The sequence below is a fragment of the Anopheles coustani genome, chromosome 3, assembly GCF_943734705.1.
Source record: "Anopheles coustani chromosome 3, idAnoCousDA_361_x.2, whole genome shotgun sequence".
In the NCBI taxonomy this organism is placed as follows: domain Eukaryota; kingdom Metazoa; phylum Arthropoda; class Insecta; order Diptera; family Culicidae; genus Anopheles; species Anopheles coustani.
The window spans coordinates 69,077,660-69,654,375 of NC_071288.1; the positions used below are offsets into that span (position 1 = coordinate 69,077,660).

Consider the following 576,716-nt stretch of genomic DNA (forward strand, 5'->3'; position numbering starts at 1 on the left):
GAGGCACTTGCGCTGCCAAAGTGTTGTGGCCAATGTCAGTGAAACGTAATTTTCCGTCCCGCTTGATTGACCCTTTCGGGAAGGAAAGCGAATGAATGAACGAAAGCGGCACAACACCGCATGGGAGTTGGTGGCGAAAATGGTTTGCCTTATGTTTGCCGTGTTTCTCCCTGGCCATAACACTAGAATCCAAATGGAGGTCACTTTGACCCCAACGCAGTTTTCGATTTTAATGTCTTGAAAATGGCTGAATATTTTTACACAAAAAAAGGGGTTTCTTAAAGTCCAAAACTATACCTCAAACTAAAATTTCGGATTTTTCTGTTCAACCAGTTCCGAGAACCAACCTGACTATCCAAAGAATGCTTTTACAGGGTTTCGATTCATATAATGGAATGTTTCAATAGGTAGAGGGAACATTTCAAAAGCATAGGGGATATTTTCAACGGGTAAAGATAATTTTACAATCATATAGGGGAATGTGTCAGACAGCTAGGGGAATCGTGCAACGTCACCGGGGAGCTTTGCAACCGGTTAGGGGAGCGAGCTGTCAATCTCACAGTTTGTTTACTTTGACTCGATGGAAGCGGCAACGTTCGCGCCAGAAACAGGAAATCAGTATAGTTTGATAGATCAGTTAATTTCATAATAGCATTGCATCAAATTGTTATTTATGTTAAACATGTCTTCTCTTTAGTTTTTTGTAACTGTAGGATAGCAGTGTTTCACAGAACCGTTCGTAACAAGTCGAAAAAAACAGATGCAAAATTGGAGAATGTTATTGTATTTCAGTTGAAAATAACTTATACGATGTTCGAATATTTTACTATCCATAGTTATAACGTTCCTTGACATAAAAATGATGAGTTTAGTGAAATTACCAACTCGCTCCCCTAGCCGGATGCAAAGCTCCCCGGTGACATTGCACGATTCCCCTAGCTGTCTGACACATTCCCCTATATGATTGCAAAATTATCTTTACCGGTTGAAAATATCCCCTATGCTTTTGAAATGTTCCCTCTACCTATTGAAACATTCCATTATATGAATCGAAACCCTGTAAGGGGTCATTTTGACCCCTAATTTTAACTTGACCCTCATTTTTTTTTAACGCTATAACTTCACTATTTACGAAGTTTTTTCAAATACGTAAACTGTTACTTTTTAATATATTTGTTCACTATCCTTTGACATTTCTTCATCATTCTGCTAGCTCGGTGTAATGCAAAAACGATCAAAATTGAGTTTCTCTAGCTTTTATTTATTGAAAATCTATAATGTAAATTTAGCAAGAAAGTGTGCACTAGAATTTAAGTATGTTGCGGAACATTTTAATTGCCCTCAAAGATCAAAAATAACGCCAATTAACATAGTGATGTATCCCGCAAAAAGAAAATGAAAAAATAAAAATAAGTTTAAAATAAAAAAGAAAAAGTATATCAAAAAATTAAAAAACGACAAAAGCTAGTCAACAAATATACTAAAAAGTAACAGTTTACGGAGTTGAAGAATCATCACCCCTAAAAAGCATTCGGGCAAGTTTCCAATGCAATGTAGTCTAGTGTAAAGTTGATCTTCTCTGCCCTGAACCGATCACGTTGAGGAGGGAGCCAAACATGACGATGGCACAACTTGTCACCGTCATTCACCGGGACGGGATCATCCCTCCCGATCAGCTGGTGACGATGACCCTTCCTCTTTCGGGAGAGGCAGAGCAGAAGTAGGAAATGATAGAAAAGTGAAAAAGCTTTTCCAAAATAACAAAAAACAATGGAACAAATCCCATATGGCTTGGGATGGTCCTTCGTTTTGCTGATGCCTGCAAGGTAAAGGGTTTAGTTTTCGGGTCAACTGGTTTGATTTCGTTGATTTCGGGTTCGTTCTCTGGTGGAGTCTTTTCTTTATTTCGTGGTTTATTTCTGGGCCACATCGACACCGGAAAGCGCGTATCAAAAGCCACGGGAAAAAGAGGGCCAACGTCAACGTTGGCCAGCAAACGTGGTGGCGGACAGGTGGGAGCAGGTTCACCGCGAGGTCGCCGCGAGAAGAAAGGAGAGCATCACTGCGAGCGGCTGTGAAGGTGCTGAGAAACATAACTGTGCTTTCCACCGGACTTCCAATGCTGACCGATGGGGGTGTGAGGACGGGCGGAAGATGTGACGGTGATGATACCCGACGGTGGTGGTGATGCTGATGCTGGGTCCATGCCTGATGCCGGCGATGAGATGATGGTAAAGCTTCCTCCTTTTGGGAATCCGCGACAAGCTGATGGACGTGCACTTGATTCGTTTGTTCGCAGTACGACAGCTTTGGCGGACCTCTGCTTCGCTTCTCGCTTCTCGACCAAGAGATTGACCCCAAACGTGTTATCTGATCGCATGATTCTCTTTAGTGGGCTCCCAAATGGGAAAGTTTGGCTAAAGATATTCAACAGTATAATTCCATTGGAATATATTTTGTTGTTATGTCTTCATCAAAGGCGGCTGGTAAATTTTTTCTTGTTTTCTTCGTTAACCTCAATTATGTTAAACTTTGCAAAAGCATTTCTTTTTATAAAACCTAGCGTATGTTTTGGATTGACGAAGGCAACATTTAAAAATGAATAGAAGTAGTAAAAAGAACGTTAAAGTATATGATGAATCAGAAAATTATAAAAACAATCATAGAGCAGCTTAGTTATATTGTCAAAATAGAACTCCCGTATCTTAACTTGATAAATGAACCACTTTTTTTAAATTGCTAAATTCTTGAAAATCAAGTACGGGATATACATACAATATAAGGTATGTTTAATTGCTCTACTTGTCTACTTCTGTTCACTTCTATAACATCCTCCAAAACGTAGTAAAACAAGGTTAAATAGTATTTAAAGCAATTATTTGCGGAAAGCAAATTCCAACCGATAAAATTAAATAATTCCCACATAAAATGCACACCATGCTAGCAAATATGTGCCACGTGTTCTGCTAGCTAACCACATCTTGTCGCGCCTAGCTCCAATTCCATCTCGTCGCTCTCTGTAGGTCGCCGGTAGAAAATGACACCAAAACTTTCTTCAATCGCAGTTCGCCGTACTTTGTGTGCCTTTGTGTGTGTTTGTGCGCGCCAGTGTTCTGTGGTAGCCATCGCGGGCGAAATATGCCACGTGAGATGAGAAGAGCAAAATCAAAGGTAAAACAACAACAAGAACAGCGCGCGAGGCAACAACAAACAAGATCTGGGGAAGGAAAAGAAAAACAAAACGCCAACCCGCGAGAGAAAGTATCTGAAGAGAACGGGTCGCGGCGCGCCACCTTCGGCGTGTTCCGGAATCGCTCGATGTGGCATTTGGGAGCGTCTCCGTCGGTTTGTTTTTTTTTCCTTCGGAACCTCCGACCGGAGTGGTGTAGGACCGACACCACTTTCCCGATGCCGATCTGTTGATAAATACATGTGAACACCAGAATGACGGTGTAGATATATAGGTCAGTTGATCAATCGAAAAGGAAGGGAAAAATCGCACCGCTCGAAAGCCTGCTGTTGGAGACCCGGCTCGGGAAGTCGTACGCGAAGGTAAAGGTCCCCAGGACCGGTATTGTGACCTGGGCAAGAGGGTAGGCAGGGATAAGGGTGTCAGAAAGAGACACATAAAACCCCGACCTGTGTATATGGACGGGTCGGCAGACGGAACGAAGCCACGGGGAACCTCCATAGTTGGGGATGGATAGTTTTTACTGCAGGATGTTGGAAGACGTTCGGCTCGTGATCGCGTGCTGTGGAGCCCCCGGGTTTATGCTGTAGGGGGGGCAGCAGGGTTTAGGATGAGGTAACATGGTGATTACGTGGAAAGAATTGCACTGCAGTCCCTGTCCCGGAGGAAGTTAACCGGAAAAGATCGGGACGACCGGTAGGGTGTCAATGGGGAGTTGAGGTGTAAAATAAATGCCCCTTACACTGACATGGTGCAAGGGCGTTATGCTCCAGCATCGGCACGATGTATCGATGCGGCGGCGAACCGAGACAATAAGAATCGATCGAACCGCATTCAGTCTATTGGATCGCTGAGCTACGATGGGGAACGAGGAGACCGGAGAAAATGGGTATGTTGGGGAAACATATCTAGCGAGGTGGCAAGAAAAAACAATATCACAGCACCAGCTGCTGGAGCGCTACGTGCTTTGTGGCCTACAAGAAGAGAACTACAATCGACGACGGGTTCGTCGCTTACTCCTACGGCGGTTGTAGTCTTTTGTTTCAGAGCGCCACTTTCAACCAAGCGACGTTCAATTGCAAAGGTTGAGGTCCATTTTTTCTCTCCATCTCTTACCGCCTCCCATCCCTCGATATCTCTGTTTACAGTGTAAAGCAGGGGTCGGCATTCATTTTTTAAAAAGGGTCAGATGATTAAAAAAGAATCCGAAACCGCGGGCGATGATTAGATGATTTTGAACTGGTACCCGTTTGAATGGAGTTTCAATTACATAAAAAAGAATGAAAGATAAAATGTTTGAAAGTAATCGTTACATACTTTTAAACATTTTCATACTTATTCTTGTTGATTCTTGATTTTTTTTCTACGTATAAATGTTGGTTTGTTGTCCTTTTATTCCTACTCAAATTATTCTAAAGTATGCTGGTTTTATTGCTGTACTCTCGGTAACTAAAAAAACTCAGCTTCGAGAAGTTTGCAGTATTGCGAGATTTATTTTATTTCGTAATAGGTATGGACTTATAAATTATAATTATACGAAGAAGTCGTCTGGTATGGACAAATTTTAATTTTAATTTTTGGGGAAAAACAAACTTGACATCGTGAACAAATCTGATAAAAAATAAAATGGATATTTTGTATGAAGTACTTACATTTTCTTACGGGCTGGACATTGCCGACCCCTGGCGTAAAGGATCGTGTGGGGGGAAAGCGCGTCTAGCCGGACGCCAAACGACGATAGACCGGCCTTCAGAGAGTGACACACTGTTCCAGGTTTATTTATAACTAATTGCTTTTTAAATTGCGACTCCCTTCTTGTCTGCCTCTGCCTCCATCTTGCAGTGTTTCCCGTTCGTCGTGGTCAGTGTCGGATGAACTAGTAGATTTCTAGGTCATCCAGGTGCCCGCACTGGCAGACGAAGCTGGAATCCACCGGGAGATCCCAGTGGTATAGTAGGGCAGTAGGTGCAATCCTGCAAAAATATGTCCCAACAGCGACGCTGATAGCTCGCGATAGTGGGTACTTACTCGAATTCTGGGATAAATTGTTTCGTGGCGCTAATCGGGAGGTCGCTTTTTAATGTTACCGACAGTCGCCGAATGTCACCAGTTCCAAACGAGTTCCTTGGAGGTACTTTCAAAGAGCGACTCACCTAGCAACTCTTGCGAAATCCCTCAATCACCAAATAGACATGCGGGAGACCTTGCGGATCGATAAAGTACGCCCGGGTTGCTGTGTGCATTTGGAAATGCGAACGAAAACTCCCCGAAGTTGCCGAAGTGTTTCGAACGGCTTGCCGACGCCATTTTGCGCTGGCAACGCAAACCCCTTACACTGCACCGAAATGCACCAAGCCTTATGGTACGGTTTCGTGAGGCACGACATTCACTTGCTTTGGGCTTTTAGTTTCCTTCGGTAGATAGTGCCTCGTTGATTCCGTTCGCCGAATGGGAGTCGAAAGCCCGTAGGACGTTGTTGCCATTCCCACATGGCGGCGCCAAATCGATGTGCGGGTTGTGGTTTTATTATTTCTCCGCTCGACGCCAGTGAACACTGGCAAGCGTTAAGCATCACTGCACTGGTTAGAGAAGGTGTTATGTTGATGTATTGTGTCTATCGGTAAATGTTGAATAAAATATAAGGTAACTAGTAATTACATCAATCATTTATCAATTGTATACTGCACAATTGATATACATTAGGACGAAATGAAGTCGAAATTACAATATCAACTTTCTGACGCCGTTGTCACTTTGAAAGGAAAAGTCTTATTTCCAGCCTCACATCACCCAAATCCGTGTTAATCGTTGCGATACATTTAACTGTGAGGCAATATTGATCTGCGCTCGTCGCTTCTCGCCTAATCCGGATGGCTCGTGGGAAGAAGCGGATAGCTAATCCATCGCGAAGTAAATGAAGATAATTGGCGCCCGTAAGTACCGCCCGATGTCGGGGTACGAATCCATCTCCCCGTTGCATTAGCGCGGCAATCACCTTCCAAAGGAAAGGTTGCCCCGTCCGACGTCTAATAGGGGCTGATTAAAACCCACTCGGTTACGGGGCGAAGAAAAAGTATCGGCTTCCCGTTGTTGTGACAGAAGGGGGGGGGGGGTGCACTACATTCGTCTGTTCGAATGGATGCTGCACGCCGAGCTGGTGAGTTATTTGATCGCGTTCGAGGAGCTGCTGGTGCAGCGAATCGCGAGACATGAGTTACCTTGCGGTTAAGAAAGAGAGCTCGCTCGTATTGATCAGTATAGAGAGCACTCTCTTGCTATGTTTTCTTCTACGTGTTCAATTTGGTTACATTTATGCTGAACCCTCAGATATTCGATGTTCCCTAGGCTTAGTATCTTCAAACAACTAGTAAAAGTGGATTGTGTTGGAAATCTGCAATATAAATCAACTACATTTTAGAAATCTACTGTTGTTTTTGGTTTCGTATTTTGTTCTAGCTTTTAAACTGGGTCACGTGGTTTGTTTGTTTTCTTGTTGTTATTTTAAGCTTCGATTGTTTAATCATTAACAAAATTCAGTTTTTTTCCCAGATACTACCTTGACAATTTATACTTTAGTTACACGTTTTAAATTCAATATATTGGTTACATACAATCTTTGAGCATTTCTGGAAAATTTTAATAATCCAAGATGATTTTAGGTATGTTTTAGCTAATTTGGACAAAACTACGGATCAATGTTTTTGACTCATGAAAAGAAGTAGAACACCTAATGTAAAATACCTGAAATAAGACAAAATACATATATGACAAGATATGACAAGTTCTATTTTTACTATAAACTTAGTCTACAAATTGAAAATGTGGTAAATTTTGTCAGTTTTTGTACAGAGTCATTAGTGTATGACTGTTTAACGGTTTGAAAAAACTCGGTTTAACGGTTTGAAAACTTGCAAATAAAACTCCACTTTTGGGTTGTTACTTGAATCGCTTAAGGGAAAGAAGTGATGCTGCTTTAACATCTTGACCGTTCAAGGGTTAAGCGATGATCATTCATCGCAGCTTTCGACTGTTGGCCCCATGACATTTGCAAAAAACCCAGCCGCACCGGGAAAGGTGTGCTGCGGTAGGTGGGGGGAAGAGACGCACCCCAAACGGCGTCATCTTCCGGAGGACGATCGCGAGATGGCTCTCACGGAACACGGACGGATTGTTCGAATCCTCCAAAGCACACGGTCACTCATGTCTTATTTCTCGCTCTTCTGAGAGGAGCATAGGGCGATGAGTTTCGTTCCGCTTGATGGTTGTTGCGGTCGCTGCTATGATGATCCCCCCGCTTCAGACGGGTTGGCGGATACTGGTGGCGGCTGCGCCGTGTTTTGACAGCGGTCCATGATCACAGGCCACCTCGAGCGGCGACCGTAGCTTTCAGGCCGATCAGTAGCTTCCATTAGCTCGTTCGGGAAACGTGTGTGCTCCGTGTGCGTGGTACGTACCAGACGTTGTCGTTGTCGCTCGTTCGCCGTTGTGCAGGTCTCTCCGGGTGTCCAAACCTCGGGAGTGCTGTAGGTTAGCGCCCGTGTGCCTACGTTCGGTGGTGTGCGGCTACTTTTGGCATCAGAATTTTTGTTTTCTCCATTTGGGGACATGGAGGTGTGGACTGTGTGGTGTATTAGAAAAGTGTGCCGAGGAATACAACGTCACAAATGTTGATAACTCATCTCTCAGTGACGTTTTTGTAGTTTTTATTTTACGAAAACTGTTACCGTGTGGCTTGTTTATTACTAAATGACACGTACGAGGTGCATCCGCATTCCCCAATTTGTGTGCAGTGGCTTGGAAAGCGTTACCTGCAAGCTATCTCAATAGTGTTATCAACTTGCCTAGTTTTCCTGAGGTTAAAACGCAACCCGATAATATAATCAACAAACTTCAGCGATTCATTCATCCATCTATACGGAAGACATTCCCCCACGGGCTGGCCTGTAACGATGGCTAACCCATGCCATTCTACCTTCCGTCCGAAAGGTGGACCTGTTTACGGAAGAGCTTCCACACACCGACACCGATAGGTACGCGATCACCATTCCATGCGTGCTCCTCTCGCACGGACACACGGAGGCTGGAATGAGACATCAAAAAGTCATCGGTATCTTTGCCGGCCTACTGTATGTTCTCCCGCAGGACTTGACGTGAAAGTTTACATCGGGGTCTCGGGGTTTTTTTGACCGAAACCCGATCCGTTTTCAGCCATTTGGCCATTCTCACTCAACGACCCAATGGCGAGTACGCGTTCTACTGCGGCCAACGAAAGAGAAGGGTGGAATAATAAAATTTATGAAGTTTAATTTAAGAACAAAAAAGTGAAAAACTACCTGCTTCACGGTTTCCCGGTGTTCATCATAGTTGGCCGAGCTTTAGCACATTTAACATTCCGTCGTGTAATTTTACGTTGTAGCGTTCATGAATATTTACGAGTGATTTAGTTTTGTTGGAGAACGTAAACAAAACGAAAATGTTGTTGATTTTTGTTTTTTTTTTCAAAATGTTAGTGCAGGATTTTATAGTTTTCAAAATATTGTTGTTTTATAAATTGAAGTAACATTTAATATATTTTTTTGTTTGCGTGGATTTAGGAAGTGTTCGAAAACAGTTATAACAAAATATTAAGCAAAGCTTGCGAATATCGTGCGTGTGCGGTGGCCCATTTCTGTGGTCCGGTGTGAGAGTGTTCCATTTTTTTCCGGTGCGACAAGAAAAACGTCGAAAATTAGCCGAAAAATTATCATCCACCGATTACATTGATCGCCCGGCGATCGGATGGATGAATCGCTGGATGGGTGGTGATGAAAAGAAGCAAAATAAATTACAAAAAAAAAAAGAGGTGAAATAGGAAGTCAACAGAAGTGTGCAAAGCACAGTGACAGTGAAGTTTGAAGCAGAAGCGGAAAAGATAATGATTGTCGGTGGCCACGGTGTGCGCTGAAGCTGGAAGTTTTATTGAGTGGCGAAACGCAAGGAATCCCGTATACTTTTGCAGACGGAAGCGGTGATTGTAAAACTCCAATCGGAATCCTGGAAGAAAGTCGAATTTTGGCATCATTTTCACTATCGACCGATCCGGCTGTAAAAAGGTAAGAGTGGCAGAATTGCTCCAACGATTGTTTTATTTCTTTTTTTAGTGATACCTTTCGATTTTGTTTTAATTTGTTTATTTCTTTATATTTATGCCTTTACAAATTGAACACGATCAGCGTATTTTTATTTATTTATTTTGGATGAATATTTTTTAAAATGTTTGTATCGTATATCGTATCAAGGTATTTTTCTTAAATTTCATCTCAATATGCAATTAGTTATTTGCTTTAAAAAGGAAGCTTTAAGACATTACCTTTAGTTGTGCTGACATTTGTAAAATTAACATTTCTAATTGCCCCTTCCTTCCCTTGTCATTTTTCCAACTCTTGTTTCACCTACATTAGTCTTAAGCAGCTGCTCATCTTAAAAAAAATGTTCCCATAGTTTTGCCACTGGCTTGTTTGTTTCTTGAAATTATTTGTGCAAACATCGTTAGTGGAGCTGCTTTCTTACCATTCCCAGCCAAGACACACACACTCCAGGCGCTCGTTAAAGGGATTAAATAAAAGTACTCGCACTTTGCTTCAACCTCGTAATTTTACTTTGATAGATTCCGAGAACTCGGCAACATGTGCCCGTGGTATTGATGCTTAAAAACGCGCTTTCCCAGCGTAACGACCGGGACACCGTCGACGATCGGCAACACAGTTAGGCCACCGGTTTAGCCAGAACGGTTATGAACACAGCGAGAAGCATTAAAAATAAATCCAACGCTGCCCACTAGGGAGGCGAAAGAGTTGAAAAATCTCACCATCAAGCGACATCTTTCACCTGGTCGTAAACAAACAGAACTAAGCCGGCGTTGACAGCCATTCGGTGCTTTCACCTTTCTTCGAGCCGGCAAGCCGGTGGTCGTCGTGCTTTGCATATGTTTACGGCAGCCCTGAGGCATTCCGGAGAAGCGTCAAGTCGTGGCAAGTGTTTGAGCCAGAAGCGGTCATTCTCCATGGACATCGTTCCGGGCTTGTAGGAGAAGAAACAATCGTTGATTTTGCTTCGCCAAAGAACTCTGGCGAACTTTCATCATAAAAATGTGTACTTCGCCGCGGTATTGCGGTTAATTGCAGTGGCGATCCATGGCGGTGGATTTATTTGTTCTTTTATGTCACAGGACCTTTACCTTCGTTCCACTGGACGGACGCTCGTTGAATGAGTCCTAATTATATCGCTGACCCTCCCATGTTTGAGCAGAACTGATAATTATTGACGTTATTTTCTTCTCTCCGCGCTTTTATCGAGATTGTTTTAAGCCACCTTTTTCAGTATGCGGTAATGGAATGGAAGTTTTCACGAACGCTGAAAATGTTGATTACCAACATCAGCCTTCGAATATTGAAAGTACATAATGTCGTTGAGTAATAACATGGACAGCTGGTTCGTGGACAGAATGAACCCAAATAAGAGGAAAACATTGCATGTTTACGAGAGTTAAAGCACAGAGGTAAAAGTCATATTCTTTAGTAGATAATTTAAGAAGGAACAAAAAAAGGTGTAGGTCAATACGAGACACAAAGTTAATTTAACTTTTAATTGAAATTTAAGTTTTTTTTGGTTTTTTTTTTAAATGACCCTCTAATGCTAAGTTCTTCGTACATTCTGATGTTTCTCTTAAACTCTCAGTTAGTTTCTTTGCTTGTTTTATTTACTTTTCTTCTTTTACTTCTTCTGTTTTGATCTTGTTTAATCTGTCCAAAGTGTTATTTTATTCTTTTATCTCATTATGAAATCTTTTATTTGAATCCACTTTGATGATTCTCTTCGGTGATTCACAGTTCGTAATATTTATTTCAATACCTTGTATTATTGCAAAATCTGCCTATTCTAGTAGCTCGCTACGAGCACGTTTCAAGTTTTACACACTTTACAGCTCGCACATCAGTCGGTAGAGAAGGGGATGCCGAATCGCTTAACCTTTTGCTGGCGTCACCATCCACGGTTGACTCATCAATCCTCCATCTTTTACGCGCCTCTCGTTGAAAGTGCTGGGATTAAGCGCTCACTGTACACAGCTGCTTCAGGTTGACACCGATGATGTGATCTCCCTGGCCGGCGTTGTGCCCATTTTGTGCACGGCTGCGGTAGGAATGTTAATGCTGAGCAGTCCCTGTCCAGGGGCGCGCGTTCGCGCATGCTTCCGTGTGCAGCGATGTCCGCGCTGCATTTGGTGCCGATGCAATTTCATTCGTTCCACGTGGCCGACGGAGTGACGGTGGGGTGATTTTGTACCACCCCAGGTTTGTTCGGAGTGGTGTGTTTTACGCACGACAACAGTGTAACCGCTTGGTGGTGAAGGACTAAGCGGGATGGGTAACGCGATCCAAAGGTCTCGCGTGTCTGTACCGTCGAAAAATTACGGTACTGGTACTCAGGCACGATTCGGTGGCATTACGAATCCCCGCACACCCGGTGCCACACGAGCAAGTCCCACGCAGGGAACGATGATCGAATTTCAATTGTGTTTCCGTCGTTCTGGATCACGGATCACGATTATCGTCGGGCTTAAGTCGAGGGACCAAGGTTGAGGGACCGCCGAGGGAGAAGGGGTTCGTCTTGGGGGCGCCGGTGGAGGCTTAAATCACACAAACCGAAACTGCAACCGAAAAAGTGCGCGAAACGGCGACGCGATTAGCAAACTATTTGTTTATCGTCGGTCGTGACTGGGGTGCTGATTCATGCGCTTGTTTTGTGATGCGCAATGGTGCGACGTCGGAACGCTCGAGCTTCTCAGCCTCACCGTGGCGAAGCTCGAGAGGGATTTCATTTATTTACTTTTCAACCGGTTCTGTGGAAAGTGCTGAAATACTGCCCAGAATAATTAGACCAGAAAAACAGTACGCCGCAATTTAATCTTCGGTGGATTGGCAGCCGAAATGTGCTGTCTTCAGAGTTCGTGATGTCGCCCGGGTGATGTCATACTGTTGGGTGAGAGAACCCCTTGCTTTGTTGTGGAATATTTGCGTATCCCCTGAAATTGCGAAAAGGTCTTTTTTGCGCTTTCGGGTCGGTGTCTGAGGCAGTATTTTTAATTGTTTGGTATCGATCAGCAGCAAAAAATTGGAAAATGGTACTGACATTGCTTACAAGATCCTTGATCATTTCGAGACGATTTTTGACGATGTGACGAAGGTACAATATGTTCACCATCTGTTAATCAAATCGCCTTTTGTGGGCAATACCTTAGTTTCAGCTTTGACACTTTGACATTTATAAGTCATATTTTATTGTATTGCTATGTTTCTTTGCAAAACTCATGTAAATAACTGGTAGTCTATTCATTTAGACTAATTGTTCTTAATTATTTTCTCATTGTAACGACTGCTGTGTATTTTATATTTTATACAGAACATAATGTTTTTTTTTAATTTTCGGACTTCATTTTTGTCTGTTTTCTAAATAATGTAATTGAACTGCTAAATTTCGTATTCATTTTATAAACGTACTGTCCTTATTTTAAACGATGAATCCAAAACTGAAGTCCAGATTAATAAATTTTATCGTGTAGACTGGATTGTATAGCACTCAGTCGAATTATTACTTTTCAATCTGATTGTTTTTGTTACAAATGCGGTATGGTATGGTAAACATGTATCACATTTTGCTTTCGTACTGGTCTGAGTTATGGAAATTTTCTACTCCATAAACAAGTATCCAATTTGGGTACGGCTATTGTTTGTGTCCTATATTACTTTCAACGTTGTCGGGATGAATTTTGTTAGGCCAGGGCCGCCTAACAGTCGTCACTTAACTTAGATAAGTTTAACAATTTGAAAATGACAATTTAACACTAGGATTAAATGCTTTGGATTCATTCTCGAATGTTTATTGTCGGTATTTTTAACCACTCTTTTAAACATTCTATAACTTCGTCATTTTAAATCGTCAAATTCAATTACGTAAATATCTTAAAAAGTTTTTAACTTCTGGATGTACCTCCATCATTTCGCTAGCTAGGTTTAAAGCAAAAAATAGTGATTTGAATTCAATTTGAATTCTTTCGAAAATGGCAAAGCTATAGCATCTTAAAAATGATCGCTATAAACATTCTAGGAGTGATCAATGTGGTTCTCGGTACTGGTCAAACTGAAAAAATTGAAATTTGGTTTATATGTAGCTTTCAATTTTAAGAAAAACCTCTTTTTATGACAAAATAATCAACCGTTTTAACATGAGAAATGCGTTGCGGTCCAAATGACCGCTATTTCGATTCTAGTGTTAACAACAAGATTTTAAGTTTGTCCTCTAGAAAATACACTTTGTCTTCAGTTTGTCGCTGCAGTGGCGTTAAAAAAACCGTTCTAGAAACCTGATCGCCATAAAGAAAATCGATCTTTCGAACGCAAATTAAAAAAAAGAGTAAAAGGGAAATCTAGGCAACTGTGCCAATTCTGTTCCATTCTCACCTACTTTGTTTCCATTTCTCTCGCGTTGTGCGAAGAAGAAAACTTAAAATAAAAAAAAAAAATATTGAACGATCATATCGATACAGTATTTGCGGGCCCTGGAACCTGTTTGTGAACTCCTTCGGCTGAAACGGACGAAAGCTCTTCTCACCCCCTTCCCCGCCCTTCACGCAACGTCCGGAAACGCAGTGTTGCGTGCAGTTTTTGCGGATGGATTAGGTTTCCGATCCGTCCGGATGGCGAGCTCTTCCCGAGCTGTCCATCAAACGGGTCCCCTCTCCGGCGCTAAGCGAAAGGCTTCTGTTGGGGATTTAAAGGCTAAAAAAAAGGGGGCTGGGGTGATGGTGGCTGGAGGTTGTTGCATAATATTCGCCTTATTTATCACAACTCCACACCCTAACCACTTTTCTATCACCGCGTAGTTCTGCTCGTGTTGGCACTTACTCTAACAACTGATTTACACAATAACTGCTCCATTCGGTAGGGGGGTTTTCTTCCTCCCTTCCACAACCCCCGGGGAGCAGCATCCGCAACATAATGTTGCCAGCATCGTCTGCAGCAAAAAACCGGGTGGGAAATGCTGCGGAACTAGGAAATGATTTCGTTTCTGCGCTCGGCATCGATGCCAAATCGGGTGAGTGGTGATGGTGGATGGGCCTGGTCCCTCCATAGGGCACGCTCTGCCATAACACAAGGAGAAAGCCACCAGCACCACTGCGCAGGGGAGGCTTAAATAAGGCTACTCGCTGCGTGGAACGTGGTCCCGGCAAGAGTGAGTATACGGCCTGGGAGGCTTGCAGGGCAGCTTATTATCGGACATAAATCGACTTCGGTTGAATGGGAACTAAGTTGGTTAGATGAAGGTGCTGTGTACGGAAGCTGAGCTCCGAGTTCATGTGGAGAGTGTTTGAGAAATTATCTTCCAAGTGGAGTTTCGAAGGTTTGCGCTTGCTAATTTATCAATGTAACGTTCTGAAACTCTAGCCTCTCGAAATCCTCTCGAAGGTGATCGCGTTTCGACCGAGGTTTGCGTGTTTATCGTGACCGCACTCGGATGAGACGGCTGTTGATATCCAGCCATATCCGACGATTCCACTGCAGCGCCGTACCGGTTGACCTCATTTTTCCCTCCCGTACCCCACGGAAACTCTTCGTTGTCCCGAGACGGGGGGCAGGAAGAAGAAAAACACGTCCAAGCAACACGCACACACACCTGATACCTCTTCGGGACCGAAGGTGGCCGTAGCACGTCGCCCAACGATGGACGGCCCCAAAAACGGCGGTCCAGCAAAAGAAACCTGTTCTGGCGTGCCGACGTTCTTCAGCTCGTGATCGCGAGTTTCCCTCCTCCTGGAGGTGTAGGCACCGGGGTCGAGGGGGTGCTCCTACATCCCTTTCTCGAGGGTGCTTGCTTCTTAACCCTCCCCTTAGTTCAGCTTATGTTGGCGCACTGGCGAAGGCATGCGGCGCAGCCAAAGCGTCAAACCCATATTTGGCACAGACTTTCTCGTGGTGCGGCTGCCATTAGCAGAGGGGTCGGTTTTGCTCGCTGCCAGGAATGCGATACGGGGCACACACACGGACAGGGCTTCGCCTTTTGGCCGGCTCTTTGCCTTGTTCGCTGCGCTGCAAATTTCATTAGCATGCGATCTTTCATTCATCGATCGGTCGCGCTGGTGAAGTCCGACGAGATGGGTTCGAACGCATTAACTACAGCAACCTTTTCCTGTGGGGAAAAAAATATTGGCCGTTCCCTGAATATGGAAAAATTAGTTTGCATGTTATTTTATTTTTTTACATAAACGTGCTTAGTAATTACGAATGATTGAATCGGAACTAATGGATTTCGAAGTTTGTTAACCGTTTGTATTCCGTTTGGTTTTGTTGGAAATTTCCCTTTATACTTTAAAGTTATTTGCTTCAGCTTCTTTTCTCTTTTATTTCTATTTAATATAATTCATACTCATATTATTTTATTGTTTTGAATTTTATGTTCATTTTAAGTTTTAACTTACAGTTGAATGAGACATTTTTTCATTTTTTACACTCCTAAATGTTGTTTTGTCCTTAACAAAAACCTTCAACAACAAAATATATAATATATGAACGTAAAAATGTATTTATTTTGTTTTGAATTTTATCTTCATAGTGAATTTTATGTTGAAGTTGAATGGGACATTTTTTCCATTCAATTGGCCTGTTTTGTCGATACTCATAAATGTTCTTTTGTGTTTAACTATAACCTTCTTTATATATTACCGTTAAAATTTATTTATTTTGTTTTGAATTTTATCTTCATAGTAAGTTTTATTTTGCAGTTTAATGAGACATGTTTTCCATTTCATTTACTCGTTTTGTCGATACTGATAAATGGTCTTTTGTGCTTAACCATAACCTCCTTTATATTTTAACGTTAAATTGTGTTTTGTTTTCAACTTTATGTTCATAGTATGTTTTATTTTACTGTTAAATGAGACATTTTTTTCCATTTAATTCGCTCGTTTTGTCGATACTTTTAAATGTTTTTGTGTCTTGACCATAACATCTTCTTTCTTCATTCTTTAATATATAACGTTAATATATAACGTTAAAAGGTAATTATTTTGTTTTGGAAAACATTGTTGCATCTTTTAGCAAACATAGTGGTTCTTAATTGTAGTGAAAAAAGGTTTTTCTTGACATTTAATCTTATCATGAAGGTTCACAATATTATACCGTGTGATTTCTGACGGTTCCGATATAAAACATCGTTCATCTGCGAAGCATTTTAGTTGCCCCCGTACCGTAAAGTACCGTCCTTCTGCCAACCGCTTATTACCGTTGACATGAAGATGCACAATTTGTCAAAATTACAGCCGCCATCACCATGCGCCCATGGTTTCAGCATCCACATCCCCCACAGTGCATACAGTTTTCTGCGCTGCTTGAACTGTGTTCTTCAGACGGTGTGGCTCTGGTGGCCCCCTCCGCAGCCTAGGCGCCGTTTGTTGTCTGTCTGCGGTGTTTTTATGTAACTCAGTAACACACACCACCGCATTTCTTGCATCGATCTTGCAAGAACACGGGAAGAGGAAAATAGCATCATCACGATCAGCGAGTGAAAAGAAAACACTAAATGTGTTGGTCGTTGAGATGAGCTTCGTGCTGGGGAACTTGGAGCAAAAACAGACACAATAATGTACCTCATTTTATGCAAATTTAAAAAGCAAAATTGTTCAAAACTGTTTTCCCAAAAATGTTTTTTCACACGAAACAAGCTAAGTTATCTTCTACTACTATGCTTTGTATATCGTGCAAATATGTATGTGTGGCTTGTATTTTTAGCAGTAAATTGGTAAAAAAATAATAATTACATGAATTGCTTATCAATGCCCATCGTTTTTAAATGTAATCAGGAATAATACGAACGAAAGAGAAATGTTAGAAGCAAACAAATTATTTAACATATCGAATTTCGGCTACTGTTTGTAACTAAACCACTGAACTAATGCTCAACTCAATATGCTCCGAAATGTAATTATTTGTAATCAATGTTATTTTTATTATTTTGAAGAAACACGTAAAACAATTTTTATTTCCTTTTGTACAACTCATACTATGTTTAGCTTTCTATTTGTTAATTTAGACTCCTGATCATTAGATTATGTCAATGGGTTAATGTTTACAAATTGCATCTTGCACAAATATTAATATGGCTATGACTGTGATGTCAATGACGAACACGATTCGCGTAGTTCTCTGTTTGTTTTAAATCACCCAATCGGCGGGCGTCTCATAAACAATTCGATGCCAGTGCACCAGAAGTCCCCCCTTGTGGCTTTATTGTTCCCTGTCGCTGTTTTCAGTGCACATAGTAATCATTTTGTTTGTTGTCACGATTTTTCCCTTTCGAGCGAAGTTGGTTCGGCGGCGAAATCTCTCAGTTGCAACAGAAACCAGAGGTTTCGAGCTATGATCGAGCGTACGAGGCATCTTTTTCGGGCTTAGCAAACAATCGATTCCAAATAAAGTGGCTTGTTCGGTGGTTTTGTTTTCGTTTCATGCTTTGGCGATGGTTCATCTTTGCCCGCAACTGTGATGCAATGTCGGTAATTGGATGTTTGTTGGTTCCTAATCGAATCTGTTTTCAATTTTAATTTTTCCGCTGCTCCCGGAATGATGTAATGGCAAGCGGTTTGTATATTATGCGGATGTTTGAATTCATTTTTATACACTTTTTTGTCGGGTTTTTTTTATAGTTTGTCTACTTTCACCTTATCCTTTCCAATGTTTTGCTCTATTATCATTTGTTGTTTGCTTAGCTATACCTTTCATTGTTTGTCAGCAGGTCCCACAGAATTATATTAAAATTAAAAACTATTAACTCATATAGAGGAAATAACCAAATGAAAAATAGCCATTTTCCATTGGTTGTTCAATTTTACAGCAACTCTTCCGGGATGAATTATGAAGACAGCAATGACTGAATTTCTCCGCAAGCAATTAAACGTTAACCGGTGTGTTAAACTGTGAACCCCCTAGCCTTTGCCTTCGATGCTGCGAGATGCTGTCCACCTGATCTCTGGGCATGCTCGTACGAACATCCGCCTACCTCGCGGTGGCTCACTTTCTTTCGTACGGGGACGTGACCGTTACTGGAATGGCGCTATCAAGGTCATCATAGGTTAGCATGTAGCGAATGCTAATGATATGGTGTAAAATCATTAAAACATAGCTTTTAATTAAAATGCTCTCCCCCAAAGGCTTCGTATCCCCCAAAGCGCTCGATGAGCCATTGCTCTCCCGCAGCCGTCTATGATGGCAAGGTGAAACATAATACGACGAAAAAAGCGTGCCTCCATCTGTTTTTGCCGTCTTGGGGCAAACAACGGATTAACAATAAAAAATATATAAACGGAAAAGAAGTCCGAATGCAAACATGAAGGATGAAAAGGGGAAATGCAAACTCGTCTTGCTACCACCACTAGTATGGCCTCATCATGATGCGGGTGAAACTGTTGGCGCTCGACGAAGGGCGAAATCTTAAATTTAGTTTCACTTTATTTCCCCGAGGGATTGCAAGCGGAGGGAGGGAAAGAAACAGTTTCTGGGCTTCGCGACGACGAGAAGAAATGGAAATTAGTTTATCTCGTGAAGCACCCGTGCCTTTTTTCGCCTTATCTCTGCCGGCCACCCGCCTGCTTAACCCTCCCTTTATCTTTATGTGAGATGTGAGCATGTGACGTTCACTTTTCACCGGATCCGGTTTCGATTGTCAGGCACACACACACACCGGTCGCGGGAAAACTGGGTAGGAAAATGAGGTGCACCATTTGGGCAGATCTATTGCACGCGGAATTTGCAGTGACGTGTGCGGTTGTGCATCAGTGTGTGCGCACTCACCGGAAACGTGCACGAAATGCACACGCTGGATGTTGTTGGTTGGGAAGCGGTGACACATTCCAACATCGCACACTGCGACGATGGTGGAGCGGGTAATGGAGAAATGTCTATGTCGTTAGCTGCAAAATATTAAACAGAAATGATGTTCACATGGGTATTTTTTATTATCTTGAAATATAAGCACAGATTGTGAAGCATTTACGTAAAATAATTTCGATATAAAGTAGGAGGGTTTCTTCATAACATTTCAGAGATGAGTGCCCCCGAAACAGACTCGTTATTGTCGTTCGCTACTCGGCTCATTTTTGCAAAAGCTTCTTTTGTTGGCACAAACAAGTTGATGTGGTTTGAAAATTTGAAATAGATTATTTAGTAGTCATACGTTATTTTTTAAGGTTGTTAGTAGCTTAATTAAAAACGATACTTTTGTAATTTGTAATGCATTTATACTAATTTTAAAAACCGATTTTTAAAACCGAAAAAACATTCCGTTGGCTCATTTTATATCGTTTTATTATCATTGAGTTTTGAAAGGCTTATCTTATTCATTTGTGAGTTATTTGGTATTCATCTAGTCTCTCGAATACCCTTTTTTGCATTAATTGGCGGGCAAATTACCAAGCCAGAGTAAGGCTTAAAGTGGCAGTTTTTTTTACCGTGTTGATCTTTTACAACTTATGCTAGTGTGATATTTTAGAATGGTGAGTCCGCGAAAATTTTCATCAAAGAGCCAACATTGGAAATTCTAATTATCTACTCATCATTTCAACATATCCGGATCCGGTTAAGTTACACTCTATTTTCGTTTCGACAAGTTTTCAATTTGTGTTCCGTTCCGTGTGAAATAAAATTATCAAAATGTTTCCTTATTTTTCTTCAAATGAATTTCAATCGAAGATTTTAGTTTCTCATTTCTTGTATACTTTTAAATCTCATTGTATGCACAATTTGGACTTAACTCTGGATATTTAAGAACCTTTGAAAAATATCCACACATTTTCCCTACGTACGCTGTTCCATACCAGACGACCGTCAACGCTAAGCGATGGGGCACGTTTTCATGCGCATAAGGCAGTCATTCTTTGTTGATTAGTACTTTCTTTCCGTTCCTTTTTTTCCCGTAGTTTGTTTCACGTACCTATTTTCCCCCGGCACTGCAATGTCGTTTGAAATGTGTTGCATAAACATAAAAAAAGCAAAACATGGACGCATTATGGTGTAGTGCATTTTGTCGGCGGCGGAGTGAAATTAAACCGAATGCAGCGCACATTTAATACGCTTCAACCCCCTGACAGTCGCCGTCCGCTGTCCGTCCGTTTGTCGGATGATGATTATGTTGTGCAGTCGGTTGCATTTTCCAGCCCGGTGTGCCCTGTCGGTCGCGATTTGCGGCGCATTGATCCATTGTTGATATCTAATTTAATGCAATCATGTATGCATCTCACGTGCCTGTCGCATAGCGCTTGCCGGATGATAGGCGATAAAGGGTTTCCCGGCTCGGCGGGGGTACAATTATCTGTTGGCTGTGACAACTCCGAGCTCTGAATCGCGCGGGTTAGGTTAGTTCCGCTCCGGTGTCTAGTTTAGTTTGAATTAATGGAGTCCTTTTTCCTCCGTCGCTGGCTTTGCGATCGCTGGAATAAGATATTATTAATGTGCGATCAATCACTTGCTGCTCGGCTCCGATTGGCTCATTCGATACGGTTTGCCCTGGTGGTAAAGGGAAAGTAAATATTAAACGCCAATTGCGAACGGTTTGGTGGCAATTGCATCTCGATCGGAAAACTTGTCACGATGGAAAATTTTATTAATTCCTCTCTCTGATAAATCTTTAAGTCTAGCGGGTTTTTTAGTTTTTCTTGCACTAATAAGAGCGTTTTTCTTGCATCAGCGAATTATTATTTATTTATATGGCAATAATTACTAATAATTATGTTATATTCGGTAAAAGAGTAAATGAGGCCCCGGCCGCCATGTTTTCGATCGTGGCTACACCTCTTGTGGACGTTTAAACTGAATGTATGCAATTGGTGATACATTAATTCGTTAAATTCAACCTACGAGTATTTGAACCGTATTGTGTACCGTTAATTTCGGCTACGCAATCAACCTAAGGGTGCGGTATGAGGGGGGCCCACGGGCCCCCCTTATTTCTCAAAACTATAACAAACTCTCTTTTTCGGTAGACCTAGCGCAGTCCGCTCGCTTCGCTCGCTGCGGGCGCGCCGCCGTTTCCAAACCATTTCTTCGGCTAAACTCATTATTTCATGCTGTCCATCATGTTTGGTATAGTTTAGTTACTAGTAACTTACAGTAACTTAACTTGTAAAAGTATATTAACCCGCATTCACCCTCCACTGCGTGATTAGTTTAAACCGTTATGTTCTTTTAAGCGAACCGTTAGCGATCAAATATTTGAAAAATATGCATGCGTCGCGCTTTGCATAGCTTCAGGCGCTTAATTTGAACCAGTAGGAAGAGGAGAATCTAGCCCGGGGCCTCATTTACTCTTTTACCTTATATTCTTACTTAAAATGATTGAAACTATTTATTTACTTTTTAACCACGGGTTTTAGGTATTTTTTTTTAATTTAAGATAAAGGTATCTCTTTCTAACAAGTAATTTCATGGTCGAAACAAACGTCCATTAATTTAAAAGCATTTGTAAAGAATCGAAGGTCTGAAACACTATCGATTTCCTCGCATAATAAAAGGATAGCGAAATAATCTTATTTTTTGCTGTATTAAGTGGTCCATTGAAATTTTCGTTCCTTTAGTTAACCGCGTTGTTTTTCGCTACCGTGACCCCAAGCCAGCCGGTAGCCCACCCATTTATGGTGCTGCACGCCAGCATCGCGCCAACGCACCAAATGGCTAGTGGAAAATTAAGGCTGCTAGCTAGCCACACTGCACTGAAGCATATGATGTGGTATTCAACTGCACCGCTTCGGTGTCATTTTGCCTTGAGACTTTTTGTTTTCGAGCGCGCATGACCGAAGGGACGGATCGTGCAAAATAGACCGCCATCTTTCGGTCACTCAGGTGTCCGACGAATTGTGGGTTCGTCGTCGTTGGTGGCGGAAAAAGTTCGTGTCACCTTGGCGAGGCGACAGAAAAATGATCTCGTTGAGGACAAACGGACGCTTGTTCGTCACATGTTGCAGTGGGAGGGAGGGTGGGCTTTTGGGCTGGAAATATTTAGTTCTGGTGCGCCCAGAGCAGTGATTTGGGCTTGGTTGTGTGTCAAGGCAAATTCGTGAAGTTGCACAGAATACGTGCGGGATCTTGCAGTCGCTCGTTCTTCGATCTAGAAAGTTGTTTGTTTCAGGATGGAAGCATTACTTTTGATTTAAAATCAGTAAGTATTTTATATATCGATTAATAAAAGTTCCAAAAAACTTTTTTTTGGCAGTAAATATGTTTATCAAATGTTTAGAATACAACTTCATTAGAAAAAATACAGCTAAGCAATAAATTATCTAGGAATTTTATGGTGGGGTTAATTTGGTATTAAAAACTGATGATCAAATGGATGGTGAAGTGGTTTTAATAGTAGATAATTGTTTTGGAAAAAACGATTTGAAACCCAGTTGTTAGAGACATATAGAAAAGAGGAACTAAGATAGAAAGGAAAAGGTATAAATAAGCGCGAAAAATAGACAACGGCTTTTTCTGTTACGAACAAATTCGGGTAAGAATAGACTAAAGTTTTGGTTGTTTCCCAAACCACAGTTGAAAATATCCTAAGGTTTTATAATTTTTACCGATCGTTTACAATACCCGGCGTTTGGTTCAATTTTTTTATATTTTAGAACATTTGTTACTACGCTTTCCTTGAATTTGAATACTGAAAAAAATCTGTGATAAATTTTTTTGTATATTTAATACAACAGTTTTGTAGATAAAATTTAAAATTTTTGTCAGTCAGGTGCTTAAATTTATTTCTACTGCAACATCTAAATGTTTCGCAGTGAATGTGAGGAAAAAAAGTGCGTAATTATAAAACAACAGTCTTCTAAGTTAGTTGTTCAAAACCTTGTTGGGTATTTAACTTATTTCCTCGCACAATATCAATCGATATAAATCTTTTTTGTCTAACGTATAACAATTTAATCGTCTGCCGCATATCACGTTGACTGCCAAGCGTTTTTAGTACACTTAGTTAGTACAATGTTACTCAATAAAAATCATTTATAACAGTTGTTAAACCAACGGTTTTCGAAGGCCAAGCAAAGAGTTAACTTCTCAAAGAACTTGTTATTTATCTTACTAAGATATTGAAGTTGCATTTTCATTAATTTATGGGTCGAAAACTTTTTAGAACTGAGTTTTGCTGTCACCCACTTTTGGGTGATGTGGCAGTAAACGTGATATTCAATAAAAGTTTTAGAAATTCCCAACGCAATGTACATAATTTTCTACATCTATTACTTAAGAACAAACAGTATTCTTTACTAGAAAAACACTGCAACATACTGCACTTGTTTCAGTTTTATTTGTCGCTAAGTGCATTCATAAAAATGTAACGGGCAATTTTCTTCTGCTCAAATAGGCAAGATGAAAAGCATTCTTCACGATTACTTAAAGCTTGGCTGTGAACTGCTTCCAAATCTGCCTTACTAAGCACAAGTGTGTCAATGGGATCGGCAATCAGACCGTGCCTGTGGCCAGACGACCGCCAGCGGGCAACTGCGAGGACCGGGGTAAGGGCTCTAGCGTGTCGACGTGTTTCGTGCCGGGAGTGTTGCGTGCGATCTTGCACCGATCGTTAGGAAAATCCCATCGATTAGCGGCTCCAGGCCGTGTTTTTTTTTGCCACAGGGAGCGTTCTCGGTATCGATTTAATCGGGTCGGTAGAATATCGTTAACGGTATCACACGGCTTCAGAATGGTGGCCCGGTGAAGGCACCGGCTCCGATCCGGAGCTTTAGGTTCGTTTACGGTTCCGCGATCCTCTCGAGTGCTGATGCTGCACTCTGCTGGCGAAGGGCTGCATGCAACAGGTGCTAGACGGACAACCCGGACTCCCTAATCATGCGTGCTTGCAACTCGTCCATCAGGTGGAGGTGCGGCCCCTTACCCTTTCCCGTTCCGAGTCACACATTACCGTCTAACGGTTCGGTCCGGGTATCCAATGGCTGACGCGATTATCTTATGATTTACGTGATCAAATATGTTCTAATGGCCGGCATTCGAGGTGCTCGAATCTCGAACGGTATTGGCTCGAGTGTCGTTGTGCTTTTTTCGTGTTAGCTTCTTTTTTTTTTGTTTCCCTGGTTAGGATTAATAACTTTCCGCACAAAATTTTCCTTCGATCAAGACGCTCTTCAGCGATCGACACGAAAGCGCACGTCTAGCTTGGGGAGGGGGATTGATCATTAAGTGGCCTGGGATGGCCACGAAGGAGGAGTATTTTGATAGCCGGCTCTCCGGGACGATGAAAGCGCACGCGGGAGGTTTCGCGGCGATAGTTGTTGATAGTCGAGAAAAATGATCATCTTGGGATGGTTTTAGAGGTTTCACATTCCTCGACGAATGTTTTTCGTCTTGCTTGGATGTTGCGCCTGTGAGAAAGTTTCTTCCGCTACTGGGGCCGCTTTGGTGTGCGTTTTTGTTTATGTTTTTTTTTTCGTTCGTTTTGCGCTATGCTTTTCTATGCTGCATCGGTCGATTTTGTCGATGGATGGATTAACAACCGATGTGCCTTGCTGACCGATGATGGTGTGGTTTCTGTGTGTGAGTTTGTGGATGGCGACGAACGGAATGGTGAACTGCAAAAGTGCAAAGTTTCCCCCCCCCTCCACATTGCCAGCATCCCGGCTTCGATGTTTTCTTTTCACCCCGTCGAAGCAGCAACGCACTCGTGGGAAGAATCGCGTTCGGTAAAGGGAAGAAAGCAATATTGTGTAAAACAAAGGGCAGGAAAAAAAAACAACTACAACATACCAATATTTCGAAGGAAGCATAAACGGAGCTTCACCTCCGGCCGTCGAGGCCCCGATGGGAGGAAAGTAACTTGTTGTGCCGTGCCTTTTTTGCCGTTTCCTAACAATAGTAACAACCAAAGCGGGAGGGAAAAAAACAACTATCTGGAGCAGCTTCCGCTGGGTTTGTTATCTCAATTGATTAGTGCGGGTTACATTTTAATTTCATAATTTAAATAGCTTCGGTACACGGTCCTTAACCGGATGCTGGTAGTAGGGCGGGCAAACGCAGAGGTATGGTGATAAATAAACCATCAATTTTCTTTTTTTCGTTTTGATAGTTTTTGTTTTAGCAGTCCTCGTTTAAAACTTTCACGATCCTTACTTACTATTTAGTTTAATCTTGAATGCTTGATCACCAGCAATTGTTCTAATTTTATTTATTTATTTATTTTGGTATTACCGGTGTTGCAGTAATTTTGTTTAATATGCTTAGCTAAGCTTCTACCGAATTTTTAAATTTCAGCGTTTTTTTCTGTTTGAAAACAAACTTTAATTTATAGCTAGAAAGCATAAGAATTTGTTAAAAGAAATAAGTTGCTCATAATTTCGGATTGTCCATGAAATTAAAAAAAAGTAGAACATCGCAATATGTTATATCTTTTATGTATATCTTTTATCAAACATTGTATTAACTGCGTCTTTGTAGCTTGCTTGATAAAATAATACGAATTTTTGCTAGGATTCTACGATCCGATTGAGTTTTCTATTTTATTTTTATAATGATACATGTATGAAAGATGTTTTATTTACTTTGTTTTCTCGACGATTTTCTTCTTATTTTAATTTTTAAATTTCTAAAATTGTAAGCTACTTATGATGTGTTTTGGTTTTCTGTATGCTCCATAATGTTTCATTAATTAATATCATTTTCATTTTAAAATTATGAAAATTTTAGGCTGCTTATGATATTTTCTGTTCATCTGTATGCTCAGTAATGTTTCATTAATGTTTAAACTTTTTACATAAATACAAACTATCCACTAAACATTGCATACAAAGTTGTAAATAAATTCACCATAATTTCTTTTTATCTCATGAAGCATTTGTTTTTGCGGGAACCCCGAATAAATACATACTAAGGGAACGTTACACTCCAGATGTGAGTAGATTATCGAATGCGCTAGTTAAGATGTTATCTGTTGGAAGCCATCGAACACTTTCGGTTTTAATGTATTTTTTTGTGCAGCTCATCCCAGGTCTATCCTTTAAGCTCGCTCGTTTGTGTTCCGCTGTTTCCCCTCCATCAAAGCCGGCTTCGCTTCAAAAGACGAGGTGAATCGCGTGCCGCATCCGGTTCAATCGGTTCGGTTGCACAGCTGCTGCTGCTGTCTCGGCGCCGGAGCTCTGCAGGAGATGGATGGAGCCCGCCAGTCATCCACCGCATTTTCATGATGGCAAATAGTGCAGTCTACTGTAACGCGTTTCTATGATGGGTCTTTTACCTATAGCAGACTCTGCGACGTTGATGTGTGAGTGTATGCCATTCGTTTGCCCTGGTGTCTTAAGACAAGCCTCCAATAAAATAAAAGAGCAGATCCCCCATTTACATATTTTCTCCCGCGTCACATGCCGAACGGTTGATGTGTGCCTTGCGCGTCTCTTGCGGGGGAAACAGCGGTGCGGGGGATGACTTGCAAAGGCGAACGGACGGCTCGGAGTGGCGTGAGGCCCATCCACGCTCAGCTTAGCGCCTTCAGGCCCACCGCACGCGAGCAAAAAGGGAAGCCATCTTCACCTGGCAAATGGCATTATGCCACGATATGTATGTTGGCGGCCTCATGCTGGCACTTATGCGAGGCTTTGGCTTCTGTATCGTTTGACAGTGGAAGCGGAAAGAAATGGCAGAACGGTGGCGTTCGCTTTGGTTAAATTAACACTCATTCGCTCGTTGTAAATTAATATTTACGCTCCCGATGTGCAATTATGCGTGTTTGTGCGACGCTTCCGCCCCTCCCGGGAGGGGGAAGTTATATTGGGAAAACATAAAACATATGAAAGTGGGGCAAGCCTATCGAACCAATTGCAATTGGTGATTGCAATGCAACATTGTTCGGTCGGTCGTAAACTACTTTTCTCAACTACTATTATTAAACCTTGTTTTCCGTTTTTGTATTTTAATATGCCTATTAACTTGTCCCCTTTTTTTTTGTCGTTCGTAAATCCTTTTTTCTACACATATTGCAAGCTGCTTTTTTATTGGTTGACATGAAATTTTTATTGTAACGCAATGTTTTTTTATCGACTGTTAGTATATACAAGGTAACAAAATTTGAAACCAATTGAATTATTCATAACTTTGTTTTTATTAATTTTGCAATCACTTCACTATTGTTTTTGCATAATATTATTTCAGATACTTTTGTTTGCAATAAAACATGTATTTCGGGAAGTTTCTTTTTACAGATGTGCTCTTGCATTACAAACATATTTTAAAAGTTAACTATTTTAAAGGTTTTACTGGTGCTTTGCGAAATGATGCATTTCTTTTTCAATTCATTTGTTTACTTTGGACTACACCATACTTTATATTTTAATCTTCAATATTGCGACGTCTTTCCGTGGCATTTTAAAACAAATCTTTATTAAAAAAAAAATATTGTTAAAATTAAATCTTTATTGAAACGCCATTGATGTAGTACATTAATTAATCACAACATAATTTATTTCTACATTTCACTATGCGTTTTTAATAATATTGCTTAAAATACAATCTGCATTGGTATATTTTTGTTTCTTATAAAAACGTGTTCCTTTTACATTACAGACTTATTTTTAAAGTAATTCATTTTTAAGGTTTGGCTGAAAGACTGCCACTTTGCAAAATGATAAATTTATTTTTTTAGACATTTATTTACTTTGAATTACACAACACTCAACATCGTGGCTTGTTATAGGTAAAAGCACTTTTCATAAATTGCAATCGCAGTGCTCTAAATTGTTTTGTTTTCTATGTGACTAACAGGTCCTATTCAAACCAAAAGGCAGCCTTTTGCCACTTGTCTTTCCCTCCAATATGACATTATCCAATTCACACATCGCCAAAGATTCCTAAGCCGGCCATAAAAGTTTTCGCTGCGTTCAATAAATCGTCTTGGCTCGATCATTGTGCACGGGTTGTTGGTAGGGGTTGACCTTTCGTGAGCATCCTTCAGCAATGGGACACCTTAGGTCGCACTTCGCAAATGCCACTAAGTCATCGTGGTGGAACCGAGGCTTTCGATCCCACTCCCGCTCGGGGTCTATCTCTTAAAACCGAGCCTTTTTTGGGCACCATTAATCTGGGATCGGTTTTGGCTGACGTGTGTGAGAGCTAAACCGTCTTCACGCTAGATAAATGGTTAGACGTCAAGCGATTCATAACTGCATCCGTCCACTTGCGAAGGAAGAAGCTCATTTTGTTCGTGTGGACACGGATATGGCTGTTCCGTGCAGGATGTTGTGCTCGTGAAATAAACATTTGCCACTGCCTTCCGGTGTCCTTCAATTGGAAAATTAAAAGAATTACTGAATTATTATTACCATTGTGGCATTATTTCGATCTGGCGGAAATTTCATCAACGCTAGAAAAAAAACCTATCGGGGTTTAACTGTGTAAGTGAAACCACCGTTTCAATGTCGGCCAGTTGGCCTTTTAATTGAATGTCTGTCTGGTCCGCAGAAGTATCCGCATTTTCCAGCATTGCCGACAATTTGTGAATCATAGCACATTGCAATAAAGCTGTTAATTGTGGTGGGAAACGGGTGGTGAAAAACACGGAAACCCACACACCCAAGGAGTGTAAGAGAATTCATGGTTTGTAGTTGAATTTTATTTTATCAATTTAGTTAACCAGTATGATTAAAAACAGATATGTATTCCTCATGTTACGAATAAAGGCTTGATGAATTTGATAACTAAGCGCACGAAATCTTATCGAAATATCGCACGAGGGAAAGTGTAAAATATCGCTACTGATTTCCAAATCAATCTCACCGATAAAACGTAATAAAACGACGCGTTAAAAAGGCACACCGCACCGTTTCCCACGCAATTTCATCGTCGTTACGTTGCGCAACCGTGTAATTCCCTTTTATTCGGGGTGGACGCAGGCGAAACTAAAAGCTACGCTTTTCACCGCCCAGGATGCACCGGACCGTGTCCAGCCGTGCAAGCGTCTCTCTTCCCTTGCTCTAAGGTTCCATCATTCAGCTAAGCCTGCACCCCCTCCCCAATCGAATTCAACAGTGTTTTACTTTTTCCCAATTATAAAAGAAGACAAAACAAAACAAAAGTGGATCTCTTGCTGCAACACTTGCACACACACACACACTCGAGGGGCAGAGTTTTCGATTAATCCAACCATCGTTGTTTGTCGTTGTTATGAAAATCCGTTCGTTTTTCCAAAGCCGTTTTCCATCGGCCGTCGCATCCTCACCCGTCCGTGCAACGCCGATTGCGCCGACGTTGATGGATCGAAGGTGGAGATCGAAGGAGAAAGGAGTGTATTTAGGGTTTTTTTTTGTTTTTTTTTCCTTTTGCCGTGAAGAAGAGAACTTGAGGTTCGGCAGCAAAGTTCATGCCGGAGGATTGCAACAGCGGATTTGGAGCTCGCCGCAATGATAACATTGACCCGCTGAACTTTTTCGGAAAATGAAACATCGAAATCCCGGCGTTAAAACGGCGGATGCTTTCGCAAAACGAGCGCACCGTGATGATCCATTCGATTGGACGCTGTTGCGAGAGACTGGTAGCGGATGGATTAAACGCGCTTTAAAAAGCAATATGAGCACTTATTTGGGAGGAAATGTTTAGTTGCAACCGCGATGACGAAACATAAAGATGCGCTCAATTGTGTGCACAATTTTAAAAGCATTTTAATTTTAAAAACAAATGCATTGTTTTAGAATAAGCTTTATTTACGTTTAATATATTTGCGAAAATTTTATCAAAATTTAAGTTTTATTCAGACATTAGTTGCACAAATAGTCAAAACCATACTTTTACCTGACTTTATTTTTCTTAAATTTTGTGCACTGAATCAAGCAACCAACATAATTTTCAATTTCTCTCAGAGTATTATTTGTTCTTTGTGATTACCAGTATTCTTTTAATAATGTTTGTAATGTCATGCCAAAAGCAGCTAATAATATCAACGCATAAAAATGGGAGCTCATTAGCACTAAAATAGTATGTTAAAACCAAGAAGCTTCAGCATTGCAAATAAACAACGTGTTTTTAAATATTCGTCAAACGTTATATTTACACGTTGACTGTCATGTCACCCAAAAGTTGGTGACACCAGCAACTAGTTCAAAAAAGGTTTTGACCCATAAATTAATGAAAATACATCATAAAAACTATAGTAATATTAAAAACAAGTTCATTGGGAAAAGCAAAGTCTTTGCTTGGCCTTCGAAAACAGTCGGTTTAACAAATATTATTGAAATAGATTGTACATTAGACAATAGTCAACGTGTTAAACAAATATTTCAAACAAATAAAGTTGATTCTGCTTTGAACATTTAGTTTTAAAGGCATGAATGCTTCATAACTTCCTTTATAGAAATCCATACTTAATGTTTTATCGTCCGTGATTTTAAAATTTTTAAATACGGTTGAAAGATGGGGAGGTCATTTAAATGAAACCTATAGTTTATTTTTATTACAATTTTTATTTTTCGAAAATATTCGCCAACAACATTAAACCATTTCCGACCGGATCGCGGATGAAAGTGAAACGCTTTGTTTTTTTTTTGGTTCACCGAAAACTTTCGCCCAAAGAGTCAAATTTGAAATCGAATATGTCACCCACCGGTGGGAGAAAAAGAAAAAAAAAACGAGTAAGCGAATCTGTCTATGCAAAATCTCCATCCCATAAGCCCTTTCTCTCCGTTGGCGCATGTTTTCTCCGACCAGTTCGAAGCGGCGAACATGCATTAATTTATTCGCATGCTAAAGAATGGCGACGGGTCGGTGGAGGTGAAGGTAGTGGTGGTTGGCATTGGCACGACACACGTAGGTCAAAAACCAGATAACTGCACGCGAACAAACGTTCGGGAACAGGTTCGAACGACTGTTTATTTTGGTTTTTCGACAATCCCGACCGCGATCTCCTGGCCCGAGTTTGAATATGCAAAAGGCAGCATGATGGCGGCGGTGACATATTTGATTCTATCAAATTTCACTACATTGAGTTGAGCGCTGAGTCACGAGGCACCGCAAGAGTGCAACAAACTAATTTTTCGTTTGTTTTAAGTACTTTGTTGCAGATCACGACACTTTATGTTATGTTTTGTTTCAATCCACAACGATCGATACAAGAAATTTATTCTGGGGGGGAAAGATAAATTTGTCTCTTTTTGTTGTTTTATATTTTTTCTCAAAACTTTGAACATTTTCCTACTTGGCTCCTTAATCAACTTCAAAGCTAATTTTAATACAGATGGCATTTTCTTAAATGCTTCGTAAACTGAATAAAATAGCGTCGAAAACCTATAGATGATCACTGCGACGATCATTTAAAAAATCCGCACGCAACTTGTTTACCCAATTGAAACATATTTTGGCACTTTCGGTGTTAGGTGAATATTTATTGTGTTCATTAAAAATTACGGAAACTCATGCGAGACACCGTATGTGACCACGGAAGTTTCGCTTGCCAAAATCGCCATACAAATGTACCGTGACGAGCATTTGTTTTGTTTTTTTTCCTCGGTGTAACAAAAACTCTTTCTTTATGTTGATGTCGGAGCTGAATTTAATTAAGTGTTTTTATTTTTCAATTTTTTTTGGACATACTAATATCAACTATTTGAATCAACCTGCATAATGCGTGGGCTTTTTTTCATGGTTTTAATAGAAACAATCGGCCGGAATAGGGTGATCTTTCACTGACAAAGTGTGCCGTAGATTAGGTGCAACTTCACGGTCCAAATCCGTCCGGTATTGAGCGTGTTTTTGGTATTTGTTTAGTTTTTTCTTCTTCTCGGTGGTAGATTGCGTTTCGTAACCGGCGACCCAACTCGTTGGATTTATTTCCCTCTAGTGCTCCTTTCAAAGTTACCTTGAGGTGTTTGGCGATGGCATTTTGCTGCTTTAAAGCACCTGGCAGAAAACGAACCACTTCAAGTCGGAAGTGCGCTTCGGAGAGTTTATCTTCAAAATCGCCAATATCGAAAATGCAACAGATTGTCTATTAGAGAACTTCGATAGGGTTACGGTAAGGGGTTTCGTCAAACCTGAAGAGGGCCAAAATCGCACTTTCAATAGCAGCCATTTTGCACGGGCGAATGATTAGACATCCCGCAATTTATGTTGCAACAATTATCCTCACCATGCGGACGCAATCGTTTGCGGGATAATGAGCGAAAGATGCTTGTTTTGTTTCATCAGTGAGCTTCTGTCGGTGCTTTCCGTCCCTTCGGAACCGTCGGATATGTAATCCTCCCCCCGCCCTATACCTGTCGGTTTTCAAGGCAGAAACGTACAATGAAAGAAGAAAAGAAGAAAAACACACAAATCCGTGTAAGGAACGTAGATTATGGTGCGATTGTTTACTGGAGAGGGAAAAAGCAGAAAAATCAAGTGAGGAATCGGAAAAGTTATTAAAGTAAAAGTGAAAATAATTCATTACACTGCGGTAGATCGCCAAATCGGAGTCAGCGATTCGCCAAGTTGTCATTAGAAAGGTAATTTGCGTTCCCCCCGACGGGGTGCGAATCGTAATCGGACCGTGATCGCTTTTGATATGTAACCGATTTGATCGCCAATTCGACAATCAGTGTCGTAAATGGGAAGGATTTAACATTCATCATGCAATGTTACAGCTGTCATTAAGATAACATCTTTTTTTTAATGTTGTTGAGTTATTCTCAAGGTGTGTTGATGATATTTTGTTTTGTTTTGCTTTTTAAAACAGCTTTACTACTATTGTAAAATACTGGATTTATATGATTACCAACATTCACATCGCTTTAAATGAAATTATAAAAAAGCTGTTTTTATTATTACGCTTCCTTATATTGGATGTTGTACTTAAATTGGTTACTATTGCTAAAACTAGTTTGGTTTTTTGCACTTTTTATTCATTTTTTGTTAGAATATTGTTGTCTGTTAGACTGCATATCTGTTTGACGAATAGTCATTTTTTATTCTAAACTTTTTTTTCTTACATTTTTTTATTTTCTCACTATTTAAAAAACACACGATCAAGTGTAATTATTGTTCAAGGTAGTTTGTTGAATTGTTTCTCCTTCACAAGCGATCAAACAAACGTACACAATCATCTTGCGTCCGTTCGCAAACCTAGCGGAGCAACTTTACCACGGTTGGCATTTACTTTCCATTCCACCTCCTCACCACCCTCCTCTTCTCCCCCCTTGTCTAAAAATTAACCTTTCGATAGAAGACGAACGCAGCCTGCAACGATATCTTGCAGTTAATTTATATCGCTCCGCAACTATGGACCGAAAATTGTTCGCGGCCCGCGCTCCGCCTATTAGAGGCAAAAAGGAAGAGGCTCTCGATTCGCTTGATCGACGCAGTTGGGGCGGCTTTATGAGCGGTAATAGATTGAATTGTGCGCTCGGCTCGTGCGCTGGCGACCGCCGGTTAAATTGCGCCAATGCGTATCGGCAGTACGCCGCGGCCCGGGAGGACTTGGAAGTCGGGGCATCCACCCGCACTCGGACGTGCGAGGAAAAACGAACCCCCGATAAAGCCCGCCTATCCGCGTCCGCGCTGGGAATGGGTGGAAGTCGATCATTATCATAAACTACACACCACCCACACCCACACCCTCCCCCCGGCATCCCGGGAGGATCGAACGCGAGCTGGACGAGTGAACGAATGCTTTTTTATTTCGGAATCTACGGGAGGTTTTCGTCTCGGGCCAGCCCGAATTTTCACTTTCATTGGTGTGTTTCTATGTAACTGGGTCTGTCGGAGAGTTTCTCTGGGATCGCTCGAAAATCGTGAAGGTCAAAGTACCGCGTTCGTTAAAGAGATGATCCAAAACACTGATGAGGCGAAAGTAATGCTTAGGCATGAGTAAAAGTTGCGTTGCAGCTTGTATAGTAGCTCAAACTTCAAACAAAACTCTCCTACCTTACTGTTTTGTAACATGTTTTTTCGCACAAAACTAAGTAAAACCAGCTTGCGAATCAAAATCAATGTTGAAAGATACCTTATGTACTTGTTATATGCGACTTCTTAATATATCTGCCCTAAAATATGAATTAAAACAATCAACAAAAAACATTGATTCTTTAGATCAAACAAACATTCTAAGAAAAAAATAAAATAAGGAAACGTCCCTCACAAAACTATCTATTCTTAGCGCGCAGAGGATCAAATTGACAGAAAACTATTTAAAATTAACTGTGTTGAGACATAAAAGAATGGAAAACTGTTTTTTTAAGGAAAAAAAGATTTTCTAATATCGTTCTTTAATCTTTAATAATACAAAATAAAAAATAAATTTTGTATAAATCAATTTCTTACACGATGTCAATAGCAGAAGTTCAAAAATTATTTTTACTTTTTAAATAAGTTTTTTAAGTTAAATTAATAATTTATATGATGGAATTCCATATATGATGGTTTTATATGATGCGTGTTCGTTTTTTATTTCTTTTTCACTTAATTTTATTCAATCCTGGATCTGAAATTCAACCTAAGCCAATCATCGGAATTAAGATATAGTTTGTGTAGCCTTTCTTTATACACCCATGATCCTGATTATTTCTTCATTTTATTGTTAAAGAATATTAAATTAAATTAACACGTTGACTGTAAAGCGCCAAGCCAACTTTTATGGGTCAACAACGTTTTAGATCAAATTTGTGCCATCACCCACTTCTGCATGACGTGGCAATCAGCGTGTTAAATAAGTAAACTTGGTTAATCTACTGTTATTATTCAATACCAAGTGTTTTCGACAACTATTCCATTGCATTACTTTAATTCCTTGGTTTTGCTCTTTTATATTCCACAGATCACACTTGGCCGCAACAAGTTCCATCATCTTCTCTGCTGAGCACGCCGGTTGGCAGCCTTGAGCCGGCCACAAACCATGTAACAGTGCTTTTGTTTCGGCATGCAATACTTCTTCCACTAGAGACGTGTGTTTGAGATAACGCACCCGCAACCGTGGGCTTGCACTTGCCAACGGATCTTCCACGACGGTTGAGGGCAAAACTGAAGCTTGGTGTTGGCCGTCGTCCTCCCTGCCCCGGCTGGCAACTGGACCGAGACGACAGGCCAGGGCGCGTGGAAGTACGCGACGTACGCGGGGCTGAAACCGAAAGTGAATGAAGACTGGATGGATAAAATGGATAAATATGTAACCGTCGTCTCGGTGGACGATCAGCTGCAGATGGCTTCCGTCGTTGGCGTTGCGTCGAGTGTGAACGTTCCGGCGACGGCGACGGCGGTAGTCGCGAATGGCATTCCTCAAGACCCGACGATGAACGGTGGAGTGACGAAGAAAAACAGCTCCAATCATGGAGAAGGTGCCGGTTCGCCAACGTCGCATTCCGATTCCGCAGCAGCAGCAGCAAAGTCACAGCAGGAGGAGCAGGAAGATTCACAGTTCGTGACGGTACTGTCGATCAACCATGGCGGGGACGGAGGAGCAAGGGGTGGACGAGGGGAGCGACCAAACGCGCCGGAAGTGGTGCTCGTCTACCGGCTACCGGGGGAGCGGCTCGGCTTCGGGCTGAAGTTCCAGGGTGGCACGAAAAGCAACGAGAAAATCCAGCGACTTTTCATACAGTCGTGCGCGGAAAACAGTCCGGCGTCGCGCGTACAGGCGAGCTGGGGACATCTGCGCGAGGGCGACGAAATACTCGAGATCGACGGTGTGAGCGTGACCCGAATGACCCGCATCGAGTGCGTCAAGTGTCTGAAGGACAGCAACGTTGCCATCAAGCTGTTGGTTCGCAACGGCGAAGGGAAGGTACAGAACTTCTACAGCGAAAGCCACACCGTCGGTAATGGCGGTGTGCCCGGTGAGAGTGGTAACGGTGCGGAAGGTGGCGGTGGTGGTAGCGGTGATCTACCGGAGCGTAAAGGTGCGCCACCTCCTCCGCCACCCGTTCCACCGAGAAAGCTTCACAAACGGAAGCAATCGACGGTGGAACAACCGAACGGTAACAGCGGTGAATCGGGAGACACCGGTGGAGGTCCACCGAGTAAGGTGGGCACCGGGCCAGCGCCGGTTGCTGCCCAACCACCACCACCGGAGCCATTTGTACCGCCGCCGGATCCGGAGACCTACAGCAACCTGTTCGCGGTCGATGACATCAGCGATCTGATCTCGGAGTCGGACGATACGGCGAGCACCATCTCGACGGTGGTGGACAAGTTCTCGATCTGCTCGTCGAGCCTGTCGTCGGAGGACTACACCATACCGTCGAACGGGCCGAACGGCATCGGACAGAGCATCGAGCTGGCGAAGGCCCTGAAGCCTTTCACGCTGCTCGAGCAAGAGTTCAATCTGGAGAGCAAGTTCGAGCCGACCAACCTGTTCACCTTCAAGCCACCGCCACCGTTGACGAATGTGGTCCAGCTGGAGGTGCCGGCTGCTGTGGAAAAGCCACCGACTGCTGCTGCTGCTGCTGCTGGGGAGTACGAAAATGTCACCATTATGAAGGTGGACGAAAATCGCAACTACGAGAACGTGGCCGTGCCGTACGGCGGGCCGTACGAGAACGTCACCATACAGACAGTGCAGCCGTACGAGAATATGGTGCTGCACCGGGCACCGTTCGGTGTGGGCTCGTCGGGTCGGCGTGTGTCGAGTGCGGAGGTTCTGAACGATTCTGGTGGTGTGTATGAAAATGTCGAACTGAAAGCTGCAGTGCCACCACGTCCACTGCCTCGACAGGCGGCTGCCCTAGTGGAGCCAAAAAAGCGGGCTCCGATACCGGTTCCGATACCGATCGTTGTACCACCGCCTCGTCTAAAGCCAACGAAGCAAGCGAACGGAGGTAGCCCACCGACAGCGGTGGCAGTTGTTGTCCCCCCAATCCAATCGACGACAAACCCTCCTCCGGTAGCGCCCCTTGGAGCTGAATACAACACCATCCAAAACTGGTTGCAGGAAGCGACGGAGGTGATTCACGAGTGTGCACTGGTGACAAGTTCCAGTGGCGAACCTGGCGCGGAGGCAGATAAAACAGTCCCGACATCAAGCAACAAAGATTCACCCCCTGGTGCCGCGGTGGTCGGAGCAGATCTTCCACGCTTGATCGACTTTCATCCGAAAGTGTCCCTCTCGATGGAAGGTCTCGAGGAGGTGGAAGCCGTCGCACCACCAGCGTCACCCACGTCGGGTGTCCGCTACGAGGGACCGCCGGCACAGCATCACCCCGACGACACCGACGAGGGTCAATACGAGCTACCGGAACCGGCAGCGATCGTACGCAAGTGCATCAAAATCATTTCCAGCGAGGACCACACGTACATCGAGAGCAGCTCGAGTGACGATGATGATGACGACAAAATGTACCGGCGGGATCGCTCGGAGGATGAGGATGACCGTAGCAGTGTGCTTTCGCGCGAAGCGACCACGCCGGAGCAGTTCCTTAGCGGGGACGGATACAGCGACGAGGATGGCGAAAAGCTTGGGCCGCCCGAGATTGTGTCCGGCGGGCCGTCGGAGGCGTACTTTAATTTCCCCTGGACGTCTAATCTGCTGCCGCCGATCGGGGAAGTGGAGGAAGAATTTTCCTCGCTAGAGCACCAACATAATGGGTAAGAAACTTTTATGTTATGTACACTTCGTCTGCTAGGTTATTTTTAGTACAATGTTTAGTACAACATTATTTTATTTTAAATCAAGGGCTTTCGAAATCCAAGCAAAGACCACTCATTCTAAAGGATTAATTATTGTATTTACTACCACATTTATGTTTAATTTAATTTGTTAAGTTTTTTTTCACGTATTAACATGGTTGAACTCATGTCACTTGGTTATCAAAAATGATAGCCATGGCAGTCAGCGTTCCATGTAACCAACCGTCTTTCGCTTTTCACTTGTATACAGTTGTAAATGTTTCTGCTTTCTGTTTACTTCACATATAAGTTAAATTTACCATTTACTCAAATGCTTTTAAAAAAACAATTCACAAATTACATTCCAAAACCGACTCATCCATCTTCAGACAAAGCTTTGAAAGCTTCGGCAAACATTGTGCTTTGTTGGCTTTGGAGCCTTTCGTCGAATAATGTAGATTCAAAATTGAGCTTTTCGGGCTTTTATAGTCTCGCATCGTGTAAACTGGCCTTAAGAAAGCTTGTTGAGCTTTGAAGTTGTATCCAAGTTGAGTGCAAGCTTGTGAATGCTTTTTTAAGTTCCTCCAAAACTGGAAACGATGGAAAAATCTTTGCTTCCACAAAGTTGTTGATCGGTAAAAACCGTTTCAGTACTGAAATGTGCAATATTAAAACAAATAATATGCATTTAGAGTAGGCGATAAAAACGTTTCCAGTTATTTTATTATAATCGAAATTTTTGTTTCATTTCCGGAGGTCAACATCGAGTCAAGTCAAGTTTACGATTTCTGACTCTTGAGTATTGTGTTTTCCAAAAGTGAGCTTCTGTTTTTTGGTAAAAATAAAATATTTTAACAACTTTTGATAATAGTTTCTCCGTACGTGTGGTGCATATTTCACTGAAAACATCCGAGAGAGTCGTTCGTCTGCATGAATGCCCATTTCTAATTACTAATCTATCGTCAATAAAGCACATAAATATGTCATATGCTGGGAATATGGTAAAATATCGTATCCTGATATAACATTTTTGTTTTCGTTTTTCTTATTATTCGTTGCAGCCCGATAGTTATTATCGATACGGCCGACGAGACCGTTATCAATGACACAAACAACAACCAGCAGCGTGAAAGGAAAAAACCGCTCGATGACGAATCGCCCAAACTGCCACATTCGGCCCTGCCGTCGAGCAAAATAGTCACCAAAATATCGAACCGTGGCGAAGCGCAGAGTGCAGTGATGGATTTGGAAGGCGCAAGTGAACAGAAGCCAGCCAGTTCCGGGATGGAGCGCGATAGCATGATGAGCTCGCCGGGAGCGATCCGTGATCGTGATGCTAGAAACGATCGAGATCAAACCGATTCGAATGGTTGCTTTACACCCGACAGTCTCGACGAAGCGTACGATGAGCCGGACGGTGAAGCACAGGAGCCGGAAGAACCCGGTATGCAATCACGCACGGCTGCGATGATGGTGGTGGAGGCGTGTGTAAACAGTCCGCGCGACGCTGATAACGACGATGAGAAGATCTCGGTGCAGACTCCAACATCCACCTGCGAGTCCGAGATCGTGCCGGACGATGCAAACAGTAGCGCCGAGAACGGCGAGCAGGAACAGGAACCAAACCCGCTTCCAGTGGCGTCCGAGCGAACGAGCGTAACGATGGAAGACGGCAACGGTAGTGCGAACGTAGAAGCGAGCGGTGGTAGTGCGTTAGTTGATAAGGCGGCACTTTCGAGTGCACCGAATCCGATCGAGATTAAGGCAGCAACGAAGGCCGTTAAGGTGGAGGAGGACGATAGCAATATCGATGCGATTTGCGGTGACGTAGACATCGTCGTAGGCGATACCGTTGAGAGTGACTTCGAGGAGCTGGTCAAAGCGCAGGTCGAACCACTCGACGTCGAGGACAGTTCGGAGCAGATACAACAGATTCATGAGCGAATCATTGTTGGCATTGAGCGCGCAGTTAGTGATGAGGGTGATGACCACGGGAACAGGGTGCTGTCGGCGGTGAGTGATGACGACGCAATGATGAAGACCGCCGTGGGTGGTGCGAGTGATACTAGCGACACCGATACCGATACCGACGGTGTAAAGGTTGTTGACGCGGACAAAGACGTACCGGAGACGGTAGTCGAACCGGCAGTGGCAAGTGGTGAATCGATAGAAGTGATGTCGGAGTCGGCGGCACCAGCAGACGATCACGAGAAAATTGTTCAACGCGAGATGGATAACGCAGAGGCTCCGATCGAAGAGGATCCAGTCGAACAAGGTGAGTACACTTGATCGAAACTAAAAACCACTCACCTCCAACTCATTTCAGCCTGTCCAAAAGGCGGACGGTATAGTGCGTCCGAGGGGGGGCGAAGGTGTTGTTGTGATATTATTCAACCCTTATCGCAACGCTTCCCGGAGGCGGAATTTGTTTGAAAGCTTTCTTTACACTCCAGGTGCGCGATAAGATAAGCGAGTTGGCAATTAATTTGAACGAAAGACCGTGCATCGACGTGACTTTTTTTGTTCGAATCGGTTGTGCATCGTATGTGACGCGCGTCTTCCTGTCTCATACTGCGATAACTTGCACCGGGTTCCATTGCCGAACTGAGTCGATATTGAAACAGTGGCCGATTGCCAAGGTCGTTCGGAAGGTCGTAGTCCAACCGCAAAATGCCATTGAGTGGGTGGTTGAGTTGAGTGCACCATCGAATTGATTCGAATCCAATCTTAAATACTTTCCTCCTTCCGCTCGATCATGATGTGCATGTATGGGGCTAATCAGTGAAACAATTTCCTTGCAAACAAGCGACGTACCGTTATCGCACCTTTGTGGGGGATTTTTTGATTCACTTAAATGATATCCTCCCTTGTGCCTCAGATTTACCCCCTAGTTTCCGTTTCGTGCAGCGGAAAACTTTGCTCTAGTCTGGTCACACAACTGTCACCCTGATAACCGGTACATGCTGGCTGGGTAATTTTGAGAAAAAAAGGGTGTTTATCTCTATTTGTTCCATGATGCAAAAAGAACCTTTTAGAAACACTCATGGCACGATACAGACCCATGTGATTCTATAACGATACGGAGAACCAGTGATCCCTAACGGTCTAATATCAACCGGTTCAAATGATATAGTATTTTTGTAAGATCAAATTCGAAAGTAAAACAATGTGATTTACTTTTACTTTATAACAATGTGATTTACTTTTTATTTTATCTACAATCATTAACGTGTATGGGAATCTCGTTCTTTTTTTTATGTTCAATTTTAACAGATCTTCTACGATGTTTTTGTTTTCAATATGCAGGTTACAGTTTTTAATTATTCATTGATAGTTTGTCTATGCTTGATATTATTCTATTATTTCATTGCAGTCAAAGTTGCCCAAATTTTTAGGTTACAAAAATTTGTTTGAGGAACTGTACAGAATATTAATTCTTATAACCTTCAATTTTTCCCACTTTGTTGAATGTTTCAGAAAAGCTTTAGCTTTTTATTTTTTTAAACTTTTCCGTACTGCGATTCTATTTCTGCAATTTCTAAAAGAAAAATTGGCCCAATATGCACACATAATCTATGCATTTTATGTTATGATTTCATGAATATTTCTTTAAGAATCCATTGTTGTTTTCCATTATTATTAAAAAAAAAGCTAGAAAATGACGTTGCGCAGGTGAATCCATTTCCATAATACCATTTCCTCATCCAATTAGCTTGGCTTATCAAAATTCAACCGAGCGCAATGTGTATGCGCTACTGAGCTGTCCAGTAAAAAGAAGGGTATAAAAATAATTATATTGCAAGGCAATATAAACGTTGAAAGTAAACTAAAAGTAGCAAACCGACTACCTTTTAATTGCTCAAACGCGAGGGAGAAGATAAACTCACCTGAATTTAGTAGGTAAGAACACGCAAAACAACAAACGCTGTCCATCAGTTGGCCGTCATTTCCTTTCTAGGTGCTTTTCGACCATCTCCTAGCTACTGGTGAAGGTGCTTCGGTGTATTGCCTTCGTTTAGCTGTACCGTGTCATTGAGATACTTTTCGGAAGACATCGTACCGAAAACCATCCATCCCGAAAGCTTGTGGGTTTTTATCTTTGACTCGTGCTTTGGGAGATGGGGCGTGTGTCGCTTGGTGGCCGGGATGCAGCCGAAGACCGTGCGAAGAAAGAAAACGCTGGGCGTAAATGTCAAATCGTGTGCCACATTCGCTCGCGTGCGCGGATCCGGATCCAATTTTAGCTCGATGCTCGAAGTGCCTTACTGGTGGATGGGATGCCGAAACGGGGCGCACGAGGCGAGCCTGGGTGATGGGCCGGGAAACAGCAATTAAAGTTTTTGACATTTGATAAATATGACCGCAGCTGCGGAGAGGTGAAAAATTGCGACTCGGAACTCTTTCCTGCCCGTTTTTCCAACCACTGGTTTTCCAGTCGCTTCGGTACCTAAACGCTTCTAGCTCGAGCTGCAATGTGTCTCTCTAAGCATGGGCTTTGGCCGTGAGGGAAAAAAATTGCACTCCTAGTTGCCATTTAGCAAAAGCTCAAGGACCTTATTTATCTCCTTTTTCCCACCTTTTCCATTCGGTGAGGTGCGGCTCTTTTCGCGTCTCACGAGAGTGTCGCGCCAGGGTTGGGCTGGTCCGTGTGGGCGCCATGTGTCGGATTTATGTGTCCGACCGGCTCGCAGACAGAGTGGGGGAGTGCAGGATGAGTCTCGCAGCATTAAGCTGCCATCCTCCCGCTTTCCTCTAGCAGGCGTCGCGGGTACGTCCGGGGACTGTATGCGGTGCAATTAGTTCACGTATGCCAGGATTGGTCTTGATTTGGCCACGGTTGCTTGCTGGCAAACGGTCGTTTATTCGTCGCTGCACCCCGGACACCGAGTTCGCTGCCACGTACCCTAAGCTTGGCTCTGGGTGACGTACAAATATAGAGGATTAATGCGGAAGCAAACGGAATTATACGGTTTCTTTCACCTTTCAGCCTGCCCGAGACCGGAGTCGGTCGCCTGCTGCCCGGCACGTTTATCACGACGGATATCGGACGAGTGCAGTACATCTCGGTCGGTCCGTTTCGACTTAGAATGGGTGTTTGTAGAGGGCACATGGGCGGGCAGGTTCGGTCTTTGGGACGTCACTTTTGCTTACCCCGGCTGCCTGCGTTAGGATGCATGCTAACAACCGAAGGGCGTTCGTTGTCGATTTAAGCCCATGTCATTTAATCCTCGATGGTCCCGACACACCAATGACGTTTGACGCCGCGTGGTGTTAAACAGTAAAAACCGTGCCACTACGGTCTAGCCTATCATGGAAGGATTCTAGAGCGTACTAGAAATTGAAACTGTTTAACCAATCGAACTAATGAAATGACACTGTCGATACATAATGTTCTTTCAAATGATGAGCTTGTGATCTGCTTAGAGCAAACTAATACGATTTGTTTTACAAAGTAATTTTCGTTCTATTTGTATATGCTTTTCGGGGTGGTATTTGCCATATTTTATTTCTTTTTTTGCCTTCGATCGTCTTGTGTTTTAGCTTTGTGATAAACCTTATGCGTGGACATCAAGTCAAGATCTATCGAATGATAGAGAAAGGAATGCGCTCAGGACTTTATTTATTCCATTAGTTTCTGTGATGATGGTGACATGCATTGTAAGCTATTACGAGGTAATGGTTAATAATTTAACCACAATATTTAAACTCTTCGTTAACCGCTATGCTGTTTTAGTACAGATTTTTAGTACAATCATTTTTGGTTAAATTTGTTTGTCGGTTTGTCATATAATGTTTAAAACCAACGGTATTCTAAGACTTAGTTTCTCAAAGAATTATTTTTAATATTACTTTAATTTTTATGTTGCATTTTTATTCATTTATGGGACAAAAACTATTTAGAACTAAATACAGCTGGCTATCAAAAATGATCAACGTGTCAACGTGCCACACGCTAAGCCAACAAGTTAAATCTATCATGGATAGATCAGGTTTATTCTTTTTTTTCAATATTAGTGTTTGGATAATAATTTTGAATAACTTCGGAGTTGTTTCTGAACTAAATTTTTTAGACTTTTTTGTAACTGTTTCTTCATATTTAAGTGTTTTCCATTTTATTTTAATTATATTTACTCTTAGTTCTGTTTCATTAAAGTAACCTAGTTTTGACCCTCTATTTCGAACGATAGCAAAGTTTCTCGTTAAGAAAGGAAACGTTCCTCGTTGCTTCGATCGATCTGCCAAACGCAAAGGTCAATGGCAGCGTGGAGCTGCTCTGGAGTGCTCCGAAACACACCGAGCGTAGTGACACTGGACAAGATTGGTGGATTAATTTGGTGGCTCCAACTAGCTGGCAACATGTCCTGCGGTAATGCCAATTCTTGTTGTCGTCGTTGCTGGCGTCATTCGCCAGCGGATTAGTTGTTGCTTGGTGGGGACACATTCGGTACGGGGAAGGCGTGGCGCATGGAGCCTTTTGCCTCGCGACAGCCTTTTGCAAAATGTGCATTACGGTTCGTGTTTTCTTCACGTTCGTTTCGGTGGTGTAATGTCGTCGTCTGTCAATCTTACTGGAGCTGTCGATAACGTCGGACAAATTTTAACCACCGGCGGGCTCCGTGTTTTCCGTTTGGCCGTGAAGGATGGAATGGAAGGAAAAACCTTGTATTCCAACCACCCAGACATCCATCCAACTGTCGTGCATGTTCCTACTCACCGATCCTCCCTTACCTCGTCCCTTTGGGGTTTGAGTTTATTTTGCCAAAACAACAGCTGACACTCAATAGATAGGCAAAGGGCAAGCTCGATCGCGTTCCGGTCGTAGAAAATCCTTCGCATTTCATTACCAGCGGTTGGGAGAAAGCATCATCAAACGATCCAAATTAACCGATCAATCGTCGGTACCGTTCCGGATCCTGATCGACAGGCCAAGGAAGTGAGGAAAGTTTTGCTCTCGATAGCTTGCGGTGTGTGTAGATTTTTCCGATTTTCTATGAGGAGAGGAAAATCCCGAGCAAATACCGCTGACAAAATCACCACGAGCGTGATCGAAAGCGAAACTGACATTTCCAACTCCGGCCCGGATCGAGGTATTCCATTCAGACATTCCTGCATTTGTTTTCACTTTCCTTCTCGGGAATTACAGTTTTGAATGCAAATGAACAATTGATTGAATTCTGTTCCGATTATGTTTTACTTTGACCTTTTTCAAAACTTTTATTAATTGTCAATGGATAGATTTTTACTTTCATTTGACGTATCAAGAAGTCAATTTTATTTGTGGCGAGATTGTTGGTGTTCCGTTTTCTACAAAGCAACTCTTCATATTTTATCATTAAATATAAAATACTACCAGATCAATAACGAAGTGAATGATTTTTGTTTTTTTTTGTTGATATCATCAGTTAAAGTATAAATTCTCGTACTTACTGCTTTCGGTATCTTTACCTTCGACTGACAAAAATTTTCATTATATTCACCTTGAATCGTTCCAGTGGTGGTGTGTATTCAGTGTGAAACTGCTCTCGCGGTAGCCCTTTCCCTCGTGGTTTGCAATTTAATCTCGGCATCTCGTTATGCAAAATAAATATAGCGAGATTTATATTTTTTCTATTTCGAAATGCCCCGACGCCTCCACAAGGAGCGCATCCGTTTGTTTCGTTGTGGTGGGCGTTGTGGTGAGAGCTTTTGTGAAAGAAAATAATACCGCCATTGGACTCTTTCTCTAGGCACTCTTTCGTGCCAGCGGTAAGAAAACATTGTGGAAGTATAGAGGTTTATTTTGTCGTTGAAGAATTGTTGTGTATTTTATACAACAACAATAAAACATCTTGCATAAGCTACGTTTTTCTATAAAAATAAAGATCACGTTTAAGAATGCCTTATGCAGAAAAAAAAGATTCCATGTTGTAGATGGAATGACAGTTCTTCAAAGAAAATAAATTTGATTATTAACCTGGTTGAGAAAGATGATAAATAATGAACATTATGAAAAATATATGATAAATCAATTAAGCTTTTCATTTTAAGGTGTATACTTTTATACAAATTCCTTCCAATAGCATCGATATTTTCATTCTATTTGTCATAAGTTGTAGTTTATTGTGAATCTTCTGTGTTTATTCTTTTTTTTTTAGTAAAACCGTTTAAAACATCAGTTATTTTCCGAATGGTTTGGTTGTATTGTGATGTTTTGAAAAATTAAATTACTTTTAATCCTGTTTGCCATCCGTTAGTTTCGGTTATTACTGGCACTTGGTCTGTAACCAATTTTCAATTACAAAAGTTTCGGTTCGGGTCGGTCAAACATTTCCCAACAATCCATCAGCCGATGCGACCTCTCGATTGAATTCCTTTCCCATTGTGGTCGGCATAACTTTTCGGCCAGGCGCGCGGCCCTGGTATGCCGGAAGTCATGCATTGCCATCGCCATTTCCTTCGCCAGTGTTTTATCCACGTTCAAGCGAGAGGTGTGTAAAGTTTTGCTTTCTGCTCGAGATGGCCACTACTAAGAGTATCTGTTTTTCTTTCTCCTTTATGAATCGATATTACAAACGGAAAGCAGGAGTTGATCTCTGTTGCCTTTTTTTTTGTTTCTCCCCCCGTCAAGTGACCTCTTCCCAGGAACTATACGGATTTTGAAATTGCGATTCGGCATTGGTGTGGACCACCGGATCGGCTACTTGTCCGCTTTGGTGCCGGGTCGGTGGCTGGGAAAACTAACAACCAACGGCTTCAGTCAAGATAGGTGTGTGTGTGTATGTGTGTGCCATGCAATGCTTCTGCAGCGAAATCGCAAAAGTTGCAGAACAGTTTGTGGCAGCAGGGGAATTTTCACCGTTTGGGGAGTTGCGAAATGCGCGCCACATTCACGTCCCCGATGGAGCATTCCGTTACGTTACTTTTATTTTATTTTCTTTTTTTTTTGTTGATTTGTTTGTGTTTGGCGCTACAGTAAGGATGGATCACGTCAGTCACGACTTCCTCCCGGAATGTCTGGGTAGTTGAGGGTAGGACTGGCGAAGGACTGCTTGGAAGTTGATAAATCAAACCTAGTGCAGAAAGTAAATTGATCAACGAAGCGTTCGAAGGATGATGGTTGCACACCGGAGCGAACCGCGAATAGAGGCAGAACTTCCTGCTAGAGAAACTTCCGCCTCAAGCGGGAGAGCTCTAGAATTCTTGTTTCGTTGGAGGATTCTTTTTATTATCTTTTGGATCCCACAGAAAGGGGTGGTTTTTGTGAGGTTTACCACAGTGTTTCAACTATTTCGGAGGAGGTAACAGTCAAAATTTTAGAATTTCGCTACTACTGCCAGCAGGTTGTAGTCTGCGAGGACGAAGTGTACCCGGCAGATAAGGAAAGAGGTTAGGAAAAAGGAATCAAACAGAAGACCATCCCGGGGAATCCGTGGCTTTGGAGGAGAGGGACAGACTCCAGTCGAGTCTTTGGAGATAGAAATGTAAACACACAATGATGGTGGTGATGGCATTCGACGAAGTTAGACGCCGTGGCGTACTCCCAAACGCCAAACAGTCCCACTGGCGCTGAAGCACACGTTCCCCATGTTTTTTGTGGACCAGTTTTTGCTTACCTGGTGGTGTTTGGTTTGTTTTTCCCTTTTTATTTTCGGGTGCAAAAGCATAAAGTTTCATCTCGCGTCCGTCACGTACGATCTGCTCTCGAACTGCTACTTTCGTGGTGAATTGAATTTGAAGTGCCTGATGCGCGAAAGCAGATGCGAGGTGGCTCGCGTTTGCGAAAGCACTCCCCGGGATCACGGAAGGCTAAAAGTTGGTTCGCAAAAACTTTGAATTCTTTCGGGAGAAGTTGTGCCGTTCCCCCCACTGTGGGACCATGCAGTGAGACATGATGGATCGTGCAGGAAATAGAAGAGCTCACGGTTCGGTTCCCGAGGGAGGCTTAAGGTTACGCCATCTCGCGTAAGCAGATAGCGTGGAATTTTAAAGAACAAATAGAAAAGGGTTTACTTTGATATGACGTAAGCGATATGGAGCCTTACTTGTGCTTTAAAAATGCTTATATTATATATGGAGCTTTTTGTGAGCGTAAGGAATTGAGACACGGATGACTTATTCAAGTGACAGAGCTATTCGTAGGATCAATCTACATTTACTTTAGATAAAAGGTAATAAAAGGAATAGTTACACTACTTAGAAATTTTTGGAATGCAACGTGTCTTTATTTTGTGTAAAAATTAGAACACTTTTGGTTGATATTTCAATTCCATCTGAGATATAGAATTATAAACTTTTGAATAGAGTTTCCTCTATTTATTGCTAGAAGCATAATTTATTCACCTGTAGGTTTGTCGTAGACCTTAACAATGAACATGAACTTGACGATTTTTACTATTTTTCATATGATTGAATTAATTGAAAACGATTTCTTAATTCATTAAAGTGTTGAAAAGCCCTTGTATAGTTTTAAATTGTTTTCTAGACCCATCACTCTTTGTATTACAGTAATTGCAATTTTTATTTCGTTTCGAAAGTATTGCATTCCGATTTCCACACATGCGATTACTTTAATTTGTTGTTCGTAAAATTTTCTCTACCATATCATACTTTTGTATATTTATTATTCTACTGTTGTAAATGAAATAAATTTCCTTCTTAAATTTTTAAGCACCTTACTATTGTCTAGCTAAAGAGGCTCGCAATTGCTAGGTTCCTGAATACTTTAAACCGAGCAGGTGTTCGAACCAAATGCACCGAACATGAAAAATGCATATCTTCGAAAACATTGTTGCACTGGAAAGGGTGGGGTAAACATGGAAAAACGTTGAAACATTTGCAACCCCTTGGCACACAACTTTGACAACGTTTCCTTGGCTCGTCCCTCAAGTTCACGTGTATGCTGTTCCAGTGGAAGGAAAACAACTCCCAAGCACACCCACACCTTCAACCTTCCCTTTGTTGCATTTGAAAAGTGACAAAACTGCCAGCAACACCCAACCAACCAACCCATTAATAACCGTATTTTCCGGAGCGAAAGGTGTTCCATGAAAGATGCAGCATATCCGATGGGCCCCATCCGCTCGCATCGCTGTACGCTGGCCGGGCCAGGGGACCAAAGCATGCAGATTCGGCCCTATTTTGCAGAGCGAACAAATTGCATCTTAAGCGATGCTCTTTCGGATAGGTTTTATGCATCCTCCCAGTTGTTGTTCGCCGGTTGGACAGGGGATAGGGCGGCACAACACATTCTTGCTGCAGAAGTTTCGGTGTTCGTGTGGCGCATGTTTTCCGTTCCGTCGTTGTATGAGGTGCATAGTTTGGTATAGGGAATTTCTGCCAGCCTTCCGAAGCAAGTACAATTTTCCCCCATTTGTCGTGTGGATATTCAGATTGTACGCCCTCTGTTTAAGCGAAGGCGAGGTTGATACGAAGCCGTAGATGAAAATACAGATGTTACACTTTTTAACGACTTTTCTACGATTTCTCACTCGTTTCGTGAAGTGTTTTGTGTTGGCCAGTTTCTGTCTACAGGTTTGGATTATCAGTTTAACACGAATGTTTAGAGTTTGACTTCTTTTGAGACGATGTTATTATTTCCTTTTGCATTAGTTGATCACAATTTACAATTCAATTGTTGGTATCCAATAATCCTTAGTTTTAAATGTCAAACTTTGTTATATCCACTTAAAACTGTTTCAGTTTCAGTCCAATGAAGCCATAAAATGTATCGTATGTTACAATAAAATGCACTTGTTAGATATTTACCAATTTTAATTTTCGTTCTCTGGAAGATTCTGATCCTGTAATATATTTTATCGCAGATGCATGTATGCTCTTTTCAACAAGATGAGTGATAAATATTGTTCTGTCTCGCCAATGGTCAAGAATTCCAATCATTTCAAATTCTGTTTCACTGTTCTTGTCTGCCAGGAATTTCACCGTAAATTGATTATATTTATTGAGTGTTTATGCTGTGGATTCTTATCTCATTGCGATTCCATTTTCCACAATGAATTAATAAAAAGTGTATTTTCTTGTACCAATTGTAGCAACATCCCATTTCCTGTGTTGCGTTTGGCCTTTTTTTGTTTTAGCAGATTTCGCAGGCAATACCTGGTTCGGTTTCAACTCACTTTGGAAAATTGACTGTAAATTGATTTGAATGATACTATTGAGACTGCAGCCGATAGCAGCAATTCTTTCCCATTTAGCCCGATCCCTGCCAGTTCCCATCGAACGGGGCAAGCGGGCAGACAACGGCAAGGCCCCAGATCTCGTTTGCCGTTTCCCGCACGGCTTCCCGGAGAGATGTTCCCTTAAAAATGACACGGCGAAATCCAGCACCGTTTGCTCGGGATTGCACGATCCGCATTCGACGCTTTTACAGGAACGTCCGGGAAAGATGCCGTTTGCGCCCACGTTGGAGTGGAGTGTTGTGTTTTATTGGCTGTGAAGTTTTCTCTCTCCTACCACGATGCAATTCCATTTCCCGACTGCTGCAGCTGCTTGTCGTTGCGCGTCGTTTGGAGCTTCCGTGCATATTGGTATGCAACTGCTCGGGTGCAATCCACTCGCCGGGTTGCGATGGTCCGCTTTAGATGAATGAATGAAATTGCCATCTAACGTTCGACTCATTTGCAGTGAAACAAATGTAAATGGATGTGCTTTGTATTGGTTGTTTGGCTTCGATACTATTAAGATCATACATGTCGTCGTTTTCCTTTTTTGCATGGGGTTTTGTTTTGTTTCGATACATGATAGTTTCACTAATCTAAGTTCTTTGCTGGTACGTTTGCATAGATGTGTTTTAACACGGTCGTGCTACAGCATATATATCTTTCGATGGAAATACTTTTTTTTTACATTTATTTAGTTTCATATACTTACTTCGATATATTTCTTAACATTATTCAACAACTTACGAATCTGTCAAAGCATATTTTTGTGTACAGAAGAAATTATTTCCATCAAGAAATTTAGACATATAATTTAAGAGAGGATAGATATCTTTGAATGGAATTAAATCATTTCATTGCATTGCTATACTTCCATATAATTTTTACCATATTTCAACGATTTTGTAAATCTGTAAAAGATTATTTTTCTGGACAAAAGATTTTATGTCTATCAAATAAAAATTTAGCAACAGGTATGTAAAAATTTTAAACCAGTGCTAGAATTTATAATCGAAAAGGAAACAAATGCTAAAGTGAAATTAGTTGACAGATTTTGTTTTACTTTTATACTTCAGTTGACTTTACTGTAAATTTTTTATAGTGAGGTATGCACATTTTTTAAACCTGTGATAGGATTTATAATCGAAGAGATCTCAAATGGTAAAGTGGCATTAGTTGACAGACTTCAGGTTACTTTATTGTGAAGTTTTGAGCTTTTTTGTATAAAGTTTTGAATATTTCTCATCATAAAAATGCAGAACTGTTTATTTTAGAAGTATTTACTATTTCTAATTCAATCGTAAACAAACCATCAAAGGTTTATATGATCTGTAAACTATGCGATACTTATATAACAAGCTATAAATTTATTTCAGTGAAACGTCGAATTAAGATTGTATTAAGAGGGATTCTTCGGCCTTTACTGTTTACTGTGCCTTATGGCAAAGACTTTGGTGTTGTCTTAAGGTGAAAATATATCGTTTTTAAAGGCGACATAAATAGTTTAAAGCGAAGGCAATGTCCAGCACATTGCCATCTGGCCGGTGGCCAGTGCTTTGGTCCACAAGAAGCACTCTCTCACGCTAGCTTGACCCGTAAATGCGCCTTTGCTTGCTGAAACAAAACGATGCTGCAGTTTTCCATTCGAACTGCTTTCCGTTTTTCTCCGCTCTTTGCCGGCCCGGGCCATGTTGTCACGTAAGAGCAACACCTCGGTGTTCCACCTTGGTGGCCGACGGAAGAAAAACTCCGCAACGAGATCGTGTCGGTTGGCGGCCACTTTGGTCCGGTGGGAGTTACACCGTCCTAACTAGCGTCCTCACGCCAAAAGGTGCTACCGTGCCATGGACCATCCGAAGGACACAGTTGCACACTTTTCACATCACATTTCGACCAATAAACAACCTGCAACTCGCCACCCGTTTCGATGTTTTCTTTTTCCCCAACCCCAACGCGAGGGTGCTTCCTCGCAAGTGTTTGTGTTACTGTTCCTCCCTGGGAACCGTGGCACCCAAGGTACACGGGTTCTGTTTTACAGCCACGGAAAGTCACCCTACTTGTTCTTCATTAAGGTTAATGAGCGATATAAAAATTCCCCAGTTAAAGTTATTCCCGGCCGTTCCTGGTGGGATGGTGGACGACTCCTGCTTTCCTTCTATTGGCGGGTGTTACGGCATTATTTCTAGCGCCGTTTTACTAGGCTCGTATGTGCCAAAGTACGCTTTTGCCGGAGGAAAAATTAACGTCTGTGTAGTTTGTGCAAAATTTACGGGAATTTTTGTGGTTTTCGACGGCCTCTTTTTATGGGCAGTAGAGGATTGTAGGTGACATACAAAATCATCCGTTTAGCTTCTAGGGGCAGGTAGTGTATTTAACTGTTCGGCTTCGAAAAGATTTCATATTTTCAAGATATGCAGTTTGGTTATTTAAAGTATGAAAAACAGATATGACATTTTGAACTTTTCATATTATATGTTTTTATTTAGTTTAGTTTGTGCATTTTACTGTTCGGCTTAGAGAAGCAGTGCTTTGTAAAAAGTGTTTGATAATATTCGTGTATTGTTGATTATTGGTTGTAGAAATATTATACCACGATTTGGAGTTTGGTTATTTGAAGTATTAAAAACAGAAGTCACATTTGGAACTATTATGTTTTTACCTAGTTTGGTTTCAATCTCTTTCGAGTTCGTTAAATGTATTAGAAGCAGAAGTGACATTTTGAACTTTTCATATTATTTGTTTTTAACCAATTTTGTTTTAATCTCTTTCGATTTCATTTCATTTGCTTGTTCACTATATCCTTATTATGCTGTGGTGAAGTTTTGCTTCTGTTCGCTCAACTCATACTAATTAACGAGATTTTCGTTATAATATTTGCTTCTATCCCAACGTTAGGAGCGATTTCATTAATTAAGTTGAAACCAATTAAAATTAATCGATAAGACCCACACACCAACATTTCGTCGATGATTAACCAACCATTCATTTAACGAAATAAAAGCGAATCAATTACGCATCGTTGTAATCTCGACGGTTTACAATTGATTGCCTTCTCACACGTTCGGCGTCGCAACTTAATCGCGTGCGGTTGCTGCAAGCCTCGCCAAATTGTAACATTGTTCGCAACGATACCCTATTATCTGCCATTTGGTTGGGGAATTAAAAATCAATTTACAATCTCGACCTACCTAAAGCTCCGGTGTGCGGAGGATGCGTTAAAGCGGCCATCGTTTGCGTCGTCCGTTCGGCAATAAAAATTAAAGTGCGCGCATAGACCATTTCAACACATAATCAACTCATTGCTCGAGGCCATCTCGATGGTGCCCGATAATGTGGTTCTACCTCTGGGCAACAGAAGGATCGGCAATGGCGGTAGAAGTTAGCCTTCGCCGCCCGGAGCGGAGGATTGAGTGTATATTTGTAGATGGGAACAGTTTCCCTTTAGCTCATTGCGATTTAATTGTACCATTTGTGCGATCCAGAAAAGAAGGCAAGTGAAGGGGTTTTGCTCGGGAAAATTGGCATCACAAGGTTTCTTCCACAGTTTCTACGGCCTTGAAGGAAGGACTAGATTCCTGTTTAAGGGTTGACGTTGTCCATAGCTGCACGTCCCGGTTGATTTCCACGTTCTTAATGATTCTTTCTACCGTACGCACCGTCATCAAGGAAAAGACTTGAAGGATGGAAAGTGTGTAAAAAATATAGATCGAATAAATGATCGACTCAGAAGAACTTTGAGATCACCAGCGCGGTACGATTTATCGGCGTTTTTCGTTCCTCTGCTGTCAGCCATTGAATAAACGCTTGAGCACATCAAGTCTTTAACGATCATCATGGCGGACAGCGCTAAGAATGATTTATAGTAGAAACAATTTAAAATAATATTATTGATAACTGAGTTTATCCTTACGTTTGCATTAAAAAAATTGACCGATTTTCATCGGCGATAAGAAAAAAATTAGCTAAGCTAATTGAACGAAGTCAATTTTATTCCGTTTGGACTAAAATTTTGGAATATGTCCTATCTTTAAGTTTTGTAAATGGTTTAATGTTTGGGCCACGGCGGATTCAATTTAAATGATAAAGTTATCAAACTTGTTTTAAATTTAAAAGAAATGCTACTCTTTATTTTGTTTTCAACATAAAGTTAGTAGTAAAAAGATAAGTAATAATAAAAGAAAAGTAGTAAAAATTTGTCTACTTTTGTTAATGCAAGCGTTATCTTTACCGCAGTAATTGTTTTAAATCTTCTTTAAAATATTAATTCAAACTAGATCTATTCTGATGATTTTGAAAGCTGAAAACTCACGATTGGAAACGCATGATTAGTGATTTTCAAACGAACCTGTGAACGAACGAACAACATCAACCGATGCATCCTCGTGGGTGTCGGGTGTCTCGCGGGTGCATGTGCATTAGCATCCATTGTGAATCGATAGAAACTCTTCACAACATCCTGCTCGCCGGTTTGATGTGAAGTTCCGCTGAAAGAGGTGTACAACTCGATGCATTGGCCCGTTGGCCGAGAAGTCGGAGGGTAATTGATTTGAAGCACATGCGATGTTGAATCCCGATGAGTGAATTGCATTAATCACGTAGAATAGGCAGCACTCGTGAGCATATGATGATTAGTTGGAAATCGATGGACGATGGAGAAAGGCTTGAACTTATTTTCTCTAATTTCAATGTGATTTATTACCTGCGGGAACAAATGGTCGAAGGGAGCATACGCAAGGTAGGAGCAACTAATTTTGTCAATTGTTTCTAGGCTTCAATTCCAGGATTCCTAATTTAATTAGTATTAAAACTGATACGTCTGTGAGTTCGTTTATTATTAGGCTCGCAGCTTGCCTAGATCACTTAATACCAAACTTAATCATAATTAAATCGAGGAGACATCCTCCGAATCAATCAAACAAAGCTTAATATGAGGGCTTTTCAATTAAAATCTATGTTCGTTATCTAGCACAAATATGATTTATGAAATGTATCGATTCCGAGAAAGAGTATCGACTAAGTTGCTGCTTTCTGACGCCATCTTGGGAATGGAACTACTTGCCAGGCGAGAGCCATGTGCTAATTTATTCGTAAGCCTCGACCCGCTTGATCTCGCCCTCGATTTCAAGGAATTGCTAATTTGCGAAGACCTTTGATATCATTAGGTCCCTCGCCTTCCTGCTAACCGTTGCGTAGCTGCGACATGCCCGCCGGCCTGTAATGAATCGATCCAATCGATCATGCTGACAGTTTTGGCACCCCCGTGTTGAGTGTCACCGCTGGCGATGACAAGGAGGAGCCGTTTTACGACACACACACACACGCACATGGTCGGGTTGGTCGGGTTAGACAGTGTGTCTTCTTGTCTGGTGGTGGCCCCGCGAGGCATGATCGGTAATTTCCAGTGCGTGCCACGCCAACGTGGCTCGCAGTGTCCGAGGCGCGATAAGTCGTTCCAGCGCAAGTAAGTGCCCGGATGTGTCAAGTGTCTGCCTACCTGCGGGTACACTTTGGTTTCGATCCATCATCGTACTGTTATCAGCAGTCCGGGATGTGTCATGTGTGGCTAATGTGGCATTTAAATGATATCATCGCACCAGCGCCCCGAAGTGAAGGAAGTGATTCGTTGTTCGTTTAGCCTTCCTGGGACGTAAGTGTTGCGCTAGAATGGGAAGATGCAGCGTAACGCTTCCGCTTTGATGGGGGGGTTGATAATTTGCGTCTATAATAGTATAATTACAGCTGAGCTAATACAGGGTAATTTTGTAAGAATAACAGCGCAGCTTTTGTGCAACTTTACAATATCCGTGCGTATCAGATCCCTCAGATTCAAACGTGGAATTTAATGAGTTGCGTAAAGCCTGTCATACCCAAATAAGACACAAAAAATGGTCAATATTCTTTTTTATTGGTACCATGACGAACAGGGTGCACTTTAAAGTATAGCTGACATCCGCTTTTGTTATATCTTTCAGTTTAATGTCGGATTTTAAGTTGCTCAAACATGTATTTACTAGTTTCAATTTGTTTTGAAAATTGTAAACTAAACACTTATTCGTTGGACACAACAGATTATTATTTATCGTTTAGATATATTTTAAGCTGTGTTTAGTTTTCGATAACTTCTATGATGTTTCTTTTTCCCTTCTTTCAGTGATGGTTTAATTACGCCTTACGCGGATTTGTCTGGTTTTCCTATCTTTTCTTTATTGTAATGTTTTTTATCCTGCGTTGGGATTCTAACTGATAGGAATTAGAACTCGTTAAAGGTTTTTAAATTTGTTTAAATTTAAGCTTGCTAAGATTGCAGCAAAACAAGTTTTACCTAGTAATAATGTTAGATGTCTATTGAGTGAAGCTCAATTTGACTCAAATAGGTTTTGCAATAATATTGCTGAATAAAACTTTTCTTTAAAGGCATCAGTTCCCAAATTGTTAAATCCAACTTATCCTGCGGTCGGAACATGCACGGAACATGGGTAAATCCGAAAACATAAAAGGATGTTTTATTTTTCAAGTTTTTGTTAAATTGTTTTATATAAAAATTTGATTTAAAAAACTTCAATGATCTACGAAAAAAGTGTAGAGATTTTTTTTAACAACAGCATAAAATTAGAAACATGTTCCTCTATATCCCTTAAAATTAGTAGTAAGTTCGTAAGTCTTTTTAAAATGGTCCCGTGGGCCAGATGAAATTGGTTGGCGTGTCGTACTTTGCTGACCGCCATACTTGTCTATAAAAATCAACTTGGTCAGTGACTACTCGCGAATGTCCGCTACAACACAGCAATAAATTCAAACCAAATTTCATAATCTCGATACCCAACGATCGAACCACATTTTGTGTCGAAACATTTCGGTTATTTATTCCCCCGACGATACGCTCCTCCTATTGACGTTTGTCATATCTGCACCGTGTGTTTGTTCTGGCTAGGCTTCGGGCGTTCAGGCGTCGGGGATTCCCTGTACTGGGGAAACACCAACCAAACGACGGGGTCGGGGCCCTGGTCGATGGAATGTTTATAACTGAATGTCACCCTAGGCACCAAACCAACGGTGCCTGATGCAAATCGGCGAACAGATAACGGCAGAGGTTTTTGGAAGTTGCCGTTTTTTTGTTGCTTTCTCTGACAACGGCCTTCGTTATAGCTGTGCCGTGCAAATGGCACCTCGGGTGATGTGTGCTTGCCACGAGCCAGACGGCCCTCACCTGTGAGGCGCGATCCGGTAGAGAGATGTGTTCAAATTAATCCGACCGGGACATGCGACAATGTTGCGTCGGGTGGCGATGGCGATGGAGTCGATAGAATTGTTTAGAACCGCGGAGCCCATTGGCAGGTTACGATTTATGCCGTGTTCAAGTGATCGGGGAGTTGGCGGAACGTGACCCGCTGCGGAATGAGTGCCTTGCAGCACTAGGCCCCTTTTTTGGGCTCCAACGCGATCCCTTTTGCGCGTTTGCTGCTCGCGAATCGTGTTGCGATTGACAATTTATGGGACACATGGCACTAGAACGAACCCGGCCCCTTTGTGCTCCATTAGCGACGGGTCGAACGGCTTGTTTGGGGCGGGGTTTACGGCACAGCGTGCTCCCTGGCTAACTAGACAGCTGGAGGTGAATGGCGAATTGTCAAACGGGTTGGCGCTCCGGTGTGTTTTGCTTCTTTTGTAGCTTGTAACAGACCCCCTTTGGAGGGGGTACGGGGGGAATTGTAGTGGTGCAATTGGTCCAACCCAAATGCGCCAAGTCAAACATCGCTGCCCTAAAGCACCAGAAGGTAGTACCGGCGCTCTGGCTGCCTACTTAACCTCTGTTATTATGTCGTAAACTTTGAATTATGAGCGTGAAAATCCAAATAAATTTATCGCTAATTGCAGCAGCAGCTAAAGGTGCTTGACTGTGCGTTCGCCCTCGGAATGGTGGTTATGTTTTTTCCGCTTGTTTATAATGAACGATTGTGGGATTCAACGGGACGGTGGGGCTGTATCCGAAAGAAGCTTTCTCTGATTTCTTTCTTTTGCACAAAAATACTTCCATTTCTAATCGTGTCCATTTTGTTTTTTCTTGTCTAATTTATTTTCAGGTAAGCACGCATTGGATACTTCTTCCCGTAATGCTGACTGACTTCCCGCTGCGTCTGGATCGATAAATTGGTCTTACTCGACCGGCCTATCTTGCAGTTTCCGTTTTCCAGCCTTCGATAAAAGTACGTGAAAGTAACCGTTCGGGTCTTTTTTAGCACTTTGTTGAACATTGCTTTTACGATCGCATAATTGGTCGGCGAATTATCAGCCTCGTCGTGTGGTTTGTCATAATGTGCGTGAGTTCAAAGCACAGTCGTACCGTAATTGTACTTGTTTTATTTTGTGGGCGATAATTTTATTGCATTGATTGCATAATAATTAAGTTTGAATTACAATGGATTCTGACAAATTATTACAATATTTCAAGTGTGGGCTTAAATTTTCGATTTTGATGCCTCGAAAACGGAATATTGTTACAAAAAAAGGCTTTTCTTGAAATCCATCGGTACATTTAAAACAAAAATTTCAAATATTTCTGTTCGACCAGTACCAAGAATCGAATTGATAACACTTGAGTCAATTTGACCGCTCTGTTTGAGCCGCTATAATTTTTCTTTTTTTTGAGATTTTTTCAATCTGTAAGTCGCTTTGTTAAGTATATTTGTTGACTGTCTTTTGGCGTTTTTTTGATTTTTGATGCAGCTCTGCATCATTCCGTTAGCTTGGTGTAAAGCCGGGTCGGGTAATAAGGTCGAATTAAACTTGAAGGTAAATTTGTGGTGTAATTTGTCAAATTAAAAATGAGGAATAATTTTTTTCTGGTGTTTTCATGTATGTGATTTCTGGCGCACACATTTTTTTGAATTTACATTTCAATTCAATTCAATTTTCAATTTGATCCTTTTTGCTTTACACTTTACAGGTAGTGGAATGATGAAGAATTGCATCAAAAAATTAAAAACGTTAAAAGTTAGTCAACAAATATTCTAAAAGTTGCCTAATATGGGTTATAAAAATCTGCAAAAATAGAGAAGCAGTACCGAATAAAAAAAGAGCATTCCAAATTACCGTTAAAAAGCATTCTGAAAAGATTCCAAAGCAATGTATTCTAGTGTTAAATATAATGCTGACTGTCTCTTGCCATCTCTCAATGATCCCTTTTTTATATATTTTGCCTGTAGGATTGATACAAATATGGTAAATTGTGGTTTTTATAGTTTCGTGATTCAATTTTGGTATGTCGTGATTAACCTATTTAACTTGTATTATAGAATGTATAGTATTTAACTAGCTCTCTTCTTCTTCTTACATCGCCATAAATCTTTTCTAAAAATGTTTTTGTGAAGACTATTAAGAATGCTATAGATTTTTCAGTTTTAACATACATTATTTCAATTAAATTAATTATTTTCTCTTAAGCTTCATATGGTTCGCTTTTACAAAAATCATGCCGATTTCTCACGACTTTGTGCAGCGATGCCACTGCAACGTGTGGTCGATATGCATCTAGCTGGTCCAGTGTTTTCGAAGCCCCGGGAACCGAAACCCGAACGAATCCCCGACAGTATAATAATGCGGTCAGCAGAGTATTGCGTGTCCAGCTGTAAAAGTGCATGCTGGGTAGCCCAATATGATTTTGACATAGATATGCGCGTTTTCGATCGGATCCGGTGTGATGCCTGCTCGCCCTCAAACCAGAGGCTTCTTCATAAGGCATTTCACTTTTTCGCCTCGGCTTTGGCGGCGAGCGACACGGAGAACCCGCTTGCTCGTGGGGGAGGGAAAGTCTCCCTGAAAATTTTCTCCAAATCGAAATCACCCGCGCCTCGTGGGATGCCCGGGGGAAAGCATCTTCTTGCCTCGTGGGGGCCTTCGCCCCGCTTTTCTCACGGCGGCAGCCCCGACGGTAGGAAAGTAATTTCATGCCAAATTAAGGTGGAAAAATTCAAAACCAAATTCGAATGACCATAAATGTACACATGCTCGTGCAAGCCGTGTACCGCTGAATGTTAAGCACTGGCAATGAATGCCTCTCGAATGGTTCGATTCGGATAGATATATCTGCTCCTTTTTTTCTCTTTCGCTTGCAATATGCATTGTTTATGAGGGCGAAGCTGATGCTGCTACTGCTGCAAGCACAACAGCGGACCAGAAGGAAGATCTACCGTCCGGTTCGGGATGGTTCAGAGTAACTTATTAACCTCACGACTTCCCACGTGAGTCGTCACGAATCTTCTGCTGGGGCGGTAAGGTTATCTTTTTGCTATTGAACAGCAGTAGAAGTGGAAGTCCCCACAGTGATGATCGTTTCACTTGTAGTGGTTTATATTAAAAAAATTGAAGCTATTTGTAAAATGTTTCTCAATCATTATGTCCTTTATACGTTCAATGATCTCAGTAATCCAGGTTTTGGGGATTTACAAATCGCTTTCTTTTTCGCATGTTCGTTATTACGATGCATTTTTAGTCCTCACTGTAGTTCCATGTGAGGTTGCTTCTCACGCGTCCGTTTCAGTCGTGCTTTGAAGTGTGTATACGCGGAACATACTTCCGCGCACAAGAATGGTGGCAAATGTTTACCTATGCACTCTACCTCGTGGTTGTTCCTGTTTTTGATTTGATTTCTCCAGGTGCGATAATAGTGGAAGATAAACGACGGTATAACTAACTGTGACGGGCACATGGAGGACGGGTACTATTTCTGCGCTTTCTCTTTAGGCTCTTCTAGAATCTGGGACAAGCCAAGAGGACCATTCAGCTAGATCTTCAGCTGAGGATTATAGAAAGGATTGAAGGGGCTGTCGTGGGTGATAATCTAGCTAGAAAAAGGCTTTAAAATCAGCTATTTGTTGTTGGTTCTGCATTCTACACTTTGCCGATAAGTAGCAACCAGCTGTTGGTAGAATGTTTTGCTACTGTTTCTTGATAATGAATAATCACTTGGTAACAATAAATAGAAAGTAGCTTAAACGTGACTGACGTGGTGGTTGATCAAGTATGGTGCCTTGATACTGCAATTCAATAAATATTATGTAGCATTTCATGTAAGACAATTTGAACTTACGTGCAAAATAACCATTATTAATGAAATATTTAATTTTTATTTCTGTATTTTAATGATACGTCGATGATAGTTCTGTGTTGCTATCCTTCTTTTATTTAGTAGAACAAAAACGGAAAACTTAGTAGCCTTAACTAAATTGACTCGCTTTGTCAAATTCTTTTTATAAAACTTGGTGAAATATCTGAATGTGAGAAGTGTTAGTTATTTTTTTTTAAATTATTTTTATTTCTCATTCTATTAGAACTGCTTCTCTTGTTCTTAACTTCTAATGAGTTATTTGGAACATAAAGGAACTTTTTCTAGTTCTAGTCTAGTAGTTTTCTTTTTTAATATTCCTACTATATTTGTTTGCGTGGTTAGTAGTGTTATCTACTTCTGAAAATTGGAAACAGTTTGTTTCTGTTACGGCTCAGAAAAATCAAAACAATAAGTTGAATCTATTTGTTACTAAAAAATGATCAAACATGTTTCATATATAGCTGAAATTATTAATCGTTCTGTTTTGATATTTTAAGTTTAAAATATAACATGTAAATAAAATAGTTTTGTTAAACATTTTCGCATTGATTGTTATCGTTGAGGCAGTGGTTGTTTTCGTCATTGTATGAATCATTTAGAGTCGCGTAATGCTGGGAAGAATAATAACAAAATTACAGTTGTTTAGTAATACGAGTTGAGAATCACAAAAAAAATTACTTACATCCTGCAAATCTGAAGGTATCATGGCATTGAACATTTCAGCTAAGTTAGCAAACGACGGTCGCAGTTTGGGATCCGCTTTCCAGCACATGCACATGATGTCATAAGTCTTTCCGTTGGCGTATCTTGGCTTTTCCATCCGGTAGCCTTCCAACAGCAGGGTGTAGAAACTATCATCCAGTGGAATTCCTGGATAAGGAGCGATACCCAGCGAGAACAACTCCCAGAGCAACACTCCGTAGGACCATACGTCCGTAGCGATATTGAATATCTGGAGGGACAAGCTCTCCAAAGCCAACCATTTATAGGGCAGGCGATCCTTACCGGTTTTCTTGTAGAAGCCTCCGTAATTGTATGCGCGTGCCAGACCGAAATCGCTGATTTTCACCACATTCTTCTCGCAGAGTAACACGTTCCGTGCGGCCAGATCACCGTGGCAGACGTTCTTGGATTTCAAGAATGCCATACCGTCCGCGATTTGTTTCGACCAGCAGATCAGATCTTTGGTATTGAATCGCGTTCTGAATAATCCCTCTTCAGAGGTCATCTCATCGGAAATCGTCGAATCTGTTCTCCATGCTTCGAGCGACTGAGACGAGCAATCTACGAACTTAAGTTTGTAATTGTGCATGAAATCGCGGATATTTCCGTAGGGACAGTACTCCAACACGATCATCAGCTCGTCTGTGAGGAGAGACTTTTATTAGATTCTCTTTTCAAAGGAATGGAAATATTTTTGTCAGATACTCGTTTTTGTCTCACACTTACGGTTTCGAACTTTCTCGTCAACAGCTCCTAAAAAGTTGACTATGTTCAAATGCTGGCCGATCAGGATGATGATCTTTAACTCTGCAAGCATTGCTTTTTTGACTGTGTCGTCGTTGTAACGCATCATTTTGATCGCTACGGTGGTTTCTCGCTCGTGGGATAATATGTTTTTCGCCTTTGCCATCAACACAACACCGTATTCTCCTTCTCCCAGTTGTCTTCCGAAAATCAAGTCTTCCTTTTTGATTCTTTTCTTCTGAGGTATGATCAGCTCAGAGTTCGATGAAACTTTCGTTTCATTCACTTTTGATGTCACTTTGCGAGCTTTTCGTCCACAGATGGCAATTGGTAGGATACAAATTACAAGAAATACTGTTACACCGAGGACTAAAATGATCATTTGACTCCGAATGAATTCATCATTCACAGAAGTTGTTCTATTAAGAGAACTTTCCCCAAACGTTACGTTGTTTTTGATAGTGAACTGCACCCTGACCAGGACGTTGCCTTCAGAATTCGACGCGTTGCATGTCACAGTACCGTTTGTTGGTGGAAAAACACTTCCATTCGCAATAAATACGATCGAGTCACAGGATGTTGTAATCTGAAACGAAAAAGAATGACAAAAACATGAGAGCACGACACTATTACGCTACTGGTTGTTATCAAAAGTGTTCTCAATTTGTATATTATTTTAGTGTGTGATGTATAAAGAGTATGGCACAATGAATAAATGGTTTTTTAAAAACTTTCATGATTCAGAACAAGAGCAGCTACAATAACAATAATTTTTGAAAATGAGTTGTTTCTTTCGTATGGAGAACATTGCTTGGCTAAGTGTTTTAAAGTCTGGAATTATTCAATTAGTCAAAGCTGGAGACGAAAAAAGCAATTGTTTACCGTACATTTAAGTGTTTTAGCTGTGAAGACATCTTCTGTTCACGAGGCGTAAATGTCATCTCAATGTTTGGTGGAGGATAAGCATGTCCACGGCAAACGAAGGCAACTGATTCCTCGGATCGTAATGTTTCATTTAGCATTTCTATTTTCGGTCGCCCTGAAACCCCAGAATATTATTAAAAAAGATACATAAGAAGCTATGACGTTGATATTCACTCACCATGTATAAGGATTTGAAGGCTGTAATAACTGGCTGTTCCACCGATCGAGGTTGTTATCTGAAACCAATCGCTTTCTTCCATCAATGAGTTTTCTACATTAAAATCTGTGCGGTACTTGAATTTTTTCTTTCCCATGCACGATCGTTGGTCGTTCGTCAAGCTTGTATTTTTGAAGTGTTCACATAAAGAAACATTTGGTTCCTTAACGATTTTCACATCAATATTAAAGTCGCCATGATACACTAATATTTGAAATGGCTGATTTCCTTTTAAAATCAATTGATTGGATCCATTTCCCGTGTATGGTGTAAGTTGGTTGGAATTTTCGATGAATTTTACAACACTTAAATACATTGTCTCGCATTGCCATTTGTTATGCATTATGCAGCACATGTACATCCCGGATTGCTTACTCTCTACCTTGGGAATAGTAAGTACTGTATCATGAACAGACAAATTCCACCTTGGATCAGTTTTTTTCCACACCTACAAAATAAAAATGTTATGCTAACTTGATACACTATGTTTTATATTTGAGGCTAATCATTCTGTTTCAATTTCGTTTCTCAAACCTCTATTTTAGAAGACTGATCAAATTCAAAATACCAATAAACCATTCCGTCGTTCGTAACATTTTCATAGTCACATTTGAGGGTGGTTTCACTGTTGACTGGGACAATTCGAGGTCCGTCTATCCTAATTTTGGATGTGTTGTGGCCAATTATCAGTCCTGTTTAAGCAACACAATATCATTAAAGTATGTAACAACCTTTAACTAACACTGCAGTATCGTACCAATGAACAGTTCAAACACGATAAACAAAGCCAATTTGCTTATTTCCATTTTCATCCTATTTTCCACTGGAGCGCACTTCCCACTGCTTAAGATCAATTAACTTGTCACAGCATATTATACCGATTACAATCCTTCTGCGATGAAGTTAAGTTGAGTACTGTTTAGCAAGTTCTTTTAGAAACTGTTGTCGCAAACTTTTCTGCTTGCGCATTGGTTTGCATATATTTTTTCAATTGATTATAATCTGAAATAGGTCGACTTGAACTATTTTTCACTTTTATGGCATGTTAGTTTCCTCTTATCTACACTGGTTGGTGCGCAATAAACAACGACGTATTGGTGTACAAATAGTTTTTGTGTTGAAGCAACAGACAAAAAAATTGTACGATGCAAATTTTTCGGCTTTCCTCAAACGTTGGTCTTACGAGTACGAAGTAGTAAGTATGAGTATGAGGTGCACATTTCGATAACAGGGAGTGAGTAATGCTGTGCGTTTGAATTCACGTGACATGGTTAACTTTGTAGTGGATCATTTTTGATTTATTTAAATTAAGTGTAATGAACACGATATTTAAAACATTAATTCCCGCATTAAACTTAACTCTTTATTTAATTAACTCTTTGTTCGGGAATAAGCTTCTGAATTACGTAGCGTTGCCTCGATCCATGTGTTTCAGGCGTGTGTTCTTTCTGTGTGTTTCAGATGTTTGTACCTTCTGCGCATGCAGCTGTACTGATTAAATCGTGCATCAAGTTCATATGATAACAACAACAAGACAAATAACAAGAGTTTCTACTTAGAACGTATCGTCCTCGAAAAAGAAGGGCCTCAAGCGTTGAGCGGCCAATGAGTTCGTTCCCTCAGGAAGGCTTTCGCGGGAGGAATGCACGTTGGAGCTGCAGAGCAGCAGCGATCCTTACCATGGAGGCACGCGCATGTCCTACTGAAGAAAACGCTTTCACGTACCTCGGAAGATTTGATGAGGGTAATTCTTGATCGATTTGAGCAGCAAACGTTCGACGAGGGAAAGCCTCGATCGCTATAGAGACCCTCTAACTAGAGAAATCCTTGCTTCTTCCTCCTTCAAAGAGCGGTCCTTCGCTAAAAGATATGAATTATTATTACCACACACATCAAGACCTTGACATTGAGATGTTAGTTGGCATTTGGCGGTGGCATTTGGCGGTGCTCCTCAACTTTCATGGCGCGGTGATTGGTGAGCGTTCAATTTTGACAACCGAACGTCACCGGGCGACTTAATTGATTCCTTGCCGCTCCGGTGCGGCTTATCGTCTGTCGCTAATTTGGTCGGCAAGGGCTTCTGAACTCCATTAAATCTCGCGTACATAAATTGCCCGCTCTTATAGATGGTGACAGATTTTTCCTCATCTATCGTGTGCAGGAGGAAACCGCCCAGGAAGTGGAAGTGGGGAACTCTCGGCAGGGATGACGATTGTCAACGGCATTTTTGCTTTTAATTAAGTTGTTTTAATTATTTCTGATGGGGAGAGCAATGCAAGGAGCCGGGTTGGATGCTGCAGCTGAAAGCATCGTTTGAGAGTGAATGATGCGCAGTGGCCTGCATTTATTCCACACGATTAACCGACGCACTTTGTGGTTGAGATAGATTGCAACTGACGGTTTTGATAGGTGATGGTCGTGAAGAAGAAGAAGAAGGAGAAACTGGTACTTTGTACTAATCCTGATAGGTGAGGGACAATTGTAATGTGTACGCTGTTTGGATAAATTAAGCTATAATTATTAAGATCAGTAAATGATTTTCGATGTTTACCTTTAAAACTAGGCATTTGAGTTATTTTAAATGTAACCTGTGTAATAAATTGTTTACTATTCGTCCGTCTTCCACTTGGTTCAATCATGCATGTTTGATTGATGGACCGAGTTAAGCGAATTTAACACTAGAATACATTGCCCAAATGCTTTTTAGGGGTCATTTTGACCCCTATTTTGAAACCGCTATAACTTCAATAATTTAAAAAAAATTTCAAATCTATCAACTGCTACGTTGTATTATATATATTGACTATCTTTCGGCGTTTTTAATTTTTTGATGTACCATTTCATCATTCCTCTAGCTCGGTGTATAGCATAAAACAGGGGTCTCCAAACTACGGCCCGCGAAACCTTCTCCTCCTTGGGTAAATGTGGCCTAACGCTACGGCTAAAAACAAAACGGTAAAAACCAAAATAGCAACTTCGATGTTGCTGACGTGGTGGTTTATCATGTTTGGCGTTTTGATAATGCAATGCAGTACTGTTGCTACTGCAACGTGACTGTGAAGATCGATGGAATTGAATAAGAATATCAGAAAGCGGAAAATCTTAAAAACTAGTACTTTATTAGTCATGTGTTTTTACTCTGATCGTGGCTCATCTCTGGCCCCCATTTATGTCCTTTTGCACTTGAATTCAACGGGCTTTGTGCTTAGCCCGTTACATTTACTTAAGTAAGTATTTACTTACTTAAGTAGTAGTATAGCAATTGCTATGTAACAGGGTTTATACAAACCATTCGTAACAAATACAATGTACAATAAAACTCAATAGAATTACAAAGTACAATAGAACAAAAAATGTTACGTAGCATTTCTTGTAAATTTTGTTAACAACTAAGACTTCCGTACAAAATTCTTAAGGATGTAAAAAAATATTATACAACATTTGATTTTTTTATTTACGTTATTTGATGACGCATAGTTCAATGTTGCTATGTTTATTTTATTAAGTAAGCCACACATGGAAAACTGAATAGCATAAAATAAATTTACTTGCTTTGTTCAAAATGTTTTGAAAACAATCGCCGAAAACTCCAGTTTTAATCACTTTTTTTAAGGGCATCATAATGAAAGCAGTTTAATAGCTAAATGAAAGGTGTGTGAAAATTGCTTATCAAAATATTGTTGTGATTCAAATTAGATTAGAACTGGTTTTCTTCCTCTTAACTTCTGCAACTAATGGGCACTAATAGTTTTCTTTGTAGTTTTTGCTACGATTTTTATGCTAGGTTAGTATTTCTACTCTTTAAAAATTGTTATGGCTCAAACAAGCCAAAGGAATGACATAAATTCAATTGTTACTACAAAATGATCAAATATGTTTCAAGTATTGCTGAAATTCTTCCTCGTTTTGTTTTGTTAAAAATTTTGATACCTTAAGTGTAAGCCAACGCACATACTCATAATCCAATTGGTCTCGGTATGTAAACTTAAGTAATTTTGGGTTTTAAAGTTTCTTTAAACATTTTCGCATTAATTTTCATCGTTGAGGCAGCGGTTGTTTTCGTAATTGTACGGATCATTCAGAGTCGCGTAGTGCTGGGAAAAATAATAACGAAATTACAGTTGCTTAGTAATGTAAGTTGAGAACAAAAAAACGTTACTTACATCCTGCAAATCTGGAGGTAGCATGGCATTGAACATGTTGGCCAAGTTATCAAACGACGGACGCAGTTTGGGATCCGCTTTCCAGCACATGCACATGATGTCATAAATCTTTCCGTTGGCGTATCTTGGTTTTTCCATGCGGTAGCCTTCCACCAGCATCGTGTAGAAACTATCATCCAGTGGAATTCCCGGATAAGGAGTGACACCCAGTGAGAACAGCTCCCAGAGCAATACTCCGTAGGACCACACGTCCGTAGCGACATTGAATATCTGGTGGGACATGCTCTCCACAGCCAACCATTTATAGGGCAGGCGATCCTTACCGGTTTTCTTGTAGAAGCCACCGTAATTGTATGCGCGTGCCAGACCGAAATCGCTGATTTTTACCACATTCTTCTCACAGAGTAACACGTTCCGTGCAGCCAGATCACCGTGGCAGACGTTCTTGGATTTCAAGAACGCCATACCGTCCGCGATTTGTTTCGACCAGCAGATCAGATCTTTGGTGTTGAATCGCGTTCTAAGTGATCCCTCTTCAGAGGTCATCTCATCGGAAATCGTCGAATCTGTTCTCCATGCTTCGAGCGACTGAGACGAGCAATCTACGAAGTTTGATTTGTTAATGCGTATGAAATCTAGGACATTTCCGTAGGGACAGTACTCCAACACGATCATCAAGTCGTCTGTGAGGAGAGATTTTTATTAGATTCGCTTTTCAAAGGAATTGAAATATTTTATTATATTATCTTTTTTGTCTCACACGTACGGTTTTGATTCTTATCATCAACAGCTCCTAAAAAGTTGACTATGTTCAAATGCTGGCCGATCAGGATGATAATCTTTAACTCTGCAAGCATTGCTTTTTTGATTCTGTCGTCGTCGTTGTAACGCATCATTTTGATCGCTACGGTGGTTTCTCGCTCGTATGGTAATAGGTTTTTCGCCTTTGCCATCAACACAACTCCGTATTCTCCTTCTCCCAGTTGTCTTCCAAAAATCAAATCTTCCCTTCTGATTCTTTTCTTCTGAGGTATGATCAGCTCAGAGTTCGATGAAACTTTCGATTCATTCACTTTTGATGTCACTTTGCGAGCTTTTCGTCTACAGATGGCAATTGGTAGGATACAAATTACAAGAAATACTGTTACACCGAGGACCAAAACGATCATTTGACCCCGAATGAATTCAACATTCACAGAAGTTGTTCTATTAAGAGAACTTTCTCCAAGCGTTACGTTAGTTTTGATAGTGATCCGAAACCTGGCCGAGACGTTGCCTTCAGAATTCGACACGTCGCACGTCACAGTCCCGTTAGTTTGAGTAGAAACACTTCCATTCGCAATAAATACAATCAAATCATAGGATGTTGTAATCTGAAATGAAAAATAATGACTAAAGTAGAACCACCAAGCGGAGTGGTTTGAATGAAATTATTACCCATATGATTGTTATCAAAAATTCTTTCATTTTTAGAAACATTCTTATAATTTGCAATGTGTTAGAGGGTATGTTACAATTAATAAATGGTTTTTACAAGTTATCCATTATTCAAAAGAAGAGCAGCTACAATGACACAAAATGTTGGAAAATGAGTTATTTCATTCGTATGGGGAACATTGCTTAGCTGAGTGTTTAACATTTTGTAATTATTCAATTAGTCAAAGCAGGAGACTTCGAAAGCTATTGTTTACCGTACATTTAAGTGCTTTTGCTGTGATGGCGTCTCCTGTTCGCATGAGTCTGTCTCATTTGTGCTGCAAGGTATAAATGTCATCTCAATGTTTGGTGGAGGATAACCATGTCCACGACAAACGAAGGCAACATATCCCTCGGTTCTTAATGTTTCATTCAGCGTTTCTATTTTTGGTCGCCCTGAAATTCCAGAATATTGTTAAAACAGATATATACATAAGAGTATATGACGTTGATATTCACTTACCATATATAAGGATTTGAAGGCTGTAATAACTGACTATACTACCGTAAGATACTGTTATCTGAAACCAATCGCTTTCTTCCATCACTGTGTTTTCTACATTAAAATATGTGTAGTGCTTGTATTCTGTTTTTCCCATACACGATCGTTGGTCGTTTGTCAAGCTTGTCGTTTTGAAGTGATCACATAGAGAAACATTTGGTTTCTTAACCATTTCCACATTCATGGAAAAATGGCCATGATACACTAATATTTGGAATGGTTGATTTCCTTTTAAAATCAATTGATTGCTTCCATTTCTTATGTCGGGTGAAAGTTGGTTAGATTTTTCGACGAATTTTACAACACTTAAATGCGTTGTACTGCATTCCTTTTCTTTATGCAGTGTACAACACGCATACATCCCTGATTTTGTACTCTCTATCTTGTGAATAGTGAGTACTGTGTTATTAACAGACACATTCCACCTTGGATCGGTTTGTTTCACCTACAAAAAAAAATGTTAAGTTAACTTGATGAACGGTTTTTTATATTTGAGGCTAATCAAACTGATTTAATTTCCGTGTACAAACCTGAGAATAGCCAGTACCAAAATCGAAATACCAATCAACCATTTGGTCGTCTGCGATATTGTCATAAACACATTCAAGGGTGGTTTCACTGTTGATTGGGACGATTCGAGGTCCGTCTATGCTGATTTCGGATGAATTTTGACCAACCGTCAGTCCTGTTTGAGCATCACAATATGTTGTTAGAAACGACCCCTTCAAAAATTCTGTAACCTACCAATTAGCAACTTGAACACGATGAACATAGGCAATTTTACATCCATATTAATTCTGTATTTCATTGGAGAACTTCTTACCACTTAGTATCAATTCACTTGTCACAGCATAGTATACCAAATACAATCCTTCAGCAATGAAGGTCAGTTGACTACTGTTACAACACTATTTCTGCTTTTCCATTTGTTGATACATACTATTTTTTCTTGATTTAAACTTTTTTTTTATATATATATATTTGGACGGCCAGGCTGTATTGTACTTGTTGTACCGAAAATATAACATTTTTCTTAACCTAATGCTTAAAACTAATTGTAGCTTTTAAAACTTTTTTAATTAGTTCAAATTTCAGATAGGTCGCCTTACTATTTTTTAATAGTTGATGCTGATTTGTTTCCCATTATCTCGGTTGGTGCGTAAAAAGTACTTTTTGAGCAATAATTGCTAGGGAAAAATGGAATGTTTCGTGAAGAAATTATTTTTAGATTTTTACGCATTACCAATGCCTTTTTTAAGCCCATGGACTGTTCATGAACTGCATGTTGCGATTTGTCCGAAATAATGAATACTTCCTCAAATTACTGAAAAAAAACGAGCGTTAAGAAGTAAATAAGCTACTTACGTATTATTTAGCAGAGTTTTTTCTTGGTTCAGCATAACAGCTATTATTAATCGTGAATCAATTCGAAATTTCTTCAGATATTGTTTACTTTTAACTTTCTTTAAAGAAAATCATGTTCTTACATGCTTATAAAAAAATGCTTTAAAAGAAGATGCTTACATGCATCAAAATTCTTACATGCCTATAAGGCATTGATTTAGATTCGTTTTTGCCGCGTTTATTTTAAAAACCCTTCCTCCTTCCTTTGCAGATATTTTCGTCTAAAACCCCAATCCTATTTGTTAACACAGTTATACTTCAAACTTCCCATTCAAATGCTCAGAGGTCGACCTCGTTTGTCCGTAGCGCAGGTTGTTGCCTGCAAACTTCTGCTTCAGCCGATCGGCTTTAACAGTTCTAACGTTCATCTGAAGATGTTTATCATTTAAAGCAAAATAGCGCAGAAATAGAGAAAAATCGAATCGAAAAAGACGAATAAGGAAAAGACGTTATTCAGAAAGACAGTAAGTATAAGTAACGATGAACAAATATACCAGCAATAGTTACATATACTCTCCATCTCGTTTGGCAACATTATATTGAAAAGCTCCCAAAATTCAGTAAATGTTGGTCAAAGCTCAGGGTTGACGCACCAGTAGGAAACGTTTCGGTCCAACGAAGCTGCCCGCACCTTCTATTAAATTTGCAACATTTCTTGAAGCTACAGCTATTATTTTGTTGTTTATTGTTGAAAATACTAAAACTACGCTAAATAATCACAGAATTTCGCGATCGAATGAACTATTGGTTCGTTTGTTTACGTTCTGGCAAGATTACGCATGCGATTGTATGATAGATAAGCCAAAATTCTTTTTGACAGATTGAGCAGCGGCGTTACACTATAACGCTAGCGATTACGCTTCGTTTCCCGTAACCTTAAGACCATGCTTCTGATTTGACACTGAATTTGTGGTCAAAAATGCTTTCTAGAGTCATCCATTTAAGGGTAACACGTTCGTTGCGACTTTTCTTCTAGTACATGACAAGGTTGACTTCTCGAGTTAACTTCACTACATTTTTTTTTGCAACACTTTACGTTTTTGTCATTCTAACTACGCCGTATTCTCCGTCTCCAAGTCTGTTATGAAAAAGAAGTTTATATTTGGAATAGAACTTGTCACCGGAATCGTTAAACCACTAGCATTTGCCTGGCTTTTTATGTCTATTTCCTCGGTCATTACAGTTTGCTGGATTAGCTTTTGACACCACCAATTAATTGTAATAAGCACAGCTGATATACTTCCAAAGATAATTAAGATTATTATGTGTGTCTCGGAGGATATGACCGGTAGACGGTTTATCGAATTTCGATCCTTATTGTGTTTATCATAGTTTAGATCTATCGTCATGGCGCTTTCTGAGTTCAAAACGTAGCACGTCACAATTCCGTTTGCTAGTGGGAAAACACTTCCAGTCGCTGTAAATTCGATCGAGTCATTGGATTTTGAAATCTGCAAATAAAAGAACGAAGTTAATAACCTAAACGAGTTGTGTATTCAATGTGTAAACAATTTCTTAACATAAACTGATGGTGTCTATAATTGTAAAAACATTGAAACTAGATGTCATCGTATAAAAAATGGCAGAGAATCGCTTTGTGTTGTGCGTAACAAATCGCATTCATTCGGAAACATTGCTTGGCAAGTCAATTTTTATCGAACTTTTTTTAATCATTCAGAACTCGGAGTGAATATAATATATTTAAAGGATAATGCGCTAAGTTAAGATGCGTACTAACAAATGAGATTCTAAGGTCTATCAGGTAAAGAAAATGATTATTTACCGTACATTTAAGTGTTTCAGCTGTGAAGTCATCTTCTGTTGACATGGAACCAGCTCATTTGTGTCGCAAGGCGTAAATGTCATCTCAATGTTTGGTGGAGGATAAGCATGTCCACGGCAAACGAAGGCGACAGATTCCTCGGTGCGCATAGTTTCACTGAGCATTTCTATTTTCGGTCGCCCTGAAACCCCAGAATATTGTTGAAACAGATATACAAGAGTCTAAGAGGTTGCTATTCACTCACCATGTACGAGGATTTGAAGGCTGTAATAACTGACAGCACCATAGTACGAGACTTTTATCTGAAACCAATCGCTTTCTTCCATCACTGTGTTTTCTACATTAAAATCTGTGCGGTACTTGAAGTTTTTCTTGCCCATGCACGATCGTTGGTCGTTCGTCAAGGTTGTAGTTTTGAAGTGTTCACAAAGAGAAACCTTTGGTTTCTTAACGATTTTCACATCCATATTAAATTCGCCATGATACACTGATATTTGAAATGGTTGATTTCCTTTTAAAATCAATTGATTGATTCCATTTCTTGTGTGGGGTGAAAGTTGGTTAGAGTTTTCGACGAATTTCACAACGCTTAAATGCATTGTCTCGCATTGCCATATTTTATGCATTGTGCAGCACATGTACATCCCTGATTGCTTACTTTCTACCTTGGGAATAGTAAGTACTGTATCATGAACAGACAAATTCCACCTTGGATCAGTTTGTTTCCACACCTACAAAATAAAAATGTTATGTTAACTTGATACACTATGTTTTAAATTTGAGGCTAATCAATCTGTTTTAATTTCGTTTCTCAAACCTCTATTCTAGAAGACTGATCAAATTGAAAATACCAATAAACCATTCCGTCGTTTGTAAGATTTTCATTAACACATTTGAGGGCGGTTTTACTGTTGACTGGGACGATTCGAGGTCCATCTATCCTGATTTTGGATGTATTGTGGCCAATAATCTGTCCTATGAAGGCAACACAATGTCTTTAAAATACGGAAAAACCTTATGTAACACTGTATTAACGTACCAATGAACAGCTCAAACGCGATGAGCAAAGCCAATTTCTTTTTTTTCATGCTTTTTTATTTCTGTTTTGTTTTCCACTGGAACACTTCCCACCACTCAAAATCAATTCACATGTCACAGCATATTATACCGAATACAATCGTTCTGCAATGAAGTTCGTTTGACTACTGTTCAGCATGTTCTTTTTGAAACCGTTGCTGTCGTCTAGTACTAGTTTTTCTCTGCTGATTCTGATTAGTTTCTTCTTATCTATACTGCATGTTACGCACGAAACAGGTTTTGCGTAGAAGTAACGAGAAAAACTGGTGCGATGCAATTTGTTGGGATCCGCATCATGCATCGTCCGTAAGAGGACGAAGTAGTAAGTATGAGTATGAGGTGCATATTTCGATAACAGGGTGTGAGTAATGCTGAGTGTTTGAATTCGCGTCACGGGGTTGACTGTGTAGTGAATCACTTACAATCTATCAAAATAAAGTATGAGAGCGATGTTTATGAAATAAATTACAGCTAACCAAATTCTTTATTTGGAAATAAGCTAATATCGGATTGATCAAAGCGTAACAGAATCGACTTTAGATCAACGCAACATCATGCTTCGGATTGTGGGGTCATTCCGGTCAAACGGTGTGACGGCGTGAACGCCTGGAATACTGGCCTCCTCGTGGCGCCACTGGACCCCCTGGAAACTGGGGTGACGAACAGAGATCTGGGTGGGAGGGATATCCGCCCTCTCGTGCACTATCAGAGTGAAACTCTCGAAGGTGTATTTCTATGTCTGCTCGGTGGCCCAACACTGTAGCATTCTTGATCATGACTGGACGGGGTATGGTAGTGTGCCGCAGACGGAACGGGCCTTGTAAGGTATCTTTAATCCTGCTTTTTGATATCTAGCCCTCTGGTCTGTTGAGCCTCTCCGAGTGAGGGAGGTTAGGATTGACCCTATGTCAGCGGACTGGACCGCGAAGACGTAGGGAGTGTTTCGGAAGGGACTCACTCTCCTTGAAGATTCACGCCGCAGAAGTCGCCAGAGCCTACGTGTGGGGGCCCCGACTGATGCGTTCGCCATCGAGCGATCCACCGGACACGAAGGAGCTACCTTGCGCTTTTCCTGGGGTTGCTGGTCTCGGCCAGCAGCAGAACGGTGGATCAATCGTGGCACATACAGGCACGTTCAGTGCAGGCACGAAAGTGCAAGGAGAGCACGCAAGTGCAGAAAGAGGGCGAGAAATCGCAGAACGAGTCAGCACGCCAAGTGCAGTAAAAGGGAAGAGTCCATGCCTCAAGAACAAGTGCAAGTCCCCATTTTCGGGTTTTTAGGAGGTATTGGTGTCAGATAAGCCAGCTGTCGGATCGATCTCCTGAGCCGCTTAAGTTGCACTGCACCGAGTCCGTCGCTTTAGGCTTGGGAAACATGACCCTGGTAGGCAGGGGGTACCTGTTAGTCCTTTAGCGACACGCGCTTTCACCCTTCAGGAGTTAGTTGCGTGCCACAGCGTCCGTAAACTGAGATTTTAACCTAGGGACAGAAGCCCTTCCATCCATGCTTCTACCGTGTAGGTGCATAGCGGGATGGAATCCAAAGGGCAAGAGGAGGGAGTATGCTTGTTTCGTAGTCCGGGACATCGGGACATCGAGCAAGCTGAACCCTTGTCCAAAAAACATCATGCTTCGGACGTAGCTTGGAGTTGCAACCGGAACTACTTGGAGATAAGAGTGCACGGAACGTGCAGTGGCTTCAGTCCGATATCGAATAACAAAAGTTTCTACTTGAAGCGCGTCATCAAAAAATGCCCCCAAGTATTGAGCGGCCAATGAGTTCGTTCCCTCAGGAAAGATATCGCGTGGGGTTAGCACGTTGGAGATGCAGAGCAGCAGCGATCCTTACCATGGAGGCACGCGCATGTCCTACTGAAGAAAATGCTTTCACGTACCTCCGAAGATTTGATGAGGGTAATTCTTGATCGATTTGCGCAGCAAACGTTCGACGAGGGAAAGCCTCGATCGCTATAGAGACCCTCTAACGAGAGAAATCCTTGCTTCTTCCTCCTTCAAAGAGCGGTCCTTCGCTAAAAGATATGAATTATTATTACCACACACATCAAGACCTTGACATTGAGATGTTAGTTGGCATTTGGCGGTGGCATTTGGCGGTGCTCCTCAACTTCCATGGCGCGGTGATTGGCGTGCGTTCAATTTTGACAACCAAATGTCAACGGGTGGCTTAATTGATTCCTTGCCGCTTCGGTGCGCCTTAGCGTCTGCCGCCAATATGGTCGGCAAGGGCTTCCATTGCAACTGAACTCCGTTAAATCTCGTGTACATAAATTGCCCGCTCTTACACATGGTGACAGATTTTTTCACTTCTATCGTGTGCAGGAGGAAACCGCCCAGGAAGTGGTAGTGGGGAACTCTCTGCAGGGAATAGCGATTGTCAACGGCATTTTTGCTTTTAATTAAGTTGTTTTAATTATTCCTGATGGGGAGAGCAATGCAAGGAGCCGGGTTCTAGTAGCTGTAGCTGAAAACATCGTTTGAGAGTGAATGATGCACAGTGGCCGGCATTCATTCCGCACGATTATCCGACGCACTTTTAGGTTGAGGCAGATTGCAAGTGACGATTTTGAAAGACAAGGGTCGTGTAAAAGAAGGAAAAACTGGTACTTTGATAGTATACCTAATCGTGATATGTGGGAGATAATTGTAATATGTATGCAGTTTAGATAGTTTAGGCTATAATTATTATGATCAGTAAATGATCTTCCCATGTTTATCGTCCAAACTAGAAAAAGGTATTTGTATATTTTTAAATGTAACCTGTGCCATCAATTCATTTACCTCAACGTTTAATGTGCCTCTGCCTTCTACTTGGTTCTACATTCATGCAGTTATTTCCTGCATTGAATGATAGACCGAGTTTAGCAAATTTAAGCCAGTGAAATAGTTTTTAAAAACCTGTTTTCATTTATCAAGTAACCGTTTTTGTGCAATTGTAAATGCATTTTTATTCTAAAGTTATGTAAATTTTAACATTGTTTTTTATGTTATGTATAAAAATTATCGAATGGCTTCCACACGCTTTCGAAACGATCATCATATTATTAAAAATATCCTTTGACTGCGGTCTGTACTGTTTTTTTAAGCGTGCAAGAACGTACAGAATTTCTTATAGAAACAATTGAATATGATGTGTTGATACTGCAATTCAATAAATTGTCCAATAAAACTAGATTCGGCATGCTGCACTGAGTCCTGTAGAACAAATAAATGTTACGTAACGATTAAGGTATTTGTGTTATCAATTTCAACTTTCGTACAAAATATTATAGGATATAAACAAAATTTATTAACAAATTTTTATAGTAACGTATTTTGATGATACATTGACGTTTGTTCTGTGTTGCTTTGTTTGTTTTATTTAGTAGACCACATTCGGTAAACCAAATAGCTTTGAGTAAATCTACCTGCTTTGTTCAAAATCGTTTTAAACCAATTGCCAAAAATGAAAGCAGTTAAATAGCTAAATGTAAGAAGTGTAAAAATTGATTGCCAAAATAGAATTGTGATTAAAATCAGATTAGCACAGGTTTTCTTTATCATAGCTTCTGATATTTTATATGGAACATAATGGAACTAGTTTTGTTTTTGTAGTTATTTCCACGATTTTTTATGCTCGGTTAGTATTTCTACTCTTTAAAATTAAAAATAGTTTTTTATTGTTATGGCTCAAACAAGCCAAAGGAAAGATATTAAATTAATTGTTACTATCGTAATCTTACTGAACTTCTTCATCGTTCTGTTATGTTAAAAACGTTGATACCTTAAGTGTAAGCCAACGCACATACGCATAATCCAATTGGTCTCGGTATGTAAACTTAAGTAATTTTGGGTTTTAAAGTTTCGTTAAATATTTTCGCATTGATTTCTATCGTTGAGGGAACGGTTATTTTCGTCAATGTACGGATCATTCAGAGTTGCATAGTGCTGGGAAGAATAATAACGAAATTGCAGTTGCTTATTAATATGAGTTGAGAAGAAAGGAACGTTACTTACATCCTGCAAATCTGGAGGTAGCATGGCATTGAACATTTTGGCCAAGTTATCAAACGACGGTCGCAGTTTGGGATCCGCCTTCCAGCACATGCACATGATATCATAAATTTTTCCGTTGGAGTATCTTGGCTTTTCCATCCGGTAGCCTTCTACCAGCATGGTGTAGAAACTATCATCCAGTGGAATTCCCGGATAAGGAGTGACACCCAGTGAGAACAGCTCCCAGAGCAATACTCCGTAGGACCACACGTCCGTAGCGACATTGAATATCTGGTGGGACATGCTCTCCAAAGCCAACCATTTATAGGGCAGGCGATCCTTACCGGCTTTCTTATAGTAGCCACCGTAATTGTATGCCCGTGCCAGACCGAAATCGCTGATTTTCACCACATTCTTCTCGCAGAGTAACACGTTCCGTGCGGCCAGATCACCGTGGCAGACGTTCTTGGATTTCAAAAATGCCATACCGTCCGCGATTTGTTTCGACCAGCAGATCAGATCTTTGGTATTGAATCGCGTTCTGAATAATCCCTCTTCAGAGGTCATCTCATCGGAAATCGTCGAATCTGTTCTCCATGCTTCGAGCGACTGAGACGAGCAATCTACGAAGTTTGATTTGTTAATGCGTATAAAATCTAGGATATTTCCGTAGGGACAGTACTCCAACACGATCATCAGCTCGTCTGTGAGGAGAGATTTTTATTAGATTCTCTTTTCCAAGGAATGGAAATATTTTTGTTAGATTCTCTTTTTTGTCTCACACTTACGGTTTCGAACTTTCTCGTCAACAGCTCCTAAAAAGTTGACTATGTTCAAATGCTGGCCAATCAGGATGATGATCTTTAACTCTGCGAGCATTGCTTTTTTGATTCTCTCGTCGTCGTTGTAACGCATCATTTTGATCGCTACGGTGGTTTCTTGCTCGTGGGGTAATATGTTTTCCGCCTTTGCCATCAACACAACTCCGTATTCTCCTTCTCCCAGTTGTCTTCCGAAAACCAAGTCTTCCCTTTTGATTCTTTTCTTCTGAGGTATGATCAGCTCAGAGTTCGATGAAACATTCGTTTGATTCATTTTTGATATTACTTTGAGAGCTTTTTGTCTGCAGATGGCAATTGGCGGGATACAAATTACAAAAAATACTGTTACACCGAGGACTAAATAGATCATTTGACTCGGAATGAATCCAACATTAACAGATTTAGAGATAGAGAACAGAAACCTGGCCGAGTCGTTGCCTTCAGAATTCGACGCGTTGCATGTCACAATACCGTTTGTCGGAGGAGAAACGCTTAAAATAGCAGTAAAGACGATCGAGTCATAGGATGTTGTAATCTGAAACGAAAAATAATGAAAAAAAAATTATAACCTCACCGCGGAGCGGTTTAAACGAAACTATTACTGTTTTTGTTCTTCAAAAATGTTCTCAATTTGTACATTCTTTTATTGTGCAATGTTCAAAGAGCATATCAAACTGAAATTATTGTTTTAACATGTTTTTTCATGATTTAGTAAAGAGCAGCTATAATAACAAAAAAGTTGAAAAATGAACTCGAAGCGTAGTACAGCCTGGAATTTATAAATTAACCCCGTCTACCGTACATTTAAGTGTTTTAACTGTGAAGACATCTGCTGTTCGCATGAACCTAAATCTTTTGTGTCGCAAGGCGTAAATGTCATCTCAATGTTTGGTGGAGGATAAGCATGTCCACGGCAAACGAAGGCAACTGATTCCTCGGTTTGTATTGTGTCATTCAGCATTTCTATTTTCGGTCGCCCTGAAATTCCACAATATTGTTGACACAGATATATAAGAGAATATGACGTTGATATACACTCACCATGTACGAGGATTTGAAGGCTGTAATAACTGACAGCACCATTGTACGAGACTGTTATCTGAAACCAATCGCTTTCTTCCATCACTGTGTTTTCTACATTAAAATCTGTGTGGTACTTGATTTTTTTCTTTCCCATGCACGATCGTTGGTCGTTCGTAAGGTTTGTATTTTTGAAGTGTTCACAAAGGGAAACATTTGGTTTCTTAACGATTTCAACTGCCATATTAAACTCGCCATGATACACTGATATTTGAAATGGTTGATTTCCTTTTAAAATCAATTGATTGGTTCCATTTCGTGTGTAGGGTGTAAGTTGGTTAGAATTTTCGACGAATTTCACAACACTTAAATGCGTTTTTGTCCAACGTCGTGTTTGACGCGTCATGCAACACCAGTATATCCCTGATTGCATATCATCTACATTGTGAATAGTAAGTACTGTGTTATTAGCAGTCACGTTCCACAATGAATCATCTTGTTCCACCTATAAAATAAAAAAATTATGTTAACTTTATAAACTATGTTTTATATTTAAGGCTTATCAATCTGTTTCAAATTCATTTCGCAAACCTCAACCAAATCATAAGACTGATTAGCTTGTAAAAACCAATGAATTTTCCAGTCATCTGTGATCTTTTCCTGGACGCATTTGAGGGTGGTTTCACTGTTGATTGGGACAATCTGAGGTACGTCGATCCTTATTGCTGTTGTGTTGTGGCTAAAAATCAATCCTATTAAGGCAACACAATATCTTTAAAATACGCAACATCCTTTAAACAACACTGCAGCATCCTACCAATCAGCAACTGTATTGAGTTGAACAGAGGCATTTTCCTTCCTTTTATGTTTATTCTGTTATTTATGGTAGGATTTCCCACCTCTTAATATTTATTCACTTGTCACAGCATATTATACCGAATACAATCCTTCAGTAATGAAGGTCAGTTGACTACTGTTTCTGCTGTTACTCTTCCAGTTGTTCTTGCATACTTTTTCTGTTTATGCATGAATAAGCTTATACTTTTTAATTAGTTCAAATCTCAAATAAGTAGCTTTACTATTTTTTAATAGGTGATTCTGATTTGTTTCCTATTATCTCAGTTGGTGCGTAAAAAGTACTTGTTGAGCAATAACTGGTAGGAAATAAAAAATTGGAAATTACTTGAAGAAATTATTTTTAGATTTTTGAGCATTATCAACACCATTTTGGTTGGTTTTGGTTTATTGACTTCGGAAACTGATCACATCGCACAGAGGTTCAGAGTCTCGCCTTTTGGTTTGACATTTCATGAAACCAATTTTCAAAATCTTTCTTCTATATGAAAAAGGAATATTTTAATAAGAAATGTCCAGTATATTACTAATTTTAAAGCACAATTGCGAGAGATATCCCCCCTGAAAGTTGCGCAATGCGTGAATAATCAAGTTTTCTGTCAAATATTTGCATTATCTTGCATATTTAATTCAGATTATTTATAAAATGTGTTCTCACATTTGTTATATATCGTTGAAAAGGAAATTTTGTTGGCTTGGTTAAAAAATTAAAAAAATTAAAATTTTATCAACATATATTTTTATATATATCCATTTTTTTTACATAAATGAAAAACTCACACAACATATTTTATTTATTATGTTTCATAAGCCAGCACCAGTTAGTAGCAAGTAGCAACGTTGGATCCAGATTGGAAAAATCTAATTCACTTTCTTGGTTAATTATTGTCTTGAAAACAACGAAAAACTGTATGTAAAATTTGGACGACCGGACCGCCGCTCTAGCTGAACCACTGAGCATCGCTAGCATACGCCTGTCTTTTCATTTTTATCTGCTCGGGCATTACAGTTTGCTGGATTCGCTTTCTCCGCCACCAATATATTGCAATGAGCACAACTGCCACACTTCCAGAGATTATTAAGATGTTTATGTGCGTTTGGGAGGATATGTTTGGTACAGGGTTTATCGAAATTCGATCCATATCTTGTTTATCATAGTTCAGATCTATCGTAGTGGCATAAAATCGTCCTATCTCTGCAACAGCTATGCATGTCACAATGTTATCATGTGGATAAATCGTGAAATTCGCCTCCCAAGTGTCATTGTTTCTGATTCCATTACCAGAGTACGAATTGTCACCGTTTAGTAGGAGAAAGTTGTTGTAAAAATAGGATGAGGTTGCTCGACAACTCAAGTGTACTTTGTCACCAATATGAATCTTTCCTTCTGGAGACACAATGTTTAATGTCATTTCATCGTTCAAATTCTCCACGAACCGAAATGCCCTAGCTGACTCGGCGCCCTCTGAGTTCGACGCGTTGCACGTCACAAATCCGCTTGTTGGTGGGAAAACGCTTCCAGTCGCTATAAATTCGATCGAGTCATTGGATTTTGACATCTGCAACGAAAAATAATGAAAAAAGTAGAACCTCAAAGCCGAGCGGTATGCATGAAACTATTACTCTTTTGGTTGTTATCAAAAGTGTTCTCCGTTAGTACATTCTTTTGATGTACAATGTGTAAATAGCATATTGAAATGAACTATTTGTTTTAATACATTTTTTCATGTTTTAGAACAAGAGTAGATATTATAAAAAAAAATTGGAAAATGAGTTATTTCATTCGTTCGGGGAACATAGCTTAGCTCAGTGTTTTACAGTCAGTTTTTTGCGAACTGGAAGCATTCATTTAATCATAGGTGAGAGAGAGAGAGAGAACTTTTGTTTACCGTACATTTAAATGTTTTAACTGTGAAGGCGTCTCCTGATCACATGAGTCTGACTCATTTGTGTAGCAAGGCGTAAATGTCATCTCAATGTTTGGTGGAGGATAAGCATGTCCACGACAAACGAAGGCAACCGATTCCTCGGTTCGTATTGTTTCACTCAACATTTCTATTTTCGGTCGCCCTGAAATTTCAAATAATATTGTTGAAACAGATATCTAAGAGTCTATGAGGTTGCTATTCACTCACCATGTATGAGGATTTGAAAGCTGTAATAACTAGCTTTTCCACCGTACGAGACTTTTATCTGAAAATAATCGCTTTCTTCTATCACTGTGTTTTCTACATTAAAATCTGTGCGGTACTTGAAGTTTTTCTTGCCCATGCACGATCGTCGGTCGTTCGTAAGGTTTGTAGTTTTGAAGTGTTCACAAAGAAAAACATTTGGTTTCTTAACTATTTCCACAGCCATATTAAATTCGCTATGATACACTGATATTTGGAATGGTTGATTTCCTTTTAAAATCAATTGATTGGTTCCATTTCGTGTGTGGGGTATAAGTTGGTTAGAATTTTCGACGCATTTGACAACACTTGGATGCATTATTCTGCATTGCTTGGTTTTATGCAGTATGCAACACGCATACATCCCTGATTTTGTACTTTCTACCTTGTGAATAGTAAGTACTGTGTTATGAACAGACACATTCCACCTTGGATCATTTTGTTTCACCTATAAAAGAAAAATTGTATGTTTACTTGATGAACTTTGTTTTACATTTGAGGTGAATCAATCTGTTTCTATTTGATTTCACAAACCTCAACAAACGTGGAAATATAAGTAGATTGAAAAAACCAATAAACCATCATGTCGTCAGTGATATTTCCTATAACACATTCGAGAGTGGTTTCACTGTTGATAGGGACGATTTGAAGTCCGTGTATCCTGATTTCGGGCTTTGTTTTACCAAACGTTAGTCCTGTTTGAGCTAAACAATACACTTTATTATAGGAATAGCCCGTTCGAAAACTTTCCAGCAACCTACCAATGAACAGTTCAAACACGATGAACAGAGCCGCTTTGCCTATTTCCATGTTTATTCTGTTTTCCACTGGAGACCCTTCCCACCACTAAAGCTCAATTCATTTGACACAACATATCATACCAAGAACAATCTTTCAGTAATGAAGTTCGTTTGGCTACTGTTTAGCAAGTTCTTTTTGAAACTGTTGCTGTCGTCTATCACTATTTTTTGGAGTTTATTCTGCTTATATTCGTCTGTTTGATACGAACGGAACAACCACTTGGTGTGCAAAAAATTGGTTGTGTAGAACTAGTTCGAAGCAAATTCTTCGGTTTTACCCAAACATCAGCCTTACGAGGACGAAATTGAGTAAGAAGTGCAAGTTTCGATAATAGGAAGTGAGCAATGCTGAGTTTTTGAATTTGCGTTTCAATTTATCAAAATAAATTATGCACATGGTATGTATCAAATAAAAACCCGTGAATCTAATTCTTTATTCGGGAATAAGCTTCTGAATTACGAAGCGAAGCCTCGATCCGTGTATTTCAGACGTTTGTTCTTTATGTACGTTCTGCGCAAGCAGTTGCACTGATTTTATTGTGCATCAAGCTCATATGATAAATGTGCCAGAGTTGATGGGAAATATAATCTGAGGATCGGTCCTTTACTCTAGAGAACCTCTGAGGAGAGAATTCTTTGCTTCTTCCTCCTTCAAAGAGCGATCCTTCGCTATAAGATATGAATTATTATTACCACACATCATCTTTCTGATCCCAAGACCTTGACATAGAGATGTAAGGCGGCATTTGGCGGTGTGTTCCCCAACTTTCATGGCGCGGTGATTGGTGAATGTTCAATTTTGACAATCGAATGTCACCGGGCGACTTAATTGATTCCTTGCCGCTTCGGTGCGCCTTAGCGTCTGCCGCCAATAAGGTCGGCAAGGGCTTCCATTGCAACTGAACTCCGTTAAATCTCGTGTACATAAATTGCCCGCTCTTACAGATGGTTTTTATCATTAGTTAATCATCTTTCCATGTTTATCGTCTTAAACGGATTTGTAACCTGTGCAATCAATTCATTCAAATCAAAGTTTGATTTTCTTTCGCTTTCCGCTTGATCAAACTTACGGTTAAATCCTGCATGTCCGATTGATGGGCTAACTTTAGCAAATTTAAGCATGTGATATATTAAAAAAACTGTTTACATTTATTAAGTAATATATTTTCTGCAAATGCAAATTTATTTTAATTCTAAAGCTATATAACTTTGTCGTTGTCTTTTTTATGTCATGTATTAAAATTACCGTATGTGTGATTATGTTTGTAGTGTTTAGTGATGTAAAGATTTAAACAATTTTGTACGATTTAATTTTTATATATTTCTCTTTTATTCCGCTACAAGATGCTACCCGTAGTGTTTAACTATGCTTAAAATGTATCTAGAGATCATTTGTTGCCATTTGGACTTCCACACACTGACGCAACGCACAACAGGCCCTTGAAAAGTAGCTTTAATCAATTTTCCTCCTATTGCGGGTCAATGATTGTTCAAGGATTGCTATAGTTGAATACAGTTTATAATAGACCTTAACCTTTATTTCTGAGTATAGGCCTAGGTATGGCACGGATCGTTATTTTAATAAAAATATAATGTGACTGTACTGTTTTTCTTGCGTGCAAGAAGATAAATACTTACTTTTAGAAACGATTGAAGAGGCGCTCGTGGGTGAATTTTATCTAGAAAAAAGCTTTAAAATCAGCTATTCGTTGTTGGTTCTGCATTCTACACTTTGCCGATAAGTAGCAAAAAAGCTGTTGGTAGAATGTGTTGCTACTGTGTTGTTTGATTATGAATAATCGCTCGGTAAAAATAAATAGAAAGCAGTTTCAACGTGGCTGACGTAGTGGTTTATCAAGTATGTTCTCGTACAATGTCCAATGTGTATGATAGGATTTTGCGTGATTAGTAAATATACTTTTTTAAATTTAAAATAGTTGATTTATGTTATGGCTCAGAAAAACTAAAGGAATGAACTAAAAATAATTGTTACTATTGAACGATCTAAGATGTTCCGAATCTTACTGAACTTATTTCTCTTTCTGTGTTGATATTTTACGTTTAAAATATAAAATAGAAATAAAATAATTTCGTTAAATGTTTTCATTGTCATTGATTGTCATCGTTGAGGCAGCGGTTGTTTTCGTCATTGTACGGATCATTCAGAGACATATAGTGCTGGGAAAAATAATAACGAAATTACAGTTGCTTAGTAATATGAGTTGAGAATCAGAAAAAAGGTCACTTACATCCTGCAAATCTGAAGGTATCATGGCATTGAACATGTTGGCCAAGTTAGCAAACGACGGTCGCAGTTTGGGATCCGCCTTCCAGCACATGCACATGATGTCATAAATCTTTCCGTTGGCATATCTTGGCTTTTCCATCCGGTAGCCTTCCAACAGCAGGGTGTAGAAACTATCATCCAGTGGAATTCCCGGATAAGGAGTGACACCCAGCGAGAACACCTCCCAGAGCAACACTCCGTAGGACCATACGTCCGTAGCGACATTGAATATCTGGTGGGACATGCTCTCCAAGGCCAACCATTTATAGGGCAGGCGATCCTTACCGGCTTTCTTATAGTAGCCACCGTAATTGTATGCCCGTGCCAGACCGAAATCGCTGATTTTCACAACATTCTTCTCGCAGAGTAACACGTTCCGTGCAGCCAGATCACCGTGGCAGACGTTCTTGGATTTCAAGAATGCCATACCGTCCGCGATTTGTTTCGACCAGCAGATCAGATCTTTGGTATTGAATCGCGTTCTGAATAATCCCTCTTCAGAGGTCATCACATCGGAAATCGTCGAATCTGTTCTCCATGCTTCGAGCGACTGAGACGAGCAATATATGAAGTTTGATTTGTTAATGCGTATGAAATCTAGGATATTTCCGTAGGGACAGTACTCCAACACGATCATCAAGTCGTCTGTGAGGAGAGATTTTTATTAGATTCTCTTTTCAAAGGAATTGAAATATGTTTATTATATTGTCTTTTTTGTCTCACACTTACGGTTTTGATTTTTATCATCAACAGCTCCTAAAAAGTTGACTATGTTCAAATGCTGGCCGATCAGGATGATGATCTTTAACTCTGCGAGCATTGCTTTTTTGATTCTCTCGTCGTCGTTGCAACGCATCATTTTGATCGCTACGGTGGTTTCTTGTTCATGAGGTAATATGTTTTTTGCCTTTGCCATCAACACAACTCCGTATTCTCCTTCTCCCAGTTGTCTTCCGAAAATCAAGTCTTCCCTTTTGATTCTTTTCTTCTGAGGTATGATCAGCTCAGAGTTCGACGAAACTTTCGTTTCATTCACTTTTGATGTCACTTTGGGAGCTTTTCGTCTACAGATGGCAATTGGCAAGATACAAATTACAAGAAATACTGTTACACCGAAGACTAAAATGATCATTTGACTCCGAATGGATACATCATCGACAGAATTTGTTCTATTGTGAGTACTGTGTTCAAGGGTTATATTAGTTACGTTGTTTTCGATAGTGAACAATTTTTTTTCCAAGACTGTTAAGTTGTTTTTGATATTGATCATAAACCTGCCCGAGTCGTTGCCTTCAGAATTGAACGCGTTGCATGTCACAGTACCGGTTGTTGGAGGAGAAACAGTTAAAGTGGCAGCGAATACAATCGAGTCTGCTACAATCTGCAACGAAAAAAAATGACATAAAAAGTAGAGCGGTATGCACGAGACTATTACGCTATTGGTTGTTATCAAATGTGTAAAGAGTATATTATAATGATTAATTGGTTTTTACAATGTTTTTATGATTCAGAAATTGGGCAGCTAAAAGTCTAGTTAAAGCGGGAGACTTAGAAAACTATTGTTCACCTTACATTCGAGTCTGTTAGTTGGGAAGGCGTCTCCTTTTCGTATGAGTCTGACTCATTTGTGTAGCAAGGCGTAAATTTCATCTCAATGTTTGGTGGAGGATAAGCATGTCCACGGCAAACGAATTCCACAGATTTCTTGGTTCGCATTTTTTCATTCAGCATTTCTATTTTCGGTCGCCCTGAAACCCCAGAATATTGTTGAAAAAGATACATATAAGAGTCAACGATGTTAATATTCACTCACCATGTATGAGGATTTGAAAGCTGTAATAACTGACAATACCACCGTACGAGGTTGTTATCTGAAACCAATCGCTTTCTTCCATCATAGTGTTTTCTACATTAAAATCTGTGCGATACGTGTATTCTTTTTTTCCCATGCACGATCGTTTGTCGTACGTTAAGCTTGTATTTTTGAAGTGTTCACAAAGAGAAACATTTGGTATCTTAACGATTTCCACAGCCATATTAAATTCGCCATGATACACTGATATTAGAAATGGCTGATTTCCTTTTAAAATCAATTGATTGCTTCCATTTCTTGTGTAGGGTGTAAGTTGGTTAGAATTTTCGACGAATTTTACAACACTTAAATGCGTTATGCTGCATTGCTTGATTTTATGCAGTGTGCAACACGCAAACATCCCTGATTTTGTACTCTCTATCTTGTGAATAGTAAGTACTTTGTTATGAATAGACACATTCCACCATAGATCATTTTGTTTCACCTGCAAAATAAAAATTTTATGTTACTTGATGAACTATGTATTTGAGGCTTATCAAGCTGTTTCAATTTCATTTCACAAACCTCAACAAACTTTAAACGATAATTAAGTTGATAATACCATTTAACGATCGTGTTGTCTGTGATCTTTTCATTAACACATTTGAGGGTGGTTTCACTGTTGATTGGGACGATTCGAAGTCTGTCTATCCACGTAGACGAACCATATCTATCAGTTGAAATTTGACCAATCGTCAGTCCTGTTTGAGCTACACAATATACTTAATTAGAGGAACAGTTTTGTCAAAAATTCTGCAGCAGCCTACCAATCAGCAGTTCAAACACGATGAACAGAGCCAATTTGCTTATTTCCATTTTTCTTGTATTTTCCACTCTATTACCAGTCAAAATCAATTCACTTGTCACAACGTATTATACCGAATACAATCCTTCTGCAATGAAGTTCGTTTGACTACTGTTTAGCAAGTTCTTGTTGAAACTGTTGCTGTCGTCTAGCACTATTTTTTCACATTTAAGTCGTATTAGTTTCCTCTTATCTACACTGGTTTTACGCACTATACATCGACGTATTGGTGTGCAAAAAGTGTTTGTGTAGAAGTAACAGAAGAAAAAGTTGTGTGAAGCAAATTTGTTGGTTTTTCTCAAACATCGACTTTACGACGATAAAGTAGCAAGAAGAGTATGAAGTGCATATTTCGATGACAGGGAGTGAGTAATGCTGTGCGTTTGAATTCGCGTGACGGAGTTGACTTTGTAGTGAATCACTTTCAATCTATCAGAATAAAGTATGTGAACAATATTTACAAAATAAAAACCCGCTAACCTAATTCGTTATTTGGGAATCAGCTGCTGAATTACGAAGCGTTGGCTGCATCCATGTGTTGCGAGCGTTTGTTCTTTGTGTACGTTTTGCACAAACCGTTGTACTGATTAAATCGTGCATCAAGCTCATATGATAAATATGCCATCATAGTTGCTGGGAAACGCAAGCCTACTCGTCTTTTGTCGGATTGATCAAAGCGTAACAGAATCCACTTCAGATCGACGCAACATCATGCTTCGGACTTAACATCATGCTTCGGAGTTGCAACCGGAACTACTTGTAGATAAGAGTGCACGGAACGTGCAGTGGCTTCAGTCCGATATCGATTAACAAAAATTTCTACACGACACGCTTCATCAAAAAATGCCCTCAAGTATTGAGCGGCCAATGAGTTCGTTCCCTAAGGAAGGATACCGCGGGAGGTATGCGCGTACGAGCTGCAGGCCAGCAGCGATCCTTGGCATAGAAGCACGTGCACTTCTTACAGAAGAAAACGATGTCACGTACCTCGGAAGATTTGATGAGGGTACTTTTTAATAGGTTTGCGCAGCAAACGTCTGACTCCTCGATCGCAACTTAGTACGCGCATCATGACCTGGATCTGAAGATTGGTCGCCCGCTATAGAGATCCTCTAACGAGAGAATTTTAATACACATCATCTTTCCGATCCCAAGACCTTGACATTGAAATGTAAGGCGGTATTTGGCGGTGTGTTCCCCAACTTTCATTCCGTGGTGATTGGTGAGCGTTTCAATTTTAATTGATTCCTTGCCGCTTCGGTGTGGCTTAGCGTCTGTCGCTAATATGGTCGGCAAGGGCTTCCATTGCAACTGAACTCCGTTAAATCTCGCGTACATAAATTGCCCGCTCTTACAGATGGTGACAGATTTTTCCACATCTATCGTGTGCAAGAGGAAACCGCTCAAGAAGTGGAAGTGGGGAACTCTCTGCAGGGAATGGCGATTGTCAACGGCACTTTTGCTTTTAATTAAGTTGTTTTAATTATTCCTGATGGGGAAAGCAATGCAAGGAGCAGGGTTGGATGCTCTAGCTGAAAGCATCGTTAAAGAGTGAATGATGCGCAATGGCCGGCATTTATTCCGCACGATTAATTGACGCATTTTGTGGATGCAGCACATTGCATCTGACGATTGTGAAAGACGAGGGTCGTGAAGAAGAAGGAGAAGCTGGCACATCGAAAGTGTTTCTAATCCTGATCGGTGTCTTAAAAATTGTAGAATGTAGCTTGTTAGATAAATTAAGCTATAAATCAAATGATCAGTATATTATCTAAACTATTTCCATTTTCCAAATGGACTTCCATTTTTACAAAATGGAGTTGAATATTTCTAAATGTAACCTGAGCACTAGATTTGTTTTACTTCTTTCGTTGAATGTTCTTTCTCTCCATTTGGTTTTACTTTCATGCAGTTAAATTCTGCATGTCCGATTGATGGACCGATATTAGCAAATTTTACCTGGAGATTTATATTTTAAAATTCTTTTTCCATGTATTCAGTGTAAGTTTTTATGTAATTGCAAATGCACTTTTAGTCGCAAGTCATGTAACTTCCAACATCGTCTTTTTTATGTCATGTGTTAAGAAAATAAAGTTAAACAAAAGTTGTGATACAACGAAGAATAAGATATGTAAATTATTTGGAAAGCACTTTATCAGTCCCTAAATAATTGGTATTCATCTCCTATAAATATAATACCTTACACAGTTCATATGAAGTAGCACGTGAAGTCTCTCATTCAAAAATAGTGATCATGCGGTACTTAAGTGATCGTCTTCAAACAAGATATTCTACTATCGAACCAATGATGATCGAATACAAAAGGAAATCAGCTGAGGGAGGGCGGATCGCGAAGATCTCCGAAAGTTACGCTCACTTTTTTATACGTTACGCGTTATTCAACCATCGTCCGGCGACGCCATGGGGCACGTGGTAGAACTCGAAACCATTGCAGGCCTCAGTGATTGGAGCCGCCAATTCGAAGTGGAGCCGTTTTGTGGCAGACGACGCCGAGTTGCGCTGAGGCCCCGAGGGCAGAACGGAGAATTGTGAAATATGGCGGGTCGGGTCGTAACAATAAATCGTTCATTAGAAATGCACCGGACGTTTTTATTTTTGGCGCCAGAGAAGGGTCTTTGTATGGCGCCATCAGGCGTGCTGTGTCCAGATGAAGCGTTGAAGCTCGTGTGCACACATTTTGAAAACGAGACTAAGTTCGGATTAGCTTCATTCGATATTATCGGCCATCGATGACCTTGACACAGTGACTTATTGAATGTGGATTAATGTACATATTTTGAAGGAAATTGCACGTTTTCAGACAGTAGCAAATCGGACCGAAGGAGTAAAGTTCAATGCATAGATGATACACAATTACACGTTCGATTTAATTTTATTGTAGATGGCATTCTAAAAGTTTTAAAATTATTGTCAATGCACTTCAAGTACATTAAATTGCATTCAGCTATCAATATTTTTTAACAACTTTAAATTATTAATGCATTAATAAATTAATTTTATTATTAGTTTATCTATTTACAAAAGCAGCTTACTCTGTTCTTTTGTGTATTTGAAAACAATAATGAACATTTTTAATTACTACTCTATACATAAATCTTTATTTAAAGTTTTACCGTTTGCATAATATACATCAAAATCTGCAGGAATTCCAATTGCCTTATTTCTGACAAGTTCATTAACCCGGTAGATATTTACAAAAAAGCATAAAAAATGCAAAAATCTCCTCACGTATAAAAGAACGTTGTCGGGAGTTGTTCGGAATTACCACCGAAATGGCGTTCTGAGCTAGAAAATCATCTCCCAGCTTGCCTCGGCATATTGAATATCACATTGGGCGTGCAAAAATAATCCATCATTAATCATAATATTTCATCATCGCATGATCTGCTCAGGGGTTAGAGGAACGGAAAGGGCGAGTCGGGAATGGCCAATTTTGCTACATTTATTCGCTTCTCTTTTCTTATGCAAAACATGAAAATCGTTGACCACTTTTTCACTTTTTCGGCTTTCTTCACGGTGGTTTTCGGAACGGTTAAATATGAAAATTTAATAAATTCCTCATAAAAAATGATGACTGTGTCAGATGTGTTTCTTTGGTTCCGCTGCCGGTGTTTGTTGTTAGTTGTTGGCAATATTAGAATCAAAAACAAACCGAACCTAGTACTTACAACAAAAAACTATATATCGGTGCACAATGCAAGATGAGGGAAAGCCCAGACGTAAGTTGTTAGTTCATTTGTATATTTGTGATAAATTAATGTAAATGAGAAACTGCTTTTCAGCTTTAATTTTTTTCAACTGTTAGTATTACAAGCATAGTGAGTCGTATCATATTATTCCTGTTCTGATTTTGCTATTTTAGTACATAGTTCTCGCAAATTTAATATAACCTTTTTAGTTCTGAAGTGCTGTGCATAATTTAAAGATTATTTCTTATTATTCAATACTTTCATCTTTTTAGTTCAGACAAATACAAACTAACGTAATGAATCGGTCTTTTCAATTATATCGTTTTTGCTTCAAAGGTCAACCTTTGACTCGCAACAAAACATGAAAAAGGGCTGGTTTCAAAGAACCCATGCAAACTTTTGTCATTTATGAGTCAACCCGTAGAAGTGCCTCAAAAAAAACGAAACTACCGGCGTCAGCTTGTGAACTTTTGTCCTGTTTGAAGAAGAGTGAAATTAATTTTTCTTTCCACTGAAAGGAAAGCAAAGGGCAGGAAAAACACCCTTGGTAAACTTTTCTCTCGCCCGGAAAACAATGTGCTGCGTGATACAAGTGCACTTTGAACTTTGGCTTGAAGCTGTATGGCAACAAATAAGGACTTTATTTTATATTTCTTTGCGCTGGACGCTGGGTGGCTAGAAGTTACGCTGGCTGGCATTAAACAACAAAACCCATAGAAAGGGTACCAGCAGATAAAATCGGTTTCGTGTACCATCGGGACAGACCAATTTCCTGTTTCTCAAAATGCTTCGGTTTTTCGGCGACTCCCTAGCCGGTAGTGGGTATGGGTGTCCATTTTCGGTACATATCCTTTTTTGAGCGCATCCGAAAGCGTGACAGATATGGGAAAAGTCGTGCCGGCGTGGTTTAGGGAGCCCGAGCGCATTTTCCCTCAATGGTTGCCCAATTTTAGGCAATGGCTAGCTTGGAAAGGAGAGTTATGATTTCGATTACGGAGGGAACATAGGGAACAAAGCAGACCCGATGAGTCAAACGTGAAATTGTTGCGAACAAGCGCAAAGAAGTTGCATCCAACAATGTAGTTCAATAAGGTTGCTTTAACACGTTGACTGCCAAAAATCAGTTCTAAAAAGTGTTTGACCCATAAGTAAATGAAAATGCAACATAAAAAATATAGTAATATTTTATATCAATTCTTTGGGAAGCTTAGTGTTAACACGTTGACTGCCAAGCGTTTTGACCACACTTTTTTAGAACTATCTTTTTAATAAAATGAGTTTATAACATTTACTATATCGATGGTTTTTTAGGGCTAAGCAAATACTTAGCTTTCTAAAGAATTGATATTAAATATTACTATAATTTTTATGTTGCATTTTCATTTATTTATGAGGCAAAAACTTTTTAGAACTAATGATAGCTGGCTATCAAAAATGATAGCCATAACAGTCAGCGTGTTAAGAATGTAAGGCTTTCAGTAGTAAGTGGGAAATAAAAATAGAAATGAAAATAATACGCTATATGTTTTTTCAGCATCCATGTTCTCTGTAGGGAAATTGATTCTGGATGAAATGTATTTCCTCATGTGTGCTTTTAACGGCACTTTTCTGAATGAGACGTTGATGAATGATGATGCAGAACATAATGTCTCGCGTTCGATTGACAGAACGGCTGTTTTTAAGGTAAAAAAGAACCATTTAACATATCCTATCCAGTAACGGTACATGCAGCTCAGATTTCCCTTTAGTGACGTTTGCTTGACGGAAAAAAGTCCCAACCATTGAATGGCAGCTAGTTAACCCCCATTAACTTTTGCCATACGGTACGACATTGCTTGTGAGAAAAGAGCGTTGGAAGCGAGTTTATTTGTATGATTTGCGCGCAAAAGCCGGGGACAATCGTAAAAAAACGAGTGTTTGAAAAAGGAGCTACACCCACGCTGGAGTTGCTGTAACCTTCGCCGCTAAATTAGCTATCCCATGGAAAAGGGAATGGTCCTCCTACACGCTGCGGTGGACCTCTGGTGGTGTTGAAGTATCTCGGAAGAAGTACAACAAACAAAAATCCTGCATCCTCATTGCGGTCTGCATGAGTGGACGATGTTGTTTCTTTGCTCAGTGGGCGCCCACTTCGCTTCTGATCGTTTCCGACCTGAACCCTGCGTCTGCGGGTGGCGTTTATTACAATTAGCAAAAGCTCAAGTTAACGCCTCCGAACAGCTTCACTCCGTCTTGGGTCTCTTATGGTTATAGCGCTGGGGAAAACTTGTAGGACCAAGAGAGGGTGCGCGATAACATGTCTATCTCCATAAATTTCCGTTTCCCGAGGCGTTTCAGATCGTCACAAAGATCTCACAGTTACATCCAGTTTGCAGTTATAGTTTGTAGTTGCGCAAACAATTCCCTCCTAAGTAGGCTGTACTGTATCCATCCGAGTAGGTGACTAGGAAACGAACTGTCTCATCATCGCTGGCGGTACTGCGGCGCCTTCTGATGAGCTCGTGGAACACATCCTCGTGTCGTGTGGAACCCTCGCCGTATATGTTCTCGACGAGACAACGGACATTCATCAAAACGGGCTGCGGTGTGGCACAACGTCTCAAACCCTTTCGGGTGAAGCGACGCGTTGGAAACCTACGACCTCGAGAAGCTTTCAGGTTAGAGCTCGTTGGGCCGGGACATGGACACGCAATCCTCGTCATCCTTGTGGCTAATGATGACGGTGTGCCCACGACTTTTGTTCCCTTTTCGGTAGTACCGCCTGGAGGAGCGAGAAACCAACTCCGGTGTCTGTAAGCTGCATCGCGTTTGGGAGTTTAAATCCCATCGCATGGATTGCTTCCTGCAAACCATTCGTGCTTCACGAAGGATGTGCAGTGGAGGTGTGAACGAAAGAAGGGAACCCATTAAATGAAGTCATCTCCAAGCGACCGTGCGTCAGACGTCAAGAAGCATGAATAAATTCGTTTGTTATGTAACACGATCGATCTTGTAGGTGGAGGTGTGCTGCTTGAAGCAGGAGCTTGGAGCAAATGGTGGGCAGTGTCTACAACCGACACGTGTTCGGAGCCTCGAACTCCGTGGAGGGAACTTTTCCAACGCCAGATTTCGGAAGGTGTCCCGAGGCACATTTGAGGGACGATAAAGCGTAGCACTTTTGCTCCGGGATTAGCCACCGCGCCGCCCGATTGATGATCATTAATTTTATTGAGCAATGCAGCGGTGGACGAGAAATGTGCTTCACCGTGTGCACAAAATCGAAAAATTAAGTTAAAGTGAAAAGTATGCTAACAATCTATTACCATTTATCATTTTTGTATGTGGCTAATGGTGTGACGGGACCGCTGAGCACTCGGCGGGTCGTTGCTCGGGAACAGTTCCTGAAGCGATGAACTCCCTATTTTGTGGCTATTGTGCTGTACTGGAGCTGCCTACAACATGCAGCTGCCAAAGGCGAAAGCCACCACAAATCAAGTGCCTTGAAGATATTGAACAGTTGCCTTAAGGTAAAAACTTTTCCTAATAAAATCTATGCGTTTCACATTTATCTATAAGTTCGAGTTAGCTTGTTACTGATTTTATATACTAGTTTTTGTAGAATGCCCTCGCACTTGTGTACAAAACAAATAAAAATGTTTAACTTTCTCATTGAGATAAAACCAGAACTATTTTATTTTTATCCACTCTGTTTTATGCAGTTTCAGTCCGTGATCGACAGTACTCTTGTGCTATTTCCTTATATGAACCTTTAGCTTTCTTTGCATTGTAATGTTCATATTTACTATTCGCAAAGAAAATGTTTACATGAAAAATAGATTAGGCAAAGTAAACAGAAAAAAACGCCCAAACGTGACGGTGTTTGTGTTAAACTCCTCATTAACGGCTGACCTATTTTTAATCAAACTTTGCACACATGTTTCTTAGGCATAAGAATAGGGTTTTAACTATTTATTTTAACGTCTAGATGCTACACACTTTTTTTTTTTAATTACGATTTTCTATCGTCATATGTTGGTTTGTTTGTTTACATTTAGCAATGGCATATGAAGTGTTATCTCGCTAGTATAAACGGTCACAGAAGCATGCCTTTTCACAGAGCGTGGTGTGTTGATTTCTAACAATTCCTATTTTTTTATAACAAGAAAAATAATCTTTGTTCTTTGTCGGTAAAAATGAATGAACGCAAACGTCGAAGCAAAAACATGCAAACGGCGAAGAGTTGAATGTTAAAATACAAAACTTAGGCAAGATTTGATATCATATGTTTTTATCGATTCCAACTCTCACGAAGCTGTTAATTATCCGATAGAGATTTTTAATTCTTTGGTTTTTACATAGCATGGAAGTCATAGAATGAATGAACGAGCTAACCAGTTAAATTAAAAAATTGATTTAATTGTCCACTTTTTCATTTAATGTAAGTCTCCAAGTAGATTACACTATTTTTTTGATAATATTTTGAATGATCTTGTTTGTGTCATACCAATCAAATGCAATTTATTTTCAGAAAAGCTTTGTATTAAAACAAACTCATTAAGAATATTACTGCAAAATAGCCTAAACCGATATACAAAATGTTTAAGCAATTTATGTAAAAATAATTTACGCCACAAGAACACATACTACACCCTTTTCTCTTTATTTAGATTGTTGTTAGTTTGAGATTCGCTCGTTACACGAAAACGAAATCAAACATTCTTTTGCCTCAAAACAACACCGTGGTCACAAATGTTATCCGCGTCTATACTCAATGCCCCGTTTTGGTGTTTGGACTTTGCCATTGAAAACTGAAACGATGACGTACGGGTAAACGAAGTCGCTGAGCTTCGTCGTCTAGGACCCGAGGGGCTCGCCGAGTTACCGCCATATCCACAAGGGCTGGCTGGGTGGAATCTGTTGCGCTCCCATCGCGATCCTATTACATCATCGGCGCAATCGGAGCCCGCCTCAAGGGTATCATCGTCTTTCGGCGACGCAAAGAGCACACTCACCGCTGGCTGGCGATGACCGTTGACCGTTGAATGCCGTCGGTCCATCGGGAAGCCATCGAGCCGAGAGGTACATGCGATGGGGTATCGCATTCTTTCCATCACCGTCCCGTTTTCACGCCCGCGGACCTCTTGAAGTTGCAGTTCTGTAGCGTGTTTGTGCGTGGCCAACGTTTGTGGCAGGGACGGAGACAGACCATGGAGTATGCTCCCACAACATACCAAAGCCGATAGGAAGGCTCAGCCCGAACGCCGGACGATGATGCACCGGGCGGCTTCATCATCTTACATCTTCATCTCGACTGAACCCGCGAGCGCGCGAGTACATTGACACGCGAGGTTCAATTGAGAGAACCCAACTTCCCTGGAAAGGGGGTTTTATTTTTGTCTACTTTTAGAAGGAAATCGATAGGATGGTTCTATATCACTATGAACTGTACATGAAGCACGAGTTTTTCGTCAAATGGGAATGTGCAGGCCACCGGCAAGCATAGACTTTTGTACACCGCCAGTCCATTTCTAATCGTTTATCAGATCGGAAGCGCACATTCAGAACCAGCATTCGATTGTCGATTGGCACAATGGTGCCTGGGATATCATGGACGAGTACCGGCCTACAACGAACGAGAGCAGGAGCGCTTGGTTCTCGATAGAAGTCCCTCTTTGAATATTGGTCAATTGGGTCACTTCACACCGAATGCACACGTCGAACACCGGTTCGGCGTTGTTCTGCCGTTGGACGATGCTAACTTGGGCGTGAAATACCGTGAAGTGACGAACTGATGCAATCGAATTCGGTTCGTGACAAGCACTAATCGAATTTATACCACGCGCCGTCAAAAAGGAACGCTCAGACCTCTAAATCCGTCCATGCGTATCGGGAGTACTCCGAGCGGTTTGTTGTTATCAAAAACCCATCAGTACTTGACCGGATGCACCACTGGGGAAGTTGCGATTCGGAGGGATCATGTTTTGAGGCTTAGCATTTGAATCGAACACAACTCAGCCTCCATTTCGAAAACGGTTTTGTACGAACGGGAGACGCAGTTTATGCGGTGTCGAAGTTCTCACGCGGATATCTATGGGCGCTTTGTGCATCAGATAAAAAGTGTACTTCGTTTCATTCTATTGAAATCGGTTTGGAACGATTTGCTGCATGTGACGCTCCATGAAACACTATCAGTATAACTGAAAACTGGAAAGCTATTTTCGAGTTCTCGTTTAGAATGATTGGTTAGAGTTTGGTTTGCCTAAGCTATAAACACTTGAGGTCATCGCGAGTCAGAGAAGCTAAATGATATATTTTCAAATGAACCACTGTGTACAAGTTATGTTCCTCTTGATAATAATATTGTCTGCGAGCCATTTATTTATCCTTTTAGCCAATAATTTTTCTCCGTGCTCTTTGCTTTCTTCTCTATAATATATTTTGTTTGATTGAATCAATGTTGACAAGTTAGTTTTTTTTTCAAGATTATCTAGGCTTATGAACACAGTTTTAATAGCCTGAATCTCCACATTGGTAGGGATTACAATATTCTAATTTGTATAGGTAATATGTTTTTAAAAGTTACTTGATTTTGACTTGATACAAAATATAATAAGTAGGAATCAATTGTAGTTGTAAAGTAGTGCAACATGCAATTGCATTCAATAACATGCTGCCCAAACTTATTACACCTTTTAAAAAAGTTTACAAATGATCAAAAGGAATAAAATACAAACTCAAACTGAACAGTTTATAATTGATAAAATGGAATAAAACAACTCAAAAGGAATAAAATAAGCACGAAAAATAAATTTACAAATGATCAAAAGAAATAAAACAACTCAAAAGGAATAAAATAATCATGAAAAACAAAATTTTGTTTAAAGTTCAATGTGCATGAAACGACACACATTAATTTGAAGTTAACTTGTAATTCATCATTCTATTTTGATGCAAAGTCCAAAGTGAATGAAGTGATACTTATAAATTGTAGTTGACTTGTAATTTACCATTCGATTTTAATGCAAGTGTTTCAACTATTATATCTCTAGGTTTTCATTTTATTACTATTTATATCATCGAAATATCGATAAAATATTCAAGTGTTTGATAATATTTTGATCATAAATTTAAGACACTGTTTATGTTTTCCTTTCGTATCCAATTACCGACACTCCTTTTCCTGAAACTTGTTCTTGTACAAATGTACCTCGTTGCGGAAGATAACAAAAACGGTTCTGTACAATCAACCACACTTACACCGACCATGTGGGTACTTGTTCGGTGTTATAAACGGCGCGTGGTGTTCGGTTCGGTCCCATCGATATCTCGGCAACGAAAATGACTGACAGAGGGAGGGCGAGCGAGCTATCTGTCCGTCGTTCTAGCATCTCGATAGCAGCGGCATCGGCGATGAATGCCGATGACTATGGTAATGCAACAAACAACTTCATTTAAGAGCGATCCCGTGCCCCGGGTCCCCCGGCCATCACACCCTTTCCCCGCCGGGGTGTGCATTGCGGGAAAAAACGCTTTGAAGAGCAATCGTGGTTTATTTTTACCTTCCGCTTTATTTTTTTTCCTTCCCTCAACTGGACAATTTACCTGTTTATGGCAACGGGGTTTGTTGCGCCGCCAAGTTGACGTCCCCTGGAAATGGGTGGATGTTTTGCCGCCATTTGGATGCCACTGGTGGAAGATTTTTTAATTTTTGATTTATCGCCATAAATTTTCATTCGCAAGAAATCAACGACGAAGACGACGTTTGCACCGTTGGTGCAGCACAATAAATTATTGAAATGAGAAGAGAATTGCAGCCGAAAGGATGCGCGTTTCCATCGACGGGTCGGAGGACGATCGATGGCGTCGCCAGTGCACCGACGATAACGTCTCTCATAATCTCGACTGCGGATGATGGAAAAACCCGTGTGCCCCGTGTCGACTAGGAACCTGGAAAGCACCATTACGAAGCTTCCCCACCCGGGCAGCAGGATTAACCACAATCTTCATTGTTGCGGCACAAGAATGAACAATCTTGGTTGCGCAGATTATGAAATCAAAAGGCTCGAAAGGGGAGGGGGGTGAAAAAGAAATCTCCGTGCATCTTCGTGCTGCTATAAACTGTAAGATCCCAACCGAGATGATGGGCGTTATGAGGAGGGTGTTTTTTTTTGTTCCACCCTCTCCACCGATACTGCCGTGTAAGAAAAGAAGAATGCGATCCATTTCTAAAGCCTCTCCACCGCTGCGTAGTTTCGCCGGTGGCAAAGCTTGCGGCAAAGAAAGCGCACGGCTTCCCGGCCAGAAGTCATTGTCGAGCGTACCAGAAGGGGCACCCTTTGAGGTTTCCCCAGCTCCCCAGGGAAGGGTGGGGGGATGGGGATGATGCAGTACACAGTCGCTACTATGTTGCAGGCGAACTAGTGACACTCTGTGTGTAACGACCCGTCTTGCCGCTCGCTCCGATGCCAAATTGCAATCGATTCCATTTGAACACCTTCAGGAGGGCAACGCGGTGAATGCAAAGATGCTGGTGGTGGTAGGTAGTGGTAGTAATAAATTTTGAATTCCACTTTAATGAGTTCCTTGACTTACGCGTTCCTTCCATTACTCAACCCGTTCTCCGTTTGCGGAGCTGCGACCGCTTTCGGGAGTCGCTGTTGAATCTTCTCAATCTCAATTCGGCCCTCTAACGGTCGGTTGGGTCGCATCATAAATGATCGCAAGTTCACCCCGTGGTGTGAGGGGCAAGCACCAACTTCCCCTTCCTCAATCCCTTACGGCCAAAAGTCGATTGAAATCCTATTCATGACTTTGGTAATTAATTATTTACAATCACACTGGCTAGCGGTTTCGCTTCACCGGTTCACAGACTTAAGGAGACTGGCATAAGGAGAACGGGTGTACCGTTAGGATCGAGATGAGTAAGCATGAACAGAGCATGGGCACGAGTGCCCCCAGTAGTTCCTCTCGTCCTACGGCAAGCTCTCGGGACTTGGTGTCATTGTTTGGAGGCTCGTTTGGGCGCGTTTGAGATGGAAGTTCACACCTTTAGGGCACACCGATACCAAGAAATGGGGGGTTGTTTTTGAAAAAAGTCATGTGTTGTATTATTCCTCTTTGGTGTTCGGAGTATGAATCAAACTGCTTTACATTACTGATATGGAAAATTTCATTACGATTGTTTGTATATTCGTTTATTTTCAAATAAAATTATACGTTAATTTCACAAGTAAGACCACTTTGAAAGGAGATTTATGTTCAAAGAATAAGTAGTAAAAATCATAAGTAATATACCATTATTTTCTGTGTACAACGACCACCATAAAATATTATTCAATGTAAATGACAATTTTGTTGTTCTTATTTTCACCAGTTTTAACAATTTTATTCCTGTTCTAACCTCCACTCTATGAACCTAGATCTGCTTGGAGGTGATTTGAAATGTTTCTCTGTCGCATGATTTCCATTCACTTTTGTGTATTCAATCACTTTTAACTTTGGACTGGATTTATACGAAATCGTTGGAGGCATGTTGTCTCGAAATATAAAAAATTAAATCTACCGCCATATTAAATTTAAGCCATAAAGAACTGAAAAGTTACTCGGGTACAGCACGGACTACGATCGGATAAAATCCGTTCGACGGTCGGTGAAAAATTAACTCTGTGCGTTTATACCTTACATGTTCAAAGGTTCCTTTGAAGCCTCCAGCTTCGTTTATACCGAAAGCGTTGAAGTGTTTCCATGTAATGGATGATTGTTTCTTTTCAAACGAAGTCGTTGGTAATCATTTCAATAATTATACAATAAGATAATTAATTCATCAAAACTACAAATAGCATCCTCAGAAAAGCGATTAATACTCTTTTATAAGAACCCTCAAATGTGCGAATTCGTTGAGAATCCGCGGCTTAAAACCTCGCGGATTTCTTCCCATACAAACGGGAACGAATGGATTTTCCCAAAGAGTTCATTTCGTTCACATTCAAAATGGCAGATAAAATGAACATATTTAAGGGGAGATGAGTGAAATTTTTCCCGCGCTTTTTCACTTGAGTGACCTTTGACAACTCGATTCGAACGTATATTTTTCGATCGTAGTCCGTGCTCGACGCGACTATCTTTAATCTCTGGTAATTTTTTATTTGAAAGGGAGTCGCTATACACGGAAAAATACGGTACTCACGAAAGTTCAGAAGTTGTTAAACATTAAATTTTTTTTTTTATACAATTCAGTATGCTTAACCGTGTTTCACAATAAATGATACCGCTCAATTTTTATTTAAATGAGATACAATATTGTAAACTAATATTGGAATACACGAATCTTTGAATTAAAGATTCATTTATTCTAAAGATTAATGAACTTTTGAAAAACAAAAAAAGTTACTGAAATGGTAAGGGAATACTCCATTTTTTTAGTCGCTCGATTTATTAAAGATTCAAGAATATTTTTAAAGATTCTTCAAATCGTTCGCGAAGTTGCGAGTCGAATCCTCAAAAAAATAATCTGAATGAATCTTCGATGAAAGATTTTTGTCAATGAATATCGTCAAAACATTCATAAGGCATAATATGTAATTTTCAACTGTATATTTTCTTTTTTGTACATTTTTTGTTTTGTAAAAAGATCCCGTTTTTTACTCCATCTAAGCTAGACCTAATGGTGATTTAAAAGCTTCTTTCCTCGTAAATGTTCAATGGCCACATCGCATCCGCTGCAACGGACCAGAATATACTGAAACATTGAAGCTTTCGCCTCGTTGCTGGTGAACGAGAACATAAATCAACATCAATTCTAAATCAAACAAAATAGATGAGCATGATACTTGACTTTGATCGGATCAGAGTCAAAAGTGTGAATGATACTGTGAGCCCCCAACTGATGAATCGCATTACGGGTAATTCCTCCCAGGTTAAGCACCCATCGGGGGCCCCCAGCGCGCCCTATTCTGGCTGGTGGAGGTAGGGTCGTAAGGTCCAGACGCCGTGGAATGTGGAAGAAATCTACAAGCGTCAAACATCAATTAAATAATACTTAATCACTCAATAAACCTGTGACCGACCAGCGAGCACCTCCCGAGCACACTTGAAATCCACTGCCGCCGGGAACCTTTCGGGATCCATCGACAGGAATGGATGATCTCTGGCGCATGAGGGTTTTTTTCTTCCCCTACCCGTTTCTGGAAGTGATCGAAGCGATCAGTAACCAACAGATCGATGGGTTCGGATCAACAACGTACTCGCCCCGAAGAGCTGAAGAGCGCGCTTTTCGATGCTCATCGACATTCGAATCACACTTTGATATGATCTTCTGCTCAAAAGAACGTCCGATCCCGTGGCATACAGTGACCGAGAGGCCAACGGAGGTTTCCGTTCCTCACACACAACAGAACCTATTATTCTTCACCCTCGTTGCACTCCAAATCGGCCGTTCTTGCGTGGACAAACACAGTGATTGCCGAGTTCTGGAATCGATCCTCTTATCCAGCGCGCGCTGGGAGAGAGATGGAAGAGCCCTCTAGAAAATGTACGATGAAATATAGACATGAGCCGCCCGGAATTGTATCGATTTATTTCGAGTTGGTTGTTGCTTGAACCTATTGGGCAGCGCAATGCGGCAAATAGATTGCCCTTTGGCTTCCTTTGGGCCGAACTCGAACTGTTTCCCCATTTGGCAGGTGAGTTTGGAGGACCAAACGGCCAGAACGGCACGGTCAGGTGAAGTCAGATCGGGAAATGTTCTCGGTAATAAATGAAGACCACGCAAACGCAACTGGGGGTTGTTGAATCTTTTATTGATTTATCTTGCTATCCAGATTTTTACTTGCCTTCTCTTTCTTCTCGATGTACTTTGGGGAAAATTAAAGATTCATCAAGGATGCAGTCTAACGGTTTTTGATTAAGTGTTGAGCAGATAAACAAAGCGTTCCTGTGAAGAATAGATTTTTAAATATCTTTTTATGACGAGAAGGATTTGAGATAATTTTATATGTTTCAATTTTGTCTGGTAGAACTCGACCGCGACTTTTAACACGCTTTTTATCCTTTTCCAAACCCCTTTCATTTATCAACGAATAGAATCGCTTTATTCCATCATAGCACGCTTTGTTGAAGGGGTAATTAAAACCTTCATAAGCAATTACTATCTTCTCGGGTCTGGGCTTAAGTTATGGCTTTTGTTTGGGAAAACTTCTCGGTTATCCAAGTTTCTCGACAAATTTTTCTTCCCCTTTTGTATTCATCCGAGCTGTGAAAACACACTGTGAGCAAGACTGCTTCAAGCGGTGGCAGTTTGGCGTTTTTTCTCCTCACCGATTGGATGTTTTTATTTTCTTGAAAATAAAGGGCTCCGTTCCTGGGTCGTGTCCTCCCTTTCGCCACAATCCTCTCACGGCTACCATGACAAAAAAAAAAACGACACAGCACGACGATGCTCGAAGGGTTCTGCTAAATAGATTCTAAAATTGAATTAATTACGAACCACGAAGATAAACCGAAACCACTTTCCGGGGGGAAAGAAAATCGACTTCCGGCAGTGTGGCAGCAATAAGGATTTTACCGGGTTTTGGCTTTCCTCCCATCGGTGTTGGTCGTCGTGGCTTGGGTCCCGCCATCATTTACGTCCCGTGATGGCGGCGGGCGCCAAGCTCCATCATTCACGGGAGTATTTAAGTAAAGAAATTACTGCGCTTCTGTTAAGTTTCTTCCTGCATCGCTGGCTCGTAGCTAAGTTGTGGAAGGATTTGGAGTAGAAAACAAACAGCAAGATAAAATTATCGAAGAAAATTATAATGGCATTGTGTTGGGGAAGAAATGGAATGAGAAAAATGTCGCTCAGACAAGTTCTCCTCGTGATCTACTTTTCGTGTACTGTGCTTCGTTTAGTGGTAATTAGATTATAAACATGAGACAAAGCCCAAGAGTTAAACCAAGAGCTTGACACTCTTTATTTCTCACACACTCTTTATTTTTAATCTATTCAGTCAATCATAATAGGTTTCCTATTTGAAATAATATAGTTATTTGTATCAAATAACAATAGTATGTATAAAACTTGTTATTCATAACACCAGATAGTCTTCCAAATGTATTTTTATTGTTTTGGTATTGTTTCCTTATTTTGCTGATTTGATGTTAATGTTGCTTAGTAAGTTAGATGTTTTATTTCAACTGAAAAAATCTAGATCAAAAATGTAAATTACATTTTTTAAATAGTCTTTATAGGTTCTTGAATACAAGATAAATGTTATTAATACAGTTATTTGTTTTAATTGATGTTTTCATTCATCATAAAATCATGTTCGCCTTAATAAGTTTTGTCACTTCGGTATGGAACCAACGCCAGGCTTTACGCTTCTAAATGGTAACCTAATAAAAGATTACGGTATAATTCACCCACCAAATGCACAAACGGGCTTGCATCCAAACGCGTCGCCATCCTGCCGGAGTCGTGATAGACTCGATCCTAATTATCTTGTAATTCTAGCTTTGAATTATTGTTGATTTATTTTTCCCTTTCGCTGACTCACGTGGACGCCGATGCAAACATTGTGCTTTATTTGTTTAATATTTTTATATCCTAGTTGGAGATATTGTCTTCCCTAGCCGGTAGGCAATGAACCGTTCGAGTTTCTCCGGTGCCATTTTCGATCGTGATGCCGCGCGCACTCTCGGTCCGGGTTTCACTTTCAACTTCACGACTTCCACGATCAGTGGCGCCGTTTGGCACGAAAATTCGTCCGCCGTATCCGAGAATGCGATCGACTGCGATTTGATGATGACCCGAAGATCCTTCGCAGCGGAAATAGCCGCCAATACGAAGCCTTAACGCTAGCGGCCATCTCGGTTGCATTTTTCTGCACTAATGAATCCAACGCGTGGGGCAAGTTTGTCGTGCCGGAATCGTGGCGAGCCGCCGTTGTTCCTAGTTCAACGTTTGTGATTTATGGGTACTGGAGTATGATTTGAAATTGTGCTTACGCTCATAAAGCTGCTTTCGAGATGATGGATGTTAGATAGAAAGGGGTGCTTCTTTAACTACAAAATGTGTAATAAGAGTATACAAAATGTGTTTCTAGTGTTTGTTTGGCTCGACCATAATCAACACTAGAATACATTGCTTTGGAATCTTTCTATTTTTAAAATGCTATAGCTTCTCTTTTTTGAAGATTTTTCAAATCCGTAAACTATAACTTTTCAGTTTATTTGTTGACCATCTTTTGACGTTTTTAATTTTTTTAATGTAGCACATTTCGCTAACTCGGTGTAAAGCAAAAAAGATCGATGTGAATCGAATTTTAATCCTTTTCAACTTTTATATTTTCAAAATGTACCATGTGAATTGAGAAAAAAGTGTGCGCTATAATGCTTATATATTAGGTCACCTTTAAAAACTAATTTCATATTTTTAAGATAGCAAACGCCACAAATTGACCTTGAAGATATGGATTTTAAAATAGGAATTGGCGTTATTTTCGATCTTTGATGCAAATTTATGGCGTCACTTGTGATTGCAAAAATGTGATTTTATTTTTGAGCTTTTCGTCAACATGCTAGCACTCTTTTTTTCGGCATTTACATTACCGATTTTGAATAAGTAAAAGCTAAAAAAAACTCAATTTCGACCGTTTTTGCTTTACACCGAGCTAGCGGAAGAAATACATCAAAAACTAAAAACGTCAAAAGATAGTCAACAAATATACAAAAAAGTAACAGTTTACCGATTTGAGCGCGCGAATTTATAGCGTTTTAAGAATAGTGGTCAAAATGACCCCTTAAAAGCATTCTAGGGAAAGCCAAGTTGGGTTTCGGAGCTCGTCGAACAGAAAATTCTGAAATTTTTGTTTTAAATGTAGCTTTGGATTTAAATATAAGCCTCATTTTTTTTGAAAAATTTTCAGCCGTTTTCGAGGTATCAAAATCAAAAATTTCGTTGGGGTCAAAATGACCCCAATTTAGGTTCTAGTGTTAATCATCTACAATTTTAGGAATTGTATCTGAAGTACGTGGACTGATTAAATATGCACCTCAAATAAAACGAATATGCATCTGCATCTCAAATAACCCGATTGCACACTAATTCGACAAGAATTCCCTCCATTTCCGGGAATGCAAAAATAGCCGTAAGAAATGATTCACTTTTGGTTTGCGAAACTGCAAGACGCGCCCGTCAACGGTATACCGCATCTGACTCATCGTTTCAACCGGACGCGATTTGCGTTGATGGAAGACTTCTCAAACGAGGCGACCGTCCGTTTTAATACCCAAATTGTCTCCCGTCACAGTTACATATAAACTTGGTCGACGGAACGATTGCGTACGGTTTATTTTTGACAAATAACTTCAACCCCATCTCGCGCGTGATTGATTCGGGGGAATTTTATGACGGGGCAGGCAGCAGGGAGGGGCGTGGCAGCGCTGTCTCAGCGCTCCAGTAACGTTCGGTCATCGAACGAGTGATTAATTAATTATTCACAATTCTGGTGCAGAACGATGTAAACATAGCTGAGGTAACAGTATTATGAGCAGGCACTCGCCGGAGGCCGGTGCTGTAATGTTGGGAAGAAATAATAATAGTGGTAGTAAAAAACAAGCATAAAGCACATCGATGAACGTCGTCAAAATCGTAATGAACTAATCCTCGAGCTCGGCAATGAAGAAAAAAAAACAACATGAAAAATCAATTGCGTTTACGGTAACAAATTGCTGTGCGTAAAAATTCCCCCGACAAAGGCACGGAATGGCGTCCGACCAGCTTCGGGGCGGGGGGAAAAAGTATGCGGGAAGTCTATATTTGCGTTTGCGAGTTGGCAAACCCTTCTCCTGCGCGCACCGATCATCGCTTCCCCCCCACCGTACCTTTTGTTTGTTTACGATTCCCATTTTTCGTAACGAAATTCGATTTGATCCAGCTGTGAGTTCGCGGGTCTGCCGGGAACAAGGGGGGATCGGGATTCGGATCGGTCCCGGGAGCGGAACGGAGCCTGGGATTCGGAGTTGGGCCGCCCCCGGGGACGGGAAAATCGATTAGAAGCCTTCCCAATTAAGTCACCTGAATAAATCAACTCCCCAAGACGAATAGAAATTGAAATAGAAGATAAATGTTGAAGCACAAAATCATCATGCAAACACAGGCGCACACACTTACGCGCACGCATTTGTGGCGGCATGATTCTTTTTCCCTGCTTCTAGGTGTCGGTTCGGTTCCCTTTCGGAATCTCTCGAAACCATCCAACTATGGATGGGTTAACCGGGATTGTTGCAGCCCCACTGGAACCTATCGGGCCAATCGATCGGTGCAAAGTCTGCGTAGAAAAAGTGAAGCTACGAACGAAAAGGGTGAAACATTTCGCTAACAGAGATCGATCATGGGGGGAGGGGACGCGATGGGGGCCAAAGGGGAGGGAATAGAGTTCCGCGCATAAGTCACACTCCAATCGGGATCGTTCTAGCACGCTCGCACCGTGCAGAACAAATCCGTTACCAGCTCGTGTTTGCCTTTCGCATACCTCTTTCACCACGATCGCACAGTGGGACAGATGGTGCTCCGAACGGATATTTTTTGTATGGTTGAACTTGTTGAGAAACAAATATTTTTAAAATGTCAAAATAAATAGTCCATTAACACCTTTGTCGGTAAATAAATTGTTAAATACGAGTTGGCATCTTACAATGAGAGGAAAATCGAAATCTATTGAATATTCGATGCACAAAACAATTTTTACAAATAATTAGCTAATGTTCTTTGACGACACTTACAAATTCGGACACCCAACAAATGAAGCTCTCTAATTGTATCCACCATTTGAATTGTGAATGTAAAAGAAACACTTAAAAACAGTGATCCTAATCCTGCTTAAACTAAATGTCAGGTTAAGATATTTTTTAGTCAATCAAATATGTTAACTAAAAACTCGACTGATACTGAACCGGCGATACAGTAACTTTCCACACATTAAGTTTAAGCACTGGAGAAGTCGTTGAATATTGGTTCTATCACTATTTTTTGATAAAAATTTTAAATTTTCTACAATTGAAATTCAATTTTACTTTACACAAAACATTTTACACTTTTTGACAAAAAACCAACTCATGATGTATTCCAACAGCACAAAATCTTTGCTTATCTTGCACAAATCAAAGATCGTCTAGAATTTTCTTCCGTTTTTTAGGTGAAACAACGATCATACGTAGGAATTATGGGGTTTGCATAAAAATTAACCCATCTTTAGCCTCATGCATGGTTCTAATAAAAATAGCCCAGAACCCGCGTACAAACAACAACAGCGACATATGTCCAGGTGTATTCATCAAAAGTTCTACAACAGAGTTTATACATTACTGGGAAATCAATGGAGTTTAACCATTTCAAATATGCCGTTGTTGTGACTATAAATTTAAAAACATAACTTTCAAGTAAAGAGTGAAAACCGCAACTCTTTGCTCAACCCCTTCTTTACCGAGCATCGTCCTGGCGTCAAATTTTGTATAATTTCAAAATTTCCAAATTTGCCAAAAACAAATTTATGTCGTGGTTTGTTTAAATAAAAATGCATAGTATTCACTTTAAGATGATATGAAAATGAATTGAAATAGTCCATCTTCGTGTTTGCATCGAACCACAGTGGGTTGATTTAGATGGAACGATCTGTACTCAGAACATTCGACGGTACGCGATGACCCCGGCAGTGGAATGTTTTCGGAGCAATTACCGATGCTCATGCCCTACGCCACCCCCACCCCCCACAGGCACCCTGGAACCGTGCGCAATAACTAACAGTTCTTTTCCGTACACCGGCCTAAGGTACCGATATCCATTCCGCACGCGGAGCGAGAAAGCGCCCCGGTTCTAGGGCCTTTGGGCAGGATGCTCAGGTGCACGCCTTGTACTGCTCTTCAGGTGTGGATGTTAGCAAGGGGTGGTTTGCAGAACGGCTTTATGATCCTACGATCGTGAGAAGGAGAGAGTGTGACAAAAAAAGGAAAGCAATAAAACTAAAACCGTTTTTTTGTTGATCGCGGGCCGATCGTGCACAATCTATCGCGCGTAGAATTAAATCACCGATCGTTGCTAAGTTTAGTCAAGTTAAACAAGTTAAGTGGTATTTAAATTAAACTAATCTTAAAAAATAGTTTTCACATTTTTTTTAAACGCGATTCTTCTTTTTATATTTCTTTCAAATACCACTATCCAATATAATGACAAATAATTATGTTCAGAAACTATCATACAAAAATCCAAAAGGTGTCTAAAATTTTGAACTTTAGAATACTTGCTATTGCGTAATAGCGATTTTTTTGACGAAACATATTAACACCTTGATGGAATCGGGTTGCGTAAGAGATTTAATATCATTCACGAATTGAACTAATTTATCTTGATATTTTTGGAATTAATTTTTCAATTCATCACAAACCAAAAAGTGAACGTCCGTCTCTTCATGTGCTTTCACTTGTTGGCCCACACAAAGCGCTTTCGGAAAGAAAACGTGCAAAAGATGTTCACTTGCGCCCAGTTACCCTTTGCTCTAATGATGATTACTTGATGTTCGACATCTGATAAGGCCATTTCGGACTGCTAATTCACGCAGCACGCTATACAACATTCCACCCGTTACGTAAAGAGGCGTTCGAAATTTGCCATCATTTTGTCCGGTCCTTCTGCTTGATATTCAATTTTTGGCACTGCAGGAGACCGTTTTTGGAGGAGGGAGAGCGAAATAAATAAACGAAACTGTGTGATGTGCCATTTTGGGGCGTTTGAGGCGTTCATTTGCGCCTCACTGATGACCTTCTTCAGCCCATCGGAGGCTTCCGTCCCTTTCGGGACCGATGGTTTCGTCGCGCCCGATTTGTTTGTGCACCGCTCGAGACCTCTCAAGTGCTGGCCTGAGTGCAGTTTGATTGAAGTGGACGTTTGGCGTTGTCTTTTTTTTGTCTCTCCACAGAAGAGTGCTTGTGGACCACACACACAGCCCTTTTTGATACACATGCTCTTACCCCGGGCAAGGCGCAAAGGAAGCAAACAAACTCGCACGCAACATCAAACGGTTCGGAAAATGAAGAGCCCAATTCAATCTCGTACGGTGTCCAATAGTAAAAAGGCCAGGCCTTCGAGTAAACAGCAAATTAATTAATTAAGTAATTAATGGCCAATACCGGTTTGCTCTCGTCCCGGCACCGAAAGCATCGTCAAACCGTACTTCTGGATGATTCTTTGAACCGATCAAAAGGTTACCCCTACTGGCAAAAACTATGTTTGAGTTAAAAATAAACTCCTTGATTGAGTAATGCATGCACAAACCATCGGACCAACGTGGGGGAGGTTCCAAAATAGTTTTTCGCTTCATGGAAGAACACCTTAATTATTGGTCAACCTGAAATCCAGTTGGGCATTGGTCTTTTTTTGTTTGAATAGAGAAACTAATGGGAAATTAATAATGTGTTTAAATCCAATGTTTCTCTGGGACATTGGAGTATTAAAAATTTAAAATTTTTTGACGTTTTGAAAGTTAAGATGAAAGAACAAGTGATTATTTTATACTTTTCATCTTTGATATTTCTAATATGCTCCACAATGTCACAATTTAAATACTCATGTCAAATTTTTGTATTACTTTTCATGTCTATCTTCTTCTTTCTTCTATGTCTATGAAATTCTTGTGTCACGGTGTTAGTGTTTAAACTCCTCCTGAATGCCTAAAATTTTTTAATAAAACTTTGCACTTATGTTTCTTAGATATGAGAATAGGTTTTTAACTATATCTCACGTCAGAAAACCACATGCTTTTTTAATTAATTACTTTTTATTAATTTTCATAGAGCGTGGTGTGTTGATTTCGAACAGATCGTTTCGTTTCAATAACAAAAAACATAATCTTTGTTATTTGTCCGTACTGATAATAAATCATTTTTTGGTTTGGTATCTATGACATATGAGTGAATGCAAACGTCGAAGCAAAAATATGCAAGCATCGAAGAGTTAAATGTTAAAATAGAAAACTTAGGCTGAACTTGATATCATATATTTTTATCGATACAGTTTGCAATTCTCACGAAGCTGTAAGTTCGTCAGTGTTTTTGAACTCTTTTATTTTTGCAGAGAATGAATAAACAATCAAAATATAAAAAAAAACAGTTGTATTTCGTTCAAAACATATTTAACCTAGCCAGCTAGTGTTATATAGATTCTTTTCGTAGACTTTTTAAAATTAATTACCAAATCCCATATTTTGGATATATTCTAATGTGTTTCTTTTATCAATGTTTTCTTTCCAGGTACGTCGCAAAAATTTCCTCACACCACGAATGCAGATAAATTGCTTCTGAAAAGGCGCTTTGGTAATTGAGTGTTCCACGCCTAAGTGGGCCAAAGTAGCCACTCTTATTTGAGTTCGACCCTGATGCGCCAAAAACCACAAACGAACGAACGAACGAACGCGAGTAGCATTCAGTGTAAGTAATTTCCACCATCAAAATGAAGATGCCGTAATCTAAGTAGACCACTGACCGGCAAGGTCAGGCGAACGCATTTGGCGAACGCGGTTTTGCCCTCTTAGGGCAAGTGGTCGGTCAATTGAGCCCCACACCTCGTCAACCCGCATGAGAGTAAGTTCGGATTTACCCGGCCGGTTAGCTCGGGTAGAAAAGGGTGGGCGCTTCCAGCGTTTTGGTGAGAGCAATTTTTGGGGGGCGCTTTTGCCAAATGGTTACAAAGGGTCACCGCCATCCTATCGTGCAAGCAAGCATAACTGTCTTTTGCAAGCGAGAGCTAAACGTTGCCCGCTTGAAACGGCCATTTTTGTTGATGCGCCCTTTCACAATATGGAACCTCACACGTGCGCGCCAACCATTAGTGAACAATAAAATAGCAAAGTGGAATCGTGTGAAGCGATTTGAGTTTGAGCAACCTTCTGTTGTAATGCGTGTTAAATAAATATAATAATAAATTGTTCTTGACATCATAAGCCAAAGGAAGTAAAAGGGCAACTGAGTAAACGAATTTAAATTAGTATATAATTAAAATAAAATGGTCCAAAACATGCTTTAGTTTCAACTTTAATGAAGTGAAATTCAACTAGTATAATTCAACGTGTAAATAAACTGTAATAATGTACTGTACAAGAAGCGAACCGGATGAAAGTAGATGGCATCCGTGGAGGCGAAGTAGAAAATGTAGTATTCCATCAAACGATTTTCCAATGGCATCGTTTCCAGCGGCCATCCCGTTTGAAATATGTTCTATCAACAATACGGTAAACTCGCGCCCCCACCTTCCAACCCTCGCCCTCCGTTCCACACTTCGACCGTTAGAGAAATGACTTCGCTTGTTTGGAATTTAGAACCGCAAGCGAATGCACGATCAATGATTAACTGACCATTACTTACAATATGATCCCTATGATCTAGGATCAAAACCTTTTATTGTCTCCACGTTTTAAGCCTATTACAACCGTTCCATTGCGACTGTTGTGTGTTTGTGTGTGTGTGTGTTTTGTGTTTGCTTTTTTTTTTCCTTCTTCTATCGTTTCGTCCGAAAACCAGTTCCGTAGTTCCACCACGACGGTCCCGGTTGCCTTGCGGCGCGCATCGTTTCGTTCGCTCTGGTGACAGAATCTTCCGGGACGCTGGAAAACAGGGGGAAACGGTTGCAACCAAGGAGTGGGAGCTGGAGGTGGTGCCGCGGAAGAAAATAAAAATAGGAACAAGACAATCGGAAGGCAAGAGAGATCGTATAAAAATAAATACGCGCCGTGCAAAATGCGCCGTGCGCGTGCTTTTCCGCAAGAGCTTCCTGCGCGAGCGTAAATCCGGAAAGCTAACGGTTTCCGACTTCGGGCTCGATCATGCAATATCAACCCTCGCCCTCTCTCCCGTTTTCCCCGGTGCCAAGAAGGCAACGCCAAAGCCTTTTGCGCGTTTTATGCAATCGCGTCCCCCCCCCAGCCTTTCCTTTCTTCGGTCGGCGGAGGTCGCCACCGAAAAACTGCACGAGAGCGAACGAACCCCGACCGGACCAAACGAGACGACGAGAGATCGGGAAGATCGTTCTGGTTCAGATATGGTGAAGGAAAACCGGTAACGAGACTTTCTTAAGTTCTTGGCCCTTCTTTTTTTTTTTTTGGTTTGTGCACGGGAAGATTTTCTCCCGCAGGCCAAAGGGTTTCTTCCTCCATCCACTCGCCGAGTTTTTCCGACACCTTCTGCGACGCCATCGAAGCGTCGCCGTCTCGGTATGCGCGTTTTTTTTTTTGTTGTGTCCCTCGGAGCTCTCGGAAGTAAATTGTGCTGCGAATGCATCGTAGGTGCGTTGTTGCACCGAAGCGGGTCAGAAAATATGCAGTAATAATAACGTATAACTGTAATATCCTGACTTTTCCTTTCCTATAAGATAAACATAAGTATAACACGTTGGCTGCCAAGCATTTTTGGCACACTTTTTTAGTACAATAATTTTTAATAAAGTTTATTTATCACGTTCACTGCCACGTCACCCAAAAATGGGTGACGGTAGCAATTAGTTCTAAAAAGTGTTTGACCCTGAAAATAAATGTAAATGCAACATAAAAACTATAGTTATATTAAAAACAAGTCCTTTGAGAAGCTAAGTTTTTGCTGGGTCTTCAAAAACCGTCGGTTTTAATAAATATTATAAACAAATTTTATTTAAAAAAAATGTACTAAAAAAATTTGCGCAAAACGCTTGGCAGTGAACGTTTTATAACATTCATCTAGCCGAGGGTTTTTGAAGGCTAAACAAAAACTTAGCTTCCCAAAGAATTGATTTTAAATATTACTGTAATTTTTAAGTTACATTTTCGTTTATTTATGGGACAAACAGTTTTTAGAAGTAATCATCAGCAGTCAACGTGTTAAAGCTTAATGAAATTCAGCATTTAAATTTTTAATACTTCATTTAATACTTTTACTTTAAGAAACCTTTTATTTGGATTCTATATGAACACTGATTTGTTAAATTAAATATACAAACGTTTTACGGAAATATGAGTGGAAATCGACAAACATTAAGCTTACGTATTTCCTTTGATCATGAGAAGGATAAAAATTTTAAATTATTTGACTTTCTTATAGTTCGTTTTATTACATTTTTTTTCTGAAGATACATTTGAAGCAACGAACGTCTATTTCAAATTTTCAATCAACTGTGACAATTCGACCACTGTGCGCATCTGAATGCGTTCCTCTAGTCCTTCCGATGACCGATTGTTCGCCTCTCAGTGCATTGGTTGGCGAGTAATAAATACGCCGGAGAGCCGAGATGGGCCGCGACGATCGAATACAAACTAGTGAGGAAGGAAGAGGAAAAGCAGTAAAAAAAAACATCGAGGAAAATCGTGGAGCCTAGTGCAGCAACGGCTCTCTTCTGTATACGGCCCGATTACGAAATGCAGCCACCCGCCAGGGCTCTCCGGCCAGATCGGCAGGAGGAGGAGGAGGAGGACGAGCAGATGCGTTTTATTTATGATGTTTCTGTACGCATCGAATTGCAATTGCAGGATTGTGCAACATGTCGGCGTCTGTCGGAAGATTCGCACGGTGCGGAGGGGGGTTTGCGGGCGGGCGGGCGGGTGGGTTCGTCCACCGCAAGGTCAGCACATAAGTTACCACGAAAGCGTTATTTCGACGTTAATGGATCGCTAGAAGGCAGGCGGGCGTCTCCGGAGCCTTATGCGCGAGAGCCCGAAGAAAACGGGCTCCGTTCTGTGGTCGATGAAAGATTGCGACTTAATAATTTTAGCCCGCGGACGAAGGAAAAAGCGCTGCAGTTTTTAATGGCGAGGCACCAAATATTTATAGCCTCCGCGCAACTGATCTATTAATAACGGAATCGAAGGCACGAACTCTTGGGCGCGGTTTACGGTGGACCGTACTTCATGAGTCAGGTACTTCTAGTTTCCAGTTTCTCAGCTGAAACCTATTTAATTTTTTCCTTCATCCTTCAAACTTTTTAGTTTGTTGGTGGAAAATATCCCATCAGCTTGGGAGACATATAAAGTTTTATTTATGCTCTTCAACCGTACCAGAAATCAGTCGATCCTCACTCACGAACTGCATATGGAAATTAAGGAAAGTTAAGCCGTTCGGGCACATTTATTTCTTTAAACCCTTTGCATGCGGATAGCGATCGTAAAAGCGTCGCAAAAGGGTCCGGCCGAGAGCGCCATAAAACCATCGAAAGCGCTAGAGAACGGCCATTCGCCGGAAGATGAGCGCTCGGGGAGGTTTCGGTTTGTTCCACCGCCCTGCGTTTCCTCCCGCCGTCGATTGATTCACCAGCGGAAAGCAGCTGCACGCGGCAGAATGCTGCAAAGAATTGGCGAGAAGCTCCAGAGCATCCAGCCGCGATGCAGAGATCGCGGCGCGCGCGAGAGAGAAAGAGAGTAAACAACGCAAGGAAACATCATCCCGCCGAACGGCGGACGGGAAGAAAAAGGGAGGGAAAAATAAGATCCACGTAGGAACAAAGCAAGAAAGCGAAGGAAACACAACCACATGGGAGATGGGAAGGGAAAAACGGAAGATCGCTCGCCATTAAAGCAGCAGCAAGCAACAATCGTCGGAAGGGGGGCAATGGGGGGACTTGCCAGGGAAAACGCAAAAAAACGGCGCGGACACACGGGAGAAAAGGATGCAACCAAAGGAGGCCCCAAAGGGAAAGGAAACCATGCGGCCATCGCTTGATCCCGGGGGGGTGCAAAGGGGGCCCCGGGTGGGAGCGGAATCGATGGAGGAGAAAAACGGGCAAACTTTTATTATTGACTCGGTTTTAATGTAGCTCACTTCTGCTGAGGTCATTCAGTGTTCATCAGAATGCTGCGCGGTGCTGTTGAGCTTTAGAGCCGTTTACGCCTCTTGCGTCGTTTTGGTTGGCGAGTTCCTTTCTTGCATGAATTATTTACTTGGAAAGTTCAGTTTTCCAATTATTATGGTGCCTAAGAATATTTTGCTACACGTTTTAAAATAATATAAAAATATATAAAAATGTATAATGGTGATACAAGTGGATCAATTTAGTGCCGCAACTGTTTAGTTCGTTAGCAAAAGCTTTGGTAAACAAAAGCTGGGAAAAATATTTTTAAAAAACCTTGATTCTGAAAATAATCTCACAAAGTGTTCTCGGTGATTACAATAACAAACATTAAATAAAAGTTAACAGTTATTACTTGTTCTGAGGTGCAATAATAAGTGCATGGTGTCGCGAGGGTGTTGGTTATGAAAGTCCGACTAAAATATCAAGTGATCGTTCAGGTTCGTCTCCTGCTTCTATTGTGCGGTTGGGAAAAAGAGTGGTGAATAGTGGGTGATTTATACACTGCACACAAAGTGAAGTTTAGAAGTAACTCCACCGCAAACGATCGCAGCGCCCCCCGTCCTGGATACGGTGTGATTGGAGCTTATTTTGCGTCCTTCCATCGCCATCAGCCATGCTGTTCCCGCGCGGTCGACACGACCTGTCCCAATAAAATTCCTTAGACGCTTTTACGAGCGGTAAAAGCGGGGGAGTGCGTTAGCGAAAGATCTAAAAAGGTACGTCAAGGATCACCAGAGTTCAACTTGAAAATGTAGTGAACAACAAAATTTTTCCCATATAGTTTCCATTGCATTTATGTTGAATTTATCGAAGCTAAATGAGAAAGTTTAGAACAAAACAATGATTTACCGCAATTGAAAAATATATTTTCAAACATTTTTTTAAAACCATGAAACAAACAAATCAAGAGAGTAAAGAATAATACAACCGGCTTTTGCATAAATCGCAATACATTGAGCCTACATTGCTCGTGGAGTAATCCTTTATGGCGTGTGAACATTAAAAAAAACCAAGCATGAAACATAGAGCCACAAGCAGCTTCTGTGAACTTTTAAAACCAGTCTGTATGAATAAACAATTGTCGTTCGTGCTTTTACAGACCGCTGGAGATACTGTCTGCCTTGTACAAAACCGGCGTAAGCAAATGTTTCCCGCCTGGAGGAGTTTCGAAAAATAAATTAAAAAATAACATACAACCCCACATTTCCTATTACGGCACTGACAGACGCTTCTTGGTTTGGGCTGTTGTGTTGTACAGATCTTTTTTTCTGTTCGTTTATTTAGTATGGTCTTGTTTCGTTTTCCATTCTTTTACGAACAAATACGGGCTCAGTTACGTATTCCACGTAGGAATGGTGCGGGCGTTGATAATTTATGAAAACATGCGCCTTCGCACTTCAATTTGAAATGTCTTTTTGTTTTTTGCGTATCAAGAGCGAACTTTTGCAGTTGTTATTTTATTCTCCGTCTTTACGAATTTCTACACCAGGGATGTTATTTGGTAGCAGTATACTTTTAATTTTCTTTCTTATTTCGAAAATGTTCGGAACCTTTTTCTTTTTGTTTTGCTTTTACGTCGGGTGTTTGACCTTTCACGGGATTATAGAATGGTTCATTGAGCTGACAAGTACATTGCATTTTCAATGTATGGTTTGGTTTAAAATGAGCCTTGCCCTTTGCTGGTGGGTTTTCTTAAATTAATAAATTATTTATGCTGTCTTAATAGCACCTTCACACGTTGGCTGTTTTTGACACACTTTTTCGTAAATTTTGTTTAATCAAAATTTGTTTATAATATGTATTAAACCGACGGTTTTTCGAAGGTCAAACAAAAACTTAGCTTCCCTAAGAATGACTTGTTTTTATTCCTATAGGTTTTATGTTGTATTTTCATTTATTTATAGAGCTGCAACATTTTAGAACTAATGCCAGCAGGTTATCAAAAATCATAGCCAATGCAGTCAACGTGTTAATTCTTCAGTTTGAATACCGGTAGAAATTTTACAGCAAAGTTTGGTTCGTACTTAAACTTTTAGTGAATTATTAAACCTGCTATTGAAAGGAATTGATGTGATTCTGACTCTCAATTCCATCACTTCAAGTTGATAGATATGAAAATATTTTCAAGCATTTTCGGCGTCTCCTTAACTGTGTTTGTAATTAACTGGCATTGTGCGAGGGACAAATGGGAACAGAAACGAACGAACCGTCCACATTTCTTTTGATGGCATTTTTCAACGCATTTCTTCGTGGCACGGCCTGCCGTATTTTTACGCCTGACGATTATTTGTTGTTCACTACTGACCCAGTTCTGTCCATCGGTTTCGATACCGTTTGGCCAGCCGAGCGTCAATCGAACCGGGAGGGACCTTCCCGGATGGCCTTCACAGATCCTGCACCCATCTGGTCATCGGGAGAAAATGCGTACCGAAAGCGCTTTATGATAATGACGCGCGTGTAAAATGCACCATAACCGGGTCCCCGAAGCCAAAGCATACAGCCATGCGGACATGTTCTTGTGTGCAAACGCCAAAGACGTGTACCGTTATTCTAATCATCTTCATGATCGTCCGGGTCGGTGAAATTGAAATCAATTGATCATCGGGGTGGATCAAGAAGGAAGAAAAAAAAAACAAACCACATCACAACACAAACATCACGCTGGAGCAACGTTTGCGCGAAGTCATGCAAACGAAGTACCATGAACTTGGGATGCTGCCCCTCGAAAATGCACGGAATGGGGCGCAATTTGAAGGCAAATCTGCCAACGGTAGTCGCGTTCTGGTGTTTAGCGATGAGCGAACGCGAAGACAGTCGAGTTCACGTGTTCTTTAAACGCCTTAACGGGGGGGTAGGAGGGGGGAATGAAGGAGGGAAAAAACGAAATAGAACTTTCCAACCGACCGCCGAAGGAGACCGAGCGCGGAGTGAAAAGTTGAAAACTGTAGCAAATTTACACAAATGATGGAATCATTAGAAGGTAATTGCTCAAAATTGTTTCGAGCCCAGTTTCGCTGCCCAGTTCCATGCGGTACACCCCACCTCGCCACCCTTTTCACCGGTCACCGGCTACCGAAAGAAGCGCTCGAAAAAAAAGCGGGGGGCGTGGAGGGGGCTGTCAGTAAAACCAGACCAAACCTCGGACGCCAAACAGCGTTGGAAAAGGGCTGCCGCGAGATACGTGGACCCCAGCAACAGTACAACGGGGTCCATACTTAGTGGAGGGAAAATAATTTTCACCGCTTGCTTGTCGAAGAGGAAAAAAAAGGATAAAGTGAAGAAACACACACACACACACACACTGTCGGCAACCGGCGCGAACCGGCACAACCGATTCTACGGTTCATTTAGGAAAATATGTTTATGACGAAAGGCGAATATTGATAATTTGAATCGAATTTTTGCCCCGGACGCAGTGAACGATGCTTCGAACTACCGTTAGGAGCAGTGTTTCATGGCAACGTTCTGCTCTTGGCCACGGTAATCATCAGTTGGAGCCTGTGTGTGTCCGAAGGGGGAAACCATTTGGGAAGCCTGGTGGCAAAAGTCAACCCTTCGGGCAATGGTGAACAATTGGCTAAACTCGATCACCGACCGAAGCTGTTTCGGCAGTGAAAGCTCACTTTTATGATTTACTTTCCAACACGCCAAATGCGCACCGAATCCGCGACATCTCGACGATTGCGGGACCGAGCCGGTTTTAGGTGCTTTATTTTTATATACCAACCTACAGATAGTGTGGTCGGCTTTGCGCTCCTCAAAACCACAAAGCCATCGGAGGCAAAATGGTAATTGCTGCCCGCGGAATGAACATTGACGAAAATTTAGCTCAATTAGGACACCCAGCTGCGATCCTCGTATGGCTTTGGAGGTGAAAGAAACCTGCCAGTGAGCGTAATGCATTATGATACACAATAACTTGGTGTAACTGGTGTACTATTTCCAACTTTCTCGCCAGGGATTGGCCAGCTGGACGTCACACTCCTATGCTTTGATTATCGTCAGCAACTGACATTAAAACATGAGAGAGCAAGCGAGTAATAGAGCATCAAATTAGGCGGGACATTATTTGGCACTTGTGTTCAGGTCGAGTGAGATGAACTGAATCATCTGATTGCCACCGGAGTAGAAAGGTGCGAAATTCATTTAGCATCGATAATTTCAATATGTGAATATTGTTTGGACCCAGCGAAAGTGAATTTTTAAATTATTTAAATTTTAAGCAGTTGAAAAATTTACTTCTTTATCACAGACTATTTTCTTGAAAACTTTCAGAAGTATTTAATTAAAGTTTGTCTTGCAATTATTATTTTATCTTGTAACGTGAGTTAGTTTGAGGAAGTCAGAGACACTTGTTTGACGTGATATGATTGGTTTAAATCCTAACGAATAGTTTGTGTTACTACTTTTTTATTTGAAACCTTCAAGGGATTCGAATCCCAAAAGAGTGAATGAGTGAGTAGAAGAGTTACTAGTCTTAATAGAGATTAAAATAAAAAAAAAGTAGAGTAGAAAAAGTGAGTAAAAGAATTACTAGTCGCCACAAAGAGTCTCAAACTGGGATTCAAATTTAAAATACGGATGCGAATCTCAAAAAGGGATTCGAATCCCAAAAGTAGACTTTATACACGAACGTGAATGAATACACATACTGTTTGGGATTCGACTGTTTGTGGTGTCTAGTAACTCGTTTACTCATTCTTGGTATTCAAATCTCTAGTTGGGATTCAGATCTCAAATAGGGATTCGAATATCTACGACGACTAGCAACTCTTTCACTCATTCATTCATTCATTCTTTAGGGGTTCGAATCCCTGTCAAAGATTTAAATCTCTGTGACGACTAATCACTCATTTTACACGTTTTTCATTAAATCACAAAAGAGTGCCTCAAAAATTCGAATCCTTGTGACGAATGTTCACTCTGATTCAAATCCTTAAAAAGAGTTATTATTGTCTTCACTAATTTGCACTGAGTTTTTCATCCGATTTTATCTTTTGTTTTTTAACAAGCTGCAACAACCGTTATCTAATTGAAATACATACATTAGAAGTTTTATTTGTCATTTAAAATGGTACATATTCTCTTCCTACTCGGTCTGGGCGAGTCGAGCTCGTTTCTTAAACTTGCAAAATTATAGTTTTTTGACGGAAATTGCAAACCATCACCTCCGAATTCGTTCACCCCAACTTCTCATATTGGCCCCCTCGAGCAGTCAGTTGGTTTTGCGGACCGGGTAATCAAATGGCGATGGCGAACTGAATCAGAAATTGGTCCCTGGAACCTTCATTTCTTTCACCTCGCTAGATTGGCCTGCCTCTAGTCTAGTGGTCGAAACAATGTTGCCACCGGTTTAAAGAATTACAGACAATTCCAGGTGATTTGTGCCGATAATGATGGCGCGTACCTTGCGGTTTAACAATTACTCAGCCACCTCCTCCCCTTCCCTATACCCTCAAGGCGGCTCTAGGTGTGGAGCATATCTTGACGACGCCACAAAAGAACTGTGCGGATGTGACTCTAGAACTCCTCACTTTGGCGATGCGCGACCAGAGAAATCGGTTGTGTTGGTGGTAGTTTTGGTTTCTTTCCCTCTATATCGCGCTATTTGTCGGCGAGACCAGTACGAGCTTGCGATCTGGTTGCTCTACATTCTGCAGGGAGGTTTTTTTCCCTCGTTGCGGCTTAGTGGAGTTGGTTAACGGAGCCGGCAAACCGGGCAGATTGATCGATCGCCGTTGCTCTTGGCAAATTCCTAAACATAGGTTGCGTCTGGCACCGGATGCTACTTACTAACATTGGAGGGACCCGGTGGCGACGAAGAAGAGAAGAGAGATTCTGGCGGAAGGCAATAGATATGTCAAGAGCAATGGAGGAAAAAGGTCAATAAAAATAGGGCTGGAGTTGAGTAACCGGTTACATAACGACACCGTTGAACCAGGAAGGAATTATTTGATAGCAAAACGGTTGTGTAGAATGTTGCTAGAATAAATAAGAAAAGACGTCGATCAGCTCAATGTATGTTTGAAATTAAATAAATTTAATGCATACTGTGGCTTCTTTTGTTCCGTTTGATTCAATGTTAACGATCTTATCGCAAGGAAACAAAAAGGGCCCATAGGTCAATGCTCCCACTTTTCACAACGCGACCAAGACTCACTGAGAAACGTTGCAGCAAGCTGGAATTTGTCTGTAGAGTGTTACGTACGCAAAACTACTTCGCCGGCCGAGAAAGATTGCTTCGGATTCTAACCCACCTCCTTGACCTCTTGAAATGGTCCCATGCTGTGCGAATTACATGGAAGACTTTTTGTTCTCGCTTCATCTAATCGTCGGCCAAGCGTATTCTGTTCGACGAGTTTTCGGTTCGTCGCCTTTGCCACTGTTGATGTCTTTTATTTACTGCCGTCGTTCTGATAAATGAATTTGCCATTCCTCATGGCTTCTTCTTAAATAGATCATGATAACAATAAAAGTTGTTATTTTTGTTTCTTTTTTTTCTGCTGAATCTGTAGTGATAATAAGATAGCAGAAATAATTTTACCATCGAAACAACCATTTTTAATATTCCCTTCGGAACTCAATTTGTTCCACATTCGTCAGTTCAAAATCAAATCCCGCTTCGTTAAACATGCTGCTTGGTAGCACTTCTTATTCAAGCCAACCTTAGAAACATTGTTCCCTTTGAACCCTTCTGCTCTGTTATTCAACCGATCGGTATTGTTTTCATATCTTTCATCATAAACCGGATCATCGCGGATACACAATCGCTATGTTATGGCAAAAAGCATAGAATGAAAAAAGTGAAAAATGATTGTAAAAGAGATAGCGAGAGGCGAAGCGAATGATTGTTCATGCGGTTGGTTCAGCTAGAAATAGTTGGCATCAAGCAGCGTCGTTGACCTTTGTTGATCATTTTGCGCTTATTTGTTGGTCGTTATATATTCTAGTCTTTTTAATAAAAAGTGCAGTAAACAATATTATTTAGTATCATTTTTTATTAGGAAAAGAGTGTAGATTTTCCTCACATTATTTCTGTTTTAAATTGTACTTTGGTTTGCGTTTCATCGAGTTTCGTATAAAGATAGCAAAAAGTACAGTAAAACAGCCGAATGCATCTCAAAATAATACTCGGATTCGGTTAAGAAAGGCAAGGCAGAATGTTTTATCTTCCTGTGGAACATAACGACCTTGCAAGATCATTACTTTTATGTTGCCACATCTTCGTTCGCCTCTCATGAAGCTTGTTGCCTTCGTAAACATAAGCTTGCGCTTCTTGCTTTTGTTAATCGGTTCTTCCTTTTTCAAGCAGAGATGGTTTAATCATTTGTTTAATGCTTTTAATTTTCTTGTGTATCATGTATACGTTTGGAAAATATGTTATATAAAAACGCATTTTTAAAAAAATTGATAGAAAATTTAGTTCGATTTTATCTCAATTCTGATGGTTTAACGGAGATAAAGAACATATAACATTTTTGAATTGGTTTTAATGCTTGATTCGAATAATCTAAAATCATCGTTTTCCAAACATTCTGTTGTTAGTTTACTTCTTATTATATCCCAAAATCCACGACAGTTTATAAACATGTTTCGTTCCATCATTCGAACCATCAGCTGCATCGATCGTTGAAAGCGGATAAATGCGGACGTTTTAATGTCAGTAGTTTTATGGCGTGCCGTCAATTCGGGCAGAATTACAGGCCGCGCCGCTCATCAGCAGGTGAATTGGAGACGGCTTTTAGGATCAATTCGATTTCAAAGCTCCTATCCCGCCGTGGACATGTCGGGCTCTAGTGCAAGCGTGTTTGGGTTTGGTTTTTTTTGTTTTTCTTCTCATGTCGGCTATGAACACAGCACAAATTTTTGACTGACTAAGCGGACGCACTGAAGTCACCAGCGGCTCAACAGCTGGCGTGTGGTGTATATTTGCGGATGGCTGAATAGGAAAACAAAAACCCGAAAGATGAAAGAACAAAGCTGGCAGATGATGTCCAACATGATTCTTGTTTTTAGTTTTTTTTTTATTTAGAATAGAAGACCGTCTTAAATTCGCCACGTTTTCATGCTGAATGTATTCTTTTTTTTTCACTGCACAAATGCCTTTATATAGATTGTCGGATCAGGATTGGTTGCACGTCACGTTGTTTTTGCCAACGATCAATTTTGTTGTCCATTAAAAGGGACTACTATCGATGACCGGGCTGTATTTTTATCGCTCGTGAAATCGAATTTCCTACTCCCGAAAAAACCTTCCGGCCCGTGAAGGATCAATGCTGCTGACGGTTATGGCTAGTTCATTCATTCTAAAAAAAATGCTATATTAATTTCATTCGGTTTGAACGCTCTGGATAGTCAGTGAAAACTGAAGAAGGATTGGGATAAATATACGCTGACCTTGGATCAGTTCAATACACTCGGGATGTTCCCAGGAAGATGAGTATCAGTACATTATTTTTTAACACATAATTATAAATCCTAAACATAATGGAAACACTTTCCCAACGCAGTTAATAACTACTATTTTTATTTATCATTTTAACCCATTGTTACTAGAAAACGTTTACTTATTTTTACAATCGGTTTTTAAAATAATTTTCTTACATTTGTGGCAACGATACTTTGTATTTGCATAGATAATTGACGTGGTATGTTTTAAAACTCGAAACATTGTAGCCACAAGTGGATTAAACCTGTGACGGATCGGTTTAAAATATAAATGCCAATTTCCAATCGGTTGTTGTCCGTCGGGCGGCATCTCGGACGTGTGGCGTGTTGCTTGAGCGGCTTATTTCAAATGATTTTACGGTTGTCAAAATTTCCAACCGCAAGCAATCCCCCCCCCCCCCCCTCCCCTATCCCCGATCAACCGTTAGTTGCAGTTTCCTGGTCCATCGCAACATTGTAAAAGATGTTTAATATAAAACTGGTCCGACGTCTGGATGTCACGTGCCAAATAAGAAGAACCGTTCAGAAATGAAGCATTTCACTCAACCGGTTTAAAGCGAAGATATAGAATGAAAATGACGTGTTGAATAGTTTTGGCAGAATGATACAACTAAAAGAGATTTTGGATTTGCATTACGAATGTCATTCCAACCATAAATCAATTTATTTTTTTTCGAAAGGTAAATCGCACATAGTTGGAATTTCTAATTTTATTTTTTCCAGAGTAAATAATTGAATGTTGAACCATTGATTGTGACTATAAGTTTTCCTGCGTCCTAGTCCTCTGTTTACGTACATTGAATAACACCTAGTTGCATGCCATCTAATCATGCCCGTGTTCAACCTGAACATCAATCATCATCTCCATCACCATCAGCGTGCGTTTGATTGATCGATGACGGTGGTGTGAAGATTTCCTTTTCATAGAGGCGTGATCAAAATGCCATCGTCTTCCCTCCTCCGGCACTTGGCTGCGGTAATAGTGCTGCAAAATGTCCTTCCGGCGGCCGATGAAAGGTTTATGTCTTCTTTGTTTTTTTGTTTTCATCCGGTGTAGTTGGCAAATGCAGCGAGAAAAGTGGTGTGCGATGCTGAGCGGAAAATTATATCACCTATAATTGAAATCCAGCAATTGATCACTGTTGTCGTCGTTTGTTGAGCATGATTGCTTGGAAGAAACATGATTTATTTGATGTTACAAAGGTTGAATTCGTGGCTTTGCATGATCTAGATTTAAAATAAATCATAAATTGAATTTTTAATGGTGAAGAACGAACTTTTTCCCGACATTGAACATACTCCTTCGTGTTTGGTGCGTTTTTCATGAAAGAATTCGAGCCAAAGTCGATGACCTTCCACAAATAGGATTTGGATCGAAGTGAAGTTGAAAAACAGGAAAGAACGGCGAGGCAGCAGCAGGTTCAGCCACTAATGAAAATGTTAAACTTATTTTAGCTGTGAAAAATCAGCAACCGATCTGGCTGCCACTGAGGTGATGTGAGCTAAGAGTGGGAAGAATGGCCCGCGGGATGAGTTGAAGCCTCCGCCAACTATGGCCACTTATGGCTTTCATGATTGGCTCATGATCCGGGGCTCCGGGAGAGAAGATCCACGTTTGTTGGTAGCCGATTCCCATGCTACCGGTGAAACGGATCGATCCGATACGGCCTCCGAACAGCTGTTGTGGATCAGCTATAAAAGCAAGCCTTTGGCCGTTGTTTGGCCATCGCGGGAGTGAATCGGTTTTATTTGCTCTTTCAGTTGTGTGCTACGATCATCGCAACGGGGAGACCATGAAGGATGGGATCCAATTCTGCGAGATTTCTTACCACGACCCGTGTAGTATGGTTGTGGAATCGAAATCGTTTTGGAATCCTGACTGTTCAATCGAAAAAGTAAAGCAAATCATTTCAAGAGGTTTGGTGAATTTATTTTTCCTTAAAAATTCCCAAAGTTTGAATTCAAAGGTGGTTAATTTGATGTCGCTAACTATCACTATCTCAAAACCTTGTTTCTGGTAGAGATGTTTCTTTCTTTTTCATCACGATAAATGTTTCTAAAAACCAATTGTTTAATTTGTTATCCACAGTAAAATCATAAGTAGAATCATTGAATATTTTTGAGAAACATTCTTTATTTTTAACAAATCTCTTCTGGTTTATAGCAGTATATTTAAATGGCTTCCTGGGACCATAAATAAGGATAAACTACGCATTAAATGTAAAACCTTTTTCAATCATTTCATCGTCATTTATTCCATAAACAATAAATAGTTTCCTTACCAGAAACTTCTTGTAAGAAATTATTCCCGACGCAAAAGGTTTCGCTTTTCCACACAATAGTAATATTTTTAAAAAAATTCTAAAATGAAATCATAAGTAGAACCATTAAACAACCATTTAGAAACACGCTTAGGATGATAAAAAGGGAGCAATTAAAAGAACTCGATATTTAAATTTGTTTTGTAAATTAAAATCATAAGTGAAACCATGAAATAATTTTGATCTGTAAACTGATAAATGTGTTCTAATTTATTGCAGACAAAATATGAATGGGTTCTTACGACGACAAATCATGCATCCAATTTATATCCTTTTTCAATCATTCAATCGTCATTTATAGCGTTGACAATAAATAGTTTCTCTTCCAGAAGCTTCTTGAAGGAAATTATTTCCGCCGTAAAAGGTTTCACTTTTCTGCACAATTCAGTGTCGCCAAAATCACTTGAGTCGCTTGATTGCTCTTGCTCTACATATTTCTCTTTTATTTTTTTTTAAAGTTTTGTTTCTGTTTTGTCACCTGTCAACTGTGTCCCCTTCGTTGACAGTTGCAATGCATTTGCAGATGGCAGCGCCGCGCTGCAAATCGTTCGGGAGCCGCCTAAGTGCTCCAAAGTCGTCGGCAGCTAAGTCGGTGCCTTAATATTCGGTCGGATTGAGATGGGTTTTGTGTTTTTTTTTTGTCCTTGCTTCGTTGTTTTTAAAAACGGTTCAAAACCCCTCCCCCCATGCCGAAGAAGACACACTGCGTAGCGTGGGCCAATTTGTGTGGTCTTTCAAAAAGTGGACCAAAGAAAGGGGAGTTCAATTGGGTGGATGGGCTGGATGGTGACATGGATGTGTTTGGCGCTTTGGCATCGGGCCAGCGGGAGCCACTCTTTGGCAAATTGCTGTCACAGACGTCGACGTCGGACCCTGAATTCCCTCGTCTCTCTCTTTCCCATTAGCCCGCATCGATAAGTAAAAGAAAACATGGTTGAAAAAAAACTGTGTTAGTCTCCAAAACCAAAAAAAAAACACGGAGAAAAACGGAACACATTCCACGGTGTCACTTTTGAGCGCATCAGCCCTACCGTAACCCATTGTGACAGTCACAGCAGCAAAGGGGCAGCAGCAACATATCCGTCTGTCCGTCTGTCGGACTATCTGCAACGCATGCCTGTCAGACGAGGCCCACAGAGTCACGGAGTCACGGAGTCTACCTAAGGGTCCAGGCCCAAGCTGTCCATGCAGCTTCCCGGGTCCAGGTGTTTATTTTTAATTTCTCCCCGACCTCGACCGAAACGGTAGTACCGTACGCGCAACGGTTCTAGCGAGCGAGGGGCAAGGGGTAATGGGGAGAGGGGGGGAGAAGGACAATCCGAGTGGTGCCGGAGCAATTAACGTCTCCCCGGGTTCACTGCTTTACATACAGCACATCAACTTCAATTAGACGGCTGACCGATGGAAACGGCATGGACTCGGGAAAGCCGTACGTGCGTGCATATGTGTATGTGTGTGTGTATGCACAGGGGGTGAATGTCAGTAAAACCGGAGAAACGCAGAGGCGAACGCCAGACCGACCCGACATCCGCATTTTGCGCACGGAAAATAGGTTGAGTGATATTTGTAGCAGGGAGACGGAAATTAACAAGCGAGAGGAGCAAAACAACAAAAACAAAAAAAAAGGGAATCTGTAAAACACAACAACCAAACGAAAACCTTTCTTTCGGACTCCGGTGCCCTAACGAGCAGAGGATAAATGGAGGTGTTACACCGAGTGCCTAATGAATGTTGTCCTCAGCAACGTTGGGTGATGTTTTTTTGCACCTATTCGCTGGAATAAACCATTTGTTTATATGTTTTCTTTTTCTCATTAAAACTGATATTTGTAGAAATGTTTACTAACTTTGCATTGAATTATTTGGGATTTAATAGAAGAAAAAAGTACATCTGCGTTTGTTAAAGGAAAAAAAGATAAAAACATTTGCAAGAGAAAACAACACGAAGAAAAGCAATTTGCTTTTATTGTTTTTATTAAAACTGATTTTATGAGATCCTATAGGCGAAAAAAATATATCTGCTTTTATTAGAGAAAAAAATTGTAAGAGAGAATAAAACTAACCTGCAAGTGTATTAACTTTCATGAATTATTAGGGATCTTATACGAGTACAAATTCATCTGGGTTTATTAGAGAAAAAAACTGTTGAATAAAAATTTGTAATAGAGATTAAAATTAAGAAATGAAATTCCCCATTAAGCTTGTTACGTATCGAACGCCTATCTACGCCTTGTCAAGTTGTTTACTTGACACTTAACAACATTTATCATATTTCTTTGCCTGTCAAATGAAAATTTTAAAAATCATTGTTTGCAGTTGCTTTAACCAATCTACAAAAAAAAAGTTGGAATTTTGCGCAAGTATCTTCTATAATGTAATGAACAAAAGAGTTGTTGGTTTTCATGTGTTCTACAATGTCATTATGCTTTTGTTTATGTTGAAGAAAAACCCCACATTAACCATATTTTAACATCAATTATGTATTCATCAATAATTTATTTTAAAATTGTTTACTCAGTAAACGCAGTAAATTGTTTGCTTATTGGTTATGCGCTTATAGATATATTCCTTTATCAATCGATTAATTGAGAAATACCGACCAAAGGCAACGCAAAGGGATCAAATTCCCGAAAACAAATAGGAATGTTACGCCGATAGCAGAAAATGCAGAATCCTTCATCATAGTATTAATTAAAGGCATCGATCAATTAGTCATTGCAAATCTAATCAACCATCTTTTGGAATACTACATCAAGGTAATTCTAATTTTGTTGCAAATGGGGTTTTGAATTATTTATTTTGAAAATTAGGAGTTTTTGATAAAACAAAGCATCGTTTGAACTCAAAAAGTGCTTTGCAGTTCCACAAAGCCCCGTTTTGTTTTAGCAAAGGTCATCACTTTACAGACTCACCACGGCATCCATTGACATCTGCATCCCCCTCTCCCCTCGAGAGTGCATCGACCTGCACCAACCCATAGCGTGTTGTGCATTCGAGAACCCGGCGATGACGATGACGGCACGGACGTGCCAACTTTCACACAGTCCCAGCCAAGCAGAAGGAACTGGATCATCGGCTTTCGAAAACTCCGTGTCGGGGCAGGGGAGTGGGTGTGGGAAGAACGTCCCCAGCGTCTGGGATAGGAATTTTCCCATCCCCCGCCATTGACAGGTCGCGAGTGAGCGGGCGCGCGCACGCGGTGTGTGTTTCCCGTCGGATTGCATTTTCCCGAGAACGATCCCGGCCGTAGTCGCGCGCGGAATGTGTGCGTCCGGTTCAATATCCCTCCAATACGGGAGGAAAAAGGAAGACAGTAAGAAAAAAAAACGTGTGCCATGGCTCTTCGGTCGCTCTCCAAACCGGAAAAGGGTAACACACACTGCCCTGGTGAGGAGAGGGAATCAACATTGCTTCGTACCATTCGTCGCCGATCGCCACAGATGACCTAGAAGAGTGCAAAGTGGGCGGGTTGGGTGAGATGACGGATGATCGGAGGGGAGGGTACACGCGAGTCGAAGGCTTGTTCCCGCTGAAGGGATGTGTCGCTGGTTGCATGCCCGCCTGTCGCTTGCAGTGATATTTATTTAGCACGAAATAAAAATAAACCACATTGATGGCCGGGGCAGGAAAAATGACTCGTCCGATGTAATGGGTGGGGGAATAGGGGGGAGGAATTAAGGAAATCACGAACTTCCTCCACAACCCCCCGGGAGGAAAACATCCGCCCCCCAACCCACCCCCGGACAGCCCCAGGTGATGATGTGAACGGAGTCCAGGAGGGAAAAACGAGAGAGAGAAATCGACGAATTTATTTGCATTTTGCTCTGATTACTGTGTTGCCACGTGATGGAACCCTAATGGAACAGAGGTGGGAGTAACATTGGGAAGGAATAGGAAACCTTTCGCCGTGCCGATGGTTTACCATATTTCACGCTATTTATGATAAACCATCAGGCATAACCGGTAGAAAGCTGGGCCTCGGTCTGAAAACATGCCCAGGTTGACTCAAGAATTTCATTCCCTCCGCAAAGAATTGGTATCGACTCTCCTGTCGAGGGTATTTGTGGGAGGCTGGTGCGGGGTTATACCTTTCTACAGGACGTGGCCACCCACAACAGCATCCACCCTGGCGCATACAATATTGTATCTCGCGTTCGTTGTTTTGCTTTTCCGGCAAATGTGTGTTCCTTCCTTTTTCTGCACATGTGTGTCTCAAACGTGTGGACATTTCCCTGAGACTAGCAAAGGGGCAAGGGAACCCGGGAAGGGTTACTTTTCTTGTCCGCAGCCGAACGGGAAATGAAAAATCGTGAGCACTTCTGAAAAGGCCATCACCAGACGTCATCTGAAAATGGGTCGTTGCTTGTTAGCGAGGTTATGATCGGGGTGGGAGGCTCCATTCGCCACGCGAAGAACGCTCGAAAAACTCGAGCAGGGTAGCGCCAGAGCGTCGTCGGTACGTGGCCCCCACCGACACCGGAGCCATTGTCGGGGTATATTGTTTAACTCCTGCGCTCGCCCGGGGAACCATTAATTTCAAATATGAACCCCGTGAACCGTTCGATGATAAGGTCGCGCGGAAATGCGGCACATCGGCACCCGTTGGCGTGGTCCTCCATTCGGTTCGCAAAAGGGTACACGCCCGTGCACTCAAGGTAAGGAGACTCTACCTTGCATGCAGCCTCCCCCCGACATCATTACTGAAAGCATCGCGCTGGAAGTAAAGTGAGAATATTGTTCTCCGTTGTGACGCTAAGGTGCCCGTAGATGGTTGGAAGCATCAGGTAAGAGATCTAGTTAAACCCGTTTGTTTGCGTTCGCAAAGTGGTTTATGATAAACGATGCCTTTCGCCCAACCGTACGATTGCAATTTGTTCTCGACTATTGTGGTAATTTCTATCCGATTTGCAGAATCCGGTATTGGAAAAGTTCTTCTACAGCAAGCAACATTATGTCTGTGTCGCGAATGTACAGAAAAAAATCCTTAACAAAATTAAAACATTCAAAAACTTGCACATGATAGTTCGGAAAACTCTTAAGATTCTCTTACTACTTACTCGGTTTTAGCCAAATTTTCTCTTTGCGACATCAAGAATGAAACTTGTTTCAAATGGAAACGGAGAAGAAAAATTCGGATTTATTTAGCAAACACAGGAAACTAATTTTTCTCAACGAATGTGAAAAATAGGGAATGTGTGTTTGAATTGCTAAATTTTTTAAAGCAAATCTTATGCAAAAGTTCAGAAAAAAACCCTTTGCGAAATTAAAAAATTCAAAAACTTGCACATGATATTTTGGAATAATTTTATCGTTTCTCTTACTAATCTTTAAAATATTAAATGATTTTATTATTGAAAGACAGTTCTTTCGATCATGAGTTCTGAAAAACTTATTAATAATACCTCCAAAAGAGGAAGATCAATAGCAAACTTTCAATGTGAACATAAAAAAGAAGAGGAAAAACGTAGCTTCAAAAGCTCTTCAAATATAGTTCCAGTATTGGAGGGTCGATGTTTTATTCATAAATTGATGGATATTGGAAAGATACACGCAATCCTTTGACAAGGTGTGTGGTAAAGAAATCAATTGAATGAAGCCATGGTTTTCCAAGTGTTTTGACGATTACCACACATTGATTGAAAAACATGCTGCTTTTCTTATGCTCGTTCGATAGCGAGCACCGTTTTGCAAATTTGTTCTGTGGGAAGAAAAGCACCATTGTGATTTTTTGTTTTTTCTTTGCTGCTTAGAAAAAGCATCAACTTCTTCCAGAGGCCCTTCCATTGGCCACCGGTTCCATCGCGGGTGAAGGTAAACATAACTCATCTGGGAACATTCACTCCCATCTGCATCTCGGGGTATGATCGAGCATCTCTAAAATGCTTGTGCAGCAAAACGCGCGCACACACACACACATTCTCCGATCGGGCTGGTTTCTTTCAAAGTCGAAAGCAACCGCAGCAGCGTTCGACAAACAATAAAAACAACAGCTAACGGTAGCTGTGAACAATGGTGTAACATCTTCCTTTACATAACGCCCCCGGGGGGGCGAGGGCGTCCCTTTTGATCGAAACTTTTAAATTACCATCTCCGTTGTTCGCCCATAAAGTGTTATAATAATAACGCGTACAATGTAGCGTCGTAACTCATCTGCGCGGGTTTTTGGGGATGCGGGGTTGTCTGCAAAGCGGACGGGGAGGGACAGAGAATCAACGCAATCGATGCCGGAAAGGGAAGATCGTTCAATTCGCCGGCAGGAGCATTCCCGAACCCAACCACATCCCGGTAACGAGCCCGATGGGTTTCAATCACGTGACCGCACGCACTGAAACGTCCGACGGACGGATTTGTTTACGACCTCGGCTCGGCTTGGATCCGGTGGTTTTTGGTGGAGTCAGCTACTGAAAGTACGTATACGTGGGCTCCGTTACGTGGAATGCGCCAAACCCAAGCTTCACTGGCAATGCAATTCGCTGGCTTCGTTCGGCGCTGCATCGGTAATAAGCGGTCGCATTTCCATCGGATGTAACCCAGCCACGTTGCTGGGAAGCTGGCTGTTGGTGATGGTTGAAATCAATGGCTGACTTTCTGGGAAGTTGAAATACGTTCTGCAAAACCTGATTGATTCGCAAATGTTTGGCTTTCGGTATTCCCGAGAATATTTGTTCATTTGATGTAAATTTAAATGTCAAACACATGAAGAGGATCGATTATTTAGCTATTGGAATAATACTAAATACGCTCGAAATACTATGAAAATACGCTCAGTAGAATTTTGATATTGGATTCGATGTTATAACACCGCGTAGTTCTCAAGAAATCGTACCCATTCAAATTTTATCGATACTCGATTATTTACGATAAGGACTGATGGTAACGAAAGCCAAAACAAGAGTTGTTTGAGCATTGTTTCCTTGGAAAATCGTACAAGAACTTTTCTTTTTGGATGTGCATTTTTTGCGCCCCTCTTCTCTTGAAGGTGTCGGCATAAGTTTTCTGGAAGCAGCCAGATGATGAAAAAGAACCCGGAACCTCGAGCCAGAAACCTTGAACGATGATTTCATATTTTAAAACTGGTATTAACACGTTGCGTACCAAACGTTTTTAGCACTCGTTTTTAGTACAATCTTTTTTAATAAAATTTGTTTATAACATTCGTGAAACCTACGGGTTTCGATGGCCAAGCAAGGACTTAGTTTCCGAAAGAGTTTGTTTTTAATATTATTATAGTGTTTATGCTGCACTTTCATTTATTATTTTATTTTTTTATTTCTAGTTTTACGATACATGCCGTATTTTAATTTTCATTGATTTATGGGTCAATATCTTATGAGAACTAATTGCTACTCTCTCTCATTTTAATCCAATTAATAAGAATGGGTTAATTCGTTAGAATTGTTTATTCATGTAAATTTTTCTGTTCGATGAATTGTCTACTTTTTCAACTGTTGAACTGTTAAATATTGTACTTATTACTGTTTGCTCAGTGTACTTTAATTTAGTCCCTTTTATCCTATTGAAAATAAATACTCTGCTTAAATTATTTTACCTCAGCATAATATTACCGTTGTCCTCTCTTTTATTAAAATGATTCAGTTTCTAGATGTGTTGCATATTGTGAGTCCTGGTTTGTTTTGTAATGGTGTCGAAAATTGTATTGCTTGAATTGTTGATGCAAAATAAACATGTTATTGTAAGGCTGTATTCTAGACAAGGTTTACCAAGCTGTAAAATTTTATAACAATCAATAGTAAAACTGTGATCTAAAAAGTTCAAAAATAAGGAGATGAGAAAGTTGCCTGCTATTGGGTACGACATTCTATATTGTCAACGTACGTTTTTAGAAGAAAAACATGCGTGACATTATGGTCGATGTTTTATTGCTCGTACACAGTTATGTAATTTGAGGAACCACGCACTAGCCTTTGATCACTGGAACCGAAGTAACGTTAACAAATACCGTGCTCTGGTTATTTTCTGACTTGTTAGAACTCACAAACTAATTTGCTAAATGACTCCGTGGCTTAACGGGGCCGCAGCAACATGTTGTGCCGTGCGTGTAGCAACATTGTGTTTCGTTCGATTTGTGCAAAATCAATCAACGGTTCGGCGGAGCCATCGGGTGGCGGGATGCGTAGGCTCGCCAGCCGAATACCGTGCGACGCCGGCAGGGAACGTAGCCTAACTTGCATAATTGGCCTATCGGCGGGCAAAGTTTCGCAATAACTTTCCGCTCCGTCCGAGTCGGGTTCAATCGGTCGCTTGGCGAATGTCATCCGCTCCATTTCTGCTGCCGACGGTTCCGAGAAGAAAGAAGATTCCAATTCGGCTTCGATGTCCTGGTCTAAGGGATTGCACGGCGAGGATGGGCGTGAGCCGTCGCTGGTGGAGTATGTTAAATTATCCTCGACATCGGCAGGCAATTCGGCAATATCTTCCAGTGATGCATTGGAGCTGGCGGGTGAGATTTCTGATTCTTCGGACTCGGGCTCGCCGATACTGAGCGCCTCCAAGGCAGCTTCGATCGGTGGGGCCGCTTCTTCCTTCAACTCCAACTCCACTTGTTGCTAGTCGACGGTTGCCAAAAACGATTGACGATCCGGCCCGTCGCATGACTTTGCGCTTGTTAGCTCCTGCATTAATTTATCAATTTCATGTTCAGTTGGCCGTCGACAGGAAACGCTCCACTCCGTCGCCGGCTCGCAGTTGCTGCCAACCTCTGGCCCGGCCTTCGGGCAAGAAAACTTTCGTCCATCACTCTCGCCATCGCCGTTGCGTGGAACGATAAAGTTATCTGCGGCACGCCGGACGTTTTTGATTATTTGACGAAGTTTTTCCTCCGAAAAATGCTAGAATGATGAAGATGCAGAGCGGCCGACGAAGATTATTTAATCTCCGACCCTTCCCGGAGCTTTCCATTGACTCACATCGTTGGACGTGAAATTGTGCGAGTTGGACGGTCGCCGTTTTGATGACTGCATGATTCACTTGGATCGATTTGAAACTTGTATTCTGCACAGCCTACTATCCTCTAGGTATTGAAAAAAATGTATATCAACTACTTAGATGATATTTTTCTTACCACCAAGGTTACTCCCAAGGTTTGTTCATATGGACCAACTGGTAAACATAGCGCCATCTTGGAATTTATGATAACTAAAACAAGCATTTGTTATGAACGTTTGAAATCAATTCTTTATAAAAAAACAGTTAAACCAGGATGTAAAACACATTTATACTGATCAACTGCTACGAATCATATCCCGAATCCCGACAATTCTAACCTCAAAATTGGTTCATTTTAGTAATCAGTACAATCAAGGTAATGAGACATGAAAAGCTGTGACGATCCAACCTGTAGCTACAGTAATCTTGGTTGCCACGTTCTCATGGAGGCATGACTTAAGGTAGATATCTAAGTTGGAAATAATCTTCGTAGCAGATGAAAACTATTAAAGACCAATAATTCCGTTTAATAAACCGAATTCCTTAGAGTTTACGAGGAAGTAACTTACAGATTCATGTCAAATCCATTTCAAATTCACCCATAACTCGAAACAACCCACCAAAAGCTGTGTCCCTGTGAAAGTTTATGGCTCTGCGACAGCACATAAAACCATTATGATACATCATTCAATATTCACAACGACAGTCAGTTCCATTTTCTCTCTAATTCTACCATGAGCAACGTCATATTAAAGTCCACAATTAATATATCGCCATTCCGAAGTTGTTCGTCTTAATGCCCTGAACCGTCTGGTGGACCGAATGATGGACTTCAAAAAAGAGTTCATTTTATCCATTCGAATGGTGGTAGTGTCATGAGGTTGACCGCATAGTAAATTTATTCATGAGAATCCTCGTAGCTCTAAAAGCCGTGGATGGAAGGATGGCTGGTGCTCCTTGTAAACCACAAAATGTTCCACATTGTTGACAGGATTTCCGCTGTTTTGCTTCTTGCGCCTGCAAGAAACCAAACCCTTCCCGGTTGTCCAACATCGCTCGGGCACATCAATTATCTTCACGGTTCATCTCGAATCCCCGGAACAGTCCTAGGGAGAGGTCTTCTGTGGCATATAGGGATTCTGGTGAGAGCGGCCAAGAAAAAGCGATCAAACCGAAACCGGCTAACCGGCACGAACGGACATTTACACGACGGACGTTACGTTCGGATGCGCTGTAAATCAAACAACATCTTGACAACACTTTAATGACCAATTTCGGGCCGACCTCTCGGTCGGTTGGACGGACTGCAAGCAGCCTGCAGGACCTTCATCATCCGAACCGAGACCGAGTTGCGGCCGATTTGCGCTCCACTGGGCTCCAACTTCTTAATTTCCTTCTCCAAAAACCCGGCAGGGCAGTACCGAGGAAACCATTTGCATTAAATTTTATGGTGCCAACGGTTCTTTATGGTCCGCTTGCTTGCGCCGTTCGCCCACTTGGACCTTCGGGCGGTTCCGTTGTGGTTCATCTTAAAATAATAAAACGAGTAGCATCTTCTGAATCTTTTCTTCATTCGATGAGTTCTCCGTATCTACTTCGTCAAAGCCGCCACCATTTTTCCCATGGGGATGACAATCGGTGCCAGCCCGCTATGAGTAGGGCAGAGATAAGATTGATAGCGCCAGTGGCAACCGTTAAAGAATCATCGCTTTGCGACATTTCGCTGACAAATTCGCCAAATTCGGGGCGCAACGAACGCGTCCGCAATTTCCGTCGAGGGGGAGCGACGGGACGGAGGACCGTTGTCGTAAACATCCGCACTTCTCTATCCTCTGACCCTTAAGGAGGGTTCCGTCGCACGGGATGTCTTCCGACGCGAAATGGCTTTCGTCGTGGCCCGGAGGGACCGTCCCGTGCTTGTCGAGCGGGAGAGGCCACTTGGTGACTCGAGAAAAATCAGTCGCTCATCACTTCTAATTTATGCTCGGTCTCCCGTGGCCCGGCGGAAGTCAAACAAGCATTTCCTTTCCGGAATGTTTCTGCTTGCTTTGTTGCAATTTTGAGTGACTTTCATTCTCTAAATTTCTCGAAACCAAACAAAAATGGAGAAATATTTAAAGCAAGTTGACGAAATGAATACTTAAAGTCGGCCTTATAAGGTCAATTATTTTTGATTATGTTTTCGTTGTGTTTTTGTGGATATTATAAAGATATCGTGTGGTGTAGCCCATTTATCTTAAAACTAATATTAGATTACATTGGATTCGATTTTTTTTCGAATTCCAACTGAGGTCGGGTTTTTTTTAGAAGCGTACGGGAAGAAAAATACTCCAGTTTAACCTAGCTTTTAATGTTTTTTATTTTGTTTGTTCATATCAACTTTACCACCATCGCTTTTTGATTTCATGAATGGAGTTTATATCGCTTTACTGCTGTTTTGCTAAAACTTTCCATTCATCGATAAGATTTAGACCAGGTCAAACTGGAGACGGCAGTAACAGAAAAGGAAAGCAATATCTGATAAATCTTATCGAAGAATGAAACGTTTTAGAAAAACAGCAGTAAGGCGTAATACACTTTACTCATGAAATTACAAACGATGATAGTAAAGTTGATATAAACAAACATAATGATAAATAACCAAAACTAAAGTGACGGGCGAGTAAAAAATTTAAGTAAATTTAAAAAAAACTGTTTTTTCGAATTTTTTATCGTTTTTTTAGCATCAAAAGCAAATAGTACCAACATTATTCAAAGCACTCTGAAAAATCAAATTGTAGTAAAACTAAATCCAAACCATATAGGATGTAAAAAAAACAAACAATTTGTTTGTGCGAGGATTTATGAAAAGATCACAGAAAAATTGGCCCATTCTGAAAAGGTTATCAAAGGAATGGATTGTTTTTAGCCCTTTCGTGTTTCGTTTGTTTTTGTCATAAGCAAAAAAATAATATTTTTCTGCAGAATCATCTTATTGAAAAGTGACATCGCAGAACAAGAAAAAAATTATTTTTTAATGTTAAAAGGTAGCTACATAACAACCTTGAGTGAAAAAAAAGATTTTTAACATGAAAATACCGTATGTCACTTTTGCGCTTTAAAGTTTAAACTTTTGTCCTATTATTTGAACATTACAAAAAAAAAAAATAACTAAAAATACACTAGGTTCGTCCGGATTTGCATCAATTTTGCTGCTCAAACATTTAAACAAGTTTGTGAGGATTTAGTTTGGCAAATTAATTAATTACTCGTCGGTGTGTTTATTTCACCTTGAGATTATTTTCATCGATTAGACTAGAGTTTACTGAATGTATCTTACAGGAAATAGTGTGTTCTTTTATACCAACAGATGAAAATCGAATATCCTCACCTTTACTCTCGTTGTCTGTTTAAAATATTCCGATTACGTGGCCTCTTAATGCTGAAACCCTGAATATTTTCCCCGTTCGTCTTGCCACAATTGGCAAATTTGCATTAAAACTATCCCCCTTTAATTGGGATCGGTTTCCCTTCGATATCGCACTCGTCGAAGCGCACGACACCGGGAATAAACCAGAGCCGACGGTGGAAAATGGCGTGCCATCCGTTCACACTTTTACACGCGGGCCTCGGTATAATGCATAATTAATGCTGGTGCGAATGTGTCCAACACGGGTAGCACTCCCCCCGCCCCTCGCCTTGAACGAAGACGTGCAGTTCGGTAGGGTGGCTTCATTAGCGACGGTTTATCTAGTCCCGAGGGCTCATCCCTTCCCTAACGTGGGGAGCAAGAGGTTGGAGGGAGGGTACATTGTTTTGCAATTATTCCAATCGGAGTGTCCCCCCCTCCCCGGTGGACCGGACGTGTGTTGAAATCACGCTCTCGTGTGTGTGATGCTCATGCAAAAAAGGGCAATGGTTTTTCGGGCAAAGCTTTTCTTTCCGGTAAGCATTGCAATGGACAGTCCGTTTTCTAAATGCCAGGTACAACATAAGGAAAAAGGACATCCACTGGTAGTAGAAACTAAGCCAACACGCGCTGGATGGATAGTTAGTAGAGGCGAAACGGACCAAAAACAAAAAAGCGAGCGTCAAGAAGGAGCATCAAAGGGAGAGGATATTGCATTTCGCCAGAAGGAAAAACTGGCACGCTGTGGGGAACCTTCCATCTACGGTCCGGTGCATATCTTGCGACCGTAGTGACCGTTGAAGACGGCAAAGAGCTTCGTGGTAAAGAACTTTCCAGAATGAGAAATGGAGGGAGCGAGGGAGAAGAGACTAGTTCTTGTATTCACCAGCCAGTCTCCGAACTCCTGACTCCACGGTTTTTAACAATCCAGCAAAACCATGGGCACGACACGGTGTAACTTTGTCCATGAGTTGTTTTTGTTTTCCGCTGTTCCACTGTTCTGCTGGGTTTTTGTTTCGTCTAGCTTTGCAAAACCCGCGAGTAGCCCCCACTCCCGGATCCTCCCGCCAAAGTCTTGAATGTCTGCCCCGCGCGTCCGCCATGATTGTCGCCGTCTTATGCCATCGTTAAATTGGCAATTCCTCTTATCGCATCCCTTTCCACCCACTCCCAGGGAAGCTGGCCAGCAAAGTTCGCCGAAGGTTTGCAACTTCTGCTTGGTGCTAGAGCAACGGACGACGACGACGACGCGTCCCGTCGAGCGTAGATAAGAATTCACAGATTACTTATGCTTTTCCGTGTCGTAGAACCCGATGACCATGTCCGATGGTCTCGCGGGAAGCAGCTCTTCGTGCCGTGGGATGGGAGGGCAACACGCCTCTGGTGTCTTGCATTTTCGTCGCCACCGCGCTCCAAGCAGCGCTTTAATAGATGCTACAGCGATGCTTTAAGCTAGGGACAGACTCGCTAAAAGTTGACTCGCCCCGGCGTTGTGTGCCGTGCCACAGGTTTCGCGAGATATATCTGGTAGAACCCTGGAGCCTTTCTCGCTGCACTTCGGTCCGGGGTTTGACTGTCCATCTGGTATTTTTCGCTACATTTTCCCTTCGGATGCTCCTAGGCTAGGGTGTCTTTCCTTCCTCCTCCTGACTCCAACTCAGACCTGGCGACACCCGTGTGTTCTTAGCGACATCTGGTGTGTCTATGTGTGTGTGTGTATGTTTGTGCCCTGGAGCCATGTTCGGCGTGTCCAGTCCGTTAAATTGTTGCATGGGATGGCGGTGCATTGTACACGGCGTATATCTTTCATCCCGTTCCCGAGCCTCGACGAGCTTCTGTTAGCGCCTGGACCGATTCCAGCTTCGCCCATTACGCCCCGAGGGAACAACACGGCCGAGTTCTGATGCTCGTTACTCACGCCAACACCATCGCGATGGCACGCCGTGCCACGGTCACCTCGCATTGATTAACAATCCCTTGGACACACACACGCGCCTCAGGTACAAACAGGTACAAAAAAGAGTGCTACAGAGCGCGAGGCAAACAGGCAAGCTGCACGATTCGGGATGACTTTCAAAATACGATTTGTGACAACGAACGGTGAACGGAGGAAGCTGCTGGTCGTGTGCTCGTGTGGAACGAGTGTTGCTTACCGGCACCATATTTGGACGCGCTGTTCGACCGGAACCCTTCGACACCTGCGATGAGTGAAAATACAGGATGATCGCAAAACGTTCCGGCTTTTTGGTGGACAGCCATAGGAGCTCCTGAAAGTGTATTCCAAATGTGAATGTTGAAATAGATGGCTCGGTAGCATTAAGCAGAGTCCTTCCTTTATCCTGTACGTAACGTGTTCAACAAGAGTTTACGATTTAATTATCCTTGTTCCAATTGTAAAAACTTTAGGACTTTGTTATATCAAAAAATGAGAGAACTTTAAAAGTATAATTTTGTTCGAATTAAAGTGTTATAAAGTGGATTGTTTCACTACATTTACCATTGAGAGGTTTTGTATATTTGTTTATTGTGATATTCAACATCAATAGTTTTCTCCATTTTAACTTGTCATTTTTTCAGTGAAAAAAGAAGATATTTTTTTTTTTGTGATTCGAAACATCAATATTTGTGCCTTTTTAACTTCTCATTTTTTTCACTGAAAACGATTTTTCGTAAACTTTCAAAATTGTTGGCCATCGATCATGTTGCCCACTTGGTTGTTGTTTCTTTTTTTTTGTTTTGCTGTCAGCAAACTCATGTTTATGTTCTAGACTCTTTTACCAGTCCACTGGCAAGTCCATGTAGGGATCCGGGAAATTGCGACGGATGTTGCTCGGTGTTTCCGTTACCGAGTTTTCGTTCGACATGTTCAATTTGTTCAAGCCCACGAGAGATGTTTAACAAAAAAACACCCCATGCCTTTATCTCCTCCCCCTTGCAGATACTCTGTCTCTCTTGGAGTCCCTAATTTCCGTACGTTGTCAGGTTCCATTTCCGTCCGTATGATGTGCGACAAAAGGAGTTGGCGGGAGAAACCGCCATATCCGTCCCCACACGCTTTTCCGTTCATTCGCTCGGGAGTTGGCTCCATCCATCTTAATGCTGGATATATTTTGTGTATCTTTTGCTTGTAACTTTTTTTTGGTAGATTTTGAAAGTCAAACATTGTGAAAAAAGTTTTTTCTTCTATTCTACTTGAAACTTTATCCTGCTTTCGCATTTCATCTCGACTTTTTTCTGCTCGATATCATTTTGAAGTTTGGATGGCTAGAGGTTTGTTTTTTGTTTTAAATTTGTTTGATCTTTTTATTTATTTATTATGAGAACCTTGTTTTACGACTCTTTTATAAATTATCAATTATTGCATCATTTGATTTTCAGATCATATTAAAATGCAATGAATTTCTGATGTGGGCGAGGAGATTCAAAGTGGAAAAAAGACATAAAATTTATCGTACTCCTTAAGCATGTATGTTTTTGTAGGTCGTACGAGATGAATAATTCAATAAATAAACCAAGGCAGATAAAAAAAAAGTCCAACAATCCCAGCCAACGCATTTTTGTTTGTCCTTGACGTCTGCAGGATTTGTCGCCATGGTGTTGCATTGCTGGAATGTTTATCGTGGGGTACGCAATTGAAATGCTTCGCTGCTCACGTTCTCCCAACCGTTACTTTCCCTCCCATGATAATTGTAATAAGTTCTGATGTAAATTTACGAACTACATGCACGCCAGTGCACTCCTCCACTCCTCCCTTTCATAATCGCGCGGAGAGAAGTGTCCGCACATGAGGCGAGTGAGTGGAGAAATTTATTGTCCGAGGTTATGAAATTGTTCCACATGACGCAAATTGTTTTCGAAGGGGTGTTTTTGCGAGTTTTCACTTCCTTACGAGTTCGACGCGACGAACAATCTGTCGTCGCGACTATGTAGGCCCGCAGAATTTATGCTCCAAACTGGGACATATAATTTGTTAACAGGCCAGGAATTTTTGCCGTGTTTTTTTTTCGTTTGCGTGTATTAAACCTACGCCCCCGGATGGGCAAAACTTTCGTTTTCGGTAAACGTATCAAAAGTAAGGCACGGATAGCATGACGTCGGTGACGTCGACAAATGTCCTCAACGAAAATAAAAACAAGCCACACACCAGGAACACACACACCCTGAACATCGAAAAACGCTACACCCGAAAATAAGTGCTAAACTGGATGACATGATTTTGCTCTCTTGTTCCGAACGGCGCAACCAGCAAGCCCTTTGGATTTTGACAGCTTGGAATGCGGTCCCCAAGCCTACCCGGTCGGAGCTGCAGGAAAAGGGCAGCCGCGAAACGAAGCGAAGCGAAATAACCGGACCTATTTACGCCTCACCCACAGTTCGCCGGATTTATCGGACGAGACATGCAAAGCCGTGCCCGGGCTGCACCGTAAAATGTCGATGAAAAATACGAGAGCTTTAGCGCGACGAGCTTCCTCGAGCAGCGGGGCCGGGTTTGGCCGCAGATGAAAAACCTTGAGGCATCCGATTTCACACCGCCGCTGCACGGTCTCGTTCGCCGTCGTGCGCCGTTGTGCGCTTGCAGTGGTTGTGTTTCGGTTTTTGTTGCTTTAATTAATTCTTTGATTGATCCTGCTGCAAGGAAAGGCGTCTTCCAGGATCGGGCGTTGGGCGTCGGGCAGGGAATGGTATTAAGCGAGCTGGTATTTCACTCCAAATTGTAATTTAACGGTGCGACACGCGATCGCTTATCCGGGCGGTCCTAGCGGGGTCCCACCGTTGTATACCGGTTCATTATTTAATATATAAATTTACGGCGCTCATAATCTTGACTCTTACTCGCGACGGTGATAAAACAGAAAACCGGTAAATGCAATATAAGATGTCGTAAACTTGCGCGCTCGCGTTCCAGCAATGGGGGCTTATTTTTTCCGGTATTTTTTTATTTCATCCATCCAAGTATTTCCTTTTTTGAAGTCGATATGTACATTTATATATAAATTCAAAAAAAGTGATCCAAGCGGTCATTGTGGAATTCGTTACGATCCGTAACCGATAAAAAAATAATAAGACAAAACAATGAATAAATATTGGTATTAAATTTTCCAAATAATCAAATTATAGCTAAGTTGTGAAATAAAGGATGTTGGAAGTAATAACAAGACAAGACAAGTAAGTAAGACCTTCGAAAATTTGAAAATGAAAGAAAGGAAGGAGATTTTACGGTATAGTAAATGAAAATCGGTGATCATCTTAGCTTAAGTATTTAAGAATTCTTTCGCTTTTATTTCGTCGATTTTTCAACATTTAATTAGGATGTATATCGCTTGGTTTTTTGTTTCATTTTGTAAAATTCTAGCGAAGTCACTGTTAATTCTTAGTTGAGCAAAAATATTTCTTAATTTAAATGTCAAAATGTTCTTTTATTTTATTACCTGAACAGTCAAACTAGATTAGTTGCATATCAAATTCTATACCCATACTTTAAAGTCATTTAAGGTCTCTGGCGATTAGCGATTGGTTCGATCTGCGTAGTGCTTCGGACTCTGAACAGTGATCAACTCGACCTGAAATCGACCGCAGAAAAAAAGTATTCCATCGCATAATTGATTGTCGTCGCACATTGACAGATGGACAATGGTCACCGGTAAGGCACGGTCCGTAATGCAAACTACGTTGAGTCACACACTAATTGAGTCATCGGTCCGCGCAACTCCACTGACCAGAACGGCTCGAAGGGGGTGATATTTTTGCCGAACCGTTGATAGAATATATGGGCCATGTCATGGAATCGATGAAGTCTCCCCCGGAGTGCTGTACGAGGCGAGTTTAGTCACAAGAAATTCTAGCGGTTCGATTGATTCATACTCCAACGACAATCGAAAACCGCATGGAGAATCGGTTCCAAATATTAATCATTCTAAAAGGCTTTTGTGTGCCGATTGATTTGTCTATGCCCTGCCGAGTGGACACCACCTTCAATGGCTACACTCAAAGATAAATCAAGAGTGTTGAAATGTTTATATGCATTTCTCAATTCTTTTTGCTGCATAGGATTTAATGCAATATATTGACACAATGCACACGACTTGATAGCATCGGATTGCTTCTAATCACTTTTTCAATTAAGGTCTACTGAAAGTCTCAAATGACTCATTGATTTGTTTATCCACATTCTAGTACCACTTTCAGGTTTCAATCAACATACCAGTTATTTGGTGCTGTTGATTTATTCTCCATTAGAACCTAAGTTCTTTGTCAAAAATTATGTGTTTTTTAAAGTGTTTGATACATTCACCAGAATTGACATAGATGTTAGCAAAATCAGAGTGAAGGAGATCTGTATGAAATCTAACTATTCACAAATCTAATCTATAGGTCCTATCAACACCCCACGCACGACCTTGGAAGTCCATTTGTCGTTTTCTTGGAACACACGTTCGATTTCCTCAAATTGCCTCTTTGACGAGTTAAGACGTTCCGGTATCAATGTAGACAAACTTCTACTAAGTTCAGAGTTTCACGTATGGCCGTAGGAAGTCTTAAGCCACCAGCTCTCTTCTCCATCCTATCGATGGATATTGAATCCGCTCAAATTTCCAGCGAAACTTCATACTTCCTCAACCTAAACGTTGCCAGCTGCTGGTGCGCATTAGCTCGGCCGGCCCAGCAGATTGATGGATTACGGCGCTCCGATGTCGATTTGCATTATAAATGCAAATTCGAAGCCTTTCCATAATTCTCCGGCACCGGTGCCATAATTCTCCCGCGGGGCGCCACCGGCGGGCTCCGGAACAGTAAGCTCCCACAGCTCTCAGTAGCTTCCCGGCCGGGACCCGGGCGGATATACGCCGCCCTACTACCAATTTTGAATGAACTCAGGCCTATCCCCGTGGATCGGAGCGAGACGCAGCGACTGACTTATGCTCCGTCGCATTCGCGCTGCAGGGCCGACAATTTTCGACCCGCCCGCGAGCGTAACTTATCCCAGCCAGCCAAATGAATAGAAAAATTCATGATTTACCCTCAAATTCATCAAAATCGCTCGATCTTTGGATGTATTGGGTATCTGTACACGGGCTCACACCGGTGAATTCGTTGCGGTGAACATTTTCTGGCAGACGCGGGAGCGCACAACCCGCACACACCTTTAAACAGAATAATCGATAAGACTGCTCGCGCGTTCACTGCAGTGAACCACGCACACACCCATAAAAAGAAGTATCTGTAAGACCGGACGTTCACTGCGTAAATCCAATCGTTCATGCGCCGACCGACGTTCATGAATCCACACCGGCCCACGCATGCGCCGACTCGCACTTTGGGCACCATGACGGACAGAATGCAAGGTGCCGCGAATAATAATTGATATGAAATGTTCCGCATTTGAATCAAAGTTAAACATTTTGTAGTGACACATTTGTGCCCAACTAAAAAGGCATATTTGTATGTGTCTTTCTGCATAAAAAGCTAACATTTTTTGTCAAAAGCGAATAAGAAATTGAGTTTTATAATTTTGTCCAGACAAGTGTTCATGGTGCGGAGTGGCTAAATCCGGTTCATGCTTTGCAAGAGTCCCCGCTGTAGCTGGCTGGCATTTGTTGCACTGAAATTCGATATTTGATAATTGCTAGCATATTTTGTATGACTCGCTGTATGTTTTTAACGACATCAAGTAGAAATGTTATGCAATGCGTTATGAACAAAATTAAGTTGATTGACATGGCGAACATGTTTGTCTTGCCGTTATAACGTTAAGTCAAGCTAGCCCTAGTATACTCGGGCCCCGTCAAAAATATGTTACAATAAATTAAGAATTTCATAACCGACCATAATTTTTTTAACCATTTAAAACTGATGGGGCACTAGCGCATCCATCAAGCACCAACTCTTGTCCAACAACTCCGGTGATAGTAAAGACTTTTAAACGTTTTGGGCGTGGGCACTCGTGTAGATAAAAAGTCAATTACAATCCATGCAATCCAGGCGCGGGCTTTGGCCACGCGTGTATCGTGTATCATACTTTCAGTATTCACCGATGGCCGCCGGTTAGTGTTCGACTCCAGCCACGAACATCTGAAGACCCAAACGAAAAGGAACTACCAGGAGCGCAGACACAGCGAGGAGCATGCAGATAGCTAGCACGAAGACCATGCGGCGGCGTTAGTGCGAGAGAAGAGTTAGGGCCACCAAGGGGGAAGCGGGGTTCATGTTTTGCTGGAATGAATTCCCGATGAATTTTCATGAACACCGGATGTGTATAGCAAAGGCTAGTGCAACTGCTATAGCAATTCTTATAGATACTTCGTTTTATGGGTGTATGCGGGTGAATTGCGTTCATTTTGGCTGGCTGGGATATGAAGAGTGAGCAAAACTTGTATGAAGCCTGAGCACGCGTGGATACAAACAAGTGCGAAGCCCTCAAAGAGCGCAATTCGCTCCATACAATTACACGCTCTCCACCGTACGGCAGTGCAGAGAGTTTACGCGAAGACCCCGCGAGAGCCTTAAATGGCCTGCTCTTGGTTGAGGCCTACGCTAGCGATCGCTAACGATGCATGCAAACGCATGTAGCTAGATATATATTGTACATTTAGCGCGCCATTCTCAAGCAAGAGCGCCGGTCTAGTGGTTAGCGTACACAGACCGGAGTTGGAGAGGTTGGGTTCGAATCCCGCTGTGTGCTCGAGGCATGAGAGTATTGTAGAAGGCAGAAGAGAGAAGGGGGCCCATCAGGGCTCTCCTCTTTTTCGTTTTTGCCGGCTTTGCTCCGAATGAATTATCCCGGTTTAACTGGACGATCGTTGAGAGAACCGTTGACAAAACCGGGACCCATTTTGTATGGAGAAATGTTCATTTTGTGTTGGATGGGCGACTGCGAAGTGAACAATATATTCAAACATGCTAATGAACCGTACGAAACATACGGTCGTGTTTCGAGCTCCCCCGGAGTCGACAAACCAGCGACGTTCGCACAAACCCGGCCGGACCGATTCCACCAGTTTTAACAATCGGGATTAGTTGGTTCGCGTTATCGATTGACCCCTCGCCGGCTGGCCGGCCCTAGCTTCCCTGCAAATGGTCGCGCTCTCTGCCATTTCTCGAGGCCGTCATGGCGTCCCATTAGCCAATTTATCTTCGCAGCAAACTTTCAACCATCTTTGGCTCCTAGCAGATTTTATGCATAATTAGCCAGATCGATTACTTCTACCCGCGGTTCCAAGCCAGGCGGGCCGAGCGAGAGGAGCGAGGAAGCGAAGAAGGTTTTAATAAATAACTTTCAATACTCCAACTTGCAATGAGTCAAGATTTCGAGCAACTGCTTTGGTGGGGTGCACGAAAGTAGTTTCGGCGGAAAAATAGTGGAATGAAGCGGAAAGTCAATTCTCCTAATGAATGCACAACCGGAACGCGCAGTTGGTTCTGATGGAAATGATGAAGCGTTTGGTGCAGTGTAGAAATTCCGAACCGAAGTGCAAAACTTTTTCAGACGACTCCTTGCGAAAGTCCCGAGCGTGAAGAAGTGAGAGTGATCGAGAGGAAAGCGCAAAAACGGGAAGCTGCCTTTTCTTCGCTCGTTTCTTTTAATTTCTTATTTCATTTTTCGTTGCTTATCCGAAATGTTTTGAGTCGAACTAAAGTGCCGTAATTTTTTGTCCCGTCTTTTTCCACTCGACAGTTTTATAATTCACCGTTCTGTCGGTTCCCCCCCATTTTCGTTCGACTGAAATGCAATCCACTTTCACCAAGTTCTTTTTTGTTTTGAAAAATAAAACTTACCTTTTTTTCATTACATCCTCAATTTGAATCCAATTTCAATCTGTTCTTTTTTCATAAAGTTCTTTATTTGGTGGCGAGAAAGAGAAAGTAATTCGGACTCCGATGAAGAATTCAAGCACAATCTTTTGTGAAGTATATCAATAATGAGTTAAGACATATAAGACTCAAGACAACTGATACTTAACATTCATTTCGAACATCTGTGGTTCGTGTATGTTTTATTTTAATCACTTTTACGCACATAATCCTTTCATAATTCCGCTAGAATAAAGTCCCACAGTCACCGGATAGGAATAGTCCTTTGTCATGTGTCAAAAAGCTCCCGAAAGGCGAAAACAGACCAACCAAACCGACGAAGAAAATGGCGCCAAATTTTCGCCGTTCTGCGTAGACGAGCCCGTATTATCTTTAATTATATCCTGACGTAAATCTTCCTAATGTTTCGTTGTTATTCAAGCGTGGTGCGGCTTTCCCTTTCGTTTCACGCGCTCATGTGTGTGTGTGTTTGTGCCTCGAGTATTACTTGAAGCTTGAAGGGTTCATAAATTTTCTCCGATGCGTCCTTCGCCAGACGATTAATCTACTTCTTGCCTTTCGCACTCTCCCGGGCGCTTGATTCTGACGAGTTGAATCTGAATGGCAAATGTAATCTTCCTGCACATAATTGAAAATAATCAAATAGGTCAACAGTTACAGAGTGGCGCGCGCGTACGCCCGGGATGAAACCATCGAGGGTGAGGGATTTTATTGCTCTCCCAAGGCGTTAAAGTGTCTTTTCTCGAGTGTTGCCTCCGAAACGCTGGGACCGAGTAGACGAATTTAAATGGCGTTAAGGTGAAGGATTCCTGGAGAGATGTGCAAATTGTTCTGCGAATTTCGTCTCAAGGCGTTTGGGCCGGGGGGAGGAGCAAGGTCCTCGCAATTTCGGGTCCTGTGGAGCGCTTTTCCAGTCTTTAAATGCGTGCTTGATCTTTTTCGTTTTCCCATCGAACGAAGCGTTCTCAACAGGCGTTCCTCCTTTCTACCTGCGACATGTGGGTAAAATGTAATCCTTACTCGTTGTGAAAAAGGATACGGTTACATACGGCCACGGGGGTAGCAGATCCTTCAACTCCAACTGTGCAGCAATTCCTGGGACCGAAGCTTTGAGGTTCAGTTTTTCTCTATTTTTTTCAACCCACCGTAACATTTTTGCATCCCCTCGGCGAGACATTGTGGCTCACATTTTGGGTTCCCCTCTTTGACATGTCCTTTTGCTCGCCGGTATGAAGTACGGGTGTTCCCGTACGTCCACCGCCGGTTGGCAAGCATTTGCATACAGGTTTTCGTTTCTTGCGTGGCCCCCCGCGGGTGCATGGCATCGCACCCGCCGACCACCCTATCAACGAACGGGTCGGTTTACCGGGTGGCTTTCGCATTTTCGCGTCGAGGACAACTCCATCAACATACCAAGCCACCGGCGGTGATGAAATTCGACACCAATTATGCAGAGACTAGCACGGCGACCGTCTGCTGCGAGCAGCGATCTGGATCGGCTGCGTGTGAGATTCGCCCAGAACATATCGGGCAACTGTCAAGTGCATTTGGAGGGGTGATATTACTGCGTTTCGATCCTTTTTTTATGTGGAAAATAAGTAACAGAATCTACCGGGGTTGAGAAGGCATCAGACACATCGGTTTATTTTATTATTCTGTATCATTTTTCTCTGCAATTTTTGGGTATTTATGAATTTTTTTTAAAATCAGCTCGTACCTTGTTTTAGTTTTAAATCTTAACTCTTACTTTTTTCAAATCTTTACTCTTTGTATTATTTGTTTTATTTAACTACAACTGAATACATTACATACAACACTTTACATTTATATTACAGGGTTCACCAATTGTTTTGTGATTTTTATGATTTCTTTTACCGCTAAGGTATTTCTTAATGTTGGGTTTCTTGCACTTTTCCTTGGAACCAAGCGAATCTTTGCTCTAAGAGTAACGACCTTGACTTTGACTATCATTTGCACTTGGTTTAAACTTGCTCATATTAAACTCAAAAATATTTACCTCAAAATGGCAGGTCAGGATGGATAAACGTGAGATACTGAACGAGTTAATATCTCAAGACTTTTTAGGAAAGAGTGAACTTCACATTTAAAGCCATTGGATAGATGACCTATAATCAATCACGGGTAACTCCCGTTAGCTCCTAAATCGATCATATTAATTTACACTTCGATTGACCTCCAATTTACCTTCTTTTTTCCACCCTTTTCTTCCCTTTCCAGGTGCGTATCATGGCCCGATGTCCAATGGTAATGTCCTACGCAGCAAAAGGAGGAATGAAAGCACGGTCATTTGATGACAAGCGCGCGGCGTCCGATCCGAACTCAGCTATCAAGCCATCGTTACAATCTGCACTGCCATATTTAGCTGATTTGAGTGTGATCTTAAATTATACCTTCCTGTCCATGCCGGTCGGTCGTGGTTGGGTGAGTCAATGATCATAATTTACCCGGGCGGTGGCGTGAACTGGACGCGATCGCCGACTGTGGTCCGGCGCCGAACGTCCCGGATCGGATCGCTCGATGTCAATCTTTTAGCCCGATCGAATGCTATCGGAATGGTTGGATGAATGGAGAGTTTGTGTGCAAAAAAAAACATCCCTTCTCCGAAGGAGCAGATATCGTTTGTCCTAGCCCGAGTGCAGTGCACCAGATCGTTTCCAGTCCGCCAGTCATCTTGTTCGGAAGAGCTTGATCGCGAAAAATGGGAAAGAAGAACGTCGATTATGCGACGAGTGTGAGATGCGCTCGGTGATTGAATTGTACGATCATTATCGTCATAATTATAATTATTCTGATGATCATGAGGTTCGTCTCAGGAGAGCGACACCATCGCACCTACGGAGCAGGATGATTCAATCGGATGTCGACAGAATCGATGCCCTTCTCCTTAACTTCCCATTCCGTGTAGTTCATTGTCAGGAAACTATTCGACCATGAGAACTCTTTGGATGGAAAACTGTTGATTGATATTTTTGATGAATTATCAAAACCGTATTGCAATTAAAATTTGGGTAAATTCTTGAGTGTATTTAAAATGTATGTAAATCAGCTCATCCAAGAAAATGTTAAATTTGCTATGCACATAATCAATTCCTTGAAGTAAGAAACGACCTCTTTGCTCTTAAACGTTTATTAAAATAATGGAGCATAATGTTCATTGCTTCGGAATGATTTACCGGAACATTCACCCCTCCCCCAAAGGGCGCATCAATCAAATCTACCACCATCATTACCCACCCCCAAAAAAGCACACCGGATGATGATTTGTAGACATTTGTACACACATTTTGTTCCTACAGGGCGTCGGCATTAACTTCAACACCCGTGATGATCATAATAATCATCATCTGCGCTCGCCGGGAATTGGTAGGGACGAGTCGTCAACAGGTACAGTTATTACCTGATTACAATAATTTCCATCGTTCATAGCTTTAATGAACCGCATCCATTTTGAGTTTTTTTTTTGTTTGTTTGTGGCATTCTGGGCCGTTTTCCCCAAACCAGAGGGGGGATGTCCATGTAGAACTACCAACCGTTGTTCTGGACTGAACTAATTTGCCTGTACCTTGCTCTTCGCCCAAGTTTCTCTGGAAGACATTCGCCGCCCCCAATTTGCGTTTTCTCCCAAATGGAAGAAGCACAGTCGGATGCAAATTTTTATTCTACCCTCGTTGCGCTCGATAGAGCACCAGCAAGAGCGTTAAAACATCCACCAGCAGACGGTCGAGATGTTATTTTTCCTCCCATTTTCCCCTCTCGTGGGATGATTTGGTGGTCGCGTGGACAAGCACAAAGGAACACACACAAAAAAAAAAGTAAAACAGGACAGCGCACGTTTCATAGCGGTTGGCAACGGATTGGTTCATCGAAATTGAGAGAAATTTGACCGTTTCCCCGAACTGTTGAGTTGAGGGCGGCTCAACTAGGAAAAAAAGACATCAAACGAGCGGCACTCAACAAAAAAAAAAAAAAACAGCATGCCGTGCTTCCCGTTTCGCCAGGGCCGGAACAGGCAGAATAAATTACAGTACACAATGAATTTGTAAATTTAATGAGCAGAGCTCAAGTGCTGCCGCCCTATCGAATGCCACTGTCCGGGGCTGGTCCGGAGTCGCGGAGTAGGACTGGCCGGTGCCTCTGAGGCCTCCCCGCCTGCCTGGTGGGTGTGGATTTATGATGGACTTTTGCATTAATTTGAATACATGTAGCTTTGAAGCGCGCTGTTTCTGTGCTTTCTTTTTCAGTTTGTGCTCTGCTCTTGGCAACTTTTGAAACTGACGCCTAGTAATGCCAGATGGCTTTGGGCGAAACAAAATTACGTCAAGACACCGTTTCCAATTGGTTGATAAAGATTAAAATATTTACCAGCACACAACTGCCAAAGGCGTTTCGCAGTGTCTGCTGCCGTCGTTAGGGTGAAATCCGCCGTTATACAGCTGAATGAATATGTTCCAAACTTTCATTTTTTAGCATATCAGTTGAATAGACATTCAGAACTTACAAATATTTGATCTGATTTTGATTGATCTTTTGCTGCAAAAATCTCAACTCTAGGGTGAGTTCTCCCATAGTGGCGCAAGTACCAATAGTTCTTGTAGTAGAATAAAATCGTAGTCCTACGACGAAATAAATACAATATCGATATTTGTTCTAGTATGAAATGTTCTTTGATCCTTCAAGGAGTTTTTGAAAGATAAACCTTCCCACTCCATAATAAATTAAGGCTAGGAATATTTAGGTTTTCCAAACAGACTGTACTAATACGATGGATTATCCTACCTTTTGTTATTTTTTTTTAAATAATTGTAGGTATGCCATGATTTCCTTAAGGCTATAAATCACTGCAAAATATATTGGTCTTTGAATCCATCACAATGGACTCTGTTTAGGAAATTTAGGAAAACTCATTGGTCTATGAGTGGTTTTGCTGTTCCGTTTGAAATATGCTTCAAAAAGAAATTAAAGTCAAACCATATCCGGTCTTTTCCAAGTTTTCTATAGTACCACCTCTAAAGGTACATATTTTTGGTACATTTCGGCTATTTTTTATGGTTTAAGGTGAAAATAGATGTTTTTCAGAAGAAAAGTCGTGTTTCGATCTTAATTGGTAGAAATCTGTTAAATATTGTCTTCTTATTGACTCTCATAAATTACATATTGTTAATTACAAGACTAAATGCGCCACTATTGGTACCATTACCCTCCATAAAATTGATGTTTACTTGTTATATTAACAGTTAATCAAAAATAATAGTTTTATGAATTGACGATATATTGAAACTTTACCTCGGTTGTTTCATGAGGTAACAGAACAAGTTGATAACAACAAAATCAACAAGCGTTGACAACTTTCCAGTGCATTGAAATATTTTTTCTAAACTAACCGTAAATAAGACTAAAATATGTCCTCTTTTTATAGCTGTAAAAAGCAGCTGCGGGATCAAGAAAAATGATAGTTATTTTAATCACTAGCGGCCACTAACTGCTTTAATGAAGGCATTCCGTTCAAGAATTCGGAACAACTGCCTGGCAGGTCCAGGATATCCTCCGGTCGATGACAGTAATGGTGTGGAAAAAGATTTAATTCAATCACCAATGATGGCTTAATTCAAACCTTACCCGACCGAAAGGGGAGCGTCCACCTATTCGGGCAGAACGCTTGCAGGGGGGTGGGGGTAGAAAAGTAATAATGAGTGTGAACTATTTACCTTTCCGAATGCCGCAAGTATCCCCAGCACGATTGAGGCGACGAACTGCCAGCGGGAAGAACGATTCTACTGGTGCAAACCTCTTCCATCCCCATGCCAACCCGCGGGGAGCGGAGTTCAACATACGCTCGCCAGCAATAAGCTCCGTGGGAGCCCCGTGGCGGCGGTGGTGGAGCAAAAAGTTGTAAAATAAACATTGATAATAGCTACCATTTTGCCGCCATCAAGATGTTACTGCGGGGCACAAAGCGCCCGGCACGTTACATCGGTCGCCGGAGAAAAAGGAGTCGCATCCAGCTTCTGCTTTGCTCGGTGGCGCTGGTGATGACGCCCTCGGTGTGTGACCTCGTTCACTTCCTTTCGCTCGTCGCTCGGAAACCAGGTAAAACTTTTGTCACCGCCATCGAGACGGGATACAGCGTGGCGAACCTCGATGGGAAAAATAATGGCACGACCCTTACCTTTCGTTCGGGAGGAAATCATCCTGCCGGTGGAAAATAAATTCCAGTCCCGTGAACAACGCCACGGTCGCGCCTTTATGATAGCATTTATGGGCGCAAATCTGATGCTCAATTAATTTGTCCATCCGGTTGTGACGTGAAATTACTGGCGGTGTATAATTTATTATGTGTTGTTGTTTCCACTTGCCGTTGGTGCGAGGAGAAAATCACATAAAAAGAGCACAGTTTTGGAGAATTTTCCATTAAACTGTTTTAATTATGCTGTGGACTAAAACTTACATTAATATCTGGACGACTTATGAGGAATATAGTTAACACCAAAATCGCTTCCTCAGTATTTGTAAAACTCCTTCTTTATATTCCACCGTTATTAAATTGGATTAAACAAGACTCATTTCTTTAAATAGTTCACACAGTTCTAAACATTGTCAACACGTTCCACAGCGAATCTCTAACCACTCAGCACACTCGTTTTTCGGTACATTATCGATGTACTTATCTTGGTCGAAGCAATTTTCCGTAATATCCCCCCCGGGCAAAGGCTTGCAGCAGTTGTCAATATTTGCGCCAATTTTCATTCATTTCGTCCGCCCGGCCAGTCGGCGGGTGAGTGGCTCCCTTCACCACTCGCGACAATCTCTACAAGGAACAATGTCCGCTCGCCGCACTGTTCCGAGGACGTTCCGGACAGCACTTCCTTTCGTTCTTGTGCCGCGGTTTGCAAAAGATAGCAATCTGGCTGGCCGTCGCATCATCGCCGTCATCAACATCAGCCGTTCGTTGGAACCCCTCGGGGGTTTCGAAAATCGCTGACATCCGCCCGCCGAGAACAATGTCGAAAAAAGGTTCTGCAAACACCCTTTATGTCCCGGGCCAAGAAATTACCCCAGAAGTTCAGTGGTGGTGGTGGTAATAAGCTTCCACATTCCGAAGGCCGCGCCTGGTGATGGTCTTGGCTTCGCCAAAGATTCCAGATTTGATGCCGGCGATGACCATGATGATAGTGGGAACGGCGCAACTGCTGCCCTGCCTAAGATGCCGTCCGAGACATTGTCATACGAATTGGTTTCTGCCGAGTTTTCCCGTGTGATATGGTGGTGATTCAGTCGGTGGCTTATGGGTGGGTGAGGCTTCATTACAGGATAATGAGTGTTTTATGATTATCGAGGAGCTTTTGTGTCGTCTAGCCTCGGAGTTAGTTCGGTCGTCGAACGATTGGATCGCTCCATCGTAAGGCGGTGGTCAACGACGTCAAATAAACACATCACCCAGCTCTGGCGACTGGTGTTACGCCTTAGCCCATATAAATACATCTCCGACGTACGATACGGGGAGAAGCACGACCATACAGTATCATAGTCTCATCATAGGGATAACCACCCAACGTGTGGGATGCGATATCCTGCGGTTCCCTTCCAAAGTCCTCCTTCTCGGAACCGAGTTACTCGTGTCGTCCTTCTGCATCGATTATCATCGTTCCGGGCGGGTCGGTTTCGGGGGTAATGTTATGCGTGTTTGGAAACATCGTGTGCCGTAACAGGATACCCATTAAGGCAACGGCCACTTCCACACACGCTCCAGCTCAACAGTTGTGTGTGCGGTCAAGGATGCAGCGAATTCCCGCTTGATGAGACGGCGTCCAGCGTCCTTTATTTGGTAATTCGACTCCAATCATATGCTCCATTTGCGGGAGTGATGTGATTTGGTGCATTCATTCACCGGAGAAGATTATCTAATTAGCTCCAGCAGCTGGATCAAGTGATTTATATAGGTTCCCTGGCGTCTAAGCTTCGAATCGATTGGTAATACTAGAGGTAGATTTACGTGACTGTTTGCCAAATGATCGATTCCTGTACGGATGATTAAATTTGTTTACATATGTCAATTGGCTCTTCTTCACTCGCTTCAAAGGTGTAGCTTTTCAACGGTATCGGACTGAAGTTGACTGTTTGAATGTCAATTATTGATAGTCTATTGACGTTCTGGTTGAATGAATCTTGGTATTAAATTCATTACGGCTTGCTTCAAGCTTCTTTCGAAGTATCTGGAACGTGCTAAGCTGGTCCATATATTCGCGAACGAAGTAAATTTAATTCAAGGAAACCTTCATACATATTGTATATATACTCATGCCGACGGGTTATATGAGAAATGCTTGCTACTTCAAACGTCGTCAGTGTCTAGAACACTTTGATTAAACCTTTTCCCTGAAGGAGGTTTCTTGAAAAGATTGGATGGATTTGTTGGATATTTCCGTAGCTTGAAGCAGCTGGTTGGATTCGCATTACGTGGAGTAAGTTTACATCCACTTGCAAACAAGCGACTGATTGTTGAGAACCTCACTATGAAGAACAATATGCACGCTGACGTGCATCCGACAGTCGATTGGTTTTATGAAGTAAACAACAAAGTTGCATCCACATGCGTTTCCCGCTAGGTACTTCAAGTGCGGAAGAGAACGCCGGTACGAGGTACAAATAAAGATACCTTCCGATCAGGAGAGCACGGGAGATCGGTCCTTGTAATCTCATCGTCGTGGCGCCTTTGGTCCTTTTTCTTAATTCGATACAGACGCAGCGACGAAGCGCATTCTACGGAAAGGAAAACTACTTCAGAACCAGCGTACGATGCCGAAGGTCTCATAAGACACCCCCTTTGTGCCGCCACTTGAGACATTACTGCCCGAATGGGGGGTACGATATTTACCAAGGAAATGAAGATATTGACGGGCAGGGACGGTAAAATGAGCAAGTAAGTGCCGGCGTTTCCGCTGCCAAGGGTGAAGCTCTCGGTGTGTTCGGACAGGATGCCACTTCTCGGTTGCGCTTCGAAAATGCTTCAAATGTGACGATAGCACTTACCCTGCTACCTTCATCCGGTGCCGTCTCGTCTACGTCCAGGTTCAGGTTTACTTAACCTTCATCCATTAGGGTGGATGTTTTATTTAAACGATTTCATTCACTATCAAAACCATGGTCCTTTGCTTAATAGTGGTCTTTTCAATAATTGATTTATTGTTGAAAACTTTAGAAACTGAATAGTTTTAATTGCATAATCCATTTTCATTCTTAAAAACATTAAGAAAATAAACACCAAGCTGTAATACTGAAAAGCAAATGAATAACATTTACTTTTAAAGTATTATGTACTAATTTAATGCCGTGGCGATCTCCGGTGAATACGGGATTGAGAAAGGAGTATTGGTTTTTACTCTTTACATGAGAGATATATTTTAATTTAATAGTTACCATAACGGCATTTTTAAAATGGTTGATATTTTATCGATTTTTCCATGTTGTATAAACCCTGTTGTATAACTTTGGTGGATACACCTTGACACATGGGTAAATGCTTGTTTTGTATGATTTAGTAAAACTGAGTTTCAATTCTAAAATTCAAATTATTTTATTCAAAAAAAAAACGTTCAAACAAATCGTCAACAACATCTGCAGTGTTTAAACTTAATGTGTGGAAAATTTCAGAATCGACGATCCAGTATTGATCAAATGTTTACACCTTGACACAGTGTACACAAAACTCCATACCAAAAAGAGCTCAAATATAAAACCGAAGTGAATGATTCTCAACGTCTAATTTATTCCGTCTGTCTACAAATGCCACCGACTTCGAGTGAGTTAACATCCTATTATTACACCGAATAAAAGCGCAATCCATTCAATCAATTATTCAATCCTATTGACGTTAATTCCTGCATTGGCTTAGAAACGTACTTTCCTTTCCGTTTCCTACCCACCGCACGCCGAGTTTAATTACATCTTGTACAGCACCAATAGAAAGTACTGGCGTACGCAACTGAGTCGACCAGAAAAAAGTTAAAATATTCATCCCTCGCTTGCACCAAAGTGGGTCGATCACAAACAGCACTCGGGGGAGTGTATAGGAATCCCAGAAAAATAAACTAAAATCGAAGAAATGTTTCACCCTGTCACTTGCAACATCTTAGTCTGGAGTAGTTCCAAGTTGAAAAGTAACCATGTCCAAAAGCGCACGGTCGTGTTTGGCGCGAATTTTCGGGTCTGGCGGTGAAGATCGACAGCAAATCGGGGTTACGCAATGAGCGGGGGAAGTGGGTTTTTCGCCAAATACCCCCGGCACATCGAATGGGTTAGGTATTTCTTTTTTCCTAGTTGCGCGCTACGAGCGTTAAAATACGTACTAGCTAAAAGCCTGGCCGACATTACACAACGTTGCCGAACGTACCGAAAGGGGTAAATGTTGCGGGTTGCGTAAGAAATGTGGAAGTGTTTTTTTTTTTTGTGTGGACAAGATTCTGAAAGCAGGCAAGTCCAACGCTTCATCCACGAGATGGAAGGGTGGGGTGTTCTGGAAACGAAAACAAAAGCGAAACCTCCGAAGCATCGTTGTACGAAGCGGCGTATAATCTTCCCGCGGCGGAAATGAGTAATCGGCAGCAAGCTCTAAGCTAAAGCTCAAAGCGGGAGGAAGGAAAATCCTTTTTAGCATAAATATTTAAAATAGATCTTCATGCCCCAGACGTTGACCCCTTGTCGAATCGCGTCTGGACTCCCGAAAGAACGCCCGGCTGTACATTAAGGCGAGATCCATCATGGCGCGGTGAATGAGAAAAGGAAGAAAATCCACTTAAAGCTCATCCGTTCGGTCGAACTCTCGGTATCGGGGCTTTCGCGATGGCGCTGTCGAACTTGTCGATCACCGCTGGATCGGCGCTGTGTGTGGCAACACGCAAAGGAAATCATTCTGAACCGCCAAGGGGGGAACACGATGGCGGGGGGGATTAAGCGATCATCATAAAAGCGCTGCCGAAACAAATTTGCGCGGCGAACGGGCAAAGGGAACGCTTGGTCGTAAAATTTAGACACAAATAAATTCGTTTATCTGAGATCTATTAGTTTTGCGATACCGATAGGCTTTGGAATGGACCTGTCGAAGTCGGAAGGTGTTTTTCCTGTTGTTATCTACAGTAGTCTAGAGCAGGGGACGGCACACATTTTTTAAAAAGGGCCGAAAAAAACCGAAAGCGTGGGCCAAATACTTATTTTGGTTGAATTTTGATCTTTTTCAACTTATTACTTATTTTTGTTGAATTTTGATCTTTTTCAACTTATTAAATTTGGTTTGTTGTACTGTTAATTAATTTCGTTTTATTGAATTGTATTTGAAGTGTATCCCCTACTTACATTATTTTTAAATACCTTGTTTTTACTGGTGCACTCTAAGTGATCAAAATAAATTAGCTTGAAGAAGTTTTCAATATTTCGTGCATTAGTTTATTTCATAAGTAAATTTTAGTCCGTGAATGTTGCTATTTTGGATGGAAACTAAACGAGTGATTGCCATCGGATTTTGGACTCGTGAGTCTCGAGACTAGGAAATTATAGAACGATGCAAGTATGTTAGAAAAAGTCTAAAAAACAAGGAAGTCGCCTGATATTGAACATTTCGTTCAACAATTTTAATCTTCATTTTTGGGAGATAAAATAAACCTGAAATCGTGAACAAATCCGATAAAAAATAAGATGGGTTTTTATTATAAAGCACTAAAATTTTCTTGAGGGCCTGGTAAAATCAGTTAGTGGGCCGGACTTTGCCGACCCCTGGTTTTGAAACACGTTTTGACGTTCGTGAAGTAGACATACCACCCAGAGCGTAAAACAAAATCTAGTGATGCAAAACGTTTTCATACTATGAACATAACATTGAAAATTATTATTTAGGTGTAATTTACCAAAATTTATTTAATTTAACGCATCCATGGATTATGTTGAAATACTTTCATATTTAATTGCCGTCATTTGGCTTTTTTCTCTTCTAATAAAACCTGTTTCTTGAGCCTCGAAAGAAACAAAGGTCACACAAGGTTAGCGGAAACGTTCGCGTTTTTAATCCACACGATTGAATTCCTTTAGAATTAATCCTCTTCGATTTTAACCACAATAGTTCTCACAGGGAATCCCTTTTGGACTCATCCCACAAACAAAAAAAACACATACACACAGACGTTTAAACACAACCCACAACTTACAGCCGAAAGCCGGCAATCTCGTGACCTTCACACCGCGCGCACCGGACGTACGAGCAATCAGTCGATCGATTACTGCACATTTTCCCATTCCCATTTCCCGCCGGACCGTATCGGTAACTGCCGATTTCCTCCCGCGCCAGAAGGAAGCCCGACGGCCTCTCGTCTGTGCGATAAGAGTGGAATAAAGAGTTGGAAAGAGGGAAGGTGAGCGCTGAAATAAATTCGAACCGCCGACGCCACACTGACACTTTCATTGAGCGATCCCGTGGGGAGATCGTAGGTTTTATTTTTATTGCTTTCGAGCCGTCATTACGAGTCGATTTCCGAGTTTTCCGCGACGTGCGCCTCGTTCGAAACGCTTTTCTTTTGTTTCATACCGCACCGGTGTTTTCGTCCGAGATTCTGGGTGCAGGATGTAAGTGAAGAAGTGGTGTCTGGATTGTGTGAAGATGGGCACGTCCACGTCATGCCTTCCGTCGGTGGAAGCAGGTTCTCAGCAACAAACGAGAAAATCCTTAATCATTCCCCTTCTACGTACGTACAGCGGAAACGTCGGAAAACGCCGGCCAGAGTCGCTTTCAATCAATGAGCGCATCGCTACAGGAAACGAACTGTCTACCGGAGGTCAAAGAAATACCATACCAGCTCGGAGCGAGGGCCTCAAAAGGGGGGAAAAGGGAAGTAGCAAGCCAGGAAGCTGAATGAACTGAAGTGTAAGATTCTTGGTTTTTACTCCAGCGCGCTTCGAGTGCCTCAAGATCAGGCGATGTCTTCTCCCTCAATGACGGTGAACTTATTTTCCCTCCTAATGCATCCGCCAAAGTGCAACCGGGAGTGAATTGGTTCACGGTCCAGCAATTAGTGGCATTGACGTTTGGCCGAACGTCGACGTTTTACGGGATGAAGGGATTGAAACGCTTTCGCTCGATAGGTTTTGCGAAGGTCGTCGTCGGGACGGTTGGAAATCCGCCGGAAAGTTGCTCCACCGATGGACAGGTTCGCTTCCACTTTGTCGAGTTAAAAGGGATTTCATTCACTCGGAAAGAGATTTTGTCCTTCCTCATTTCCTCCCGTCCTTTTCGCCCCGCTTTGTAGTTTGAGGCGAGTTTGGGTCCATTTGCGGAAAAGTTACACAAGTAAATTAAAGATGAGAGCAAGAGAGAGAGAGAGCAAAAACGAAAACCCCGATGCATCCCACTTTGTGCAATTATCGTTATTGCATTCCATTCCTATTCACCACATTCCATTCACCTTTTCGTGCAGCTCCATCGGGAGGAGCAAGGTGGAATGTTTGAAAATTGGAGAGATAAAACGAATCTACCATCTCCCAAAACCGAAAGGATACCTTTCCCCCCATCAGCTTATCCCTGACGGAGTTGAGGTCAAATTACCGAATGGTCTGGCAGCTGTTGCGCCGTCTTGGAACAGTTGCAGCGAAGCAGCTGGTTGCAGATCCTTCTAAACTCAACACACAGACGCTCGTTTGCCTTTCGACAAGATGTTGAGAATTGTTGTTGTTCGACAGTGAGACTGTGGTGAAACACATCAGAGGGACGTGATGGTGCACTCCTTCTCTCTGATTGCAGGATGTGTTTGGATCAAAGGAGGAACATTCCTTTGTAACACCGAGACGAGTAATTTACCAGCCCACAAATACCCGATACTGTGCGGTTATTTTGAGTTTATTACAGCTTTCTCCATAGTCCAGAGCAGTTTGATTTAAATCCGAGAATTCTCTTTCGTGTTATGTCTATTCATGTTGTCTGCAGAAGAGAAAATCTCAGCATGTGTTTAAAGGCATAATATAATTAAGACAACAACATTAAAATGCAACAAGGTATCAGACCCTGTTACAATCAACCAACATACAGTAAGACAATACACGAAATAACAAAACATGGTCATAAAAAACCTTATGCAGTGTCGGAACGTGTTTCTAAACGATTTTTTGTATTAAATTGAAATAGTAAACCAAATATAAGTTCATCTTGGAACGGAAAAAATGGTCAAATGTGTTGAAAAGCTTTAAAATTTTGATAAATCTTTAAGTTACTAATTATTAGTAATCAACCTTCCCACAAATACCTCATGCATTGCGGCTACTTTCAGTTTATTGAAGCTTTTTCCCTTAATCATTCTCATAGAGCAGTTTGATTTTAATCGGAGAATTTTGTTTTGTGCTATTAATGTTGTCTGCAGAAAATGAAAACTCAGCATGTTTGAGAAAGGAAAAATATTATTAGAAAAAACAAAATTTAAATGAAACTAGGTTATAAACCTTATTTAAATCAACCAAAATACAGTTAGACAATACATAAGACAACATAACATGGTCATAACCAACTTTATGCAGCGTCAGTGGAGCGTGCTTCTAAACGATGTTTAGTATTCAATTGAAGCATTAAACAAAATTTAAGGTTATCCTGTAACAGAAAAATTCGTAAAATATTTCGAAGGTATCGAAAAACTGCAAAATTTAGATAAAGCCTTATGTTCTCAATTGTTAATTGGTAAAAGTGCTGGATATTTGTCATATTTAAATCAATCATCTGTGTAATTTAAACTATTTAGCGTTGGTGAAACAGTCATTCAAAATGTTTGCATTGGTTCTTTAATCGAGACATTCTAAATAGATTATTCAAAATATTCATTCTTATTTTCAAAAAGTTTCTGCATTTAAAAATGTAGCTGAATTTTTGTATTATCGTTGTTTTTTATGTTCAAAAACGTTGTTAACTATCAGTTCAGCAAAAAAAAAAAATTGAAACACAAGTAATACATTCTGTTCGCATAACGAGTTCTCACCGACGTTACGACCAACGAACATCACTACGCCTGACTTATCGTTCGCCATCAGACGACGGGTTCCCTGTTTGTAGACACTTCAGAAATAATTATGCAAGCAAACCGCAACCGCTAATAAATCACAGATCGCATTGTATGATTTTCCAATGCGTCTGCAAAGCCCGCAGAGTGATTCAATCCAGATGACTGAGAGAGGTGCTTCTACCCGATCGACGAGTACCAGACGAGTTGCCATGATGTGCGTAACGTAGTGCATTTGCTCGGGAAAGTGCATAACAACGGGGTACGAGGGGGGGCGGGTAGTACGTGGCTGATGCGACAAAGCGGGCCCATAAACATAACGATGCACCGGTGTGCATCAATGCGCGTCGTTTGTTTGAGTGTGTCGCCCCCCAGCTTCCCGGCAGCATTGTTGTGCGTTCCCGGCACAAGAACATGGATGCCAACATGACGACGCCTCCAGCAGCGTTTGTTGACGTTGCTCGTCTTGTGGATGAGAAGATTACGTCGGTTTCGAAACAACGGAGGGATGCTGCAGGCCGGAGAGTCACCTGCCTAGATTGTCTAATTAGTTGCATCCATGCGTCCGGGGGCATCTCGCATCAAACGATAATCATAATTGCGTTACACCTCGCACACAGCTTTTTGCAGAAGTTCCAGGAACGTCGTAACCATTCTGGTTTCTAGAGTACATCCATCAACATGTAGTGATTTTCCGCATTTAACGATTGTGTTTTCCTTACCTGGTTATGACACATTTCTAGGATTCTTCTTTAGAAACCAGGTACGCTGCACTGAAGTGTGGGATTGAAACTCACATTTTAAACGGTCAATAGTTGAGTTGCAAAATATACAGGGATTTTCAGATGATATCGTAACAGTAGCAGTATTTATTCCAACTGCAGCACACGATATTCCAACAGCTAATGTTTATCTTAGAGTTGTCAGTAGAAATTATAACTGTAGAAGTTGATACTATAAAGTGGGTATGGCAAGTGTACGATGTACTTAACTAGCAAGTATAAACGTATAATGCACGGATGATTTCATTAGAAAACGAAAGGAATTTTTAAACAAGATGTTTTTCAAACAAGAGAGATTTTCAATACAAACAAGCAATAGATTAATGTTCATGTTAATCGCATGTCATTATTTTTACTTTTTTTTGTGAGCTGTTTAGTTAAAATGAATTCGAAGAGCTTCATTCGATATGAACCCGCCTGGTATGTAAATCAACCTTGGGCTGTCATTCATTATCAGGATTATAATAGCAACTGCTACGATTCTCATTTCAACTGACAAGTGATAATAAACATGATCGCGTTATAAAATCAACTGGTACTGTTGGAATATCATGTGTTGCAGTTAGAATAAATACTGCTGCTGTTATGATGCCATCTGAAAATCCCTGTAATTCCCTGCATCGCTCAAAACCAAACATTGAAGTTGGCTGATTATGATTTCTGTTCATCAAAGGGCAGTCCAGTTTGCTCCATGATATCTTAATTAACAAAATTTAGATGGATCTGGCATTTGAGATGAAAGACACACACACACACGCGTGCAAGCAAATATGAGAAGGAAACACTGACCAGGTTTTGATCGCTCGCGCTTGTCTGCCCTAAATTGGGTGGATGATTTTCTTGAGTGTTTATTGTTTTCACTCAAGTGGAAATGATATCCAGATGGTTGCATTTTGTTCATGCTCCTTGGTGAACGTATTTTCCCACTCCAAACGGCCGGAACGGGTGGCTAGATGTTCCCAGTGCCATCGACAAACCCATTCCGTTGCGCTCAGTTAACGCTCATTTTGGGGGAATCGAGTTTCGGTAGTTCATCAACGAAATGGCTAATAAAATTGCACTTCAGATTTAATTTCATTCAACTGGTTGGTTGTTCATTGCAAGCGTGAACGTGTCTATGGCAAGAATTTCGTTTAGACTATTTTTTTCCATTTCAATATTACTTTGTATGTTGAGTAGAGCAAACCGGAAAATAGTGTATGTATGTGTTGAAAAACGCAACTCCTCGGTTTTTGGGAGGGAAAGAGGGAGGTTAATTTTTCCACCCGTATGGTATGGTTTTTATGCAACATGCTCGGTCTCTCCAATAATGCTCCGCCGGTTGGCGAGCATCGGTTGAATAATTAGAAAATGAACCGACCCCAAACCCTCCTCCCCTTCCTCTCTCCACCCATGAAAAGCGAAGAACTTGGGTTGATGGATGCGCTTTGGAAATGGACTGGATGGAGGGGGGGTCCGAAATGTGACGCTCAAGCAACATCGATAGGTGGTTTCGGTGGAGCATTATTTGTATGGGGGCACGCATTCAAACACATCTAACCGCGGAGCCTGGTAATTATCGTCCGACTGAGGCGAAACAAAAAGGCGAAAAAAAAATCAAAGTGGAAAATAAGAAGTGGTCTCGTCTTTGAACCACCCCATGGAAGGGGGAGGCTCACGGGATGGGAAGACAAAAATATGTACAACCACACACACACACACGGCAGCCGAGGAGCGCAGCACAAATAATAATGCGAGCCTGTTTGCGCCCGCGCAAACCGATGCCGCGAAGTCAATGGCATCGAGGCGGCAACATCATATTTCGTCCGGTAACAACAACGCCGCGTGTTGCTTGCTTCATCCGCGAGCCGTCTGATGTTGAGTGACGTGTTGAGGAAGTTTCTTTTTTTTTCTTCTCCGAGCATAAAAAACCCAACACACATGCACATACACACATCGGGTGTTTGTTGTCATCGGAGATGCATTTGGTGGCGATGGATATTGCGCATGCGCATCCCGCCGAGCATGACAGCGTGTCGTAGATGCGTCGGCGCTGCAAGCATAAGTCGACGACATTTGCACTAGACGAAAGAGAAGAAAAAAAGCGGCCCAGTTGAATGAAGAGCATTCATTCTGGCGATGATTCTGGCATTCATCGTGAGACAGAGAGTGCTACCGCGACTCAAACAGGGACTGAGAAGCTGCGGAGTATTAATTCCATGATTTATTTTAGTTTTATTTTTTCGTTCAAAATTCTTCGAGGCTTTTCTTACCGCCATCGAACGTTCTGGGTTTGCTTTCCCATCACCAGAGAGGGATGGGAGGGAGGGGGAAGGGAGAAAAATGCGTTGCCGAGCGATGAAAAGCAGGCATTCCGTTCGATTCGCACACGCACCCTCGCTCGGCTCCCCCTCCCTCGGTTCGATCGCGCGGGCGTCGCCAAGAAGGCGGCCAAGCAACACCCATCCCCCACCCCAGCATCTCCCCCTCATCTTTGCGATTTTTAGAAGCGACTGTTTGGCGTGTTCTGGTTTTTCCTGCCGCCCCAGCCGACAGTTTGACGAGAGATTTCCTTTCCGTTCTGATTCACCGACACGACGTGCCGAGATGTTTCGCGTGCCCGGGTCACCCTTTTATGGCAGCCGCCGTGTCAAGAGACACCGGGGCAGATTGATAAGTTCATGGGACAGTCAGTTTTTGTTCGTGCAAAAATTGTATATCAAATTGAAAATGGTGAGTTTTTAATTGCAACAAAACGATAATAACGACAGTATTACTCACTTTCTATGACACTCTTCATGGTATAAGCTCATGTTCGTACTACTTGTGGCCTTAGTTTTGAATTTATTTTCTTCTTTTTGAATTATGCTATTTTGAAAAAAATGCACTTCATATTTTGTTTGGCTCTGTTAAATTTTTTAATTTAATCTGTTAATTTTTTTTTGTCTCTGTTAAATATTTATTTTAATTGCTTTTAAATTTTGTTTTGTTTCTTTGGACATGAATGTTATTTGAACAGTATTGCTTCCGCATTTTCTCATTTAATAAGAATTTAAATTTAATTTGAATTTCATTCCAACTACAAATTATTATATGTGCATTTCTATTTTTTTTTTTATGAAATGAATATTGCAATAATAGTTTATCTTATAAATATAGGTAACAAACGTGAGAATTTTAAAATGAATATACAAACATTGAAATGTCTTAACAGATTTTTGTATATTCATCTAATTTTAAAAATTGTTTGAAATGTATTATAATAATATGTACAAAACCGAAGATATGGTTTGATTGAATCGATTACAGCTCTTATAAAAATTTGACTTATCGTTTTATTTGTTCTTTTGCAAATTATTGATATGAAGTAACAAAGCCTAACGATCATGTGGAAAATGGAAAATCTTGTTTCTAACAATTCTTCCATGCGTTTTCCATTACATCTTTCATCGAGTTGCGTGTGCCAAAGATTTGTAGTGAAACTGATTGAAACAAGCTCACCGGACTTCTGCTTCACTTCCTCACCGGCTGAACTGATAGATTCCCGCGGATTCACGAACCATGCTCGTCAATGTACGCGCCCTGGGTTTCAGTCCGTTTTTTTTCGTGTGTGGCATCTTTTATCTCCCATCGTGTGTGCAGCGGAAGAATCCAACTCCCGTCTCCGATGCGGATGGCGAATGCGCGTTTGATGTTTTGCCGCGATGAGAACTTTCCTAACTCACCAACTCACCATCTTCTTTCGCCAGTTTCCATGGCGACCTCTCGGAATGCAGTGATTTTTGCATTCCCTACACACTTAGCAGGGCCCACGATGGCGTACACGCAATCCGCATCGGGATTCACCACGGATGGAACGCAAAACCTCCCCGCTCCACCATTTTCCCGCCTTTCGACACGCACCGGTATTTGTTCTAGTGGTCACCGGAGGGATGGAAGAATTTAATCTGCGCTCGCCCACCGGACGCGGGGGGGACCGGGCCGGGTGGAGGAATGCTGTGGCCGTACAATGTAACAACAAGCCGTCGCTGGAAAATAAGCCGCCCGTTGTTTGCAGAGTAAATACCACCGTAACTACCTCGAACCACCAGTGCCAACTCTAGGATGAATTCAGCGTTGGTCTTGTGGTCCGATGGGTGCCCATCATCTGAAATAATAATAATAAGCTCCGATCGATCCGAAGCGAGCCAACGTGTCCGACCACATTTAATCACGGCGGACGGCGTTACACTGAAATCTATAGGGTTCCTGTTTTTTTCATTAACTTGTATGAAATTATTTGCAGGATTGTTAGTTTTCAACCATTGCTTCCTGGAATGGAAGCGTTCCGGATGTGGCGAGCGAAAATAAACATCGGTTCTTTTCTGGGTTGTGTATGCCCACTGCCTTACTGAATATTTGAACGTATGTCTAGAATCAGATGTGCGAAAATAATGCAGGCGCAAAGAGAAGGCAAATGAATGCAAGTGAATAATAAACTTCAGTTTCAATATTTGATAACTTATACCAGGCAAGAATTGAAGTCCTGTTATAGAATTAATTAGTGATGTGCTTAATGAATCTTTTGGCGCGATTCATTCATATGAATCTTTCACCTAAGATTCATTCAGATGGTTTCATGAATCTTTCATTCAGATGGATTCATGAATCTTTAGTGATTCGAATCTTCTTACGTTAATGAAACTTTCAAAACTTTAATGAATCTTCATGAATCTGTTAGGGATCTCTCATGAATCTCTATGATTCTTTTATTGGCTTGGATCATCTGACCAAAAAAAAAACAGGAGGTTCCTCTTGATGTATCTTTGGGATTCATGAATCTCTAAAACACAACAAATCGTTCAAATTCATGAATCTGAATCTGAATTACACAACTCTAGAATTAATATAATTTAAAATATATTTTATGAATTTTATATTCAAGAACTTTCAAACCAGTCAAAGACTTTTCTCAAACCAAAAATGGTTGTGTAAGTTATTTTCCAAGCTCCTCGAAATTAAATCGTAAAAGAAACACCTTCTCATATTGCTTATTCCCATCCAACCCACAACCATTCAGGATTTATGCAGAGACGCAACATCTTCAGCGCGTCTTCTGGCTAGGGGCCCACTTCGACAAAACATTGTCCATGTTTACATCATCGCGCGCAATAAAACTCCCATGCATCCCAACGGTACTCGTTGGAGGAATATGCATAACGCTCAGCCCTCCAGTTCTTTTACTCCCGTCACCCAGACCCAAGATGTTTGTTGTCCCCCCTCCCTTTTTCCAGCTAATTTTCCTCTCAACACAATGTGTGTTTGGCTCGTTGCTCGTTGGGTGAAAACAATCCATAAATCTCCGGTGTCATTAGGTCAGGTGCTGCTAATGTTTTGATTGTTGCGCGTGAGGCGTGAAACCAGGCTCGTTCGTTTGTTCGTTCCCGTTCGCGAGCCAGAACTTCACCCAAGCGTTGGGGAAAATGCAAACATCTTCCAGAACTGTTCTCTAGAAGCTTTCCGCCACAGTTCGGTGAGTGGGCTTTTCCTGTGGACCTTCCTTTGGCCGCATCATTGCGAAGGCAAGAGTCAGTGGAATACAAATCATTTTTCGTGTCATCGAGTCATGGGAACGGACATTGTACGGCCGCGGCATGGTCAAAGAGGTGAACTTGAACGGCCGACGTCAAAACCGTGACGCGGTGCTCCATTTAATGCACCAACTTTCCGCAAATAACTCCATCCATTCGGGTTTTAGTTCTTTTTCCTCACTACGGATGCATTTTAATTATAATAAAGCCATACCATGGGTTTTAGGGAACTTCTCCTCAACTGACCCAGGAGAATAAACCGACGGTCGGTGGTAGAAGTTTACTGGAAGGCTATTCCCTTCGGTCCGATGACGCCGTTGGGTCGTCGTGCCGGACCCTGACGAGTGCAAAAGTAGTGAGAGGCACTCAAATTTATGTCCATTTCGCGATGATTTAACGACCAGGAACAATTTAAATTGACCAAACCACCAGCGAGCACCATTTGTGTTGGTGTGCTTTTCTTGTTCGTTTCATTTTTCTTTTAATTAACATTGTCAGAAACATTAACACGATAACCTCGTCTCCCAAAAAACACTCGACAGCAGCTGGTTTTCAAATTTAAGGGAACCCGTACCAACACCAAAACCCAATGGAACAGCCCTTCCGATGTCATGGGAAACATGGGCATGTCGTTTGTGGCATTTTCCTTCATATCGTTGGTGAATGTTTTTTTCTCTGTGGATTTTGTTGAAATAATTCTTTCGAATGGAATGTGCATCGCTTTGATTCATGATGGTCATGGGTTTGGACAGCGAAGTTCTACCAGGTGCCTCTTTAAAACGATGGTGGAAAAAGTGCAATTTTCATGTTTTCATTTTATCAGCTATCGCAATCGGATTGTGCAAGATTGCACATAATTGTGCTGGGGACCATTTTTATGTACTGTTTTCGGGGGTGACACAATCATTAATAAAACATTGTTTTTCTTTCTCTCTTTTTTTCTCCTTCCTCCACAGGTAAGCACTTCGTACCCATGGACCAACGGTTTGGGGACTCGATTCACAAATATTTGGGTGCATTTCTGCGGCGACTGCCACGGCGTAACATCGAGTGAGCTGGGCTTAAAGGTGATCTGTTTCGTTTTCCCTCATTATTAAATGCCGGCCATTTTCCGGCTGGAATCATTATCGCGGCGAATCAAACGATGGTTAATAATTCACATGAATTCGGTGATTTTCGTAATTTGATAGGTATTATTGCAGGCAAGTATTTTTTTTCTGCAAATTTACTGGCAATATTTCATGCGAGAGGCAATGGGCGCATAATAAAAAGATACGGTTACATACGGAAATGCACAATTGTTAACCTTTTAACTTGTTTTTGTATCTGTATGAAACTGCACACATAAACTGCACGATCAATATCTGTTAAACCAGGGGTCGGCAAAGTTCGGTTTATTTTATCCGGCCCCTAAGAAAATTTTATAGCTTCATACAAAATACCTAGCTCAATTTTTAATAAGTGTTTCTGTTATGTATTGAAAATAATCAAAATGTTACGAAAATATGTACGGAAATGTTTAAAAACGATTCACGATAGAATTTCAAAAATACTATCTTTTATCATTCTTTATGTAAATTTACTATTTAGAATGTTAACACTCCATTCAAGAGTGTACTACTTTGTAAACATTAAATGATCATTTAAGGTTTTGGTTTCATTTGGCCCTTTTTTGGAAATGTAGACCGACCTCTGTGTCAAACGGTTAAGGTACTTTATTTATTTATTTAAAAATATAATTTAAACAAGTCGAATTCAAAATCTTCAATTTTCTCAATTGTATGCAACCAACCTACGAGTTGGATTTCCAAACAGGCTTTCTTTTTAGTATATCTAACAAATTAAAAGTTATAGTGTCACAAAGCTTCAAAAGTTATGTTTTACAAAGTCGTCAATTAACTCAACAAAGCGTAATATTTAGTGTTTCTCTATAACACTTTCGTTAGAGGCAATTTTTCAATTTTTTTTGGTTTCTGTTATTTTTTTAAATTTGGTAAAAAGTTAGAAAATCATTCTTGGTTGATGCGAAATTAACATTTAGTTACTATTCAATGAGATCTTCAAGTTAGCATTACAACTTGACTGACGGTTTGGAACATGGAAGCGCGTTTGTTTCATAAAAATAGCTTGTGATCTTCCTCCTTTGCATTTTTGCTTGGTTTTGCAATGAAATTCAATTTTTTTCAATTGTATCAAATTAAGATGTTGAAAACTCCAAGTTAATTTGAGAAACCAGTACTTTGGATTAACCTATGTTGTCTAGTTCTCTTTAGCATAGAAAGGCAATTCTATGGCTCCACCACTTCTGTTTCAAGAGCAACAAACAAGTTTATCCGCAAAGAGAGCAAGTTTAAGAAAAGTCAAAATAAAGAACGTATACTAAGGCATCCTTCTTTAAGGAGGACAAGAGCAACAAAGAGATCGCGCCGAAAAGCAAGAGATTGCAAGAGAGAGAGATAAAAAAACTGCAACAAGCGTTTATTCACCCGCAAAGAACGAACATCTTGAGCGCGATCGATGCTGTGCGATCGTGAAGAATGCATCGCGAGAGCATAGAGCATAAGATCAATCTCTTGGTTCGGGAGAAAAAACATAAAAAGGTCAACCCGAAAGGGAACGGAGCGGTTTTCGCCAGCAGAATGTCGAAAAGAAAAAATGGAATTGGAAGCCCTACAAAGGTGCCCGGCCAAAAGGCAACAAAAAAGGGGCACATAAGGGAACACAAACACTCTCATTGGCACATACACATACGAGCGAAGCATAAGTCCGGCAAGCGGGGGTTTTTTGAGCTAAACGCGAGCATAAACAAACGTCTTCGAGAACGGGTGAGAACGAGTTAGAAAATGAGAAAGCTTTTTCTCCGGGCCGCTTGTGCTATTTCCAGGCCAAGAAACCCGCGAAACGTGGAAAGAAAGTGTGTGCGTGTGTGGGGAGGGGGATGATGGCGAACAATGCGCCAAGAGAGATCGCGCTCCGCGAGCCGGAAAAAGGGAACATGATCACGAACAAAGCAAAAGTGTGTCTTTCGCTTGCGTTCAAACGCGTGGATCGAACAGCTAGAGAGAGTGAGAAAGAGAGAAAGAGAGAAAGAGCGAAGATCTCGCGAAATATGTCGACTAAGTCGGATCAGCTCCCAATATTTACGCGCAGCATGATTCACGAGAGCACGTTCCTGGAACCGCGAGACATTCGGTTTCTTCGCGCGCGGGCGCGCGGGAGGTGGGATCGAACGCGAATCGCGAAGGAGAAGAGAGAAGGAGAGTCAAACGGCGAGAGCCGGCCAGCCTGTTTGGAGGCCCCTGGCATCTGGCTGCTCCCCAGTCGCGTTCGCCAGTCGTTCGGAAGGTCTTTAGCGCTACGCAACGCCGCCACGAGCGCAAACGGTGTTTTGGTTTCGCCTGGAAAAACACACAGTGTGTGTACGCGCGTGTGTGTCGAGCGGTAACACCAGTTGGTCAGTTTTCTAATCCGTTTTCGTCAGTTTTTGTTTTCCCCCATTTCCATTTGGGTTTTACTCGTAAACTTCCCGCTGCGTTTGGTGTAAACGTAAGGAGTTGAGTTATAAGTTCGCCCTACATTCTCCCCCCAAAGTGCACTTCTCGAATGCAACTGCGTTCGTGTGATCGTGTCTGTGCGTGTGTGTGTGTGTGTGTGTGTGCCCTTTGTGTTGTGTTGCCTGCAGCTGTCGCAACGGCCTCTCACTGCACGCGCGTGCACCAACTTTCGCACCTGAAGAAGGAAAAAAGAACCTCCAAAACCAGAACCAAAAACAAAACCTAAAAAAAACCAACCCAAAACGCCGTTCACTCCTCGAAACATCGGGCAGCATAAAAGGCCCTTCCAATTGTTGAACGGCGAGCCGGCACATTTGGGGAAGGGACAGCGCAACGTGAGATTTTGGCGCACGCGCGGAAAAACCTCATGAAGGAAGCGATCGCTGGTGCAGTTGCAACTTTTGCTGCATTCAGGCCTAATTGAAGCATAAGAGTAGGGGGTAGGGGAAGCAAGGCGAGGGAGTGGGGAAGACTTAAACCTTAAAAAACAACCAGAAGAAACCGAAACCGACTTACAATATTTTTGGGGGCCAGGAGTGTTTTTATCCTCTCTTCCACGTTGTTGTTTTTACGTCAGTGAAACAGAGTGTCTATGTGTGTGTGTGTATGTGTTTTTGACTCCCCAATCAATGCCCGAGAGTATGCACTTTTCCTGACCAGGGGGCCGTCCTCGGGTTGAAAGCGAATCCCCCAACCGAAAGAAGGCGCCTTCGATGAAACGTAAATCAACCTAACGGAAAGCGGGGGAAAAAACATTCAAAACAAAAAAAGACCCCCGGGGGGTGGTGTTGAGGAAGGCGCCAAAGAAGCCACCAGCCACGTTCCTTCCAACCGGCGCTGGGGTGGGAAAGTAAATGGTAATTAATAATTACCTACCGTACGCGCGTTCAGTCAGTGCAAGTGCAGTTGCACTTTTCGCGGTTCCGTAAGTGAGAAAACCGATCCGAACACGGCGCACCATAAATCCACCGGGATTTACGCCTTCATGTGAGTGTGTGTGTGTGCGCGCATGAACGTAAATTAATGCTCTCCCCCGCCGAAAGGCTATCATTAGGGCGCCCGTCCGTTTGGAACCGACCAACTGCCGGCAGTTTGTTGATTGTCGCAACCGTGGTTGGGGGTGAGGAGTGGGGGTAGGGGGAGTCGTTGGTGAATGAAACATTTTCCCCCAATTTCGCCTTTTTTTTAACCATCGGTGCTCGGTGAAAAAAGGGAAATTTTTTGTACCGACAAACTGACCACTTTTTTCCCTAGTTTTGTTATTCGGTTGAGTTTCTTCTCTTGCGGTCACTTATTTTATTTATTCATATTTTATTCTCAGATAAAGGTGTTAAAAATTATAAAACTTCCTACTGTCGTGATTTCCCTAGTGCAGTTTATCCCAGTGTGGTGTGTGTTTGAGTGGTGTTGTTTTTCTTTTGTGTGCCGTGTGCCCGGAAAAGCAAAAAAGAAGAATAAGAACGCGAGGGTGTGTATGTGTGTTTGCTTGTGCCTCGAGTGAAACGGAACTGGGCGCACGCGTGCAAGTAAAAGTGCATCCATTCAGCTGTCCGCGCGGGCACTCCACCCGGCCCCGGTCCCGTTCCTGCGAGATGATGATGATGATGATGGCGATGTGGATGATGGCCGTGATTATCTCGTAAAAGTGGGTTCTTTTCCATTTTATTAGCGTTAAGTGTAGCGAGGGGGCGCCATTTGGGGACCGAGTGCGTGCGTGCGCGTGTTTCACGCTTGCAGCGGTGGGACGCACTTTTCGGAGCCGAAAAGAAAGTGAATGCAAATTTTGCCCTCCCAAGGTATTTCGTTTTCTTTCTCTCTGTTCGCCCAGCATCCCGGCTTTCGCTGCAGTGTTTCGTTTCTTTTTCTGGGTTCGTCTTCTCCGTCCGGTCTAGCTTTCGGTTTGTTTTTCTCTTTTTAGTCTTTCTGGGTCGCATTTTGGAGCGACTTCGAATGATCATCAGCTAAGCAGATAAAAATATTGATTCAAGCGATGATTCTATCCGTGAATTTTTATATTAACCCTTAATTAATGTTGAATAGAGAGGTGAAATGGGTTAAATTCTATCCTATCCTACTTAGAGTAGGTGTTGATCCAATCCTACTAAAGAATGGTATCGGTTTTAAAAATAACGTTGATAAAAGTTTGATTATTCAACAATTTTAATGTTGGATGTTTGGAAAATATCTGCTTTGAAGAAGCATTCTTGATTTTTTTATGATATGTTTATTTTTTATCAGTTTTTCACGTGTGTTTGCAGCAGTAGTGGTTTGATCTTTTTTCTCTCTTCTATAACTATCTATTACTCTATTATTAGCATCCTATTAGAAGTAGGTACTGCTAGTTAGTAATTTTCCTATGTAGTTTTGTAAAACATTCGCTCATGAAATATTTTCTGTTAGATTTATTCTCTTGGTAAGACATATTTAATCGATTTCGTGAAGCAAAACTTATGTTTTATTCTTCTTTTCTATGGATGTTTTGAGCATAGTTTCAATGATTTCAAACATTTTATTCAATTTTTTCTAATGTTCTATGGGTTTTTACTCCCAAAATTCTCAATCTCAACTTTTTTACATTAAAAGCGGCAAATGAAGTAATTTAAATTGCTTTTCAACAATATCACAAACCTTCAAATATCGCTTGATTACAGTGTTTGTTTGATTATGCTGGCGACATGATCGCTTTTTTTAAACCACAACTTTTATTGGGAATTGGACAATTATCGGCAGCATTGATGACTGAAAATCTTCGAAAAATCGATTATTTACAAAATAACTCAAAAATAATTTCTCATGTTATTCCCTCCGCAAAATTGCTTGAAACCATTAAAGTTGAGCTAACTTTAACGTGCATTTTTACCACAAGCTGAATCTCTCCAATGGAACTGCGTGGGATTTGACACTTTAATAATGCATTTTCCGCGAACCGCGTCTGGTCGACCTTTGGCACTTTGCGTTTATTATGCTGTTGAACCTTACCGATTCAACGTTTGCGCCCAAAAATGTTACAGCCCGTGCCAAACGAACGCGCCTTCCCATTGTTGGCAATTGTGTGCACCGTTTTTTTTTTGATTTTCTTAGTTTTTCCATTCACTCGCCGATCTCATTCATTCACCTTTAGTTCGGCTTCCTTTGTTGAAAACGGAAGACAAAATGCACAAAATGAACGCACAAAAAATGGTATGAGTTTCCTTATGAGACGACGACCTTGGACACCGAGGGGAAGATAAGCAGCTCCGCATACTCCCACCCCACCCCGCCATGGTGTCCCGGAAAGGGTGCAGCTACATTTTTCATGAATCAACCGACCATTCCGACCATTTCGGTGTGTTTGTAAGTAGCGTGGTTGAGGTGTTGACGATCGTTTGCTAATTCAACTAGGCACAAATACGCATATGAGAAGCAAAGGAGACAACTCAAGAATAAAAAACAGCAGCCACTTAACCAATGGCGCCACCAAAGCCGCCTAATCCATTCATTCCAAATGCACATGCAAATGCAAATTTTCCTTCTCGATCGTTCGCTTAGCGGCGAGAGGGAGAAGAAAAACCCCTTCGTTTGTAACTTGATTACACAAAAAAAAGTCCGAAATCAAAGCCGATATACCGCCCGTCAGCTTAAACGGAAGGGGAAATATCATGCAAAAAACTCGCAAGAGTTTTTTTTCCTTCTTTCGTTGTTAAGTTTGTTACCAAAGCGTTGAAATTGCTGGTGGTTGTGTTTGTTTTTTCAAGGAAGAATGCGGCATTCGGAGTGGAACGAGGACTGCATGCTGAGTCGACAGCGAGCGGCCAAGTTATGGTGCTTTTGTCTCCGCGACATCTTATGCGCGCCCTCGAACGGTTTAGGGATCGATTTTGGTGTTCGAATGTTGGCTTGTGTGTTATTTTGCTTCCACCCAGTTTTGGCCCCGCGGCTTCAACTCTCAAATGGTCGCTGACCGAAAATCGATCGATGTAGTCGAAATCGTGTGGACAACAGCTGACCGAAGCAAAAACACAAACGGTCCCAGTGTCTCGGAACGGAAGCATGCGGTTAAATGCTGTCCACACACACACGGGGAAGGGCGTTGAATGTAAGCCAAATGGCCCCCGAAGGGAAACCTGCTCGTGGCGAAAAGAAGCCTCACACTAAAGACGACGTTGGCCATGTGTGTGGTTTTTTTCCCTTCTTTCACGAGCTTTGGACCTTTTTCCCTCCGTCCTGCTGCAAGTTTACCAGCCAGCTTCGCAAACCGGGCCCGGACAGTTGCATGTAAATTAGATTGACCACTCATTTCGGGACGCCCCACGCAAACCCTCAGAACGGACAGCGATAGGCGGTGTCCACCTAGCCTTTCCACTTTTTGTTTTCCTCCAAAGGTTTGACATAAATCGGACTGGTTACTCGTTTTAGCAGTCACTCCCTTCCGTGGGTGTAGCTGCACCGGGAAATGTGAGCTAAACGATGGCTTTATGTAGAGGGACACTGGGTTTTTTATTTTGGTTATTTAATTTTATTGACATCTGTATGGTTGAGTTTTGCTCATTATTGACATGCACGTGCTTGTTTGATGCCGGTTTCGGCTTTTGCATATTTAATTAGATTTGTTTCACTTTCGTCCAAAATTGTTCGCCATTTGATGCTGGTGGGAGATGGCTTTGCTGTCGTCTTTGATGTTGCTAACATCAAGGATTTCTGTTGCCCACCATAGAGCATATGGAATAGTACACCTGAGTTTTTTTTAAAGTAATATACGGTAGTAGGATGCATACATAATTAAATTCAACATAGAGTTAAATCCAACTTAGAAGAGACATGAACGTTGGAATTTTTGATTATACATGTATACCACCAAAGTACACATCAAGCATATTATTTGCTTCAAAGGAAAATAGACAAGTTGAAATCGTTAAAAACGAAATCCAAATAGAAAATATTGCTAAAAGCCGCTTTTAAATAAGTCAAAACGAAAATTGACGGGTTTGACAAAACTAGAAGCGATACGAGCGAACGGCAAATTAAATCAATTTCAGTTTAGGAATCACACAAAAAGGCTTAAATTTATTACTACATATTTGCTTTAAAACGTTGACAGCCAAGCGTTTTTAGCACACTGGTTTAGTGCAATTTTTTTTAATAAAATTTGTTCATAACATTTATCAAACTGACTTTTTCGGATTGTTATGTTGTATTTTCATTTATTTATGGTCCAAAAACTTTTTTGAACTAATGACAACTTCAAAAATGATAGCCATGGCAGTCAACGAGTTAACATTTTCAAAATGTACATATTCTGGGAAAAGAAAATTTGCAAATGTAACTGTTTTATTTGTACTTTGTAATTTTTTACAATACTCCAGATGAAAAACCACAAGATCTCTAGAGAATGTGGTTTATTTTGTTCTTATGATGTATTTTATTCTGTTTCAATGGATTTTAAGTATTTTTATTAAAAATATAAAAAGGATTCGTTATATGCATTAGCTTTTTGAAAATAGTGTTCCCGCATTATACTTCCGAACAACCAAAGCAATTTAAATTGCATTTAACCGTTTTGAATAAATAATGGTGTTCGAAACTGTACAAATATTGATTTTTGAACTTTGCATTCTGGGTAGGGAAATAAATTAACTCACCTGCAAAAATGTGTACAAATCAATCAATCTTTGTACCGAAACGGAACGCTATCGGGCACTGGATCAGACCAAACCGGAAGCGGAAGTCATGCTGAATAAAACATAACCTCCGGTGTGAACATGAAAATGAAGTTGCCGAACAAAACCGACAGCAAACACCCAACACCGATCATCGACGTCGGCCTACGGAGATGTACGCAGCAAATCCATCGTTCCCATTTTTCGGTGTATCCCCGGACAGACCGGGGGGGTAATACGGCAATATTTCAACACCTTGATGACCGAATTCCGGTATCCTCGCCCGGGCTCAATATATAGTTGGCTCGGTCTGCGTTGGTGGAGGCCGTACGTGTACCGGTTGTGGCTAGAAGTCTGACCATTTACATGCATGCTGGTGGGTGTAATATTGGGTGGAGTGTGTTTGTCCTTCCTGGTACTCCTTCATCGCCATGGAACGTGCTTGACAGCATGTCCTCTGAAGCCGGCACAAAGTAGCGTTCCCTTCGCTGCGACGAACGTTTTCGGGCTGCGAGTTACTAAACGAGTTTTCGCCTGTGCCCGGACTCGAGTAACGGACTGTCCTTGGCGCACAAAGGGCCACGATAAAATGGCCGGCCATCAATGGCTTTCGAGTGGAATAACAGCGAAGAAAATGGGTGCACTCGAGCGGAGTCGTCGAGTTGCTTTCGGCAACCGTCCGCGCGGTGGTGGCCCATTTTTGGACAGTATTTTCCATCCTATAGCACTCACTGCACCTAGTTCTAAAATTAGAGTGCAATTGAAGTTCCAGCATAGAATAGCCATACTTTCCTCTGGCATACAACGAACGGCTTCTCGGAAGCGCTTCGTCGTCGTACCTTGGCTTTTCATTGCGCGCACCTGAATAACGTCACGGAAAACTACCGGCAGCACTTCAGCCCTTGACCAGCGTCATTGTATTTCCCATTTTCAACGATTTTTGCATTTTCCCTTAATTTAATTGGATTTTCCCCCAACCCTGCCCGAGCGAACCGCGATGGTAAAAGGAAATGGGAAACTTGGTTTTTATGTGTCGCAGGCGAATCCTTCGCTTTCGCTTTTCCGAAGGCGGACGACAAGTCCACTAGAAACGGGAAGCATCCTGGAGTGGCAAGGAAAACGTGGACTAATAAATATTTTATTGAAATTGAGCACATGAGTCCGGTGCTTTGAAACACGATAGGTCTCGTGCTTGCAGTAAAGAATTTTAGAAGGTTTAGAACTATTTTATTTCTTAAAAGGTCAATGTTCAATAAAACAATCTTCATCATGAGGAATGGAAATAGAACATTAAATAAATTATATATTTTAGCTTTTTTATGTATGGAGTTTTGTGTACACTAAAAACTCGACCAATACTAAACCGTCATTTCTAGAACTTTCCAAACATTAAGTTTAAGAAGTACAGTTGTTGTTGAAGTTTTTTGATCACTTTTTTTCTCAAATCATCCAAATTATACAATTGAAATTCAGTTTTACAAACACAAACAAATCAAGCATGTACACATATGTCAAGGTGTATATACCAAAGTTGAACAACAGGGTTTATACAACATGGGAAAATCCATGAAATATTAACCATTTTGAATATGTCGTTATTGTATTGTACTATTAAATTAATACATAACTCTCAGGTGAAGAGTTAAAATCATAGCTATTTTCTCGATCTCTTGCTCAACGTGGATCTTCGGGGCATCAAGCTAGTAAAATATATTGCTAAAATTCTGGCTATTAATAATGTTTTCTAGAATTACTCAAACCAATTATAATTTGAAGAAATTAGTTTCGAAGGGATTTACAATTCTTTCAAACTCATATACCTTTAATGGTCAATAATCGTTGGTTAAATTTAATCAGGATTATGCTGCTGATCTCGCACTAAAGGCGCACTATTTGAATAATTAAATGTGTAACAAGCCACCCAGGTCCACCCGAGAATCTAATTAGTAATGGTATATTTTAAGTGGCATAATCAACCGCCAAACTTGCAACCCAATCCTAAACGCAACGGCTGACGTTCACTTCCGCAAGCATCATTTTGCAATTACACAGCTCATTTGCTCTGCTCGGTTCGTGGATTTCCCGGAGTTCAAGGTGAACCGAATCCTGCAATATTAACCGATCGGTAAACGGTTCCCTTATAGATTCGGGCCGGCTGAGCCCTTCGACAAACAGTACCTGCGGTCCTTGCCAACCTCCGGGAAGCTCGATAGATTAAACACACACCGATCGACATCGTTTGAGCGACGCGTATCTACCCTCCGGACTGTGATTAGCGCTTCGAAAAGCCCGTTCGTGGAGGAATTTTCCCGCATTTCCCACATTAATCATACGGCATTATTCACGTAACTGGACGTTGTTTTGTTGCTCGAAACAGACAACCAAACAGGCAAGCGAGTGCATCGTTCGTAATGCGTATGTTACGATTTGATTTGTGGGTAACTATCGCGGGTTTGTGGGGGGGTTTGTTTACAAAATTTCCCACCAGATGTAGCGGAAGGTTGGGTTATTCCTCGCTGTTTAATGTTGTTTTATCGAGAATGCCGTGGGTGAAGTTTGATTTCGAAAGCCCTTCATCAAAGAAATAATGGAGCAGATGCGTTTACAATGTTGTAATGCGTGTGTAAAGCTACAGGAAAATCTAAATGACGCCGATGAATCAAACATATTCAGTTGAAATTTTCAAACACCTCACCCTTGAAACAAACACGTTCACTAAAAGTGCTCAGGGTTTGCTGACGTTTTTCCCGACGTTATAAACCGGTTTAGCCGATCTAGTTTTTCGTAGCGTCGAACGTTGTTCGACGAGCGCAAAAACAAACCCCCGGGAATGGTTGTTCGCCCCCCGCACCCAAACCCAAACGACGTCAAAAACGGCGGCAATGGAGTTGAACTTGGCACTGAAATAAAACGGACCTTCATGAGCAGAAACTTGCGCTCGGATGGCGGCTTGCGGAAAAGCGGAAAGAAAGTAGGAACAAGGGCACCAAAAGGCACCAATGTCTAAGCCCACTTCCCGGTCGTAGAGGGAGGGAGGGGGTATTAGGCTAAGGCATCAGCGACGCCAACAAAAAAAAAAGACCATTGCCGAAACTGAAACACACTCACTCCGGTGTGAAAGGGGAGCAAAGTTTCGCGAAACTATCTTTCTCCGGGGGAAAATAAAATACAGTAAAAACCACCTATATCCACACACACACACACACACACACACACACACACCCGCGGAGAGGTCCCAGTGGTCGTAAATGTAATAGTACAGCCGCTCTCAACGCCACCATCGCGTTCCGGCGTATGTCTTCAGCGATCTCTGAGCTCCCGCGGTCCAATCCCCGAATGGGGTCCTACTTTCTTCGCAGCTGTGCGGCTTTTCTTTCATTCCGTAGCCGGAGCATTTGTCCGGAGCCCAAGTCCCGCCGATACGCCGATGATTATCTCCGGGGTTCTCCCCCTGGCACAAGGGTGGACGATATCGCGGGGAGAAGGGGGACAGGACGCGCAGTCCAAGGGCTCCAATGACCCACGCACCTTCGTTCGTTCGAAGGAGTGCGTGCAAAAAAAAAACAAGGGTAAATAAATAGTTGCGTCTGTACACCGAGCTTGCTGGTGTGGTCCACGTGGGGGAAAAGTTTCGGACCGCGAAGGCCGTGAAAAAGTGAAGTAAAGTTAAAAAAATATATATAAATGAGGCCAGTCGCACACACCGGAGGGAAGAAAGGAAGCGTGATGTGTGAAATTTAAGGTCACATTGGATCGTGACGAATTCCGGACGGTACAATTCCGTGGCTCCTCCTCGACCATCCGGCTTCGATGGGTTGAAACACAGGACGAAATTATTCGTATCTTGTTAGTGCCAATGTATTTCACATTTTTACTTTTGATTCACAATTTTCCATATCTGTTTGATTAAGTGCCTTTGCTCTTGGCTATATTGAAGAGATTTTGAAATTTTTTCAATTTATATAACACTGCTGGGAGTTGAGTTTCAACATATTTTTTTACTATACAGTGTTTTATTTTCCGTGAAAAGTATTGAATATCGTAAGCTTCGGTGGACAGAAATTCATGAAATTATTTGATTCTTATCGGTGCGAATGTCTTTTGCTAAATTTATTCGAAGCGCAAAAGATTGCTGTCAGATTTTAACGTTTCATGTAGAAAATGGTTTTCGTAGAGCCGATTGCAAATAAAATCGCATCAAGTGATGATTTCCATCTTTAACTATAATGCAAGGAAGAAGAATATGTGCTCAGAAACATATTTATCGTACTCAAAACCAAGTGTGGATATTTTCTGTATTTAACACTCGCCGACCGGAAAATACATTTGCGCACATTTAGACTGACAGTATTTAACCGTTTGCGAAAGATTGTTTTGCGCTTCACATAAATCTAAACATTAACTTGCATAACCAAATGAATGACAATTAAAAAATCTGTATGATGCCAATGATAATTTGTCAAAGTTTTGTAACATTTCGTGTAGTTAGTAAGGTTCAATATCCAAATTTTGGAATTTGGCTACGTTTTGCAGTAAAAGAAACTATAAATTTTATTGCCTCAAAGGTAAGGCATGTGCAACATGAAAAACTTGTATAAGTAATATCAAAATCTCACATGCTATTCGTGGAAAGTTTACCTTAAATCTGATCCGCTAAAAGGTTCTTCCTTACCTTAAAACGCTCGTTAGACGCGTTCCATTTAACACCCGCCTTTTTGTGGGCACGGTAATCAGATGCAAACCAGGTATTCACGGGCTGAGGCGAATGAATTCTACAATTAGAACTAATTTCGGTCCAGGTGCCGTTAAGAAAGCGTTGAGCCGGGGAAAAAGATTAGGACGGTACAACAAGACAAAAAAAAAGAAACCTACCGCCGAATTCCGTTAGTACAAGGTGCACTGGAACCGGCACTTTTGCTGAACAATGGGGATCCTCCGCTTACTATGTAATCCAATTAGTTTTGGGAAAGGTTCTGAGATGCGGTTGAGGTTCAGCTGGTTGAGAGAGGAAGAGAGGGAGTGAGGGTGGTAGGTCGGCTTTTGGGTCTCTTGTTTGCCTAAGAAATTTGCATGCTAGCGCGAAACCGTGGAACCGTTAGGAGGAGTCGGTAATTTGGTTTGGGAAATTAGGCGGAACCCCGTTTAGTTGGGATGGTTGCTTTCGTTGACTCTATTTGAAGAAAAAAAAAACTCCCAACGCGCTAATTATTTTAGAGGCATCCAATAAACTGTGCCATAAATATAATTTTTATAGATTGGAGCGATCATTCACACATCGAGTAATAAATTGACGCACACAACGTTCATCCCACGTCCCGTTGTGTACTCTTTTCCTCCAACTCCAAAACAAGTGCAGCAGAGTCAAAGTGGACAGAAAGAAAATCCACGGCATTCCAACGGCTGGGAAGCAACTGGTGGACGCAAACAAAGGAACGAGGATGTGTTTGCGGAACCAGCATACCCAAGGGCGTCTGGTGCTGGACCGTCGCCCATCAGTTCTGCCATCGATCTCTTCAGTGGACTGAGAATGCCAATCCATTAGGTTTTATGTACTTCCAGGCGCATCTCTCAGCGCGAAAAGGAAGTTGGAGCTGGACCGGGGCCTGTGGACGTGGGCAAGGCCAGTCCATGTTTAGGAAGACCCTCAGCGCTGGACGGTCGTCATCCGGTAGCTGAAGATGACTACCACTGCCTGGTTTGCTCTTGGTGGTAGTGATTTTTCCTGTAATAATAACAAACGTCGCATTCCCGACCGAGGAGCATCCGTGGCTCGACATGCAGGCGCTAGTGCGCACCCAGTCGGACATTCCTCCGGACCCGTTGCGCCCCGAAAGCCTGTTTTGAGCGGATCGGCACGAAGCAGCGGGACTTGAGCCAAGGATTGGAGCGGCGGCATCGACGACGGCAGGGTGAAACGCAAACCAAATGGGGCATTCTTTCCTGCAAAAGCTTAAAGAGGTGGTGTGGTCTCGTGGTCTTGGTGAGCCCCATTCGAGTTTCTGCAGCCATGGCTTTCCTTCGCTTCCGCACACTGACCCGTGTTCGCGATGGATGGACCCCGGGCTCAGCCTCACGGTTTCGGTTCGGGAAGATTACCGTCGAACCAGCAGAATGCTGCGCGCGATGACAGACAACCGGTTTGGCCCCTCGCACACCGGGCCTTCTCCACGAGTGTCCGTCCCGTTCGCTGAAGACGACGACGACGACGGGTTTCGTTTGTGCGAATCCGTGCGCGAAACGGCAAGAGACCGAACGCTCATTTCTAGGAGTTTGCTGGACGAACAAACAGCGACGCTGTGCATGTTGGCATCGCCCGGAGCTCCAATCTGGTCCGTCGCCAGAACGGGACATTCGATTCTAGAAGGTTGGAACCTTTTCGTTTTTGAACCAACTTTAGGCAAGAATGTCCACATCTTCTGGAGACCACGTAACGCTTTCGGAGGACAACTCAGCAACTCGTCTCTGTGGGGTTTTGGGGGGATGCGGAAAAGTTGATTGTTGCCGATGACCAGGTATGGTCATCAGACGCCCAAGTACTCCGTTCGAGGCTGTTCGTCCCGGGCACAAGTACTTCCCGTCGTCGTCCGGCAACCTCGAGCTTACATACTTCTCCACAAGTATTCGGAGGACCGAGTGTGTATATGAAACAAATAATAGTGGGTATGCCTAGTTGCTGATGAAAAGGAGAGTGAACTCCTACACGACACATACATACACACACACATACACACGTGAAATGGAACGGATTGAATGCAGACGATCAAAGCCGGAATATCTGGTTCTCCCGGAGCCGAAGGTGATGATGAAGTTGGTATTTTGTTTGCCATTGTTCCAATACACACAGGTCCCTTTGGGGTGGGCATGTGGACGTTTCATAAGGTTGGTCGCGAAGCGCTATAATGCGGTCACATGGCAGCAAAGTGAGATGTTATAATTGAACTTCACTCTTGGAATTCTGCCGAAGTCCGATGGACCAACAGTAAACTATCAAACTGTTCGATAACACTTGGTAATCGAAAATCAGACGCGAAGGTGATTGCTTGACTTTCATTGACGTTGTGTTTGCTCAAGTAAATCAATTGACTTTAGCTAGCCGGAGGTTAGTTTGCAGATCCAAAGCGGAACCTCTTGTTTTACAATTTTGCTTTTGATTTTCAATTTTTTGCTTGGTTTTAGTTCAATTTTGTTGGAGTGAAAAGTCTTTTTTTATGATCAGATTTTTATGAAATAAAATTTAAAAATATTGTAGTAATGAAGTTTGAATTTGAATGATGATGATGAGTCCCACCGCTTACCCCTACATAGGTTTGAGAGGGACGAAAGTATCTTGCGATATTGAATATAAATCATCAAACGAGAGGGGGCATTGGGGCATTACTCTCCAGAACAATCGCATCCATCTCTGCTCCATTCATACAACGGTCGCCATCAATTGCACAAAGAGGTACATCTTAGATTTCCCAACTAGCAAAAGGGGACCACTTTCCGGAGTAGGGCAGGTATTTTCGCACAGTTTTGGTTAACACCGCCAGCTATCAATGGTTGATAGTGTGGTGAAACCCACCAGTACTACTTAAGGGACCTGATCTTGTTCCTTGCGTACAACGGTCCCGAGCAATCACCTCGAAAGGCAAATCGCCGAGTCCCCCAAGGTTAACGAGGCACCACCTTCCGGAGTGTAAAAGGGTATTTCTGCTCTGTTTGTAGTTCACACCGCCAATTACCATTGGTTGATAATGTGGTGCCACTATCAAGAACAGAAAGGGACCCAACTACAGCGAGATGTGTAGATACTACTAGTTCTTTTCGTACAGCCATGTCCACCAATTGTCCTCATTCACGCGCGCGTGTCTCAAAACTATGTAGACTCATTCATTCTATTAAGTTAAATTAAATAATAAAAATAAAAAGTCCCTGTTCATTTTTTTACTCATCATCACCATAGTCAAAGACCGTGTTGACAAATGCAATACTACGGGGCTCAAAAACTACAACATTTACTAAATACATTACAAGCACAGCGTCAGACCACCTGCTTCACGTATACGGCGCATAGGCGTTTGAACTCCCTAAGATTTCGCGCTTGTTTAATCTCTCTCGGCATCCTGTTGTACCATTGTACTCCTTTAAAAAACAACGAATTTCGGGCGTTTCCAGACAGATAGCTGGGAAGTCTCGGCTCACCGGCACTACGAGTGTTATACCGATGCACGTCAGACCCAACCACTATCCTTTCCCCCAAATACGTTGGTACCAGGCCTTTCAAAATTTTGTACACAAAGACTGCAGTTTGGAACACTATCCGCTGCTTGACCGACATCCATTGTAAGACGTCGAGCATAACAACCGAAGGAGTATACCAGCCGCAACACAAAATCATTCGCATGACTCTGTTTTGCAACCTCTGCAGTCTCTGTAACTGTGTTTGATTGCCGAGAAATAAAATTGATGCACAGAAATCAAAGTGCGGTGCTATTAACGATTTGTAGAGCTGAACTTTTCCGAAAAAATTCAGATTGTTGCCCAATCTACTAATCACACCACACTTTTTTGCCACTTTTGAGGTGACATTGTCAATATGAGGCCCAAAAGACAGTTTTTCGTCTAATATAACTCCCAGATATTTTATCTGGGAGACTCTGTCGATTGGTTCCTGATTGATGACAATAGCTGATTGGTCAGTAATTTGTCTCGAAGACAATACCATGAATTTGGTCTTCTTGATGTTTAAGGCCAATTTCTTGTATTTTAACCAACCATCTAAGGCATCTAAATCGACATTCAAAAGCTCCTTGGTCTGTTTTAAATCTTTCCGCGAGACAAACAAGACTGTATCGTCCGCAAAAAGATTGATTTCACATGACTGTAAAACCTTTTTCATGTCGTTTATATACATAATAAACAACACTGGACCAAGAACACTTCCTTGTGGAACCCCAAGGGTGTTTTCGACAGGGTTTGAACAACAGTTCATGAAAATTGTTCGTTGCGTTCTTCCACTGAGATAAGATGCGAACCATTCGAACTCAACTCCATCGATACCGAACCTTTTGATTGTTTCCAATAACAAAGGTCGCGATATCGTTTCAAACGCCCGTTTCAAATCCAAGAACACTGCAACAATCGGTTGTTTTCGCTCCATTAACTCCTTCCACTTAGCTAATAAAAGGTTCAGCGCAGATTCACAAGAATGTCCTTCTCTATAGCCCGACTGTTCCTCCACCAGCAAGTTATTCCTGTCAAGATACTGGACAAGTTGTTGTTTGACAACAAGTTCCAACACCTTTTCAAGTATATGAAGCATGTTAATCGGACGAAACTCCTCCGCATTGGTGGCTCCTGACACTTTAGGAATTTGCACTACTAGAGACTCCCTCCACGAGTCAGGGAAAATTCCCTCCTCCAATGATTGGTTGATCAGTGAAAGAAGGACCCCCCCAACTACATGGAAACAGTCACGCAGTACCTGAGCATTCACTTTGCTAATTCCAGCCTTGTTCTCTAAGCTAAAACAAATCGATTTGAGCTTTTCAATCGATATTGGTTCGAACTTGAATTGTTGTCTTGGGTTACTATTTGGTCTCAATGCCAAAGGTTCAGCCACGGAAGGAATACTTTGATGAATAGAGTTGACACTATCAACAAAAAAAGTGTTAAATCTTTCAGCAATTGTGTTTTCCTCAAAAATGGCGCATCCTTCAAATGTTACACTTAAACCAGGCTTATCCTCTGGCTTCAGCATAGACTTGAGGATTTTCCACAGTTCCCTGCTATTACCTTGGTGGTCCCTAATCTGGTTGCTAAAAAACTGTTGCCTTGTTTCTTTCAGACGCTGTGTATATTCATTCCTCAAAGCGGTGTATTCCCACCACTGTTGAGAAATGTTTGTCCTTAAGAACTTGGCATAGGCACAGTCCCTTCTGCTCTTAAGCCTTGCTAGATCTGTGTTATACCACTTGTTTGAATCCCTACAGGCAATAGTTCGGTCCACTGTGAAGGCTTTCATGGCATTTTCCAGAGTATCCCACAATATTTTAGCCGTTTCGTTAAAACCAGAAATTGTACTCTGCAAACCCTCTCTAACGAAATTGCAAAGAGATGGTTTGGAGTATCCGGTCAAATAAGAAATACGTTTTTGGACTATGTTGGAATGCTCATTACGAAGGCTCAACCCTAGAGTCTCGTGGTCAGTTATCTTGAGAGCCGACACCGTAGCAACTGACAAAGACTCGAAATTGCAATATACATGATCAATCAGGGTTCTACTCAGCCTCGTGATGCGAGTCGGCTGGTTAACCAGTTGTTTCAAGTTGACTGCTTCCATTGCTCTTTTTAAGGGAACCGACTTTTCAGTGTTCAACCAATCGATATTAAAGTCACCAACCACAATATTACGTTTATTGAAATCGATGAATCTGTCCAGCCACCCCTCCAAAACACCCACGAACCCAGAGTCACTAGAACTAGGTGAATGATAAACAACTCCATAGTTCGCCGCTGTCACACCGCGAGCAACCGCAATACCCAAAAACCAGTTGCCCTCTTTCATTTCATTTAATAAAACTTTGAAAACAACCGAATCTCTGGCATATATTGCAACTCCTCCAGTATGTCGCGAGTTAGACAAACAAGATTCGACACGGTATCCTGGTATGTGAAACTGATCAAAAGCTTCAACTTCCGTGATATGTGTCTCGGCAACTAGAACCATCAATGGTTTAACTTTTTCTACTGTCGTACGCAACATTGCATAGTTGGTTGGCAGCCCAGCAATATTAATATACAATATTTCATACTGCCGAACAATATCCCAACCGTCTTGCTATTGCGTAGACTTCTTTTTTTTGTTCAACTCCTTCTGGAACATTGGACACACACTACTATTTGCAGCATGGTTCGTGTCGAAGTTGTTGGTGCTCACATTATTAGCCCGTTCGCAGTTGACACACTTAAAAACAACAGACTTACAAGTTGCTGTTTTATGTTTGTCACCGCATTTTGAACAGGCCAACTCATTTTTACAGTCATTGGTTATATGTCCAAACTTTGCACACTTGAAGCAACGCAACATCCTGACCGCTCGATGTATACGGCACGAATCGAATCCAACCTTAACCAGGTTCCGTCCCTCAAGACACCGAGCTGAGTCCTCATCAATGTCCATAATAGCATTAAACTTTTCAAATTTAAGCAAATTGTTTTCGTATTTCTTTATTACCTTGACATGAGACCACGGAATTCCCTCATTTTGAGTTTTGAGGTAGTCAACCAATTCCGTTTCAGAATAGTCTTCGGTCATACCAACTAATTTCATCCTTGCGAGAGGCAGTGAAATCGTGTATGCCTCACCAAGAGCTAAGCCTAATCTATCTTTCACGGCATTCAAGTTCTCACCAAGAGGAACTTGTACCGAAATTTGGCCCTCTCCACCGTTGCGAAAGTCCGAAAGCTGATGGCGCCTCGGATCAAGCTTAGTTCGTATGTCGGTCCTTGTCACAGCGCAAGATTGATTAGCTTTCGGAATGATCACTAATCTTCTCTGCGGATGTTGGTCCGACTGACTACTAGCGGGTGCTGGTGCTGGTAATGCTTTAGCAAAATTACCTGCGTCAAATTTTTTTACTATGGTCGAAACAGAGCTGTTACTACCATTTGTCAATGTTTTTTTGACCAAATTAGACCAAGTCACTAAATTAGTGGTTTCATTTACTAAAGGTTTTTCTAACAAAGTCGAGACTGAGACCTCATTCTTAACAAACTTTGGTTGCACGACCACGCTCGGATTGTCAACAATTGTCACCTGCAAATCTGGCTCACTGGGCCGACGCTTGTCAACACTGTTACCGTGCGATGATGCGTGTAACCTGTTGTCTCGCTCTATCTCTTCTCTAAAGGATTGCAAATCCTTTGCTAATCTCTGCTCAATTTTTTGCTCGAACGATTTTAGCATTTCGTTCAAACGCTCGATGGTACAAACACCACCACCCGAGGTCTCGTCCACATTCTTTCCCGGCGGTTTTTTTGCAACGCAAGCGTCACATCGAAAACACAAATTTTGATTGTCTTTCAACAATCTAAATTCACTTTTTTTCAAGGAGGTGCAGCGACGATGGAACATACCGTCACACACTCCCCTACAAAAAACAGGGTCCTCATTCTCAGCTACGGTCTTGGAACATTTCGCACAGTTTTGCTGTTCCATGACCGTATCAAAATTTCCGGGCCAAAGCCTCAAACCCAAGGGACGCCCGCGCACATACACACAAAACAGACACCGACACCGTACTTACCTTTGTAACACAAAAGACCGGTGACGCCGTCGACTGCCCGCCAAAACACGGTTTCACTAAAACCCTTTATCCGGCGCGGCCGTCGACATTCACAAAACATTAAACTCTTTCACAGACACTTAATTACTTTGGACACAATTATCGATGATCAGATCGGACAATATCCTTTCTTTTCATGCGATAATTACACAATTTTCTGGAGCCCACACAAAACTACTCTGCACCTGTCAACACGACTCTGACAGATGAAGTGGTTATTTAAATAGTGATGTTAAACTAATTTAATGTAAATTAACATTGCAAACTGCAAAAGATGCATAACTTCATTAGACATTAGACATCGAAAAAGCGGAAAACGCTACAACAGGTCTAAAAGTATTTTAACTACGAGTGCTCTCAAAACACCGAACACCCAATTAAATCACAAAAACACATGTAATAAGTTTTTCGAGAACGTTATCAAGCATTCTTCAAAATTGTTTAAACAAAATTTAAAAAATCTCTACATTCATACGTATTTGATAGACAATAAAAACTTGCCAACTACTCATCTGTAGTGCATTAAAATAGGAACTTGTTCAGATAATCAAATAAAACAGCGTAGTATTTTTTTAATTATACAAATTAACTCAATTGCAAGTATGCGCTCGGATGCTCGTGGTTGAGTTTTTTGTGTTTTATGACCCGGCATTATTTCTGTCTGGTGCGGATTAAAATGAACTCTTGAAGCTTTTTTTTTGCGTGTCGTCACACCGTTTTGCTTTTTCGTGTCTACCTCTCTAGTGGTTGTGCAGAAAGCAGAAGAAATCAGTGACGCTGAATGCAAATCAGGTGAACCCGGTTGCTGCGCCACTGGAGTAACACTTTTCATTGTGAAAAATGCTACCCCATCAAACACCGTAATGGAGTCCAACGGTTCTGCACGGGTTTTCCGGCGCTCCCTCACCTCCATTCGCACTTTTTAAACTCGGTCTCATACACCTCAAACAACCTACCTTGGGGCCGTAACCATTCTTCATCCGCAGATGAACACTCGCATCGGTTTTGCGACGATGAAAATTATGAATTTGCATACCGAACATAAAACTGAACATAATAAAACCACTCATACCGAAAAGCGGAACCGTTTGCCTGCGGTATAGGGAACTACTGGCGGGGTGATGGCCGGGTCCACCCCTCCCCACCCTTGGCTTGACATTCATCCCGGTTCCAGGTGACCGAGCCCGATTTCAACTCCGATGTTTGTGTGTGCTTCAGCCGCGTGCGCTCGTTCCGAACCACGGTTGAAGGGTTTACCGCTGTTTGCGAATCCGCAAGCTTCGCTCACGTCGTTTTTACCTGTTAATGGACGTTGGCCTTGAGGGACGTCTTTTTCCTCCCGGTTGCCGGCACCATTGCATTCGGCCTCCCGAACGCGAACGTTGGTAAATCTGCACTCTAGGCCGGTTCGTAGCGAACCGCAATCTGAAGTTCTTCCTGTTACACCCACCGGATAAATTCTGCATAGGTAAATGGAAAGAAAAAAAACGGAGAACCGGAATTGCAGGAACTGTTGGTTGATTTTATGAGAACGGAATAAAGTGCATTCCATGTTTAACAATAAACAAGGAAAACTGGTGAAACAGGGTAAAAGTATTTCTGAAGATAAAACTTGGGATGACTGATCTAGCCTACAATGTTGCGTGCGAATTCTCACGTACACCGTATCCACCGCGCGCTGCGTTTCAAGATTACATTACAGATTTTTTAAGGTATGAAAAATATAAGGTAAAGTAGGGCAATATTTCCCCCTAAACAATTTTTCTTAAATGAATTCCTAAACATCTTTTTTATGTACAAAAAATAATAAAAACCGCTTCAAACTTATCAATTTCTTTTAAAATAAGGTTTTCGAAGAACCTTTTGGGTTTGACTTTGTTGACAATAGTGGGGCAGGATGGCCCAAACGGTGTGGCAGGATGCACCACAACGGTGGGACAGGATGCACCACAACGTAAACATGAGGCAGGACGACCCAAAACAAATAGCAGAAGAAAAGAATAGCCAAGGTTGCTTGTTGAAAGGTTAATCATTGCAGTGGCACAAGTAAACAGTCCTGCAAGTATATTGAACCCGTCTAACCAAAATTGGTTTGAATTTTGTGGTGTAGCATTCGAAGGATAGTTTGAGGTACTTTATGTTCGTTGCTGATTTTCAAACAATTATTGAATATTTTCACGGATCTGTTTGTGGCTTTTTATGCCAACCGCCTTGGCATAACCTTTATAATTACATCAACCTTAAAGTTCGCACTTCTGATAGAGCCAAACAGACTTTTTCCCTATGTGGAACAAAATACTACATTATTTAGAGTCAATTTGTTTTTTTTCTCTTTATCTTTATGAGATGTTGATGTCGCGTCGTAAAATTCACATTGGATGATTACTCAACATATTACATTACTTAATTTATTTTTAAATCGCTTAGTTCAGCTTAAACCATTCCGGTGCATCTTACCCCTCCGGGGCATCTTGCCCTACTCTCCCCTACTATGCTTACCTAAACCACATGCAGAGGAATACATTTTCCCGATGTTGTTTGTTCCCGGTTGTGCCGGGTTAGAATATTTTCTCCCGGCCATCAGAACATCCGGGGGTTTTTTCCATCCAAGATCTCGATCGTATCCTGCGAACCGATGCAGCCGAATAATAATGTTGGCCGTTTGGAATGCGGCGTGTTTATCTTTGCATCTATGGCGAGACGGTTGTGAAACGGCGAGAACGAACTCTGGACTAAATTAATTAATCCTACTCCTTCTCCTCCCCGGTGTGTGTTTGTGTGTGTATGTGTATTGGGTGCACATCCCGTCGCGCACGGTGCACTATTTCTCGCCTTCCGGTGAATCTTCGGAATGCACCCTAAGTGGGTTCGATGTTTTTTTTTTCTCAATTCACCCCCAGCGCGCGCGGTCAAAGCACTCCATTTATCTGAGGGGGAGTCAATTTGATCCATCGAGTATATACATACTATCGGGTGGGGAAACGGCGGCGTTGTGTGTAGGAAAATATAAAAAAAAACACTACCAGGTTACTATGCTCACTGGAAAATGAAAAGCGTAGCCAATGGGTTTGATGGGTGGAAAATGTTCACTCGGCGGAAGATGGAGTTTGGTTGCCATGTGTTTACTACCAATGGAACATGTTGTAAACTCGGGTGTGGAAAAAAAAGAAGTTGTGTACACATCACCTACTCACACACATACAGAAAACTCCATCGGTTTGCCAATTTTAGCGTTGATGTTGCATCGAAAAGCTCTAAACCCGCTCTGGTGTGTTTTTTGCCTCTAATTCATCCCAAACAATTGCCTTCTGCTTCGCTGGACAGTTTCCCTCCCCATTCGCTTCAGTTTTCCGTCCCACGTATATGTGTTTGTGTGTGTGTACGTATTTTTTGTGTGTGCTGTTAACTCCTTTGTTTTGCCCCAAACTTTGAAGCGCGCGCGTTGGGAAACTGGCACTTGTCAAACGCGGGGCTGCAGTGTGAGATCGCATCTCGGTGATGATGGAGAGTTGTTGCTTCTTTTTCCCGGCACCCTTCGCTTGCGTTTCGGTTTATTTGGCGCTAGTATTTTATGCTGGTCATTCATTTTCACGTAATCTGGAGCATGTTGAAAGGCAAGCCTTCGCGGGCTGACCTTGAATGGAATTTCACCAAACCAAACCGCGACCACCGAAATCGGTCGGAAACTTTCGTTCCATTTCGTGGTCCAAAACGTGCTTTCCCCCCGTTAGGGCTAGCTTTTGTTTGTCGGTCCCGGTATTTATGATTGTGTGTATGTGTATTTGAGATTTTTTTTGTGTGTGTCTATTTCAAAGCCCACTCGGTGGAATGCCTTTCCCTTTGGGGGTATCGTTTTTTGTTTTATTTTTATTTTATTTTTTGATGACCAGGACACCCTGGTATTGGGTTCAAAGCGACGTTAAAAAGCTGTTTGGGAGTGTTTTAATTTGACTGCAATAAATTTACACCCTATTGATAAAAGGGCCGTCGCGTTTGTGGCCGCCGGGCTCCAAGGGAAGCATTTCCACGTGCCACAAATTGCAACAAAAAACACAAAAGGAAAGAGAAAAATAAACAATAGAGCGCCACTTGCACGTTAAATATCAGTCAGTAACAGGAGGATTAGAGGGAAAAATATTTTTTACAAAAAAGAAAAACCTAACCGGAAAATGCTTTGTGATGAAAGAAAACAAAACACCAGAAATAAGGTAACGTTGGCAAACGGTTTGGTCAAGAATTTATGTTACGCTTTGCGTTGTGTCTCGCCCGTTTTTTCTTTCTTTTATTATTCAACTTCCGCCTTACGGGGAGTGAGGATTAAACTTCGTCCTTCGAAATCGTCCCCCCTTTCGCCCGATTTAGTGGTCATCCGTTTTGTCCGGTTTCCCATTCAGCACCTTTCGTGCGAGGAAGTAATAAATTGCATCCCCTTTCGGTGCTGTGTGCATTGAAGTTGATCTTTGTGTGAGGGCTTTGGCCTTCCACTGTTTTTTTTTTGCTTCTTCTTGCTTCCGCTCGCGTGTCCGAGTTTCCGTTTTCCGGAAAGTTTTATCGGTGGCGGGTTTGTGTATTGTTTATCTGTTTCGCTAGTTCTTTTTTCTTATCTTTTACTTTTTGTTTTGCTGTATCCTTTCTTGTCGTATCCTCAGCTCGCTGCCGAGGGTTTGGGGATACAAGGATAAATTGGCTTGAGATAGCTTCCGTAATGGAGTTAGGTTTCGTATTGTTTTACCGCCGGCGAGGGTAAAACAAAGTTAAAGTTTTCTTGGCCCGGTCCTGAGGGAGCTTTGTTTGCTCAAACCGTTGCAGGGCGAGCATCCCTTGCTTGGGGATATCGTAAAACGGTCGTGTTGGAGCGTCATGTTTTATAGTCCAAGCTCTCGTTTCAAAGTCCAACAAACATTCATTTTGAGGGATATTTTTGCTGCATCCTATTTTTGATAAAACCTTAAAAAGGATGGTTTTTCTTGTCACGGTAGAACACTCTTTAAAATACAATTCAGCTTTCCCAAGCTCCGCCTTGGTTTCGTTTTACAACCAAAGCCCTTTATCACATTTACAAGTGATATCGTGTTGTTTATCCTCCCGTCAGACGGTCGCGATTGTAAATGGGCTATCCAGTACACTAATCACGACGTGGATCAAATTAAAAGGAAGCAAATCTCGTCTTCCAAACGGCTCGACGTAAACTGCATTCCCAAACGGGGTTGGAAAAAATCGCGATGGAAGCAAAAGGCGAGAGCGCGCCCGTTTGTGTGCTGCATCTGCACATTGTCGCCCGGCGGTAGGTTCCAATCTAAAATTAAATCTACGAGAAATGTTGTAATTGAAAGCGGAGAAGCCCGAGCCGCGGGGAGTTCCTCCCGTCGGAAGAGCTGAAGAACCGATTCTGAAGCAACATGGATGGGCGGTTGGTTTTGCCACCGTTTTGTTTTTGTCCCGCTCGGTGCTGTCCCGGTTCTATCCCGCTGTGGTGAAACGGTATCATCCGCATCGGTTGTCGCGCTCCGCGGGTGTTGGCAGTGGTCCGTGGTTCCGCTGCCACCCTGTAGGAATGAGGAGGGTACCTGACGACATATTAGTGCGTTAGAAAATTATTGTCACTAAAGATAGCCACGGTTGGAACGGTGTGTTTTTCTTCTGCTTCTGTCCTTTTTCATTCCCTTTTTCGTTTGCAAGAATGTGAGTGGAGGGGTGGTGGTGTCACCCGGTGACAGCATGTGCCACAAACGAGCGCGCAAGATCCCGCTAGACTGATGATGATGATTATGCTCGAGCTGCAGCAGATAGGCAGACGGCATTTTCCCGGGCTGGAGAAAAAAAGGGAGCAACAAAAACGAAGCTAATACTCTAGCCGTTCTAGAGAAGGTCGCCTCCGATCCACCCAGGGTGGATCGCGACACTGGGTGACCATGACTAATCGCACCGTCGTGCACCTTCCCGTGCCAACTGTCCTGACGCGTAATTGCGCGAAGGTGAAATTAAAATTCTTCTGCAATAATTGACAATTTTCCTTCCTTCGAGCCACAACAGACGCGCAGCATCCGGTCTCTTGGGAGTGGAACCCAACCCTCCCTCCCGCTGTTATGGTGACCAATTCGCTGGATTTACGAAGAACTACGGTGCATCCGGTTCCCGTGCAGGTGACGGTGATGGTCACATCAAAGTCACCTGCTGGGAGGTACTGGCTTAGGTGCAATATTTTAGCGAACCACCTCATGGATATTCACTATGGGAAAAAATCGGTAGCATAATTGCAACGCGAGAGAATTATGTTACGGTCAGCCAGAGGCGAATTAAGCGTTCTAGGAGCCCTAAGCAGCTACAACTTAAAGGACTCGAGAACATGCAATACATTTACCGTTAAGTTTTTATTTCAAAATTTATAAAATTTCAGTTCAGATTAAACCAAGCATTTTTAATTAGAGATCCAGTTTAAATTAAACTACAATTGTTTTTTAATGTTATTCCATTGAAAAGTTGTTATTGCCAAGAGCCTGATTTGCTAAGCTTTATTTCATGAGGAAGTATCAACAACATTCCAAGAGAATTATTTTCCATGAATATCATTTTTTATGAACCGAATTTACAAGCAATTTATATTTTTACTTTTTTATTGAATATTGTTTTAGTTCATTTAAAATTGAAAATCAGAAATGTTTGTAAATGAAAAAGAAAAATAGTGTGAAGAAAAATAATTTTGTTTGGAAATTAATATTTCCATTTTTTTAAAATATATTTTTCATTTCGAATATTCCCAAACTATTCTGAGAATTTTACTCGTACTTAAGATAATCTTTACACTGATCTCTTAATTTAAATTAAAGCATCAGTCACATATTTTCATCCAAAAACCATTGTACCTTTTGTGCCTCAAAGCACAATTAAGATAGGTTGAATCATTATCGCATTTTCATGTTCTTCTTTTACGTTAATTCAAAAGTAAATTCACAGACTCATCACCCATTTTATAAAACAAGCAACTTTGTTTTAAAAAACTATTTTTTAAAAATAAGTCCCTTGAAAGCTGGGAGCTTGGAGCAGCTGCTTAGTTTGATGATCTACTTGTGATCTATGTCATGTTTACTCTATGATTTATGTCAATTAAACTATTAAATTGCTTTGAAAAATGAAGGGCAGTAAACATCTACTATTATCATCAGTTTATCATTTTTTTTTTAAGGTTCTTAAAGTTTCTTGGAATAACATTTCACGATTACACTTTCGGTTTGGATACGGTTTTCTGTCAGTTTCAAACATGTTACCGCATTTAGATGTTTTACTGATTTTGTTGATGTGCGATATTGAATAATTGATCCTAATTTTGTTGCGTTAGGTCTTCGCCTTTCGGCGTTGCCAATTGAAATTCTATCCACCTACCATTTCCTCCCGACAAACCCTTTGCAGGCTTACTAGGGAAACACTCACCCCGTTCGGCCAATACTACAAATCCCATTTGGGGCAAAATTCGTCGATGCGCATTTAAAGCAATAAATCTTCCCTAGACATACACACACACACTTGAGGGTTGGCTGGTAGAATGTGAACCCGATGGTAGATACGAAACCATTCGTGGTACGTGCCGATTGTGACCACACTCGCTTAAACGATAATATAAGCCATCAATCTAGCTTTAACGGAACTACTACACCCTTTAGATCCCCTCATCTTCTGCACGCAGCGAGCTGTTGCTGTCAGTCCTTAAATGCCGCCCCATCTCCTTCTTGGTGGTTTTGTTTTTCAAGACCGGAGTAGTCCCGCACTTGGGTACTGGGTTGTGACGCACTTGTGTGGGCCGATAAGATACCAAGGCCGTCGAAGTTCCAGCGGCGAGCTTTTGCGTGGAAAAATATTGATCGTCAGAATTACTGTGTGGAGTAAGTTTCATTTCATCCTCCGATGGCATTCCATTTCGATGGTTCCTGGAACACTTCCCAAGAAGTCTTGGCTTGAATGCAGTTTTTCCACTCTTTTCCCACCTTCTATCGTTTCTTCGAGAAAATCTTTCGAGGTATGCAATTGTTGAATCGAGAATTTCCAGTAAAACTTATCTTTAAATGCATGAACCACGCCGAAGATGAAGTGAGTGAAATGCTTGAAATTGGTTGTATCATACTTTTCTGCGCATCAACTTGCGAATCATGACTAACTGCAGCGAGCCGTGTGTCTGTGTGTGTGTGTGTGTGTGTGTGTGTGTGAAGTGAAGTAAATAATAATAAAAGTTGAATGAATGGATGGCAAAATGAGCTATGATGAGAAAAAATGAAAAAGATGCTGACTAAAGAAAGGAACGAAGGAAAACATTCTCGGAACGATTTTTCCACTCCGAAAGGTGAAGGTAAAACTTTCCCGGCAGCAGCAGTTGCACTAAGATTTTCGAGTAATGGCAGCTGCATAAAAATAAAAATACATCCCTTCACATAAAGTTACCCTTGCATCGAACTTCTACCAGCTTCTCGTAATGCGTGAGTGTGTGTGTGTGTGTGTGTGTGTAGGTTTGTGTGCTGCACATTGCACAAGTGCACAATAGGTTCGATAGAACCATTTCCAGCACCGTTCGGTATTGTGTTTTATGGTAATGGTGAAATTATTCGCTTCTTAAACATGGCCCCCGAGCTGGAGTACTGAAAACGAATGTACTCTGTACAGCGTCACGCAGTTGTGGAAAACAAAAAAACCGGGAACCGAAGGCACGAGGAATCCACCGGATTGGGGAAAACTGGGATGCACCGAGGAAAATAAAACACACAGAAATATGCATAAACATTTCTCAGGGATCTTTCTTCGTCGTTGGTTCGAGATTTTGTTCCTTTGTTGGAAAAATTCTTTAGGAAAAGCGTGCACCCGGCAATGGATGGGGGTGGGTGGTAAATGTTGGCAATGTGCTAGTTGTAGTACCCGGAAAAATAATAAAGGAAGCAAACAAATATGTGTACAACTAACAAACGGAAATGTCTGTTTTCTATTTCATCCTTATTGGTTTCGAAAAGGATGTTAAATGAAAATGAAAACGGCAAACAGTTTGCTAATCCCGGCTCGATTTATTTTTCTGAAGCAGACATCTTGTTTGCATGTTCAAGATTTAGTAAATTTTCAATCAAGAAATAGAGTAAAATCTTATAGTAAAGCGTCTATGTTTTTACAGTTAATTTGAAATTTTTCCTTGCTTCACGGAAGACACACGATGTATTATTAAACTTCATCAAATTTTGTATTATAATGAACAGATTCTCGATACGCAAAGTTGGAGTTTGCGCTATTATTTAATTTATATTATTATTTAAATGCATTTATAGCTATTCCAAAAAAGGATAGTTCAATTTGAGAAACATTTTGAAAATTGTTTGTAGACATATTTATGTTCTAAAATATATTTTAATAGGTATTGAATTCTAATGTCAGAATTTTAGTAGTGCTTTTGGTGCTTATTTGTTCCTTCCATGTCATATTTTCATTTCTTCTTCATTTTACTCCTTGGGTTTAATCTCAGAACCATCATCGGGTAAATGATGGCGATTTTTCGTTTTTTTCTTCTCTCTCCTGTGTGGATGCTTAATGTGCGTGAATTTGAACCACGGGAAGCGTTTAGCGAGCGTGGGAACACACGACGCAGGATCGCTACCCCTGAAGGTTTGGTGGGCTGCGTTTCGAAGAAAATCAAAAAGGAACCGGTGAACATCATCACCATTCTTCATTAAATCTCAATAAATCATAAAGGCATTTACTGTTGCTGGTGTTTCGCACTAAAATCCCTTCCTCCGTCGTCCAGCTTCTCGCCAAACGGAGGCCATCTTCGACGTCCGAGAGAAGAGTGATTTTGCGTCCGCTTCTTCATCCGCTCTCGAGCCAATGAACTTGAATGACGATGCACTGGGGATGTGCATCTTCGTGAACTTGGTTGCAGGCTTGCACATAAGCCCCTGCTGCCTTATGCTTTTCCCATCTCGCCTCGTCCTGCTCGCCTTTGCGAGATGGAAAGTTCACTGAAAGTTCGTCAGCAGGCGTCAGGAAAATGGCGAACAAGAAAAAAAAAGTTCTGCAAGTTCATACGAACGAAGGTAGTTTGTGGCATCTCACCTTAGCCTCTTATCGTTCGGCAATAAAACTCTTTCGTTAGTCGAACCCCGGGTGCCAGAATGCGCACGGAGTGCAAGAACCCCGGAGCTGAAGGAGATTTTTAGTGCATTTTCCTCTTCCCTTTTCCTTCGCTTCTCGCTTTTCGTAATCGCTCACCGACCATTTTTGTACCATCATGCTCATCACCATCATAATTTCGCTGACGATAATCGATCTTCCGGTCAAAAGAATCGTTGAAAAACACGACCGATGGAGATGAAGTTTTCGTCGATGGGAAGAAGAATCTCATTCGACGTTCTTGAGCATTGTTGTCGAATTTTCCACCATCATACACAAAAAGCTGTCGCGTGTCGAAGCCTTCGAAAGCGTAGTGTTAACTTCATCCATCAATTGGGAAGGGGGGGAAACAATGTTAATAACGAAAAGTGAGAAAAATGAATAATTTATGCTCGTCCGCTATGCTCGTGTTTTTCGTTTAATCCAATTGAAGTTTATTCGTTCGTTCAAGTTGGTGTAAAAATTTGATTGATTATGATGAATAATCAGTCGACTGCTATCTCATCCGTTGGCTTTGACTCGGACCGGAAACGGTTCATATTTTGCAATGATTTGTATCTTTGGTTGATGTTGTTTTTGTTTTCGCTCCAGTATGTTTGATCAATTTAGTCATCGAACACATTTGTTATGCATGAATCTGTTTCAGTTCATTTTTTTTTTTGCTTCAATTTTGTTCATCATTTTGTCCATTATTGAATGCAAAAGTAGAATCGAACTTGATAGAATTCATTTATCACGTGAATAACGACGCCGAATTCGATCTGATATTGAGTCTTTTTCAATTGGCGAATGAAAGTGACTTTGTTGCGTTTTTACATTCATATTGTGCCCGTTTCGGCAAAACATCGGAAAACTACGTTGTTCAATTGATGATGCGGTAGAAAGAAAATAAAGAAAAAACACACGCACATTTTTCGGAAGTCAATTCCCTTGGCTTTCGGAACAACTTTTACTTCCCACACACCGATTGAAGATATATCGTAAATGGAAAAAAAAGAAGAAACGGTGGTGGCCTCATCAACATTTTTCACTGGCCATTTTCTTTTCAACGCACCGCGCCGGCCCTCCTGGTCTTCGTCTTTTCCATTCGGCGTTATCTCGGATCGCACCTTTTTTTTAACATTGATGAAGACCGTGAGTGTACCATTTCCGGAACTCTTTCCATCGTCTGTTTCTGTTTCGTCATCGATATTGAGGAAATTGAAAAACGCTAGCCTGGCGCAAGACGTAAAAGAGAGAAACAAAATTCCCCAACATTAAAAAGTGAAGCGCAATGTGACTTATGAGTGTGCAAAAAAAGAGAGTAATTTGGGAAAACATTTCCAGTGTCTTACGCAAATTATGTGCACTCATTTGAATCAGCTTTCGCAAACGTCAAATGGGTATGCAAATTTTCTTGTGCACTATTTAAGCCGCTTCCGAATCGGCGAAAGATATCGCAAGCAACGCATATCATCATTACTCACCCCCTGATGGAAGGATGATAGAGCGGGCTTGAGGTTAACTTCTTTTAAAATATTATTTAAACTCACCCCTCTTGGGGCTTGTTTTTGTGCTTAAGGATCTTTAATTTCTGCGCCCTTTCACGTCACCTTTTAAAAGCGGATCTGTGCGAATTAATCTCTTCGTAGTTTTGTTATTTTCTGCGCACCATTTCGAAGGGGTTTACTTCCCTCTCTCTTCCTCTTATTTTCCGGCCTAAGCTATCCCTTCGCTGATCTGCGCGAAACACGCTTCTTTGACCTTCTTTTCAAGCCTGCTGCCGTTCCAGGGTAGCGTCGAGATGAAGATCTTAAAGCGGCGGCGTCGGCGCAAGAGTGGTCCATTTCCGCGTTCGGTTTCTATTTTGACAGGCGCGCGCTGCGTTTTAGCGCGGCGTGAAACGGTATTTTGCCGCGATAGAATTCGCGCGTTCTCCCACCCCCAATAACCCCTACAGGGGCGGGCGCGCAAATGGGCATCCCGCAGCATTAAAGGTCAACTTCGTGCAATCGTAACCGATCCACCATCCGGCGGGGGCTGGAGGGAGGGGGGAGTTTGGTGACCAGCCGCGTTGTATGCCTTATTTTGCCGTGGCCTAACGGTGGTGTGGTCAATGCGATTCTTCAGGCCACTGGCGAGAGGGTGGCACGGTTCCGGTCGTCGCTTTCTTCTTGTCATTGCCGTTTGCATTTGCTACTCCAGAAAACCTCAGCCTCGACCTCAACCGTCTCAACGCACTGCGGAGATGCAGATAGGGCTTTAATCGTTCCCTTTTCGTTCGAGCTCCATGAACCACGGGCGCAGTGACTGCATCCCATCCCCACGGGATGTGAGGAAATTCGAAACGCTGCTACAGGGGGTTGAAACGGCAAAGAACTCCCAGTCTCCAAGAGTTGGCAACTGAAACCCCGCACCCTATTAGCTTGGGCTTCGAAGTTGGAGTCGGGATGAAAATGACAGATGAAATCAATAGTCATCCCGCAGTGGGATCCCCACCATCTCGGTCGGCTTCCGTATGGCCGCTAGAGCCCCACAACGATGTATATATCGAGGAAGAGAAGGAGAGAGAAGGAGCATAAATTTATGGTAATACACTCACCAGGCCCAAATCAGGGCGCGAGTCTCTTCGGGGAACACTGCACCATTGCAGCGACCTGGTGGGAAGCAACCGCAGCAGACACAGCACTAGCACACCATTCTAACGGGTCGTCTTGGATGCAAACCACAACTCCTGTACACCGATAGATCGATGGGGACAGGCGAAGAATAACAGCGGAGAAAAGCGGCACAACCGTAAGTCCGCGCACCGTAGAACTACCTTCAAACGGTGTTGTTTAACTCCGGAAAAAAGTGCAGTTCTTGGGACTGACCTTCTCCGAGCTCCGGAGAGCATTTCCACACGTGTATCTGATTGATGCGAGAACATCCAACCCGCACCAGATTAAAGCTGGTAGCTGGTTTTTAACCTTTTCAGCCCCGGTGGTTCCTGAAAACGTAACGGAGTTCGGTGTCCCGACCGAGGGATAGCGATGGTTTTGGTAAGATTTATTTCAAAACCCCTCTCACTCCTCCCTACCTCACCAACCTCTAGTAAGGTGAAAGAACCGTTTCTATGTGGGGACACAATGGTTGTTCGTTCGCAAGGGATCTGGCTGCAAAATCTCACTTGAAGACGTGAACGCATTAATTTATGCACCAACCATCCTGAATTAATTGTACACGCCGGCTTTGAGAGGGACTCCTATCGCCCGAAGTCTGTGCATCCCGGAAGTTACAGTATTCTGGGGCAGGAAAAATGTAGCCGATTTGGATAACCGAAGAGAGCACGCACGTCGATCGATCGATGTCGTTTGCTACCAACATGCTACCTCTAAAAGGAAGGAGTACTTGAGAAGAGACTCACGGAACACGCTGGAAATAAAACATGGGTGCAGAATAAGTAATCCTGTTACAATATAGGAGACGTTTAACATGTGGCTTGCAAAGGGATTCTTTTTACGTGGCTGAGCGTGAAATAGGTGTAGGAAAACTTGTAAGTTATTGTCGGTAGGGGATGGTAGACAGTGCACTCTTCTATTCGCGTCTTGTCATTAGGCTATTTGTCACACGTTGGGCGAGGTCAAGTGAAGCCCGCTAAAAGAGCGGGTGAACGAAAGGTGAAAAGGTCGTGGTTTCATTGAAAATCGTGTTAAAGAGTCACGTTTGAAACTGGGTCTGCATAAATTCTCTGTAGGGTATTTACCATCAAAAGGACTCCATATACTTTTCAGTCTCTATAAATTCCCCAGTAAAAGGATAATGGTTTTCGTGTCGGTTCCGTGATTGCGGGCCACACTGAACCAGTTTTAATCGTTCCATCCCGGTTCTCGGAACGCGGAGTGTTACGTAGTCGCGCCTTGACGCGACTCTCGTCCAGCAGAAGGTCAAACGGACCGTTGCGAAGCAGATTGAAAGGTGGAAGGTTTATTAAACACGGGCGAGTTGTCGAGTGAACAATGTACAAGCCTTACGTAACCACACACATTTCTGCGCAGCTGGTGCAACTGTCGTAACTTCAGGGAAAAATTGACGTGAAACAGTTGAGGCCGTACCGACCACACAAGGACTCCACCAATGTTGGTGATGATGATGATGATGAGTCAATGACTCGGTTCGCACGAAAATGCTAATTATTTCCTACCAACCTCGCCCGAGCGAACCGTACCGGCCCCTGGACCGGGGCAACAACGCGCTGTTGACTAATCGGATTTAGTTCTCGTGCTGCAGAAGACAATCCATTGCAGCCCTACATCGGCTGGGGGTGGGTGGTGTCGTTCTCGGAAGAAACAAACTAAATTTTTCAACTCGTCGTCGGACCGAAATGGCGCACGTCCGGCCCCCATGGTCGCTTCTCCGGAAACCTCCCCCTCCGTGGCCGGCGAACTAGATGGGCAAGGTTTTCTACCTTTATATCTTCCGGAGCGCACCCGGGGAACCACATTTTTCCACCCCGCCCACCCCCACGCCCGAAGGTTTGTCAGCAATTTTCCATGCACATTTTAATTAATGGTAGGTCATTTGGCTCAATTTTCCACCGTATGTCTTGTTTCTTTTTCCGTCTCCTCCTTCCATCGCGCTTGACACCTGTCCTCGCGTCCACCTGTTGTACGTGTTGCTGTACACTTCACGGTCACTTCAGAGGTTTTGGGAGCGTGGTCCGTGGGCACATTAACTTCGACCCGTCACAGCCTGACACCCGACACCACGAGGGCGCGTGCCACAATGCTGGCACCTCCGCCCCGGAGAACCCCTCGGTGGTGACACCAGCCGACCACGGTTTGGTGCTACCGTGCGCAAGATCACCGTAAAATTTACTGTTATCTAAGGGTTACGGTCAATTACGTATTCGCGCCGTAGCCGCGGCTGGTTGCGCCAGCCTGGGGTCGGGCGAAGACAATCATGGCCGCCGATACAATCATCATTTTCATGCCGAATTAAGCTCGAGCTAATCAACTCAGCCCCACGAGCCATGGAGGGGGGAGAGGACACGCGCGGTGGAAGAGCCAAATTATATCTGGTCGAATTTAAAGTTGTTCTCGAAAGCGAACAAAAAAAAATTTATTGGGGGATACATTATGCTGGAAAACGTTTACTTCAAATGGTGTGTTTGATGCAGGTGTATGTTTCCTACAAAATGGTGTCCGAGTTGTGCTTGTCAAAGTAGAAACATCAAAGTTACCTTTGACTCGGTTGGATGTTGCATTCTGCGTTTAAGGTTCTAGCACCAATCTCGATATCAGTTTCTTTCTGTTCTTTACACAATGCAGAATGGAATGGGCACTTCATCCTTGCCATTTTCCCAGAATTCGAAACCGAAATAGAATACAGAATCAGTCGCAGAACCAAGCTGCCCGACTCTCTGTCGTCGGCCTGACCATGAAGCTGGAAGACCTAAGGCGTCCCGTGTGTCGTAAAATTCTTACGACCAACTCCACACTTGCCATCGGACTATTTCGTTGATTGGCGATGGATCGGAGGGTCGAAACGGAACGAAACACTGCAGTGACGAAGTCCCACTTCGGCAACATCGGTCCCCCCGGCGTAAGTTAATCAAAACTACTTGTTACACATTTTAGGCACGGTTCGTCAAATCCTCTCCCGCGTGGCACATTTCCTGTCGCTTGTTGTATTGTTATTTTTCTGTACCAAGAAGCTGTGTCTCTTGTCAGCATCAACCGAGAAGCGAATCGTTTTGTCTTCCACTGAGGAAGACCAGCACAGTGTCATCACGGGCGCGAATGATGACCAAAGACGAAACTTCCGAAACTTCCTAGAATCACACTCCGAGAGCTTAAGGCCGGAGAACTCGAGCTCCAGGACGGTATCGTGAAGGTACGATCTTGGAAACGCACAACCCTACCGGTCCGGTAACAAGAATCCAGGTCTCCTATGGTTGATGGATTGTTGTGACTTTTGCATTGCCATTGCTGGTTCGCGCCATTCCAAGATCGAAGTCACCTCAAGCGGCGGATAGCTTTTCACATGATTTAAGATGAAACCAAAAGTGTTGACATAGAAGAATTCAAAAGTAACTGAAACCTCGTTAAGTCCCCGGTCACGGATCGTTTGTTTTGCGCGGGGCCCCCGAAAGTGACGGCATGCGAGAAAAAGAAAAACACACCAACGACCCGTTACAATTGAGGTGGTTTGACATTTCGGACACTCTACTACGAGGCGGCGTGTGTAGAGATAGCGGCCCGAAGGCCACCGCCAGCCATGTAAACGTGGGCAAGATTTTCAGTTCTCAGTTACTCCTATAGGTTACTCCCTCCCAGCGCACAAGGTTCCGACGACGGCCTGAAGAGCACGCCTTGCGATAGAAAAGTATATCGATGTTACGAAGTTATCGGATCCAAATAGGTTAACCTTTCGGTGCGCACAGAAGTGATAGAAAAAGAACACTCTTCGGAACGTGCCTCCTAGAGCACATCGCCCCTGGGGCTCGGCTGGCCATTCTCGTTTTCCGATCGATTCGCTTCAAAGTGGTGCTATAGTGGCAGGTTTTAGCGTTTAGTAGAGATACCTCGCCGTAGTCGTCGTCGTCGTCGTCGTCGCCGTCGTCGTAGTTGCCTTCCACGGCTACCTCGCTTGGTCTGCACGGAGCCAAGGGTGATTGGCACACACAGAATCACATACAAGCGCCCCGAGTATGGAGCCGAGAGTGATAGCCCTCAAGCCGAAGCACGCTTGCGTAGGAGCAGCAGGTAAATTCGAACGAAGATGAATTGGCTTGCTGTGGAGCAACCTTCCCGCTGCACACTTTATGACCTCACTGCAAACGCATTTCTGCACATCTGCTTTCGTGGGGGGGAGGATGGAGGTGTTTTTATTTCGTCTCTCCTTCCGCACCACCAACACCACCACCACCATCACCACCCATCACCCCACATCAACTATGCACGGGAAATGCTAAACCACTTTACACGTCGAACAAAACGGACGGAAGTTCGTCCAAAATGGTGCTTGCGGTGTGAGAACCGGCGGAACTTATCAGACACCACTCACTGCATATGCGCTCCATCACTAAGGGATCTATCTCATTTGCTCGCAACTAAAACAAAAACCAAACCAAAAACACACGCAAATACACACACTCCAACTCTCGGTGCATGTGGATCTAACAAATGGATGAGTTTGTACTAAATCACATAATTCTCTAATCTACCTAAAGCCCTGTCCTACATTCTCGTTCAACAAGGACCAAACTAAACAACAAGCAAAAACAACTGGTTCTGGTCCGTTCGGAAGGGTTCTAACCCATTGGTAAAATAAAAGGACAAACACCTAGGTACCCCTGGGTGGTTATTTCGGGGTTTCAGGATATTATCAGGTTGTTTTCTCTCCGCATGAAGTTACACCAAATGGTTGGCCATTCGTCTAATTAATCGCTCACCATCGGCGGGTGTCTTCTCCCTTCCTTCGACAACCAACCTTCGGCATTAAATCAAGAGAATGATACTCGTCGTAATTTCCACAAACATAAAACATACCGCATTACCTGAAACTTTTCGTTGTTATAAATCAAAAACACGCGGACGGCGTACACAATTGAAAAGCAAAGGACGGACAGGAGTCGTGAAAAAAAATGTGGATGCAAACATTTCGCGGTAGCAACACACAGAAATAAAAAGGAAACCAAAACTTCCCCGTACAATTGTAATCATATTTCACTCAACGCACCCAACGTTCTCGGGGTCGGGCTGAATGGCGGGAACTTTAACAACCAAAACGAACTAAGCGAACATTAATGATTTTGACACCCGCGGGGAATGTGTATTTCACTTACAATATAAAAACCGTAAACTGAAAAAAGAAATATTTGTTTGCCTAACGTTCTGCTTCCTTTCGTTCTATTTTCTTGCAGGTGAGTTACCGTTCCGACAGCATCAGTGACATGCAGCTGAGGGTCGCCCGTTCGGTGAACGTCCATCCGGTTGGGTAACGAATACAAAATGGCCATTTAAAATAAAATCTACGAACAGATCTCCCCTGAAAGTGAAATGCTGGGAAGAATTTGGCACACCAGACCACAGAAGTAATGCGTGTTAGAAGACGACTTAATAGGTCATGTGGTAAGCTCAACAGACGCCTTTGGTTGGGACTTTTTGCAATCCAAGCAAGGATCTTCATGCCGTCCGGTTATGCAATTTATTCGCTTGCAGAGCCGACTCTCAACGGTTTAATTTACTTTGACAGCTGTGTTCAATGGCGACGCTTGAGGTGAAGTCCCCCAGTCGCCCCCTGGAGAACTAAATTTGGTCATGTTTGAAAAGAGACACCGGCAGAGCGACCCTTGAATTTGGGTGGAGGTTGTTTGTGTTGCCACCAATATCCCGTTCGCTGGAAAGAAGCTGCCCATAGCTAGCTTCTCCTATGGTCGAGTGTGTGTGTATGTGCTGTTGTTGATCCAGCCTTAAGCCTCCGACTTCTGCCGACCGCAGCTCGGGTGCGTAAAGATTTCGGTCGCCTTCCAATGTCGCTCGGCGTCTAACGAATCGACAGCAGAAGCTGACCATTTTTGGCATGCCTTTAATCGGCTGTCATTCGCACAAAACTCTTTTGCTGTTTTGATCCCCCCCTTCCCCTCGCTCTCTCTCCGACTCCCTACCTTAGGTACAATCGATTCAGGAGTTGCTTTGTAACTGTCCACTTTTGTGCACCCGAAGCCGACTGATGACCTTCCATGAAGTCGGTCGCCATTTGGTGATGGAAAGATTGTCTTAATGGTGGTTGTATATTTATTTCTTCATCTTTATTCAAGAATGAAGTGAATCGGGTACCATTCCGCGCTCCTCCGTATTGCGTATCGGTTCTTCGGCTCATTTCAGGAGCGCTTCCAATTTTAATACTCCAGTAAGGCACGCTGAAGTCCGGCGCCAGTGTTCGAGTTCCTCTTTAACAGAATCCCGATTCGTGGAAATATGCACACTCCTCGAACCCGTTCGCAATTTACCATTTGGGACGCAATCGCCTCTGGTCGATCTCTCTGGTCGTCGTACCGTTACCGGTGGGAAATGTCATCATCATTGAGAAGAAATTCAAAAAAGAAACCTCATTAAACGTGCAACTGATACATACATTAGTCTCGACGGGCGGCTTCTCCGAAAAAGAGCTGCATACGGCGATGCATATAAATCGAGGCTGGAAGGAATGTAATAAGAAAAACAAAAATGTCTGAGACCAGAGTTTGCAAACTCTCGCAACGGATGGCCACTCAGGCTGCAGCTTGCGTGAAGGTGATTGTAATTAATGCTGTCAAAATTTTATCGCGTACAACAACTTTTAGAGCACGGCATCCGATCCGATGCCGCCTTCCGTTCCACGACCCAACAAGCGGTCAACTCTTCTCTCGTTGAGATTCTCGGTCGTAAAGGGAAGATGCATTTTCGCGCTGCCCATAGTAATTCCCCGTGGTTGTGGTTACTGTACGGAAAATTCGCAACCAATTGGCGGTGGTCTCAACCTCAAGCACCGGTGCAAACCCATTTTTCGCAAAATACTTTCCGCGAATTGGTAGCCCACAACCTCCAGGACGCAGTTAGGTTGTGTGAAGTGTGGTCCGTTTTGGAGAGGGTCTCCGGTTGCCCGGTTTGTATCTGGCCGCGTACGGTAAAGCTGGAAGTGCATCCATTTTGTGGAAGATTGTTTTTCCGTATTCGGGTCTTTTTGTTTTTGGCGTTAACTCTCCCTTCCGATCCGCGCCAGAAGTGTTTCTCTCACGCCGCCACGGCGTAATGGTGTCGCGCGCGATTTTCGTTCACTTTAGGTGTTTGGTTTTGGCGTTTCCTTTTCCTTTTGCCACCCATTACCCCATGCGTTACCTTTGCCTGAAGTGTGCGAGCGAGTGTGTGGGGGGTTAAATTAAACAGAAAAAATCAAAACACACATACATTGCGGTGCGCCGGGCCAGTTGCCAATGGCTGCAGACGTACGAGCGAGATAAAAGGGACAACCAGCTTTTGAGAGGACACGTCGGTCGGAAACTACACCATCGCCTTACCAAAAGTGAAAGGTTCGCAGCTCTTAGGCTGCGAAATAAGGTGAATATTTATGGTCGGTAAAATTTTAATGCAACTCTTCGTACTTCGCACGCCAAAAGGCCACCGCGCGAGGAGCTGCTGGTCCCGGAACGCACATTTCGTGGGGAGCTCCGGAGTCATTTTCCTCGGTACGCCGATCTTTACACCGACGAGATCGGTAAATCGGAGCTGGTGGAGAGGGGGTTTCGATCGATTTCGACAAATTTTTTTTTCGGGCCAAAGTTTGTAAGAAACAGGATTTTTCTGCCATGGCGACAACCACGGGTTCATTATGTATTTGGGTCAACCGTGCTTTGGGTGACGGAAAATGGATTGTTTCGATCCCGAACCAGGCGTACGAGTTACTTAACGCACAGCTGTACCGTCGTAAATTGTACATTACAACTCTGATTGAACCATCAGGGCAGATGCGGATGTTTCCCACGGGATTAACCGTTATTTCCGCCGTGTAAAATAAAAGAAAAATACAGAAATTGGAACACGTTTTGATTGCAGTTCAGGCTATAATCTTGGATTTTATTTCAGGTCGTACAATATCAATCAATTAATTTAACCATAAAATATGGTTTGTCAAATATATTTTCTTTCTTTTTCTATATGTCTTTCTTCTTTCTATGTAACACAAGTTTTATTTTTAATTTGAGAAACACCTCATGTAGAACATTATTTATTATAGTGTCCTAGAACATCCAACCCTCTTCTTCAAGCTGATACCTAACGTTCAATGACCCCGGTTCGGCAAACGAGTGATGACCTACCTAGCCGAAATGGCGAGGGGTTTGGAATGAAAAAGTCTATAATCAAATCAACCAGCAAAACAGTAAAGTAAAAACATAAACGATTTAAATACCGCTCGGGGCGCTCGCTTCGGTTCTCACTCCTTCCGCTCGCTCGCTCGTTGCCCGCAATTTGGCGGAGTCCTAATGTTTGCCACCATTTTATTGGTGCCAGACTTTTATCTCGCCGAAATGAGTGTTGAATGTTTCGGGTCAGCCATGATGATATCCCTTAATTGATAATTAATTACAAATTTCCGTTATCGGACCACTGGCCGACGGGCTGGGGTGGCAGGATCAAGGTCAACGGCGGGCTGCAGGTAATATCAACATCATTATGCCGAATGCGATGTTGTAAAATGGAGTAACGGTTGGATGCGCAATGGTACGAAAACACAGTTATTAGTTCGCACCCTCCTCGAGGTGGAGGTTTAGAAAAAAGAACCAGAATAATCGCTTCCTTTATGACGACGGGATAGACGGGAGGTGGTGGGAATATGGCTGGCATATGCTAACAATGTTCCTGGCAGCTGGCAGATGACGTGATGGGATGTGCCTATCGCTCTTATCAACGATAAAACATGAACAAAACACTCGCCAATTTTAGCTGCCTCTAAACGCACGCGCCCTAACGCTCCGCTACCCCGGAACTTCCTTTCCCGGATCAACACTCCTAGGAGTTTGTTTGCGGACCAGGGTCGCTGTCCATCGCCGGGTGCGTGAGATAAGCACTATCCGTTAATAGGATTAATTATGCAAATCGGAATCGATATCACATTTTGCCATCCATCCGTGAAAGCCGGCCGGCATGAGAAATCAGCCCAGGTTAGAAGGTTTTCCAGGTACGCCATTGATTTTTTGTTTCCAATCCACGAATGTTTGTGTCATTTCTCGTCGAACGGTCAGATAGGTCGTGGACCTTGCTGGAGGCGAAGATTCTTTTTTTCTCAAACCCGCCGGACAGAGAGAGTGCCAACGTTATGTTGTGGCCTAGTCCCAGCTACATAGGACCGCTTGATATGCTGCTGTTTTACCGAAATTCAGCCTTTTTGCATACCCCATAATGACATCCCCAGAGTGGGAAATCGGCACCGGATGAATGAACCTTGCTACCGTTTTGCCGAACAGCGTCTATGTGTGTGGACTATGTCTGTCTTTCTCACTTTTTCTACACTATCCCTTTCTTTTTTGCATATCAAAAACCGCTTCGTGAACCCGATCGTTTTAGTTTTATGTTTTGGTAGATAGAATCTCGAGATTTAAAGGACAAAAAAAACACTACCCGAACAACCCGTCTATCCATCATGTAGATCCACACCGTCCGAAAGGACCGACCGGCAGTGGCGTTTTCCCACCGGAGAAAATCCGGAGAAAAAGACAAATGATTTTGGGCTACCGATAATTAAGCAAAGATTTCAAGATTTTGCACCGCAAAAACCCCGGCACGGGAAATCACCTCATTAATCGCTCCACCAGGTTCCCGAGGCTAAACCCTGGGTGTACTGGAGCGGCAGCTGGGGTTTCTTTTTTTGTGCTAGAAAATATGTATTCGCACCAGCAGCAGCAGCTGACTAAGTTCCTACTGAAATGGTTCGTCGAAGTCCTACGGCCAAGGGACCCGTCGGTATTATTTCGGGTAGCTTTTTGCTAGAAAATTAGGAGAAAGAATGAGGCAGAATGTGGTTGGTTGTCTCGTCACGTGGACACTTTCCGATGGGAGCCGGGGGACGAGCGAAAGGAAGCTACGGACTAGAAGGGCCGCAACAACAAATTAGTTCCAACTTTTTATGGCCATCGACTATTTTATTTATTTCTTTTCCGACCATTCCCTCCGACTCTGGCGCTAGTGGTTGAAGAAATGAAAGAGTTTCTATGCTTTCCTAGAATCTCATCCCGAGTTGTGTACTGTATAGGGCTTCGTGTAGCTAATGCCGTCGTCCCCCAAAAGAACTTATCGCATCTAACCTCAACTTTATGAAAACACACACGCAAACACGCGTGATAGCCGCACCGATAGAGGGAACAGATGAAGACGAAGGTGGAATCCACACCCGGTGGTGCTGGTGATATATGACGAAATAAAGAACCCCATCCGAACTTTAGTTTTTTTTCACGAATGTGGAAAAAGTGGTCTTAATTAATTTATTGGTGTTCAACCGTGTTCGCGCAGCGTACTAATAGCTCCGGACAATGGGCTTATTTATGTTGGGATAGACATTTTCAGGGGGGAATGGAGGAACCTATCCCCAAACCACACGATTTTGGGCAGAGATGTTCGGAGGCAGCTTAACTAGTTTTTGTTTATAGCCACACGAACACAAAATAGAGTCGTCGTTTCGCTGTAAGGCAAGCGGGTCCGTTTTCTATTTCGCCTGCGTTAGTTTATCACAAATGATTTGTACAGATTATAGGCTTTAGAATGCCGGGGCACTGGTGGAGGTTCTTGTGTGACCTATGCTTTTGCAATAGTTAGATGAAACCTCCGGCTGAAGACGCTCCGACTCCCCTATGTGATTTGGTACTTTTTGGAAGTTATAGTTCCTTGTTCTTTTCCTTAAAGGCATTAAAGTGAGATCGTAGGGATTTTGGTGTGTAAAAGTTTGCAGCTAGAATTTAGCAGAGCAGGTAAAAACGTCGGTGGAAAAAGACGAGACGGCAAGGATTTAAGATGTTTGATAAATGTAGCAAATGATTGGTTCATTAGTTCCGAGGGGAAAAGAAACGGTCCCGGCAGGATACAAGTTCATTAACCGTCGAAAACCAATAGACCTGTTTCCTTCTTGTTCTTGGAAAGATAATGTCTTAACTGGGGTCATTAGCATGGGGTCGAATCGTTTTGGTACGAAATGTTAGGATCGGCGAATTTGTTAAAGCCATAAGATGTTTTTGCAAGGTGCTAAGAACTTTGTTTGAAATGGAATTTATATTCACAAGAATTTCCCAAATCATTTTGCAATTTTGCTGTTGTATTTACCATTTCGTTCAACCAATGATTATTCTTAACTAGTCCAACTGGTCATACGAATTCCTAAGAAGAACTCCCAGCGGAACTATCTGGAAAGAAACCTGCGGAAAAGTACACCTTCTTTGGCTTCTCATTATACCGACGACCGGACTAATTATGGAACCCTTGGTTGTGCGCAAAAGAGAGCTGGCAGCCCAAAAGCGGAAAGCTTAAGCAGCAGATTGGCGTAACCTAGCACGGTGTCTGCCGTGTCTATACTTCTCGCTACCATTAGCTTACCCCCGGCAGTCCAGCAACAAACTCCGGAATGCTGCTGCCCGCCTAATCCCGCATCCCAAGCGGCCCGTTCCGGCAAGCGACCGCGGGACGACCTAGAAAATCGATGCAAAGTTACACACTCATTTAATTTAATTTAACACACATCTTCGTTATCTTCGTCCGATTTCTTAATCCATTTGTTTTCGCTCCCGGATCGGCTAGAGACCCTTTCACCACGTCCAGTAGCGGCCTGGGCTGAAGGCGGAGGACGAAGAAGAGGTAGTCCTCCAGTTGCTACCCGTGTTCCGTGGTGTGTGCTACTGCGAATTCCTCGCCAACAGCCATTGTACGAGAGAACGTTATCTAGCACCCCGAATCGGATTCAGATCGTCCATCCCCGTGCCGATCCATCGTGACCTCAGATCTCGGCGGCTCTAGAGCTCCCGGGCGCGCACAGCGGTGGTGGTGGTTTGAATGAAGGTGAAGAAAATTTATCACATTAAAATATAGGTCAGCGTGCACGCCAACGAGCTGCCCGACCCCGCGCACACTGTTGCAATGGGAGGGAACACTAGAAGCTCTAGATCGTCTAAGAGAACTAGCGTGCCGTTGACTTGCCGACTCACACTCTTCTTTCTTCTCTCGCACCAACCCATTAGCGTGTACCGACGAATTCACTCTTCCGACCTCCAAACCTCCCCCCGGCCGACCTTTCACCGTCCGCTTGGCTGCTTAACGATCGTTTCAATCAGTCGATAATCAATTTTAATCAATTTGATAGTCACCCACTTTGGGCCGAAAGAGCAACTACTTCTGTTGCAGCATAATGGAAACCGGTCGGGTACTCCGGGCCTTGCCTGCTACCAGATTTTCCAGTACGCTGCACGTACAGTGAGTTTGCTTTGTCCCACCTTTATTACGGCTCCCCGGTCGTGTCGTCTAGGTATATTCCCGGACCGTATTTGAGGCCGTGCCCAATTTTGCATCCAACGGGTTGCGGTGTCTGCGGAATTGAAGAGCAATATCAAAACGTGTACTCGGAACATGGGCGTCCAAAAAGGGGATAGACAGCTTTGGGGAAAAAAGGAGGAATAGAGTTAGATGTACTGAGCAAAGGACGGTTAGGAATCTCCCGAGATACCGAGGACTCATGTTCAAGCCGTGTCGTTCCATTTTTTTCTATTCTGAAGCGCTTGAAGATCGGAAACAATTTAAATTACCTTTTCCTGCTCTGGTGGACAAGGGTGGTGGACTAAAGTGGCCTCCAGTTCAAGCTGGCGGTCGGCACGCGGGAACAAGGGCCGAGACTAATTTTGCTCCCCACTATCGCCAATACACTGTGCCGTGCTTGACTTTCATTTCGCTATCTCGGTTTTATCTCGTGTCACAATCGCGGCTACGTGTGGAACCCCGATGTTAGGCATGGCGAAAGAACCTGGCAACAGAAAAGGCACCCCCTTGCTACCCTCGGCAAAGCATAACCTTCAGGAGATATTCTGCCTATCTCATAGTAGTGGTCGCTATGTCCACTATGGTGTGCTTGGTGCCATTCCCGAAACCATCGTCACGGCACACGACAATGTTGCGATCGGAGCGTGCAATTTTTATGCCACCTCATGCTGGGATTCTTTCGGGCGAGAGTAGGTGGTACGGGGAGGCCGACAATAAGATGCGGCCATTTGGGACGCCGGAAAAGCGGCGTGACAAGCTCCATTCACTAATCTTGGTCACTCTCTCCATCGAAAACACCCTCTAGTCGGGGTCTCTAGGACGGTGAGTGAGTGGTGGTTTGCGGGCGGGGGCTTGTGCTTTGCTAGCGTCGTTGCTGATGGTGGCTGGCACCATTTTCGGCCTCATTTCTTCGTCCACTTCCGGTGCCGAAAAAGCGCACTCGCCATTTGCTGCACGGAGGTTCCCACTCCCGGGGAGTCGGGGGTGATGAGTTTTTGCCCCGGAGTCCGCTGATGCGTTTGGCACCGGTCCGACCTAGCGTTAGGAGGGAGAACCAGTGCCAATAATAACCAGCCGGCTCGTTTCCCAGGCTGCTGCCTCCCCCTCGGCAACTCGAGATGTTGGACAACTGTTTCCAGCAAGCAATTATCAGATGAAGCTTAGTTTTAATGTCTTTTAAAGTACCGCAAACACCCTGGTACCCGAGGCGTCCTATCTCTTGGCCTCTGTCTAGTGTTTCAGGGCTGGTCGATGAAACTCCCACCTACACAATATTCACGTACTTTTGTATGTGTGTGTGTGTGTGTGTGCGTGTTACGAACACGTTTCGAGGGCACATGTCTAGTGTATCTTCCAAGTCCATGTCCTTTGGCGTAGGATAACGGAATGGAACCCAAATGGAACTCGACTCTCGGTAGGCACCTACGTAGTTGTTGAAACCTTCTGTGTCCGGGGTTCCCTCTTGGGAAAGTTAGCAGGAAGAAGTTTTTAACTGCAAGCCGGCTTGACCGAAACTGTTGGAGGCTGGAGAGAAGGCCAGGAAAATGGAGAGCAGGGGAAAAATACATTAAAGCAACTAGGCTAGGATATAAGGCGGTAACACCACTCAGGAGCCCGATGGTTTTTCGTCTTAAATGGGTAAAGTTTGGTCATCCCATCCCATCGGAAGATACACAGCACTGCTTCCTACGCCGTAACGACGCCGTGCTCCTGTGCACAGACGTTTAACACCGTCGTAAACCTGAACCCCAGAAGTCGGAGTCTTCAAAGGAGCGCAAGGAGGATTTTGCACTCATCCCGAGCGTACTGATAGAATTAAAGTGCTTCCAAACACTGCGATCCAATTTTCGCTTTAGAATGGCAAACAACGATCCGATTTCCAGACTCTGGAGGACGCGCTGGTTCGTCCTGTTCTGATTGTTTTGTAACGATCGTTATCGCTCTAGCGGCGCCAAGTTTTTGGATTTATTTCATTTACACACAACGTCCGGGGGTAGGGGTGGGGACTGCCGGCCGGAAGCGAGGGCAATAGGAAAGACAAACATAAAATGTATCAGCGGGCATACCGGGCGATTAAAAGTTTGATTTGGCGGTTTTTCGGCGGTTGATTTATGGTTCGGTGCGCGTGCAGTGAGCGATGATGGTTCCGTCGGTTGGTGGGAGATTGCGTCGGTTTTATTTGCGTTATTTCTGCTTACTGTTATCGCACGTTTTTTTCAAAGCGAACGGACAGGATGAAGTTTGCGTAAAGGGGAAGTGGCCGCGGCGCAACAATTAGTACCGATGTTGCTCGGTCAATCATGCAGGCGTGCAGTCCACGGCCGCATAATTCGGTTGTCCAGAGAAATGTGGCGTAGATAATTCATTGAAGATTTATGAGCCTTTTATTTGTAACGTCCGGCATTAGCTAGTTTGATGGTTTACAATAATTGCACGGTTCGAAATGATTTTGGTTACATACAACAGTTCCATGCTGCTTATTATCTGAATTGTCGCTTTTTTACAAATTTTGGTTTTTGTTTAATAAATTTTTTAGTATAATATTTACAATTTATTTTTATATACTTTGCTTCTAATATACCTCACACTTTAAGCTTTTTTGAACAGTTAAATTTTAAACCGTTCAGAACTAATTTTGTTTTTCTTTCCTTAAACAATATTGAAGGTTAGCTATAGGATCACCATTTCTCGGTGAAGGATGAGCTGTTCCGTTTGAATTTTTATTTATTTCAATTCTCCTTCTAGGGTATCAACATTCAGCAAGCCTAGGGCTTATAAAATGGCTTCGGCCCTGGTTCACCAACCCATTCGTTTTCCATGTGGGTGTAAGTACCCATTGCGGAATCCAATCCAAACAAACTGACCAGTTTTTTTATGTTCATTTGGTTGTTTGATTAATTATCATTCCATTTGTTTTGTTTTTATGTGTTTCTACTTCTCTTTCCTTTTTATGTTGAAGAGCTAGTGTCAAAAAACGAGAAGGGTATAAGGTACACAAAGTTTTGTTAAATCCATTGGGGTTTGAGGAACTTTGCAAATGAAGTCATTTTTTATAAAAAACTTCGGCTAAAGGTCATAGGCATGTTTCATTTAAATTTGTTCTAATGGGTGCTTGCGCTGTTCTAGAGCGCAATTTTTAAAGTGTGCGGGCATACACTCCTATCAAAACTAATGAAATTGAAGAAGCATCAGGCGATTTTCCCCCGAGGGCCACTAGAATTTAATTATGATGTCTGATTTCAAACTATTACCCTTCCCTCCACTTCATGCCTCTTGCCTTTTATCCCATCGCCATCGACTTGCCTTTCCTCTTCATCTCCCAAAAGCGGCATCGATTAAAACTACCTTTCATGGCTGCAGCAATGTCTGGCATTCGAAGCGTTCGGTGGTTTTACGTTAAGTGAAAGCCCAAAACTGGTCAGGTGAAGCTTCGATAGCGCTCGATAGGGTTGCCTACTAATTGGAACCCGGGCATAGTTCGAATTAGTTTCAATCACCTTCTATCAGGGCTTGACTTCCGATGGCGGTAGTAAAAGCGGGATGGAAAATTCCGCGCAAAATTTCACCGAACCAAGGTGTCACAATGCCTGAAGAATGTTTTGCATCAATAAGCTAAGGTTATTGTTTGACTAGGAACGATTTTTTCCATATTCTTTTTTTTTTTAATTAAATTAAATTTTTTTTTAATTAATTTTGCGCCATTTTTAATTTTTAAAACAATATAAAATAACGTTATTATTTTCGAAATAACCATTTAGGATTTATTAAAAACGGTGAACTTTGAGGAATTAGAAGATTATCCACGACATTCATAAATCTCGCACACCTCAAAACCCTTTCATAATACACATATCGAATCTAAACAAAATTTACAAACTTCAGCCGGATGGAATGGAGGAAATTTGCAATTTCCCTCCGACTATGCGTATCTACTAATGGCTTCAACTTGGCCAACATGTTTGCTGTGCCAGGTGAAAGGATGGATGATAAAAATATTTGGAAAATTTAGCGTCCAATTAGGGGACCCCGTTCCATGCGCGCCGACTAATCATCGCTGCTACTAATAAACTCGGCCTCGTACGACCAACGTATGCCGCCGACGGCCGTTGGGACCGAAATCACACGGGTTTCCGGGTTTCACACGCTTCCGGGGGCCAAGTTCAAGGGCATCCGCAAAATGCTCCCAACTCCGGAAAGAAAACTTCCGATTGGCGCACCAATCCAGCCGATCGATGCCTCCGGGCTTACAAAACCGATTGCTTCGAGCGGGGAGAGACCTAATCAAACCGATTCCCAGATTCGAGGGGGGTTGGATTGCGGGGAAGTACCACGAGGGGATGCCTCGTCGAAAAGGGGAACAGGCTGTATAATTATCATTCCATCTCGTACACGCCGCATATTTGTGCCAAAACAATCACGATTTTGGTCCTATTTCGAGAGCCGAGCAGAGCTTGATTATCGGAGGCGTGCGTTCCCTCTCGAGCAGGCACTCGTGCGGGAGATAAGCGACCGTGTGGCGCGATGGCTCACGTCCCGGCGGGGTTCCGATGCGGGGCTGACTTGGCAAGATGCGCGTCCCGATAGGTTCCGAGCGAGCATCGCGAATGACCTCCATTTGGCCGTTTGGCAATAAAATCGAATCGAATCAGCACCGATAGAAACCGGCAGAAAGTGGCTTTGCTTTCTTCGTCATGCGATGTTAAGATTGGTAAATTTTTTCATCGGTTACCCTTGAAAATGTCTCGCCAAATTCGACCCCGCACAGTGAGGGATGAACAGATCCGGTACCTCTTTCGGCGCCTGTTATCTCGGTGGTCGTGGCCTGATGATAACCGACAGTGCATGAACTTGGGTCGTATTCTCTTCTAACTGCCTGCATTTTGCAAATTACTGTTTGCCAAACTGCTTTCGTCAACATTGTTAAGAGTATCGCGCACTTGTGTTTGAAAAGAGGTTCGATTTGATTGTTTTTGTCTTGTACATCCTCTTAAATGTGCTTTTATTACTTTCTTATAAATTAATATTTCTTTTTCCCAAGGTTTATTTAATTTTAAGTCAATCATTTCGTTTTCCAAAAGTGTACATGAGCATCTTAATTTCTAAATAACCTTAAAATATTTTAAATTCAAATTCCACGTAAATAAAATTAAAAATAAGTTGTACGGAAAGTATAGTATTTCATAAAGATTTACAGTTTTCAAGCTATATGTTTTACATCAATTCAGTGTTATTTGGAAAGCTGGTCCACACTAATCGGATTCATTTCAAACCGTTCGTTTAACTTGTTGTTATTTGTGTAACACAACAATTATCAAAAAATTATGACAGTCTTCTTTTGACTTGATAATTTTATTATCTCCTGTTACATCTTTCGTAGGTGGTTAAGTGCTAACAATCTGTACGAACCTCAATTTGTCCACCAAGTAACACTTTACGTCGAGCAACTCATAATCTTTATGCATTAGTTGAGATTATCACGAAAATCTTTATTCATTAGTGCACCCTCCTATCTTGATGATTAACAAACTCATTTTATTCCCACTGCGAAAATGCCGCCGAGGCAGCTCGGCAGCTTCATTTGTCTCGACACCCCCTACAGTTTCAAAGAGGGTAGACAGACGGTTACAGTGTCACACCGTGGCCTCCATTCTTGTCACGTTTTTCCCAACGTCCCAACGAATTCCCATGGGTTTGTTGCCGGCAGTGGAATGGAGAGAGTGCGTGTGTTGCCTTCGGGGAAGGGCCAAACGTAAATCAGCATGAAAGCAAATCTATTGCCATGCGCAACCCATTTTTGCACGAGTGACTGCGGTCGGATTGCTTGATTCTGGGTGAAATGGGGCTAAAACATGCTCTGCGTTGTCTTGAAGTAACCTTTCTACTCAGTCTCAGTAAGTCCCACCTGAAGGAGATGGGGAACACGCGTCAATGGGAATCCCCCTTCGGTCTATTCGATTCCCGACAAGAAGAAGCTTTTGTGACAGTGCCTTGGATGCTCTCATTAGTAAAATCTTTCTGGCGCCAGGGACTCATCAAGATATATCAACACGTCTCTGGGACGGAAATTACTCGCTAAAAATAAAAACGTATCAACTCTCAATCAACGAATGATATGAAATCTCTTAGCACAAGTTTAAACCTGGTTCAGGTGTTGTTGCGCAAATACTTTTCATTATTTTGACTTTTTTTTGATTCGTCAATTTGATTGAATTTTGTAGTTGAAGGAGTTTTTACTGAAAATTTCTTTAAAAACCATATGCCTGTCATTTTTTGACTTCTTCAAAAGCAATTGGCAAACTCGTAAATAATGCCAATTTCAGTTTGAAACAGTTTTCCAGTTTTGTTATTAATGTTGTACACCTTTTGCTGCAAGCGTCAAGCCAATGTGGTCACCAACTTTCCTGCTACGGAGGAGAAAGTACGAAATCACGTCTTCAGCGAACGGCTGGACCAAAAGCAAGTCAACGAACTCGCTCCCGGTCCCTGATTCTTGTCCGTTCCTATGGTCGGGGTTGTTTTCTTCACATCCTCGTCCTCGCCATTGCCTCCTTCACTTCTCCGAAAACATCCCGCGTGCTGTGTGGAGTTCTTGATACTTGCAGAAATCTTGCAGGCAGGAGGCACCATCGGAATCCCACCGCCGCCCATCAGGGGGGGGAGACCCTGGCGTGGACGTGCTCTCGCGACGTTCTTTCGCTCGTTCATTCCTTTGCGCTTCACAGATCGCATTCTCCTTTTCCCGCAAACCTGCGGTGGATGCTGAAGAAATCGCACACGCAAGCTGCAGTTAGTTCACGTTTTGCTGTCTTTTTTTCTTCAGAGATTAAAAATAACAGAACTATCGTATCTCTGATAAAAACATGAAGAAATACTTACAGTGAATAAAAACAAATATCAACACAGCGATCGCTATAGAGAGAAGAGTAGTAGATTGATTGGAGCGAAAAGTTATCTGAGGGAAGGTGATGGAGTACTGTTAAGAACTGGTTCACATCATATCAGTTTGATGAACCAGGAGTAAATTTCTTTATTCTCAAAGACTATAGAATATAGACTATAGACTAACACAATAAAAAGAAAACTGTGACTTCAAAACATTCCACCGATTCCTGCTCTAACGGCTTGGTTTTGAGGTTAGTGAGTTGGACTGTGTGTACATTGCACCAGAAACCGTACAAAACATCCAACGAAAAAAAGTAACAACCTTTCCTCGCTGTTGAATTCTCAATGGAGGTCCCTCAAGATGGAGAAGGTTTGGTACAAAAGTACAAAAAACAACGGGGAACCATTCCGGCGAGTACCCAGAGGGTGCCAGAACAGAACCGGATTACGTAAGCCTCACAAATATAGCTCTCGATGTTCCACCTAGAGAACCCAAAAAAGGAATGGAAGTGAGAGAAAGAAAGCGCAAGATCGATTCGATTGCATGCACCCGGGGATACGGCCAGCTTCTAGGAGAGTCGTCGAACTTTGGTCGCGAATGTCTAGCGTTCCACGACAACGGTGTACTTCTAGGACCGGCCAAGGACCGGCTCCGGTGTCTATTGGAAGTGCGAAACGGTCTCATCGGATCCGGGCTTGAGGAGCTGGCAAGAAATTAGATACATTGCCACAAAAGGCTATCGGAGCGTCGTCATCTCGGTTGCTGAAGAATCCAAACCCTAGGCCTCGCGCCATGGTTGGCGAATCGGCGTTGAACTCCAGGAATGAGCGTTAAGAGCGTTAGCAGTGGGTTGACACGGTGCAAGCAGTGCAGTGCCACATCATTACATTGCCAGCCATGTATGGACCCCCGGCAGTATTACAATCCCCTCCGGTCAGGACGAGGGACGACTGGGCACCGGGGACGCCAAAGTCCAAGACTCTGGAGTTAGTCGGTACGGTTCAAGCGTCTGAGGCACGGGTAGTACTGAGGCGCAACTGTCGCGACATTTATCTTTTTCGTACCACCACGTCGCCACTGCCACCCGCTCGCCAACCTTCACCAGCTCCTGATACCGGCAGGATGCTGGGCGGATGATGCTGGCTTAACGTTGGAAAGCCATGTCGACCCCGGTGGAGATGTGTACTGGTCAATCTTTTTTACCGTTTCGGATTTGGAAAGGTTTTTATTTTTCATGTTTGTATGTCCCTTCCATTATTTTTGTTTTTTTTTTCGTGTCTGGGTATTGTAGCCCACGTCTTACTTCGTACCCCAAAACACCTCTCCCTTCCCGGCGTTCCATATCACCCCAAACCAGCGTTCGGAACCGGATCCGGCCGAAGCCGGGGCGGCCGGAAGAACCAGTTTGAATATCTAGCTGTTGTAAATCATGTTCTCGCGTTGCCAAAAAACATACACACACACACACAAAAGCAGGACCAAGTGGCCGGGTGGATGGTACATATGCACAAAAAAAAGCTGTCCGCCTGCTGCTGGTACACGGCCTCTCGGTATTTGGGAGTTGGTGGAGGGGTAGAAATTTTGCAAAAGGGGTCATTGGTTTTTCGAGTTTTGCGCCGCTCCGAAAGGAAGCGGTGTTTCCATTAGACACAATCCTTCCCCGGAGCCCCACGGCGAGGAGGGACACGTTTGGTCAGTTCCAGGCGGTGACGGCCTACGATCATACGAGGTACGCTGCAGCAGCGTTGTTCGTGGAGCACAGTTTAGGTCCAATATGGACGGAAAACCAGATTTACCACCGAAGCGCCAGAATATATTAATCATTATGCAGATATTCTACGAGGTGGTGATGAAATAAATCTCGCTTTGTTTTTTTTTTTTTTCAATCCACACCCAAATCGCAGTCCCCAAACAAATATGAAGTCCCACACGGCGGGGATTGAAAATCTGATGCCAAGATTTACGAGCTTAAACCGTCTCCTAAGGCCCGGGAACGGTGCGTCGTGACCAACGGATAATTCAAATTAAGCCAAACACATAATGTACAATTTGTAGAACCAAGTGTCTTATGAATGTAAATCTTGACGTAATGTTTTCCCGACTAAGCCTGACTGTCTCTACTGGAGTTCCCCAAATGCTTTAGTGTGCAATTAATTTGAAACATTTAAAGAACAACAAACCGGCTCAGTTTCCACGGTCTCCATTGTGCCGTTATGAGCGTTACGTAAGTGGTTTTTACCGGACACTAAAGATGACGTATGCTTTTTTTAGGGGTGGCTTAGACAAAACGACGGTGTGTGTGTTACGTTAGTCCGGCTCGGTTAACTAACCCGGTGACCCACGAGTCCCGGACACGCGCGGGTCACGTTTTTCAGTTCACCACCGCTCCGTCACTTCCGTCGTTCCCGAACCGTTACGAAGGTATTGCGGATCATTACCGGAAGACGATGTTGCCGATGATCATGATGATGATCATGATGACCGGTGGCATCGAAATATGGCCGAAAATGTGTTCGTGGAGGTCCATGGCGGAGGAGGGAGTGTGCCTAATGGAAGCGAAAACCCCTAGTCTATGGGAACATCAACAACGACTAAATGCCGCCATGATGGTTGTTGGGAGATGAGCATTTTGAAGAATAACGAACGCCCCGGACCCGGTGTTGAGTGTTGTTTTTTTGTTTTAGTTTCTGTTCCACCGAGGGAATATTAACGACACGGTGGGATGAAGATTGACTCACGATTTACGCGGGGGAAAATAACAGAAAAACTCATCGGTAACGGCATTCTGTAGGAGGAGGACGCTTAGGGGAGGACAACCTGCGATTAATGCGCGAATGGCGGCCGCTTTGCCGAAAAGATGGTCGGTTCTTCTACGGGTTCGTGTCCGGAAGTTGATTGGAACGGTTATTGATTTAGCTAACCGGTGTGAGACAGCAGGCAGAGGTCGACCCGGAGACATATGGACGTACCAACACTAGCGACGGGTTCCTCATTTGACGACCGATCCTGGAGTTGGCGCAGCCGGCAGCCCTTTCATTAGATCGATAATTGATCAAAGTAAAATGGACCGATCCGATCCGAAAGCGGAAAAGGGTGGTACCGGTGGGAGAGAACCGTGTATAGAGAGGGACAGGGACCCCTTCCCAAACGGGATGACCTGAAGGTTCCTCCAGCCCGGTTGCGAATCGCGCTTCATAACGGGAACGGATGTGGTTCTGCTGTAATTCACCCCAGTTTGCGAACCCACCGACCCCACTCGCACTCTCTTAGATAACTGTCAATAAATGATTAGTGTGTTTTTTCTTCCCCTCTTCCGACTCCTTCGAACTCCCTCGTCGACGACGTTCAGGCCCAAGTTCCGCTTCGAGATCACCAGCGGAGTTCAACTCGGATCGATCGATTGTAGATTAATTTACTACCGAAAACTGACATCCGACATTCAGTATCTTCTGACGCCGAACCGCACCCACGTTCCGGGTGTTCCGCTCGGGGTGGAACTAGCAGTCAAGGGTGTTCTCCACCAGCCTTCCTCCTCTACTAACTCGTTGCCGTTCCCTCTCAGTGGCGTGTTTTTCATTGCCATATCTATCGCTAACGACTCTGCGGAGAACTCATATAATAATGGTTCTACTCCGACTACTGACGACCAATAAAGGTTGTCCTCTTGTTCTGGCGGAGAGTCGAGATGTATAGACTCCGTTGCCCCACGCCGTGTTTTGATGAAAACGCGTGATTCGTGGTCACCATTGTTTTTTTTTTCCTACATCATTCGAACTTTTTCTGCCTCAGCGCGCCCGGAATGTCGTTCGCGTGCCCTTATTTGTCACCGAAGTGTGGTGAAGTGCGGAGGGAGGGGGTACACATTCCACCCCACCTTGGGTGGCCGATGCAACAACGATTTGAGTCATGCATGAGCTATTCCGCACGCGGTGTTATTAATTTTCGCACGGTGCGCCGCCAAATGGTGGCGCCGCCGTTAACCTTTGGCTCGCGCACATCGAACGTGGCCTGCGCTTCCTGTTGTGATAGTTTCCCTTCCTCACACTGTTCCACACGCCTCTACACAACGAGTAGATTGTTTTGTTGTTTTGATGCGTCGCTTTTTTATTAGAAAGCAATAGAAGACCAACATTTTATTGGTTTGGAACCGCTGTTTGGAAAACGGTTTCATAGATGATTCTTTATCGTCAGCGAAGTTTGTTACGTTCACCTTGTGTGGACGCATCTGTGTTAATTGACCAATGTATGCATAGTTGGGATTGTTCGTGGGATACTTTCACGACGGAACTGTGGTGCAAAAGGGACGATTCTGTATTGCATGCTTTTCGTTTAAACAATGCGTTCAAACAAATAAATAAAATCTATTACTTTTCACTGGACTAGGCAATGAACTTGTTGTTTATCGCAGTTGCTTCTTATATGAATGTAAATTAACTACCTTACTTTATTTAATTCTATCTTGTTTCTTCAAATCGTTATCTTATGTGTTTATCAAATGTGTTAGCACTGGAATTCATTGCTTTGGAATCTTGCTCTTTTTTCAAACTTTAGACGTTGACTTCTCTATATTTGAAGATTTTTTCAATATAGTTGTTTACTTCTTTCTTATGGCGTTTTTAATTTGTTTGATGCACTTCGTCATTCCGCTAGCTCAGTGTGAAGCAAAAACTTTCGAGTTGAATGGAGTTTTGATCCTTTTCAACTTTTTGTTTTCCAAAATTTGAAATGTAAATGAAAAAAAAACGTTGTGCACTAGAAAGCTGATATACAAAGCCAATCTATAAAAAACAATTTCATAGTTTTAAGATGACAATTTTTAAGATGATTTCAAGAAAAACCTTGTGGTTTTTTAGTACTCAACCGTTTTTGAGTTATTAAAATCGAAAATTGCGTTGCGGTCAAAATGACTAATGTTGCCACTACACTTTGTCTCGTATGCAGAAAGTATAAAACAACCTTAGCTTGTATATTTTGTTTTAAGTAAGAGACACAAAATAGATAACGATAAAATTGGTTGCTGTATAAATTAAAACAAATTGCAAAGATGGAGACACAAATTAATCCGCTATGTCAAAAATAGATATCGTACAGACAAAAATTGATGCGCTAGTTTAAGCAGGAATGCGTTGGAGACAAAAAATGGTGCCGCCAACTGTTATAAACTAAAAAACTAAAAAATAAATAAATAGGGTAAGTGCACCCATAGTGGCGCTAGTACCAAAGGTGGTTGTAGTGGAATAAAATCCTAGCTCTACGCCGATATATATACAATGGAGTTATTTGTTCTTCTATGAAATGTTCTTTGATCTTCTGCGGAGTGTTAAAACGATGAACCATCTCATTCCGTTATATATAAGCTCCAAAATTCATATTTTCTAAACAGGTTGTCCCAACATGCTGCATTCCTTAAGAATCTATAACGGATATCATGATTTCCTTAAGGCCATAAATCACTGCAAAATCATTAAAACTATATGATTTCGCTACTGACATACCCCAATATAATTGGTTTATACGAATTTATTGCATTTTAGCATAATTTTATTATATTTTCATAGCTTTTACTATAGTGCCACTATAGGCACAAAAACCAGAGTTGTTCCTATAGTAGCCATAGATTTTTTCACAAGTATATTTTAGTTTTATTCCGGTTTTGGCCAATATAATCAGGTAAATTTAGTGATTGTATTCTGTTTCTACAAAATAAACAAAGCGGAACTGGAGTGAAGGCTCAGCAGAAGAAGCAGAGGAAAGAAAAAATAAAGCGGGCGAAGGATACGCTATAAAGCATATACTATAGTTTTAGCTGTAATATTCAGAGCATTTTTTATGAATTGAAATTGGACATATTTCGGTAAAACAATACAGTTTTTTCAATGACAACGCATTGGTCAAGGAGTATTTTACCGTTTTGTTTGAAATATGCTTCAAAAATAAGTCATAGTCTAAATATATTCAAGTTTTTCGTACTACCACCACTATAGGAACACAATACCACAACTATAGGAACCATACCACCATAATAGGAGCAACCGACTAGGAAGAAAAATACGCTTTTTTTCGTGTATTTTGTATGGTTTACGGTGAAAATAGATGTTTGTCAGAAGAAAAGTCATGTTTCGATCATAATTGATTCAAATATGTAGAATATTGTGTTCTTAACACTCCTAAATTACACCTATTTGGTATTTACAGTACTAAGTGCACCACTATTGGTACAGTTACCCTAGGATAGTATTTGTTGAAAGCTAATGTTTCATCGACGTTTCTGTCGTAGTCCAAAACTGAACATTAACTTTTTATGTTTGATGTTTATTTTTGTATGCCTCAAGTAATTAATATACTTTGTATTTGACCAAATTTGCTACACTTTTTATTTTCCCTGTAACCAACAACCACCGAAAATGTCCGATGCTAAATTTTGAAAGCTCTAATCGTTATACAAAATGAACTTGTTCAATGGGAAAGCAAGTTGATTCACTTGTTCCACGAGATGGAATTTATTATTGAACCGGGCTGAATTATGAAAGCATTTCTCCACTTCGACAGTCCCTCCACCTGTCGGACGGCGGATAATCGTGTAATCGGTCACTAATCAAATTCCGGTCCTCTCTATCTCTTTTTCGCTTTCCGAATTCCAGCAGCAGGCAGCATTATTGCATCGCTCGGCAGCACCGAAAGCGTCGAAACTAGCGCCGGCAAGCCCCTGGCCGGCTCCCACACCGAAACCGAAGCCACCCCGAGCGCCCCGGGCAGCGTCACGAGCATGGACTCGATGAATAATGTAGTGACGACGACAACCACAGTGACCGCCATCGCCAGCACCGTCCACCAGCTCATTCCCGCCCCGTCAGCAGCAGCATCAGCAGCATCAGCAGCAGCACCGTCAGCAACAGCAGCGGCCGCGATTGGTGGCAAAGTAGCGCCACCGGCATTCTCACGACTACCACCGGACGGGCATGAGTTCCCGCCAAACTTCACCGAGCCTTCCGCCACCGCCATCGCCACGCCGACGTCCGCCGCCGCCAACGGTCCACCGCCAACGGTGGCCGCGATGGCGATTATGAACGGAGGCGGCCCCGTCTCGGCACCGGCACTTGCCAAATCGAACGACAAACATTCCAGGTAAGTGCCGCGTCGTCACCAAGAGTTATTTGATTTACTCCAACACCTGATAACATTCCTCACTACTCGATGTGGAGTGGGTTGTCAATGTCGGGTGACTCCTCGAATGATCCATTTTAAAATGAAGACTGTCCCTTGATGTCCAAACACGATTTGAAAATAATGTTACGAACTTGTTTTTTGAACTTATCTTATGTTTTATTATTCTGTCCGTTAAAACCTTCCATCTATTACATTGCGAGGTAAATATATAGCCAATTCCATCTATTTGTAGGACCAGGAGCAAACTTCCGCTCTTACACTTCCCAATAGCTTCCGCACAGACAGTTTGCCGAAGATTTTGGATACTTTTCTTCAGTGTTTATAAAATTCGTTAATGGAATCTGCTGCTTTGACAGATATCTATGGGTCTGGACTTGAGGACAGGTTGGCAGATACAACTCTTTAAGCTAATATTGGACTCTGTTGACTTTTCACCACGCTCTCATAGCCTTCGCATAATGTACTGAGGTCAAATGTGGCCAAAATGATACCGAATCATCATGTTTTCTTAGTATCGATCTCAAATTGCTTGGAAAAACCATTGCTTTTACATGAGAGTCTTCAATCTATTTCGCGCCTTCGTTTGATTGACAGTACTCTTGGAGTGTCCCAGTTATTTGGCCACATCTCATACGGAAGCACACAATTTGTTGGCCTAGAGCAGGAATCGGTAAAGTTCGACCCGTAAGAAAATTTAAGAGCTACGTACGAAAAATCCATATCAATTTTTATTGAATTTGTTTGTTTATTTATCGAAATTAATTTGTTTGTTTATTTATCCAATTTTTTTGATATCACGCGCTTGTTTTTTCCTAAAGCTGAAGCTTGGAATTGTTGGACGAAGTGTTCAATACTTTTATATCGTTGTAATACTTTTTAGATCGTATTTGCATGATTGCTCATTCTAAAATTTCCTAGTCTCGTGAATCTCGTGAGAGTTTATTTGTTTTTAAATAACTGAGAATACGTCATTAAAACCTAGATATTGTGAAAAAAAAAACCATTTGAATTAGTCAACCGTATTACAAATAAAAAAATATGTATTGAAAAATTCAATTGAAATAAGTATCAACATGCTTAAAAAATATAACGAAAAAATTTCCAATATTTTATCTTGTACCATTATTTTATGTAACTTTACTATGTGGAACGTTGATACTCCATTCAAATGAGTTAACTTTTTTGTTTTGAAAACATTCTTTCATCATTTAAGTAGTTCGGTCCGCATTTTCGGGTTGTTTTTCATCATCTGGCCCTTTTTTTAGTATGCCGACCCCCAGGTCAAGAGTTTGCCATGTTTAAGTTTTGCCTTTGTCTTGAAAGGTAAACTCCTCGTTGCTTTTCCATTTTTGCCACGCGAAATCTCAGCGAGTCTTCGGGAATAGTGCACCATTTGTAATTTGCGCTTTTCCGGAGAGATGCTTCGCTTTTTTGTGAGAAGTTGAGAGACCGGTCATTGAGTCTGAGTGACTTATAGTACCGGATAAAAGCAATAATAAATACTTATAATCATGCACTAAGATGTCATTCGATCAAAACTAAAGGCACGTCGAATGAGGCTTAGACTTTCTGGGACTGCATATAAAATTCATTTCGCTTCATTGGTCCAATACCTTCGCAGATGTTTAGAGATAAATAAAAGTGCCACACAGAACCTAATTCTTTTCTGTTTTCTCTTGCAGTTTCAATGACGACTTGCCCGAATTGCCAAAAAGTCATCCACCGCCGGTTCCCCGCAAGGTGCTCCGATCGGATCTGAACCCAAAAAGCACCCCCGCCACTACGAACAACAGTGGGCCGGAGTTGGACACGACGTTCCGCAAACCGCCACCCTTCCCGACGCGCAGTTCCTCGATCGCCGAATCGATGCTAAGCCGCAAGGAGCTTCCCAGCTCGTACCAATCGCTGCAGAGCGTGTTCGAGCAGCGACGACGCTCGGTGGACGTGCCCGACCATCACCACCATCAGCAGCATCACCACCTCCACCAGCAGCAGTCAACCGGCAAGCCACCGGCGGCCCCGACCGCCTCCGGTCGCATCACGCTGGTCGGTTCGAACTGGCGGAAGGATGAGAAGTCGGAGAAGAGCGTTCGCGACAAGATCGCGATGTTCTCCAGCGCGGCGGCCGACGGGGAAGGGCCAGCCGTGCCGGCACCGGCTCCCGGGCTAATTGGTGGGGTGCGCAAGTACAGCAAAGATTTCACCAAAAGCTCCGAGAACCTGCTGGGAGGCGTTACGTCGAAGAAGCCGACGGTCGAGGCGATCGAGACGTACGCCACGCTGCGCAAGAAGGCGCACAGTGTCGAGCATCTGGACGAGGTGGACAAGAGTGCACCGAGCCACGGAGGGGGCGAGTCCACAACCCACGGAGGGTCGGCGTACAAGGCGAAGTTTAGTCTGGAGACGTCCAAACCGGTCGTGCTGGGAAAGGCGTACAGCGTGGAGAACCTCAACCCGGTGCAGCGCGGGGAGGTGGTGGGCAAGACGAACGGCGGTGGGTTGGTGGACCACACGAAGATACTATCCCGCACCACCAGCTTCTCGGGGTACTCGAATGGAAACAGTCTGGCTACGATCGCGAGTCCTTCGAGTGCGAGTGGAGTCACCAACAACAACATCAACAACGGCAACGATGAACGCTGGAAGTCGTCCATCTCGAACCTGCTGGAGCAGCGCAAGAAGTCAATGTCGAAGCTGCGCGGTCTCGTCATCCCGGAGAAGGTTCCGGAGGCGGAGGTACTAGCCGACTCCCGCATCATCGGGCTTCCGATCATCAAAAGCAAGGACTCGGAGATTATCCTCTCCTCGGGTGGCATTGTGAAGGGAACCGCCGGACCCTCGGACGGTGGTGCACTGGGCGCCCTCTCGTACAGCCGGAAGACGAGCACCCTTCCAACGCCGGCCAAATCGAGTGTCCACTCGCTGGCGAGTCCTTCGCTCAAATCCCCGTCGATCACGCAGGAGGTGACGTACAAAACGGTGTCGAGAATGCAAACGAGCGTCGCTGCTCCATCCTCCGATGGGAAGGCGTCGGAGTCGGAATCGGAGCTGACCTTCCGCAAACCGCTACCTCCGTTGCCGCCAGCGAAGCCACCTCGCACGTCTCTTGTGTACCCGCCCAAGAGTGGATCGTCCGATTGCCTTCGCAGCACCGAGGATGAAAGCGATGACAGCGATTCCGTGTTGAGTTCGCGCGTGTCCTCCCCGCCCGTGTCGCCGGTTGCCCCGGCTCCGGTGGAGAAGTACGCCCTCACCAGGACGCTCAGTTCGGAGACGAACACATCCATCACCAGCTCGAACTCGACACTTACCTCCAGCTCGGGGTCACAGGCCAGCTGCAGTTCGGTCGGAAGCACACCGACTGTCGACATCAGCCGGAAGCTGTCGAAGTCGTCCTCCTCCGAGGCGTCGATGAACCGCAAGAACGTGCTGGCGTCGGCCAAGTGTCGCAGCGGTCGGGGAGATCTGAAGATTGAGGACGTTGGCTATGGAGTTGGTGGTGGTGCGGGTAAGGGTGGACGCTATGAGGACGGTGACAGTACCGATGGCTACGAGGAGGAGGAACGTCGCAAGTCAAAGTCGAAGCCACGCAACTCGCTGACGAACGCCGCCTCGCAAGGACACGAAGAGAAGAAGGAACCGACCCACTACAAAGTGGTGGACACGGTCGACAGCATCGTCGACAAGGTGATCAAGGTGGCGTCGTACGTGGAAGTGGTGTCCGACCGGGAGGAAGGCTCGATCGCCGAAGACACCACCCCGAGCCCGATGCTCGTCACGGTTGCCACCGCCGCCGCCCCGAAGCCTCAAGTGGTGGCCGAAAAGCCGATCGTACCGCAGAAGGAGCACGTTCCGAAGGTACGCTCGACGGCCGGGCAACCGGTCAAAGGTCGCGAGGATGCCGCACCAATGTCCGATCTTGCCAAATGGGTCCGCCATGAAGCCGCACGGTCCATCTCGCATAAGGAAAGCACCGGAAGCGAGGTGATGACGGCCGCACGCATGGAGAAGAAAACACCAACCCCTCCCAGCATGACCCGGACGATTTCGGAACCGGCCCCCCCGCGGACCCCGGCCCCCGTTCCGGTGAAGCGGGAGCTCCGCTCGTCGGTCGAATCGAAGAAGCTCAATCTGGCGGAAATTCGCAAGTCATTCGAATCGAAGTCCGCCAACAGCACGGTCATCCCGACGCCGGTCAAGCAAATGTCGCGTGAGTCCCCACTCGCCGCGCCCCCGACGTCGACACCCATCGCTCCACCACCGACAGCAGCCACTCATGCGCACGCCACACCAAAAAGCCACGCCGTCACCACCACCACCAACAGCCACGATCGGTTCTCGTCCTGGGACTCGCTGGCGTCCTCCTCGTCCGGGGTTTCGTCGCTGCAGACCAACAGTCTCGGGCTGGGCCAGGCTAGCGGGGGCAACCCCAACTGCAGCGGTTCCTCCCAGACCCTCCAGAGCACCCCGTCCGATTACGGCAGCTTCTCGTCGCTCGGCAGCAGCCACAGCCTGATCACGCCGCAGGACCTGCAGCTAATTATCGAGGAAGCGGATCCACCGCTGGCCACGCCGGAAGCGTTCGTCGTTGTGCTGCAGCGCGAAACACCCGAGAGTAGCATCGGCATCACGCTGGCCGGTGGTTCCGACTACGAAGCGAAGGAGATTACGGTGAGTTGCGCGGAAAAGTAGGACTGAGCAAACAAAAGTAATCGCACGAATAGAAAGTATTCACGAACTGTTAAGGCATGTGTTATTAAAAATAGTTTTACTGAAGATGCGTTTAGGTAGAGAACTAGGCCATTTTTTATGCAAAATGTAGAAAAACTAGCTTGACACCACGACAATGCTCGATGAAGAAGAGGTTGAGGAAAGAGTTATGGTTTTCACTCTTCACTTGAGAGTTATGTTTTAATTTAATAGTTACAATAACGGCATATTTAAAATGGTAAATTTTTCTTCGATTTCCCCCGTGTTGGATGAACCCTGTTATATAACTTTGGTGGACACACCTTGACAAATGCGTACATGCTTACTTTGTTTGTTTTAGTAAAATTTAGCTTCAATGGTAAAATTTAGATGATTTTAGCAAAAAATTGTGATCAAACAAATTGTTACAACATCCACAGTGCATAAACTTAATATGTAGAAAGTGCCTGAATCAACGTTCAGTTTTGGTCCAGTTCTTAGGGTACACAAAACTCCACATTTAAAAATAGCTAAATTATACAACAGTTAAATTCAATTTAAAATATGTTACCGTTAAAATAAATATAATTTTAATCGATCTACATAACTAGTCAATGCGCAAATATGTCTTTGATAAATCGATTTATAATTTGTGTTTTTCTTTTTCAAACGATGGAGATAGACTTATGATTTGATCAGTTCAGGTGCTAGTTGTTAAATCTAATTCTGTTGAGGTTGAATCGTTTAAATTAAAAATCCCCATATTTTCATAATTGTTTTAACTGCATGTAATTTTTTTTAACTATTCAGGAAGTATAAACGATTAAAATAAGTTAAAATTTCAATTGGCATGAAAAACATAGTACATGTTATTACGTTTTGAAGAATAGGCGCATAAGAACAGGCGTATAAGAAGCCTTTTGCCTGCAATTAAATGCTACTTGTTTCGTAATTCTATGTCGTCCAACTTCATAACCATTATTTCTTTGCTTGCAGATCCACAAAATCCTCACCAACTCACCCGCGGACAGGGACGGCCGGCTGCGGAAGGGCGACCGTATCCTCTCGATCAACGGTCTCAGCATGCGCGGTTTAACCCATCGCGAATCCCTCAGTGTACTTAAGGTAAGCATTTTCGATGTCCTCCATCTCGACGACTGCATGTACTAACGTTCCTTCTTTCCTCACCACCGTTATAGACACCGCGACCGGAGGTCGTTATGGTCATCACCCGCTCGAAGTCGCTCGTGCTCGACACGCTGACGAAGCTGAAGCGACCGTCGATGGGTTCACTCAGTTCGCTGGCGGAAAAGAGTGAACTGGCGGGCGAGTACGAGCGCAAGCTGAAGGTCCAGCATAAGGCGTCCCGTTCACTCGACCTCGATCACCTGGACGTGGCGTCCAATGAGGGTAAGACATAGGAAAAAAAGGGTTATGTTTTGCCGCAAGTACTAAATGTATCCTTTACCTTTACTTCGATTCCTTCCAGCTGAAAGCGTATTCGATGGGACGGCCTCCGAGGATGGTCTGCTTTCGGCGGACGACGTGTCGAAATGTTCCTCCTCCAATCCCAATGACAATGGTAGGCATTCTTTAATAATCGAACTCCAGGGAAAACCGTTCTAATGCTAAACTCTACCTTCCTTCCTTCCTTAGCACCTTCCTATCCGGTCGAAGTCCCCGAAGGATGCCGGATGGTGGAAATCAACAAGGACGGTGCCGGTCTCGGCTTCTCGATCGAGGGCGGCTTCGACTCCCCGACCGGCAACAAGCCGTTAATTATTAAGAAAATCTTCATGGGTAGGTGATCCTTTGAAAAAACCCAACAGAGTTGTTAACACTACGATCGCTTGTTCTAACATTTTTGTTCTATTATTTCTCCCAAAAGGTGGTGCCGCGGAAAAGTCCGGCCTGTTGCGCGCCGGCGAAGAGATTGTTGCCATTAACGATGCCTCCATTGCGAAGATGACGCGGATACAGGTGTGGAACATGATGAAGAAGCTACCGAACGGCAACGTGCGAATTACGCTGAAGTAAAGCCCGTTTCAAACGAGAGCCGTGCATACACACATACATGCATACATAAACGCACGCATACAAAACAAACGAAACATATATGCATATATATACATACATACATACATACATTAACCTAATTTTATTTGTACACTAAGCTGAGTTTATCGCCTTGTTATGTTATTTTTTAAAAATCCGTTCAATCAACGCCTGCTTATCGATTGCAACTATTCTGTTGGAGATGGAGCAAAGCAAAAAGAGAGTGTATTCGTTTGGTAGCTTCGTTAGGGTTAGCGAAAAGTCACCCCAATACCCGTAGCTTTGGTTTCAAACGCCAAACGGTTTGGCCTCTCGACGAGTTAGGAATTTTTGGAGCAGCTAATTTTCTTTCCCAACAGGCCGAAAACCGCTGTGGTTGATGCATTTAATATGGTCCCTTTGTTCGATGGCCAAGGCCGTTTCGATTGAGCCGTGCCCGGGGTCGATCGCGATTGGAGGAAGGAAAGTAAAACAAAACAACAAAACAAAACAAAAAAAGGAATTAAAAATCTCCAAGTGCAAAATTGCATCAAACTATTCATTTGTGATGATGGTAGATAGGAAAGCGACGGAATGCAATGTTCCTTTAAATGTGCAGTTATGGAAGGTGAGCGGCCCTTGAATGGTTGACATAAAACATTTTAAAAGGAAAAAAAAATGGCGAGGAAACTGATATATAAAAAAGTATTGTGGGACGTTCAGGAGGCGAAATACCGATTCGCGCGTCACGTTTGTGAGGGAAACAAAATGACTGTAATATAATTAGAAGTTTTTGAAGCACCTTGAGGGATGAAATAACGCAGCTAAGAGCACGATCTTTTTCCTCAGATCCGTAAGAGACCATTCTCCCCTCTCTCTCTCTCTCTCTCCGCTCCGGACGCATCCTTTCGAAGGAGCACAACCGGTTATGTTATTTTTTTTTTCTATTTAAATTTTTTATTTTGTACATTTACAATCGAGAGGAACAAAAACAGTGGAAGAAACGCGAACGAGCAATTATTTGAAAACAAAAACAAATAAGCACGATGATAAGTGTAACAAAGCCCTCTTGCCTGAAAGGAGTCATTCGATTCGTGTTCCTGTTTAAAGTGATTTGTATTACACACACACATATTGAAAGGCGAGAAACGAATTGAACTAATCAATTAGGAGAAATGTTTAGTAGCATGGTTAGCGAAAGAGCAAAGTAGGGATAATAAAACAAAACTCTTCCCGCGACACGCAATCACGTGAATGATTGATTGTGGCAAAGCAGCTTAATGAATTAGTTTTAGGTTTGTTTTAATCTTTGCCTTTTTAACATATCAAGCGTTTATTCTTACAAGCAGAACAAAACAGCAGCAACGATCAGTGGAGAGGAAGGATTGAAAGTAAAAAAAAAAAAAGAGATGGGAAAAACGGTGGAAAACAAGAGATTGATAAAGTGTTTGTGTCACTATTATTATTTTTATGATTATTTTATTATTATCCTTATCATTATTCTATTTGTAGATATGTACCCACTTCAATAAAGGAAAAAAGAGTTACGAACGTAAACGATTGTTATGTATTTTTACTGTTGCATATTGTTAGTTGTGAAGAAAAACCATCCGAAAAAAACTGATCCGAAAGGTTTACTTTTTTATATCTCTTTGGCATCTGCCAACAATTTGTACCGGAAACGAGTGATTATTAGTGATACTTCCTGTTGATGCGTTGCTGTCCGTGCTGTAGAACAGGGAGGATAAACAAACAGTTTATTTTATTTAATTAATTTTTTTACGGTCTATTTTTTCCTGAATGTCAGTATCACAAACGTGCACAAACGTGTCAATCATTGTTTGGAAAGTTATTGAACGCAAATTGCATCGAAACTGTTTTTGCTCTCTAGACTTTACCGACAACAGAAGCAACGACATAACCTATTTTGTGCATGAGTTATCCGAGCATAATTAAATCTGACATCACAAATACATTTCTCATCGTTAAACAATAAACTGTGTTATGTTGCTATTGTCGACCCCCGATATTTACACACATTTCCGTCCGAAACCACGTTTGAACCACGCGTCAAATTCGTTTTTCACTCCACGCTCCACGAAGATCGCCTGCACAAAATTTTGCCTTTTTGTACTAGGAGCCAAGAACTACCAGGAGGTATCCTCCTGGTATCACACCAAGCGCGCGTGTCTATAGCGGCCTCGCTCGCACTCGATCGCTTGGCGGCGATCGTGCTTTGGCCACGCCCACTCTTCCCGGTCCGGTGGGGAAAGATCTTGGGTATCCTCTGCCGATCATGCGACCCTGGTACTGAGCTGGTGATTTCAAGAATCGCCTCGGCCTTTTTCGCATGCGGACATTTTACTTTTTGTCGGACTTCAAGCGGAGTCGTCGAAGCGAGACCAATTTACCAGTGATGCTTCATGTTTTTTCAATATTTGTACAATATAGAGCATTTTATCAAATCTCAACTACTTAAATTTTTTGACATGGAACTTCGTTTCATCTACAATATTACGTTAAAGTTATAAACAAAATTAAGATGTTTTCTATGATTCACGAATATGTTTTCTATGATTTTGTACATAAATTGTCACTTTACGCACTTAATTTCTCATTTTTAATCATTTTTAAGTTCACACATTGCTTATTCAATGCTTTTAAGAGCTTTATATCAAATCAAAATCACTTATATTTTTAGACATAGAACTCCGTTTGATGCACAATATTACGTTAAAATTATGCACAAAATTAAGTTGTCTATATATTTTTTAACTTTTTCTTGTACCCAATTTATTTTATTGTCTAGTCGTCGAGGCGAGTCTAATTTTTCAGTGATGCTTCACGAAGATGTTTTCTGGAATGTTGTGTATAAATTATCATTTTGCACACTTAGTTTCTGTATTATGTTTTACTTCACACATTGTTTTTTCAATATTTGTGCGATATAGATCGTTTCATCAAATCTCAACTACTTAAATTTTTTGACATGGAACTCCGTTTCGTCTACAATATTACGTTAAAGTTACAAACAAAATAAAGATGTTTTCTATGATTTTGTAAATAAATTGTCACTTTACTCACTCAATTTCTGTATCATTTTTAAGTTCACATATTGATTATTTAATGCCTTTTAAGAGCTTTTTATCAAATCACTATCACAAAATTAAAATGTCTACATACCATTTTACTTTTTCTTGCATTTCAAATCTCAATTTATCTTATTGTCTAATCGTCGGACAAGCCTAATTTTTCAGTGATGCTTCACGAGATGTTTTCTGTAATTTTGTGTGTAATTTATCACTTGGCACACTTAATTTCTGTACTATTTTTAACTGCATACATTATTTATTCAAATTTTGTAAAAATTGGATCTGTTCAATATTGCATGTTACATATTGCTTGCACGCCGGAAAAGCAAATCACAATTTTTTTATTTAAAACTCCGTTTCAGGCACAATCTTTCGGTAAAGTTAAGCACAATATCAATTTGTCTATTTTCGCTACTAAAAGATTTGCTAGTTATATTTCAAATTCAGTTTGATCAACATAATTTTCGCTTGTATTTCAAAGTTTCTGCCTTCTATAATACACCATGGCTTACATAAATCTTTTAACTGTTTATATTAAAACTGTACTCATGCTCACAGGTTTAATGAAGTTTTGTAAACCTATAATGCAGATCGAGCTATTTTATGCTTAGTTTACACAGATTTTATGCATCGGTTTTGCTGTCACTTTTTTTCGTTTCGTGTATACGTTAACATTCGTGAGCCGATGCAGATGTAAGTACATTCAGTGTGGATTTGAGTGTTTAACTGTAAAAAAACAGTGGAGAGGTAGTGTGTTTATCGAAATATTATTAATAAACATTGTATATCATCACAAACAACTATTTTCCTTCCGCCGACAGTCTACACGAGTGGCGCAAATTTTTGCTACTCTATTTTTCACTCGCGGACCGAAAAACACGTTTGCGCACATTTTGACAGTTGACTGACGATTATGTTTTCCGGTTTGATAAGGTTGCTTTGCCCTTCATGTAAACTAAGCATAAGCATGACAGGTGCACAGGTGTATGAGTATTGTCCCTCTTTTTCCGATGCTCTAAAATCCTATCCTTACTCATCCTTGTAGGATTTGATTTTCAAAGGCCTTTTTCACATTTATAATTAATGGCAGTAAACTTTACACTTGCAATACTTTGAACTACACAACTGAACGGCGTGAAAGAACAGAATGGCTTTTGACGAAGAACATTAAGAGTATAAAGTTGAAATGGCAGTTTGGTGGCATCGTAACGAGGATCGCTATAATGGCTCTTGCGAATGTTATTAATTCAATATGATATGGGAAATGGTTATCGTTTAAAATAAATAAAAAAAAGGTGTCTAGGCGCGTTGTTGGCCGTACGTGCCAGTTTTATTTCACCATTAGCTCAAAGTAATAAGCATCGTTCCTAGACCAGTCCCAGACAGCGGTCATTAGCAAAATTAATTTCAACTGTGGGAATAGGCTCGCAGAAAGCGCAGAACACGATTAGTGTCCAACAAACTGTCGAACTGAACATGAATTTGCGAATGGCGTTGCTACCCAGGTGAACGTCGAGTTTGTCCTCTTCGAATGGTTAGTAACTGGATGATCTGCTTCCATTACAGCTGCCTCTTCGTATGGCTGCGGACAGCTCTGGTCGATGCGGTGTACTTCAAGTGCAATCTGCTCCTGTGCACTCTGAGTGGACTGAACCCGCAGCACGATCGATCCTTCATGATGTCCTACATGCCGGACAACATAAGCGGCATCTTCTTCGACAGCCTACAGGCGAACGATGTGGAGTCGTCCTTCCTCAACCAGGTGGCGCTGCTGGCAAGCGAAGTGACCATCGTGAACTCACCTGCCGTGCGTAAGATCACCATATCCCGACACTTGAACCTGACGTCGATCGTGACCGGCAAAACATCGCTGTCCAGCCTAAGCGTGGATGGACCGAACGATGGTTTGACGCAGCTGACCATTATGCAGAGTCTTCTGGCGAGGGTTCCGGCGGACTTGCGTCACCTGCACGCTATCCGCATGGTGGACATCCGTAACTCACCTATCGAGAGCCTTGACTTAGGCACCTTCTGTACCACTGCTGCGCTGCACACCCTAAGGTTGATCCGGAATAAGATCCGGTTCGTGGTCAACAGTGCCAAAACAGCGTGCAACCTATCGCTGGAGGAGCTGGACCTGAAAGAGAACGACCTGTCCGTCATCAATCTGGAGCTTTTGAGCGTGTGCCATCGGTTAGCCAGCCTGGATGTGTCGCAGAATGCCATCGAGCTGGTCACCGGGAGCTTCGCCAATCGAGCCCTCACCAAGCTGAATATGATCGCGAACCGGATCAAGCGGTTGGACTGCTGCCAGTGGACCCTTCCCGCCTTGGAAGAGCTGAAGATCGGCGAAAACATGCTGACGGAGGTGCCTCGCTGCATTCGTCAGCTGAAGAGCCTCTACAGCCTCGGTTTGTCCGGGAACTATTTGATCCACTTCGATATCCGCTCGCTTGCGGGGTTGAACAGCTTGTGGAACTTGGACTTGTCGAGGAACCGGTTGATGTCGGTACGGTTGAATGAACCGGAGGGATTTCTGGCCAATCTTGGATGGCTCCAAATTTCCGGCAATCAGCTAACCACCTTGAATCTGTCCTGCATGCCTTGGTTGCCTTCGTTGCAGGTGTTCGCAGGTAACAATAGCATCTGCATACTGGATTTAAGACACACGACATTGGACGCATCACGTGTTACGCTGGATCCCATCGCATGTGAGGAAAACCATGCCGATCATATTAGCTGAAATATTCCTTTAAGAGACCTCCAAGGAATTTTTACTAACCAATACGAATGAATGTTTATTTCCGCTTCTGTTTTCAAATTTTTCGGAGTGTACCAGCTTTAATGTGAATTTGAAAACACGCAGCGCTTCAGGAGATTTAATTATATCAAATGAATCGAATGGATTGATCCGACTCTGATTTGGCCCAACACGTGAAGTGTTAAATGAACACAACAAATCGTTTAAATCATCAATACCAACCAAAACTTGTTTAGTCTAGTACGAATACATTTGTTTTTCGAAATTTTATTTAATACAACGAACGTGTCCGTTTGTAAATCATTGCCGAACACTGGACCTCACCGTAAGATATTCCATCACACCAATCATGCAAAGCAAATTGCATACTATTAGGCACAGAACAACCTTACGTTAGGAGTGTTATACAATAATGCGTCTGTTATACATTGGTACAACTGATAAAAACACATCACGAAAAGGATGCTATCTTTGCAAATGTATAATATGAACTGGAAAAATCGAGTACAACAAGAAAAGAACCAAAAAGAAAATCCTCGAAGGAACAAGGCTTATAGAATCCACATTACACGAACGAAAAAAGAACCGAGAAGGTTCAAGAAGAACGCGTCGATAACAACAAAATCAAGAGTTTGGTCATAGAATATCAATCCATAATATATTTTTTTCAATCAGAATTCTTTGCTCTCCAAAGCATAATGATATCAAAGCAATCTAGAAAGCTGTCTATAAAAGAAGCACACCTCTGAACATATCAGTTAGTCTTTGAGCAACCAGTCCATCTGAAGGATATATATAATAAACCAGTTTAACTATTTACAAGACATAAGTAAAATAACATTCTTTACTATGCTTACGGAAAAATGTTTCAGCTTAATCCAGAATGAAATCTTTGCGTTGTGATGTAATATCATATGACTTTTTGCACAATTTTAGCAAAATTCGTTTACAATGGAATTATACTTCCAAATAAATTTCGTTGCTGAATATTAACAAAATATTAACAATATTTTGAGCACACTTTTCGATTAAGTTAGGAAGCATTACTTTGCAAAGTGTTTTTTACGAAACATGTTCCGTTGTTTCAGATCAGCAACTGCCCAATCCTTACAGCTGAAATCATACAGATTTCGCTGATTACGGGAGCACAATAAAATACTTCCATTCCATCTGATATCTCTCCCGGGCGCATATCGTGCAGTTGACATTACGGTAAATCGCCTTTGTCGGATCCGAAAAACGGACCTCCCCACCAAGCAATGGGTTATGAGAATGGGTTCACCATAAGAGGGTTCGGGACTCGATGGGAAAATTAGAAAACCATCCGGAGCGATAAAGGCAGATGAAAAATATGCTCGCTGACCCGCACCGAATTTACTCGCCCGCCCGGCTATGGTACGACAGCGTTTCCCTTTTGTTATTGCATTTTATTGGGTTTTGGAAATCCGACCGGTCCGGATTCCTTCGGCCAGCAGAACCAACATCTCCGGCAGCCGTAAAGCGAGTGTTTTTATTTTCAATCGTTCGAAGCTCGCTGCGCAATTTCTGCATTGTAATAACATTCTCGATGAAATGGTCCGAGCGGGAAAGCGAATTGAAGCAAAATTGTTCCTAAAAAAAGCTAGTGATCTTCGTGTTTAGCTTTTCAGTGAAACAGTTGGACTCTCTATTAATAGCTGTGATTAAGACAGATTGTTATAAAATTCGCATATCGCTATTGAAAAGTGCCAGATGAAAATATGAAAATGTTCCACTCATTTTTATATCTGATTTTGACCGCTAACAGTAATTTTTTACAAAATTGAGGAAAACACAAAACAATGCTGTTGGACAATAGCTGAGATGGCTTTAAGCATCTACTTTAAATTTACAGTCAATCGCAATATTGAGTATCCCAAGTAACATTTTAAGTTTTATCATGGTTCTAACGATGTTGTTCATGCTCATCATTAACACGTGTTAACACGTTGACTGCCAAGCGTTTTTAGCACACTTTTTTAGAACAATCTTTTTTAATATAATTTGGTTATAACATTTATTAAACCAACGATTTTTGAAGGCTAAGCAAAAACTTAGCTTCCCAAGGAAGTTATATAAAATATTACTATAGTTTTTATGTTGCATTTTCATTTATTTATGGGTCAACACTTTTTAGAACTGATGTTTGCTGTCACCCACTTTTGGCTGACATGGCAGTCAACGTGTTAAGTCTCATTTTAAGAGTAAAATATCTTAAAGGCTGTGATAAAACCTTCATAAACCCGTTTTAAGTGTAAGAGGGCCCACTCTACAAAACGTTGTCAAAACCATCCCTTAAAACCTTTTCTAGACCAAAAATCACTGATTGGTTTTAAGAGAAGTGTTACAAATGGTTTGTAAAAACCTTGTAACGGAGCAGCTCAATGTAACGGGCTGAGTACCAACTGATTACTTTTGCCCGTGGAACTCACGGGTAAAAGGATATAAAGGGGGGCCACAGATGTGGCACACTCAGTGTGAAAAAAGAGCCCAATAAAGGACTAATTTTTTAGTTTTTCCCACAAAGAAACTCTCAAAGAATTCCTTTATTTCACACTCTCGTTGCAGTTGCAACATTCTAAAAAATTAGTACATTAAAAACAAAAAGTTAACTCAGTAACAAGTGCTTCGCGATCGGTTTCGAAAAAAGGACGCGTTCGCGGTATGAAGTGAGAAGAAAATGACCGAACGATATTTGGCGGGATTCATCGGCAGCGTACGCGATGGCGTCGGCGCAAGATGCGCTATGCCGGAATACCCGGATCGGGTCACGTCACTTCAAGGCGGATGGTTTTCTGGGCAGCCGGCAAGATGTGATTTCTACACGCCGAGGAGCCCCGGATGGTCGTATCCTACGCAAACGGAGCCACTACGCTACGAGCATGCACTGGGCCAGCCGTGCCAAAGGTCGAGTCAAGATGCCCGCTGGGAGCCGCCTGGATGGCACCACCGAAGCGCATCCTCGAGCTCGATTGAATCGAGCCGACCACCAAACCCTACTTACTATAGGGAGCACGAGCTGGAGCAAAGCTATCAGCTTAGATTAAGGCAAGTTGAGCTTGCCGAAATAGAGCTCGAAAAAAGAAAACTCGAGCTAGAGATGAAGAAACGCATCGCAATGGAGCAAGCGATGCGCACACGGTGGGAATGCGAACTGGACGCACTGGCGCAAGCGGAGCGCCATTTTGCACACACCACGAAACACAGCACTTCAAGTGCAAATGCACTACACACTCACACACTTCGCGACACCACACGGCAAATGGCACTGAATACGGTACACGGAACACTAAAACACCTTTGGAAGCAGTTCGTCCAAGTTATGCTCCATTCACGGAGGAGCAAATACGCGCACGTAAGGTGATGGATTGGAGATTGCCGGTATTTTCGGGGTCGCCGAAACAGTGGCCGAGGTTTATCGAAGCCTACGAAAGGTCAACGAAACTGTGTGGCTTCTGCGACATCGAAAACCTCCAGCGCCTGAGAGAAGCTATCCAAGGAAAGGCGAGCAAAATGGTTTCGATGTCGTTAATTTTTCCCGCGACGGTTCATCTTGCGATTGAACACTTGAAATTGCGGTACGGCAGGACAGAGTTTAGTGAAGAAGGTTACCAGAGCGGAACGAGTGCGATGCAGAATAATGTCCTGAAAGAAGAATGCGAAATTAATCATTATTCGCTACCACTGATGCCCTCCGTGACGGGACAAAACCCGAACGATACCGCGCTTGTGTTTACCGAACTGGCGCAGCATGCACCATCTGTATCGCCCAAGGAGTCTCGTGTAACGGCGGCAACACTAGCAGCCACGGCAGGTACAGTTACTTCAGCAACGCCTTTGTTCGTGGCAGCGGGTACGGAAAGGTCGGAATCCACCGAAGATACTCCGGACCCATCGATCGTGTCCCAATCGGTGCATGTTACCGAGCATCCGGCACAACGGGAGCACTTCACTGCGATCGTTATCGCACCTGGCATTTCGGATAGCACCATTGGAGATGAGCCGGACGAGGACACTAACGGTGGCGAGTTTCAGTCATCATTGGCAGCTTTGTCGATTGATCCGGCAGCCCCAACAAATAACGAGGTTGACAAACTCGCATTTGATAATTCCGTTGCCGCTGTGCTCACGCGCCAACAGCCACCTTTGGAGACCGTCCAGGAGGAAGGACCGCCTGCGCAGCTTGACCCGTCGTCAGCGCTGCAATTTCACGCCGCTGATAGTGTTCCTGGTTCAACGGAGCTGCAACGGCATCCCACGATCTCGGTTGTCGAAGAAGCGGCTGCGATGAGTAGCAGCGTCGAAATGAATCCCATCGGAGCCAGCGGTCGGAGTAGTGTTGCTATCAATCCCGGTAGTTTTATTCGAATTTCGGCTGCTTTCCCAGCGGTGCTCGGTGTGATCAGCAGGCGAATCGCGATCTCACTGGATGGAGAATTACGTCGGCCAAAACCACCAAACGATGTGCCGCCAATCCGTGCTCTCAAACCACCTGACGAGCGCATTAATCGGGTCGCTGTGGCTGGAGCCTAAAAGGAAAATAATTAGCGACAATTTTGACTGGCACGAATTTACCCGGATTGTGGATGCTGTCCTGTTTGTAAACCGCGTTGCTTTGACAGATGGCTGGCCCGTAACATTAAGCTGCGATTGTCTAAGTAGCACACAACACAGGGGTGTGTGTGTGTACTGCCGAGGAGAATGTTACAAATGGTTTGTAAAAACCTTGTAACGGAGCAGCTCAATGTAACGGGCTGAGTACCAACTGATTACTTTTGCCCGTGGAACTCACGGGTAAAAGGATATAAAGGGGGGCCACAGATGTGGCACACTCAGTGTGAAAAAAGAGCCCAATAAAGGACTAATTTTTTAGTTTTTCCCACAAAGAAACTCTCAAAGAATTCCTTTATTTCACACTCTCGTTGCAGTTGCAACAAGAAGGTTTTAAGAAGGACTTAACAGCGTATTTACAGACTCTTCAAGTCTACTAAGATTTTAGACTTAATGAGCGGTTTTATAGCTATCCTCAAAAGGTTTTAAGGATGTCAAAATTATTAAAACTATTTTGCCTGCTGAGAAACCTCTATAAAACCAATTGGACTTGGTACACCCATGTTAAAACATTGATAAAACTTGTAAAAGTATATAAGGTCTTGGAAATGTTACTTCCCAAGTAACAAGTCCTTCTTAAAACCTTCTCTTAAAACCAATGAGTGATTTTAGGTCTAGAAAAGGTTTTAAGGGATGGTTTTGACAACGTTCTGTAGAGTGGGCCCTGTTACACTTAAAACGGGTTTATGAAGGTTTTATCACAGCCTTTAAGATATTTTACTCTTGAGATGAGACTTAATGATGAGCATGAACAACATCGTTAGAACAATGATAAAACTTAAAATGTTACTTGGGTTGGGTATACAACAGAACGAGCACTGGATTTTCTTCATTAACTCGCTCAAACATTGACTTAATTTATTTTTTTGGCGTAGTTTGATAACAAATTTATCAAACAAAACAAATACACACTATCAAATTAAAAACAAAAACTAATTTAGTTAGTATTTTGTATTACTATCTTTGGGACCCAATATTGCCTGCCACCGTTTTGCATCGTTTCCACTAATTTTTGGCCAGCAACGACTGTATACAATAACCATGTAACATTGGCGTTGGTCGATCGTTGTTTTTCGACTTGTGTGTTGATCAGCACCCTAAATGTACCAATGGATTGAGGTCCATATATCTGGGGAAGAGTTTTGAGTGCTTGAAGCACGATACCAGTACTGCACGACGATATGTTATTGGTTATGTTTCATTGGATTGTTCAAATAACCCATTTTATCCTCGATGGTTTTGCTAAACTACATAGTTTAAGTTCTTCTAGCTGCCATTGATCTTTATAGCACAACACTGCTTCCAGCGGGTTCGACTTTTAGGGACAAATGGTGAATCTCTGGCATTGAATCAGGTTGCTAACACACCATCTGCCTATTTTATGACTCGAATAGATTGATTTAAGACTGAACGCCAAGAAAGCGTTTTCTTCTGTAGGACATGCGTGTGCCTCGACGCCAAATATCGCTGCTGACCTGCTCCTTTGTGCATACTCCAAGCGATGGATCCGAGGCAACGCTTCGAAATTCAGAAGCTTATTCCAAATAACGAATTAGGTTAGCGGGATTTTATTTTATAAATATTGTGTACATACTTTACTTTGATAGTTTAAAAGTGATTCACTACAAAGTCAACTCCGCCACGCGAATTCAAACGCACAGCATTACTCACTTCCTATTATTGAAACATGCACGTCATACTCTACTTACTACTTCGTCCACGTAAGGCCTATGTTAGGGGTGAACTGAAAAATTTGAATTACACAACTTTTTCTTCATTACTAACAATCAACACTACACAAAAACTTTCTGCACACCAACAAGTCGTCGTTTAGAGCGTACTACCCAGTATAGATAAGAGGAAACAAATAAGAATCAACTGGGAAAAAATAGTGTTAGTCGACCTATTTGAGAATGGAACAAATTGAAAAAATAGCCACATTTATGCGCTGGCAGAAAAGTTTGCGACAACAACAGTTTTAACAAGAACTTGCTGAACAGTTATCAACTGAACTTCATTACAGAAGGGTTGTATAATATGCTGTGACAAGTGAATTGATATTGAGTAGTGCGAAGTTCTCCAATGGAATAGAAAATATAAATGGAAGTTAGGAAATTGCCTCTGTTCATCGTGTTAAAGTTGCTGATTGGTAGGTTGCAGAATTTTTGAAAGGACTCGTTTCTAACAACATATTGTGTTGCTCAAACAGGAATGACGGTTGGTCAAAATTCATCCGAAATCAGCATAGACGGACCTCGAATTGTACCAATCAACAGTGAAACTACTCTCAAATGCGTTTATAACAATATCGCAGACGACCAAATGGTTGATTGGTATTTTAATTTTGGTACTGGCTTTACTCAGGTTTGTACACGAAAATTAAATTAGTTTGATTAGCCTAAAATATAAAATACAGTTCATCAAGTAAACATAAAATTTTTATTTTGTAGGTGAAACAACATGATCCAAGCTGGAATGTGCCTGTTCATAACACAGTACTCACTATTCACAAGGTAGTGAGTACAAAATCAGGGATGTATGCGTGTTGCATACGGCATAATATATGGCAATGCAGAACAACGCATTTAAGTGTTGTAAAATTCGTCGAAAATTCTAACCAACTTACACCCTACACAAGAAATGGAAGCAATCAATTGATTTTAAAAGGAAATCAACCATTCCAAATATTAGTGTATCATGGCGACTTTAATACAGCTGTGGAAATCGTCAAGATAACAAATGTTTCTCTTTGTGAACACTTCAAAACTACAAGCTTGACGATCGACCAACGATCGTGCATGGGGAAAAAAGAATACACGTATCGCACAGATTTTAATGTAGCAAACACAGTGATGGAGGAAAGCGGTTGGTTTCAGATAAAAGTCTCGTACAATGGTTCTGTCAGTTATTGCAGCCTTCAAATCCTTATACACGGTGAGTGAATAGCAACGTCACATACTTTTAAATATCTGTTTTAACAATATTCTGAGGTTTCAGGGCGACCGAAAATAGAAATTATGAATGAAACTCTACGAACCAAGAAATCTGTGGAATTCGTTTGCCGTGGACAAGCGTATCCTCCACCAAACATTGAGATGACATTTACGCCTTCCTACAAAAATGAGTCAGACTCGTGTGAACAGGAGACGTCTTCACAGCTAAAACACTTAAACGTACGGTAAACAATAGTTTTCTAAGTCTCCCGCTTTGACTAATCGAATATTCCCAGACTGTAAAACACTGAGCCAATCAATGAGGGAACATTAACGAACTAAACGACTCATTTTCAAATTATTTTGTTATTGTAGCTGCTCTTATTAAGAATCATGACCAAATTGTAAACACCATTTATTCATTTCCACATACTCTGAACACATTGCTCATGTACAAATTGATACTTTTTTTGCCATTATTTTTCATTGCAGATTACAAAATCTTATGATTCGATCGAATTTGCTGCAATTTTAAGTGTTTCTCCTCCATCAAACGGTACTGTGACATGCAACGCTTCGAACTCAGAAGGCTCCGATTCCGTTAGGGTTTTGCTGTTCTTTAATGCTAATTTAAACGATGAAATGACAATGAAAATTGTGTCTCCGGAAGGGAAGATTCATATTGGTGAGAAAGTACACTTGAGTTGTCGAGCAACCTCGTCCTATTTCTACAACAACTTTCTCCTACTAAACGGTGACAATTCGTACTCTGGTAATGGAATCAGACACAATGACACTTGGGAGGCGAATTTCACGATTTATCCACATGATAACGTTGTGACATGCATAGCTGTTGCAAAGATAGGGCGATTTCATGCTATTAAGTTAGATCTAAACTATGATAAACACGATTAGGATCGAAATTCGATAAACCCTGGACTGAATATATCCTTCGAGACACACATCACCTTAATAATTTTTGGAAGTATGTCAGTTGTGCTCATTGCAATTTATTGGTGGTGGCGAAAGCGAATCCAATAAACTGTATTTACCGATAAAATTAAAATGAAAAGACAGGCGTATGCTAGCGATGTATCCGGTAGTCAACTGACCTTCATTACTGAAGGTCTTCATTATATTCGGTAGGGTAAGTGCACCCATAGTGGTGCTAGTGTCAATAGTGGTTGTAGTGGAATAAAATTCTAGCTCTACGACGAAATAAATACAATGGAGTTATTTGTTCTTCTATAAATTGTTCTTTTATCTTCTGCGGAGTGTTCAAAAGATGAACCATCCCATTCCGTAATATAGAAGCTAGTCAGGTTGTACCAACATGCTGGATTCCTGGAAGAATCTATAACGAATATAATGATTTCCTTAAGGCTATTAATCACTACAAAATCATTAAAACTATATTATTTCGCTACCTACTTATACCAATATAATCGATTTACACGATATTAGAGCGTTTATGCATAATTTTATTATATTTTCATAGTTTTCACCATAGTGCCATTATAGGCACAAATACCAGAGTTGTTCCTATACTAGCCATAGATTTTTTTTCCACAAGTAACACAAAGAAGAAAGGAACGAATACAAGTTTTTTTTCCGTTTTTTGGCAATATAATAATGTAAATTAGGTTTTTTCTCTGTTTCTACAAAACTGACACACGTAAATACACTTTAGAATGGAACCTTGCTCTAAAAAAGCCACAAAATACGATGAAGTGGCTACCTCACGCATAAAAATTACAAAAGAAAATACCTCCAAGAATTGACGGCATCGAACCGGCTCACAGGAAATTACCGGACAACCGAGGAGAAAGAGAATGAAGTAGCGAGGAAGGAAAACAAAACAGAGGAGAGAAGGCTCGCAAAAATTAGAACTGAGAAACTTAAAAACGAGATGGCAAAAATCCGTAAGCCAAGAAGACAGGCAGCAAGACTTCGACGTCAAAATCATCATATTGTTAGCAACATGACTAAATTGGCTACCGTTACCGTAAAAACACGAAAGTTTAAAAATTCGAAGCAAAAGTAAATATATGAAACGAAAACATTGTTCACTTGAATACTCGTTCGTTAGTCCGATGATCATTGAGATTTGACTTTTCTGGTCATCATCTGAAGATATTCATCATTCAATGCAAGGTAATGCTAAAATGTAAAAAGTAAGCTTGGTTAATAAATGCAACATGTGATAAACAAATCAGCACCGGTATACTTACGTTCTGCAACGCGGGTGGTAACATTAAGTTGAAAAACTGTCCCAAAGCGTGAAATGTTGGCCGACGCTCTGGGTTGACGCACCAACATGACAGCATAGTGTAATAAATATCCTCATTGGCGTACTTCGGTCTTTCCAACCGATATCCGTCCCTTAGTTTCTGGAAAAACTCGTCGCTCACGGCCAGAGTGGCATACGGTGGCATTCCGAGAGTGAACAACTCCCACAACAACACGCCGTAAGACCAAACATCCGTTTTGATGCTGAACTTATGCTCAAAGATACTCTCCAGAGCCATCCACTTGAAGGGCACATGATCGTTGCGAGTTTTCTTATAGTACGTAACGCGGTTGAACTCGCGAGCCAGACCAAAGTCGGCGATCTTCACCACGCCTTTCTCGCAGAGCAGGACATTGCGAGCGGCCAGATCTCCATGGAATATGTTCTTGGATGACAAGTACTCCATCCCAAACGCGATCTGCATGGCCCAGCAGACGAGATCCGTGGTTCGCAAGATCATTCGAGATTCGTCGTCTGGGTTGTGCTCGCCTAGTTCAGGATTCATAATAGAAGTGATCCAAGCCATGGGCAGGTCATCGATACAATTGATGAATGTAGATCTTTTAGACTGCATGAAGCTAAGCACGTTCCCATATCGGCAATACTCCAAGATAATCATCAGTTCATCTGCAATGAAGAGAAGTGGGTTTGAACGCTCATTTTGTAACAACATTTACTTATTTTGGTTTCTACTTACTATTACGAATATTCTCAGTAACCGCTCCTAAGAAATTGACGATGTTCAAATGCTGCCCGACCAGAATCATCATCTTGATCTCCGAGATCATTCCCTGTAGGAGTGAGGCACATCCACAGTTTTTCGTTTGCTTCACAGCAACGGTTGTGAATGGTTCGTGGACCATAATGTCCTTTGCTTGGGCCATTATAACAATGCCATATTCACCCTCGCCAATCTTCCGACCGAATAACAGCTTATCCTTCGGAAATGAGTATATCGGTGGAATGGTTGATACTAAATCGCAAATCTGGGACGATTCTGCCCCTTTATCATTGGCTTGTTCATCTTTTTCGACTTCCTCTACTGCTTTGGCATGTTGTTTACTTCTACTCCACCAAAACCAAACCAACCCAACAATAGCAACAACGGCAAGGCATCCTCCAAAGATAGCATATGCAAACTGTACGGACTTTGTCTCCACTATGTTTATAGGATTGAAGAGGAATTCTTCGCCCAGATCTAAAGTCACGTTTTGAAACCCTCCTTTTTTGTGGTATGCCCTGCATGTCACATGCCTCGCAGAGAGCATTTCAATTATAAAGTCCACTTCCCAAGCGTACTTGTATATGTGTCCAGTTCGATTCAGTATGTATCGGTCATGGATGAGCATGAATCGGTTGGTGAAATTGTAAGCATTTGCTCGGCATCTAAAAACAGCTGTATCCGCTTTATGAACCACTCCTTTGGGTGATACGATCTCAAGCTCAAGTTGTTCGTAGGAATGGACAGGATACAGTTTTGCAGATGTAAACGAAGTACCTTGTGAATTTTTTACAAAGCACAACACAACACCGAATGCTGGTGGTGTTATTTTACCATAAGCCTTATGCTCGAATGTGTCATTCGTGTGTTCAACCTGCAAGAAACCGATTAAAATAAAATGATAAATATATCTATCTATATATATAAAAGTCAACGTTGTCTGTATATATATATGTATGCACTCGCATCACGCAAAATCTACCAGGCCGATTTGTACCAAACTTGGCAGAAAGGTAGCTAATTTTCCATGGTTGAATGATCTGAACTTCGTTTGTTGATATTCCCATACCTCCCTACCCCTCCCGAACACCTACCCTCTAAAATTAATGAAAAACAATTATAGATCAACAATTATTGAACGAATTGTCACAAAAATTGGTACAAATACTGCTGACATATGGACATATCATGGGTTAAAATATCATCCATCTAGGGGAAGGGAAAAGGGGGGCTCTCATATTACCCCCTACCACAAAAATAGTAAAAATGCAATATGGGTATCAATTTCGAGTTATTTATGGTCTCTAAATCGAATAGCTTCACTCTTAATGTTCAATCTTACCTCAGACTCCCTTTGCGTTTCTCATTTTCAGTAAAAAAAATAGCAATGCTCTAAACGAAAAAAAAGTGCATACTTATCATATCATGTTACGCAAAATCTACTAAGTCTATCTGTACCAAACTTTACTGGAATGTTGTTCATTTTTTATTCTTTCGAATGCCCTCCTTCCCTGCCCCCCTTTCGAACACCTATCGCTTAAAATGATGAAAAATAATAATAATTCGTCATTTATGGAATGGGTTCCTACAAAAATTGGACATACTATTTTAACATGTAGCCATCATGTGATAATATTTCATCCATTTGACGGAAGGGGTAAGGGGGGCAACCATCCTGCCTTTTAGCTCAACAATGGTTACAATGCAATATGGGTCATTTTCGAACAATTTGGGGTCACTTAATCGAATGGTCACAGTTTGAGTGCTCAATCTCATCTCTCCTTCGTAATAAATATTCTCAATCATACAAAATCGGTCAAATCAAATCAACCAAACATAATTATAAGAAAGCCAATTTTTCAAGTGCGAAATCTCCAACATTCTTATGCCTCCTTCCTGCCTATAATTTTCAATCACCCAAACTTTTTTTAACACGGGCCGCTTTGGGTGGAATAACCGTAGCGTTAGGCCACATTTACTCAAGGAGGCGAGGGTCGTAGTTTGGAGACCTCTGACGTAAACGATAGAAAATATCTAAAAAAATATGATGCCACCTTACAACAAATGCGACGGATTAAAAAAAAAGACGCTATCTAACACCGTAAATATCGGGGTGATGATAGAAGTGCTCTTAAATAATCGTCGATTATCTGTTGTTTTGGTCCAACTGTGGTTTAGGCACAGTTTGTCTCATACTTGCTTTAATGGATTAATTTTAAATGCTTGCACTAAGCTGGAAGCACATTTAAGTAATGAATGCAAAATGTATATTTACATGGTTTCGTCGACTAAAGGTAATACTAAAATTTTCAGCACCAACACAATGCCAACACTCTTCAGTTTGAAATTTATTTCTACCCAGATGAAATCGGGTTAATCAGCTAGTTTTATTATAAAAAAAACTTATAGACAACATTTTCATTTCAAATGCGTACCTTGACATCCATTAAAGAGATATCCGCAGTGCTACATTTCGCAAAATTTAAAGTTTGTTCAGCACACGACATGAATCCCATGGCGATTTCTGGCTCTAGCTCGCTTCGTACCCGACAGACGAACTGAACGGATTCATCAGTCCAAAGCGCAGTGACGTCATCCATTTCCACTGTTGGTGTAGCTGAGAAATTGAGTTTGGAGATGTTAGAGGATTAGACGTATAAAACATACCAAAATTAACATGAGCTCTCCAAATATCTTTATATTGTACTAATCTGTTTGTTGTATTGAAGCGTTTCTTGCACTAAATGTAGTCATCATAGTACACAAATCATGCCATCAATCATTCATGTACTTGTTCTATACAGGATAACTGCATTTGGAGTTGTTCGAAATGTGAACTAACTGAATCATTTGCTTCGTATCAACAGCAGTAGTTTATGAATCGTAAGTATATGCTGTGATATTGGAATTGGAACTTTCAGGATAAGTTATGTAGCATTGGGCATGAATAATATTTCCTGCGTCCCAACAAATCTTATTAAGCTTAAAATAGTCGATTGGCATAGTTCTGCAAGGATTCCTCTGTTTTTATTGTTTCTTCAGGCAACAATAGTAAATTTCAACGTTTGCCAATTAAACTTTAGTTATATGCAGCGTTGTTTTCCATATAAAAGTGGAAAATTCAAATCGATCGTCATCCTTGTGTAAAATGGGAAACATTATATTTACTTTGAAAATATCCACAATTTAACAATTTTCAAAAACGATTGATTTGATTCAGGCACAATGCATTTGAGGTTCAACGTCTTGTATTCTGGAACGAATTGTATAGAATCTATTCTCCGTGGTTTGTAAGTTATGTTTAACGATTGTGATAAACCTGGGTTAGTCATGAACAGCGTGTAGAAATAGTTGATGGAACTCAAATAATATATTTTTGACTCACCAACTACTGGCCATACGAAATAAATCAGAAATAGAAACACTTTCCACATTTTATAGCGCTAACTTTGAGTGATTTGGAGAGCAAAACTTTTTCCATAACGAAAAAGCATTTGCTTTGAATCGTTGGCACTTGTGTTCACTTTTCCTATTGAAAAGCAGAATTTAAGCAACCTTCATGTGAAAAGGTATGATTTAATACTGACTTATTTATTTGCTCAGTACATCGTTTGAACCGGTCCTTATTATTCTCATGCAATAGTATTTGTAAGGTCAACTGCTCGCTCTGATAAGTGAACTGAAATCGAGGTTGCCGTTTGCTTAAATATTTTTCTCATTTTCAAAATATTGGTCAACGCATAAAATCCATATTCGTGAGAATGAAACGAAAAAGCAACGCGAATGTTGACTTATTCACTGGCGGAGTAGAATGAGTAATTGGTTTGTTTGTATTCAACTCCTTGAAATTTATAAGCACGTGCATTAGACTAACAAAGTGATATCAATGCATTTGGAACAGTATTAGTATCAATTTACAACTTTGAGCTGCTTTGACGTTTCAAATACAGATCATAGAGTAAGCAAACTAAGCAGCTTTCAAGATATCAGATCTTTTATAACAATTTTTTAAAAATTTTAATTTTGTTGTTTGTTTTATCAAATACGAGAGATGTTTATGAATATACTTTTGAATAATGAAGGTTATGAAATTGTTAGATTGATTCAACCTATCTGAATTGTGTTTTGATGTAGAAAAGGTGCCGTGGTTTTTTGGTAAAAATATTAGATTGATGCACTATCGTGAACCCTTGGCCTCGGTACACGGGTGTTCATTTATTATGGGAATCTACGCCGTTGAAGTCCGAACTGCGGCCATTAATGCGGTAATAGTTGCCTTTTTTTCGCCAAACGTAACTTTAGAAGTGGGATTCAGTGCACCACTCAAAATTGGTACATAGTTTCTAAGGAACAACTCGGATAAGGTGTATAATTTTGCTTGATATTATGCTTGCTCGATATGGGATTTAGCCCTTTACACCTCCATTCAACATTTTAATATATAATCCATAAGCAATAAGAGCCGGTGTTTAAAATGCGCTCCTTATAAAAAACCATTAGTCATTATAAGCTAATCTATTCAAAAATTCTGTTTTGAAATTTTAGATTCGTGGCATTTGTACGTCAAGTATATGCGTTTAGTTTGAATTGCGTAAGGAAATCACTTTCTTCTTTAATTTCTTCCTATCGCGCTTGAATCGTAGCCTTTTTCCGAATGGGGGAATATTTTTTTTATACAAATAGTAATGTTAGGTTAGATAAGATAATGTTAGGTTAGGAAAGATTAGGTGATAACGATGTTCAAAATTCCAAATACTGGTTTATACACTTTATTCCTATACTATGGTAGCTATGGTAGCGAATATCGAGTATAGCACTCTCCGATATTTTTATTGGCTGATCACCGATCTACAATATACCGTCTTTAAGCCACAGAAACTCTCTTCGGAGAGAGTATACAATGCATTGGTATAATGGTATGAACATTTACTGTGGTACCACAATGTTTTTCTGTGTCGTGTGTGGTGCCACACTTTACTGTGCTGTGTGTGTTGGGTAGCACAGTAACACACGACCCAACACTTGTTAGAGGGCCTTTACCTCTAACGATCAATCCTTAGATTCAGGGCATGATGCCGTGCGATTTATTAAGTTGCGATCGAGGCGTCCCCTCGTCGGACCTTTGCTGCGCAAACCATGTAAGAATTATCCTCATCAAATCTTCTGAGGTACGTGAAAGCATTTTCTTGCTAAGGATCGCTGTTGATCTGCAGCTCCTACGTGCATAACCCATGCGATAGCCTCCCTGAGGGAACGAACTCATTGGCTACTCAATACTTGAGCCCATCTTTTTCGATGACGCGCTTCAAGTAGAAACGCTTCTTAACCGATATCGGACCACTGAACGTTCCGTACAATCCTGCCTACGAGCAATTCCGGTTACAACTCCGAGCTAAGTCCGAAGCATGATCTTGCGTTGATCCGAAGTCGATTCTGTTAAGCTTTGATCAATTCGATGTCAGACGGGTGGGCTAACATTTCCCAGTAACTATGATGGCATACTTATAATATGAGCTTGATGCACGATTCAATCAGTTCAACTGCTTGTTCAGAACGTAAATAAAGAATAAACACACGCAACACATGGATAGAAGCAACGCTTAAAAATTCAGTAGCTTATTTCCAAATAAGGAATTAGGTTAACGGGTTTTTATTTTATAAATATTGCGTACATACATTACTTTGATAGATAGTGATTCACTTCAAAGTCAACTCCGTCAGGCGAATTCAAACGCAAAGCATTACTCACTTCCTGTGTTTGAAATATGCACCCCATACTCTTCTTACTACTTTCTCGTCGTAAAGTCGATGTTTGTAGAAAACCAAAAAATTTGCATCGCAAAACTTTTTCTTCGGTGACTTCTACACAAGCAATTTTTGCACACCAACACATCGTTATTTTGTGTGCACCAAGCAGTGTAGATAAGAGGAAACTAATTGACTTCAATGTGAAAAAATAGTGCTAGACGACAGCAACAGTTTCAACAAGAACTTGCTCAACAGTAGTCAAACGAACTTCATTGCAGAACGATTGTATTTGGTATAATATGCTGTGACAAGTGAATTGATTTTAAGTGGTGGAAAGTGCTCCAGTGTAAAAGAGAAGAAAAATGGAAATAAGTAAAGCGGCTCTGTTCATCGTGTTTGCAATGTTCATTGGTAAGTTGCTGCAGTATTTTTGACAGGACTATTCCTTTATTAAAGTGTATTGTGTTGTTCAAACAGGACCGACGTTTGGTCAAATTCCAACTGCACATATTTCGGTTAAGTGGATAGGCAGACCTCGAATTGTCCCAATCAACAGTGAAACCACCCTCAAATGTGTTACTGAAAAGATCACAGATGACTGGACGGTTTATTGGTTTTTTCAATATAGAAATCTTCATGGGTTTGTTGAGGTTTGTCCGATGAAATTGGAACAGATTGATTACCCTGAAAAAAAGCATAGTTCATCGAGTTAACATAACATTTTAAATTTTCAGGTGAAACAAAATGATCCAAGGTGGAATGTGTCTGTTCATAACACAGTGCTTACTATTCACAAGGTAGACAGTACAAAATCAGGGATGTATGCGTGTTGCATACTGCATAAAACCAAGCAATGCAGCATAACGTATTTAAGTGTTGTAAGATTCATCGAAAATTCCAACCAACTTACACCCTACATAAGAAATGGAACCAATCAATTGATTTTAAAAGGAAATCAACCATTTCAAATATCAGTGTATCATGGCGACTTTAATACAGCTGTGGAAATCGTCAAGATACCAAATGTTTCTCTTTGTAAACACTTCAAAACTACAAGCTTGACGAACGACCAACGATCGTGCATGGGGAAAAAAGAATACACGTATCGCACAGATTTTAATGTAGCAAACACAGTGATGGAGGAAAGCGGTTGGTTTCAGATAAAAGTCTCGTTTGGTGGTATTTTCAGTTATTGCAACCTTCAAATCCTTATACACGGTGAGTGAACGTCACATACTTTTAAATATCTGTTTTAACAATATTCTGAGGTTTCAGGGCGACCGAAAATAGAAATTATGAATGAAACTCTACGAACCAAGAAATCTGTGGAATTCGTTTGCCGTGGACAAGCGTATCCGCCACCAAACATTGAGATGATATTTACGCCTTGCTACAAAAATGAGTCAGACTCGTGTGAACAGGAGACGTCTTCACAGCTAAAACACTTAAATGTACGGTAAAAAATAGTTTTCTAAGTCTCCCGCTTTGACTAATCGAATATTCCCAGACTGTAAAACACTGAGCCAATCAATGAGGGAACATTAACGAACTAAACGACTCATTTTCAAATTATTTTGTTATTGTAGCTGCTCTTATTAAGAATCATGACCAAATTGTAAACACCATTTATTCATTTCCACATACTCTGAACACATTGCTCATGTACAAATTGATACTTTTTTTGTCATTATTTTTCATTGCAGATTACAAAATCTTATGATTCGATCGAATTTGCTGCAATTTTAAGTGTTTCTCCTCCATCAAACGGTACTGTGACATGCAACGCTTCGAACTCAGAAGGCTCCGATTCCGTTAGGGTTTTGCTGTTCTTTAATGCTAATTTAAACGATGAAATGACAATGAAAATTGTGTCTCCGGAAGGGAAGATTCATATTGGTGAGAAAGTACACTTGAGTTGTCGAGCAACCTCGTCCTATTTCTACAACAACTTTCTCCTACTAAACGGTGACAATTCGTACTCTGGTAATGGAATCAGACACAATGACACTTGGGAGGCGAATTTCACGATTTATCCACATGATAACGTTGTGACATGCATAGCTGTTGCAAAGATAGGGCGATTTCATGCTATTAAGTTAGATCTAAACTATGATAAACACGATTAGGATCGAAATTCGATAAACCCTGGACTGAATATATCCTTCGAGACGCACATCATCTTAATAATTTTTGGAAGTATGTCAGTTGTGCTCATTGCAATTTATTGGTGGTGGCGAAAGCGAATCCAATAAACTGTATTTACCGATAAAATTAAAATGAAAAGGCAGGCGTATTTTAGCGATGTATCCGGTAGTCAACTGACCTTCATTACTGAAGGTCTTCATTATATTCGGTAGGGTAAGTGCACCCATAGTGGTGCTAGTGTCAATAGTGGTTGTAGTGGAATAAAATTCTAGCTCTACGACGAAATAAATACAATGGAGTTATTTGTTCTTCTATAAATTGTTCTTTTATCTTCTGCGGAGTGTTCAAAAGATGAACCATCCCATTCCGTAATATAGAAGCTAGTCAGGTTGTACCAACATGCTGGATTCCTGGAAGAATCTATAACGAATATAATGATTTCCTTAAGGCTATTAATCACTACAAAATCATTAAAACTATATTATTTCGCTACCTACTTATACCAATATAATCGATTTACACGATATTAGAGCGTTTATGCATAATTTTATTATATTTTCATAGTTTTCACCATAGTGCCATTATAGGCACAAATACCAGAGTTGTTCCTATACTAGCCATAGATTTTTTTTCCACAAGTAACACAAAGAAGAAAGGAACGAATACAAGTTTTTTTTCCGTTTTTTGGCAATATAATAATGTAAATTAGGTTTTTTCTCTGTTTCTACAAAACTGACACACGTAAATACACTTTAGAATGGAACCTTGCTCTAAAAAAGCCACAAAATACGATGAAGTGGCTACCTCACGCATACAAATTACAAAAGAAAATACCTCCAAGAATTGACGGCATCGAACCGGCTCACAGGAAATTACCGGACAACCGAGGAGAAAGAGAATGAAGTAGCGAGGAAGGAAAACAAAACAGAGGAGAGAAGGCTCGCAAAAATTAGAACTGAGAAACTTAAAAACGAGATGGCAAAAATCCGTAAGCCAAGAAGACAGGCAGCAAGACTTCGACGTCAAAATCATCATATTGTTAGCAACATGACTAAATTGGCTACCGTTACCGTAAAAACACGAAAGTTTAAAAATTCGAAGCAAAAGTAAATATATGAAACGAAAACATTGTTCACTTGAATACTCGTTCGTTAGTCCGATGATCATTGAGATTTGACTTTTCTGGTCATCATCTGAAGATATTGATCATTCAAGCCGAGGTAATGCTAAAATATAAAAAGGAAGCTTGGTAAATAAATGCAACATGTGATAAACAAATCAGCACCGGTATACTTACGTTCTGCAACGCGGGTGGTAACATTAAGTTGAAAAACTGTCCCAATGTGTGAAATGTTGGACGACACTCGGGGTTGACGCACCAACATGACAGCATAGTATAATAAATATCCTCATTGGCATACATCGGTTTTTCCAACCGATATCCGTCCCGTAGTTTCTGGAAGAACTCGTCGTTCACGGTCAGAATGGGATACGGTGGCATTCCGAGAGTGAACAACTCCCACAACAACACGCCGTAAGACCAAACATCCGTTTTGATGCTAAACTTATGCTCAAAGATGCTCTCCAGAGCCATCCACTTGAAGGGCACACGATCGTTGCGAGTTTTCTTATAGTACGTAACACGGTTGAACTCTCGAGCCAGACCAAAGTCGGCGATCTTCACCACACCTTTCTCGCAGAGCAGGACATTGCGAGCGGCCAGATCTCCATGGAATATGTTCTTGGACGACAAGTACTCCATCCCAAACGCGATCTGCATGGCCCAGCAGACGAGATCCGTGGTTCGCAAGATCATTCGAGATTCGTCGTCTGGGTTGTGCTCGCCTAGTTCAGGATTCATAATAGAAGTGATCCAAGCCATGGGCAGGTCATCGATACAATTGATGAATGTAGATCTTTTAGACTGCATGAAGCTAAGCACGTTCCCATATCGGCAATACTCCAAGATAATCATCAGTTCATCTGCAATGAAGAGAAGTGGGTTTGAACGCTCATTTTGTAACAACATTTACTTATTTTGGTTTCTACTTACTATTACGAATATTCTCAGTAACCGCTCCTAAGAAATTGACGATGTTCAAATGCTGCCCGACCAGAATCATCATCTTGATCTCCGAGATCATTCCCTGTAGGAGTGAGGCACATCCACAGTTTTTCGTTTGCTTCACAGCAACGGTTGTGAATGGTTCGTGGACCATAATGTCCTTTGCTTGGGCCATTATAACAATGCCATATTCACCCTCGCCAATCTTCCGACCGAATAACAGCTTATCCTTCGGAAATGAGTATATCGGTGGAATGGTTGATACTAAATCGCAAATCTGGGACGATTCTGCCCCTTTATCATTGGCTTGTTCATCTTTTTCGACTTCCTCTACTGCTTTGGCATGTTGTTTACTTCTACTCCACCAAAACCAAACCAACCCAACAATAGCAACAACGGCAAGGCATCCTCCAAAGATAGCATATGCAAACTGTACGGACTTTGTGTCCACTATGTTTATAGGATTGAAGAGGAATTCTTCGCCCAGATCTAAAGTCACGTTTTGAAACCCTCCTTTTTTGTGGTATGCCCTGCATGTCACATGCCTCGCAGAGAGCATTTCAATTATAAAGTCCACTTCCCAAGCGTACTTGTATATGTGTCCAGTTCCATTCAACACGTATTCGTCTTGGATGAGCATGAATCGGCTAGTGAAACTGTAAGCATTTGCTCGGCATCTAAACACGGCTGTATCCGCTTTATGAACTACTCCTTTGGGCGATACGATCTCAAGCTCAAGTTGTTCGTAGGAATGGACTGGATATAGTTTTGCAGATGTGAACGAAGTACCTTGTGAATTTTTTACAAAGCACAACACAACACCGAATGCTGGTGGTGTTATTTTACCATAAGCCTTATGCTCGAAAGTGTCATTCGTGTGTTCAACCTGCAAGAAACCGATTAAAATAAAATGATAAATATATTTTATTATAAAAAAACTTATAGACAACATTTTCATTTCAAATGCGTACCTTGACATCCACTAAAGAGATATCCGCAGTGCTACAATTCGCAAAATTTAAAGTTTGTTCAGCACACGCCATGAACCCCATGACGATTTGTGGCTCTAGCTCGCTTCGTACCCGACAGACGAACTGAACGGATTCATCAGTCCAAAGCGTAGTGACGTCATTCATTTCCACTGTTGGTGTAGCTGAGAAATGGAGTTCGAAGATGTTAGAGGATTAGACGTATAAAGCATACCAAAATTAACATGAGCTCGCCAAATATCTTTGTATTGTACTAATCTGTTTGTTGTATTGAAGCGTTTCTTGCACTAAATGTAGTCATCATAGTACACAAATCATGCCATCAATCATTCATGTACTTGTTCTATACAGGATAACTGCATTTGGAGTTGTTCGAAATGTGAACTAACTGAATCATTTGCTTCGTATCAACAGCAGTAGTTTATGAATCGTAAGTATATGCTGTGATATTGGAATTGGAACTTTCAGGATAAGTTATGTAGCATTGGGCATGAATAATATTTCCTGCGCCCCAACAAATCTTATTAAGCTTAAAATAGTCGATTGGCATAGTTCTGCAGGGATTCCTCTGTTTTTATTGTTTCTTCAGGCAACAATAGTAAATTTCAACGTTTGCCAATGAAACTCAAGTTATATGCAGCGTTGTTTTCCATATAAAAGTGGAAAATTCAAATCGATCGTCATCCTTGTGTAAAATGGGAAACATTATATTTATTTTGAAAATATCCACAATTTAACAATTTTCAAAAACGATTGATTTGATTCAGGCACAATGCATTTGAGGTTCAACGTCTTGTATTCTGGAACGAATTGTATAGAATCTATTCTCCGTGGTTTGTAAGTTATGTTTAACGATTGTGATAAACCTGGGTTAGTCATGAACAGCGTTTAGAAATAGTTGAAGGAACTCAAATAATATATTTTTGACTCACCAACTACTGGCCATACGAAATAAATCAGAAATAGAAACACTTTCCACATTTTATAGCGCTAACTTTGAGTGATTTGGAGAGCAAAACTTTTTCCATAACGAAAAAGCATTTGCTTTGAATCGTTGGCACTTGTGTTCACTTTTCCTACTGAAAAACCGAATTTAAGTAACCTTCCCGTGAAAAGGTATGATTTAATACTGACTTATTTATTTGCTCAGTACATCGTTTGAACCGGTCCTTATTATTCTCATGCAATGGTATTTGTAAGGACAACTGCTCGCTCTGATAAGTGAACTGAAATCGAGGTTGCCGTTTGCTTAAATATTTTTCTCATTTTCAAAATATTGGTCAACGCATAAAATCCATATTCGTGAGAATGAAACGAAAAAGCAACGCGAATGTTGACTTATTCACTGGCGGAGTAGAATGAGTAATTGGTTTGTTTGTATTCAACTCCTTGAAATTTATAAGCACGTGCACTAGACTAACAAAGTGATATCAATGCATTTGGAACAGTATTAGTATCAATTTACAACTTTGAGCTGCTTTGACGTTTCAAATACAGATCATAGGGTAAGCAAACTAAGCAGCTTTCAAGATATCAGATCTTTTATAACAATTTTTTTTAAATTTTAATTTTGTTGTTTGTTTTATCAAATACGAGAGATGTTTATGAATATACTTTTGAATAATGAAGGTTATGAAATTGTTAGATTGATCCAACCTATCTGAATTGTGTTTTGATGTAGAAAAGGTGCCGTGGTTTTTTGGTAAAAATATTAGATTGATGCACTATCGTGAATTATAGCCTTGGCCTCGGTACACGGGTGTTCATTTATTATGGGAATCTACGCCGTTGAAGTCCGAACTGCGGCCATTAATGCGGTAATAGTTGCCTTTTTTTCGCCAAACGTAACTTTAGAAGTGGGATTCAGTGCACCACTCAAAATTGGTACATAGTTTCTAAGGAACAACTGGGATGAGGTGCATAATTTTGCTTGATATTATGTTTGCTCGATATGGGATTTAGCCCTTTACACTTTCACATTCAACACTTTAATATATAATCCACAAGCAATTAGAGCCGGTGTTTAAAATGTGTTCCTTATAAGAAATCATTAGTCGTTAAAAGCTAATCTATTCAAAAATGCTGTTTTTGGAACTTTAGGTTCGTGGCATTTGTACGTCAAGTATACGCGTTTAGTTTGAATTGCGTAAGGAAATCACTTTCTTCTTTAATTTCTTCCTATCGCGCTTGAATCGTAGCCTTTTTCCGAATGGTGGAAGTTTTTTTTGTACAACTAATAATATAAAGATTATGTGATAACGATGTTCAAAATTCCAAATACTGGTTTATACACTTTATTCCTATACTATGGTAGCGAATATCAAGTCTAGCACTCTCCGGTATTATTATTGGCTGATCACCGATCTACAATATACCGTCTTTAAGCCACAGAAACTCCCTTCGGAGAGAGGCCTTGTACCACTGGTACACTGGGATGTTGGTAGCTATGGAATTGGTATCAAGGAACCAAAGGTTCATACAATGCATTGGTATAATGGTATGAAAATTTACTGTGGTACCACAATGTTTTTCTGTGTCGTGTGTTTTGCCACATTTTACTGTGCTGTGTGTGTTGGGTAGCACAGGAGCACACGACCCAACACTTGTTAGAGGGCCTTTACCGCTAACGATCAATCCTCAGATCCCTCTCGTCGGACATTTGCTGCGCAAACCATGTAAGAAATATCCTCGTCAAATCTTCTGAGGTACGTGAAAGCGCGTTCTTGCTAAAGATCGCTGCTGATCTGCAGCTTCTATGTGCATACCTCACGCGATATCCTTCCTGAGGGAACGAACTCATATATTCCCAAATAATGAATTTGGTTAGCGGAATTTGATTTTATCAAAACCGTGTACATAATTTATTTTGATAAATTGAAAACGATTCACTACAAATTCAATCAGCTCTGGTAAAACCGATGTTTGGGAAAAACCGAAAAATTTGCTTCGCACCACTTTTTCTTCTGTTACTTTTACATAAACACTTTTTGCACACCAACACGTCGTTGTATAGTGCGTACCAACCAGTGTAGATGATAGGAAACTAACATACTATAAATGTGAAAAAAGTGCAAGTCGGATTTCAGATTTAGAACAATTGAAAAAGATATGCATAGAAATGCACAAGCAAAAAAGTTTGGTATAAGAACAGTTTCAACAAGAACTTGCTAAACAGTAATCAACTGAACTTCATTGCAGAACGATTATATTTGGTATAATATGCTGTGACAAGTGAAATATGCTGAAACAAGTGGTGGAAAGTGCTCCAGTGTAAAACAGAAGAAAAATGGAGATAAGCAAATTGGCTCTGTTCATCGTGTTTCAACTGCTGTTTGGTAGGTTGCTGCAGTATTTTTGACAGGAGTATTCCTTTATTAAAGTGTATTGTGTTGCTCAAACAGGATTGACGGTTGGTCAAATTACAACTGATAGATATGGTTCATCTACGTGGATTGGCAGACATCGAATCGTCCCAATAAACAGTGAAACCACCCTCAAATGTGTTAATGAAAAGATCACAGACAACTGGATCGTTAAATGGTATTTTCAATCTACTTATATTTCTTCGTTTGTTGAGGTTTGTGAAATGAAAACGAAACCGATTGATCAGCCTCAAATATAAAACATAGTTCATCAAAATATTATTAAATTTCGATTTTGTAGGTAAAACAAACTGATCCAAGGTGGAATGTGTCTGTTAATAACACAGTACTCACTATTCACAAGATAGAGAGTACAAAATCAGGGATGTATGCGTGTTGTACACTGCATACAGCCAAGGAATGCAGCATAACGCATTTAAGTGTTGTAAAATTCGTCGAAAATTCTAACCTACTTACACCCTACACAAGAAATGGAAGCATGAAATTGATTTTAAAGGGAAATCAACCATTCCAAATATCAGTGTATCATGGCAATTATTCCATGACTGTGGAAATCGTAAAGAAACCAAATGTTTCTCTTTGTGAACACTTCAAAAATACAAATTTGGCGAACGACAAACGATCGTGCATGGGAAAAAAAGAATACACCTATCGCACAGATTTTAATGTAGCAAACACAGTAATGGAAGAAAGCGGTTGGTTTCAGATAATAGTCACGTTTGGTGGTATTGTCAGTTATTACAGCCTTCAAATCCTCGTACATGGTGAGTGAATATCAACCTCTTAGACTCTTGTATATCTGTTTTAACAATATTCTGGGGTTTCAGGGCGCCCGAAAATAGAAATGCTGAATGAAACAATGCGCACCGAGGAATCTGTTGCCTTCGTTTGCCGTGGACATGCTTATCCTCCACCAAACATTGAGATGACATTTACGCCTTGCTACTCAAATGAGCTGGGTTCATGTCAACAGAAGATGTCTTCACAGCTAGAGCTCTTAAATGTACGGTAAACAATAGTTCTCTAAGTCTCCCGCTTTGACTAATTGAATAATTCTACTAAAACACTGAGCTAAGCAATGTTTCGCATATGAACGGAATAACTCATTTTCCATCATTTTTGTTATTGTAGCTGCTCTTGTTATGAATCATGAAAAAGTCAATATAATTAGTTCATTTTAACATGCTCTACACACAAGAATGTACATATTGAGAACACTTTTGATAAGATCAAAAAAAGTAATAGTTTCGTACATACCGCTCCGCTACTTTTTTAATTACTTTTCGTTTCAGATTACAAAATCTAATGATTCGATCGAATTTACAGCGACTGGAAGCGTTTTCCCACCAACAAGCGGTATTGTGACGTGCAACACTTCGAACTCAGAAATCGCCGAGCCAGCTACGGCATTTCTGTTTTATAATAATTTAAATGATGAAATGACATTGAAAATTGTGTCTCCGGAAGGAAGGATTCATATTGGTGACAAAGTACACTTGAGTTGTCGAGCAACTTCAACCTATTTCTACAACAACTTTCTCCTACTAAACGGTGATAATTCGTACTCTGGTAATGGAATCAGACACAATGACACTTGGGAGGCGAATTTCACGATTTATCCACATGATAACGTTGTGACATGCATAGCTGTTGCAAAGATAGGGCGATTTCATGCTATTAAGTTAGATCTAAACTATGATAAACACGATTAGGATCGAAATTCCATAAACCCTGGACCGAACATATTCTCCGAGACGTACGTAAAGGGTGTCCTCGAAAGTATCAGCACGATTTAAAAAGAAATTGAATTTTTCTTTCGTAAACTGTGTTTGGGTTCTGTTCTGGGCTATTTTCTTTTTTTTTAATTAAATCGTATGCTTATGACCGCACTTTTGATCTGTCGCCTCCGATATGGCTCAGTACAGACTTGTCGTGAACGGTTTTCGACACTTTTGAACGGTTTTACAGTTTTTTTGAAAGCTTTCGATGTTTTCCGCATCTTTAAAATGTTTTCTCAAGTGTGCCTTCGTTAGCGCCCAAAATATCTCAATTGGTCTGGTCTTGGCCGACTCATCGTCGAGCTGATGCATGAGGATTGACCACACAGCTGCTTGTCGTACAGCTTCCAGGCCCGATATTTAACGCATGCGGCCTGATTTGCACTCTGTTTCGATTTCTTTTGGTTTTTGTACGATTTTAAATTCAATCTTCCTTTAGCACATTGGACGTTACTTTTTGAGGTACCCATTTGTTGAGCCACATCGCGAATGGAACTTTCCTATTTTTGTTTGGATGCTTTTGCTCTTTCCCGGTTCAACTGTTGGTCGATAGGTCCGGGTTTTTGACCACTTTTCGGCGTATCCTCGAAGCTGGACTCCTCCCGAAACATTTGGATGGCGGTACGTACGGCTCTGATACTCACACCTATGGTCTAATGTAATACTCATTCATATGTATTCATTAACCGTGCTCACACCTACCGATTTCGCTAATTGCCTTAGCGAAATGTTAGGAGTGGAGCACCATTTGTGCAGAACGCTTTTGCGCTTTTTGACGGAAATGCCTCACATTTTAACAGAAACGGTTGAAAAAAAATAGTTTCGATGCACTATCTAGTAGGTTTGAATGTAAACAATCAAACACATCAAGAATCAACTGTTTGGCGTCATCCGTTTTCCAGAAACGTAATTTAGAAATCGTGCTTATACTTTCGAGGACATCCTTTAACCATCTTAACACTTTGACGGCCGCACAATTCACGGTGTCGCAACGCTTTGCGACCGGCGCGTTTGCACTAGTTCCTCCGTATCTGGCCGCCCTGTTTGATCATTGTTTTTCAATCTTTATTAAAATTTACGAACGAACAGCAACGTGCCGTGTGAAATTGGTTTTCTTTTCATTTGATATTTGTTTACATCCATTAGTCTGTGGTGCGTGTCTGGTGATAGCGTTGACAGCACACCAAAATGATGTGATCGGATGCACACTGAAACGAAGCCATTACATCTATAGATGTACCCGGCCGTCAGAGTGTTGATAGTCTCTGGAAGTATGGCAGTTGTGCTCGTTGCAATTTATTAGTGAATGAAAGATAAAGCGAATGTAGTAAACTGAATGCCCGAGAAGACGAAAATGAAAAGACAGGCGTATGTTAGCGATGTATCCGGTTTCCGAAGTCAAAAAAAATTCCATGGACTTCAACCAAAATGGTGTTGATAATGCACAAACATCTAAAAATATTTTATTCAAGTAATTTTCAACATTTTTTATTTCTTGGCAGTTATTGCTCAACAAGCTCTTTTTACGCACCAATCGATATAATGTAAAAGAAATCCGAATCAACTTTACATTAGTACGGCGGCCTATTTGAGATTTGATCTAATGAAAGAAGTAGGAGCTTATCAACGGCCAAACAGAAATAGTATGTAACAACTACAGAAACAGTAAAAGCAAATAGAATTAAACAATAGTCAACTGACCTTCATTGCCAAAGGATTGTATTCGGTAGGGTAAGTGCACCCATAGTGGTGCTAATACCAATAGTGGTTGTAGTGGAATAAAATTCCAGCTCTACGACGAAATAAATACAATGGAGATGTTTGTGCTTCTATGAAATGTTCTTTGATCTTCTGTGGAGTGTTCAAATACCGTTACCGTAGATGTAAAAACCCGAAAAAATAAAAATGCGAAACAAAAGTATAAGTAAAAAAGTTTGTTCAATGATTATTGAGATTTGACTTTTCTGGTCATCATCTGAAGATATTGATCATTCAATCCAAGGTAATGCTAAAATATAGAAAGAAAGCTTGGTAAACAAATGCAACATGTCATAAGCAAATCAGCATAGGTTAACTTACGTTCTGCAACACGGGTGGTAACATTAAGTTGAAAAACTGTCCCAATGTGTGAAATGTTGGCCGACACTCTGGGTTGACGCACCAACAAGACAGCATAGTGTAATAAATATCCTCATTGGCGTACATCGGTTTTTCCAATCGATATCCGTCCTTTAGTTTCCGAAAGAACTCGTCGTTCACGGCCAGAGTGGGATACGGTGGCATTCCGAGAGTGAACAACTCCCACAACAACACGCCGTAGGACCAAACATCCGTTTTGATGCTGAATTTATGCTCAAAGATGCTTTCCAGAGCCATCCACTTGAAGGGAACACGATCGTTGCGAGTTTTCTTATAGTACGTAACGCGGTTGAACTCCCGGGCCAGACCAAAGTCGGCGATCTTCACCACACCTTTCTCGCAGAGCAGGACATTGCGAGCGGCCAGATCTCCATGGAATATGTTCTTGGACGACAAGTACTCCATCCCAAACGCGATCTGCGTGGCCCAGCAGACGAGATCGGTGGTTCGTAAGATCATCCGGGATTCGTCGTCTGCGTCGTGCTCGCCTAGTTCAGGATTCATAATAGAAGTGATCCAAGTCATGGGCAGATCATCGATACAATTCACGAATGTAGATCTTTTAGACTGCATGAAGCTAAGCACGTTCCCATATCGGCAATACTCCAAGATGATCATCAGTTCATCTGAAATGAAGAGAAACGGGTTTGAACGCTCATTTTGCAATAAGGTGCTACTGATTTTGGTTTCTACTAACTACTTTCAATGTTTTCAGTAACCACTCCTAAGAAATTGACGATGTTCAAATGCTGGCCGACCAGAATCATCATCTTGATCTCGGAGATCATTCCCTGTAGGAGTGAAGCACTTCTACAGCTTTTCGTTTGTTTCACGGCAACGGTTGTGAATGGTTCGTGGACCATAATATCCTTCGCTTGGGCCATTCTAACAATGCCATATTCACCTTCGCCAATCTTCCGACCGAATAACAGCTTATTCTTCGGAAATGAGTATTCCGGTGGAATGGTCGACACTAAATCGCAAATCTGGGACGATTCTGCCTCTTCATCATTGGCTTGTTCATCTTTTGCGACTTCCTCTACTGCCTTGGCATGTTGTTTACTTCTGCTCCGCCAAAACCAAACTAACCCAACAATAGCAACAACGGCAAGGCAACCTCCAAAGATAGCATATGCAAAGTGTACGGACTTTGTGTCCACTATGTTTATAGGATTGAAGAGGAATTCTTCTCCCAGATTTAAAGTCACGCTTCGAAATCCTTCATTTTTGTGGTATGCCCCGCATGTCACATTCTTCGCAGAGAGCATTTCAATTATAAAGTCCACTTCCCAAGCGTACTTGTATATGTGTCCAGTTCCATTCAACACGTATTCGTCTTGGATGAGCATGAATCGGCTGGTGAAATTGTAAGCATTTGCTCGGCATCTAAAAACGGCTGTATCCCCTTTATGAACTGTTCCTTTGGGCGATACGATCTCAAGCTCAAGTTGTTTGTGGGAATGGACCGGATACAGTTTTGCAGACATAGCCGAAGTACCTTGTGAATTTTTTACAAAGCACAACACAACACCGAATTCTGGTGGTGCTATTTTACCATAAGCCTTATAACCGAATGTGTTCAACCTGAAAGGAATCGTTTTAAACAAAATAGGAAATAAAAAATTTGTCATTCAAAGAATGGTAAATATTATTTTCTTTTCAAATGCGTACCTTGACATCCACTGAAGAGATATCCGCAGTGCTACAATACGCAAAATTTAAAGTTCGTTCAGCACACGACATGAACCCCATGACGATTTGTGGCTCTAGCTCGCTTCGTACCCGACAGACGAACTGAACGGATTCATCCGTCCAAAGCGCAGTGATGTCATCCATTTTCACTGTTGGTGTAGCTGAGAAATTGAGTTTGAAGATGTTAGAGGATAAGACGTGTGAAGCATACCAAAATTAGCATGAACTCTCCATATATCAGTATATGGAAGTTGTATGTTGATTGATATCTTCCTCCGTCTATTTTATATTGTACCTGTTTGTTGTATTGAAACGTTTCTTGCACTAAAATTAGTCACCATAGTACACAAATCATGCCATCAATCATTCATGTACTTGTTCTATGCAGGGTAACTGCATTTGAAGTTGTTTGAAATGTGAACAAACTGAAACATTTGCTTCGTATCCAAAGCAGTAGTTTATGAATCGTAAGTATATGTTGTGATATTGGAACTCAATCTTTCAGAAAAAGTTATGTAGCATTGGGCATGAATAATGTTTCCTGCGCACCAACAAATCTTATTAAGCTTAAAATAATTAAAATCGAATAGCTCTACAGGGATTCCTCTGTTTTTACCGTTTCTTCACGGAACAATAGTAAATTTCAACGTTTGCCAATGAAACTCTAGTTATATGCAGCGTTATTTTCCATATAAAAGTGGAATATTCAAATCGATCGTCATCCTTGTTTAAAATGGGAAACATTATATTTATCTTGAAAATATCCACAATTTCACAATTTTCAAAAACGATTGATTTGATTCAGGCACAATGCATTTGAGGTTCAACATCTTGTATTCTGGAACGAATTGTGGAGAATCTATTCTCCATGACTTGTTAGTTATGTTTAACGATTGTGATAAACCTGGGTTAGTCATGAACAGCGTTTAGAAATAGTTGATGGAACTCAAATAATATATTTTTGACTCACCAACTACAGGCCATACGATATAAATCAGAAATAGAAACACTTTCCACATTTTCTAGCGCAAACGAGTGATTTGGTGAGCAAAACTTTTTCCAGAACGAAAAAGCATTTGCTTTGAATCGTTGGCACTTGTGTTCACTTTTCCTATTGACAAGCAGAATTTAAGCAACCTTCCCGTGAAAAGGTATGATTTAATACTGACTTATTTATTTGCTCAATATATCGTTTGAACCGGTCCTAATTATTCGCATGCAATGGTATTTGTAAGGTCAACTGCTCGCTCTGATTAGTGAACTGAAATCGAGGTTGCCGTTTGCCTAAATAATTTTTACCATTTTTAAAATATTGGTCAACGCATAAAAACCATACTCGTGATAATGAAACGAAAAAGAAACGCGAATGTTGAATGATTCACTTGCGGAGTGGAATGAGTAATTGGTTTGTTTGTATTCAACTCCTTGAAATTGATAAGCACGTGCACTAGACTAGCAAAGTGATATCAATGCATTTGGAACAGTATTAGTATCAATGTACAACTTTGAGCTGCTTTGACGTTTCAAATACAGATCATAGGTTAAGCAAACTAAGCAGCTTTCAAGGTATCAGATCTTTTGTAACATTTTTTTTTAAATTTTAATTTTGTTGTTTGTTTAATGAAATACGAGAGATGTTTATGAATATACTTTTGAATAATGAAGAATATGAAATTGTTAGATTGATTCAACCTATCTGAATTGTGTTTTGATGTAGAAAAGGTGCCGTGGTTTTTTGGTAAAAATATTAGATTGATGCACTATCGTGAACCCTTGGCCTCGGTACACGGGTGTTCATTTATTATGGGAATCTACGCCGTTGAAGTCCGAACTGCGGCCATTAATGCGGTAATAGTTGCCTTTTTTTCGGCAAACGTAACTTTAGAAGTGGGATTCAGTGCACCACTCAAAATTGGTACATAGTTTCTAAGGAACAACTCGGATAAGGTGTATAATTTTGCTTGATATTATGCTTGCTCGATATGGGATTTAGCCCTTTACACCTCCATTCAACATTTTAATATATAATCCATAAGCAATAAGAGCCGGTGTTTAAAATGCGCTCCTTATAAAAAACCATTAGTCATTAAAAGCTAATATATTCAAAAATTCTGTTTTGAAATTTTAGATTCGTGGCATTTGTACGTCAAGTATATGCGTTTAGTTTGAATTGCGTAAGGAAATTACTTTCTTCTTTAATTTGTTCCTATCGCGCTTGAATCGTAGCCTTTTTCCGAATGGGGGAATATTTTTTTTATACAAATAGTAATGTTAGGTTAGATAAGATAATGTTAGGTTAGGAAAGATTAGGTGATAACGATGTTCAAAATTCCAAATACTGGTTTATACACTTTATTCCTATACTATGGTAGCTATGGTAGCGAATATCGAGTCTTGCACCCTCCGGTGTTATGAATGGCTGATCACCGATCTATAATATACCGTCTTTAGGCCACAGAAACTCTCTTCGGAGAGAGGCCTTGTACCACTGGTACCCTGGGATGTTGGTAGCTATGGAATTGTTACCGAGGAACCACAGGTTCATACAATGCATTGGTATAATGGTATGAACATTTACTGTGGTACCACAATGTTTTTCTGTGTCGTGTGTGGTGCCACACTCTAACCATCAATCCTTAGATCCAGGGCATGATGACGTGCGATTTATTAAGTTGCGATCGAGGCGTCCCCTCGTCGGACCTTTGCTGCGCAAACCATGTAAGAAATATCCTCATCAAATCTTCTGAGGTACGTGAAAGCATTTTCTTGCTAAGGATCGCTGTTGATCTGCAGCTCCTACGTGCATAACCCATGCGATAGCCTCCCTGAGGGAAGGAACTCATTGGCTACTCAATACTTGAGCCCATCTTTTTCGATGACGCGCTTCAAGTAGAAACGCTTCTTAACCGATATCGGACCACTGAACGTTCCGTGCAATCCTGTCTACGAGCAATTCCGGTTACAACTCCGAGCTAAGTCCGAAGCATGATCTTGCGTTGATCCGAAGTCGATTCTGTTAAGCTTTGATCAATTCGATGTCAGACGGGTAGGTTAACATTTCCGAGTAACTATGATGGCATACTTATAATATGAGCTTGATGCACGATTCAATCAGTTCAACTGCTTGTTCAGAACGTAAATAAAGAATAAACACTCGCAACACATGGATGGAAGCAACGCTTAACAATTCAGTAGCTTATTTCCAAATTAGGAATTAGGTTAACCGGTTTTTATTTTATAAATATTGCGTACATACATTGCTATGATAGATTGAAAGTGATTCACTTCAAAGTCAACTCCGTCACGCGAATTCAAACGCACAGCATTACTCACTTCCTGTTTTTGAAATATGCACCTCATACTCTTCTTACTACTTTCTCGTCGTATAGTCGATGTTTGTGGAAAACCAAAAAATTTGCATCGCAAAACTTTTTCTTCGGTGACTTCTACACAAGCAATTTTTGCACACCAACACATTGTTGTTTTGTGTGCACCAAGCAGTGTAGATTAGAGGAAACTAACATGACTTAAATGTGAAAAAATAGTGCTAGACGACAGCAACAGTTTCAACAAGAACTTGCTAAACAGTAGTCAAACGAACTTCATTGCAGAAGGATTGAATTCGGTGTAATACGCTGTGAAAAGTGCAATTGATTTTAAGTGGTGGGAAGTAATCTAGTGGAAAATAGAAGAAAAATGGAAATAAGCAAAGTGGCTTTGTTCATCGTGTTTGAACTGCTGATTGGTAGGTTGCTGCAGTATTTTTGACAGGACTATTCCTTTATTAAAGAGTATTGTGTTGCTCAAACAGGATCGACGTTTGCTCAAATTCCAACTGGATATGGTTCATTTACTTGGATAGATGGACCTCGAATCGTCCCAATAAACAGTGAAACCACTCTCAAATGTGTTAATGAAAAGATCACAGACAACTGGATCGTTAAATGGTATTTTCAACCTACTTATCAGTCTAAGTTTGTTGAGGTTTGTGAAATGAAATAGAGACAGATTGATTATCCTCAAATGTAAAACATAGTTCATCAAGTAAACATATTTTTTTTATTTTGTAGGTGAACCGAACTGATCCAAGGTGGAATGTGTCTGTTCATAACACAGTACTTACTATTCACAAGGTAGAGAGTACAAAATCAGGGATGTATGCGTGTTGCACACTGCATAAAACCAAGCAATGTGGGACAATGCATTTAAGTGTTGTAAGATTCATCGAAAATTCCAACCAACTTACACCCTACATAAGAAATGGAAGCAATCAATTGATTTTAAAGGGAAATCAACCATTCCAAATATCAGTGTATCATGGCGAATTTAATGCAGCTGTGGAAATCGTAAAGAAACCAAATGTTTCTCTTTGTAAACACTTCAAAAATACAAATTTGGCGAACGACAAACAATCGTGCATGGGAAAAAAAGAAAACAAGCACTACACATATTTTAATGTAGAAAACACAGTAATGGAAGAAAGCGATTGGTTTCAGATAAAAGTCTCGTACAATGGTTCTGTCAGTTACTACAGCCTTCAAATCCTCATACGTGGTGAGTGTATATCAACCTCATAGGCTCGTATATATCTGTTTTAACAATATTCTGGGGTTTCAGGGCGACCGAACATAGAAATGCTGAGTGAAACACAACGATCCGAGAAATCTGTTGCCTTCGTTTGCCGTGGACATGCTTATCCTCCACCAAAGATTGAGATGACATTTACACCTTTCTACACAAAGGAGCTGGGTTCTCGTCAACAGAAGATTTCGTCACAGCTAAAACACTTAAATGTACGGTTTACAATAGTTTTCTTCACCTCCCGCTATGACTAATTGAGTAATTCTAAACTGTCAAACACTGAGCTAAGCAATGCTTCCCAAACGCACTAAACGACTCATTTTCAAACTTTTTTGTCATTGTAGCTGCTTTTTTTATGAATCATGAACAAATTGTAATCACCGTTTATTCATTTCCACATACTCTTAACACATTGCATAAATTATATATATTTTAGTTAGTAAGAATATTTTTGATAACAACCAAACGGGTAATAGTTTCGTCCATACCGCTCCGCTTTGTGGTTCTACTCTTTTTCATTATTTTTCATTGCAGATTAAAAAATCCAATGACTCGATCGTATTTACTGCGAATGGAAATATTTCTCCACCAACAAACGGGACTGTGACGTGCATCGCGTCCAATTCTGAAGGCAACGTCTCGGCCAGGTTTCGGATCACTATCAAAAATAACAAGACACTCAGAAAAAGTTTTCATAATGGAACAAATTCTGTTAATTTTGGATTCATTTGGAGTCAAATGATCATTTTAGTAGTTCTTCTTCTAATTTGTTTCATACCTATTACCATCTGTATACGAAAAGCTCCCCAATCAAAAGTGAATGAAACGAATGTTTCACCAAACTCTGAGCTGATCATACCTTAGAAGAAGTAATAAGAAGGAGAGACTTGATTTTCGGAAGACAACTGGGAGAACGAGAATACGGAAAGGCGAAAAACATATGACCTCATAAGCGATCAAAATGATGCGTTACAACGATGACGACAACAAACGTATCTAAAACAACGCCTTATTAGCAAGTAAGAAGAGATCACGATTTTTTTTAAACCACGTTTTAAAGTATAGAATATTTAACGAAATTTCGCATTGATTCACGCTTAAAGTTAGCTACTACCTCATAGCAAATAGCACATTTGAATTCATTTGAAAGGATACGATTGTATAAGTTTACAATGTTTTGCGAGGGATTGTTTATACTTTTCCTATTTTCCACTCCAAAAATCATTTGCTTCTGGCTCACTGAAGTTGACGTTTCCAAAACAGAATCGATCTTTCTAAGCAAGGATAACAACGGCACGGAAAGTGTCAACAAATTGTTTATGATTTCATAAACAGCTGCCAAGAATTCATCTTTTGCATCAAAGTTTCCACGCAACAAGCGTGCAAAACGAAAATAAATTCAGTTTACAATTTCTTCTCACAATTGCACGGTTCGTTCCAGTTCCGTTTGGAAATGGAAAATTTTCTTCTAACAAATGACTGTCAGGTGTCTTTTATAAATCAAAGAAACAAGGATAGAAACAGTCTTACCTTGCTGCTCGACAAGTCGATCGTAACTTCAGCAACGTCAAAGCTAAACTTTTCACAGTTCACTCCCTCGATTCACTCGTTTCGCGGCGTTTGAAATGGAACGGAACGAGATGAAAAGGAGTGGATGGTGATGATTTTTGAACTTTAGAACCATCTTGGCCTTTTGGAAAAATGGTCGAAGCCAAAGAAAGAATGGAGAGCTGTCAAACACCATGCAGCTAATCACACGCCAGATTTGCGATTGCTGAAAGGATGAGTAAAGCACACGAAAACATCTCGATAAATCATTGAAGTATGAAATTATGAAGAAATTGGTAAAGTTGCGTCTTTCGTGAGTTGTTTGACATTTCATATCGAAAGCTGTAGTAGCAATTTTCTTTATAGCACATTAGGAACAGAATTAATCAGTTAACAACATTTTACATTTTACATAATAAATAACATTTTTTCTAATAATTAAAAATTAACAACACGGAAAAGAAAATGAAAAATACAATGCTGCAGTTGTAAACACTAAAATAAAATTAATAAAATAAAAATTATTCTCGGCAAAACAGCTTCAAATGCAACACGCTGCGTACGTTGTGTAATTTGTTCCACTCGGCCGTTAGGTCCGCTTTTGTGTTTGAATATATGGAATGTTTTTCCAGGGGCGGGCCTTTCTTCCATCAACGATGGCATATCGCGAGCGCAACAGCATCAGTAGCAGCGTAGGCATAATTGTTATCGCAATTACATCAACATCTTTTCGCGGCTCATTTCCCCGCTCCGCGTCACTCGCTTCGGTTGGATGGAGGCCAACCTGCAACAGCTGAGCCCGTGCTGCTCGCTTTATTCCCAGCGTAATGGTCCTTTTCGTTACATTAAACGATGAATTTCAAATGAAAAACATAAACGACGACAACGAAACGGTAGTGAGTGAATGAAACCAATGGAACGACATGGAAGCGGAATAAAAATGGAATCCAAGGAATTTTGTTTGTGTCAACTTGCGAGCAGTTTTGTTTAGATTTGAATTGGTGTTTTGATTTCAATTACGAACGCCCAACAGTCCCTACCGACTTTCGTGAGGATTCGAACAGTTGTATAACCATTTTGCGAGGCTTGGACGATGGGTTTTCTTTTATTATTGTTAGCTTTTTCTTTGGCAAGATTGAATTTTATTACGAAGGCAGGTGAAGTTCTTAAATTCATCGCATTTTATCCAATCTCTTTGCATAGTCGACTATATTTCGGGGCCATAGAAGCCCAGCAAATGTCAAAAGGGGCCTACTTTGTTTGGTGTATTTAAACCATTTAACTGAATATCGATGGAAGCTTAACACTAGGATGCCAATTTGGTTCGATTGTTGGTTGTAATGTTGGTTCATAATGGGCTTTTTCCAACATTTTTCCTTACAACAAAGCACAAAGAATCAAAACAGTGTTACAAAAAGCACAAAGAATCAAAAGAGTGGTTCGAAAGTTTGCTCGAGGGCTCGAATTTGTCGCTTTTTACAGTAAAATCGTTTATGAAAAGCAAAAGCAAAAGTTCAAACAAAATGGTGTCGTACGATCTAATAATTTAAATCCCACGAATTCGTCTGCAAAACAAAATGCGAACTAAAAAAGTTCGGAGAATGCAACTACAACTGAGAGGTTAACCATATTTGTCTCCCCAGAACATATCTCCATCGGATGTTCATGTCTGTTTTCGGCTCATCGATTGTTTGGAATTCGTGTACACTTTCATTTTGCAAACTCCTTCGTTCGGGGAGTTGAGAGAAACCCGTCGAATTTCCCATTTTGCCAGCCATTTTGGTTGCGTGGTAATGGCGGAAATGTCACCGTTTGCCCCGAAGCCGGATCGTGCCGGCATGTTGCTCGACTCGATTGATCGAATGTTGCTATTCTTGCCCTTAGTTGATTCAAATGAAGTGTGTAACAATCGTCGGTCGAGGAGCGGCCCTAGAACGCCGCCAGCGATGCGCGAGCTGAGCCGAGAGTAAACAGCCGGGCGCGTCCAAAAGTGTGTCCAAATAGCCCGGGATCTGCATAATTTTCCGATTTCCATGCGGACAGCTGCGGGTGGAATTGGAACGGCCAAGCGCGGAAGGAAAATCCACAAACACGCCACACAGGCCGGTGAAATCCGCTTTTCCCGGGCTTTTGCGAGCGCTTTCCGATGTGTGCCAGGTTACCAGGTTGGCGGAAGTTGTCGAGTGTTGGTGTGAATCAAAGCGCAAACAATCAGAGCTTCGGCCCTCGGTCGGAAGCTGCGCAACAGCCACAACTATACCGACACGGCTAGGGACAGGATAGATTGTTTTGTCAATAAAATTATACTGTTATGGTTATCAGTGCGGACCACAACACCGGGCCGAGTGATTTAGGCCGAGGTGTGCCGCTGATGGACGAAAAATGGGAAACCAAATCATAACCGATGAATATTCATCCGGCTCAGACACGCTCGGAGGAAAGAATATTGGAAATGGAGGCACCTTTCGAAGGGATGCACGGAAACGCTCTTATGATGATTTTGTTTAGTCGCTTCACATCGGGACATGAAGAGAAAGATTAACAAAAATTGCAATGAACATTCCAATTTATTTCTAACCAACTATTATACGAAATACTCCTATACTTACAGTGTAAGATAATAAAGAAAAGTCATGAACCGAACATTCAGAACAAACCCTTCCGTTTGGATTTCGAAATCAAAATTATTTCAAATAAATTCAACACTGGCATGCATTTCCTAAAAAGGGCCAAATGATTAAGAAGAAACCGAAAGTGTGGCACGAATACGTTAAACGATGATTTAATGGTTTCAAAGTAGCACCCTTTTGAATGAAGGTTGACTGTCTAAATAGTAAATTTACATAAAAAAATTATCGTTACACTATTTTTAACATTTTCATACCATACTTATTTTCGTTGAATTTTGATTTTTTAAGTATAACAATTTGGATTTGTTGTACTGTTTAGTATTGTTTTTAGTTGCATTGCAAGTGATTCTTCTACTCAAATTATTTTAAAGTATCTTGGTTTTGCTGGCGTTCTCTCAGTAACTAAAATAAAGTCTTCAGTATTGTGAGCTTTAGTTGATTTTGATTTTAAAGAGGTTTTTATTTTTATTCCTTGAATGTAGCTATTTTAGATGGAAAGTAAACGAGTTATTGCCACCGGATTTTGGATGAGGCACACGATACTAGGAAATTTTATAACAATCAATAATGCAAATACGGTAGAAAAAGTCGAACACAAAGCATACAAGGAAGTCACCTGGTATTGAAAAACAAATCTTCATTTTTTGGCAACAAGACATTTGTGATATCGTGAACAAATCCGAACACAATTGAGATGTTCTAGAGCAAGCTTCAGATCAATGAAATTATCATAAATAATCATAGTAAAGGCAGGTTGGGAAAACATTCGGGTTTTGAAAAAGTCGCATCGGTATTACCTGCAAATTTTAATCAATTTATAAGTTGTTGAAATCAATAGTAAAGCCATGTAAATGATGTAAATCATTCGTTTCCAATTGCTGGACTCTAGCTATGGTACAAAAATAAGGATGGTTGTGAAGAATATTGTTTCTCGGGGTTTTGCAAAAAATAAGTATGACAGGATGTTCAATTAAACCCATCTTGAATCAAATTATATCTAACAAAAGTACTTCAATTCAATTAATCCAAAAGGACCAACGTGCACTTTTGCATTATTTTTGCGCCAAAATGTATGCAACTGGCAGAACACAACACACTTGTTAATTCAAACGAAAAGTTCTTTTCCTAAGTTAATTAGCAACATGAGCTTTTTCCGAATGTGTTTGAGGTAAAGCGAGCCAATATCCTAAAAAATAGCAATTTAAACTAATTGGTTTACATTCCTTCATCGATCGTACAACACTCACAAATAATTCCACAAAACAATTTGGCGTTTTCAAAATGTTCGTTTACACAAATCTACCTGTTCGTTTGCATAAATTATGCTGTTCTTATTTACGTTTTAAAGTAACAAAAACAATCCCATCAGCATTATAACCGCTGATGCGCGCCGCCAAACGCTTCGTCGATTCATAAACTCGTGTTTGTTTGTTGATTCGTCCACTTATGACGAAACCCTCGGGGTGCGCTTTCATTAGTGTCGCACTTTCCCAGCAGCGCTATGGAAGATGTACTCTCGGCACGGATGGGAGTCTAAAAAGTGGACAGAAAAAGAAAAAAAAACAAATGCAAACTCTATTTAAATGAAGCATGCAAGCATTCATTCATTCGGCAAAGCTCGTGGAAAACGTGTTCTTTTTGCGACACAAATGGCGGTCGGGACGATGGAATGGGGTAAAGGGGTAAGGGAGGGGACTCCATGGAGGTATTACTTCGTTATCATTTTATTCAAACACATGATGGCGATGATGATCTCACCGGCCACGGGGAATGGCCAGGGGAACGAAGGACGCTCGAAGGCTGGCGAGGATTTATGTTACGCCCCAATCCACCCAGATTAACCGAGCATTATGGTTCACCCTGTTGGGTGTGTGTGTGTGTGTATGGGAGCCATCGCACATGGTGGCCATGTGGTCGACTTGGGGAAACGGAAACGGGAGGCAGGGAGGGCGAATGATGTGGCAGCAATCTGGTGTGGCTTTGGTGGAATAATCGTTTGTGAATATAAATAGTACCTTCGTTCTGTCTTTTCTCTTCGGTTTTAGCCATTTCTCTACCGGGTTTTCCCTATTTCCATCGGTGGCCACCGTTCGGTTCGCGTTTGGGTTGGGATTCCAATCAATTTAGAGAGCTGACCGCCGAAGGAGAGGGGTTTCGGAGGAGGACGGATGGATTAAAATGATAGTAAAGGGACATGCTAATCCATGCCGTCCGATGGAAAAGAGCACGCAAGCCACGAAAGGATGGAGTTCGTTTTTCCCCATGCCGTTTGCCGCTTTTGAACGTTTCGGTGAAATATTTCAATTGATGGGAATAAAATTTTATGTCGGCACTATTTGGGCGCTTGGAAAATGCGGCACTAAAGAGAGACTGGTCTCGGGAGGGAAACTTCGAAAATGCATAGAATGCGACCATACGAACTACATTTCATTGAAATATGTTAGTGGCCAAGGGAGAGTGGAAATGATGGGCAAAATGATGAACGCTTGTGAGTTCTTTTTTTCTCATGCCAATAGAATTCGTCCGAATCGATATCAATGAAAAGCAGCTTTCCATTCACATTCTGCATTCGGTGCATTCGGTGGGAGTACATATGAGTGTTGTTGAATTATTTGATTTTCCACACTTCCCATCACCATTTAAACCGTTTTTGGTGTTCTATTCCACGTTCCTGATCTATTCTTGTATGTTTGGAAACGATCAACCATGACGTGTTGCTAATATCGCTTGTTTCTATGTTCAGGCTAGACGAAAATAAACATAAACGAAAATATCAAACATTTCAAATAATCGAATTACATCGAAGGTATTTGACAAAGCTTATTAGCACAATATGATCCAATTCTAGAGGAAAATTGATTGAGACCAATAAAATACGGATTTATCGAGTGAGTGAGAAAGCGATACAATTGGACAAGATGTTGCTGGACAATTGCAATTAACTCCGCTAAGTGCTAAGGCGCCTCTGAACACGTTTAGTTGAAATGAAAACCGCCAACAAGAACCGATTGCAAATAAACCATCTATCCCCCAAGTGGGAGGGGACTGGTTTGGAGGATTGAATGGTTTTCCATTAGGCTAAAATTATCCTATTTTATTGTTTTAATTATGGCCAAGTTTGTATTGCATCGGTTCAGGCTTTCAGGAAAAGTAACGAAAAATGATTGGATGTTGGTCGTTTGAATCGAATGCTTGTTGGGTTAAAATATATCTTTTTGCTTATTTCGGTAGCAAAAACTCATTGAAAACTAAACGTTGTTGGCAACTAATTGACAGGAATATTGTGTTCTCTGATGTTACACATTAGATGAAGTATATTGCAAAAATACATGTTACATAATTAACATGCTTTATAGCAGTTCAGTTTTCGTTAAAATTTCCTATCCACTTTTTGAAACATGCGAATGTGACTCGAAACTCGCGGTATTGTTTGCGTTTTAAAATAAACTGAGATGGGTTACTAATAACATTACCATACATAGCTTCGACCTTAATAAGCCTAACCTTAATCCAAGTATTTTTCATGGTTTAACACACATTTGCATTAAGAAAATAAAAAAATTAATTAAGAAAAAAGTTAACTAAGCTAATTGAATGAAGTAAATTTAATTGTAAAGTTACATCTTTTTGGTACTTTCAAAAAATATTCCGAATTTGAATTTAACTACAACTTTCCTCAATGTTATTCCATTGAAAAGTTTTCATTTCCAAACCATCCATTTCATGTGATGGTTTCACATTCACAATAACTTTGCCAGAAAATAATTGGCATTAATCTCACATTATCTTCTTCTTCTTGGCGTAACGACCTCTTGGTCATATGCCTGCCCGTTAAGGGCTTACGAGACTTGTTACCCTATTGTACGTGGGGATAGTCAGTCCTCTCGTACAGGGGAGGGTCTAGTCTCGGTTGGGATTCGAACCCACGCCGTCGAGGTGGTGAGCCCCGGCGCTCATGGGCCGATTTTCTAACCGGCGCTACCGCTCGGCTGTCGCGGACCCCCAAATCACATTATCATATTATTCATTTACTTTCATGCAAAAGTAAATAGTGAACTTATCACGAACTTCCGCTTCTGCATTTGAAACACCTAAGAAAAGCATCCCAAAGATGTACATTGATACTTATCTGATTAAGTTGTTGAAATCCTGTTTCAAATGCAGCGATATCAGTTTGTTAGTGTAATGTCCCCAATTAAATCGTATTTATAAATTTTAAGAAGTTGAATACCAAACCAAATCAATAGCTCATCCCATACCGCTAGTGAATCATTCGACATTCTCGTTGCAGATGTTTTCGTTCCATTATCACGAATAACGTTTTAATGCGTTGTCCAATAATTTGAAAATCAGAAAAAATATTTAAGCAAACGGCAACCTCGACTTATCAGAGCGAGCAGTTGACCTTACAAATACCATTGCATGAGAATTATTATGATCGGTCTAAACGATAGACTGGACATATAAACAAGTCAGTATTAATTCATACCATTTCACGGGAAGGTTGCTTACATTCGACTTCTATTCAATAGGAAAAGTGAACACAAGTACCAACGATTCAAAGCAAATGCTTTTGCCTTTTGCAAAAAAGTTCACCAAATCACTCAAAGTTAGCGCTAGAAAATGTGGAAAGTGTTTCTACTTCTGACATATATCGTATGGCCAGTCGTTGGTGAGTCAAAAATATATTTGAGGGTATTTTAATTGGGAGGACCAAAAATGGGATTGTATATCATACACCGTTTTCGAGCCCATCTAAATCTCTGCGACTGTCCTCTAAACAACCGCCAACCGTAAGTAAACATTTGACGTTCAACTGAATTCGTGAGGCCGAACTAAATAGATGCCAAACGTTACTAAACATTTGCCACTTCCAACCTAAACGAGTGTTTATACTACCGGGTATGTTTACATTATTATGGTATTACGGTGATATCCGATGAAAAGCAAAATATACGAGAATAACAAAAGCCGGATACCGATAATGTGTGAAGTGCTTATTTAAAGCTTTTGCACCAAGTTTTTGTGTAAAGTGAGTTACTATATAGTTAGAAACCAAATCATAGTTTTTTCATCACCTATATCCGAAGAAGTTTCTTCACGACCGAAAATTCAAAGACTTAGAGCTCATTGTACAATTACTGTCGTGTTACATTAATTTCATCGATAACTTTGTGATACATAATGTAATAACAGAGTTTTCTAGTGTACATACTAAATCCTATGCAAGAAAACTTCTCGTAACGACATGGGCAAAACCGGCAATCAACTCTGCATGCATAAACTTAGCAAGTTAAAGATGACAAACGTTTAGTAACGTTTGGCATCTATTTAGTTCGGCCTCACGAATTCAGTTGAACGTCAAATGTTTACTTACGGTTGGCGGTTGTTTAGAGGACAGTCGCAGAGATTTAGATGGGCTCGAAAACGGTGTAAAACCCCAAACAACCACCAAAATACAATACAAAACATGATGAAACATTGTGCTGTGTACTCACTTTTTTGGTTCGTGTATAAGGTGCGACGGCACAATTTTGACCATATCTCGGGAATCCAAACTCGTATTGCGGCCAAATTACATCAAAATGAGGGGGATAGTGCCAAACATTCTAACATTTTTATTTTTTGAAAATATTGGTTTCTCACAAAGTAAATGGCCTTTGTTGCTGTTTTAGCCTACTGTGTACTGACTTTATGGGTGCAGTGAATATCCGTCCCTAACATCTCCAAACTCAATTTCTCAGCTACACCAACATTGGAAATTAATGACGTCACTGCGCTTTGGACTGATGAATCCGTTCAGTTCGTCTGTCGGGTACGAAGCGACCTAGAGCCACAAATCGTCATGGGGTTCATGCCATGTGATGAACGTACTTTGGATTTTTTGAATTGTAGCACTTCGGATATCTCTTTAGTGGATGTCAAGGTACGCATTTAAAAAGAAAATATTATTTGCCGTTCTTTGAACCACACATTTTTATTTACCTTTTTGTTTAAATCGATTCCTTGCAGGTTGAACACATGAATGACACATTCGAGCATAAGGCTTATGGTAAAATAGTACCACCAGAATTCGGTGTTGTGTTGTGCTTTGTAAAAAATTCACAAGGTACTTCGTTTACATCTGCAAAACTGTATCCTGTCCATTCCTACGAACAACTTGAGCTTGAGATCGTATCACCCAAAGGAGTGGTTCATAAAGCGGATACAGCTGTTTTTAGATGCCGAGCAAATGCTTACAATTTCACCAACCGATTCATGTTCATCCAAGACCGATACATACTGAGTGGAACTGGACACATAAACAACTATGGTTGGGAAGTGAACTTCACAATTGAAATAGTATCTCGGCATGTGACATGCGGGGCATACCACAAAAAAGGAGGGTTTCAAAACGTGACTTTAGATCTGGGCGAAGAATTCCTCTTCAATCCTATGAACATAGTGGACTCAAGGTCCGTTCAGTTTGCATATGCTTTTTTTGGAGGATGCCTTGCCGTTATTGCTATTGTTGGGTTGGTTTGGTTTTGGTCCATTAGAAATAGACAACATGCCAATGCAGTAGAGGAAGTCGAAATAGATGCCCAAGACGATGCAGAAGATGATGATGAAGAAACAGAATCGTCCCAGCCTTGCAATTTAGTGTCGACCATTCCACCAGAATACTCATTTCCGAAGGATAAGCTGTTCTTCGGTCGGAAGATTGGCGAAGGTGAATATGGCATTGTTAGAATGGCTCAAGCGAAGGACATCATGGTCCACGAACCATTCACAACCGTTGCCCTGAAGCAAACGAAAAACTGTGGACATGCCTCACTCCTACAGGGAATGATCTCGGAGATCAAGATGATGATTCTGGTCGGTCAGCATTTGAATATCGTCAATTTCTTAGGAGCAGTTACTGAGAATATTCGTAATAGTAAGTAGAAACCAAAATCAGTAGCATCTTGATGAAAATTTAGTGTTCAAAGCCGTTTCTCTTCCTTGCAGATGAACTGATGATCATCTTCGAGTACTGCCGATATGGCAGCGTGATTAGCTTCATGCAGTCTAAAAGATCGACATTCGTGAATTGTATCGATGATCTGCCTATGACTTGGATCACTTCTATTGTGAATCCTGAACCAGGCGAGCACGACCCAGACGACGAATCCCAGATGATCTTGCGAACCACCGATCTCGTCTGCTGGGCCACACAGATCGCGTTTGGGATGGAGTACTTGTCATCCAAGAACATATTCCATGGAGATCTGGCCGCTCGCAATGTCCTGCTCTGCGAGAAAGGCGTGGTGAAGATCGCCGACTTTGGTCTGGCTCGCGAGTTCAACCGCGTTACGTACTATAAGAAAACTCGCAACGATCATGTGCCCTTCAAGTGGATGGCTCTGGAGAGTATCTTTGAGCATAAGTTCAGCATCAAAACGGATGTTTGGTCTTACGGCGTGTTGTTGTGGGAGTTGTTCACTCTCGGAATGCCACCGTATCCCACTCTGGCCGTGAACGACGAGTTCTTCCAGAAACTAAAGGACGGATATCGGTTGGAAAAACCGAAGTATGCCAATGAGAATATTTATGACACTATGCTGTCATGTTGGTGCGTCAACCCAGAGTGTCGTCCAACATTTCGCACATTGGGGCAGTTTTTCAACTTAATGTTACCAACCGCGTTGCAGAATGTAAGTAAACCGGTGCTGATTTGCTTATCGCATGTTGCATTTATTTACCAATCTGTCTTTTTATATTTTAGCATTATCTTGCATTGAATGATCAGTATCTTCAGATGATGACCAGAAAAGTCAAATCTCAATGATCATCGGAGAAATGAATGAGTTATCAAATGAGCAATGTTTTCGCTTCATACTTCTACTTTTGCCTCACACTTTTAGACTTTTAGTCCTTAAAGCAAATGTGTTTCTATTTTAGCTTTTTCTAAATTTCTTCTGAACTTATGAAGGGGGTGCCCATGGCGCAGCGATAGCGCGAGGAAACACCACGCCACATGTTGTGAAAACAACGGTCCGATAGGTGCCAGTTCAAATTGAACCGGTTAGAACCGTCAGCAGAAGGCAGTAGTAGTGGTGAAAGTCCGCGTCCGCTAGCTGGTCCAGGACCGTAGGGTCTATTATCCAGAAGAAAGAGACGACCAGCTGACGGATGCGGCTGATAAAATCATAAAAGCGGCTCCAGCCGGGACAATGGCTCTTTTTCGGTCAAATTAAGAGAAAAGAACACATGTAAATGTTTTAACGTTCGGGACTCGAGAAGAAAATAAAAGAGGACCACTGTTTAAAAAACGTGTTTTCGAAAGGTACGCAGAAAGAAAATTTGACCGAAAAAACTGTTGCAGGACGCAACACCACAGGTGTGGGATCGAATCTCGTGTCTGGTACCCTCCGGTGTTACGAACGGCTGACCACCGATCTAGTTCACCCAAAGCTGTGTCACCCACTTCAACGAGACACCTTTTTCTACTGCCATTACGACGGTCATTGGTTTTTTATTTGTTTGACACCAAAGCTTTACACCTTGATTCGGATGCTCTATAAACCTTCACCAGTTGTTTATCTTGGTTTAGTCACCTTGTTCAGCAACGAACAAGACGAACGAATCGTAGCAGAAGCTGAACGTATTGGCACACAAGCCAACGATCGGGCTTACAAGACAAAGTTCGCGTAGCGTACGACAGAGCTGGCCGGTAGCAGCTGTAATTAGCTCAAATCTCAAATATTCCGCTGGGTAAAAGAGTAAATGAGGCCCCGGCCGCCATGTTTTCGATCGTGGCTACACCTCTTGTGGAAGTTTAAACTGAATGTATGCAATTGGTGATACATTAATTCGTTAAATTCAACCTACGAGTATTTGAACCGTAGTGTGTACCGTTAATTTCGGCTACGCAATCAACCTAGGGGTGCGGTATGAGGGGGGCCCACGGGCCCCCCTTATTTCTCAAAACTATAACAAACTCTCTTTTTCGGTAGACCTAGCGCAGTCCGCTCGCTTCGCTCGCTGCGGGCGCGCCGCCGTTTCCAAATCATTTCTTCGGCTAAACTCATTGTTTCATGCTGTCCATCATGTGTGGTATAGTTTAGTTACTAGTAACTTACAGTAACTTAACATGTAAAAGTTTATTAACCCGCATTCACCCTCCACTGCGTGATTAGTTTAAACCGTTATGTTCTTTTAAGCGAACCGTTAGCGATCAAATATTTGAAAAGTGTGCATGCGTCGCGCTTTGCATAGCTTCAGGCGCTTAATGTGAACCAGCAGGAAGAGGAGAATCTAGCCCGGGGCCTCATTTACTCTTTTACCTTCCGCTGTACTAATGTTGTCACAGTTGATTCTGATTTCTTCTCCATTTTCTCGGTTGGTGCGTAAAATGTACATGTACTTGTTGAGCAATAATTGCTAATAAAAAATAGAAAATTACTTTAACAAATTATTTTTAGATTTTTGTGCATTATCAACACCATGAACTTTTTATTTACTTCGGATACCGGATACATCGCTAGCATACGCCTGTCTTTTCATTTTTATCTGCTCGGGCATTACAGTTTGCTGGATTCGCTTTCGCCTCCACCAATAAATTGCAATGAGCACAACTACCATAATTCCAGAGATTATTAAGATGATTACGTGCGTCTCGGAGGATATGACCGGTCCAGTATTTATTGAATTTCGATCCTCATCGTGTTTTTCATAGTTTAGCTCTATCTTCATAGCATGAAATCGCCCTATCTTTGCAACAGCTATGCATGTCACAATGTTATCGTGTGGATAAATCGTGAAATTCGCCTCCCAAGTGTTATTGTTTCTGATTCCGTTTCCAGAGTACGAATTATCACCGTTTAGTAGGAGAAAGTTGTTGTAGAAATAGGTTGAAGTTGCTCGACAACTCAAGTGTACTTCGTCACCAATATGAATCTTTCCTTCCGGAGACACAGTTTTAAATGCCATTTCATCGTTTAAATTCACCAAGAACAGAAATGCCCTAGCGTACTCGGCGCCTTCTGAGTTCGACGCGATGCACGTCACAATACCGTTTGCTAGTGGAAAAACACTTCCAGTGGCTGTAAATTCGATCGAATGATCGAATTTTGTAATCTGCAACGAAAAAAAAAGTAGAACCACAGAGCGAAGCGGTATAGACTAACACCCGTTTGGTTGTTATCAAAAATGTTCTCAATTTGTACATTCTTTTAGTGTGCAATGTGTTAAATGAATAAATGGTTTTTAGATTTTTTTTTTAATGATTGAGAACAAGAGCAGCTACAATAATAAAAAAAAGAAAATGCGTTATTTCGTTCGTATGAGGCACATTACTTGATTCAGTGTTTTACAGTCTGGAGTTATTCAATTAATTATAGCTGGGGTCAAAGAAGACTATTGTTTACCGTACATTCAAGTGCTTTAGCTGTGAAGACATCTTCTGTTGACATGAACCCAGCTCATTTGAGTAGCAAGGCGTAAATGTCATCTCAATCTTTGGTGGAGGATAAGCATGTCCACGGCAAACGAATTCCACAGATTCCTCGGTTCGCATTGTTTCATTCAGCATTTCTATTTTCGGTCGCCCTGAAACCTCAGAATATTGTTAAAACAGATATATAAAAGTATATGACGTTGCTATTCACTCACCACGTATGAGGATTTGAAAGCTGTAGTAACTCACAATATCACCGTACGAGACTTTTATCTGAAACCAATCGCTTTCTTCCATCACTGTGTTTTCTACATTAAAATCTGTGCGATACGTGTATCCTTTTTTTCCCATGCACGATCGTTGGTCGTACGTCAAGCTTGTATTTTTGAAGTGGTCACAAAGAGAAATATTTGGAATTTTAACGATTTCCACAGTCGCATTAAATTCGCCATGGTACACTAATATTTGGAATGGTTGATTTCCTTTTAAAATCAATTGATTGGTTCCATTTCTTGTTTGGGGTGTAAGTTGGTTAAAATTTTCGACGAATTTTACAATACTCAAATGCATTATCCTGCATTGTTTGGTTTTATGCAGTGTGCAACATGCATACATCCCTGAATTTGTACCTTCTACCTTGTGAATAGTAAGTAGTGTTTGATGAATAGACACATTCCACCTTGGATCATTTTGTTTCACCTACAAAATAAAAATGTTATGAACTGATGAACTTTGTTTTACATTTGAGGCTAATCAATCGGTTTCAATTTCATTTCACAAACCTCAACAAACGTGGAAATAAAAGTAGATTGAAAAAACCAATAAACCGTCCAGTCGTCAGTGTTATGTTCTATAGCACATTCCAGAGTGGTTTCACTGTTGGTTGGGACAATTCGAAGTCCGTGTATCCTGATTTCGGACTTTGTTTTACCAAACGTTAGTCCTGTTTGAGCTACGCAATACACTTAATTAAAGGAATAGCTCTTTCGAAAATTTTGCAGCAACCTACCAAAGAACAGTTCAAACACGATGAACAGAGCCGCTTTGCTTATTTCCATGTTTTTTTCTGTTTTCCACTGAAGACCCTTCCCACCACTAAAGCTCGATTCATTTGACACGACATACCATACCAAGAACAATCTTTCAGTAATGAAGTTCAGTTGACGACTGTTAAGCAAGTTCTTGTTGAAACTGTTGCTGTCGTCTAGCATTTTTTTCACATTGAGGATGTATTAGTTTCCTCTAATCTACACTGGGTGGTACGCACTGTACATCGACGTATTGGTGTTCAAAAGGTTTTTGCGTAAAACCAACAGAAGAAAAAGTTATGCGAAGCAAATTTTTCGGTTTTCCTCAAACATCGGTTTTACGAGGACAACGTGGTAAGAAGAGTATGAGGTGCATGTTTCAATAACAGGGAGTGAGTAATGTTATGCTATAGAATTCGCGTGGCGGAATTGACTTTGTAGTGAATCACTTTCAATCTATCAGAATAAAGTATGTACACAATATTTATAGAATAAACCCGCTAATCTAATTCGTTATTTGGGAATAAGCTTCTAAATTACGAAGCGTTGCCTCGATCCATGAGTTGCGAGCGTTTGTTCTTTATGTACGTTCAGCGCAAGCAGTTGTGAGGATTAAATCGTCTATCGGACTCATATGATAAATATGCCAGTGTTGCTGTGAAATATAAACCTCCCTTCTGGTTTCGGATTGATCAAAGCGTAGCAGAATCGACTTCAGATCAACGCAACACCATGCCTCGGACACAGACCGTAGTTGCAACCAGAACTGCTTGTAGACAGGATTGCACAGAACGTGCAGAGGCCTCAGTCCGATATCGAATAACAAGAGTTTCTACTTGAAGCGCGTCATCGAAAAAGAAGGCCCTAAGGTATTGAGAGGCCAATGAGTTCGTTCCCTCAGGAAGGCTATCGCGTGGGGTTAGCACGTAAGAGCTGCAGATCAGCAGCGATCCTTAGCAAGAAAATGCTTTCACGTACCTCAGAAGATTTGATGAGGATATTTCTTACCCAGTTTGCGCAGCAAATGTCCGACGAGGGGACGCCTCGATCGCAACTTAACACTTTGACGGCCGCGCACGGTGTCCCAACGCTTTGCGACCGGCGCGTTTACACTAGTTCCTCCGTATCTGGCCGCCCTGTTTGATCATTCTTTTTTAATATTTATTAGAATTTACGAACGAACAGCAACGCGCCCTGTGAAATTGGTTTACTTTCCATTTAATATTTGTTTACATCCAGTAGTCTGTGGTGCTTGTCTGGTGACAGCGTTGACAGCACACCAAAATGATGTGATCGGATGCAAACTGAAACGAAGCCATTACATCTATAGATGTACCCGACCGTCAGAGTGTTAATAAAGCGCACGGCATCATGACCTGGATCTGAGGATTGATCGTTAGAGGTAGAGACCATCACACGGGAGCTGCACAATGTGGAACCCAGCCAACATTTTCGCAGTAATTCAGCTAAATCTGCGGCAGAGCCGGGTGGCCCAGGACCTGCTCACTCAGCTTGCTCGTGGGAAAGAGTCGGACGTTGCTACATTGTCCGACTTCTATCGCTTGCTCCAGAATAACGGAAACTAGGTGGCAGACCCTGTGACTAGGACGGCGATAGTAGCACGGGGAAATCACCCGGTACAGAAAGTGCACAGCTTGGTAGAAGGTATGGTGGAGGCTAACGTGAACGGCATCACGTTTGTTAGCTGCTACGCCTCTCCCGCGTGGGATTTGGCAAGGTTCCGGACTCTTATGGAGGCGATTGTGTCGGCGGTCCGCGGACGTCCATGAATTGTTCTTGCAGGCGACTTCAACTGGGGACGTCGAAATACTTGCCGTCGAGGAGAGGAGCTACTTGCGACGGCTGAACTGCTCGGTGTAAGATTGCTTAACCGCGGCAATAGACCAACCTTTATCGGCAACGAAGTAGCTGCACCGTTGATACCGGATGTGACGTTCGCAAGCTCCAATGTCGCGGCTCCGAACAGCGATCATCGCGCCATCATGTTTAAGGTGGGTTCTTCTCGAGCGACGAGATCGTCAAGAGTAGACCGTCGGCGGCCACAGCAGAGTGGAAGATGGGATGCGACGTCATTCATCCCTGAAATCTTTATCCACTCCTTACGAGCTCACCGATTCGCCGAGTTGGCGAACGACCCAGCAACGATGATAGGGCTGATGACGCGAGCGTGCGATGAAACAATGCCGCGAATCAGCGAATTTCGTGACCGCACAAACGCATACTGGTGGACAACGGTTCTGAAGCGCACTAGGAACCAAGCGTTACTCGAGACGAGAGTCGAGTTGCTGCGCGCAGCCAGGAAGGCACTACGCTTGGCTATCAACATCAGCAAGAATGAACTAGCAGCTTCCGTCGAAGACAATCCTTGGGGGGACGCGTACCGCATACCGGGCGCACGTGTACCTCAAGAGAAAAATCCCGAGATTCTCGGGAGAATAGTCAATGAACTCTTCCCAACGCATCCACCAAAGGTTTGGCCGGAGCCATCCGATAGCTGGAGCTGGCCAATATTGCATCCGGTATGCATCCCAAAAAGGCCCCAGGCCCTAACGGTATCATGAATGTTGCTGCCACTGCGGCGATAAGTGCGTTCCCGGAAGTGTTCCGTCGCAATTTCCAGGACTGGAGGATGGAGGATTTAACTCGGCTAGTTGGAGCGTGATCGGAGAGGCTCTTCACAACAAGCAGACACCCGACTTCTTGATGCGGATCCTCCGAAGTTACTTTGAAAACAGAGAGCTACATTACGCCACTGATACGGGGACTAGATCGCGCGCAGTCACAGCTGGGGTGCCGCAGGGCTCGATATTAGGTCCGACGCTGTGGAACGCAATGTACGACGGTGTGCTGAACGTGGAGCTGCCAGCGGGATCATCCATCGTGGGATTTGCCGACGACCTGGTGCTGACCGTCGCTGGTCGCACACCAGAGGAGGCAGCCAATGAAGCTAGTCGTGGTATCACCTCGGTGCAGCGGTTGATGCAGGATCACTCGTTATCGCTGGTAGTCGACAAGACCGAGACACCCGCGCATTCCTGTTCGTCTCAGGGACGTCGTGATCAGTTCGCAGCACAGTATTCGATACCTGGCAGTCAAGATCGAGGACTATCTCCTGTGGACACCGCACATTAAACACGTCACGGAGACAGCCACCAACAGGGCTCTTCAGTATCTACTGAAAAACCACGGTGACCGCTCTAGCACTCGTAGGCGAACATTGGCGAACGTTGCTTCCTCCATATATGCGGTATGCGGCGCCAGCTTGGTACTCAGCGCTGAATATCCAAAGCAACCGCAGACTATTAAAACGCGAGGACTGCACGTCAACTAAGATGGTCGTCAGTTGCTTCCGGAGTGTGAGATACGAGGTTGTTTTTATCCTTCCGAATCATCTCCCATCCCAGCCCTACCTTATTTGTGCACAAGCGGGATGGGGACAAAGGGTCAGAGAGGTCGAATACGAGGACGATCATATAAAAAAAAAAAACTGTTCCAAATGCACTGACATCACTTTGTTAGTTTAATGTTCGTGTTCATAAATTTCAAGGAGTTGAATACCAAAAAACAATTAATCACTCATTCCACTCCGCCAGTGAATCATTCAACATTCGCGTTGCATTTTTGTTTTATTATCACGAATATGGTTTTTATGCGTTGATCAATATTTAAAAAATGGTAAAAATTAGTTAGGCAAACGGCAACCTCGATTTCAGTTCACTTATCAAAACGAGCAGTTGACCATACAAGTACTATACTAGTACATAAAAGAGAATAATTAGGTTCAAACGGTATACTGTGCAAATGAATAAGTCAGTATTAAATCATACCTTTTCACGGGAAGGTTGCTTAAATTCGACTTCAACTCAATAGGAAAAGCGAACACAAGTACCAAAGAAACTAGGCAAATGCTTTTGCGTTTTTAAAAAGGTTTGCCTGTCAAATTACTCAAAGTTTTCGCTAGAAAATGTGGAAAGTGTTTCTATTTCTGATACTTATCGTATGGCCAGTCGCTGGTGAGTCAACAATAAATTGTTTGAGTACAATCATCTGTTTCTAACTGTAGTGCATCACTAGCCCCGGATTATCGCAATCGTTAAACATAACCAACAAACCACGGAGAATAGTTATAACACAATTCGTTCCATATTACGGTGCTTTGAACCTCAAACGAATGTGCCAAATTCAAATTAAACTCTGTTTTGTATTTTGTGTAAACGTGAAATTAGAGACATTTTCAAGGTAAAAATAATGTTTCCCATTTCAATTAGCGATGACGATCGATTTGAATATTTAACTATCAAACAGGAATTGTGCGTTCCCATTGAAAGCAACAATTTTACTACACTCCATACCTACACTGTCGTTAGCGATCGTTGGAATTGACTATTGTTGCTGATAGAAACGGAAAAACAGAGGAATCTCGGTAGACAGAAGCGGATTAATCTATTCTGGGGCCCTAGATGAAGGGCTAGTTGAGGCCCTGCAGACATTTCTATACCCTAAATGTTTTTATATCAACGACCAAAGTTGGACTTATTTGTTTTGTAAGAGCTAGTGATAAATCATACTCTTTTTCATACTTTTCTCATTCGACCTGAATTGACCTTCGATCAATTTGGATTGCGATGAGGAAAATAGTCTGGATGTAACAATAAACCCTTTTTTTCCCTGTGAATTCTTCAAACTTCAAACTTATTCTACCAAGACTTGAAAGGTGAAAATTAACAATGATAAAGAAATATCGAAGCATGTTGAAGATCTAGCTAGAAATGTTTATATCGCTCACTGTCTACATCAAAAGTGAAAACAAAAGCGACAAATAATATCAGAAGTTTCTTTGGCTTTCCATCTTCTCCTTGGGAATATTTTCACAAAGGAAACAAACATGAATCATGCCCAACGCTACATGCTACATTACTTTATCTGAAAGTTACAATTTCAATATCGCAGTTTATACTTTCGATTCATACACTACTGCTGTTGGTATCTACAGCAAAACAAATGATTCATTTGGTCACATTACGACCAACACCAAAAGTAGTAATCGTGTATAGAACAAGAGCGTGACTTACAGATCAATAAATTTATTGCAATAAACGTTTCCATATAACAAACAGGTTGGTTCCATGTACAGTTGGCGATGGAAGTTAACAATGCAACACACGAGGTCCGTACAATGAAAAATGGTGAGTACATATTACTTCTGGTTGGTTTTATCCGCCTCTAATATCTCCAAACTCCAAATTCTCAGATAAACCAACAGTGGAAATGGATGACGTCACTGTTCTCTGGACTGATGAAAACGTTCAGTTCGTCTGTCGTGTACGCAGCGCGCTAGCTACAGAAATTGTCGTGGGGTTCATGCCATGTGATGAAGGAACTTTGAAGTTTTCGAAATTGGACTTATTGTCCGAGAAGGTTACCCACGAAACCGCGAAACTTGGCTTTGTCAAGGTACGCATTTGAAATGAAAATGTTATCTATCACTTTATCAAGGAAAAATTTTATTTGTCTGCTTGTTTCAATTGATTTCTTACAGGTTAAACAAATGAATGGCGCATTCGAGTATAAGGTTTATGGTAAAATAGCATCTCCGGAATTTGGTGTTGTGAAATGCATTGCACAAAATTCACAAGGAAAATCATCTAGGGTTGCAAAACTGTTTCTGGTCCATTCATACGAACAATTTGAGCATGAGACCGTATCGCCCGTATATGATCTGATAGGTAATTTACAATGCCTTTTCCACTATTTGCATATTTTTGTATATGTAACTTTAAAAATTCATCATTTTCGCTAAAGCAACCTTAACAAGTTAAAAATAATTCCCTGCTATCTGAATACTATTCATCATGGCCTTCAAATCCGCATCTGAGAGAGTATGATAATTTTCTATTGGAGAATACTCTTTTTTATACTTTTTTCATTCCCATTTCATTTTTGAATACTTTTTTAAACAAATTCAATTGTATTCCATTGTTAGGAGAGAATATTTTATGAAAAGTACAAATAACTAGTACTGATCTTTTAATTTTCCATTGTTACACAATACATTTGAAATCGCTTGCCAATTATGAAATCCTTTGATCAATTTGGATTGCGATGCGGAAAATAATCTGCATGTGACAATACACACTTTTTCCCGTGAATCGCAGGCACTTCAAACTTATTCTATTCAATACTACAAGCTACATTACTTTATCTGAAAGTTCCAATTTCAATATCGCAGTACATACTTTCAATTCATACGAAATGTGAACAAAATGAATCATTTGTTTCGCCGTAGATATCAACAGCAGTAGTCTGTTTTCAAGCTCCATTTTATGATATTTGGAGAGTTCATGTTTATTATTGTAGGCTTTATCTGTCTCTAATATCTACAAATTCAATTTCTCAGCATTACCAACAGTGGAAATGGATGACGTAACTGGTCTTTGGACTGATAAATCCCCTCAGTTTGTCTGTCGGGTGCGCAGCGAGCTAGAGCCAACGATCGTCATGGGGTTCATAGCATGCGATTATGTTGAACAAACTTTGAATTTTGAGAATTGTACCGGTAAGCTTATTCCCTTTGTGGATCTCAAGGTACGCATCTGAAATAAAATAGTTTTCTATTTTTTTAAATGAAAAATATATTTATCTTTTTGTTTTAATCGATTTCTTGCAGGTAGAACACACGAATGACACTTTCGAGTATATAGCTTATGGTAAAATAGCACCACCATAATCCGGTGTTGCGCTCTGCAAAGCAAACAATTCCGAAGGTTTTTCGGCTATATCTGCAAAACTGTATCCGGTCCATTCCTACGAACAACTTGAACTTGAGATCGTATCACCCAAAGGAATAGCTCGAAAAGTGGATACAGCAGTTTTTAGATGCCGAGCAAATGCTTACAATTTCACCAACCGATTCATGCTCATCCAAGACGAATACATGTTGAATGGAACTGGACACATGAACCAGTACGCTTGGGAAGTGAACTTCACTACTGAAATTCTATCTCGGCATGTGACATGCAGGGCATTCCTCATAAAAGGAGGAGTTCAGAACGTGACTTTAGATATTGGCGAAGAATTCAATCCTCTGAACAGAGCGGACGCAGGGTTCGTACAGTCATCATCATATGCTGTCTTTGGAGGATGCCTCGCCGTTGTTGCTATCAATGGGTTAGTTTGGTTTTGGTGGAGTAGAAGTAAACAACATGCCCATGCAGTAGAGGAAGTCGAAATGGATGCACAAGACGATGCAGCAGATGAAGACGCAGACTCTTCCCAATATTGCGATTTAGTGTCGACCATTCCACCGATATACTCATTTCCGAAGGATAAGCTGTTATTCGGTCAGAAGATTGGCGAAGGTGAATATGGCATTGTTAGAATGGCCCAAGCGAAGGACATTATGGTCCACGAACCATTCACAACCGTTGCCGTGAAGCAAACGAAAAACTGTGGACGAGCCTCACTTCTACAGGGAATGGTCTCCGAGATCAAGATGATGATTCTGGTCGGTCAGCATTTGAACATCGTCAATTTCTTAGGAGTGGTTACTGACAATATTTGTAATAGTAAGAAGAAACCAAAATCAGTTGCACATTAGTGCAAAATGAGCGTTCAAACCGATTTCTCTTCATTACAGATGAACTGATGATTATCTTCGAGTATTGTCGATATGGCAGCGTCCTTAGCTTCATCCAGTCTAAAAGATCAACATTCGTGAATTGTATCGATGATCTGCCCATGGCTTGGATAACTTCTATTATGAATCCTGAACCATGCGAGCACGACCCAGACTACGAATCTTGCGATGATCTTGCGAACCACGGATCTCGTCTGCTGGGCCACGCAGATCGCGTTTGGGATGGAGTACTTGTCGTCCAAGAACATATTCCATGGAGATCTGGCCGCTCGCAATGTCCTGCTTTGTGAGAAAGGTGTGGTGAAGATCGCCGACTTTGGTCTTGCCCGAGAGTTCAACTGCGTTACGCACTATAAGAAAACTCGCAACGACCGTGTGCCCTTCAAGTGGATGGCTCTGGAGAGCATCTTTGAGCATAAGTTCAGCATCAAAACCGATGTTTGGTCTTACGGCGTGTTGTTGTGGGAGTTGTTCACTCTCGGAATGCCACCGTATCCCACTCTGGCCGTGAACGACGAGTTCTTCCAGAAACTAAAGGACGGATATCGATTGGAAAGGCCGAAGTACGCCAATGAGGATATTTATTACACTATGCTGTCATGTTGGTGCGTCAATCCAGAGTGTCGTCCAACATTTCGCACATTGGGACAGTTTTTCAACTTAATGTTACCACCCGCTTTGCAGAACGTAAGTAAACCGATGCTGATTTTCTTCTTACATGATGCATTTATGTACCAAGCTTTCTTTTTATATTTTAGCATTACCTTGGCTTAAATGATCAATATCTTCAGATGATGACCAGAAAATTCAAATCTTAAAGATCATCAGAAACGAACGAGTGATCCAATGAACAATGTTTTCGCTTCATACTTTTACTTTTGCTTCCCAATTACAGACTTTCAGATTCAGATTCTGAACTTATAAATGTAATCTTATAATCAATTCAACTTAACGCGTTTTTCTAAGTTCTAAACTTACTGTTTATGTTTATTGACGACTCTAGGCCATCCTGTGGCTAAAACGTATTTGAGAAATAGATTTTTGCAAATAAGTCTTAACACTCACACTGCACTAACATTTGTAGTGTATCAGTTCAAGTTGATTAGGTGTTGGCCGTTTCAATCGAATGCTTGTTGGATTAAAATATGTCTTTTGGCTAATTTCGGTTTCTAAAACTTTTCTTTCTCACTATTAAAACCACAGAATAGTCGCAATTAATTTCGTTTAAAAACAATTACATTTAAAACGAAAACACATTAGATGCAGTGAAATGCAACAATACATTTAATCTATTAGCTGACAATGGGAAAATTATTGACAGCAGTCCAGTTTTCGTTGAAATTGGTTTCCTTTCCCCTTTTTGAAACATCCAAAAGTGACTCGAAACTCTCGATATTGTTTGTATTTTAAAATAACCTAATATGGGTTACTGCCCAAGTAACATTTCCAAGACCTAATAAACTTTAACAAGTTTTATCAATGTTTTAACATGGGTGTACCAAGTCCAATTGGTTTTATAGAGGTTTCTCAGCAGGCAAAATAGTTTTAATAATTTTGACATCCTTAAAACCTTTTGAGGATAGCTATAAAACCGCTCATTAAGTCTAAAATCTTAGTAGACTTGAAGAGTCTGTAAATACGCTGTTAAGTCCTTCTTAAAACCTTCTCTTAAAACCAATCAGTGATTTTTGGTCTAGAAAAGGTTTTAAGGGATGGTTTTGACGTTTTGTAGAGTGGGCCCTCTTACACTTAAAACGGGTTTATGAAGGTTTTATCACAGCCTTTAAGATATTTTACTCTTAAAATGAGACTTAACACGTTGACTGCCATGTCAGCCAAAAGTGGGTGACAGCAAACATCAGTTCTAAAAAGTGTTGACCCATAAATAAATGAAAATGCAACATAAAAACTATAGTAATATTTTATATAACTTCCTTGGGAAGCTAAGTTTTTGCTTAGCCTTCAAAAATCGTTGGTTTAATAAATGTTATAACCAAATTATATTAAAAAAGATTGTTCTAAAAAAGTGTGCTAAAAACGCTTGGCAGTCAACGTGTTAAACCGTTTTTGGTGTTCTATTCCACGGTCCTGGTCTATTCTTTTATGGTTGGGAGCGATCAACCATGACGTGTTACTAATATTGGTTGTTTTTATTGGGTCTGCAACTAAGTTCTCGCTGTTTTGTTAACAAAATGTTGGCTTATTTAAAAAATAAATGGTCAAAAATTTCCCATTCAAAGTAATGGATCTCGCTTCCCACATCTTTTGCCCATCTTTTGGACAGAGCTTGAATGCCGTCCCAAAAGAATTGTTACTCTTTAGACACTATCCGCGCATCGAGTCATTTTTGTGTTTGGTACAACAGGTCTGGTACCTTCAAAGGTCGGAGTATCAAGCAGCTGCTTAGTTTGCTTACCCTATGATCCGCTACTGCGTTTGAATCGTCAAAGAAAAGCAACCCAAAGTTGTACATTGATACTAATACTGTTCCAAATGCATTGATATCACTTTGTTAGTCTAATGTCCGTGTTTATAAATCTGGGTTATCACGAATAATGTTTTTTGGCGTTGATCAATATTTTGAAAATGATAAAAATTATTTAGGCAAACGGCAACCTCGATTTCAGTTCACTTACAGGCTTTGCCAGCCAACTTTGCCTCGAAAGCGGGTGATCTCTAACGCACCATATTTTGAAATAGATCATCAGCTGTTGTCTCTAAAGCAACTGGTATTGAAATGAGCTCATCAACTTCGATCGATCGCAAAATTGTTCAAAAATACTTCAGAATAGCTCTAAAGCATACAAAAATAATAATGTTTATTGTTCTTGGAGTTCTACAACGTATCATAACCACAGTTACTTTGTTTATTCCATAGTTTTCGGCTTGAGACAAACTCAGAACCGTTAGAGACAAAGTCAGATGAGTTAGAGACAAAATGAGATGAGTCAGAGACTATTTCAATTATCGGAGGGTTAGAGCTGAACATAGGTGGCAAACCCTGTATCAGAGCGAGCAGTTGACCTAACAAACACCATTACATGAGAATAATTAGGACCGGTTCAAACGGTAAATTGAGCCAATACATAAGCCAGTATTAAATCATACCTTTTCACGGGAAGGTTGCTTAAATTCTGTTTCTCAGTAGGAAAAGTAAACATAAGTGCCTACGAAACAGAGCAAAAGCTTTTGCGTATTGGAAGAAGTTTTGCTCATCAAATCACTCAAAGTTGGCGCTAGAAAATGTGGAAAGTGTTTCTATTTCTGATACACATCGTATGGCCAGCCGTTGGTGAGTCAAAAATATATTGCTATTTCTAAACGTTACGCATCACTAACCCAGGTTTATCACAATTGTTAAACATATCTAACAAACTACGAAGAATAGATTGTCCACAATTCGTTCCAGAATACAGTTGAACCTCAAATGCATTGTGCCTGAATCAAGTCAATCGATTTTGAAAATTGTTAAATTGTGGATATTTTCAAGGTAAAATTGTGTTTCCCATTTTGAACAAGGATGACGATCGATTCGAATATTTTTCTATTAAATGGAAAACAACGCTAACACAACGCTGCATATAACTAAAGTTTCATTGGCAAAAAATTGGCATAGTTGAAATTTACTATTGTTGCCTTAAGAAACGGTAAAAACAGAGGAGTCCCTTCAGAGCTTTGCGACTAGACTATTTTAAGCTTAATAAGTTTTGTTGTTCAGGTTGTTCACATTTCAAACAACTCCAAATGCTGTTATCCTGCATAGGGAAAGTACAATAATGATTGATGTCATGATTTGTGTACTATGGTGACTACATTTAGTGCAAGAAAAGTTCCAATACAACAAATAGGTACAATATAAAATAGACGCAGGAAGATATCAATCAACATACAAATTCCATATAGTGATATTTGGAGAGCTCATGTTAATTTTGGTATGTTTTATACGTCTAACCCTCTAACATCTCCAAACTCAATTTCTCAGCTACACCAACAGTGGAAATGGATGACGTCACTGCGCTTTGGACTGATAAATCCGTTCAGTTCGTCTGTCGGGTGCGCAGCGAGCTAGAGTTCAAAATCAGCATGGGGTTCATGCCGTGTGCTGAACGAACTTTAAATTTTGATAATTGTAGCACTGCGGATCTCTCTTTAGTGGATGTCAAGGTATTATGAAGAAAGGATGTCAAGGACATTTAAAAAGAAAATATTATTTACCGTTCTTTGAATGACACATGTTCATTTACCTTTTTGTTTAAATCGATTCCTTTCAGGTTGAACAAATGAATGACGCATTCGGTTATAAGGCTTATGGTAAAAGAGTACCACCAGCATTCGGTGTTGTGTTGTGCTATGTAGAAAATTCACGAGGTACTTCGTTTACATCTGCAAAACTGTATCCGGTCCATTCCTATGAACAACTTGAGCTTGAGATCGTATCACCCAAAGGAGTGGTTCGTAAAGCGGATACAGCTGTTTTTAGATGCCGAGCAAATGCTTACAATTTCACCAACCGATTCATGCTCATCCAAGACGAATACATGTTGAATGGAACTGGACACATGAACCAGTACGCTTGGGAAGTGAACTTCACTACTGAAATTCTATCTGGGCATGTGACATGCAGGGCATTCCTCATAAAAGGAGGAGTTCAGAACGTGACTTTAGATATTGGCGAAGAATTCAATCCTCTGAACAGAGCGGACGCAAGGTTCGTAAAGCTATCATATGCCTTCTTTGGAGGTTTCCTTGCCGTTGTTGCTATTGTTGGGTTGGTTTGGTTTTGGTCCATTAGAAATAGACAACATGCCAATGCAGTAGAGGAAGTCGAAAAAGATGCCCAAGACGATTCAGAAGATGATGATGAAGATGAAGAATCGCCCCAGCCTTGCGATTTAGTGTCGAACATTCCACCGGAATATTCATTTCCGAAGGATAAGCTGTTACTCGATCGGAAGATTGGCGAGGGTGAATTTGGCATTGTTAGAATGGCCCAAGCGAAGGACATTATGGTCCATGAACCATTCACAACCGTTGCCGTGAAGCAAACGAAAAACTGTGGACGTGCTTCGATCATCCAAGGAATGATCTCGGAGGTCAAGATGATGATTCTGGTCGGCCAGCATTTGAACATCGTCAATTTCTTAGGCGCAGTTACTGAGAATATTCAAAGCAGTAAGTAGAAACCAAAATCAGAGGCATCTTATGGCAAAATAAGCATTTGAACCGTTTTCTTTTCCTTGCAGACGAACTGATGATCATCTTCGAGTATTGTCGATATGGAAGCGTCCTTAGCTTCATGCGGTCTAAAAGAACGACATTCGTGAATTGTATCGATGATCTGCCCATGCCTTGGATCACTTCTACTACGAATCCTGAATCAGGCGAGAGCGATCCAGACGACGATTCCCAGATAATCTTGCGAACCACGGATCTCGTCTGTTGGGCCACGCAAATCGCATTTGGGATGGAGTACTTGTCGTCCAAGAACATATTCCATGGAGATCTGGCCGCTCGCAATGTCCTGCTTTGTGAGAAAGGTGTGGTGAAGATCGCCGACTTTGGTCTTGCCCGAGAGTTCAACTGCGTTACGCACTATAAGAAAACTCGCAACGATCGTGTTCCCTTCAAGTGGATGGCTCTGGAGAGCATCTTTGAGCATAAGTTTAGCATCGAAACCGATGTTTGGTCTTACGGCGTGTTGTTGTGGGAGTTGTTCACTCTCGGAATGCCACCGTATCCCATTCTGGCCGTGAACGACGAGTTCTTCCAGAAACTACGGGACGGATATCGGTTGGAAAAACCGATGTATGCCAATGAGGATATTTATTATACTATGCTGTCATGTTGGTGCGTCAACCCAGAGTGTCGTCCAACATTTCACACATTGGGACAGTTTTTCAACTTAATGTTACCACCCGAGTTGCAGAACGTAAGTATACCGGTGCTGATTTGTTTATCACACGTTGTCTGTATGCAACAAGTTTCCTTTTCGAATTTTAGCATTACCTTGGATTGAATGATCAATATCTTCAGATGATGACTAGAAATGGCAAATCTTAAAGATCATCAGAAACGAGCGAGTTATCCAATGAACAATGTTTTAGCTTCATACTTTTGCTTCCCAATTTTAGACTTTCAGATTCAGTATCTGTACTTATAAATGTAATCTCATAATCAATTCAACTTAACCCGTTTTTCTAAGTTCTAAACTTATTGTTTATGTTTATGTTTATTGATAGAGTCTGGCCATCCTGTGGCTAAAACGTATATGAGAAATAGATTTTTACAAATAAGTCTTAATACTCACACTACAGTAACATTTACCAGCATCATTTACGGAGCGATTAAAATACTTTTCTTTCTCACTATTACCACCACAGAATATTCGCTATTTATTTCATGTAAAAATAATCACATTTAGAACGAAAACACATTTGACGACTCATACATTTAATCTATAAGTTGACAATGGGAAAATTATTGACAGCAGTCCAGTTTTCGTTAAAATTGGTTTCCTTTCCCCTTTTTGAAACACGCGAAAATGACTCGAAACTCGCGGTATTGTTTGCATTTTAAAATAAACTGATTTGGGTTACTAAATTCATTATCATATGTAACTTCGACATAACCTGGTAAGCTTAATTCAAGCATTTGAAATTTTTTATGGTTTAACACACGTCCTAAGAATAATGAGATTGAAAATAAAGGTTTTAATAAACGGAAATGATGATATAAATAGGTAACTTAGTTTTCTTTCATTAATACATGTTGACATACATTTTGGATGTTTTATCGTTCATACTGTGTGAACCATAAATATAATTTTGTTTTTAAATGAACGCTTTATTCTCCTTTCGATAAGGTCTGTTTCCCATATCCCATATCAATTTGGAATCCAATCCGTGTGCTTTACTCATCCTTTTCAGCAATCGCAAATCTGGCGTATGATTAGCTGCATGGTGTTTGACAGCTCTCCATTCTTTCTTTGGCCGCGACCATTTTTCCAAGTGGGCAAGACGATTCGATTGGTTCTAAAGTTAACAAATCATCACCATCCACTCCCTTCCACCTCGTTCCGTTCCATTTCAAACGCAGCGCAACGAGTGAATCGAGGGAGTGGACGTTAAAAGTTTAGCTTTGATGTTGCTGATCGATTTGTCGGGCAGCAAGGTTAGACTGTTTCTATCCTTGTTTGGTTTACAAAAGACACCTGACAGTCATTTGGTATTGGAAAATCTTACATTTCTAAACGGAAATGGAACGAATTGTGGAATTGTGAGAAGAAATTGTAAACTGAATTTATTTTCGTTTTGCACGCTTGTTGACACTTTCCGTGCCGTCGTTATCGTTGCTTAGAAAGTTCTATTCTGTTTTGGAAACGTCCAGTTCTGTGTTCCGGAAGCGAGTGGCTTTTGGAATGGAAAATAGGTAGAGCAAGAACTATTTCTCGCTTCAAACATTGCAAGCGTATACAATCGTATCCTTTCAAATGATTTGAAGAGTGCCGTTTGCTATGAGATAGCAGTCAGCTTAAATTGTGAATACATCCGAAATTTCGCTAAATATTCTTTACTTTAAAACGTTAAACTGTGTTGAGAAAATCAAGTTCTCTCCTTACTAGCTTACTTAATGAATTATCTAATTTTAAATGTTTAAATGTTGGCCGATCAGGATGATGATCTTTAACTCTGCGAGCATTGCTTTTCTGATTGTGTCGTCGTCATCGTAACGCATCATTTTGATCGCTACAGTAGTTTCTCGCTCGTAGGGTAATTTGTTTTTCGCCTTTGCCATCAACACAATATCGTATTCGCCTTCTCCAAGTTGTCTTCCGAAAATAAAATCTTCCCTTCTGATTCTTTTTTTCTGAGCTATTCAGCTCAGCTCAGAGTTTCATGAATCATTTGTTTCACTTGATTTTAACATTAATTTGATACTGTTTCGTAGATGAATTGCAATAAATATGGTACAAATTAGAAAAAATAATATTACACCTATAACTAAAATGATCATTTGACTCCGAATGAATCCAACATTAATAGATTTTTTTTCTTTATGAGAACTTTTCCCAAGCGTTACGTTGTTTTTGATAGTGATCAAAATCCTGTCCGAAACATTGCCTTCAGAATTCGACACGTTGCACGTCACTGTCCCGTTTGTTGGTGGAGAAATATTTCCATTCGCAGTAAATACGATCGAATCATAGGATTTTGTAATCTGCAACGAAAAATAATGACAAAAGTAGAACCGCCAAGCGGAGTGGTTTGGACGAAACTATGACCCATATGGTTGTTATCAAAAATGTGCTCAATTTGTACATTACACATTACACTGTTAATGTGCAATGTGTCAAGAGTATGTTGAAATGAATAAATGGTTTTTATGATTTTTTCATGATTCAGATTTGTCATGATTTATGACAAGAGCAATTATAAGAAAAAACATTTTGAAAATGAGTTGCGAATATTTCGTTCGTATGGGGAGCATTGCTTTGCTCAGTTTGGAATTATTCAATTAGTCGAAGCAGGAGACTTCGAAAGCTATTGTTTACCGTACATTTAAGTGTTTTAGCTGTGATGGCGTCTCCTGTTCGCATGAGTCTGTCTCATTTGTGTAGCAAGGCGTAAATGTCATCTCAATGCTTGGTGGAGGATAAGCATGTCCACGACAAACGAAGGCAACCGATTCCTCGGTTCGTAGTGTTTCATTCAGCATTTCTATTTTCGGTCGCCCTGAAATTCCAGAATGTTGTTAAAACAGATATATACATAAGAGTAAATGACATTGCTATTCACTCACCATGTATGAGGATTTGAAGACTGTAGTTACTGACAATACTACCGTACGAGACTGTTATCTGAAACCAATCGCTTTCTTCCATCACTGTGTTTTCTACATTAAAATCTGTGTTGTGCTTGTATTCTTTTATTCCCATGCACGATCGTTGGTCGTTCGTCAAGCTTGTATTTTTGAAGTGATCACATAGAGAAACATTTGGTTTCTTAACCATTTCCACATCCATATTAAATTCGCCATGATACACTGATATTTGGAATGGTTGATTTCCTTTTAAAATCAATTGATTGCTTCCATTTCTTATGTAGGGTGTAAGTAGGTTGGAATTTTCGATGAATCTTACAACACTTAAATACATTGTCTCGCATTGCCATGTGTTATGCATTATGCAACACCAGTACATGCCGGATTGCTTACTCTCTACCTTGGGAATAGTAAGTACTGTATCATGAACAGACAAATTCCACCTTGGATCAGTTTGTTTCCACACCTACAAAATAAAAATGTTATGTTAACTTGATACACTATGTTGTATATTTGAGGCTAATCATTCTGTTTCAATTTCGTTTCTCAAACCTCTATTCTAGAAGACTGATCAAATTCAAAATACCAATAAACCATGCCGTCGTTCGTAACATTTTCATAATCACATTTGAGGGTGGTTTCACTGTTGATTGGGACAATTCGAGGTCCGTCTATGCTGATTTCGGATGAATTTTGACCAACCGTCAGTCCTGTTTGAGCAACACAATACACTTTTATAAACGAATAGTCCTGTCATAAATTCTCCTGTAACCTACCAATGAACATTGCAAACACGATGAACAGAGCCACTTTGCTTATTTCCATGTTTATTCTATTTTTCACTGGAGCACTTCCCACCACTCAATATCAATTCACATGTCACAGCATATTTTACCGAATGCTTTCCTTCAGTAATGGAGTTCGTTTGACTACTGTTCAGCAAATTCTTTTTGAAACCGTTGCTGTCGTCTAGCACTAGTTTTTCTCTGCTGATTCTGATTAGTTTCTTCTTATCTATACGGCATGTTACGCACGAAACAGGTTTTGCGTAGAAGTAACAGAAGAAAAAGTTGTGCGAAGCATATTTTTCGGTTTACCCCAAACATCGGCCTTACAAGAACGAAGTAGTAAGTAAAGTGTGAGGTGCATATTTCGATAACGGGGAGTGAGTAATGCGAAGTGTTTCAATTCGCGTGACGGAGTTTTTTTTTTAATTTTAGAGACTTTCACCTATTCGGTCATTCGTGACGGAGTTAACTTAGCAGTGAATCACTTTCAATCTATCAAAATGAAGTAAAATATACACGATACTTATAAAATAAAATCCCGCTAGCCTAATTCGTTAGTTGGACTCGATCCATGGCGTTTGTTTTTAAGTACGTTCTGCGCAAACAGTTGTACTGATTAAATCGTCTATCGAACTAATATGATAAATATGCCAGTGTTGATGGGAAATATAAACCTACCCGTCTAATATCGGATTGATCAAAGCGTAGGCGAATCGACTTCAGATCAACGCAACATCATGCTTCGGACTTAGCTTGGAGTTCAGCGGCCTCAGTCCTATATCGAATAACACGAGTTTCTACTTAGGGCGCATCGTCATCGGAAAAGAAGGGCCTGAAGTGGTGAGCGGCCAATGAGTTCGTTCCCTCAGGAAGGATATCGCGTGGGGTTTGCACGTTGGAGCTGCAGCTTCAGTACGCGCATGTCCTACTGAAGAAAACGCTTTCACGTACCTCGGAAGATTTGATGAGGGTAATTCTTAATCGGTTTGCGCAGCAAACGTCCGTCGAGGGTACGCCACGATCGCAACTTAGTAAAGCGCTCGGCATCATGACCTGGATCTGATGATTGATGAGACCCTCTAACAAGTGTTGGGTAAAACACCAAAATTTAGTGTGCTGTGCGCACAGTGCGCACTTCGCGCACAGTATTAGCTTAATCCAAGTATTTGAGATTTTTCATGGTTTAACACACGTCCTAAGAATAATGAGATTGAAGATAAACGTTTTAATAAACGGAAATAAAATATAATGTCTGTTATAACAACCAGAAGCACTCGTACAAGTAGAATAGTACTCTGGAACAATGATATAAATAGGTAACTTCGTTTTCTTTCATTAATACATACATTTGGATGTTGACATTCATTTTGGATGTTTTATCGTTCATATTGTGTGAATCCTAAATATAATTTTGTTTTCGCTTCATTCTCCTTTCGATAAGGTCTGTTTCCCATATGCTTCCTAGTGATTAAAAAATTCAAATTCATTGATTCAAAACATTGATGTTCGGGTTTCGTTAAATACGGCTCTAATTCAACCGTTTGTTATTTATTTGACTAACTTTACATTACCAAATTGTTGAAGTTTCAATAACTATTCTTTAATTTATGCAAAGAAATCATATATGGGACTGTTATGCAAGTACTTTCAATATAGGACGCAGTTGATTGGGTTTTTTTTCACATTTGCACTAAAATAGGAGAAATTTTTTTGAAAATATATTGAAAATGAACATAAAATGAACAAAAGTGATGAAAAGTCAAATGGGACTGATATGCGAGTAAGTATGGGCAGTATATTTCTTGCTGAAAGGCGTGTTTCGGATCAACAGAAATGGTAGAAAAATAAACCTAATTAGTTAATACACTCGTTGTTTCTTTCTTATTTTGTTTTTCCACTAAACCAACCCCAACCGAAAAATACACACAAACTAGAGAAACATGTTTTAAAGATTCTTCTAATAGTTTATTTGATGCTCCACTGTATCCGATGTACATTTTATCGTAACCTTTTAATTAACCCCTCGCTGCCCTTATTTACTCTAGCGCAGCCCCGCCTTTCCTCCACTGCTCCGAGAGGACTACAGCTCCTTTACTTAGCTTACATATTTTTTTTTATTATTATTCCTTACCCCCCCCCCCCTCCCACTGGGATGCCGAGAAGGGATCGGTTTATCTTGCTTATGTTTTTATCTAGTTAATTTTTAACTTTCGCCATTACATTACTTGGTTTTGTACATATATAGAAACACATACCGGACACCGAGAAGCATTTCCGCCACCGGGACTGCGGCATTTTCCTTCCCTCTCCCCCCTCAGCTTTTCCGCCCTCCTTTATGCCTTCTAAAGTACACTAATTTTGACGCTCACGGGTTTTAACCTTCCCGCGAGACACGCGCTTTCGATAGCTGATGCGGCTAAATTATTCTGTTGAAATGCTTTTCATTTCGCTTACTTTTAACTTGTTCCTCCTTGGTGGAACCTTGCAGGGAAAATGTATACGAAACAAGCCCCCGCATCGTTGCTTTATTATATTCATCTTGCTCACAGTTGTTTTTCCTCCTAACGAAATCTAAATTAATGACTACACGAAAGGCAAATGTGGGACACACGGTTCCTTCGGGATTCGGGAATCCTCTTTCGGAGCACGCAGTACTCCGCCGTTTGTCATTTTCCGGCCCGACACACATTTGCATTTTATGACACATTGTTTAACAGTTAACTGAGCTTTTCCTGCTTCCCTTGTCCTACGTAATCGGGCGCGGTGTAAATTATTCTTGCTCGAGCCAACGAGTAATTTTCCCCTAATCTCTTGGATTCCAACAGCATTTCCGGCTATTCAACCGGGGTTCAACCCGGGGGTCTAGCTTTCTACCTTCGCCCGTTGGGATAATGCGCTCATCCTGCGCAGAAATTAATCGCACGAAAAAATCTTTTCCCGTTGAGTTGATCTCATTTACGTTCTGAATTTTGCAAATGTTGTTAATGTGTTTTTTTTTAGGGAAAGGTAAGAAAGAAGGAGTCTTGCTAAGGCTGCGTATTTACACATGTTTTTTAACATTCTCATTCCATCCAATAATAGTTCAAACTACGATCATATGCTTTTCGAGGGCAGTAGAAATTAGTTAAATGAATGAAAAAAAAACAACTTTTTCGGCCCATTGGCACTAAGTGCTATTTCAGCTCGTTTATGATAGTTTGTAGTATTAATAACATTTTAATTATTACAAACCAACACGCTTTCATGGGATGCTATTGTTAGAAACCAGCTTTTTTACAAAATGTTTCGGCAAGTAGTTCTAGGAAACCGGTCACAAGAGCGATGGCGAGCAATAAGATGAGATTCGAAAGCAGGTGGTGGAAGAAGAACGCTTCCCGAAAAACGACCAACGAAAACATTCTGTTTCACAATTCCGGTGCACTCAATTCTGTAAAAGTACACGTGGATCTCTTTTGAATGAATTATACATCATCATTTACCACATATTTATATAAACAAAATAGAAAGAGAATTTCCCAGATGAAGTGAACAGCGAAGAAAAACGAAGAAATTCTCCGATGAGGAAATTCCAGGACACCCCGAAGACTATAAGCAATTGACCAACTTCCGATGCTGTAAATAATTTTCCTTTTTGTGACAGGAGGAGACAGCAAAAAACCTTTCCAGCATTCTTGAAAAATGGGAAAACAAACAACAGAGCGAAATTCTACAATTCTAAGAAGCTTCAAGAGTAGAGTCGTTATTCAAGGAAGGGAATAAATGGTATCCTTCCCAAAAATGGACAACTTTCTTTAAATGTTTTCATCTTTTTTTATGATTTCAGAAGCTCAAAATACGTGGATTAAAACGTAAAACAATTTTGACAAAATCTATAAATTTCAACTCATGACTACTTTATGCCAACTTGAACAAACCTATTATGATAAAATTAATTTTCTTTGAGCACGAAAACGCAAACGCAAAAGGTTTGAAGTGAACTTTGGCTGTGAAAAGCTGAAAGAAAAAACAAACTACCCCCAAAAAGAAGCTCCAAAAAAGTCAAATAGCGCCACGATGGTGAAAGGCATGAGTTTGTTTGTGAGAGGTGGTGAACTGCAGTTGGAAATCCCGTTTTTCCCGGAGGCTCATCGTCCACGCGGGCAGGATGCCAAGATCCACCAACTTCGCGTCCTGTTGGGGTTTTTGTTTCCGATCAGAACCTTTGCCGCCACAATTAGGTTAATAAAAAGTAACGACCGGTGACATTTATCTCGCTCGTCGGCCGACGCTACCAACCGGGCAAAGAGAATTGCACCGAAAGAATAAAAAAGATAATAAAAAAAAGTAAAGTGAACGAGAAATATATAAAACACGGAATGGCAGCAAAGGGGAAGTTGGAAGCAAACAAGAAACTGGTTCACCTGTTCGATCCTGCTGAAGGAAGAGAAGAACTGGAATCCCGAGTTGTTCGAAAAAAATCGTAGTGGATTGCCACTCCGACACTCTATCCATCACACGCACTACTACCAAGTTCTTCGATGCTCGATGGTGGTTGCGTCGCGGGCTAAAATTTATTTATTGATCCCGCGAGAGAAATCGCCCATTATCACCCCGAACGGAGGAGTTGCCTTGCGCGAGACGCGAAGAAGTTTTATTTCTGTCGATTATCCTTGTTTTTCAGAGCCGGTCGAAGTCGAAAAACCACTTCAGATCCGGCCGCGTTTTTCTTTCCAACACCAACCGAAGGCTGTCGGTGACACAAAAGAAAAAAAGGATAGGGACTCTCATCAAAAATGTGATTTTCTTTTGGTGTGAATTGCTTGCGTTTTTCCTCCATTCGATCGTTTATTTTATCATTGGGAATTTCCGAGAGGTTATCTCCGGTTGTGTCGATGTTTTTCCTACCAAACGTTGCTGTTGATGACACAGTTTATGGAAATTGGGCTCTTCCCCAGCGCAGGCAACGACAACCACTTGTCCATGAATCACAAATTAAAGCCCATACTCCCCCCTAGCACAGTAGAATGTCCTTCGAGTTTTCCGGGACAAATTCAATATTGGCGTATGCAAATATTAATTCAAACGTCCTTTTTGGAAGGAGATCCCGGAACCGTGCATTTCGAGAGTGATGTGATGTGCTTGAGTGTTTGTTTACCTATGCCTTCCCCAGTCCCAAATCCCCTCCTTCTCCTCCTCTGTGTCTGGTACTTTGTTTGTTTGTCAACGACGACAAATGTTCCAATCGAGCTTGTGAGGAAAATTTTGGGAAATGGCGACCGTCCTCTTCAGCGTTGATTGAGTTCGCGAACGCTCCTTGGTTCAGGAGAAGATGGCAGTTCTGTCACAGCGAAAGTTGGTTTCCTTGGTTTTTTTTATGTTCGAAGCCAGTCAAGTTGGAACGGAAACTAACCCCGAAGGTGCTCGGGAGGTTTGAAAGCAAACGTCTTCGATTTGGGAATGCGAATTGAGCCGGTCGACGAAAACATCCGAAAGCATCGATCGAGAACCAATGTTCAACCGAACTGAAGCCAAACACATGAGAACGAAAACACGCCGCAAACGAACGCCTTTCATTTTTGCTTTTTTATGGGATCTTTCAGTTGTTGATACTAGTTTAAAAAATAATATTTTTACCTATTTTTCCCCGAACCTTTTTAAAAATGTCAACAAATTTAACTTAAATTTTGATTTGATGGGTTTGTTTTTCCTTTAAAGTATATTTTTATTTAAATAAACAAATTTTGTTTCTCGCTTAAGCTTCTGAGGAAGTTGTTTCCCTTCGAACAGCACGTGGAAAAATTGGTAAAACAAAAACAACTAGTATTAAAATTGATATTTTATCAAGTTTTTCCAGAACCGAACAGAGTCCTTCTTAAAAATATGAAGCAACGCATTTAAATTTTGATTTGATGTGTCTGTTTTTCCTTCAAGACATATTTTTCTTTGCATAAACAAATTTTGCTTTTCTCTTGAACTTCTGAGGAAGTTGTTTCCCTTCGAACAGCACGAGGAAAACCGGGTGAAAAAAACTTTAAAACTATCCTCTCAAGATCGACAACACGAAGGGTGAATGTTGGAAGGTAATAGGTAGAAAAAGTTCATTAAACATTGATCAACATTATCGGTTCAAGAAGGCATGGCAAACAACCTTTTCTATAATTGAATGTTTTAAAAAGGTGTCTGTTGTTTTCGAACATCTTCTTTCATTCAATACACTTCCATGAAGCTTTTCCACCTTATTTTTGACGAAATGATTTCAATCGTGACAAACGACTATTGTACCGGAAGCCTTATCCTTCGCACCTTCGCATTTGTCACGTCACGGGAAATGTGATCCTGGGTGGTGAATGTTTCACACACACACTCCGAACCATACTTCCCCCAGGGTGGAAGGAGAACCACTTCTAGTGATGGATGAACTCACCCAAAGGAAGCTTTTTCCTCCAAACATCCCGGAACTGTTCCACGGAACCGCTTCCCGCTTGGTGAATAAAATACTACTTTCAATTGATGATGGAACCGTCGGAAGATTTATCCCCGAACGGATTGTCCCATTCGTTTCGCATTTTGACGCTCGGCCGCTCTTAGAAGGGAGATTTATTTCCGCCGACAGATGAGTTCGTCTTCCGCAATCACCTTTGAAATGGGGCTGACAAATTGCTTTTATCAAGGAAAGGCAAGTTAGTTGTTCGATTTCCCTTTTTTTAGGGATATTTTCCCTATTATTCTAATGTCGATACGATTCCGAACGGATCAGAATGTCGAAAAGGGAGTTCTGCCGCATTGTTCCATTAACTCCAATGCAAATAAATATAATTCTTCCAAACACCTGCATGTCGCAACACTAATAAAGCAATATTTTATTATCGTTAGTTCTGTGCTCCGCAACAACGAAAATGCATTTCCAACCCCGTATTGTATCGGGTAAATATAAAAGTAAAAACAAATCTTCCTTTTCAACCGGGGAAAAAAACGAGGACAGATGAGAATAAAAAAACGTATTAAAACTGCACCAACCCGAGGTCAACAAAAATCGTCGAGTCGTGCAGAACAACAGCAAACCGTGCGTTCGGAGGATCAAGCGGCATCCCAGCACCGAAATGAAGCCACTATAATCGTAAAATTAAATTAAAAACATAAACACAATTTTATTTGACGTAAAGCGATACGATGCGGGTCGCGGAGAAGGAAAAAGAATGAACAATCCAGAGAAAAAAAGGCAACAACGCGTTTTTAAGGAAAACAAGGCGACCGTGTCAACTGCTTCCTTCCATCCTTCCATTGGTTTCCCTGGCGGGTGGTGGTGGTGGTGGGTGGCATGTCGCCAGCAAACCGAGATTAGTCTCTTGTTGTGTTTTTGCCCTCCTTCCCCCGTACTCCCTCCTCCTTCCGTCCCCGGGTAGTCCAGGGTGGTAAAATGTACTTTGCATTTTAATTTTCATGGCTCGTTTCGTTTTACCATTTCATGTGCCATTGCCGAGGAGGACGGGAGGGAAATTAAATAACCAACCTAACGACCTCCTAGTACCGGCCCGGTGCTTGCGCTTTTCTTCACAAAACCGGGCATCAATTTATCACGTCACTTGAAGGTGCTTATCGCGGTGGAGAGCATCGGATACTTGGCTTTTGTTCGCCTCGAAAGGATTACTTAAAAACAATCCCCCCTCTCCACACACACACACACACACAAGGACACGGTCGGCGTCATTGTCCGACATACATGTGCCACGTCACGCCACGTAGGTCCTGGTTAATTGAAAAATTATTGCTTATTTGTATGGCTTTTGATGGTGGGTGACAGGAGGCGTGAAAGGTGGGTGACATTTTTGAGAGCATCCTCCCCCAAAGGAAAGTCACCCGGGTGTGCCCTGTTGCGCTGCCTGAACCTCTCGAGGAGCTTATCGTCCACCGAAGTAAGTAAGGGATGAGGCCGGGTTGATGTGCTGATGATTAATTAAGTTTCTAACCACGCGCGTTACGAACCCATCGGCATCCTTTCGTATTCCAAAGGTAGCATACAGAATCAGAGAACCCACCGCAAGCCAGAGCAAGGGTGAAGCGTACCGAAAATGGGCTGTTTGAAGCTGGCATACGAGCCACTGAGGAGGAGCTGTTGCTGCTGTCCGGCGGACACTGGGCTCGCTCCCTATAATCTGCGCCACACGGTAATTAATGGGCTTTCTCACTGTGCGAGAAGTGGTCCATCCCTGCCCTCTTCAGGATCTGGTGGGGAATGGATGCTGGCCACCCCAGAGCGACCCAGCGGATGTGACACTATCGGAATCTCAAATCACTGCACACGCCACGAGAGATAATGAGCGCCCCGACAACGACAATGGCACGTACACGGCCCGAGGGTAGGGGAGGGGAGATGGGACCAGCACGTGCCCCGAGGGATGGAGACGAAACGCGAGATTCCATCCCTTACGGAAAGTACAGCTCTAGGAGGAAGCTAGGGTTACGTGGTCTACGCTAAATGAGAAATACGGCCCCAGCGGAAGCTTGAGAACCTGCAGCGATTGTCCTGAAGTACCGGGCGAAAAGGGGGGAGGAAAGGAAGGGGGGAATGGGTACCGATAATGGCTTACACTTTCATTAATATTCATGTATGACGACGATTGGATTTCGGTGCCGGAATGCCGCAGTGGATAAGCCAACACGGCCCTTCAGCCGATGATTGGAGGAATATTTGAGCGCTTCCCTCTCTAAAGGCGAAACCAGGATTCCATTCCAAACACAGCGAGAGGATGGTCCAGCCGTGTGTGAGACATTCCGTTGTCCTTCATTGGGATTGCTGCTAATTAGTGGATCAACTCCACCTCGTTCTCACTCCCTCACGTTGGCTCGCTATCGGGAAAACTACTGCCGGAACCTACTCCATCTTGGTATCTTCAAGTGTACCGGGTGAAATTATGCCGGTTCTAATCGTGAAAGCGACCACATTTGGTCACCGGAACGTTTGGAACCGAACGGAACCAACTAACGTTCGTATCGTGTAACATCGCAATTGAAATGTGCTGCGGTCCGCTTTCCGGAGTAAAGCCATACGAAGATCCCTTTCCGAAGAGAGAACCGAACACGATTCTACATCACAAAAGACTCCTCCTTTTAAGCAAAAGATTTTACCGACAACATGAAAACATTCCGGTACTGTTTGGAACGGAGAGATGGATCCACCGCCATTGTCAAAAGCTACTCGAGGGAATTATTCTCACCCGATAGATCCCGATAAGTTAATTTGAAAGCGTTGGCTTACTCCTTCTTAGAAAACTATGCGATCCTATGTACAGGAAGTTCGTGCCAGTACGGAAACAGATCTCCAGATGGGCACAGGTTTAACGCTTTGCTTTCGAATGGCCACGCTGCGATATTACTTGCTACCGAGGTGTAGTAATAGCGGAAGGTAGTTATGGTACAGTGTTAGTTCTATGCCTCTATCCTTAAACTAAAGGTTCGTAATCATCCCCACGGGGGTGGGATGTACTGCTATATACAGTAACCGGAGTACAAGAAAGTTCCCTTCTCAATGATAACATTCTTCACGCTTGTTTTTCTAACATGAAAACCAAATCAATGTCGACAGTACATTTTTTTAAGAGAAGCTTGAAAAACATTTTTTGAATGGTAATATAATTTCCAATAAAGCTGGTACTAACTGATTCAAGCAGTGACGATTAAAGTTAACCTAGATAACAATATCCTTCATGTCAAATATTAATTTACCACGAAGACTGAGACAAATCAGATTCGAGTAAACTCATCCTAAAGAATGTTACTTTTTCTGTATTTTGTTACTGTCTTAACACCAATTAAATTTTAAATTGTACAATTCACTTTGTCGCAAAGCTTTACACCAGGTAATCGGCACGTTTGCACCAGTTCCTCCGTATCGGGCCGCCCTGTTTGATCATTCTTTTCCAATCTTTATTCGAATTGGTTTACTTTCCATTTGATATTTTGAAATCAACTTCCAACCAAACCAACCCCCCCGTGAGTGGTGAGTGGTTTGGTGGGAACCAAAGGACAAGTACTAACGCCAACGGTTGAAGGCTTTCCGTGTAGAAAACAAGCGTAAAAGCATGATACCGTTGCACAGCGAACTTTCGTCTATGCGGGTCAGTGTAGGTATTCTAGTTTTGCTTTACATTTGGATTATTGGCTGCCGAGTTTGACACTTCTCGAGCGATAAATTCCATCCCTTCGCACTTTCTCTCCCTCGCTCATCGAAACGTACTATAACTACTAGTAATGTAAACTGATTCTATGTATATATCCTTACCCTAAACGCAGCTGCATATATAGCCTACTCTCAAAATGCATCACATAATGTATGTATAAACTTTCTCCTCTTCCTCCCGCGGGTGTCAATTAATTAAACATGTGAATTTCTTTTCCGTCCCCTATCTTTGCAGCGTAAAACCAGCTTAAGTTAGTTGAATGCATAATTCATCAACGATTATTGGTAGCGCAGGGTGCCACACGCCACCAAAACGGGTTCTGCAAGAGGAAAGCCAAAAGTGCTAGCGAATAATAGAACGCGGCGCGCGGTTTTGGGGTTTTGGAGGCTCAGAGAACGTAGAGCTTTCTACTAATGGAGCCTTCCTCTAAGGGAGAACCTGTACATACACACACACAGCTGTCTAATAATTGCGGTTTGCGGTTTGGACGCGCCTTAATGCTGGGCGCACCCTCGAAACGGATAATTCTAAGTACGCTTTTCGCTGCACTGCACTGCACTATCAGAGCTACTAGAGCCTCGCTTACTCTACACATGCTACTACATATACACAGATATTTGGTCATTCGTAAAATTAATTCAAACGAAATGCATTATCTATGCTGCTTGCTGATGCTGATGACGATGGTGGTGATGTTGGTGATGGTGATGGTGTTAGAGGAAGTTGTTCCGGTCACCACAATCCTCGTGGTGATTCGCAGTGGTCGCGGCTTCGACTCCGGTCGTCGGGCGATGTATAAGATGTAATGTGTTGTGAGGATGATGAGTGTTGGTGTTTGAAAACCATGTTGATGATGACGTGTGGTGCATGTTGATACAGACAGGGAAGGACCATCCGAAAAAACCCCTGGTGTCTGACGTCTAAAATCTAATGACTCGCGCGGTAATGCGCACCGCCGGATGGTGAGCGATGATGCGCACCCGCGTCACCCTCTACTAGACGTACGCCCCGCGGCTCCGCGTGTCCTTGCCCTGGAGGCGCTCGGCGAACTGCCGCCAGCTGACGACGGTCTTGCCGGACCAGAGCCACACGCTCGAGGTGACGCCGACCAGCATCGAGCAGACGTACTTCACCATGTAGATGTGGAAGATCGGCTTGTCGTCTTCGGCGCCGGCGGGGTGCCGCGCCGCCGGGCACGGTATCGAGAAGATCTTGCACATCTGCCGGTTCCACTGGATCATCCAGTCGTCGAAGTTGTAGTACTCGTAGAACAGGCAGGCGAGGTAGCCGAGCGACGGCAGGATGAAGAGGCCGCTAAAGAACCCGATTCGCAGCATCAGCCGCTCGAGCTTGTCCGTGCGCGTGCCGTCGTGCTTCATGACCGTGCGGATGCGGAACAGCGACACGAAGCCGGCCAGCAGGAAGATCCCGCCGATCGACAGGTAGATGACGAGCGGGATCAGCAGGAACATCGCGAGCGAGTGTGTGTCCAGCTGGCCGACGAAGCACACACCTGACAGGACGTCACCTGGAAGCAAGGCAAGAGGAAAACAACGAGATAAGTTAATGCAGTTTGCAAATAAGGGAAAGAAGAGCTAGCTAAGATCTGTCAGAAGGACAGGAAGATGTACATAAAATTCACCCCCTGCATGGAGTCTCTGATAAAGTCCAAGTTCCACCCCACACACACACTCGGCGTGATGTTGCTCGCCCACTTTCTTTGGATGACCAAACCCTGGAGAAGATGGGGAGCAAGAAAAGAGAGCCCGAAGGAAGCATAAGAACTGTAATTAAATTAGGGAACGGCACAGTTCCGTTATGTTTCTGCCGACGTGCCACAACAAAAACGGTTGGCTGGCTTGGTTCTTATAGCCCGCATTCGGGAAAAGATCTCCCCAAGGTGGGGTCCCCACCTCCCCGATGAACATTGAAGTATCAATGCATATGTCGGTGCGAGGCGAGAGCACATATGAGCATTAATCACAGGAACGGGTGTTGCCTCCCAGGGGTTCCCCACCTTGAGTGGGGGGGTCGGTCGTCGGATGGGGGATAGATGGAACCCAACTGAAACAAGTTTTCCGTTTACGTTCCGATTGTGTTGGGCTTCTTGGGGATTAATTTTACCCCTCCACACCTTTCCCACCCAGAACGGAACCATTGGCGGTGCGGAGTTGTAAACTGAAACGATTACGAATACCGCACACACATACAATTCCCCCTCCATCCCCTTTTCCCCACCCAACATCTTGACCAAGTTCGCGAGATTTAAACTTAAACAAATATATAATAGAATTCATCAACATTCCTCAATGATCGACAGGTTGGAATCGGGTCAGTCTTACAATAATGGATAATTTTACTGTATTCCATAGAAATTCATGCTTAGAACCAGAACGAAATAATGTAAGAATAGTGAGGTATATAATAACAGATTAGGGATAATAAAAGAAAGCTGTTTTAGAGCAAATCTTCAGGTATTTCCAACAAATCAACAAGGTTTTGGAGAATATCAAGTTTAGGACTGAAAGAATGCGTTGACAAAGCTAAACTGTTTCATCTATCTGATATGTAGCATGCAACATGTCCTGTTAGATATTTCCATACATATAGAAAACACTCGAAACGCATTCCAAATGAAAATCATTATTAGTTCTAAAACGATGAACGTTTTTAACACGTTGACTGCCAAGGGTTTTTAGCACACTGTTTTACTACAATCTTTTTTAACAAAATTCGTTTATACATTTGTTAAACCGACCGGCCTTTTTCAAATGCCAAGCCCAGAGTTAGCTTCCCAAAGAATTAGTTTTTAATATCACTATAATTTGTATGTTCTATTTTCCTTCACTTATCTGAGAAAAACTTTTTGGGATCTAATGACAGCTGGCTACCAAAAATGATAGCCATGGCAGTCAAGCGTTTTTAGCACACTTTATTAGTATATTCTTTTTTAATAAAATGTGTTTATAACATTTATCAAACCAACGGTTTTCGAAGGCCAAGCAAAGACTTTGCTTCCCAATGAATATTACTATGGTTTGTATGTTCCATTTTCATTAATTTACATATGTGTTAAAATCATTTTAAGAACTAATTGCTGCTGTCACCCACTTTTGGGTGACATGGCAGTCAACGTATTAAGCAGTTCTTAAAGGGGATGTATAAAACCGTTTTTTCAATTTCATTTATTGAATAAGAATTGTTAAACAAAATTGTTAAAATCGACCACCGAATAGTCCGCAGAAACTTATTGTTTATAGAGAAAATAGTTAAAGGTAATATTGAATTTGTTGAAAAGTATACAAAGTTGATGTAAATTTATCATAATCTACGGTATTGCATAGGGGCCCCGTTCATTTTACCCCTTAAGGCCCCCATAAGTGTAACACTTCCCCCCCTTTCGCATGTGCGCCTACAACTCTTCTCCGGTATCGATTTTCGCGTGGCGCACATTCCGAACACCCGGGGAGATAACATGCTGGTCGATTATGCCTGGTGGTGGTGGTAACTCGAACCGTTTTGCGCGATTTGGAGCTTTATCGTTCCGCTTTCATCGCACGGTAACAATTAATAGTTGACCGTTCATTCGCGGATGGCGTTCGGATTTTTCTCGTTCCGTTTGTTTTTCTGCTCCGCTTGGAACACTCATCATCATCCTCGTGGGGTTTCTTCGTTTCTCAGCATCCGTGCGGTGCGCAGCGTGACGGAAAACCCCATCCTTTCTTTTTTATTTTATTTGGGATTCTCTGTTTCACGAACAAACAAAAAAACAGAAAACCCTCGAATATCCCACTCTCGGGTGGCGCGAATTTTCCGCGATTTCATTCCACATGCTCGGCACGCTCCAACGCGCGGACACCATGCGTATGTGTGTGTGTGCGAGTTGTGGTTTTACATGCGGAATGTTCTCGTTACGCTTACGCGACAGGCGCATAGTGATTATCGCGTGCGGAAAATCAGTGGAAGGGAGAGGGGGGTGTGTGTGTTGGAGACGGGATTTGCATAAATTATCATATATATTGTTCAAACAGTCGTGGAAACATGATCATCACCGGTCCCGGAGATCTCGCACAACTCGTTCCGGGGGGAGCATAATTTGCACCGCATGTTTTTCTTTCGGTCGTCGGTGCTTTTTTTCTTCTTTATGTTCTCCTCCCTAGTTACCATAGTTCTGTTCTTCATACACACAGACACACACATATAAAAACTGGGATTTGAGTTTCCGAAGGGCACTTTTCTCTCGCAAGAGGAGCCAAATCCGCCAGGACAAGGGACTAAAGAGAGAGGGGGGTGCAAGGACGCCTCGGTGGGTCGGAAAACTTTATCGACAGCAGGAGGAGGAAAAACAATCCGTCGAACGCCCGGGGTCCGGATTATGCCCCGGGGAAATAACGCTCGGAGGAAACGTTGTCAGTTTAACCGCAATTTCATCAACGACTAGTTTTGTCTCTCCCCATTTTTTTCCTTTCTATTCCATTTTGGTTTGTTTGTTTTTTCGAGTTCTCCACCAATTCCGTCCACCGACCGTTCTTTCTTTGAAGCATCCAATTTGTTATCTTAAGGGACGACGCGGTCCGAGCGATGGGTCTTTGCCCTGTCGAAGGGATGATGGGACGGTTTGATATGTTTATACAGCGAGAGATTGGCACATGGATGGGAAAGAACACACACACAAACACCCACACACATGCTCACGACGTACGTAACATATTCCATAGCGGAGCGGAGAATTATGATGGTTCGGTAAAAGCTTTCAACTTCAGCTTCATCTCGAGAGATTTGCACGTAAGGATCTGATTTTGATTGATTGGGTTACGGGAACTATGCTGATGGAGCGCAGCGTGGCACACACAGAGCAGCATTACTGAAATTTATTTTTCCCCCCAACTTTATCCGAGGCAAGAACGTAAACAACGGTGAGCAGTTGTTGATGGTCGTACCATAACTGATTTGCGTTGATTTTGATGGATACTTTTTCGAACCTCGGAAAGGAAGATAACGGAATGGTTCATGGATGAGCGGAAAGTTAATTTTGGAAGCATTACGCTAGTTTTGTTGAAATAAAACATAGAATAAAAGAAGGTAAATATAGATGAGAGTTGGATATAGAAAAGGAAGTTAAAAAAATGTTAAGTGTGTATAAAAAGAAAGGTTAGGGAAGTTGAGAGAGAGTTCGATTCAGATTATGATTGGAGAAAGTGAGATAATCGAATAGAAAGTTACTTAGGTAACTGTATAAAAAACCTAACAAAGAAACCATGAGATTTATATAGTAAAACTATAAAGAATATGATAAACATATGATATCAAAGGAAAGCATCCCGTCACATCAAATAATCTCCTCAGAATTTCAGGAATAAAATATAATTTACAGACAAACGGTTACGATAAGAGAAAATAAATTTACAGCTTATCTAAATGTCGATAAATGCAAGACCTTAAATTGAACAATTTGTAGTTCATACTCCAACAAGGTTGGAATATATTTCGCCCAATTTTAATTTTTAGAGCTTAATTCGACAATTAAAAAATGCTTGTTAAACACAAACATGTTCAACAAAAAATAAATAAGATGAATAGAATTTGGAAACAATTTGTAGAGTCTGAAATTTTCAATTTAATTTAACAGTAAGTGGGTTGGTTCGTTACAAAGATGCAAGAAAAATAGAGTAAATTACAGAATTAAAAATAATAGTGTAAAATTGTATGTATAATACTTTCATCCAAAAATGATAGAGAAACACAAAAAAGTGTATAAGAAGCATTTTGATTGTTTAAAAAATTATTTCGTTAGAAAAATTTGTTTGCCATCAAATGAAATGAAACACTTGAACATTTGTTTTATCAACTATATTAAAAACAAAACGCCAGTGAAGAAAACATGTTAATACATCAACCAAACGGATTGGTAAACAACTGAACGCCGTACAAACCGTTCAAGCTGGTTCGGACAAATTTGAATGAAATTTTGATGCAGACCGATGTGTTTTCCATTCTCATCCATCAAACACGAATCGGACGAGGAACAAAACGGGCAACTATACAATATATTTGCCCCAACACCCGGCAGCAGCACCATGGAGTAATTCGTGGGCTGCAGCAGCTGAGCGTTCAATCTGGTAGCGGAGGCGGGAAAACGGGAAAAGTTGTGCCATTTTTCGCAACCTCATCATCAACCCCTTGCCCGGCACAGCGCCTCTTCTCGTGTGGGAGCATTAAAAAAGGTGTTTATGAAGTTCGCTGCTTTCCCCCGGTTGCCTCCCCAACTCCACCCCGTTGGAGGGTTATGATTGAAGTGCTCTGAACGAGTATTTTCGCTTAAGCCATGATCTCTTGCGGAAGAATATCCCGGGGATTGTAAGACGCTTTGGCTCAAGGAAAAGAAATGTTCGGTTCTGGATTCCGGGGGCCATTTTTATCGCTCGGGCCCACTCGAGCACGGACGGCTCTCCGAACCGAAAGCTACCGCTGCCGTGAAATCAATCAAGCGATCTCGGGAAGCTGTCAGAACATTTGCACTCGTTACTGACGTTAATTGCGTTTAATCTCGACATTACATCTCGCGGACGCTCTGGATTCGTTGAGGTCGCGAAGAACAAAATCCTCCGCACTAACGGATTTTGTTCAGCTCCGCCAGCGGACCACCGGAGGTGGCAGAGAAGGTGGGAGTAGCGGCCCCCGGGGGAAAAGTATGGCCAGTAGCGATCCTCTATCCCCGGGAAGCCTTTCATTATGCCCACTTTATATCATTTGCACTCACTTTGGTTCGCCTCGGGGCATTTCGAGAGCCATAGGGGAGGGAGTGCGGGGGCTAAAAATCGATAGGAAAATCACCTCCGGACCCCGCGGGGCCATCTTTCAACCTTGTTGTTCAACGGGCGGACCCTTGGCGTGGGCAAAGTGGGGAAGAAAAAACCGTAGGACGCCATTCTATCAAGAATCTTGCACCAACGGGGCGCTAACACGGAACTCCAGCCGATTCCGGTGCAGCTTTCTCCACAAGCGCCAGGAAAGGCGGAGGTGCACGTTGGCGGCGGCGAAACCGGTATCACGACATTTGCCCGCCGCGGAAGAGGTGGAAAATTACAGCATGCGCTCGGACACCGGGACGGACGACCCCCGCTGGGACGAACACTGGGAAAAGTACGGAATGACAGGCGGCGTTAGCACGCGATGCTGCCAAACGGAATCCTAATGTGTAATTAATTCTTCAATTGCCTGCCAGCTTCCATTCGCACGAACCGGGAAACCCCTTTTTCGATAAACTAGTTAATCAGCGAGCTGGCTTCTGTTCTGCGGACAGTTTTTCCACCTCGATCGATACCGAGGGCGTTTAAAAAAAAGAAGTGTTTCCAATCAGATGATCTCTAACCCGGGGGCGATAATAATAATTTCTAGAACCTTCTTATTTTCTTCGATAAAATTCCTCCCGATCGTCTCGCTTTAGAAAAGGGAATCCATCTTTCGTTTAAGGCAGGGGTCGGCAAAGGCCGGCCCGCTAACTGATTTTATTTGGCTCGTAAAAAACTTATAGTGATTCATACAAAAAAACCCATCTCAATTCTTATCGAATTTGTTCACGATGTCAGGTTTGTTTTGACCCAAAATGAAGAATGAAATTGTTAAATGAGTTGTGGCATTTTCTTATCAATTTTGTTAGACTTTTTCCATCATATTTGATCGTTCTAAAATGTCTTAGCGTCGAGAGGTTCATCCAAAACCCTACGGCAAAAACTCATTTACTTTGCATCCAAAATAGCAACGTTCAAGAAATACATTTTTCATACCTATTACGAACTAAAATGCGGCTCACAAAATTGCAAACTTATCGAAACTGAGTTATATTAGCACTTCAGAGAGTACGCCAGAAAAATTAACATATTTAAAAATAATTTGGGTACAGGATTAATTTCAAGTACAATTTAAAAAAGCAATGAGCAGTACAATAAACCCAAAATTTATATTTTGATCAACATTCAACGAAAATGAAAGTATGAAAATTATTAAGCAAAATCAACGATAAAATTTAAAATTTACAAAAAAATCAATTTTAAAGTAACTTTACTATTTAGAAGGTTGATTCTAAAGGTTGAGGACTTTGAAAACATCAAATCTTTCGTTTAATCTTGAATCATCTGGCCCTTTTTGGAAATCGCGTGCCGACCCCTGGTCGAAGGTCACATTGGGAGGATGTTCCCGATAAGAAATCAACGATGAATTTTTATTTTATCTAACTATGCACTATTTATGAGCTGAAGCAATATTCCCAAAGCCGTGTCATGATTGCTACAAAGATACATTAAATCACGGACAACCCACTTAGATTCCGGTCAGTTCCATCCGTCTAAGATACGCCCCAACGACGATGCGGAGAGGAAATTGCATGCCGAAAGGAAAACCAGCGCCGCGGCGCAAGCTATAAAGTGATACATTTCTTGGAAATTTCCTTTACAGACCGTTAATATCGGATTTCCTTTTCAATGGCCCCGGGGCCACATCTAATGAAAATGAAGAAAATTTATGTCCAAGCCCCGCCGGGTGCCGGGCATCTCCTTGGTGCATTTTCGAATCCTTGGGAAGGAAAATACCGTCCCGCTTATGCCGGGAGTGTTCCTTTCCCCGAGCACAAACTATTTCTTGAGAAAAAGTGTGGTCGCCTTGCGATGAATCGAATGAAGGAAAAAAGGACACTGTGTGTGACCATTTTTCACCGAAAACCCCTCCCGGACGGTGGAAACTCGGTACGATCGGATCCGGCTAGTGTTCGCTCGGCGTTGACAGCGCCGGGCGCGGTAATAGAAATGAAAAATTGATAATTTATGGCGCTATTTAAAATGAATCTTTTACTACTTCACTGGGCCGGCCCTCTGTATCGTGTCGGGGTTTTGATTGCAGCTGGACGTGTCTCTGCTTCTTTACCGGATGAGTGTGAGTCGAACGGGTTTAAACTTCGTTTAAAGGAAGCTCCCAGAAGATGGTGGCAAGTTTAATTCCACGCCGGGGTACTTTCAGAAGTATCTAATCGAAATGGCAGCAGATTAAACTTCCGATGCTCCTTCGCTATCGTTGGTAATTTTAAGACTCGCGTTTGATACATCCGCCACAACAAACAAGAAATGTAATTTGCACCATCGACCGCCTTTCCTTCCCGGATCAACCGATTGCTGGGAGTCGATGCAAGTACTTAACGACCCTAATTTTACATCCATTCGCCTCTCGGTGATGGTGTTGCATTCAGGGCGAAATTACCGGCTGGAAAAAAACCGGCTCAACTTAGACACTCCTCAGTGAAGATCGTCTTCACGTCGACCGGGGCTTTTGACATGCCACATCTCAGAGAGTGCTGCCTTCATCCCAACACCGATAACGCCGATAAATGGTTCAATAAAATAAATTATTAAAATCACATAAAAGATAAGTGGAAACGCAGCTGGAGCCGCGTTCGAAGGCGTTTCTCGCGAAAGGAAGGATCATCATCGTGCTGCTTCCCTCTTGGCATCCGGTTGGGTAGAGTCGACGTCAACTTGCTACGGAGAGTGAACAGAAGCTTCCACCAAGGTTGACGATGGAAGCAAGCGTCGGTGTAAAGCCGTTGGTATTCCATCAAATTACATCAGCTCCATTGGCGTTCATACTCGTGACAGGGAGGAGGGCGCGAGCATACGGCGAAATGCATGCCCAGGATGATTTACACACGACGACGAGGACGACGACGACGTTGGCTTGATTTTATGTATGGATAAAACATTCATCCAACGCTTTTTCCATCGCTAAATAATTGATTGATGCTACACAATCAAAAGCGCTTGGTGCTAAAAGCAGTTTTAAGGGGGTCACCCGCTTATCCGGGCGGGGGAAAACGTTTCCGCTTTTCCGCGGTCCGCTGGAACGGCCAGGTTCCTAATGGGTTTTTGCGCACGCTCCATCAAAACATTACACGGCGAGAGTTCACCGAATCCTCTGTTTACGGCGAAGGACTTAATGTAACATTAAATAATTTCAACGTCGACAAATGAAGCCGTTACGTATCGCTCGCCAAAGGCGCCGATGTTCAATTTGTTTAAAAGCACCACCAGACCACGCAGCTCTAGGGAGCCCTCGGGCTACGAGTGGAGCAATTCTAGAGAGCGCCCTGGAAAAGGAGAATTGCATTGCAGTCCGTGTAATGGAGGATCACCCATTCTGAGGTCGCCTGCAGATTGCACACACCGTAAATTGCACCTGATGGACTTGGTGCTTTCCCGGGGAAAAGGATGGACATTCTATTGCGGTCACTTTGTGCACAAACGGCACAATGGGGAAAGGACCCGAACACTCACACACCATATAAGAGGCATACGGCGAACGGTACATTCGGTTCTCGAAGGCATTAAATTTTATGAAATAAAATAAACGATCATGATTACCGGATAATCATAGGTGTATGCCCGGGCACTAAGCTGCGCCTGATGGATCGTTTATGGGCGAGAGAAGATGCAGCACCTACCCATAAACCCTAGGACTGGGGAGCTGAGTGTCACCTTTCGGCAAAAGACAGAGGAGAACAACAAACAGCCTCAAGGGGTCGTCGGTAATGGGAGCTGCACTTGTGCGGAACTTAATGTCTTTATTTTTAAATGAGTGCGCTTTCGGTTTACGACTTTACGGCACGTGTGTGGGTCGTCCTGAACGAGGGGACAGAGAACACACTTCGTGCCAAAGTGCCACTCTGGAGTTCTTCGAGCTGCAAGTACTCTCGAGAGGCTAATGGATGCCGAATTTTGGTGGGACCTAATTAAATCGAGGACGTAAAGGGAAGACATCGACACCATCCACTACGGGAGGATCCTCTTAGGAGTGGAGATTTCCGAGCACGAACCAGGCACGGGTCCATCCCGTAATGAGATGGTGTGCGGTTTGGGTTCGGGATTTTGACAAAACCAAACCGTGCGAACGAAATGCTTGAACGAGTTTCTGATTTTCGGGAAATTAATTATTCACAATCGGACGGGGAGATAAATTATTCCCATTGGTTTCGTTCTGGCTTAGAATTCAATGCCTTATTTGTGGCTTTCGAACACCGAACGGCGACGTTGTTATGAAGTGTGCTGCGATGCTTTATGGAACTAGACTTTCGGGTTTTCGGGGCACGTTAGAATTTTTCTATTTGGACAAAACAAGCAGCTCACGGCGACAGTGTTTATTACGAGCCGGAGAACCACCGCCGACGGTGGTGGTCCCGGAGTGGAAAATTCTGGCCAAGATTTACGGACGTGTGATTGATTGATAAATAGCTGACGTTAGCATCCGCCTGGAGCTAATGGAACGAGGAAACGGGGAACCGTCGACCAGGGAGAGAGATCCAATTTCATCGAGCGCTAAAACCGAACTCCGAAAACGAACTCGAAACCGCGCGGAACGAATTAGAAACTCTCCTCCAAATGGTGGCCACCGTCTGCGGTCGTAAAATTCGCCAGACCATGGGGTTAAGCAAATAGGTGGACGAGCTCCTATTAGCGCTAAATATGTTTGGCTACTAACTAGGCCCATTGTGGGACAGCATGCGAAACTGGAAAATTGCTAAAAACGATTAAACTTTACGACCAAATAACACCAATAAAATGGGGGAATGGAATATTCATGGGCCTATACTGGGACAGAGCGGAAATGGAGGTTGGATAAATTCAATATTTTTTCTAACCAGAAGATATTACAGAGACTGCGAGTAGCCAAGTCGAGCTAAAGTGCATAAAAGTCACAATAAGGATGTAAAATAGCATAAAACTCTGTTCCCACACTGAATCCATAGGCTTTTAAAAACCACAAACCATTGGCATTAGTAACTTTTTCTAAGTTCCAGTTGTAGACAATTAATCTGTCTTTCACAATGGCAAACATATAGCCGCACCGTAGAAGAAGTAATCTAGCTTGAAAGGGACAGAGTTTATCTGGGTGTTTAAAAATGGTTCCCAAGAATTCCCTCCCCAGACAACAGAAAGTCTGACATGACAGGCGACAATATGTTTCATTTCTTCTGATCCCTACGCTACGAATTCTCCGGGAGCTCTCCCGAGCCGCTAGGGGACACATTCCGATGGAATCATGTGATGCCGCGAGTGACTGACTGACTTGAGCTCCATCAAATCCATTCACCGCCCCATTCGGGAGACCAGATCAACCGGTCCGAGGGCTTAAGGCGGACATTAAAATCGACTCCAGAATACAGGGTTTGTTTCTCGGGAGGCTTCCATTTTATCGCTGTCGCGGTTGCCACAGCACGAAGAATGATCTGCTTTCCAGCATGATCAGTGATCGTAAATTTATCGTACACAACCATCTCGCTAGGCCTCCGATCTTTTTTCTCCGAGGCTTTGGAAATACCTAGCCGGCTCTCTCAGAACAGCCACAATAGACCCGTTATGCATTGGAAGCCGCTGTTGTGCCCGCGTAAAGACTAGCTGATCCGGTGTTGATCCCTGAATTCGGAGGCGCAGACTCCCGGCTGCGCGGTGGTAAACAGTCAGGCCTCCGTCCGCTGTTCAACTTTTGATCTTTCCAGCTTGATTCGCATCATCACGCTACTGACGGAATTGGGATACGGAATGTCACCGGGGCATAATGTACGATCGAACGCGCTTCACTTCCCCTCCCGTCGGACGTCCCCACCTCTAAGTAGGTGTCGTTAAAATAGACTTTCGGGGTGAAGGCGTGGAACCCGGCAAAACCCACGACGGACGGCATCGAAAAGATCAACAATCTATTAAGTTCTAGGTTCCGCTACTCCCAAAACCTTATTTGCGATTTGCGACAGATTTGGAAGAAATCTTGCACATCGAACATCGTTAAGGCTTTGGGAGGGGTGTGTTCTGCGGGGGCTAACTTTAGAAGTCGTGATTTCTCGTGGCCGAAACCGAAACCGCCGCGGTTTTCTCGTAGAGATTTAGCATATTTAATAAATGTTCATAAATTAGGAAACTTCGCCGGAGGACGGGAGGAGGTTACGCTTGGTTGATGTTTACCAATTTGTGCTTTGCTTTCGCGGGGGCTTTCTCGGGACCGAAATTCGGCCGTCATTCGGTTGGCTTCGTTTTAGAGGCTCCTTGACACAGCGCAACCCCGGGACCGGGTCCAAATTAAAGACAAATTAATGGTACACGGTTTGGGCGGGCAAAATTTACGACGGGTCATAAAACCTGAGGGATCACGTTCGAGTTCTTCTTCGGCTCGCCGAAATGGAGTGCGGCTAGGTTCTGCCTAGGGTAGGCTGGTCGCTCACAACAATTCGCGAAATGGGAAAGTTGCGGCGATCGTAAAGCGTAACCCTACGCCCGACAGCGCGATATTGACGATTTGCTGCCGCCAGTTATGATGACGAAACCATATCACACACCGTAAGCTCACCGTATATTATCGTGCGATAAGCGAGCTTTTATTCTCGAAGGTCACACACACCGTCGGTGGGAAAGAAACCATCACCGGCAAGAATTACGGAAGCCCATTAACCCGGATAAGACACCCGAGATCTTCGCCCACGATAGCGCATTACGAAAGGACATTCGAATGCGAATGAAACAAGGCGCACAAAAACGCGAACCGAACATTACATGGAGCTGTAGCGTTATGGCGTTTTTCTTCACCCCCAGCTTCCAGTTTCCTTCCATTTCCTCGCGCAGAGATTGTGTTCCGTTTCCGCCGCTATCAGAACCGTAATGGTTTATGTCTGCTGTTTTGGATTTGCGTTGCCATTAAGGATGATTTAGTAATGCCGATAAAAGCACATTAAAAGCTACTGATCTTTCGGTGTGTTTTAATTTCGGGCGGCGCGTGAGCACAATTTATGGTAGACATGTTCAACGGTTTATTAAATTTGTGTTATCGTAGGCTTCCGGCTTCGCTGAAGGTTCCCTGTTTTTGTAGCTTTGACTCAAATGGTTTCTGCAGAATATGATGTATCTTTGCTAGATAATGAGCCGGCCGGAATGTTTTGTGTTTTGTTTGACTGTAATTAATTGGAAAGCTGCCTAATTTGTGTCAATTGACAATGGAGGATTCAAATTTATCGTTTGAGTTGGTAGTTTCAGATTTAATTTTTAGATTTTTTTAGAAACTGGCTGGCTCTCGTTTAACATTTTTGGGACGATATACAACTGTTGAAAACATTTGTCTTTTAACTATACACTTTGATTGTTCTTTCTATAAGTGCTATTCTCTGTAAAAATCGAGGAGTTTAAAAACTAGGTAGATCGTGGGAGTTGCAATCTGGATTAATGAAAATATATGATATAAAATCTAGCCTAAGTTTTGTATTTTAACATTTAACTCTTCACCGTTTCCATGTTTTTGCTTCGACGTTTGGATTCTTTGATATGTCTTAGATACCACACCTAAACAGACATTTTTATTATTACTAACAAATTTATTTAATTTAAAGATTATTTTTCTTGTTATGGAAAATAAGTGATTTGTTTCAAATTAATTCACCATGCTCTGTGAAAAAGCATGCTGCTGTAACCGTTTATACTTGCGAGTTAAGATTACACTTTATATGTCATTGCAGAATGCAAACAAAGAAACCAATACATGACCAGAGAAAATCGTAATTCATCAAAAAAGTTTGCAGTTTCCAGACATGAGCTATAGTTGAAAACCTATTCTCATGCCTAGGAAACATTTGTGCAAAGTTTTATTAAAACTGGTTCAGTCGTTTAGGAGGAGTTTAAACACTAACAATGTGTGACACAAGAATTTTATAGATATAGAGAAGCGAAGGTATCCAGTATCCAGTGTTTTCTGAAACTGCTTACCGTTAAAAATAGTTAAAAATTAAACGATTAATGAGAATAGCTTTGGATGACTTTTGCCTTCAACCATTCAGCGTGACGTTATATGAGCTTAACGTGCATCAGGTGACGATATAATGTTTCATCAAACCAATCTCTTGATGTAGAGTACTCAATAAAGAATTATAATTAATTTCTTTCACGCGTTACCTATCGTTTGTGCATGGTTTGATAGCCATCGGTTCCATAACATGTTTATGATTGCCCATGAAAAGTCCCACAACAAATTGCGATATAAAAATATCATACTCTTTTTCCAAAAAGGGATAGTTTTTTATTCCCAGAATGATCTCTTCCTCCGATGGCGTAGAGTAGTTACCTCAACGAATGTGTGTGGAGTCGAGTTCTACATCTGTTCGGGGTATGGCTATCGCTACCGAAAAGTTCCGTGTTTTATGACCACACACGTGTTTTCCGGACTGTCGTTCCACTTGACGACCGCCTGTGTATGACTGTGTTGGCGATAACACTCACGAACGAGCGATAGTTTGACATTTCATTTTAATACCTTCCCATTCGAGGCTCGTCATTTTTAACGATCTTGATTCCTGCTGATCTCCGAAGGTGAGTTCGATTATGGCTTCGGTGGCCGCAATGCAGTTTATCACCCGACCAGCCAGGCCCGGGCGACCTTTTGCGGCGCGTCCATCATCATTCGTTGGGGGACCTCCTTTCCACCTCGGGGAGATTGAGGTGAATGGTTATTTATCTTTGGTCGCAAAGCGTAAGCCAGCATTAGTGGCCTTTTTCTAACGGGGTTCTTCTCTCGCCGCGCGGGTCATCCACAGGGAGGACGATCCGGGAGGAGAGTGCTATGGCCAACCCACAGTATGAGCGAAGTTAAACCACACTTAGTGAGGAAAACACGAAGGACAACGCACCGGAGGAGTGCCTCAATTCTTCACCAGTCGTTCGTACACCAGGGAGCTCGAGCGCAGACGAAACCGCATAAATCATGTACCGGTTACATCTAATCTTGGTGTTTGTGTGTGTGCCTCCGATGGTCACAAGTCATCGATCCTCCTTGGACTCCGCGCACTCAGAACCCCGCCCCTCGCTTTGGACCTTCCAGAGACGTGGACAGATTCTCGAATCGTTTATTAACGCCGCGTACGAGTCGGCGGGAACTTTGGCTCGGATAATCGCTCCGAGGGCAAAGGGCTCCGTCGAAGACGCTTTATGCCTTCGTTTTGGTATGTCCTCCATGTTTATTTACCTTTTTTTTACCACCACCTCCCGAAAGGAATCTTCCCAGACGCTTCGCAAGCAAAAATGCGATACATTGTGATAAAGAAAGTCTCGGCAGCCTACGCGGAATCTGAGGCGTCGTTGGAGGAAGGAGAGTTGGCTTCTCTTCGTCGTGACAAGCCCCTCTTTGGCCGGGGACAAAGTTTTAGCACGAGCGAATGAAAGATAAGCGAATATAAACGTTGAACCGGTGCGCCTCCGAGAGCTTCGGGGAAAAGTTGCTTCAGCCAACGGATTAAATCGCGCTTCTTGTTTCCTTTGGAGGCGGGAAAAGATGATCCACGATGCAGCGTTTCCTGTGACACACACACACTCACACGACGTGGAGTGGAAGGAATTCATTCTTGATATGCCGTCACTTTCGTGAAGATTCCTTCGGTACACCATCACCATCGGAGTGCCATCACATCAAGACAACCTTTTACCCAACTCTACCACCTTGGCAGAATCCCAACCCAGGGTTGTTTTTTGGGGTCGGAAACGAACGAACGGGAAGGGAACGAAAATATCTATCATTTGGAGGAGAGATTTATTTCATAATTTCGATGAAAGATCGCGCCGGTGTAGGAAGCTTTCCCAACCCGGGACGCTCATCAGAGCCACGCATAACGGAAAACACTTCCTGGCGGAGAGTCGATCGATTGATGCGAGGAGGGGGAGGAGGGGGAGGAGGGGGCGCTTGTGGGCGTTCCTTCACCTTATTGATGGCCGGGATCGTGGGATCGATTATAATTAAATTAACTTCCCCATTTCCATACCATTCGCTATCCCCGAGGGGTTTGGAATTGCTTTCAATTCCATTTTAGCCACAGAAAGCAGTTAAGAAAAGCACTGTTATGTGTAACCCCCTCCCCCTTTGGGGAGTGACGTTAGAATCATCTGAAGGAAAAATAATCTTTTCGAAATGGGTGGAAATTACTTCGGGCCTAAGAACCGGTCCGAAAGTAACCCACGTTCACATCTGTTCGGGGGCAAGTTAGTTGAGGTTGTATCTTTTTATCCCTCCAAAGTCCCCCCCTACCCACGCCTAGATATTATCTACTCAGCTAGGTGACGGCATGACGGGTTTGAATTCCTATTTTTGCAGCATAATTGCTGATACGTCCGCACGTCGGAAGCGTTAACTTGCCACACTTTGACGGCGAACCATCGCCGCGCCGAGGGCTCTGTTCTGCCAACGGGATGGACGGTTTGTGTAACTTTGGAAGTGTGATGTTGGTTTGCAGGCGCACGCCACCTCAAAGAGTCACCTGATGAAGATATCAACGCGGGGTCCATCTCGAGTTTATTGCGGGAAAGCAATGTTTACCAAACAGGTTAGGGGAGAAAATTATAGTTTACGCAAGCTCTTCAAAAGCACTAGCACCAAATAGGATAAACAAAACAAATAGAATTAGAAGAGTGAGTACGATTGCAAAAAAAAGGCAAATTCCTCGCAGTAACCAGCAATGGTGAGTCAACTTATATTACAAAAATTATTGAATGAGGATTTTGTCTTAAAAATGTGCGTTAAATTGTTACAACACATATCTTAACTTGGAAGGGGAGAGTAGTTACTACTGTCAACAACCAAATGACACATAAAAGTGAAGAAAACAATAAAACTTTAAGCCCAGAACAGAACAGTTGAATTTCAGTACTTGAGACGCTAAACAAACAACTTTCTGACTAACGTTTTGTACAAGGCAAGAAATACAAAAAGAATGATTACATCTAGTTTTTTAAATACTTCAAGTAGATGCGAGCAGGTGTGTATTTATGATAAGGATGGCAAAAAACTAGAGTTGTGTAATTCCGAATGATTCTGAATGATAATTTGCCTCGTGTTAGAGATTCATTAATCAGTGAGAGAATCACGAAAGATTCATAAATTTCAAAAGAAAACTGAAGAAAACTAAAGACCAAAAACGTGAAAAGATCTATGAAATTCATGAAGATTCACTAAGGTTTCGTAAGATTCATCAACGTTTGAAGATTTAAATCCCAAAAGATGCAAGAGTCAATCTGAAGGAATCTTATGTGAAAGATTCATATGAATGAATCTCGCCTAAAGATTTACTACGTACAACACTACAAAAACGTTCCAGGAAATTTTCGATAGGCAACCCTAGAAAGAATCTAAAGCTGTAAGGTTTTAATAACATAACCGAGTATTTGTTTATGGAGAAATCCCGTTATTATCTTCATTAAAATAATTACTTGTTTGTTTATCAAACACGAGGATGAATTTGCAAATGAGTCACACCTAGCAGTAAGATAAAGCAATTCTAGAAATGTTAAAGCCTTCGTTAATAGGAAAAGTGTTCTTAACAAATTAACACAATTAAGAACCCGGTAGCAATTTAATGAAAAGTATGACCACTTTTCAACAAATTGTCAGATAAAACGGTTCCCATATACGGCTAGCGGTAGTAGTGACAGAATTGCATAATAGTTCCACTCAAATCTCATCCGCGTGGGACTGTAAAAAATGCTCCCCTTCCCGCTCATGTTGTGCCGGTCAAATGTTTCCCATTTCTCCACCTAGCATCATTGAATTTCATGCCGGGGGGAAAACGTTTAGATCGGAACGGCACCTGGGCATTCAACGGCACTTTTCTTTGCGACGAAAAAACGCCACCTCAAACACATTCAAGATGTGGCGTCAGCAACCGACGCGGAGCGGGAAAATCTCGAAACCCCTCCGACGCTAATTATGGCAAATTGACTGATAGGGTCGCGCTGCGCTACCGTCGGCGGCATAATGGGATAATGATGATGACATTCAGCCGAAGTGTGTGCTAACGATGGAAATGACACTAATTTCGTCTATTCTGTTGCGTGTCGCGAACGATGCCGCGAAGATGTCGGGGGGGTTTTCTTCCTTTCTTTTCCCTTTTCCCGCTGGGCGGGGGGAGTGTGTGAATTCTTTACCAACAAACATCCCGGTTGGTAGCGACGTTTGGGGGTGGGCTTAACATTTTTATTGAAAGCTGTCGGCGCATCGAGATTGGAATGTAAAACCGATGAAATACGCGAAGTGGTTGAATGGTGGTGTAGGTTGCTTTTCAATTCCTCGCTTCCCTCGACGGTTTCGCACTCTGTTAACAAGGTGAAGATGTCGTCACACGATATACAGGGGAACAGTTATCCATCATTCCCTGAACCCGGAACGTTCTCTAACTCTCCTCCCGAGCGCTGGGACCATTCTACGCTTACCCATGCTGAAATGCGTTATATCTAGCAGCTGCTGCCTCTGGTTGCATCGTCATACGGTTGAATGAGGGAGGAAAAACGACTCTAGACAACGACAAAAAAAAAATCAGACTGACGGCCCATCGTCTGCGAGGTCCTAACTGTCGGTGCTGAAGTACCACTCTCGTGGTGTCAGTGCAGTTCTGGCCAAGGCACACCAGATTGGAGTAGAGAGATCAGCTACTTCGCTGCAGGGCAAATACCGGGGAACTTGTGGAATGTAATACAGTGACAGAGAGTGTATGTGTTGGGACAAACAAAGGCGGAGGAGCTGGTAAAATGTTTAAATAAACAACCAACAACAAGGCCGGGAGATGGTGTAGCCTTCACTGGCACATCCCGACGTGCTGGGATATTTTCCGCGAACGCAAGCTCCGAGAGCTTGGAAAAGAATAAATTATTCATAAGCATGCAAAATATGCTGCGTGCAGTAGCTCCGGGGGAAAGATATACTAGAGCAGGTAGCAGAACACACTCAACCCGACACTCCCGGTAGAGGCCAAGCCATGGTCTATCCCGCTCCGAAGTGCACTTCCTACGTTTGGCGAAGAACTCAAGCGATAAGAGTATGCAGACCAACAGCAACTACGTGGGGACAACATTTCATTGGACAAAGTTGCTGTCAGAACCATCCAGGCCTTCAGTAAAGCAAAAAGGCTTCCATTTTTCCGCAAAACATTATCATCGGAAAAGAGATTGCGGAATTTGGGAGTTCAAAAAGGTTGCCGAAAATAAAACCTGGTGACATAATTCCACACCCCTGATGAACGTTGAAGTTGGCAGGTGAATGCTGAGAAGTTAAGACGACACCTTGGTATAGGAGATCCCTCCGGACGGAATGGGTTCACGTCAAGAGCCATTCCAGGGAACACCTGGAAAGAGTTTTCGCGACGGGGACTAACATTTTCAACTTGCAGCAAACGTCACCAAAAAGTGTCTTGGGAAGTACCAATCTCTTTTTTGATCCCTTTCTTGTTTTCTGTCACTTTGCTACCTGATAAGAACAATTTAAACCAACCAATAGAAAACCCCAATAATGGTAGCGAATTCATTTTACGTCTTTAATCCACTGCGTTGGTTTCTTGGAGGTCTAGGAAAACCAAAAAGCGACTGAAGTTGAAATTTATTACACCAAGCGCTGGCCTCGGCACAATCTCACAGGTGACAATGAAGTTTATTTGGGGTGAAACATGCGGGCACGGTCCGGGTGGTTGGGGCGACGAAAGTATGAAAGTCAAACAGTCTCAGCCCGGGCTGGAAAGAAGCGACTGCGAAAAGAATCTCTCACGGATTGAGATTTTGCCGGATTTCATTAAATTCGCCAAGGCGAGGAAAAAACAATCAGATTGCAAGCAAAGAGGAACGGACGAGACAGGTGAAGTTGGGATTTTGTGAGGGGCAGGATTTATGCTTCAGCACCTTTGTCTCCGACAGCTCCGCCAAAGCTTTTAATAGGAACTCAGCAGGAATCTTCATCCGCCGAGGGCAGACAATTACCACCCATTGGGGCGCACACTCTGAAGGGTCGGGAAAAAAAGGATGTGGTTTTTGAAAGCTGACACCATTCGAAGCGTTTCTTTTTTGGTTGGTGGGTTTTCGAATATATTTTCGCTATGCTACCCATGAGGTGTCGTGGCGAATGGCAACATATCGATAGAATAAAACCAATCGGTGCCGTAAACCGAACAAATCAGCAAACTTCATAGCAACAAAAAAAAAAGCACTATCGAATGATCGTAGTTTTTTGTGGTTATGTGATAAGAAGTTCAGTGCTTAACAATATCATATTTTTGCATTGAGAGAACACTTATAATTAATTTTTTTTTTCGAGTATGAATTTATAACGTCAATTAAAATGGGTAAAATTTCGTGGTGAAATTTGAAATACCGTCTAGTTTAATTGAGTGTATTCAATGTTCATTAACACGGAATTGGAACAGGAGAGAACTGCATCTACGCACTCAAAGAGTAGAAGTCTTGCTAGCCCTTCATGGGGCAGACGTGATTAACAAGGACATTACGCCGAGAAGAAGTAACATGGAAATCATAATTTCTCAACAATATTGTGACTTAATATTTAAAGTGATCTAAAAGGATCTTTTGAGTTTCAAAAGGAAACTCCGCGAATTTATTCTTTGACAAATCAAGCAAAATTGAACAAATTGTAATGTTTAATGTTCCAGATGTTTTTAACACATGAATCAAAAGGTACAAAAAAATAAGAAGGAAAAGTGAGAGTTATTCCAACGATTTTCTTCGGTCCGTTTGAAATGTGGAAGCATTTGGAATTCAATTGATTATAATAAACCAAACTAAATTTTTTATTGTTCCTCACCAGACGAGAATGCAGAAACGGAGTAGAATAGTAATAGGAAAAAAATATCATAAGGAATGTTTGACAGATGCAAGTCAACATATGGAAAACATTTAAAAATACCAACAGGAAATACCACCAGGAAATACCAAAAGGAAATAAAAACCGGACAGTATGTCTCTTGTTTTCTAATAAATTAAATGAATTCCATTCGTTCCACGATTGATGAGAAACGTCAGTTAATTAATTCAGAGTGTAAAAAAAAATATTGCAAAGGGAATGGCATGATCATATGGAAAATATGAAGCTTTGCGATTTACCAGGTGTAGGAAGGAAGCCAAAAAAGGGAGCACCGTTCACGGCCAATCTAAACTAGCGTAATCGTCTCCATATTTCATCACCCGCTGGTACTACACATCGCCCAGCCGTAATAAATCGCATGCTCAACACAGATTTATGAGCAACAGTTGTATCTAAAGGATCACCATCAATTTAAAGATGGCCCTCCATACTTACGGCGACTTGTGATGTTTTTTTTAAGAGGTTAAAGTAAAGAAAAAAAAAACGAGACACAGGAAAGGTACTGCGAGAGACCGACCGGTATATTTTCCCGCAACAAAGACGAGCGCCACCGGTACGAATTTTCAACGTGGTGTAGTCTTTTTTTTTAGGAGAGACTTTTATTTAATTTTTTGCTCCTGGAAACTCGATATTTTCCACACCGACGACACCTTACAGGGTGTGTGTGTGTGTGTGTGCGTGCGTGTCTGTTGACATAATTTGGTCCCCGTGGACCGTGTGGAGGAGTGGTTACAAACGTGAGTGGATACCGAAAAAGGGCCCTCGAAGCCGGGACGACGCCTTTTTTATGACTTCATTCGACCATCTGCCAAAACCAATAGTCTACACCGTTGGAGATCTTTTCGGTACGAGGTGGCGAAGTATATTGAAGAACGTGTAATAACACCAGATTGTGGACGTCGAACCACGGTCGGTCGGTGTACTTGCATCGACCCTACCCCCCTCATTGCCCCCCCCCCCTCCTTCGCCATCTTTTCACCTCTTCACAAGAGCACGAAAATCCGATGATTTATCTTAACGCTCATTTTTCGTGAACTGCATATTACGGTCGAAGGAAATGTCGTCATGTTTTCGCCATCCGGTTGTTCTTTTTTTCCCCCCACTCCACTCCTTCTCGATGCTCCGTTATCTGCAGATCCAGGTGACACTGTCAGTGGCAGCGGATTTCATGAAGTCGTTCGAGCAAACAGGCGAGGCGAGGCGACTCAGGAGTTTGGGTCGCGTCACGAACGGCGACGTGGCGCTGCAAAAGTCGTGCTGCATGAATTCCGGTGCCAAGACACCCGAAAAAGAGAAAGAGGAGGTAGGGAAATAAAATATATAGACCCCCGGTTGGTACTCGATGGATATTTGAGTGCACTTTTAGCGGAATAAAGATCGTCTGCTGCATTCAAGCTCCGCAACAGTGAAGAGTATATGGCAACATATGTTATTTTCCCAGCAGCCTCGGCGTACACGAATGGAAGCCAACGGTCTGGTTGAAAGATACTTCTACTTCTTCATAAACCTTTGCTATGGTTTGGGAAACCGTCTAAAAGAGTGCACACTCAAGTCCGTAACCACTATGCACAAATAAATATATTGTTGTGAAACGTAAGCATCTCGTATTCTCCGATACGAATGGGAAAAAACGGAACGTCGGAATGATAAAAATCATCTAACCCTATCACAACTCTACGGGCTTGAGCAATCCGATGGAGATGGGAAAAATAGTAAAATAAATCACAAAGGATCACCGTATCATACCTCGATTGCCCTTTTTGAGATATTAGTGGATAAATCTAGAGCTTCAGGGTTCTTCACTGGAAATTGCACAACTCTCCTCTCTCTCACTTCAATACCCGTGTATCGCTTTCGTACCAACAATTGCGGATGCTAACCGCAATGTTTGAAATATAAACTGACTGTTTGTGGTTATCCCCCGCTGCACACACTCCCCCAAACCAATGTGTGATTGTTGGCTCAAACAGGGGGGACGACCTCATCCTAAGAATAAGAAGTTTAATCTAATCGATGCAATATCTTGCCCTGTTGCGGTTTCCGTGCCTTATTCGAACCCAAGGAAAACCGGGGGGCGAGTCCACGGACGACCCCACATACTGGGGGGAAAGTTTAAATTGAGATCGTGATATCTATATATTGCGGCCGTTTACGTGAACCGGCAGATTACGGTTTTGTGCAGTCGTGCGCATTTTGCAGTACACGTATCATATCGATGAGGTCTCGCTTCGGTCCTTTGCTTTGGCTCTCGAGCAATGTCGAACCCAGAAGTTCAGAAATGAGGCACTTCCGTACGAAAAAAAGGGGAGTACAACCAAAGGGCAGCCCAGGATAGGGCGTGTAGAGAACCGGAAAACTTAATTTCCATCCGTGCAAGGGGGGCGCTCGTAAACATCGCCAACAAATGACCCTAAGCTGTCCGGGTCTCTGATATCTCTGCTCCGGTGTGTGTCGTGTGTCAATATTTTCGATTTCCGCTCGAGTTATCTTCCGTGGGGCGTCTCTCCCTCACCGAGTGTCCGACTGCACCCTAAACTACGATAAGTTATTGGATGGGAGTTCTGATACATTTTTAAAGTTGGGGAATTTTTGGGTGAGAATTTATGGTAAATTTATTCCACCAGGGGGGGTGGTGGGGGAAACTGGGAACCTAATCAGTTCACCGGAGTGTCCAAACATGGACGGTGGACCAGAAACGAACGACTTTACATCGACACCCCCTGCTGCCGTCGACCCGGACCGGATTTGGCAGGAGGCCATTGGACGACTTTCGACGACTATTCAATTAGTAATAATTTAAGATGCGTTAATCCGAACGGCGTTCGACGGTGTCCACCTTGGCTTAATGGTAAACGGGTTCGGTACGTCCCCGCCCCCCCGACGGGGTGTCATCAACGAGTTTCCGAACCGGGGAAAATCTATCCCGCTGTTTTATGTGTATCTGATTGTGTTCACTTTTCCTCCTTTCTACACATTCTGTTCTAGTAAAGGGATTAGTTATTCGATAATCCCTGGAACTTTTTTTGTTGTTCTTACAACAACTTTTATACTTCTGACAGATGGTAGAAAATAGTCAATACAAAATCATCTTTCAAAAAGTTACACAATCGTTACAAAAAGAATTAATAATTACCAAAGCAGAACTTGTTGGAAAATTCAAAAAGATGCGCAGTAGTACATTTGAGATACAAAAAAAACATAAATCCCTCCCGAAAAACAGGGACTAAACAATGCATAGCTTCGTGCCTAATTGCTAAACGAAAGCAAAAAGCCAAACTCGGGAAGAGGACGGATTCGAAATCGAAAAGGCCACTAAAAGCGATCCCCGTGCAGTTAAAAGGTTCGGTAAATTATGCAAATTGTGAGCAGGTAAAGGATTTTGTTTTCGGGTTGCTTTTCTTGTTTTACAGAAAAAAAAACGGTCAAGTCATCCGCCAAAGAATTCACTCTTCGTGCAGCGTTGTGTTGAAGCTTAAAAATACAAACAGGTGTAGAGCGAGCGGACAACATGAATAATTAGCTTCCCATAATGAGTTCGCACACACACAGGAGAGTCAGGCGCTTCTGCTGACGGGCATGACAAAGCGGGGGGAAAAAAGATTGCTATGGTTCGCAAAGCAAAAGGATACAGGTTGTGCACGTACTTGCACAACAACCTTCTGTATGTCAGATTGCTTCCGGAAGGGTTCGGACCCAAACTGGTTGGTCAAAGTGACTCCAGCTCGTGGGGCTTCTTCACCGAAAGGCGCGTGTCTTTTGAACGGTGATAACGAACTAGATAAAACACTTTGCACCGGAGCGGGTAAAAGGCACACGTGTGCGCTGTTGTGTGATGGCATTCATGATCAAAAAGCCAATCAGGTTCGTTACGTATCACTTATGGGATTCTGATAAGCGCACCACACCGTAAGGACGAAAATAGAGGGCTGGTCTTTTGGGAAACTGGAGAGATTGAGGCGTAAGTAAGAGGTCCTTTCTTATCGACTGGTGGGATCGGATACGAACTCTGGATGCACGCCACTTGGAAGAAAGCTACCCATCAGATACACAATATGGCAGAGGGCTCGAGTTGGCCTTTTTTTGTCTTTGCCTTTTTAGTGTATAAATCCCGGGTACTCGGGGGTTCCATCGTAATGGAGCGGATTTTATCCACCTCACTGAGCCCTGGCATCGGTGGTCGCTACTCCGTTGATAGAGCAACGGCTACGAAAGGGATCTCCGAAATATCCTTTGACTAGTTCCCTTCCGACCGACCGTCGATCTATTTTCCACGTTTCCAATCTCGTACCGAGAGCTTCAGCACGCCCGGGGTCTGCTTATCTTTTCCGATACGAAAAGCAAACGGAGAGCGCGCGATATCAAAGCAAAATCAGGAAAAAAGGTCACGAAAACAAAGGCTTTGGGAAAATTATGTACTAGTGTCTTCCGCACACCCGGTCGCTGTTTCCGGGCTAGGGGGTTGATAACACCCGGGTACCTTTTGATACTGTTTATTATAAATATACGAGCCATATGCCCGGTACAGATTGCCAGGACCCGGAATCTCTCGTCCTCATAAAAGTGTCACATAATATTTATAGACTGACGTTCGATTTCCCTCCCAGTCCGAGATAGGTTGAGTTCATTTTGTCTGCTCTTTGAAATTATCTGATATCATCTAATGTAGTTTCAGTAGAATCCTTTAGCCTGTTGTGTGTTTGAAATGAACAGCAGTCGATTCTAATACCAATCATTCGCCATCAACTCCCAATGTTCTCCTACAAAGGAAGAGAAAGTAATGTTTGTTTAGAGTACCCCGAAAAGAGTTGTTACTTCAAAACAGCTTTTCATCGTTAAGCGACGAAGAGGAAGGTTGTAAGGTTCCGAAGGAGATTGAGAGAACGTAGAAACTATTCTTATAGCTGAAAGAAAATTGAAACGAACGTATGTTGACTAACTGCATCACCCTCCGGAGTTTCTGTTTCGAGGAACTAACGACAACAACAAAAAAGTAGAAAAGGACGGAAAGGTAATCCAATATCCTGCCAATGAAATGATCCCGGCGCGAACGAGCCCCAAGCGACTGGATGCAGACAGGTTATGTTCAACCGAAACCGAAGGGGGGAAACCCTTGCATCGTCGTTGTGTCGTCTTTCGATTCTCGTGCATATGAAAGTCGATACGTGCGCACCATCGACAACGACTACGACACAGAAAATGGATTGCACGCTTCCGACGAGTTTTCTTAGCTACCTTTTCCCCATCACCACCAACCCATCCCCGTCTCCCAGCGCCATCGCGATCCTCCATTACCACGCGCGGCTGCTGCTGATGAATGGTGGAGCCTTTATTAAGTTTCTCCGCACTTTATTTCATTATGATAAGCAAGAAATACGATCCCCTTTGCCGGGTTGGTCCTTGGGAGTCGTGTTTGGAGGGCCGAACCCCAACCCTCTCACTGGGCGTTTGACGTGTGAGGAATGTAAAAGTAAAAACTGGTAGCCCGGGTCGGCACTTGTGGGTCATCGGGCGTGTTGGGTTCTGTTCCGTCGGTAGAATGGGTTGCTGCAACACATTTGCCGGCAAGAGACGCATGTATTTTCTCGCAACTGTCATCCCCGGATACGTGAAGGCCAACAGGGCAGTGTATCTAATTTAATGTCACAATGGTACACGCTCTACATCATGACATGATAAATTAGTTTGACATTTGAATATTGATAGTAAAAAGCCACAACATATATCCTTATCAACTTCACAAGGGTTAGATGTCTTGCTAATTACAGTCGCTTTCAATTCCATGAAATGAGTTCTTAAACATCAAACGTTTGTTGTTTTCCTCTTTTTCAATTTCATGCGCAAATTCGTTATTTCATCGAATGTAAAGTAATTTAATTTGTAATTTTTAGACGAAATTCATACATACGAATCTTTCACCTAAGATTCACTCAAATTAATTTAAGAATCTTTTGGGATTTTAATCTTAAAACATTGAGGAATTTTGATGAAACTTTCATCAAAAATGTTTGTTTCATTAGCGTGAATCTAGCAACAAAAACTAAAACCTGTGTCTCTATTCCCGTTTTTTGGACTTTAACTTTCTGTTCTTTTACTTTTATTCTTTGGGATTCATGATTCTCAAAAAAGAAGGAAAGAGTTATTCAGGTTCATGAATCTGAATTGCAATTACCTGATTTTTTTTTATTTCTTCTGATTTCAATGACTCTATATTGATTTAAGGAACATGTTTACTTCATCACATGATGCTACCAGTAAAGTTCGAAATAAAATAAATAAGTACCATTGAAAAGCACCTCTGCCATTCCCATGTTGCTCTAAACTGTTACTTTGTTACATACACTTCGAACAAACTCTGCACATCTTCTAACACGTATCATCATCAAGCGTGTAATTTCACAAAACAAATCGATAACGGTTTCGATTCGACACTCGCCAATCATTTGCGTTGATTACATAATGAATCATTTACGTGCGAAATTAAATTATAATGAAGAGACAACATTTGCCATTTCTCACGTGCACTTCCGGGTCCGAGCTTTGTGTGCCCGTGGACGTGCTCTGTGCACGTATGTGTATGGAAATTGTAATTTCCCAAGCGCACGCCGGGAGCGCCGGGTACAACACCGGATCGAGGATACGTGGGAAGCGAAATGTGTGGATTCCTTCGCCAGATCCGGAATTCGATTTGCATAACGCACACGTGTGTGTGTGTGGGCGTACGTGTGGGTCGTCGGGATATTGTGTGATGCAATGGTTGAGAGCGTGCAAGAGTGTTGCACGGTTACGATTTTTCACCACTCACCCCACCGCTCGCTCGAAATACTCCCCCTTCCCGGTCTTCCACCAGGGTGAATTCGATCGCTGGGTGGTTTTATTTTATCAATCTTCGCCATCAAACCATTAACCGGCAACGCGTACGGCACGGGATTAAAATCTCGCCCCGGCGCTATCGTAACTGGATCGAAAGCTCAACACGGCGGTCCTCGGCGAAAGGTCCAGTTTGCGGTGCGATTTGTAACAGCTTATCAGATTATCAATTTTCCGGGATTTGACCGACGCCGACCGCGTGGTGCGGGGCGGGGGTTGGTAGCGTAGCGGCGAGGTATTTATCTGGATTACCGAATGTGGTCGACGTTCGATGAGTGCGAGCGTTGTGTCGTTCGATGCCCATACGAATGTTGGTATGTTAAATCCGATCCTTGGACACAGTTCGGACCCGGATGGATTATTTTAATTCGTCTCGATCCTTCGCCAATCCTCGGTTCGGGCGGTGACAACGGGGTGGCGGGGTATAGTTTCCGCTGATTTTCGCTTTTCCGTCAACGATGTCCACTCAGCACAACAAAGCGGTCCACAATTGAATTGGCGAGCTTACCTGCAAATGAAAGAGGAGGAAATGTGGTTAAATTGGAATCAAGATTTGCATAATTTAAATATTTTCCACAATACGTCAATCGAATCACGTACAGCTTATTATTACTGAAGTGTTCGGCTTGGTATAATGAGCCACTTTTGTGGGTTTATTTATTTTTTATCGGTAGAAACAGTACAATTTATACCAATTTAATCATTCAACACTTCAACGCGATTACCAAAAGGACACTACAAGTTACATTTAATGTTGGAAAATGGTCGGCACAGTGAAACAAAAGAAATTATTTTCCCTTTGTGTCCATTTAAAAGCAATTTCCTTAGTTGTAAACTCTTTCCAGGAGCGCGCGTTCCAGCTCACACAAAAAGCAGGAAAAGTTGTTTCCCGTCCCAGATGGAAAGTTTTTCCACCGGCATCGAAATAGTTAGCAGAAAGACAGGGGGTGCCACAAAGTTTGCCCGAGTTTGTTGCCGTTTCGCAAACAAACCCCCATCGGACCCGAAAACTGCAACAGTGTGCCCATTCCACCTTCGTGTGGGTGACCAGGAAACAAACGGTGCATCATTATTTTTATGTGAGATTTTGTTTGCTTCATTCGGTTGTTTTTCTTTTTCCTTCCAAACCGGTGTTTCAACCAACCTTCCGGTCGGAGCAACTTTTTCATATTTGTTTTCCAACCGATGTTGCAATAGAAAAACAAGCGAAAAGTTGCCGGCTTGATGGGCCGATTTACAAATTTGCAAGTACTTCATGTTGGCCAACGGACAAAAAACAAAAACGAACACGAACATCGAGACAAGAGTAAAAAATGTGTAAAGTTTTGTAAAGTTGCGCTAGTCCGGCTGCTTGATCATATTGTAAGCTGAGGAAAAACACGGACATCTATTTTTCGCCTCCATCCTTTCGGCCGGATGCGAACAACATGCGGCCTACATTAAAAACAAGCACAAACGTCAACGATAACAACGCAGACGTGTTTTTTTCTGTTGAACACACTGGACGGCTGAGCAATGATGCGAAGTAAAACATTGTTCGATAAAGCAGAGGTAGGATTGAATGGAAAACATCGAGCGAGACAGGAAAAAAAGTAAAACATACTTAGTTTTATTGGGAGAATAAGTTTCTGATGTTTCCTTGCGGGAAATGTAAATGATGAATATTTGTTTTTTTGTTTCTGTGACTTTTTCTTTAGGTTTAAAATATTTACAAACAAGCGACAGCATGTTTCTAGTTTAGCTTTCTTGTAAAATTCGTAAGAGGAAATTTGATAAAACAGAAAGTAAAACGAGACGAATACATCATTCTTGCAATAAATAGCTAAACTACAAGAATAGAAACCGAGAATAGTATAATTGTGGTGTTATCAAATTCAATAGAATAAATTGCAATTTCTACGACTTTAAGAAAGCTTAAAAAAGATCTACGACATAAGGGTTAATGCCAGGATCAGAAATAATACGGAAGAACTTCATACGTAACAGATGTTGTGCGATATTTACCAAGATGTTGAAGGCCAGAAGTGTAACTCAAGCTGACAAAAAGCCAATTTTGAACTTCCGCCACACACTGGGAAACTTTTCTATTTGCTGGCGCAGGAACGATAGCAAATGTTTCAAGCGTTTGTTTTGTTCAAGAGTTGCGCCGGGTAAGATGTAATTTGCATATCAATGTGTAAAGGATATACGGAAGCTCAAGTGGAGAATATTTCTATTTATATTTGCCTTTGTTGTTTTCATCCAACACCATATTTGTACAGTAGATTTTGAAACAAAATTGAAAGGTTATGTTTTATTTCAGTTCTTTGGATGTACGTCGTAGATTTTTACAGAAAAGACGATACAAATCTCTTCATGTTTATTTTATGCATTAGATTCAAACATTTTAATATATGAATGTTTCTTTGATCACGAATTGAAAATGCACTCCCGTTTGCAAACCATTCCATCTGTCTGTTGTGAGATTTTTGAAATGGTGAAAGGGAGGCTTCTCGCGAAGCTACCGTGGAGTCCTCTTGACTCCTAGAATATGTTCCGGCCACGGCAGTACAATTGCAGGCTGGCAAAAGCTGGTAGAGATAAAGCGATTACGGGGAATTCAATTTACTTTTTCCAACCGAACTGTGACCCCACCGTTAATCATGGAGCGTTCTCTGAGTCCGTTTCACAAGCGGCATTCTCGGCGGCATCGCTTACGGGAATAAAAAGGGATTGTATATGCCCAGAAGTACGAGAAACAGCGCGTGTGTATGTGTGTGTAAAGTAGCAAAAACGGTAGAGAGAGGGAAACGAATCCTTTTGAAGGTCGCCAACGTCCCCGGGACCGGTACCGGCTTCTACAACACCGTGTAATTGAATTTCTCCATGGAGTTCCGTACGATTGTGACTAAGTCCTACCCCATGTGTCTTCAAGATTCCACGGGGGTCCCCGTCTGCGAATGCGCCGGGAGACGGTCCGCTTAAGCTCAATAAATATGCAGAGCTGAAGGTTTAGGCCAACCCGCAGCAGTGGCGTTGTGCAAAAAGAATGGGGCCTCACAATGGGACGATGGAAGTTTGAGATGATCCGATAGGCTCTTACACGACTCAAAAAAAGTAAAGGCGAGTAAAGCTACCACCGAAAGCAACCTGGTATTAACTCTTTAGTGTAAAATTAAGCTGAATTTATTAGATTTTTTGGACTATTGACAATTGAAAATTTTGTAACATGAACATTGTCAACTTACATCAACACTATAATTCTCCATAAACAAAATCATTTCAAAAAGTATGGGTAAGTAGGAACCAACTGAAGGGTTAGCTAAATGTGCAGTTGTAGCTTTTCAAAAAATGACTAAATACCCCGTATATCACGATGCGACGGCCAGTAAGCGGTTGATCGTGTTCGTTCAATTTGCCTTCCGCGGCGCCTCGCAGCGGTCATTATTCGTCGGCATGAAGATCTGCGCACAGATTACACCGCAGATGGGGTAAATCACGACCATTGTCGTTGGCAAATTGTGTTTGAGGTATCTGGTCTGCAGCAGCAGCAGCCTGTAATGGGTGCCCTTCAAACCCAGTCCCAGCCATGGTACGTAGCTTTTTGCGAGTGTCACACACACCTACTGAAATAAAAGGTTAATTGATACAACGGTGAGCGCCGAAGCTAGAGCGCCCTTAAAATGATGGTCAGCACGGCGGAATAAACGATCGAACGGCGGCTTTTACGGATTGATAGGTCGTGAAACTTGTCATTTCCGTTCCGATGGAAATCTGTGTCACCGCCTGATGGATTCGACCGGACGGACCGAAAATGGACGATGAGTTTGGCTACTGGTAGTAGGAGCGGTGGCGGCGGCGGATCGTACGCCTCAGCCGCCAACATCCATTAGCACCGGAAGGCGGTTTAACACCAGCACCGAAAACACCGTCGAGTAGATGAAAGCAACGAATTTCACCGACGATGAAAGGCCCGTCGATCATGATGTTTACAGCTAGATAATACATCTAAATTAATTCGCCCCAGCATCGAGGTGTTCTCCCCCTTCAGCTTGAGTGGCGTCGACGAGGCTTGGAAGTCAGGCAGAATGCAGATTGACCAGTGGAGAATTGATGCTACAGAACACGGTTTTGACTCCCCCTCACTTGCTTGATCCTTTACAGAATGATAGGATATACTACTCCATGTACAGATATTCGCATTTGGATTTAATTAAACTCTGATGCAAAATTTCTAGATTGTAAATTTAATAGACTCATTCTAATGCCGTTTCGAAATATACAAATTGGGCAAATAAGGAGCTCCAGAGATATCTTAAGAATTAAATTGTGAACCTCAAAAATCCCAACAACTCCAAATTTCATACAAGTATTTGGTTTAAATAGGTTAATCAAACATAACTTGAAGTGCGACTAAATCATTCATACCACAAAAATCGCTATATGAGTGTGGTAAGATCACTCCAACAAGCGCATAATAGAAGAGTCCCCATAGAAATACGATTGAAAGGTATCATACATTGAGTTCATCTTTTCTTTAGGAGTTGTGCATAATTAATCATATTCAACATACCAGATTCATCACTAAGAAAACACAACCACGGAAATGGAGCTAGAATAACTCGTTCAACTAGAAGAGGCGTTTGAGGCAACACACTGCATCAAGTTTGATACAATGCAGGCACGAGAAGTTTCAACAAACGAGCGTTAACAAACGTCACTTTCAAGTAGCTTCTTCTGCTTTAGAAAAAAAAAAACACTACAGATTTATATAAACTCCGAAGACGAAACGTTGCTTCCCGGATCAAGACTCGTTAGTGCCGGTATTGTTAGCGTTTTCGAATATTCATGCGCCGAATATGCACACCGACTCGCTGCTGGGGTGTGCCTACTTAACTGGACCGAATATCTCGACAAAAGCATAAGCATTCTCCGGGCGACGCGGGGAAACAAAAGGGAGTACCAACCAACTCGTTGGCAGATGCCTTTCACCAGGCGATGCTGCGTTGTTCCCCCGAGCATCGTGGAGGGAACACGGTTCCCCCCATGTTGACGGTCGTGATGACGCGCGCGGGAGCGCTTGTTCTCGTTTGACGCCCGGTGGGATCGGTGATGCGGCTCAAAAACCATTAATGTCGGGCGCTTTTAATTTGTCTCTATTTACTTTATTTAAATTAAGCGCAAAGGAGCGAACAGCATGCCAGCATTCAACTGGAGGAGGACGAGCATTTGGGGGGAAAGGGGAGTTTAAAATTCAAACTTCCCAAAACGGCAGAAACGTGACCGTCTACGGCGTGGCGATAAAGGGAGCGAGAAAGAAGGAAAGATACAATGACCAGGCAACCAATGCGAGACGACGGTGCGGCGTGTCATTAGCCGAACTTCGAAAATGAAGCCGGTCGGGCGAGAACAGGGATGATGAGGCCGACAATGTCGCCGTGGGGCCGGTCTTTTGGACGCCAGTAATTCCGGGGAGATGACAGTCCTTGTGGACTTAGGCAACGTTAAGCGCCTCTGGTGCCTTCTGCTGCCGAGCTGGAGGAGAAGGATTTACCGAACAAGAGCTTCCCAATTTTCAGGCACAACAGGGAAAAGCAACAAGAAACCCCGATGACAAAGCCCAAATATAGCTGGTCGCGCGCGGGAAGTTAATTTACACTTTAACAAGCTTCCCATCGTAAATAATAATCAAAAATATGGATTTGGACAACCTTTGAACAGGGAGGCTTGGGCGTTGATACTTGGCCGCAGCGAATTTAAATGAGTAAATTAATTTCAGGCACGGCCTCTGTCAGTTCCTAACATACCAAATGAAGATGATAACCATTCTCGATCGGAGCGGTTGGTCAGCGTTGACTTTTATGTTTTTTACGTCTCATCCGAGGGCAGTTTATGAACCTTTTCCAAATAGTCTTCTGAAATCCATTGTGGAGATGCTACAACTCAGGACAAGTTATTTATGCCTGTTCCTAAACCTATTACCAGCCCAGTTTAGCCAGTGCTGGTAATAAATTTCATATATATACAGCAACTCTACGGAAGAGCACACCTGTAGTCCATGAGGAATAGAAGTGACAGCTCTATAAGACAACCAAGCAAACGGACAAAGAGTAAAAATAGCAAATGCACTCTCCTCACAGGTAACTCATTCATCTTACCGAGCGATTAGAACCTTTTAACGTTTCACTTAATCCACTCCATTAGCCTTGGGGTTTCAGCTCTCGCCTCGGTATACGCTTCATTCGGACGTGAAGATCTCCCGGTGTCTTTCTCTACAGATCTTCCCCTTTCCAATCGCTACATGCGCCTCATGCCCTTTTTTTTAATGCATCCTCAAACATCCAATCAAACGTAATTTAATAAAGTTTTGCTTTGTCGGCTGGTCGGCGACGTCTCTGGCCTGGGTCCGGCCGCCGTGACGGGCCGACACATACCAGCGCTTCACGCCACCATTGATTTGCTGTTCTGAAATGTTAGTGTTTATTCTGCAGGTTATTTTACCAACGTACGCGGGCGAACGTCGGGAGTGAGTTGAAGTGCGTATCCAACGGAGATGAAGTCCCTCTCCCCTGGTCGACGAATCAGCAATTTCGCCCCCTCGCAAGACTTATCGGGCGCAGCGCTGCTGGCTGCGGGTCCAAAAGGTGGAGGTAGATAGAAATCTAATAAAATCCAAAGAGCGTGCTAATGACTCATCAGATTACTTGGGAACGGTGAAGGAATATGACTGTTGCTACGGTCTGGGGCTCTGGAGCGCTGTTCGATTTTCATCTGGCCACACACGGAAACGTCAGTTCAATGGATGTGGTCCGGTAGAGGCTGTCCCTTGAGTGCTTCGATTCAAGAGCGCCTTACGTAGGATGACGTTGGACGTTTCGTTTAAGCAAACAATCTAACTCCCTTAGATACTGAACTAGATTCTTTTGAGTCGGACCTAAAGTGCTCCGGCCAGTTTACTCACCCCCGCAACCCTGCAAAAACCCATCATAATGTAGCTTATCACTACAAATTGCTGTTGAATCTAGAACATACAACTAAAAGTAGGAAGAAAGAGCTTCAAGCTGATATATCAACATTTGGTAAGGTTCATTCCTTCTTAATGCAAGCAATATTCGATTTAGTATGAAGGCGCTTGGCATAAAATATACTGTTGGTAATCAAATTAAACTTCACTTTTCATGTCTTGTACAACAACTTTCCTTTCTCTTCGGGTATATCAACCTCTAGTTGTTGTTAAATCGTCCTCTAGTCCAAGAGAACTGACCATCCACGTACGCTTACGAAACGTCTGGAAAGCCTTAGCAAAAGCATGACTGCAAACAGGAGTTACACTAAAAAAGAAGTTGAAGTGACATTTCATATCTTGACGATTGTTCTCATCATTGTAGATTCCTCATTTTTTGCGATAATAAAGACAAGGTCAGTGCAATAAGTGAGTTTCTCAAGAGTGCATAAATTAGAATTTTAATCAATTTGACTATGCACTATAGCATGAAATAAATTCATGGTGCATTTCACGACCGTCATCATCGTCGCTATTATTGCGGAGGATGTGTTTGCAATTCATCCGACATCTCTATGTGAGTGTTGGTATTTCCATGATGCAAACTCACTAGTCATGAAAAAAAATGTGTTTGATGAAGAGAATGAGATGGGAAAGGATTTACATACATTATTTTGTTCTACTTTTCACGCAACATAGTGGATAACACACTACATACCGCAAGAACACACACACAAACATTTTATCTGTGAATAGATTGCAATTTGTAGTGCATGTCGAGATGCTGATAATAATAATGGAATTAAATGAGATTTTCTCCCCATAGTCTGTGGACAAGCTTATTCATTACGACATAGTTGGAGAGCTGCAACACGACGGGGCATTTTTTACATCTAACCCCACAACATGACACCTCGTTATCAGACACATCCAACAAAATATGTGTGTCATTCGGGCAAAACGGTAAAAACGCTTGTAGTAACACAACAAAATGACACCTGTTTTACAACGACGAAGTTACTTATAGTCTTACTTTTTCTTCTGGATTTCGCCATCGCACAAGGCCGGCCCAGTAACCAGTATTTGTTCCTCAAATATGGATAGCGGGCGCATAAAGCATGGCCTAGCGTTCCCCCTTACAGGGTTGAAACCTCTATTGCAGATCGTGCGTTAATTGATCCAATTAATTCCTCAAAGGTATCGTTGCAGCGAGGTTGATTAAAGCCAACACCGTCCCATCCAGTTCCGGTGCGGAGTCGTAACTTTAAATAGCACACTTGTTCTGGCTTTAAAGGCCCTGTGGGCACTGATGAACTTGTCAAATACTACATCGATGAACCAGTTTTTTTTTGTTGTACTTGTTGTGATACATCGAGCCATGTTGCAGTCCACTTTAAACGAAGGTTTCAGTTCGAATGACTTACTTTCTTGTCGATAAAGGCATACACAAACGCACGCAGACCTGACTTCGATGCATGTTGGAAAGTTTTCCGGTTCTTCCGGCTTGTGTGTGTGTGTATGTAGCAAACCTATGAAAAGTTCCTTTCAACCATATTTAGTGGTGGTTCCGTCGTGGGGACCATAGACGTCCCCTAGGATGCGTGGATCGATCCCCTAGACGAACACTCTCGTTCACTCCGTGCGGGTAGGAACTAAATATCGGTCGGGAAAAGAAGCTTCGGTGGGTTGTGGGGGGAATGGAAAGTTCCGCACAATGCAATCATGAAGTGGCGGTTACTGCTCACGTAATAAGCTTTTGTTTGCATGAACTCGCCTCATATCTTCCCGCTGGCAGGCTCTGGCTCGAGTGAAAATGGGTTGAAAAGAAGCCATCGTCGGTCCCGGTAATTCCACCGATCCGAGGAAAAATCCCCCTCCTGCAGAACGAATGCAGGGCTGAGGGGGGGATGGCGAAAGTGTCTGCGTTCCGGACGCTTTTCATGCAAAATATCTTTCCTCACCAACCAAGACACGGAACGCGACCGAACTCTGGGGTATATCTGGGGCTAAGTTGGGCGTCCAAACGTGCAATGAAATGTTATGACCCCGCAGACCAGGACCGCTTTGCAAGAGGATGATGAATACATATATATTATCATCAGCACTGGCGCCTGCTCTCTGTTCTGCTTCAACTCGCAAGGATGCTTCTGTTCATCTTAAAACGTGGCATTGATAAAACCTTACTCCCCGATATTCGGCGGCATTTATCTTGCATACCGCCTAGGGGCGTCGATTCGCCACACTAAAATGCACCGTGTATGTGTGTGCACGGATGGCAAACAGTTCTCCCTTGCTCCATCGGTCCACCAAACCCAAGCCGAGGTTGATTATGTGTGCTAATACCACCGACTAATGAAAGGCAACTTCTCAACCTTAAGTTTCACGAATAGTGACAGACAATCCCCGGGACGTCAGGGTTCTATCTCCCTTCGAGCTGCGGTTGTCCCAAGCACATAAGCGTTTTGCGACCCAGCGTACGGTGTGTGTGGGTGGGTGTGGCGAATGAATTTGCGCTTTTGCTTATCTTTGACCGGCAAGGATGCGTTACGGTTTTGGCTATTGTGATGCGGTTTCATGTGCAATCCAGACAGGAAAGTTATGCAGCAAAATGAATCCACCTCCTCTAGCAGATAGGAGTAAAGTTTTCTGACATCTGAGCAGAAATTTTTGCAATAACTTTTCAAACAGGTTCGATGCAACTGATGCCAGGGGTGAAGTTTAATTTTGTAATCAAGGAAAATGATCTTTACGTTCACCTGTCGAGGAAATATCTTAATCACCACGGGGAAAAATTGGCAATTCCTTGCGTTGGTATCTGTCCATACCAGAATTTCTCCATAATACTCTCTCCTTACAAAAAAGTTACACAATCATTCTTCAGTTGAAAATTATTTTCCCTCCCTTTAAGTCGTTTGAATGGTCGGAGATTCTTGTCAAAACTCCTTGAGTCCTTCAAGTACTAAATCAACCAATCTAAAACATCATGATATTACATCAGCAATATTTAATATCTCGTAAACAGCCTTATACTTTCTTAAAAACGGGATTTTCTTAAAATTAAAACAAAAATGTCAGATTTTACTGATCGACTAATTCCGTAAGAACCATGTTTACTCCCATGTTTATTTCAATTTTTAGCGATCATGTTGACCGCTCTTTTAAAGACGATTCTCTATTTTTGAAGATTTTTTTTTATATCTGTAAATGGCTGCTTTTTAGTAAATTTGTTGAGTTTTTTGTATAACTGATCTTTTGGGGTTTCGGTTGTTTTATGCAACCATTCAAACATATTTGATGAAAATTCAAAGTGAAAATTTAAAAGATGGATTAAAAAATCTTCATAAAAAGAGAAGTTCAACACTGATGCTAGTGTTTTTTTTTTGCTAGTGATGCTAGGTAATTTTGACCCCAACGCAATTTTGGATTTTAATATCTCGAAAACCGGCTGAAATTAAAAAAAAATCTTAAAATCCAAAGCTACATCTAAAACAAAAATTTGTTCGACCTATAATGTTTTTTAGTCATTTTGACCGCTCTTGTTAAGATAAGCTATAAGTTCTTTTTTTGCAGTTTTTTTTTCAAATCTGTAAGCGGGTGCTTTAGTGTATACTTGTTGACTATTGTTGGGTTTTTTTTATGCACCTCGCTAGGTCGTTGTAAAGCAAAAACGACCAAATTGAGTGCTCGCATTAGAACAAATTTAATTGGGATCTAAACAAAACATTGAAAGCTTCCTATACAGATTATACTCTTTCTAGTCATTCTCTGGTCATCTAAATTGAACTTGATTTTTCATTTGTGCAACCGTTATCGCTGTAGGGCGAAAATGCCACCCCCAGGATTACAGAGAACCCGGCACCTATTTACATTACTCATCGTATCGGTCCGATCGTTTGCGGTTCCCGACAATGCGCTTCACCCGATCTGGCAAAGAATAAATGGATTTTACCTTTACGTTCGAACGCGTTCAAGTGGAAAGAAAAATCCTGCTCACCGTCAATCACCATGAGAGCCTTAACTGAAACCATCCGTTCGTTCCCTTAGCCTGCGGTCGGTGGCAGTCACCTATTCATGACAACCGGGAAATGAAACGGGGGCTTTCGGTTGCGTGGAAGTAGCTTACAGAGCGCGACCTGGAAATGTGAAGTATCCGTCCGTCGGCGCGTTTGGTACCTCGCAGCAAGGAAGTGCGCCCGGGGTGGTGCACACATTGCATACGGCGATCGTCAAATCAAGCGTCCGTTGAGCAAACTTCACACCTTGGGCCCGGGTCCCTGGGCCAGTTGGCAGGGACTTCAACAAATCAGCCAGCTTGCAATGAAAGACGATAGGAACGAACTTTTCTCTCTCCCCTAATGATGATGAATATTTCTCCCCGGCAGCTTTGTACACCTCGAGCTTAAAGTTCTCATAGCACACCGATGGCAAGCCACAAGAAGCAAAACGCCCATGATGGGCGGCAATCAGGCGAGGCGAGAGTTCCCGACCAACGCCGCAGCAATGACAGGAAACATATGCAGCATTTCTTCCGCTAATGCACTTTGTCCATCTGTAAGAAGTCTCCCGGAGCGGTTAGCATGGTGATGCAATGATAAATGCGTTCTGCAACGTGCCCCAGGGGCACACGAACATCGTCCCAGAGTTGATGGACCCGGTCATGCAATCGACGGTGTCTGGAGCTGCACAAAACGACGCTTCACACTAGGAACCTTCAGTCTATCAAATCGAAATTCTTAATCCCGTCTCGGTAATGAAAATGGGTGCTGGAATATGGTACTCTCGAATCACCATTCGAGAGATGCGTTATCAGTATCCGAGGCAATTACCCAAGGCGCATTAAGTTTTGTTGCCCTGTGCAACCAGTGAAGCCGGGCCGGATGATGTAAAGCACTTACACAAAAGCGATATTAAAGTTGTAAATCGTTTACAAACCATAAACATTATCATCATGCGACACCGTTCGTTCGAACACAGACCGAAGGGAGTACTTTAGGGACGCACTTGTTGTACTGTATCGACCGGCTTACGAGTGTATGTGTTTTTATCCAGAATAACAACAGAACCACCCAGAAAACCCGGGGAGGCAATCAGAAAGCGTTGAGTCCTTTTCAGTTCACCGGATCGATTTCGCCAGAAGGCGTATTTATGAAAAGTGGAGTGAGTTTTACAACGGGCTATGTAATGTCTACTTCGAACGTATTCAAAAGATATTGAACGATAAAAGTAAAGGAAAAACGACGAAACACATAAGCCTGACTAAAGACGTTGTCAAAAGGTAAAAGAAGCGAACTCCCGAGGTAGCTTAAAAACAAAAACGAACTAAACTTCCGCTTGTGCAAGGCCCCATTAACGGCTAAGCTCTTTCGGGGTTCCTTTTCGCCTTCGGTAAAGCCTTTCGTTGCGAGTAACGAGCCTCTGCGCCGAGGAGACGACGACGAGGACGAGCTGCCGCCCCGAGGGACGGCCCAAGCCAAAGAGCAGCAATCGATCCGTTAATGGTCGCCTTCCTTTTCGGGGGAGGATGCGAGACTTTGGTCCTTTCGGCAGAGCTGCCCGACCCAAACGTGTGTATGTGTGTGTCTAGGAAACTCCTGATGCCGAGCGGAAAAAGCCACTTTCGTCCACCGGAGGGCTTGTTTTACCGAAATGGCACCGACCCGGCATTCATTTGTTTCACGCGTTAACTCGGGCGGTTGGAAGCTATGATTCGGATGTGCTTCGACGGCCACCACACACACTCACTACACCCTTTGCCATTGCGCAATGAGCACCCGGAGGGGATCATCGTGTAACCACTGTCCCAGAGTGGGTCATTATCGGAACGATTATCATCGGTGTTGTTGTTAGCCTCGCGTCGACACATCTGCCCCAATGGTCGTTTCGAATCGAAGGACTCTCGAGCAGGCCGACAGGGGTCGGTCAGTCAATGCAGTACATTTTGGGTACTTCTGCCACTGATGATCGTTATCCCCGTAGAATGCCAAACGCACTCATCGGGATGCTTCCGTTTCACAGTTTTCCGACCCCTGGGAGAGGGAAAAGTGGCTTGAATTTATGCACCGGAACTGTGGCGTGTCGGAAGTTAACAGCGAACTTCCTGTTCGGCAAACCAGGTGAGGGATTTGAACTACAAGTACCAAACATTTACAGAAAATGTTAGGCATTTATTTATTTCAGGAGAAAGAAGTTAATTGAAACATGAAGTTCCAAACAGATTAATCCAGAATAATAGAACCATTGCTAAACAAAGTTAACCAACCCTAAACATTGATATTTCAAGTCAGCGTACCAAAGTCTACAAACTATTGAAACTCCTGGCAACAGACATCTAGTTGACTTCCCAACAGACAAAACGGGAGCTTATTAATTAAAAACAAGACTTATTAAAAGACGTCAAAAAAGCGTCGGCATTTTGATGACTTTGTTATGAAAGATAAAGAATCAAATTACAGGTTTCTCGCTGGAGGCGTAAAAGAGGACCCTGGAACATACAGCCGGTCGGTGGTAATAGGTTAAGGTCCGCTCAGTGGAGCCAAATGGCGACCATCTTCCTGCTAAGTGCATCAACACAACACGTTGCAACGTGATCCAGCGGGTCTGATAAATTTATTTAATAACTCCGGATATGGCTCCTCCCCGAAAATGTTAAACTACCGACGTGGCTCTGCTGCAGACTCGGCGTAGGGTTTCAATTGAAGCAAAAGCCTTCAATTCACTTAATCGATTCTTACGGATTTTGCGATGGATCGCATAGGACGGCGGAAAGTAATAACCGCTCGGTGGATGAGGTGCCACTGCCTGGTACTGATTTATCGAGCGGAGGATGTTTCTGCCACGGCCAGAGGTTCTTGCCTCTGCGGATTGTTTGTAGCAGGATGTGAACCACAAGAAATATGGCCAGGTTTTTGCAGCAAATGGACATTCCTCTGCCTCGCTGCTGTTAAGCAAAATGAAACCCACAAGTTTAAAATATATATAAAAACAGAAAAAATAAAACATAAGTTAAGGTCGAATGCGGTTCCTTGCGCCATTCGTGTCGTCTTTCCCAACGGGCCATACACGCGTGCTTGTGCGCAGGAAGAACGTGGAAATACATCTGCAGCGACCTTCCGGACGAACCGCCGACGAAGGGAAAGCAAACAATAATCAATACCCTTTAAATGAATTATTTAATGAGTTGAGGCTACCTGTTGATTGCGAAGGGATTTAATCGATTTTAATTGCACGCCTGAGATGCATTTTCGATTGCCGGGCGATGCGGCGATTATTTTCCCGATGAGCGTAAGCGCAAGCGGCGAGGGCGAAGAAGGCGGCAAGGGCCCGGGAAAGGCCAAAGACCAAAAGATGTTTAACGATGTCGGAGGAGCAAATGGTAGCACAGCGCTGGCCTTCGACGGAGTGAAGCGATACGACATTTGGCCTCTTTGGGACGGCATCAGGTTGCAACCCGGAACGATTTCGGCAGTGAATGTCCGATAATTATGGAGCAACAGTAGCCCTTACGAGCTATATTCGTGCTTATTGGGAATTTCTTATGGTGGATCAGGGGAGGAATACGTTATTTCAGGCATTTCAAGTAAAATGCAGCTATATGAACTCTTTTTCTGATCTTATTTGTACAGTAAAAGAAATAAGATTTATCTTTTCAAGAGGAAATTTTAAATGCAAGTTTGAAATAATTTTCCAAAACTGCAGAAGGTAGTCAAAATTAAGAAAAAATGAAAAAGTAACGAAACTTAAGAATGCATAAATAGAAATAGAACAACACTGAATCGTTTATGTTTATAAAACATGTTGATCCATCCAAAGTTAGAATTTCTGCATAAAAAGTTTTTTATCGGATAGAATCCCAATTTCAAAATAAATAGAGTCCAGCACATAAAGTTTTGTATCCTAAGGTATACTAATTTCAAAATTAATTTAATCTAGTCAAATTAAAATTTTTCTTCAAGGTAAAAATTAAAAAAAAAGGTAAAAAAGTAACGAACTTTAAAGATGATTCTATAGAAAAGGAACAACACTGAATCGTTTGTGTTAATAAAACATGTTGTTCAATCAATTATTAAAACTCCTTCATGTAAAGTTTCAAAATAAATAGAGTCAAGCATATAAAGTAGTATATCCTAAGGTATACTTATTTCAAAATTAATAAAAACTAGTCAAATTTAGATTTTTCTTCAAGGTAAAAATAAAAAAAGATGAAAAAGATACATAAATAGAAAGAGAAGAACACTGAATCATTTGTGTTTATAGAACATGTTGTTCAATCAAACATAAAAATTCCTTCATGTAAAGTTGTGTATCGGAAAGAATCCCAAGTTCAAAATAAATAGAGTCAAGCATATAAAGTTGTGTATCCCAAGGTATACTTATTTCAAAATTGATAGAATCTAGTCAAAGTTTGATTTTTCTTGTTGAAAAATAAGTATATCACATTTCTTTTATGTTTGAATTTTTATCGTTGAACAATTTTTGAATGATCCCTTCATTAAGTTTTTCATATTCCTCTCACAGAACATTTACAACGCCTCGATCGGGCAGATTGATTGATGGCAGTTATGGAATTAATCACCGCCAATTTGATTGTTCGAATGATAATCAACTTTTTCGTGCTCGTAATTTCCAGTTCCGAATATTACGCTTTTGCAAACGCACACATTCTGTTGCCAGGCATGAAGGATTCACTGGTTTGCACTGATGCACACATCAAAAGAAGGTCGGAAAAACACAGAGAATGCAATCATGCACAATAATCACCTCTTCCATCGCGCTTGGCCACCGGTAACAACGAAAACACAAGTGCACGACGGAAGAAATCATCGTCAGGCGACGTGTTGTTCATCAGCACCATCGGGAAACACGATCGATTCCGTTCTGGAACGTGGCCAAGTTGTCAATCCCGCGCGCGGTGTGTCCCAGTGATAATGCAATTCAGAGGAGCAAAGTGAGGAGTGGGGAGTGAAAGAGTTCTGAATGTTGGCAAAAGTGAAAATACCACGGGCGGAAAGGGGGTAACAGGAAGCAGTGGAAGAAAACTGGATGTTAATGGATGCAGAAGTAGAAGTAGAAGGGGGCACACTGTTGGCGGAGCACCCAATGAACATCACACCGCCAAAAGGATCACCGGCCGGATAGTAATGACACCGCGAGCAATTTAATGATAATGTGCATCGCTACACTTTGGCGGAAAAGTCGAGTGACGTTGTGCGATCGGGCACAATTTTGAGCACGTCTTACAGATATTCGCCCGCAAAGCAGCGAGGTGTTTTTTACTTTCGTCGCCATTTTTTATTATTATATTGGCTTAATAATAATGCATCTCGAAGTGCGCACACATTGCGCCGGAGGTGAGGGCCATTAGTTCTGTTGCTGGGGAGTTGAGGAGTGCATCAGGAAGGGAAAAATCGAATCAGTGGAGAAAAAGAAATAACTCGGGGCACCCGTCCCAGGACAGGACCACATCACCTTTAGGGAGTAATTTATTTCAATTGTCTCACGACCAGGCCCTATAGTGCTTGTCTTTCGCAAGTGTATGTTATGTTGAAGGCAAAAATTGACCACAGAGTTTTAAAACACATTCTGTTACACCTTTAATTAATTATTTTATGCCATTAAATTACAAGAATATGATAAAAGAAACATGAATCCTATGTCGTATGTGTGTGAAATAACACACAAAGCAACACAGCTGCGCTGGTCTTTACTATACAATTCAATTTAAAACATTATAGAATGGTCTCCTTGAAAAGAAAAACATGTGAAAAACTAAGGCTTTCCTTTGCATTAAACAATCCGAAAATAAAACAACATCAAAAAGGAAATCATGCAAATATTTACGATTAACAAAGCGCAGTAGTAGTGAGGACAAGAGAAAAATAGCAAATTATGTATTAGTTTAAAACAAATAACCTTAATAATCAGCTAGAAAAAACAGGGAAAATAAAAATTAAAAAAAAAACTAACTGTTTCAGAGTTGATTAGAATTATTACTTGTAATCTTTGTTTATAAAAAAAACAGCATTTCATGAAAAATGTAACAAAAGAAAAACGAAAACAAGTTCTGTTGACTTGAATTAGTGCATTTTTTGAATTACCAGATCAACAAGCAGGTGTTGCCTAATAATAACATTGCACACTTTGGAGAGGGTGAGTGTATTACACACTCCATTACAAGCAATCAAACTACACTTCCAGTAACTGAGACCGTGAAGCAGCACAATCACGAAGATGCTATCTTTTGTCACACTGAACCTTAAACAAGATTTTCACTTCGTGATAGACGTTGTCCACAAACCCTACAAGAAAAAAAGATCTTCAAGAGTAAACCTGAGCATGATGGAAACCATCTCCGGAGGTCACTTGGTCTGGAGTATGTCATTTCTCGCTACCGTCGGACGAGCTGTGCAGCTGCCGTTTTAAATCGTTTCTGCTCGAGGGGCCTTACCTGTAAAGATACCAAAAAAACGAAGGTTGAAATTATGCATTACTTAATTGTTTACGAGCATGCAACGTATTGCGTAGAACGAGAATCCGTAGAAAGAGAGGGAGAAAGAAACGGGTTCGCCGATCAATCCTTTTAAGGGTTGTCAACTAAAACACTGCAAATTTGCAGACATCAGCGGATAATGAGGAAGGAAGTAGCGAGGGAAAAGCATAAAGTAGAAGCCAAAACGCAATCATAATATCGAGGCAAGTATTGTAATGCAACTGTAACATAGTTTTCCATCTGCTGTCTTGTTCCACCCGGCAACCACGGACAATCGAATAATGGGAGTTTTAATAAATCTTGTTTTAATGCTCATTAATAACTTAATTACAGCTTTAGTCTCTTAAGCGTCTCAACAAAGAGACAGACGCCGTATGGAAAAGATAGTGTTTCATCACGATGGCAATGAAGATAAACGGAAAAGTTTATTGTGTTTACGATAAAGACATCCAGGATCTTAGAACTGTAGCAGAAGAAGTCGGAACTAACAGCACGTTATACAATTATCACTTGATAATAAAGAGAAAGCGAGGGAAAATTGCATTCCTAGATAAGTTTGTGTTTGTGAAAATAAATTAGCACCTGTTGAACGAATGAATCATACCAACTGTTCCACCAGCATCGGTTTACGTTCGGTGCTGTCTGGCGAAACTCAATGCAATTCGATTCAATTTAATAATGTCGTCTGCTTTGGAACAACTTTTGTCAACCCCGTGTTTGACGTGCGATACAATTGTTCAGCGTCTGTTCGTTATTGGATTGTGTGAGAAATTGCTTGCAATTAGATGATTGACACTCGTTATAGAAGCTGGTTGTGATCAACAAGTTGCTCACACAACATTTGTTTAAGCTAGATGTGCATGGTATTTTGTTGCTATTTCATACACTTGGGTTTGCTATTTCATACAATTATCTTTTATTTCGTTCATCATGATTGAAGAGAAAGGTTTTCTATTCAAAAACTTCTTAACAGAAATAAATTCCTTGGGTTTTTGATATTTACTTTTGTTTCCCTAATTCATTTCTACATATGTTTTGAGTGTAATCATTTTTGTTTTGATATACGTACACACAAAATGAAATTAATTTTTCTAACGGGTTTTGTAATTAAATTCAACGTAAATAAATCGTTCGCTGTACTTCCTACAAGTTTATTTTACTTGTGCTCGTAGGGATGATTAAATAGAATAAATAATGCCCGTTCGTTACCACGTGCCTCGGAATGGTTCCAATGTTAATTTCGGGCACATATTATTCAGGGCACATCCCTCGCAAACCCACATGCTTTTGCGTGCGTGGGCAGAAAGGTGAAAGGTCCTGCGGGCATGGGCATAAGCGACGTATGTGCGATGTGTGTGGCGCAGAAGCAGGATGACAAATGGACCAAACACAAATACCGTATTCCTTCGTATTCCAATCCAACCCAGTGACAGATGGCCACTAATCACTGGGTGCGTTGCTGTGCCTTCCCTCTCCCCTGCACCGTGTGGTCTTCGTTAGTCAGCAGCAGACTCTAGCTTCAGACTATCAAGGAAAACTAACTAATCAGACACACTTCGACACGAACCCCATCCCCGGACTCTTGGGATGGGTTCATTCTGACGGGGACGAAACCGATGCGTACGGACGGAAGATCCGGCGGGTTGAATAAATAATCGTCGAGAGAAGCAGCAAGACGAGCGAGCATCCAGAAAAACAAACCGTATCGAAAGGAAAACAATAATTATTCCACCCGCAGGAAAGAATGCATCGAGCTTTGTGGTTTTTGGTGTACGGGAAGTCATAAATATAACGCCCGCGGCTACGACGGGAGAGGAACCGAGAGAGGGAAGGGGGGGGGGGGGGGGGGAAACCAATCGAACCGGGTAAACACTAGCGGACGAACTTTCAACAATCGAGCGTGAAGAAACTTGAACAAGTTTCCTCGGTTCTCCAAAGGGAAGTCATCTTTGGGGACACGCAGGCCGAAAGATGATGGTGACAACGACAAGGAGCGGCGTTGGGGCTTTTTCGTCGGATGCTTTCGTTTTCCTATTTGTTGCTTTTCTTTCGTCCCCGCCCGGAGGCGAAGTAAAATTGATTCCCGGTCGAAGCGCTTGACGATGTTAAAACGTTATTTATCGTTTTCAAATGGTAATCAACCGTGTTTAACATAACAAAAGCCCGTACGTGGTTGAGTTCGTCTTTGGGTACTGGGGTTTTTCGCCCCGTTGCGACGGAGATCCGATCTCGAATCGCAAGACGCTCGCCGTCAGCATTCTTCACTCGGGGTCTGGCAGTTTTCCAATAAGCGACGGGATGACACACACCGAGAATGAAAAGCGGAAGTACGGCGTATGACAATAAATTCAATGAAATTCCGTGGCCTACCACCATGTTTCTCCACTGTGTGAGTGTGGGGAAAACACACGTATTCCATCCGACGCACGCACCCGGAAGGCGTGAAAGCCATGTTTTATCGAGGAAAATGGAAGCCGCTCCAACAAGTGAAAGTTGGTTGGTTGTCTTCGGTCGGGAAATCCATGCGGTACCGGCACAAGTTAGCCTGAAAAATGTTCGATTTTCCGCCAGTCAATCCTGGAGGGAAAGGAAAAACCTCAACCGAGCGGTAGCTGGTTGGATGGTTTATGAAAAATTCACGGCACGACTTTAACCGGTAGCGAGAGAGGACGATTTTGGGGAAAACGGCGAAGGATGTCAACCTTCTGTTTCACAAACACACATGCATACACACGTACCCATCGCTACCGAAACAACGAAGAATGTCGATTTTCCGATTGGGTGGCACTTTCTTTGGAATTTTTTTTTTCTCTTATATTATTATCCGGTAGTTGATTGGAAGGCATGAATGATAGGCATCAAACGAAAAATGTCTTCTTTCGGGAGGTTTTTTCCCTCCCCCATTGCTGCCCTTTCTTAACTTCTCGATCACCAGCATCGGGCTTTGTGCGTGATAAACATGCCACGTGTGTCGGTACTAACACCCTTCCATCGGACGATTTTCCGAGATTCCGAGATTCCGGAAGGAGTCATTTTTTATTTAAGGTTAAAGCTGGCTACAGCTCACCGTCTAAACGGGAGGCAGAGGCTGATATGGCAACCATTTCGCAATCGATTGTTACTTTTTTCTTCCGTTTTTCCGGTACGGGTGGTACGATTCGGAAATTTGAAGGGTGAACGAACCAATCAACAATCGGTAAGAAAATATGTGTGCAAAAAGGCAACATAAAATAATTCTAAATACGGTATAAGGGAAAGTGTGGCAAGATGTCCCGGCGGGGTGAAATGCACCAGCACAATTTTAAAATAACATAAAGTAACAGAATAAATTGGCATGAAAGTTTGCTCATTAGCGTGTCTAATACTCCTATGTGAATCTGCAATAAGATTCTATTCCGAAAACAGGATAAAGCTAATTAAACATTAAATCACGTAAGAAAAGAATTGTTAAATTATATCAATCGTTGACATAAAAAAATTGCAATCATACAGAAATTCGTCAATTATCTCACTATGAAACGAATACCGAAAAGAATTGGATTCAACATGCTATAACATCCTAGATAAATAAAATCGAGATTGTACGTATTGTGCATCCACAATACACACATGATTTGTTACCAATGTTTCATATTGAAAAAAATGATTTTAAATTCACATCAACCAAAAAAAAATTTAAGAGAAGGAAATATATTGCTCTTCGTTTTTTACCGTAGTGTCTGTACCTTATGCTGAAATTGTAAATACTCAAAAAATATCTAGTCTCGATAAACAGCTTTAATTAAAAAATTACTAACGTTGTGCGTTCTACCTCAATATTTGAGTTCCTCCACGATCCTAAATTACGTGTGGTAAAAACTGCTCATAAAAATCTTAGTTTCAATAATAATTGTAAATTTTTAATGTCGGTTCAGTATTTTTTAGTAGCAGAACAGTGAGTAAAGAATGGATTTGTGAAGATTTCGATTATTTTTCTTAAATTATTTGGAAGAAATACAATTTTCTGCTCAAGGAGGACATATTGCCTCATGTTGCCTTATTTGAAAAAGAGAGACAGAAGACACGTCAACGTTGGTCACAGCATACAGAAGAAACAACTTTTACTGCGGAAGGCAACCATTGTCTTATCAATGTTTGATTACGATAAAGTGTACGAATTGGCAAATAATGCAGCTTCAGAAAAAAAACCTAGTGAAAAACAGAAATAAAATAAAAATAACATCATTGTGAAACTAACCGGAACGATAGGGAAAAACTTATCAAACGGAAGGTTTGCAGAAGGCTGCCGGTCAAGTGACAAATGGTGTGTTGTTTATTGCGAGCCTTTGGAGATTGGATCAATTTCAGGGAGTCTGGGACAATCTGGGAAGAAATATTGGCGTAGCGATTAGACCCTGTCCGCCCCGGGGCGAAAGAAAGCCCTGGTGGAACGTCTTATTTTTCTCCGGGCGTCGCAGCGTATCTTTTATATCTCCTTTTTTTCTGCTCATCGTTTCACTATTTCTAGGTTAACTATCCTTCCCATTTTGGCCGGTCTTATCTCAATTAAGAGGCAACCGAGGCCGGCCACCAAAGCGAACCGGTAGCAGCTTCCTGTCGACACGAAATTTATCATGACCGTGCGGAGGGTTACGAGGCCTAAAGTAATTCTGGCCACTTGTTTTAGGAAAAGATAGAAGGAGAGGGAGGCCATGCTTACGCCAGCTCATTCCCCATTAGGCTGATTAGGAGCAAAGCCTCATAATCCGTTTGTACGGCCGCAATCCGCACAACAAAGTGGCACTCATCGTGGCCATCCATCTCCGCGGGGCGACGACTCATTTCGCTGACCCCGAGATGACGCCCGCGAGGGGACCATAAAAACCGTTGGCAGTTGCTGGCGTTTTTGCTGATGACGGTTCTGCCATCCTGTTACGTCTGATAATGGACCTGTCGACAGGTGAAGGAGACGTAGGAAAGCAACAAACACTAAGTCTAGCATGTGAAAGTTAAGCCAGTTCTTCCTGGACACCGGAGCGAGTGCCCTAACAACCTACATTGAGGAATTGCCAGACAATTCATCAGCAGTCCAACGGGACCTCTGGCTCTTTCCGTCCGCTACCTTTATCGCTCGCTGCTAGACACCTCTTAAATGCGCCAAAAAGCTACCTGGTGAAGAGCTGGTGGTTGGAGGCCTACGTCCGGTAGCAAAAAAGGGACACACATCCTGACGATAAGAATAGCACCGGTCGTGTCTCGTCAGGTTCGGCACCCGACAGGAAGCGTAATCACAAACAGGTTAATTAATGAATTGGTATAGCGGACCACTAACAAGCGGAATGGAGACACCTAGGCACATAGATCTTATTGTAAGTATAGCCTTTGCGTGTGTGGAACGGGTAAGATAACTACCTCAAGGAGCTCAACAGAAGACGAATGTTTCTTAGTTCACCTGAATTGGAACAAGCTGCCATCAAGTTAATAATCGTACATCAATTTGATTTATTAAATAGACAGCTAGTGATCGTGTAAATAATACTAACTACCCTTGCTTAGCAAGCACGAACATGTGTTATTATTGAAGAAGATCAATTCAAAACATACAACATCACAGTAACCAAAAAGTAATGGTTTATGGAAGAGATTTTACAGCAAAAACAATGATATGCGAGAATCACGAAGGTTGGAGATAATTAAATATCGGAAAATGTATTTGTAGAATCAATACTTAAAGCACCAATTTAGATGATTATAATTGGAGTAATAAAATGACAAAATGACGCAGGAAAACCTAAGAGCAGCAAATTTTTGGAGGACCAGAAGTACACCAATAAATTGAAAGGGGGAAATCTTATTCAGTAATAAAGGTAAACAATAAAACCCAAATTATTCGGTTTGACTTATATTTTCATTTGAAAATGCTCATGAAAACATTGTTTGCCAATTGTCTTCAGCAATTGCGTTTATTGATTTTGTGTTGCGACAAGAAAAGATATTCAAACAGCTTATAGGCTGGTTTCAAACTCTCGTTCTCCCGTACCCTTTTCTGTTTTCCCCGTTTGCGGCTGGAAAGAAAGAAAATCAACTTCCCCCCTCCGCAATAGAAACGCATTCGCTCATCAGCGTTTTGTCAATAAAATTGCGACATAAAACTGGCGTCGTAAAATGCGTATCTGCCGAAATAAACCGAGTTGTCTTCGAAAAATGTCTGGCCAGCATGTTCGCAAACGAAAGGCGCCCCTCGATTTCGGGGTTAGTTTTCCGATTTACTGTTTTCTGCAAGGGTTTTCTGTGATTAGAAATTTGAACCTTCGACGCCCCTATAATGTTACCCGGAGGAAAAGTAAAGAAATACCATAAGACGGTTGGGAGGGTGGGGATTTTTCCGGGGAAACGAAGAAACTCACTTCGGGGAAGGACAAAGGCATTTTATTTTCCCGAGTAACGAGTGAAGGCGACAAGAGAGAGGGAAGGAAAAAAGAGTATTTGGAGAAGACAAACGGAACGGAAAAAAGGATTCAATGCACAACAGCCGGAGATTCATCATGGGCAGCGCAATCATCACCGTCATTATCATCATCAGCCTGAGCGTGTGTTTGTGCGAGATATAAAAACGGCCACGAAAAAGGAAGCAAACAAAAGTAAATATAAATTTGCGGACGAAAAGGACCGTTCCGTGCTGGTGAGTTTCCGACTTCGTCTCTTCCGCGAAACGGCATTGGGGTTGCGGCAATACGGTTTCGGGGCGACGAAAAGGAAGGTTGTCCTTTCGGCATTTCATTTTTCCCCAAACTCACCCGCAACCGTTTTCGGTATTTAACGAGTGATAGAGCAGATTTTTGCTAATGGAATGCAAACGCAGCTGCGTCGCTATCTAGGAACGGGGGGGGAAAAATTGGTCAACACAAAAACCGAAACATTTTTCCTCAGAAAAGGAGGCAGAGAAGCCACGAACGTAAATGTGTGCGGTTTCCCTATACTTTTCCTTCACAAGAGTTGGGAAAATCGCGTTTAAAATCCCCCACCCGAGCAACTTTTCCCCTGGAGGTTTTCGAGGAAAATGTGTGCACTTATTGCCGGCGGGCGTTGACGCGTCCTTATAATCCAAAGTTTGGCCAATCGATTATCACGCACGGGGGAGGAAGTTTGTAGATGTACGTGTATGATGTGGCACCCCTCCTCCGTGTGTATTTTGCCTCCGGGAAAATCTTACGCGCAACAGCGAGTGTCACATTGAGTTAATCTAATAAGAAACGATTTTTATGATTGCATTTCTGATACTCAGTTTTCTCCACCCTCTTGTGAACAGGGATGGAAACTTTCCACCACACCGGAACAGCACGTGCCTCGTGGCGGGGGAAAATGAGAGGGCGACGTGTGGACACCGGCGCGGAAAGCTGCTAGTACCATAACTTTCGAAAATTAGTTTTCGAGATGGTAACTAAATTAAATCTTCAAAACAAACCTAAAACTTCTATTAACCCAGAGAGAGAGCCGAGCTGGCGCATGCTGTGGCCAAAGTTTTGGGGGGGGGGAGCGAGCCGGGAAAGAAGGAAAAAGGTGTGTTGCCGACGAATACGTCCTAAACGAGAGCGAAATTCAATTTAGTTCTACTAACACGTAAAACTTGCTGCTCACCAAATGAATCCGGATGTACTCGACACAACGCTCACACACCTGCCCCGTGTTCCGTGGAGGCGAGTTTAAAATTTTCGGAGATCCTGCCCGGGAAAACTGGAATGCAGCAGCACGCCATTAATTGGAAAACCAGTCTCCCTCCCTCGGGGGGAGGGTTCTGGAGGTGCCAGACCGAGGTTTGCGGGGGAAAGAAAAGGTACAAATACAGACGCTGCACTACTGAAACTTTCATGAAGCAGCCGGGCGGCGCTTTGGCCACTGACCAGGAACGACGCTTTTCCGTTGCGATGTTCGGACCGAGTGGTGCACTCTGATGGGAAATGCACTTTTATTAAATTTTCTATCGCACAAGTAGATAATTGTCTTGTCGGAGACCGTAGCCGGGGCGACGCAGTGTGTCGTTTTCTATGGAGAGAACAAGATACAAACGGAACAGGTTGGTTCACCGTAACCATCCGTCCCCGTTGTGGTTCTGCCAAACGAACCGATTTAATTGAATAATTTTCTACAATGATAATTGGTTTGCAAGTGGTGTTCGAAGGGAAAGTGTATTATCTTATTATGTTTGAGGTGCGGGGTATGAGGGTTGATAACAGCGTTAAAAATTACGCTTGTCCAAACAAAGGTGATTCTGTAACAGACAGGAGAAACAAAAGTTTCAAAGGAATATATTTTTCTGAAGTTAATCAAGTTCAAATAAAAAATATTATATTATAAACATGTGCAAATTGAGAAAAAATCATAAGCTATTGAACTTTAAATGTTCACGCAAGATGAAAACCTAAAAAAGGTGATTGTATAACTGACACGAGAAACATAAGTTTCAAAGGAAAATATTTTTCAGAAGTTAATCAAGTGGAAATAAAAAATATTGTATTATAAACAGGTGCAAATTGAAAAAAATGGTAAGCAATTGCACCTCAAATGATGACGCAAGGTTAAAACCCAGAGAAAGGTGAATGTGTTACAGAGAGATATAAGTTTCGAAAGAATATTTTTTCAGAAGTTGAACAAGATAAAATAAATAATATTGTATTATAAACAGTTCGTAAAAAATCGTAAGCAATTGAACTTTAAATGATCACGCAAGGTTAAAATCCAAAAAAGGTGATTTGGTAACTGACACAAGAAACATAAGTTTCAAAGGAATACATTTTAAGTTAATTAAGTTGAAATAAAAAATATTGTATTATAAACAGGTGTAAATTGAAAAAAAACCGTAAGCAATTGTACTATAAATGATCACGCAAGGTGAAAATCCAAAGAAAGGTGATTTGGTAACTGACTCGAGAAACATAAGTTTAAATAAAAAATATTATGTTATAAACAGGTAAAAATTGAAAACAATCGCAGGCAATTGAATTTTAAATGATTACGCAAGGTGAAAAACCAAAGAAAGTTGATTGTGTAACTGACTCGAGAATCATAAGTTTCAAAGAAATATATTTTTCAGAAGTTAATCCAGTTGAAATAAAAAATAGTATGTTATAAACAGGTGCAAATTGGAAAAAAATGTAATAAATTCAACTTTAAATGATCACGCAAGGTGAAAATCAAACAAAAAAGTAAAACCTCGTCGAATAAAATCCCATTGTCGTATACTTTATTGAAGGAAATCATGAAAGTATAGAATTTTTGTGGTGTAACTTGTTTCTATTGCACGTCAATATATTCTGAACTAAATTTTTCTACGTGCACTATCCACAATTGGAGCGGAAAATACTATCCACTTTGCGCCAATTCTTGTGGCGTCGTTTATTGAGCAACATTTTATTTTACGACCTCTCGGTACGCTCCTCCATCAAGTGCGGGTTTTATTTTTCTTCCACCTTCCACTGACAGGAACATGGTTGTTCAATCAGAATTTTCCGCCGGGATAACGACTGGGCGACATTCAACAGCCGTCGCGTATCCGTATCCAAATCCGGCGCACTGGCGCACGTGTGCAAGCAGCAGCACGTATCTCCCTGCGAAACCGTTTTGTTGCGGATATTGTACCGGCAAAAGGGCGGTGGGCGTCAGTCGGGGAGCCCAAAATCCAGCCTAATCCGGTGAGCACGTTTTACGCCGCCTCCCCCGACACCGTTTTATGCGGTATTTATTTATATTCCAGGGGAGTTTTTCCACGCAGCTTCCGGGGCGTTCGGCATTTTTTGGCATCCGCTCGTACGCGGGTGAATAAAGGTCTTCCCGAGGATCAGTGCGACATCATAATGCAGCGTTGCTCAGCCGGTCGCGGATACGTGAACGGCTCTATGCGACTCCCCCCGAAAGCATTGACAAAGATGAACTCCTACCGGAACCTGGCAACTTCGACTTCCTGCGCCATTTCACCGACAGCGGCCAGATTTACTTCCCAACGCTGTGTTGGTGTGGGTGTTTATATGGTCACACAGCATCCACATCTGGGGTTTTTCATGAAATCGGATTTTCCCAATCCAAAACATACACTCACACACGCACGTATGTGCAAACTTTCCTTCGTTTCCTGTTCCATTTCCCGACCGAAAACCCGGTCGGAAGAGGGAAGATTGGAACTGATAACAAATTGTTTGTTCGTCCGGCGGCGATTAGTCTTTTCCTTTTTCGCAGCCGACGGCGGCGGCGGCGGCTGGTCAACGGTTGATTTATGGTTTCGGCCGGCGGGCCTCGGGATAGTTATCGGCCTCGGTCACGAAGCTAACAGAGCGCCAAACGCGGGGTGGGTGGTCCGAGGAAAGCCGGTTGGCAAAAGACGATTAAACGTTTGCCCTTAGACAACTTGGGTAATGTAAACAAATGTGTGCGTGTGTGTGGTCGCCCCATACTGACGATGATATGTTTTCCGGGCTTTGATTGAACATTTAATTTATAAATGGAGATATTTAATTTGCAAATGGAACTGAAGTTCAACAAAACAGAAATCAGGTTCGCAAATAGTTCCCAAGTAGATACACGTCGTAGTTGAGCTCAAAATGGAGAACAAGAAAAAATATATTGGATGAACAAATGAACTCACATAAGAGTAGTTTGAAATCCAAGCAAACATTCAAAATAAACATTAAAGATAAATCACAGAAAATGGAAGAATCTCGACATCAAAACTACTGCACTCTTGCAAATGAACACCAGCTAACAAATTAAAATTTCAATTCGACTCGAAATAAACCAAAATATATAGGAACAACGATAAAATGGTACATATTATATTATCATGGAGTAACAAAGATAAAATAGTAAAGATAAATCACGGAAAATGGAAGAATCCTGAACGGAAAATGGAAGAAAACTACTGCACTCTTGCAAAAGAACACCAGCTAACAAATAAAATCCGACTCGAAATAAATAAAAACATGTAGGAACAAAGATAAAAGAGTACATATAAGAGCAACACAGATAAAATAGTGAAGATAAATCACAGAAAATGGAAGAATCTCACAATCTAACAAATTAAATCCAACTCAAAATAAATAAAAATATGTAGGAACAAAGGTAAATGAGTACACACTTGATTTTCTTCGAAAAATGTTCACATCAGCTCTTACTCAGCTTCGGGCTTCCAGGCAATATTGACATTTTTCTTCATAGCGGCAAATTAAATCCCCGCATTGCAAATTAAATGACAAATAAAACACCCTCCGGCAAATTTACAACCCTTCGGGGAAAGCGCCCAAGTAATTTGAAACATACTGCACATGCGTGCCAAACGATTTTCCACCCGTAGCATCCGGGAAGCCCATCTACGTGAGGACACACCAACATGTCAACCATTGTGGGTTGACGAATTTCGGTAACCTTCGCCATCGGGTTGCCATTGCCACACATTTCCGGACGTTGTACGCACAATTCTGCCTTGTTATCCTTTCCATCAACCTTTGGGAAAGGCGAGGGCATTGCGTTGGGACTGCTTATTTTGGGGTGACTGTCGCACATCTTTGGGGTTTGGATCCTTGTTAAGGCCGTCTTATGCCTTTGGAAAACTTCAAAAAGCCACCGATGAAGGAACGGCGAATGGTGGAAGAGAATATGCCTCCTTTACCTTCTAGCGCAAATCAATTTGTCTTGTTCACCCACGCGCCGGCAACCGATGGTATGTTAAGCTCCCCGAGCTATTTCCCCCGTCGAGTGATTCGAAGGAAATTTGATCAACTGAATAATATTCTGTTACCTTTCGGCTCCCGTCCATCGTTCCAGGCTCGGTGTGCCCGGTCCCTTCCGGTTGTGAATTGGAAGTGAGGAAACTGCGAACACCTCTCCTGCTTCCCTCGTCACCGATCCACCCAGGCGCAATGACGTATCAGGTCGTTTCAACTCCCGTTACGACAACGTCGAAAACAATTCGTCCTTTAAGAGCGAAAGAAGAAAAGTCACCCAAACAAATGTTTCGTCCCGAGTTAAGGAGCACGATGCCGGGTTTTCGCCGTTCATCAACGGTGCCCCGGGGAAACCCAACGATTCTTGGAAAACTCCGAAGGGTCCCCCGTTCTGCTTCGGGGTCGGGTCTTCTGGGTAGAGTGTCGGTAAAACCAATTTTGGACGCTTACCACCAGCCCGGGCCCGGGATTTTCCTTTCGTCCTGGTAAATAAACACTAATTAACACTGGACCTTTTCGTAATCAGCTAGAAAGCCGTTGATGGGTGGGTTGGAGGAAAAAAAAGGGTACTTTTGTCGGCGGGTCCCTTCCAGAATACTGGGAAGATGGCTGAATACCCGCTTTGGGTAAAGGGGACACAGGATATAAATCTCCAACGATTTCAGCTAATGATGGACACTCGGTTCGACGTGCGCCACAATGCATACTGAAACCATACACCATCACCAAAGGTCAACGGACGACTTAAGACTCGAACGAAAACAATTTTTTCTTACGTAACACTTCGAAGAAGGACCAGAAGACTATTCTTCAGCACGTTGATAAACGGAAAATTCTACTACGGACCTTAATCCATGAAAGTCATCGGATTTGTACATTTGCAATCTCAAACATTCATTAGTATTCTATCCCGATTCGGGAGGGAAAGAAGTTTAATTGTCAACCAGCCTAAAATCTCCTGATGCAAAAAGTACCAGAACACCCGAAAAGTCCTTCCATTAGTGACAAATTATCTCCTAACTAATGGGAGCTCTCTCTGGCGTTGTTCAATCGATCTACAATCTGAACGACCACCGTGACAAAGAGCAAATTAATCCATCCATTTGCACCAGGACCAGCAAAGAACCTCGATTCCAAACGAACGGATACGCTGTTATCGACGAATCGGAGAGTCGCATCTCCACATACTCGAGTGAGATTACTTGCATATGCATGCATAATGAATGCATGTGGCGCTTCCGAGCTGGTTTGATTTTACGAGGGGCTGTAGTGTTTATTGCTCAAGAGATTGCGGGATACACCGAATGCAAAAGTTGCAACCGATGCACCATCGAATGGAATTAATTTCAATTTGCAGCCAGTACCGACGAAAAAAAAGTTCATTTTGAAACCGAAATTCTGGTAAAATATAAGCGAATCACGCTCTTTGTTATGGAAAATATTGGCACATTTAAAAATAAGCGTCAAAAATATGTCTAAATCAAGTCCTTTAAAATTGTAGTGTCCATTTTGGGCAGTATATTTTATTTATGGAACTCCTAAAGAATCTCTTTCTGCTGAATACACGAAGAAATATACAGGAAGACCTAAAACTATATATTTCTTTCCATGAATCTTCAAAACGGATTATTTTCCATAAAATGAAATGAAAACACTATGGAAGAAATCATCAATCATTCTCTTGAGGGATAAGGATTTGAGACTGAAGAAAATAAAGATATGGAGTGTCCAATGCAAGTTGCCAGTGTGGGTATAAGTTTTTCTTTTTATTGGAAAATGGCTACTTAGTTTAAATATTTGAAGCGCAGGTTTGATGCAAAAAATCACTATCCTGCAGCTGACACCCGATATTGAATGCATTAGTTTGGCTCAGTTTTCAAGCGAAGGAGCACCGTGCTGACCCTTCCGTATATTATGTTGATGAAACGGGGGCAGAATAAGCTGCCACCACCATACGAGTCCTCTGCACGTGTGGAGTTGCATTATGAAACACAGAATTTGCCAGACTCCATCGTTCCGTGGACTCAACCCAATAGCGCCAATATAGAACACAACTTCGCGTGGCCCGCGATGGTTTTATCACGTTAATTTTTTCCTTTAAGTCACCAACACGTAGTTCCGAGGCGGCCACGGAGCTTGTCGAGCCGTATGTCACGAGCAAGGCTACAGTTTCAGTGTATCGTCTTTTTGGTTTGTTTGATTCCGTTGATGGGAGGCTTTAAATTGGCGGATCGCTGGGCTTCACACGACAGAAAAGGCAAGCCACACCGCCCCTCGAGCCATGTTGAGATACACACACATACGCGCGCACAAAGCATCAGGACTGAAGTTGACCCTGATCATCCCCGATCGGCGGGCGTGCCGAGTCAGCAGTTACCGGTGTCTGAACGTGTGACATTCCCAGAACGAGGCGGGATCCTGAAACCGGCGTGGCGGCGTTTTGACCCGCACGATTTGACTTTTCCGATTTGGAACGGATTTTCCCGGGCGATCGCTTCATGAAGAATGGTACCCATAGTCATTGGGTTTTTTTTTTGTTCTCCAACGGCATGCATTTTGCTACCGTTTTACGTCGTCCGTGTGACTAAGAGGGAACTAACCCGCTTTTAGGAGCACAAAAAGGCCACCACGAAATGTCACACCACGCCGTGTGGTGCGAAGCAGTAGGAGGATGCAAACGGTCGTAGACGAGGATGGGTTGCTGGATCCGGGACTAAAACTGAACGCTTCAAACCGGTAGAGACTCAGCGAAGTTCGTGCGGGTTCCCAACGGTAAACGGGGACCTATAACTTTGAACATTGTGCACGTTCCGTTTCGACAAGCTTATCGACAGCGTACGGTCTGCTGCGGGCTACTGTTGGAAACGGCCGCACTCTACAGAATCATCCAATACACCGCTGGTCCAAGTATAAACCTTAAAGCTACTTGGAGAACATTAGACCACGTTGAAGCAATCGCTCCCATAGGATTCCTCCCGGGGTATCTCATCAATCAGTGGCCGTTTCGACAAGCACCGGAACACGATGCATGACGGCACGGGGACAGTCCCGAAGTGAAACCGTCCCTGTCAAATCATCCGTAAAGAGGCTTTCAGACGGATTTGGCACCGTTTGCAGCTCTTCCCGTTGGTGTTACTCCTCCTTCCCCAAAAAAAAAGAGCGACCGGTCGCAACCAAATTAGCGAAACAAGCGTACCGGACCAACGAGTTCTAGGCCCACGCAAAAGCCCAGAGCTCAGGAAGGATACTGCTACTGCCCGGTTGACGGCCCTCTCCCGGAACAACGGGCTGCGCGGGCTGCTGGCTCAACTTTTTGTCGATGATTGATGTGTTTTCGAAAAGCTCCTCCTTAATCATTGGAACTTTCTGTCGCCATGTTTTCTGGCCGATGGGAGATGAACCGGAACGGGACCGCGTGGTGTCGACCGGTCGCACCCGGGGGCCAACATCGATGGGCGTCCATCCAACTTGATGCTTCCGGTGCCCGCAGACTTCGGAGTTGAGTGTCTGTGTCTGAATAGGACGTCGATGTCGTTGCGTTCCGGGAATGAACGCTCCAGCGGTACAGTTCCACAACCGGCAGGGGAGCTTAGATCTTAGGAGAACGCCCGAAGGAAGGAAAGGCAATTTCAAGAAATCATGTTCCTACTTTGCAAACAAATCGTAATGGAAGGTTAGAAATAAGTGGACGATAAAAAAAATAGCGTCTTTGCGCCATCTGCCTCACCGAGCAAAAGCGTCGCCATCCAACCTTTTTAACCTCCGGGTACTACCTACCCGAGAGGTCCCGGAAGGCGAGCGATGGATCCATTCTGACAACTTTTGAGGAACAGCCACGGCTCTGACGGCTGTCAACCGGTGGTTGAGCAGCGTTCCGCCTTCGCCTGCGAGCGTTTGCCGAAAAAACAGAACTTTTCCTGACACTGCCATTCATCAAAGTCACACCCGCCCCCGGGAGTGCAGGGCACGGGAGTCCGAGGACACGAGCTCGTCACCCTCTCCCGCGGGGCTTTGGGTTGACGAGGACGATGACACCAGCGCGCCGATACCCGGGCGGGCTGGGCGTGCTACTCCGAAGGCAAGAGGATTAAAATGTCTACAGTATGAGTAATAGCTGTCTTCGAGGGTGGTCGCCTAACGCCTCAGAAGGAAGGTGCGACCGCAATCCCACCTGCCTTTCGGGTGGGCGCGCTTGTGGAGCCAAATTTAGACGAGAACAGAACGACGGTGACGTCGTCACCAGCTCCTGCCTGAATCGGTTTATGGCGCACTCGTGTTCTCTGCATCTTCAGTCGCTAAAGTTTTCTTTTTATCACCCTGGCAATGGTTGATAAACGCCCTCTACAGCCTTGGATCTCCCGCTTCACCGTTTGATGGCGAGCTAAAGAAAAACAAAAACACTTCAACGACCTACGAGCTCTGGTTGTGCTGAAACTTTAATACTGTTTTGCAGCCAAACAACAAACAAACAACCGCACCACAAGCTCCACAAGCTTCTTCGGGGGTTATATACGCCTACGAGTGGAAGAGGTGGAAGAAGAAAGCTCCACTCTACTCTACAGCATCCCTTGGGCCTGATGGGTGTGCGGAGGTCCGATCGTAAATTTCCGAAAGACTCAATTTGTAGTCCAGTACGGTCGCGCGGGTAGCAAATCAAGATTGGAAATTGGAAAACACACACCGACAGGAGAGTACACCATAAAAATCGCATTCGATCCGAAAGCCACCAAAAAGGAACGGATTTTTGCATCATTGATTTGAAATGAAAAATTAAAATCGACGCAAGTGGAAGCAAAAAGGCGCTATAACAGGGTGACTTCGAGGACCAATTTGACCAATTCTCCTAAATTCTACAAACAAATTTTTGAACAACCAATATCTAAAAATAAGGATCAACATTCTTTTCCGATAATCTAGATAAAATACAACTAGAACGAAAAGAAATTTAAAACAACCTCCTTTGAGTCACCCTGTACTACCGAGGAATGTTCTACACTGTGGAGCAACTTTTTTGTCTCCTCTGCCCCGGTCACTTGTCGATATCGTTTAACTCCATCTTCGCGGGCACGATTCGTCCAGTCTCCTCGGTCTCAGTTTCAGAACGCAATAGGATGCACCTATGGGAACACCCTGCACCGGTGCAGATGTTGTCATGTTTTGTGGTCGAATTGTTTATTCCCGCTAGCTTTTTTCCTCCCCCCCGGCTCCCGCTCATTGGTTATTCATTCTACAACGTTCAACGTCGTCGTTCGGGGAGTTCTCGCTACGTTCTCGTTAATCTACCTTCGGGCATGAGATCACCTTAAAAAAAAGGACCACAAACTCAAAGTGAGAAGCACGGAATTGACCGAGTTTTTATTACGTTCAGCCGGCGCAGGCTACAATGGTTACGGTGAATATCCGCAGGGAACGGAAAGACACAAAGAACTGAACATACATTGTACTTGACAAAACACCTTTGATCGTATAAATTTATGAAAAATTCGCGAAAATCCATCTATTGCTTTCGCCGGAAAGATTCAAAATTGACTTTCGAGAACGGTATCACCGGCACGTGCAGGACGACTGCTAGCAGGAAAACAGTATTTAAATATTGATACCTAACAGCGGCCGACTACGGAAGCTGCAGAACCACCTATACTACAACGTTGCGGATTCTTCAGAATTTGTGGTCGATGAAAAATTCCATTTTGTTTACCGCTTTCCAACAAGCAAAGCATTTATTAATTCATTAAACATTATTCACTCCCAACGTCGGGTAAATCCGGGATCAAACTCCGGGCCGCCGGGCCGCGCGCAGTTACTTTGTTGAGCTTTGTTTGGGTGTTTGCCCCGTGCGGTTCCAAGTCCTCCAAGGACCTCGGTGCATAACGACAATGCCTTTCCCGGGGTGGGGGAGGAGTGTATGAAAGCTTAAAAACAAGTATGCAAAACGATCAGCAGAACCCGAAAGGAACGATACGAACACATGGCAACATGACGTGACGTGGCCTTGGAGCCGCCGGTGAAACACCGCAAGCGGAACACAACATGGAACCCGCTCTTTCTTCCCGGTAGACCGCGACTTCCCCGTTTGGAACGGGAGGGGGGTCGATGTTTATCGCGCCGTCTCGTGCGTGCGTTATGCCCTCCACACCGTAACCGTGTTGGGGGTTATTCGTGGGCAAAAAGAATCTGGCCCGATGTCTGGAAGGTTCACCCCGACATGCCCGGAGCACATGCCGGAGATTTTCCGCCGGTCGCCAACGATGGTGTTGGTGCGGCGGCTACTTTTTGCCGGGACTGTTGCCGACGACGATGCAGAATCAAATTTACACACCATTTTCAATGCAATTCCCTTTCGTGTTTACTGACGATAAGCTACGCTCTTCCGCTGCTGGGTCGGCAAGTCGGCAGAACAGCGTGGTTTTTGGAGGCCTCCGTGTGGTTGGGAAACCGTGGAACACCGGAGTCGTTGGGAACACGAGAATCCCATGCTTGGGACGCCCTGTGCGCACACGGGCTCTGATCGAATAGGGCCTGCAGGCAGCGAGCAATACTGGTTCTTTGGTAAGGCACTATGAGATGAAGCTCTAGCCGGTAGTTATTCCAGAGATTTTAAATATTGTATGTAGTTAAGGGTATAACGAATCGTTGTAGTCTTTGTAGTAACCGAAATGTAGAATTCTGTCGTAATGATTGCTAAAATATCTAAAACCCTTTAGTTCTATTCCATGTTTAACTAAAGCTTCATACAAGATCTAGTAGAGTTGTAGCAGATGTGAAAAGTAAAACAGATTTACAGTAACATTAGTTTGCAAAATTATTCCACTCGCAACTTCCAATGTCTATCCTACTGTGCGCAGACTACAGGACCTCTAGTAGTCCAGGGATCTGCACCCGGGTCCAGCGCACGTCCGCAGGAAACTTTCAACAATGCACATGCAGTGTTCCAGGGGACGCAGAGCCATCCATAAAGGCAAGCGTGTGTAAAGCCAGCCACAGAATCGTCCGAAAAAGCGTTTTTATATTGTTTCAAATCGCTTTCCATGGATGAGCATGGCATCCACGGTCCGGTTGCAGGAACATACATGCACCGGTAACCGAACAAGAAGTTGGGGGTTACGGAGGGTATCTCTCTTCCCGCTTTTTTGTTGTTGTTGCTAGTTCTACCAGCGACAGACATGATAGACACGCACGGTGGTGGTGCAAGGCAACCGCAACATACCGGCTGCTACACAGTGCACATAGTTCACCCGTTTACAACCGTGCAGGAGGTCGGACGATAATGATGATGCCCTCCGCTGCCCAGAACACCTGGAGTTTCGCCTTGCATGTGGGTTTGCAGGCATCGCTACATCGCCACGTTCCCAGGCGGAGAAGAAACAAAACGAGATGTGGTGTAGCACCGTGTCGGGTATTCTGCCATGCACTCGGTAGGAGTTTTGTTCTTCGGAGTAGCCCACAAGTGCAGAGGGAAACAGTACGGGAGGTTTCCCCAAACAAAAAAAAGGCTTACTTTGAAAAAGACTGAGTCTGTTTAATCGAGCATTGGAACACATCTTTAACTTTCTGCACACGAAAGGTGTGTGTGATGCACTGCTGGCGGATTAGAGGCAAAAACTTTTGCTCGTACCTTACGTAAGTTTGATGCTACTCCTCACTGAAAAAGCTCTTCGAAATTTCAACCGTTCTGAGGTGAGGGTGTTTCGGGCAGCTCTAATGAATCCTCGTGATTAAATCGCTCGAAACTGTTAAGCGCATCAACGCTTAAACGAACAGAGTACTTGTCAGTGTCAAAGTCTCGAGTTTTTTGTTTCAGTTCCAGCAGCATGTGGAGATACATTATCCCACGAATCCCGTTAACTATCAGCCCTCTTATAACTTAAGGCTAAGGTAGCTCACTAGTGATTAATAAATAATTTGTAATACTGTAACCAGAGAATTCTGCATAAAAAATCCACTTGATTAAGAATGGAAAAAATGTAATAAAAAAATCTGGTTGTGCTGCAGCTACCTTCAATGAATATACAAAAGCTACTCCATGAAGCAGGACTTATTTATGGCTACTCATTCTACTCTAATGAACGTCATTAGCACTCAACATTGCATTTTAACCAAATTTCGGGACCACGGACGATGCACTAAAAGCCAACGAATCTTCAAATTACGCTTTCGAGGCTGCTTAGCGAAACATTCGAGCTACATCTCGGTGTGCAAGGGGCGAAAAAATAATCATAAACTGTTGTTGGCAACCCCTAAGACCTGCAGTGCAGGGAGTTTAAAAAATTCGGTGAGTTTGAAACAAGTCGAAAAGCATCGCCTAAGCAGGAAACTTGAGAAAATAAAAATCTCATCTCATCCAACCATCTGCCCCCCCTTCGAACGGGAGAAAGGGTGATAATCATGTCGTAAGCCAGCGCAAGACTTTAAGTAAAAGATACTTGAAAACAGCCAACCCAGACAGGCTTCGGGGCGAAGAATGGTGGCGGTGATGAGCAGAAGCGAGAAAACTCTCGCAAGAAAACTTCGTCCACATCCTCGGGGCTCGTTCCGGGGGCGTGGATAGTTCGGTGGAGCGCCAGCAAACGCTCGGCGTCGGTTGAAAAACTCTTTCGTTAAGACTACCCGAGGCACGTGTGAGGGGGTTAATGAAGTTTAAAACTTTTACTGGTCCAATTTCTGTCCGGAGGTCTCGGAATCGCTTCAGACGGCGGACGCGAAAAGCCCGACGGCGGTTCGACTTTCCGATGCACGGCAGACGACCACGAAATGCGACCAGAGATTTGAAGCGTTTTCAAAGGGCCAGAAAAATCTCATCCTTGCCTCGTTGAACCTTTCCCCCCGCTTGGCCGGATGTTCTCCGGCGAAAGCTCAAAATCGGCCCGCAATTAATTACTCCACTAACGAGGCAGAGACATTAAATTTTCTCCCGTACGCTAAACCGGTGGTGAGCATTCGGTTGCGCGGTTGGTTCCGACAGATGGTTTTGTCGAAATACTGACCCATCCTCCGTCTTCTTGCGCCGCGGGAATTGTGGGTCCTCATTAGGGTGTAAGTGATGCAAAAAAAAGAATCCTACCAACTTGGACAAAAAAATCGTTTAAATTGTTTGAAGAAATGTAAATCCAGCCCTTTTTTTCTGCATTCATTATTTTCCATACCTCGATCTCATGGCTCATCCACCCGGTACGTCTCTGTGAAGGTGAGCACTTTGCTGATTGCTACAAAAAATCACTCCGCACTTCATCAGTCAAATGAATCAGAATAGGAATCAAATGACGAAACGTGCAAAATCGGCATTTCTGATCGACGGCATCGGAAAAGTTCACCAATTAGGACCAATTGCACCACTCACAACCATATGGAAAAGCACGTTCTATCAATGGCTATAAATCAATGTCCAATCACTTACACAAACTGCAAGGATTTAGGATGTTCGGATGGAGTTAGACAACCTTGCCTATCCAATAAATTGTGTTTGAAGAAAAAAAACAGCTCACTTCTATATGATTAATTGAGTGGGTTTTAAAGTAAAAGACTTACTTTTTATACAAAAACCAGGAATAACCTTGCTGTCGATGAACATACTTTCCCCCCTAGTGAAAGTACAAGCCCAAAACGGTAGCGAACTTTGGCCAAACAAACCGAAAAATGCATATTCCATCGAAAAAAGTAACGCCGAATTCCTCTGCCCATGTTCAGCTGAACCACATTGGACCTGAACGACACTAACAAGAGGATCGAGGGATACACGCTTGAGGGAAATTTGGTGGGAGACGAAAAAAGGAAACTTTGCACTCACACGAGTAACCTGAGTGTGGCCGGAAGTCAAAAATCCCAATGCCACGGTCTGCCGAGCAGCCATTCAGGTACTGGAACATGAGATGAGTGGGTGAGTGGCCCCAAGGATGGAGTATCCAAATGTTGGAAACAGAGCCAAACGGAAAAGGACCTCCAGCGGGTGTGTCGGTATGTGTGGGTGTATGATGCCAGGACCGAAAACGAAGGCGCACCCTTTATGCCATCACCGTGTTTGAATGATTCATTGGGCCAATCAGCACCATTCCCGTCAGGTTTTGGGGTCGGTTGGGTTGGCTGGCTCTGGGTGTCCCTTTTGTGTTCGTACCCCGTAGACATACACACACACACCGCTACACATTCGGGACGGGAATTATAGCCGCCGGCGCGCGTGCCGCAGCCTCCACCCGCCACTCGCAGTACACTCCAATTGTCTGTCTATTATGCTTGGCCAGTCGCCAAATTGCCCTTTGCCAAACGGATTTAACTGAAAGTTCACGCGCGACTAAGCGCCCGAATAGAACAAAATGTTGTTAAAGTGAGCTTTGGCGTGTTCCAGTTTTTCGTCCTATTCCTTTTACTGTTTTTTTTTACAACGGTCGGCTTTTGTTTTATAAACGATGGATTAAAAAGAGCAAGGCTATAGGCATTCGCAAAATACTACAAAACACATTTTGCCAAAAGCCTCTTTCGGTATCGCGATGCCACAAACACACCATAACCGCCAGAAATGAGTAGATGGAGATCGCGCATGTCTTCCTCTTTGGTTCTTTTGGAATATTAGCGTCAGAATTGAGAGGTCATGGAAATTTACGTATGTAAAAATGTGAATATATTTAAAGTCAATGTGTGGAAAAAGGGATGTCTAGAAGTGTGGCAAACCCAACTCCAGACATAGAGGACATAGCAAAATTCCGCGTATTCATCTGCTTCCCTGCGGAAGAATTGAGAATTTGTGAATTGTTCCCCTTCCCCCTTCTATTCTCCACCAACTACCCCCATTGGAATAATTCCGCCAGCCAGGATTACGCTGGAATAAATCAGCATTTTGTGGTGCGCTCATGCATCTACGATTTTGCTCCTAAAATTATGAGCAACCAAGTCAAGCGCAATTTTGCCATCGCCCGGCGCCGCCGGCGTCGTCCAATCCGGGGGTTCTACCAACCAACCCACACAAACATAGACAAGAACCCCTCCGGCCGGGGCGAGGGAAAACAAAATCTGGAGAGTCGCTTTCAGATTGTTTTTCTGCGTTCGCATGGATAGACAAAGCGCCGCACAGCAGAAACAGCATTCTCCACAGTCGAAACGCTGGAACGCCCGCAAGGGAGTCTCTTCCGGGACATTCTGGTTCGATTTTGGCTCGGACGGCTCTCGGTGGTACGGCGAGTTTTTCCGGCGTGCGCCGCCAACCGACGGCGGTGAATCATAACGATTCGAATTTTTCACGCATTTTAGTTCCAGAACATGGGATTATGAAGATAAATCCCACCACTTTCGAATGGCTCGCAATGGTGTGGTGTTCTTGCACACACTGCTGCTATGTGTCTATGCTGAAACAACTCCGGTGGTACTGTACACAGTTCAATCTATGTATATGCGACTGTGCGAGCCTCAACCGGAAGGCTATTGAAACATAAAGCGGAAGTTTACGTTGAAATAGCCTAAAACGAAACACCATTGGGAGTATTTTTGCATGATCATTTGTTTGCTCAAAATTGACTGATACCATAATACCCGTGACTTTGTTCATTGCACAGATGGTGCGAGAAGTGTGGATATTTTTTGTTGAGTCCGTACGTGAATTGCATTAACGGCTTTATCGATAGGCCTCTATTTTATGTATGATTCTTACAAAAAAATATGAATAATGTGTTGGTTAGAGTTCTTCAATTCTGCAAATAAGATTAAACGATTGAGCTAGATTATACCTAAATTACCTGTTTCCAGAAACTTTTATAACGGTGACGTAATACCTTCGACAAAATTAGATTTAGATAAACTAGTCCGAATTTAAATTTCCAGAAAATGTCAAAACTGAAATGGTCAAATGTCAAACTCCAAGTCATTTAGACATTTGAACGCAATACTGAATTCTGTAGAATAAACTTAAAACAGGACAAATTGAGTTGTTAGATTTGAGTCTTGAAAAAAAATAGGATTCAAAAATCGGAAGGAACAAGAATCTACAGAATCGATAGGTCTATACTGTATCATGAAGTACAGAATAGAACATAACGCTGTGTTGTCTACAACATGATGTGAACAATCATAGTCAAACTTCACCTGGAGCTGGTACTATACTAGTCCATAACCTTGATTTTGTTTCCATAAATTCACTGATTCCTGGGTCGTACCATACTTTTTGGTGGGAAAAAGAGCTGACTGAAGATTGTTCTGCAGTAGAAAACCAACTCCATTCTAGCGTACAACCGCGTACGGTAAGGGATTCCAAACCAGCCACCCACGGGGAGGAGGTCGGTGATGTCATTCATCTTCGTTAGTTATCATTCGCACGAGTGAATCTCCCTCGCAGCCGGCGATGCACTCGTTTCGGAGGCCCAACCCGAGCGCTCTAGCACGGACTGCTGGTGGGCTAAATGGTATATATATACGAAAATATCCGGACCATTTCAGTTACGATCCATTTCCATGAATGAAACGCACCGACACGACGCTGCTGCGCGTGGAGCGAAAGCGCTGAGGGTCAGAAGAAGTTGGTAAGAAAATTCTCATAACAATCAATAACACTCAGCACGCCGGGTGTCTGGAGTTGCTCCGGGAGCGATGATGGACGATCTAGCTGTTCGTGTGATGTTTCGACGAAATGTTCCGTTTCGTTCCGCGGCTATGGCAGTATGCGTATGTGTGTTTGTGTCCCCGTTTGTGACGAACTCTGCCTTGGGCTACCTTCTTGAGGGGGTGAGTTGAGCAGAGATTGGGAAAGTCGCAACTCTAGCCGACCCAAGTGCACGACGCCACGACGTTTCGACAAGAGCGTTTATAGAACTCCCTCGCACAACTACGCCGACGACGATCTGGCACCAAACGGTGACGTTCTTCTCACACCCACATCATCAGGGCGGCACGTTTGATTTCTTCGGCGTTTGAACGCAAGACGGTGGCCAAACACGTGAGAAAGGCCTTCTACAATCGATCGTCTGTACGTAGCGTCGGTTAGAGCGTGGTGCTGAGTGGAAAGAGTGGATTGGATTGAGGGCCATCTGGAAAAAATCATCCACCCGATGGGTTTTCACTTTCCCAGCATCGACATACAAAGTAGTGAAGCGTTTTACCAAGGATGAAAATATTTTACAAGTGGCAGTTCAGCGTCTCATGCGTGGATTGAGCAGTTGATATCACTTTGATAGCTAGAAGATACATTGTATCGTGTAACAATTCTTTTTTCAATGCTTTTAATACATGTTTTACAAGCAAATATTTTATCAATCTTTCATTAAGCAATTCCAACATGGTTTTCATCACACAATCCAAACAAGTTTTGCAATAATTCAATATTTTGCCATTCAGTCATGAGTGTCCATTTCATCCAATTAACATTACATTTTCGATGGTTTCATTATCAATTTACTTACATACTCGAACGATAATTATCTTTATTGAAGTGCGGGACGGATATTGGTTGAATATGACAGTTTTCATCCATTTTACATCTCCAAAACCCCTCGGAGCAGGGAAATGAAACCAGTCACTCACCTAGAACGAAATAAGAATACATTTTTATTTGAGTGTGATGAGCATCAAAGGCGCGCTGGTATTAATGTCCATTTATCGCTCGATTTCTACCGCTGTGTTCGGCCGTGGAAAGGTAAATATTGAATTCTACCAAAAACTCATTATAGTCCGGTGATGGGTGGTATTTTATTTTATTTTCTTCTCCCTATCAGACGGTGTGGATGAAAAATAATCACTCGCACTCGGCCAATGGGCTGTAACGGAGCGCGATTAAGCTTTGAGTTTATTGATTTTTGTGTGCTCATTTTGTAGCAAAGCCTACCGAACAACGGACGATGCCCACGATGACAACCGAGCCGCCAATATTTGGACGTGGGCGGATATCGGGCCCTCGACGTGCGTGGGTTTGGGAAATTAAAAATCTGTTCGGATCGCCCAATGCGCTTATTGGAATCATTAGCCGCTGGGCTCACGGCTCTTTGCCTTGGCCATTGCGATTGCGGGAGGAAATGAAAAAGACCTCGTAGAAGCAGAAAAGTCCTCTAACAAACCATTAAGTCGCCCTCACATTGGAGCGACCTCGAAGGCGTAAGTTGACCATATTGGAACGATGCTGCTTTTTTCGGTTGTCACTTTTATTAATCTGGCGGGTGATGATCATGCCCAAACAAGTCCACCATTTCCCCCCGGGGGGGACACCGGGACCGTCGTTTCGATAAGGAACGTTAGAAGTTTTTGCGTCGGCAACAACGACGGTCACTTGAGCGGACGATAAATCGTCCGATTCTTCAGAGTGATTTTACTTTTCCATTGAAGCTCACCGAGCGCGTGTCCCCACGGAAACGGAATCGTAAATCGATTTGGCAAACAAAAAGAAAACCGAGCCAAAGATTCCTCGTCTTGGAAAGTTCTCTGCAGCGACTTTAACCTCACCGTTTACAACCGAATGCCTGGAAGAGATTTTTTCCCGTGTGGATCCCGTTTAACAACATTCTTTCGTTTCATTAAAATGATCAATTTTTCATTCGACTTTCCGGAGGACAGAAATGGCGGGGACAACGAGACGAAACGAAACGGCTCCGATTAGCACGCGGGAAAATCGATTCGAATCGAAGGGAGACGGCGGTCCACACCGGGCGAAATGTGTCCAAAAGATAAATAGTCCAGGATAAAAGATTATTAACGATAATTGCATTGCGAATCATTTCATCTGCCGGGCGATCCGGGTCCCGTTTTCGGGGCGTTTTTCCTCGTGGCGGTTTAGCTCCGAGCATCACACTACACTTTCTTTTAATTGCTTGTCTTGCAACGCAGCACGGAACGCCAAATGGGAAATTAGTTCACTAATACATACCATGCGAAGGGGGGAGGGAAAAACTAACCTCCAAAAACAAAACACAAAAACCCAAAAAACCCGGAACCAATAGAAAAGAACGCACGTCCCAAATTACCTCTCCCTCGGGTCTGGTTTAACCGTTCTGCTTCTCGCTGAATTCTGGGGGTCGTCAGCACACACACACACGATAGTCTAACGACATGATTAATGATGTCGACAAAACTTACAAAAATGGTAATTATCGGACAGGAGGAGTTTTGTCTTTAACCCTCTGACTTTTATAATAATAATAATAAACCAAGCATTACCGCACAAATCTTTCATGCTCGACAGAACAGCAGCTGAAACCTAACGAAACCATTAAAATGTGTATTCTTTTTTTTGTGGAGTAAAATACACCTTGCTCGTATTACAGCGAACCATTAAATGATGTAAAAACATATTTCCAGCAAAAACGATCCGATGAAAGCCCTCGCCGTTGTTTCGCCATTGATTCCTATTTTTTGTGGTCATGCTGAGGTCATTACACGTTTAATTTCATCGCTACATTAGTTCGAAGCTGCTGGAGAGCTGCCGTTATCGCTAATTAAGAACAGCTGTTGCGGCTCCTACACCGAAACGCATAAGAGCGCAGGGCTTCGGTTAGATTGCAAATCAATCAGCCGATACCGTCTGTTGGCTTATTAGAACAGTAAAAACTGAATCATTATCGATAGAAAATGTGAGTGTGAATGCAGATGTTGTTGTAAATGGTAAGAATCACTCGTATTTATTTACTTCGAATGCATGGAAACCATATAAAGCAAGTTTATCAACTCATTAGAACGTCTGATTATTATATTATTGCAATTTAAAATAACATAAAAATGGTAAAATGTGATTGATCCAACTCATATCGACACTTTGGGGATTAAAAAATCCAATAATGGTACTGATGACCAGCGACAGATGAGATATTAATCCGAACGAGCTGCGAAGAAATCGTTTGGAAAAGAAAACGAGTTTTAAACGAGGTGATCACAACCGAACCATAAGAGCCCGTCCACATATTTTGATCGGGAGAAAAGGAAAATAAACACCAGCACGAACTAATTGCTATAATCAATCATAATCAAGCAAACAAAGAATCTTGGTGTGTCCCTACTTTTCGCCACACCAGTGGAGGAGTCTCGGGAGAACTCTCGACCGATGCTAGGAGCCCTTCAAAGCATCCGGGCATATCGGTTTCCCCCGGACGGATTTTCGAAGCGATCTATCTGACCGAGCTTCCTATTGAGCGGAAGAAAAACGGTTGTCCTTCAAGCTTTCGTTGTTTTTCTTTTCGGGGCCGAACAACACCGTCCGGACTGGGCAGTCCCCGAATGGGAGGGTAATTTTTCATTCGCCCTCGGTGAGATCTTTCCCATGCTTCGGTTTCCCAAGTGTGAACCTCCCTTTCCCAATCTCCTCCATCGCCTTCGGTTTTATCTACGCTCAACTGTCATTTGGAGAACACATCCGCTGACAGCTGCGGCACGTCAACGGAGAGCCAATCTGACAGATGCCGGCACTTTGCCGCTCAGGAGGTGCGAAATGGTGCGGCGAGAGTTGGTTTCGGACGCGATGAAATAATTATTGTACATCCATTTATTATTCGACCGCATTCGGTCGAATCGATAAAAACATCAGTGACCGTTGAGCGTCGTGTCGTATGGGACGTTTGGTTTTCGTGAGGCTTCTTTTCGAGGGGGAGGCTGTTGGAAAAACGCGTGATGTAGTGTCGGCTGGGGACACGCAGCACTCGGTGTTGTCCACCGCAGCCGAGTTGTCACAACAAACAACGACCACAACAAGCCCTAACCGAAACACGTGAACGAAACATGTAACAGAGTGCCAAAAAAAAAAACAAAAAACACGGCCAGAAAATAATAAAACAAAATAAAAACAACAACAAAACGAAACCAAACAGTGTAATAAATGATTCGGAAGGGAACATTTTTATCCGCAAAACAAAACATGAGAAAAAGCTTCCTACAATAATAACGTGTTCGAGTGCCAAAAGTTTTCATCGCCAGCACGCTCGTGGGAAGCAAAGGAGGAAAGGATAGCAAAAAGGTAAGTAGGGGGCATGAATATACCGCAAGTGTCAAAAACCAGCGTGATTTGAAATATGGGACCCCAGAGCGGCCGCGGCGCACCATGTTCAAAGAGCCGAAAGCCGGGGAGAGCCTGAAGAGTGGATAAGCGAAGGAGTAAAAACCGGTTGATAAATTGTAGGGTCATCTGGAGGAACAAAAAATTAATTACTGTACGATTTCGATTTTTCTGATCCGATCGAGTTCTTCCCGATAAAGAGCAATGGTTTCATTCCGGTGTTCGCGGGGAAGCAAAACAGAGATTCAGCTCAATAAAGGAAACTCCCGCTGAGCCAAGGCCGCTCTCACTCGACGATTCGCGAGTATCGATTTTTAATAAATATTGCACCAACGATTGGTAAAACGAGTGGAAAAGTTTATGAACCGGTGTAATGAAGCGATGGGCCGTAAAGCTCGCATTTCACCAGGATTATGGCACCTTCCTGCTTTGTTAAAAGTAAAAAAATATAACCGAACCGATATTTGTTTGTTGGTCATTTTCCAAAACATTACCCACAAACAAGCACTTTCAATCCGTTCGTGGGGTTGAGGGGGTGGAACGGAGAAGTCGATCTCCCCGGGACGCTCGGGACCTTTTTTCACAAATCGCTGATTTTTATTGCCACTTCGGGGGATATCCCATCGTACCGGCTCTAATGGACCAAATCTGCCAGTATCGCACCGTTTGATCGCTTTGTTTTTTTATGCCATCGCGCTTTAAAATCCGCACTCGAGAAGGGTCTCCCAGAGTGTGGCGTAGGAGTAGATATCATCTCCAGCGGGCCATGAAACTGGGAAGCCTTCGTGCTTATCTAACGCTGAATCAGGAAATGTAAGTAGAATTGATAATATTTAGAGCTTCCTCTCTCGCGGCCATTTTGCCTCTTCAGCATATACTCGGAAAAAGAGGGAACAGCACGCTTGAGTACTAACGATAAAAGGCATGTCCCAATCGAGTAGAATTTTGATTACATCGACCACCGATACGTTTCCAACAATGCAAGATAGACAACTTTGGAGCAGCTACAAAGCGTTTCATGTCTTTGTTCAGGTAAGCTTCCAGTAACATTACAAACGGAAATAAAGTTATGAGCCCTTGGCTTCCGCTATGTAACAACTCTATTCCCTCTACTTCCAAACGACAACCCTCGACAGGGTCGATAAACAACGACATCCTCTAATGTCCGGACCTGAAACGTGACAATGACCAACGCGGTGTCGAAAGTTTCACAAAGCACACAAAAAACCGAGACTGACGTCTCTTCGAAACTACCGACGAAATAAAAACGAACGAACAACCCACATAAAAACTAATGACTGCTTAAAAGACGAGCTCGCCATCTCGAGCTTATTTCAGCGCTCTGCCAACAACGTGGCTACATTTTGCCGCAGAGTCGTTAAGCGAACATTTATGGTGGTCCACACCTTCCAGCACGGGCAGAGCAGAGAATGATGGTCATTGAACGCGACTCTCGAGCACTTTGTAGAACACAGCGAGAGCGATGGTGTTTTGTTCCTCAACGTATCTTTTACGCCAGGGTTTCATCCAACCAGTGTAGAATAGAGACTCCACCAGCGCCCTGGACAATCGTATTATGGATAAATAATAATATTGGGAACTGTGTGATAGTCCGCCTGATCGATTAATCATAAATTTAATAACTTCATTAATTAACCCGGGGCTCGGCAAAAACGGTTGCAAGATCTCCGAAGAAGGCTTCACCCCAGGACCGGTCACAGACGGTATGGAGAATGGGAAATCAAATCAAATTAAGACCACGCCATAAGCGGCTCATTTATTAAATTACGCTACAAAATGGTCCCGCGAGCATCTCTCCCGTGTACGCACTTTAACCACCGACGGGGGGGTTTTTGCAACGACATGTCGGTATCACGGAACCTATCCGGGACGTTGGTTTTGTGCGCGCAACAGAGGGCATATAAAAAGCATCATAATGAATGAAATCAACAGGCGTACGGCCTGAGGCGCGAGAGGCGGAGGATGTTCAAAATTGATCCTTTAAAATAAGTTGGCACAAGGCTCAACGTCAACAGTCCTGTCCTGCAGGAACGCGATTTAACGTTCCCCATGTCCTGCTGGTGGGAGAGGCAAGAGTTTATCACTATGACTACCCGATATTGGCGACTGTAGCTACCAGACTTCTGCCACCGGGGCCCCAAAACAAGGCATAACCCTTCCGATGATGATTATTAAATTTTTGTTTTCGCCTCATTTTATTTGTACTCAATAAAACTTTACGATCATCTCTCGGTCGAGATGTCGGGCGCCAGCAGTCTCCTTTTTAAAAGGCTGCCTCTAAACAGCTGGGTAATCCTTACGGAACCTCGCCCCAAAAAACTGTCCACCAGAAGGGGACAACCTTGGGAGCTGCCTACGGAACGGAACCCCATTACCATTACGATCCTTCCACGTCGCTTTGCATTCCCCCACGCGGAACGTCACTCTTGGCACGGATCTCACCGGGAGGACGTATAATGTCCTGGCTGACGATAATCCTTTTCCTGCTAAACGGCCTGCCGAATGGGGCTGGACAAAGTCGGACAAAGGCTACGCCAAAGATAGCTCTCCTCAGCAGAAGCTCGGTTGGAATGATGACCAGTCGCTTGTTATGTTATGATTTCCCATTTTTCCTGCCGTTTGCGCAAGTTCATGCTGCTGCTTAAAACGAATTTTATTACTTTGGACCTTGCGGGACGCAGCCTCGTGGTCACTCTCTTGGGGATATATAAAACCTCCGAATGAAAACAGGCTGCAGTTGACGCTGTTGAGCAAACATTACAGTGGCTGTTAAAGTTTGATGAGTTTGTTTCTTAACAGGCTTTAATTTTTTAGAACTCCAATTATACTTATCATCTTTTCATAATTAAAACTATGGATGTATTTTTTAACTAAGGAAGCTGATTTCTGAAACGAAATCTTAACAAAAACGAACACATCTACTATCGTAACATCTTAATTGAAGGCTACCACTCTCTAGCGTATCGCTCCGCGTGAAACAAAGTCACGACAGAAAATCCCGATCAGTCCAAGTAAATCACGTTCGGTTCGACAAACCTTCACCGAAGTCGCTACTTTACAGCCACACTACACAGCAGCACTTGATGACGCACGTACAGCGATACGGTACGAACGGTATCAATAAAGTTCATGTATTTACGAGCCAACGTACAGGCGAAACAATCAAATTTGTAAAGCGATCCTGAACACTTCCGGTATCAGTACGAACACACCCCTGAAGACACGCTTCAAACTTACGTTAAGCCGTGCTAGAGAGTAGCTAGTTCCAAAGAGTAGCTGCCACAAACGGGTCGCACCTGTTTCTTCAATTCGCCATTGGGAAAGGTTATGATGAGTGTGGCAAGGTGTGAGGATAAAGCCAGGATTGCTTGCGCCTTATCGCTGGTAACCCATGTTAAGTGAAGCGAAATAAGTGGAACGGGATATTAAAGTTTGTTACCTTGACACCATATCTGAACTACCTTATTTTACGAGTTTATTTCCCTTCTCGGCTTTGAACTATCATCCAGAATGTAAACTTTTGTTAGAAACTTAAACAGGTTAACTGCTTCGAAACTTAAATATTTAAACCATCCTTGCAAAAGGGTAAAAACAGTTGAACTCTCTGAACGACATCGTTTGCCGTTAAGCAGCTTCACTATCGAAAATCCAATTTCTTCAACCAACTTTTCTTTTGTACAGTTTTTCAAAGCGCACTTCTTTTAATTAGTCCTAGAGCATCGCTTTCCTGAAACAATTACAGGTTACAACCTGCAACTTGCACCGGACGAAAACCGCGGAACAGAGAAGAACGACGGACTCGAAGTAAATGGCGCTTGAAATGGGATCCAACCGGAGTAAAAAACCTCTCCATGTTACATTGCTAGCGAGTCAACCTGCGTCCTTCGCTGCGGTGGAAACCTGGACATACTGAGGTGTTTTTTTATTTCAGTTCCGTAGATAGAGCGAGGGTTCCGGTGACTAATAAGACACTTAACAGCGATCCTCCTGGCACGTGCAGTCACTACTAGACGACGACTCTCCAACGGTCACGAAAAAACAAAAAGTTTCTTCTGCTGAAGGTGGAAAACACTTTCCAAAGTAAACCGAACTATTTCGCGGAAGTAGATGCAAATAGGTCCACGATGTCGTGGTGTGTCGCGTTGGACTCCCTTCCATGGCGTGGAATGCAAGCCACAGTGCGCACAATGTGAAGACCGCGACCGCAACGGCATCAAGATGCATTCGCGTTGTTCCACCAGTCGGTGTGTTCTGTGTCTTGTAACCATCAATTACTGTCGTGAGACGGGGCTTAAGTAGTAACACAAAGCCTGACGAAGCGCTTGTCCGCTCGGGAACTCCCAACGAGAGCATTGAGCTCGAAAAAGTTACACCCCAGATCGGTGTTCCTGGGAGACATTTTTGGTGCACTCGGTACAAGAGTCTGACTGACTACACACACATACCACATCGCGTGGTTATAGCGAAACCAACCAACTCACTGACGACGACGACTGTAACCGTAGTTCCCTCTACCGAAGCGAGAGGATTATAAATTATCGAAGTTTTTATTACCACACTTGCCTGTTTGTTGTTCGATGCTCGTCATGTTTGTCGAACGGTTGAAGAGATTTTACAACCGATCAGTCTTCCGGCGGCTTGGGACTGTGTCTGGGTTGTTTCCTCCTCACGGTGCGGGACTATTTATAAACCAGGCACTTCGAAAAACCGAGTTGAATTTCGCGTAACCCGAGACCTCCAGCTTATCGCACGCGTTTGGGGTGGGCGCGTCTAAAGTTAGAACTAACTTTACCGGTTTACGTTTCGGTGTGTGTCAACGCCTCCGGGAAGAAATTTTCCGATTGGATTAGACGAAGACAATGTGCTGAAGGCGCGTTGTCGTAGACGCAAAAACACACCTTGTTAAGGGTTGCCCCGTGTCACGCACATTAGGTACACCTTAGGCAGCACCAGGCGATAAGTTCGTATAGCAACCATGGGGCGACGTGTGGTATAAGACTTCCCAAGACTTCCTCCTCCTATATCCCCAACCTAGTATTTTTCCTCCCCGAAACGCTAGAAGTGCTCTTCTCCAAAGTAAGTTGCACTCAACGCGCTCGTTTTACGGTGAACCTTGTCTATATGTGTGTATGTCGGTGCGTACCAGAGGAGAAAAAGGTGTAAATTTATGCACTTCAAGCTTCAAGAGGAAACTGCATCTCGCTGGTCCGGGGCACCATCGCTGACAAACTGCATATCCGCCACCGGCGACACGCTTCTCCTACCCTCCCAGCATGAGGTTCTCATTGTTCAACTTCGACAGCCCGGGTTTCAGCACGAGCCCCGGAAGGTGACGCATTTGCTCGTGCACCGTTTTTCACATTGTATGCAAATCGAGCAGGATTATTAAATTCGGTCCTTCGGGAGCGCCCGATCGAGCGGACGCTGCAGATGCTGACGATGATGGTGATGATGGCGATGACGCACCGCAATTTTAGCTCAACCTTTCTGCTCCGCCGGTGGTGGTCTCCGGGATCTCGGATATGGCTTATTGTCACTGGGGTTTTTTTTATATATACACCCCCAACCACTCTTACCACCCCCCCTCTGCGTCATGATCTTCACCTTGGCCTTTATGGGCGAGCGAAAGCATCCGGCGTCCTAACGGCGACCCAAGAAAAACCCCATACCGTACTTAAGCGCAAGAGGGCACACGTTAAACCGGTTTTTGGGTTAACGCTGCTGGAGTTGTCGGGGAAGCAACAATCGCCGTTGTCTGCGGGTGGCGCAGGCTGGAGAACATTGCGGTAACATTTTGATGTAAGTTCCATTACTGGCATGTGGAGGTTTTGCCCTCTTCTTCCTACTTGTTTTCACCACAACACCGCTAGGTCTCTTTCTCTCAGAATGGGGCAAGGCGGAGCAAAAAAAAGCCCCTCCAAGCATAATTATGCTTTGAGCGACAACATACGATATTAGGAACGGTGATTATGCAAAGTAAACACATAAATAGATGGCTTAGATTAATCACAGATAGTCGCCCCGAGTCTCATGCGAGGCTTTTTTCGGAGGATGTGTATGAGGGTTTCAGCAATCTTGGCGTGAAACCGAGATGGCGCCAGTCTCTAACGTAAAAAAGCACCACACATTGCCGGCATTGCTTTTGTGCGCACGTCAGGAATGACCTAGGCGGTCGCAAATGTATGAAAAAAACTAGAAAAAAGAAAACAAGATATACACACGCATAAACACACGCATATTTCATAATAACCGAGGATGAAGATGATCAGCATATACACAACACGCGCCGGGGAGATAACGAGATAGCCGCCATCAACGCAGATTGCCAACGATTACCGCCAAAGGTGGCCATAATTTCCTAAAACCATAAACAAGATGCGTGGGTCAGCACGATATGCCAACAACGCGAAACCAACACAAAAGCAAAAAAAGATGTCGTAATTTGACATTCTTTACTGGCATTTGATGAGATGACGCAAAAGGCACGTAAAAATGTTATCGTACAGCGATGATTAGTTTGACCGTGATTCCAGCGATGAATTCATATTGGAACAAATGCCATAATGTTAATGTTAACGGCATGTTATTATAAGTAACCAATCATGATCATAACAAATACCGTCAAGTATGCAAAATAGGCCTATTTAATAAAAAAGAAAGGTAGAACAATCATAATTAATGTCGCAAGCCTATTCACAACAATATCTGATTACATCCAGAGCTGTATTAAATGAGTGATTGAGCTAGCTATCCCATCATTTCCGTTTCCGTTCGGAGTGTTATGTAATTTATTTCGAGCCGACAAACAAATTCCACAGGGTTTAAGGAGCGTTCCGGAAAGAAAGCATTTATTCTTACCGTTTCCAAATATTCGTTCTAGAAATTCTTTCCCGCAATGAACACGCAACCACAACAAATACAAGACACGCTCGTGTGAGCCATTTGTTTCATTCGATTAACCTAAAGGGACTTGCTTGGTTCGCTTGGTTTGGTGTTTGAAGTGAAACAAAGTGAAGCATACCGACATCCGGATGCGGCATGCGAAGGAATTTCCCTGCCTAATAGTTACCCTTGTTCTAGTATTGAACCACATGCAACCATCAGAAAGGAGTATGTAGGGAGCGAAGGGAGGGTGTTGGTATTCGACTATAATTAGATCGTTTTCCTAGAAGTGTTTGAAATTTCTTTTCATACCTCGGTGGCTGCAAGAGTTCCACGTATTCGTGCCATGGCTTGGGCTTTAAGAGAGCAACTCAACAACCATAGATCAAACTGCTTCCCAAGGCTTAAACCATCATCAACAACACGGTGTACCGTGTATGGTATACTTTTCAATGAGACAAAATGCTATCCCAAAAAAGCAGGAATAACAAACCTTTAACGAGCTTTGCGTGGGAGAGTCCCTTTAAGACCCAACCATTAAATGTCCGTTTGGTTCGCAACGACGGCGAAGTGGTACGCTCCACTCTGTTGACGCACGGGAAATTGACTCTCAAATTAAATCAGATTATACACTCCACCAAGGAGTGCAGCAGCGTGGGGAGTGTTGTAGGGCGCGATGTAAATGAAGCCTGCAAGCGGAACTACACCGCGACGTGGTCGAGCGAGCTTGAAGAATACGGGCCATGATTAAGGAAGCTGGAAGTTGGTAATGTGAGATGTTTCGGTGGCGAGATGACGAACGTGGGTTTGCGCTCTCTCGAGAGGGAGGCTTAGTGCTGCCTGAAAAGGTATCAAATTACAACTTCTAAATTTTCGTACGAAAATTCGATAAAGCACTCGCGAGCGTGAAAAGCGCCATCAATGCGCAATGGAAGCGTTAATGGAGGGTCCGAAGAAAGGTAGCGGTGAGATACTTGAAAAGCACAATCGAGGCACATAACGACAGTTCGTTGCTAACACCAAATTGTAATCAGTATGCAAAATTAAAACGGTTTAAAATACTCCTAAAATTAAAGCTTGAAGTGAAAAGAAAAAGAAGGATAAGGCAATGAATTCTTGAAACAGATTTCACATAAGCACGACCGAGCAACTGGTGCATATAAATTGGCCATCTTTTGCTAATTTTCTTAAAACGTGTGAAGCGCAACTACATGTTTTCACTTTTAGATCCCTTTTAGCACCACAGGAGGTGAAACGCAAAACCGAGCACCGTCCGGGGAAAACAAATGGGTTCGGTCGTATAAAACCGTGAGGTTTATTTAGGGGTACCTGTCCTGATGGCATGGGCACGCAGGTTTGCTACTGTCTTTCACGTCCGACAAAGAAACTCCGACCGATGGAGGTGGCTTCTTTCGCCAAACTTTAAACGACGGCCACCACGAGTCGCGCCAACAAGAAGTTACAGTATGTCCCATAAAAAAATGCGAACATCGATACCTTAAATTCAAATAACATTTTTCATACAAAATAAAAAAAAAATTAGTTAGGGAATGGTTTTTCAAGCCTAAGCCAGGTCTACCATTTTTCTCCATCACCTTCTCCAAACGGGGACAGAATCGAGAGAATACCTTATCAATGTATGAGCAAGTTTTCGAGATCCATGCCTTGGTAATGGAAGTAGTCAGGGATCCAACAATGGGGCTAGAACGTTCACAGGTCTTAACCTGATCATGTGTCCATGTTGTTTAATCCAAAGGATTCAAGTCCAAGCTGGTGGGAGGTCAAATGTAATTGCCCAAAATTCCATGTTGTTCTTCAGACACGCTTGAGTCCTTTTTAAGGTACGTTACGGTGCTCCGTCGTATTAGAAAATGACGTGTTTTTGTACTCCAAAGTTGGCTTTCATTCACGGTAGAACATGGTCCTTCAGAATGTTCATATTAACCTCGGTATTAAAGTTTAATCCAGCTTTAACAAATGCTGGAGGCATTTTCGAGCTATTGGGTGCAACTGCCCCAAAATCTATGACTCCAGCCGAATGTTTGGTTTTAAACTTGATTTTAAGGTTCTCTGGAATATCCTCAATCTTCTTCGGTGATATAAACCTGTCTGTACGTTTGTTAGATACAGGATCAACAACGAACCTTTTATCATCAGAGAATATGATGACGGTATTCTTTCATTTTAATGTAAACATCAAACATTTCGAGAACTCCAGCCGTAGTTGTTTGATTCAGTCTGTTACAAGTTGACGCTTTACTCTGACTCTAGAAAAACATTTGAAATCATGTTTGATCAACCGATACATGGTAGATTTTAAAGTATCGGCTTCGTTATCCAATTTCTAAATCGATCTGCTAAGCTTTCGTCTCACTTAACCTCTCATTGATCTGATGACCTTTGGCGTACGAGTGGATTGTGGATGACCTTCAAGAGATGTGGTCCATTGTTGGATACGGTAAACGGTAGCCACGAGGCATCTCGCAATCGGTACGATTTGTTTTATGGGCTGTTGGGCGAGCAGCAAACTAGTCACAATCTCCTTAACGTACATTTTTCTCAACTTTAACTTTACTTGAGAACCACTATTTTGATTACATCATCTCATAGTATACTACTAGATGACAACATACCCCCACATGACCACGGTAAAAATGACGTTTAAAGCTACCCAAAAATAAGCATTGGATATTTTCGCATTTTTTTATGGGACATACTGTAGGTTGGTATGCTCGAGGACCCATTTGAAAATCACTGACACCAGCGTTAAGTAGCAGTTAAGGAGAGAGGGAGAGGAGTAAGATAAAACGCGAAACCGGGACACGCCATTAGAAGCGAAATAAAATGTGCAAATGCATTGCAATGCTTTAAAAAACGGACAAAGAAAGGCAATCGTCGTCGACGTCGCCTCTGAGTCAAATCGGATGCAGATGTTAAAGCGGTCCGGTGGACTCGGTGAGACATGGGCTCGCTCTTTGCTACCGTAATACTATTTTTTCTCTCCACTGTGTTTTGTTTCGGCCGTTACCGGCCATCAAGATTGCCGACTGGCGATAAGATTAGTTTCGAGAGTGAATATTTTAATTAAGCTATTTAAATCACCGCCCGGTGGAAACGTGACACGCGGCGTCGAGATGAGCTTCTTACCGTGCGCGCCCCTCCTTGATCTCGCCCGAGTGAACGTTCTTATCCTTTTCTTCGTTCCTTTCCTTATCAGCCCGTCGTTCTTCTCCAGTCCCGCGGGGGGGAATAAAATCGCGGATCTGCCCATCCTTCGTGATCCTTCAACGGAGTCATGTTTGGCCTTTCGTGAGCAGAGCGCAGGAATGGAGAAAAATTCCATCCCCACCAAAGATACCATCACTCACCAGATCGCTGGCGAAGATAGCGCAAATGAATGTTTGCTCATTATTTTATCGGTTTTATTATCGGCGCGAATGTGACTGAACCTTCTTCGGGCGCGAGAAGAAGGTCACGACGGGCGAGGGTGATTGGAAAAATTCACTCCACCACAACCACACCGAGTTCAAGTGCGGCACTCGGTCGAGGATTAATGCTTAATTGCTGTCATTAAGTATGTGTTTACTTCGTGTTTTTGGGGGGATTTTTATTTCCGAATATTGCATAATTAAGATTTCATTTCAGGGCAGCCTTTCACCTTACGCCTGGGGAGAGCCTGGACAAATTCGTACAGATTTATTCGCGTCGATTTCCACCACGGGACTTCGACCACAGTGGACTTCATTAATTTTCCCTCTGCAACCGAAAACCCTCGTCGGAGCTATCGGATCGTAATAAATCAATTATCTCTTTACGGCGCGAAGGGATTTCACTTCCATGCAATTTTATATTACATTTAATTTTTATTTTTAAAAAATCCCAAAGAACTTAACGAGAGAGAGGTAAAGTAATGGAAACAAAACATTCGCCCGGCTAACAAAAGCCATCGCGCTTGGTGTTTACCATAAATTATCCTTCCATTGTTTTCGGCCAGCGCGGGCTCATTAAAATGCACCACAAATATGGATGAGCCGGGCACACACACATAACTGGTGAATCAAGTGGATAACTGGTGGTTGGTTGGGCAAAAATGTCCGACTCGCTTGTGATGATTGTCAATTGATTATGGATATTTCCTCCCGTAGCTGTTCTGCGCGCACGAGGAAAGGTAATCATTTCCTTCATGCTTCGATGAAGGGGTGCTCATCAACGAGAGTCAAACGGGAAAAGCGAAAAAAAAATTGCGTCTTAGGTCGTGAGGGTCCGTTCCTTGGAATTTCTCACCAAAACACACACACACTCAAACCTTTGTCCACGGCGTAACGGTGAAAAGCGGGAAGAGGTTTCCCTCCCAATGACGCTGTGCATCGATCCGGGAAGCAACATAGTTGCGAAAAGGTGGACGCCAGTCAATTGCACATGTTCAGGCCCCAAGCCAGGCTTGGTTGTTGAATGGTAAACCCATAAACATGCACATGAAAAACAGGCAAACGTACATACATCTACATGTGTTTGGGAGGTTGCTGGCGGAAAGATCAAACCCGGAGCTGTCGTCCCTTTTGGGGGCCGCAATTTTGTGTAATGATAATTGCACGTTGTTCACGCGGGCATGAGGCGACCTTTTCGGGCACTCGAATTCGGACGAACTGGACACGATGGTCCTGATGGAAGCCCAAAATGGGAGCGGGAATTGGGCCGGTTTTGAGCTTTCGAACGATTGCATTACATGCAACCGTGTCACGGCCAATGCCAGCACACAACCTCAACATGAAACCCCAGGAGGGACAATGAGTGACGAGTATTATTTATAGGCATCCGTCATTGCAGCCAGCTCTCATATACTTATCACCATGCAGGAGCATGCATTTATGCAATTTATTGAAACTACAGTTTGCGATCAAATTTCTGGGGAATATTTATCTGTTTAGAATCAAGCTGTTTGATAATTATTTCATCAACCGGAAACATTTAGTTGCGTAATTCCCAAAGATGTTATGATGTTCCTGGGACTTTGAGTTTTTTCATTAACTGTCAAAGTATTACTCAACAAATACTCGAAACGAGAGAGAAAGTCCAATGGTTGTTTTTACAAACAAGTCAAGAGTATCCAATAGTCAAGAAAAATCTTATCAATTAAGAAGATTGCAGTGAAAAAAACCAGCATCTAAATAAAATGTGTAACATTTTGCAAATTGTCTCATCATAATCAAAATAGACAAACGGACCAATATTGAACCATGTCACTTTATAAACAGCATAAGAAAAAAAGAACATTATCAACATGAGTCTCATTTTATAATATTTTCTATGCATTAGAGGTATGCAAATAGTCGAACAGTAAGGTATAATCAAAGTGAATAAACTCACTTAACATTTAAATCTATTCACTTTTGACATTGAATAAGAAATTTCCAGGATACTCCACAATGAAATACTCCAAAACAAGTTTCTTGAAATATTTGGATACATCTAATCTTTCCCTCGACAGGCTTCGAGTAAGTGCTATAGTCCTCCATCAATGTTCCTTTTTATTCCGCTTCCAACACAAAACATCCATTATGAACATTGTTTATTATTCATGAATATCACCTTGCGATAGTCACTTCATCCAGGAAGCATTTAAATCTGCTACGAATCAGGGAAAAAGAACAAAAAATACACCCGATTTCACCTGGACACAAAAAGGCAATTCGTGTAAACACGATAATAAGGCAATCCAAATGACCGAAAGATGATAAAAAAAAATGAACATGCAGGAAAATACGGGGCAGACGAGTTTCGGAACTCATAAAAATATCCACTCGAGCGTACCACCGGCGAAGAAGTTATTAAGATTGGAAACACTTCCAATGCGGGCAGGAAAAAGAAAGGAAACAAAACCGTCTAGAGAAATATTGTGCAAATTCGCGATGCCAAAATTGACCTCACAAACGCCATCTCGTTTCCGGACTCAAACGCTCAAATGGCGCACTCGTGATCCTTGCCAAAAAGCTCAGGAAAGGATTTGCCTCCCATCTCGCGAAACCCTGAAGGGTAAACATCCCCTCGACGTACCTCACCTCCTGAAAAGAGGTTAAATCCATGAAATTATGAGTCTCTCAATAAGTGTCCCCGCGTTCGGAGATTTGGCAACCGTAGCGCTCGCCAGTAAATATAGCGGGCGGAAAGGGGTTCTCGCGCAATTCGCGACCGTTTACCAATCCCGAAACTGGGCCTGGGTTGTTATCCCGCCCCGGGGTCGATCCATTCTCGGAAAGTCGATTATTTATTAACCAACTTTAGATAAGCGGCACTGCGGCACTGCGAGGCCTCTGGCATTAACAATTCGACGTACTTACTCAAACGAACCCGTCGAACCGGGGAGGAGGTTCGGTGCGGAGGATAAACGTACTATTCTTCCGTAATCTTGGCGCATTCTTTTTTTTTGTTCCCTGTCAAGCCAAACAACCCCACACCTTTTCCAGCGGATGGTGGGATCTGTTCCGCTTGGGACATTTTCGGAAATTGCGCTTCCCATCATTTCCTGCCATACCCATCCTACGTTCTCGAGCGAAACCTTTCCCTGACACTTGTGCCAAAACCTCACACTCATTGTCGCATTTCGCGTTCCCCCCGCTCCCAAAGGACGACCACTCGACTGTAATCGTTTGAATAAATATCCGATAACGTAAACGGTTTTGGACGCCAGTGAAAGGTACTAAATACCATACACTCTCCCAATTCCGAGGCATACCGGGTGTTACTTGCCTTCACACACACACACAGAAATAAAGGAAAATCCCAAACTCTCGTGGGAAATAAAAACCTAAGGTTGCGCGAAAGCGAAATCATAAACATTTCAAATCCACAACCCCAACGAGCCCTTTACGTGGAGTTTCAGGTGAAGCCAGGACACTTTTGAAAAGCAGGTATATGATGCTCGTGGCAGCCATCTCTAACGGGGGATTTGGCACAACAGGGTTTAAAGAAAAGAAAACAACGTTAAGCTCCAAACTGGAAACGCAAATAAAAAATCTAGAGTTCGCTAGCTTTTGGATAAGTGGAGCGGTGAAAAAGCAGACTCTCAACCGAGAGGAAGGATAATAAAATCCAACAATGGAAATCGCTCTGGAGTACCTCGCGAATATGCTCCGTCGCTTACAGTAATAGAGCTCGGGGTCATTCCGGCCACCTGGAGCATCATACCCCGCCACTTACCTACCCATACCTCAACCCAAAAGCGGTTCGATGAACGGAGATACTTCTGTGCATCTTCCAACCGGTGGTACTTGGAGTTCCAACTTTTTACAGCCACAAAAAAAACCTGCCGAGCGTAAACTCACCTGAAACGATAGGAAAGAGAAAGGCATTGAAAGAATCTATGGTAAATAAATACAACAGTACCGCAGGGTACGTTGGCGCAGGAATTATAGAATAGAACTACCATAAAATCGAATGAGAGTCGATGCCAGCACAGTGTGGCACGGGGAATTTGCGTAAATGGGCGAGATTTGGAATAAAGATTTCAAATGAGAATCAAACACACAGCAGCAGAATGGTACGAAATAATCAACAAGAACGACGAAGGGAGCTGTTAAGTGCGGGGTAAAAACCAGACTCGATATCGGTGAAACAAGATGAAAGAAGAGTGTTGGAAGAAAACACACCCGCCCCACGATTGCCCCAGTCCAACGTTACCTAGACTCGAAGATAGAAACAACCCGCGGTTGAACTCCAAAACGATGAAGAGATCTCGCCCGTGGAGATATTGGAAAGGAAATTGAAAAAGAATTCTGCTGTTTGATTACCTAATAGCACGCGAAAACGCAGGTGCCGGCAACGATTAACAGCGCGCGGGGGTGATTAAGTGAGAAAAACCAGCGAAGAAAATTAACATGGAGCGTGAAAAACTAGGCACGCCCGGGAGAGAGAAACCAAACGCCGCTTCCATCGGCGTGTCTGGGTGCATATTTCAACCGGAGAAAAAATGCTATTAAACATAATCAAACGATTGTATTTCCGCGTGTACGTGATGTTCTTCTCTGGCTCGGCATCTTCGAACGGTCCTCTCCAAGCTGTGGCACATTAAAAAAAAAAGGTACAAAGTATCTGTAGCGATGCTACTTTTCGCGCGCCTTTTCCCGATAGCGGCGCAATCCTTCGGTTTGTGAAGGCGTCGCGGGCGAAAAAAGGGGAGAGTCATCTGGCGGTAATTATCCTTTCCTATCGATATCATTAGCAGCGAACGATAACCGCAACTTCAATTATGATTATCCGGCCAACGGACACTACACCAACCCGATCCCATCCTGATGGTTGTGGAGGAAGCCGAACGGGTTGGGAATGAGCAGCCGTCAGGAATGGTGAAGTAAACAGAAACGCTAATACGCAACAGCAACCAGAGGCCTTACACAGCCTGCACGATGATGTTCCGGACGCGCGTCTTGCGAGGAACGGAAAATGGGAATGTTTGTAATTATCACTCGTAAGTCGGTGGCAACGAACGTACACCGAGGTATCGGCAGATATTTCCTCGCGGTTCAATCAACAGCTTCAACAGCGCGCGCGTACTCGTTGGGCCCGCGGATTTAATTGGATTTGTTTGTCCACGACCACGGCGGCCGTGACGATTAGAGAGAGCGCACTTTCCGATACTGCGAGGATCGGCAAAAAAGCCGGGGACATTGTCGACGGTCCCTGATACCAATCCTTGTTGCCAACCGTCGAACACTTCCCTCGTCAGAAAGGATTAACGAAGGATGGACGACAATTTTTGCGCATTAGCGAAGCCGTCCCAAGGTTTGCTTCCGAGCTACCGGGTTTGATTTGAACGGCACAAAAACCAAGTAAATAGACCATTGCAAATAATATGCATCCATAAAACCGGGTAGATTATGGCCGTGAGTTCAGATGCCGATGGCAGATGTGACCGCATTCCTTTTTTTCCGAACGATGGGACACACTTGTTGCATTGTTTTCAAACGACTTTAAAAACGCTTCGGGGACTGTCATGGCGGCTTTGGAGCACAAGCCTTCAGAGGAAAAACTAAACCGTGCGCTGCAATGAAACTAGATGTTACAAGCGAGTTTTGTTGGGTAAAACATTGTACAAGCCAAAGGCTTACAGTTAAACATTGGGGTTTCTATTACGCCACAATCTCGATAAACGTACGAATAAAATGTTCTATCCGGCTTAGCCACGATCTCCATTAATTACAAACACGTTTTCATTTAATTAAAGGTTCTTCATGACTTCTCATGATTGCGGGGGAATGATATTGAATGTTTTTTCCTAGAGCTAGAGTTTTCGTTTACCGTTAAGAGATTAAGAACCTGCTGTGAAGCCAGATTGTGAACCGACCGTGATATAGCTACATTTTAAAATCACTTTTGATGAAACTTGTGAAACACACTCGAGCTCCAAAATCGCACCGACACTCGCTTTTATCGGTCAGAATCTAGCACGTTATTGCTCAACTTCTACCTCCCAAAAAAAGACAGCGCACGAACGCGCGGGCAAGACAATTTATAACGCTGGATACATGAAACCTGACTAATTTGAAGCCGACGCAATAATTAATGGTGCTCACGAGCGGCGGAGCGTGAAATGATTTCTTCCGTGTATTATACACGTACCACCAGCTCGGCACATATCCTCCAGTCCGAGCGACCACACGACCCGGAACGCTTCCGACGCAACTGCCGTCCTCCTCGGGGGCTCGAGTGAATCGATCGGATCTTGGCCTCTCGCGCGCTTGCCGAACGATCATTAAAGTGTGAGCCGTAAATCATCGTTCAATTTGGAGGACTTTATAGCCGAGAAGAAGAACCAAGGAGAGAGGGCCTTATCTAGCGCTGGAGATCGGGAAACGGGGTAAATTGTCAGCAAGTGTCACCCCATCCGGCCAACCGGCTGAGCCGGGGACTAAAGAAGACATTATGTTTATTACGGCCCCGACTTCGACTGGCGTGGTGTCATGCACGGGATGGGAATAAACAAGAAGAGGTAAGTAAAAAAAGGCACCAACCAACCCAAACAAACATACGATACGTGTTTTGCAACGTTGGGCTGGAGAACGAAACGGGTCGGTATCGATTAATTTGTTGATTTTTAAGCTCGAATTAATTAGTCGACCCAGACACGCAACGGCACAACGGACGGTGTTTGTGGACGGTGCTTCCAACTTCCAGAACTTCCAGAACAGCGGGCGCGCCCAAGGTTCGGAGCGCACTGGCCAATTGCTCATCACCATTTCAGATGAGGGTTATCTATGCGGTTGATGATCTACACCCGACCATCTCCGGGCGCACCGGACTCTTGTGTGTGTCATTAATTAGAAGAGAATGGGAATGGAACGACTCGGCGCGAGTGGTTCTAAAGAGGACTCCAGCGGCTATTCTATGGCTTTGCGGAACTCGGGCCGCACTGAAGTGCCATACGCAATCTGCACACGCGCTGTAGAACAACAGCACGCTACGAAACAACACACAGGTTTCCCCTCCCGGGTTGGACGATCGATTAAAAATTCTTCGTTCTGCGAGTGAAACGGAGAACCTGGTGAAACTACAGTTATCTTAATCTCGATGCTCGTTTCGCGAGGTCTGTCGCCTGTTGGTAAGAAAGAGCCTACCCGAAATGGCAACGCAGAAGGAATATCGAACGGTCTTTCTACCCTGAATCCTCCAACCCACCTCAACCTCCCCCTCGGACCTGACCCCTAAGTGGTACACTGAAGAAACAAGACATGCTATAAGGTAGCGCTTCAAAAGCGCTTATCCTTGCGTAGGGAATTCCCCTAGAACCTGGTAGCTATGCTTACTGACGAATGGTTTTTGCTTCTCAAGCCATGTCGCTTCCGCTAACTGATCGCAACGGACTGTTTCCCATCGTATCGAATTCGCATAAGTGCATGCCACCGAGTGCAGCGGTGTAACACGGAGCGTTACTCAATGGTGGCCGGCCAGCTCTTAAAAAATGCACAACGGGTCGCGCGCATTCGCGAATGTCTGCACGATCGACATAACAGGTCTCACAGGCTCGCAGCGGCATTTCGCCCGGACGCCCAAGAAGAAGAAGAAGAAGATGCTCACTGTCAGTGTCACATCAAATGGAGGCCTCTGATGGACGTCGATGTGACACTCCGGGGCCCCCGATTCCTACTGCCCTAGGTGCAGGGGGACCAGTTCCGCATCTCATCGCGCGACGCAAAATTACGAAAATGGAATGGCAAAAGTTCCCGGTTTTGCAGTACGGGTCTCTACCCTGGCGCGGAGGAAGGGGGGGCAGTGTACGGGGCGCGATGTATCGGTTACGTTGTGGTGGCTTAAAGGAAGCGTAAGAGAAAAAAAAACCAACAAGACACGCATGAAGGCATCCATCCGACGGAAGATCTATCGGTAGTTCTCCCAACGCTGGCGAAGTCGTCATGGAGTGGCATTTCACCGCTAGACCATAAATGGCTATCCATAGTCGTATGATAATCTCCCGCAATGGAATGAAAAATATTTCGCAGCTACTTTTTATTCTACTCCACGTGCAAGCCGCCAGTTCGGCGTGCGATCCCCAGGAGGTTTGCCACATCGTAGCCTTGAAGCTTGACCACCGGGGACTTGTATTCCGCTGGGTGACCGAGTGGCTCTCCGCACCCATATATGATAATGGGCACGAACAACGAACGGTTTCCATCGCAGCAACCGTAGATCCGGGCAGCTAGATGTGCCTCCCAAAGCTGAAACTAAACATGATTCCCACTTGATGCCTTCATCAACAACGACCGGAGGAAGAAGTAATCTGATTTCCGGACAAGAGGACATTCGCAGGCAACCTGACTACCCGGTTCGTTCGTGTCTTTGTTGGTTAGTCGTTCGGAAATACATTACTTGGGCCCTTGGGTAAGGAGCCTAGGCTTGCGATGTAGTGTTGATGAGTGGACTGATGAAAATGTCTTGATTTAATGAGAAAAGTTCTCCCCCTACAGCACAATGTACGGCGGGAGGACGTGCTACCGAGTTGACAAATGGAAGGTGACAAACAATTGTTCAATCATTTCGAGGTGGTCACGGGTTTATTTTTAACGACCAACTTGTCAGTTTACCGAGGAGCTAGTCGGAAGTAATATGATCAGAACGATGGCAGAACGAAAGAAGGACTGGACTAAACAAATTCTCTGTGACACGAACATGAAGAAATTAATTCCAAATCACATCACTGATCCAACCTTTTTTTTCATCCGTGCGGTAATAATGTGTTTGTGTGTATCGTGTAATATTTATTCCAAAGGCACGATTCTTGTCGACCAGTGTGGTTTTCATATAGGTTTGGTTTCCGTTTTATCTGCCATAGAACCCTCCTGACCCGCTTGCCAATCAATCTAAAGATGGCAGAGTACATTTGGTCCCTTTTAGTGAATTTACTTCCAAACCCGCACGTCCAGACAGTGTGCGCATCACTAACGAATTACTTAAGCACCCGATCAATAGACATATGCCGTTTGTGGCCCCGGACCCGGGCCCTTCCTTAATCATGCAGCACTCACATCCGAGGCAAAACACACATACGAAATGTCACGTACAGGCAGAGCAAACCTTCCGCAAGAAACGACATTCTGCTGTCTATCCAACTGTCCATAAATTGAGATAGTGTGAGCGCCGTACACAGCCCTTCCGATAGTGTAAGACTATCGGCCCGCCGGAAGTGGGTTAAAACAGGCGAATGAATATTTTACAGCCTTCGAAGCACACGGCACACATATTTACCACATCTTACTACAGGACCCGCGAACCGTTCTCTCAGCCCCCACGAGGCTTCATCCCGTCGTAAAGTGGATGTCGATTCGGTAGAGTGGCACGGTCTTCCGAACGAATACGGCGACAGCAGAAGCAGCTTGTTTCTTGGCCAACTGAATCGAATGGAAAACGGGGCCGATTTAGCACGATGGACCCGGATGCCGACCGGGCCGGCTATCTCCCGCCCCCAGGTGGGACCTATGTCACGCTATCGCTCTGCATTGCCTGGGTTGACATTTCTTCGATAGTCTCGTCAACCGCCCGAATAGCCTTGGTGTTCGTGTTTACCTTTTTTTTGTGTCGGTTGCCGGAAAATGGAGACGATTCTCGCCCGGCGTGTGCCTCCGCTCTGCGGCGACCCGGTGACAGTTAGCAGTCGTCGTGGGTCACATACAACATTCAAGCTTACGACGCGCCCCGAATTTGGGAACCCCTAGAATCTCAAGGTTTCCGAACGAGCCGAAGGCAGAAAACGGCCTGTGCGTTAATCAATAAACATGCCAATCCCACTCCTGGACAAGAACTTTGCAAAATCCCCGTGCCGACATGATGCTGTGAGCTCTACGAAGGTGGGTTAGTTGGTGAAAAAGTTGCCAATAACCTCACACCACCGTTACGCACCTTCCTCTCTTCCTACCACCTTCTCCACACGCAGATAATTTATTATTCATTCTGGGCTATTTTCGTCCAAGAACTTTACCCAGATATGCCCCCCGTAAGAGTGAAGTCTTCAACCCAGGTAACCTGCCTCTCTCTGTGGAGAAGAAGGTGAATCGTTCTTCAAACCTGCGGGCTTCCTTTCGCACAAAAAGTTGGAAGGCACACGCGGGCGTACGTGTGCTTGGAGGAGATGTTTCTCCTTTTCACCTGTTTGGCACGGCCTAAATCGATATCGAAGCTTTAACCTGAATGGAAGGTTTGGGCACCGATTTCCCTGGAGGCTGTTACTAGTCAAAGTGGATGTTTTTCGATGGACGGGAATTTATCAACGTACAGCGGTGTTATCTCTCGCACAAAATCCGATCAACTCCGGTTGTTTTTTTTTCATTCACGTTGTTTCAGGAAACAGATTGTGTGAAATTTAAAAGGAGAACTACGTCTGTGGATGCCCCTAGGCCTGAAGGACACATTGGGGAAATTGATGGCATGTCATTTATTTAAAATTGTTCCTCCATAGGACTATCGCCGGGTTTGGATTTGCAATAAAGTGAAAACCAAATCAGACTAATGAAATGAATTTCGTCAACGATGCAGACGCTGGTAGGAGCAAATTTAAATCACCTTCCATATTTTAGAACACAAGAATAGGAGGTTTTCAACCAAAGGCCACCACTACCATCGGCAGTCATTATGCCCTGAACTGGCTGGCTTCAGCGAACGGCTCAAATTTATGCTGTTTCACCAGCGTTAACAGCCGCTCGATCTACATTTCAGTCGCTAATGATGCCCATTGCGTCATACGATAGGGTGCTGAGACGTCAAAAGAAATCGCTTCGGACATTAATACCCGAGCGCGGAAATGGCAAAGCGAAAGAAAGTCGGACGGTAACGGACTTGGTGAGCGCCTGCCTTACAACACCGACCACCGATGGTAAGAGATTATGTGGGATAGTCGGCGCACAAACAGGAACAGAACAACCCTAGGACCAACTTGCCGAGCCCCACTCCTCCCTTCCGTACACCTGACCTTCCACCGGTGATGTTCTTTTGGTCTGTTGCCTCCTTCCCTCAAGTTCCGAACACGTCGTCCACATTACCAGACCGGCCCACGGTCTCTCTTTATGTGGTTGCTGGCAGAGAGTGATCTATTTCATCGGGCCAGAACGAAATTGATTACCATACGGTAGAGTGCACCCAACGCTACCTCTCTGCCTGGTGTTCGCTTACAGGTCCAGGCGCGCCTATGGCCAATTCTACCCGCCTGTGCACATAGTACCCGGTCACGCCGTAGTACTCGCTCACGGTCGACAGAGTTCAGTACACTCCGCGTCCCAACCAGACGCGGCATCGAGGCGGGAGGAAAATCTGGCGAGGCGCACACATAAAGTATGTTTATGTTGTTTCCGAAATTAATGATATGCCTCATTCGTCTGGATGTCGAGGGTTCTAAGGTGTGCGAGTGAGAGGCGAAATTTGTTTCCCGTTTTCGATGTCCAAATTTGTTTGCCAATCTGGGGAAACCTGCGCGGGAAAAAAAGAAAGGCAACGGATCCCAAAAGGTGCGCTTTAAACGATTTTCGTTAACTGGATTATTTTTCTTCCCCCAAAAACTCATCCCGTACGCACCTAGGAAAGCGGCCTTCGAACATCGAAAAAGCGATGGTCATTGATTTTGAACACCCATAAAACGGTTCTCAAAACAAGTGCCGGCCGCGCATCTGGTAACGGCACAGGCTGGCCAATCCAGTCCAGCCAGGCTAATAAATCGACCGGAAGGCAAGCTCGTTTCACTGTTTCTGTTGAATCTTTCCTTCCCTCCAACCTGCAGCAGCAGCTCGCTTGAGTCAACAACATTCCGGCCAGGAGGAGCGGAACGCACTGATCGATCCATCAAATATGCCCGGAAGCCCGTGGGGATTATTGTAAAATATTCATGAATTAAGTTATTTTCCAATGTTACACGAGATGAGATTTCAATAAAAGTCCCCCTCGACCTTCCTACCTAACCTTCTCGTCTATCTGTTTCATCATCCCCGGTGTGGTCCTTCAAAGTAACATGGTAGTAACCACTGTTTGTCCGCAAGGACCGTTTTCTAAATTCTCGGCCAATGCTAACGGTGTGGCAATGAATAATTTATGGCGTTTCCTATGCAGGTCAGGTTCAACGCTAATACAGTGGTAAAATCGATACCGAAAAACGAAGAGCGTCTAAGAAATCTCTTCCGAGTGCCGCAACCAGTTTGATCATGTTAGTAAAACCCGTGTCCGGAGTATGCAGACACGCATCGAAACTATTTCATAATCGTTTTATTGCATGATGAATCGATGGAATTTCTACTCGGAGAGCTCGACGTGTCTATGGCCAATGAACTTCTCCGATAACTCAGCAGGAATCATCGGCGCACAAAGATCAAAAGGAATGAACTTAAGCGATTAGCAACACTAGATATTAGCCTTTGAGTCGACTCCCACTAATTTCTAATATTTCAATGGATCTCGCAGTGGACCAGGCGATGGGTTTTAATGGGCTTTTAATTTACTTCATCCCACCAGGAATAAACGCCGGAGATGGATTGTCTCCAGTTTCTATCGATTGGTCTATACAAGACTTCATTCGCCATAGATTCCCATTTCTGGTTTTTATCGCTAAGCCATTCCTTTACGGTGAAAGGTGCGCGCATGGATATCTCGAGAAATCCCATTCTTTGGTTTTAGCGGCACTTTAAGCCTAACGCTCTTAACCTTTCCATTTCCCAAAATCCCTTTCCCCGCGATAGTCCTCCACAAATTTAACGGTACAAAAAAAAAACAGCGCCATCATGGAGTGATCAATCGGCAAAGCGAGAATATTCCTTCGCCCGGAGCGTCCGGTTCGGAGCATTGATTGATTTGTCAATTAATAACAACACGAATGCCTTCCCGAGCTCGGCGTCGAAGTGGACGATGGCCGGCTCTCGATAAGCATTCGCGCGTCAGCAAAAGAACAAGCAAAAGACGCATGGTGATTGGTTTACCTCACTTTTTGGCAATCGATTGGCAGTTTAAGATATCGCCCTGACAGGAACGCAGAGAACCGGCCGAAGCAAAACGACGGCGTAAGATGATTTGAAAGTTTTATGAATCGTAAGCCGTTCCGCGGATTCTGTGTGCGGAGGGACAGGTTCTTCAAAAGTACCGTGGCAAGCGTTTTGTCGCACCTTCATCAACACAGCAGTCAGCCTTTGTGGAGACTTTTTTGGAGCCTAACGCTGCCTGGGATCCATTCAAAGAAGTGCTGATAACGACGTTTCTTCGTTTGTCATCTCTTTGAAATGGGGGAAAAGTACGCAAAGAACCGTGCTCAAAGCTCACTGCCCGGAAAAGAAAACTGAAAAGGGCGATGGATGGGGAAAGAAAAATGCGCACCGTTCATCAGGCACCATTCATTCCGAACGGCGAATGAAAAACCTGGAGCCGTGTTTCAATAAAAATTAATTAATCTTGTTTTATCTCGCATACCACGTCCACAGAGCGTCCACGGCGGGGCTCGATTCGCGGGAACCTGTCTCATATCCAGTGACTTACGGAGTTTATCGGGCGCACCGGGAAACGGAACCGGTTCCTTTGCCGACGCGATCGCGCCGCACCATCTCGGTGCAGCAAGAACAGAAGCGACAATTCTCTCCGCAACACCATTGGTCTGGGTTTTTTTTTTTTTTTTGTTGATTATTAGCTTTATGTTGGCTTCGTTCCTTTCGGGTGGCAAAATTCGGCCACAAGTCCCGTTCGGGGCTCGGGAAACCTGAAACTATCCCACCATCTGCTCGGCTCGGGGGAAGCTGGAAGGCAAGAGTTCCAATGTTCGCTTTCGAAAATATAGCTTTAATTTTTATTACAAGATTTTATTTCTTTCTGTTTGCCTTCGTGATGATATACCATAGCGCTTTAGCTACAAGGGGCTTTTTTGCATTACCAACCTTTAACACGTTAAGCGCTACGCGCAAATTGTACTACTTCCCGTTCTGCCAGCGATTCGTAGAAACGCCGGCCTACCCAACGGGCTCTGTCGGCCCGAGCAGACCGACGCCGGCTTACGGGGAAGAACACTGTCGGCCCCACGGGGCCGACGTAGCGCTTAACGTGTTAAATGGAGGAGATGTCAACAACAAAACAAATCATTTAAAGCAAGTCCAGATTGTTTAAACTATACTTTTTGTGTGATAAAAATAAATAGAATAGCAAAACGTCAAAAAACAAACAAAAACTGTATGGATTTGTCGTCACGAAAGAAAAAAATCAAGAGTATCAACGAAAATAAAGATATTCACACTTCACACACTTGCGTTTCCCTTTGAACGAGCGATACCAATCAGAGAGTTATGAAAAAATCATTCAAAAGTCAAACTTAAAAAATAAACATGACAGATTGACGCAAAATGAAACATTACAAAAAAAATAATATCAAACACTAGCAAACGTCGGGTATCCTCAAACGAGCCGACAGAATGCGCACACTTCGTCGTACGGTGTCAGAAAAGTTTCCTATAGATAGTTTATCGGGTTTTTTATTTCGTTTTGTAGATTGCTCACAATCCGCGAATACGAAACATGAAAGTAAACATTATCTACCAAATAAAAAAAAGTGGTTTCCACAAATATTTAACCTCCTCCATGTGCCGTTTCGTTCGCCCCGTCGGAACGGTTTCAAACGATTCATCGTGCGCCCGGCCCTACAAATGGACTCGAAAATTGAAAGGTCCGAAAAAAAAACAGATAAACCCACCCGGGCAATGATTACCGTTCAAATATTTACTCGAAATAAACAAAAATACCGAACGATAGCGCAAAAAAACCGGGTGAAATTAACGCACAGTCAAACGGCGTGTGTCGTTGTGCCGCGTGACGAGCATCTGAAACCTCAAACATTGATCAGTACATTCCACAACATTCCGACGGTCCAATGGCACAGTTTCTCGGGTGAGAATTTTTGCGGGCGCAAACAATCGATCCGTACCGTACGAAAAGCTTGTCGGGTACGGATGAAACCTTACGTTCTGATAGGTGGAATATTTGTGGCGATGAATGAGGCAAACGCGCCGCCAAATATGGGATTTTATGTTCAGTGAAGTGTGAAGAAGGGTTAAAAAGGCAAATGATTATCATGTTCTAGACTCATCCCCATTCGGTTTGTTTCCACCCGAGCAGAGTGTTGGATTCACACATCGATTAACAGCAATATTTTCGATGATTTTCGCGAAATACCGAACTCATGAATATATGCAGCGCATTCACCAAGCGAAGCTCGTTCTCCGATCCCAATCTCCGAACAGATTAATTTGTGAATTTATATTCGATATCTTCATGTATTTGACATCCTTCGTCTAGCACTATCTTTTACAGGGTAAGTAGGTCATTCCAAAACCGTACCTGATTTTTGCTGATCTTTTTTTAAACCAACTAAAATCAAATTTGTTAAGCATGGTTATCTTGTTGTATATTCAGTAGAAAATTATAAAACCAATGGAAAATATGTATGACTAGCTTGACGCCCCGGCGTTGCGCGGTGAAGAAGGAATTGAGAAAAGAATTATGGTTTTAATTAATACTTGAAAGATATGTTTGAATTTAAAAGTTACAATAACGACATATTTAAAATTTTTGATATTTCATCAATTTCCCCGTGATGTATAAACCTTAGTGTAACTATGGTAGATACACCTTGACATTTGTTAACATGCTTGTTTTGTTTGTGTTAGTAAAACTGAGTTTAAATTGTAAAATTTAGATGATTTTATCCAAAAATAGTGATCAAACAAACCTTCAACAACATCTGCAGTACTTAAACTTAATGTGTGAAAAGTTTCAGAAGCGACGGTTCAATATTGGTCGAGTTTTAGGTGTACATAGAAATCCATACATAAAAAAAAGCTAAAATATGTAGTAGATATGTTAATCTATTTTGGCTTTGTAGAACACATTCGAGTAACCCTTTTATTAATTACCCAAAACAAATTTCAATGACCCATTCACACCACCGCCCTATGAATCAATAAGCCAAACACACACACTCGCACAGGCATAAATCATGTTGTTTGTGCAACCTTCTACCCCTTCGATACCTGTTTTGGGTGTACAGTTTATGTTGCATAATTTGAATAGACGATTTCGCACGCTTAGTGCATTAGCTGGTACCCGATTTAATTGGTTTATTTGTGGGCTGTTGTTTTTATTCTCATTTTACCAAAAACGACATAGCAATTATTTTGGATAACCAAATAGCTTTTACCACTAAACTTTGAGATAATTGACAACCGGGGTGGAGTGCGGAAGGGTAAACAGAGGTAAACTGTTTAGAAGGTGGTAGAGCGATGCAAATTAATGGACCAAACGAGACGGATGAATCGATATAATTATTCCAAATAGGTAATTAGGAAGTGTTTGTGCTTCGAGGCGGTTCTCGGGAAAACGATCCTGCAGCTCTCGTGTGTGCAATGTTTGACATGAGAAGAATGGTTCGGTACATTGTGAAATAGTATAGCGAACCGTGCTATCCATTTAATTGAATTTATTGAAACATTCGGCGATTGGTGAACCGAACCCAAAAATCGGATCAATTATACATGGTTCATTTTATTGCTACCCAAATTAGTGATGCTGTTGGCATGTGTCGATTATTCCTTGTGAAGTTGGGTAGGATATTGTTGTTAATTTAATATCAGATATGGTACAAATGGATTGAATGAAATTTTAGTTTTTTTTCCATCATCCTATTTTCAGGAACAAAAAACAATTCAGGCATTCAGGTCAGAACACGAAAATATTTGCTTAATCAATATAAATTTGAAGAGTCAGTCAGTTGAAGTGAATATTTCTTTGAGCAAAAGCTGATTTAATTGTATTTTGTAATTACATGCAAAATTCCAGAGTTAGGAAAATTTTAATTGACATATTCATAAAGAGTATAAAATAAGACAACCTTCATGAAAACGAATCAAAAAGATTAAGCAAATGTAAAAACTATAAATCACTATTACCAACCACTTACTTTTTAGGAAAACAAAATAGCATGATTTTCTTCTGCATTATTTCTAATCTCAAACTTTGTCGCAAGGACGTCCACGCTTTTCAGGCACAGTTTTGCGCTCTATATAATGTTATCTATAAGGGCAGCCAATATGCAGATTTTTGTTATAGGAAAAAAGCACAAATTATTTCAATGATACTGTGCAAAAAAATAGTAAAAAAAAGTTAGTCAACCGTCAATACAGAAGCCTATATACAAAACACAGCAATGCGCAAAAAAAGATTCAAGAGCCCAACCACCATTTGGGACATTTGACAAATTTGGCGAACAAAAAAAGGACAAAACAAAACCAAAACTCAAACAACAACTGGTATCGGAGGGAAAGTAAAAACTGTCATTTCTCACAATTGATAACAATCATTTCGGGCCGCATTCATCTCGACCAGTCAGTCGCACATTCCCGTCGATTAATACCGTTCATAAATCATCGAAATCATGACAACGATTTCTTCTTGCGCCTCACAAACGAACACTGGTTGTCGTAAGTTGTTTCTTGATGATAATTTGCTGCTTCTTATTCGCGAAAGATCACTTAGTTTTTTGGTTGCCACAAAGGCAAGTCCCGACAAACGCTTTGCAGTGCCGAATGTTTGGCCGAAGTTTTGCCAAAAGTCTTATTTTCAGCAATACCGTCAAACAAAGGAGGAAGTCGAAGAAAACAAGAAGAAATAAAATTGAGGCCGTACCGAAATAAGAAGTTGCATGCACGGCCTGTGATTAATTGAGTTCATTTTTCTTGATATTTCTCCCGCCATCAGCACTTGAGAGAAAAAGGTTCCAGCTGATGGAGCCCAAACAACGGTGATTTCTGGGTGAGAAATGGTTCTTTTTACTTCCCCCCGGAGTTCGGGGTTGGTTTGGAAGTCGGAAAGGGGAACGGCGACGAGGTCAGTTTGGGACCGTCCGCTTGACTTACCCTTGGTGCCGATGCCGGAGCTCATCATTAAAGGGTCAGATTTATGTCGAAGGTGTACGGTTTCACGCACAGCTTTTCGCTCCTTACTTCAATGCGCCTGACGGAAGATGCTTCCAGGCCCAGAATGTCGATAGCCGGGAGATGGCTATCGATCGGATTCCGATGGTCGTTAATAAAAACACACAAAAATAACATCCATTCCTGTTTTTCGATCATTTCTTTGCACGGAGAACTATCCGGCTTAAGGGTTTTAGCTGAGAGGATTTCTTTCGTGTCTTAATTGAGCTATGCTGAATTGAGGTGATGTTAGACGCATCCGGGCGATGGACAAACCTCGGCACCACACCGTCCTAGATGAGGTCGCGATAAGCGACGATTTATAGCTAATGAAAATCCACTACCAAAGGTTGCAGAGCGCACATTCTGGCGACGAAAGCGGCGGAATGTTCTGCCGTAGAGACGTGGTACGTTGGTTGTAATTTATGGATGAGAAACTAAGCTCTCTCCTCAGGTGCGGCTGGAGAACTGGAAACGTGAAAGGTGTCGATAAAAGCCAGCAATAAAGCATGCTAGATGTGAGTCACCCCGGGCTGAACAAAACTGATAGACAACGCAAACACTCCAGAGCCTGTGTATAGCGCGGGATGATGGAGCAGGATTAAAAGAAACAAACTAGTAAACCCTGTTCCGCGGCTAGAATGCGACGTGGCAAGTCACTGTTGGGGTGGGCAAGCAGGCAGGCAGTCGCCACCAGGCAGCCAGCATCGGTGCGGCGATGTTTATCTACCGAAGTGCACGTTTCACATCCAACTACATTAGCTTCAATTAGATATTGGCAGGCATTCTGCACCCAAACATCATGTCGCTGACCGTTCGCGGCGCGAGCTATCGCGAATTGCGGAGGGCAATAAATTTTCATGTTCTCCCACTGGTTGCACTTCCTGCACCATGAAACAGATGTGCATGCGTGCTCCAGAACGCTGCACCTCTTCCGTTGTACCGACGCGAACTAGGAACCCTTTCCACACCATTGCAACAACATGCACAAAAGGACGAGAGAGCGTGAGACACGCTAGTGCTCCCGCGACTTGCTGTTGTCCTCCCGGCACGCGAAGAAGACGACCGCTTCAAAGATGCAAGTCAGGTGTCAAAAGAGCTTGAGCTCGTTCGTTGGCAAAGATGTTTCTGCAGCGAAACACGCGTTGGCGCGTACGCAAGATACGTAGATGAGGCACGAATGTACGGCAGGAAAACCATTGCGTCATGCAAGTACATTTCTTTGATCACTCTTGTTTGTTGCTCTTCCACTTTCCAAGCTCGATACATCGCTCTAGATGATACAAAGTAGGAGGAAAAGATGCCTGGATGAGAGATGTATATTTTATGCAAATTACCTCTAAACAAACTTGTCATGTGGATTTTTCGAATGAGTCACCTAGGCATTGTAATACACATTTTTTATCGTTTTTAATATTGTTATACCAAAGTTTGTCCAATCACAAGTTATAGAATTGCTCATTTTCGGTCTGTTAGAAATAATACCCTTTTTCCGAATACCTCTGATTCGGATTCATGAATGTGAATGACTTTGTGCTTCGTTTTAAAGATTCATGAATCGTTGAATAAGGGATTGATGCATCCCAAAGATTCCATCTTATTTTACTTTTGTTTTGGTCGCTTGATCCACGCCAATGAACTGTGGATTCGTGAAAGATTCATTGCGATTCATTAAGGTTTTGAAAGATTCATTAAAATTGTAAGATTCGAATTCCAAAAGATTCTAAAATCAGTCTGAACGAATCTTAGGTGAAAGGTTCATATGAATGAATCTCATCTAAAGATTAATTAGCAATAAATCATAGGGACCTTCCTTTTCTCAACTACTTTTTCGGCCAGTGTACTTAATATTATCTTTTAACCAATTTCAAATTGGGTATTCATTTTGCAATTACACCCAAAAACTGTCTTCACACAGAACAAAACTTATAATATTTTGTAGTTGATTGATCAGTCCACCATCGATAAATAAAATACATATTTGCAAAACAGCTAAACCTACCTAAAAACAATTACGCAAATATGGATAAGTCAACTTCAAACACATTGAAGCATATTAATATTGTTTGCACTTCGGGCATCGCAGTAAATTATACAAGTATTAATAAAAATATATGTAAAACAAAACTTAAAACACTCGAAAACGATCCGTTCCGTTTCGTAGTGATAAATAACATCAAACAAATAAATTGTGGTTGACCTCCCATGACCGTACGCATTCGTTGTGCGCAATTACAGAAATATTCTTCCTCTTCCAGAGAAACCGACCGTTCGTTGTAGTCACAAAATTGCAAACCATCCGGCGTGTCACATTTCACGCTCGGAAAAACTAAATCCCTGTTACATAACGAGCCAATCGTTTCCGAGCGATCAAGTCGTCTCGCTCGAGAAGCGCAGGGGGAGGAGGGGGAAGGACCTATCCTGCGGGATCACGTCGGACGTCGGTCCATCTTCGCCGGCGGTGATAATAATGATAATGAAATACGACGGGACGGATCAGCAGAGGTCAGCACCATGGCAACGGCACACGGGAACGAATGATGATCCATGGGCAGTAATAAACGCGCAGCTCATCGTGTGGCTCTTTAGTTCCGCTCTTCACGCGAGCCAGGCCAATAAGAGCCCCGCGGGAGATTCGTGCGCAATGATAAAGAACCGTCAAAAAGGGAAGGAAAAATCGCACCGAAGAAGGAAGGAAACCCTTGGCTGACCGACGGAAAAACAACACGAATATGTTGGGTTGAAATAACAAAAGAAAATTATTATAAATTTAATTTTGAGGACCCCGAGGCGTAAGTAAGTCAAATAAGATTATTGTCATATTTCCATATGTGGAAACTTTTTTCCAACTCCCCACTGGGTTGCAAGATTAAGGACTTCGTCGTGGGGCTCGAGGGACCTCTGAACTCTCGCCTCGTCCAATTTCTCCCCGGAGAAACAATCTTTCTATCGATTTGCGTGTCGGGAAGTCGAGCGAAACAAATTGATGAAATCGTTTCGCCGCTTTTGCCATTCCACCAGTTAGCTCATTTATTTCCTGCCTGGTTTGCTGCGAGCCCGAATGTAACCACCTTTACTGGTTCTTCCCCTCTGCCGTGGCGGAAATGCCGACGCACCGACGGTGACGTGACGTACGCCGGGGTAAACCTTTGCCCTCGAAAGCTCTATTTTTCCGGACTTGCACAAGAAAGTGGGCATCTCCTTGGCGGAGCACGGGTTCAACCGTTTCATGACCGTTGCCGATAAATTAATCCCTAGATCCTATCGATGCCACAACCGAAGCCAGCCCGAAAAACAGCTCCAGGGCACGTCGTCGGCGGGGCCTTCGTGCGAACAATGATGTCGGGCTGCGTCCGGGAACACACACACCAAATCGCTCCATTACGGACGCGGTGGTGGTTCGCAAGGGCTCGTCATAAAACTGCTCAAGGAGGATTTTGTGCAGCATAACCGACGAGCACGCTTCTACTCGAGCTTATTCCCCCGCCGTCATTTATTCGCCATCCGATCGACAAGATTACGCTTACTCCAGGGGGGGGGGGAGGTAAACATAATGGGCTACAACAAGCAGATCCCCAACACCGAGCGCGGCCTTCTTTTGACGATGTTTTGGATTGTGCAAGGATGCTTCAATCCACGAGATTCAAAGAACAACGAAAAGGAAAAGCACAAAAAAAAGGATTAAACTGACCTTCGCCTTGAGGGGAACTGTTTTACCTTCGCAAAATCTGACGAACCGTGTGAGCATAACCATTTTTAAGGATCGGTGCATCGCAAGCGAAACGCTCAACCATGGAAAATGCGACGGAAAAGTGGAACCATTATGAACCAGGTGCATTTTCACCGCCGCAGGAGTTTGAGAAGAACAAACTGTCGTCTCGTCTGCGAAGACGATTTACATCCACTCTTTATCGATCTCAAAATATGAGCAAAGAGGGCGTAGGTACGCTTTTCATACTCTAGAAGTTATGTGAACAATCTCTTATCCACGGGAGTTAAACTCCCTGGAATCCTTAAAGGATTTCATAAAAATGTGCACAAACTGTTGGAGTACCTTTCAGTTCCAAACAATGCATGATCCCGAAAAGGAGAAAAGTGGTTTCATTACGTAATAAACTATTCAGGTGGTTATATAATTCGTACACTATTCATACTGCCTTCAGTACCTCCAGACTTTTGAAAGCTTTCATTTGTATGGTTCTTGTGCAGGTTTATGACCACTTGGAATGTTCTATTTTTTATTCAAATAGGATTCTCTTTTTGTAGTTTATGGTAGCGTAAAAGATTTTTAACATTGCATTATAAAATGATGACAAAACAGACGATCGTCAAAAGTGTCAAACGATGCAGCTTACCAGGACAAAGACACTCCATTACCGTTTCGCATAGACACTTCGCTGTCATATGTGATACAGGGAGTAGAAGAGCAAAGAAGCAACACTAGAAAATAAAAAAAAAAGCAAAACAAAACAAAACTTCGTGCAAAACACATCCTGAGCACAGAAAGCAAGCAAAATATTGCCTTTGAAGACAGACCAAAGACGTTCCACGCGACCAAAATCAACGACTTGTGTGAAGTTCGCGAAGAGCAGTAACGTTCCGCGTCGTCTGTTCTCTGCGAACGGGATTTAAAACATATTGAGCAAGCGATAAAACTTAATTTAGCACCAGTTTTATCATATTTTAGGAATCAAGATGGAAACACCAATTCCAAGTGGAACTGGAAAGTGGGTCGTTCGAATAATGTCGTACATTCAAAGCCAAAAAAGGATTTAAAAGAATTTATACAGATTACACGAGCAAAGTTTGGAATCGAAATTTTGCACAATGTCGTTGTTTCTTTTTTGTATTTTTAAACTTTTGCCGATGAATTACGATATCACTTTTTCAACTTTTTTATTCAAATAATGGAGCAACGTAAAGGTGAGTGCAGTAACCGAAAGCCCACGTTTCCAAACTGTCTTTCTACACCCACAGTTGTAGGACGACCGCAGCATGTCGTCTGATTTTATTAAGATAAAAAAGATATACTTGTCCAATCCGACTCATCCTCTCGATCGTCATGGAAGTCGTGAAATACAAAAAAAAAATCATGTTTATGTTACTCGTACCGTAACGTTCGAAATTCAAACTCGAAGGACTGTGCATTAATGACACGAAGAAAATAAAATTGAATCACTAACAAGAACGCGAATACATAACAATTCATGTCAAATGACATAATGTATGGATCTATTAAAAATCGATTCAAACTTTTTGAATGCGCACAAAATAATGAAAATTTATTGTAAAAAGGATGTTTTCTTAATACAAATCAAATAAATTGGGAATTATTTGATTCTCAAAGAACATGCTTCAAATATTACTGCCGTTTCGGCTGCTCTTTTAGTCATAATGGTACCTTTTTCTGCTGCATATTCATTTGAAAACATTCATTCCATTCTGTGCTTGGCAGAAAACAAAACAAAACGCTGTACATATGATAAACCCATCCGGATTTGAACCCATCATGGTATATTGACATTTATCGGGGCAGTGTTAAAAAGTGGTCTACCAGAGTCGTGCTAAACTTCTTTTTTGTCCTTTTATTTGCAGTCATCAAACGAGAGTGGGTGAACAACCACGATGGAACGTGCTCAAAAATTCCCACACCTTAAATTGCTATGATATGTTGGAGCGAAAGGGGAAATTATGCAACGGAAAGGGCTGTCGGTGGCGGATTTTTTTGTTGCGGGAAAAGGATCCGCCACCAAAAACTCATTCACCGCGATGGAAACAATAAATCATCCCTTGTTACCGAGCGGCTTCAGTTTAATCAATTCAACAGAACTTGACCACTACTGTTATGTAGAGGATATAAATATATTTGAAAAAGTAACCGACCAGACGAGCTTTTCGACGTGTAACTATTGCGTCCTGATGGCTTCGTTTGTTAAGCGCATGCGGTAATGGGTCACCGGGTGTGGGACAGAGTAACCAACGGGAGAGGAATACCACAACAATCATAACCGTACCGAGTTCAAACGCATACTCCCACAACCACAACCCCGTTTGCTCGTTTTTATTTCTCTCACCCTTAAGGGTCGAACCCTTGGCACCCATCACAACCGCATATCATCACTCAAACTCGTTCCTGCCAGTTCCATCCATTTATTCCTGTCACCCTCACCTTCCTTTTTGTGTCTCTCTCTCACTCCCACTGTTTATCACGAGGATGTTGGCAAAAGGGGTTGAACAACCACCCCCTTCGTGGAAAGCTACCACCCACCCACAGCTGCTTGTTGACGAAAGTTTTTAATCTCTGATGAGCTTTTTTCAGTTCGGGTGGAAAATTTAAGCGACAGAAAAGTGCTTCATGGATGGCGTCACCTTTGCGACCAGGTGTTAGAATAAATAAACATATTCCAGGAAGGTAAACACGCACGCTAAGCTTTCGTAATTAAAAACACATTTTCGAAAGTTTGTAACAGACATGATAACACCACCTATAGATCCTTCACTGGAACTTAAATGAAACACATAAACAAAAGCACATAAATAAAATAAAAAGTTGAAGACACAAAAAAAATTAGATATCAGGGAGTTACTTTAAGGAGTTGCAAATTCCGGAATCGTATTAGAATTAATTGCAAATATCCAATCGAGTCAAGCTAAATCAGATATTATTGACATAAGGTATTACATATTTACTCGAACTTTCAAAACATTCGCCACACTTTCAACCCGACGAGCAACTCGTTAACTCACTATATCATCCCAGTATTTCACAAACAAACCCCAGTGACAGCGAAAGCAAAATCGGACGTCTTAATCTAGTTAATTTCCGCTCGCTGGACAAACCATCTCGACGAGGGAACGGATACGTCACATTAATATTCATAAATTGCTTATTCGCCTGCAACTGTGTTGGTGTTAACCAGCAAAAAAAAAAGTCGGAAGAAATATACGTATTTAATAGTCTTTAATTTGACCACATCGTAAAGCAATCCCGAAACCGTACCCGAGAAGAGGAGAAACACCCGCGAACCTTTATCAACCGAAACCGGACAGCTTCTGGTACGCATCGAGAGGTCCAAGAAGTCAGACACCTTACCCTTTGGACAAGATGATGCCTGCTGCTCGATAAAACACACACCTTTACCACATCCGGCTGTGGTATCGTCTCCGTTTGTTTTCATTCTCACGTACGAAAATGAGTATCAGCCGCACGTCGGACTAATTATCGATCTTTTTCTGGTGCGGAGCGGGGGGTGGGGAAGAAGAGAATGCAAAGGTAGCACACATGATTACCATCTTCGGATGGTTTCACGAAAATGTATCATTTATCAACGACTGGCTCGAGCAAACATTAAAAAGCCATCCTGTAGATATGTCTTCGAGCCGAAACCGAGCCCGGGGTTTGAAAGGACCTAATGATGAAGGTTGAGTTATGAGTCGCGCGAATATTATTTCTCATCCAGGATGTTGTATCAATGAGGCTGGGGGCTTCGTTCGCTTTCGTTTTATTATTTAATCAACATTTTCTCAACGTTTTCCCGTCAATGAGGACTTGTCCGATCGACGACAAATGGAGCGGATCGTGGTTTTTTTTTTCGTGCGCACAATAAACAAGACCTTAATTTAAATCCCCGGCTTGACAAAGCGCACCATTTACTTTTCGGTGACTCGCCAAAAGGCCATCTTTGGCGTATGAGTGCGAAGAAAAAAAACCATATGAATAAACCCCTTGAGGAAAAGATTATTGCGATCCTCGCTTTGAAGTTCGAAGAATTCCTTTCGCTCGGACCGAAAACAAGCGAGCATGAATTGCCATAGAAAATGTTTAGCCGACAGTGAAGAATTTTTATGATTAATAGTGCGCGGTCTGCTTTTTGAACACATCATGCTCCCCCCCTTCTCCACCGTTTGGTATCCTTTCTACCTTTCCTCTGGTGATTTTGTGGTGCATTATTCTTTTTTTTAACGTCTTCGGTTGAATTTAAGATTTCAACTTTATGTCATCATTTTTCGAGACGATGAGCGGGAACGTTCTTTTGGCTTCTTTCAGCAGGAACGAAAAGAAATTTGCGATCATCATCGGCACGCAACGCAATCTTCACCCTTCCACCTGTCAGGACGAACAGCAGAGGTCCACACCTCCGTCCGTCGACATTGTCCTTGCGAGCAAAATGGCCGCGGGTAGCCGATGGTAGACATATTTCATTTAGCCTTATTTAAAAATTAAGGATAATCGAGAAATAGAGCAAGAGGTAAGAAAAACACATTCTCATCCTACTTTTCTGTACTGTTTTTTTTAAACTCCTTTTTCTAACTTCTCGGGGTATCAAAAACCCTTCAGGCAAGATGTTTTTTTTATAATAAAAACCCCAATAGGAAAGAATAAACGAGAAAATTATGAGGCGGTAGAGGAAAAAACGATGTGTCTGCAGAAGGTGGGTCGAAAAAGGCATTATAGGAAAATGAAATAATAAATTATCGTAGCCTATTTCTTCGTAAAACGGAAACCCCCATTAAGAGTGTTGCTTCTCGCCAGTGGGGTGGGGTTAAGCGGAGGGTTATAGCGGGTTAGAATTGAAAATGAAACTTCTTTAAACACCCTCTGATCCGCACAGTCCCTCCGGCTCTGGTATCTCGACGTTTGTAAGTTCATTTGAAGCGGAAAAAACTATAACCAACAACACCACCAAGCATATGAGGATCGAGAATGGAAGACCCAAGACAAACATCAACGTTAGAACAAGAAAGTTCTAACAAAACAAAAACCGAAACAATCAAAACGAAATGATCATCGGTTCTAGTTTGGCCCTCGCACAACAACCGGATGATATCAATCCGTCCACGATCGTTACTTTGAGCGGAAAGCAACCCAACAACAACGCTGGTTCTTGTTATTCGACAAACGATCAACGAATGAAGCTGTTGCGTCGTTAGTGCGTCGTCCCGATTGTAAATCAACCGGGGGCAAAATACGGAAAATGGACTCACAACCCATTGAAGCACACCTTGCAGAAGAGCAAGAGGGCCAAAGTTGGAGTATAATTTCACCTAAAAAGTTGCGGATCATGCTTGAACTTTGACCCACTAGATTATCGCCCATATCGGTTTTGTATCCTTTTCATGCTGCTCCGAAAAACCACTTCAGAATAATGGAGACTAACGACCTGCAGCAAATACTTGGAAGAGAAAGGATTGGCGCTCTTTTTCCTTCCCCTTACAATCCTTACCTGTATCACCGAAAAGCAGGTGCCGGAGTCTGCTAGAGGAAGGGAAAAAGTTCATCCCTCGAAACTAAAGCTTCAATTCGGCCCAGCCCCTCGCCCACCCCAGCACGGACCGTTAATCATCGTGCAACGTTTTTCCGTCCGAAAATTGAACCAAACGCTCCGGTTGCTTGAATTATTAACCTTGTTTTCGTTCAATCTTCCCCGAAATGAGGGCCTAAGCTCTCACTCTCTGCGGTCTTCCTTACGCCTTCCCAACACGCAAGGATGACTGTTGGAAATTATTTCACCCAAATAACAACCGATCGTCGATCGAGGCTCAACGAGAACCACTTCTGTGCTACCTTCGAACGGGGAAGCCCACCAAAAACTGGATCACACGAAATGACGAGACGAACAGAAAATTTCATTTCCTTGGCTAATGCCATTTTTGGCTTTTCGTTTGATCAACTGGAAAGTTTAAATTGCGGTCAGTTTAGAGGAAAATCATTTTGTGTATTAGGTCTACGAAGTGGTATTGAATATTGCTTTCGATTGGAAAAACAAGGAGAGTTTGGAGAAACTAAACTTTATTCTACACAAACACGATTTTCTACCACTGCACAATGGCCATATGCCGGGATGGAAGCAAGAAATCCAACTTCGTAGAACATTTACCAATCAATTTTGCTTCAAACTAAGAACTAACCAAAATATTGAACCCCTGCGTCCAACCAGCTCTGAGATTCATGAGGTTAAAGTCCCATGTTACGATAAAACTGACCGAAAATTTGAAAAAATGATCATCTTTGCATATTTAACTCTTGCAATTTTGGGCCTATTTTTATGCATAAGATTGTTTTGGAAAGGTATTTTATTTGTCTTCAAAAGAAAAATAAAAGTTTTGATGTAAAGCTTGTATTTTTCCTAAATATTAAAGTAAACTTATCCAATTACAGCTCAAATATGAAACAACTTGAATTTTGACATCTTGCCAAACAAAAAGTGGGCGGAGTTGCGCATGATAATATTACCTGATATGTATTTTTTTAAAGTCATTTTTGGTAGAAATGACAAATTTTATGTCATTACATTGAAATATTGCATCCGTTACAAGCAGCTTAAGACTTAAAATCGAATTTAGAAATAATAAATAGACTCTCAAACTGAAAGAGATTCTCAATTATATAATATTACCGTATTTCGGTCACCGTAACTCTCTTCGGAGAGAGGCCTTGACCCTCTAAGGGGTGTCGTGCTAAAACCCTGATGAAAATATAATAATTTTAGCTCTTACAAAAATTCTTTGACTATTTTAGTATTTTTGTAAGGTACAAGAAAATAAAATAAATCATTTGATAAATCTAAATAAATGATTTAATCGGAGAATAAGCACACTTTTACGTACGAATAGCTTGAGTAAAGTGTGTGGGCTTCAATTACTTTTTTGAGTATTAATTTCACACAAAACAGTTATAAAACATAGTTCGTAATATGAAACAATTAGAAAATAATTTTATCCCGGTTTTTACACCAAAGTGGCCATTGTGCAATGGAACCATCGAAGGACCTTAACATTTGTAATGCATCAGGCGTTCACATACATCCTTCCCGGAACGAAAATCGATCCCAAAATTCCAGGATTTAGAATTTCGAACAACCCTTTTCGCACCCGCCCTAGAACTCAGCAGGCGGTTAATGAAAGTGTCAGAGGCAGTATTTTGCGGATGGAGAGGCAGTAAACCAACGGAGTTGGCCGTAGCACCGGACAAGAGGTGCGTTCCAAAACTCCGAAACGAGAATGAGAAGTTGGCCGGAAATGTTCGACCAACCAGACGAACGAAAACGAACCAAAACGGAGATGCTCACAGTTTTGCATCAATTTTCCCTTTTTCAAAAAGTGGCATTCGGAACCAAACGTGAACACGCAACAAACTTTTCGTTGGTTCTGCCGCCATTTGTGCTTTGTTCACTTTTTGTGTTCTTTTTCAAACATCGTTCTTACCGAACGCATGGTGCATTAAAACGCTTCCATGCACGTGGCAACGGATGCACTTCGTCGGATGCACCGCTCTTCCTTTGCGTTCGTAATGTGCTGGTGTGTGTTTTATTGTCCACATGAGCGGGGTGGGGGAGGGGAGCCGTATGACTGAAGGGGTCGAACCCTGATAATATGGCGGCATGTCGCGCCATCCCGCGCCATCCATATGCACGGCGCAAAAATGCCGCGAGTGTTGTTCGCTCGCTGTTCGTAGCGTGCCTTTATTATTGCGCTTTTACCTCCGCCGTTTTCCGTTTTAATTCCTTTTCTCGCTAAAGCTTATTGTTTTCTGTTTTATGCTGTCAGCCGCAGGTTCGAGGCATCAGTTTTACCTTCGCTTTTTTATGTGCTTTTACATCCTTCCTTCCTGTGCGCTTGTAACTTTAGCCAATCATCAATGGCGTACAATAAGCATACGTTGTTAAAACCGGAATGTACTTTAAGTGGTGTACGTTTATTGCATTGTTTTCCTTACACTGTTTAACCGTTTACTCATGTTTTTTATTTGTTTGTTTATTTTCAACACTTTAGTAATTTAAATGAAGCAGTTATGAGAAAGGAGTACGAATGATTTGATTTGCATAATTTTACTCTTTCTTAAAAAAAGTCTCTAAATTGTATGCCAAAGGGGACCATCAAGCCTCTCGAAGTACCCTCTACAGCCACTCTATCTAGCGTAAAAGAAATTCAATTTGTCTGCGCCGTCAGTTGATTGGTTTTTGTTTTCATATTTCGAAAACAATCAACGAATAAATTAACTTTCAAGTTTGAATTAAAAACAAACCCCAAACTGTTACACGACGCTCGAGCCCCGGATATGCTTCGGAGAGGACGGGGTCGTCTCCTTCGCGCGCGCACCTCATCAGACGGGTTGCTTCTCGATGAGGAAGACACAAAACCGAAGGAGGGAAAAAAGGGAAACGGAGAGAGAAAAGGGGGAATCCACAACTGCACATGCACAAAACGTTTATGGAATAATAATACAAACGGCGAGGTACAGTCAGTTCCCTGCCTCCCTGTGGACGGGGTCGAAGGGTATCTAAGGGGTTGGTGGATGTGGTGTCGGCGAAGCATTTCCACAACCGGTTGCCTAGCATACCTTCGCCATAGCCGGCGACAGCAGGAGGAGCTTGACGAGCATGAAAAGTTCTTACCGCCGGCACGCCTGGCCGCCTCAGCGACCCAGGCTTGAACACGTCCGGAGAGATACACACACACACCCTTGGATACATGGACACAATGGCTCGTGGGAGATCAAAGCAGGTTGCTGGGGGAGGTGGAAGAGCCCAAGGCAAAGGGGAACGCTAGCATGGGATGCACAAACAGTTGAGCATGTTTTTCCCGTCGGCTAACACGAACTCACCATGTCCCTGGAGGGTACTCTGCAACGGCAGGCCAAAGTTCTCGCTCGTTCGCACGTTTGAAAAACTGGCCGAGTTTGAACTCTGCACGAAAAACTTTACGATGGGCAGCGGGAAAACGAATGAAAATTTGGTTGGAAACATACTTCAGAAGTTACCGGACAAGTTTCATACCGTCCATCTCTTAACTCTTCAGTGATAACTTCAAAGGGTTATAAAATTCCCATGAAATCTATTAAAATATTGATGCGTTCCAAAAATTTTAACATTGATAAGAATTGAGAATGGGTTGTTGATTTAATTTCAATTTAAAAGGAATTAATCCATAAAGATAAATAAATTGCTTAACGCCAGGTACGTCATCTTACTTCGTCACAGCATCGCGTTAAAATAATACTTCCACTGAATGACTTACCACTTTTTCCTTACTTTTTTAATTTGCTCCACATAGATTCTTCCAAACGATTCTTACCTGAAAAAAACGAGAAAAATGAAAGGAACATAAATAACTTGCTAGAACACATCGCTGCCACTAATAAACACCCAGAATGAACCCTTTTCCGTCCACACTCACATTCTTTCTTGTGCGCCCAACTCAACTCTGGACACAAAAAAAAATCACAAAACATTGGGGCTTTGGGTTCAACAGTGAAATTAATTAAAATGTCATTTTCTTCACCCTAGACCGAAAGCTCCCAACCCGGGGTGTGTTCCACGCAACATGACTCTCCTGGTTCCTGGCGGAGCAAACCATTTCTTCGTGGTGCTTCGTCATCCACCGTTTCTCGACCGAAGAGGAAAGACCACACCGAGATGCTGAAGCCGGGGGAGAACCCTCACGAAAGCGAAAGTCGGGAGGCTCCCCAACGTTTCGGGATCACCATGAAATCAATAATCTTGTTCAGGGCTGCCCAGAATTTCATTCTTGGTTGCGTTGTACACATACACAGCAGGTTGAGGGGCGAAGAATACCAAAAAAAAGAGGGGAGCTCATAGAAAAACCCCCAAGAGGGAAGGCAATAGAACAAAATAGAAAACAAAAACCTTCCTCACCCGAAAAGATACCAACGAAAGGAAGAAAAAAGCGAAAGTAGCGTCGACCGACATTCCAGGCCGTTTGAAAGCCCTCCTGAAGACTAAAGCCCACGTTAGTGAATCGGGATCGGTGTGTCGTTGCTATACCATGGAAACACACGTTCTTGAGCGAATCAGAAACCTACATCAAAAACCAAAAGCTGGACCATTCTGATGTGCGTCGGCAATCAACCTCCCATCGATCGATCGAACGAACGAACGAAACGCGCATCTAATGTGCTTCAAATGAGTATCATGGATTACAAAACAAGCTCCTACGGTGATTCGCGATTCCATCACGCCGGAACCCCGGTGTGGAGTTAGGCTTTTCCCTTTCCCAACCCATGGGCAAGTCTGGGCAGAAGTTCTAACGCGAAAAACTAAGACTCCACTGACGTCGTAACGCCCAAGGGGAACCTCGCAGCCAGGTGCGGCATTCCTAGGAAATAATTGCTAAATGACTAAACAATTTTATTCTTCCTGCCTGCCTGGAAGTGGTAAACCATTTTTCTTCCTCCAATATGGCAGTACAACATGTTCCGCCCATCATTGGGTTTCATAAAGAGATCAACACAAATGAGTGATCAACGCTCATTGCTTGAACTGTGTGTGTTTAGAGGACAGCTCGAGATATTCCTTGGTTATGTTTGTTGGGGTTTCTTTTTCTATTCAATAATAAATTGAAAAGAAGATGCATGTAGACAAATCAAGATAATATATCAAATGTCTTAGCTAGTTTTTCAAAACTTTGGAAGAAACGTTCTCACGAGTTCTTCTATGAAAACTTTTGTTGTTCACAATTCTAATCCATCCACAAAACATTGCCCACTGAAGAGGTTCTAAATAATAACCACAAGGAAATGAATGATTAAAAAGAGGAAAAAATCAAGGCCTTCAATAACATGTAGTCTCTTCATAAAGACAAACATACAGAACAAGCTGGCTAGAAGAAATGATTATCAACGGATTCGCGTTCATCCCACCGGAGGGCTCCGAGAGCCAAGGGATCGATGGTTGGTTAGTGGTTGCCGCCATCGCCCGGGGTCGGTTTCCTTCGCCGTGTCTAATGGAGGCTGAAATGAATCCATTAGCCTACTCATTTCGCGCTAGATTCGCCATGAGCATTGATGCCACAACGACAGTGCCGTCCGCCGCCAACGTGCACGAACGAGAAGAACTTGCGGGAAGCGCGAGTTGGTTATTCTAAGCAGGCGAAACTACCTTCGCTTCCCCCGGAAGGCTTCCCCAACACTCTGTATTTGGGTGAGGAGTGGGCAGGTTGAAGACATCGCCGATGGAGCTATGGAAAGATGGGCTGGAAATCCTAATTTACACCAGGCCTAACCATCCGTGCGGATAGTCCGAGAGCCCGTTTGTTAGGTAGAGCGTGGGTTTTTTGTGTTCGCGGTGAAGCTCTAACAGATGTAGGTACAGATTCCTAGCTCCCGGCTACTGGGAAACATTCAACAAGCTAAAGCCCCGCCGGTAGTTACCATCGAGCCTACGGAAAGGGCCCGGTTTTTCAGCGGATCCAGAGCAGCTCTCCAGAGGCGCAGAAAATGATGTTGACTTCAATTCAAAACCCTCCATCCACCAGTCCAGGTGGACAAAGTAAAGTAAGGTAAGAAAGAAAAAGCAACGCTTAGGGCGTAAGATGAGCCAGCGCCCCGGCGACGAAGGCGAGACCTGGCGGTGTTTGCCTCCCAAGCCGTTCTGGTGGTTTTTCCTTTTGCGCTTTCCACCCCCTGAGGGCGATGGAAAAAGCCGGAGTTGCCTCGAAGACCTGCAGGCCTGCCATGGCTGTGACCTTCCTCGTGCGCAAATGACTACACCATGTGGATATGTCTGCCTCGTGCCCCCGCAAGTGCAAACGTTGGATGTTATGCTACGAAAAACATACGTACTTCCCGCTAACCAAATCCCCTCCCACCCCCCTCCGCAACATCCAGGAGACGACCTGGAGGGGCCAAGAAGCCGAGTTTTGATAAATATCTTCCGCAAACACTTGACATCTTCCCAGGTTGGTCGGCCGGAATTTTCCAACGGCAAACGCACACACACACCTTGCTTGGGCCGGTTAGCAGTCAGGCCCCGTGTGTCGGAAGTGCTCTGCGACCGACAGCTCGCCGGAAAAGTCAGAAAAGCCCCTCGGGACAGGCAGGCTCACAGTAGTCCCCAGCAGAGAGGCCTCTACACACCAAAGGCGAGTTGATTTGCACCAGAACACAGTCAGACAAAACGAGGCGCTCCTCAGTACACAGTACTTTCAAACAGACACACACACACACACACACACAGGCACACACACTCTCAAAACACACATATAAGCGAGATGAGTGGAGGTCCTTTAATCGCTTAATGCCTTCGCATCGAGCCGTGGCAAATGTTTGCGGTTTGAGTGAGAATAATATTGTCCCAGGCCAGCCTCCAGCCGCTGTCACGCCCAAGCCCCGGCACACTTTGTGCTGGAAAATTGGTACGACTTTTCCGGCTGGCATATCCCGAACAAGGGCCTTAACAAATCCAACTTGCGTCAAGCGCAAAAAAATGGAGAGAAAAAGGCACTAAAACTAATGTGAAAGATAAACCTTGACATTTCTAAAAACAGTTCAAAGTGCGTCTCATCCACTCGAAGTAGCGTAAGGGCAATTTGGAGTGCAACTCGTTAAGTTAATTTATTTGCACCCAAAGGTAACAAAAAAGTCATCAGGATGCTCTATTAAATTTAAAAATAAATTGAAAAAAAGATAAGCTATTCTAATCAATCAACTTTTCAAACTTGAAAATCAATATAAAAATTTTGAACATGCAAATAAACTCATGGGACGATTAGAGATGTATGAAGAAAAATTAAACACCAGTATAAAATTAAAAAAGAAACAAAGATGCAGAAAAACGGCAGTGAAAGAAAATCCTGGACAGTTTTCATACAGTAAACAGTTAATGTGAGTAGGAATTCATTTCGTTCGAGTTAATCTATTTGCACCCAAAGCATAAAAAAATCAGGGAAGATTTTCAAATTAATTAGTTAAAATGGGCTTTACATGGAAAAATAACCAAATGAATTGAATACATTTACATTTGCATACGGTTTACATTTGCTTTCATCGATGAACTAAGCAATTTTTTTCAATATCAAATGCAGAAAAACAGTTTGTACAATTCAAAACTGAAAAAACATATTGAAACAACAATATTTAACATGCAACTAAACTAATTGGACAGGTAATGAAACGGAAAATGTAGGAAGAGGAATTAAACCAAATTTACACCATTAAAATGATTTAGTGTCAAACATCGTGAGGAGATTTTCACGCAGCAATAACTTTGCGACACGAAAATGTTCCATGAGAATCAAAACTAAAGCGAAGAAGTAAAAAACATAATCAACCTTTCACTCGGGCATTTTGTCGCAAATAATTTGGTTTCCCGGCAGCAAAACCCAAAGCAAGCAAACGGGAAATCTCCATGCAGCAGTCGTATCAAACGCATAAATTCATCATACGACCTCATAAACCTCCATAACGAACGCATAAATCTCGTCGAAATGCAAAACTCGAAACAAATTAAAAGATTTATCGACACACACACACACACACACACACACACACACACGGCACGCACAAGGCAAACCAACGCCCGTACATCAGCGAACGTCGACGATGGGGTTTTGCTAACGAGATATATTCAAATCAAACAACATACAATCTGCAGTGCAGCGGAGGAGATATATAGAAACATGCCATAACTGGTCATTACCCGGGCCACATTTGACGCTCGAAGCGTGCCGGTGGGGTGTGTGTGTAACACGTACCGCGGGCGGGGGTGGTGGTGGTGGTGCTCGTTTGTTGGTTTAAAAATTTAATTTAATTGAAGGTTTATCTGGTCGTTTCTTGGATCGGTTTCTTGGATCAAGGGGGCGAATGCATGTGGGCTGCTTCTTGGGCAGTCCCCAATCCGGTAAGGGGTTTTGCTGCTGCTGGAAACCATCCAATAGAGACCCCATCCATCGAAGGGCACGGACGTGCATGGATTTGCAAATCGGACGGTGGGTAGAAATTGCAGATGTTGCAGAATAAATCATCCCGTCGTTGTTGGTCCGAATTTCGATAGGAGAATAAATCTTTCGACCATGGTTGACTACGCTCCGGCGACATCCGGAGGTACCAAGGGAGGGGTGAACTCTTGTGTGCATAATAAGCCGATAAGATAGCCGCCTGCGAGCAACGGTATCGGAAAAGGCTGCTTTCTTTACCACTCGTTCCACGGACTCCCCCCGAAACGGGATAGTTCAAACGATCGCACGAAGGACCTGAGGATCACCCGGAAGGTACGTAGCCTCCGAAGGGCTACCGTTAACAAACCAGAGCCACCGTTCCGTACCGTCCTACACCGCGGAGAGTGACCACGCGCATTCTTTCGAACGTAATAAATTGCATACAACATTCACTTTAATTAACCTCCAAGCTAGCCACTAACCTCTAACGAGCGCACACACACACACCCCGAGTGCAGTGCAGCCATATGGTGGTAGAATTTTCCAATTCATGGTCATTGGCTTTCGAGGGTTTTAGACACGATGGGGAGATTTCGATGGGAATGCTCACTTTGAGTTCGCTTCGCTTTTCCTCCGTTTTTTCTTCACCGGTTGGTCACCTCTGGAATGGGTGGTTTCCCCCATGACGAAGGCGTTTGTTTGCTCCCCCGGTGACCCCGCGCTATCAGCTCGTGAAAGAAAAGCAGGGAGGAGGAAAAAAAAACATGGCGTCGGACCGAGTATTACCCCGAAAAAGAAACGAACGATCTTGGCCAGTTTCGCTGACGCAAGGCAGCTGCCAGGCCAGTGGCACTCCGGGACTGGAGTTTCCTCCTTTTGCTCGCCATTTTCTTGCCCCCTCCCCCTCCTCTTGCTTCGATTCCTCCGCTGGTTTTCTTTTTCAACCTTCGGTTTCTCATTATCTTAATTGATTTTTCTTTTTATTAGTGTTTCGGTAGCGCACCAGCCTCCGGGAGCCGGCTCTCAGTCTGGGTTTGTTTTTGTTATCCACCGAAGCGCGCACATCACCAACGGCGTATTGTTTTTCGTCTATTCTAGATGACACTGCCTCCGGTTTTTTTTGTTTTAAGTCGTAAGCTTCACATCGGCGTTCAAAAACGGCAAAGAAATAAGTCTACGTCGGGGTAGCAAGCTTTCTTGTCCCAAAGAGCGCACAAGAAAATTTGCACAAAACCACACACTCACACAGAAAACAACGAAAACCCATTTGTTTGTTTGCGATGCCTTGCTACATCGCACACACCATTTTCTCCGGAGTAGTTTCAGGTGATTAACGTTTCCATGGATACACGAACGGATAAAGCCCACACCGAGGATTTTCGAACCTCGCAACCATCCCTCCTATAAGCCTTCCACCCTATGCCGGTGGAGATTAAGATACGGCAGGGTGGTTTATCCGAGTGCCATCGTCATCAGCCCCGGCGGTACATTAGCGATTGGATGCGAAATGTGTATCGCGCGCGCAGTGGGGAAAAAATTAAGACGTTTTGTTTTGGAAAACAACGCGGCAGAAAACAACAAAAACCAAAATGAAAAAGAAAAAAACCAACCTGGGCAAGGTTACGCCGGATTGGAGCAAAACGCGAAAACAAGATTTTTTAAAAGACCTAAGACAACCCATGATGTTGCGTTGAGAGTGATCTGCTTTAATCTTGCGCTTGTTTAAACCTGTGGAAGAAGGCCGAAGAGGCATGTTTTGGCTTGAAGTTACGAAATTTAAATGAATCCTAAGTATAAGGACATTGTTTAAATCCAACCATTTTGTATCTAAATAGTGATTGAAAGAATCATGTACAAGTTGAAAATGTTTCCAACTTTAAATAGCCATGTTTCCTTTAAATATCAGACTTGTTTTAGTAAACTAATCTACGAAGCTATAAATAAAAGATAACCTTACGATAATAATTTTTTATAATTATTGCTTACTTCCACAAACTTACTAGCATATCTTTTTACGTGTGTGAAGGATTTAGTGTCAAGGGCTTTCGGACGTCGAGAGTACAGTAAAAGTCACGTCGAACAAAGCGTGTTTGCAAAGATTAAGACATCGTTTCATTCAATAACGGAAAGCTTTTAAGCGTGCCGCCGTTTGTGCTGCTCGTTTTTTTTATTATGTCTTGGAAGATCAAGCTCGTGATCTAAAAAAAATTAAATCCTGCCTTTAACAAGCGACGAACTTGAAACAGTCGCTCATTCCTGGAAAATGAACCTGTCGCACAAAAACACAAAAAAACAAACACTCGCACGAAGGTTGAACGATTTTCGTACACTTCGTTTACCTCATTTTGTTACTTCAGACGCTTGCTTTTCGTAAGTCTTTGGGTTAAAGTTTGTTTGCATGCCTTCCCCCCGGTGCTTACCTTCCCACGTCCATTAACAAACTGCTTAAACGTTATGTTGCTCAATGGTGGCGTGCTTATACGCCCCGCGTCGAGTCGTTCAATCTGGGGAGTACGATTTTAAGTTTTTGTGCACACAATCCAGTAAAACGGATTGTTCCGCCGCCTGTCCACGGAATGATGTTTTACATGTACGATGTTTAAATCAAACCACCTAACTCCCTCCCCCACTCAGCTCAACGGTCGGATCACGAATCCGCGCGACATCCAGGGCCGGACTTTTGTATCGTTCCTTTGTAATCGCTAAACCATCAAGCTGTCACTTTGGCCGCTACCAACGAAAAGTCAATTAGTGTTGGCCATGCGCCAGCAAAATTGGCAGCGTGTATGTGTTGGATGTTTCTTTCTCTTGTTTTTTTTCCATTTTTTTGTACCTGCATGCGACATGATCTCGACATAATCCGTCCAGAGATCAAAGGCAGAGAAACGGTGAAAGGCCAGGAAGGTGTATGAAGGAACAGGACATTGTAAACGAAGCATGTTACACGATATATTGGATCAGGGCACTGTCGACAGCTACCATATTTAAGACGATCAAACGTTTATCGTTTAGGAATCTAAAAGTTTACCCTAGATTTAACCTATCAGATTAAAAGGTTTTGAAATCCTTGACCAAAACCTAATCAGAGTTAATTATTAAATTCTGTATTTTTCATGAGCTAATAGTTTTAACTACATTTTACTTTTTTGTTTTGCATTTTGTTATTCGATTCCAATGTGTTTCATTTTGCAAACAAGTTATTACACATTTTTTTTGCAAAACCAACATATTTTTACATTAAAGCACAACAAAAAAGAATGAACAACACCAGCAGAAAACAGGAAAGTCTGCAAGAAACCATCTTCATCATTAAAAATAACATAGTATCGCATGAAAAATGACCAATTACCGCACCTTTTCGAATAAACATGACTCTCCTTCATAAACGCTGAATCGATTGACAAGTGAAGGAGCAAGATTACTGACCCCCTTCCTCCTCCTCCCTCCCACAACAGGTCCAGGAATGTTCCCGAGAAGGAAAACGGGGAGCGACCTCGGAAAGGTACGTGTATTTAATGCTTGCAAGCTTTCAAAAACCCGGGTAACCCGGAGCGAAACCATTCCGCGTGCACGACTTCCATCCATAAATTCTGTTTTGCAATTATTTGGACAATGTGTCGGACGAATGGTGTGCGGGGAACGCAGAACGGCCGCTGGTAAAGGATGCTGAACCGTACGAAGGTGAGCATGAGGTGAGGAATTTTGCAGAACGGTGACAAGTCGTTTTACGAGGGTCACTGAACGATGGCGCAGATTGTGCAGACCCCGAACCCGAACGGGATAGGCGGATTTAACAACGTATGGACGTGTGAAAACACAATTTTCTCACCAGTGAACTGCGAAATTTGTACAATGTATTTGCTTCCAAGGAGTATGTTGTTGTGGGACCAACATTGTGATTCACCTTCCAAAACATACCGTTACCTGTTACGTTACAATTTAGTTAAAACCAATCGAGAATCATCCACGTATAAATTATACTTTTCTATGCAAGAACTACATAAAACGACAAGAGAAAAAGTTTGGACTAAATTACAAACGAAACAACGAGAATAAACTACACGTGAACCAACTTGATATTGCAAATGTGCCTTAGTTTCTAAAGAAAATCTTGATTACCTTTTTTCCAATTCCCTAGTTCCAATCATGCCGTGAATCCTATTTACATACAACCACGGACAACTAGCGTGGGGAAAAAAGGAAACATCTGCGAGATAACATCCACGAATGAACAGGAGCGGTACCGAAACAACCGCGAAACGATGGTGGGATACCTTCGCCGTAGTTGCACCAATCTTCCCGATTGCACTATAATTCATCTCGCCGGCGCAATGAAACTAATCTTGAGTCTAAAGCGTGGAACACACAACAAACTTATGGAGCGCCCTGTAAAGATAACGCCATGGGGTACCTTGAAGTGTTTTAAAGAACTTTTCTCTTATCTGGAGTAGGATCCAGGAAAGATATATTGCACTTGAAGCTGACAATATAGCACGGGAGATGCAAATAAGAACAAGCGAATTGGGAAAATAAACAAATATAAAAGTTGGCTTTGGCGAAGTACAATACCAAATTTTGGAAAAGTACAATATAAATCTGTGAATATGCTACCGATAAAGCCAAATTCGTTCAATTTTAACTTAAACCGGAAATGCTATCCCAAACGCATATCCCTTAGGAGCAAAGCTCGTCCCCTGAAACACACTCATCCTGCCGAACACATACACACAGGCACAAACCACATTCCATGTCATTTTACTCATACGCTCTTGCGGCGTACTGTGTGGTAGAGTGTTCTCCATAAATTAAAATAAATGGCCCCACAGTGGTTCCATAACGCACCCGAGAGTGTCGCAGGAAATTGCTCAACAAGGACTAGTGTTGTGCCTTATGAATCTTTTAGCGAGATTCATTCATATGAATCTTTCACATAAGATTCATGTAGATAGATTCATGCATCTTTTGAGATTAGAATCTTCAAACGTTTATTAATCTTTATAAATCTTTCATGGATCTTTAACGAATCTCCACAATTCTTTCATTGGCGAGGATCATGTGACAAAAAAAGGGTCTATCTACTCATTTTATACTCATCACTTTTCATCCCTTGAGTTATCTTTGGGATACATGAATCTCTTAATAAAAGATTCATGAGTCTCTAAAACCCAAAGAATCTTTCAGATTCATGAATCTGAATCTGAATTACACAACTCTAACCAGAACCCTCTGAGCTTCTACGACACAGGTTCGGGTTTGTCTCTTAAGTCGCACAAAAAGCATACCCGGAGCCTACGTTTTATCCATTCGACTCCTTCGGGGATACCGAGGGATGCCCTTTGGGAGTCCCACATCTACAGAGTCGGTAGTAAAACATACACGCTTTTAAAGCATGCATACGCATCCACGCACGGATATGGAAGGATTGAGGCCGCGACCGCCTCCTACGGAAGCTCTGGTGCATACTACGCCGTCTTCTCTACCTCTTCTCACCCTTGTTCGGGGGGCTTGGTGAGGCTTTTATTAATATTTATTACTATTACTCTCACCGTCGGCGACAAAGAAAAGATATCCGAACACTGAACGCAGAGTTCCAACGCGCCGGGGAATTGTGGTGGAATGAGAATCGCAATTCCCAAACCAAAAAACCTAAGCCGGATTATTGTTGTGCCAATGCATATCCGATGCAAGGCGGTTTTGAAACACAAAAAAAACATCCACCGCAGAACCGTTTCCGAGTAGGAGCAATGCCAAACGCACGGCACCGAACCGAATTGGTACTGTGGACCGATATTGGCAAGAGAATTCTTCGAAGAAAAACCGGCCTTCAGGAATCCTTCGCTTTCTCGGTTGCGTAGCATCATGTTGCGGATATGTGCAACGGTCGGCATTTCGAGCATGTTTTTCCGAATGCTCTTCCCCCTTCCTGTTTTATCGATAAAACGAAACGTAAGGCATCGACTGTGCATTGCCATCGATCCGCAATGAGATCGGCTTCGCGGCACCAACAGGCGCCACCCGAAGGCGAACATGCAACAGGCTGGTATGTCTATTTTTTCTGAGCGCCGGAATCCGGTGTGGTACGATACTTCCACGAGGACAGCCTCCGGGAAACTCCGGGACAGCAAATTTGCAGAATAACACGAGGGGGGAGAATGGACCGGGGAGGGGAATGAAATGTTTTTTAATTGCACACATGTGGGACATGCACACACTCCACATGCAAAGTCCCGGCGCCGGACTGAGTGGGTGGGATGTGTTCGGGCGCATCTTCTTCTGGACGCCTGACGACAGGCGACCGCTGCGGAGAACTCCTGCGGACTCCAGGCGGAGCGACAAAAAAAGGGGGCGAAGTACAAAACGATTACAAAAAGTATACGAAACGATAAGCAATAAATCAGACGCTTAATATGCACTTTCCAAACAGCCTCCAAACCGCTAGTGGACGGAACGCGGAGGTCACGCGCCAGGGACCGGACCACACCAACCCACCAACAGGGCTAGAGAGATGCTAATTCCGGTGGCAAACGAGCTGCCACTGGGACGACACAGATGTATCGCTCATGAAAGTAATCCGCAGATCCCTTCTCGATGCTCCATGGACCGATGCTGGGTGTAAGCGAGACGGCAGGATCCACTATTCGGTGCCCGCCTGATCCACCGATGATAGTGATACCCGTCGGCAGGCAACTTTGTTGGGTGGAATGCACCAGCATAATTTTATGGGTGGATGGTCTTGACGTGCGGCTTCACCGAGCAGCCACCACGAGAGCGAGAGATGCAGCAGAATATTGTGCGCCACCACGGTGTCCTGGGTCCGGTCTGATGGATGGATGGATGGATGGATGGGTTCTCGGGTCGGGATGTCGCCCCATGGTTGGATCTTTCCCTGGTCTGGTGAATCCGCCTTTCCCCGGCCACGCTGAAGAATGAGTTATGTAATGAAGTGACATCAGTCACGTCGTTCCAAAGCAGCGACACGGCACGATGACAGGCGGGATATTAAAACCCGAAAGAATTTGCCACATGCTAGTAATTGTTGACGGGGCGTCACGGCCAGATGATGCCGGTTCGAACAGGGATATCATGTAAAACATTTAAAATGTGCTTAGTTTGTTTACCAAAGCCGTATCCTTTTTTTAATACTGGTAGAATGTCGTAGTACTGGTATCTAATTTAATTTAAGCATGAGTTTTAAAATGAAATATTCAGAATACTCGTAAAAAAGGTAGATTCCTAATAATCAAATTCTGAATCTTCGATTGATTTAAATCTTGTTTAGGTCAAAACATTAGTCTGAAGACTCAGGAAGGAAGATATTTAAGGATCTAATATTTTTAACTATGTTTGGATCGTATCAAATTATTATTATCATGATATTTGTCCGCGGGGGGGGTCCGCGACAGCCGAGCGGTAGCGCAGGTTAGAACATCGGCCCATGAGCGCCGGGGCTCACCACCTCGACGGCGTGGGTTCGAATCCCAACCGAGACCGGACCCTCCCCTGTACGAGAGGACTGACTATCCACGTACAACAGAGAAACAAGTCTCGTAAGCCCTTAACGGGCAGGCATGACCAAGAGGTCGTTACGCCAAGAAGAAGAAGAAGAAGAAGAAGAAGAAGATATTTGTGACAATTACTACTGAAAGATTAAGCCATTCGTTCAATTGTACAAAAACGATGGATAACTTCTCAGTACTTCAATTGATTTGACAAAAAACTACTTAAATGTTAACGACTTCTTCTTCTCATAATTGATTAGTAGCCAATGTTAATTAATCTGAAATTATTACTGATTAATAGTATCAGCTTTTTAAGATCCTTTTGCTCTCTTCTACAAATGTTTGCAAATAGACGTCTCAACAATCAGAATTTCACAGAATGTGTCACGAATACGCACTGCGATTTAAGTTCTTTAATTTTCAGTAGCGCCGTGTGTGTTCATTTCGGTAGCGCCGGTTAGAAAATCGGCCCATGAGCGCCGGGGCTCACCACCTCGACGGCGTGGGTTCGAATCCCAACCGAGACCGGACCCTCCCCTGTACGAGAGGACTGACTATCCACGTACAACAGGGAAACAAGTCTCGTAAGCCCTTAACGGGCAGGCATGACCAAGAGGTCGTTACGCCAATAAGAAGAAGAAGAAGAATTTTCATGGACACATTGTATCCTAAATATAATTTATTTTCTGAGTTACCCAGAAGTTGTCGGCTTAGTCATTTAGTTCTCCATCTTTAGTAACACATTTTTTTGATACACAATCAATTTCCACTTCAACCAAAGCCACTGGAAAACGCACCTCCGATAAAGATCTGCTCCTCATTATTCATACTGTCCCATCCCTTTGATTACAGTGAGCCGCGAGTAGCTCAGGGAGCTGTTTGCAGTCGTGACCCGCAGATAATAAAAACTTGCTTCCCCGTGGACCCCGATGGACCAACACCAACGAGCCGAACCAGTGGACATGTTTTGAAAAATTTTGCAATTTACTTTATTTACGATCGCACTGGGACGGACATGATCGCCTCTCGCAATGCGACCGGTTTCAATAGCCTTCACCATCGGGATACCATCAACCTACCGCGATGACCGGCGACGTTTACGGGCGAAGATAATCCACATCCGGTCAGCGGATATCTAGCAGTACTTCTCCACCTCTCGCGAGTGCAAGGATGAGTTACGGATGCAAATCGTTTTTTAAGGTGCCAGTTGCAGTCCATTACGATAAATGATAATTATTTCTACAGCACAGTTGATATTAGATCCGCTTTATCAAAATTCTGATGAAAAACGATAGGCCATTTCAATAACCACACCCTTTTTTGGGAAACGCAATCCGACCCGCTTTCAACCACAATCAGCACACTACTCGACTTCTAGCGGCAATATCTCTTCCATTTAATGCGAAAGCGGCGGCGGCGGCATCAACCGGAAAAAGCGCACAACTATCAATTCCACTCGCGAGCACCGGGATCGATGGCAATGGCGTCCGAAAAACGAGCAAAGTAAATACTAAGCCGCACGCATATCGACCCCTCGCCGCCAAGCCGCGGGTATAAATTATGAAAATTTATGTTACTCGTTCAATTTTATAGCCCCTTTGACCGTTGATTAGAAATGTAAGTTACGATCGGTGCGAAGTGGAGGAAATGAATTGGAAAACGGGGGCCAGAAAAGTCCGATCCGGAGGGAAGGCGTGAGTGTACGAACTAGGATCATTTGGGACATGGGTCCCATCCATTGTCGGGATGGAAGTGGACTTCGGTAGGGGTCATAGAAACGTCCAGAATAGTGCTCCATCATTCCAGGGCGGAAAATGGACGGCGAATACGGTAATGCACGAGCACACACGCTTGATAGCCGCAGTAAAGTAGACACACGTACATACCCGGGGAAAAATGTCCACATTTTGACTACCGTTGCAAGGTTGCACGGTATTGATTTCTCTGGAATTATGTTAATCCTACCATGGCAACTAGGAATCAATCTACTTTTTCCTCCACTGGAGTCTCAATCCACGCGTCGATAGTTTGATTGATAGCATACTAATGTATACACCATAAAACCACTTCCGGTGGTGGAAGAAACCGTCCTCAGATTTAGTGCACTACACTAGAAGCAACTTTAATTTATGACTTTCTCCAACTGTTTCGGCAAAAGTAACAAAAAATAACTTAACGCTACTCAAGACCCGCATCGATTGTTTTCATCAACGGACAACATGAGGATAGGAGGGTGAAAAACTTCGACCACTTAATGGGACGTTCGATCATAAAACCATAAGCATAAACCAAAACCTCACAGCAAAACGTATAAAAAATGGCAACCATTTCCTCAATGAGGCGGAAAAAGGCAACATCCACAACGAACCACGTGAAAGAGCAGTGGGACGGTAACCAAGGTCCATGTCCTGAAGTCCTTTAACTGAAACTTGATGAAGCCTTGCGAATGGTTTCCATAGGTCAATAGTTCAGGTTACCCTAGCTTCCAATGACGCAAACAAGAGCCACCGGCACCAGGACACATTCATCAATTCGTGGTCGGTAACACTCTCTTCCGAGCGACTCGCCCTCCACAGAAGTACAATCCCTGCCGAAGAAGGCATGCAAACGTTTCAAATGGCAATGCAACCGATGCCAGCAGTTCGAGGTCTGCCACGCAAAGAAGGCTAGAGCATCGACTGGGATCGAGCAATCGGTTATTACGATCGTTTAATTACATCGTTTAGTCCGGAATCGGGACGATGGGGAGGACGTAAATCTTTGCCGGCACAACCGACCGAGAAGCCGGGCGATAAGAACACCTTTTCACACCTAACCGGTGCAATCCGATACTCCAGCCCGCAGTGCGATGGAGTGTGGGCTAGTGTGCAAGGTTGCACTTTACAGAAAAGTTCTCGAAGAAGGTGACTTCCATCCTGATTCATTGGTGGATTATGTCGTGCGAGTGGATTATTTATATTATGTCCCGTTTCCTGTGTCCACCTATTGCCGCCCGTTTATCTACTGTGAGAGCACTGTCTGTCGAGAGATTTATTTGCTGTACCTTCAAAACTTTGTCCTACCGAAAGCCAAGAATCTGTTTCTATTGGATATTTACACTAAGAGTTTTGCTAATAAATCAACAACAACTTTATGTAATTCTTTGGATAATTTTCTCCTTTTTATAACATGAGTACCTGATGCAAATGCACACCATCAGACATTCGCTCGAGGCTATCGTGAGATGCATTCCTCAACAAGTACCTCTTACCAAAGCGACACGTGATCCTCTCCTTGCGGACATCAGGCGTGATTGCAAGTAGTATGCGTGAGAATACACACCTTATAATAACATTATTATTCACCTACAGCTGTCGATAGCAGAGGGCGCGGCACCATCTTCCGCCGAAACACTTGTCCGACAAAACGTGCAGCACAGATTACAGCGTCCGCCAACCGATGTAAGCCGTCGGTCGGGAGATAATTATGAACATTCGGTCATTTGGCTTCAGCCCCGTACCGTTACATTAGTAAGCACATCACTTAATCCGCACACCGCGAACGGTTCACGGTTGAACGTTGGTAATACCAGTCTCACGAACCGGCAAGTCTAGGTCGAGGCCCTTCCATGCCCGAAAGGTGTACGTGGAAGTCAGGTCACAATGGTCCATTGGCAATCGTGGCGAAATAGACAACGATACTGTTCAGTCTCTGCTTGAGATTAATGTATTTACTCTGGACTAAATGAATGTATAATTATTTCACAAGTTTATTATCTGTTATATATTTTAGGATTTTTATGAATGAAGTTTTGTTTACACTAAAATCTCGACTAATACTAAACCGTCAATTGTGACACATTCCACACATTAAGTTTAAGTTGTTGGAGATTTGTTTGATCTCTTTTTTTTATTAAATCGTCTAAATTTTACCATTAAGTTTAACACAACCAAAACAAGCATGTACATAAATGTCAAGATATATCCAATAAAGTTATACAACAAGGTTTATACAACACAGGGGAAATCTATGAAATGCCAACAATTTTAAATATGCCGTTATTGTAACTATAAAATTAAAACGTGACTTTCAAGTAAAGAGTTAAACCATAATTCTTTTCTCAATCCTCTCTAATGTAAACAAAACTTAAATTCTTAAAAAAAAAATGTATGATCAGTAATTTATAATTCCCTCATCTTGTTCAGCGTGATTCTGATTTCTAAGTATGTCTTACGAGTTCTAGGACTAAACGAAAATTTCATATATTTCTTGAAAAGCGTCCTGAGTTCAACAAAACTGTTTTGTAAATGAAATACTCATTTTTAACATCCTCCCCCTCGAGAATAGCACGGTGCCCCATTAACTGAGGAGAAATCTAGACCAAAATCCGACCAGCACCTCATTGCTGTGGTTAGCGAAGTTGCACCCATCTCTTCCGGCAAACGTGTACTTTTCAGCACCGTTCGGAAAAGTAGAACCGTTTGCTTTTGCCGTTGCCTTAGTTCCTCTCGTTGGAAGATTAGACACTACGGCGATCGGCTCATCACGATCGATTCGCAAGTACCGGAAAAACGGTGCCTTTCATCGCGTTTCGGCGCGTCTCAATCGGCTGCAATTAAGAACCCCCCGGCCGGCTTGAGAAGCCACTATCGAATGCGAATTTACAGCGGGCGAAGAGTGGCTAATCCGGATCAACCGGATTTTCGCAATACACGCCATAAGAATCGGAAAAGCGGCACAGGCATCCCCCGTCGGGCCGATCGCTTTCTTCGCTTTCCGATTGGACCTATTTTCATGCAAAGCTTGTTGCCGGACCCATCATTGCTGCTTACATTACGAGCACCCAAACTCCGATGGCGGCGACGGCGGAAAGGCAATGTGTGCAAGAAAGGCTGCATTTATTTTCTTCCGTTATGATTCCCGTCGGCAGAAAACCGAACACCTAAACACCGTGCTTGAGAACCCGGTTTGAACAGAGACCGCCGGCCGGCCGGTCGGTAGCTAAATGGAAGTTATGCAAACCAAATATCCCGTGCGGGAATGGAAAAACCAATTCTCCACCCGGCAACTGGACGGTAACACCTGAATGCGCATTCTTGCGGCTGCAGGAAACAAAATGGAAAATCTATGTTACCCGATTATGGCGGATCAAACTATTTGCATGCACACACCTTCGGTCCTGACGCACGGTTCGCGTACTCCGTACATTAGGGTGGCTTCTTCCATGCACGAGACTTTGCATAACTGGCCCAACTTGGGCGGCTTGCATGTTTGCGCCTCTCAGAGATGCGGATGCAAGCTTAACTCTGCTTCCGGGGAATAGGAATTCTATGAAGCTTACAACTCCCAGAAGCCGCAACCAATCCATGATAAAACGGGCTTCAATATACCACAATCTAGGCAACCTCTCGTGAAAGGGAAGTAGGAATGCCTTTGACTAGATACCAAAGGAGAAACAATCGAACCGCCAGAAAGGAAACGGTCAAGGAAAAATGTGGGCCAAACACGCTTTCGGTTGGTATGTAGTACGTTTTTAAATTCCAAACGACTTATACTGCAATATAACCAAGGTTACGTTGCAGTGTCCTATTGAAACCAATATCTAAACAAAGGCGCCGGAATCGATCAACTCTTTGTGAGTGGCGTAACATTTGCAGCTTTTAGTCCGGAAGTTAAAAATATCTAGAACCCTTTTTGACGGCCGGTTCAAACATCACGGTTCGCAATGCTGGATCGCTTCCAAATGATTGCTATTCCAAAATCTAGACGAAGAGCTAACACCTGCGACCCGCAGCGGAAGGCTACAATCGAGTTCACGAACCACCAAAAAAACAAAAAACTAAGCGATCTGAAGACCCAGATCTCGCACTGGTAGGTTCAACCTAACCGGGGTGGGTTTAGCCGGGGCCGAAAATGGCTCTGAATTTTCCGAACTTTTTATGATCTGGATTAAACGAGGGCCCACCCTCTCCGCGCGTCGATGCTTTTAAGGGAAACGCGAGCTTAACGGTTGTTGTTTTTAAGTGCCCTCGAAAACACCGGCGTCGTACCGAACTCCCGGATGATGGGTGCACAACATAAGCAAACATTTTTGGCGCATTTTCGAACTGGCGGCAGCGGCAACGATTACGAAAGGCCCAACACCGATGGGCTGTTTACTCGAACACGGCGGTCGAAAACTAATTTTAAACGAGCCGGGTTACTTTCGATCGATAGCCGAGGACTACATCCTTCTCCGATGGTAAATGAATTTCCTTCTCTTCAGGTCAAAAATAGATCCAAGGAATAGAGCTTTCTCCGGAAACCACTTCTCGTTTCGCCGGGACCTTTGAACTCCTTTTTTTTTATTTTTTACTTTCTACACAACAAAGCCAAGATGTTAAAACAGAACAGTCCGAGCAGAAGGTCCGTCCTACTGTATTCAATTTATCCCAGAATGTTTTATTGTTTTCGGATATTGTGAATGAAATTGGAATTTATTGCAGATTGGAAAAAAATCGAACTCTTGGGACAACCGATCCAGGTTTAAAATTACATCCAAAGCGTTTTTTTTACATGCGAACCCATTGCTAAGATAAGGATTAATTATCTTTTTTGCTGGAAAGGTCACATTTAGTGTCTCCTCAGGAGCTGACGCAATCAATTTTAATTAGATGAGCGTCTCCAATAACATTGAGCTCCAGCGCACTTGCGTAGACGAGGATGTAATAATAATTGTCTTACGAGAAACAACATGACTCGAGCAACTCATATTACGATTGTTCGTCTGCCACTCGTAAGGATGCTTCAGACCTCAGCGCGCCAACGAGGCAACTAGCGGGACTTGTAGCATAATCACATAGAAATTAATTGGCATAATTTACACTTAAATAAACACTAGCATCATCCTCCGTTCGATTGCTTCACTTCCGTTAGTGCAAACCAGTTACAACGGAGTGCCGCCGACGTCGAGGGTCGTCCTGCATTTTATGCTCTTCAGGGATGAAGGTTACGTTGGCGACTCGAGACTAAGCAGCAGCTGGTACTGGGAATGGTTTGCACCGGTTCGGGCGAGGAAGAAAACCGAATGCATATATAAGCAATTAATCACTTGGGTGATGATCGAAGAGCCTTGAGTGCAAAGAGGGAATACACGCTGCTTGGGTATCGGATGTTCGTTTCCCAGAAATCCTACCCGACGCCTGCTGACGGGCTAGTTCTTCTATTGCATTTTCGACCGACGTCCTCTCGACGGCGAGGCGTTTACACATTTACGAGCGAAAATTTCAATAACTTAAGTTACGCCAAGATACGGCCGATACAGCCGGCACACGAGCGTGGCAAAGCTCACTCCAGTCGCGCCAGAGGGACGTGTGCTACATTGCGCAACCTGCAACGCGATTAGGCACCCAACGCACCCACCAGCTAGTACTTCAAAGCCCGGCGTGTCGACCATCGCGCCAAAGCTGTCCTAGAAAGTGAACCGGTTCCCGTAGGAACCAACTGAAGACTGGCTTTCGTAGGGTATGGAATAAAAACGACAGGTAATAAGAGAGCTTAACCTAAGCTCAAATAGGGGCAAACCCTCTTCCGCCCGTTCTAAACCACGCCATGTTGTGGGACCAAGTTTATGGCTCATTTAAATTAATTGAAATATTTACATTTTATTGCGCACATGGTTTAATTAATAAACGTCGTCGCGTGCCGTGTGCCGTTTTCTCTTGGCTCTTGTCGCCGAACAACGATTTTAGTACCTCGTTGACTGGGGATTGTCTTCTTTAGCAACTTCGTCAGAGGTAGCCATAAGCCTGAACCATAAAGGAGCAGATGATTAGGGAATTACAGTAAGCAAGAAGACTGGAGTATTATTGTTATCCCAATCAGAGGCTTTTCAATCAGTCTCTTTATACTCTAAAGCCATATGTAATAGACTTATAGACGAACTTACGAATAAAATGGATTTAAATCGAAAAACATAGCATCGAAATTAAATTAGATTTACATACTCTTTTATTCTATAAAATACTGAACAGATTGAGCAACACAGCAGTGGCATTATCAATGAAACATAATTCACGAAGCCAAACACAACATAAAAAAAATAAATTTCAAATTAATTTAAACTTATCGGTTAGTAAATATGCATTTTGCTCAACGATATTACATTATAAGTATTATTTATACATCGACAGACGTCAATAGCAACCCGAACAGCCATTGGAAAAGCATTGGACTGCAGATGGGAATTTTCCAAAAACTTCAACAAACTCCTCCGAAGGATGGAGAACGAAAAATGAGTACTTCAAATGAGGTCATTAAAACCGAAAACGAATCCATTACGGGGTAATGTAATGGATCACATTCCGAAAATGGCCCTTGGCAAAAGGCGTCGGAAAAACGATCACCCGGCTTTCCCACTTGACCCTTTAATTTGCATTCCATCGAGCAGAGTGGAAACGGTTGGCTGGAAAATTCCAGATTCCTCCGAAAAAGCTGCTGTTGCATGCATGCTGATGGTGGTGGAAACCCCATCAAATATGACCTTTTTGCAAGAAACGTTGCTTGTTTGGTATGCAAATTCACTCCATTAGAGCAAAAGTTTATCCGCTCTTTAGCCGTAGAGATTGTCTCTTACCCTTGGACATGTTTTGGATGTGTGTGTGTGTGTACGTGTGCCGGTGGAAAGGAAAAACACAATCGGACACAATCGACTGAAAGAACTTGACCAGGCACCTCCTTCTCGGACGCAAAGGGAGTCCTTAGGAGATGCACCAAAATCAAACACACCAAGACAAAGTTTTCCGCACTCGAGGGAAATTATCTGACTTCGTAACTTATTGCTAAACGAGCACCATTCAGGCGTGCGGTCGTTTATTTTCCCCGGGACTTCTGCCTTCAAACGAAGTGGACGGTGGTCACTAGGCAGGCGTATGGTTTCGAGGAACTTCCAAGGGGTCTCTCTACAATTAAACTTCGGTTGACTTTTCATCCGGGATCCAAGCACACTCGGTGACGAGTTTCCCCGGCCTCAATAATCCATGCATTCGCTCGTGCAGTGCATTCCGAGGTATGAAACGTAAGCCAAACAGTGTTTAAAAATAGAAGGCCCACCTTCCTCCATATGGTTGCAGGCGGTCACTTCCAAGCGGTCGAAAACGGTACACAGCCACATCCGGTGTGAGGAAAACCACGCCGGCCCGAGGGTTTTCCGACGATATCCCAGCAGTAGGCGGCGTTCGATTCTACTTTGGTTTATGAATATTACAAAGCAATTCCACCCGGTTTGCCGGCTTGGATTATTTACAGTCGTGCCGGGGTTTGGTCCGGAAATGGTGCGCCACCAGCTTTAGTATTCCAGGGAGGATGAGATGATGGTCCCGTCTTCCATGCGCCTTCAGTTCAAACGTCGTGTTTTCCTTTCCTTTTTGGAAACCGATTTATCCAACCGAGTTTTAGGGAAAACGGAATTCGATTCGACCACCGAAGGATAAAAATAAAAAAGGATTATTCCGGTAGCCCAAAACAATGCGGAATGAAGCGCCGGAAGCACCGCGGGGAGAGGGGGGTGGTGCAATTTACTCAACGATCCTTAAACAAGCATACCGACACACACAGAGCATCATCAACGCCATAAACATCGAACGGTATTGGATTTCACAAATGTTTACGATAACGACTATTACCGTCCACTACTGTAACGAGCCGCATATTGTATTGTACCGCTACGTGCTTCCGGCCTCCACTTCCGCTGCCAACCTATGAATATGTTTATGGGCGGAAAACAGCATAAAAAGGCAGTATTGGGCTGAGAGGGGGAAAAAAACCCAACACTACACCGCAAGCGTTCGTCACACGGCCTCTCGATTGATGATTCCCCGATTGGTGTGAAGAATGTTTTTTGTTTTGATTTTCATCCAACCCTATCCCCCTCCCCACCCTCGACCACCACCATCCATTTGCACCCCAGCGTGAAGAATTCGTTTAATCATTCGGTTTTATTCTGCAAAAACCATTTCGCATAAATCTCACACAAAGTACAGCGCCGACCACACACGGTTAAAACTGCTCTGATAACTTTTGTTAAATTTAAATGCCACGTGCGGGCCAAATTAATGCCTGCGCGATAAATTGTCATCCCAGGTTCGCGGGTGCAGGGGTGCCGTAAAAATCAATCAATTATGCCCCCGGAGCGGCTGTGATTAATCGGACCGAAAGCTGATTATGCATTAACACACGAAAAACCCAGATATGACGGGTCTACGGGTTGTGTGTGACCGTTACGGGTTTATGGTCGCGCTCTAATGGGGCACACCAACGATTAAAAACCACCATGAAAAGAATGGTACACGCGGATTATCATCGTATGATAGATATTTTGATTTTCCGGATAGTTTTGGTGGCATGAAAAATATTGGAAGTGGAATTTGTATTTCTATGAAATAGGCTGCGCATTATTTTCGTTGCGCGGGTTTTTAATAATGAGATTAACAACTCTTTTTAGAGATTATAATCAGACTGAACAATCGTCACGATGATTCGAGCAAGGAGAGAAGACGAGATTCGAATCCCAAAATTGAGTTACTAATCGCTTCCTTGGGATTCAAATCAAATAAAAAAAAGGGTTACAAAAACTATCTGAGAGGATTCAAACAGTGTTATGCTTAATGAATCTTTTGTGCGAGATTGATTCATATGAACCCTTTACAAAAGAATCTTAAACCTTAATGGATTTTTATGAATCTTTTATGGATTTGTCACGAATCTCCACAATTCTTTCATGGAAGTGGATCATGCGACCAAAAAAGTGGGGGTTCCCTCCACCCATTTTTGGCTCATCACTTTGCATCATCACTTTGATGAATCTTTAAGATTCATAAAACTCTCATCGAAAGATTCATGAATATTTAAAACACAAAGAATCATCATTCAGATTCATGCATCTGAATCCGAATTACACAACTCAAAATTTAAATCAATCAATTCAATAGTAAGATTCTACTAACTCATTCTTACTCGGTTCGCACACCACTGATTCTCATCTACTCATCGAAACATCTTTTTCTACTAATTTTTACATTTCCTTTTTACTTCTAACAATTTTTACATTGTTTAACTTTCCTAATCACATTTACAAAAAAATTAAAATAGTTTCACGTGGTATTTTACCGTTATGTATATTTCTTGTTACAGGTTTTATTTAATGCCAGTTATTTCCGTTAAAGGCGCGGTGCACTTACTTAAGACACATTTTCTACACACGACTTCCTCTATGCCATGTTTGTGTCACATAACTCAAAGCGCACCATTAGAAGGTATGCAAACAAGAAAGAGTGATAAAAAATACGCAAGAGTGTTGGCGTTTTTCGTGCTAGGCTTTTCCTATCTAACGCGTTGTTTGTTCCACATAATCCGCGTGCCAGGGAGACACACTTTCGTTTAGTCCTCCTCAGAATGTGCATGTGTGTGTGTGCAAAAGTGAAATGTGAATTTCGATGCAGCCACCCAGGGGACCCCACCCACTTGTTGCGCACGCCATCTTTGCTTGATTCTTTTCGCGTGCCACTTTAGATGCACCTTACATTCGAAAAAAAAAAACTCTTGCGAGATAGGCGCGGACCAAAAGCAAAAACCAAAATAGTAAAGCATTTTTCTCGTGTGCAAAAAGTACAAGAGATAATTGGAGCAAAACAAAAAAAGGCAAACCAACTTCGCGGGCCAATTTCACCGAGGCAAAAACAGACGAACCGAAACTAGATTTCATGCAAATCAGCGCTACCTTATCAAACGCCATTACAATATTTTCTGCGGGTGATTATTTATTTTCTCGCCTGCTTCTGCACACTTTCTCCCAGGCACGCAAGCAGGATCGTGGGCATTAGTAAGACAGAAAAAAAGGCAAGGAACGAGACTGAGATGGAACGAGCGGAAACAAGACTTAAAACAACCGCATTTAAAAAGCTGTAAAAAATGTTCTGCGATTGCCTTTAATTTGAACCATTCCACTTTCTCAAAAGTGTAGTCTCCCATTAGTGTAGGCACACACACACAGAGGCATTGAACCTAATAAGCGGTTAGGAAAAGTGGCATCGCGTGACGGCAATCGCATTGAGATCAGGTGGCAAACGTTTGAAATAAATTCACCTAACGGTCAGCAGCAGCTAACGATGACATCCTGGCGAACGCAACGCGCGAAGCGCACGCCACAACTGCCACAGATGGTTTTGCAGCTGCGGACTAATAAATGAACAGTTAGCAACAAATAGGTAACAGTGCGGCTCGAACGAATTAACCAGCAGACTAGAGTGAAATAAGGGAAGCATGAGTACGAGTCCTAGGAGTAGGTAAAACAACGTGGACAAGTGGCGATAATCTAAGCGTTTTCGCATTAGAGACGGCGACAACTGTATGTTCTCGGTTTGCGTGTCGAAGACTCGACCGGATTCCGTAGCCCGCTTTCCCGTAGTACGTTGGCTTTTCCCGAGATGCACGACGAACCGACGGCGTTTCGGTGGACAGCATGTTGCTGTTGTACCGAGCATGTGTTATTGATGTCCTAAACCAATTATCGGAGGGCATCTTTCGGCGGAACTCACCTTGAGCCGGCGGTTTACCCTGTGTGCGAAGGACTTCCAATTTCATCGGATAGCAGGAAGTTGCTTTGGTAACGAAAGATAAGTGTGATTAAGGATTGTATCCTCAAGGCGAGCGGTTTACTCGCTTGCACTTTGGTCTTCTATCAGGTCAGAAAGCCAGCCATAGACAGGCCAAAAGTGACGGTAGGGTTACGATACAGCCGGTCGATAACGTTGGCTTTGATGTCTCACGAACCATGGTTCAGAGAAACGACCTCTTTAATGAGACAGGAGCTGTAACAACTTGCCACAGGGAAGAGACCTCTAAGTGGAAAGATGCCACCAGCGCCAAGTCAACATAGTAACAAATCGTCCCGTACTGAACCCCGTGCCGGAGCGTTCCACGGTCAACAGGTGCGAAAACAGCGATTTGTAGACACGCTAAACCCAACAACAGACGATAGAGCCGGGGATCGATAATTTATCGCAAGGCACAAACCGCTCCCGAAGTAAGCTGTGGGGTTCTTGTCGAGCCAACCGGGAGCGGTACCATCCTCGCGTAACGGTCTGTGAAAGAGGATTTTGCGTGTATCACATACCGCAACCGGGTCCGGTGGCTAAGCAATCGAACGGACGACGGTTACCGACAGGTCCGGGAGATGGTTTTATCATTCGTCTACCTTTCCGGATTCGCTCACGGCGGCAACGCTCACCGGACAAAGGGATAAAATTGTGTCCTAACGGGTTGCGGGAAAGGGAAAGGGGTGGGAAAAGATTTAATTAAGTGGAAAAATGACAACACCGTAGCCACCGGTGATTGATGGTTTTCCAATGGACTTGGCCAATGTGGTACCCGCCCAACTGCAGCCGAGCCAAGCTAAAGGTAGCTCCGAAAAGGCAACGGAAGAGAACGGGAACAGTATGTTTTAATAGATTGTTTGTCTGTTACTGTCGAGAGGATAAGATTAATTTTCCGATAGAATTTACTATCCATCACCTTCAGCACAGTTATCTTTAAAGTAATTTATAACGAACCATCAAAGAAATAAAAATGTAATTTAAAAATAGAAGAGAAAACACAGTTTCAATTCGTGAAATCGTCCTCTGGGGTATCGATGTGATTATTTTAGCTGTGTAAGCTAATTAAAGTTATCAAAACTCGTTGAACAGTGAAACATTTAAAATAATCAAGCTCCGAAATGTAAAATATTGCTCTCTTTATTTCATAATCAGGCTTTTTCTATAGAGAAATAAAGCTATTTGAAATTCAATTGTAATAAAAGAACATGAATAACACCATGCCTTTCAAAAGTACATAAAATAAGGATTTAATTATATAACGCTTTCGAAATGTTTCCAATCATATTAAATTTACTTTAGTTTTTGCTCGATATAACACTCTAAAAAAGAACGAATAATGAAAAACACAAAACTAAAAGTAAAAAGTTAACAAATAATTTAAATGTAAAGCGATATTCCATGAACAATATTGTAATTAGAGAACAAACGTAAGCATAAATTTTACCCTACAAGCAAACATTTAAAAAGGAGCGAGTAGGAAGTTTCCACCTTATGGCACGCTTCAAACCGATCGCACACAATTCGTGCAACCGATATATCGTTCGATTTATCTGCCCAAACTGATCCGCTGTCGTGTTTGGCTGCTGGAATTATAATTTTCTGCCACCGTTAAGACTGTTGTGCATAATTTACCACCATTTATCAAATGACCGAAAGGGTTGGAGCGAGCAGCAACGGGTAGGAAATTAAGATTGAGTAGGTAAGATTGAGTTGCGTTCCCGATCAAATGGATCCGGAGCTCCTGCCGACACGATCAGGAAAGCGAATGTAGTTATCTGCTGCTACTATTTACTACACTGTGTGGAAGGCGGTGGAAGGATTTCGAGCATATGTTGCAATGTTGGAAACAACATCGAATCGACATCGGCACCTGGAAGGCAAGACAAACGTCGCGTATACTCACGACGTCGACTCGAATTGCACTTGCTCCACTTGGTGTACGCGGGCAAAATGGAATTGATATCTTTGGCGGCAAGTAATGGCAAGATTACATACCGCACGCCGAACACAGGCGACAGTGTGCTGTTGCAACGGCGGTTTAACAACGAAAGGAACGAAGCAAAGCGAAGGAAGCAGCGTGGCGTGTACAAAGTAAGGTTAACAGATTTCCCCATTTTGGTTTCGTAACACTTTCGTATCATTCGAAATCGATTTTTATTTTCCAGTAGCATTCCGTTCTACACGATCCAATCGGAAAACTTACACCCGGAAAATCCCGCACAACCCTCCGAAAACGCCGACGAAAAAAGGGAAAACCGCACCGACAATAATCTTGTAATACCCCGAGTAAAAGCGCTCCGCCATCGTCGGCTAATGGATTCTCGATAAGATTATCCGACAAAATTGAGCCACTTTCTGGCTGGCCCTGATCGATCGTTAGTGGTTTGAAATTTAAACGTCACACATACATATTAATGGGCCACGCGGATTACACGATCGGCACATACGGTCGGCGGATTCGATGCGAAGGCGAAACGACCCGCAGGACGACACGTATAAAAAACACGACACCGTACGCGAAAGGATGTTTGATTCAATTTGGAAACATTCCAAACCGTTCGCGAACAGCAACCAAAAAAAAAAGGATGTGGCGAAACAGAGCGAAACATGTTGGTGAAAAGTTAGATGGCAAAAGGAAAGTGATAAAAAATAACTCCAAATCCATTTTCAATTTCATGCGGAACAGCACCTGAGCGCAATACATCGATGATTGAAATAGAGCAATTATAGAACAAACAGAAGAAAAAACGAGATTCAACGCACCATTGTTCAATTTAATTATCTCGAGTCCGGATGTACTCATTTCAATCCAATAAGTTTACCATCGAGATAACTTCAAATAATTCCTGAATGGATTATATAAAATAAATTGAAAACCTCAAATTTAACTCTGAGTTTTGGATTCTCCAAGAATTTAAGATGAAATAATTAGATCCAAAGAAACGTATTGAACGAAGAAAAGAAGGCCTCAAACCTATAAGAAGAAAAATTAATACGACCAGGTCGTAATCAAATCAAATTCACAAGATATGTATTTTGAATGTGATGTCAAGAGGTTTTCCAAATAAGAAATTAGGATCAATAAGATTGAACACGTCACAATATGTTTTCTTACGAAGTATAAAAACTCGACAATAGTTATTTAAAATAGGTTAAATGTACAATCATTCAACTTCTAATAGTATTATAAAAAAAGTATCGTAAGAGTATTTATCTAAAGAGGATAATTAAAATCGACATGTTTCCATAATTTGCTTAGACTTCATGTTGAAGCAATGAGATCTCAATAAAATATCAGCATTAAGCAAATGTTGCTCGTTTTATATTTCAATGGTTCGTTGGTTTCTTGATCTGGCTTCGTCTTTGCATATGAGAAAAAAACTCATAACAGTATAAAGTTGAATCCAAATGTCACAACCAAAACACTAAAACTCATGCTTTATGCACATCAGATGCATGCATCGCCATGTTCTCTGCACTAGCAGTGGTCTGGTGGTCTCCGCAAGCGGCACGACGCCGTGGATAACTAACACGTTACAAAGTTAATAGCGGTTTTATTGATTCAGACAGCTTGGTCGGCCAGACACCAGACGTCGGTGCAGCAAACGCCCGAGCGAATGGCGGACAGTTTTCGATCATGACACCACCAAGCCAGCCAGCCCGGGCTAAGCGATGCAAATATGAGCGATAAAAGCTCGGTGCAAGTACGGTGTTTAATCTGAGCGCGAAGGAAGGAGTGAAAACCGACCTAAAAGGAAGAAACGGAACGACGTACATATATTCGCCGTCCGGCCGCGGGACGAATCATAAAAATTGCAGCTTTATCGCATGCAAACCACCCCGCAACAGTAAAACCGGCTGCGGTCTGTGGGTATGGTTCAATTAAAAAGCAAGCATATCGTGACGAGTTTCAATAAAGTTCACCGGGTGACGGCGCACGAACGTGAGCTGCGATAGGAAACGGCTTTCCCCCAAGCGGAGAACGACGGTTCCGGCGAACGATGAGAAAAGCCCGTCATTAGTGACACTAAGGGTAAGCAAAAAACCACACGGAAAAATTACACCCAGTACACTCGAACACCTTTTCGGGCCGGTGGATCATCCGCACCGGACCGCTGGAAGTGTGTGATAGAATATGACCTGCTCTGCTCCTTCGAGGGCCTCTCCTTGTCGGACCACGCAAATCACGCACGAACGGTAGCAGAGAAGCTACCGGAATTTGTAGTTTGAAAATCTCCGCTACTGACCGGCGACGGCGTCCCTCATCAGTGGAGAGACAGAGAGTGAGTGAGAGTTCGGGGCGTGCAAAAATCTGTAGCCTCACTCGAACGGAGCCGCTGAAAATTATACCCTCGAACACAGCGGTTGGGCCCGGTACTTACCTTCAACTTTTCCCAACGCCAGCACGAATATGGTCTGCACCGCCGGGATAGCCCACGCCACCAGATGGAACAGGTGCGAACGGTTCTCGATGGCTTCGTGGCCCCACTTGAGGCCGGCCGCCAGGAACCAGGCCAGCGCCAGACAGGCCCACCAGGCGAACGCCGCCATGCAGCAGAAGTACAGCGCCATGAACAGCACCGTGCAGGACGTTGATTGACGATGGCCCTGCGAAGAAGTGAGAAACGGTGGAAGAGAAACATGTTAGTTGCCGTCCGATTTTGGGTTCCGTAAAGGGAAGGGGGGTTTTGCGTAACAGGATAAGATCAGGTGCTGGACTGCTGGACGCAATCGATCGAACTTGGACCGGGTGGTGAAGTTTGCGAATCGTTGAATTTGAATCACAAAGGCTCTAGCTCGCAAACCGTTAGACGTGGAACAAGTTCAGGCTCGACAGCTACCAGGCAAGCAAACCTGGTTCAATGAATTGCTGATTATTATCACAATATACACCTAGTCGCCGGTGTGGATCTGAGTATAGGGCTATGAGGAACTTGATTTGGACATGAACCTACATAAATGTACGATTTAAGTAGGACTCCCTCAATAAGATCTCACAAATTATTCCTAAAATATAGTAAATTAGATGCTTTACCTATGTTGTGATTGTCTTATTCTATATTCTGCATGTACCTTAATCTTTTATACTAAAGTTTGATGTAAATTTATCCTCAAAATTATAAGACCCAATATTCTACCAAAGGGCTAAACCGGAGAAGAACTCCAATACTTTAAAATTGAAAGCTATAAACCATTAATGGTCTGCACACATTCTCCTGAGGCGTGCTGAATTATGCATACCGCGCGTGGCAACCGAAAAATTCTTCCGTCGGTGCGTAGATCTGTTTCGTTTATGAAATACGCTATAAAATGGTGAGTCAAGCCGCATCGCTGTCTTGACATGCGGCACACGTCTGTCGATAGCGGAGCGCAGCGATTAATTAGAATTCATGGCAGCATTTTCGTACGCTTCCGCTCCAGGTTTCGAGCAGCACGAGCGAAAAACAAAACTTTCAAAAAGCGCCAGTAAAGTTCCACCAATACCCCTGCCTTTGCTTTCTGACGCCGGCTGGTTGTCTGGGGGCTGATGATCGGTATGATCGATGAGGCGCAAACGGATTTGAGTCGGTCGGTTGCACGAATGAGAAATGCATACACGTCCCCTTGGGAGTAGCTGGGGTGCGAACGCTGGGTGTCTAAAGACGTGACTTCGTGTGCTTTGAATGCTTAACAGCAGTGACGCGCCTTTAGGTACCCTGAGAACGGTTTCGGAGAGTAGAATTTTGCACGGAGATGTCAGTGGGAATTGTCAACGATTCATGTCATGAGTCGACGAAATTTGGATTTACTTGATTTTAAACTTTGCATTTTTATTTGCATGTCACCCGAAGGAAAAGTGTAGCAAAAAATATTTCAATACTTGATGATATGATCATCAGTTATACCTAGTTACAGATCAATAGTTATACTTTGAATAACAACCCAAGTCCCTTGGATTTCAAAATAAGCTTTAATATATAGTTTTTGTTACAGAATAATAAATGACAGATTTAAAAGCATGGTATTTGTACAAATGTTCAGTATAAGAACCTATCTACAGTCGTGAGACAGAAATTTGTGATAAGGAGGGATAGGCTTAGAGGTGGTAATAGCCGCAAAGTGTAGTGTATGTATAGTTATATGCTTTGAGTTTGCTACAAAAAGAAGACGTTAACATTTGTTTTCAAATCAAAAGCAAACAGAGAGCAGTACAAAAAAACTAAGTAGGAGCGATTAAGAATTCGAAGTAATTGTGTTTCAAGGTCTAAAGAGCACTCATGATAATGCTTGGAATATTAATTTGGCTTCTTTTTTCTATTCACCACTTAATCACAGTAGTAATATAGACAAAGAACTTTGTAACAAAAACACGCCACCTCATTTTCAGATGATTCCTCGAAAGAAATCAGACTAATCTTATAGCACCACTCGGGACTCTTACTCACCAAAAAGATCCGAAAGCGAACGAGATTCTTGTTTGCTTGTTTGCTACTATCAGTCTAGCTCAACCGATTCAGAAATAAGTTCAAAGGTTTGCCTCCTCGTAGTCATAAACACAATCGGACGTTGATTTAATGTAGCAAACAGCGTGTTTACATTGAGCGCAGCCCGAAGATTAAATATTGCATCGCTGCAACCGTCCCGGGTCCTCACTGTTCCCCGCACGCCCCCATCCTCAGCGAGGCAAACTGGGTGATGAAAAGCATAAGTATACATTTCGTGGAACTGATTTCATTCATACGACTGTAAGTGCGTCAACAGCATCAACAACATGACGCTGGGGAGCTCAGCTCGGTTTTATGTGCCGCAGTGGGCGCGTTTGGAGTTTTTCCACTGTGCTCGACGAGTATGTGTGTGTGGATGTGTGATGATGACTTCTTCTTGGCCAACTCCCCTTGCCTCGGGGAGCAAATGTGGCGGCAACGGAATGATTACAATTAACTACAACTCTTTAGTGCAGCTACCCGTGGCCATGTTTCGTCGTGCCGCTTCATCCAATTCCTCGGGGAAACCAATGGACGTCTCTCGAAACGGTTGAACCAGCGTATGCGTGTGTGTGCGCGGGCGCGCTCGTTTGTTCTCATTTCTGTCGCTTCAAGTAGGCCGCCGACAACGTCAAAGGGTTGGACTTCGTCTTCCCTGAAAAAGGGTGGCGCGTCTTGTTCTTAGCCTTAGCGCTCTCCTCCAGAGGTCCACAGCAGGGCTGAGGAATGTGTCGCTTGCAAAGCGTCGGGGTGCGTCGTGCAGCCGCGGCTGAGGATGGATCTGAGAATGAGGTAAACAAGTGCATTCAACCACCTCTCCCGCATGGTGTGTTGACGACAAATGATGATGCCGGTGCAGTTCATGAACTTCTTCGTCTTTAGTCACACACAGACAGAAAAGAAACACACGCCAGTGGCGATGACAAAAACGAGACATTATCCGGGCAGATAAACAACGCGCTGGGAGACTCAGGATGGGTTAATGTCACGTTCTTTGGCTACCGCGTTGGGCCAGAAGAAAACAAGAAGTATCTTTCGAAGAACGTCTCTAGGCATGATGAAAGTCTTGTGCAGTCGCGAATCCCGCCGCTGGCATCCGCCAACTCCCCAGAACAACACCAAACCCCACCAGTCTCCTGCATCCCGTTCTTAACCCCTACGGAAAGAAAAGAAAATGGAGGTAAAAGACAGCGTACGACGCGAGAACGATTTGCGCGTACTTTCAGCGCAAGATGTCGAACTGCCGGCTTAACCCCCCTCTTTCTCGTGCGGGTCAAACAACCCGCGCCGACGGACGGTGGACCTGGGAGAGAAAACAATAAACCCTCTCTGCCAAGGCTTCAACAAAATCCACCGTAGGGGGATTACCCGACCCCACGGAAAGTGGAGGATGATATAAAACCCCTTTTAACGCAGCGATTGTTTCGCCGCGGGTGAATTTTGTTTGTGTGTCGTGCGTTTGACGGGACTTTGCCGGGTCCCAACCCCAACACTCCCCCTACCCGCCCGAGGGACGCCTTCGTTCTTTCTTCTCGGTACTCACTTTAACCGTCCGGTTTCCGTACCAACGGCTTTGATGTTGAATTAATGTCGTGCAGTTGCTTGTTGTTGTTTTTTCTGTACTTATTTCAAACTTCTTGCTGCTTTTTTTTAATGTCTTCTAACATCCCCCCTCACGGCTTCCCCGTGGGTAGACGCTTTCCTTTCACGCTATCAATCTTTCTGAGCGAGTGATTCGTTTTTCGGGGCCTGCCTCTTATTTCACCGCACGCCCACGGCCTTTGATTCCATTATTGCATAAATATTTATACAATAAACGTATGTGTGTGGATGGATCAGAAAGCGCTTCGGAGGGAGTTTTGGCTTGATTTTCCTGTTCTGCTGTTTTCGTTACCGCGAGAGATGATGTCGATTCTTGTTTCCATCGACATCTTTCCTTTTGATTGCCGCACAAGAAAAAGGCCGAAGGTTTCCTTTGGTTTTTTGTAATGTTGATGTATTCCGTTCTTCTGCTGGCATGCTTTCGCAATTTCGAACAAGTACTGAAAACATCTAAGCAACGGAAAATAGAACAACAAAGTTCAACCAAGTAAGAAGTTCAAGCTGCGTATGAAGCGAAAAAGAAATAAGTAAAATGTCGCAGAAGCAAAATATTTCTAATCAAAGGATCAAACAACATTTAGATTGAACATATTTTGTTGCAAAATAAATTGTTTTGAAAGCTATCAATTAGATCTTGGACCTATTGTTTGTGATGAAAATAGAGAAGGTTGAATTGATTCGATTACAAAACCATTAATTTGTTAATTCACTTTTAAAACATCCAACCAAAACTTGATCCAACTAAGGAAAATATATGATTTCATTGTCACCAATTCAATTTCATTGATTTATTCTTTGCAACGATTCGTAGTCCTGTATTCAACAACAAGTTTAAAGAGGATCTACTAAACGTTCAAACTACTCATTATGAATAGTATTACAGTTCTTTTTCGAATTACGTTTACGGTATGACTTAATTTTTCATTAACTTATTTTTAAAATATGTAAAAATACTGATGAAAACTAACAGAACTAATAGGCAATAATAAACATAGACAACTTTCAGCTGCACGATAAGCTCCTCAGCTTTCAAATTTTTAAAATGCATAACAACAAATCTCTTTGCAAAAACTAAAACAAACAAATTCGATACCTATTGATGTTTGGTACTATTTTAACAATCCTTGTGGCTTAAAACAGCAATTCCACTCGTGGTTTAGCTGTCAAAATTCGCCAAGCCACACAACAATAAACGCAACGATTGCCATTCCTGCTGCTCGATCGGCCGGATCAACGGAGAGCGGTCAAAACGATACGGTTAACCGCCAACCTACTCTGATCGCGCTCGCGGTGGAGAGCAACCGGCTGCCGGATGGATGAAGGCAGCAGCTGTCCCCAGCTGAGGCAAAGACCACAGAAATAGGCCTCAGAACGCTGCCCGCATCCAGGAGATAGGTAATGGAAGAGGAAGCCAAAAGAAGGAAAGACTGCAATGGAAGGGAAGCTGTTGAGGAGGGAGCGCGTGCGAGGGAAGGTTGGAAGCCTGGGATCAGGGCGGAGGAACCGCGAGGCTGTGCGTGACCACGGCGTGGGGCAAAAGCGGGCGCAAACCCGCGAGGAAACATGTTTCATCCAAGATGGAAATAATAACAAAGAACTGGTTTAACCACACACACACCCATACGTGCATACCCAGATAGGCCCAGAGGTGGAATCAGGTACGTAGTGGAGAAAGGCGGTGGCTATAGCCCTCTGGATGAGTAAAGCTACAGTACGCACTCGTGGTTAAAGGCGATTGTTTGAATCGATAGATATTGGATCCAACATGGGAACACGGACGATGGCGAGAGGGCGGCGCGGTTGCGGGATGGTGATTGAGTGCCCACCGCTGTGTTAGTGGACCACTTCGGCTGTCCGGAGGCCGGACACGGGTTTGCGGGTGGTTGAACTTTTCCATCAGAACCCGTGGCGAGCTTGAAAGGCGAACTCGGGGGGAACCGCAGAATGAAGATGAAGCCGCCGGATTTGTACAGACACGCGCAGCCGGAGGACGTCGGCCACGGACGCGGTTTATGCCTCAAATGCTGCGCACACACATGCTGCTGCTTGCGGCCGCCATCGCTTTTGACGTACGTCGAAAGCGCGGCGGCACCGTGTTGAGGTTAGCATTGCGTTTTCGAGCTCAACGTCAGACGCAACGCTGGGGGATTCAACGGACTCTGCGAAACCCTTTCTCCGGGACCGGGGGGAAAAGCAGACCTGAGGGAAGGGGGAATATATTCTGGTTTATAGACACGGTCACCGCCCAATGCGGCTGGCGGTTTTTGGCATCCTCGGCACGAACCCAAACTGGCTGTGTCTTTGCAGGCGGAAATGACCGGAATTCCTTATCCTGGATATCTGTACGATGTGGTCACAACCTCCGAACCTCCGAAGTTCCAATAACAATACGGTGCAAAAGCTTAATGCAAACATGCTATCCAAAACTACACGCTGAGATATCGAGATACGCTCGAAACCAAGGGGACAATTCGCAACTGGATATTAATATAGAACGACATGAGCAGCTCGGTTACGTTCACCTGCTCGATATGTCTCCTTTCTGCACACACAGACACACACACACAATGACGTCTTATTTCTCACCGATATTCGTTGCATAACTTTCGAACAGCGTTAAAGGCACCACCCGAACGTGTCACCCAGCTGCCAAAATGTTGTCAAAGGCAGACGGACAGACTCTAGGTTTTGCGGAATTCCCCTGAACACATTGACTTCCGAGCGTCTAGTGTACAGCACCCGCTGCATCAACTCTTCCATACACTCCGCCGGCGTTTATGGTTGAAAATTGACTTCGAATCAGGCAGCAGCGCGTCTAGGAACCAACAACCGCACACTCCACGGGTTGCTCCTGCACCCCGAGCTCCACGAACCCACGAACCAATAATCATACTGCTGCCTTTATCGAATGGCGCCGAAAGATTGCTGACTGCTGTCACGCCACATTCAATAACCTGCCATTCGAATGCAAGCCAGCGTCTACACGCTGGAGAATATTACATTTTGGTCCCGGCCAGACGATTGGCGAAGACACGGTGGCAGATACAACCGTTTGGGACGGTGAATGCGTGCCGTGCAACGGTAGCAAACATCTGCAGAAAATTTGGTACATACTTGGAGAATACTAGAACATATCAAAGCAAGTACATATGACAAAATTTCCTTTAGTTTAGGTGTAATTCATGAAAACAAACGAGCATTTCAGGCTGGATAAACTCTAGAGTAAACGACTTTAGAATCTTTAGACAAGGCAAGTTCACTTGATTTCATTATTATAAATTGATTAGAGTTGATTGACTCGAATTAGAGAGGCCTTAGAGACTCCTATCTCTAAAGATTAATGTATGCCGAAATATTTAAAAATCATCAGGACTCCCCAGCGATTTATTAAACTCCAGAAACGCATGGAATTCCGAATTTTTGAAAATCGTTACATACCTCATGACCATGCATCTGAATTACCCAACTTTTGCACAGAATCAAAATAATTCGGAGGCCTGATAGTGATTGCATCATAGTCAACTATAGTCCTATGTAACTTCTGAGATTACTTCATCTGTTTCTTTAAATTATTAGTCGTACTATTAGTCATCTGTACTCTTATTTATCCATGTAGTTCTTTATGACGGACGTCGCTGTATCGTTACACTCTTATTTATTGTTACGAGTAAAAAGAATCATAAAACAGTCCTTAACCACATCGCATTCAGTGGTCCACTATCTCAACAAACGGATCGAGAACAATCTACAAATCATTGTTTGCCAGTGCCCGCGGACCCGGTGAGCCAAATCCCTCCGCTGCTTACCTGGGTAATGGTAGATAGCATCTGCATCCGGCCGATTTTGATGTGCGATTGGAAGGGCTCGCGGCAGGCGACCGAGTCTCCGGCGCCCAGCCCAGCCACGTACGCGCAGCCCACGATCAGGTAACATATCGCCAGGAACACTATCGGGCGCTCCGGGTACCGAAACCGGGACGAGTCGATCAGGAACGTCAGGACCTGCGGAAGAGAGAGAGTGTGTAAAGCGGTTAGTGAACGTGCGAAGAAAACCAGACCAACAGCAAAACACAAACGCGTCGTCCTCGAAGCTGAACGAGGCCGATTGAAAAATATGAATGCCAAAGCAGACGAGCAACAAATTAAAAAATCGTCTAACCGCCAGCGCTGAGGAGCGTAAAATCGCTCTTTTGGCAGCATCCCGGCGGGGATCCACGTCCATCCCTGGTCAATGGTAATGTGAGTGTGTATTGAGCAAAAGGAAAAATAAAACCGCGTAGTCCTTCCTGCACCACAAAACGGCATTGGGGCTTGCACGAACCACGATCCCGCCGCCAACATCCCGTAGGCAAATGAACAGCAAATCGACCACAACGCACACAACACTGGAGTGCTTGGCGGCGTGCGAACATGGCGGACAAAGCTGTAGAAAAACCGCGATGAAGGACTAAGCAAATTAAACCGCCTTTCCATCAATCACGATTCGAGCCGGGACTCGGAGACGCACGACGACGTACTATGGACCGACGTGCGACGTGGAAATACGGTCGCGCTCGCAAATGGCGCGCTTCATCGCCGTGCGGACGTGCTTGCTCCGTTCCATTGGTTTTGTAGGTTTTGTCGTCGCTTTTTTTTCTCTTTCAAAAATCTGTGAACAAATGTATCTTTTGCACAATTCTCTCACATTACTACCGTGATCACTCCATCACTGTGAAAGCACGTTCTAGTTCAGGGTTTCTCAGCCCAGTTTTTACATCCAAATTGTAGCTTTCAGTTCGACTATTTTTATTTGACAAAATCAATCAATATCAACATTGTCATTTTAAAGTTCAAAAAAATGTTTAACACGTTGAGTACCAAGCGTTTTAGCACACTTTTTTAGTACAATATTTTTAAATAAATTTTGTTTGTTACACTTATTAAACTGATGGATTTCGAAGGCCAAGCAAAGACTTTGCCTCCCAAAAAACTTATTTTTAATATTACTGTAGTTTTTATGTTGCTTTTTCATTTATTTATGGGACACACTCGCGCACTTCTGGGTGACGTGGTACTCAACGTGTTAAATATGTTCTCCCTAAATAACCTTCTCTTTTTAATAGGTTTGTAGTTCACTTTCGCCTTTTGCTATGATTTCTTCCCAATTATCACATTGATGTTTTGTGAGATAACACAAAAAATCTAATTTCTATTAGCAAAAGCTTTGTGTCAGTAATGTTGGAGAAAGTTTCAATATAACTGAAGGCTTGTGGGTTTGCATATGATAATATTTAATTATTTATTAAAATGTCGCTCAATGTATTTGCCTTTTCTTGTACCATTTCATAGTTTACATTTTACATTTAGCAAAAACCAAAATTTAGAAGATCTCATACTCGGACTATTCTGCCTTACACAGTGCTAGCGGCATGATGAAAAGATAGTTCAAAAAACCAAAAATGCCAAACGATAGTCAACATATATACTTAAAAGTTGCTGTTAAAAATATCCAAAGCTTATGAAATTAAAGAGTAAGAAAAATAATGGGCAAAATGACTGATAAAAATCACTAAGACAACATATTTCAAAGAAATGTTTTCTAGTGTTAACAAGTTTTGAGAAAATAACAGTTCGAACTACTCTAACGATATTTGGCAGTTAGTCTAATTGTTCTGTTCAAATTTTCAGTGTCACCAAATTTACTTAACGACCTCTGCAACATACTGCACTGAATAGAATTCGAAGAGCATAACTGATCTCCTTGGTTTACTCGATCGTACTTTTCAACGAAACGACACAACGCTAGGGCGGTTGTGATTCATATCGTTCGACGGGCCAACAAATCCTCCAACGCATTTCGGTTGGGCTTCGGTTTTTCCCTGCATCTACACATCTACCGTTCACCGAAACCAGTGTGATGACAGTGGTGTCGGTTTGAATAGCACCGGAAAGGTTGCACCAAAGTGTGCCAAGTGAGCTCCCACTGGCGTGGCAGAGAGTATGTTTAAATGTGGAAACGTGTGGCGTGAGTTGCATCCCCAAGCCTGGTAGCGGGATGAAATGTGCATACAAAATCCTGCACACCTCCCTCGATGCATTTGATGATTGTCAGTGGAAGCAAACAAGAACAAAAAATCACAGTTCAAGAAGTGAACGTCGCACAGTCGTATCGTCGTTAACCGCCACGGGAACCGAAAGGACAACAGAAATCAGGCGAGCGGAAAAAAAGACGATCGCGTACAGCAAAGCGGGAACATTGGGAGTCATGGAAGCGAAAGCGGACAGAAGCCAGGCTCCTTCCCCATCCCGTTGGATCCTACCGCGAATGACATCTTGCAATCGGTAGAAAATCGGCGGTAGCACAAATTGCGCAACGAGCTGACACAAAACTCGAAACACGAGAAAACCGAGCACCGAACCGAGGTGGAAAATCGCGATGAATCCATGCAAATGTGCATGGCCGTCCCCACGAACGGAACAACACCAGGCTTCACTGGAGCGATGTACCAACTGCACAGACAACCGGATGCGGATGGGCAAGAGGAAGGAACAGAAGGAAGAAAAAAAACAGACAAAACCTTCCCAGGAAGACAACACGCCAGTCATTACACGCGTTCCCTTCTTTTTCCAAAAGCACCCGAAGGCGGTACTTTTGAAAAGAAATCCTTTTTTTTGCATCTGCTGAACAAGAAGTGGGGCAGGGTTTTCAGCTCAAAGTAAAGAATAAAACAACCCCACAAGGGTAATAAATCTACTGTGCATTCCTTGTTCTGTCAGCGGCGGCAGCAAAGGAGCGTACGCTCGCTTCTTCGTTTCGTTACAATGCCACGGGAAAAACGTGGATTTGCACCTGGACCTCCCTTTTTTTTTTGGTGAGAAAAACCCGTCACCCCCAACTAACGATGCGACGAAAGTTTTGCCAATTTTAAGCAGATTGTTCATCGTAGACGGAATGCTTCAGCGCGCAATGCTAATAGAAACGGCTCTGCCAAAAATGTTTTCCCCGAAAATGGAGGTAATTCGGATGAACGAGGCGACATTGCCCCCCCCCCCCAAATTTTCCATACAAATTTCCATTATTTTAAGCAGCCTTCAAGAGCCTGTCAATTATCAATCAATCGCTTTTGCAAACACGGATTATACGCTCAATCCCGTCGCTTGATTGAATTCCCGAGTCCTCCCCCGTCCCATGAGAGGTCGCCGGAACGAACAACGTCCCGAAAATGAATTTTGGGATGGATCGCGAACACCATCTCGTGCGGGGGCCGATTTTCCGATGATGGATTTCGTAATTATGTGCACTTTGCCGTGCGATACAGCTGGACCAATGCCAAACGGGACGCTGAGGGAGGGGAGTGGTATGGAATCGGGTACGGGCGGTGATTGAGTTGACACTGCTGCACTAAGTGCACTACAGGGGCAGCTCAGCATGGGGACGCAGCGCGTTGATTCGACACACTGGAACGATCCCATCGCAATCGGCACAGTGTCATGACGGGCATCAAACAAAGCAAAAAAGAAAAGAGAGGAATGTACAAGAATACACAATCACAAACGTCCACAGAATAATGTGCACTTTCAAACGAACTGACCTGAAAATCCCGCTTTTTGATTGGCAATGGAAATGGAAAATATGAGCACAACCATTTTGATTGACCGAGATGCGATCCCCGTCGGGTTTGGTAGAAGAGGTTTATATAAAAAAGTGTTCGCCAGAACGAGAACATGAATGTGGGTCGTGAAGATAATGAAACAATTGCACGGTGGGATGAACTAGAAAGAGATATCGATCGAGAATCCTTTTGATTTTTGCGAAAAAAAAGAGAATCCAACAGAAAAGTTGAACATCGAAAATAGACTTTCCCATGGTTATAATATTCAAATTGAAATTCCAGTGATGAGAATGAAGTGCAACAGAAATATCAAAGAGGGAACAAACCAATGAAAAATTGTAGTCACGAGAAACTGACGCTTAGGATATCGGAATTCTATTTGGTTGAAGCTGATAATAATAAACCAGACCAGGTCAGTACAGTTTTTAATAAATCTACATAAATGTACTTCCTAGCTTGGACTTACATAGTTCAAAGAGTTTTTAATAACTTCATCTTTCCGGTAATACAACTGCATGAAGTCCCAAACATTTTAATATAAACAAGCATGTTCTACCGAACATTTCCACGAATTATCATGACATATATCAGCGTTTGAAAAGTCCAAAGACCCAACCAGTGGCTATCATTTCCGGGGCACAAACCCAAAACACCCAAAGAGAATTCGCAGAACCCTGAGCCGCTCGTGTCGGTTTCAATTAAAATTCATCACCGCGCTTTCGCCATCCCACGCCCATCATCCCCCACTCTATGTCCGAAAAATTCTCCGATCCCGTTCTGGAGGACGGCTGAAATTCGGGAAGACGTTCTCATGGACACCAAATACGCCAGCAGAACGGGTCACGTGGACAGCCTACGCTTCACCTTCGATGTGGTAGCCCACGCAACCCAACCGCCCATTTCCACAAACAGTCCAACCAAGTCAGGGAATGGTACGCGCTGTGCTTCGCGCGAGCTAGCGGAAGTAGCGGATGTGAATTAATTTTCGCTAATTAGAGTGCAGGTCATCGCGGTCGTGGCAACGGCTACTCTGCGGCTAGAATGTGATTCTGGAATCGTCTGACAAAGGTGTGTGCTTCGCCGAGCGTAACCTGAAGCCGTCCAGTTGGAATCCGAACATCTGAGAGTTTGTTGGAGTTATTTTTCAATTATTCTGGCAGCAGTTGGGCATTTGGAAATTAAATGTTTTTGTCCCATAACCAAACTCACACATACTACTCAAACTAATATCAGCAGTACCTATTCTGAAATTCAAAAACTAACTCGCTGCCACTGTCTAGACTTTTGAGTTGGATGAAAGTTTGATGAACTAGAGTCGGGAATTTCATAAGCTGAAATTCCCCAACATTCGCGAGTATATCAAATGTCACAAATTCACAAACAGAAAAGTTTGCTGATTTCAATTTCAAATTCCACTTCTCTAATGTGTCTCTAATGAAGCGATGCAAGTCATTTGTCGCTTCCAAGGTAACAGAAAGAGCTATCGGGAAAGAGCGAGAGAGAGGGGGGGGGGGGGGGGGGGGGGGACAGAACCAGCACGTCAGTGGAATGGCAAAAGTAACACAGGAATGGAGTCGAAAAGTTGTTCGCCAGCCAGCAAAAGCTCATTTTCATTATCTGCCAGCTCGGCGGAGATGCCCGAAAAACTTCAGTAATTATTAATTCGTGATGGCACATTCCGTCAGTGAGGGTTCATCATTATTCCGGCGCAATTACGCCATCTGCCGGTGGCGCGCGTTGACGCTGTGCAACGAGTTTGCGACTCCTTGTCGAACCCCGTGCCACAACTCCTGGATGCTTCAATGGAAATCTGTCAGAAAATCGCAGGGACACCCGATATGTCCCGGGATGTCGAAAATTCATATATCCCTGACTAATGGTGTTATCTGCAAACATGGTCAAATTTCGTTGTTAGTGAGAGACGCAGCACATTCGCCGCCGCATAGCACTTACCGTGAACAAACAGCTGGCAACGCACACGGCGGCCCAGGAACCGACCCAGTACTTCAGGACGGTGCGCTCGTTTTCCGAGAAGAACATCGAGTTGCAGGGTGCGCCGCAGTCCTTAGTAACCTGAAATCAGATAACATATCGAAAAAGGGGGTTAGTTTACATGCTGTTTCAGACATAAATATCTCGTCTAGGCAGAAGTCTAAACTGCGTACAATTAAAATCGGGATAGCATTGGATACATTTCAGCAGGTGCACAGAGGCCGGTCGGATTATCCGCGACGATGGTCCATTACAGTTCAAATATTTTACTATGACCTACTGCGTATCATACGCTAGTACCTACGATTGCGTAGAGCGTGTGTATGCCTCCACATAGTAATTAAGTTATGATCCCGTCATCGTCCCCGTATGGCCGCGTACGTTATCACCTGACAAGAGCAACTCCAAATCAATAAGCTGCTCCCAAAGCTGACGTGATTTGAGCTGAAAACTAAACATTCAACCTTTCGGTGCGGACCGTGCGTGCGTGCTTTTCGGACCGTGCGTGCGCGCGCGAACGTACCTTTTCGCAATCAATTCGGACAGGATTTATGACTCGCAGCAATCGAAACGAGCTGAAGTGCGATTGCGAGGCCCAAAGTGGCCGCTCCTCGACGGGTTAACCTTTTCGATTCAGCACATTCGGTCGCTGTCGGCTTGGAGTTCCTCGCCATTTGAAAGCCGTTATTCCGCTAGCGGCCCCTAGACGCTAACGAGGCTCCAATAAATCTTCTTCGAATCTCTCGAGATAAATCATGGACGGGCCGAACGTGGTGGCCTCCTGGCCGTAGTGCGCGCGACCCTCCCCCTTCATCAGCGAGATGTCGAGTAAATGATGGACAAATCTTTTCCGGACCCGCGCCGCAGCACAATTGAATCCTCACGCGCTGCTCCTCCTCGGGGGCTCGCGGGTGAACAGATTCCGATCGACCGAGCAGGACATATCCCATATCCGCCCATCGATCGGGTCGTGCCAAGCGAAAAGGGCTCTCGACAAACAACCCAACTAAATTAGACTACTCCGATAAAATCGCAACGACAACCGAGAAACTTGCCGCCCGCCAACAACTTCGAATGGCGACCGGCATCGTACATCACAAGTCAGGGGTTGCCACACATGTAGTTTACATAGCGTAAGCTACATTTTAGAGAAATGTCAAGAGCATAGGACTTAATTGTAGTAACATTATTAGCAACAGTCTGTTCTACTTTTCGTTTATTTGGTATGTCAAGTCCTAAGTACGAAATGAACCAGATTAAGTAAGGATTCGAGGAACCAAATGTATTTAGGTAGGAGTACCATCGAACCCTAGTGAATCCTGATAATATTACTATCAGAACCAAAGCACAACAAATAAAGTTAATAAGTATTAAAGACATCTAATTCCCTTAATTCTTTGACTATAAAAAAAGAAGTTCTCCTCTAAGCTGTATTCCTCTTGGAAAGGATGCATAGAATCTATTATTCAAATATTCTCATTCTAAGATTCATGAGTCTTAAAATCGATGAAAAAAGTAATAATAACTTATATTGTAAACGCCTTTTCCATCGTAAATCAAAATATCTCATTGGCGCACCTCTCCTAACACTTAACATTAATTTAATTAATTATTGCGTTACTTAGCAAATTTGACAACTCTACAAACCAATCCATGCAACGTTGTATGGATTCAATCCATATAACGGAATATTTCAATGAGTAGAGAGTACATTTCAAGAGCATAGGAGATTTTTTCAACCGGTTGAGAGAACTTTGCAATCATATAAGGGAAGACAACTAGACAACAACAATCATGTTTTAGACAACTAGGGGAATTGTGCAAATCCACCGGGGAGCTTTGCTATCGGATGGGGGAGCGAGCTGCTAACTTCACACTTTTTCTATTGTGCCGGAATGTTTGATAAATGTTTTGCCATGTTTGATAAAATTTTATTACATTCTAGTGAGTTTGAGATGAGTTGGAGCAAATTTATTAAAGTAAGCTGCTACCTAAAGTCAGACATTTTGCGTGGTGTGTATGAAAAAACAGCGTTAATTTTAAATACCGCTTTAGACCAGTTATGGGCTCTTCGCAATGTTGATTAAATTAATTTAGTGTGACATTTTTAAGTTTGTTTTGAAGTTACTAAGTGAAAGAAAAAGATAATACTTTGTTACATAAAGATTTATTTTATGAAAGGGGCAATAACATTACTCGAAGGCTGGAGGTAAAGAGCCATCAAGTTGCAAACCCCTGATCAATAAACGAGGGCAACGTTGTCCGCTCGGTGCAGGTTGCTCCGAAACTGTCGTCCCATCGAATGTGGATCGTTTGTGTGTGCGTTTACAACAGGATTTTGATTTATTACCATTTGCATGCCGTTCGAAATTGAGCGAAAAATACGTTTCCCTCTCCGGCGACCCCTCAAACAGAACAGGACAAACCTGTCCAGGGCGCTGTGCGTGTGCGTCACCTGTGTGAAACCCTGTGTAGCACTGTAAACACAGTGAGAAATGGGGTCAGACGCAAAAACTGGTCCTACCGATCACTCAGCAGTGGGCCAAAGCGGGCCAATCGGACGGCCGGAGAAAATAACGCTTGCGAAGGATGTATTTATTGCGCTCTGGAACCGTTTTGCGGGCAAACAAATCAATGGGCCGAGAAAGTGCTGCCCCCGGTAGAACTAGACACGGTTACCTCCTCCCAAAGGCAACGTGCAACGGATAAAAGTCGGTCCCGTTTGGACCGTTTTCTCGTTGCCGAGGATCATCCGCCGTGAGATCAACATTATTACTTCGCTCGTGATCCATCGGGTCGGCTGTTCGACGAGTCTCCAGCGGCGAGTCTTATCGAGGTCACGGTATGCCAATGGCAGTTGCTCGGGACGATCTCCAACCAGCATTACTGCCTCGGTGATCTTCGTCGTTCGGGCCACAACGCACTTTACAGCATCACGCGATTTCCATAGTCCGGTACATTTATCATCGGCGAGATCAATGTGTTCCGTCGAACCTCTCGATGAACGGCATGAAGATGGACGAGCTTAAGTTTGAAAAATGTCAAAGGTTGAGTCGGCCACCAGTCGTGCCGATGGTTGTCATCACTTTGCAAATGATCACCAAATTGCGCACTACCGAAGCCTTCGTATACCCTCCAACACAGGCTTGGCCTAGATCTTCAACCCGATCGATCCATTTTTCTTTTCGGGGCGTATTTCAATTTCATCGAAGTCTCCTCCTCTATGCCCCTGTTCTTCAAGCAAACTACTCTCGTCGAACTGCGGGCGTGACTGCGGTCTATTTCACGACCCAAGCGCTATCGATTAACGTCAAAGTGTCGAAGATCGTCGACTCTTCGTGGATTAAACAAGATGGAAGGTAGGAAAAGCTGATTAATTTGTGGCAAGAGTGGCATTGCGAGAAGTGAAAGCATACGATTCGCAATGAACTACCCTGTTAAAATTTGTATAGACCCCAAGGATGTTGCATGGAGTTTGAGAAACGGCTGAATTAATTACCTTGTGCGGAGTGCACTTCCAAAAAATTACCTTCTCACTTAGCGGATGCTTGAAGTGCATCCAAACTATTTGAACTTTCTACTACCAATGTTTTCTCTTTTCACACAAAACATGTCGAAACCGTCTGTCATTTGTATTGGAACCTTCTATAGTGGTACCTAAGTTGTATTTACCAGCTATTGAACAAGCTACGGCAATGAAAACGCTCATTGAGTAGATTGATATCCATTCGGCCGCCGCTGCTGATCTTCTAAACGCCGACTACGCCGACGATGGTACTGTATTTCCATCCACCGCTCAACGAGGGCGGATAATTTGTAATTGTTTTCCAATCCTCTAATGGCTTCGCCGTGAATCGTTTACCGATTATGCAAGCTCCAAAAGCGATTGCCATTTAGCCCGCCGTGGGATAAAAAGTGGAACGCAGACGTTTGGCAAAAAAGATCTGCTGCACTGGAAACGCTAATGGAATGGAAACGGTTCACCGGGTAACCGATGTGGCGCAAGTAAGCTGCACACTCCGGGGAGAGGATGCGATTGATGGACCATTTGCAAACGCGAATTTACTATTATTGATTGCACCGGATGGAGTTAGAATTAACTAAAACGATGCAGCTGAACTTGGTCTTTCCTACGGATATTTAAGCTACTGTAATGTAGTATAACCGGTACAACCACAATAAGAAACATTGCTAGAAAACAACTGGAATAAAAATATTGCTTCATTTAGATTGAATGATTCAAATCAATCAAAGGAAACATACTGTTCAATTGACAAGACAAAACTTTGTATTCCCAGTTATTTGAAGACTCACATAATTTACCAGAGCGTCAGATGTGTCAGATGAAGAAGAACTATCCAATGTCCTGACTACTACTAGAGAGATATTTGTAGGTGGAAAATTCGTAAACTATATTGCATAAACTAATCTAACTCTTGGCCCACACCTAAGATATTAAATTTATATAAATACCAGAAAACCCAGAATACATCCTCAGTTCGAAAATAAAAATGAGAAGTCAACTTAGTGATAAAATACCTTCAGTCCTAAATCGAATTACAGAAGTTTTGAACTAATGTGCAGACATAAAAACTTTCTAGACACGTAGCAAAAAGAATTACCGAAACTAATTCCCCACCACAAAGTAACCAGTCCGAGGGAGAAGCATACTTTTGCCTATTGATCTTCAAACGACCCGAAAACTTTTTGCAAGAATCCTCCACTGAACTTCCTCTCGCAACAACTGCTACGCAGTAAGAAATAAAATAAAAGAAATTAACGCCACATTTTCTAAGGCCCAGAAAAACGAAACTTTTCAAGAATTTACAATCCAAAGGCCTTCGGAAAAGGCTAAACATTGGAAGAGTATAACCTGCCTATTGTTTACGTGCGCTGCCATTCACCTGATTCAATATTTACCGTTGAAATTTAATTACTCTTCAAAACACCCCGCCGCTTCCACGCCCATCTCGGAGAGCTCAAGGGATGGAGAGTGTAAGGGCTAGTCTTGCCTCAACGACTTTTGATAAAAACTCAACTTCCGCACACACACACACACAAAGCGCCAACGATCAAAGCGTCCGCAGCTCGAACATTTCTCGTGCTTCGCGGTCCACCGAGTCCACCGTTCGAACGCGTTCTTCCGGCCAAAATCGGAAGAATGTTCCCCTTCGGTCCCGGAAGGCCTTGGGTGGGTGCCCGGTCAAAGATAAGGGACGTAATATTTTGCGCCCGAACTCATCACAAAAACTTCACCGTTCTCACCAAATGAACTGTGGGGGCTTCTCTCTCGAGGAGCCTTTGTGCGAAAGTTTCCCTAACTGTCGTCAACGCGCTTCCTCTCCCCCGAAAACGTGGGTGCTACTCCCACTACCCCGTGCCGAACAATGCCAAGGTTGGTTGTGCCGGTGAATATAAATATTTTCAAATTAAAAGTTCCATCCCCCAGCCCCCGCGAGTGGCACGGGGACCTACAAAAAAAAAAGGGGTGGATGGAGAGAACGCCACCCTGCCAAAAACAAGAATCCACGATTCGTCTTATTTCATTCCTTCGCCGCAAAAGCTTGCCACGACCAGGCGATGGGAGGATGAATAAAGAAACCCCCGAATGCCAGGAACAGCGCCAAACGGCGGAGCAATAAATTTCCCCACACCTCGCGCGCGACCCCCATCCATCGCCCGCGGTTAGCACCGAAACCGATGATTTTCCCAATCCGGAAGGTTCCCCCGCCAGAATGTATAAAGGCGAAGAATTTGCCTCTTTGCCAGAGTTGATTCCGGTTTTCCTTCGCAACGATGAACAAATCGTAAGAACGAGCACGGAAAAGCCTTTGTTCGACGAATGTTCCATAACTATTCGCGGTTAATTAGGCGGCACGCTAGCTGAGGCTGGTGAAAACCCGAAACGATACGCTGTGTAGAACATACAACTTGTAAAAATAATATCACCGTTTATGGGATTGCAAGATTAGATAGGTCCCAAAAACTAAACGACGAAAAATGGAACCCCGGGCACAACAGGCACGATTGCTTCATCATCAGTTTCCATCAATGAAACCCGCAGCAAAATGGGTACGTTTGATCAGATTTTAACGTACCAGCAGCATGTAACGGTACGAACGGCATACACCGGCGGGGGACCACGCTCTCTCACGGCGCTCAACAAGTCGTCTCAACGGTCCATCGCGTCCGTGGCCGCCGGAACACGTTCTGGTAATTAAAGAAAATTAGCCTCACGTAAACACGAAGAAAGTGGGCAAAATTCTACGCGAACAAGCGTTTCGTTGTGCGTCGGACCACGACTCTCGCTGCCGAAGCTTTCAAAGAACGTTCCTTGGAACGTGGTTGGAGCCATTGGCGCCCGAAAACTGCCTCAAAGAAGCCAATTAATATTCACTCAATATCGCCATCATCAACGGGGCCTCAACATCTCTTAGGTGGTTCTGGTAGAGACCCCCAATTCCCAACGTTGGCTGAGTGGATGAAACGAACTCTCCGTGGCGCGAGAGAGAACAATTTGGTCAAGGTAAATATTTGGAAATGCCGTTTTCCAACTGCATATGCGTCGTGCTTTCAGGGGCGGATGATTTACCGGTTTTCCACACGCCATAACCAGCTTGTTGGGAGGTTTATGATCGGAAAGTAACTGCACATTGGTGATGAACAATGTGTTTCGATCGGGAGAATATCGGAGTGCTCTTACATATACAATAGAAGAGCAGGGTCGAACGAAATGGCTATAGACAAAAGAAAATAGGCCACATTTAGTCTTCTCAGACCGTCAACCGCTTTTGGATATTCAACAGAATTCATTATTTTGTTGTGAACTACAATGTTACACCTTATCATCTTTGATTCTTTGATTTATATTCAAAGTCCCCCTAATGGTAGAATCATTTAATTTAAACTTTGTATAGATAATCGGTGTATGAGAATAGGGTTTGAGCTATATCTCACACACAGAAATTGTTTTCCAACCGGAGTATTCGGTCGACTGTCCCAAACTCCTGACATCAATACTTAAGACTTGAGGTATTAGTTCCAACTCTCGAGAATTAAGGATCATACAACCGTGACGTTTAGATTGTTGAGGTGTAGAAGGTGCTGGAGTTATCTCCTAGTATCTTTTATTACAAGGTTATCAAGAAAAGGTACCATAAATAGTATAAGCTATAAAATGTTTACCAGGGCAGTAGTATATAAAAGAAATATTTCATTGAGCTCCTGCACTGCTTCAAAGACATCCTCCAAAAGTGAGTAATCCTACGTCGGATAACAAACACAAAACTCCATCGTCAGCTAACAGCTAATGAATAAGCCTTGCACAAAGACCGTATGCTTTTGAAAGAAAAGCCTCAAGCTCTATCCTCCCGGTGGCGCTTTCGGATGAGAATGGTGCACCAAATCAGTGTACAATTCACTTTCACCAATTTTCCGTTAGCTTCTTCAGGTGAGAAAGACTTTATCTTTCGTTCGTTTGACTGAACAATCCTGCGTGCCTTCAACGGTCCAACCAGGCCTCCAAAACGGTTTGCCAACCGAAGCACAGAAGCCGGTACTGTAAATAAGCTTACGGGGGTTTTACCGGAAGGCGCACCAAACATCTTCCACCCAAGAAGGGGAAAAAGGAGCAAAAAAAAAACCGGGTCGAAAAATCGATACTCAATCTCGTTTAAATAGGCCCCACAGATAATGAGATGCGGCTCTACGGGCGTGAAGTAAAATACAAGGGAAAAAGCAAAAAACAACTAGAAGAAAAAGATCGGAAAGATCCAGGCCACGGAGGCTGGAGCGCCACACGGCGCAAGAAGCACGGCACACACTTAGGACCCTCCCGGGCGCATTTGCATATAGATAGACACATGAGTACGCTCGCTCGTTGTTTGCGCACGGACGGGTCTCGGGCGGGAATTTCGCCTCGCCCTCGCCGGCCCCGGTTGACTCGGGCGTCTTGAGACTTCGGTCAATCGTTCGCTTAATTTTGTTAAGTTTTTCTTTCGCTTCTATTATTTTTTCGCCTTTGCAAACTTCAATCTCATTCAATTCAATCTTCGAGAGCAGTCACAGACGGGAGCCCTGGTCAGTCCTCTCGAGCACACAATGTTGATCGATCGCTGCAAGACACCCCCGTCACTTGCCATGGGAAAGGGGAGTTCGGGGTGGAGAGAAATAAGGGTCGAGGGGACCGGTTACCAAGTGGTGGCATTCACACTGCCCGCCAATATCTTTATGTTAATGGAATTTACGCAAACATGAGACTAATCCGAGAGAGGTTGATGCATATGGAACAACGCTGCCGACCGAGAAAGCCGTCGCGACCCTCGCCGGGTTGCGGCAGGGAAGATGTCCACCGTGAAATTGTTTTCTCAAAAAAGCTGTAGCTTATGGACTTTTTCTTCAGTATCTCGTTTCAACAGGGGGTGTTCGAGTACCCAACTCGGAGTGAGACATTGGTCGACTGTAAGCTGGACGCTACGGAACGCACGAAGGGCTTTCAAGAAAAGCACCTTATGGTAACGTTACCCACAAATGGGTTACGTACATGGACTCGGTAGCGATGTTGGCACCTCAACTCCCGAGGTCCGGCCAACCGGGCAACTTGCCCACCCGCATATGCTCACGAAAGCGTAAGCATTTACGGTGGAATTGGACAACCGCACACACCTTCTCGAGAGCTACCCGGCTGCAAAAGGACTTCTTATGAGACTCGACGAACCGAACGGAGCGCTATAGCTGCGTGCCCTGATCGCCCGTCCGATATCCATATTCGACGCAGCAGTTTTCAGCTCGAAAAGCCATGGAGTCGGACGTTGACTGCAATGGATACTTTTGTCGAGAGCCCACCGACAGGAAATGTTGTTATTGACTTATTTATAACTTTTTATGGAAACCAAGGAATTGAAAGATTTGATTCGATTCCGGCAGACACAGGCGTTGCCAGTAAATTTTATCTTGAAAGCAAGTGATTTTGTCTATAAAACTCCAAGTTTTTGGAGTAGTTTTATCTCTAAGACATCTGTGGTTGTCTCATAGTCATCTACTTTTGTATCTAGTCGAAATCAAGAAAATAAAAAAGATAAATGTAGTTAGGCAAGATAACAAAGCTCTAACAATAAATAAGATTTATAAATGTATGCTTTTAAACTAGCTTCTGCCTACCATACGTTTCTCTTCGAGGTTCTAAGTAGATTTTTGCAGTCACACTTAGATAACCGACAAAAATCGTCATTTATAACTTATAATGACCTATATTTTTAAAATATTGGTAAAACTATTAGTTTGATAATAATTTTGGATAATGATATCACATAAATTTTAATACAAACAGTAATCTTCATACTAATTAAATTAGCAAATTTTTAAATAAGACTAATTTCCATAATGTTAGAGGCAAGTGGGAAAGCGCAGAAATGATTTTAAGGCAACAGAAGCTAAAATTTACAGTTCGTCCAATTCAAGCTGCAAAAACTGTGTAGGAGGACTCAACTATCAAAACCTTCGCCGTCCGGTAGTTCATTGCCCATTTTTGTACGAAATGTAACATACCAACAACAGCTACTTTTAAAGGCAATTAGGAACTAGAGCTGCAACTAAAATTTGTATCGAGGATCAATGTTCGTGTCCAAATTTGAACCAACGGTTCGTTTGAGATGCCCTTTGATAAACTGAAGCCTTTTTTCCAAAAGTAGAAAACTAGTTCGACACGACGCAATACCCTGGTGTTTCCCTTTCCGATCAACAGCGTTCGCCTTTTTTGACGCCTGCCATATGATCGATAACAGTGAACTGTGTAAAATCAGCGTTAAAACTGCGTCCAATAAAACCAGGATAACATCAAACTGCGCCCCGAAAGCTTGTTAGACGCAGAATGCGGACACGAAGACGGTTTGATTGAAAATATTTATCTCCTCCACAAACTGCCCCAAATGATGGGCTTCGAGGTTGTCGACATCAGCGCGCAGCGCCACAGGCTGACCTTTCCGCAGGGTCGATTACGTACATTTTTCATCCCAAACCGACCCCTAATCGATCCTCAAATGTCTTCGGGTCGGCGGGGGGGGGGGGGGGAGAGTATTTGTCTCCGACCGTCACTCTTCTATTCCCCCCCGTCCTCACAATCATAATCGCGCCGACAAACAGTTTCATCCGGCCGGCAGCGGTAGACGCAAACCCGGTCATTATCGGTCGTTTGGAATTATCTTAACGGGATGATTCATGGCGACCACAATGGACAGTTGGCTCTTCTAAACGATTTTCAGTCGTTGGCTTTTGGTTTGGCATTTTCAAGTGAAACCTCCGTAAGCAACTTTTTCAATGAGCACGCCTCACCTAATGGCCCTTGTAAATGACCTATCTGTTTTCCTTCCCCTTCCAGAGCATCGGACCCCGCTTTCTGACCGGAGAAAATAGAAAAAGTATCGACCCAAATTTTCTGGCCCGGCCCAGGGAAACTATTTCTTAGCCGTTCCCGGAAGAACCGCGGGAGCCTTCCTCCGTACTTATCGCATTAACCGATTAGTGCTGGGTGTCGTTAACATCTCATCATCATCAACGGGCAACAAACGAACGCCACACGAGACTCGGAGTTCCCCGTGCGCTGTTCTTTTTTCCTATTCTCCATTTCGCCCCAAAACCTGGAAGTTAGAAAAAGGCGAAGGTTTCGCCTTAGTTATGCCCCATTTTTGTACGCCATCTTTTTTTTCTAAACTTCTCAAAGGGTTGCCGGTGGCGATGGAAACAGAAATTTGATCATTTATTTGATTTCTGCTTCCTCGGTAAACTGGTACTCGGCACTGGACCTGGACTTGAGCTCGGAAGTACATCGGGAACACGTTGTTATTTGACGCCATGCGCAATTATCGTTTTACAGAATTCTTCTTAGGGCGCATTAAAATGAAAAACAAAGAAATCACAATCCTGTACATGATGGCGTAGAGCGGAAACGTAACATTAGCGTCGAGTGCAGACGAAGAGGCATAACACAAAACCCGCACAGGGTTACATTTGAACAACATACACTTACAGTGCGAGCGAACGAATTACCGAGCCAACCCACGACTTCCCTCCTTGGACCAGGAAGTGAAGCAATGCGTTCCGGTCAGACTGGAGAGACGGGCAGCGAAATGTGGAACAAACTTGCAACCCATTTCCCCGGAGCGTCGGAATCTGTGACGCCGGGGATGAGGGAAAGAAGCAGGTTACAGTGCTTCGACAATTAGTGCACAATTACGTCACCATTCCCTTTGAGCGCCTCGCCTTCACACTCATGTCGAAACCCGTTGGGAATGGTAGAGAAGACATTTATAAAAAAGATCCCGGAGAATCGGAGATTTAGAAGATCTTGGAAGAAAAAAGTTCAATCAACAGTTCAACAGTTCAACAAAAGTTAGCAGTACCTCAATCAAACCGCAACATCCGTCAACTTCGAAACAAAACAAAAATAAAAAAGGGTAATCATCAAACTGTGTCAACACGGAACACATGCTCGTCAACCGTGTTGTAGCCGGCTTCGGCGCGGCATCAAACGAATATTTGGGATGAATTTTCTTGCTCCATCCCTAAGGGACAGAGTGCAGAGACCATTCGGACTAAAACATTACGATGTTGCAGTCATCCACGAACCGGCGGCAAACATAAAAACCTTTAGGCTCAAGGGACTTCAGGCTCGCGGACTTGCTCGATTACGTTGTGGAACACATTTAGCGCAACACCATCACGGCAAAGGGTGAGCTATTCCAGCGACGATAATTCGCAAATATCTGTTTAATGACTTCATTGGACCTATGAGAACACGGTTAAGCATAACATCAGTAAGCCCACAGTTTAAATTGCGATAAAAATGCCACTTTGATAAACTCTTTTCGGAAAGATGTCAAGATTTTGTAGGAATGAACGTGTTTGACAAGTAAAGTCTCAATAATTTGTCTATAGTCCTTTGACGTCTTAGGCAGAAAAACAATCAGGCAATTATTAGTAGTAAATTTTAAAATATAATTGTGGGTCAAAAAGTACCTCTTGTTAAACATGTTAAACATTGTAATCTACAAAAACAATTCCATTTGTTGGAGGGCACAGTTAGATCTGAATTTATCCCATAACTTTTTGGTTATGACCTTCCTTCACTTTTAAGTATTTCGACAAAATTCTGAAAATTTTGTAAAAACGGCAACTACATTTTAGTTGATGGTTATTTTCACAGGATTTTAATCTATCCTTTTTTAAATTCCTTTTTGAAAAATTATTGTGTCCGAATGATTCGTTAAGCAGATTTATGCATAATGCACACAGATAATGAAAATATGGCATGGATAATCCGAAAGAGTTCTACAGATTCGTAAGAGATTCATCAGTCACTTCTCTAGTAAAAATGTCGAATGCATCTCAGAGTTGACGTAAGATGAAAAGAAAAATCTGTTAACATTCAATAGACTCTATTTACCAGCATATAATATGCAATTCATGTGTCATCTTCAATTCATGTGTCAGATCTAAAGAGTCATATACCAAGTGATGTAAAAACTAAATTTGAATGATCGTTGCTTTTTTGCTCAAGTCGGTTTTCTCAGGCAAATGCCATTTTTCACATGACAATTCCGACACAAATATGATGTGTGTGTCAACAAACGAAGTACTTTTGCCAGCACTCTCACAGAAAATTGGTGCACCCATTCCTCTTCTTGTTTGCGGATCTTCTATTGGACGATAGGGTATACAAGTCTTTCCTCAGTAAAAACCAGTCAATCATCGATATTCGTTGCGTGCCGACAACATCCAAGACATCGACCCGTCGACATCGATGGGGCACCACCTATTACAGGCATTTCAGTAAATTAGACCAACCAGTGCCGCGAGAGGGTATCGAGAAAAGTGGTCCAATTTTCTCGCCCTGCGTGCCATCGGCTCGACTTTCAAACGCTCCGAGACCCGCGCCACTCGGCGGGAACCAACTTTCTCCGCGGGCAGTCCAGCGCGCTGCTGTCAGAGGCTGTGCCGCTTCCGAACTCCTCATTTCACTCCTCATTAGACGGTTCGAACTCTATTGCCGGGAACGCGAGAAGTAGTGGCACAGTTGGGACCAATTAATCGATCGGCACTTTAAAATCTGAACTGGAGTGTCGGGAGTTGTTGCTCCAAGTGCTACCTTAAACACTTCATATGTCGCACTGACACAAAATAAGCGCCCATTTCGGTGACAAATGAGGTGCCGATTGACCTTCGCTCAGTCTGGCGGCGAGTTGACGGGAACGGAATAGGCTAGTTCGCCGCCACAGACTTCACCCAGCGGGCGAACACACTCCAGGACGCCGACGTCGTATCGGACGTGTCGAAATACGCTCTATCATCTAGACAGCACATTAATTGATCAACGCACGCCCACCGAGGCCGCCGATACGATAGTGCATTATTCGATCAACTGCACCCCACAGAAAGCCTCGCAAACGCTGTCGATGCAACTCATTTGCACGGCTCTTATTTTACGACCACATACTCGAACAGGTACCGGCCGTACAGCGAGAGTTATCGAAAAGCGGCGGACACTTTAAATACAGCCATTATTTTTAAGACCTGCACCGAGAGCCTAACAGACCGAGTGGTGGACAAGCCTTACAACGGTGGAACCTGTTTTCAAAATGGTGGATAATTCCGTTAATTACCGCTGTTCGATGACAGCCAATCAAAGCCCACCCCGCGCTCTGGCGCAACAGGGTTGACTTAATTTTTAACCTGCCGATACCGACGACGTGCGTAGGAAGGCTGGATTTTGTTCGACATGTCTTTAGAGGCACATAAAGTGTCCGATTTCTGCGCCCGGGCTAGAGACTTTCATCACCTGCCGGCAATCACGTGTTGATTGCGGGACTATCAATGAATAAATAATGATAAAGTAAACAGTCATCGCTTAAACAGGTTAGATCTACTAATGATAAGTATTAATTTAACCTATTGAGGTTCAAAAAACGATAGCATTGAGTAGTACAGTGATAAATAAACATAGTAAATCAAACCATGCTCCATCTAAGGTTACGTGATGTGCAGCTTATCTTCTTTGATTTTTACCTAAAACGAAAGAAAAAAGGAAATGTAAATTAGAATAAGATAAACAAAGTTTTGTAAGAATAAAGTTCAAATTCACACAAATGGCTTAAAACAAGACAATTCCCAGTGAAATGCATGAGAATAATACCACAATAACAGATATTTTTGGTTCAATTTTATTGATGTTAATCCTAGTGGACACCTGGACCAGAAAGTACTTCAACTGTCGGCGAACGCGTTCGGAAATGATGACCAACATACGCAGCATATTAAGTACACTATTAGTATACTAATTATGCTGTCTTCCACAGCTTGCACTTTCACCTTCGCCCGAAATTTGCATCAACAATTTGTGATGGCTGGCGCAAAAAACCAACATCAACCATTACACCATAAACGAGTATACGCGCCTGAAGAGCAGAAACGCTTTCGGGACAAGGGGCCAAAGACCAGAAGGACCTATGGGGTGGATAGTTTTCTTGCAAGCGCGCCTTCCGGAGTGATAATTAGGGTTGTAAAATTTGCATAAAACTCGTTGAACTACGCTCGTCCATTAGGAACCTCGCCAACCCCCCCGTTGGTATTACTCGGGTAATAGCACGCACACTAATCTGTGTTGTTGACTTTCAGCTAATTGTATGTGCTGTCGCACGTTGTTTCCCGGTCTCCCTCCCCCTGGGGTGGTAATGGTTGGGTAATTGAAAATTTCACAAACTACCCAATATGTTCATGCGACTGAGGCCTTTCGAGGTGGACATAGCAGCCTATCTTTAGGGACGCACGCACCAACGCGGGTAGTCGATATGTCTCGGGGAGGTGGTACTATAAAGGTTGTGTGTCAAATAAACAACTTGTACAAAGGTCTGGAAAGGGTTCGCCAAAAGGTTTCCTTTTTTTAATAAAATTTTTTAGCAAATAATGACAGTTCACACTCTTGTACCACAATATTTCTAAACAAATGCTACCGCTTTTGACACTTGATTGCTCTTTTTGTCTTCCGAGCAATGCAATGTATTTGTTTAGGTTTTCTGTGTTTGTTTGGGGCAATTCCAAACCAATATGCCTCAAGTTTCAAAGTAATAGACATAAAATCAAATCATTCAAATGCAAGCAAATATAATCAAACACTCAACGGTGATGAAATCCAAGTATATGCTTTCCGATCTGCGGTAACTTCATCATAGATCAATCACTTTTAAACTATTAATTTAAAGCAATCACATCATCATCCGTCAAATATTAGTAGGTGAACCGGAGGATTCACTTATAAAGGTCCCACAACATTATTAAACGGCTAACCACGAAGAAGTTACGTTTACAACCATGTTTACGACGTTCATTGTCTTGGCGTGAGCTAGATTCCCTCCTCAAACCTGACGTAGAGGAGTGGAACGTTTCATTTCATCGCATAATTAATAAACAAAACCACCACAATTCTCTTTCATTACCATTACAACCTCTGCCGACTCGAGCGCATTTAGTTATTGCTTTATTTACTTCCTTTTGATGCTGGATGGTACTTTGCTCACCGTAAGCACGCATCGCCGGTAGTAAACCCCACAGCACCTCTGAGTAACTGATTAGCTTGGTTTACTTTTCCTTCAGCCTCGTGAGTCTGCATCAACGTTATGAAGATGCTCTAAAGTATCTACTATTACGAATTGATAAAAACCTGTTTTTTCTAGCCACGCACAATGATTTACACCTCCAACATTAGCACATGTGATAATCGGTTCCACAAAACCTACCTAATCATGCCAATTCAGTAATACACCAACATGAGAAGTGAAAAAAGACAACAATTGTCTGAATCGTAAACTTTAACTGCCATTTAGTTCCAGATACACGCAACAAGATCCATTGGAATAGGAAACCACAAGAAGTAGTTCACGAACATCGTTCATCAACCAGATTTCCACCATTCTAAATACGCTCACACAGTAGTACAATTTTATGATCGTGAAGACTCGTATGGGAAATACTCTCAGTATATGAATTAAATGTTGCCAACGATAAAATAAAAGTCCATTCGATTTTTAAGAATTTTAATTTTTAATTAAATAGATTTAATAACACTTCTTCAAAAATAGAACATAAAAGTATAGCTTGGAATATCTAAAATGCGTGTTATTTAACCTGATAAGAACCTATACCTGTGTATCTGTAACTGGACAACTTTTTAAATAAAAATCACAAATCAAATTTCCACTAATGAAAATATAAGAGAAAGTTTAAACAAACTGAGGTTACAATAAGACAAATCACGCATTTCTTCATGAAACCATCCAATCTGAAACTCACAAAACATGAAAGTGGCAGTCCCGGGTGAGGCAACATAGTTCACCTGCGCACGCGGGAGTAACCACATAAATACCGCCAGTGTATTGATAAGACGTCAATCACCTACCGATGTTATCGAATACCGACAGCTTTTTCCTATTTGTGCAGGAACAGGTTACATGCCCCACACACTAGCCGAATCAAGACTGGCACGGTCGAGGTAAGAAAGTGTCTACCGTTTCGCTGCCAAGCGAACCGTGAAGTGGGTGAAGGTACCGTGTTGGGTTTGGGAGAGACGGAAGTCGTCGACAAGGCAGACGATTCAATTTTGTATCAGATCTCGTACCGACAACAATAAAAGGATCACGAATACGGAACCGGTGCCCGGGTGTACGAAGTACGCACCGGTGTGTGCACGTTCCTGATGATGATGATGCCGATGATGGTAGGAGCGTTTTGTGCTTGTATCAGCACGCCCCAAGCGCATGATTGTCGCGCATCTGGGGGCCCTCGAGGTGGCCAATATGGTCGCCGGACTAAAGGCGCATAGTCAGGGAAATAGAATGGGATTACCAGAAAAGCCCCAGTCAGCAGTTTTGCTCCGCCAAACAAAACATGCCGATATTGCCGAGCGGGAACCACACGCGAAAAAGGTGTAGCTACACATAAGGGTATTGAGGGTTGTAATACAGGTATCACACAGAACAATATAATGCATAAGGTTGATGTGCTTGTCCATTGGGGTTGTCGAGTAAATTCGAAGGACCTCCTCCAAACATGATTTTGACAATGATAGTCTAAAGCTAAAAAAAAGTACAGCAACTCCAGTTGTACTTTAAAAAACCAGTAAACCCCGTATTTCATCAGAACTAGTGTTGTGTCTTATGAATCTTTTGGCGAGATTTATTCATATCAATCATTCAACTAAGATGCTTTCAGATTAATGCATAAATCTTTTGGCATTAGAATCTCTAAAACGCTTATGAATCTTTCGAAACCTTAATTAATCTTCATGAGTCTTTCATGAATCTTTCAGGAATCTCCATGATTCTTTCATTGGCATGGATCATGGGACAAAAAAAGGATTCCTCTATCCATTCATCATTTGAAGAATCTTTAGGATTCATGAATCTCTCAAGAAATGACTCATGAATCTCTAAAACCCACAGAATTACACAACTCTAAACGGAAGCCTTCGGGAGGGAAGAGAGATTCAAGGGAAGAGAGATTAAAAAGAAAAACATTGAATTTCAAACAAACTGTTGTTCCGGTTTCAACACAACGCCTCTGCCCAAAAAGGTATCCTAAATATTAAAACAAACTCCATCTCCTCGAACCGCTTTTTGGTCAACAAACAAGTTTTTCTGAACCGAAGCCGAACGACGGAGGTGCTAATGGATCTGTTCAGCTCGACCCACACGGAACGACTGTTTGCCGAGCGCATTAGCAATCATTGTTCAGTGGTTAAGCGCGTTTTTCTGTGCCCATTAGTATTGTCCAAGAAGGATCCTCAAGGCAATCGATTGAACGTGGACGTTTAAAGGATATTGAGTCGTTTTTAAGTAACGCATTTTCGAAGGCGGAGAACACGTTCTAATAGTGAAGGTAAACAAAGTAAACCAAGAGATAATTAATGTAAAACCTTCCCAGGCACATACTGTCTCAGAAGCGAAGTAGTACCAACTCACATGCCACATGCCCAACAGTAGTGAAACCATTATGACCCAGGTCTACCTTCAGCCTCGAAGCGAACAACATAACCTTACGGTGAATTACACCGCGTCGCCACTATCAGCAGCAACCGGGCGCAAGAAATGTAACGTTTCGAGAAAGAAAAAAAGTGCGTTACGTTGGCTTGACACATGCCTTTATTGGCTTTCGTTGATATTTTTCCCCCGAACCCCACCGTACGACTCCACCTTCGCCTCGATCCCTTCGTCTGTTCGGCGCACATCAAACGCGATCGGTAATCGATTTTTATTTATTTATAAACCAAGTCATTTATTGCCGGTATTAACATGTGCCCGGGTCAGATAAGACAAGCCGCACGTTCGTAAATGGGACGCCGCTGTACGACGACGCTGCAGCACAGTACGCCACCCTGACGCCGCTAACCAAACATCGGGCGGATAAGCCACACCAGCCAGGCACAAGTAGTAATGAGGCCTCAGATCTTGCTGCGTCTGGCCAACACCCTGAGCCTTTCACACGTCACCTACACCTCATGGACTGGTTGTCGCCTCCTGTAACCCAACGCAACGTCCCACGCAAACATACCGCACACCGTGGGGATTCTATTCGGAAGTAGCTTTATCCTGCTTGTTATGACCCAGGGTGTGCGTGCGTGTGTGTGTATGTGTTTGTCGATGTCACAACCAATTCCGCGAGCAAATAGGAAGTTAGATAAATAACCGCAACGCCGCAAAAGGTTTTGACAAACGGCGCACCGCAAGAGCTGCGAAGGCCGGAATATGACACGAGAGCGATTTTAGTACGGAACGACGCGGACCGCAGGATCGAAGCAGGACCAGTCACCCTTCGGAAGATGATTGCGTTGTCAAAACCAACAACCGAACGTTCGGGCGCTGCCGTTAAGCTTACATTCTATTTCCCGTGAAAGCTACTCGCACGCAATTCATTGCTCCATTAACAACGCTATTGATAACATATTAGCGCAATATATCACCAAACAGAATTGCCCTCGTGTAAATATCGCAATAAAAAGCAAGCCCCATTTGCTCGCAAAATATTAAAGATATCCATCGCAGACACTTCAAAAATGGTGATCCGAAACGAAACTACCGAAGCACGAACTGCTGTAAGGCTGTTCAAGAAGGATATGTGTAATAATTAGAGTTGTGTCATGAATTTGAATGATTCTTTGCCTCTTGAGAGATTCATGAATCGCAAATTCAAATATCCAGATCAAAGCCAGAAAAGAGTAAAAAGTCCAAAGTCCCAAAGGAATAAACAATGCAGTACAAAAATGAGTGGAGACCCCCTGAAGTTTTTTTTTTTGTCGCATGATCTACGCCAATGAAAGAGTCATAAAGATTCGTGAAAGATCCATGAAAGAATCATGAAGATTCATTGAGATTTCGTAGAATTCATCAACGTTGATACGAATCCGAAAAGGTTTATGAATCAATCTGAATGAATCTAAGGTGAAACATTCATATAAATGAATCTCGCCTAAAGATTTACAAGGCACCACACTAGTCATAATAGTAACACAGATTAGAAAAATACTACCGGAAAACTGTGCTAATTGGCTTTTGTACAAAGGCAAGTGAAAATTAATATTCTAAAATATGGTTTATAAACTTTTTTCTTTCAAACAAACAAACGAAAAAACAAGAAACAAAATAGGTGCACAAATTAAAGAATATGATGAGAAAATAAAAGGTATTTTTAAGCAGAAAGATTGAACATTCATAGTTTTAGGCATGATAACCAATTGACACATGATAAATATAGCTTGAATAATAAACAAATTGTACAAGACAACATATTTTTAAAAAATTAAAAAAAAGAAGAAACAAAAATATTGATTTAAACAATGGAAATGATCCATTTATCACAAAATTAAACAAAACAAGCAAACAAATTAGAATCAAGATTGTATAAATATGTTATTTTCCACAGAGAACTTGGAGATGCAATAATTTAAATTGAATTGAAACGTGTTTATTTGACGTTTTTCAATTCATTCTTCAAAATAGAAATACTGCACAACACAATTTCACAGAGCGAATTACAATGCAATTAGTGTTCCTCGCGTCAAGCGTCAAGTGTGACCGTGTTTACGTGAAAAAATAAACAACACCATTTCGTTTAAATCACCCATTGTCGTATTTAATCGCACGTAAATGATTTTCCAAACACGCAAAAACGTGCCGGGAGAGAAATCATTTGCTGTGTTTGTATTTACTCGCTCGCTGATGATCGCACGCGCGGGAGACAATTACTAATTCGATACAACATCATCGTCGAAGGCCCGGGGAGTCATGAAGTCATGCCGGAAAATGGGGCAACGGCGAGGAAGGTGGGGGAGGGGAGAATGTCGCAGTCCCAGTACGCCTCAACGCGATCCCAGAAATTGATTAATGTATTTGTGTCCTCCCCCTCGTCCCCTCTCCACCAGGCGCGTGGCTTCAATAACTCATGCGCGAAATCCTACCAAAAGCTCCAGAAGGGACACACCCCGAAAGTCCCATCCCCAACACGTCCCCCATCCCCTCAACGGCCCCCCTGTTGCCATTCTTAGCATATCAACATTCTCTCCCTGCCGTTGGGGTGGGTTACTTTTCCCACCCCATTTTCACGCCTCCAGGGGGTACCCGCCGTGTGTGGTGAATTATTCTAAGCTGACAGCAGCACGTGCAGCGTACGAAATGAAGCCAAACCACGGACCAAACATTGTGTGTCGTCGCCTCCCACTACCTCCACCCGAAAAAGTGGCCCCAGCTGGGCCGCATCGATGCGCGGACGCGGCGTTTTTCCGGGCGCGCGATGATTTATGACAACCGCCCACAGCGGGTGGCAGAGCAAGGCAACCCTCCCCCACTCGATAAGCAATCGATTCCGAACTGAAACAAATATCCAAAATGGAAAAGAGATTCGACCTTTGACTACGTGCGTCGTGTCGTAAATCATGGAATCTCAGCTCCTCAGAATGCTGAAGAGGGACGACGACAAAACGAGTAAAAAAGGCGGAAACGAGGAAAAGTGTCGCGAGAGTGGAGTCTGTTTGCGATTGATGGAATGGGTCGGTAGGTGCGTCCACCAACGTCAGCAACATTAACCGCGTCAGATATATCGCTGACGAGAACTGGGCTGTCGACTCCGGCTGACCAAACCCCTTGATCCACATCGTTCAACACCCATTCTTTTCCGTTTCCTTTTTTTTCCTAAACGAGTCAAACCGTCGAAGCTCTCGTCTTGCTTGGAACCGACTCTCGGTGGCCTTTCACGGCTCGAGCTCAACCGATTGCTGATGGACAGGTGGTGCGCGCTTATCGGGAAGTTTCTATCTCCGTAAAGACTTTCAACACGTTCGGGTGCTCGAGAGCCAAGGGCTCGGGCATCTGGTTTGCTGTCCGATTTCATCGCTACGACTTGCGGTGCCTCGAGACATTCCCAAGAAAACCCCCACCCAGACGAACGACCGTTCCAACAGTCGTTCGGTGCAGATTGTGCTCGCAAATGGCACTTCAACCCACCGTCAGGGCCATCAGGGGCAGGGTTGAAATAATGACAGTGAAAACATTAGTTGCAGCAGATTTGTAACAAAAAAAAAAAACAAAAGAAAACACCCAATTTTGCTTCCATCGTACGGACGATCTCTTTCAGATGAGAGTTGAAGTTTGTTTTAAATCTGTTCCGAGGCCGAAAAGTTCCACCACAAAACCCTCCGGCAAGCTCCTGCTGACATCCCCAAAAAGGCAAGCAATTATAACGACCGGAGCAATATTTGATAAATCACCAGCACGTTTGCGATGAGAAGCAGACGTTACGCTTTTCCATTTCTTCGCCGGGGCCATCTCCTACTTTTCGAGCCATTTGGCGAAAGGATATGCTTATCTGTCGAGCCAAATCTATTACCAGATGATGAGCTTTCAGCAGTCAACACGCTTTGGGGTGGAACATTTCTCTCGACGAACGTCAGAAGGAGACAGTGAACAAGTTTTGTTAGAAACGGAACGCATGGGACAAATAAAAGGATAGCGAAACGTTTGTAAAATTAGAAAATAAAAATAAACCATCAAAATATACTTGTTGCATTAGCTTTACAAATTTTTTGATTGAAATTATGAGAGTAAAAAAGAATGAAAGAAAAAACGAAGTAGAAAAACAATATTAAATATTTAAGTGCTGCATTAAAATTTGAATAGAGTTAAGTAGAAAAAATAAAAACTATGAACAAAACTAAAGATGAAAACTACGCAAAGCAACGATAAAAACTATGCATACTATGAAAAAATTGGCAAAACAAAATGCGTTACAATCACTTGCGGATCACTTTTTGGTAGCTGTGTAAAAACATTTAAATTATCACCACAGTTAACCACTATTAGACAGACTTCTGAGCAGATATACGCATGCCAATAAACATATAAATAGGCGAATAAAGGTTAAAAACATGACAATTTTGTTAAAAATCATAAAATGACAAAAATTTGCATTAAAAAACCTTTATTTTCTAATAAAGCAACTACCACGTCTAATCCCTTACTTGCACATAAGAGCAAACTAAAGTTAAAAATGGTTGCGTAATGCAAAAAATTGGCAACTCAGTCAAAAAAATAAGTAAGCAGTATGAAAATTTAACCACATCGGCCTCAAGCTCAAACCCCTTTTATTCTGTCTGTATTTCTTAACGCTCGAACAAAACGTAAAAAATACATTTTACATGCACTAAGTGGAAATGAGCAGGAAAAACAATACAAAAATGTACAAAAAAAGACCATACCATTGCTTTTCCCAAGGCCCGAGGCTTTGCATTAGTTTGATCCCCTAATCACACTCGGTTAGGGGAACAACTAACACTGGTAAAACAAAGCGAGTCTGGCTCGACAAGTCGAAGGAAAACGTTTCGAGCGCGCTTCATCCTTCGGCCCGAAAAAGCTGTCCCGGTAAGTTATGAATATGCTAATGATGGAGGAAGCCTACCCTCTCTTGAAATCCCTTTAGTTACCCCGTGTCCCTTAAACTAAACCGAGTGAATCCTCCGCCCGAAAAGGAAGGTTTCCTGGTTTGTCTGTTGTTTCGAGGCGCTCGCAGGCGGAATTTCTACATTTTCCTACCACTTTCAAAAGTCACACCAAAGTCTGTTTATATACGTTGGTCGGCGAGTTTGCGAGTTCCCTGGAGGGAAAACTTACGAGCGCAAAAGTTCGTCCCATCGCTCGTGCGGCCCGTTTCTTGCGTGCACTTTTGGTCCCCGAGTCTTGGTGGTCTGAGGCGTTTACGGTAGTGGTGGTGGGCCAGAAAAGCAGATTAACTCGCGCCCCGGCACGATCCACCGGCGAAAGACGCCTTCTCCGCCGGAGTCGAAGGGCTCGTAAAATTGGGTTATTACTTTCTGTCGCACGCATGTATGCTTTACTGTCACTTAGCTTTTTCGCCTACAGCACTCGTTGTTGTCGTTCCCTTGGCTTTTGGTTACCCTGGCTTTGGTTCGCCAGGATGCTCGGGTTTCCACTTTCCCCACCCCCCTTGTCACCGTGACTGCGATTGGCACTTTATTGCGGTAGCGTTTTTCCCGGTATTTGTCTGGAAGAGGACACTTGAAGACAGGCCGGAAAAAGGGGACATCAAGAAGGGGGGAGAGGGGGCTCTCTAACAGCATAACTCCCAACCTACCATCCTCCCTCTCCCGTTGGAGAAGGTTGGTATGTCACGCAGCCGGACATTCGAGGCTTTGGCACGAAGGTTATAAAAGTTCCTTCGCCTCCTTTCGCCTTCCCGTGTTGCGTTACGGTGTCCCCCGTTTTGCCTCGTCTATTTTTTATTTTATCTCCACCCTTTGTAATCCCAGTTATCTTCCTGAAACCACGTTGGAATATTCTGCTGATGGCCACTGGCTAAAAGAGAAAAACAACAAAACCCTCCGGAACGGTCCCACCACTCCAACCGACCCAAAAAAAGTGAAAAGGACCAAACAAAAACCCAAACCGAAACAGAATTGGATCTCACCGCAATGAAATCCTATGCTGCCAGAACCCACCGCGCTACCCACGACCGGAACGACCTCACCAGTACTGCGACGCCAAAGTGACCCCTAGCTGTGCTCCCGAACCGAACGGACGGACCACGCACTTCTCCGAAATGTTGCGTCACCGCTCCTCTTCTGATGTCAAACGGTGAGGTTGTGTCCTTTATCCTTTTTCTCGGTTTTTTTCCTTTTTTTTTACTCAACACCACTCATCCCCAGCACCATTTTTTCCAATCACAGTTCTGGATTTTGGAGCCAGATTTTCTGCTCTTGAGTGGCGCATATTTACCCTCCTGGCGGACTCCTCCAAGGCGTTGGCCAAGATAGGATGTTCACCCGGGGTAACAAAGAAAATAATATAAAACCATTTCCGTTTTGCTTGAGAGCTGGAAGAAAAAATCGAACTAAAATCTTCGCCGAGCCGTTGTAAAGCGGTGGCGCACAGTGGGAAAAGAGGCAGAAGGATTTAAAAGAATTAGTGGCAGAATTGATTGATTCAATCACAATTATCAAAGTCTTTTATTAGTTATTATCAAGTGTAAAAAGAGGACAAAATATGTTTCTTCCACAAAATTTTGTAGATTACTTTCTTCTACACCAATTTGCCACAAGCTGATAATGTTGGCAGTTACTGTTCAACTCCCCATCAAGTAAAATGTCTAGCAAGACCGACCTGAAATCCTTCTAGTGCGAGGTAGTAAATAAAAAGATAATAAAAGAAAAAGGTCAGGAAAAGCTGATCAGGACATAAGACGAGAGACCCGAAAGTGAGCAAGGAGTTTAAAAGACAAAAGACAAGTGGATAAATCGAGATAACAAGAACAAGGGAAGAGAATGTAAGTATAAGAAAGCATGCTGGATTGTTGAAAATTAAAAAGTCAAATAAAAAAAGGTTCAGAATCATACCAGTACGAACGAACGAACGGTTTACGAGAAAATCTAGCCCAATAAATGATGACAAAAAGTACCGAACTCAGCCAAATAATTGGAAAGGTCAAATTAAAAAGGTGTTACCATTTACAAACAGAACAAATGGACGGATTGTTTCAATGATTAGCACTGAAGAAACATAAAACAATTTATGAGTCTGAAATTTACCAGTTAAATGAGATTGAGACGAGAAAAAACTGTTATTTTATCGAGCACAGAAAATTATAAATTTGATAAAAACAATATTATTTAGTTATCCCTTTGCACCTCCTCACTTCCCATCGTGTGTCGCTTGAGAAAAAGAAATCGACAACAAAAGCAGAGTTTAGTCGTCCCAGGATGTTCCCCGTTTTCCTTTTTGTTTCCGTGCAACCATCGTATATTTTCCCATTTTTACAACAATCAGCACCGATAAAGGCAAACTTTGGGATAGGATCTTAATTGGGCAAGTTATTTCGGTTGCATCATCGCCCCTTAAGCAGTTCGCCCCTAGCCAAGCGAGACGCCAACAACGACGACTCCTGCTGTCTGTTGCTGGGCCGGCGTTTGGGTTGCAGCGCGTTCGATCGTAATTTTCCACCGCTCCGCTTTTCCACTCCACTTTTCCGCTCGTTCTGATAGAATGGAAAAAACAGGCGCTCCTTAACCAGAACAACGGGAGGATAAGTATAACTACACTTGGCACAACTCATTTCCCCAGCCACCAAAAACTGATGAGCAGGGTGTTTCTTCCTTTTTTATGTTTTCCTACTACTCTTACCGATATTTCGGGACACGTCGAACAAAGTTTGGCAATTTCGAAAAGGCGATGACAGCGCCCCGGTGGGTGCCATTAGACATTTTCTCGTTTTCACCACTATCGACGGCTGCTGCTCGACCATGTAAGCCACACAAACACACACACGCACATGCACGTGGTGTCATTGATCGTGGTTGGCTCATCCCGAAGCCATCGTTGCAGGATGATCGCTGCACCCCACACACACACACATACGCGACAGTTGGGCGGGAAAAGTTTTCCTTTTCATTTTCGCCAGCCGTTGTTCTTCCTGTGTGATGATACTCGACGCCTCGCGCATAGTTAAACCGCACGTTGCAGTCGCCAAATTGGAATCCGGAAAAATGGATTTAGGTCGGAAAAGAGTCCTCCGCTGGCCAAAATTGCCAAGAGATTTATGGATCATTTATTACTAGCGATATCAACTCGTTATTTATGATGGTGGTTTGTTTTCTTCTTGAAATCGAAAGGAAGCAATATTTATTTTTGGTTCTTACAACAAGTATATACTTTTATATTACCGTATTTTTCCGTGACTTCTAGTTAAAAAATTACTTAAGTCGGATTAAGGGGGTCGTTATACACTGGTACTAACTTTGATATTATAGGGTTATTGATTACCGATCGATGTAACGTTTGGACGTTTCGAGACATTTTTAACAAAAAGTGACAAAAAGTTTTGTGCTCGTGACCCTTTGCTCCGGATGGCATCCGCGTATAATTTGTCTGCGAATTCTTTGGACTTTAATATGACTGCGGATTCGGTCAAACATCATTTACGCTATGGTCGCGTTTAGTTGTTAAGTTTAGTCATAAGATTTATGTAGGCCATAAGGCCAGATAAATTAATAAACGAAAATTAAATTAAAATTGTGTATGAAAGATTTGTGGACAAGTGATTAATTTTTAAATGATTTTTAGTATTTGGTTCCAAATCACGCTATTTAAGCAACATGTCAGCCAACAAAGAGAATTTCGTATAAATCCAGCTTCAAGATAAAAAGTAATTGAATGAGCAAAATAAAATAAAATAATAAATAAGTTATGCGACAGAGAAGCACTTTGTATCAGATACATGCAGATAATAATTGAATCAAATTGAATAAAATAGCTAAAACTTGTGAAAAATAAGAAATTTGTTTTTTTTTATTTTTCATAAACATGAATAATTTTTTAAAAGAGGTCATTACACACGGAAAAATACGGTAATTCTTTGTTACCATTAGCATACATTAATCGAGAAAATAGGTAAATTACCCCAAATGATTTAATAAAATATACTCGCACTTGTCGCATGCGAATAAAATGAGGAATTTGAGAAACGATAATTAATATCCTTTTAAGCGCAGCCATTATCTTCTGCTGAGCATAATTTAATGAACCACCTAAGTGACGCCGTAAACCCAATGTGAGGGCGAACATTAATGCACCCGGTTGCCGATGGCGCTGGTAGGATAAACTTTTAATAATCCCTACCACTGAATTGCCGCTCATTTACAGGGCAACTTGCTCTGCTCCTCCTCCTCCTCCTCCTCAAATAAAAAGAAGCCCATCCAAAGAAAACTACTTCCAACGAGCGTGAGCTGCAGAGGCGTTGGATTTCCCATCCCTGAAGCCGATCAGAAATAGTTTTCTGGTGTAACAACTGTTCGGTGTAACGCTGCTCGGGAAGAAACTTTTGGCCATTGGCAGCCAACCTGCACATGACTTTTTCCCGCAATTACGACGACGACGATGACGTCGGGAAGGGTGGTTTAAGCTAGATTCAATAAACCTGCACCAACGTCCTACGCGGAATGCCCTATCTCTTCCGTCAGCCGGGGGACCTTTTTTTTAGGGTGAGAATCGACTCTTATCTCTTCAGAGACCCCTCGACAGGCCTTCTCATAACTTCCACCGCACGGCCGAAAAACTGTCCTCATCATTCACCGGCAATAAACGTAAAAAAGGGAACATAACATGGCGAAGGAAAATGGTAACATCATGCGGTACCGAAAGGAAGCCTTTTCTCAAAAGGTCCGCATCCGAAGTAATAGACCATAATTTAGAAAAAGATAGCTCTCGCGCATACCCAAAGACGCAATGTTAATTAACGTGTTGTTTTTTCTTTCCTCGTCGTTTTCGTTTTCGTATTTAGAAGTACGTGTGTGCGTGTGATTGTTGTGGTCGGTGGTACTGCAAGCGCAACCCTTTTTCTTACGCCGGTACTTAATTTCTTTTTTGTGTGTTTTTAATTCCTTTGCCCCCCGAGAGAGAGGCCGGCACCAACTCTGCCCCTGGTCGGAAGTTCTATAAAACCGATGCATAAAACATCACCGCAGAGAGCTTACAAATATTCATTTTCCTTATCTAAATACTTCACCGGCCTTTCTTGGGTCCGTAGGCGTTTGGTTTTCCTTACGAACCTGGCCCTTTGCCCTTGGGAAGGGGTTTCAGCTGTTTTTTCCATCCCGCGAGCCGAAAGACAGCTGAACCCTTCGTGTCGAACACGAGTCGAAGAAAAGCGTCGAAGGGTCCGAAATAAAATCGTGCTTGCGGAGAGCCGGTCTTGGTTCTGAATTTCAAATGGAATGAGACTAGCGAAAGTGCAGCACAAAGAAACAACCATCAACCCAAACTAGTGATGTGCTTGCTGAATAAGAATGAATGAGTCCCAATAAGGAATTCGAACCATTATCTAGAATTTGAATTCCGACAGAAGATGGGCAAAGGAAAACGTTTTAAAAGCATTGAAAGCCACTACAACAATTTTTGGATATATAGCAAAAAAGCACAGAGCTCTTAAGTGGAACAGAATATGCAGAAACATCAAAAAGAACTTGCTAAATTATGGGCAAAACTCCAAAGATCTTATAATTAATGAAAAGTTCTACACACAGGAATTAAAGTTCAAATATGACATGCCGTAGCTAACCCTAACTGTAAGACTTGTGGTCAAATAGAAGACCTTTCACATAAAGTAGCGAAATGAAAAGCTGTAGAGAAGCAGTGGCGTAATTTAGTAAAACTAATAGCAGTGTTTCAAATAAGGCTGCACAGATTCAACTGTATAATTAAACCAGAACAAAACAAAGTGAAGAAAGCTGATAGGATAAAAATACTCGAACTATTTGCAAATTACATAAAGGTAATCTATAATATGGATATGAATAGAAATATGGATAATACAGAATTATAAATTTTAAAAATTGAAATGATATTGTAAGAATTAGAAAAAAGCTTTGAAAGGATTCAAAACATTGTAGCTATGTAGCCCTGTAGTAACTATTTTACTGACTCATTCACTTATCTGACATACGATTCCTTGTGTTCAGATTCTAATTTGCATGTTTGCTCGTTTTAAATCACAAAAGTAAGTAAATGATTCGAATCAGCGTGATGATTGTACAATTTCGCTCCAATCTCATCAAAAAAATTAGTGTTTCCATCACTAGCTCAGACCCGTTGGGAAAGGTCAGCTGTACGCAGTGGCTTGAAATGCGCATATTTTGCGGAAAAACAGATCCAAACCCGCGGAGGAATTTATTTCATTATAATTCCGAGGATTTTAGGGCGTAGGAATCGTTTGGGGAGACGTTTCTTCCGCAAACGATCGAAAGAGGCGCAAATAAAGGTGACCTATGAGATTTGGCAATCGATCCTCGGGGGCCGGTTAACCCAGGTCGAAACAACCAATTCCATCGCTCGTCCCCCGCCGGGGAACACCACATCCTATCGATGTTTCGTGCTGTAAATAATTAAACCTCTATTACACACGGAAGTGTTCACGGCAAAAGTCCGACGGATGGCGCGACTTTGGACGCTAGAAACTTTCTCAATCATCTTCCACAACCGTGCCCCGCGAGCTTGTTGCGGATGAAGTTCTGCTACCAGGCACGTCGAAAGTCTTCCGTTGGCCCTCCAGATAAGCGAAACCCGGGGGCAGCAAACGGCAGCGCTGATATTATAATGCTGGAAAATTTAGCGCCCAACTGCTTCCTTCATCGTCCCGGGAGGAAATGGGAAATTTACCAGCAAACATCCGGTGTCTCGACGCCTGCTGTACCTGATACCGGGCCTGCTCCGGGGCTCTCCCTCCCTCAGGCCTCGGGGGAATATTATCGCACCTTATGATACCAATAACCAATCGCGCTTCCGGCGAAGAAGAAAGCCGGCGTATATCGCCTTGGCGGATGGTCGTTGACTTGGGCACCACGCTTTTCGCGTTCAGTTCGAAGGATCTCAAATACCATCACCTCCAGCCCAAGGAGCGATAGTGTTAAATCCGGGTCGAATGTTTTTTTTTTTTTGTTGCATTTTCTTCGGTCGTTATTTTTATCGCACGCAACCGATGGAAAGGAAAAGTTCTAGCGAAATCCCAATCAACATCACCCAAGGGATTGAAGATCACTCCGCGCTGTCGGAGGGCGAGCCGTGCAAAGCTGAGATTTATGGTACCATTTTTCTCAGGCCGCGAATTTTTATCGCCACCATCAACTCCGCTTTCCCGGTTCAAAAAAAAAGGGAAGCGGAAATTATAGCACATTTTATTGCTTCTCGGTTTGCTTATGTAAGGATTTTCGCAAAAAAATCAAATAACAAAAACACCCACACATTCACACACTCAGACAACGCTGAGAACTTAACATCTACCTTCCGTCATCCGTACACGTCGGACCATCGGCACTCATCCGGTACATCGGCGGTGTTAACTCTTTTCCTAAGCCATCGGTAACACGATAGCGACGGAAAGAAAGTCGCAATCGTCGAATTTTCCGCGGCGGAGGGAGGACGCAGGCGGTGTGCGCCGGATGGCTCTTAACATTTTCCACTCGACGGACAGGAATCCAATCTGAAGTGCTCTAAATTTGGAAGCAAAAAGTGAAGAAAACAAGGATACTTGCAGGATAACGTGGGGCATTATGCACCGGAGATGCAAGAGAGAATTGCGCATAATTTTGAAATAATTGAGAAAATTAGGAAAACAAATAATTTGCAGAAAAATAAAAGATTGTTGTAGACAACCGGTTCTTTAACATATCGCATTTTTCAACATAACTTATTATTATTATTAGGAAAATTCACATGAGTTTATAAGTGTTCACACATTGTTTTACAAGGGAGGATAAAGATACATATTTATTGATTTAAAAAAAAACCATTCGTAACAAACTAATGATAACGATCAACAGCATTTTCCAATTCAATATTCGACTTTGCCAATAGATAAGTATTTCGTTTATTGTGCAGTGTTGTCAAGTTGATGACAACGAAACCACAAACCCAAAAGGGCACGGTAAACGAAGTGTAATCGCTGGTCTCTCAAAAATCGTCGATATACGGGCCAAACGTCATCAGTTTATTTTATGTTTTACAATTCGGTAAAAGTTGCAGCATTCTTTGAAGCTACGGCTATTACATATGTTGTTGTTCATGGTTGAAAATACAAAAACTACGCTAAATAACTAAAGAATTTCGATAAATATCCGATTAAATCGCTATCTAATAAATTATTGGTTCGTTTGTTTACGTTTGGGTAAGATTTCATACACGATTATAGAGTATGAAAGCCATAATTATTTTTGACAGATGACATTTTTTGACACGATTACACTAGCGATAACACGAAGTGTCCCGTACTTTTTACAATCATTAAATTTCAAATACCATTTTCGCATTACTTTTATGTTAATCTAAATGTCATCGATAATCGCATAAAGCGTTCTCGCGTTTTTACTGACAAATTAAAGATATTTGTAAATTAGGCTTTAAAGAGATTAATAAATTTTTATCCATTTCACGGCATTTTATCACATTTATTTAGAATAAGTAGTGTTAAATACCAAGATCAATAGAGCACACTGCGTGACAAGCTGTCTTGAAAAATTATTATTTTAAATATATATTTTTATCTCTTTAAATTTTATCTCTTTAAATGAAGCAAATTTTATCACTTTTCTCACTATTCTGATTACTTTCTAAATGTGACTCGAAGAAAACTCGCGCCGCAAAGGCCATCGTTTATTCAAACTGACATTAATTGCTTACTTCCACTCCAAAGGTGTAAATGACCCCGGCATCCCCTACTAGAACGTCGGTAGTGAGAAAGGTAACCGGGTATGGTTCTCTCCGGGGAGCCACAAGCGGACAAAAAAGGATCGAAACGACAGGAAAAACACATCTGCCTTCATCCACCCGGAGGTTCGGGAGGTGGACGCGTTTACGATCGAATGGAAATCGAGCGTTAAATGAACGCTTCACCTTTCATATTTCTTCCCGCAACGTATCTTCTAAACTTAGCCGAGGGTAGAGACGTCGCGCTGTGCTGAGCTGAGCTGAAGGTCTCTCGTTTCCCTCGGCGACGATCCTTCGACGAGTCCTTACTTATTACCTCTTCTGGTAATTTTATGACCCGTTCCCCCCTGCTGTGCCAAGGACCAGACCGTGTGTCCGCCGCGTCAGAACGAAATGGCGGTTGACGCACACACGAGCGTATGAGCACGTTGCCTTAAATGGTCGTAAATTTTACATCGTTCGGGGATTTCTTTTTTTGTTCCTGGAAGCCGCGCCAGATCGGACGGCCATTATCGTAGGCGAGTGAGTCTGTGTGCGATGCTGTCCGCACGGAAAATCCCTCAGGTTACCCTCCAAAGCATGGTACTGAGGAGGAAAAAACGAGTGTATCGACCCAGGTAAAGCTTTAGCGTTTTCGGAAAACGAAGGCTCAAGCTTAGACGAAAATGGAAAAGGATAAGGGAAGCAAAGGAATGTTTCGGGCGCTGGACCAAACCAATATCTTGATTGATCTGGGTCAGGGAGCTGGGTCGATCGAAACCCCCCGGTGGGAAGGCTGAATGCTTTTGACGATTTAATTAGACGACGCGTTAAGGGTAGAGGCGATAGCAGGGACCTTGACCGAACAGGATGGGATTTTATTTTTATTCGACGATATTACGCGCACCTTACGGCTTTCGTCTGACACCTTGGCTTTCATTTCCAATCGATTCACAGCTGGCAACAACGGATCGTCAAGGGAAAAAGCAACCCAAGGGAGGAAAGGAGGATGATGTCCTCGAGGACAAAGAAGGTCGTCGTCGCGAAAGAGGAGGACGACGACGAAAACATAATTGAATGACACCTCCCGAAAAGCGATTGACAGGTTTCGCCTCACTTCGAAAGGACCGGAAATTGGCAAAAAAAACCCTTGGTGACGCGGGCCCATCTTCGATCGTTAACGATCACCTTTTGTGTGTGTGTGTGTTTGTTTCCATTTTTCCCAAAGGAAACCGTAACAAAGACGGCCAGAATTGTGTTTTGATGGATGAATTTCGTTACGGAATTCGGCGGCGAACGGGACGCATAAATCGTTTAGGAGAAGGAACATTATGCGAAAGAGGATTTTATTTGCTCGTAAAGGAATGAAGCCAATTTTGTGGCTTACAAGCCATTGCTAGGGCAAAGAAAAAAAAGTACCGAAGAATTCGGTTAATTGTGCTTCATAAATATTTATAGTAAGCATCTCATCACGATTCGTCCCCAGATCTTACTTGTCGTACTTTTTTTTTCCTTTCGCTCTCCAAGCATGAACATTTTGACAACGATGACAAACTCCAGGTTCCAAGTCCCTCTACACACACACAAACACATTGAAAAATTCCATCACAAACAATGCTCGTCCCGCGCTATGTGAAAACTTCCCGAAATTTTCATTACAAAACATTTCACTACATTAGCTCCACCTCAAGGGCGGAAAGATGACATGATCCGGTCGGCAAAGAAAAAAAACACGGCACGACGAGTATTAAATAGACTTCCGGCCAGACGTGCCAGGGCACAAAAAAAAAGAAAAAAAGAAAACATGTACAGAGGTCCGGTAAAGGAAGCGGAACGTTAGAGAAGAATTTCGTAATTAAATTTTCCCTCACCAAGTTTTTGTATTTTTATTTTTGGACTTTTACTTTCTTGACATCGCGCCGAGGAGAGGATATTTCGGGAACCGTTTTCTGAAGCCTGTTTCTGGACACGTTTTTTTGCGGGAGGGAGAGAGTACACACATAAGTCGGAAAATTCGCGACACTTCAAAGTACTGCCTTTCCTTTTTCCAGGGCTTTTTTGTAGAAAAATAGCACACAAGGAAAAACCCCGAACAAGTTTCCCTCCGTAGCGGGAGGTCCCATTAAGTCGAACGCCTTCCCTGAAGAGGATGGGATGAAAATAGAATTTTTCGTGTTTTCCCCATGCACACAATGATGGTCGGGAGTGGAACTTAAGTATTTCAATTTTCCCTTAATACTCCCGCGCGTAAGCCTCAACCGAAAAGCCATCGAAAGTGAAAAACCAAACGACGGTCGCAAACTTCCTATCAGGTGTCAAAAACGGTAAAGCAGTTCGGTTTTTTAAATAGTTTAATGGGAAACTTTTCCGGGCGGAAAGCCCTCCCCGGAAAGGTGCCGATAACGAAACAGGAGCGATGATAATAATTATGCTTTTCGGTTGTTCGGGAAAAAGGGCGAAATAAAAACCCAATTCCGACCGGGTACACAATGTTAATCCCACCCTGTTCGGAAAATGTCAGGAAGGCTCAGGATATTTCCGTTTCGTTTTCCTTTTTGTTATTTCAAGCTCTTCCCAAACACACACACACACGCACACAGATCAAAACCCGGGACGGTGTTTTCTGGAAGGACATCAACAATTTCGGAATCATCATCGTCCATTTTTCCATTCGTTTGGCTCGGGACGATCTGTTTTGCTCGACCCTCGCCCTTCTCCTCGGTCAACAGTGAAAGCTTAGGACACGGAACGACACACAGTCAGGAAACCGACGGAACATTTCATCCTTTTTCCGGCGCTATCACACTAGGCCGTCGTCATCTGCCATGTTTGACAGCAAAGAGCAAGGCAAAGCAAACGATGGCACGTCCAAAAACAAACCCCCCCAAAAAAGTATGGGAAAGAAACTGAAAACCTTTTTCCTCGCCAAAGGGTCTACCGAAAAAAGCTCCCCTTCCTCGGCCGCTCTGGGGGCTTTCTCCCCCCCAGGTTGCCGATAATTGGTTTCAGGTCTCCCGTCATCTAATTGATTGCTGTCTGGCAACTCGTGCAACGGGTTCCATCTTTCGGGGGCTATTTTTGTTTTCCGATCCTTTTTCCTTTCTCTCTTAGAGGAAAATTGGCCGCCTGAAACCACCTCGACTCACGGGCAGGACACGAACGAACGCTTGGGCGCAGCCGGAATGCTTAGATGATGCCCTCAACTGGTCCGGCTTCGGTTTTCCGAAAATCCGAAAGCGAAGCGAAGCATATTAAAAATAACGATTCGCTTTCGGGCCGCCTCTGGCCGGGGAAAATGCGCCCACCAAGGACCGTTTGGCGCTTCTGCCCGGTGCTATTTTAATCTCGCCAACCCCCAAACCCCCCCAACCCCCCGACTTCAGGGACATGGGGCTGGAATTTTTAACAAGCTTTCCGTTTGGATCCTTTTACGTTTTTTTGGTCCCGGTTTTGCGTCCACTTACAGCACGGCCTCCGTCGGGGAGATGGTCGTGTTCCGGTCACCCAGCGATAACGGACACACGATCGAAGATGACACATCTCACCACGGTAACGGACATGGACGTGGAGATCAACCTGATACCCGACCGTGCCACACATCCCGGAACCCAAACGGAAGCGGCACATGCCAGAACGATGCCGGGCAGAAGAAGAAAAAAAAACCCGGGACCGTTACTAATTCCGAGGCGGATGCGGATCCGTTCTGGCGCCTCCATTTGCAAGTCGGCAAACATAACTAGCTCCGGTTGGCGTAAGTGGACAGCAGCATACTTCGGGGAAAAAGCGGAAAGGAAATTCGGAGAAGTTGGTCCTAAAATACGTCAGCTAGAAGAATTCTTTTTGACGAACCAAGATCAACCGTTGGCGTTACAGTCGTTGCCACTAAACTTTGTCTCGAAAATAGATGTCTTTAAGGCACCAATTTTGGAAATATGTAATAAATTTTTGTCTCTTAGGCATTTGTGTTTGCCTCATTGTCATGTACTTTTGTCTTTAGCCGCAAATAAGAAAATGAAAAAGGGAAATGTTTTTATACTGGATAATATAGCACTAACAATAATAAACATTACAAAATGTATGCTTTAAAACTGTTAAATGTTGTTAATGTGGATAATATAGCCTTTAAAAATAATAAAAATTATAAAAAGTATGATTACAAACTAACTTTTACTAATTTACACGTTTTTTTATCGATTTTGCGAGCAGACGTTGGTTAGCGCAAAGCCACACCAAAGCAATGAACCCGGTGGTATCAACGTATTTTCACAGATGCTAAATGTCATTTGCTTCGTTTGTTTACAATTGTTGCCATACATCTTTCACAGTTTTATCAGAATTAAGCCTTTAATTTGTTGATAATTTTGCGTGACTTTCGTCTTTTAAACCACACAATTTTATTTGATTCTCATTATTTTTATTCTTGTTATTATTTTAATTTAATTCTCATTGTAAACAAAATTCTAGTAGTTTACATTAATGTTAAATAATCAAAATGTAAAGGGACAAAATTGAAATCATGAGACGGACACGATACAAAAACTGATTAGAAAGGCAAACACATATGCGATAGAGACAGAAGTGGATAAACTGTGTCAAAACCAGCTGCTTTGGAGACAAAAGTCAGTGACTAAAAGGCAAACAAAGGTGGCAATGACTGTATCACGACCGACTCGGACAATGGACAATGGATTCGAGAAGGACCATGCTGTGTCGAGAAGTGCAGGAATGTGGGTTTTGGTTAGGGACAGAAAGATGACATTGGCGTAGGGAAAAAGAACTGCAACTGCTGATCGAAGATTGTCTCCTTCAAAAAGGCAAAACTCATGCTACCATCGGTGGAAGCTTCCGTTACTACAACGCTTCTCTCTTTCGTCTCTCCCCGTTGTCTTCCGTGCAATTCTCGACTGTTAGTGTCTTTTGCCCAACGCAAGAAAAAAAAAAGTCACAGGACACACGCAAGAATGATCAACCCTCGACAGGCGGGACAATCCGGTGTATTTTATAAAAGGACAACCGAACGTGACCGTATTACATAAATGTTATCATCGGACGTTCCAGCTGGGGTTTTGGACCCTCGGTCGCATCGGGCACGAGGTTGCCCCACTGTAGAGATATGCGAAACCGCTAGGAAAAGCATGAAAAAAACACGAAAGGGAAAAATCATCACCCAGTGAAATGCCTTTTCTGACACGACAGTGTTTTCCTTCCCTCAGCAACAACAAAACCCATCCGCAACCATAACGTGTTTCATATTTTATACTGGAAACAACACAGACGAAAGGAAAGTTAAGAAGACAATGACAACATGGCAAGCAAATTGGATTGCCTCACGTCGAAGTAAAACGAAGCGTTCGTGAGACATTAGAAAACACAAGCATGCTTCAATTTTCCTAATTAGCTTAGGACGAAATGCGTTAACTTATTTCGCAGAACAAAACACGAAGAAAGTAACATAAAACAACGCATATAGGTGACGAACTGAATGATGAAACATTAAACACGAGCAGGGTAGATATTTTGAACCTTGTCTAACATGAAAAACCTAAAGCTAAGAACAAAGATAGTTTTCAAAGCATAAAACCAACAGAAATATGTGTGTATAAAAGTAATGTTTAGCAAAAATGCGTGAACCAGCACAAATCGTACGCATAAATCTCATCCTCTACAAAGCGCTCGAGTGGCAAACATTTGGCTTCTGTTTGTTGCCACATTTGAAAGCCACACACACACACAACACATGCATGTTACGTAGCACGACGCTTTTCCATGTATTTGACCAGCTGAGCACACGTTCCCAATGGGAAACTTATCGTACTTGTCGTACGTCAAACTGCGCTGGTTATGGGACGTTCGTGATCGAATTTGCTATTCAAACGAGGCCCCGCCTGCTGCTTTATTGACATGCATGCATTCCAATGACAGCAGAACAGCAAACACCCACGCGTCGGTAGGCCCTTTGTTCCATGGCTTTGTTCTGCCACATCGATTAGGAATATTTGGTGTGCATTCCCGCCATCTCCGGCACGTTGAATACATGCACATAAATATCCATTATTGGTGGGTTTGTTTTTGCATGTGGAAATCATCCCCGATTTGGCCGTGATTTAAATGTAGCATCATATGATTGGAATGCAAAAGCCAGCATTAGATTTCTGTCGATCTCTGGAGTCTGGAGTTTGAACATGTTAAAAGCAACGTTGTTTCATTTTCCGAGCACATTTCATTGATACTTACTAGAGTTGTGTAATTCCGATTCAGATGCATGAAGCTGGATGACTTTTTGCTTCGTTTTCTGAGATTCATGAATCCCAAAGATTCATTTATGATCGAAAAACAATACAGAAAAATAAAGCCAAAATTACTAGAAAGAGCTTTTCGTCGTTTGATCCAAGCAAATAAAACAACCATGAAGTTTCGTAAAAGCTGAAGATTCATGAATGTTTAAAGATTCGAATCCCAAAGGATTTATAATTCAATCTGAATGAATCTTAGGAGAATGATTAGTATGAATGAATCTCACCCAAAGATTCATAAGGTACAACACAAATGTTTATTTTATTTATAGAGAGAGTTGTAAGAATTTTCGGATTGTTTTCGTGTACAGCTCTAGGTTTGCATCAGTTTTAATAATCTGTCATCATCATCAGTTCATTAGTTATCTTATAATTAATTTGGCTTAGTTCCTAATTTTTCGTTATTCCTTTTTTCCTTGATCTTTTTTTTTTATTCTATTGACAATCGCATCAGAATGTAGACAAACTACTCAACTTTAGTTTCCCACAGGTGTATTGAACTGACAATTTCAACAAATGTAGGGAATGGAAATGCATGGTCGCCTTATTTATTTCCCAAGGATTCAAACTCGTTTTTATATATTTTTATTTTCTGATGTTTTACTTGTCAAGTTACTATAAAACGTCAATAGAAATTTAGGATAAATTTGTAACTTTAAAAATTGGCATGTCCCATGACAACAAAATAGAAAGGAATCATAAAGTCGAAACAAATTTGGACATTTTACTGTTGATGTTGTTCTATGATCTTCTTGTTCGCAGCAACGGGAATATTTGTAATTATCTTAAGTGTAAATTATTGCAGCCTTTTCTGAACATTTGTACTTTTCTTATCTTCTATCATGCACCAACTTAAATATTTACAACACATTTACTAACAGCATTCACCTACAAACAAGAAAAGATGTTTGCTGTTAGACTAAACAAACGTTGAATACTGCAGAACAGTTTAAAGACAAACGGGAGCAATTAATTCCGGCGTAAACATTGACCGCCTGCGGGGACCAGAACAAGACAAGGAAACAACATCGGTTATTTGTTTCGTCCGTTTATCGCAAACCTTGCTCTCATCGACACCCACAGTCCTCAGCGGTTTGCAATCATCCGTCCGTAAGTAGAAAAACACCCACAACAACGTGGTCAGGGCATCGAAGACAGCGAGAATGATGAAGACACCACGCAGAAACCCCTCCAAGGATCGCTCCCCCGTGCATAAAGTTACAGTTTTTCATCCCTAAGGAAGAATCTCCACAAAGTCCCTTCATGCACACATAAAAACCGAGCCGCGTATTAATCGAAGGACGATGAAACTAGTGAATAGGGAAAGCAGAAAACACCACCGATGAGCGAATAGACAAACACTCGTCCATCGCTCGTTCCAATTGTGGGGGGGGGGGGATTCTGCTTCCACGCGAAACCACAAAACCATCCGAATGCGCTCCTTTTGTGGCCGACGTGCTTGGCCACTCTTCGTCGGTCACTTGTCGTTTGCAATGTCCGATGTCCGAGCACGCCAGGAACGTCAAGGACGTGGAGAAAAAAAAGCAGACCGTCCAGCACACATTTAGCCAAACGAAGGGAATAACATTGTTTTCCATCCTGTCCATCATCATCTTGCGCCGTTTCCATCAGCCTCAATCGAGTGCTCTCGGAGTGTGTTTGGGGTGGGGGTGAGTGTCGACACACCGGACCAGAAGCGGTTGGACGACGCAAAAGCTCATCAGGCCGGCGAAGAAGAGGAGAGAGCCCCCATAAACGGAAACAATAAACATGCCAGGAAGAAAGTGGCGATAAGGATGGCTGGGTGGGGGGGGTGGAGGGAAGTGCCGGAAGTGGCCACGCGAAGGATATAAAACAAAAACGAGCAGCATCGGGGAGAGGGAGGTTGGAAAAAGAGCAAGGAAAAGAAACTGGCACCAATCGAGAACCCCCTCCTCCCCTCCAGCACACACAACACTTCCTCGTGCGGAACTTGGAAGAACTAAATAACGAGTCCTTCCGAGCGTGAACTGTGAGGGAAAAACAGATTTCCACGTTAAACCAGCGTGTAGGGATACAAGAAGAGGAAAAAAAAGGCAGAACGTCGCCAACACTTAGCGCCATGACTTACTTTCTCGCGCCTGAACTCTTCTGCATGGGGGGTGGGAGGAACCCGGGGGAATTGGGTACTTTTGGTACATAAACAACGGACTCAAGTTGACACCACGTACAAGCAGCAACGCGCGCGCGACAAAATAGAACGGAAAAAACATCCTTCAAAACAAGGCTCGCAACTTGCGCCCGGTTTGCAGGGAAAAGTTTCCCAAAGATTTCCTACGTGCCGGAACAAACTCGGAAAAGCCCGAGCGGTAAGGGAAAAGTGTAAAGGAAACTGTGTGTCAATTATTCAATGGAAATTATCAAAGCAAACGAACACAACGTTTGCGCAATCGTCCCGTTCATCCGGTTCAAGTCCGGTGTGTTGGTTTTTCTTCCATTAACGGAAAATTCTACGTGCGTGGGTGAAGCGGTATTTAACGGCACCAACATCATCATGATTTACGGTCATCTTCTTCTTTTGGTTGCTCGAGGAAAAGGTCGTTTCCGGCCTGCGGACGATTTTTGCCAGCTTTCCATCACCGTTTGGCATACCAGAAAATCTCCCGGAAAAATTGTAAACGAAATGTCAAGAGGCGTGTGTTGATTGAAGTTGACCTTTGCTTTTTGCCTTGCGAATGTCAAACCGGGAGCTGATCCTGGGAGGATAATTGGTTTTTGTACATTCAAATCACCAACCGTGGGAAAAATTGTTCCGGAACATTAACCAATAAATCAAACATTACCGAATAACAATAATTTTCAAACGAAAACAATTTATACTCGAATAGAGGTTGAATTTCAAATTAACTCAACGAGTTGTAAAATGTTAGTGATATTTGACAGATGACATTTTCAAAGAGCAGTAAATTGAACTACCAAGTAAATAGTAGTGATTATAAGCGAAACAAAACTTTAAATTATACTGTACTGCATAAAACAACGAAAGGTTATATTTACAAAAAACGATAAATTTATAAATATGTTTCAAAAACGATATCTTGTCCTAGATTTCAAGGTTTTCCTTCTATTTGCCACTGCAAGTACTTATGCTTAGGTTACTATTTTCCGAGTTTTTCATTTACATTTGTGACGAGTCTTAATTGAATGGCGTCAATTATAATATTTAAAGTTTTAAATTACTTTTAAAAGGTGGCTTACTGTCGTTCCTGTTCCTTTTTGTTTTCTGAGTATACATGTTACATTTTCAAAAACAAAAAAGTTTAGAATAGATCAAATTCGAGCTTTTTTGCTTTACATCGAGCTAACGGAATACTGAAAAGATGTTTCAAAAAATCAAAAACACCAAAAGGTAGATATACTAAATAAACAGATATACTAAAAGTAAAAGTCTCTATAATCCAATAAACAAACAAACATAGATATACTAAAAAGTAGTCAATTACGGAAAACCCTAAAAATGACGAAGTGTTAAAAACAGCGGCCAAAAAGACCCCTTAAACGCATTTGGGCAATATTCCAAAACAATGTATTCTAGTGTTGAGGACATTTGAAATGATTGTAATCTCTCCTTGAAAATATGTTTCAATCAATAATAACATCAAAGTAAAATAAAAGTCATAAATAAACCTACATGGCATAGCGTTGTATGATTCATGTATAAAAAGAACATTAAAATACTATTTTCATCATCTTTGCACCAATAAAAACGATACAATAGAGTCAAAAAAGTTTAGTAGGCAAAACACATCGTCTATGAAACCAATGAAAGACTTGCAAACTGCATGTACAACCAAGTGTGGAGTGTAAAAAAAAGCGGCTAATATCCTTTTATTCAACATTCACAAGACGATGACGTCTTTTATAACGAACCCGAACACACACACGGTCCCACACGGTCCCACACGGTTGTCCTAAGTTTAGTCTTCCTTCGTCGCACCTTCGGTCGATGTAGAACCCCTTCCGGGTGTACTAAGTGAAGCACTAAAAAATTAATCAAACAGCTCGCTAGCACCCGCAGAAAGCCGAAGTACTTTCGCAGCGGGACATTTTCCGATGCAACCGGGCGCAGGCGGGGTAAAAAGAAAGTTACCACGACTTTTCCCTTTTCCTTCCCCCTTCCCGAGAGTGACAGAAAAAAAGGATTCGTTCGTTCTCCCTTTGGGATGCGCGCAATCACGCTCGAGCGCAAACGAGTGTTTCCCAGCTGTGAAAGCCGTCGTACGCTAAGCTCTACCAGGGGGTTGGGGTACCATCGTCACCTCCCCTCCACGGGGGGTGGGTGTGTGGCTGGATGTGGAATCGGAAAGCAACCATTCAACCCAAACGCCGGACCGAATGGGTTTCGGTATAAAAAGCCCAACTCAAACGCAAAAAAGAGCAAGACCGATACAAGAACGAACAAAAGCGTTGGGATGTGTGTGCCCGGTGGAAACGGCAGGGATTAACCATTACACCGGGTAAAAAGTAGATAACTATCCCGGCAGCTTATCCACCCCGCTTTTCTGTCCTTGTCCCTTAGAATGGAACGATGTACAACGTGCGAGCACGAGGACGACGACGACATAACAGTCAGTTTTATTACGACTTTATAAAAGCAATCGAACACTAGCAATGAAGGAAATTTTTCTCAGAACCACCCACACCCACAGACACTCAACCACCGCAGGGTGGTTTTTCCTTGGAGCGAGAAAAAGCGAGTCCTTGGGAGCGTCCTCTTTGGGGAATCGAATCGAAGCAGGTGCAGCAGAAAACGAACCGAAAAAGGAAGAGAAAAAAAGTGGCACAAAATTAACAAGCCACTACACGTCGGGCATCTGGCACCGGGGGGGGGAGGGTGGTTTCGATTCAACTACGTTTGCCCGTGTGTCCCAACAAAAAAAAAACACAGCCTGTGGGCAGGACATTTTCCTAGAAAACTCGCGCGGAATCCGAAAAGAAGGGAGGCGAAAGAAAACGCTCGGGAGCTTTTCAAACGGCGAAAGCACCACGACCCACATTCACGGTGGGGAGGCTGGTGGGTGGTAGATCTCGGTGAACCGGTATAGATGTAATTGAAAAACTTTCCCAAGCCGCCGTGGCGCGCTCTTCCCACTTTTTCCACACAAAAAAAAGTCCGATCAGCCTGGCACAAAACGAACCCTGGAATAGGGGTGGGGGTGGGAAAAATCGGCCATTGGACCCTGAGCCCACAGGAGATAGGTTTTTCCTAGCCGTGCCCGTGTGGCGGAAAAACCAGGACCGACGCCGATGACGACGATGACGATGGCAGTAACAGATTTTGCCATGTTTTTAGCACCACACAAAGGTGAATGAAATGGATCGCTCTCCTCCCCGGGCCCGGGTTGGGGGGTGCAGGAAGAAGAAAAGTGATGAGTGGAAAACCGAAGCTCTTGAGCAAACGATTGCCGTCCAACTTTCGGTTCAATGCAGCCCGAGCTCATTCGCAAGCTCTATTCTAGTTAGTTCCAATACACCCCCCGAGGGAGAAAAGAAGCAAAAGAGATGAATTTAAACGAGACACAACAAGAACTTGGTCATCATCATGGTTTGCGTTTTCTTCCCCACACAGCTTTGATAAGTTCTTCTTTTTCCTAATCAGTTGCATCTAATGATACGTTCCCTAACGTTCACCTGGTTGCGTAGTGGAAAGTAGGGCAAAATGAACCGTTTTTTATCTGGATTATGCATTTTAAAATACATGAACAAAAATAAAATGTCCAAGTTGATACATCTTATATGAATTCAGTGGCGCTAAATAATCAATCAAAATATAAAACATAATAAAGCAAATTTCCTACCTAAGCACAATTGAAATGAGATATTCCAACTAAACACACATTCAATAAGTACTTCAACATGTTATTGAACGAGTACGGAAAAGAAATAGAACAAAAATACTGGCATTTGGAAAAACTAAAACATCCTCATCCGTGGGTAATGTACACTGGCTTATTATCGGAGCAGAAAGCACAAAATGTAAAGGAAAACAGTCAAACTATATGAACTGAATAATTTTGCTACTGTTTAAACTGAACTAACTCGTAAATTCTGAATGTTTGATATCATGTAATAAATCGTAAATATAATGAACATGTTTAATGATTGAAAATTCATTGCTTCAAAACAAAGTTAATATTTAGTGACACAAATTTCAAAAAAAAAATTTAAATGACAAACATTGTTGTGGAATCGTTGATACACTAAAAGTATAGAATCGCTGTAAGTAGCTATTTTTAAATGATAACTCTACCTCGCTATTACGGTTATTTGAACCGGCAAAAATGATTTTATAATTTTTTTAGTTTTAGTAACAATTGTCGAAGTTTATTTGGATGTTTTAGTTAAAGAAATAGATGGTAAAGAATCGATCTGTGAAAATATTTCTCACGAATGGACTGGTAAAAACTCGTATTTTTCGCTTTGGAGACTCATATTGCCTCACATTACCTTTTTTTTACGGGTATTTTTTTTGAAAGAAGCAACATACCTTCCTAGTTTTACCTTCCGGTGATTGTATGGACATTGATTTTCTAGTCCAACTTTTTCTGAAACTTGGACAAAAACCCTGCTAAAACGGATGTACGAAAACGTTTAGAGAAAAAATATTTAGCATCTTCCACAATGCACAAACGTTTCTTCAAATCAAACGAACCGAGGTGAAGGTTTTCGAGTATGCGCCTGGGAGAAAAAACTGTCCAATCACGGGGAAGTCAAAACAGTTCCACACGCTTCCCAGAGCTCCTTTCCGTACAATCGGATATCAGACAGCCGGAACCAACACAAGATCCCGAAAGAGATTGAAGATCCTTTCTAGTTAGATTTGACGCTGTTTGCTTGCTGCAGCTTAGGAACGAGGGGAACAAAAAATCATCCCACCAAGCAGGACAGCATCCGCAAAGGAATGTCACTCTGGTGGCGCGATATCTCGTTTACCGTTGTCGTTTACACTCGCCGGGGTTGGGAGGGTAGCCTAATCAAGATGGGAAAAGAATTCTAGCCTGAAACTTAATTAACCCGAAATCAGTGTCACCATTATACGGATGGTTGAGTGCTTTCGGGTTTTCTTATTTTTCGTGCTCATCGTGGCGACGAGGAGGAAAAACTCCGAGCGCGGAGTGGAACTAGTTTGAATAGTTTGCACTCGATGCATTTCCGCCGTTCCTGTCGATGTTTAGATGGAAGTACAGCGAGGTAGCGGACGGGGCTTGGAAGGAGGGAAGGGATTTTTTCCTCCGATTTGTTTGCATTCACAAACTGCGCTGCTGAAGCGAATCGACAGCCGAGTTTCCCCGGCTTCGTTAGGAGGAAGCAAAAAAAAAAAGGTTGATAAAATGTCAACGCCAGATCTGCCAGTGTTAGTCTCTGTTAGACAAGCATAACGGATGTCAGCGCGTAATGAAATCTGGCACGGGTGGGAAAATTTCCTTATTGGAGAAAATTCAATTTAAACACGACAGCGAATCGGAGCTTCGCCGGTCACTTGGCCCGGGGAAGGATTTAGGGAAATTTATTGCATTTCCTAGTACCTCACCGAGGAAGCAACGCCACAAAAGGAGCTCAACGAAGAGAGCAACAGCCCCAAAATCACACCAACCGGCAAACCGTCAACGTTGTGGTTGTGGCCACCGACACACACACACACACGCCAAACAGGGAAACCCACGATCTTTCCGCATCTCGAACAAATGAGCCCAAAAACGGAAATCCCTACGCTGTATGTCGTGGAGAAGCGGGGTTCCTCATTTCAAAAAGATAAAACGACCACTCACTCAATGTCTAGTCTTTGGCTCGGATGCAATCATTTCACTAATCCTGTCGGCAACGAAGCAATTAAATGGAATGTAGCAAAGTTGCAGCGCGCACGATCTCTCCGACAGAAAGGGATTTGTGGCAACAAGCGCATCTTGACGTGTTGCACTTGAGACGAGAGACTCCGGGACTCTTCTCCACCATATCTGGTTGCATTTGTGCCGTTTTGTGGTCCATTGTTCGGGAGAAAGGATGCTACCTATTCTGCCCGTCTTGCTCCATATCAGACACACGCTGTTATGTACAAAGTTTCAAAGTGATCATTAAGATAAACATCGTTACACAATGGTAGATGAAACTGGAGGAAATGGATCGAAGGCAAATGTAGACTAATTTGCCATAAAACCCATCTTACGATGTAAAAGATGACTAGTTTCCAAAATTGGTAACGTTTTATCTTCACGCAAACTGTTATCTATAAAACAGTCACATGAAATGATAAGGATCTATTTTTGCACCGTAGGAATATTCGTAGGATTATAGTTACAGAAGAATAAAATGTACTCTACTTGCTTTTGTGACTGTACTTGATATACTTGATGTTTTTTTAAACCACTCCCTCGTGTTTGCATGGGTTCAGAAGAGTTTCAAATCTTTCAATGTATGTATTTGTGTGGATCAAAAAATGGGTGAAAAAGCAAACAAAAAATAGTATAAATCTGCAAACAGAAAAAGGGGTAAAAGAATTGTTTGTTCGAAACGATTGTTCATCCCAAAAACCTCAGAACTTAATTCAAATGTAAATAAACATGTGATTTCTTGGGAAAGGATAAGAAATAGGAATGAAATGGGTTTGTAATAATCATAGAATAATCTCCAGTATGATTCTTCAATCAAATCACCTGATGAAACTGACTTCTAAAATTTTGGGGAACTAGACATCAAACACTGCGAAATTACGTGGTTTGCATCCGAACCACCCTTCCAACCCAAAATTGTGTCGAATCTAATCATGCAAAGCCAAATTCATATCCTCACGTGCACATATTTGAGATTCGATGAATTGCATTCGCATGCAACAGGAGCACGTATCGCCCGGGGAAGCGTACCAACCAGCTTTTGGGATCTAATCTAATTCAAAGTTCAATCGAATCATCCGATAGTTTCGGGAAGCTTTTGTCAGAAAATCACTTGCATCCTCCGGGCTGATTCCATGCACTCACGAACGCCTCCGATCAATATTATGCACCAATACGCTCTTCTGAAGTTCTGAAGTCTTCAGTTCTTACGGTTGGAGTAAAAGCACCCCCGCAGACCCTTTGCTCTATTCACATGCCAACATTTGGGCATGTTGTAGCCTAGAGACCAATAAGGAGCTTATTGCTTCGGAGAATCTGCAAACGTTTGAATCCACTGTACATACGTTCCCACGACTCTCCGGTGTGTTGTAAAGCGCAGTAGTATAACATACAAAAATACTCACTTCGAATGGACTTTCGTTTTAGATTTGGCATGCACTAGCAAACAACGATACTTGTCAGACATTTTCCGGTACAATGCCAGCTTCGGCTTTGAAATCGGATTACGTCGTTCCTGTTCTACGGGAAGGCTTTTACCGACAGGCAGTGTGACAGTTATCTGACGCAAAAGCACATGTCCTCTGCTCTCGACTTTGCAGCAGGCACATGGACTGGATGGAAGATAAGCGTTGAACCCATCCAGGATGGGAAGGTTGTTGCTGTACAGTATTTTCATCATCACCATTGTATGATGATAAGGTACGAATTTTAACACATCGTGCCGCAAAAGTCATTACAATCAAGAATGTGAGGGCAGGGTTCTGGACGCCTTTGTCCGGATTTATCTGATCCCGGAAAAATACTGGCAAGAAATTTGTGTCTAAGTAGGATTATGCCTTTGTTCAACATCAGTAGCTCAATATTAATGGTAATCTTCCCATAAAAAGAAACATTTGTTGAAATACAAAAGGCTTACATAAATTTCCAAAAACCCATGGTATAAAATTAGGTCGGCACATACTCTTCTAAACTGATATGATGAAAGGCTTGCCAAACCCTGGCAACTGTCGATATCATGCTGGAAATAATCTTTTGTATACCATTTCGTTCCTACAATTTCAATCAGGAAATGATTCCCCTCTTTCCCAGAATTTCATTCTATGTCACAAAACAACTGAAGCTTAAACTTAAGTTGCATATTTCCCCTATCATCAACCATGGGACGCTGCTATACGTATTAGAAATAGTTCCGAACAAAGAAACGGACCAAGGTTTGTGCCTTCAGTTAGCCTTAGGATTACCGGACCATAAATCAATTAAATTTCTTGACTCTTATCAATCAATCCAAGCGGCGATTGATGGGACATTGTTGTGCCTTTTCACGTCAATTTTGTACGTTATAACAGATTCTGACAAATACTAGAACTTTCTCATTTTGATCCATTTCCAATACCTAACTCCTAGTTAGTTACCCTTTTCAGTAGATGTCAATGCAGTTTTACATCGACCGTGATAATTAGGAGAGCTTGAGTGACAGTCATTGGCATCCTGTTTAGAATGGGCTAAAAGTTTTTAATGACTTCCAGCCAAAATCTTTTAGATAGTATCACTTACCCACTTTTTGATAGTATCATTTTCCCAGGTCGACTGACCTAGACGACCAAGTTCCTCAACAAGTACAAAATGAGAAGTACTGATTTCGTCATATTTTGATGATGAACTTTAGAAAAAAGGAGGACTTATTCAGCAGGACCAACTTTGCCTTTACCTTAACTGGATACAGAAGTGTTCCCAGAACAATTTGAATTATAATTGATCCTCGTTCGATGCCAAAAAACCCATTCCTGGGTCCAATCTTATTTCATATGCGTTAAACAAAGATTTAGGAATTAGTTAGTACCAATCAATCATGCCTTTAGGCAAACATTCACTCCTTGTAGTATCAAGATCCGAATTTTAGGATTTGAATATCTTTTGAAGTCGTAGGCACACAAATCTGATAGGCTTCCCCCGAAAATATTTTGGAAAGCTTACCTTGCCACCGATGGTCAGCTGGTAGCCCATCAGCGTGGGTGCCTTCAGCTGCACCGGGCAGATGAAACCGAGATCCCGGTGCGTCCCGAGGAGTCCGCCACCGAGTACCGATCCAACCGAGCCGGACACGCCGCTGCCGGCCGACGGCGAGGACTTCCGGTGGGGCGGTGCGTACGCCGGCGCCACCGTCTTGGTCGTGTGCATCGTGGCGCTCGTCGGGATCGGCGTGGTCTCGGTGGAGTTGTTCTTCGACACGCACAGCTCCTTGCCGCCGTCGACCGGGAACTTGCTGCACTCGAAGTTCTCCGGCCACTGGAAGTCGAACGTCCGCATGATGCTCTCGCAGGCCCGCGCACTCTCGCACAGACTCCGGCAGGGCGGTATCGGGTAGGTGAGGATGGTGCAGACGGGCGCGTACAGCAGGCAGAGGAAGAACTTCAGGTCCGGGCTGCAGTCGATCTTGACCAGCGGCACGAACTGGTGCACCTCGAGGGCAGCCTCCTCCTGCTTGGTGTGTCCGACCAGGTTCGGCATGATCGTCCGATTGTACTGGATGCCGGTGCAGAACGGGATCGTGATCGGCTCGCAGCGGTTGTGGTGCTGGAACTCTTCGCCCGCGATGCTCGTTTCCGCCTCGTGCGCCACTACCGTTTCCTGCTGCTGCTGGATGGCCCCGATGGGCCGGGACACCAACACCACCACTAGCATCAACCCGGACCAGAGCGTAAGGATCCCGTGGGATGCCATTTCGAAGCCGGAAGTATCACCGATGTATTTAACCTCAAAACGCACAGCACTCTATGCTTTGGCACCTTTACGAACTTTTCTACTTCTTCTCAAACACTCGGTGCACTTGGATCACTTCAAACAACGCACATTAACACATTCTCTTTCGTTTTATGTTGTATCCCGCCACCTTCTTTGCCCCGTTTTACTCTTCCTCCTTGCTTCCACCTATCCTTTTTCGCACATTGCCCGCACAATGCCGACAGGTGCTGGTGGTATGTGCGACGCTTCGAAACACAAGGTGCACGCACACAACCAACCGTTGCGCGTCATGCGGCCCCTTCCCTCCTTCTTTTTCGCTTTCCGCTCTCCCACTACTCACATCACCATGGCAACCGAACCGGCAAGCGTGCCTGCTTTTCCTTCCACCTTTGCGCTTCTAACACTAACAACACGAGATGCGCCGCAGCAAAAATGGCAACCAACGAGAACGGAAAAAGGGCGAACAGGGGAATGGCCAGACAGTGCAGCAGCAGCAGAACATCCGACCTTTTTTTTTGCTCACTTATTTCCTTATATTCTTTGTGCCTTGCTTCGTTGTTAAACTGGGCTTCTTTTCCGCCCCTTGATCAGAAGATGCACACTTTCGTCGCACACTTTACTTTCACCACGCCGAATCTACCAGCGAGACGCGAACAAACACAAGACACTAACACGGTCGTAAGAACACAAACATAGCAGGCTATTTTCTTCCCAAAAATTGCACTTTGGGGCATCTGAAATACACATTCGAGCGAAAACACACACGCGCGCACTCTCTGCTGCTGCGGGAAACGGGAAAATCCCTCGATTCACGTCGGTGGAAAGCGTTTTCCGCCTCGCATTGATCGGGTGGATGGAAGTTGCCGGGCGCACTTGCCGAGGCGGAGATACCGGTTTGCTTACCAACCCGGCGCAGGTTCGGTGAAACAGGTTGTTGGAAACGTCGTTTCCTCGCTTCTTCCTCCGTGCGCTCCCTTTGCGAGCGAGAACAACAAAAACTTTGTGTTTGAAACCGAAGTCGAAGCGGAATCTCGCCCAAAACAGAAACCTTCAAATCAATAATCACCGAATGAACGACCGGCAGAACGTAGCAACAACGCGCGATAACGAGAGATGAGCGGCGGACACATTCCAGCTTCCGAAACGTCGCGGCCTTCTTTGCGCGGAAGGAAAACACGGAAACTGTTGTTAGCGCACCGTGCGAGATGTCAATTTTTCCGCGAACAAATCGTATGTGCTAGAAAACTTTTCACTCCCGTGGATTCCGCGAACGAACGCGCACATTTGCAAACGGCGTCTGAACGGCGAACACACGTACAACCGAATGCGTCGGCGACCGAAACAGAACTGCGAGATGTCGAGCGTCTTACATCGACGCAGACCGAAACACAACTGTTTCATGGAGCGGGCGAAGGGGGCGAAAAGGTGAAGCAGGTTGATTTGTAATTATGGTTAAAAAGCTAATTTTCACATAACTTTTTTGTTCCTAGACCGATTTCCACAAATGACCCCTCAAACGAAAGGTCTTTTCAAGACGCGTAATTTTGTCTCAAGGAACATATTACATTTTATCCATCTTTTCTAGTTTTTCTACCAGCTCTCGTCGAGAGAAGAGAGGACAATTTATTCTACGCGAGACAAAATTTAGTCACGCACACATTTGCATTTGTTGCATCAATACATGCGCGGTGCGTGTACAGACACAACGTGTCGCCCGAACCGGTTTACCGGTTCAGCGTTTGAAGGTTATTTGCTAGAACAAAAGCGAGTCGCTATCGGTAAGGTCGTGAGCATATTTCGCCCGGATTTCGGGAGAGAATTCGCCGTTTCCCGCCAAAACCGAGTGGCGAAAAAAGTGAGCTAGTGGTGGTTCTTACAAGCTTGAACCTGTGAATATAACAGCTCATTTGGGCCACCAAGGACCCAGGGGATGTAGGAATTGAATATCTTAAATACGTTAGATATATTGTAATGGACGAAAAGCACCAGTTTACTTACCTGTCGCTGCAATCTAGCTTTAAATACATTATATCAGCCATGTCTGAGGCGCTATTTGTGAAGAATGTTATCAGAACCTCAAACGTGTTCGTTCCGCGATAAAGTACCCGCCGCGGAAGTGCGGAAAAACATCAAAACGACTTGCTTCACTGTTTCAGTGACCCATGATGGATTGAATTTGAATGATAACGCTGTCATCATTGTTTTTGAAACATAATAAATGCTACTCTTCTTGGAATAAATTTGGGTAAATCAGTTAGGCAGCGCTCTGTGAACAGTCCAACAAACCAGACAAACACGACGCTGTCGGAAAGGTGCTCTGCGAATTGTCGTGAAGAACTGTCACTCATCCAAGCAGCAAGGTAGCAGAATACACAAGGTATAACAGTTTCACAGTGGGATACAGCCCTGCACGACAAAATCAAACTGTTTTGTTCAGTGTCGTGTTTGTCTGACATGTTCGATGCAGGTTGACAGAGCACCTCCATATGATTGCATGGGTTTGATCGTTTTTTTTTTTGTCGTGTTTGTCGTGTTTGTCTTGTTCGATAGCTCACAGAGCGCTGCCTTAGTCTGCAGATTCCCAAAAAGGACTGGAAATTCCCAAAAGAGATTGTCGTGTTATTCAAATACAATTAGAAGAATAATGTCAACTATACTGTATATATTCTCATGTAAATCATTCATTGAATTAAACACACCATATGAAAAATCGGCATTAGATGAGCATGTATGATATGACGGATTGGGATTCGGAATCGAAGATCCGGATCTCAGGATGAATTTGAATCGAAAGATTCGAATCCCTGTAGGGATTCAGTTTCCCCATCACTAACTCACAGCTCTCCGTTCTATGTATTGGTAACGCAACGCAAATCGTACCAAGCTCACTCTGTCACTTTTGCGAGTCACAAACCGAATCATCAAACGTGCCGCAAAACAGTGCAGTTCTTCGGCTGCTCAGACAATTGTCAAAATAGTTGACACATACTCGATTTGAATCAAATGTAAACGTTGATCAAATTTTACTTTCTACGGAGTTCAATTATCACAGTGATTTAAAATTCAATTTTTTACTAATAATAACAAGGGTGTTAAAGAAAGATATGGTGACCGACCGAGGTGTAGAAAAATTAAATTAAAAACACGAATGTTAGTGTAAAGCTGTGCCACATAAAACTAAGGTGTAGACGACGAATTAAGTGCTTCAAAAATTATACCACAGCGGTCGCGGCACGTACAATTCTTGCTTCGAATAATTGCCGCTAGTTGAAAATACGTTATGTTCAACAACTCTACAGCGTTCTCTAGTGGCATATGTTTGCTTAATTTCGTAACTCGAATAATAAAACGGTTTTTAATTTGCCGTTGATAACATGAGACAAACTATCTTAGTTCGCGATTTGCGCGACATTGCACTAGGTTTTTTTGCATGGAGTTCAGCGCCTGTCAAGCGACGTCGCGCTGTAGTATGGACCCCGAGTTAGGTTGCTTACCCTGCTGTGATCCGATTCTGCATGTGAAAAACTAAAGAAAAGCATCCCAACGTTGTACATTGATACTAATCTCTTGAAGTTGTTAGAATACGTTGGCCTATTCCAAATGCAGTGACACTTCAAGGAGTTGAATACCAAAACAAATCAATCACTCCGCCAGTGAATCATTCAACATTCGCGTTGCATATTCGTTCCATTATCACGAATAAAGTTTTTATGTGTTGACCAATGTTTTGAAAATAAGATAAAATATTTAAGCAAACCGGAACCTCGATTGCAGTTCACTTATCAGAGTGAACAGTTGGCCTTACAAGTTAAGAAAATTTTTAAGCGGTCCAAACGCTATATTGAGCAAATAAATAAGTCAGTATTAAATCATACCTTTTCACGGAAAGGTTGCTTAAATTATGCTTTTCAGTAGGAAAAGTTAACACAAGTGCCAACGAAACTAAGCAAATACTTTTACATTCTGGAAATAGTTTTGCTCAATAAATCACTCATAGTTTGTGCTAGAAAATGTGGAGAGTGTTTCTATTTCTGATACACATCGTATCGCCAGCCTTTGGTGAGTCAAAAATAAATTGTTTGAGTTCAATCATTTTTTTCAAAATGTTGTGCATCACTAACCGTGGTTTATGCCAATCATTAAACATGTACGTAACATGCCACGGAAAGTAGATGGTCCACATTTCGTTTTAGAATACAGTGGTTTGCACCTTAAAAGTATTGTGACAGAACCAAAAGAACGGTTTGTGTACATTTTCCAGCAAAATTTAATTATTTCAATCAGCGATGACGATCGATTTGAATGTTTCACTATTGAACAGAAATTGTACGTTTTCATTGAAAGCAATGGTGACATTTTGCTGCATAAAACTAAAGTGTCGTAAGCCAAAGTTGGAATTTACAATTGTTGCCAGAAGAAACAAAAAAAAACAGAGGAATCTCTGCAGACAGAGGCGGAACAATCTCCAAAAACAATAATCACTCCCAAAACAATTCCGGGGTCCTAGGTGGAGGGGTAATCGGGGCCCTGCAGACATTTCCATTATTTTGTTTTTTAAGAGCTAGTAAACAATTACGGGGGTGCCCATGGCGCAGCGGTAGCGCGAGGAAACACCACACCACAGGTGTGGGATCGAATCTCGGCTCTGGCACCCTCCGGTATTACGAACGGCTGACCACCGATCTATAATATACCGTCTTTCGGTCACACAAACTCTCTTCGGAGAGAGGCCTTGTCCCACTAGGGGATGTCGTGCCACATAAAAAAAAAACAATTACACATGTTCGAAGTTTGCAGTAAAAGTATTCAACAATTCCTTGCTATCTGAATCTTGCTATTCCTCCTGACCTTCAAATCCGCAACTGACGGCATGATAGTTTTCTATTGGAAACCACTCTTTTTTTCTCATTCTTATTTAATTTCTGTCTACTTCTTTTGCCAAATTCAATTGTATTCTATAGGTAATAGAGGATGTTTTATGTAAAGTGCACATAACTAATACTGATCTTTTAATATTCCATTGTCATACAATAGATTTGAAATCGCTAGCAAATTAAGAAATTCTTTGATCAATTTGGACTGCGATGGGGAAACTAATCAATATACATGTAACAATACACACTTTTTCCCGTGAATCGCAGGCACTTCAAACTTATTCAACCAAGGCTTGAATGGGGAAAATCAACAATGATAAGGCAATATTGAAGCCTGCCGAAAATCTAAGAAATGTTTGTATCGCTCGCTGTCTACATCAAAAGTGAAAAATATAAGTGATAAATAATATTGGAAGTTTCTTAGATTCTCCATCTTTTCCATGGGGATCCCCGCTCAGTCCGCTTATAGACAGATCCACCTCTACCTGAAGATTGTTATGCGATTGGGCTAATTTCAGTACTATAAGATTTGTTGGGGTGCAAAAAACATGAATCATGCCCAACGCTACATGCTGCATTACTTTATCTGGAAGTTCCAATTTCAGTATCGCAGTATATACTTTCGATTCATACACTACTGCTGTTGATTGTTGAATCGTGTATAGAACAAGAACGTGACTTACAGATCAATAAATTTATTGCAAGAAACGTTTCCATATAACAAACAGGTTGGCTCCATCTACAGTTGGCGAAGGAAGTTATCAATGCAACATACGAGGTCCATACAATGAAAAATAGTGAGTACATATTACTTCTGGTTGGCTTTATCCGCCTCTAACATCTTCATACTCAATTTCTCAGATAAACCAACAGTGGAAATGGATGACGTCACTGCGCATTGGACTGATGAAAACGTTCAGTTCGTCTGTCGGGTACGCAGCGAGCTAAAGTCACAAATCGGCATGGCGTTCATGCCATGTGATGAACGAACTTTGAATTTTTTTAAATTCGATGTAAAGTCCGATAAGTTTAACGAAATGGTCGCGCAGGCTGCCGGTTTTGAGGTACGCATTTGAAATGAAAATGTTTCAATTTTTCAATTAAAACTTTTATTTTTCTGCTTGTTTTTATTGATTTCTTGTAGGTTAAACACATGGATGACGCATTCGAATATAAAGTTTATGGAAAAATAGCATCTCCGGAATTTGGTGTTGTGGTATGCGGTGCAATGAATGCACATGGAAAATCATTTACGTATGCAAAACTGTTTCTGGTCCATTCTTACGAACAACTTGAGCATGACCTCGTATCGCCCGTGTCGTATGTCCCGATGGGTAATTACAATACATTTTTTCACAATTTGATATTGTTGTATGTGCAACTTAAAAAAATCATCATATTCACTAAAGCAACATAAACAAGTTGAAAACAATTCCCTGCTCTCTGAATCTTGTTGTTCATCATGGCTTTCAAATCCGCAACTTAGACGGCATGATGGTTTTTTATTGGAAACTACTATTTTTAATGCTTTTCTCATTTCATTTTTGTCTACTTATTAATTTAAATTTATTTTATTGTTAATAGAGGATGTTTTATGTAATGTGCAAATAACTAATACTGATCTTTTGATTTTTAATGGTTAAACAATACATTCGAAATCGCTAGCCAATTATTAAAACCTTTGATCAATTTGGGATGAGATGAGGAAAATGTAACAAGATCCCACTTTTTCCCGTGAATCGCAGGCACTTCAAACGTATTCTACCAAGGCTTGAAAGGTGAAAATTACCAATAAAGCAATATCGAAGCAAACCAAAAAATCAACTATAAAACAAATGTTTACATCGCATGCTGTCCTCATCAAAAGTGAAAAATCTAATGACAAGTAATATCGGTATTTTCTCATGTTTTAAGCCCCTTAGTGCGCCCACAGGTCTGCCTCTGCCTGAAGATTGCTATTAGATTAGACTATATGTAACTTTATAAGACTTGTTGGGGCGCTGGAAACATTAATTATGCCCAATGTTACATTACTTCTTCTGAAAGTTCCAATTTCAATATCGCAGTATATACTTATGATTCATATACTACTGCTGCTCATATCTACAGCGAAACAAATGATTCATTTTGTTCATATTTCCAACATGCATTCGATAAGACTATATGAAGAACATGTTTTCGTTGACTATGACTAAAGTTAGTACAAGAAAATTTTCCACACAAAGAACAGGATGGATCAATATAGAATTCGCGAAGGAAGTTATCAATGGCAATTTACAAGCTCTTTATAATGATATTTGGAGAGTTCATGTTTATTATTGTATGCTTTATCAGTCTCTGATACCTACCAATTAAATTTCTCAGCATTACCAACAGTGGAAATGGATGACGTCACTGGCCGTTGGACTGATGAATCCGTCCAGTTCGCCTGTCGGGTGCGCAGCGAGCTAGAGCCAACGATCGTCATGGGGTTCATACCATGCGATTATGTTGAACAAACTTTGAATTTTGAGAATTGTACCGGTAGGCTTATTCCCTTTGTGGATCTCCAGGTACGTATCTAAAATAAAAAAAAGATTTCTATTTTATGAAATGAAAAATATATTTTTCTTTTTGTTTTAATCGATTTCTTGCAGATAGAACACACGAATGACACTTTCGAGTATATAGCTTATGGTAAAATAGCACCACCACTACCCGTTGTTGCGATCTGCAATGCAAGCAATTCAGAAGGTGCTTCACATATATTTGCAAAACTGTATCCGGCCCATTCCTACGAACAACTTGAACTTGAGATCGTATCACCCAAAGGAATAGCTCGAAAAGTGGATACAGTAGTTTTTAGATGCCGAGCGAATGCTTACAATTTCACCAACCGATTCATGCTCATCCATGACCGATACATACTGAATGGAACTGGACACATGAAAAAGGTCGCTTGGGAAGCGATTTTCAAAATTAAAATTCTAGCTGCGAGGCATGTTATATGCGGAGCCTACCTCAAAAAAGGAGGGTTTCAAAACGTGACTTTAGATATTGGCGAAGAATTCAATCCTCTGAGCAGAGCGGACGCTGGGTTCGTACAGTCATCATCATATGCTCTCTTTGGAGGTTGCCTTGCCGTTGTTGCTATCAATGGGTTAGTTTGGTTTTGGTGGAGTAGAAGTAAACAACATGCCCATGCAGTAGAGGAAGTCGAAATGGATGCACAAGACGATGCAGAAGATGAAGACGCAGACTCTTTCCAATATTGCGATTTGGTGTCCACCATTCCACCGATATACTCATTTTCGAAGGATAAGCTGTTATTCGGTCGGAAGATTGGCGAAGGTGAATATGGCATGGTTAGAATGGCCCAAGCAAAGGACATTATGGTCCACGAACCATTCACAACCGTTGCCGTGAAGCAAACGAAAAACTGTGGACGTGCTTCGATCATCCAAGGAATGATCTCCGAGATCAAGATGATGATTCTGGTCGGTCAGCATTTGAACATCGTCAATTTCTTAGGAGTGGTTACAGAGAATATCCGTAATAGTAAGTAGAAACCAAAATTAGTTTCATCTTGGCACAATATTAGCGTTCAAACCCGTTTCTCTTCATTGCAGATGAACTGATGATCATCTTGGAGTATTGCCGATATGGTAGTGTGCTTAGCTTCATGCAGTCTAAAAGATCGACATTCGTGAATTGTATTGATGATCTACCCATGGCTTGGATCACTTCTATTATGAATCCCGAATCAAGCGAGCACGACTCAGATGACGAACCCCAGATGATCTTGCGAACCACCGATCTCGTCTGCTGGGCCATGCAGATCGCGTTTGGGATGGAGTACTTGTCGTCCAAAAATATATTCCATGGAGATCTGGCTGCTCGCAATGTCCTGCTCTGCGAGAAAAGTGTGGTGAAGATCGCCGACTTTGGTCTGGCCCGAGAGTTCAACCGTGTTACGTACTATAAGAAAACTCGCAACGATCGTGTGCCCTTCAAGTGGATGGCTTTGGAGAGCATCTTTGAGCATAAGTTCAGCATCAAAACGGATGTTTGGTCTTACGGCGTGTTGTTGTGGGAGTTGTTCACTCTCGGAATGCCACCGTATCCCACTCTGGCCGTGAACGACGAGTTATTCCAAAAACTAAGGGACGGATATAGGTTGGAAAGACCGAAGTACGCCAATGAGGATATTTATTACACTATGCTGTCATGTTGGTGCGTCAACCCAGACTGTCGTCCAACATTTTACACATTGGGACAGTTTTTCAACTTAATGTTACCACCCGCTTTGCAGAACGTAAGTAAACCTGTGCTGATTTACTTATAACATGATGCATTTATGTACCAAGCTTTCTTTTAAATTTTAGCATTACCTTGGCTTAAATGATCAATATCTTCAGATGATGACCAGAAAAGTCAAATCTCAATGATCATCGGACAAACGAATGAGTTATCAAATGAACAAAGTGTTCAGTTAATACTTTTATTTATGCTTCGGATTTTTATACTTTCGGATTTTGACGCACTTAGTCGTATTTTCAAAATTTGAATGTCCTTATAGAATTTTTTTTTCCAGGTTACTAATTATATACTAAACTTTTAATTATTATCTCAAAATAAATTCAAATTGACTTTCTACTGTAACAATCTGATACTGTCATGCCTTGATCACATCTATTTGAGACTTTAGCCTTTTTTGATGAAGGGATAATTTTTTCAATGAACAGATTATCATTATAATACAAGGAGATTGCTATGAAAGCAACATTATTTCATTTTAATTAAACATTTTACTCTCCTTAAAAATAAATAACATAAGCTAAGCATGTTTGGTTATAGGAATAGGAATTTCCTTCAGTAAAAACGAAAAGCTTTCCATTATAAAATGGTCACTGCGTCAGAAAGTCTCAAATATATGTGTCCGAAGGGCAAGTAATCTTTGAAAAATAATACTTCTTTGACTAACAGTAACTTAAGAATTAAAAAAGTGCCGATGCGTTTATAGGAATTTCGCTCACTGTGTAATTGACCCATTGGAGGTGCCCATGCCCATCTCGAGTCTGGCACCCTCGGGCATTACAAACCATCGATCATCATAATATACCGTCTTTCGGTCATAGTAACTCTCTTCGGGGAGCGGCCTTGTGCCACTTAGGGATGTTATGCTGCACACATAAAAAAAGTATAATAATTGACTTATTCAACGACGACCAGCATACTCGGATTTATTTTACATTTTGTAAGCAAATATATGCATTGTATGTAAAACTATGGATTTTTGTGCCCAATAATTTGTATCTTTGTTTCTATCAGCCATAAAACTTTCAAAGATGAACCTAAGATACATTTTAACGTTACGAAACATAAAAATGGTTGATCATAATGAATAGTGCATTGAATGCTTACAACACGTTTTCCCTTTTGTGAACGTCAATAGAAATTCCTCACGTATATCGGTGTGAAAGTGGAATGTTGACAAACTCATGTTAATTTCCTTAGTACCTTAGTTTAATCTCTAAGAGTTCTACTACTACCCTTTCAAAAGTTATGATGTTCTAATAATAAAAAACTAACACACCCCTCCAAGCACGACGTATCTAACAAGTAAAATGTATGAAACGCATATCAGAACAAATTTATAATTAACCGATACCGTAAAGGTGGTACGCGAAAACGCGATCGCAGAATCAAACATATTATAGAGAAATACGTTCATTTAAAAAACTACGCTCCCTTTTTGATGTATTGTTGAATTTTTTTGTTATCCGGAGAATCGGTGTTGCAAACCGCATGAATTATCATCGAAAATTTGATAACATTTCCAAAAACAGTTCTCTCTAATCTATATATAGATCTAATCTATATATAGACAACTGCAGTTGTTGAAACCTACGAGTCACCATTTGTAGCATAGAATGGTTGGTTTGTTGGCATCTGTAATTTGTCCGTGGAGGCAAGAGTGTTTGTTCTATGCACAACTTTAAAATTCAACTCACCTTCCGTTCGCTGATTAACTCGTTTGTTGGAAATATATTTTAGGCAGCTGCCTACATTCTGGCGTTGAAAATGAAAAAGGAAGAAGAACAAAGCCGGATGAGTAAGCTGAATGAACTTTTTTGACAGAAGGAATAAACAGTAGAAAACTGGAGCTCAAGGTGTAAAGTTTCTTTACTCGCACGAAGACCATCCGAAATATTCTGACACGTTTGTTAAACCAACCGTTCTTGTATCAATGGTGTAATACAATAACGGTGTAAGGTTCCAAGCACTTCCTGTTGCCAGATTGTGTTCAAGTAACACGCTTAAAGTTTGTCGGGGTTCTCAACTCTCTGCTCTCAATTCGCTCTGAACATTTCACGGTGTCGCACAAAAACTCCTCAAGGCGAACAAAATAATTCTCATTATTGTATGAACCGGTTGACACAATTTTCATGTTCTTCTTCTTTGTTATTCATAAGTTTATTAAAAAACTTATCACGTAATTGAGAAAAACAAACAACAAAATTTGTATTCAAAAAATTATGGGGCCTCGAAAGCTCTTGGCCCCAAGCGGGTCCTTAGTTAGCTCCTTACCCTATGATCAGCTTTTGCATTAGAAACAACAATGAAAAGCATCCCAAAGTTCTACATGTTCAGTCAAGTTGTTGAAATCCTGTTCTAAATGCATTGACATCAATTTGTGAGTCTAATGTCCTCACTTGAATCGTGTTTATACATTTTAAAGCGTTGAATACCAAAACAAATTAATCACTTATTCCACACCGCCAGTGATTCATTCGACATTGTCGTTGCATTTTCGTTTCATTAGTACGAATAAGGTTTTTTGGCGTTGACCAATGAAAATGAGAGAAAATAGTTTACTTATCAAAGCGAACAGTTGGCCTTACAAGTACTATTGCATGAGAATAATTATGAGCGGTCCAAACGGTCGAATGAGCAAATAAATAAGTCAGTATTAAATCATACCTTTTCACAAGAAGGTTGCTTAAATTCTGCTTTTTAGTAGGAAAAGTGAACACAAGTGTCAAATCAATCTAACTTTGTGCTAGAAAATGTGGAAAGTATATCTATTTCTGATACTTATCATATCCCCAGTCATTGGTTAGTGAAATATAAATTGTTCGATTTCAATGAACTGTTTCTAAACGTAGTGCATCACTATCCCATGTTTATCGCAATCATTAAACATAACTAACAAGCTACGAAGAATAGATGTTTCATATTTCGTTTTAGAATACAGGGCTTTGAGCTTAAAATGCGTTGTTCAAGAATCAAATCAACCGCGTTTTTGGTATTATGAAAAACGTCTTCAATTGTGGATATTTTCATGGTGAATATCATGTTTCTCATTTCAATCAGGGATGACGATATATTTGCATCTTTCACTTTTTATTTGGTCACATTTCGCAAAAATCAAACGCGGTCGTCCTGCGTAGAACAAGCACCTGTTTTCTATATGACTGAATTTAGTGCAAGAAACGTTTCCATACAACAAACAGGTTATTTCCATGTACATTTGGCGAAGGAGGTTATCAATGCAACATACAAGGTCCATTCAGGGGAATATGGTGAGTTTTGTATTATTTTTGGTATGCTTTATAAGCCTTTAATATCTCCATACTCAATTTCGCAGACAAACCAACAGTGGAAATGGCTGACGTCACTGCGCTTTGGACTGATGAATCCACTCAGTTCGTCTGTCGGGTACGAAGCGAGCTGGGGTCCACAATTGTTATGGGGTTCATGCCACGTGATGAAAAATCTATGAATTTTTCGGAATATGATTACGAGTCCGTAATGTCTGCCAGTGTTAAGGTACGCATTTGAAATGAAAATTTTATCTATCAATTTTTCACTGAAAAAAATTATTCGTTTATTTTAATTGGTTTCTTGAAGGTTAAACAAATGAATGGCTCATTCGAGTATAAGGTTTATGGTAAAATAGCATCTCCGAGATTTGGTATTGCGAGATGCTTTGCCTTCAATCCACAAGGAAGGTCAGTTACGTTTGCAAAACTGTTTCTGGTCCATTCTTACGAACAACTTGAGCCTGCGGTTGTATCGCCCGGCTATGACCTGATGGGTAGTTCACAATATCTTTTTCACTATTTGCATATTGTTGTTTATGTAACTTTGCTTATTCATCATTTTCACCAAAACAACAGAAACAAGTTTAAAACAATTTCCTGCTATCTGAATTTTGCTGTTCATCATGGCGTCCAAATCCCTAACTGAGAGGACATGATAATTTTCTGTAGAATACTCTTTTTAATATTTTTCTCATTCCCATTTAATTTTTTGTCTTCTTCTTTCGAGAAATTCGATTTTTTTATTGTTCATGCAAAATGTGTTATGTAAAGAACAAATAATTAACACTGACCTTTTAATTTTTCATGATCACACAATACATTTGAAATCGCTCGATAGTTATACAAACCTTAACATTGATCATTTGGACAGCGGATGAGGAAAATAAACTACTTGTAACAATATACACTTTTTCCCGTGAATCGAATCATACCGACAAATAATATCGGTAGTTTCTTAGACTTTCCTTCTTTTTCTTGCGGCCACTGAGTCAGCTCATAGGTAGATCCGACCCTGCCAGCAGTTTGCTATGCGGCAGGATTTTTTCAGCTTTTTAAGATTTGTTGGAGTGCAGGAAACATCATACCCAATACTACAAGCTACATTAATTTTTCTCAAAGTTCTTATTTCAATATAGTAGCATATACTTACGATTCATACACTACTGCTGTTGATATCTACAGCGAAGCAAATGATTTATTTTGTTCACATTTTGAACAACACCATGATTTCTATATGACTAAAAGTTAGTTTAAGCAACGTTTACATACACAAAAAATGTTTGGATCAATATAAATTTCATGGTGGAAGATATCAACGCAACAATCAAGCTTAATACAATGATATTTGGAGATAAGTGATATTTGGAGATAACTCATGTTAATGTGATATGCTTTATTCGTCTCTAATATGTCCAAACTCAATTTGTTAGTTATTCCAACAATGGAAATGGATCACGTCAATGCGCTTTGGAGTAATGAATCCGTTCAGTTCGTCTGTCGAGTGCGCAGTGAGCTAGAGTCAGACATCGTCATGGGGTTTACGCCAATTGAATGTGTGAAACGAAATTGGAATTTGGATTTTAAGAATTGTAATGCGGATATCTCTTCAGTGAATGTCGAGGTAGGCATTTGATATGAAAATGTTTTCTATATGTTTGCAATGAAAATATACTTAAAGCTTTGTTTTAAATGATTTCTCGCAGGTTAATCACACAAATGACGCTTTCAACTATAAAGCTTACGGTAAAATAGCACCACCGCAAACCGGTGTTGCCCAATGCGATGCAAGCAATTCAGAAGGTAGGACGTTTATAGCTGGACAACTGTATCCGATCCATTCTTACGAACAACTTGAGCTTGAAATCATTTCGCCAAAAGGAATAGTTCGTAAAGAGGATACAGCCTTATTTAGATGTCGAGCAAATGCTTACTATTTTACCAACCGATTCATGTTCATCAATGACCAATTCAAGAAGAATGAAACTGGAGAATGGAAGGAGTACGCCTGGGTAATGAACTACATAATTAAAAATCTATCTGGGAGATATGTGACATGCATGGCATACCACAAAAAAAGAGGATTTCAAAACGTGACTTTAGATCTGGGCGAAAAATTCAATCTTGTGAACAGACCGGACGCAAGATCCGCACATTCATCATCATATGCTGTCTTTGGAGGATGCCTCGCCGTTGTTGCTATTGTTGGGTTGCTGTGGTTTTGGTGGAGTAGAAGCAAACAACATGTCCATGCAGTAGAGGAAGTCGAAATGGATGCACAAGACGATGCAGAAGACGATGATGAAGAAGAAGAATCGTCCCGGCCTTCCGATTTAGTGTCGACCATTCCACCGATATACTCGTTTCCGAAGGATAAGCTGTTATTCGGTCGGAAGATTGGCGAGGGTGAATATGGCATTGTTAGAATGGCCCAAGCAAAGGACATAATGGTCCACGAACCATTCACAACCGTTGCCGTGAAGCAAACGAAAGACTGTGGACGTGCTTCGATCATCCAAGGAATGATTTCCGAGATCAAGATGATGATTCTGGTCGGCCAGCATTTGAACATCGTCAATTTCTTAGGAGCGGTTACTGAGAATATTCATAGTAGTAAGTAAAAAATCAAAATAAGAAAATTTTGTTGCAAAAATTGCGTTCAAACCCGTTTCTCTTCATTGCAGATGAACTGATGATCATCTTGGAGTATTGCCGTTATGGAAGCGTGCTTAGCTTCATGCATTCTAAAAGATCGACATTCGTGAATTGTATCGATGATCTACCCATGGCTTGGATCACTTCTATTATGAAACCCGAATCAAGCGAGCACGACCCAGATGACGAACCCCAGATGATCTTGCGAACCACGGATCTCGTCTGCTGGGCCACACAGATCGCGTTTGGGATGGAGTACTTGTCGTCCAAAAATATATTCCATGGAGATCTGGCCGCTCGCAATGTCCTGCTCTGCGAGAAAGGTGTGGTGAAGATCGCCGACTTTGGTCTGGCCCGGGAATTCAACCGCGTCACGTACTATAAGAAAACTCGCAACGATCGTGTGCCCTTCAAGTGGATGGCTCTGGAGAGCATCTTTGAGCATAAGTTCAGCATCAAAACGGATGTTTGGTCTTACGGCGTGTTGTTGTGGGAGTTGTTCACTCTCGGAATGCCACCTTATGCCACTCTGGCAGTGAACGACGTGTTCTTCCAGAAACTAAAGGACGGATATCGATTGGAAAGACCGAAGTACGCCAATGAGGATATTTATTACACTATGCTGTCATGTTGGTGCGTCAACCCAGAGTGTCGGCCAACATTTCACGCTTTGGGACAGTTTTTCAACTTAATGTTACCACCCGCGTTGCAGAACGTAAGTTAACCTTTGCTGATTTGCTTCTCACATGTTGTATTTATGTACCAAGCTTTCTTTTTACATTTTAGCATTATCTTGCATTGAATGATCAATATCTTCAGATGATGACCAGATAATTCAAATCTTAATGATCATCGGACAAACGAACGAGTTAGCAAATGAACAATGATTTCGCTTCATACTTTTACTTTTACTTCGCATTTTTAAACTTTCGGATTTTAACGCACTTAGTCGTTTTATCAAAATTTGATTGTCCTTACAGACAAGTTTTTTCTATTCTACTAATTATATACTAAACTTTTAATTATTATCTCAAAATAAATTCAAATTGGCTTTTTACTGTAACAATCTGATACTGTCATGCCTTGATCATATCCATTTGAGACTTTCACCAGTTTTGATGCAGTGATAATTTTGTCAATGAACAGATTACCATTATAATGGAAGGAAAATCTCATGAACGCAACATTATTTCATTTCAATTAAACATTTTACTCTCCTTAAAAATCAATAACATAAGCTAAGCATGTTAGGTATATTGTTATTGAAAGTTCCTTCAGTAAATACGGAAAGCTTTTCATTATAAAATGGTGACTGCATCAGAAAGTCTCAAATATACCGTCTTTCGTTCATAGTAACTCTCTTCGGAGAGAGGCTTTGTGCCAGTTAGGGATGTTATGCTGCATACATAAAAACAAAAATATAATAATTGACTCATTCAACGACGACCAGCAGGATTTATTTTACATTTTGTAAGCAAATATATACATTGTATGTAAAACTATAGATTTTTGTGCCCAATAATTTGTATCTTTGTTTCTATCAGCTATAAAACTTTGAAAGATGAACCTAAGATACATTTTAACATTAAGAAACATAAAAATGGAATAGTGCATTGCATGCTTACAACACGTTTTTTCTTCTGTGAACGTTAATAGAAATTCCTCTCTGGAATTGTTGGCCCACTCATGTTAATTTCCTTAGTACCTTAGTTTGATTTCTCAGAGTTCTAGTATTACCCTTTCTAAAGTTACGGTGTTCTAATAAAAAAACACACACACACACACACCCCTCCAAGCACGTCGCAGGACAAAGAAAATGTATGAAACGCATATCCGAACACATTTATAATTAACCGATACCGCAAAGGTGGTAAGGACACATCGAAAAAAAGTGGTGGATGATAAAACGCGATCGCAGAATACAGCCTTTTTCTATGGATAGATCAAACTTAAACGCGTTTATCGCCACTCTGAACTCCCGCATCGCATCTTGAAACCGGAATATGACATCTTGCAATCCTTCATAGCGTCAGTGACCTTCGTTAATGATTCTATACACTCGAATATGCCATCCTTAAACTTCATTATCGCCCTGTCAGATTGGAGGCCGGTTTGTTTTGGGTTTCATAGATGCAAATTGAGTGCACATACATATATAGTCAACCATTCGAAAATACGTTACTGTTAACAAATTGTATCCACGCTGTGAATCAATTATTTTAAACGATTAAACGGTTCTATTGAATATCTGTTATGGAAATGGTATATTGTGGTATACACAAATCATAGGAGGGCCGTAAGCTGAGCGTTGTCACTTTCCCCGAAAACTTTGAGTCTGACTAGACGCGGCAGTTTGAGTCGTAAAATTGACACGTAATTGGGTTATTACTTTTGAGCACACTGTTTTTTCAAGTGTAATTTTTTTTTTCTAAAATTCAATTTTTTTTGCTTTTTGACATTCGTGGAATCCCGTTCTTTTTTACTGCTATCGCTGCTTTTTACCGAGCTATCGGAGAAATGGTAGGGTGTATCAAAAAACCAAAAACGCCAAAATATAGTTAACACATATACTAAAAATAAGCCGTTTATGGATTTGAAAAACCTTAAAAACTGACAAAGTTGTGGCGTGTTAAAAAAGTGGGTCAAAATTACCCCTAAAAAGCATTCTAGGGATAGTCAAATTGGTTCTTGGAACTGGTCAAACATAAAATTCTAAAATTTTTGTTTAGATGTTACATTGGATTTTAAGAAAATCCTTTTTTAAAGAAAATATTCAGCCAGTTTCGAGATATAAAAATCGAAAATTGCGTATGGGTCAAAATGACCCTTATTTGGATTCTAGAGTTAAAGTTCACCAAACGGAAAATTTGGAGCCGTATCTCAGTAAAACAATAGATTTTGATTTCGTTTCCAATTTACTTACATCGTGGAAGAGTTAATGAAAAGAAATGTATACGTTGAAGGTCAATATTCGGTTCCAGGAATGCGGTAGGCTTCCGGAAAGACGGCAGACCGTCTCATTTTTCGAGCGTCCGATTTTACTTGCTGCAGACTGTAGTCGTTTTCGATGGATAATGTAAATTTGTTTTAAAGCAAAATGAAAACAACACCTCTATGTCCATGTACCGGGCACCCTTGCTTTTGCATAATCATTTCTCCGATGCATGTAATTTATATTCGAAGTAACTGCGAATTAAGCAATAAAATCGGAATAGAAACGCTGCTGCAAGTTGAAATCTTGTTTCTTATGTTTTTTTTGCTTGCTGTACTCCTGACTCAAGAGTTCTTGGTCAATTCTTTAACCATTCATCAAACAAAATTGAACATTGATATAAAAAAATACACTGTGGAATTCACTACAACGTATCGGCTCATTTGATACTTATCTCATCTCCTTCAATGCAAAAAACCGCCATATCTCTTCCCGCGACGGATAAAGAATTTAAATACTCAACATTCATATGTGTTTAGCAACAAAGCTCTTTTCTACCACTCAACAAAAAATGTGAATTTGGAAATGATTTGTCACAATATGGGTCAGGAAAAAACATTATCCCACACGTTTAGGTTGGTCAAGCGGTTTCTTAGTTTTAGTTATAAATCGTATATTTAATGTGATTGTATGGAAAATGCCATTTAAACAAACCTTTCAATTTTCCATAAAGAACTTTAAAGTTTTCTTTTCTTTAAACCTTCCATGAATAAAAACGAACAAATAATCCGACTACATCGTCAAGATTAGCTCAGCCGATTGTGAGTTTTAGTGTGAAAAACAAACAAACACTCATTTTTATAAGTTTCAATTTTTTATTGGGAAAAAGCCTTTACCAAGTTTTGTGGTTTTCTGGCTTTTCTTAGGAAATTTTCTATTTTATATTGTTTTTATTGGGCCTAAAGAAACAAATCATCAGACGACGTTTTTACCGAATTTTTCCATTTTACGGCTTTTCCTTGGGAATTTTTAAATTCTCTTTTTTCCTAGACCTTCCTTGGGTAAAAAGGAACAAATTTTGAGTTTTAGCATCACGAACAAACAGACATTCATTTTTAGGGAATCATAAATTCATAGATCTCAGATTTTCAGAGAACCTAATTGACAAGAAATTTTGAAAGAGAAGAAAGATAAAATAACGTTAAGATGAATCATCGTTAATGTGAAACATTTACTTGGCATATCATTAGTTTTTACACTTATCAGAGCGGGCAAACGACGTTACAAGTTCATGAGAATAATTATGACCGGTCCAAACGGCCGGTCTGAGCAAATAAATAAGTCAGTTTTAATTCATAACTTCTCATGGAAAGGTTACTTAAATTCGGCTTCAATTCAATAGGAAACGTGGTAACAAGTGTTAAGTGATACTAAGCCAATGCTTTTGCGTTTCGGAAACAGGCTGTGATAGAAAATGAGGAAAGTGTTTTTATTTCTGATACTCATCGTATGGCCAGTCGTTGGTGAGTCAAAAATAAATTGTTTGAGTTCAATCAACTTTTTCAACACGTTGTGCAACACCAATCAAGGTTCATCCCAATCATTAAACATACCTAACAAGCCACGGAAAGTAGATGGTCCACAATTCGTTTTAGAATGCAGTGGTATGCGTCTTAAGTGCATTTCAATTATGGATGATCGATTTGAATATTTCACTATTGAACAGAAATTGAGCGATCTCATTGAAAACAATGGTGACATTTCGTTGCATAAAACTAAAGTGTCATTAGCCAACGTTGGAATTTACTATTGTTGCCGAAACTGAAAAACAGAGGAATCTTTGCAGACATAAGCGGATCAATCTATCCCGGGGCCCTAGGTGTAGGGGTAATCGGGACTCTCAAGACATTTCCATTACCGTAAATGTTTCTATACCAAAGACCAAAGTTCGATTTATTGGTTTTTTAAGAGCTAGTAATCAAGTACACATGTTCGAAGATTGCAGTAAAAGTATTCAACAATTCCCTGCTATCTGAATCTTACCGTTCATCATAGCCTTCAAATCCACTGACTACTTCATTTGACAAATTCAATTATATTCTATGGTTAGTGGAGGAAATTTTATACAAAGTGCAAATAACTAATACTGATCTGTAGATTGTTCATGGTTACACAATACATTTGACATCACTCGCCAATTATGAAAACCTTTGATCAACTTGGACTGCGATTTTTGGACGCTTCAAACTTATTCTACCAAGGCTTAAAAGGTCAAAATTAACAATGATAAAGCAATATTATTAATGCTACCGATGTATCGAAGCATACCAAAAATTTAACTATAAAACAAATGTTTACATCGCTTGCTGTCCTCATCAAAATGGGAAAAATGTAATGACAAATAATATCGGTAGTTTCTCAGGTTTTAAGCCGATCAGTCCGCTCATAGGCAGTTCCGCCTCTGCCTGAAGATCGCTATATGAATAGCCTATTTATAGCTTTATAAGATTTTTTTGGGCGCAGGCAACTTTAAGCATGCCCAACTTTACATGACTTTTCCTGAAAATTCAAACTTTTATATCGCAATATATACTAAAGATTCATACACTACTGCTGTTGATATTTACAGCGAAACAAATGATTCAATTTGCTCACATTTCGAACTAAACCAATCCCAGTTATCCTCCATCAAACAAGTTGAATATAAAATTTGTGAACGATGATACCAAGAGAATATGCAAACTCCATTTCATGATATTGGGATAGTTCATGTTTATTACTGTATGCTTTATCCGTCTCTAATATCTCTAAACTCAATTTCTCAGCTACGCTAAAACTGGAAATGCATGACGTCATTGCGCTTTGGACTGATGAATCCGCGCAGTTCGTCTGTCAGGTACGCAGCGAGCTAAAGCCAACTATCGCCATGGAGTTCTGGCTATGTGATGAACGAATTTTGGATTTTAATAAATGTGAAAAGAATATCACTTCAGTGGATGTCAAGGTACGCAGTTGAAATGAAAATGTTATCTATGATTTTTTTTAATCAAAAAATGTATTTATCTATTTGCTTTAATTGATTTGATTCTTGAAGGTTGAACGCACGAATGACGCAATCGAGTATAAGGCTTATGGTAAAATAGCACCACCAAAATACGGTGTCGTGGTCTGCTATGCAAACAATTCACAAGGTTCTTGGATGATGCCTGCAAAACTGTTTCCTGTCCATTCTAACGAACAACTTGAGCTTGAGATCGTATCGCCCAAAGGAGTAGTTCATAAAGGGGATACAGCAGTTTTTAGATGCCGAGCGAATGCTTACAATTTCACCAACCAATTCCTGCTCACTCAAGACGGATACATGCTTGATGGATCTGGACACCTAAACAACTACGCTTGGGAAATGAACTTCACAGCTGAAATTCTATCTGGGCATGTGACATGCGGGGCATACCACATGAAAGGAGGGTTGCAAAATGTGACTTTAGATCTGGGCAAAGAATTCAATCCTCTGGGCAGAGCGGACACAAGGTCCGTACAGTTAGCATATGTTTTCTTTGGAGGATGCCTTGTTGCCATTGTTGCTATTGTTGGATTAGTTTGGTTTTGGTGGAGTAGAAGTAAACAACACGTCAAAGCCGTAGAGGACGTCGAAAAAGGTGCACAAGACGATGCAGCAGATGATGATGCAGAGGCAGAATCGTCCCAGCCTCACGAGTTAGTGTCGACCATTCCACCGGAATATTCATTTCCGAAGGATAAGCTGTTATTCGGTCGGAAGATTGGCGAGGGTGAATATGGCATTGTTAGAATGGCCCAGGCGAAGGATATTATGGTCCACGAACCATTCACAACTGTTGCCGTGAAGCAAACGAAAAACAGTAAACGAGCCTCACTCCTGCACGGAATGATCTCGGAGATCAAGATGATGATTCTGGTCGGCCAGCATTTGAACATCGTCAATTTTTTAGGAACAGTTACTGAGAATATTGAAAATAGTAAGTCAAAGCCAATATCAGTTGCATCTTGGTACAAAATAACCGTTCAAACCCGTTTCTCTTCCTTGCAGAAGAACTGATGATCATCTTGGAGTATTGCCGATATGGCAACGTGCTTAGCTTCATGCAGTCTAAAAGATCGACATTCGTGAATTGTATCGATGATCTGCCTATGACTTGGATCACTTCTATTATGAATCCTGAATCAGGCGAGCGCGACCCAGACGACGAATCCCGGATGATCTTGCGAACCACGGATCTCGTCTGCTGGGCCACACAGATCGCGTTTGGGATGGAGTACTTGTCGTCCAAGAACATATTCCATGGAGATCTGGCCGCTCGCAATGTCCTGCTCTGCGAGAAAGGTGTGGTGAAGATCGCCGACTTTGGTCTGGCCCGAGAGTTCAACCGCGTTACGTACTATAAGAAAACTCGCAACGATCAAGTGCCCTACAAGTGGATGGCTCTGGAGAGTATCTTTGAGCATAAGTTCAGTATCAAAACGGATGTTTGGTCTTACGGCGTGTTGTTGTGGGAGTTGTTCACTCTCGGAATGCCTCCGTATCCCACTCTGGCCGTGAACGACGTGTTCTTCCAGAAACTAAAGGACGGATATCGATTGGAAAGACCAAAGTACGCCAATGAGGATATTTATTATACTATGCTGTCATGTTGGTGCGTCAACCCTGAGTGTCGTCCAACATTTCACACATTGGGACAGTTTTTCAACTTAATGTTACCACCCGCGTTGCAGAATGTAAGTTAACCGGTGCTGATTTTCTTCTTACATGATACATAAATGTAATAAGCTTCCTTTTTAAATTATAGCATTACCTTGGATTAAATGATCAATATCTTCAGATGACGGTCAGAAAAGTTAAATCGTAAAGAACATCGGAAACGAACGAGTTATCAAATGAACAATGTTTTCGCTTCATACTTAGTAATAAGCCTGTATGCAGATCACCTACTGGTGCGGAATAGATCTATTTTAACATTAGTCCTCTTATTTCCTTTTTCGGCTTTCCGATCTTGAAACACTTCGTTGTATTATGAAAACTTTTTTGCCCTTACAGAATTTTTCTTTATATTTTAGTTTTTATTTAGTATACTACAAATATTATCTCATAATAAATACACATTGTTTTTCTACTGTAACGATCTGAGAGCGAATTTCTGATATACTCATCTCCATTACCTTAAGCTCTAAACTAACGTTTAATGAAAGAAACTCTGTGCTATTTGTCGAAGATTACTGTTGACTGATACCACATCAATTTAAGATTTTCACCAGTATTGATGCTGCGATAATTTTTTAAAATTAACAGATGAATATAACAATAACATGGTTATTATTGTTATGGTTGGAAATTCATACACACGCAACCTAATTTAAATTCAACGCAATGCAATGTAATTTCCTTTAATATATAAAGGGTGTCCCAGAAAGTATAAGCACGATTTCTAAATTACGTTTCTGGAAAACGGATGACGCCAAACAGTTGATTCTTCGGGAGTTTGATTGTTTACATTCAAACCTACTAGATAGTGCATCAAAACTATTTTTTCAACCGTTTCTGTTAAAATACGAGGCATTTCCGTCAAAAAGCGCAAAAACCTTCTGCACAAATGGTGTTCGACTCCTTACATTTCGCTAAGGAAATTGGCGAAATCGGTAGGTGTGAGTATCGGAGCCGTACGAACCGCCATCCAAAAGTTTCGGGAGGAGTCCAGCTTCGAGGATACGCCGAAAAGTGGTCAAAAACCTGGTCCTATTGACCAACAGTTGAACCGGGAAAGAGCAAAAGCATTCAAGCAAAAATAGGAAAGTTCCATTCGCGATGTCGCTCAACAAATGGGTACCTCAAAAAGTAACGTCCAATGAGACAAGGTAAGATTGAATTTAAAATCGTACAAAATCCAAAAGAAATCGAAACGGAGTGCAAATTAGGCTGCATGCATTAAACATCGGGCCCGGAAGCTGTACGACAAGCTGCTGTGTGGTCAACCCTCATGCATCAGTTCGACGAAGAGTCGACCAAGACAAGACCAATTGAGATATGTTGGGCGCTAACGAAGGCACACTTGAGAAAACATGTTAAAGCTGCGAAAAACATCGACAGTTTTCAAGAAACTGTAAAACCGTTCAAAAGTGTCGAAAACCGTACATGACAAGTCTGTGCTGAGCCATATCGGAGGCGGCAGATCAAAAGTGCGGTCATTAGCACACGATTAAATTTTTAAAATTTTTATTTTTCGCAAATAGTCCAGAACAGAACCCAAACACAATTTATGAAACAAAAATTCACTTTCTGGCACAGGTTTTATTTTTTACCTAATTTTGAAATCGTGCTTATACTTTCTGGGACACCCTTTATACATGTGCTAAGCATGGTTGGTATCTTCCAGAACTAAACCAAGCAAATTAACGGAGCAATAGTTTTCCGTACGACTTAACAGTCGTACGATTTGCCATCACTTATTCTTGAGCAAAATTCCACTGTCAATAATTTTGTTGACTTTTTTGTTGACAAAATTATTGACATTCGATTGAGTACGGTCGATGACAGGTCATTCGCGAACCTTGCACTTGGCGCTGTGCCGGTTCCAGCAAGTTAAAAAATAAAAAAGTGTGTATGAGCTTATAGGAGTTTCGAGTACTGTATTGAAACATTAAACGATGACCAGCATATTTGATTTTTTCCTATAGTTTGTAATAAAGTTGAAATGTTGTATGTAAAACTAAAGGATTTCCTATAGTGTTTCCAACCGCGTGTTCAAACAGCCATTTTAGCAAACGGTGGGACAAACCCCAGACTATCGTGTGTGTAGCACAAAAGTGTCGCGAACGTTATGTACCAAAAGATAATAGAATCAATTTTGTTTTCAATTTGTTTTTTTTTTTTGGAATAAAATGTTTGAGGTTCGTGTGGCATCCTAGGTTTCGGGTGACAGGGATAGAGAGCAGTCAGTATGGATCGGACTCCGAATAAAGAAGGTCGTGTGTGGCGACTGTTGCCTGTTGACTCGCGGAGTATGCGTTGTTACAACAATACAGTATAATGGTGGATATCACATTGGCGATCCTGCCATGATAACGAAGTGGAAAATTGATAACCGGTAGTGGTGAAGAAAGGAGGACGCGTCTTTGGGAAGAAATTTGAGTCGCGTTCGGCGCATGACCAACAAAGGGGCAGTTGATAACATTTTTGCAGACACCACTGAGTCGGGTTCGGCCCATGGCCAGTGAAAGAGAGTGCGATAGTTGAGTCGAGTTCAGCCCATGACCAACAGAAAGGCAAAATCGGAGACACCACTGAGTCGGGTTCGGCCCATGGCCAGTGAGAGAGAGTGCGATAGTTGAGTCGGGTTCGGCCCATGACCAACAGAGAGGCAATATCGGAGACACCACTGAGTCGGGTTCGGCCCATGGCCAGTGAGAGAGAGTACGAAAGTTGAGTCGGGTTCGGCCCATGACCAACAGAGAGGTAATATCGGAGACACCACTGAGTCGGGTTCGGCCCATGGCCAGTGGGAGAGAGTACGAAAGTTGAGTCGGGTTCGGCCCATGACCAACAGAGAGGGAATATCCGAGACACCACTGAGTCGGGTTCGGCCCATGGCCAGTGAGAGAGAGAGAGTACGACAGTTGAGTCGGGTTCGGCCCATGACCAACAGAGCGGTGCAGTGATTGCGAACGTCACTGAGTCGGGTTCGGCCCATGACCAGCGCAGAAAAGCGTTGAGTTTTGTTTTGTTTTGTTTGTTTTTGTTTTAGACGACTGGTAGGGCAAACGGTGGCCCATATGCACGAATAAAGAAACACGATGAAACATGAATATGAGGCCGGTGGCACGGGACAACGGTTTGGTATTGGTGAGTAAGGTGAAAATCAAGCTGGTGGTGAGTATCGTGGGTAGTGAGGAAGCACATGCGGAGATGTAGCCATTTTCGTGATCGTTCATTGGCAAGCATAGACGAAGACAGTTTTTACGTGATCTTACCGATCAATCCCGGCAATTGCGGACAAACTATACGAAATGGCCAATTTGTTTGAAAATAAGTTGGATAAAGTAATAAGCCATGGGAAGCACCTGGACTTCATACGGAAAGAGGCGGAAGAGGTGAAGTCGGGTGAAATAGAGGTGGCCTCGCGCCACACTACATAAGAACAGCATTCAGGGTTGAGACCGGTTAACGCTATTCGGTCAGTGAAGCAACCGGGTTTTCGATACAGGCCGGATACGGAAAGGCAGAATAATGGACGAAGTGGGGGAATACAAAGAGAAGCGGGACGCCCGAATTGCCCGAAATGCGGGCGGGCTCACACTTGGGGGCAATGCAAGGCATTTCAAGCGAAATGTTTTTCGTGCGGAAGAACCGGCAATTTCGCAAGCTTCTGTCAGACTCCAGAAAAGAAGCCAGGATTGGAAGAAATAAAACGAGCGGCCAACAGGGTGAATCAGGGCGAAATTGATGGCTCGAAATAATAAGGAAAAGGGAAAAAAAGTTCCTTTTAATTTTTTTTTTAATTCGTAAAAGTAGTAGAAATAAAGGATTGGATTGGTTTCCCCTTTGTGGCGACCTCGTGCGCCGAAATTCATTGTTTTGCATTCATAACTAATGTTCTTTTTCTTTTTTTTGTTTTGTTTGTTTTTTTTTTTTTGCTTGGTATACTTTGTTTTCTTTTTATTTTTAGCTGATTGCCGGTGAAATCAACCAGATGATCACCGGGTGTCCTATGTCTCCGCAGTTCGATTCCAATAGCGATGGGGATCCTCGGTTGGTACATTGCGTGCTTTGTTCCGAGAGGTTCACATTCCTGATAGACTCCGGGGCCACGGTAAATACCATCACGACCCAGGAGTGGCAAATAATGAGACAAAAGTGCCACATTATGGGCCAGGATTTGACGGTGCATCCGGAAGAGGTATTAAAAGGGTATGCGAATCAGAGGCCATTGGATGTGGTGTGCTCGTTCAACGCATACATAGCAGTTGAGGGTATTGAAAAGAACATGGTATTGGCGAAATTCTTCGTGGTAGAGGGAACGAAGTTATCGCTGCTCGTTTACCAAACGTCGCATAAGTTGAATTTGATTCGTAATGGTCATCCAAGTCAACAAGGCAATAATCCGTGAACCGTATCCCATGCCATCCTTGAAAAGATTTGGACTGATATTTCGCATAGCAACGGGTCACTGATTTTTACCAAATTGGACTTGAAAGATGCGTATTTTCATGTGGAACTGCATTGAGATGTACGCCATATTACCACTTTTATGACTGCGAAGGGATTGATGCGCTTCAGAAGACTGCCATTTTAGCTGTCGTGTGCTCATGAATTATTCCAGTGGATTATGGAAAGAATACTGATACATTGCAAGGGCATTATTGTATATCTGGATGATGTGTTGTTGGTTGCGCCATGTAAGGAAGAGTTTCAGAAGAACGTTAGCGAAGTAAAAAAAAAAAAAAACCTGTTAAGGAGGCACAATCTAACAGTGAATGAGGAGAAATCTTTGTATAACCAGACCAAAGTGGATTTCGTTGGATTCAGCCTGGATGGAAATGGAATACTACCTACACAAGGTAAAATTTCAGAGGTTATGAAATCTGAGAGACCTAAGGACGTTTCTGAAGTCCGGAGTTTTTCTAGCCGGGATGCAAAGTTCGAATGGAAGGAACCGCAGCAGAATGCGTTCGAGAACCTAAAAATTTCGGCAGAGCAGGACCTGGTGAAGCGAAGATATTTCGAAGAAGAAGGCCAAACGATACTGTATACAGATGCATCGCCATGCGGGCTCGGTGTTGTCTTGACTCAAGAAGATTCGATTTCTGGGAAACGACGCATAATAGCTTGTGCGTCAAAAAGCATGACCGCGGTGGAATGCCGATACCCGCAACTGCACCGGGAAGCACTAGCGATCATCTGGGCTATGGAGAGATTCGCATATTATCTCTTGGGGCGTAAGTTTACTTTGCGGTCCGATAGCGAGGCACTTATGTTTATGATGAAAACTGGTCAGCGTAAAGATGTAGGCAAACGAATTATTTCTCGTGCGCAGGGATGATTCTTGCGGATGGAGCATTTTAACTACGACTTTGAACATGTAGCAGGCAAGGACAATATAGCTGATGCATCGTCAAGGATGGGAGAGAAACGAGATGATGGCCAATTTGTAATTGAGAAAGAGCTTCATGAACTGTGTTTGGTTGAAGAGAACGTAAATAACATCAACGAACAGCTGCTAGCTGCTATGGAGAAAACAGACACGGAAGCGGTGTAGCGGGCTATGCGCCGGATTTTCAACATCTATCACGCACCTGAGACCTTGAAGGCGGATAACGGCCCTCCGTTTAACAGTTCGGTATTGCAGTCTTGGTTGCAGTTGGTTTTGGGTTACGGGAGTTAAGCTGATACACACTACACCACTTAATCCAACCGAAAACGGTCGAAATTTCTTCCGGCACAATTGATGTTTGGTAGAGCAGTGAGGAATCTGCTCCCCAATATTAATGTTGATTCAGCACGTCCTCAAGACGAGGAGTTGAGGGATCGGGACCTAGTTGCCAAATTTGACCGTAATGCGAGAGAAGATAGGAAACGAGAAGAAAGGCCAGAACTAGTGACATCAAGGTGGGAGATATGGTGCTGATGATGCAGCAGAGAAAAGATAAAGCTAGCACGATGTATAAGAATGTACTGTATGAGGTGAAGGAGTTTCACGGAGGCAGAGTTACTATTGTTGACATGACAAGTAATAAGGAGTACGACCGTAACATCAAGATGCTGAAGAGGTACGTCCGTCGATTTGACGAGGACCAAGTGCAGGCCGAGGGTAAGGCATCAGAGTCAGTACACCACAAGGAGATGGAGCCGCTTGGGCGGACAGGATTGCAGAATTCATCGAAGGCGGACTCACAAGACGTGGAAGTCATTCAAAGAGAATCCGAGGTCTGAAGGGCGTAGCTGTAAAAATATAAGACCACCGAAGCGGTACTTGAACATGTGTGTAGAGAGTAGAGAATTGTGGGAATAAGTAACGCTTTATTTTTGCCAAAGGGAGGATGTGGCATCCTAGGTTTCGGGTGACAGGGATAGAGAGCAGTCAGTATGGATCGGACTCCGAATAAAGAAGGTCGTGTGTGGCGACTGTTGCCTGTTGACTCGCGGAGTATGCGTTGTTACAACAATACAGTATAATGGTGGATATCACAGTTCGCATTATGCCAACATGGACTACAGGTCACGATGGAACATCGTTAATGAGTGTCGTTCTGCTGGCGGAAAGTAATGGAAAAACAAGCAATACCAAAATACTCTCGAAGAAACCACGCAAAACATAGCATTGCACATACAAATACTGTGTGGTCTGGTATGAACGGTAAACTACACTGTAGGGCATTAACATGGAATTATTCAAAGATCCAAAGAGTGTGGTTTCAAACTGTGCAACATTCTACATGATGCATATACTACTGTGTCCAAAAAGTAAGGTGACTTTGGTGCCCAAACTGGGTGCGTCAAAGGTATTGGTAGATTGTTATTTTTTATTGTTGCTATATGTGTTTTTTATTTTTACAGCAAGTTTCATGTAAAAATATTCATCCGGATAGGAGATACGATTTATTTTGTGCGCTGCTACATGTATGACCCTCGTTTGGCTAGTTTTTTGGTTCTGGCTTATTCCTGGCACGGTATTTATTCGATTGATTGATTGTTTTACAGTCTGAAGCATAGTTACAAGTCTCGTCTACAGTAATAATGCACTTCGTCTTGTCAATTTAATCGGATGGCGCTGTTTCACCACTTCAACGCAACGCCTTTTTAAAAAAAAATTCAACGATTTTGGTACCAGTCGAGTTTCAGGCCCAAAACCTCCTCTAAAATGATATTTACTGATACTTTCGATAATTTGATATTATCGGTGAAGTCTCTAATCATCAATCGACGATTATTTAACATTGATTCCCTAATATTTTGAACGTCAGCTTCGTCAAATGAGGAATCGTTGAGGATAATGTGTCCCATGACGCCCTTTTGGCCATTGTGGCCCTGGCGGCCATTTTGGAATTCACTAAACCCGTAGCAAACTTTTTTTTTGGACATTACTGCATCGCCAAAAGCTATTTCAACGAATCCGCAGCTAAAAATTAGTTACGCATACAAAATTTTAAGCAAATTCTTTGCTCCCCAAATGTGGCCAGGGACGAAAAACGAGGGTCATACGTGTAGTAGGCCACCAAAAAAATCATATCTCCTCTGCTGATGAATAATTTTACATGAAATTTGCTGAAGAAGTCAAAAACACATATTTCAACAATAAAAAAATAACAATTCACCAATACCTTGAATGCGCACAGTTTGCGTACCAAAGTCACTTTAATTTTTGGACACAGTAGTATATTTTCAAATCAAACGCTGGTATTATAAAAGCGAAAAAAGTTACATCCATAATGGGTCGGCCGCATAGAAAAGAATGATCATGCAATCGGTGAAGGTTAATATTTGAATGATTTCCCTATGGAAGCTTACATTCCCGAAGCAGCACTTGCCAGCCTAAAGATTAAAAAATGTAGCAAACAAATGGAAATGCAGATTTGAGTGAGTTGGTAATCTTAAGTGTCTGCTTGGAAGTCAAGAGGACTGTCAATAGTCACATATTTTAAATTACCATTTACAAGTCTAGACTACGTTTTACGTCGTAGTGTAGCTGATTGAAGCGGTTATTGTATGTGTAATTTTCGCAATTGAATCGTGTTTATAAATTTCAAGCAGTTGAATGCAAAAAAAAATCAATCAGTCATTGCTTACCGCCAGTGAATCATTCAACATTCGCATTGTCGATGATTTCGTTCCATCATCATGAATAAGGTTTTTATGTGTTGACCAATGTTTTCAAATGAGAAAAAATATTCGATTGCGTCAACCTCGATTGCTTGGGAATAATTATGACCGGTTGAAAGAGTCTACTAAGCAAATAAATAAGTCAGTATTAATTCGTACCTTTTCACGGGAAGGTTGCTTCAATTCGGCTTAGGAACTTAAATTAGGAAACGCGGAACCAAGTGTTAACGAAACTAAGCAAAAGCTTTTGTGTTAAGGAAAAAGTTTTGCTCACTAAATTACTAAAAGTTCGTGCTAGAAAATGTGGAAAATGTTTCTATTTATGGTGCATATGGTATGGCCAATTGTGGGTGAGTCAAACATAAATTGTTCGAGTTCATTAAACTGTTTCTAAACATTGTGCACCACTAACCCAGGTTTATCGCAATCATTAAAGATAACTAACAAGCCACGGAGAATAGAAAAAAACTGTAAAATCATGGATATGTTCAAAGTGAATATAATTTTTATTATTCCAATTAGGTTTGGCGTACGATTTAAATGTGTCACTATTATTACCGCCACATTACTGTTGCAGAAAATTTCAAAGCCAGTATCGCAGTATACACAGTTGCACTATCTTGGTCAAATCTTATCGTTTCCGTAAAATTCTACAAGCATATAATATAAAAATTGTAACGCTACAATTATGCCTCTAACTAGATTTGTATATGCCAAATTGGCTTAGTTTTAAGCCTGATCTTTAAGCCATCACCAGATAAAAAACCATATTGAGAACTCAGAAAAGTCATGGAAAACCTTTTAGATCCTCTGGGAAATTCTTGAAAATGGTCAAGTAGGCTTAGGTAATTATAACATACAGGGTACAGGACGATATGCAAACGCTTGTATTATGCGTAACTTCCTTGAAGTTTTCACTTTCGTTGCGAAATGGAGTAGTGAAGAAAGGAAACTAGCGTTGAATTGATGAAACGATTTATTTCACTGTATTGCAAAGGATATTCATTCAGTCATCCTCCAATGAACAAGTACTTGCCTGATATGATTTTGTTATATGACTAAATTTAGACCCAGAAATGTTTTCATTACAACGCAACATACAAGCTCCATACACAATGATATGTGGAGATAACATTTTAATTGTGGTATTCTTTATCCGTCTCTAATATCTCCAAACCCAATTTCTCAGCTACGCTAAAACTGGAAATGCATGACGTCATTGCGCTTTGGACTGATGAATCCGCGCAGTTCGTCTGTCGGGTACGCAGCGAGCTAAAGCCAACGATCTCGATACAGTTCTGGCCATGTGATGAACAAATTTTGTATTTATCGGATTGTAAAAAGAATATCACTTCAGTGGATGTCAAGGTAAGAATTTGAAATAAAAACTTTCTCTTACATTTTTTCAATGAAAAAAATTATTTGTTTGTTTACTTTAATTGATTTGATTTTTGCAGTTTGAACACACGAATGACGCAATCGAGTATAAGGCTTATGGTAAAATAGCACCTCCAAAATTCGGTGTCGCGTTCTGCTATGGAAACAATTCACAAGGTTCTTCGATGATGCCTGCAAAACTGTATCCGGTCCATTCCTATCAGCAACTTGAGCTTGAGATCCTATCACCTACAGGAGTAGTTCATAAAGCGGACACAGCCGTTTTTAGATGCCGAGCGAATGCTTACAATTTCACCAACCGATTCGTACTCACCCAAGGGCGAAACATGCTTGAGGGAATTGGACACATGAACAAGTACGCTTGGGAAGTGAACTTCACAACTGAAATTCTAGCTGGGCGGTATATGACATGCAGGGCCTACCACAAAAAAGGAGGGTTTCAAAACGTGACTTTAGATCTGGGCGAAGAATTCAATCCTGTGAACAAAGCGGACGCTAGGTCCGTGCAGTCATTATTGTATGTTTTCTTTGGAGGATGCCTTGTTGTTATTGTTGGGTTGGTTTGGTTTTGGTGCAGTAGTACCAAACAACATGCCAATGTAGTAGAGGAAGTCAAAATAGATGCACAAGACGATGCAGAAGATGATGATGAAGACGCACAATCCTTCCAGGCTTGCAATTTAGTATCGACCATTCCACCGGAAAGCGTGTATGTTGAACAGTAACATCTTTTTCTAATAGTTGACTATGCAACTCACAACAATCGCGGCCTCCAATCTGACAAGTCGATAAAGAAGTTTAAGGATCTCATATTCGAGTGTATAGAATCTTTAGGAGCTCTGTTCTATTTTTCGTAGATTACTTATCACTTCACCACATAAATTTCAGATTTACACTAGTATTGCTGCATTTGGCATTTTATAATGAAAGCATTATCATTATGAATGAAGGTTATTTCATAAAAACGCACCATAATTTAAGTTCAACGCAACATTATAATCTCCTCAAAAACTCTACAACAAGTGCCAAGCATGTTTGATATTTTCCAGAACTCATGCAAGCAAGCCAACGGTGCAATAGTTTTCCGAGAGAAATATCAGTCTTCCAGATTTGCCATCACTTATTCTTGACTAAAACTAAACTTAAGAACCCAAAGTGGATATGAGCTTATATTAATTACGCGCACTGTATTTATTCATCAAACGACGACCGGCATGCTTGAATTTATTTTACACTTGCTTTAAATCCTCCCGGCGCTGCTCGGTGAAGAAGAGGTTGACGAAAAAAAAGTATGGGTTCACTCTTAACTTGAAAGTTCGATTTAATATAATAGTTACTGTAACGGCATATTTATAATGATTGATATTTTATTAATTTCCCCGTGATGCATAAATCTTGTTATAGCTATGGTGGATACAGCTTGATATTTGTTTACATGCTTGTTTTGTTTGTGTTAGTAAAACTGAGTTTAAATTGTAAAACTTACACAATTCTAAAAAAAAATAGTGATCAAATAAACCTTCAACAACCTCTGCAGTGCTTAAACTTAATGTTGTCTAATTTTTAGTGTACACAAAACTCCGTACATAAAAAATCGAAAATATGTAATAGAATATTTTTCTAGCAAATGTACATTCTGTATGACAAAGTATAGATCTTTGTGTTCAATGGGTGTGAAAATGAAATGTTAACCCACTTCGAAAAGGAAATGGCTCATCCTCTGTGAGCCGTTTTGTCTACCGCCTTAACCACACCAGTTGTAAGATATAATGTACCTTAGTTTCATTTTTCAGCGTTCTACTGCTACCCTTTCAAAAGTTATATTGTTCTAACAAAAAAAAAAAAAAAACACACACACACACCCCTTCTAGCATGACGCATCATAAGGGAAATGAAAGAAATGGACATCCGATCAGGTGGTGAATAAATCTAAGGAAAAACGGTCGATGATAAAACTGCGATCGCAGATTAGTATCCAGTGGGGCAATAAATTATTCAGCAAATGTAATATCGGACCATTCGTGGTATGGAATGGCCTTGGTTTGTTGACAACAGTTATTAGTTTGTTCAGGTAAGAGTTTTTGTTCCATGCAAAATTGTCAAACCAACCAATCTTGTATCAATGGTTTAGTAAGGTTCCAAGCACTTGCCTGTTGTTTTTCATCTCCAAATAGTGTTCAAGTCGACTATCAAAAAGCGTTTAGCAGGGGCCATCAGCTTAGATAGCTATAGAACAGAAGAACGAGCGAAGCGAGCACGTAAGCGAGATGCACAATTCCAACGCATCGGCTTTGCCATCCCAAAGATGGAGGATGGAAGGGGCAATTTTTCTTGCACTCTGATCGGTTGAGCGATTTTATGAATGTTGATCGAGTTTTTGGTAATCGGTAGTTACTTTGCTTTTCGATGGATAATTTGCAGAATAACGGCGCTGTATAACGTACTCCTGCATACGATTAACACTACGGTATCGTTACAATCGTAGGCGAGATAAACTGACAAAAGTACTGGTAAATGTTTATAATTGAGTGTTCGAAACAGTATTTCCAAATACTGGTGATAAAAAGACTTGAGAGGAGATTTATTTTTTTCCATTAGTTATTAAACTACAATTTGAAATGTATGACACAAAAATCCTGCTATAACCTTACATTACCAGAAACATTCACTGGAGATCATTCAATCTTGTCGAATCTGGATAGTTTTGTGTTCCATCAACAACAGTGTACGAAATGTCCTCCAAGCAGGTTATTTCGTAGGGAATTCCGTATTGAGTAATGCGCGAATTGAGTTTGATAAGGCACAAGAAAAAGATTGTTCTCTTATGCGCCTAGAAAAAAACCACAATCTGGCGTTTCTTAGTAATGAAACAACAAGAACTACCAAAATACTCTCGAACAAATGCGGATGTGAGTAAGTTGCAAACTTAAGCGTCTACTCAACAGGACTGTCAATAGCACACATAATTTAAATTACCATTTTCAAGTCTAGACTACGTTTTACTTCGAAGTGTAGCTGAATGAAGCGGTTAAACTTACAACCACTGGTGTTTCACCAAACAAAAAGCATCCTAAAGTTGTACATTAGTACTAAGTTGTTAGAATGCGTTATTCTAAATGCAGTAGCATCAATTTGGTAGTGTAATTTTCACAATTGAATCATGTTTATACATTTCAAGAAGTTGAATATCACAACAAATCAATCACTCATTCCGCACCGCCAGTGAATCATTTTTGTTGCCAGTAATGTTGCTCCATTATCACGAATAAGGTTTTCTTGTGTTGACCAATGTTTTGAAAAGGAGAAAATATATTTAAGCAACCGACAACATCGATTGCATGGGAAAAATTATGACCGGTCCAAAGGGTCTACTAAGCAAATAAATAAGTCAGTATTGAATCATACCTTTTCTCGAGAAGGTAGCTTGAATTCTGCTCTTCAATTCAAGAGGAATCACGGAACCAAGCATCAACGGTACTAAGCAAAAGCTTTTGTTTTTGGGAAAAAGTTTTACTCACCAAATTACTAAAAGTTGTGGAAAGTGTTTCTATTTCTACGTTGTGGCGCTTGTGGAAAGTGTTCTGGCGCTCGAAAATGTGGAAAGTGTTTCTATTTCTGATATATATCCTATGGCCAGTTGTGGGTGAGTCAAAAATAAATTGTTCGAGTTCAATGAACTGTTTTTAAATGTTGTGCATCACTAACCCAGGTTTATCGTTATCATTAAACATAACTAACGAACCTTGGAGAATAGATAATAAACCATTAGATCCGGAATACAGTGCTTTGAACGTAAAAAGCATTGTTCAAGAATAAAAACAATCGCGTTTTTGGTATTATGAAAAAACCGTGCAATTGTGGATATTTTCAAGGCGAATATATGAATTACCAAATATTAACCGGAAATTGTTCCTTCCAATTGAAAACCACGGTAACACTACCATGCATATACCTAAGATATCATAAACTATCGTTGGAATTAACAACTTTTGCCTGAACAAACGGAAAGACAGAGGAATCGTTGCTGAGTTATGGGATAGGACTATTTTGCAACGTTTTAAGATTTATTGGGGCGCAGGAAACTTCAATCCTGTCGGATAATACAAGCCAAATTACTGTGACAGAGGGCTCCAATTTCAGTATGGGAGTATATGCAATTGGTCTATCTAGGTCAATTCTTATCGAAGCCGTTATATTATACAAGTCCATAATATAAGAATTTGTAACGCTTCAAATATACCTCTAATGAGATTTTGATATGTCAGATAAAACACCATATTGAGAACTCATAAAAGTCATGGTACACCCTTTGGATCCTCTGGGAATTTCTTGAAAATGGTCAAGTAGGCTTAGGTAATTATAACATACAGGGTTCAGGACAATATGCAAACGCTTCAATCACGCTGCGTTGCGAAATGGAGTAGTGAAGAAAGGAAACTGGCGTTGAATTGACGAAACTATTTATTTCCCTGTATTGCAAAGGATATTCAATGCGAAAAGTTGGTGACATAGTTGGGCAGACACATTCTACAGTCAAGCATGTCATTTACAGATGGCGATACGAAGAAAGAGTGAAGAATAGTCCACGGACTGGGAGAGAAAGCCCAACCGGTACTGCTCCAAAATTAGCTAAAGAGATATCGATACTATTTCAAGGTCAATTTCTGCTGAAACTATCCGAAGAGTATTAAGAAATAATTGTATAAATGGGAAGATAGCGCAAAAGAAACTCTTCACATCGGTAATAATATTGATAAGTCATGGATTGACATATAAGATACATATGCCTTGGTAAAAGAAAACGCGTAAAAGTGCCTCTGTTATACGCTTGTAGAATTTTACCAAGACAATTGGAGTTAAACGAGCAAATCAACACTGCACCTAAGCTTTTGGGAGCAACTGTACATACGATTCACACACTTACTATTTCACACACGCTGTTGATATCTACAGTGAACCAAATGATTCATTTTGTTCACATTTCGAACAAAATCAAACCCAGTCATCCTCCATTGAACAAGTACTTGTCTAGTATATGACTTAATTTAGAGCCAGAAATGTTTTCATATAACAAATAGGTTGATTCAACAGAAAATTCATGGAGGAAGATATCAACGCAACATTCAAGCTCCATATAATATATTTGGAGAGTTCATGTTAATTGTGGTATGCTTTATCCATCTCTAATATCTCCAAACTCAATTTCTCAGCTACGCTAAAACTGGAAATGCATGACGTCATTGCGCTTTGGACTGATGGATCCGCGCAGTTCGTCTGTCAGGTACGCAGCGAGCTAAAGCCAACGATCACGATACAGTTCTGGCCATGTGATGAACAAATTTTGTATTTATCGGATTGTAAAAAGAATATCACTTCAGTGGATGTCAAGGTAAGAATTTGAAATAAAAACTTTCTCTTACATTTTTTCAATGAAAAAAATCATTTGTCTGTTTACTTTAATTGATTTGATTCTTGAAGGTTGAACGCACGAATGCAATCGAGTATAAGGCTTATGGTAAAATAGCTCCTCCAAAATTCGGTGTCGCGTTCTGCAATGCAAACAATTCACAAGGTTCTTCGATGGTGCCTGCAAAACTGTATCCGGTCCATTCCTATCAACAACTTGAGCTTGAGATCCTATCACCTAAAGGAGTAGTTCATAAAGCGAACACAACCGATTTTAGATGCCGAGCGAATGCTTACAATTTCACCAACCGATTCGTGCTCACCCAAGGGCGAAACATGCTTGAGGGAATTGGACACATGAACAAGTACGCTTGGGAAGTGAACTTCACAACTGAAATTCTAGCTGGGCGGTATGTGACATGCAGGGCCTACCACAAAAAAGGAGGGTTTCAAAACGTGACTTTAGATCTGGGCGAAGAATTTAATCCTGTGAACATTGTGGAAGCAAGATCCGTACAGTTAGCATTCGTTTTTTTAGGAGGATGCATTGTTGTTATTGTTGGGTTGGTTTGGTTTGGGTGCAGTGGAAACAAACGTCATGCCAATGCAGTAGAGGGCAATAAAAAAGATGCACAAGACAATGCAGTAGAAAATGGTGATGAGGCAGAATCGTCCCAGCCTTGCAATTTAGTGTCGACCATTCCACCAGAATACTCATTTCCGAAGGATAAGCTGTTATTCGGTCGGAAGATTGGCGAGGGGGAATATGGCATTGTTAGAATGGCCCAGGCGAAGGATATTATGGTCCACGAACCATTCACAACCGTTGCCGTCAAGCAAACGAAAGACTGTGGACGTGCTTCGATCATCCAAGGAATGATCTCGGAGATCAAGATGATGATTCTGGTCGGCCAGCATTTGAACATCGTCAATTTCTTAGGAACGGTTACTGAAAACATTGAAAGTAGTAAGTAAAAACCAAAATCAGTTGCATCTTATGGCAAAATAAGCGTTCAAACCCATTTCTCTTCCTTGCAGATGAACTGATGATCATCTTGGAGTATTGCCGATATGGCAACGTGCTTAGCTTCATGCAGTCTAAAAGATCGACATTCGTGAATTGTATCGATGATCTACCTATCACTTGGATTAGTTCTATTATGAATCCTGAACCAGGCGAGAGCGACCCAGACGACGAATCCCAGATGAGCTTGCGAACCACGGATCTCGTCTGCTGGGCCACACAGATCGCGTTTGGGATGGAGTACTTGTCGTCCAAGAACATATTCCATGGAGATCTAGCCGCTCGCAATGTCCTGCTCTGCGAGAAAGGTGTGGTGAAGATCGCCGACTTTGGTCTGGCCCGAGAGTTCAACTGCGTTACGCACTATAAGAAAGCTCGCAACGACCGTGTGCCCTTCAAGTGGATGGCTCTGGAGAGCATCTTTGAGCATAAGTTCAGTATCAAAACGGATGTTTGGTCTTACGGCGTGTTGTTGTGGGAGTTGTTCACTCTCGGAATGCCACCGTATCCCACTCTGGCAGTGAACGACGAGTTCTTCCAAAAACTACGGGACGGATATCGATTGGATAAACCGATGTACGCCAATGAGGATATTTATGCCACTATGCTGTCATGTTGGTGCGTCAACCCTGAGTGTCGTCCAACATTTCACACATTGGGACAGTTTTTCAACTTAATGTTACCTCCCGCGTTGCAGAACGTAAGTAAACCGGTGCTGATTTGCTTATCACATGTTGCATTTATTTTCCAAGGTTCCTTAAAAAGAAATCCTTTTTAAATTTTAGCATTACCTTACATTGAATGTTCAATATCTTCAACTGACGGCCAGAAAAGTTAAATCGTAAATATCATCAGAAATGAACAAGTAATCAACTGCACAATGTTTTCGCTTCATACTTAGTATTACTTTACCTGCTGGTGCAGAATAGATCTATTTCGATATAATTCCTCTTATTTACCCTTAAGACTTTTAGATCTTGAAGCACTTTATCCTATTATCAAAATTAGATTGTTCCTTTAGAAAATTTCTTTCTTTTTTACTAAATATGTACTACACTTTCTTTCACGGAAGCGCCAGTTAGAAAATCGGCCAATGAGCGCTACTTGATACTGTCATGACTTCATCACATCAATTTGGGACTTCCTTCTTTTTTGACGCGGTGATAATTTTTTCAATGAACAGATTATCATTAAATTAGAGGGAAATTCCTATGAACTCAACATATTTTTTTTCAATTAAACATTTCAAGCTCTTTAAAAACAAATAACATAAGCTTAGCATGTTTGGTTATAGGAATAGGAATTTCCTTCAGTAACGATAAGTTTTTCGTTATAAAAAGGTCATTGGTCCAGAAAGTCTCTAATAAATGTGTTCGAATGGCAAGTTATCTATGGAAAATAATACAGAACTTCTTTGACTAACAGTAAGTTAAGAATTAAAAAAAGTGGGGATGCGAGGAATTTCGCGCACTGTATAATTGACTCGTTGGTGTGCCCATTCCCATCTCGAGTTTGGTACCCTCCGGTATTATAAACCACCGATCTATAATCGTCTTTCGATCGTCGTGTGTCTAAATACGACAATAATAATAATTGACTCATAAACGATGACCAGCGTACTAGGATTTATTTTACATTTTGTAAGCAAATAAACATTTAGGGTGAAAAACTATAGTTGAGATGTTTTGTTCAAAACTGTGCATCTTTATTTATATCAACCACAAGCTGACCCAACGAACTTCGCCTCGTCCCATATTAACGATACGCTATAGATTCGGTTCATGAAGATGTCGACACATAACCCGTTTGCTGTCCTGTGTTTTTGGCTGCTGTTTTGTACGTGCCGTCTAGAATGTCTTGCCGTTGGTGCGCTTTGGAGATTGATGACAGCCCAGTGGTGTGTGCCGGGGGCTGTGAGGGGAGCTTTCACCGTAAATGTACGGGGCTTTCGAACGCTGTGATAAAGGAGTTAGCGAAAAACGATGGATTGTTTTGGCTTTGCCAGTCTTGTTTGCCATCATTGAAGGAACGGTTGGCCCAGGATAAGTGTCCCACATCCAGCCGGCTCGAAATGGTTGAGGACGCCATAAACAAACTGGCGCTCTCGGTTGCCGATATGCGTAAGGACGTAAGCTCTCTCACTTTGGGTCGCGTCCTCACTGATGCGCCCTCACAACTCAGGTCTCGCGCTTCCACAAATACTGACGCGAGCAATGATGCCTCAAATCGCAGCTCACTGGCACATGTACATAAAACTTCCGAACGCCCCGTGCACGTAGACATCACCAAACCTTCCGGCGTTCAGCTGTCATCACCGCCTCCACCGGCACTGGAGCCCCGGATGCACATGATCCTAAAAGCGTTCCACTGAACGCAAACTGATTAAGCGTGACACCAACTGCAGCACTCTCAACTTTGTATCCTTCAAAGTTGGGCTGCCTGCATCAATGCAGCGTACCGCCCTATCACCAAGCACTTGGCCGCCTACACTTATCTTTCGTGAATTCATCGACGATAGGACGCGTCTCGAACAGCGTGAATTTACCCCGGTTTCCACTCCAGTGGAAGACATAACGCTCACCACGCCGCCTGCGGATTTGATGGCTGTTCTTCCTGCCACACCGGCCTCACCGAGAAAGCGGACACGAAACGACTGCCGATTGGCAAACAGTCTGGTATCACCTTCGGCCGAAAGCGCGTAGCTTAATTTCCGCACTCCAACCGTTGCCGCCCTCTCGCCGGATGGTATCCTATCATCCGCTGTTATCAGCTCGTCATTTGATTCTCCGGTTTACACCCGCCCCCTCGCCGCTTCGTGGTCTACTGCTAGCACCCGATCGCCATCCGTCGCCTGCTCACCTGCAGCTTCCCGCTCTCCTGCATCCACCCGCTCACCATTCGTCGCCCGGTCAATCGTTGGATCACGTTCGCTTGATGCCTTGCGCTTGCCCGATGCCGCTGTCTTGCTCACCTCCTCTGCTCCGGCCGATCCGCCGGCGCGCGCATCGTTGCAGGTATTTTATCAAAACATGAGAGGGCTACGCATCAAATCCTGCGACTTTCGTCTGGCAGTCTCCGGCTCGCTGTATGACGTCATCATCGCTACGGAGACTTGGCTGGACGACTCGTTGCCTTCTGCGTTGTTTTTCGAGGACAACTTCGTGGTCTATCGCTGCGATCGAAGTGCACTCAACAGCACCCACTGCCGTGGTGGTGGCGTCCTCGTCGCCTGCGCCAGCCAGCTGGTGTCGTCCCGTATGCCGCACACATTCCTGTCGTTGGAGCTCCTGTGGATTCGTGTGCAATGTGTACGGTCCTCGATCTACATCGGTGTGTGCTACGTGCCCCCGGATCGTAGCTCATCGTTGCCATTGCTGGAAGAGGTGATTGAGAGCGTCTCTTGTATATCTGAGCGGATGGGACCCGGCGACGATCTAATGCTCTTCGGGGACTTCAATCTTCCCGGATTGTCGTGGCGCCCAGAACCCCCAGCGTCGCCTTATTACTTCGTCCCAGCTCAGACTACGGGAGTTCCTCTGGCTGCCATCTCCTTCGCCGATGGTATGGCGCTTAATGATAAGCGTCAGATATCAGGGGTCGTCAACTCGCTAAATCGGCAGCTGGATCTAGTCTTCATTAATTCTGCCGCACTGGATTCGTGCTCACAGGTATCCAGTGCGCCGTTACCGCTTGTGCCTGCTGATCCTTACCATCCTCCACTCGAGCTCACCCTGACGATTACGGTTTCGAGGGTTCAGCCCCCGGAGGGTGTTAGAGACATGTCGCGGCAGCAGAGGTTAAACTTAAAAAAAATGGACTATGTGAAGCTAGATAGATTAATTGCCGAGTACGACTGGTCGGTGCTAGATATGGAGGATTCATGTAACGCGGCTAGTCTTAAGTTCACTAATGTATTATGTTCAATGTTCCCCTCATGTTGTCCTCCTGCTCGCCCTCCTCCTAACCCCGTTTGGTCAGACAGGCATCTCCGTGTGTTGAAGGCAGACATGAAACGCGCAATTCGTATGTATGGTCGGTATCGCTCTCCTTTCAGGAGGCATATCTATAAGCTCGCAGCCTCTGCCTACAGAGGCTACAATCGAGCTCGTTACCAGGCACACGTTCTACGTATTCAGTCTCGACTGTCTACTAATCCAAGATCTTTTTGGCGATTGATGAACGCCCGGCGCGGTTCCTCACGCATTCCCCATTCCATGTTTCTCAATGGAGAGACCGCTTCCACTCCTCATGGCGTCTGCAAACTTTTCGCAAAGCACTTCTCGAGCGTTTTCGTTGACCCGGCTCAGTCGGCTGCCCCTGGCACCGCGGGCCTTGCTCATACCCCCCTTGACGTCTTCACTTGCGACCTGGTGGAGATCAGCGAGGGTGATGTTTGTGGTGCGCTAGCTAGGTTGAAGCCTTCCTTCTCTCCTGGCCCTGACGGCATTCCTGCGTCTGTTTTACGCGGTTGCGGGGCTTCCCTAGCTCCTATCCTGGCGCGTCTTTTTTCGCGCAGCCTCCACGAAGGAGAGGTTCCTGGGCTGTGGAAATCGGCCTGGGTTGTACCGATCCACAAGAAAGGATGCTGCTCATCCCCCGCCAACTATCGAGGCGTCTCCCTCCTCTGTGCCTCTTCCAAAGTCCTCGAATCCATCCTACACTCTTCCATCCTCCCCTGCTCAACCACCAATCAACACGGTTTCATGCCTCACCGCTCGACTGTGACCAATTTGATGACCTTACTGTCCGTGGTTTACCCCAATCTGGACTCTGGGCGTCAGGTTGACGTCATTTACACCGATCTGAAGGCCGCATTTGATAGCTTACCGCATGGCTTGCTGCTGGCTAAACTCGAACGGATGGGGTTGAGGGGGCCTCTTTACTCCTGGATCAGATCGTTCCTTAGCGGACGATCTTACTCTGTGCGGGTGAGGGGGGTTCTCTCTGATCCGTACTTCGGTGTATCGGGTGTGCCGCAGGGTAGCATCCTCAGCCCTCTCCTGTTCTCTCTATTCCTTAATGACTGTGTCAGTGTATTGCCCCCTAACGGGCACTTACTGTATGCTGACGATGTCAAATTATTCCGCCCATATCCTCTCCTTCCGACTTCTTACTCCTTCAAGAATCCCTCCAAGGCTTCTCCGACTGGTGCTCCGCGAATGGATTGACTCTCTGTACATCCAAGTGTTGTGTCATATCCTTCAGTCGCTCCGCTGGGATGACCCACTACGACTACAGTATTAGTAGTGTTGCTTTGTCGCGGGTGTCGGTTGTCGAGGACCTAGGGGTGTGGCTTGACGCCGCCTTGTCCTTCAGTGTGCAGATTGACAAGGTGGTATCCAAGGCCAACAGTATGTTGGGGCTTATTTCTCGCATGGCATCGGAGGTGCGGGACCCGCGCAGCCTAACAGCGCTGTACTGTTGCTGGGTCAGACCGATCCTCGAGTATGCTTCCGTGGTATGGACCCCAACAGGTGTCACCGCCCTGGGAAAGTTGGAGGGGGTTCAGAGACGCTTCACGCGCCTGGCGGTGAGGCGTCTTCTCGGCTACAATGCCTCCTCCCTCCCGCCTTACGAGTCGCGGTGTCAATTGTTGGGGCTATCCACGATTCAGACTCGCCACCGGAACGCTCAGGCTATTTTCATCGCCCAACTTCTCCTACACTCCATTGACGCTCCGGATCTCCTCTCTCATATCCCTCTATATGTCCCTTCTCATAACCTTCGAGAAAGGCCTCCTCTCCTTATTCCCACGCGCCGTACGCGTTTCTCCCAGAATGATCCATTTATCCGCGCCATGTCTTCTTTCAATAGTGTTAGCCACCTGTTTGACTACAACGTCTCCATCCCTGCCTTTCGTTCGCGTCTTAACAACTCTCTCTTGTAATCTATCCCTCTCCTCCTTTCGTGTTCTGTCTTGTTGTAAGTTTAACTATAGATTTAAGATACTTTGTATAGCCCGCGAGGCAAATATTGTGTAAAATAAATGTAATGTCTGCCATCTTAAAGTCGCGGCACATTAGATAAATCAAAATAATGTTTTAAAATTCCAGTGAACGATACACGGCTTCGTTTTCATTTTCAATACGATTGATCAATTTTTATGAACGCAATGGTCCAGCTGGAGTCATTAGCATAGGTTTTTTAGGCAGCTAAAATTGTACGTGCATTCAACGTGGTTTCGGTTCTATGGGGCATCATCATTTCATCTATCATTTTTAGTTGAAGCGAATTGCGGGTTGCAAGCGGGTTGCAAGCCCAAGTTACTTTTCACGAAGCAGAACATTTTTAATTCGAAGATTGGTGCTGGCGTTTGAATTTCAGTCAATAGAATGCTACTACTAAACAAACTCACATTTTCAATCAACACCAATGCTTCATAAGATCATTCATTTTTTTGTTCAAAATTTCCCTTTCAACAGCGATGTGAAATATCTTCGTCGATGTAATTTTTATACGTATTTCACAATCAACGGGACTTTTTATGGCTTCATCGAAAAAATCTTTATATTAAGTATAGATACTTTAGTTATTGCAGTTCATTCATAGATTCCAGTGATTATTATGTTTCAGCAAGTGTAACTGTGTTCTCGCAAAGTTGCACACCATACTCATTGCTGTCCACAATGGCTCAAACAAATCAAAGGTATTCGTTTTCGATGGATTGTGTAAATTTGTTCTAAAGCGAAATGAAATCACACCTCTTTGTCTATGTACCGGGCACCCTTGCTTTTGCATAATCATTTCTCTGATGCATTTAATTTATATGCGAAGTAACTGCGAATCAATCAATAATCTCGGAATGGAAACGCTTGTTTTTTTTTGCTTGCTGTACTCCCGACTCAAGAGCTCTTGGTGAATTTTTAAACCATTCTTCAAATAAACTGAACATTGAAATAAAAAACAAAACCTCAGGAATGCAAAACCCTGTATC

The 576,716-nt window shown here is 42.3% G+C and overlaps 8 protein-coding genes and 1 long non-coding RNA gene across 9 annotated transcripts; 5 read left to right on the forward strand and 4 right to left on the reverse strand.

Annotated features, from left to right (window-relative positions):
• Positions 1-7,600: 7,600 nt before the first annotated feature.
• On the forward strand, positions 7,601-35,167 carry LOC131268427 (uncharacterized). The gene is made up of 3 exons (XR_009178971.1): positions 7,601-7,636; positions 8,785-9,282; positions 35,030-35,167. It is a non-coding gene; the product is annotated as an uncharacterized LOC131268427 (long non-coding RNA).
• Positions 35,168-35,365: 198 nt separating this feature from the next.
• LOC131265973 (uncharacterized) lies at positions 35,366-39,833 on the forward strand. Its single transcript, XM_058268295.1, has 3 exons — positions 35,366-37,791; positions 38,874-39,762; positions 39,813-39,833. The coding sequence occupies exons 1-3, from the start codon at positions 35,366-35,368 to the stop codon at positions 39,831-39,833; spliced, it is 3,336 nt and encodes a 1,111-aa protein (XP_058124278.1).
• On the forward strand, positions 39,483-239,747 carry LOC131268411 (treacle protein). The gene is made up of 8 exons (XM_058270814.1): positions 39,483-40,087; positions 231,682-232,165; positions 233,890-236,878; positions 237,893-238,021; positions 238,096-238,306; positions 238,386-238,478; positions 238,553-238,696; positions 238,785-239,747. The coding sequence occupies exons 1-8, from the start codon at positions 39,844-39,846 to the stop codon at positions 238,931-238,933; spliced, it is 4,443 nt and encodes a 1,480-aa protein (XP_058126797.1). The 5' UTR covers positions 39,483-39,843; the 3' UTR covers positions 238,934-239,747.
• A 14,628-nt stretch (positions 239,748-254,375) lies between these two features.
• Positions 254,376-254,812, reverse strand: LOC131260097 (platelet-derived growth factor receptor alpha-like). The gene is made up of 2 exons (XM_058261760.1): positions 254,577-254,812; positions 254,376-254,505 (listed from the first exon to the last, which is right to left on the reverse strand). Exons 1-2 carry the CDS (start codon positions 254,778-254,780, stop codon positions 254,443-254,445), a joined length of 267 nt encoding a protein of 88 aa, XP_058117743.1. The 5' UTR covers positions 254,781-254,812; the 3' UTR covers positions 254,376-254,442.
• A 3,136-nt stretch (positions 254,813-257,948) lies between these two features.
• LOC131265979 (fibroblast growth factor receptor 1-like) lies at positions 257,949-265,489 on the reverse strand. Its single transcript, XM_058268308.1, has 3 exons — positions 265,303-265,489; positions 264,671-265,232; positions 257,949-257,973 (listed from the first exon to the last, which is right to left on the reverse strand). The coding sequence occupies exons 1-3, from the start codon at positions 265,487-265,489 to the stop codon at positions 257,949-257,951; spliced, it is 774 nt and encodes a 257-aa protein (XP_058124291.1).
• Positions 265,490-266,442: 953 nt separating this feature from the next.
• On the reverse strand, positions 266,443-274,373 carry LOC131265990 (fibroblast growth factor receptor 1-like). The gene is made up of 3 exons (XM_058268319.1): positions 274,301-274,373; positions 273,668-274,229; positions 266,443-266,467 (listed from the first exon to the last, which is right to left on the reverse strand). The coding sequence occupies exons 1-3, from the start codon at positions 274,371-274,373 to the stop codon at positions 266,443-266,445; spliced, it is 660 nt and encodes a 219-aa protein (XP_058124302.1).
• A 49,324-nt stretch (positions 274,374-323,697) lies between these two features.
• Positions 323,698-531,042, reverse strand: LOC131266000 (frizzled). Its single transcript, XM_058268330.1, has 5 exons — positions 530,296-531,042; positions 481,348-481,467; positions 475,610-475,804; positions 468,120-468,345; positions 323,698-324,452 (listed from the first exon to the last, which is right to left on the reverse strand). Exons 1-5 carry the CDS (start codon positions 531,040-531,042, stop codon positions 323,920-323,922), a joined length of 1,821 nt encoding a protein of 606 aa, XP_058124313.1. The 3' UTR covers positions 323,698-323,919.
• Positions 531,043-545,790: 14,748 nt separating this feature from the next.
• Positions 545,791-547,099, forward strand: LOC131266009 (platelet-derived growth factor receptor beta-like). The gene is made up of 3 exons (XM_058268341.1): positions 545,791-546,133; positions 546,205-546,890; positions 546,962-547,099. The coding sequence occupies exons 1-3, from the start codon at positions 545,791-545,793 to the stop codon at positions 547,007-547,009; spliced, it is 1,077 nt and encodes a 358-aa protein (XP_058124324.1). The 3' UTR covers positions 547,010-547,099.
• A 22,439-nt stretch (positions 547,100-569,538) lies between these two features.
• LOC131266039 (platelet-derived growth factor receptor beta-like) lies at positions 569,539-572,153 on the forward strand. Its single transcript, XM_058268383.1, has 3 exons — positions 569,539-569,725; positions 569,797-570,396; positions 572,062-572,153. Exons 1-3 carry the CDS (start codon positions 569,539-569,541, stop codon positions 572,151-572,153), a joined length of 879 nt encoding a protein of 292 aa, XP_058124366.1.
• The last annotated feature ends 4,563 nt before the right edge of the window (positions 572,154-576,716 follow it).

Bases quoted from the DNA above. Each gene is read 5' to 3' on its own strand.
- LOC131265973 (XM_058268295.1), top strand. From the start codon at position 35,366: ATGGATAAATATGTAACCGTCGTCTCGGTGGACGATCAGCTGCAGATG. The intron at 37,792-38,873 runs GTAAGAAACTTT...TATTCGTTGCAG, and splicing joins CTAGAGCACCAACATAATGG to CCCGATAGTTATTATCGATA. The intron at 39,763-39,812 runs GTTGGCATTGAG...CCACGGGAACAG, and splicing joins AGATTCATGAGCGAATCATT to GGTGCTGTCGGCGGTGAGTG.
- LOC131268411 (XM_058270814.1), top strand. From the start codon at position 39,844: ATGATGAAGACCGCCGTGGGTGGTGCGAGTGATACTAGCGACACCGAT. The intron at 236,879-237,892 runs GTGAGTTGCGCG...CTTTGCTTGCAG, and splicing joins ACGAAGCGAAGGAGATTACG to ATCCACAAAATCCTCACCAA. The intron at 238,022-238,095 runs GTAAGCATTTTC...CCACCGTTATAG, and splicing joins AATCCCTCAGTGTACTTAAG to ACACCGCGACCGGAGGTCGT.
- LOC131260097 (XM_058261760.1), bottom strand. From the start codon at position 254,780: ATGCCACCGTATGCCACTCTGGCCGTGAGCGACGAGTTTTTCCAGAAA. The intron at 254,506-254,576 runs GTAAGTATACCG...TTTACATTTTAG, and splicing joins TACCACCCGCGTTGCAGAAC to CATTACCTTGCATTGAATGA.
- LOC131265979 (XM_058268308.1), bottom strand. From the start codon at position 265,489: ATGGCCCAAGCAAAGGACATTATGGTCCACGAACCATTCACAACCGTT. The intron at 265,233-265,302 runs GTAAGTAGAAAC...TCTTCATTGCAG, and splicing joins TACTGAGAATATTCGTAATA to ATGAACTGATGATTATCTTG. The intron at 257,974-264,670 runs GTATGCCAATGA...TCAATTTCTCAG, and splicing joins TATCGGTTGGAAAAACCGAT to CTACACCAACAGTGGAAATG.
- LOC131265990 (XM_058268319.1), bottom strand. From the start codon at position 274,373: ATGATGATTCTGGTCGGCCAGCATTTGAACATCGTCAATTTCTTAGGA. The intron at 274,230-274,300 runs GTTAGTAGAAAC...TCTTCATTTCAG, and splicing joins TACTGAAAACATTGAAAGTA to ATGAACTGATGATCATCTTG. The intron at 266,468-273,667 runs GTACGCCAATGA...TCCATTTCTCAG, and splicing joins TATCGATTGGAAAAACCGAT to CTACACCAACAGTGGAAATG.
- LOC131266000 (XM_058268330.1), bottom strand. From the start codon at position 531,042: ATGGCATCCCACGGGATCCTTACGCTCTGGTCCGGGTTGATGCTAGTG. The intron at 481,468-530,295 runs GTAAGCTTTCCA...ATCTGATTTCAG, and splicing joins AGCTGACCATCGGTGGCAAG to GTTACTAAGGACTGCGGCGC. The intron at 475,805-481,347 runs GTAAGTGCTATG...TCTCTTCCGCAG, and splicing joins TTGCCAGCTGTTTGTTCACG to GTCCTGACGTTCCTGATCGA.
- LOC131266009 (XM_058268341.1), top strand. From the start codon at position 545,791: ATGGATGCACAAGACGATGCAGAAGACGATGATGAAGAAGAAGAATCG. The intron at 546,134-546,204 runs GTAAGTAAAAAA...TCTTCATTGCAG, and splicing joins TACTGAGAATATTCATAGTA to ATGAACTGATGATCATCTTG. The intron at 546,891-546,961 runs GTAAGTTAACCT...TTTACATTTTAG, and splicing joins TACCACCCGCGTTGCAGAAC to CATTATCTTGCATTGAATGA.
- LOC131266039 (XM_058268383.1), top strand. From the start codon at position 569,539: ATGGCCCAGGCGAAGGATATTATGGTCCACGAACCATTCACAACCGTT. The intron at 569,726-569,796 runs GTAAGTAAAAAC...TCTTCCTTGCAG, and splicing joins TACTGAAAACATTGAAAGTA to ATGAACTGATGATCATCTTG. The intron at 570,397-572,061 runs GTTGGTGCGTCA...CCGTGCACGTAG, and splicing joins TTATGCCACTATGCTGTCAT to ACATCACCAAACCTTCCGGC.